At 37.3% G+C, this 558921-nt stretch overlaps 22 protein-coding genes and 2 long non-coding RNA genes across 98 annotated transcripts; 11 read left to right on the top strand and 13 right to left on the bottom strand.

Moving 5' to 3' along the window:
• The first annotated feature begins 30635 nt into the window (after positions 1-30635).
• Positions 30636-94262, top strand: LOC119548726 (zinc finger protein 2). Of its 8 annotated transcripts, none has more exons than XM_037856649.1 (14): positions 30636-30681; positions 32865-33162; positions 51436-51484; positions 66783-68423; positions 70338-70519; positions 71941-73551; positions 81383-82801; positions 82866-83089; positions 83153-83512; positions 83807-83947; positions 84003-86936; positions 90267-90858; positions 91806-91865; positions 91921-94262. In XM_037856649.1, exons 4-13 carry the CDS (start codon positions 66814-66816, stop codon positions 91814-91816), a joined length of 9084 nt encoding a protein of 3027 aa, XP_037712577.1. In that variant the 5' UTR covers positions 30636-30681; positions 32865-33162; positions 51436-51484; positions 66783-66813; the 3' UTR covers positions 91817-91865; positions 91921-94262. The 8 variants fall into 8 exon arrangements, 7 of the variants coding, with proteins under 7 accessions (XP_037712577.1, XP_037712489.1, XP_037712460.1 ...); XM_037856561.1 differs by having other exon boundaries at positions 91800-91861; XM_037856532.1 differs by having other exon boundaries at positions 91800-91865.
• Positions 94263-108028: 13766 nt separating this feature from the next.
• On the bottom strand, positions 108029-128246 carry LOC119552166. Of its 3 annotated transcripts, none has more exons than XM_037862067.1 (7): positions 127782-128246; positions 120042-120393; positions 117911-119659; positions 114017-114658; positions 113727-113892; positions 113267-113629; positions 108029-112454 (listed from the first exon to the last, which is right to left on the bottom strand). In XM_037862067.1, the coding sequence occupies exons 3-7, from the start codon at positions 119497-119499 to the stop codon at positions 109887-109889; spliced, it is 5328 nt and encodes a 1775-aa protein (XP_037717995.1). In that variant the 5' UTR covers positions 119500-119659; positions 120042-120393; positions 127782-128246; the 3' UTR covers positions 108029-109886. The 3 variants fall into 3 exon arrangements, with proteins under 3 accessions (XP_037717995.1, XP_037718002.1, XP_037717961.1); XM_037862074.1 differs by lacking the exon at positions 120042-120393 and having other exon boundaries at positions 108029-111968; positions 112029-112454; XM_037862033.1 differs by lacking the exon at positions 120042-120393.
• A 154-nt stretch (positions 128247-128400) lies between these two features.
• LOC119552486 (transcriptional activator protein Pur-beta) lies at positions 128401-140809 on the top strand. 3 transcript variants are annotated; one of them, XM_037862204.1, is made up of 9 exons: positions 128401-128557; positions 130931-131132; positions 131182-131244; positions 131307-131419; positions 133838-133940; positions 135284-135417; positions 135482-135603; positions 137139-137247; positions 137305-140809. In XM_037862204.1, the coding sequence occupies exons 2-9, from the start codon at positions 131090-131092 to the stop codon at positions 137458-137460; spliced, it is 843 nt and encodes a 280-aa protein (XP_037718132.1). In that variant the 5' UTR covers positions 128401-128557; positions 130931-131089; the 3' UTR covers positions 137461-140809. The 3 variants fall into 3 exon arrangements, with proteins under 3 accessions (XP_037718132.1, XP_037718217.1, XP_037718055.1); XM_037862289.1 differs by lacking the exon at positions 128401-128557 and adding an exon at positions 128575-128688 and having other exon boundaries at positions 135299-135417; XM_037862127.1 differs by lacking the exon at positions 128401-128557 and adding an exon at positions 128575-128688.
• Positions 140810-142112: 1303 nt separating this feature from the next.
• On the bottom strand, positions 142113-145942 carry LOC119558078 (NADH-ubiquinone oxidoreductase 49 kDa subunit). Its single transcript, XM_037871299.1, has 6 exons — positions 145759-145942; positions 145549-145673; positions 145377-145486; positions 145115-145316; positions 142936-143123; positions 142113-142879 (listed from the first exon to the last, which is right to left on the bottom strand). Exons 1-6 carry the CDS (start codon positions 145854-145856, stop codon positions 142190-142192), a joined length of 1413 nt encoding a protein of 470 aa, XP_037727227.1. The 5' UTR covers positions 145857-145942; the 3' UTR covers positions 142113-142189.
• Positions 145943-149027: 3085 nt separating this feature from the next.
• LOC119563161 lies at positions 149028-165849 on the top strand. Of its 3 annotated transcripts, none has more exons than XM_037876441.1 (5): positions 149028-149216; positions 153588-154468; positions 154784-155094; positions 155167-155790; positions 165794-165849. In XM_037876441.1, exons 2-5 carry the CDS (start codon positions 153735-153737, stop codon positions 165832-165834), a joined length of 1710 nt encoding a protein of 569 aa, XP_037732369.1. In that variant the 5' UTR covers positions 149028-149216; positions 153588-153734; the 3' UTR covers positions 165835-165849. The 3 variants fall into 3 exon arrangements, with proteins under 3 accessions (XP_037732369.1, XP_037732352.1, XP_037732361.1); XM_037876424.1 differs by lacking the exon at positions 165794-165849 and adding an exon at positions 157820-159342 and having other exon boundaries at positions 149029-149216; XM_037876433.1 differs by lacking the exon at positions 165794-165849 and adding an exon at positions 157820-159342 and having other exon boundaries at positions 149094-149109.
• A 117-nt stretch (positions 165850-165966) lies between these two features.
• Positions 165967-180612, top strand: LOC119563179 (43 kDa receptor-associated protein of the synapse). 2 transcript variants are annotated; one of them, XM_037876454.1, is made up of 11 exons: positions 165967-166248; positions 169870-169943; positions 170023-170105; positions 174027-174196; positions 174250-174368; positions 174689-174754; positions 175275-175749; positions 175823-175921; positions 176533-176724; positions 178756-178955; positions 179747-180612. In XM_037876454.1, exons 2-11 carry the CDS (start codon positions 169906-169908, stop codon positions 180123-180125), a joined length of 1821 nt encoding a protein of 606 aa, XP_037732382.1. In that variant the 5' UTR covers positions 165967-166248; positions 169870-169905; the 3' UTR covers positions 180126-180612. The 2 variants fall into 2 exon arrangements, with proteins under 2 accessions (XP_037732382.1, XP_037732391.1); XM_037876463.1 differs by lacking the exons at positions 165967-166248; positions 169870-169943; positions 170023-170105; positions 174027-174196 and having other exon boundaries at positions 174354-174372.
• A 1430-nt stretch (positions 180613-182042) lies between these two features.
• LOC119555809 (homeobox protein onecut) lies at positions 182043-190516 on the bottom strand. Its single transcript, XM_037867468.1, has 5 exons — positions 190061-190516; positions 187807-189610; positions 186402-187324; positions 185848-186026; positions 182043-184511 (listed from the first exon to the last, which is right to left on the bottom strand). Exons 2-5 carry the CDS (start codon positions 189570-189572, stop codon positions 184092-184094), a joined length of 3288 nt encoding a protein of 1095 aa, XP_037723396.1. The 5' UTR covers positions 189573-189610; positions 190061-190516; the 3' UTR covers positions 182043-184091.
• Positions 190517-202192: 11676 nt separating this feature from the next.
• Positions 202193-216442, top strand: LOC119563188 (ephrin type-B receptor 1-B). 6 transcript variants are annotated; one of them, XM_037876492.1, is made up of 14 exons: positions 202193-202404; positions 202798-203178; positions 203248-203327; positions 203906-204086; positions 204943-205428; positions 206859-207746; positions 207807-207983; positions 210717-210764; positions 213318-213446; positions 213508-213603; positions 214072-214442; positions 215256-215402; positions 215468-215797; positions 215858-216442. In XM_037876492.1, exons 2-14 carry the CDS (start codon positions 202926-202928, stop codon positions 215960-215962), a joined length of 3291 nt encoding a protein of 1096 aa, XP_037732420.1. In that variant the 5' UTR covers positions 202193-202404; positions 202798-202925; the 3' UTR covers positions 215963-216442. The 6 variants fall into 6 exon arrangements, with proteins under 6 accessions (XP_037732420.1, XP_037732429.1, XP_037732413.1 ...); XM_037876501.1 differs by having other exon boundaries at positions 202794-203178; XM_037876485.1 differs by having other exon boundaries at positions 202193-202611.
• Positions 216443-219304: 2862 nt separating this feature from the next.
• LOC119563224 lies at positions 219305-222023 on the bottom strand. The gene is made up of 2 exons (XM_037876530.1): positions 220821-222023; positions 219305-220729 (listed from the first exon to the last, which is right to left on the bottom strand). Exons 1-2 carry the CDS (start codon positions 221640-221642, stop codon positions 219428-219430), a joined length of 2124 nt encoding a protein of 707 aa, XP_037732458.1. The 5' UTR covers positions 221643-222023; the 3' UTR covers positions 219305-219427.
• On the top strand, positions 221690-222589 carry LOC119563233. The gene is made up of 3 exons (XR_005222119.1): positions 221690-221778; positions 221997-222281; positions 222353-222589. It is a non-coding gene; the product is annotated as an uncharacterized LOC119563233 (long non-coding RNA).
• Positions 222590-231944: 9355 nt separating this feature from the next.
• LOC119557972 (sodium- and chloride-dependent GABA transporter 1) lies at positions 231945-241080 on the top strand. 2 transcript variants are annotated; one of them, XM_037871086.1, is made up of 10 exons: positions 231947-232276; positions 235779-236043; positions 237305-237406; positions 237461-237641; positions 237703-237970; positions 238853-238956; positions 239019-239388; positions 239451-239654; positions 239715-239882; positions 239948-241080. In XM_037871086.1, the coding sequence occupies exons 1-10, from the start codon at positions 232133-232135 to the stop codon at positions 240047-240049; spliced, it is 1908 nt and encodes a 635-aa protein (XP_037727014.1). In that variant the 5' UTR covers positions 231947-232132; the 3' UTR covers positions 240050-241080. The 2 variants fall into 2 exon arrangements, with proteins under 2 accessions (XP_037727103.1, XP_037727014.1); XM_037871175.1 differs by lacking the exons at positions 239715-239882; positions 239948-241080 and having other exon boundaries at positions 231945-232276; positions 239491-239580.
• A 1784-nt stretch (positions 241081-242864) lies between these two features.
• Positions 242865-253845, bottom strand: LOC119556025 (glutamate receptor ionotropic, kainate 2). 4 transcript variants are annotated; one of them, XM_037867938.1, is made up of 13 exons: positions 253705-253844; positions 253492-253653; positions 253200-253433; positions 251020-251186; positions 249815-250051; positions 249601-249699; positions 247855-248058; positions 247599-247802; positions 247441-247545; positions 246921-247376; positions 246648-246849; positions 245109-245297; positions 242865-243416 (listed from the first exon to the last, which is right to left on the bottom strand). In XM_037867938.1, exons 1-13 carry the CDS (start codon positions 253781-253783, stop codon positions 243112-243114), a joined length of 2643 nt encoding a protein of 880 aa, XP_037723866.1. In that variant the 5' UTR covers positions 253784-253844; the 3' UTR covers positions 242865-243111. The 4 variants fall into 4 exon arrangements, with proteins under 4 accessions (XP_037723866.1, XP_037723775.1, XP_037723952.1 ...); XM_037867847.1 differs by having other exon boundaries at positions 249601-249753; positions 253705-253843; XM_037868111.1 differs by lacking the exons at positions 242865-243416; positions 245109-245297; positions 246648-246849; positions 246921-247376 and having other exon boundaries at positions 247465-247583; positions 247663-247802; positions 249601-249753; positions 253705-253845.
• Positions 253846-256363: 2518 nt separating this feature from the next.
• Positions 256364-268528, bottom strand: LOC119563240 (protein Gawky). Of its 3 annotated transcripts, none has more exons than XM_037876557.1 (10): positions 268506-268528; positions 265774-266379; positions 263369-264849; positions 262760-263137; positions 261846-262142; positions 259959-260137; positions 258988-259138; positions 258733-258929; positions 258387-258669; positions 256364-257619 (listed from the first exon to the last, which is right to left on the bottom strand). In XM_037876557.1, exons 2-10 carry the CDS (start codon positions 266207-266209, stop codon positions 256843-256845), a joined length of 4179 nt encoding a protein of 1392 aa, XP_037732485.1. In that variant the 5' UTR covers positions 266210-266379; positions 268506-268528; the 3' UTR covers positions 256364-256842. The 3 variants fall into 3 exon arrangements, with proteins under 3 accessions (XP_037732485.1, XP_037732494.1, XP_037732477.1); XM_037876566.1 differs by lacking the exon at positions 268506-268528 and adding an exon at positions 267416-267833 and having other exon boundaries at positions 258733-258920; XM_037876549.1 differs by lacking the exon at positions 268506-268528 and adding an exon at positions 267416-267832.
• A 1207-nt stretch (positions 268529-269735) lies between these two features.
• On the bottom strand, positions 269736-273683 carry LOC119561090. Its single transcript, XM_037875022.1, has 2 exons — positions 273566-273683; positions 269736-270704 (listed from the first exon to the last, which is right to left on the bottom strand). The coding sequence occupies exon 2, from the start codon at positions 270695-270697 to the stop codon at positions 269888-269890; it is 810 nt and encodes a 269-aa protein (XP_037730950.1). The 5' UTR covers positions 270698-270704; positions 273566-273683; the 3' UTR covers positions 269736-269887.
• Positions 273684-275130: 1447 nt separating this feature from the next.
• Positions 275131-284119, top strand: LOC119555958 (slo-interacting protein 1). The gene is made up of 6 exons (XM_037867715.1): positions 275131-275288; positions 275397-275930; positions 278417-278734; positions 279022-279970; positions 282045-282196; positions 283224-284119. Exons 1-6 carry the CDS (start codon positions 275241-275243, stop codon positions 283545-283547), a joined length of 2325 nt encoding a protein of 774 aa, XP_037723643.1. The 5' UTR covers positions 275131-275240; the 3' UTR covers positions 283548-284119.
• Positions 284120-285861: 1742 nt separating this feature from the next.
• Positions 285862-298861, top strand: LOC119562306 (RNA-binding protein MEX3B). Of its 5 annotated transcripts, none has more exons than XM_037875724.1 (4): positions 285862-285916; positions 286642-287402; positions 289337-289623; positions 296026-298861. In XM_037875724.1, the coding sequence occupies exons 2-4, from the start codon at positions 286760-286762 to the stop codon at positions 296026-296028; spliced, it is 933 nt and encodes a 310-aa protein (XP_037731652.1). In that variant the 5' UTR covers positions 285862-285916; positions 286642-286759; the 3' UTR covers positions 296029-298861. The 5 variants fall into 5 exon arrangements, with proteins under 5 accessions (XP_037731652.1, XP_037731482.1, XP_037731538.1 ...); XM_037875554.1 differs by having other exon boundaries at positions 289337-290754; positions 296026-298860; XM_037875610.1 differs by having other exon boundaries at positions 289337-290515; positions 296026-298859.
• Positions 298862-300189: 1328 nt separating this feature from the next.
• On the bottom strand, positions 300190-308418 carry LOC119562574 (growth/differentiation factor 8). Of its 5 annotated transcripts, none has more exons than XM_037875876.1 (4): positions 307926-308418; positions 303070-304141; positions 301096-301514; positions 300190-301017 (listed from the first exon to the last, which is right to left on the bottom strand). In XM_037875876.1, the coding sequence occupies exons 2-4, from the start codon at positions 304103-304105 to the stop codon at positions 300649-300651; spliced, it is 1824 nt and encodes a 607-aa protein (XP_037731804.1). In that variant the 5' UTR covers positions 304106-304141; positions 307926-308418; the 3' UTR covers positions 300190-300648. The 5 variants fall into 5 exon arrangements, with proteins under 5 accessions (XP_037731804.1, XP_037731849.1, XP_037731750.1 ...); XM_037875921.1 differs by having other exon boundaries at positions 303070-304132; positions 308065-308418; XM_037875822.1 differs by having other exon boundaries at positions 303070-304132; positions 307926-308417.
• Positions 308419-311017: 2599 nt separating this feature from the next.
• LOC119554611 lies at positions 311018-324016 on the bottom strand. The gene is made up of 3 exons (XR_005219829.1): positions 323346-324016; positions 323098-323243; positions 311018-313010 (listed from the first exon to the last, which is right to left on the bottom strand). It is a non-coding gene; the product is annotated as an uncharacterized LOC119554611 (long non-coding RNA).
• Positions 324017-329862: 5846 nt separating this feature from the next.
• LOC119554532 (paired box protein Pax-6) lies at positions 329863-357693 on the top strand. The gene is made up of 9 exons (XM_037865523.1): positions 329863-329971; positions 337800-337979; positions 341477-341642; positions 344869-345049; positions 346596-347265; positions 352548-352721; positions 354202-354477; positions 354699-355059; positions 356864-357693. Exons 1-9 carry the CDS (start codon positions 329863-329865, stop codon positions 357456-357458), a joined length of 2712 nt encoding a protein of 903 aa, XP_037721451.1. The 3' UTR covers positions 357459-357693.
• A 5449-nt stretch (positions 357694-363142) lies between these two features.
• On the top strand, positions 363143-426178 carry LOC119552740 (twitchin). Of its 35 annotated transcripts, none has more exons than XM_037863072.1 (48): positions 363143-363246; positions 365491-365853; positions 368352-368382; positions 369475-369637; positions 370174-370315; positions 370842-370983; positions 371224-371424; positions 371495-371796; positions 373051-373274; positions 373337-373739; positions 373900-374573; positions 376070-376405; positions 376983-377027; positions 377497-377619; positions 377690-377731; positions 377809-377868; positions 378041-378139; positions 379136-379450; positions 380780-380905; positions 381102-381137; positions 381302-381478; positions 381783-382010; positions 382946-383119; positions 384311-384346; positions 385424-385456; positions 386216-386257; positions 390042-390189; positions 390622-390995; positions 393829-393954; positions 394051-394750; positions 395516-395869; positions 396663-398375; positions 399765-400664; positions 400973-401736; positions 401824-401959; positions 402172-403062; positions 403126-405798; positions 406697-406978; positions 407041-407340; positions 407406-416876; positions 416948-417926; positions 417987-418328; positions 419018-420060; positions 420911-420967; positions 421967-422067; positions 422120-422258; positions 422320-422622; positions 424990-426178. In XM_037863072.1, exons 2-48 carry the CDS (start codon positions 365541-365543, stop codon positions 425622-425624), a joined length of 26898 nt encoding a protein of 8965 aa, XP_037719000.1. In that variant the 5' UTR covers positions 363143-363246; positions 365491-365540; the 3' UTR covers positions 425625-426178. The 35 variants fall into 35 exon arrangements, with proteins under 35 accessions (XP_037719000.1, XP_037718651.1, XP_037718565.1 ...); XM_037862723.1 differs by lacking the exon at positions 376070-376405 and adding an exon at positions 375522-375662 and having other exon boundaries at positions 373900-374828; positions 378044-378139; XM_037862637.1 differs by lacking the exon at positions 376070-376405 and adding an exon at positions 375522-375662 and having other exon boundaries at positions 373900-374828; positions 381305-381478.
• Positions 426179-428562: 2384 nt separating this feature from the next.
• On the bottom strand, positions 428563-437106 carry LOC119549813 (mediator of RNA polymerase II transcription subunit 26). 3 transcript variants are annotated; one of them, XM_037858293.1, is made up of 7 exons: positions 436947-437106; positions 436577-436665; positions 435657-436521; positions 434617-434897; positions 434217-434559; positions 434086-434157; positions 428563-431815 (listed from the first exon to the last, which is right to left on the bottom strand). In XM_037858293.1, the coding sequence occupies exons 2-7, from the start codon at positions 436640-436642 to the stop codon at positions 428943-428945; spliced, it is 4500 nt and encodes a 1499-aa protein (XP_037714221.1). In that variant the 5' UTR covers positions 436643-436665; positions 436947-437106; the 3' UTR covers positions 428563-428942. The 3 variants fall into 3 exon arrangements, with proteins under 3 accessions (XP_037714221.1, XP_037714050.1, XP_037714131.1); XM_037858122.1 differs by having other exon boundaries at positions 434217-434897; XM_037858203.1 differs by having other exon boundaries at positions 434217-434897; positions 436960-437100.
• A 4499-nt stretch (positions 437107-441605) lies between these two features.
• Positions 441606-510434, bottom strand: LOC119549524 (transcription factor SOX-6). 5 transcript variants are annotated; one of them, XM_037857684.1, is made up of 5 exons: positions 509363-510434; positions 496340-496423; positions 480525-480642; positions 445914-446840; positions 441606-443216 (listed from the first exon to the last, which is right to left on the bottom strand). In XM_037857684.1, the coding sequence occupies exons 3-5, from the start codon at positions 480621-480623 to the stop codon at positions 442380-442382; spliced, it is 1863 nt and encodes a 620-aa protein (XP_037713612.1). In that variant the 5' UTR covers positions 480624-480642; positions 496340-496423; positions 509363-510434; the 3' UTR covers positions 441606-442379. The 5 variants fall into 5 exon arrangements, with proteins under 5 accessions (XP_037713612.1, XP_037713691.1, XP_037713856.1 ...); XM_037857763.1 differs by lacking the exons at positions 496340-496423; positions 509363-510434 and adding an exon at positions 492380-492398; XM_037857928.1 differs by lacking the exons at positions 480525-480642; positions 496340-496423; positions 509363-510434 and adding an exon at positions 450189-450276.
• A 3987-nt stretch (positions 510435-514421) lies between these two features.
• On the bottom strand, positions 514422-524860 carry LOC119555889. The gene is made up of 2 exons (XM_037867597.1): positions 524718-524860; positions 514422-516449 (listed from the first exon to the last, which is right to left on the bottom strand). Exon 2 carries the CDS (start codon positions 516388-516390, stop codon positions 514624-514626), a length of 1767 nt encoding a protein of 588 aa, XP_037723525.1. The 5' UTR covers positions 516391-516449; positions 524718-524860; the 3' UTR covers positions 514422-514623.
• Positions 524861-540183: 15323 nt separating this feature from the next.
• Positions 540184-557298, bottom strand: LOC119548219 (GIGYF family protein CG11148). Of its 2 annotated transcripts, none has more exons than XM_037855475.1 (9): positions 557259-557298; positions 556153-556522; positions 555925-556098; positions 555569-555863; positions 549211-551844; positions 545920-546891; positions 545787-545861; positions 540457-540611; positions 540184-540395 (listed from the first exon to the last, which is right to left on the bottom strand). In XM_037855475.1, exons 2-9 carry the CDS (start codon positions 556486-556488, stop codon positions 540279-540281), a joined length of 4758 nt encoding a protein of 1585 aa, XP_037711403.1. In that variant the 5' UTR covers positions 556489-556522; positions 557259-557298; the 3' UTR covers positions 540184-540278. The 2 variants fall into 2 exon arrangements, with proteins under 2 accessions (XP_037711403.1, XP_037711320.1); XM_037855392.1 differs by having other exon boundaries at positions 540184-540404; positions 557259-557297.
• Between the last annotated feature and the right edge of the window lie 1623 nt (positions 557299-558921).

Below are 558921 nucleotides of genomic sequence, written 5' to 3'. Positions count from 1 at the left end.
GTAGTAGATTTTTGACTAATTTTCTTTTTCTCCAAATTTTTTACAAAAATAATTAATAAACAAATTTTTTTCGAATAAAAAATTATGTTTTACTTTACAGCGTTATCTGTTATTTTAAATGGTTGGACCAGAGAACGGAAGTATGGGCAAAACTTTTGTCACGGACTGTATATAAGTACCTATACACATATTGGTGTTGTGTGTGTGCATAATATAAACAAGAACGAAAAGCTATCTTTAGTCGTACAAAAGTTACAAGCCTTTTGAGAAAATTTGTCCAACAACTGAATTTTTTAAGCATTGCTATTAATTTGCTCAGCTCTAACGTATGCTTCATAGCCGATGGAAAATAAGGCAACTTTGCTTGTAATCTTTCTAGCTTGACATATATTCACTACAAAAAATTTCTTATACATATAACGGAAAGTTCATCTATAATGAAAACCGAACACCACTCACAAAAAATCTTTTGATATAAATGATTAAAAATACAAGTAAAGAAGGTTTGATAGATGGTTACTAAGGACATAAATTAAAATATTTTAAAAGAAAATGTTGTGTTGGGGTCTTTTTAACTCTTGACTTTTTATGACAATAGAATTATAAACGAAACAAGAAAGAACGCTATAGTCGAGTGCCTCGACTATCAGATACCCGTTACTCAGCTAAAGGGACCAAAGGGAAATGGAAATAAGCAAGCAGCAAAGCAAGACTGAAATGCGCCACCTACCGGCGGTAGACAGATTTAAGCGTTATGGGCGTTAGGGTGGGCGTGGAAAATTTTTTTTTTGGTCAATCGATAGGTATTGACGAGACCGATACAGTTCAGTTAAAATTTTGTATCTAGCATGAAAATTGTGGGCGCCACAGGCTTGGGCGGTTTGTGGGCGTTAGAGTGGGCGTGGCATATTCGCGTATCAAAATTGCGCTGCGTACAAAGGTTCGGAATCTAAATCTGAAATCCTGATTCTATATCTTTGATAGTTTCCGAGATATCCACGTTCATATTTACGATTTTTTGAAGTTTGGGGGCGGTTTGTGGGCGATAAAGTGGGCGTGGCAAACTTTTTTTTAAGTCAATCGATAGGTATTGATGAGAACAATACATTTCAGTTAAAATTTTTATTCTAGCATCAAAACTGTAGGAGCAACAGTTTTGGGCGGTTTGTGGGCGTAAAAGTGGGCGTGGCACTCTACTGAAACAAACTTGCGCTGCGTAAGAAGCTCAGGAATCTGCACGCCAAATCTCAATAGCCTAGCTCTCATAGTTTCCAAGATCTCAGCGTTCATCCGGACAGACAGACGGACAGACGGACAGACGGACATGGCTAGATCGACTCGGCTAGTGATCCTGATCAAGAATATATATACTTTATGGGGTCGGAAACGCTTCCTTCTGCCTGTTACATACTTTCCGACGAATCTAGTATACCCTTTTACTCTACGAGTAACGGGTATAAAAAGATGTAAAGTTGATCGCATAACATCTGGTGACGACCTTCTAGTTCGAAATACTTAAAGCCCATGCCTTACGGGTTTCATTAATTTTAATGTTAAGGCAGGGAATCTTGGTACCATTGTGATATTTTTTAAATGTGGTGTCAGGACCAGTTATGCTAGTAATAAGCCAGTGTTCTGCTTTTTTTTATTGTTTTATTCCCTGGCTGCACACGTTCTTTTTTGTTGGGGAATATTTATACCCTCTACTCTACCATTTATAGACCCATCTAGATTTTCACAATTGTTGCAAAACTAAAGATTATAAACGAAATATTTTTTTCATATCTTTAATTTTTTTAAATTATTCATTAGTCTTGCGGTTTCAGAAAAAAGGATCCTGTTTTAAATAGTTTTGATTATCGTTTTGGGGTGTGATGACGGGGTCATAAAGTTACGTTACGAACTTACTAGACCAAACAAACCTAAATTAAGCTACAGAAGACATGTTTAGCCACTTCTAAAATAATTGGTTAAGTCAATAAAAACATTGTATCACTATCTATTTATCTTTTTTTTAAATACCTTTAAAAAGTTTTTTTTATCGATTTCTCCAAGTGGGAAATTTTTAAAATAAAATTTGTTGATCTAGTTTTGATAAAATTGTTAAATGAAATTTTGGATACGGGGCTTTACCCAAAACTAAATTGTAATGCAACATAATGAATTGGACGGACATGGTTCCACGTCTAGTGATGCTGATCAAGAATACATATTTCTTCATAATAGAAATTTCATTTATACGATATGTTTTAAAATATTTGGCAACCCTACTAGAAATGTTTAATCAAAATCATGGAACCCAGGTTTAAGTCTTTGCCATAATATTTTGAAAAACAGGTGGCGCCCTATCGCTTCATGTAAGCGTTTTGTTAATTGACAGTTAGGCAAATTTAGACAGATGTAGACAGGCGAATTGAAGTCAAATTACTCTACTTTATACCATTTTTTGTCTCGTTCTAGAAAAAAGACGCGTTCCTAATAAAAACACACGTTCCTCACAAAGTTTTTTTTTGTCTCACTTGTGGAAAGTGAGTTCGTTTTGTCGGGAGTGTGCATCCGCTTTTTTGTTGGAGACTGTTAGCAAGGACTTTATGTCGGAGGGTAACTCGGCTATTTGGGTGTGTGTATCGCCAATCACTAAAAGTCTTCAATGGGAAACATTTTTGGGGATGGCGAAGAGCTTTTATGCTTTTCAGAGCTTTACTTCTAGGTTTTAGGGGCTCGTATCCCGGATACCTTGTGAAAATCGTCTGGTAATCAGGAATCAAATTCAAAATGTATAATATTTCTCATTGCACGAAAATCGTTTGGTTTTAATATGAGTGTTATAATTGCACTTTTAGCATTGTTTTATTAAGCAAAGTACATAAATTATAAAGCCCGTAACTTGGTCAAAGAGAATCCAATTTTGATATGGCAAGCCTTTACGGACTTGTGGAATGATAATACTGTTATCTGCACTAAAATATTTAACTTTAAAGGTAGTCTACATTTCCACCGTTTTTATGTCCTTGATTTTAATGTCGCGAAGGCTTACAGAAATGGACCTCCTTTAAAATTTAGGATTGGAAAGTATCGTTGTTTATCAGTTGTATAAAAAGATCAACCGTTTGTCTAGTTCTATGGATCCTGGGATAAGGCTTGGTCTAATCCTTTCCAATATTATGTTATAAATACCAATAAAGCTCGCTAAATAAAGTATCCTTATCCAGTTTTCACTCGAAGGTGATCGAATTTCCCTTTAACAAAATAAAATGGCCCTTGTTTGTTAACAATTATACCCGTTACTCGTAGTGTAAAAGGGTATACTAGATTCGTCGGTCAGTATGTAACAGAAGCAAGCGTTTCCGACCCTACAAAGATACATATATGTTCTTAATCAGGATCACTAGCCGAGGCGATCTAGTCGTGTCCGTCTGTCTGTCCGGCCGTATGAACGCTGAGATCTCGGAAAATATAAAGGCTAGAAATTTGGGATTTGGCATGTAGGTTCTTGAGCTCAAGTTGCGCAGCGCGAGTTTATCTTAGCAGGGTGCCACGCTAAACACGCCTACAAACCGCACAAAAGCGTGGCTCCTACAGTTTTAGTGCTAGAACAAATTTTAGCTGAAATACCTATTGAAAAAAAACAAGGAAGAACGCTATAGTCGAGTACCTCGACTATCAGATACCCGTTACTCAGCTAAAGGGACCAAAGGAAAATGGAGATATGCAAGCAGCAAATGCGCCACCTACCGGCGGTAGACAGATTTAAGCGTTGTGGGTATTTGAGTGGGCGTGGCAAAGTTTTTTTTAAATCAATCGATAGGTATTGACGAGACCAATACATTTAAGTTAAAATTTTTTATCTAGCACGAAAATTGTGGGCGCCACAGGCTTGGGCGGTTTGTGGGCGTTAGAGTGGGCGTGGCAAACTTTTTTTTAAATCAATCGATAGGTATTGACGAGACCAATACATTTCAGTTTAAATTTTTTATCTACCATGAAAATTGTGGGCGCCACAGACTTGGGCGGTTTGTGGGCGTTGGAGTGGGCGTGGCATATTCGCGTAATAAACTTGCGCTGCGCTCAAGCCTACGGAATCTAAATCTGAAAACTCGTTTCTCTATCTTTGATAGTTTCCGAGATATCCGCGTTCATATTTACGATTTTTTGAAGTTTGTGGGCGGTTTGTGGGCGTTAAAGTTTGCGTGGCAAACTTTTTTTTAAGTCAGTCGGTAGGTATTGATGAGAACAATACATTTCAGTTAAAATTTTTGTTCTAGCATCAAAACTGTAGGAGCCACAGTTTTGGGCGGTTTGTGGGCGTTAGAGTGGGCGTGGCACTCTTTTGAAACAAACTTGCGCTGCGCAGGAATCTCAGGAATCTGCATGCCTAATCCCAGTATTGTAGCTCTTATAGTTTCCAAGATCTCAGCGTTCATACGGACAGACGGACAGACGGACAGACGGACAGACGGACAGACGGACAGACGGACAGACGGACAGACGGACATGGCTAGATCGACTCGGCTAGTGATCCTGATCAAGAATATATATACTTTATGGGGTCGGAAACGCTTCCTTCTGCCTGTTACATACTTTCCGACGAATCTAGTATACCCTTTTACTCTACGAGTAACGGATATAAAAATTTTAACTGAAATGTATTTGTCTCGTCAATACCTATTGATTGACCTAAAAAAGTTTGCACGCCCACTCTAACGCCTTGCTCCCCTTAGCTGAGTAACGATGATATTTTCAGCTTTAATATTGTTGTACTATACGAAAATGCAAACTATACCACCGATTCAAACCTTTTTACATTTGAGACGCAGCTGTCCCGATTTCTGTGTACGCTACTCTATTTTCAAACTACACAGGGAAAACAAATGCTGTCACAGTAGAAAACGTTAGAAACATGTTTAACAACTTCTTAACTAATTGTTTCTTTTTTTAAAATACCTTAAAAGAGATTTTTTTATCATTTGTGCAAAAGTGTACCGTTTTTGAAATAAAATTTGTTAGTCTAGTTTAAATAATAATTTTTATTTAAGTAAATTTTTAAGTAATTCGTAGGTCGCTCCGATTTTTGTTTAATCAAATTTTGGATGCGGGCTTCCGTTTCATAATTCCTCACCTCCAATGCTTTAACTGTTCCGTGATGCCATCTCGGTCAAATACTTGAGCTCCCATTTTAAAATAACTGTTACAAGGCAAACGTTTTTCCCATACAAATAACTATAAGCAATTTTCTCGTAAAAATCTAAAGATCTCCACAATGGAATTTCGGGTTGTACTCTGTAGAAAATAAATTAATCGAGACATTTTTTTTTATAAGTGTCAGACTCGCCTTGCTGCTTTTACATCTCCATCTTCCCTTAGCTGAGTAAGGATCTCTCTGATAGTCGAAACACTCGACTACAGCGTTCTTCCTTGTTCAATATCAAACTTATATGCTTTCATATCAAACTGATATTCTCTCATATCAATTTTAAATTTTTCATTTCAGATTGATATTTGTAATATAAATATTAACCAGTTTCTATTTTACTTTTTTGCTTCTTCTATAAAAATGTATATACTATATATGACATGAATTCGCATCAATTTGATATGAAAAAGGAGATATGTAAAAACTCAGGAGACAACATCAAACGTTTTCTTTTTTTCTCTGTGTAGTGGCAAATAATCCTTCTAAATATTTTTTTCATTAACGATATTTGGTATGTATTATGTCTAAAAAAAAAAATAGAAAATGCATCTAAGATCACAAATAATTGAACCCTTATATTAAATAAAAATCCGTTGAAGGAAGCAAGGGTTAAAAAACCGAACAGCGTATAGTTTCCGCTTCAAATATCAAACAGAAAAAGGGTTAAAATGTTTAAATTCTTGTGACAGCTAGAGTGATTTTCCAAAGGAACATTTTCGGTGGTGTGGATAGATTCGACGTAGATGGGCATAACGTGCAGCAAAATCAATATTGAAATCAATATAAAAAACTGTACCCAGCAGCAGTTGTTTGTCACCCTCAGAGTAAAAAAATACACCCCCCAATCAGAATATAAATACATACATACAAGTGCCACCGTTAGCATGTGTGTGTGCGCGGTAGAATGTAAATTCAATTTCCAAAACTGTAAGCTTCAAAGAATATTTAAATTATACATTTATAAATTTTACATTTATAAATTTGACAAAAATGTATATTGTTCTGAGCTTCCTTGCACTATTATTTGTATTACTTACCTGAAAAAATAATAAATAGGTTTATAAAAGAGATGTTTTTGCTGAAACTCACTGTGGACAGCAGTACACGTAGTGACGAAGTAGCCCCAAACTTAAAGTCCGACCGAAACAATTGATACATCGATCGAAAGGTATTTTTATTCTCTTCAAGTGTTGTCTTGAATTTAATTTATTCTTTATTAAAAAAATTAAACTAATACATTGTACTTTGGAAAGAGTTTAACAGGTAGAAATATGAAATATATATATATTCTCGATCTAGCCATAACGCTGTGATCTCGGAATTATGGTATGTGTTGAAAACTATGTAACAGGCAAAAGAGTTCATATTCTTGGTCTTCTTTTTACCCTAGAGTTGAAACTTGACTTGTAGGTTCTACTAGTGGGTTGAAGACCATGTTACACATTTTTCGAGATTTTTTTACTCTACATTTTATTTTATTTATCTATTATATATCATATCTATCGGCATTTTAAGAGTGGCTTGAATCGGTTCGTGGGTTAACAAGTTAAATTGGTTGCCTGAGTAACGGGTGAACGATAGTCTCCTTGTTTTTTCTGCACAACTGCATTTTAAAGATTACTATTGTAAAAATAAACCATTCATTTGACTAAGACTAGTACCCTAAAAAGATAGCAGACGACTCCAAGAAACACTCGTCAAAACGCCAAATATGTAAGTACATGCATAATGTTGTGTACGTACACATACTCGCCACCCACTGGTGTGTGTGTGCACACACACACATTTTGAGGGGCACTGGGGATGCTTCTGTTTCATCACTTTGGATGATCTCGTTTTTTATGTACCTTTGTGTATGTACATATAACTAAGTTTTTTGTTTTCGCTTTTTTAATTTTTACTTAGGGTGGTGACGGTGGTGTTCCGACTGCACAAGCAGGCGGAAGGTGGCGGAGGGCCCCTTCCGCCCGCTCTGTTAGTCCCAAGTCCTGTACCCAGAACCCAGAACCCAGGTCCCAGGTCCCAGGTCCTGTTCCCGTTACTGGTCGTCGTTCCCTGTTTTCAACGCACACTTTGCCTTTCCTCTGCACCACCACCAACTTCATTATAATTTTGTCGGGGTAGTTTTTTTTGTGTGCCCGTGGCTGTGGCCCTCGACGTTGGCTTGGGAATACCCTACGCGGCTGCTGGTACACGGGACTGGAGCGCCGGTCGCGAAGGGGATTCACGGGCGACCAGGCCCAACCACTAGAATGGCACCCCCAAAGTTTTTTGTCGGTCTGTGAAAAATTGGATAAAAAATTCTTGGCAGTTTTAGCATCTGAAATTTCCAACATTGAATTATGGAAAATCGATTTTTTCGGTTTTGCAAAAATGAAAGGACATCTACCCTCTTCTCATCAATATGTATTTGAAGGTACATACGTACATTAATATGTGCACATATATACGCGTTGAGATATGTGAGAGTTCTTGATTTGTGTACATTTTGCAATTCATCGGACTTATTTAACGATGCCTCCTGATATTAGAGAGATTTTCTGCCCTAGCTTTTGTGGCAATATTGCAGAGAGGAGTGCTAGCAAATCCGTTTCCCCGTTAATAAGAGAAGACATAATTTCATTAATATTTAGGAAGGTGGGCTTCGAAGACCACAATGAACAGTAAATCATACGGCTTGCGGTGGTCACGAACTGCTCTGTTCTGGGAAAACAATAATTATTGCTTAATAAATACTTATTTAGGCTGCACGAAAATGTAAGTAAACATGACCATAAAATATGCACATAGAGCATTGATTCCCCAAACATTTTAATTGTATGAAAAAAGTTCTCCGTCTTATTTGGACTCGCATGAAAGTTTGACGTCATTATGTTTCTACTTAAGATATCTACACAGCGAAAAAGAAAGAAATTACCCATTTTTATCGTCTCCTATATTTTCACTTATCTCTTTTTTCATATCAAAATTATACGAGTCCGTATCAATATGATAAAAAATCATATCAATTAAAAATGTTTATACGAATTAGTATCATACTGATTTGAAAACTTGACAAATTGATGTTTTTCGTCTTTGGAAATATTAATTATATTGTTTGACAGAAATTTTTAGGTCGCCTGACATTTGACAAAAAGTTTTCACATAAAAGTGAAACATTTTGCGCTGTTTTTCTTTTTTCAAATTGTTAGTATCTCAGATTTAAATGTATTTACTCAGTTTTTGTCTAATTGCATTTATATCCTTCTTGGACACTGTAACTTCCTTTTCGGTGGCATTGCAACAAAGTCAAACGACGGCTGCCAAACTGGACATCAAGATTAACACGCCCATTTCGACCTTTGCGATTGCCTTAATGCAGGTCCAACATAAACTTTTCGAGCACTTTGTAACAACTACGATAGCTCATATAATATTTTGTCGTTCGAGATACCTATTAGTCTTCGATTAATATGTTAAAACAACTCGAGTTATTAGATTTGTAATTGTTCTCATATTTTGTAGCACATGTTGTGAAGTTAAGCATATGTTAGCAGGTAATTGTTAACCAACTAAATAAATAAGTAAACAAATAATTGAGGGGAGTAGAGAGTGTTCGGTTATTTATTGCTAAGTCCATATATATTATAATGGACACAATATATATTTAAAAGTTTTAACGAATTTATAGGATTTTTAATTTTTATTTTTATACAAGAAACAAAAAGGTGAATGTAAGTAATATTGATATTACCAACATATTAATCGTATAAAAAAAACAAGAAAAAACGCTACAGTTCATTGCCTCGACTATTAGATACCCATTACTCAGCTAAGGCGAGTGCGAGAGCACTTCTGACTAGCACAACCCAGCGCCACCTAGCGCCACCTAGCCTATAACACCAACTATCCCACAGCGCCCCTAGCGGCTTGGTAACGTATGAGTGAAAACAACTGATTTGCTGCATGTGGTGTGCAATCTTGGTTCAATTTGCAAAATATTGATTTTTATTTGGTTATAAATTTTTAATGCATGGTCTGATTAATTCAATTTTAATTTTTTTAAATAATTTTCGGCATGTAGATGGGTATTGATATTAAGAAAAATAAGGAAGAACGCTATAGTCGAGTACCTCGACTATCAGATACCCGTTATGCAAGCAGCAAAGCGATCTCAATATATTATGTGGGCGGTAGACAGATTTAAGAAAAATACATTTCAGTTAAATTTGAAAACAACTTGCGCTGCGCAGGAAGCCCAAGAATCTGCATGATATGTAAGGGACCAAAACTGATATAAACAAGGAAGAACGCTATAGTCGAGTACCTCGACTATCAGATACCCATTACTCAGCTAAAATGACCAAAGGAAAATGGAGATATGCAGCAAAGCGAGGTTGAAATGCGCCACCTACCGGCGGTAGACAGATTTAAGCGTTGTGGGCGTTAGAGTGGGCGTGGCAAAGTTTTTTTTGGATCAACCGATAGGTATTGACAAGACCAATACATTTCAGTTAAAATTTTTTATCTAGCATGAATATTGTGGGCACCACAGGCTTGGGCGGTTTGTGGGCGTTAGAGTGGGCGTGGCATATTCGCGTGACAAACTTGCGCTGCGCTCAAGCCTACGGAATCTAAATCTGAATTCCCATTTCTCTATCTTTGATATTTTCCGAGATATCTGCGTTCACATTTACGATTTTTTGAAGTTTGTGGGCGGTTTGTGGGCGTTCAAGTGGGCGTGGCAAACTGTTTTTTGGGTCAATCGATAGGTATTGATGAGAACAATACATTTCAATGAAAATTTTTATTCTAGCATGAAAACTGTAGGAGCCTCAGTTTTGGGCGGTTTGTGGGCGTTAGAGTGGGCGTGGCACTCTGCTGAAACAAACTTGCGCTGCGTAAGAAGCTCAGGAATCTGCACGCCTAATCTCAATAGCCTAGTTCTTATAGTTTCCAAGATCTCAGCGTTCATCCGGACGGACAGACAGACGGACAGACGGACAGACGGACAGACGGACAGACGGACAGACGGACAGACGGACATGGCTAGATCGACTCGGCTAGTGATCCCGATCAAGAATATATATACTTTATGGGGTCGGAAACGCTTCCTTCTGCCTGTTACATACTTTCCGACGAATCTAGTATACCCTTTTACTCTACGAGTAACGGGTATAAAAATACCCGATTGATGACCAGTTTTCGTATTTCTTTTCTCTGTAAAAAAGCAACTCAAACTCAACTTCTTGGTCAAATAGACTAATGCAGATAGTTCTGTAACTATACAAAATAGTAAGTTACTATTCTGTAAAGTTTTCATACTAGCTGGAAGTCAAGTACAAGCTAAGAAGTGTAGGATAAACTTACTTTTGTAAGTTATGAATTTAACTTATCATTTTTTCAGTATTATATGTGGAGCCACTTTGAGATCAAAACACATCGTTTCAGGTGGATTTGTTTTTACATGACCGATTACTAGAAAAAGGGTGGATTTTAATTAGCAAATGATGTCCACGCACTAGCATATTTTAAGTGCAAAATGCTCCAACTTAAACGCATATTATTTCACTTTTGTCAAGTAATTGGTTCATTTTTTAAAATACATTTTTTTTATTTTCAAAAAGCGTAGTGCCTAAGATGACAATGTTTTTTGGTGGTGCCCCCGAATCAAATCTCGATGGCCAAATCGAAGGGTTGGTTCAGCGTTGGCTATTTTCCCTGTCCTCCTTTCCTGCTTGTAAGTGAGATAGTGCTCAAACGCCGGCTGGCACAAGTTAGCTCGCTGCATCGATATTAACGCCGTTAATCGTATATCTCGGCACGCACGGACGCAAAAAGGAAGGTCAAACAGTTGTCGGCCCAACACACCCCTTAGCCAAACACCCTAGCCAGCTGGCCATCTCGGCTGCCCATCGAAATGTTAAGCAGGCGACGTACAAATTAAGTTCCTGTAAATTTCCGGCTCGCATCAAGGTAAATTAAACAAAGGCAATTAATGTGATTCGTGATTCTGATGCTGACACGGCAATGGAGATACTCCTTCCAGGCGACCATTGCCACCTTCACTTGTACTTCGATGAAGAGTTTCATGCCACTCCACAGTAATAAAAACAACAGTTTCGAGGAAGTAAGGTGTGGGTGGATTTGCCAGGTAAATAGTAAAAAGATTGTATACAAATTATATGTTTTAACAAGTAATAGCTTCACTAATTTGGAGCCCAAAATATAATCTTTAAAAAAACATTTGCTCTTTCATAAAGCCTCTCGACTTTCAAAAATGTTCTTATTCGGTTCGCTAAAGAAAACGCCTGTGTGGGCAAAGAGCATCAATATTTCTCTTAAAATCACAAATAACTTTTTTTATGGTCTTTGTTCTAGGCCGCGAATTTAATTACTAATGTTAATTACACTATGGATAACCAAAATATTACTTTTCAAGCCGAATCTTTAGAAATCGCGATCCAAAGGTGATTTTTTATAAACTTTTAGCGACCAACACTGATTGAATTTTTTTTTCAGCAATAGGGCAATAGCCGGATTTCTTAATTATTTAAGGAATTGCTATCCACGGAGGATATTTGAATAATATTATGACAAGAAATAAAGTGCATATGTAATTCATTAGAAAATATCGAAAAAGCCTACTAATTTGTTAGGACAAGCCGGCCGCTTTGAAATTGAATTTATAGAAATTCTTAAGAAAAGTCCATCGAGGTCAAATTATTCGCGCTTTATGAGGTACAGGGGCCTGTAGCTCAGATTATTTAGATGTTACGAGCGTACCAGTTTTCTCGCAAAACTTCCGAGTTTTCCAAAAGTTGTGGAGTTTGTTGTCTTACAACAAACAAAGGGAAGCTCTTTAGTTGAATGCCTCGACTAAGCTAGAGTGAATGCAATGCAATGGTCCGATTTGAACATTTTATTAATAGCCCAGTTCCAATTTAACTTATAATCTAATGGTCCGATATAATCAACTTTTGGCACGCCGATAGATATGGACAAATAAAATAAAATGAATTTTACCCTAAAAAAATCTACAACCACATTTGTGGTTTGTGGCCGTTAGAGCGGGCGTGACACTCGGCTAAATCAAACGTCGGCTTCATACACACAAAAAAATCGATCGGTAAAATTTACCAATATAAAAGTAAAACAGTCCCCAAAAATCGAATTGTCAATTTTACCCATCATATAGTAACTCTTACGTAATACGTAAGCTAAGTGGATGGCCTCGACTATTAGATACCCGTTACTCAGCTTAAGGGAGTGCGAGAGGGATGGAGATATGCTTAAAGCAACTCTAATTTTTGTACTAACACACTTAGCCTATAGCGCCACCTAGCCTACAGCGCCCCCAGCGGCTTAGTGGCGTATCACTGAAAATAGCATGTGGTGTACAATCTCGACAAAATATTAAAATATTTTGGCGCTAGACGTGTTTCTAGTGTAATAGACGTTTGTGGGCGTTAGAGTGGGCGTGGCACCGTGGTATGTTAAAGAGTAGATGATAATATGAGTGTAGATGAGAATATATGATTTAAGTAGTCTTCACTTTTCAGAGTTTGGCCTGGGAGTCTATGTGTTTGAGACTCTGGGTCTAGAGTTGGGAATCATAGGATAACTATTTTAATACAAACATCACGTGAAGGTTACTATTACTATGTTTATGCTATGAATTTCATGCATTCTCCAGTACATGAAATTATAATAGCCCCTGTTTATACAACACAGACAAATTCATGAAATGATATTAGTAAAGCTGTCAAATCTTTTGAATTTTATATAGAGCTCTATAGAGTAGTTGGCTGTGAAGTAGGGTGTGCCTCAGCATTTCGTAAATCGGGACTGAATTCATAGTCAACTTTCGTGTGTTATCGAATTCATGAAAAGGTGTTTATACACACACGAATTTGCCCATTTCATGAATTGATTTCATGAAATAGGCATAGCATAAACACAGTATATGTTGATAGTGGTTAAACTATTAAATGGTAAACAAAGCAAAAACAAAACACCATTTTTAATTGTTACTAAACTACATTGGTCAATCTTACAAACCAAATTGGTTTGTGTTTATTTGTATACGCATTTTGTCACTAAGTAGGTTGCTGTCCACAGTAAAACTCAACCCCGAAATTAGCGACAGCAATCGGTGAATCATAAAAATATGTATCATTTGTTTGAATATTGAGTAAATATCGATTTCCGTAAATTTGCTATTTCTATTCATCATATTCAAACGAAAATGCCATAATGGGTGGCTCGGCGGCTGCACTGACTTCTTTATTAAGCTCCGTCATTGAAACATAATTAATTTCGATATGGTAGCGGATTCGCCTTCAAATTGGCTACATAAGACACATTATTCCTTCTTCTCCTTTGCGAAAGTGGTCATAAAAACCACATAGTAGGTCATTGATTTGCCAGGGAGCGTAATTACGGGGAGTACTCTAAGAGTTCTGTGACACTTACTACTGTCCTGCAGCTTTTTCAGAATATATGCACCGAAATTATAGGTTTAGTCTGCTAATTCTCTTTTCATCCCGAGCATGATTTCATACCCACACACTTTATTCCACCCCGGTTACCACCGAGGGTAACGCAATCGATGGCAATAATTATTTAGACACGTAAATGTCTACATCTTGGGACATTTGCCTTCGTTTAATCTATTTTGTCAGTAGTAGAACAGCAATCTCAAGATCCTTTTTGCAGTTACCTGAAAACACTTAAATTTATATATGTTAAAAAGTTAACCAAGCCAAAAAGCTTCAAACTTATTTAAAACATTTTGGTATATGGTTTTTTTTTGACATTAGTTTCGATGTACCCGATGTATCCACAAATTAGAAAAGCAATTTGTATATAATACGATTATTTTCAATGTCGATATCTTATAATAACTCCAAAGGACATTTTTATATATTTTGTTGGTATTTTCTATAACTGTTTTCTGTTGTTATTTTATACGATAAACCTAATGTCCTTGATTCAAGTCCACTGACGTTAATTTAAGGAGTAATGAACTAAAGGGCCAGGTTTGTGGGCGTTAAAGTGGGCGTGGCACTCTGCTGAAACAAACTTGCGCTGCGCAGGAATCTCAGGAATCTGCATGCCTAATCCCAGAATTGTAGCTCATATAGTTTCCGAGATCTCAGCATTCATACGGACAGACGGACAGATCAAGAATATATATACTTTATGGGGTCGGAAACGCTTTCTACTGCCTTCTCTACGAGTAACGGGTATAAAATTATCAAAATAAGATAACGTTTCTTCCACCTGTTGCACCTTTTCCACCCTAGTACAATATACTCGTTTACTCTACGAGTAACGGGTATAGCAAGACAGGTAGAACACAAATTTGTCACATATTAGGATAAAAAAAAAGGAAAAAATAACAACATGAAAAAAGTCTAAGAAACTAACAATATATTTTTTGAGCTTATTTTATCAAGTTATATCACTGTGGACGGCAGTCCAGGTAGTGACGAAGCGCACCACGAGGGTCTGCAAAGGCGACTACTATTTATACACGAGGAAATTAAAAGCTACTGTAATCGTACGATCGTTTCAAGTGATACATCAATCGAAAGGTATTGCAAAAACTAAAAGGATTGCACACCAAGACCTAAAAAAACGATCGGTTTGGGAGAAAGAGGTAAAAGTGTAGAAGTGAAAATTTAGAAAAATAAATACCCGCCGCTATTAACCTACTTTTATTCTCACTTAAAATACGCACCTCAACTGGCAAAATCAGATGCTCTGTTCAAAAGTAATACGCAAAGCCAGATTTGTTTGTCAGTTTGTCCTAAAATGTTATTTTAGAGTCCTGAAAACTCTAGACGATGTTAAAAAGCTCAATATAAGAAACGTTGCGTTCAGCAAGTGATGGATAACGAATAAATGATACATAACGAAGTTAAAAAAGTAAGACATTTTACCTGAAAAACTCCACTATGCATTCAAATGTTTTTTTAAATTGGTCCTAGTGTAAGGTTTTGACAATTAAATTGCGACGATATCGGTTGCCACCGCAACTGTAGCATTGCACACAGCAAAAAGTCCTGAACTGTTGTTAAGAATTTTACTTACTTCATGGTTTTTCAATAATAATAATGTTAATTCTTATCGATCTTTAACTCATCGATACACTCCAGCAGCAATGTATCATGTATCACGAAAAGGTAGCGTACTATTTTTACGCTCCTTTTTTACTGATCTTTATGCAATCATTTTTGCATCATGACTAGTAATCAAGTGCGTTCAGCAGAACTATAGTCAGAACTCCATCCGTGATCAGGTATCATGTTGTTCTGCTGAACGCGGCCATTAGTTATACCACTTTTAAAAAATCAAGCTAGTTTGGAGAAAAAACAGCTATAAATAGCTACATTTTGCACACCCACAACCACCGTTTAAAAATGATGGGCAAAAGTTTTTTTATTCCGATCATCTCAGCTCTTTTTCTGATTCCTCAAAAACGGCTCTAACGACTTCAAAATAAATTTTAAGGTGTATAGCGCTTGAGATTTTTCAACTTTTGGAATACGACACATTGTTATAAAAGTCTCGTTTCAAAGTTAATATTCAACAAAAATGGCCACATTTTCCTGTTCAGAACATCTAACACTGCCAAACTCCATCTCTGCGTTAAAAACATTTGATATAAAAAAAAAACACCTCTTAACGAGGTAAAAATCTAGTGACGATCGCACCTTCAGAAAATATAATTTCTTAATTTTATACATTCGGTACGTCTTATCAAAATCCCTCAGCTAAACCCAAGCATTTTGAATAGCAGCGTGCAAGCGTCACTAGATTTTTACCTCGTTAAGAGGTGTATTTGTTTGATTATATATTATATACCAAATGCTTTATTAATTCAAAACTATAAAGCTATATTTTTAAGCAAGGTTAAAACTTTTTTGCTTTTTTGGCATTCTAGCGGAAGGAACCATTTATAAACATATATTCTTTAATGGTCGAAAATGTCATCTTTGCTGCATTGCAAAAGTGTGACTGGAATTGTAGTACCCTCCACAAGGCTATAAAAGAGGCCAGGACCATTAAATAACATATTTGGTCTTCGATTTTTTTTACTAAGTGAGATGAAACATCTTTGTGAAACATCTTTTAATATTATGTGTATTAGAAAACATGTATTAAATTATATTTTCCATTTCTCAATCAAATATTTTTTGATGGTTTCATCTTGTCATTTTCAAATGAATGAAAGGGAATCAATTAAAAACCAGGGCTGAAGCAAGAATAGAAGTGCTGCTGAGGAAGTTTGAAAAAAATAAAAGCACCCTGGGACAATGCCCAACTGAGCTGAAGAGATTTCACAGAGATTTAATTAATTACGTTGTCGTGCTGGTAATAGTGGCGCAAAACGTTAAATAGATAATTATGCTGGCAATTCCGGTCAAGGGCAACAGGACGGCCAAAGAGATGGGGTGCTTAATCTGCGGTCAACCCCGACGAAATTGTGAGGGGACAGTGTTTCAATTATAATTGTTTTAACGGAGTTTTAAATTGAGAGATTGGGGACGGCAACTGTGGATAAACAAAAGGCGCTTGACATCCGGAATTAAGGAAATAATAACAAATAAAGCTACGCAACTGTTTGCAGACTCGCCCGCACAGATTTTTTTTGGAATTAATTTGGATAAGGAAGCATAAACCATTAGCATTAGTATGACACTTAACGAATTTAATTAGAGATGTTTGAATTCATCCCGCACCACTACTTCCTCAAAGCCCGTATGCTTCCAAGCTAACTTCCCTTCAGTACCGCCCGTCGCATTTTTAGCGGTGAATCATAGTCCATTATTTCATCACTAGTGTCTAATTATCTGTAACTTTGTTAGAAAAATTGTGGTGATTTTAACATTGGCTCATTCTACGAGTCATAAGTAAAACACCATCACAAAATTTTCTCAATTTAGTCACTCCATTTTCATCAGCCAATCACTTTATTTTCATCACCTGTTAATCCTTTTTAAGGGAGACACACAGAGATAATTCTGACGTTCTCGTCTGAGTTGAAAATGTTCTTAAGAACGGCATTTTTTGAGCTCAAAATGTTCTCATTAAGATTGAATCAAGTTGAGTTTATTCTTAAAATTTGGTTAAATCAAAATTGTTCTCAAAACGAGAACGAAATGTTATACATTTAGCACGTGGTTCTTAAGTCAAATTCAATTTGTTCTTAAAAACCCAATAATTTCCAATGTTCTTATTGTGATTGAATCAAGTTGAGTTTATTCTTAAAATTTGGTTAAATCAAAATTGTTCTTAAAACAAGAACGAAATGTTATACATTTAATACGTAGTTCTTAAGTCAAATTCAATTTGTTCTTAAAAACCCAATAATTTTCAAAAGTTTCTTAAAGTAAGAACGGAAAGGACTGAAAATATAACAAAAAATTGACTTGAAATGGTTTTTTGAGGATTTTTTATAACCCGTTAGTATCTTTCGGTTGACAGTTAGCACGAGTTAGACCCTTCTTCTTTGCTCTTCTTCTTCTGAACCATTCGGTTGGCACATTTCATCTGCGTTTCAATTTGTTTGTGCCGCATATATTGCAAAAAGTTTAAAGTGATGGAAAGTGAAAGTGACGAGCAGTTGTTAAAGTTCCTGAAGGATATTGCAATTGAGTCCGTAAGAAAATTCCATGAAGGTTAGTATAAATTACTGATTACTTAGCTTTAAAATAAAATAAACTTTTACACCTCTTTTTTTTTCTTTGCAGTAAAATCTATGTATGTACGGAATGTACGTACCCGTGCAAGTGTTTGCTGAATTGTTTTTAAGGATTGGCTGCATTGAAGTGCAAGTGTTTTTCTCAAGAATTTGGTAAGGACAAACTCGTTTGTGTCCACGTGTGTTTATGTGTCCCACATAAATAGCTGTATGTAAGTATAAGCACACGTTACCAAAACACTTATAATTGCCAGAACATCCTATAAAAACTTTTAGTTACTCTCTTTTTCTTGATCAGGATCACTAGCCCAGTAGATCATAGCCATGTCCGTCGGTCCGTCCGTCCGTACGAACGCTAAGATCTCCGAAACTATAAGAACTAGGCTATTGGGATTTGGCATGCAGATTCTTGGGCTTCCTGCGCAGCGCAAGTTTGATTCAGCAGGGTGCCGCGCCCACGAACCGTCCAAAACTGTGGCTCCTACAGTTTTAATGCTAGAAAAAAAATTAACTGAAATGTATTAGTCTCGTCAATACCTATCGATTGACCCAAAAAAGTTTACCAGGCCCACTCTAACGCCCATAACGCTTAAATCTGTCTGCCGCCCACGTAATCATATATTGATATAGCGGGTAGTTTGCGCATTACAATCTCGCTTTTCTGCTTGCATATCTCCAAGGTTCCAAACGCAACTTTTTCTACTTTCATTGCGGTTTCTCCTTGCAGAACCAATAAACTTCTGAAAAGACGCTAATAATAAATTTTACTTTGAGTGTATATATAATATTGTCACACCGTGATTATTCACTGAAATATACATAATCAACAAAGTCAACATATATGTGAAAAAATTTATGAATATGCAACATTTATGCTTCTTTGGACGGTCAGAGTTAGATATTCAAAAACTGTTACCGAAAATTTACATTTTATCACTCTAGAGGTGAAAACAACAAAGGTCTATGCTTATTTATTACTAACATTCGTTTGGACTGATAACCATTCCGTATCCCGTATACCGCACACACCTTAACTGGCTTTAGATGAATGGAAAGGCACAGCCAGCTCAGTTCGACTCCATATGAATGAATTCAAATTCATTTTGCATTTTTTAAATTCTTGATCGTGCTGGTAGCTTTTGCTGTTTTGGAGCATCCGATATACAATTTTCATTGAAGGGTAGGTATACAAATGTAAATCAAAACAGTTACCAGACCAAGTAGGTGTCGAGTCGTAAAGATCAAAAAGACATTGTAGTTTACACTGACAAACCTATTTATTAAAACAGTCTCAAATTGAGAAAAATGTTTTTAAATTAAAAATCGTTGTAGACAAAAATGAGTAAGATCGAATGTTTTCGGAGAGTATGTAACAGAAAGAAGCATTTTAAAATCATCTGTCCAGTTTTTGAAAAAATCTGGAAAAATCTGTACTAAAATATTTTATCTTTCTCTAATTTTGCAGAAATTATGTCATCAATTATGTCAATGTAATGTTAGATCTTAAATTTGTTCTTTCCAATGAGATTTAAATCATGTCTTCAGCACAAGGCTGCGACACTTAGATTTGTAGCCATTTCTAGCTTTATCCCGCTAAACTAGCTGGTTTTTCGAATAGTTATAGAAGAAATGTTTTTCAGCCCAATAGAAAAATACCACAAAAAAATGTACGACCTTAACACAAAAAAACGGCATACCGACAAACATACTTTCAGGTTTCAATTTGAAAATGGCCTAAAATTATTTTACAAAAGCACAAAAGCCCATAACTCTAAAACTATCCATTGCCCACATTTCTTAATATTTTATTAAGGTGTAAATGGGATTTTGCTCTGGATCTCAGTACCTATCCACATGCCAATACCAACTGTTCAAATCGGACCATTGGTTAAAAAGCGATAAGCAAATAAAGTGAGCAATTTCGGCAGGAGACGATTTGCGGCACTCATATCTCCGTCTCCCTCGCACTCCCTTTAGCCGAATCACGGGTATCTAATAGTAGTCAGTACTCTACATACTACGAATTGCGGTTTGTTCCACATTAATATATATAGAGAGTGGGGTATGTATAGCGTTAATAGCGTTAAAAACTTCTAAAAAAACATAAAATATGTTTTCAGGGCTATAAAAACCATTGCCTTGTGCTCTGTTATAATAAAGTATCTTGCTGATAACATTTTGATAAATATTTAGCATTTGGAAATTATTAAAATAGTTTAATACTGCAAGTAGAAGGTGTATAAACGTAGTGTAACGTACTTTAACAGTCTAAGTATAAACGTTTGTTAGCACTTAACCTTCACGGCTTATGTTCTTCAAGGGGTCGGTTTCGGCATACCCTCCGCTTAGCATCCGTCTATTGCATAGCCATCAACAGGTGACGGGTTATGGACAAATTTGTTGTTCCGTATTTTTAGAATACCACATTTCCCAATACCCCCGTGGATCGCGCATGTGTACTCTATATGCAACTCCTAGTGACATTACGTTGATAGCATCGGCCTACGCGTCTTACCTTTTCATTCATGTGTTTGAACAAAAGATATGTTTCGTGAATGCGGGTAAGAAAGTGTATCTTTTGACTCGAATATTATGATTTTTAAAGTGTGGTTCAAACAGAAAAGTTTAGCGACCTGAGGCGGGATCATAGCCGAAGCGTAATCCGAAACTGAGCCGAAATGAAACCCAAACGCGTTAAATTGTGAGGCCAAGAGGGTCAGGTAGTCCAGTTGGAGTAGGTCTCTTCTCAATGAAAATACAGAACAAACGTCGTATCACATCAATAAATTGTCAACTAAACGTAAAAGAGTCGGCCCACATGCAGGGCAAGCAACAACAAAGGCAAAAAAGATGAAGGTTCAAACCAAAAACAAGAAAGAACTCTGTAGACGCGTTCTTCGACAGTGAAGATACCTGCTACTTAATCCATAAAATAAGCTAAGAATGTCATATATATCTATTATGTTATAAAAATATTAGCTTCGTATCATCGTATTTTTAAGCCAATAAATGCTGATTGTAAGTACTTAACATTTATTTATTTATTTAATGTTTGACTTTATTCGTTCGAAATGTATATACCCATATATATACCCCACTGGTACTAGGTGCGTACCTCAATAGCGACAACCCAATATCGTAATCAAAACACAAGCACCAGCTGAAGCAAATAACCGTTAATGAGAATCTTATAATTTCGTCTTAAAAGTATAGGCAAGAATGGAGTAAGGATAGACAAACCGCTAGTCTGACCGTTTTTGTACAATTCACATACTCGTACACAGGAACATCATTTTTAAAAAAAATGTTAGCTTATATATTGACCTTGTCACGTTAAAACAAATGTGTTAGTGACTCCTTACCGAAGGGCTTAAACCGAGCTTTGCTAAAACGAGTATATCGGCCAGTGAGGGTGTATTGTATTTGTCGGAAAGGTATTAACGAGTAAGCGTTTTCAAACCCATATATACTTGATCAGGATTACTAGCCGAGTCGATCGAGCCTGTCCGTCCGTATCATCACCGAGAACTCTGAAAATTATGAAAGCTGGAAAGTGGGGATTTATTATGCAAAATCTAGAGATTCTTGCGCATTGCCAGTTGATTTCTACAGGGGGCCAAGCCCACAATGCAAAGTGTAAATATAAAGATGTTAAGTATGTAAACATCGATGTTTCTTCGTCTCCAATCGGAGGTATATTTATTTTGAAATTGGTTAAGAGAGTATCGGGTATATCATATCAAAGCATTCGACTGTAGCGTTCCTTCTTGTTTCTCTTTATTTTAAGGCCAGGGTAAAAAGTTGTTTGAATTAATTGCGCTAAGGGGTGATTACAAGGCTGACATGCACAATTTCAATTCATAACCTCAAAGCCAAAGGGTATACTAGATTCGTCGGGAAGTACGCAACAGGTAGAAAGAAGTGTTTCCGACCCCATAAAGTATATATATTCTTGATCAGGATTATTAGTCGAGTCGATCTTGCCATGGCCGTCTTTCCGTTTGAACGTCTAACGCCCACATTTTTTAATATTTAAAAAAAATTTAAATGAGACTTTGTTCTTATTATTAATACCCATTTACATGCCAAAAGTTATCACTAGGAAGATATATCCAAGCCATACTAAATAATCACCAAATTCAAAAGAGTGCGAAGGGGATGGAGATATATTCATACAGCAAATCGGTTTTAATAGCGCCACCTAGGTTTTATGTGGAGTGTTAGTGAAATCTCGTAAGCAGCCGGTAGGAATGACGCTTTTTTGTTAGCTGAGTAACGGGTATCTCATAGTCGAGGCCGTCGACAATAGCGGGTTTTCTAGTTTCATATTCTGTTAGATGTCCGATCCAATAATCCGGGATTTCCTTAGCCAATAACTGTTGAAACATTAGTTTTTTTCCGAGTCAAAGACGAAAACCTCGTTGAGAGTTTGTTTGATCACCTGTATTTACTTAACATATACGACACAAAGACGTTTGCATACTGCATATCTGAGAATGTGTGTTTATATGTATGTGGACTTGTATACACACGGTAATTGTACATCAATATGTGATAAACACGAAACGTTAGGTTTCTAAATCCCAACAATAAATTTATATACATTCAGAAATGCAGTGGACTCAACTATTTATAGTTGACCAGCTTCTCACATTTCCGCTTGCTCCTTTCAAATCAATTAACCATAATTTCGGGGAGTGGTCGCTCATCCCAATAAACTTCGTATGCCGTGGCCCCGGCCCCACGCAACTGTTTGTTAATGACTTGTGTAATTCTTCAATATTGAGTTACTGTTTGTCAAATTTGTGTGTGCTTGGCAGTTAAGGAGTTACCAACCAAAACCTGAAGTCGTTTAGCAGATTCATGTCTTTCGGAAATACTTTCTCTTAGCCAGGTAAGATTGACTAAATATCACGATATTGGTTCTTTATGGTTCTTTTTTTATTCTAACGTGTGGTATTTGTGAAATCGCAATTTGAAAGAGATGTTCAACATCAAAAATGTTCTATGTTTAAGAACATTTTCAACTCAGATGAAAACATCAGAAACATCATAAGAAAGAATCAGATCACCCTGTTGAAATAAACTTGCGATGCGCATGAATCTTTTGATTTTGCATTATAAGACCCAAATTTTTAGCTTTAATATTTGCTGAGATCTCAGACGGACCCGACAGGCCTAGCACTACTAGGCTAGGGATCCTGAGCAAGAGCATTTATATACTTTATAGGCTCAGAAACGCATCCTTCTGCCTGTTACATACTTTCCGAAGAATACAATATTCCATTTTACTCTCAGAGTAACTGGTATAAAAATAGGGGCCCTAGAAACTGTTTCGGATTTGGTAAATTGGCGCCACTTAGGGGCGAATACTTAAATTCTTTATAACTTTTAATGGCTTGTTCTATTTTGAATTGAAAATCAAAATCCTTAAACATGTGGTCTCGAGTTGGTTGGGCGTGGCACATCGACTTGCCGCGTTTACGCGGCTGGTGATCCTGATCAAGACTGAACATACTTTCCACCGAATACAATATACCCTTTTACTCAACGAGCAATGGGTAGAAACACCGCAAAGCATTGGTGTGAGGCAAATTAGATTTAGAAACATGTAACTTTTCGAAATAAAAACTGACGGACTAGGACAAAATTTCTGTTGGCCTATCTAGACGTTATAGGTATTTTAATTTAAGCATACTTTTAGCGAGAATTACAATTTCATTTTTGATTAAGATGTTCTTGGAAAAATAAAAGGTTCCAAGTTTTTTGTCCAAAATGTACCATGGACGTTCAGCTTGATTTCCAGCTTAATCTGCCCTTGAACATATATTGATAACTAAAAAATGTGTGGTTTTAAATTTAGTTACAGAATCTAAAAAATGTTCTTATATCTGCTTTTACATATATATGAATTAAAAGTAACAGCAAATTTGCAATCTTCCAAGAAAAATAAAAGAAAGAGAACTCAAAGAATTTGCGGTCTTTTTGGTTTAGAACAAGAAAGCCATCGCCTTGTAGTCGCCAAATTCTGAGCAGGTTAGATTGTGGGGTGCAGAGCTCTTTTTTACCCACCCTCAAAACATAAAAGCAAAAAAGTTGGTATAGACAATATCTGCATACATTTTCATATATAAGAATATATGTGCATATCCTAATACCCTGCCATGCATTAGCGGGCGTGTAAAAGCGAGAGTAACGCATGGGGCAGAAACCGAAAGAGACTGAGTTCCAGAAAGGGGTTTTCTCTTTTACATCCCCTTTCCCTCTGACATGCGTGCTTTATTCATTTCTAGTTAAAAGTGTAAACGCAGACGCGAATTCGACGTAGACTACTGCTTAAATATGTACTTCGTCGTGGTATCTGCCTTTAGCAAAAACTCTTTATGTATATGATTACCACGACTGTTGCAGGATCTTGAGTGTGCGACAGTGAGAGTATTTGTAAGTAAGAGATAAAAGTAGTACCTTCGGTATCTTACCTTTAAAAAGCCGTGGCTTAAAAAATATCCATATGATTTTTAATGAAATATGATTAAAAAATGTCTTCTATTATTTTTCCAATCATTCATATTGGAGCTACATGATGCACTCAGAGCACAAATAGTAATTTAAAAACGATTTTATGCTTACTTGCATACTAAAAAGATCTTAGAGTAAGCACAATTTATATTTGGATGACGATAAAGCAGAAAAACCTTTAATGAAGTACCAAATTATTAAATAAGAGATTAAAACAAAAGGGACCGCTGTAGTCCGATTTTAACAATTTTTGGAATATAGGCGGCTATTGACATTCAAATAAAAATGTTGTCGCTTGACAGTTTTTAGCGTTATGGGCGCAAGAGTAGGTATGAAACAAACTTGCGCTACGTAAGAATCTCTAGAATCTGCATGCCTAGTCCCAAGTAGTTTCCAAAATCTCTGTGTTCGCACGGACGGACACACAGACGGACAGGGCTAGTATTCCTGATACGTCTACATATATCACTGTGGACGGCAGTCCGCGTAGTGACGAAGCGCACTAGGGGAGTGTGCAAAGGCGACTACTATATATAGCCGCAGAATTGAAAACCTGATGTAATGGTCTGACAGTAACGAATGATGCACAGATCGAAAGGTATTGTAAAAACTAAGAAAGACTTTCAAAACCTTAATTGGTTTGAGAGAAAGAGCGGGGAAAGTGTAAAAGTCAAAACGTAAAAAATTGGACTGTTGGGGGCGGTGGGGATAAATGCACCAGGATATCAACCTAGTTCTATTCTTACCAATAATACGCGTCGAATGACACCTCACATGTTAAAATCCGATTATTCCAAAAACAAGATTTTGGGGGACTTTTCAAAATGAAAATGTTTGTCCCTTTGTTTGTGGGTTTGTATGAATCCCTTTTTAGTTTAAGGGTCTTGGGGTCTTTATGGGAGTAGAAAACTTTTGTTCTACGACTTTTGGAAAAACCCGCTACTTTCGCGGGAAATCAAAAAAATTTCTAGATTTTATAGGCTTATAGTTTCTAAACAACTAATGCTAAAGATACTTGCTATATGTCGCTGAAAAGGTAATATAGCTTGCTAATTACACTACCTTTGCTTAAATTGACTTTATACAATAGATTTAAAGTTATAGCTAAAAGATTTTGTTTTTAACCACTTTTTGGCTATTTTCTCAAAATTTGTTCAAACGATTTCTTTTTAAATTTCAAACTATATAGCCCTTGAGATTCCTCAGTATGAAAAACATTTCTTGCTTACCTTGAATGCCCAAAACTATGCAACATTCTTTTGATGACAAAAAAGTATTATTAAAAGTATTAATTATTAAGTAAAAGGAAAACATTTAAAATGTTTTTCATCGAAAATTAAAGACTACAAGTCTCTTAAATAAATAAATTATTAAAACTAAAAAAAATTGTTTACGTTGAATTGCAGATGTCTAACTACACATACTTTATTTAAGTTCCTAAAAAAAGGTTTCTATACTTAAGTATAGTGCGGCATACAGTAACAATGCTATTACAATACGAGTATCGGTATTACAGCAAAAGTAAATAGGACTCTCTCAAAGTGCTCAGTATATAAGGCGAATAAAATATAATAAACTTATAATATTCTTAAAATTTATGAACAATATTTTGGAGTTATTTTCGAAATGAATATTTGTACCCGTTTGTTTTATGACTGTGGTGCATCCCGTTACGGTTTAAGGTTCCTTAACTTCGTATTATTGCGTTAAGCTGCTCGAAATAGAAAACTTTTGTTTTACCGTTAAGGAAAAACGCGCTAGTTTGTCGAGAAATCAAAAATGCTATATGCTAATCACGCAGCTTGTCTAAATATAACCGTTTTAACATTTAAATATTTTTTTCCTATACAGCCATATTCCTATAATGAGAAAAAATAATTTGTTTAGTGCCATCATTTAATATTGAACTTTTGTTGTTGGAAGTGCGATCGTCCCTGGGTTTTAACCTTTTTTAGAGGTGTTTTTTGTTGGACTTCACCTACTAACACACCAATGGGACTTCCGTGTTATTTCCATCATTACAAGTAAAATCTAATTGAAATTTTCAATATGAATATGTAATAATTTAGGAAGTAAGATTTATTCGTTCTCAAATCATACCTGCCACTTTCTTATACAAGGGTGGTCAAAAGTATTTTCACAAAAAAAAAGTTAAATATATTCATAATTTGAACTTACATCTTGTTAACTTTGGCATCAATGGAAAGGTAATTTAAATGCCGTTTGAATGATACAATACATTTCTTAACACATTCAGTACTTATTGAAAAGGACGAATTTGTGTGAAAATGTCCTTTTTGAACTTTTTTCCTCGACTTGAAAATTTAAATTTTTTGATGCAAAAAGTTTCTTCAAACAAAAATAATAGCAACTGCAAAAAGAATTTTTCAAAAATCATTTTGCTTATATTTTTTATGATTTTTTGAAAATGCTTAGAAACATGCATTTTAGGCATATTTTTCTCTTTTTCATATAAATTTTTTCCGACAGTGTCACCTTTAAAAAATCATAAAAAATATAAGCAAAATGATTTTTGAAAAATTCTTTTTGCAGTTACTATTATTTTTGTTTGAAGAAACTTTTTGCATCAAAAAATTTAAGTTTTCAAGTCGAGGAAAAAAGTTCAAAAAGGACATTTTCACACAAATTCGTCCTTTTCAATAAGTACTGAATGTGTTAAGAAATGTATTGTATCATTCAAACGGCATTTAAAGTACCTTTCCATTGATGCCAAAGTTAACAAGATGTAAGTTCAAATTATGAATATATTTAACTTTTTTTTTGTGAAAATACTTTTGACCACCCTTGTATATTAATATTCGTCTTAAGCGGAGCTTTTCCGAGAGTTTAAAAAATTGTAAAACCTTTTAAGTATCAAGTGATCATTACTAGTGATAATCATGCAAACATATGTACAGTTTTGAATGTGGATGTTTTAACAAGAGATTTTATTTAAGTAAGCTACACTCAGAAAAAAGCGCACCCTAAAATTAAGCGAGACTTATACTTGATTTCGGATGGTATTTTTTCTGCGCTTTCTTGAAAAAAGAATAAATTATTCTTATCAGTATAAGAATTTGCACTTAACTTATGTACACAAAAATATATTTCCATTTTGCTCACAAATATTCTAGAGTACAGAATAATTAGCATATAGTCAATAACACAACGAATTATCAAACTTGTTTAAAGCATAAAATATTCTTAGTTCAAGAACATTTTAGTCTTGATTTCTCCCGAAAGTGTTACCAAATTAATAATGATACTTAAAGAATTAATAAAGAATTTCAACAACTTTTTCGTTAATTCTGCGGATCTAAGACTGTACACAATAGTATTTTTGCCACGTTTTTGGCAAACGTGTCTCACATACACATTTATATTTGGTTACTTTAAGCATTTCGAATGCCTTTCAGTTTACAGACAAATAATTTTTTTCCAAACTAAAATTAGTTTTGCTTACCACAAGAATTATCCGCCTCCGTCTTCTCCGTCTACGCAGCGGCAAAAAATACATATGAATATGCTTTATTTTAAGGACTGTCCTTTAAGAAGGTCTGGTAAAGAGTTCAGATATCGAAAATCATTTACACTTATTTTTGGCCGTATGGCAAATCCACAGCTGAGAATAAAAAAATCACGAATTTTGGTGTTGCGCATAAATACGGTAAACTTAGATTTAACGCATTCAAGAAATCATACAACATATCGAATTTTTTTAAAAATTAATACCCTACCCACATTCACCTACAAAGATATTCTATTGTATAGATAAAAAATAATATAATACAAAATCTAACCTCGTTGTTATACCCGTTACTCGTAGAGTATTATAGGTTATATTAGATTCGTCGGATGTAGAAGGTACAATAAAAAGTTTCCGACACTAAAGAATATATATTCTTAGTCAGGATCACTAGCCGTCCATCTGTCTGTCTGTCTTTATGCCTGTCCGTTGAGATTTCGGAAACTATAAGAGATCGAATGTTGGGATTCAGCATGCAGATTCATCGGAGAGCCACGCCATATTCATAAAGTGGTTCTAAAAGTGTAAATGGGACTTTGTTCTGATTATCAGTAACAACACATAACAAAATTTCTTCAAATCGGACCATTTACTATTTATAAGCAAATAGAGAATAGGCGCTAGGTGGCGTATTTGGCGTAGTGTGCAATCTCGGATGCAGCCGGTTTGCTGCATGCATGTCTCCATCTCTTTCGCACTCCCTTTAGCTGAGTAACGGGTATCTAATAGTTCTCTTCTTGTCTGGGTATAGCATAATTTTTCGATTTTAGAATAATATTTATGCTACAGCCGGACGACCATATATACATATTTATATACAAATCGTTTGTAATATACATAAGCTGCAAGGGTATATCAACTTTCTTATATCTTAGCTTTCTCTCATGTTTCGATAGGCTTCCTTTCTTGTCTGATGTTTGGTTTGATAATCATTGGATCAGAGATTTTTAACGACTGGGTAGGGTCACATTGAAACCTAAGTAATGGCATATTGATGAAGTTTGGCATTCGCGCACTTTCGAAAGTGAGACACTTCTCAGAAAACGTTCTTGGGTTATAAGAAGTGTCAAACTAGCTAGGATCAAGTAATCCTTACCCGAAAAGGATCGTAAATATTAAAAATTTACAAGTGTCATTCTATGGTCGAGCCAATCACTAACGAACCCAGCCTGTTGTGACAGTTTGACCGGTTAAGTTTTTATGATCTTTGTTGTACTAGTTCTTAAAATTATTTTCCAATATTAGAAAATTTGTGAGTACCTAATGAAATAATTGAATTTGTTTCACTTTAGAAGAGTGAACACAAAATACGTGATCATGGTACTAGTAACGGGTGTTGTTGGTAAAATTTTTAAGATGACCTTACAGTCTGTCGCAGTAAGCTTATTAATTCTAGGCGAAGGTAAGCAACAAAATACACACTACCTATGTAAGAGTATAAACTTTTTGTGTAAGTTGTACGCCGTTCAACTTACGCTGTACAAAACGCAGCAACAATTTGATTTGATCAACTAAAAATTATTCTACGTAGGGAAAAGCGTCTTTCTACCTTTTTTTCGTGTTTTAAGATTTTTATTTCCGATACTTTTTCGGCAAAAATCATCTGAGTGAAGTTGAAAATGAAAAATATGATCTGAAAACGCTGAACCCCTTATGGTATTTTATCTACATCGAATGTTTTCAATTTCTTGTCTAAATTTTTTTACAAGTACGAAGAACGATCTGTTTTGTTTAATTGGAGCAGCTTTTCTTGATCTTGTTCAATACCATTAACTTAAGACTTGCGACTCTAAGTCGCTAACACCCCGACACATGCACCCTACTGATAAATACTGGTATGTATACACTGACATACGTGCGCAAAGGTAAGGAACAAACCCTTCTGTGATTAAATCGAATAGTTTTTATATAATTTCGTGCGAATTGCCGTGATGTTCAAAAGTCATTTAGCCGCGATAAAGTGACAATAATTAGTTTTATTTGAAAATCCGTTTACAATTACCTACCTACCAAATCTAAAGATTAATCGTTGACACTCAGTTTAATAAAAAATGAAAATACCAAGCCTGTGTCTTCATATTTAAAAAATGTTCCCTTAAGTTTTTTATATAAAACAAAAATATTTTGTTAAACATAAGTACAAAAGGTAAGAGACCATCCTATTTTGTATATATATGTATATGTAGCCATAGAATCCGTCAGTTGTGTTTCAAAACAGTTGCTGTGATTCCTCTATACCAGTTTAATTACTATAAATATTTCTGATCATCTTTGGACAATGGGATGTGGAACTGGTCCGAGGTGGAACCTTCAACATCCGTCGGCAATAATACAAAAATAATGAAAGATGATTGCCCAAGCTGCACCCACACAAAACAAAGGCACGCACACACACTCACACAGGCACAGGCAGAAGTAAAAGGAGGAAAAGAGAGGCTCGCTGTGAGAGCATAAAGCACATTGGTACATTGTTTTATCACCTCCTCTTCCGTCTCGCTCTTTCGTAATTACCACTCTGCGTGGCAATAATTACCCCATTACGGAAATCTCGCAGAGACTCTCAGTCTCTCTCGAATCTGGCTTTGTACGCATGATTCGATTTTCTCGGGGTTCGGTTCGCCTCGGCTTTCGCAGAGAGCAGAGAAAACAGAGAGAGAGAGCGAGGAGACAATGAGCAGCAAGTAAACAACTAAGCCTGGCTCTTAGCTCAGTCGAAAAAAAACGTTGAATGAGTCAGATGCGGGTCGGATGGTGAGTTCTGAGTTCTGGTTCTGAGTTCTGGTTCTGAGTTCTCAGGTTCTCAGGTTCTCGGATGATGCGGTTTCGCTGTAGATCTCCACGACGGTGTTTTCCCGCTGGCGTGACTGTGATTGTGACTGTTCACTGGTTCATTGTGGCATAAGTAAAAAGTGCGAGCAAAAACATAAAAGTGAAACCAATTGCCATTGCCAGTGTTACCAACTAGCCCGATCTGGGTCCCCAGGATAATGATATCTGTTTCGTTGTGGGTGCGCGTCGTTATCGCGCGTCTACCTGAGTTCCCCGCTCAGCATTCACACGCTTCGGACGGTGTTGTGCCGAACAGTGTAGTTCAGTGCACAGAAAATGGAAAAGAGTGTAGGGCCATGAATGGGCCATCAGACAATGACCGTTTCAACCAGTCAATCAATGCCGAGTGAGATCGGCTCCGCTTCCTGCCCCACCTGCCCTTCAAAAAGGATATGTTTGTTTCGAATAACTGTCAACGGAGTAGGGATTCTCACCACTACCACTACCACATGGTCAAATCAAATCAAAAACCTAGTGTATGAGTGCATGCTAACGGTGCAGTCCTGTGCAGAAAACAACACACTCACCCTCACCCTTATCTGCACATATGTATATATGTATATATGTACATATGTATGTAGTTGCGAGTGTCGAGTATGTGCCTGGCAACAACAACAACTGCACACTCCCCTTCGAATTTCATTTCAATATTACCGAAGAGAGATGGCGAATCGCACCGCATTGAAGGGAATCGAGGCTAAGGAAAGCAGGGAATCCGTCCGGGGAAAGTTTTTTACTTTTAATTGCATTATGGCCCGAAACGATCCGGCCGAGCCGAGCTGTTCCGAGGGTGCGCGCAGCGAAGGGAAGTCGGGGGAGGGAGGGAAGGGAGCTAAAAGAGCGCGCGCAGGAAAAGGGTGCTAGACGGATACGGCAGTTGGATGTTCTCTATGAATTGCTTTCAGCGATTTAATGAGCACGTGGTCCACGAGAGCAGTGTATGCAAAAATGAGTGCCTCCTCTCTCTCAGGCTCTGTGTCTGTTTCCGTCTCCCTCTGTCTCTGTCGCGCTGGCTCTCCCCTCTCTGTCAGGCCCATTAAGGCGTGGGGGGCATGGAAAGTCGGAAGGTATGGGACTAGAAGTTTCCCCCTGTGACTGTGTTCGTGACTGTGCGTGTGTGGAAATGTGTGCATAAAAAAGAGACAACTGTCTCGCTCGCGTTATAAGCAGCCAACTAGGAGTAAAAGTGTTGATATTAAAAATGCAAAAACGCAAAAAGTTGGCAAATTAAATCGCTGGGCGTAACGCGCGCGTATATCGTATCACCCAACCACACACACCCTTACACTCACCCACACACTTCACCTGACTAACTCGTTCAATTCGCTCTGCTCCAGGGAAACATATACATACTAGCTCTGTATATACATATGTGTATCTACGACAGAATATATGAGGAATTTAAATTACATTTTTCGTCATACAGTCTGGACATTTGCGAACGTACGGGATGGAGTACTTAGCGTAACACAAAATGCAACAATGCACATATCTTCGATTAAACTCTGCCCAAACAACTCCTGTGCCCACTGGCAGCACTAGGTCGATCACCTTTCTTCTGTCACCTGTCACTGGTCACGGCAATTACACCCACATACATGTGTGTGTACATGCACTCTTACCCAGGGCTGGCACTTAATTTGGGCTCCTTCCGATCCCTGCTGTTGCCTGCTGTCTTCTCCCTGACATCCTGCTTCCATATCCTGCCCATGCCTATTTACCACCTGTCCCTTGTTGGTGGCTTCGCACAAATGCGAAATCAAAACCGCAAACCCTAGGGGCACGATGTTCAGGATGATATTTGGACTATGTGTTTGCAAAACAGAATTGATAACATGCATTTGAGCAGTTTTAAAATCATTGTGGTATATTTTTGCCCTTTCGAAAACCCAGTTTTGGAGTAAACTTGTTAGTTTTTTACTTTTTTTTACCATAAACAAAATAAACAAACAAAGAAAAAATTCAAACTAGACGATTGTGATAATTAAATAAAAATAAATGGATGGAAATGGATTTTTGTTGTACAAGCGTACGGAAGCAATCTTTTGACTGTCGAAATCTTGTGATCAATACAATAATAGTATTATGTACCAAACCAATTTTAGGTGCCGCAGGCCAATGAAATAATTCGCCCACGTCTACAAGCGCTCGATTCAAAAGTTCCTATAATATTTAAGCCTAAGGATAAAACATAACATAGTACAAAACTATCGCCGCTAACTTAAAGTAATTACCAACTGAACTAGCAAATAACCCAACATACTCCAAGTCAAACCACAAATATATACATATGAGCAAACAAAACCGCAGCAAATCGAAATCGACCAAATTCTAAATGCCTTCTTTGAAGGTCCAGCTTTCCAGTCAGTTGATAATGGATTCAACGGCTCCTCAAAACCTCAGGTAAGTACAGACGACTGAATAAATTTAATAACGTTATTATACGTTTTTTTTTAATTGATACCATTTTTTAATATTCCGGAACAAATTTGGTCGCATTAATTTATAATGATTTTAACTTGTGCACCGCCTTAAAAGCTTTCAGACCAATGCACTTTTACAATAGGCATTTGTTTGCAAATTGGCAGGATATTTCGAATCCTGTAAAGTGCAAAAAGAAGCTATCTTTTTCGATCGGTTACACTCTATATAATATTAAATTCTAAATTAGAGATTCCCCATGTGGATTGGGAAAAAGCTACGTATAAAAAAATAGGGAATGTGTTTTCTACATACTTACTAAAAACATTTAAACTAATATTACAATTGGCAACATTTTTGACATATAGATTTATAGTTATTGACGTAGGTGGCCCTCTCTTTATTGGTTTGGGTCGCGCCAATAGTATTGCCTTTGTGCCATCTTCATGTGCGCTAATCAAATATTGAAGATATTGATTATAGAGACTTAAAGTGATGACAGTAGGTTTTAATATAGTGGCGAAACGCACCGGGAGAGTGTACGAAGGCGATTACCATATAAAGCCGCAGAATTGATGGAGTGATGGTACGATCATAACGAATGGTACACCAATCGAAAGGTATTGCAAAAACTAAAAAGATTGCTTACCAGGACTTTAATAATTTCTATTGGTTTGAGAGAAAAATCGGTGAATGTGTAAATGTGAAAACTTAGAGCTGTAGGGGTCCGTGTCGATTATTAGCTTAGTTTTATTCTTACTGAGAATACGCGTCTTTTGTTCTACGACATTTGCAGGAAATCCAAAAAAGTATATAGAAGTTAAAGGCTTATAGTTTCTAAACAAGGAAGAACGCTATAGTCGAGTACATCGACTATCAGATACCCATTACTCAGCTGATGGGACCAAAGGGGGATGGAGTTATGCAAGCAGCAAAGCGAGATTAAAATGCGCCACCTACCGGCGATCTCAATATATGGTAACTTGGGCGGCATACAGGCTTAAACGTTTTATTGGTCAATCGATAAGTGTAAGTAGTAATATATTTCAGTTAAAATTTTTTTTCAAGCATGGATATTGTGGACGCCACAGTATTGGGCGGTTTGTGGGCGTTATAGTAGGCGTGGCAAACTTTTTTTTGGGTCAATCGATACGTATTGACGAGACTAATACATTTCAGTTAAAATATTTTTCCAGCATGAAAATTGTGAGCGCCACAGGTTTGGTCGGATTGTGGGCGTTAAAGTAGGCGTGGTATATTCGCGTGACAAACTTGCGCTGCGATCAAGGCAACGAAATCTAAATCTGAAGTCCCAATTCTCTATTTTTGATAGTTTCCGAGATATTAGCGTTCATATTAACGATTTTTTGAAGTTTGTGGGCGTTTGAGTGGGCACCCTGCTGAAACAAACTTGCGCTGCGCAATCCTGATCAAGAACATACATATATACTTTATGGGGTCGAAAACGCTTCCTTCTACCTGTTACATACTTTCCGACGAATCTAGTATACCCTTTTACTCTACGAGTAACGGGTATAACAACTAAGAGATACTTCTGCTATATGCCACTGAAAAGGTATCGAATTGCATAAACACACTGCCTGTGGTTAAATTCTCCAAATGCAATAGATTCAAAAGATTTATTTTTAACTTTTAAACTATATAGCCCTTGAGATTCCTCAACTTTTGATACATTACACTTTTGGTCAAAAAAATTAAAAGCTAAAATATGATGCTGAAGCGGGCAGAATGAAAACATTTTAGAAAATGTATTTATTTAGTCGAATTTGTAGTGTGCTTGGACTGATCTTTGTCGAATATTCAAAAATCATGCGGGACGCTTACACTACAGATGCGGATTTTTTCTATGAAGACGAATGTTTTATTTTATAGAAATCTAACATTAAAATCAATCTTTGCTATTGTATGGGAACATTAGAAAAATCTTATGGGAAAAATTCCAAACGTTCTACTTATGGTATGATACTGTAGTATAGTAAAAATAAGAGAAAAGCTATAGTCGATGGCCTCGACTGTTAGATACCCGTTACTCAGCTTAAGGGAGTGCGAGAGGGATGGAGATATGCTTAAAGCAGCTTTGCTTTTTTCACTAACACACCTAGCCTATATCGCCACCTTTCTTCTTCTTTTACAGCGCCACCTAGCCTATAGCGCCCCTAGCGGCTTGGTGGCGAAATAGTGAAAACAGCTGATTTGCTACATTTGCAATTGTAAAATTTTGATTATTACTTGATTATAACTTTTTTGGCATGTAGTTTGGGTATTGATAAATAATCACTTCAATTTGTGCACAGTATTAAAAAATGTGAACGCTAGACGGGTTTTAGTGTTATAGTCGTTTGTAGGCGTTAAGTTATGAAAAAAATGTACACTGCTCAGGAACCCCAAGAATCTGCATGCCAAGTCCCAACATTCTAGCTCTTACGTTTCCGAGATCAGTTTTCTATGAAATCGAATGTTTAAAAGCCGCATCGACAATGATGCTAGCAGTATAAACACACTATTACAATGATATTATTATTATTATAAATTTAGAACCTTTTTAAGTTGATCATTACGATAACCTCGATAAGAAATGTTTTAATTTGATATGTCATAGGAACTATATTTATATACGGATCTTTCGCATATATATGAAATCTATAATATAAATTCGATACACAGATTCTATAATTTTACTTCATATGATTTTAGCAGCTGGAGTATATAAGGTTCGTCTTGCAGAAGGTAACTTCTTTTTTAGTGGGTAGCTTATTTTCTTCCCAATTCTCTTAAAACAATCACACACTTTTACATTGGCTCCACAGAGAAAATGTACACGTTCAAAATTGAACAAAATTTAAATACATTTTTTCTATACGCGTTATGATAGAAGCATCAATTTTAAATGATTTTTTAAAATATTCGATAGTATCGATTAAATCCACGTCTGCCACTGTCGATAGCCAAAACTATCGATGATGCCCACTATCAATGTTTTCACATTTCTACCAGACAGCTTTAGAAACAACGAATTTCTCAAATAAAGAAAAGTCAAGGGGTTTTCTTAAATGGTATTTGTTTCTTGCCAAGTTTTGGAACTATAATCGTTAGATTTTTGCATAAAAAGTTCACTGTGTTGCAGTGATTTCTGGCTGAAGTCATAACACTTCTGCAAGGGTATAGAAATGTTCTGTTTTTATTTTGTAGCTAAGAACCTCTCGAAGAGCAGAGAGATGGCGCTATTTGATTCATAAGGTTATAGGGAGTGAAAAAACAGCAGACTTCCCCTCTGCGGTCATCAATGAATTTTACATATGTACATACTTTAAAGGGGTTACACACATACATTATTTGCTTTCCTGTGGGAATCGTGCTTCGCCTTAGCGCTCCAATTAAAAGCAAGCGGAAGGTCATGACAAGTCACCCTTTGGCTCCTGTTAATTATTAGCAGACGTCTAATTAGCCAATGACGATGGAGCTGTGAACAGCAAGGGAGATTGGGTGTACTTTTCGCCTTTGGTTGGAGACTAAAGTTGGTTCAACGAACGAATCGAGCTCTACCGAAATAAGCCGAACAGAAAAGAACACAGCAGAGCAGAGCTGAGCAGAGAACCGAAATCAGCCTAGTAATTAAGCACAGACAAAAGCAATGATGACGGCAGCAAAACCGACAGAGAGCTTAATGCCCTCGCTCTTCGCTGTTAAATCTCGGGATGAAAACAGTGGGAACGGGGCAGAAACAGCGGAATCGGAATCGGAATCGAAAGAAGAGTAAAGCAACTGTGCGCGACAACCGCCAAAGCGCGACTTGATTGGTCGGTTGTCGCTTGTTGTCCACATCTCTCTCTCCTCTCCTTTCCTCTCCGCTGCGCCTCGTTTCGCCACTCTACTCCTCCTCGCATTTTCTCTCCTCTTTGCCGACTCTTCTTCCACACGTCCGCACCTGCCGCCCCAATCCTTTGTGGGTGTATTTGGTTCGCTGTTTGTGTGTCCCGACATGTGTGGGTGGCTGGGCAGGCTGGGCTGGCTGGGTGGGTGGTTCATAGAGTACAGTTAATTGACGCCTTTCGAATCACACCCCATTCGCGTTGTCACTGGCTGGGAATCGGCATACGTGATTCGTTGTCGTCGGCAGAAGCCCCCCGCTCTCGACCCAACCCTGTGTCCAGAGTCCAGAGAAACGAAGGAGCACTCGGCTGGCGAAATCTTAATTACTGGGCCAACCAATTAAGCACTGACTCTTCCACACTCCAACCGTCTCACTCGCACGCTCTCGCTCTCCCCCTGGCTTACATATGTACTTGTTTTTGCTCGACACTCATCGCACACACAAGAACAAGAAGACTGTGAATTATGTGCGGCACTGATACTGGAACTCTACATGTACATGCACATACAGATGAGATGGCTATGTGTGCTCTTCGGGGGCGCTCGCATGGGAACCAATTAAACGAAAGTTTTGCCTGGTAAATATGTGGGTAAATAAGCAGAGCTTGAGCATGTGCCTATTATGCATGAGTTCAGAACTGGCCCCAACTAATTGCCGTGTCTGTGCCTCGCCTTACACACACACTCACACTCGGATGTTCTGTGGGCACCAAAAAAACCATCATCCCTCAATCAGGACCTTAGTTCCGCCTTTACCCCGCCGAATGCGTCTCCTGGCCAAGGATAAAGGCAAATTTCAAAGGAGAAACGCAAAAATCGATAATAACGAACAGCGAAATTAAAATAAAAAAGACTTTGGAATCACAATAAACAACAAACGAGAATGAGGATTCTTCCTTTCCGAAGACGTGTATGTTCGTGTACATGGTTGTGTGTACTCACATATATTTTGACTGCTCATGTAACATTTACAAATCGAGCCTGTGTGCCTTTGTGTAGTTGTGTGGAGGGGGAGAGTGAGAATCGGTCGAGAGAGTGTGTCTGCATGTGTGCATACAAATGTAAATGAGCTGAGTGGGAGAACTCGAGGGGTCGGTGATGATGTGGGTTACATTAGAGCGACTTTCTTGGGCGCACACACGTACATATGCATGTATGTACGTAGGAGCTCCATTAGGGCGTGATCCACACACTGTTTAAGTCAATCTACCTAAAGTCTCATTATTATACATGCACTATCTCAGCATCCCTTGTTTAGCGAAAGAGCATTTACAGTACAGCTCCTTAAAATATTGCAACTTTTAAGCATTTAAAAAAGGCAAAAAGAATGGAAAACGAAGAGGCGAAGGATGCAGAGTGCAATAAACAATGGGCAGCTTAAAGGCGAGGGTGGTTTGTCTCAAAAAGAGAAATGAGTCGAAAAGGTGCGGAAATAAATATAATAAAAAACATCTCCGAGCAGTGAAATATGAAGAAAAACCATTACAAGGGGGAGAGTAGGACAGAGCAAGCGAGAGAGAGAGCAAGCCAAAAGAACAACAGAACAGCCCGAAATGTGTGTTCCAATGCTCTTTAGAATACCACGTTCGCGTAATTGTGTTCTTTTGCTCCCATCTCCTTCTCGAACTCCAGTCGCCTCGAGCGCCCCAGTCTCCTGTCTCAGTCGCTCCGGATCCAGACCCATAACCATATCCATACTCATACCCACACCCACACCCTCACCCACACCCACACCCACTCCAAGTGCCTTGCTTCGCTGCGTTGCCATAAGAGACGACGACGACCTCAGTTAGAGAGGGCTGAAAATATGCAAAAAAGAGACACCATCATCTGCTGCCGCCGAGATACTAGCAGTGGGAAAGCCAGGCGCAAGCAGCGCATTATGTATAAATTATTTATTTACATTTACATTATATTTGTACTCGCGCAATGCTCGTTGGCGGGGGTGGGGTGGGGGGGTTGGGGGTAGTGGGCGTAGCGATATTTCTCCTGGGACGAAGACGAAGACGAACGACGGGTCGCCACAGTGTCTCTGTCTTCCCAGGAAAGCCTCTGCCTCCGCGGGGCAAGCTCTGCTGCAAAGCCGGCTGCGTGAGTGCGCATACAATTACAATTACCGCGCAGAGACGCAACGCACACTGGCAAACGGTACGCGAAAGGGGTACGCGAAAGAAACTCAAGCAACAAGGATGAAAATAGAAATTAACAACAATGCCGAAAAGGAGCCCGAGCCCAAGCCGAAACCGAAACCGAGACCGAGCATTGTGCTCGGAGAACCTGTTTTGATTTTGCTGCTGTGCTCTGCTGTTGTTGCGGTGGCGCAAGTTTCTCAAATGGCAAAACTGATTTTTTGCCAGACTGAGAAGAGAGAGAAAGAGGGAGAGAGACGCCTTGGTAATAATGAAGTTGGGCTCTCTCTGTCTCCCGCTCTTCTTGATGTTCGGCAGCATTAATTAAATTAAGAGTTTCTCTCGCGATTTCTCTCCCACCCCCCACCTCCCTCCCCATCACTCAGCCGTCCCGTCTCCCATCTCTTTCTGTCCCTTGAACGCTTACACACACCTATGTACATACATGCGCGGGCGAAATCCATCTGCACGTGCGAGAGCGAGACAGTGTGCGGTGGCAATGATTTAGTCGTTCTCATTGTTTTTTGCTTGTTTGGATAAATGAGATGGGATTGGTAGGGGTGGAGAGCTGATGCTGCCTCGCTGCCTGACTTTTCTTTCTCTCGCGCTTTCAAGGGGTTTTGCTCTGCTCCGCTCTCAATTATTTCAGCTCGCTTATAGGTAACCCTAAACCTAATCCCGAGCACAGTGCGCGTCAATGGATGTGGATGTGGATGTGGATGTGGACGTGGATGTGGATGGGAGTGTGAACGCTCGGTAAAAAACAAACAAGCGTACTGAATAGGCGTGGCGTAAAAAATGGACCGATGCAGACTCTGATTTTGATTGCGACTGAGACGAGCGACGAGCGACGAGGACCTTGCGATACAAATCTGCATATCATATGTAATTGCCAGCCATTAAATGTGCTCCCAGCGCATGTGTACAAACACGTTTATAACTATGCATGTACACACAGATGTGAGCCTGTTGGCCAAATCTTGGGTTCAGGTCCTCATATGCAAACATTATGCATGCAGCACACGGACGCACATATCATCTTGCTCATGTGTGGGAATCCCCCCTCCCACACTCCCCACACTTGTGGAAAACTTTTCACTCACACAGAAAGTGGCATATAAATCGCACTCGCCAGAGACAGAGAGTATGTGTGTGGCGTGTGAGCAGAGCTTTTTGCACACCACTGCGGTCTGCGACTACCGCATAGCATCTTCTGATTGGTCGTTTAAATGTCCCCCTGCCTGCCCCGCAGCTCCACCCCCGCGTCACATCTTGCCTTGTTGCTCTCCCCTCGGCGACTGCATTAATTACGATTCCCACATACATACACACAGCAGCAGCGCTCCGAGTATTTTAATTGGTCGATTTAGTTTTGGAGCTAAGCTAGGGTGAATTGGGGGAGATTAAAAGACAGAAGACTCGTATTTGTCCTCAATTCAGAACGTTACTCATGTACATATCTCAACACCCGATATGTACCTATACAAATTTCTATTATTTACTTATATATATTTACGGAGAAAAGTGATAAAGTAAAGGAAAGGGTACATTCGCTTACACTGCAAATAACTTAAGCTTCTTATAAAATGGCCCCTTTTCGCAGTGAGTTTACTATTTTCTGGGCATATGGTCACTTCGTCTAGCTCTTTTCTCAAGGTTCGTATTAGTTGTAAACGTCAAATGCTTCCCTTTTGTACCCTAGAAAGTGGAGGCTGACATCGCAGTGAACGCCAAATCTCAAATCCATTAATGCATACACAGAGATAATAAAATAGTACCAAAACTGGTCGGGTATTTTTGCAAATCAAATTTGTTCCTTATGTTGCTATATCATGTTGATACTTTCGAACATATCAAATTGATATTTTCGAACATATCAGTAGGGTATTTTTCCAACCAGATAGATACGCGCACATGTCAAATTTGTAACAAAACGATGGTATTTTAATACCAGTTTGGTATTTTAATACCGGTTTGGTATTTTTATACCCTTGCAGAGAGTATAATGATTTCAGTTAGAAGTTTGCAAAGCAGTGAAGGAGACGTTTTCGACCCCACAAAGTATATATATTCTTGATCAACATCACTAGGCGATCTAGACAGGTCTGTCTGTCCGTTTCTACGCAAACCAGTCTTTCAGTTTTAAAGCTACCAAAAGTCTTATTTCTATTGCAGGTAGTATATAAGTCGGAACGAGACGGATCGGACAACTATATCCTATAGCTCCCATAGGAAGAATCAAAAAAAATGGTTTCAATGAAAAAAATATAATTTTGGTTTTTTAATTAACCATTTTTTTAATATTTCAGAATTTTGAATAAAATTAAAAAACATCGGACTTTATCATAGCCATTTACCATATAAACATCATATGCCATAGGAATAATACAAAGGTCGTTATATTTATTTTATTTAGTAAATTAAAATGAAATATCTTTATATTTCTGTAATTGGTTTTTGGTTTTCCTAAAATCGCTCTGTAAGCATAAATAGCTCTGTACATACAATGCTCCCACGGTAGCGACTTGCAAGGGTATAGAAACTTCGGCTTGCCAAGCTAGCTTCCTTTCTTGTTTAATATTAAACTGATATGCTTTCATATCAAACTGATATGTTTTCATATCAAACTGTTATTTTTCTTATCAAACTGATAATATTATTATTAATTTATTTTGATTTTATTTTTTTGCTTCTTTATAAAAATTAACATGAGGATTTGGAACAGGATCAGGGAGTCCTCCTGTCCAGGACAGATGACACCCAGCCAAGTGGTGGACGCCAACTTGCCCAGCTCGGCTTCCTGGCCAGCCATTTGACTTTGTTGTAGTGCAGTGGGTTTATTCCCGCCACCGAGAGGCAGTGTTACAGTGTACAAAAAGTAAATAAATGAGAATTCGACAAACACCAAGTAAATACAATTTTATTTTAGATACTAACCATTTGCAAAATCAAATAAACAGCGCAAATTGTTCCACTTAAATTTGAAAATTTTTGTTAAAATGTCAGTGGGACCGCTGCAATTCATTCAAGTAATGTGTTTAATACCATACTATAATACCATAAATACACAAAAAATACGAAGGCGTTATAATAATTTTTTTCGAAGTCTTTTCGATGTTACTCTTTATTTGAAAAACATCTAATTAATAAGAATTCATATCAATATGATACGGATTCATATCAACATTTGTATATTATAGTAATAATAATTTTGTCTCTATGCAAGAGCCATGTAATATTATCTTTTAGGGATAAATGGAAAGGCAATAGTCCCTTAATTCTAAGGAGGATGCCAAAGAAAAGAACCTTTTTAAAAAGGCCGCTCTAAAACACAGTCTTGAGGAGGATTCAAGCCCGGATCAAAAAAAACCGGGAGCTGACGTAGTTCCACTGGGCCACGTCCTTGTTATATTTTCGAGTAGCTAAATGCCTTTGTAAGTTAAGATAAAAATCTGATTGTTAAAAATTGTTCATATCATGGACTGTTTTTAGACCATCCATGGCCCTAATCATGATGGACTTAAAATAAGTCTATGATTTAAGTCCATATTACCTTAATTTAAGTAAAATTCTATACCCGTTACTCGTAGTATAATAATTTCGTAGGAAAGTATGAAACAGGTAGAAGGATGCGTTTCCGACCCCATAAAGTATATATGTATATTATTGATCGGGATCACTAGCCGATCTAACCATGTCCGTATGAACGCTGAGGGACCTGGCATGCAGATTCTTGGGCTTCCTGCGCAGCGCCCACAATCGACTATAATATAATCTGGGTATTCCCTAAACTGTTGTATTGCTGAATTGTTGAAAATTCAACAGAAAATTTCAGCAATTCAGGGAACGACCCTAAAAGTTCCCTGTTGAATTTTCAATTTTAAGATGTCAGCTGTTTATCAGATTGTCAAATTGCCAGACTGTGTTTGCCAAAGATTATGTTTAAAATTAAGGAAAATGCGGAAAATATGCCCAAAATTATACAATAATAACTGCTATAACAGCATCCTATCAGATATCCTTTACTTGCATAATTTATACGATTGCAATTCCTCCGTGTTTTCAAGTGACAAGAGTTACCCTCTTACTTTTAGTCGAGAACAATTTTCAACAGCCGCGAGGCTGTTGAATTGCTGAAATTTCTGACAGTTTCAGTTGATCAAAATTCAACAATTCAGCAATTCAACAGTTTAGGGAATACCCTGAATAATTTTTTTAATATTTTGTAAAAATTTAAATGAGAGTTTATTTTTATTATCAATTCCTATCTGCATGCCAAAAATTATTAAAATCGGACGTCATTAAAAAGTTATATGCAGTTATAGTTATTATGCAGCTATAGAAGAAGATAGGTGTCGCTATAGGCTAGGTGAGTTAGTGAAAAAAGCAGAGTTGCTTTAAGCTTATCTTTATCCCTCTCTCACTCCCTTAAGCAAAGTAATGGGTATCTAATAGCCGAGGTCATCGGCTATAGCGTTTTCTCTTTTGTTTTGGTTTTTAGTCCATATTTTTTTCTGGGCTTTAAGTTTCTTGCGCAGCGCAAGTTTACTGTATCATGGTGCCAGGACCACTTGAACGCCAAAGAGGCTAAAACCTGTTTAGCGCCCACATTTTTGAAGATTTTGTAAAAGTGTAAATTGAAATTGATTTTATTGATTAATATTTATCTAAATACTGAGAATCGTATCAATCGCAATATTATTATTATCGCAATTATTATTTTAAAAGTTGTTACTAACTAAGTTAAACGCTTTGCCATAGTCAGTAGTACCGCTACCGACCGCTGGGTGCCGTGGCTTTAACATAGTCTGTAGTACCGCTACCGTCCGCTAGGTGTCGTGGCGCTTGCATGTTTGGTGTGAGCCGAGCTAATAGAAATGCCTTCGAATTTTATATTATTTGATATTTAAAATAGAATATCTGGTAGTCGAAGCACTCGACTATGGTCTCTTTTTTTATTTGTCAATATCTATTGAAGTGCTGAAACCTAATTAATCGGACAATAAGTTGATGAATTATATTGGTTATCTGAGTAACGGGTAATGGGGCATGTAGTATCGAAGCCTTACTACAGTGGGTTGGAGTCCACTTCTATATAACGGCGTTTTCAATGGGAACGCTACAAAAGTAGACCACTATTTTCACATTTCTCTTTAGTAAAGTTTGCCATTTCATTATGGAAAGATATACGACCTAAGGAGTCAAAAATCTTGGCTTACATCCTTACAAGATCAAATTGACACAAGAACTGAAGCCAGCGACGATTGATTAACTTCGTACGAATATCGAACGTCAAATTTCAACAGTATCGGCCAAGTTATGCTTGGACTTCTGCTAGCGTGACCGTGGTGACCATCAAAAGAAATCGAGCTTCATACATAATGTCATAGAACGTACTTTCACAGAAATAAAGAATTTGACTGATATCCCAAACCGGTTTTGTTAAATTAAAAAAAAGCTTGTAGCGCTCCTATTGAAAACCCCTATATATTGAAACTAGTCCAAATTTCTTCAAAACCGGGAAAGTTTGTCAAGTGTGATGTAATTGATTTTATGAGATATAAAATGATCTACTTTTTTGTTGTATATAGAAACACATTTTTGTTTAAGTTTTTAGCGCTTATAAGTCGGAGGTACTTAGGACTTACAATTCAGATTGTTGTTTTAAAACCCGAGAATAGTCTAGACTCTGGAGTAATTAATAAACATTCAGACCTTCATACATGCAAACATGTGGCTTTAAGGGTCAAACAAGTTTTCTTCACTAGCTTGTAAACTTGTGACAAAAACTATTAAAAACATAAATCTATTTAAATTTTAAAGTTACGTTTTTTTAAAACATCCTGTCTTCTAAGCTTCCAGGTGTGAGACACATTCACCAAGACTCACTTGAAGGGCAAGTGTCGAGTCGACAGTTGTGAGTGGGTCAAGATACATATCCATACGTGTATACTTGACCACTGCTTGTTGGCTTATTTGTCTTGGCTTGTGTTTGTGTTTGTGTTTGTGCTTGCGTGAGCATGTGCGTGTGTTTTAGCACCTACTCCCAGTTTCATTGAGTTAGTGGTGCTTTTATCTTTACGGTCAATAAAGGTTTTGGGCCGTTCCCCTTCTTGTTGTTGCCGTTTATGTTGTCGTGCTCATGTATTCCTGTTACTTTTCTAGGGTTATCACTTTCAGAAAGGAAGCAGACATACGTACGTATGTGTGTAATTAGGCTGGTTGAGTGCTGAAGCTAACAATTCCTTTAAATTGTTCCAACTCGCAGTGTAGGAATGCATTTCGAAAATCGATATACCCTGGTCGGCATAAGTATTTTGACGAAACAAAAGTTAAACATACTCATAATTTGAACTTACTTCTTGTAAACTATGGCATCAATGGAAAGGTAATTTATATGCCGTTTGAATGATGCAATACTTTTCATAACCCATTCAGTAGTTAAAATATCTTAGTAAGAACAAGAAAGGAAGTTAACTTCGGCAAGCCGAAGTTTGTATTCCCCCACAGTTATAAGAAATAATCAATGTATCGCCATGTTAAATTTTTAAGGACTGTTGCTAGCTTCAGTGATATTTGTGTAAAATTAAAATCGTAATGCTGAAAAGTTAAAATATTCTGTATCCCAGAGTAAAAGAAAATACGATCAAAATCAACATAGCACAATTAAAAAAAAAAATAATTATTTCATTAATATGTTATATGTTGTATGCTATATGTTAGAGTCGTCCGATTTTTATTAAATTGAATTCGAAATTCTTAAAAATACACAAAATGTTATTCCCAGTAGTATTAGATAATATTTTCCCACCAATTTTCCGATTGTTCCTATGGCAGCTATATGATATAGTCGTCCGATTTTGATAAAATTAAATTCGAAACTCAAAACTAATTAAAAAATGGTTATTTCCAAGCGTAGGAGGTTATATGTTAAAAAACACCAAAGATATAATTTTTTAAAAAAATTTTTACCGATTATTCCTATGGGAGCTATAAGATATAGTTTTCCGATCAAGCTGGTTCCGACTTATATACTACCTGCAAAATAAAGAAGACTTTTGGGAAAGTTGCAACCCGATAGCTTTAAAACTGAGAGACTAGTTTGCGTGGAAACGGACGGACAGACGGACATGGCTAGATCGACTCGTCTAGTGATGCTGATCAAGAATATATATACTTAATGGGCTCGGAAACGTCTCCTTCACTGCGTTGCAAACTTCTGACTGAAATCATAATACCCTCTGCAAGAGTATAAAAATCTTACAAAATGCCATACTATGTTAAAACTTATGTAGTAACGTCAACCGTAAAAACATTGATAATATAAACATTGATAAATACTCTACGATTTTTTAATTCGAGAACCAATTTTTGTGTTCGCCCTGTTTTAAACATGGAAATATTAATTAGGAACTAGAAAGCAGCCTACTTATTTCGGAACAATTCCGAAATGCCGCTGTCGAGAAGAGCTCAACTGGTAATGACGGACGGCTGAAGAAAGGGGAACGACCGGTACAGAAGGCAGATACACACTCAGACCGACAAGCCCTATTTTGTCGAAATTAAAATTTTCAACGAATTTCGTATTTTAATGTGGCCATAATTGCAGTTGCCGTATAATTATTAGAGAAAATATTACTAAATTGGCGAATCATTATCGTTCTCTTCTTCGACTTATATCACACACACAAACTCAAAACAAAGTTTCAAAGAAGGGCGCTTGATAAATTATGTGCTTGTATACGTGAATGTGTTTTTTAGGGAAGATTTAGAACATTATGAACATATGTACCTCAAAGCCAAACATTACTCACAAACGATTTATCAAGGTTGTGCATAAAATGCTTATGTTCGTCGCAGAGTAAATGGGTATCCGACCCTACAAAGTACTTACATTCTTGATCAGGATCAATTAAAAATATTGGCTGAGTTACGAGTAAAAGGTAGCCGGGGCACTCGACTATAGCGTTATCTCTCGTCGGGTTTGCTGATGCCAAAATCGGAAATGTAAATTTTTCTGATAGTTTTCCGATTATTTTTAGGGTTTCGGGCCGTTTTGTTTTATATAAATTCTGCAATAACAAGAATACGATTCGAAAAATATAAGAGGTCCACCCCAATTTATATTACTGCGCTCCTTCAGCAATAATCACTTTTAATTATGAGTGAGGAAGCGTCTCGACAACTTCCGCTGCGTTTATACAGCTCCCATTGTTTCCATTGCTTTCGAGTCATCTTTGACTGGCTTAAGTCATTCGCAATCACAAAAATCACCGTCTATACAAGCTAACGGCGAGCCACAAACCCAAATTGATAGTTATGTTTAATTAGTAATAATTTTAGAGGAAATTATCTTTGTAAATTTGTGTACCCATTTCTCATTAAAGAACCGTTTATATTGTAACCGTGCAAGAGTGTCTATCAGAAATAGGAATAGTTCAGTATCCTATATAATATAGTAGTAAAGAGCAGTATGAGTCATGTGGTAATTATACCCGTTACTCGTAGAGTAAAAGGGTATGCTAGATTCGTCGGAAAGTATGTAACAGGCAGATCAGTGATCAGGATCACTAATCGAGTCGATCTAGCCATGTCCGCCTGTTCGTTTGAACGCTGAGATCTCGGAAACTATAAAAGCTACAATACTGGGACTAGGCATGCAGATTCCTGAGATTCCTGCGCAGCGCAAGTTTGTTTCAGCAGAGCGCCACGCCCACTCTAACGCCAATCAAACCGCCCAAAACTGTGGCTCCTACAGTTTTGATGCTAGAATAAACATTTTAACTGAAATGTATTGTTCTCATCAATACTTATCGATTGACCCAAAGAAAAGTTTGCCACGCCCACTTTAACGCCCACAAACTTCAAAAAATCGTAAGTATGAACGTTGATATCTCGGAAACTATCAAAGATAGAGAATTGGGATCTCAGATTTAGATTCCGTAGCCTTGTACGAAGCGCAAGTTTGTTACGCGAATATGTCACGCCCACTCTAACGCCCACAAAACGCCCAAGCCTGTGTCGCCCACAATTTTCATGCTAGATACAAAATTTTAACTGAAATGTATTGCTGTCGTCAATACCTATCGATTGATACACAAAAAATTTGCCACGCCCACTCTAGCGTCCATAACGCTTAAATCTGTCTACCGCCCACATAACCATATATTGAGATCAGGGGTAGGTGGCGCATTTCAGTCTCGCTTTGTTGCTTGTATATCTCCATTTCCCTTTTGTCTCTTTAGCTGAGTAACGGGTATCTGATAGTCGAGGTACTCGACTATAGCGTTCTTCCTTGTTTTTACGTTACAAACATATGTTTTAAATCAGGATAAAATTTCCTCGTCCGCGTATTGGAAACGCCATAACTTTCTTAAGAATTTAACTGTACAAACCTAACGTTTTATTGCATGTACCAAGTTGTTATACCCTTGCAGAGGGCATAATGATTTCAGTCAAAAGTTTGCAACGCAGTGAAGGAGACGTTACCGACCCCATAAAATATATATATTCTTGATCAGCATCACTAGACGAGTCGATCTAGCCAGGTCCGTCTGGCCATCTGTTCGTCCGTTTCTACGCAAACTAGTCTCTCAGTTTTAAAGCTATCGGGCTGAAACTTTCCCAAAAGTCTTCTTTCTTTTGCAGGTAGTATATAAGTCGGAACCGGATCGGACAACTATATCTAATCGGAAAACAAATTTTAAACAAATATTTCTTTGGTGGTTTTTAACATATAAGCTCTAACGCTTGGAAATAACATTTTTTAATTAGTTCTGAATTTAACTTCCGTTCTTGTTTATTAAAAAAAGGGCAAAGAAAATTCTATGGTGTCCGTTTTTAATACCGTTAATATAAGGGTAAAAGGGTATATTTCGGAAAAAGTATGTACCAGGTAGAAGGAAGAGTATCCGACCCTATAATGAATATGTATTCTTGATCATATCACCAACCTGTCCGTGTGAACGCTGTGATCTCGGAAACTATACGAGCTAGAGAGTTGGGACTTGCAAAATCGGGAGGACCCACATTTTTATATCTGTCGTAGGGTATACTGTATTCAGTAAAAAGTATGTAACAGGTATGTAAAGAATATTTCATCTTGATCAGGATCACTATCAGGGCCTATATAGCCATGTACGGCTGTCCCTCTGTCTGTCCGTGTGAATGCTGTGATCTCGGAAACCATTTCAGTTATTTACGAAACCAATCGATTTCTGTTACTATTTTTATTCTAGCTACAAAACTGTCGCACCTTTTGGGAAGTTTGTGGACGTTAGGGAGGGCGACCCTGTTGAAATATACTTGCGCTGCGCACGAATCTCTAAGATCTGCATGCCTAATTCCAACTTATATTCCGAGTTCTCAGCGTACGTACGGACGGTTGGTAGTCTGTATGCATAGTCTTTATACATATGTAACAGAAATGATTTCTTTAGTCTGCACACATACGTATGTGCCTGGTCTTGGTGAGCAGATCTTTAGCTTGGAGAAACTGCCTCAAAAATATGTAGCAATTTACGTTTGTCACGATGGGTGTCACTGAGAAAGTACGTGCGCTGCCTATACCTTACCCATGTTATTCCAATTGAACGAAAACTCTGTGATGCTATGTGAATTTGAAATAGTTCAACACCTTGTTGTTTTGTGCGTAGAAGGTACCCACTTATACATAGGCATATGTCGATGCCATTTTTTGGGCATTGAACTTTCGATTGCGCGCTGCCAAACTCCTGCATGCTCTTGCGCATACAATATTAGATCATATGGGGCATGGCGGACAAGGTTATGTCTAACTAAACATTTATTTGGGCGAATATATTGTACTGATAGGAATTCTTTGTTACAATTTATAAAAGGCCAATATCGTGCTCACAATAATTAATTACACCAGCTTACAAAATAATATTTTGAAACTGCCCCAAGAGGGATTATGGTAGTTCCTGGTAGAATTGGACCCCTAGATCATGAAACAGAAGTCCAAAATATTTAAGATGGATAAGTTTCCTTAAAGATTAAAAAAAATTTGTTTGGTAAATCCGTGCTTTTAGTTATATTTTGTGTTGCGCTTAACAAATTTAAGTGATTTATGTTTTAATTTAGAATTATAATGCCACACTTTAATTTTGCGAAGTAAATGAATAGGCTACATTGAGTATATTGTGAACATTGCTTACATACGATCACTAAATTGTTAAAAAATTCCACATTTTCAAAGTTTGCCAAGTTGTTGCTCACAATATACTCAATGGAGCATGTTCATTTATTCGGCAAAATTAAAGGGTGACATTCTAGTTGTAAACTTAAAAATATGTTTGCAAAGGCGACTCTACATATACACGAAAAAATGAAAACCTACTGTGATGGTCCGAGTGATACGAGTGAGACACCAATCGAAAGGTATCAAAAACACTAAAAGGATCGCTTACCCAAGACATCCATTGGTTTGGGAGAAAGAGCAATGAAAGTGTAAAAGTGAAAATGAAGAACATTTGATCTGTTGGGGCCGTTGGGTATAAATGCTGAAGTTTATTAGTCTAGTTGTATTCTTACTTAAATTACGCCTCGAATGACACCTGACTTTTTAAAATCCATTGTTCCGTTAGTTTGACCACGTTGGGTAAGTCCCGCTAGTTTAGCGAAAAACAGCTAAACTACTAATCTACTGAACTACTAAAGCGGATGCCTGTGGTATATGTCTTTGAAAAAGTTTTGAATTTTTTTTGAAATGCTTTGTACGCTCTCCTTACTTATTGATCTAATTACCAGAGTGTAAACATTTTTTTTCGATTTTTAAATGTTTTTTTTTTACATTTCTCAGAAAGAACGCTAAAGATATCTGGTTTAACTAAAATAAGTATAGCCCTTAAGATTCGTCAACTTTTGTCATATAACAGATTGTTGTAAAAATTCACGCTTAAAAGTTATTAATCAACGAAAATGGCCACTTTTACCAGCTCGAATGTTAGAAACAAAATCATGAGATATCAAACAAAAACACTTCTTAACGAGGTAAAGGGTCGTGACAATCGCACCATTAGCGTACAATACTACTGATATCAAATGTTCTGACAAAAAATTATTATACATTCGACCTAATAAATACACTTCTTTAAATTTGTGCCAAATAGGCAAATTTCAAGGTGCAACAAACTGGGGATCCATTTGGGTATATTAGTCTCTAGTTAAGTTCTAAACAAAATTACACACTAAAATATTTGCTTTTCCTTTTCAGAAAACTCCTAACCTTTTAAGGAGTATGATGCCATTGACTGAATAAATTGGTAAGTTATACTCCTCAAAAACAAAAATAACTGAGCTTCGAGTAAAGAAATCGACCTAAAAGACTTCCAGCTAGAGGAAGTATAGTTGCGAGGGCTGCTATTTAAGTTTCTGGCCTAAGTCACTTCTTGTCACATTAGGACCAATTGGCCCTTTCCTAAACAAATTTTGGACTTTTATCGATAACAGCTCCATACAACTTATTCATGTGTGGCCCCGTTTAATATCGATTAACGATTAATCAAAAACTTACCTCGGAAGAAAAATAGAATTACCTCGTGAACATTTTCGTGCAATCATTTTTGGCATCTTTCGACGTGGATTATCACGACAAGAGTGCATCGATGAACTTAAATCTTTGTACGGCGATGAAGCAGCATCCTATAGCACTGTGAAAAACTGGTTTAATGAATTCAATCGTGGCCGAAGCTCGCTAGAAGTCGAAGGTGGTGAGGGTGGTCAAAAAACAGTTGTTGTGCCAAAGCACATTGATGCCGTGCGTTAGCTGATAATGCAAGATCGTCATGTGACATATGGCATCAAAAAAAGGTTCGTGTGGATTGGTGCAAAAATTTTTTGGAAAAATACAATCGCGGAGTTTCCAAAGACGTTTTTTAGATTGCCACAAGTGACCAATCATGGATCTATGCTTATGAGCCCGAAACAAAACAGAAATCGACCCTGTGGGTCTTCGAAGATGAGCCAAGGAGTCCTTGGCAAGGACAACAAAAGTTATTCGTGGAAAAAGCACTCTGAAGCAAATGGTCGCCTGTTTCTTCGGTAAAACTGGTCATGTTGCTACTGTTCCGCTTGAGCAACGTAAGATGTTCAGTTCTGAGTGGTACACCACAATTTTTATACCCGTTACTCGTAGAATAAAAGGGTATACTAGATTCGTCGGAAAGTATGTAACAGGCAGAAGGAAGCGTTTCCGACCACATAAACTGTATATATTCTTGATCAGGATCACTAGTCGAGTCGATCTAGCCATGTCCGTCTGTCCGTCCGTCCGGATGAACACTGAGATCTCGGAAACTATGAGGCTATTGAGATTTGGCGTGCAGATTCCTGAGCTTCTTACGCAGCGCAAGTTTGTTTCAGTAGAGTGCCACGCCCACTCTAACGCCCACAAACCGCCCAAAACTGTGGGTCCTACAGTTTTGATGCTGGAATGAAGATTTTAACTGAAATGTATTGTTCTCATCAATACCTATCGATTGACCCACGCCCACTTTATCGCCCACAAACCGCCCCAAACTTAAAAAAATAGTACATATGAACGTGGATATCTCGGAAACTATTAAAGATAGAGAATTGAATTCTCAGATTTAGATTCCGTTGCCTTGTACGCAGCGCAAGTTTGTTACGCGAATATGCCACGCCCACAAACCGCCTAAACCTGTGGCGCCCACAATTTTCATGCTAGATAAAAAATGTTAACTGAAATGTATTGGTCTAGCCAATACCTATCGATTGATCCAAAAAAAAATTTGCCACGCCCACTAGCGCCCATAACGCTTAAATCTGTCTACCGCCGGTAGGTGGCGCATTTCAATCACGCTTTGCTGCTTGCATATCTCCATTTCCCTTTGGTCCCTTTAACTGAGTAACGGGTATCTGATAGTCGAGGTTCTCGACTATAGCGTTCTTCCTTGTTTTGCCTAAAATCTTCGGAGAAATTCGAAAAACGAACAAGAAAAGACGGATCATTTTGCACCATGACGATGACTCTCACAAATCAGCTGAAACCAGCGCTTTATAGACCGGCCAAAACGTCGAATTGATGGGTCATCCGCCGTACAGCCCTGACTTGGCACACAATAACTTCTTGTTATTTCCGCACATCAAGAGGGTCTAGCCATTTAGACTACAAGTTTGTTCGGCAATATTGCTTATAATCCTTTAAAGATTACGATACCCCATTCGATTTGTCACTTTTTTCGGTCCCATACAAGTCAATCCGCCCTAATATATGTTCTTGATCAAGATCACTAGCCGAGTATATTTAACACCCACAATCCGCCAAACAAAATATTAAGTGAAATATCTATTGATTGACCTTAAAAAAATGTTGCTATGCACGCACTAACGACCAAAAACTTAAAAAAATCGTCCATATGAACGGTAATACATATGCCGGAAACTATCAAAGCTAGAAAGTAGGGACTTGAGACCTTGACCTTAGCTTCGTTCGCAGCGCAAGTTTGTTACGGTAACGTGCCTGTAACGGCCACAAACCTACAAAAACTGTGGCTCCTACAGTTTTAGTGCTTTTGATCCCTTTAGGTGAGTAACAGGTATCTAATAGTCGTGGCACTGGACTATAGCGTTCGTCCTTGTTTTGTCTTGTTAGAGTTTGACCTGCCTATCAATCGAGTATAGAGAAATTTAAGTTAGGGAAGTTTCCCTTACGGAGACAGATGCTGTTATATTATTCCCTTTTTAATTTTGACGCTTAAAAGCTGTGCTGCTGGTCTGCAAGCTCACGCTGGTATTGTATAGTCATATGGTTACATAGTTCTTACCCAAACACTGCCGTCCGATTTAACGGCTTAGCAGCTCGACCGTCCCGCCTTTTCCCTCTGTTCCAACCAGCCCGAATCACAGTCCCCGATTCAATTCCGACCCAGTACCAGCCCCGACTCTCAGAATCCGTATTGTGTTTGGCCTATGGAGCTCATACATCACTTTGTTCTGAGAAAAATGAGGCAAAGAAAACAATTCCTTTAATAAAATACAATACATTTTTCTTCATCTTTGTTTTTGTCCCCTTTTGATATTGTATATATGCGTGTGTCTGTTTGCAGTGCATAAATTCGTTTTATTATTGCTGTTTTACTTCTTCACCGGTTCCCTTACTTGGTCTTTGACTCAAAATCCTTATCCCTGTGGAAATCCTCGCTTTCACCCTGTGTGCTGCTGGTCATTGTTATTTATAAATTCATGGATTCAAATTGTGAACTGGCATTTGGTTTATAACAGTGTCATATTGTTTAACTCGAAAGCAGAATACCCAATCTTTGAGTCGACCTGATAGTTTTAGAAGTAACAAATATCTTTAAAAACATTAAATTTGTACCTATTTCACCCTATAGTTACCATGGTAGGATATAGTCGCCCGTTCGTTAGATTTTTTTGTTGTATCACCGTAAAAATATAGTAATACGATTTGAAAGTATCATGTTGTCGCACTCAGAAAAAACGCACCCTAATAGAAATTGAATGAACTAAATTTAAGTGCGATTTACACTTGATTTCGGATAGTATTTTTTAGGGCCTTGTTATACCCGTTACTGGTAAAATAAAAGAGTATACTGAGATTCCTCGGAGAGTATATAACAGGTAGAAGGATGAAGGGCGGGAACCCGTTCTTAAGACAAAAAATACTCGATTTCAGTATGTTTTCAGAACCTTTCGGTCTACAATCAAGTATGAAAATCTTTGAATCTAGTCATACTTGTACTAAAAACAAGTAGGACAGATTAATAAAGTCAGAAAGTTGCAGGCATGTTTTAATGACGAATAATTCAGAGTCAATACACATATATTTTAAACTTAAATTTTAAAATAAGTATTCGAAACTGAAAATTAAATAAACGAGATATATATAAATTACATTAATTATATAAGTTTACCTATAAGATTATACTATTAAAGTTTTATGCTCCTGGTATACCGAGCACTTTCAGAAAAAACAGTTGTGAGTCCACATTGTGCTCAGCTTAAGACCGTTTTTAGTACGAACGGTCTTAGAATGGTAAGCATGAAATCGTTCTTAAATCATTTTAGAACGGTGTTTTTCCCTGAGTGTAGAAATTCTTGGGCAGCTGAAGTTTATTTCAGAAGAGTGCCACGTCCATATCGCAAAAATCGTCGAACGACCACATTAAGATTTTGTAAACGTGTTATTGGGATTTTGTTTTTATTAATATTTATTTTAAAAAATGTTTAAGTCGGAACCTCTATTTTCTCCACATACACATTATTTTCCCACCAATTTTCCGATCGTTAGTTATTATTTTCATTATATTTGCGGCTGTATTTGTTTCATTTAGTGCGCATTATTACTACCAGTATTGACATCCACAGAATTGACTCTCTGAATTGTAAGCAAAAGCTTAATTTGTAATTTTTGGTAAATATAAATTTGAAATATGTATATAATTATGAAATGATAATGGTAGAGGAGTGTAGTTTAACGTGACTAACTTGTCAAGTCTCATATGTTACGTTACGACAAGTGCCGACAATTTACAACAATATTATTAAGAATTCGTTATTCCTAATTTCATTGTGGGATAATTTTGATTTACATTTAAATAAAACCTATTCAATTTAGGTGTTTCAGCAGTGCTAGAGCAAAGATTTGTGGAAAACCAAGTCAGATAAATATATACAAGTATCAATAAGATCTTTCGCCAAAGTTCTTAAAAGTTGGTTTATTCTTTTGCCCCTTATGAAAGTGGTACGATCGTATTTCCAACAGTACCTTGTAGGGAATCGTGACTAACATATTGTACAAGCAAAAAAATTTGGTTGGTTAAAATGACCAATGTAGGTAGTTTAGTAACCATACAATATTGTACTTTACTACTAAAAATGGTCGTATATATGTATTAGTTTTTAAATGGCTTACTATTTATATGATGCGTGTATTTTGTTATTGCAATACTATAAAGAGTATCAACTATCAAAAATAGTTATCCTAACGTAAAACGATATATTTCATCTCTAGCTAGAATTGTGCGAATTCAAAAGGCAATTTGATCTATTTTAAAGGTATATATGTATTTACTGCATTTACAGTATTTTACAGTAACTCGAACGTCTTTGTATTACGTAAGAGTAATTAATTGGTGGGTAAAATTGACAATTCGATGGTTGGGGACCGCTTTACTATAATATTAGTCAATTTTACCATCCATTTATTGTATGTAGCGTATAATGATTTAATTTCTTAATTTGTTTTTGTTGACATTATAACGTTATTTGTTTCTATTACACAGTGTTGAATTCGTGTTTTATTATTGTACACTTACAATTTTTTTTGAAGAAAAAATAAATAATTTTCTCATCTGCATACGATTTTGGTGTGAGAAAAAAGTTTAAAAGTGAAAAAATATTGGATTACGCCAAGAGCTGTAGTACTTAACTCCGCTAAAATTTTACCATCGATCTTTTACAGGAACATGCCCAAAATATGGCAGCAACTTTCTGCTTTTAAACTTTTTAAGAAATATTGATTTTTGGAAAAGTCACATTAAAAAATCGAATCGTTTGTCACTATACCCCACACTTCTCTATACTGTTTGGAACGTTTTGAGTGGCAGTTGTTACCTTGTTAAGAGCGATTTTTTCCTATGCATACAGATATATGTATGTATGTTTGATGATCTTGCAATTAACATATTCATGCGGCGAAAACAATCGGCGACAATTTTAATGAAGGCTAAAAAGTAAATTTATTGGTTTCCTTCTGTACTCCTTCGTAAATTTTGAAAACAGTTCATCAACTGAAACTTTTTGATCTCGTCTCGATCCCGGGAACTCATACCGCTTAGCTTTCGCCTTCTGGATTTCTTTTTGTCGCAGTTCTCTGTCTCCCCAGGTATATCGTATCGATTCATTGATCTTACCGAAATGAATGATTGTGGGGCTCCGGCGGAATCAAATGGCCACATATATACACATACATGAATAAATACTCCTAAAAACGAATCAACACAAACCAAGCCAACGACAAAGGGAATAACAATGCAAGCTCAACCTCGGACATCGTCTGGTACCTCCAGACCCTCGGCAAGTGACACTTTTGTTTTATATTCGCAACTTTTTATGCTGGATCTCTGAGAACAAAAGACGATTTCTCAGTAAAAAAAAGTGAACACAATCACAGACATACCGATTGTGTATTGTACTTGGTGATTGTACCTTCCCTCGCCCTTCCACCCTTATCCCATCCATACCGCTTTTGAAATCTTTGGTTTTGTATGGCAGGGCACCTTACCGAGCTGGCCGCAATTTTGTATGTTCAGTTTCTTTCTACAAATTTAAATTCGTCTCTTAGTCAAATATAAAAAATCATATTAATTGGGAGAACGCGTTTTTAAAAAATATACTAGTTTAAGAAACTGAAGTTCTGTTGAAAACTGTACCCGAACTCAGGTTATTGCTTATGAAGCATTCCGTGCGGTTCGTCGGAGAACAAAAATTACTACGATGACAACAAAAGGTAAAATAGAACACTAACAATGTAAACCAAGTAATTACCGAGCTCAGCTCGACTGGACAATTATCTGAAATGCGTTTTCCCAACTGCATTATACCTATTTAATGGTAACTCTGGCTCTGATGACAACTTAAATATTGTGTGTGCGTGCAATTGCACATGAGTACACACAGCACTAACACATGTCATTTGCGTTTTAGTGTGCATGAACTGCAACAATTGTTGATGCACTGCACTCATACTCACTTAAACCAATAAATCGCTTCTGCATGCAAATGCTTTTGAAGGTATGAAATTGTGGATACGTTTATACCCAAACATGTATGTATAACGTTAATAGGTGCCTCAGATAAACTGAAGAAAACAAGCCTATGAACATACAAATAAATGTATGTATGTAGGAGTTTCAAAGACGGTTGGCTGGGGATGATAATAACCAGGGAAAAACGCACAATGAATACACAGTGGGGCAGGAACAGAGTAAAACTTAATTTTTGGTAATATATTGTTTCTTTTATTGAAACAATATTCTTATATTGGATTATTGGATTATTATTCAGAAATTAATTTTAGTTATCGAATATTCTAAAAATTATTTAAGCACTTACACTACAGATGCTTCACATTACATTAGAATATCTTCATCATTATGGAAAATCAAAATTTTTATAAAGCGTTCCCAGTTAATGTACTAAAATATACTGTTTCATTTCCGAGCCTTCGTCAAAAGTTCAAACATCTTCTATTTTCTTTGAAATAACATTTTTTAATTAGTTTTGAACTTCGAATTAAATTTGATCGAAATCGGACGACTATATCATATAGCTGCCATAGGAACGATCGGAAAATTGGTGGAAAAATAATTATAGCTTCGGTGTTTTTCAACATATAACCTCCTACGCGTGGAAATAAAATTTTTTAATTAGTTCTGAATTTCGAATTTAATTTTATCAAAATAGGACGACTATATCATATTGCTGCCATAGAAACGATCGGAAAATTGGTAGGAAAATAATATGAAACAAATTATAGCTTCGGTGTTTTTTGACATATTATTTTATACTATTGGGAATATCATTTTTTGTATTTTTAAATTTAATAATTATAGCTGCAAGGGTATACAAACTTCGGCTTGCCGAAGTTAGCTTCCTTTCTTGTTTTAAATTTTTTTTTCCGATTATTCCTATGGGAGCTATAGTTGTCCGATCCGGCTGGATTCGACTTATACACTACCTGCAAAAGATATAAGACTTTCAGCCCGATAGCTTTAAAACTGAGAGACTATTTTGCGTAGAAACGGACGGACAGACGGATATGGCTAGATCGACTCGTCTAGTGATGCTGATCAAGAATATATATACTTCTGACTGAAATTAATATACCCTCTGCAAGGTTATAAAAAAGTCACCATGGTTTAAAAAAACGTTAATTGATTTTGAACACTTATTTCATTTTTAACAAGCAGTTACCTTAAAAGACAGAAAAATCCCCTTTTGTTTAGAAAAAAAACCAAAAATCTGAGACAAAAACATACCTGCTTACTTTACGAAAAATTTTCTTTTATTTTGATTCCTAATCGCCACTGGCCCCATTTTTATACCCGTTACTCGTAGAGTAAAAGGGTATACTAGATTCGTCGGAAAGTATGTAACAGGCAGAAGGAAGCGTTTCCGACTCCATAAAGTATATATATTCTTGATCTATTCGTATGAAGGCTGGGATCTCGGAAACTATAAGAGCTACAATACTGGGATTAGGCATGCAGATTCCTGAGATTCCTGCGCAACGCAAGTTTGTTACAGCAGGGTGCCACGCCCACTTTAACGCCCACAAGCCGCCCACAAACTTCAAAAAATCGTAAATATGTATGAACTTGGATATCTCGGAAACTATCAAAAATAGAGAATTGGAATCTCAGATTTAGATTCCGTAGCCTTATACGCAGCGCAAGTTTGTTACGCGAATATGCCACGCCCACTCTACCGCCCACAAACCGCCCAAGCATGTGGCGCCCACAATTTTTAGGCTAGATACAAATCTTAACTAATTTGTATTAGTCTCGTCGATACCTATCGATTGACCAAAAAAAAAAGTTTCCACACCCACTCTTACGCCCATAACGCTCAAATCTGTCTACCGCCCATATGTTGAGATCACTGGTAGGTGGCGCATTTCAACCTCGCTTTGCTGCTTTCATATCTCCATTTCCCTTTGGTCCCTTTAGCTGAGTAACGGGTATCTGATAGTCGAAGTACTCGACTATAGCGTTCTTCCTTGTTTTTTATTACCAAATCTTCGTTCTTAAAACGGGTTAAATTATATTAAATAAATTATTAAAACATGTTTTTAAAACGCAAAATAATTTAAAAAAAACAAGAAAGGAAGTTACCTTCGGGAAGCCGAAGTTTGTATACCCTTGCAGTTATAAGAAATAATCAATGTTAGTAACACCTTGGATTGTTGCTAGCTTCAGTGATATTTGTGTAAAATTAAATTCGTAATGCTGAAAAGTTAAAATATTCTATATCCCAGAGTAAAAGAAAATACGAACAAAATCATCCACGCAATTTTTTTTTTAAATAACTATTTCATTATTTTTCTGACCGTTCCTTTGACAGCTATTTGTGAAAGTCGTACGATTTTTATTAAATTTAATTCGGAGTTCTTAAAAATACAAAACATTATATTCATAATAGTATAAGATAATATGTCAAAAAACACGGAAGCTATAATTTGTTCTATATTATTTTCCCACCACTTTTCCGATCGTTCCTAAGGCCGCTATATGATATAGTCGTCCGATTTTGATAAAATAAAATTCGAAATTCAGAACTAATTAAAAAATGCGTGGAAGGTTATAAGATTAAAAAACCCAAACCCTTTGCAAGGGTATAAAGATACAAGTTTGAACTAAAACCAAGTATTTCATTCGGTTTGTAAAAACCCACCCACAAATACACAGAAACAAAAATTAGCTGGCAAAGCCGATCGCAACACCAAAAAAACAGGAAAAGATGCAAACTTCGGCAAACCGAAGTTTGTATACCCTTGCAGTTATAATTATTAAATTTAATTCGAAATTCTTAAAAATACAAATAATGGTATTCCCAATAGTATAAGATTATATGTCAAGAAACACCGAAGCTATAATTTCTTTCATATTATTTTCCTACCAATTTTCCTAACTTCCTATGGCAGCTATATGACATAGTCGTCCGATTTTAATAAAATAAAATTCGAAATTCAGAGTTAATTAAAAAATGTTATATCCAAGCGTAGGAGGTTATATGTTAAAAAACACCTAAGATATAATTTCTTAAATTTTTTTTTTTGATTATTCCTTTGGGAGCTGTGAGATATAGTTGTCCGATCCGGCTGTTTGCGACTAATATACTACCTGCAAAAGAAATAAGATTTTTGGGAAAGTTTCAGCCCGATAGCTTTAAGACTGAGAGACTAGTTTGCGTAGAAACGGACGGACAGACGGACAGACGGACATGGCTAGATCAACTCGTCTAGTGTACTGATCAAGAATATATGTATACTTTATGGGGTCGGAAACGTCTCCTTCACTGCGATGCAAACTTCTGACTGAAATCATAATACCCTCTGCAAGGGTATATACATTAAAAAATGTATGTTTTAGACCGGCTTTGTCGTTATGGACGTTTGTGCCATACGTACATACATACGACATACAATCAACATGCCAAGACAAGCTAAATCTACTCGGCTATTGATACTGATCAAAAAAATATATACTCTATACGCTATCTTCTACTTATTACATTATTTTCGACGGATCTAGTATACCCTTTTACAGTACAAGTAAGGCGTGTAACAATATTTTGGCCATGTGTTACCTAAAACAAGAAAGGAAGTTAGCTTCGGCAAGCCGAAGCTTATATACCCTTGCAGCTATAATTATTAAATTTAAAAACACAAAAAATGATATTCCCAATAGTATAAGATAATATGTCAAAAAACACCGAAGCTATAATTTGTTTCATATTATTTTCCGACCAATTTTCCGATCGTTACTATGGCAGCTATATGATATAGTCGTCCGATTTCGATAAAATTTAATTCGAAATTCAATACTAATTTAAAAATGTTATTTCCAAGCTTAGGAGGTTATATGCCAAAAAACACCAAAGATATAATTTTGTAAAAAATTTTTTTCCGATTATTCCTATGGGAGCTATAAGATATAGTTGTCCGATCCGGCTGGTTCCGACTTATATACTACCTGCAACAGATATAAGACTTTTGGAAAAGTTTCAGCTCGATAGCTTTAAAACTGAGAGACTAGTTTGCGTAGAAACGGACGGACAGACGGACAGACGGACAGACGGACATGGCTAGATCGACTCGTCTAGTCATGCTGATCAAGAATATATATACTTTATGGGGTCGGAAACGTCTCCTTCACTGCGTTGCAAACTTCTGACTGAAATCAATATACCCTCTGCAAGGGTATAAAAAGTGATGCTTTTTTCTGATTGTATGTATGGTTTTAGTTGTGCGATATGGTTGAAGCTACAAGAGTATATTAACATCGGCCTGGTGAAGTTAGCTTCCTTTCTTGTTTTCAAATCAAATTGATTTCCTTAAAAAAAATGTATTGACATTTTTGACCACATTATATTGGTTTGTTGCAAGCTCAATAGTAATAAACAAAATGAACTTACTACAAAATGAATAATCTTGTTGTATATTAAGCTTACAACTGAGGCAAAAGTAAGTTTACTTCGCGAGTCGCCTTTGCAACCGCGCCATTTGCATTCCTGAAAAGAAAGAACAAAAAATGATCCTATAAGCTAAAGGTGCAATGGAAAAATGCGCGGCTTAGACCTGGTCCTGGTTTCAGTACGTCAAGAGTTGTTTGCATACCAACTCAACTGTAACCTCAACTGAAGGCACAGCCGAAACCAGAGTCGAAACCAAAGACTGCAGTCGAACTCGCAGGCAGAATCAAAACGAAACACCACCGGGCTGGGCCTGGGCCGCATGCCACTCGATGGTGGTGGCTGATATATCACGGAATTTGTATGTGGGTGTACTGGCTACATAAGCATAAGCAACAGCCTGCGAAGGCGACTGAGTGAAACCAGTTGAGGAATATGAAGAACAGATAACGACGACTCCAGAGAAATAAAGACATACAACAAAAAGGCACGCGCGAATAGTCCGAACGAATCAAAGAAGGGACGGATGCGGATCGGGGGTGTGGGGATGACAGCAGGAAAACCTTGACTTCCTTTGTTTTGTGCAAAGCCATAAGGCAGTGAACTTTTCTATTAATGCCTACACCATTCCAAACGAGACAATAATTTTGTAAAGTAAGCGTATAAGATGTGACGGGACAGTCAATCCTCGCAGGACGGCTGATTAAATATAGGTTGCCTAAGCATTTCTAGTTGTAAATTCAAAATATTACTGTGTAGCCAAAATCTGATTAGCTGTTAAGTAGCCAGAGAGACACTATAGTCGATGGCCTCGACTATCAGATACCCTTACTCAGCCAGCTCAGGGGAGTGCGAGGGAGATGGAGATATGCTAGCAGCAAAGCAACTGTTTTTAGGATTACACACTGCGTCTTCTAGGGTCGTTTAATTTATATGTTTATACATTTAAAATGGATGGTCCGATTTCAACTATTCTTTGCGTGTAGATGTATATAGACAATTAAAACAAAACAAAGCTTAGGACTAACACTTTAATATAGGCGTTTGTGGGAGTTACCCTGATGTAATATGGTTGATTCATTTTCATAAATTGTTTGCATCTAGATGGTTATACACAATTAAAACAAAACAAAACTTAGGACTAAAACTTTATTATAGGCTTTTGTGGGCCTTAGAGTGGATACCCTGTCCTGCACCCTGCTGAAATAAACTTGCGCTGCTCAAGAATCTCTAAGTTCTGCATGCCTAATTTCAACTTTCTAGCGGCATGACTTCATTCTACATACAACATGGACTTTAAATCTATGAGTAACGGTTATAAAATTGCCCTTCCAAACAGACAAACCGACAGACACACAAAAAGGTTTCAAACTAAACGACAAAGGAAGTTAACTTCGGCAAGCCGAAGTTTGTGTACCCTTGCAGTTATAAGAAATAATCAATGTTAGTAACACCATAATAAATTTTTAAGGATTGTTGCTAGCTAAAAGTTCACAATTTTGCAGAGGGTATATTTATTTCAGTCAGAAGTTTGCAACGCAGTGAAGGAGACGTTTGCGACCCCATAAAGTATATATATTCTTGATCAGCATCACTAGACGAGTCGATCTAGCCATGTCCGTCTGTCCGTCCGTTTCTACGCAAACTAGTCTCTCAGTTTTAAAGCTATCGGGCTGAAACTTTCCCAAAAGTCTTATATCTTTAGTATATATGTCGGAACCAGCCGGATCGGACAACTATATCTTATAGCTCCCATAGGAATAATCGGAAAAAAAAATTTAAAAAATTATATCTTTGCTGTTTTTTAGCATATAACCTCCTTAGCTTGGAAATAAAATTTTTTAATTTGTTTTGAATTTCGAATTTAATTTTATTAAAATCGGACGACTATATCATATAGCTGCCATAGGAACGATCGGAAAATTGGTGGAAAAATAATATAAAACAAATTATAGCTTCGGTGTTTTTCAACATATAACCTCCAACGCTTGGAAAGAACATTTTTTAATTAGTTCTGAGTTTCGAATTTAATTTTATCAAAATCGGATGACTATATCATATAGCTGCCATAGTAACGATCGGAAAATTGGTAGGAAAATAATTTGAAACAAATTACAGCATCGGTGTTTTTTGACATATTATCTTATACTATTGGGAATATCATTTTTTGAGTTCTTAAATTAAATAATTATAGCTGCAAGGGTATATAAGCTTCGGCTTGCCGAAGCTAACTTCCTTTTTTGTTTTTAAATTCATAACAGTCTATCCGACTTGAAAAATTTTGCTACCGTTCGACGTGTATTTTAAGAAAATTTGAATGAAATAGAAATGAAGTGCCTAGGGTCTGCTCGAGTTTTTATTGATACACCCTTGCAGATGGTATTATGATAAAGAATATATATACTTTATTCTTGATCAGCATCACTAGACGAGTCGATCTAGTCCTGTCTGACTTGTCGAAGTTAACTTCCTTTCTTGTTATACCTGTTACTCGTAGAAAAACAGGGTATACTAGATTCGTCGGAAAGTATGTAACAGGCAGAAGAAAGCGTTTCCGACCCCATAAAGTATATATATTCTTGATCAGGATCACTAGTCGAGTCGATCTAGCCATGTCCGTCTGTCTTTCTGATCTCAGAAACTATAAGAGCTAGGCTATTGAGATTTGGCGTGCAGATTCCTGAGCTTCTTACGCAGCGCAAGTTTGTTTCAGCAGAGTGCCACGCCCACTGTAACGCCCACAAACCGCCCAAAACTCGGCTCCTACAGTTTTGATGCTAGAATACAAATTTTAACTAAAATGTGTTGTTCTGATCAATACCTATCGATTGACCCAAAAAAGTTTGCCACGCCCACTATAACGCCCACAAACTTAAAAAAATCGTAAATATGAACGTGGATATCTCGGAAACTATCAAAGATAGAGAATTGGGATCTCAGATTTAGATTCAGTAGCCTTGTACGAAGCGCAAGTTTGTTACGCGAATATGTCACGCCCACTCGAACGCCCACAAACCGACAAAAACTGTGGCTCCTACAGTTTTGTTGCTAGAGTAAAAATTTTAACTGAAATGAATTTTTCTCATCAATACCCATCGATTGACATAACAAAAAGTTTGCCACGCCCACTTTAACGCCCACAAACCGCCCACAAACTTCAAAAAATCGTTAGTATGAACGCGGATATCTCGGAAACTATCAAAGATAGAGTATTGGGATTTCAGATTTAGATTCCGTACGCTTGAGCGCAGCGCAAGTTTGTTAGGCGAATATGCCACGCCCACTCTAACGCCCACAAACCGCCCAAGCCTGTGGCGCCCACAATTTTTATGGTAAATAAAAAATTTTAATACCTTTCAATACCTTTCGATTGATACAAAAAAATTTTGTCACGCCCTCTCTAACGCCCATAAGGCTTAAATCTGTCTACCGCCGGTAGGTGGCGCATTTCAATCTCGCTTTGCTGCTTGCATATCGCCATTTCCCTTTGCTCCCTTTAGCTGAGTAACGGGTATCTGATAGCCGAGGTACTCGACTATAGTTTTCTTCCTTGTTTTTACGTTACAAACATATGTTTAAAATCAGGATAAAAATTCGTCGTCCGCGTATTGGAAACGCCATAACTTTCTTAAGAATTTAACTGTACAAACCTAACGTTTTATTGCATGTTCCAAGTTATTATACCCTTGCAGAGGGTATAATGATTTCAGTCAGAAGTTTGCAACGCAGTGAAGGAGGCGTTTCCGACCCCATAATGTATATATATTCTTGATTAGGATCGCTAGCCGAGCCGATCTAGCCGTATAAGCGCTGAGACCTCGGAGACTATAGAAGGTAGAATGTTGTTCGCGCAGCGAAGGTTTGTTTTAGCAGGCTGCAACGCCCACTCTAACGCTCATAACGCTAGTACCCGTATAGCACCCAAATTTTCTAATATTTTTGAATAATTTAGAAGGTTTTAAAGGTTTTGTTCTTATTGTCAATACCCATGTTAATGCCAAAAAACATTGAAATCTTACCATTCATTAAAAAATCATATCCAAGTAACAGTATTTATTTTGCAAATTCAAACGAGATTGCACACCACATGCAGCTGTTTTCACTAATACGCGACCAAGCCGCTAGGGGCGCTATAGGCTAGGTGGCGCTAGGTGGCGCGAGCCACAAGCAAGCATATCTCCATACGTCTCGCACTCTCTTTAGCTGAGTAACGGATATTTGATAGTCGGTGGCATCGACTATAGCGTTCTCTCTGGTATTATATCATTTTCACATTTATTTTATTTTCCTATGGATATATATAATACACATAGTTGTCCGATTTTTTAAAAATGTTATTTTAAATTCTAAAGTATTTAATACGTATTTTTAATTAATTTTCAGCTCCAATAATGGTAATGACGACGGCTCTCCAATGTCCAGTTCTGATGTGGAAACTTTTAACGGCAAAATAGTTTACAATCTCGATGGCAGTGCATATATTATCGCCACAGACAATGCCAATGGAAGTGGATCGGGGTCTGTCAAAAGTTGTTATGCCTCAACTTCGACTTCATTAAAAAAACTCTTAAGGGTAAAAGACCGTGTACAGGTGGAGGACGAAAAAGAACACCAGCATCAACATTATCAAGATCAAAGTGAAACACAGGAGCAGGAACTAGCTGATGTGGATGCTGGTCCTGGTGTCGAAACCTTGGCAGGAGCAACCTACAAATCAAGTCCAAAAATCCATTCCTTTCGTGTTGTGTCCGCGCAAGATGCAAACTCAGCTTGCCAGGATCAAATCAGAGCATTCAAAATCCAAAAACCAATTTTAATGTGTTTTATATGCAAGTTGTCCTTTGGCAACGTTAAGTCCTTTAGCTTGCATGCGAACAGTGAACACAGACTCAACCTGGAAGAGCTGGACCAGCAGCTACTTAATCGCGAGTACTCCAGTGCCATTATTCAGCGAAATATGGATGAAAAGCCGCAGATATCCTTTCTACAGCCCTTGGATAATAATGCTGCCTGTGCTGCCAGCGACGACACCGAGAAGCTTAAAATAGCCCCTGAGGGCAGCTGCCCCACTCTTACTCCGTCTCCGCAGCCAGTTTTCGGTAATGAGTCTGAACTGGAGCTCGAGAGTAAGCAGGAGGCTGAGCAGGTCCGGGTCCTGGACCAGGGCCGGGAGACGGACCCTGAAGCTGATCAGGACTCTAGTAGTAGTAAAATGGCGGCACCTAGTGCATATCTCCCATTATCATCGCCTAAAGTAGCAGTAAAACCTACTGTGAAATTTGGTTCCTTAAACTCAGCAACAGCAAAGACTAATAACCTATCAAAAGTATCCTCAACCAGTTCCCCTACATCGGCGTTCGCATCCGGAGAGGTCTCATTACCCAGTACTGATAATATAAGTATCAATAAGTCAACCAATTGTAACCAAGGAACGGAGCCGCCGTCTTCCTCGTCTTCGGAGGTCGAAATGAAGATGGGCTCTATGTCTGCATCACCTCAAACAAACGAATCGGATGTCCCCTGCTCAGATTTTATGCAGCTGCAGCATGTGGCGGCTGGTGGCATATACCCTCCTCAAGTCAGTTCCTTCCACGCATCCTTAGCAGCGCTGGCCGCCAATGAATCGAATGACAGTCGGGTTAAGCTGATCACAGAGTTCCTCCAACAGCAGCTGCAGCAACATCAGCAGCAGAGTTCCTTGTTTCCCAGCCAGTGTCCCGATCATCCCGACCTCAATGGCGTGGACTGCAAAACCTGCGAACTTCTCGACATCCAGCAGCGGTCAAAGTCACCATCCTCTTCGCACCAGCACCTCTCCCAATCTTTGCCCCAGCTTCAGGTCCAGTCGCAGCCCCCGCAGATTCCACATCGTTCTCCATGCAGCAACAGTGTTGGCCTGGCCATATCACCCAGTGCCTCCTCGGTGGCCAGCGCTGGAAACGCCACGAGCGCCACTTCCAGCTTCACAATCGGCGCCTGTTCCGAGCACATCAATGGTCGTCCCCAAGGAGTGGACTGTGCACGGTAAGCAGTAACTCTGAACGTAGTGAGGAGGAGCAGCTCGGGTTTCTGTCCAAGTTCGGGGGATGTGTGTGCTTCGAAGGACATCGTTCTTGCCGCAGGGGCTTGTGGCTGATTGGTGAAGGGTTGCCGTCAAGGCCTGTAGCAGACCAAGTACAGGGTGCAAATATTGATCTGTTGGAAGGGGTTGCGATTACGTGTCGTCCATACCGCCCTAATATGCGTAATTATTAAGGCTGTTTGAAGTTGTAACTGGAACTGGAAACTTCCTTCCACTGTTGAACAATAAGTCATTAGGCCAACGACAGCAGCAATAGGTTATATGATTTGTGCCCGCAGGCCAAGCTGTTCACAGGCTGTTCATTTAAACGCAAATGACTATTGGGACTCGGATGGGAAGCAGTCCTGTTAGTTAGATCCCACTGATTGCATCTTGAATAATGATGTTTGCCCTCAACTCCCAGACGACGTGTCATCGGAAGTTACGGCTTACATTGCTCCGATTTTTAAATACATACTTGAAAATTTGTATTTCATTAATTGTACATGGCTGTAAAGGCGTTTCCAACTACATAAAATGTACATAAACTTGATCAGGATCACTAGCCGAGTCAATATAGCCCTGTCCGTCTGTCTGTCTGTCTGTCTGTCCGTATAAACGCTGAGATCTCGGAAACTATAAAAGCTAGAGTTCGGATTTGGCATGCAGATTCTTGAGGTTCCGGGACAGAACACCGCCCACTTTATCGCCCACAAACGCCCAAACGCCCATACGCCCACGCTAAAACATGTATAGCAGTTTTGAATTTTTTGAAGACATTCTTAAAGTGTAAATGCAATATTATTTTTATTACCAACAAATATTTTCATGCAAAAATTGTCCAAATCAGACCAATCATAAGAATGCTATTTTGAGAATGTGAACCTATTAAACAGAGTAAGACTCAGTGGAGACGTTTAAGTACCCAAATACATGTTTGGAGACTTTTTGCCAAGTCAAATTTGCCTAGGAATATCATAGGTTACATACTTTTCAAGACTCGTAATACGTTTTTGTAACAAATGTCAAAAGATATCATAAAGGAGCGAGGTTCCTTAGCTGTATCACGGTTTTTGTTGAGCCAGTTTTACATATTTTTTGAGTTATCCCTTATATTATGGCAAAGTAGATGAAAAAGATGTTGCTTTTTGTGTTATTGGTAACAAAGGAGTAACGAATAAAATGTCATAATCAGTGTTTTGTTTATCCTTCAATAAAATAGTTATCGGCAAATTAAGTTTTAATCGTCTGGTGTATCACTCCGATTATATTCCTGCAAAGAGAAAATGAAAAAGGTTCAAAAAATACTGCTTAATTTAAAAGTAAGCATCAATTTGAGGAATCTGGCATTATTAATAAGTTCCATACCAAGCCACTTTTCGAGTCCGATCCCATGCATGTGTAAATTATACGCCTGTATATTTCAATTAACAGATTGCTGGAAATCTTTGTTATGTTGCTATGATCTGTAGGGAGAATCATGTTAAATATTGCAGGAGGGTGAAAATGATGGCGGCTGAACCAACAAAAATTAAACCAATTGCGCTGATTTCACTTAATAAATGTTTCTGGCCGTCTGTCCCGTCCCCAATTGTCACAATTTAATGGTGTCGCTTGGGTCGAGGCGAGCAACTGTGGGTTCGGTATCATTAAAATTTTGCCGTCACATTGTTGGGTGCCGGTGACACACTAATGAATGTAAAAACGGTTGTTGCTCAAATTGAACACATAAATCACATCTAAAAATTAATGTGAGGAGTAAATAGATGGTACGCTAATCAAATCAAACACACATCACTTGATCTTTATTCTTGTTTATAAATTTTAGCGATATTCAATAATGATTCTGTTGCATGCCCTCATTTCGTTTTCCACAGCTGTGAAATGCTTCTAAACTCAGCTCGATTAAACAGCGGAGTGCAAATGTCTACCCGCAACTCCTGCAAGACTCTTAAATGTCCGCAATGCAATTGGCACTATAAATACCAGGAAACACTGGAGATCCACATGCGGGAGAAGCATCCTGATGGGGAGAGTGCCTGTGGTTATTGCCTTGCAGGTACTTGTCTTATTAACTCTAAAGAAAATAGATTTTATATTGTGTATTAGCTTATTGACTCTAAGAATAACATACTTTTATATTGTCGCATGACAATCGAATTTGAGAAAATTTTAAACTAGTAATCATTGCAATTTCATGTCAATTTTATTTTGTGTACGATTTGCGACAAGAAAGGAAGCTAACTTTGGCTGGCCGAAGTTTCTGCGCTTCTACACACCTTATGGAATTAAAATTTGATTACATAAACCGTAGAGATAGGTCTATAGGTGGGGATGTCTGTAAGTTGGGACACTCGAATCTATAAAATTTTAATTTTATGTGACCAAATTGTTATCAAAAAAGTTTTAATTCAGGCTTAAACCAGAATTTGCGTAAATTTAAATGTAAGAGGTTGGAAACCTTACAGATTTATTTCTCAGAAATATACAAAAACAACTTTTAAAATTGTCCGTCAAAAACAAAATGATAAGGGGGTTCCACAGAGAGCAGAGTAACTTTCAGAGTCCATCTACCTATGTCGCTCAGTCCGTCTGTCTGTATAAATAGTTATGCAGTTCAATATATATATTAAACTAGAAACACTTTGCTAATGAAATTAAAGGATGGTACTGTTTTTGAAAACGGTATAAGTTGGTGCGGGCGTGTCCAATTTTATGAACAAGCGAGAATCTTATCACTAGAATCTGAAAGTTTATTTTCAGGAGACAGAACAAATTTGTAACCTTAAACTTATAATACCACAGGTACACAGGAAAAAATTTATATGAACCATTTCTAGTTTTCAATGGTAATTGGATCCTCTTGAGTAAAAGTCCCATTACCAACAGGTTCCGCGGTATAGCTAAGAATAATAGCAGGAATAATAATACAACTTTAAAAACGGTTTTATTGATATAACAAATACAATAAAATATCCTCATGAAATCGCTTTAAGCCAAATTTATAGCATTCGGTGTACAACAGAGTCCAAGAAAAATAAAAATTACTTCCATTTAAGGTTTATTTTCTAGGGGCGGTTTTCTATCATAGAAATGAAGGAATTTTAACTTTGTCGTCAAATTTCAATGATATGGGCAATGGTTCACGATAGGTACTATTTTTAAGCATTGCCGTTATATATTGAGAGTGTTCTTCAGCAAAATTATTTAAGATAAGTCGAGTTATGGAGGCCACATAATTAAATATCGCGGAACCTGTAGGTGATGGCGAAAAAGTTTGTATGAGACTTTTACTCAGAAGATCCAATTATCATGCAAAAGAAGAAAAGGTTTCTGGAAATTTCACAAAGTTAACTTTTTGATTTCTGAGTAATTAATGATTTTCGAATTCAAACTTAAACTTACGTTAAAATAAATTAAACATTGCATACTTTGAAGCAGTTACCAGTTTTAATTAATCCCATTGTTCTTGCGACACAGGACAGCAGCATCCTCGGCTGGCACGGGGGGAATCCTACTCCTGCGGTTACAAGCCGTATCGCTGTGAAATCTGTAACTACTCCACGACCACGAAGGGAAACCTTTCCATTCATATGCAATCGGATAAGCATCTGAACAACATGCAGGAGCTGAACAGTTCTCAAAATATGGTGGCGGCTGCGGCTGCTGCCGCCGCGACTAGCAAACTGCTGCTCTCCAGCTCGTCGCCCCAAGGATCTGCTGCGGGCCCATCCGGCAGTGCATCCAGCGGAGCCACTGGCAGCGCTTCCAGCGGCGGATCCACAAACGTGGGCGGCAACGCGTCACTGGGTGCAAACGCACCGAGCGCCGGCACGGGAGCAAGTAACCCTAATGCCAATACCGGAAGCAATGCCAACAGCGCCAAGCCAAAGCCCTCGTTTCGGTGCGACATCTGCAGCTACGAGACTTCGGTGGCCCGCAACCTGCGCATCCACATGACCAGCGAGAAGCACACCCACAACATGGCTGTGCTGCAAAACAACATCAAGCACATCCAGGCGTTCAACTTCTTGCAGCAACAGCAACAGGGTGCCGCTGGCAGCGTCCAAGGACACAGCTCAGGGGGCTTTATGCCCGAGGTTGCGTTGGCCGATCTCGCGTACAACCAAGCGCTCATGATCCAGCTCCTTCACCAGCAGCAACAACATCAGCAGTCGGCTAACACCAAATTGTCACCCTCATGTTCACCTGTGAGCACTCCGGATCAGTTTTGCTTCTCTCCCAAGCCAATGAAGATTGGGCACGGAGCAGGAGTAGGCATGGGCCTGGGAATGCCAATGGGAATGAGTCACTCGAATGAAGTACCCGGCGACCTGACTGGTGATCCTCATCCGCTGACCAAAACCGATAAGTGGCCCACTGCTTTCTACAGCTGTCTAATCTGCGACTGCTTCAGTACGAACAACTTGGACGATCTTAACCAACATTTGCTCGTAGACAGATCTCGGCAATCCTCCAGCGCTTCTTCCGAAATAATGGTTATTCACAATAACAACTATATATGCCGGCTATGCAATTACAAGACGAATCTCAAGGCCAATTTCCAACTGCACAGCAAGACAGACAAGCACTTGCAGAAGCTCAACTTTATCAACCACATCAGGGAGGGCGGACCCCGAAATGAGTATAAGCTGCAGTATCAACAACAGCTGGCCGCAAATGTGGTGCAAGTGAAGTGTAACTGCTGCGACTTCCATACCAATTCTATTCAGAAGCTGTCCCTGCACACACAGCAGATGCGTCACGACACGATGCGAATGATATTCCAGCACCTACTGTATATTGTTCAGCAAAGTCAAATGCACAAGAAGTCCCTAGGTACGATGGAAGATGATCCTCAGTGCTCCTGTCCGGACGAAGATCAGCAATCGCAGTCGAGCAAGAAACTGCTCCTTTGTCAGCTGTGCAACTTTACCGCTAAGAACCTGCATGAAATGGTTCAGCATATAAAGGGTATGCGGCATATGCAGATCGAGCAATTTATTTGCCTGCAGCGTCGAAGTGAAAACCAGGAAATACCCGCACTAAACGAGGTGTTTAGAGTGACAGAGTGGACCATGGACAACGAAGGTATGTTCCAACACTTATTATGACGCCATTTACAAGACAAGATTATTCTACAATATTTAAAGAGCAGGATATAAGTTTTGTTTATTAGAAGGTAGAAGCAACCGAATTCTAACCTATATAGTATTTATACTCTTCATCAAGATCCCTAGCCGGAACGATCTAGCCCTGCCCTGTCTGTCTGTGCGTATGTTCGTCTGTTCGTCTGTGCGTTTCCGCACATTCACTAAGTTGTTAAAAAAAATCCACTTTTTCACGATATGTACATGTATATAACGAATCCTATTCATTTATTCAGCAAAATGATCTTCTTCAAGAAAGTTTCACTCCGCCAGCTCTAAAACTGAGATACTAGTTTGCGTAGAAACGTACGGGCGTACACTCGGACATGGCTATATTGACTTGTCTGGTGATGCTGATAAAGAATATATATACTTTGTGTGGTCGAAAATGTTCTCTCCGATTTTTGTTTTATTCATTTTAGATATATATTTGATATGTACAATTTTCTGTTCATATTTATCGTTTTTGTACCTATTACTCGTACCTTTTAACAGGGTAGGGTATATTGTAAGTCGGAAAGTATGTAACAGGTAGGAGAAAGACTTTCCGACCCTGTAAAGTATAATGTATATATTCTTTATCAGGATCACTATCCGAGTGGATCTAGATATGTCCGTTTGTCTGCCCGTCCCTATAAACGCCGAGATCTCGGAAACTATAAAAGCTAGAAAGTTGTGATTAAGCATGTTCTAGGGGTTATTAGGCAGAGCAATTTTGTTTCAGCGAAGTGCCACGCCCATTTTAAAGCCCATAATTCTAAAGTGCGTCTGACGCCCAGGCTTTGAATATTTTTTTCAGCGTAAATTGATTTTGATTTAATTGATAAATACTTATCAAAATGCTGCGAATCTTACCAATCGCATTGTTATTTTAAAAATTATGAAATACTAAGTTAAACAGACTCTGGCGTGGTCAGTGGTAACTAGGAATGTCGAATTTTTTTAAAAATATCTTATCAATTTTATTTACATATTTTTTTAAATCGTAAAAACAAAAAATCAGTTAAACGAGTATTTTTGAAATTGTAAGGACAATTTTAAATGAAGTTATCCTGTTGCCCTACAGTTGTGTCCCTTGTGAGCCTAAGAATATGCAAATGGTCATATTCGGGATGAAAAACTTGTAATGATGCTTAAGTACACTTTCCCCGAAGAGATTTCTGTGACACACCCGAGCATAATGGAATTCGTTAGTAAGGCTTCGAGTTATCAATTAAAAAACAATATTTTATCAAACTAAAACACCTTTTAACGACGTCAAAAACTAGTGACGATCGCACCTTCAACAAAACAAAAGATATAAAATCTAAGGAAGGGTATTTATTTATTAATAATTTTTAACCTTGACTTTTTACAACAATTTGTTATAAGTCAAAAGTCATGGAATCTCAAGGACTATTCAGTATATATATGTACATATAGCACAAGACGGTAGCTTTGGTAGTTCACAGGTTATGGACGTACAAATTTTAGTCTCTTATATATATTTTCCCGCTAAACTAGCGAGTTTTTCCAAAAGTGGTAGTACTAAATTTTCATACACTAAACTGATTAACATAATCTTAAATTTCTAGGACCGTAAATTAAACTGACAAACAAAATACAATTTTAGTTTTGAGAAGTCCCCCAAAATCTTGTTTTGCGTATAACTTTTAAACGGAGTAATACATTTTAACAAATCGGGTGTTACTCATGGCGTAATTTGAGTAAGATTAAACTTGCGCATTTATCTAAAACGGACCCAACAGATCAAATGTTCAAATGTTCCACTTTTACACTTTCATTACTCTTTCTCCCAAACCAATTGATTTTCTTAAAGTCTTGGAATACAATCCTTTTAAGTTTTCCTTTAACTTTAGATTGATGTATCACTCGTTACGATCGGACCATCAAAGTAGCTATACCGTTTATCGTAGAGTAAAAGGGTATACTAGATTTGTCGGAAAGTATGTAACAGGCAGAAGGAAGCGTTTCCGACCCCATAAAGTATATATATTCTTGATCAGGATCACTAGCCGAGTCGATCTAGCCATGTCCGTCTGTCCGTCCGTCCGGATGAACGCTGAGATCTCGGAAACTATAAGAGCTAGGCTTTTGAGATTTGGCGTGCAGATTCCTGAGCTTCTTACGCAGCGCAAGTTTGTTTCAGCAGAGTGCCACGCCCACTCTAACACCCACAAACCGCCCAAAACTGTGTCTCCTAGAGTTTTGATGCCAGAATAAAAATTTTAACTGAAATGTATTGTTCTCATCAATAGCTATCGATTGACCCAAAAAAAAGTTTGCCACGCCCACTTTAACGCCCACAAACTTCAAAAAATCGTAAATATGAACGTGGATGTCTCGGAAACTATTAAAGATAGAGAATTGGGATCTCAGATCTAGATTCCGTAGCCTTGTACGCAGCGCAAGTTTGTTAGGCGAATATGCCACGCCCACTCTAACGCCCACAAACCGCCTAAGCCTGTGGCGCCCACAATTTTCATGCTAGATAAAAAATGTCAACTGAAACGTATTGGTCTCGTCAACACCTATCGATTGATCCAAAAATTTGCCACGCCCACTCTAACGCCCATAACGCTTAAATCTGTTTACCACCGGTAGGTGGCGCATTTCAATCACGCTTTGCTGCTTGCATATCTCCATAAAAAACAACTCAAAATAATATGAATCTTCCGGGGAAGATATATAGATACATATTAGGGTCGGTCGATTTGTATGCGCAAAAAAAAAAGTGATAACTCGTAGGGAAAGAACGTAATCTATGTCTTGCAAATCACGTCTGATCCTTCGCATTCGCAAGAGAAAAATACTGTTTTTTTGTTGTTAAGTGTTTAAGTCGCCTTGACGCAAAAAAGTTGTGGAACACAAACTAGGGACAATTCTAAGCAATGTTTCACAAGAAACTATGTGTCTAGAACCACGTTTGACCCTCTGCAATTTCAAAAAATAATGTTTTTTTTTTAATTTTTTGTATCCTCTTTTTTTAATTTGTGTTCTGTCTTCAATTATTGTGTGGGTGGTAACAATCAATTAAAAGGAGTACGGTTATACGTAGATATATTTACGAATGCGTTCATATTGTATGTATGTATAAGCATGCAAAAATACGTATTCGCTTAAATCCTTACGTGCATACAAATGAACATAAATACAAACGCTGCTCATGGTTTTCAAAAATTTCCCCTGCCACAATCCATAACCATATTGCATTGTATAATACGGTTCGTTCGTTCGTAACTCATCATTAAGCGCTGATTTCAGTTCAATTTCTTCTGCCTCGCTCTTCGATTATTATCGTTTTCGTCTTTGTCTGGCCTCGTCCTCGTACCCATCCTCACGTTCGGAATCATCGTCGCGTTTACGTAAATTCTTCTTTGCCCTGGCTCTCGTCTTCGCCCTCTCTTTTCCTTTAGCGACTTATATGCGCTCCGAGATTTATACGCTGACGCTGACCCTTAAGGAAATTATTACAAATTACTTAAGAATGCAAAAACGATTATGTGTATCCATCGAATTTGCAATTAGTGACGTGCACACTTTGCTCCACACCAGTCTCAGTCTCAGTCTCAGTCTGCAGCTCAGGCTCAGGCTCGGCTGAGGCTGACGCTGAGGCTGGGGCTCAGGATAGTCTTTCTTTGCTTGGGTATGGGTATAGGTATAGGTATACGATGCCCACAATCCAAAAGGCCAAACAAATTCACTCCACTCCGCAGTGTGAGATTCCCATATCAGATGCGCGGCGTCGTGCAGGGCCGAACCGCAGGCATAGCACCTAACCACAGAACACCGATCGCCGAACCCCAAACCCCAAACCCCGAACAGTAAGACCGAACCTCGCAGAGACACAACAAACAGTCGCCGCTCCACCGCCGCTTCTTGCGGCAATGCGGATATATGGCAACACACATAACAGCTCCCCGCACCGCATCAATTTGAAGCCAGGTCAGATTCGCCCTTGCCCTCGCCCTCGCCCTCGCCCTCGCCCTTGCCCTTGCCACCAGCACCTGGACCTGCGCCCACTCCTTTTGAGATGTTGATAATTGCACATGCTGCTCTACACCAATGTAGGGTGTCTCGGGTCTATATGCAAAATGTAGACAATGAGGACCAAATGATTTCTGCCGTGGTTTCTGCCTGCTTCAGATGAGCTGAAGAGCCTTGTGCCTGCGGATTCCCAACTGGGATCGCCGGCTGGTGTTTCCCCCTTGCCGCCACCTTTAGCCCAAGTTGTGCCTGTTCTATCGCATGGTTAATTCTTTTCTCATAATTTCTTAGTACTGTATTTTGCACTACTCTATAAAACATTGTGGCTGGGTCTGTCATTGACAATAAAAAAACTGTATTTTTATACACACTACTCATATAAAATTTGGAGTCTCGTGTTACGGCCACACTTGAAAATATTTAGTAAGATCGTTTATTTGGCTTTTTTTTGTTAGACGGAAGTGTAAATGGGATTGATTTTTTGGTTTTGGGGTCTTTGGGACTATATATGTGCATTAAGAAGCTCAAAATAGTAAACTTTTGTTCTACGACTTTTGGAAAAAAAGAATAAACAAGAAGGGAAGTTAACTTCGGCAAGCCGAAGTTTGTATACCCTTGCAGTTATATCACCATGTTAAATGTTAAAGGATGGTTGCTAGCTTCAGTGATATTTGTGTAAAATAAAATTCGTAATGCTGAAAAGTTAAAATATTCTATATCCCAATAGTAAAAGAAAATACGATCAAAATCAACAAGTCAAAATTTTTTTTAAATAATTATTTCATTATTTCTCTGACCGTTTCCGTATTATAATTTCAATCAGAAGTTTGCAACGCAGTGAAGGAGACGTTTCCGACCCCGTAAAGTATATATATTGGTCAGCATCATTACACGAGTCGATCTAGCCATGTCCGTCTATCCGTCCGTTTCTACGCAAACTAGTCTCTCAGTTCTAAAGCTATCGGGCTAAAACTTTCAAAAGTCTTATTTCTTTTGCAGGTAGTATATAAGTCAGAACCAGCCTGATTCGACAATAATATCAAATAGCTCTCATAAGAACAATCGTAAAAAAAAATTTTTTTTCAATTATATCTTTGATTTTTTTTTAACATATAACCTCCTAAGCTTGGAAATAACATTTCTTAATTAGTTCTGAATTTTGAATTTAATTTTATCAAAATCGGACGATTATAGCATTTAGCTGCCATAGGAACGATCGGAAAATTGGTGGGAAAATAATATGAGAAAAATTATAGCTTCGGTGTTTTTTGACATATTATCTTATACTATTGGGAATATCATTTTTGTGTTTTTAAGAATTTCGTATTTAATTTTACAAGGAAGAACGCTATAGTCGAGTACCTCGACTATCAGATACCCGTTACCCAGCTAAAGGGGCCAAAGGGAAATGGAGATATGCGCGCAGCAAAGCGAGATTGAAATGCGCCACCTACCGGCGGTGGACAGATTTACCCGTTATGGGCGTTAGAGTGGGCGTGGAAATTTTGGATCAATCGATAGGTATTGACGAGACCAATACAATCGGTGTGATCGCTGTGATCTCGAAAACTATAAAAGCTACAATACTGGGATCGGGCATGCAGATTCCTGAGATTTCTGCGAAGCGCAAGTTTGATTCGTCAGTGTGCCACGCCCACTCTAACGTCCACAAACCGCCCAAAACTGTGGCTTCTACAGCTTTAATGCAAGAATAAAAATTTTAACTGAAATTTATTGTTCTCATCAATACCTATCGATTAACCCAAAAAAAGTTTGCATCGCCCACAAATTAAAAAAATCTTAAGTATGAACGCTAATATCTCGGAAATTATCATAGATAGAGAATTGGGATTTCAGATTTAGATTCCATAGCCTTGCACGCAGCGCAAGTTTGTCACTCGAAAATGCCACGCCTACTCTTACGCCCACAAACAGCCTAAACCTGTGGCGCCCACATTTTTTATGCTAGAAAAAAGATTTTAACTGAAATGTATTGGTCTCATAACTTTAAAAAAATTGATACGCCCACTCTAACACTCACAAATTACCTAAAACTAAGGAGACCACAGTTTTTATGCATGAAAAAAATTTGAACTGAAATGTTTGCTCTCGTTAATATATTAATTATATTATATACACCCAACAAAAATCTTTGAGTGTCAATTTGATAAGTGAGGGTGAAAATGACACTACACCTAGGATCGTATTATTGGGATCAATTAGATCCTAAATAAGTATCAAAAGTAACTACATTATATGAAAAATCCTTTTGACCCGTCGTCTAGTGATGCTGATCAAGAATATATATACTTTATGAGGTCGGAAACGTCTCCTTCACTGCGTTGCAAACTTCTGACTGAAATCATTATACCCTCTGCAAGGGTATAACAAGAAAGGAAGTTAACTTCGGCAAGCCGAAGTTTGTACACCCTTGCAGTTTTAATTAATTAATTTAAAAATACAAAAATTATATTCCCAAAAGTATAAGATAATATGTCAAAAAACATCGAAGCTATAATTTGTTTCATATTATTTTCCCACCAATTTTCCGATAGTTTCTATGGCAGCTATATGATGTAGTCGTCAGATTTTGATAAAATTAAATTCGAAATTCAGAACTAATTAAAAACGTAAACGTCGTAAACGTCTACTTCACTGCATTGCACACTTCTGACTGAAGTCATAATACCATCTGCAAGGGTATAATGAACAAGAAAGGAAGTTAGCTTCGGCAAGCCGAAGTTTGTATACCATTGCAGCTATAATTATTAAATTTAAAAATACAAAAAATGATATTCCCAATAGTATAAGATAATATGTCAAAAAACACCGAAGCTATAATTTGTTTCATATTTTCCCACCAATTTTCCGATCGTTCCTATGGTACCCATATGATATAGTCGTCCGATTTTGATAAAATTTAATTCGAAATTCAAAACTAATTAAAAACTTAATTTCCAAGCTTATGAGGTTATATATTTTTTCCCGATTATTCCTATGGGAGCTATACGATATAGTTGGCTAGTTCCGACTTATATAATATATAACAAGAAAGGAACTTAACTTCGGCAAGCCGATGCTTATATACCCTGCAGCTATAATTATTAAATTTAAAAACACAAAAAATGATATTCCCAATAGTATATGATAATATGTCAAAAAACACCGAAGCTATAATTTGTTTCATATTTTTTTCCTACCAATTTTCCGATCGTTCCTATGGCAGCTACATAATATAGTCGTCCGAATTCGATAAAATTTAATTCAAAATTCCAAACTAATTAAAAAATTTTATATTCAAGCTTAGGAGGTTATATGCTAAAAAACACCAAAGATATAATTTTTTTAAATTTTTTTTTCCGATTATTCCTATGGGAGCTATAAGGTATAGTTGTCCGATCCGGCTAGTTCCGACTTATATACTACCTGCAAAAGATATAAGACTTTTGGGAAAGTTTCAGCCCGATAGCTTTAAAACTGAGAGAGTAGTTTGCGTAGAAACGGACGGACAGACGGACATGGCTAGATCGACTCGTCTAGTCATGCTGATCAAGAATATATATACTTTATGGGGTCGGAAACGTCTCCTTCACTGCGTTGCAAACTTCTGACTGAAATCAATATACCCTCTGCAAGGGTATAAAAATCGATGTTCCTTCGCCTCTAGACAAAGGTATATTTATTTAACTTCTGTAAGATAAAATTGGTTTTAAACTACATATATATATCTTCGTGTAAAAAATTATATTGATCTGGTGACATCTACTATATTTTGTATATTTCAGATATTGCATTCGAGACTGGCTTTAACTTGTCGACAACTGTAACCAACGAAGCCACCGCGGATGCCAGCTATGCTGCAGCATCATCTGCGTCAGGAGTCTCTGCAATTCCTGATGTCAGTATTTTCTCACCGACTTCTCCCTCCGGTTGCGCGACACCGGGTGGCAAGTCTTTGGGTCACAATGCATCTCCAAACCTTAATAACTTTGGTTCGGGTGCCCCTGTTCCTACTACTGTATTTAAGTGCAATCTCTGCGAATACTTCGTTCAATCGAAAAGCGACATGGCGTCTCATATTGAGACTGAGCACCCATGTGCTGAGAGTGATGACTTTATAAGTATACCAACCAACACGGCTGCTCTGCAGGCTTTCCAAACAGCTGTTGCAGCAGCTGCTCTGGCTGCGGTGCAACAACGGTGCGCCGCTATTAATGCTCCGGCACAGGATACCGGTGAAGCAGACAAGGACTTGGCCGCGAATGCCGGTGACGGCCCTGTGGCTATTAAGCGGGAGCGGCTTGAAGAGGAGGATGATCCGATGGCAGGTATAGAGGATACCAAAGAGGTTGCCCATCAGGCGACGCCTTCTGCAGCTCCGGAGTCGCCAAAAGTCCTGGAAACTCAAGTGGGGGTACAGTGTCCCCTGTGCCTAGAAAACCATTTTCGGGAAAAGATATACCTAGAGGCCCATTTGACAAGCGTTCACAGCGTTACCAAAGATGGTCTTTCTCGGCTCTTGCTGCTAGTGGATCAGAAAGCCTGGAAAAATGAAAGCGAGAGCACGGATACATCAAACCTAGTCCCTCAAGCTCCTTACGCGAATACCGAGAAGGAAGAGGCAGCACCGCCACCTAGTGAGAGCCCCTCCAGTGCCAACACAAATAAGTGCACCACCGCAACTAACTCAAGCCTTCCAGTGGGAATGCAAGGACTTTCCTGTCAGCAGTGTGAGGCCAGCTTCAAGCACGAGGAACAGCTGCTTCAGCATGCGCAACAGAACCAGCATTTCTCTTCACAAAATGGAGAGTATTTGTGTCTTGCAGCAAGCCACATCAGCCGTCCGTGCTACATGAGCTTCAGAACCATTTCAGCTATGATCACCCACTTCCAGGACTCACACATGAGCCTAGTTATCTCCGAGCGCCATGTCTATAAGTATCGATGCAAACAGTGTTCGCTGGCGTTCAAAACCCAAGAAAAGCTCACCACCCACATGCTCTACCACACAATGCGCGATGCCACAAAGTGCTCTCTTTGCCAACGCAACTTTCGCAGCACGCAGGCGCTGCAGAAGCACATGGAGCAAGCGCACTCAGAAGATGGAGCTCCATCAGGCAGATCAAGCAGTCCGCAGACGCCAACACTGAGTTCCGAGGAAGCACACAAGCTTCCTCTAGGGGAGACACATGCGGTAGAAAGAGGTACAAATATTTCACACAAATCGCTTTGGAACTCTATTAATCTCCCTTCGTTGATTTGTTTCAGAAGTCATCGGTAACGATGTGTCGCCGCTTCGATTAGACTCGCAACAGAGCAAGGAAACAAGGCTGTTATCACCTAGCCCAATGTCTGTGGACTCCCAGGCCCAACAGCAATACCTCGCTACTTTCGCAGCTCTACTCAAGCAGCAGCAGGGCAACTCAGAAGCTGTTGGCCTCCACCCCGAAGCCTTGCCGCTGTCAGCTGGAGAGTTTTCCCAACACCTGCAGGTAGTGCCATTCAAAGAGACTTTCACCCTTAAAGGTCATGCCACTAATAAGTAATTGTTTCAGGGTCTGCAAAATCTGCAAAACCTTCAGAATATGCAACAGCAATTTGGTGCCGTTGCTGCTGCATCGGGACTACCGATAAATCCAGTAGATATGCTTAATCTAATGCAGTTTCACCACCTGATGTCCCTGAACTTCATGAACCTGGCTCCCCCCTTGGTATTCGGCGGTGGTGCCGCCGGCAGCAATGCCGTTCCCGCGTCAACAGCCCAAAATAACATCATTACCTCGTCCACCGTAGCAGCTTCTTCAGGGCTAACTGATGTTCAGCTCACCAGCGGGGTCAACGCCTTGCCGGTGGACTCTGCTAAAGCTACTTTAGTCGCAGCTCAACCTCAGCACAATGTCAATTCAAACTCTCAGGTACATTAGGAATCAAGTTGTTGAAGAAGATATCTTGAAGAAACAATATTTCATTTATGCACAATGTGCATTGCACATATGTCTTAGAAAAATTAGTTTTAAATCTGTCTGAATAAATCACAATTTTTACCTTTCCTCTCACTTGCTGATACTATTCCGTCATACGTAGCTATCAGATAATCATAAAACATTTCCATTATCCTTATTACATAAAATGTGTATTTCTTTATTAATAAGACAATTAAGTTTAAGCGTCTTATATTTTTAATTTTTAACTCTTTTTGATCTTAACAGCTGGCCAGCAACCAAAAGCGAGCCCGAACGCGAATCACAGATGATCAGTTAAAGATATTACGGGCACATTTCGACATCAATAATTCCCCAAGCGAAGAGAGCATTATGGAAATGTCACAGAAAGCCAATCTACCAATGAAAGTAAGACCTCAAAAGCTTACATTGAATCACTGTTAAACAACATTCCTTATTGCAGGTGGTCAAGCACTGGTTCCGAAACACGCTGTTCAAGGAAAGACAACGCAATAAGGACTCTCCCTACAACTTTAATAATCCACCGTCGACAACTCTTAATTTGGAAGAGTATGAACGTACAGGTCAGACCAAAGTTACGCCTCTAAATGATACCAGTAGCGTGCCAATATCAGCGACAATGACCACATCAACGATTTCATCGGCACCATCTGCTACCACTAATATAAACCCTAAAGAAAGCGCAACTACAAGAGTATCCGCTGTTGGGAAATCAATACAATCGGCGCCTGTCCTATTCCCTGCTACCGTCCCAGTCTCAACACCTGTATCTCGCCCAGAATCAACAAACTCGAGCGGCAATATATCCGATTATTTAAGTAATAACTTGTTTTTTGGACAGCACGGGGGCAAGGAGCAAGGTCTGCCATATCCTGTGGATGGACAAATAAAGTCAGAGCCCCAGGATGATATGATTGGTTCAAATGATTTTGCATTCCAGACAAAGCAGCACTCAAACTTTAACTTCTTAAAGCATCAACAGGAACTTGTGGATCCCCAAGAACAACCTATTACAAATCAAGACACGGAAATGTCGCAGGACCAATCCTTACTCGCCGGCTCTTCGCTTTCGGCCCACTGTCAGAGTCAACAGCAAACAAATATCTTTGAAACAAAATCGGAGAGTGGTAGCTCCGATGTAATGTCGCGCCCTCCTACTCCAAACAGTGGAGCTGCAGGAAATCTTTATGGCACTATGAATGATTTAATAAATCAACAATTGGAAAACATGGGCAGTAACATGGGGCCACCAAAAAAGCTTCAGATTGTTGGAAAAACATTCGACAAGACCTCAACGCCGATCTCCAGCTCGATCAGTGCTAGCACCCAGTTCGAAAGTAATTCTTCGAACTCGTCAAGCTCCTCATCGTCGACATCGGGTGGAAAGCGAGCGAACCGCACACGTTTCACGGACTATCAAATAAAGGTTTTACAGGAGTTCTTCGAGAACAATTCATACCCAAAAGACAGTGATCTCGAGTATTTAAGTAAGCTTTTGTTACTATCTCCTAGAGTTATAGTAGTTTGGTTTCAAAATGCAAGGCAAAAGCAACGCAAGATTTACGAAAACCAACCGAACAATTCGTTGTTTGAAAATGAGGAGACAAAAAAGCAAAACATTAACTATGCGTGCAAAAAGTGCAGCTTGGTGTTTCAACGGTACTACGAGCTAATACGTCATCAGAAAAATCACTGCTTCAAGGAGGAGAATAACAAGAAGTCGGCTAAGGCTCAAATCGCGGCTGCTCAAATAGCACAGAACTTAAGCTCAGAAGATTCGAATTCCTCCATGGATATACACCATGTTGGCATATGTCCGCCAGGCTCAACAGTAGTTGCTCAAAGTTTGTCAACCGTTGGTCCTGCAGCTCCTTTGGCCGGACAGTACGCACAGCAATCATTTGGCGCTTTGCCCTCGCCACAGCATTTGTTCGCCAAGTCTTCTTCTCTAACTGACTTCAGCCCATCCACGACTCCCACGCCACCCCAACGAGAACGCAGCAACAGTTTGGACCATCCACAACGGCCTCCTAAGTTTGACTGTGATAAATGCGAAATGCAGTTTAACCAATTAGAGAAATTGCGAGAGCATCAACTATTGCACCTGATGAATCCAGCTAAAATTTTTTCTGACCCAGGACAGAACTCCAATCCTGATGCCAACTTCGGTCCGTTCGGCTGCATACTGCAAAGTCTACAACAAGCAGCGGCTCAACAACAGCAGCCACAGCATCAACCACCACCAACAAAAAAAAGAAAATACTCGGATAGCTCTTCGAATGCAGATGATATGCCGACTTTATCGGAACCCGAGGCTGCACATAAGAAGCACGAATTCCTTTATAATTATTTTATGCAAAACGAGACGAACACAGAACTGAAACAGCAGTTTCTCATGAGACAACAACATAAGAAGGCACTGCAACTTCAATCTCAAGAACAAGGAAATGAATCTGATTTTGAAATGGATTTCTTGACTAATTTCTATCAGCAGAGCGAATTAAAGAAGGTCAGTAACTACGACTTTTTATTGCAGTACTATCGCACACAAGAAGAGGCATCCCTGAAGACAAAATCAAAGCAACAGCATCTCTTTAGCTCCAGTAAAAAGCCAACCATCGAGTTTCTATTGCAGTACTATCAACTGAACGAATCAAAAAAGTTTTTTCAGTTAGTTGCCTCGCCCCAAACAATGCCTGATGGCCCAGGCTACAACCCGTCATCGCAGATGCCAAAACCCACGACAGATGAAGTTAGTGATGATATCGGCGAAAGATCATTGGAGCAGGCAACAGAAATACAAAAAGATGAACAAGAAGAACAATTCAGCATAGACAGGCCATGCGAGGAAAATGCGTTGTCTAAAAGTAAGAGTGCAGTGGAAAAGTTTAATAACAACAACATTAACATCAACTTAGTTCAAGCTGATACAACCGAGACGAACGGTGTTCAATCTGTTGAAATGACGGAAGAGTTGTCAATGGCCCCTTCATTAATTGCAGTTAATGATGATAACAAATATTTGAGCTCAAGATCCTTACAAAAAGATGACAAGGAAAAGTCACAGTATTTGCACAACCTTGAAGACTTCCTGGATGCCACCATGATAGAGAACAACTCTCAGACCTTGACTTTTAATGATGATGAGAAAGCTTGCCAAAAAGACGAATCGGTTCACAAAGCCAACGAGATGGAAAAACGGTCTTCTGTGTCTCCGGTCAATGTTTCATCCAAACAAAACAAACGCCTACGTACAACCATACTCCCGGAGCAACTGAACTTTTTGTATGAATGCTATCAATCGGAGTCAAATCCAAGCCGAAAAATGCTTGAAGAGATATCTAAGAAAGTTAATCTGAAGAAACGTGTAGTGCAAGTAAGTACCAAATATATCAGTTTTAAAATATGGGATATGTTCTATTAGTATTTAAAACCAGGTAGCGTTAAGATTATAAGATCAACAATTTAGTAAAATTGGGATTGTTAAACTGGGAATTGGATAACGGATGTGTCAATTATACATTCCCTGCAGGAAACCCTGGGTTTTGCCTGGATCAAACTTTATATATTTACTAGCAAGGTCGACTACGGCTATGCCTTTGGAAATTTTCCGAATAGGTTGGCTGTATCCTGTACCTGGAGCTTTTTATACCCCTTTATTCTTAGAGTAAAAGGGTTTACTAGAGTGTGTAACAGGTAGAAGAAAGCGTTTCCAACTTTACAAAATATATATATATTCCTCAAATTTCAAAGGTTTACACTTTCTACAAGATACCCCATTATTTTTTTTTGATTTTCCCTCCGATGCAAGAAAAATTAAATAGTCAGAAGAGCTAACTCTTGAACAGGCTACATAAAACTAGCCATTAAAGTAACAAATCTAGTCCAGCTAGCTTTAAGGTCGATTTAAAGGCATTCTAGAAATTAAATCGAAATTTAATCGCATCTTAGCATTAGATTTTCGTCTGGGCTAGATTTCTTGAGCACATTTTCATAAATGCCTTTATAATTTTTATCAAGTATTGGAGATTTAGGAGACAGGTGTGAAGGTAAAGGTGATAATTCTATCACCTATCGTCCAGAAGTCATTTCTTAGTCACTTCTGGACGATAGAACACAGTAGAAAATCAAAATATACATATATCCATTGGTCATAAGTAAATAAATAATTAAATAAATAAATATATCGCGTAGCAGTCACTTCCGGAAAATAGGTAGACGATAGAACATATTTTACAAAAGCAAAACGGATCGGGAACGCGAAGAAGTAACTTCTGAGACACTTCTGGACGATAGAATGACGATAATAGTAATTTTACAAAAACAACAAGGAAGAATGGTATAGTCGAGTACCTCGACTATCAGTTACTTGTTACTCAGCTAAAGGGACAAAAGGAAAATGGAGATATGCAAGCAGCAAAGCGAGATTAAAATGCGCCACCTACTCCTGATCTCAATACATGGTTATGTGGGCGGTAGACAGATTTAAGCGCTATGGCCGTTAGAGTGGGCAATTTGGGTCAGTCGATTGCTATTGACGAGACTAATACATTTCAGTTAAAATTTTTTTCTAGCATGTAAATTGTGGGCGCCACAGGCTTGGGCGGTTTGTGGGCGTTAGAGTGGGCGTGGCATATTCGCCTAACAAACTTGCGCTGCGCTCAAAGCTACGGAATCTAAATCTGAAATCTCAATTCTCTATCTTTGATAGTTCCCGAGATATCCGCGTTCATATTTACGATATTTTTAAGTTTGTGGGCGCGGCAAACTTTTTTTTGGGACAATGGATAGGTATTGATAAGAACAATACATTTGAGTTAAAATTTTTATTCTCGCATCAAAAATGTAGGAGCTACAGTCTTGGCCGGTTTGTGGGCGTTAGAGTGGGCGTGGCACTCTGCTGAAATAAACTGGCGCTGCTCAGGAATCTCAGGAACCTGCACGCCTAATCCCAGTGTTGTAGCTCTTATATTTTCCGAGATCTCTACGGACAGACGGACATGGCTAGATCGACTCGGCTAGTGATCCTGATCAAGAATATATATACTTTATGGGGTCGGAAACGCTTCCTTCTGCCTGTTACATACTTTCCGACGAAACTAGTACAGGGTTGCCCATATTCGACGGACCCATGTTTTTTTTTTTAAAATCAAAGAAAAAAATAAAAATTTGGCGGTTGGCAATCTTAATCATTTAATTTGTTCCAAGTAGATTTGTTTACATCAATTTTTGAATATGATATCTTTCAAATGGCCGCCTCTGGCGTTGATGGCGTATTGTGCCCTTTTTGCAGCATTTTCCATCGTTTTCGCCAACATTTCGGCCGGAATAGCGGCTATTTCTTCACGAATGTTGTCCTTGAGCTCTTCTAGGGTCCTTGGCTTGTTAACGTAAACCTTTGACTTCAAATATCCCCAAATCAACGCGAATAATCCGTTGTAAAGTGGACCGAGCCATGCCCAACTGCTGAGAACGGCGTTTTTGGGATGTTCTTGGGGACATCTCAACACTGGCTCGTACGGCAGCGATATTCTCGTCCGATCGCCTTGGTCGACTTTTATTTGGCCTCTTCGGATTAGGAAGAGCCTCACCAGTCGTAAATTTTTCGTATAAACGCTTAATGGTGTTCTTAGAAGGCGCACTTTTCACATTTTTTAATTTTTTAAAAGCACGTTGAGTTTTCACAATTGACTTGTTCTGTTGAATGTAAATTTCAACTATTTCAGAGCGCTCGCGTGGCGTGTATTGTTCCATGGTAAAAATCTGCTTGGACTGACGCTTCAAACGCGGTATGTCATTAAGCGATCTGGCATCTCTGTCAAAAGTTATGGCGTCGTCAGATGGGTCCGTCGAATATGGGCAACCCTGTATACCCTTTTACTTTACGAGTAACGGGTATAATTATCTCACGAACAAATTACGCGAACTCTTAATAATATTATTGTACATACAATGTCGGCACGACAAGAGGAATCGACTAGAATTATTTGTAATTTTGATTTAATTTTTCACATATGAGATTTGACGAGTTTGATACCTTACCCTACTACCCTATTAATTCGTAAGCCCTCTGTAAAAATTAGAATTTAATTATAATTTTGTCGGTCTGCGACCTTGTCAGGAATTTTTTTTATACCTTCTTTTAGTGAAATATGAAAAAATCATGCAATCTTAGTAGGGACGCCATGTTCAATTATTTCCGAATTTATTTCTTTAGATTTTTATGTGCAACCATTTAGGCTGCCGTATTATTTTCCCTTTCAAATGTGCCTTATTTTATTTTATTACACGAAAAAAAAGTTAAATATACCTAGCTTCCATTTTTATTTTAAGTCTGAAAGTTTTGCTTGTATGAGGCAGACTATGTACCAATCTAATTTAGTAAAAAAAATATATTGTACTATATTATAGAATTATTCAATTCGTTATCTTTTTTATTTTAAGTTTACATATAATTTTATCGTTATTAATTTTTATCGTTTTTACTTTATTTTTTAGTGAACATGCAACACAGACCTATTAAAAAATCTAAAACCATTATGGGGTTACAGACTGATTTTTTTAAGTCGTAATTTTCATCAAGTAAATTACTTTGAAGGTAAATAACTGAGTATTTAAAATGAAAATCATAGATTCTTAAAATTATAAATATAGAAAAAGTACTCAAGCAAAGCACCTATTTTACTATAACTCCTGCTACTTTTAGGTCTGGTTTCAAAATTCTCGGGCCAAAGATAAAAAATCGCGCAATCAGCGACATTATGCACACATATCTGACGATAACAGCTATGATGGCTCCAGTGGCAAGGAAGTCGTCAGCGACCTAAAAACTAATGGCGGACCCGTGGAACAGGATCACGAATCAAATCTACAGGACTGCCAGCTATGCCAAGTCACCCAAGTCAACATCCGAAAGCACGCTTTTAGCGTAGAGCATATCTGCAAGATGAAGAAGCTACTTGAACAAACCACCGAGCTTTATGCCCAGAGCAACGGAAGCGGCAGCGATGACAACGATTCCGACAGGGAAAAAAGGTTTTACAACTTATCAAAGGCCTTTCTTTTCCAACACGTTGTTTCAAACGCGACGAGCAAAGCCAATCTTACAACAGGTTCTGGACAAGATTTAGACGCTCTTCCTGAAGAGAACTGTATGCTTAACTATGATACAGCTAGTGGTGATTCGAAGAGTCATATTCAACATTCTTTGCCTGCCGAAATCGTCTCTGAAGATGTGCGAAAAATCGCTGGCAATCAGGAACTGATGCAGCAGCTATTTAACCGAAACCATATCACCGGTAAGAGTTTCGGGAGGTTAAACCATTTTCGTTTTGATCTTGTCTGTTGATCAGATTAATTTTCCACTACTCCTTGATTTTTATATTTTACATATAAATTTGCTTTGTCAATTATCAAATGTAATCAAACAAGTCTTATTGTGTTTATCGCTGCCCCTTTTTAAAGTGACGTTATCCAGAATATTCATTCAATGTTGAGGGCAGACACAGCCTTTCTATAAAATATAGGAGACTTATTATTAGGAATATATTTTAACGCCTCGCAAATTTAAAAATATAAATAGTTGATATATATTAAAGATTTATTTCTCTCTTTGATAGAAATATATTTAAACAAAAATTAAGCAAAAAGATTATATACAAATGTATTTGTAATTATGTATGCCTGTGTGTCTAAACTACATAAGTAGAACCAGAAAAGTTACTACTCCTCGTGTGAGATGTTTTTTAAATTATTCCCAAGTACATTTTTAAGGACACTAAGTGTCAACAAAGCAGTACATGGTACTTTTTCTTTTATCTCCTTTGCTTTCCTTTTATTTGCCGACTATTCCAATGTTTTTAGAAACGACACAAATAAATACCTAAATATATCTTTTGGTACGAATCGATATAAATTGAGTTTTTGGTGCTACCATTACCGATATTGACACTTGATTAGTGATTAAATGTCATTATATATATTAAATGTATAAAACAATTAATGCAAGAACCCAATAACATTAATATACTGGAACATGTACAAAAATAAACATTTTACTTTATTAAAATCCATTTATTATCGAGTTGTGTTTTTATTGTTATTTAGTTTTATGTTATAATTTTACTTTGGTTTGTAATGTTAATATCACAAATTTTTCAGTTGGATTAGAGTAACGCAATCGTATATGATAATTGTTCAATCGATGTGAAAACTAAATTAGTAACTCTTGTTTTATTAGTTATAGGTGGAAAATAAATTGGATTGTTTGTATGGCCTTATTACCGTGGATAGTGGTTAAACGTAGGTAAGTGGTTCTACTCAAATTTATTTAAACACGCTAAACGTTTTCTACCTTACAGACTACGAATGGAAAATGATTGCATAAAAAGATGCAAAAAAACGTACACGAGAAAAATACAAGCATAAACAAACCATACTACGAAAACTAAAAAGTTCCTATTTTACAGAAATTTATAAAAACATTGACATTCCATGAACCAAATGAATACAGAAATAAGTATTCCAATTCTTGTGAAAAATATTTCACCATTAGTAAGAATTTCTTAACTATACGGAAGTGTTCCTAACTATTCAAAATATAAACTAGCGGTAATCTTAAAGTATACACAATTGAGGCAATCCTAAACAATTTGAAATGAAGAGCCAAGCCTTGATAGTCGAAAAATCAAGGCAGCTCCATAGATACATATATAACGAACTAGATTTAACGAAACGTAAACTGAGTTCCTAGCATTTGATTGCTTTATGCCTTTGTTTTCTATATTAGAATGTAATTGACGATATTAAGATCTGCTTCGGCATGCCGATCTTTTAAAATCATTTCAAAAGCTAAAGACATATGTGGTTCCTATAAATCTTTCGGAAACTGTACATGATAAAACAAACCGCTTTTGATTAATTTTATTATGTCATAATTATGCTGAGAGTAAATGTGCCAATGTTTTATTTTGCAATGCATGCTTATAGCATAAAAACATTGTATCTCTAAAGCTATATTGTACTCAATTTCCAAATTTATAGCAAATTCATCAAAAGGGAAGATGAAGTAAATGGTTTAAAGGAAACAGGAGTTTTTACAGTTTGTTTGAACCTATAAGATAGTTTCGTTGTTAAATATTTGTTACGGCGTATTAAATTATTTACTTACACAATTTATTTTTTATTTCTTTCTAAATATGTTTTTTGATTATAATTTATGTTTTAGACGAAAAACAATAAATGTAAACTTCTAGGGGAGAGACAGGAGTTACTATTTCACAATTGCACTAATTTTTTATTAAATCTTTCAAGTCTTTGAATGTAAAGAAATATCGCAGCGTATTATTGTATCGTTATTTATATTTATAATTTTAAAATTTCCCTGCCAATTTCCATAGACATTTTGAAAGGACACAATTTACCCTATCAACAGTTAAACGAAGAAAATAGTATTAGACTGATTCCTTTTTAAAAACAATTTTAAAGAACACACATTTAGATTTATTCAATCTCATTCCGCATCAAATACATTCATACGTACTCGAATATGAATAAGTGTATTGTTAATTGCAAATAAATATAGATATGTTGCGAGACATAAGAAAAATGTACTAAAAAGTTCCTATAGACTTAAATAAAAAGATATACAAATATATTTACTTGTAAGTTTGGGAATAACTATAAATGACATTACTTTCTGTTTATCTAATTTTAAATTTATGACAGGCAATTTATTAAAAAATAACCAACATATGTCCATATTAACGTTAGAATATTAAAAATATGTGAAGTGTTTAAAATCCTATAATCATTTTATAAAATAATTATTTTCATACCTATGTACTTAAGCATTCATAATTGCCAACAGCCACAGATTTACATGTATGGACATAAAAGCAGACTTACACTTATATATACAAAAACGAAACTAGATCCTCGCAATTATACACATGTATTCGTTTGAAAAAATAACCGAAATCATCGTGCGACCCTAAATACATATATGATCAACACATGTGACACACAGAATAATATGAGATTTTAAAGGTGAGGTCAGTACTTTCATTGCTCAATCGATAACTATCATGCATGCATATGTGTGTATGTATAAATATATAACATATCACCATATACATAACTAGACTAAACCTTGAAAAGTTTCGTCTGTTCGATTTTGTCAAAATAACTTTTTTACAAGACCGTACAAACATTTTTTGAATGGATTTAACTTTCAATCTATATTGGGGTTGACACAAAAATTTTGGGCGAAGTTCGGAAATATTTATTTCCTACAGTAGTTAAAATTCTGCCCAAAGTCCGACAGAGGGGATTTTTGTGTTGCCCCTACATGTTTGATTATTATCCTTTTGTATTATTTGGTTTCATCTGAGCTTTTTCAGTTTGCATATATAATTTGTATGTTAGTATAAATACTGAACACATTTATGCCAATAATATATTTATGTATGTACAATTTTGCTATTAATAAATCGATTCAAACAATATTCATACTATAAAAATACTTGATTCGCACATTGAGTATAAGTAAACTTTAACGTAAAAGTAAGTTAAATGTCAACCTATGTATTAATCCGAGTTACTACAAATATTGTGTAAAACTTGCAAAAAAGGAAGTATAAATAAATATTTATAAAGTTCCTATATATTTAATAATTGGCAAAAGATGTGCATATATTATAAAATTATAACTTAATAAAGATATGAACAAGAAACATTTGACTTTTGTTTTAAACGCGATTATCCCGAAAGCGTCGTTGCGGGGACTTGGATTGCCGAAGGAGTTTTCAACCGATTTCGATTTTATTTTTCAAATTGTTTGTGATGTATTTACCTTGATCAAACTCATTTTTGGTAAACAAAATTTAATATCAATGTTTTAATACATGTTAGCTGATAAAAAACATAGCTTTTTTTAAATATGATCAATTTGGGCAAAAAATGCGAGTTCGCGATAAAGATACAAAAAACAAATAGAGTTGAGTAGAGTGTGTCCCGTACACAAATTAAAATAAAAGAAGCAACTAAGAATGAAGCAAATGAATTAAAATATTAGTTTTTAATACCGGGATAGAAGAATATAGATAGAAGATAATAATTTGGTTGTATAAGGGTCATCAAATTCTTTTGACCAACGCTTTATAAACCCAAGAACACTCATGGCTTTGTTGACGGTGGACAGTCAAATTTAAGTTTTGGGTCCAGAAGAACACCTAAATCATTAAATAAAAATATACGGTCGAACTGAAGAGTATTTTGAAGAGAGTAGCCAACAAAAGTAGAAGTACCCCTATAAAAAGTCATAACGTTGCATTTATGGCAGTTCAAGTTTAAAAGATTTTACTCACACCATCCCTGAAAAGAATCAATATCTGACTGTAAGTTGAAACCCGACGCTATAAAATTATATGATAAACAAAGCTTAGCATCATCAGCATACATTAGTACACGAGAATGTGTTATGATAGAGGGAAATAAACAAACAAAGTAAACAGCAAAGGGCCCAAATGACTACCCTGAGGCACTCCAGATGTCACGTAGATCGATTTTGAAGCAGCGTTCTTGAATATAACCCTCTGCGTCTTACCACTCAAATAACTTGAATAGATTACTTGGAAACCCAAGCTGATTTAATTTGAATAAGAGAAGAGAGTGATTGACAGAGTCAAAGGCCTTACTAAAATCTGTATATATAACGTCAGTCTGCATTTTTTTCTTAAATCCATTTATTACAATAGATGACAATTCAAGAAGGTTGGTGGTGGTCGATCATAAATGTTGCAAATGAGATGTAATAATATGTTCAAATGCTTTAGGTATTGCCGACAATTTAGAAATACCTCTATAATTCTGGGCATCCGCCTTCGCGCCCTTATTAGGAAAAACTGATGATGAAAAAGACAAATTAAAAAGTTTAAGAATCGGTTTACATATGGTTGACGCACAAAACTTAAGCACACACCCAGGGAGTCCATCTGGACCGAGAGAATAAGTTGGCGTTGTTGTTGCTAAATCTCTTAAGAGAGAACTTTCCGTAATTACAGGGGTAAAAATACAATTTGCCCTATTTAAGGAATTAGGGTAGTTAGAATTTGGCCAAGCAGACAAACTATAAGTAATTTGCAAAAAACTCAGCAAATAAATCAGCAAATTCAGAGTCCGTCGATGCAATCCATTAAGTTAAAACGTACCGATGAAGGCAATGCCGATGACTTACGCTTGCCATTAGCAAAGTTATAAAACTGCTTCGGATCTTTTGAAAATGGAAATTTACATCGACTTAAATACATAGAATAGCAATGACTATTGAGAACATTAAAATTTGATCGAGCCACCACATATTTCGAAAAATCGGATGGCTTACCCATTTTTTATACTTTTTATAACTGTTTGTTTTAAGGTTTTTAAGTCTTTGAAGCGCGTTGGTAAACCAAGGAAGCATGTTTAGCTTTGAAGGAAGCCTATCAGGAACGCAATCATTAAAAAAAAGTAGAATAGAATAGTTCAGTGGCACTTTCAATATCCATACAATTGTACAAGTCTGTCCATTTATATTGAGAAATCATATCGTTAAGTTTATTATAGTTATATTTTCGAAAACATCTCATTTTATCTGGAGAAACTAAATGAGAGAGGGTAACAATTCCATAGTTGAGCTGATGGACGAAATGGCCCTTTTTAAAAAGTTCGCGTTTGGTGTAAAATGTCATAGCTTTTTAGAATTTTTTATTAAAGCTAGTACTCAGATCGGCTAAGCGTTACACTAGTTAGGTTAGGTTAGGTAGGAGTGGTTGGAGATTAGATACTAATCCCCACACTGGGTCCCTTGTGATACCACGTGATCTCTGAGCAGATCCTTTTCTCATGGCTCATGGGTTATTTGCTTTCGCGAAGTATTTTGTTCTTCTTAGAAAACATAAGAGTTTTTGAATGTTTACGCCTTGAATGGCCGCAAGGTTCGGAAGTGTGTAGCTTCCTAGGGTTTGAAAGCGCTTTAGCTTATGCGCTGGGCAGAAGCATAGGAGGTGTTCGATGCTCTCCTCTTCGTCTATCTGTTTGCAGCTGCGGCAGAAGTCGTGGTTACTGAGTCCCTATAAGACAGCGGTCCGTGCTGGCAAAAACACTAGTTGAAATCGTATTCTTTTTAGTGTGACCGAAGTTGTCAATGTTCATCCTCATGGTCTTACTGTCAAGCAGCTGGGTTTGTTTTGTTGACGATTTAATAAAGACGAATCTGCTTGTGCACAAAGAAATAAACCATACATGGAATAAATATACATGTTCAAAGGATGTTTTTATTTATGTTAATGAATAGCTTATGGTTTCCGCGCCATCTGCAAGCCAGCTTCAATTCGCAATATGCCAACATGGGCCTTGAATGAGTGGAAGTCGGAATGCGAATGGCGTTGTTCCCCTCAGGAAGTCGCCCAGCATTCTGGCAATGGCTCCTTTAGCTGTCTCATAGCGGGCGGCTCATATTCCTCCTTCCATTAGAATCCAGCGGGTCCTCAACTGCGGATTAGCTGCCGATTACAGTGCTGCCAGCACTAGGCTTAAAAAACCGGACAGATCAGCAAAATTAAAACGGGGAAAAAGGACCAATATTTAAAAAAACGACAAACAAAACTGACAAAAGTTAATCATTAGTAAATTTAATATTTTATTTGGCTAGAGTATTGAAATTTTTCAAAGCTTTACTGTATATTTTAAATCGCGACACATTCAGTTTATAATTTCTGATTGCTTTAAGATTGATTCCCCAAACTTTTGTTTTTAATTTTTCTAACACATCTTGGAAGTGGACAGAAATAGTGATGGGTAAAACAGTTGTGTTTCAAAGTTTATAACTCATACGCACTGTTGAGGTTGATCAAATATATTATATTTATATAGGTGGCCCTGACTTGGATGGGAAGTCGTTGTGCCTAATTCTGACTTAAGTTTTCTTTCCAAAAACATTTCGGTATTTTTCGTCAATTTTGAATTCAAATTTACCGAGATACAAGAGTTGACAAAGTTGGGGAGGGGATCGATCTTTTTGAAAAAAGTTACCACTGGTATACATGTTGTATGAGTAATTTTTAAAGAAACTTTGTGGAAGTGTGCAAGGTCTACAATCCAACCAAAAAAATTTTAGTTTTTGAATACATTTTGCACATCTAAATCAACCATGTGAAGGGGTGGGAACAAGATTTCATTTTTTCTACCGCCGTAGTGACCAACATACACCGATCGGTATTCAGAACTATCGAATGATACCCAAAAGTCTATTTAATGCGTCTATCAGTAAGTAACTTCGATTGAAAAAAGATAATTAATTCAGTTCGAAAGGCAAGAAAGGACAGATTTCCAGACAGGGGATGTTTAAGTTTTTTTTTCGGCTGAGGCCGTTTAAAATGGGACAGATCTCTCCGGAAAAAGGACAAAATGGCAGCACTGTTGAGGTGGAGTCCAGGGATTCTCCAATGGAGGGATCGTCGGAGATCGTATTACTGGTGGTTCTGCTAAAAAGACACTTATATAGTTAAACGTATCCAATTTTTTTTTGGCCAGAACTTACTTTTTATGCGTGGACCCGTCCGGCAGGATGTCCATGTAGGGAGCGAAGTCTTACTCGTCATGCTCTTTCCCAATGGGCTTATCGATTGGATTATCGCCAGCATTTCCACTATTTTGCGGATTGCCCTGTTGTAGTATTGCTTATTGTGGGCCAAGGCAACTTAGACAGTGGCGGATCCACGGGGGGGGGGAAATAGGGAAATTTCCCCCCCCCCCCCCCCTTGGAACCACAGAACCTGAAAATGCATACACTCTGTAATGCATGCATATGGTTGACTTTTCAAATATAACCACTTTGTTTACCTAAAAATTGGGATGGATAATTTTTGTTTTATAATTTGTACTGTATTTCTCTCGCAATTATAAGTTTGAACCTCAAATCGAAGAATAAGTTCAATTTCCCCCCCCAAGAATCGTCTCTGGATCCGCCACTGACTTAGATAAGGCTTGGATTATACGTCATTTTAAAGCTGCACTGACCTTTTAGTTTTTTGCTTTAACACCGCTTCTATGGCAACAAACACGCCGAAAGTTTAAATTTTGTATTCTTAAGCCTAGTACTCACATCGACGAAAACCGCGAGCTAACTATAGGAGTGAGCGAGAGGCAAACATGCGGCTAAAGTTTTTCGTCGGGTCTGTTTTTCAGCGCGGTACTCAGATGAGCTAAGGAAATACCAGAAAAAATACTAGAATTCGCTAGTGAATTTTCGATGAACGCCGTTAGCCGCGGCCCAAAGAATAAGAAATTTGATCTTTGGCGGTGTTCGTGCAGAGGCGGTGGGGAATTTAAAAATAAAAAATGGAAAAAAAACACCCAAAACGACTAAAGGAGGTCAGTGCAGATGAAAAAAGACGCCTAATCCAAGCTGTTGCCAATTATTGTGGGACTTGACCGACAGGGGCAAATCCGCAGAATAGTTGAAGCGCTGGAGGAGATCCTCTAGAGAATCCCAGTGGGAAGGAACATGGGACATTCGCTCGATATCGGACGAGCTCTCAATTGAGGACTCCTCCCTCACCAGCTACTTGGCAGCTGGTGATGGAGCGGAGATAGAGGATGCGCCGGCTTCTATAGGGAGGAGGAAATAAGGTCGCCCGCTAAGGGACAGCTGGAGGAGCCATCAGCAGCCATTATTAGCCAGCTCGGAGCTGGACTACAGATGGCGCGGGAAAGATGGCGAAGCATCCGAGGGACGAGAAGGAAGTCTTAAGCTTCTAATTTACATAAACATAAACATTCGTTGAAAATTTCATTTATTTTTATTTTAATTTCTTTGTGCACCAGCAGACTCTTCTTTTTTAAATTTCTCCAATTGCCTTTGTTTTCCGTTTGGCAACAAACCCAGCCGCTTGACAGTAAGACCATGCCACATGCATGGCGGGTGAACTTTGAAAACTTCGGTCACACTACAAAGAATAAGATTTTTCGACTAGTGAAACTCTTAGCCGATCTGAGTACTAGGCTTTAGCGCGGCGGATAACCATTCATCAAAACTCACAGCGAAATCTGGTATTTTTTCTAGTACTTTCTTTCCTCATCTGAGTAGCTCGCTGACCCGACGAAAAGCGTTAGCCGCCTATTTGCGTAAGCTCGCGCTTTTCATTGATATGAGTACTAGGCTTAAGCCTAGTACTCAGATCGGCTAAGAGTTTCACTAGTCGAAAAATCTTATTCTGTGAAGAATGTGACCGAAGTTTTCAAAGTTCACTCGCAATTCATGTAGCATGGTCTTACTGTCAAGCAGCTGGGTTTGTTGCCAAACGGAAAACAAATCAATTGGAGAAATTGAAAAAGGAGGAGTCTGCTGGTACACAAAGAAAGTAAAATAAAAATAAATGGAATGTTCAACGAATGTTTTTGTTTATGTAAATTAGTAGTTTAAAGCTTCCTTAACGTCCCACGAATGCTTCGCCATCTTTTCCGAGCCACCGCAGTCCAGCTCCGAATCCCAATGGGCATATTGGACATTGAGGAAGTGGGAGCCGGGTTGGGAACGGGGTTTATCCGCTGATGCTGCTGGAAGTCGTCCAGCATCCTGGCAGTGGCTTGCCATTGCTTCTCCAACTGTTCCTTAGCGGGCGCCTTACTTTCCTCCTCCCTATAGAAGCCAGCGGGTCCTCCAGCTCCGCTTAAGCTGCCAAGTAGCTGGTGGAGCACGGAGTCCTAATGGAGAAGTCTTCGAAAATCAAATTACTGGTGGTTCTGCTAAGAAGATTCCTTAATTAGTACAACGGAACCAAATTGTTTTGGCCAGATCTTATTTTCTTTGCGAGGACACGCCCGGCAAGATGTCCATGTAGAGAGCGAAGGTCCACTCGGCATGTTCCTTCCCACTGGGATTCTCTAGTGGATCTCCTCCAGCACTTCAACTATTCTGCGGATTTGCCCCGTTGTGGTATTGCTTCCTGTCACCGACAATAATGGGCAACAGCTTGGATTAGACGTCCGTTTTCATCTGCACTGACCTCCTTTTACCGTTTTTGGGGTTTTTCTTCCATTTAAAAATTTTAAATTTCCCACCGCGTCTGCACGAACACCGCCAAAGATTAAATTTTTTGTTTTTTGGGCCGCGGCTAACGGCGTTCATCGAAAATTCACTCGCGAAATCAGGTATTTTTTCTGGTATTTCCTTAGCTCATTTGAGTACCGCGCTTAAAAACTGACCCGACGAAAAGCGTTAGCCGCGTATTTGCCTCTCGCTCACTCCTATGGTTAGCTCGCGGATTTCGTCGATGTGAGTACTAGGCTTTAACGAGGTAAAAAAACTAGGGACGATCGCACCTTCAAATTACAAAAGTTCAACTTTTGTGATGAAAATATATAATACAATCACTAAACAAGTACAGTTTTTTAAATTTATCTCATTTGGCCGCTGCAATACAATATGCTTATGTAGACAAGAAGCTGTAAGATTCAGATGAAGCTTGCCGAATGAGAAAATGATTTAAACGTATTTATTTAAGCAAACGAGGTGTCAATTTGAATTTTTTTAGTTTTTACGAAATTTTTCGATTAGGGTATCAATCGTTAGGATCGGACCATTTCAGCCGACTTACTTCTGTATATACCATGCAGTACAATTCAGAGCCTATTGAAATTGTGTGCTTAAATGAACAGGCATATACTAGGGTTTATCAGTGCTTAAAAACTAGCACAAACTGAGCGCATTCTTAGGCAGCCTTATGAGCGCTTTTTTAAGCAGCAAAAAATCACATGTTCAGCACCTTTTAAGCGCTTGGCAGCAACTATATTTAAAATTTTATTAAATTTTTATTATTATTTTTTTTAAATTTATTTTGCTTTAAAACTGCGGCTCGTGGGTTTCCGGTGCTATGGTTTGTGGGCGTAAGAGTGGGTGTGGTACACTGACGAAACAAACTTGCGCTGCTCAGGAATCTATAGAATCTGTATGCGTAATCCCAGTATTGCAGCTTTTATAGTTTCCGAGATCACAGCGTTCATACGGACAGACGGACATGGCTATATCGACTCGGCTAGTCATCCTGATCAATAATATGTTTTATTTATGGGGTCGGAAACGCTTCCTTCTACATGTTACATACTTTCTATCGATGAATTTAGTACACCCTTTTACTCTATAAGTAACGGGTATAAATACCATAGTTGATTGCAGTTTTTCAGTCGTAACTTGGTCAAAACGAGGCGCACAGCTGAAAGACCGACTGTGTTGAACAGCTAACATCCTAGGCTACCGATGCCCATCACTTTCCGGAAAATTTATTTTTTGACTAAATTTCACATTTTTGCGAAAATCGGTCAAAAATTAAAGTTTCCGGGTTTGAATGCAATCGATTGGGAATTTAATTACGACCCCAACGAGGTATGACATTCCCAATTCTAACTATATTTCGCAAAATGATTGCCAAAAAAGTAGTTTTATTGGGTCAAAAAATAGGTAGAAGGATTTCAGACAAAAATACCATAATTTTTTGCAGTTTTTCAGTCGTAACTTGGTCGAAACGAGGCGCACAGCTAAAAGACCGACTGTGTTGGACAGCTAACAACTACCGATGCCCATCACATTCAGGAAAATTTATTTTTTGACTAAATTTCACATTTTTGTCTATTTTTGCGAAAATCCGTCAAAAAATAAAGTTTCCGGGCTTAAATGCCAATCGATTGGGAATTTAAATACGAGCTCAACAAGGTATGACATTCCCAATTCCGACTTTATTATACCCTTGCAGAGGGTATATTGATTTCAGTCAGAAGTTTGCAACGCAGTGAAGGAGACGTTTCCGACCCCATAAAGTATATATATTCTTGATCAGCATGACTAGACGAGTCGATCTAGCCATGTCTGTCTGTCCGTTTCTACGCAAACTAGTCTCTCAGTTTTAAAGCTATCGGGTTGAAACTTTCCCAAAAGTCTAATATCTTTTGCAGGTAGTATATAAGTCGGAACCAGACGGATCGGACAACTATATCTTATAGCTCCCATAGGAATAATCGAAAAAAAAATTTTTTTAATTATATTCTTGGTGTTTTTTTACATATAACCTCCTAAGCTTGGAAATAACATTTCTTAACAAGTTTTGAATTTTGAAATAAAATTTATCAAAATCGGAAAATTAGTGGGAAAATAATACGAAACAGATTATAGCTTCGGTGTTTTTTATCATATAACTTCCTACGCTTGGAAATAACATTTTTTAATTAGTTCTGAATTTCGAATTTAATTTTATTAAAATCGAACAACTATATCATATGGCTGCCATAAGAACGATCGAAAAATTGGTGGGAAAATAATATACAACAAATTATAGCTTCGGTGTTTTTTGACATATTATCTTATACTATTGGGAATATCATTCTTTGTATTTTTAAATTTAATAATTATATCTGCAAGGGTATAAAAACTTCGGCTTGCCGAAGTTAACTTCCTTTCTTGTTTCACAAAATGATTGCCAAAAAACGTATTTTGCTTGGGTCAAGAAATAGGTAGAAGGATTTCAGACAAATTGATTCAAAACATACAAATACAAAAGCAAATTTCTCGATTTCCGACACCAGGCGAACATAATCCGTAGCAAGTGGATGCTGGGACTTAACATTTTAGACATTCTGGAAAACAACCGTTAGTTGGCCAAAGCTCACTAGAGATTCTCATTTCACCTAACTACCTACCGATTTTTCTGTTCGCCTGGTACATGAAGTCGAAAATTGCCCGACAATTTTTTTAAAAACATACAAATTTTACGTTTCATACCAAATTTCTCGATTTCCTACACCAGGCGAACATAATCCATAGCAAGTGGCTGCTAGGACTTAACATTTTAGATATTCTGGAAAACAACCGTAACTTGGTCAAAGCTCACTAGAGATTCCCATTTCACCTAACTACCTACGGATTTTTCTGTTCGCCTGGCACTTGAAGTCGAAAATTGCCCGACAAATTTATTCAAAACATACAAATTTTCCGATTAAAAATACCAGGCGAACAAAAGTGTTAAGAGGTTGATGCGCCATTTCTTAAGCCATGAAACCCAGTGGACACGTACTAACTTTTACGTTCGCCTGGTATCCAAAGTCGATAAATTTTCCAATGATTTTCGGATTTCTGATCCATTTTGTCGACGAGAGATTTTCGATTTAAAATACCAGGCGAACAGAAATTTTAGGATGTTGTTGCGCCATTTCTTAAATCATGAAACCCAGTAGACACCTACTAACTTTTATGTTCGCCTGGTATCGAAAATGAGGAAATTAATCAATTTGTGAATAATTTCGTCGAACAAAACAAGAGATTCTTGTCGATTTTAGATTTTGAAGTACCAGGCGAACAGAATTTTCAGTAGGTGGCTGCGCGATCTGAGAACTTGGTTGTCCCCAAAAGGCGGCAACACAAAATTCTTATGCTGCAAAAGCCCAAAACTATGCCACAACAAATAAGGCCAGTGTAAGCAAAACGATCGACTGCCCTAGGCCTCCTAGGCCTTAAGAATAAATATATTTTAAAACTAAATTTAAATTTGCAATTTGCTTACATTTTCTTTAATATTATATATTTGTAATGATATATAATATATATATATTATATTATATATTTAAATAAAATAATTTAATATATTTGTAATTCTTTTCCAGCTCGTGAAAAGCTTCCTGAAGAAACGCACTTTCCACGTATCTGCTGATGGGTACAAGTCGTCCACCAAACCGATCTCTGCCGGAGTTCCCCAAAGTAGCGTCCTCGGCCCTACTCGACCAACCAGTAACCTTACAAACTTCTTTTATTTTCTATTTTCTAACAAACGTATACGGTTTTTACCTATAATAGAAGCAAATCCACAACCGCAGAGCCCATAAGGAAATACACATTTATATAAATATATTTATACCCGTTACTCGTAGAGTAAAATGGTATACTAGATTCGTCGGAAAGTATGTAACAGGCAGAAGGAAGCGTTTCCGACCCCATAAAGTATATATATTCTTGATCAGGATCACTAGCCGAGTCGATCTAGCCATGTCCGTCAGTCCGTCTGTCTGTCTGTCAGGATGAACGCTGAGATCTCGGAAACTATAAGAGCTAGGCTATTGAGATTTGGCGTGCAGATTCCTGAGCTTCTTACGCAGCGCAAGTTTGTTTCAGCAGAGTGCCACGCCCACTCTAACGCCCACAAACCGCCCAAAACTGTGGCTCCTACAGTTTTGATGCTAGAATACAAATTTTAACTCAAATGTATTGTTCTTATCAATACCTATCGATTGACCCAAAAAAAAGTTTGCCAAGCCCACTGTAACGCTCACAAACCGCCCACAAACTTCAAAAATTCGTAAATATGAACGCGGATAGCTCGGAAAATATCAAGGATAGAGAAATGGGATTTCAGATTTAGATTCCGTAGGCTTGAGCGCAGCGCAAGTTTGTTACGCGAATATGCCACGCCCACTCTAACGCCCAAAAACCGCCCAAGCCTGTGGCGCCCACAATTTTCATGCTAGATAACAAATTTTAACTGAAATGTATTCGTCTTGTCAATACCTACCCATTGATCCAAAAAAAATTTCCTCGCCCACTCTAACGCCCATAACGCTTAAATCTGTCCACCGCCGGTAGGTGGCGCATTTCAATCTCGCTTTGCTGCTTGCATATCTCCATTTTCCTTTGGTCCCTTTAGCTGAGTAACGGGTATCTGATAGTCGAGGTACTCGACTATAGCGTTCTTCCTTGTTTTTTTCTAGTGGTCGGTACACCCTTATATTTAATTTGCAGAAGTGGGGGTGTCGCCGATTTAAATTTACCGATGAAATTATGGGATCGTAAGTCCATTGCTTTTTGAAACACGTCCATGAAACCACAAACTCTGCTGTGCTCCCTTGCATAGTGAAGTCTTACGAGCAGCTCTGCTTGCCGCTTTACCAGTAACCTCGAATTATGTTTCTAAACCGATAGAGATGGCTACTGCATCCTTTATCTGGCGTATTGTGCTTTTTAACAAAAATGTCATTTATGTCAAAATAGAACAATTTTTTTCTCCTTTAAACGAGTTTCATTCATCTAAAGAGTATTGTCGAGGATGTGTTCACAACAGAGCCGCATTGCATATCCAGAGGTTGCTACATACAAATGTAATTTTTGCAAAAAGTCGCAAAAAGCGCAGATTGAGGCTCGATTCTCTAAACTAGGAATAAATCACTCTAAAAGATGGTCTAACACACTCACTCAATAAATTTAAACATTTTTTGTAAACTCTATTCAAAGTGGGAATTTCTTTTAAGAAGTTATACCAAGACATCACTTGCTAAATTTATAATTTGTTTGAAAAATACCCACAAAATAAGGAATATATTCATTTTAACATATAGTACACACAAGCAGAATGAAAATCCATTTCAAATTTGAAGGATTTACGTCTTGTCATTCAAGAGATATTTGTTTTAGATTTCACAAAAAAATTAGACTCCACGTTCTCACCTGCTGTTCGCTTGCAGCAGCTTAATTTGACAGCTGTTATTTTAACATTTTGATCTGTTCTTAATTCGATAACATCAACATTAAGCAAATGAATACCAATTTCCTCCGAATTTTAGACAGAGTTTTCTGTGACACCTCCTTAAAATACTTAAAATACATGTTTTTTTAATTACTTTTCAAAATACAGATACAAGTTTAACAGTTTTGAAGCACAACAAATTAGAACACTGTATTAACTTTATTTGCATTGCCAAACAATCAGTCAGTCAGTCAATCAGTCTAAAACTCGAAATTCATGGCTTTTAAATCTCAAAATTAATCGTTTAATTCGATTTCCAGCATATATTATTATTTGATTAAAATAGACCGTATAGCCGACACTAGGACAATCGTACCAACAGTAGGAAAAACGGTAGTTTTATAGATTTTTCGCACGGATGATCTTCGGCAGTCAGAATTTTTGCTTTATCTTAAAATTACAAACTATAACCTAAGTTCAAAAATCTCCTATAACCAAAGCCGGTTGGATTATGTACAGATGTACGTTTTGATTCCAACTGCTAAGCTAAGCTTTATGGAATGGAATATTAAGATTTGTTCAACACACTTATGAATTACAAAATTAAAATGTAAGAAAATTAAAAAAGACCTTCGTTTCACAGGCTGACCTAATTTTTTGTCATCCTGTGAAACGAAGGACTTAATTTTTTGTCATCCTGTGAAACGAAGGTCTTATTTATTTTCTTACTTTTAAATACAATTTTTCCCTTTTGAATTGCCTAAGCTTTTCTACTGTTTGTAAAAAAATTATTTAAAATAGCACATCTGCGATTGAAAAATGTAATTGAATTATCTAAAATAATATTTAAATGAGTTCACTATTATTATTTGCAGAGACATTTCACAGTAAATGGCACTTTGATTGCCAGATATCTCCAAAATATAATACCCTGATCTCTCAAGAACGTCCCCTTGAAACATATTGTTACATTTATTTTCGAATTTCGCTCTCCAAGATATATTGAAAAAAAATTTTTGTAAATTAATTTAAACATGGAAGAACGCTATAGTAGAGTGCTTCGACTATCAGGTACCCGTTACTCAGCTAAAGAGAGCAAAAGGGAGATGGAGATATACAAGCAGCAAAGCGAGACTGTAAAGCGCCACCTACCCGCCCTTTCAATATATGGTTTAAGCGTTATGGGATTTTGTGGGCGTTAGAGTGGAGGTGGCAAACTTTTTTTTTTATTAATGAGACAAATACAATGAAGTAAAAAACATTAGCATAAAAACTGTATTTGTGGGCGTTAGAGTTGTCGTGGCATGTTCGCATAGCAAACATGTGCTGCGTACAACGTGAATGTGAAATCCTAAGATTTTTGAAGTTTGCGGGCGTTAAAGTGGGAGAGGCAATATTTTTTTTGGATCATTTGATAAGTATTAACGAAAACAATTCATTATAAATTGGTTTTCTAGCACTTAAACTGTAGAAGTCCCGTTGTGGGCTACTGACACGGACAGACGGACACACAAGTGTCCTATTTTTGAAAAAAATAGGGCATGTGATGAAATAAAAATTAGAGAATGGCTACAGACTTTGGTCATCCACGGTATATCTACTATATTAAAAAGTTGTTTATACAATTCGTCACAGTCTTCAGTATTACTTACATACGTACGTATATTTTTATGTCGCAATAGCATAAATCAGTTATATAACGCTAATGTCTAGATTTCTAATGCTAGATTTCTTTAGAGCTTACGTTTTCGGTTTTTGCGTTGCTATTTTATCGGGTAAATGCTAACCTATCTATAACCAAATTGGTTAAATAAAAAACACTACATAAGGATTTAAATAAATCATGTATAATCTAAGTGGACATGTACAATATATTTTATTTTAAAAGATACAAACCCGTAAAGTTAATTTAAAAAAAAACTATATCACAGCATAATAAGTACTTGTTAAATAGTACCTTAGTTCAATATGACATTTTTTATTGACGTAAGTGAAAGTATCTTACTAAACGCAAAAAAATATTTAGCAGTTGAACAAAAATATGTATACGGGATGTTCTTTATCCGAAGGTAATAAATAATAATAATGAAAGAATTTTATTTTATTAATTGGAGTTTTCATTCGATCGATGATATTTCTAATATATATTTGTTTATTTATTGCACCTTTCAAAACAGTTTTTATTAATAGTTTATGCCTTGCTAATATTAGTTTTCAAATTGTAAATATACACAAAACTAAATTTAAATAAATTACAATAAAACTATTTTTCTATAAACATAAAAAAGTGTTTAATTTAATTTAAATTCGCAATATGCACAAGATTGCAGAGTTTTAAAGATTTAGTAAGCTTATAGAGCAAAAAAGAATTTACATTAAATTTATAATGTATCTATTTATTTACATTAATATTAATAGTTTCTATCCTTAAATTCTATCTCGATGCGCATTTTTTGAATTACAACAACTATACGGCATATATTCTTCGTCTTCTCTTCATTATCCTGGGCAGAACGAAATATTCAATTAAATAAACAGCTTTTTTTTATTCAGACTTACTAGGGTTAGTGCAAGCACATTGGAACTGCACAAACTCACTGGTCTAGCTGCTGAAGCAATTTTAGAGTAAATGAAAGAATGTAACTAATAACTAATTTTTAACCTATTAATCGTAGAGTGATAGTTGAGAACGTCGATATCTCGGAAACCAATACACAAGATAATTGGAATAAACAAATTATACGTTGAATTTTTAATTGGTAAGAAATGATTTTAATATGTTGTCACATACATTTTTTTCAACCAAAACCAGTTTTATTAATGTTCGTAAAAACTCCTAGCGAATTTGGTTAAAAGATATTTTCTTGGCACGCCCGAATGTTTTTACTGAAAATCACTAAGGGCTAATCGAAACATTTATTTCGCCTACGCGAAAATAACATAAAAAGACTAAATCCGTGAAATTTTATTCGGTCTCAAATCGAAAACAATATCACAGCATAATATGTACTTGTTTAGTTAAAAAGGGATGCCGAAAATGTTACTTTACAATGAAAAAATGTTAGCAGTGGAACATTACACGTGGTTTTTTTATGAATGCTTTAAAACGAATTTCAATTGGAAATGCGATGTTTTGTTTTCATTTTTTAATGAGAATTATTGCCAATATAGTTAGGTATTTATAATTATTTGCATGAACTAGAAATAGGTTTTATCAGCCCTACTCAATACATTTTAAGAAAAATATAATATCTTTAATTTTTTATATTTATGCGCAAAACAGCTTTCAAAACAAAGCGGCGAACCTGGTGTGGTGGTTAACTGAAAAATATATTGCTACGGGGGAACCAGATTAAGGTCTGGCTCTGTTTTGAATATCGTTTTGAAACTTTATTATTTAATAGTAAGTTTTGCGATATTTATGTGTGAATAAAATAAAGTATACTTAAATTATCTCATTAAGTACAAACAAACGTTTCGGGATCGATCTTTCTTGTAAGTTACGTATATAGTTTAAGTAAACATTATCATATGTAGTATTTTGTAATTTAAGAAAGTAACGCTTAAATAATTCTATTAGGCGGAGTCTTTGGTTATCTTATTGTATATATAAGATCTAAAAGTTCCTTAATTTAGAATCGGCAAAGCCGGAGATTGATAAATATTGCTGAGATGCGGCGGGACGCAAAATCTTATAAGATTTACATTTACATCAAGTCGCTGTATTCGGATCGTTGCGATTCTGATATCGGTAACGGTTGCTGTGTATCCTCTTGATCTTCTTTTAATCAAAAACCGCCGTACCCACTTATGTCGGACGGCTTTAGGTGATCAAATACGCTCAGATGATGTGAGGGATGACTATGGTGTGAATGATGATGAGTATGTGGATGAGTATAGCTTGGGTAATTTGCTTGTGGCGGTGTGTGACTATATGGGTGGTGTCCAAAAGGATAATTTGGACTCGGGACGTGTAAGGTTGCAGTGCTGGTTGGCCCAGTAGACTGAATGGTACCGCCCAGACTATAGTGGCTGTGTGTTGCTGCATATTCTCCTGTATTATGTTGTGGATGCGTTCCATATGCAGATGCACTGTACATTGAATTCACATTTACTGACGGGATGTGGGCCATATGGTGAGCTTGGTCCACGTACATTGGATGCGGATGTGAGTGAGGAGGTGGATGAGGGTGGGAAAGGTGATGCGGATTGGGCTCCGAGTTATTAATATTCGCCCCTATAGCGCTACCCATCAAGTGAGGTGCATGATGAGGATAACCGGATGGACTATGAATAGGATACTCGATGCTGTTGCCACAATTGTTGTTGTTACTATTGCTGCTTTCACTGTTGACTCGGGTTTCTCCACTGTTGCCATATAAAGCTTCGTTGTCAGTTCTTGCAGTCGAAGCGGAAGCAGCTAAACTGCTTACAGAAAAATTGTTGTTGCTGACGTTGCTATTCTCTCTTGGTCTACATGATTCCGCCTGTACCGGATTCTCTTGATTGCAACGTTTTGGTTGCTGGTGCTGTTGTTGTGGCTGCTGTTGTTGTTGTTGCTGCTGGTGCTGGTGTTGTGGTTGCTGTTGTTGCTGCTGTAGATGATGCTGCTGCTGCTGCTGCTGCTGTTGTTGGTGTTGTTGTTGCTGCTGTTGATGCAAACCCAGAAGACGACTTTCGACAGCAGCCGCTGCTGCCGCTGCTGTCGCCGATGGTATATTGCTGCACTCGTGTTCCCTTATTGCTGGTATTTGATCAACCAGCGATTCGAGGCCACACAAGCTCTTGCGAGCAACGTCTGAGCCGATGTGTCCTGGCTGGGGAGTGTTCTGGTGGCTCTGATTTCCCAGCCTTGGACTAAGATTCTGGTGGTGAGCAGTAATTAGCATGTAAGGATTCGAGTTCTGTTCTTCGTAGCGCTGCCAGTTGTCCGACTGCTCCTGCTGAAAGTGCTGCATGGGGTGATGGAGGTGCTGATGCGTTAGTTTCTGCGCTGGCTGAAGACTTTGTTGGGTATGCGGCGAAACCCATTGCTGGTAGTGCTCGTGAGGATGGGCTATGTTTGCTTCGGCATCACGTGCGGGACTGTCATATTGGTCCTTTTCCACTGTTTGCGATTGCTGTTGGCCCAACTCAACTGTTTTATTTGGCTCCCCTGAGCCCACTTGCGAGTCGGAGTGCTCGTCTGGTGGCTCGAAATCGACAGCTGGACACATGTTTGGCGAACTTGGAGGAGGCGTCTCACCCAAGTGAGGTTGATCCCGCATATCTAGTCCAGCTTCCATATTTCCATGCTGACTTTGCTTCTGGGGAGACAGGTGCTCGTTCTGGGGGTCGATATTGGGCGACGTGCCCTGCGCGACGGGAGTCGCTTGCCCCACTGGTGGAGTTCCATGGCTGTGCACTTGATTGTAGTTGCAATTGAGGGCGGGGGATGCCATCGGTGATGCCGATGCGTTGTACAAAAGGTGCGACGGTGGCGGCGTATTGTACAAACTAGGCGGCATTTGATGACTGCTCTGCGGGGACGCTGCTATATGCTCCATTGAGAGTGGATGCATTGAGGTTACTGACAATCCGGCTGCCGTGTTTGGATTAGTGTTTCCGTGCTGAAGCTGTTTGACAGACAGAATATTGTCAATAGCGGGTTTCAGTTTTTTTGGCCTGCCCCTCTTCTTTTTTGGAGTTTCGATGCTGCCGCCGGCTGAGATAACCGAAAGGTTTAGTATATTGTTAAAATCGTGCTGAGGCATATGTGATCCGCCCATGGCGATTTTACCGCCCACAGAACGATCAATTATCTCTTGTCCCTTTATCTTTTTTGGACGACCACGTTTTTTCTTCTCTAATGGTTGCTGCGGCAGGGATTGCTGCGGACCAAACACAGATAAGTAAGTGCTTTCATTAGGGGCGGTGTTGTGATTTGATACCGGCAGCATGGGTCTATCGTCTCCCGTAAAGGAAAATGCTCCACGATCCGTCGCATTATTGGAAGATGACACATTGGCTGTCATACGGGGCATCATTTTGTCATCTGCCTCCTCGGCGACATTACCACATTCCGCAGCGCCTGCGCTTGACCCACTACAGTTTCCCACAAAAGCTAAACTCGCTTGAGGATCTCCAAGGGAAGTTTGATGAGTTTGCTTCATTTTACCGCTGGTTTCAACCTGCTGCTGCTCGCTACACTGTCGGATTCGCTGATCTGTGAACACGCATTCAGACTCATCTATGTGGGGTATCTGCCCGTTGAGAAAGTCCCGAAACTTCTTAAGAGCCGCATAAAAGGGAACTTTGTCGGCAGCGCGAGGCAACTGTGCGCATCGTGCTGATGATGATGGCATCACCCAAATGTACTAAAACATAAAAAAGTATATAATTAATAGTGCTGTCAAAAACATACCATAACATTAAATTACTTCTAAATATAAATATTAACATTGAAATAACAAATATTGTTTCCTGACAAGGGAAAACGCTATACAAGGGTGGTCAAAAGTATTTTCACAAAAAAAAGTTAAATATACTCATAATTTGAACTTACATCTTGTTAACTTTGGCATCAATGGAAAGGTAATTTAAATGCCGTTTGAATGATACAATACATATCTTAACACATTCAGTACTTATTGAAAAGGACGAATTTGTGTGAAAATGTCCTTTTTGAACTTTTTTCCTCGACTTGAAAACTTAAATTTTTTGATGCAATGATGTTTTATGTCTATATGATGTTTTATATCTACCCAGCATAAAGTAGGACTATTTTCAAGTTTTATGTAATTAGTTACTTTTAAGGTTATAATAGACTCGTTTGTATGTCAATAACAAGTCAACAAAATGCGGACTAGTCCTATTTTTAGTTCGATGAAAAGATTATTCTTTTGATAACGCATCTAAATGTGTATTGGATAATGTTGGAAAGATATTTCCGTTTGTATGTCATTTTATATTTTTTCCCAAAAAAAAGAAAAAAATATATTTTAATTCTAGCATCAGTGGTACCGTTTGAGTAGTCGCAGTCATTTCTAGAGTCTGTATGCAACTCCCATTATTGAAATTTTTGAAAAGGTATGTACATGCGGCCTCAAGATGCCATTTCTGTCATTTCCCATTTAAGAGCAAATAAGAAAGAAAGAAAAGAAAGGGAGCAAATACAAACAACACTTACTGTGTCAGTGCCGTCGACGCGATCAGGCTGCCGACCAAAGTGAAACTCCTTTTTTCCAGAAAACACCTCAAAAATAAGTTTGCCATTGAAAACGGCTACTTTTGGCCGGAACCTTTGAAGCTTTTCCAGCAAAATTCGGCTGCCCTCCTTTATTTCCTTTCTTGTAAGGTCAGCTGAACCTTTGGTGGCTCTCGCCACCATGTTTGTAAATCCGATTCCATGCTTTAGCAATTTGTGATCCTCATCGGCACTCATCTGCTCCTGAGTAAGTCCTGCCAAGTAAAGGCACTTCCAGAAGTGATTGCCTGGTCCTGCGTAGTGGTGACCTTTATATGCGGCGAACAATCCAGGATTTATTCCTACCTGTAAGGAGATGGAATGCAAAATCAGTAATTAATAATGGCCTGTCCACATATCTTAGGTTTTTTTTCTATTGATAGGCCCGAAATTTACAACTCACTATAACAATATCAAGATTATCACACAGATGATCTGGAATTGTCCGTTTAATTACTTCTTCCTCAGACATTCCATTAAATCTGTCATGCTTCTTGCGTTCCTTGGGTTTCATGGCTTGTAGGTGATCAACACCACCATCTTCGCAAACTGAAGTGCCGCCAGACATTCTAAAAAATAGAGTAAAATTAATTTTACTTGCAGAAAGTGTAATGAATTCTTTAAGTTATGAGCACTTTGACTGGACATTTAGACTGGTTTGGTTTACTGTGCCTTTTGTCCCAAACTACTTACTCTTGTTGACTCGCTGGTGTTGAGATCTGCGTGATATCGTTACTGTCAGCCACCAGCTTTTTTTTGCGCCCCCTTTTTTTTGGCGTTGGCTTAGAATGCAAGCCGCATTGAGAGCTGTCAGTTTGTTCCAAGATACTTGTACTATGATGGGTGTGTTGGTATAATTCTCCGCTTAGGCACTCCTGATTGCCATTCGAAGCTGACATTGGCGCTGGACCCGAGGCGAAGCGAGCCGTTTCAGTAGTAACAGTCTCCATATGGCGATGGGCTGGAGAATGCATGCGCATCTCCTCGCCCATGAAACTGTAGGGATTGACAACAGAGACATGGCTTGAGCATCGAGTATCTCCACTCAGCTCGAGATGTGTCTGGGAGGCGGAAACCTGTCCTTGAATACTGTTGGAAGAGCACGCAGTGGGGTCAGAGTGAGCTTCACCGGTAAGTACGTTTTTTGCCAATACAAGCTCATCGGGCTTCTTCTGATTCTGCGGGATAAGCCCGATGTTAGGATGTTGCATTTGATGCTGAGGGGTAACAGAGTGTGTGGAAGAGCTATGAGAATTCGGTGTTAAAACGTCGCCGGCGCTCGTCTCGTAACCGTCATCTTGATTCTCAGGTTTCGCGTTACTTGGGGAGAGCGTTCTGTAAAAACGAATGTCAAATTAGTTACGATGGATTGATAATATATAACAATAACTTTTGTATTTTTGTATCCTTCCAGAGGGTATTTTAAATTCAGAAAGAAGTGTGGAAAAACAACAGTTAAAGTTCAATGTATAAATAATTTTGATTAGGATCAAGTCCGCCTGTCTGTCTGTCCGTCCATATGAACGCTGAGATCTCGAAAACCAGACGAACACAACGATGCCCTGACTAACCCACTGACTAAACGCTACCTCCGAAGCACATCAGAAACCGGGACCCCTGGCCGAAGGATCCCGGACAGAAAGAGACAGAGACAATGCATGAAGTTTACTTATCCCTCTTACATTTATATAATAAAATCCAATAAGCTATCTGGCGAGCGTCATTCCTGGGCGGGGAACAACGATCTTACGAGGAATGAACTTTTCTTTTCCCCCTTTTGCAAAATTAACTGCAAGTGAAGGGGAAAAAATAGACATAAAGTTCAACATTAAAGACGCGATTAAGGAAATTAGAAAGCTCCTAGAAAGGAACTGGAATGAGGATTATAAGCAAGTATTTAATCAAGGGCTCCAGCCTAACATTATTTCCAATTTATTGTATATTATCCAACAATTTATTTCCTAAGACTCAAAGTGGAACGCCAAAAATGTAAAAGTACTAACAGACTTATGGTAGAATCAAAGTACGACAAGGTTTTTCTTCACACAATATATGCAGAAAATACGAATTTATGTGATCTCTGCAAAGCATATGATTTTTCAGATCAAAATTTAAAATTTGTTGAGCATTAAAAGGACTTAAAAGAACTACCTAAGGAAAAAAACACTTTATTTGAGAGAGTTGGAAAAAATTTTTAAGAGCTTACCTAAACTTTTAAATCTTTATTTTTTCACCACTTTGTAACATGTTCGCCAAAAAATTACCTTACGCAAGGATTCTGAGAAAAAGGCCTCAGTCAGCTTGTCAGTTCGTTAAAACTTTTAAATTCGTGCGAATTGCGTTTCAAAAATAGGAAAAAAAATGTTTTTTTCCAACTTTGACCTCCAATTTCTCCGAATCATTGAGTAGGGAAACTTCTTGGTTAACACAGTTTAAATAGGCGGTTGAAAGAGTATTAAATTTTCTAGCAGCCATAGAGGTACATTTTTGATGCTACGTAGTGTAGTGTTATTGTTAAAAGTGAAAATGAAGTATCTAAAATTTAAAACCCGACAAAAAATTGCGTCCGTTCATTTATTACATAAACAAAAGATTACGCTTAGTCAAGTGCCTCGACTATCAGATACCCCTTACTCAGGTAAAGGGAGTGGGAGGGAGATAGGGACTTAAAAGCAGCAAGCCACTGTTTCCGAGATAGCATATGGGTCGTTAGATCTATCCAAGTCGACCTCATCTACCGACATCTATACGACGAAACTATAAAAGGCGGATAGTTGGAATTAAGCATGCATATTCTAGGGATTCCTGCGCAGTGTATGTTAGTTTCATCCGAGTGTTACGCCCATTTTAACCCTCTGCCTTGCGATTTTGATTTGATATTCAGTATCATTTTTTAAAAAGTTATCAGCGATAAATGGAATTGAGGCCTATGCATTCTCGGAAGCAGGGCGACTGTTCCCTAAATGGCACATTGTTTGACATCAAACGTTTTTAAAGAGACAATCAATTTCTAAGTCATCAAGCAGAACAAAATCTTAAAGCAGAGCAGCAAAAATGGACGATAAGCTATGATGCCAGGCGTACTTCCCCAAAGAAATTTAGTGTAGACGATGGTTATGACCGATTTTGTTCCAGCTGCGACTGGAGATACGCATAAATTGGATCCAACTTTTAAAGGACCTTATATTGTAAACAAGGTTCTTTGTAACGAGCGATACTTAGTTAAGGAGCTTCCAGATCGCTCAGTTTCTCAACGGCGATACAACAACGTAGTATCTATCGATCACATGAAGCCTTGGTGTGCTTTAGTCCCAGATCTGGATAACAATGATGAATACTATGACTACTCAACAGAAGACTAACTATTGTCAGGAAAGGCCGATATGTTAAAAATAGGGCAGTATGGTTGGCAACGTCAAAGGAGTCAGAAGTGTGCCACACGCTCATAAGCCAACGAGATTTCTTTATACTTTGTGTTCTTTATATACACTAGTCGGCATAAGTATTTTGACGAAACAAAAGTTAAATATACTCATAATTTGAACTTACTTCTTGTAAACTTTGGCATCAATGGAAAGGTTATTTAAATGCCGAATTTAAGCGTGCCGGAAGTGATTGGAGCACTTCGAATCATTTTCCATCTAGACATTGCGAACTCTCACGCATTTCGTCGAACAAGTGAACTTTTGAATAAAGAAACATCGAATCGATGACTTATTTACCGTACACCTAATGGTACCCAATGACTTATTTTTATGTTTTGTATGTGACTCAAAAGAAATGGATAGGAATGTCCACTAGGACAACTAGTTTGGTTGGTTATTATTTGGTATTCCTTAGTATAAGTAAAGTATACTCAACTTTTTTTAGAGGTATTTATTTAATAATAAACAAGAAAGAAGCTAACTTCGGTAATCTGAAGCAAGTTTATGTACCCTTGTAGGTGGTTCCCGTAGAAGAATTGTATGTACAGGGCTTTCAGATTTTTTGAAAACTAATACCTAATTACAGAAATATTAAGATAATGTTCCGTTTCAATTTACTACCGTATATGTTGACTAAAGTCGAAACATAACGGTTTTTGTATTTTTGGACATTAATTATCCGATCGTTCCTAGTATCGCAGCTTTATGATAAAGTCTCAAATTTTTTTAAATTCGTTCGAAATTCTAAAATATAAAAGTTAATATGTCAAAAAACACCAAAGTAATATTTTTGCATTACAAAAATGTTGTGATCATTCCTATGGGGGCTATAGGATATAGTTGCCCAATCCGGCTCGTTTCGACCTATTACTACCTGCAATAGAAATAAGACTTTTGGGTACGTTTCATCCTGATAGTTATAAAACTAAAAGACTAGTTTGTGTAGAAGCGGACAGACGGACATGGCTAAAGCGACTCGTCTAGTTATGGTGATTGAGAATATATATACTTCTTCTTCACTGCGTTGCAAACTTCTGACTGAAATCATTATACCCTCTGCAAGGTTGTAAACAAATTTTACATTTATATAAGTTTACATTCGGTATTATTACTTTCATCAAAAAAATATAATAAATATACATTTTTAACAATGAATACTTACAATTTGAACGCTGTGCTAGGCTCCTCTTGGAAATCCTCCATAATAAGATCATGATAGCTCTCGTGCAATGGCTGTTGTTGCTGTGTCGGTTGATGCTGGTGTTGATGAATTTGCTGCCGTTCATGTTGCAAATGATGTTGGTGTTGCTGTAAAATGGGTGCTGTTTGATGTAAATGCCCATGACATTCCATGGGATGTTGCAGAGGCTGCTGCTGTTGGTGTTGACGTTGGATATGATCATTTTGGTGAGTACCAAACATCGGAGAGTTCTGATAATGGGGTATATAGCTTGTATAACCTGTATGCTGCTGATGTCTGGGACTGTGTTCATGCATGCTTTGTTGATGCTGATTTGGATGTAGATGCTGCTGGTGCATCATTTGTGTATAAAAACTATGGTGCATCTGGTTTTCCATAATAGAAGTCGCTTCTGCTTGGCCATATTGTTCTTGTGTACCATTGTTATGTTGATGCTGCAATGAAAGTGGAATCGCCTGGGAAAAAGCACCCGTTCCAGAGCTCTCCTTCTCAATTTGAAGCAAAAGTTCGGATTGCCGGTGCTGAAGTTGGTATGACAGTTCCGAGCTAGCATTCACAGGTTCTTGCTTAGGCTCACTCGACTGCTGCTGCGTTTGCCCCGACTGGTCATGGTGAGGCGTCCATAAAGAAGTCCTCCGATCATCAATCAAAATATCACCCGTTGCTGTCGTTACTGCTAACTTAGTAGGAGTTCTTAAGTTCAAATTGGAAGAGTCATTTGCACAACCATCGATTTTATCGTTTGCTAATATACTTGTGGAACTACTAGAGTTGTAAAGACCAGCCGTACTGTACTGCAGTTTGTTATCAATGGTCGATGACGAGGCTGCCGAGGATTCTCCAAGGGCGCTGTGCTTTGGGTCCTCGGAGCGCCTGACCGGTATGCTTGACGAAGAGTTCTGAGGGGCTGGAACTACCAATTCCACACTGGTAACCAGTGCCTGCTCCGGAGGCACATAGCAGTTGTTATCGAATTGGACCAATTTTTCTGGACTTTTCCTCTCCGAGCTGTCCACAGATAATGCCCCCTCAATGACGCTGTTGCAGTTGCTTGGCAGACGATTTTCCATATCAGCATAGTCATCTGACTTACTGTCTGAAATTCTTGCATTTTGATCCAAGTCGGCCTCGTCGATTGGACTGTCAACATCATTGCCCTGGCTGCTGTTTAGTTCAAGAGTGGACAGCTTCAAGCGCTTGCGATTGTTCGGAAGGCCAGATATATATTTGTCTTGTTCATTGCTGCCACTTTCTGAACTACCTAGGTATGGGGTTGATGGCGTCAATGTCGGCACTGTCGCATCTGACTGCGCCAAGCTTACATCACCCTTTGATGCCATTACAGTGCTAACGGGTTTCTTTGCCCTCTGCACTGTGGCTTGTTCAGTCAGTGCAGATCTAAAAGTTTGCAAAACTTTTATGATATTTTCTGGGGCGGCAAAAGATCTCGCTGATTTTATTGGAGCTATTCCTAAGACTAATGAAGCTATTGTAGGCGCGTGAGTGAAGGAACTACTTATCAGTGGGATGATTTTTCTTTCCACTTGCATCTCCTATTTATTGAATGTCCATTTAGGAGAAAAACTGTGGTCGCATTCGATCATTTCCAATAACATCCCATTAAAAATGATCTATATTATTTGGAATCCTTAGTCTCAGAAAAGTTACTTTCGTGGACTGTGTTAAGTGCCAGATGCGCTATAGGCATGCCTGAAAATACATAATAATGACAAGTTAGCTAAAAGAAAATAAGGTAAATGATGTAAAAGACGTGAAGTTCAGATCTTTAACAGACGAAAGTGTAGATACTATGTATATTTCGTTCGGCACGCTTTACTTTGTACGTTAAAGGTGCGATCGGTACGACATTTTAGCACGGTTAGTGTTGTTTTTTTTTTTGACAACAAAAAGTTTGACTTCTTTACATTTTTGCTGTTATGGGATATTTATATATTTATGTTTATATTTATATATTTCGTTTTTTTTTTTAAGCTACCCAGTTTTTATTGGGGCCACAGAAATTGCCGAGCCCTGAATAAGCAAATTTGTTAGCTAATTCATTACAAAGTTCCAAACGAAAATTGTAAAATACCTTTTAAGCTTTCACAAAACAATAAAGAATGTGGGCGCCAGACAGATTTAGCGTTATGGGCGTTGGAGTGGACGTGGCACTCCGATAAATCAAACTTGCGCTGCGCAGGAAGCCCAAGAATCGCCGCCAATTTTGTGAAAAACCGATGTTCCTTTTAAAAAAATGTTTATCCCTTGCTTGTAGCCGTGATCGATCTAGCCATGCCCGTCTGCCCATCAGTCTGTCCGTTTCTACGCTGCTCTTCAACTGGTATCTCAGTTTTACAGCTATCGAGATTAAACATTCCCAAAATAATTATTTCCATTGCAGGTTGTATATAAGTCGGAACGAGCCGTACAACTGTATCCTATAGCTGCAATAGGAATAATCGGAAAATTAATACAAATTTTTTTAAATTATAGCTTTGGTATTTTTTGAATTATTATCTTCTACTCTTAGGAATATAATTTTCTTAATATTTCACAATTTCGATTATAATTATCTATCTATCATATAGCCGCCATAGGGAACGATAGGATAAATAATGGGAAAATAACAGAAAAATAATTATAGCTTCGTTTTTTTTGATCATATTCTATTCTAGTCCGGAATTTAGTATTTTTCATTGATTCACAATTTAAAAAAATTGATAGAAATCAAACTACCATATCATTTAGCTGACATAGGAAGAATCCCAAAGATAATGAATAAAATACAAAAATCGATATATTTCGTTTTTGGCAAAACGTAAACTAAAATGTAACATCTTGATATTTCTGTGATTATTATACCCGTTACTCGTAGAGTAAAAGGGTATACTAGATTCGTCGGAAAGTATGTAACAGGCAGAAGGAAGCGTTTCCGACCCCATAAAGTATATATATTCTTGATCAGGATCACTAGCCGAGTCGATCTAGCCATGTCCGTCTGTCCGTCCGTCCGGATGAACGCTGAGATCTTGGAAACTATAATAGCTAGGCTATTGAAATTTGGAGTGCAGATTTCCGAGCTTCTTACGCAGCGTAAGTTTGTTTCAGCAGAGTGCCACGCCCACAAACCGCCCAAAACTGTGGCTCCTACAGCTTTGATGCTAGAATAAAAATTTTAACTGAAATTTATTGTTCTCATCAATACCTATCGATTGACCCACGCCCACTTTAACGCCCACAAACTTCAAAAAAATCGTAAGTATGAACGTAGATATCTCAGAAACTATCAAAGATAGAGAATTGGGATCTCAGATTTAGATTCGCGAATATGCCACGCCCACAAACCTCCCAAGCCTGTGGCGCCCACAATTTTCATGCTAGATAAAAAGTTTTAACTGAAATGTATTGGTATCGTCAATACCTATCGATTGATCCAAAATAAAATTTGACACGCCCACTCTAACGCACATGACGCTTAAATCTGTCTACCGCCGGTAGGTGGCGCATTTCATTGTCGCTTTGCTGCTTGCATATCTCCATTTTTCTTTGGTCCCTTTAGCTGAGTTACGGGTATCTGATAGTCGGGGTACTCGACTTCAGTTAAAATTTTTTATCTAGCATGAATTTTGTGGGCGCCACAGGTTTGGGCGGTTTGTGGGCGTTATAATGGGCGTGGCACTCTGCTGAAACAAACTTGCCCTGCGTAAGAAGCTCAGGAATCTGCACGCCAAATCTCAATAGCCTAGCTCTTATAGTTTCCGAGATCTCAGCGTTCATCCGGACGGACGGACAGACGGACATGGCTAGATTGACTCGGCTAGTGATCCTGATCAATAATATATATACTTTATGCGGTCGGAAACGGTTTCTTCTGCCTGTTACATACTTTCCGACAAATCTAGTATACCCTTTTACTCTACGAGTAACGGGTATAATAACGAATACAATAAACCCTTTTACTAATAGCATGGATAATTATATTCTTTGTTTCCACATTTGTCAGCTAATCAATGTTTTTTTTTCGATTTATGGTTACTCTGAAAAAATAAAACCGGTACCTTAAAAGTTTAAGACAAAAAAATGAGGTTGAGTTTACTGTAACATTGTAGTCGGTACAAACTGTACAAAAGGTTCAATCGTAACATTTACTGTTGACTACAGTTACTTATCTGCGGGTGACAATTGATCTAAGAGAATTGGTTGATTCTAACGAAAAATTTGTTTTTGGGTGCGTTACAAATCCCTGGATAAATTAAAAACAATTTGTGCAAGGGTATAAACGAAACGAAACGATCGGGTCAGCGTAAAAGGTATTGACACAAAACTTTGCAAGGTGTATTTTTGTATGTCAATTCTGGTTGGGTTACAAACTGTGGTCGATCGGGTAACTCTGCATGTACATATATACTATAGCTAACAGAGGGACAGGACAATTCCGTTCCATTATGTCAAGTTTAAAGAAATGTTGAATGTTAATTTTTACCATAAAGCTTGGGAGATCGTATTTTTATGAATACAATAAGGATAATAACTCCTAAGTCGATAAGTATTTTAAAATTAGGTATTTAACTGAATTTTATATCTAAATTATTAAAAGTTTTAGAATGTATTATTCATTTGGTGTCCTAACATTCCAATCTTATTGGAGAAGGCAATGCTATTACACATAACAGTGAAGGACTGATCCCTTAGGGACTTGTAAAAACCTATGATAGAAATATGCATACACATAATATTAAGCAAAACCCCAAAATGCATCGAAGCGAAAAATGGCAGTGGCAAGCTCTGAATGTGTGCTCGCTGCTGCATCTGTATAGACGTACATATGTATACTAACCCTATGTATGTGCTCAAACTACTGTACCAGAAAGTTTAGCAAAATCAAAAACAACAGCCAAATGAGAACGCACTCTCGAAAAAGCTCAAATTGTGAGTTTGTGTGAGAGTTTGAGAGATGGTTTGTGTGAGACGAAATATACAGTTATATTGCAGTATACATTGCATGCGTCTCAATATGTATACAATACCTAACACACAGCCCTCCAAAAATATTGTTCACTCATAAATTTTGAAATATTATAAAACATGCATGTGATAGGAATCGACTTAAAAAATGCCGCTTTTTTAATCCACTCACTATCTATGATATTCCGAATTAGACGTGGTCCCACAAAATCGTTTGTACATGGTCATATAATTTTTAAGCTTGATTATTTAAGTTTTTTCGATAAAATTGTTTCAGAATATTAAATCAAAACATTAATTTTCATTTACCATGAACCCGTATTGCAAGGGTATACAAATCTGTTGTTATTCAGGATCATCAGCTGACCCGTTCTAGCTACTTAAAGCCAAATGTTTGATAATAAAATATAGGCTAGGTGGCGCTATAGGTTAGGTGTCGCGTTAGTGCACACAAAAAGTCGATTGGTAAAATTTACCAATATTATAGTAAAATGGTCCCCAACCATCGAATTGCCAATTGTATCCAACAAATAGTTATTCTTACTTAATACCTAAAGGAAGGGGAAACTGTAAAAAAAAGTTATGTAATTAAACAATATGGTAGAATAGACCCAATCAATGGATTGTAGTTGAATAACTATTTTTATAGTTAACCAACCCATTAGTTATAGTAGGTGAATTTTCTTTATAGTAAACATACACTATAAAGTTGATAAAGCTATTAATTAAATGCATAGATAGCATAATAATTTATATCAAAATAAAAAAATTAATTTCCAAACTGTCCCTTTTAAAAGTGATTTCCAGCTAGTGTGAAAGTATGTTAAAGACTTTACAGAGTATACATGTTTTAAGTAAAGACTTTACTTTTCGGAGCTTGGCTTGGGAGTCTAGGTGTACGAGTCGCTAGACCCAGTTGGGAAATAGAAAGTACACATTGCAGAAAATTTGTAAAGTTATTGTTGCATACTTTTGTGTGGCATGTACTTGATACTTTTTCAACTAATTTCTATTGCATTAACAAAATACAGACATCACGTGATCGAAACTATGTTAATGGTGGCTTAACTGTTAAATAGTAAGCAAAGCAAAAACAAATACTTATACAACCATTTTAAATAGTAAAGAACAATGTTGTATTTTTTCTAAACTATCTGCATTGGTCAATTTTGCCAACCAAAATTTTTTGTGTGAAAACAGCCCATTTGCTGAAAGCATATCTCCATCCCTCACACTTTTTTAACTGAGTACCGGGTATCTAATAGTCAAAGCCATCGACTATATACTTGAACATTTCCAAAATGTTTTTAACTGGTATTTTGCCGTTATTTATTCGTAAATTATTCGTGAAAGAATTAGTTTAGTCGTTCCATTTTTAATTTTATTTAAAAAAAAAACCTAGTTGTTCTGCTAAGTTGATTTCAAATACCGGCAGCAAAAACGGTTTAAAAGTCTGAAATCCAAATGAAATGTACCGTTTGGTTACTAACCAATTTAACTTGCTAACTAATGGTCCGATTTAAACCATTTTTGGCACTCCGATAGATATTAAAGAGGTACAATTAGGTAAACATGTAAACTTTTAACTGTCTCGCTTTAATGATTGGCCCAAAACCGTCGTATGAACTCCGAGATCCCGGAAACTACAAAAGCTACAAAGTTGGTATTAAGCATGCAGATTCTACAGATTCTAGCGCAACGCAAAAATGTTTCAGCAATCTAACTCCCACGAACCGACCAAAACTGTGGCCAATTTCAGTTAAAGTTTTCACTTTTTTCGTCAATTGATCGTCCAAAAAAAAATTTTGGCACGCCCTCTCTGACGACCACAAACAAGCCACAAACCGTAGTGATATCAAATTTTGTGACGAAAAATGCTTATACATAATAATAACACTTTAATACCTTAATATTAACACCTTTCGATCGGTGCATTACTTTTTTCGATTGGACTTCTAGTTTTCATTGACTTTATGTAAGAGTTAGAGATGAAAACGTTATTTTTAGGTGCATTTTTAATTAAAAACAAGAAAGAATCCTACGTTACGCAGCTAAAGGGAGTGAGAGGGAGATGGAGATATGTATGCAGCAAATTGGCTGTTTCCGAGATTACACATTTTATTTGCTTATAACCTTTAATGAATTTTCCGATTTACAACAATAATATATGAACAATATTTAGCATGTAGATGTGTAATGATAATGAAAACACTTTTACTACTAATTACACCTGTCTAGACAGGTTTCAGCGTTGGTTTGTCCCGGTTTGAGTGGGCGTGGCACCCTGCTGAAATAAACGTGCGCTGCGCAAGAACCCCAGGAATCTGCAGGCCCAATCCCAACTTTGTAGCTTGTTGAATAAATAGTATTTTACAAATAAATACATAAATTCAATAAATTATATAATTCTTATAAGCGGTCCATGGTTTTAATATTTTTAACCTTTATGAAATCCAATACTATAGCGTTTTTTAATTAATAACTCAAGCTTTTACAAACGAATTCTATTATTATTATACACCCGAGTAGGGAGTCTTCGGTCGAAATTCTAAAGAGATTTCTGTGACACCAACGACTATGAGCACTTGCCTATTCTTGAACCAAAGAGGACACAACCGTAAGGCAACAAAATACCTTATTAAAATTTTACTAAGCATTAACAAGGAAGAACGCTATGGTCGAGTGCCTCGACTATCAGATACCCGTTACTCAGCTTAAAGGAGAAAAAGGGAGATGGAGATGCACAAACAGCAAAGCGAGATTGTAATGCGCCACCTACCCGCGATATCAACATACGGCAGACAGATTTCAGCGTTTGGCGTTGCAAACTTTTTTTAGGTCAATTGGTAGGTATTGACGAGAAAAATACATTGCAGTTAAAATTTGTTTCTAGCCTGAAAATTATGGTCGCCACAGGATTGTGGACGTGGCAATTTTTTTTTTAGGTCGATCGATAGGTATTGTCGAGAACTATACAATTCATTTACTTTTATTTGCTTACGAAAATAAGGAATCTAAGTTTGAAATCTCAACTCTCTAGCTCTTTCGTTTCCGAGATCAAAGCGTTGACACGGACAGACGGACATGGCTAGATCGACTCGGCTTGTGATGTTGATCAAGAATATATGTTTATACTTTATGGGGTGGGAGACCCCTGTACCTGTTACATACATTTATCAGAAAACATTTATGCCCATTTTGGGCATAAATATCAAAAATACTCAATGATACTTTTTGAATTTTTTTTATATATCATAACTATATTTTTAACAACAAATATCATCGATACGATATTTAAACAAGAGAACGTCATAGTCGATGCCTTGGACTATCAAATACCCGTTTCTCAGATAAGAGGAAAGCGATAGGGATAAGAATATGCAGCAAAGCAACTGTGCACAATTGCACACCCCGCAACGGCGCCACCTAGCGTCGATTTCTTTATTTGCTTGTAACTTTTTAATGGATAGTCCGATTTCGACATTTGACATGAAGATAGATACGTTTGAAGATACACGTTTACAAAATATTAAAAATTGTGGGCGTTAGAGTGGGCGTGGCGCCCTGCTGAAATAAACTTGAGCTGCCCCAGAGCCTCAAGAATCTGCATACGAAATCCCAACTACCTCGCTTTTATAGTTTCTGAGATCTCAGCTTTCATACGGACGGACAGACAGGCGGGCATGGCTAGATCAACTCGTCTAGTAATGGGGTCGGGGACGCTTTCGTCTGACTGTCACATACTTTCCGACGAATCTAGCATACCCTTTACTCTACGGGTAACGGATAAAGTAAATGTGTCCGACAACTCTGTAAGATTCCCAAAACTACTATTAAAATGCCGCGCTGCTATGCATATCTAAGCTATGTCCTACTTCAGTTTCATTAAAACAAATGGGTCACAACTTTCAATGCATTCCTTGCATTCTTTGACATCATTATATTGCCCATCTTTGTTTATAACAAAAAATCGTAATTATATTCTTAGAATTGGTTTATCAACTTTGATTATCCACAAACACACCTGCTTGGCAATTGCATTTTCGATAACTACCAATATTTCGGTCACACTACAAGGCATATCGCTTCTGGGCTGGTAAAGCACAATAAAGGGTTGCGTTGATTGGACAAATCACCCCTTAGTATGTCTTCTGATGTCAGCTGTCGGCTTCTACAATTATTAACTGTCATCTGAGAAGCTTTATTCTTTTTCCAGACATATGCTAGACAATACAAGTAACTGTTATATCTTATATCTATCTATTACATCTTAGGAACGATCGGCGATTTAGGATATAAAAAGGTTTTGTGGAGCCACTTCAGTTTCGATCCGTTTGGGAAGGCAGTTTGAAATTTTCGTATTGCTCAAAAAATACATATATGTACTTTTGTATAGGTACATGTTCGCATATAAGTTGAGTATATGAGTGTTTATGTGCATGTCCACATATAAAGGTACATACATATGTATCAATTTATTTTTACGTATAATATTCTTCATACGCTGTGCGGTGCCCACCTATTCGGATTCAGATTCGGATTCACGGATACGAAATACAAGCACACGTTCCCGATACCAAAATAAAAGATAAAAGACTAGTCGCTACTCGACTCGTTTTTTGTTCACATGCATACATATACGTATGTACGGCTGTATGCATATACACTTATATCTGCTTTACATATGTATTCCTGTGGTTTCGCTAGAGATGATGCTGTTTCTGTTTTCGCTTTCCACAGTGGATGTGGCAGATGGCAGAAAAGAGGAGGAGGAGGAGGAGAAGAGAGCGACAAGCCGACCAACAAAAATAAGTTTGTTTGCATGTATTTATGTGGAGAATGTGCGAGTACATGGGCATGTACTCACGTTTCGCTCGACGGTTCGGGCACAGGATAAGTACAGTGGAATTCGCACACACAGTACGTAACAGTTACATTTCCATCGGATTCGCGTTTGAAGCACTGCTCCTTAACTGGGCTCCCCAGTATATTGCACATTTTGCATAATTTCAATTTCGTATGTACATGCAGACATATGTATGTGCACACATTGTCGTGTGTGCATACATACACACGCACAGCGAGTAGTTGGGGGACTGGGAATCGGATTGGACTGGGCACTCAACACAGCATCACACCGCTTCGATTCTCAGGTGATTGGACTATTTCGCACTGGACCGGATCATGGCGCAGGAATCAAAACAGAACTCTGGATGAGATTTATGACAATTTTCCACTTTCTGCTCAAGCTCGACCACGAAAACCAACCGACACGAGTAACTCTGAGATACAGATACTCAACCGACACGAGTAAAGCCGCAAATAGAAATGATAGTGAGGAAAAAAAGAAAAGCTCGTGGAGCTTTTTCGGCAGGCCGACGTAATGGATGCGGTGCACTACGTTGCCTCTTACGTTCCGTAGCGACGCGACAGAACGGGACTGTGAGAAATGCCCTAACGCGTTCAAGTCGGTTCTGCACCTAATCAACTCTTCATTCCGCGAGTAGTTACTAAACCAGAGCAATATTATGGCTTAAACTAAATCTTCAGAAGGAGATCGCTTCAGCAAAGTACCCGCTGTGGCCGTGATCGCACGCAAATTCAAACACGGACTTGCACCAGGCTCGCCCGCAATGCGTTAAGGTATTTCGAGTAACCTGTTCGTGGGAGAGTCCCCCGTTCTCTTTTCTCGACTCTGTAGTATCCGACGGATAAATAAAATGAGCGAGTGTCGATGCCAGTCGTAAGGTGCAGTGTGTGTGTGTGTCGCAGTTGTACGTATTTTATTCTTATTTCCACTCAGAACTTAAAAAGTGAAAATAATCCGAAATGCAATAACGAGTCAGTTTACGGCAAAAAGGCTCCCCATTTGGTGGCATGGAAACCTTTTTAAAAATATACTTTTCGGGCTGACTGCGCTGTCCAATATGTACACATGGAAAGCTCTATTCAATGAATGTTCACTAATCGTTTCCACAGAGTATTTCCCTAATTAATTACATAAACTCTTTGCTTTCTGCTATTGACCCCGGGTCATGCCTTTAAGTTTAAGTAAAGTTTGCACACGAAGCACATAAATATGTATCCCAAGTACACACCTTTCGTTGTTTCGAATTCATAAATACACCTCAACAAATGTAAATGTGTGTGTGTGTAAAATAGCATTTACCCGTATTTATGCAAAAACCTTGAACCTTTTTGCCTTGTTAGACGCAGCAGTTTGAAGAAAACGAGAGGTGAACAGCTGATACATTTCAAGCTCACGCACACAATGACAACCAAAATTATTTATGTTCTTAAAAAATACTGAACTAAATACTTTCAACTACTATTCTATTGTTTACTCTGGCAAAGAGTTCACTTTACAGTCACATGTTCGAATGCACTGAAGGAAACGTCATTGTACATATGTCTGTGCTCTTTAAAATTCTAAATTTTCTCCAACCGGAAATATAGCTGAAGTCGTTGGGAAAATAGGAATCAAAGTTACGGATAAGAGTTATTATATACAAAAAGTTGACTTGATCGTTTGTATTTCAGCTTTAAGAAACGTGATGGACGGGAATGGGCTATATTTTCTTTGCTCAAAACTTTACCAGATTGACTCAAACAATATACCGATAAAACGACCACTATTGTATAAATAAGCTCTGTGGTCGTTAAATTCGATGCCCTCGACTACCAGATACCCGTTACTCAGCTAAGTGTACTGGAGGCACTTAGAAAATGCGACTGAGATAGAGTTTTACAAGTAGCAAAGATTGTATACTTTATTATATTATAACTTTATAATAAATGGACCGAAATGAACAATTTTTGGCAAGTAGTTGGAAATTGATAATCAAAACAAAAACAACATTTTTAAAAAATTCATAGTAAAGTATAACAGAAATATATAATTAATAAAAAAATACAACACTGCCATAAAAAAGCTGTCTTCAATATAAGAAACATATCAATTTGTGATTAGGAAGACTATTGTTTGTTTCTTGGATTTTAGTAAATGTATACTAATCACTAATGCGCCAAAATGTATCAGCCTTTTGGCTGAAATACTCAGGCAAAGCCTAGACTTGTGTCTATATATCGCCGCTGCAGTGATCCGTTTTATTTGTTTCCTTTGACGGAATGATAGTTACCATATATAAACCATGTCCAATGATTATGGACAACTGCAGCGGGCTCTCTCTAACACTAAAAGACTTTTTGCCAATTATATTTCTCTTAGTATTTATATTTTTGAATAAAAACCCAAGCCACAGATTAAGATTGTATTATCCTAAACGCAAAACAACGCGCCTCATTTCTTTGAACATTTTTTTTGCCAGCTGCGCTTTTGTTTTTTTATTAAATACTTACATTTTACCATCTTGCGCGAGTTCTTAATGAATCACTATCCATTGAGGATATTTACTTCGCGGCTGTGGGGACTGGCCCAGATAAAGAGTTTTGTCGAATCTTTTTTTTTCTTCGGGCAATGGCCCCTGTTACCAGAAGATTTACCAACCGAGGGACGAAACGTTATAGTATGACATGATTCTAGCCATATTTTCCTAGACCTTCCGGTTTTACAAAAACATCTTACACAAGAGTAGCATGAGTAAATGAGTTTTGAAGGCCTGCTCGGAGCAGGAAGAAGTCATACAGAGTTTTTACACCTACTGCAAGGTGATTTTTCTCTTCCTTGCAGTAGCTGCTTTTCCACGCCCCTGAAGTTGGTGAAACGCCTACCCACCCAATATCCTACCACCAGCGCTTTTCTAGAAATTTTAATTTCTACATACTTTTTCGTACATGCGTATTTATTTATAATACATACAGTCGAAGTACTGAAATTAAAAACTGTCAAGTTTGTAGGAATTTTAAGGACAAACATACGTGAAAGTTTTATATTAAAAAAAGGGAAAAACATAAATAATTAAATATACCGTCTATTGTGACCACACTTTTCGTATGAAGCTTGAACGCATTTGCATCTAGACAACTAATCTAATTTATATTATATATTAACCACAGGAGAATGTTGTTCGGCGGTTAAAATGAATGGTATCATGTCTAACTAGAAGGCGACGGATTGAGTCTCAAGAGTAGAGGCGATCACATACAACGTGCTAAGAGGGAAAGGAGAGGTCCGTAACTACTTACCAAGCTACGAAGTTGTATATATAGGTCGTGATGTCCGATTTGGGGAGCGGAGATGAAGGCATCTCAGGATCAAGTAAGTGATATGTTTCCCAATGAACTTATAAAACGCTCTATTTTTTCAGAATATAATGTCACAAACATTGAGGGTTCCTCAAGTAGGAACGAGTTCGAGTCCTCTGTAAAAGGTACAAAGTCGATAGATTAAAATATCGCATTTTTAATAGTTATGTTTTCATCGTCGTTTCAGGTGGAAGCGGCGTGGAGCAGGAATTGGCTACCAAAATGCTTCAAATACAATCCAAAAGGTTTTATTTGGATGTTAAACAAAATCGGAGAGGTCGTTTTATAAAAGTGGCAGAGGTAAGTCATAACTCTAGGTAAGAATTTTATACCCGTTACTCGTAGAGCAAAAGGGTTTATTGTATTCGGGGAAAAGTACGAACAGATAGAAGAAAGCGTCTTCGACCTTATTAATCTTGATGAGGATCACGGCCTTCGATCTAGCCATGTCCGTCTGTCCGTGTGAACTCTAACGCCCACGAACTGTCGTTCTTCATTGTTTTTGTTTTCGTCTATAGCCTCTCATATTTCCGTTGTTTTTAAGTTAAACTTAATACACTCTTCACTCAAAACATCTCAAACAAAAAAAAACAAGAGAGAACGCTATAGTTAATGACCGCGATTATCAGACACCTGTTACTCAGTTAAGGGGAGTGCGAGGGAGATGATAGCAGCAAAGCGACTGTTAGGCAGGTCTTAGCGTTATGGACGATAGATTAGGCGTGGCACCCTGCTGAAATAAACTTGCGCTGCGCTAGAATCTCTAGAATCTGCATGCCTAATCGCAACTTTCTAACGTTATTAGTTTCCGGGATCTCAGCGTTCATTCGGACGGACATTCAGATCGTTTCGGCTAGGGATCCTGATCAAATATAAATTTTAACAATGACAAGTACCTATACTTACACTTAACAAAGACAAAGCATTTGTAGTTTTGTTTTTCCCCTCGCTGTGAAAGAGAGTTTCAAACCCGTTCGAGTAGAGTTGATTGAGTAAAATATCTGAGTCACAAAGAATTTGAGTTAGAAAAAAATGTTATTTATTATTATAATGTTATATTATCTTTTGTTCAGTGAAAAAAAGTTCAGGCACGATACCGATACATTATTTAAAATCTTCAGCGTGTATTTATCGACTCGTTAAGAACTCGAAATACTCGATGTTAGATATAAATTTATAGATTTAGAAAAGGGAACAAACATTTGTTTCTACATAAAGAAAAACGAATTACGGAGAAAAAGTTGTATAAAATAAGGTTGCCTAACCCTAAGATTCTAGTTAAGGAAGTCCGAGTTATGGGAGTTCAACTGCATATATATTCTTAATAAGCATCACTAGACTGTCGATATGAAAATTTTAAATATTCGAAATAGTTGTTTAGCTGTACCGGTACGTTCTGGTTTCAGAACTATAACCAAAACCGTAAAACGAAAATGAAATCAATTCGTTTAACAATTGTTTTACATAAAAATAAATTGAAGGAGTAGAGAGAACCGATTTTCTTTTCGTCCATTTTATGTGGTCTTTAATGTTAATATTAATACTGATATTGCCATCAGGTAGTTTATCAGGAACTCAAGAAAACGGGCTACCCAAAAAACGGTTCGTTTTTGATCCGATAATGCCAAGAGATTGCTGTTGGCTACGGTCCAATCTGTTTTTTTTTTTGCGGCACCCATGTATCAAGCTTCAATGTGTAGCCAACCGCTTTCAAACGACGAAAAACAGTTGATTTGTTGACGTTCAATTCGCTGGCACCTTTTTTGTCGAAATACGTGAGTTATTCGCAGCTAAAGTCCACAGAAAATTGTTATTAACCATTTCATTACTGTGCAGAGTGCTGACTCACGGTACAAACAAAATTTCAAGAACATCTTTCATTGCAGCGCCCACAGTTCTTCATTGGCGCAATTCGTAATATGGAAATATGCACTTTTTTGTAGTCTTTCCACTCAGGAACTCAAAACAAAACAAGAGAAAATGATATAGTCGATGGCCTCGACTATTAGATACCGGAAATGGCTAGATCGACTCGGCTAGTGAAACTGATCAAGAATTTATATACTTTACGGGGTCGGAAATGCTACCTTCTACTTTTTAAATACTTCGCGACGAATCTAGTATACTCTTTTACTCTACGAGTAACGGGTATAATAAAATAAGTGATATTTATTATACGATTAAGCACCCAAATCGACGCACCCTAATGTAAAATATCGATATATTTCTTTCACCAATATATTCGGCACGAACTTATCCGCTAATCCGATACCTTATTGGAATGAAAAGTCAAGAAACTCTACGAGTGTAGTGCTATACTCGTAATCTTCATACTACATTTTCTTTTGAAACTTTTAGCTTTTTATTTCGATATTGAAATTTTTGTTTAGCAACCTTTTTTTGATGTTTCAAATCGCCCAGAATTGTCTCTAAATCGTCATTTTTAAGCAAGGTTACGTTTATACATAGATGCAGTAATAATAATTTAGATTAAAAATTAACCATTTTTACCAATATCTCTGATTATAACTTTTTTCTTGGAAGTTGTTTTTTATTGTCGTTCGCAGATCTAACAAACGCAAGGTATAAAATCGGTTTTCAAAATATTATAATTTAAATGGACTTTAAGTATCAACATCGTATTCGAAAATGTTGACCCACATTATAAACTTTTACAAATTTAAGCAATTTGTATATATGCATTTTTGTAAATTTCAGATTGGCGCTGATGGCAGACGAAGCCAAATTTATTTGGCTCTTTCAACTGCAGCCGAGTTTCGTGATCATTTGTCGTCTTTTAGCGATTACTATGCTTCTCTAGGTATTTATAGTTTCAAAAAATAATCTTTAATCTTTTTAGAATGTATTTATTCTGGTCCTGAACTTCTTCCCGATCTAAATATTTATCGGTTTTCCGTCCCAAAGTGCATCCTTTAACATAAACACTAAATACAATTAATTAATTCTCAGATTTAGCAGAACTGAAAGCAAAACCAGAGAGAACGCCAGGAATGGCGAAGCGAAATTTTTCTATGGGGGCAAATGATCCCCCTCTCGAAATTTCCACTTCTTCCTTAAAGAAATTTTTTATTTTATTGGTACTCACTATTTTTTTAGGTATTTTACTTGGTCTTTTTAAGCGGGTTGAATATTCTTGTAGGCTCTTTTTACACAACGGCGTCCCTGGAGACCTCTTTTGTCGATTGCCTCGACTATCAGACTTATCAACTAATGGCCCATAGATATTGACAGATTTAGTACATCTGTCAATATAACTTAGACTAAAAAATCTTCCAAAATTTGGTCGCAAAAAGAACTAGTACGACCTACATTTAAATTTTAACTTTCTAGCCTTAAAAAGAGAACACGAGAGGGACGGAGACATGCTTCAAGCAAATCTGCATTTATTACTAACACATAACTTGTAGCGCCACCTAGGCTATAGCGTCTCTAGCGGCTTGGTGGCGTATTAGTGAAAAGAGCTGATTTGCAGCCAAATATTTATTAATATTTGGCTATAACTTTTTATTAACTGGCCCGATTTCAATAATTAATAATAATAATAGATCGGTTTTGATAAGATCAAAATCTTATTTAAATTTTTACAAAATATTTACAAAATGTTGGCGCTGTACTGTTTTTAGTGTTATGGTCGTTCGTGGGCGTTAGAGTGGGCGTGGAAACTATGAAAGCAAGAAAGTATGGATTTGGCATGTAGGTTCTCGAGCTTTTTGATTATCAATATCCATATACATGCCAAAAATTGGACAATCGGACCATTTAATAAAAAGTGATTAGCAAATGAAGTATGCACTCTGGAGAACAAACGCCTCCATCGCACTCCGCTTAGCTGATTAACATGTATTTGATAGTTTGATAGTCAATGGCATCCCCTATATCGTTTTCTCATGTTTTTCATAAGTTTAACCAAAAATGTTGTGCTTGAGTACAGTTAAAAACGTGTTTTTTTAGTACACAACTTTATTCGGTTGGGCAGCTTTTTCAGGGAACACCCAATTGTTTATTATCTCAAAAATAGAAAGACATCCGTTTTAAATGATACCTATTCTTAAGGGGTCGTCAGTTTTGGCGGCCCAAGTCGAATAATATCTACAATTTAAGTTCTCCTTGCTCGGAGTATATAATGTAATTAATAATAAAAAGCTGTTCAAAATACAGGCCCCCCAAATACTGACAATTTACCAGAGGATGGTAAATTGAAATCCGAGATGATGATAAAAGATTATAGGAGATATTACTTGGACTTGAAGGAAAATGCGCGCGGACGATTTTTAAGGGTAACATTCTTAATTTGAAAATATTTGCCTTACATAATGTTACATTACCGATAACCCATTATAGGTGTCACAAACCATTACAAGAGGTGGACCTAGATCTCAAATCGCTCTGCCAGCTCAGGGCATGATCGAGTTTCGTGATGCCCTTACAGATTTGCTAGAAGAGTTTGGAGCTAACGATGGAGGGTAAAGTATAACAAAAATACCGATGTAGGAATCTTAGTAGGTTAGGCTCGGTAACGTGTAGCTTCCGAGCGTATTGCGTCTTTTTTGGGTTATCTAAGTTGTCCTCCAGCTCTTCGTGGTTACAGCAGCGGCAGCAGTCTGCATGCGTTGATCCGTTTAAGGCCGGAACTCGAGCGGACACAAATTATGGTGGAAATATCATTTATATTTATTTGTAAAAGGGACTGGGATCTCTTGGACGTGTACTTGGTCATGGTAGCTTCGATAATGGCAGGTGCTGATAGAGTCCATCTGTTGTGCCCATGTGGCGTTCCTGTCGTGTAATCCTCGAGAAGGATTTTGGGGTGTCGACTTCCTACTGGCCATCTTATCGGCTATGATTAAGGATGAAGGAAACATCCTTCAAGATTAAGGTGTCGAGTCACCCAACGATGTTGATCCTGAGCTGTGAAGCTACTATTGGCTTGAGAGCCACTTAAATATTTTAGAAGGTGATAATATGCGTCAGATAGTGGGCGAATGGCACCTAGGGTTTCCAAGGGTTCCATCCTGTTGGAATTTCTTGGGAGCTCTCCCTAGCTCTTTCAGCTGCGGTTTAGACTTTACCTTTCTGCGCAATGTCTGCCTAGGACCCTCCACTATCGGCTGCTCCATTCCTCACCACCAACCAGCTCCTGCCAGGCCGCCAAACCGGTTGCGGAAAAGTCCCAGACTGGGTGTTCTTCCCGACTTCTTCTTTACAATCTTTCTTGAAACGGCTTCAAAAGGACCTCTATGTCCTTTAGCTCTAATAGCAGCGATCAAATAAAACAAGCCAAAGTTTATAAACACTTTCAACTAAAATCGCATCCTGCTATTAAAATCATAGGTCGCTTTCAGCAGAACAACTTGATAAGTGATCACTGATGGATTTTTCACAATAATATATCTGACGGAATCTATCAGATAAAAAAATGAATTCTTAAATTTAATATGTAGGGGAGAAAGTAGTAAGAGAGGTTTGTTGGACATAGCAGCTAATAAAAAAAAATTAATTATACTCATCGAAATATACACTTAAAAAGCCGGTTCAATAACTTTTTCCCTTACCACTTTGAAACCAATTGCAAGCCTTCGATAAGTGTTGCAAAATTTTAAAAAAGGTATAAAATTATTTCCACTGTTAACAATACATGGTAAAATAAACAGAAGTCATTAAAAGTACATATATGTGTGCTGTAAAAAAAGTATGCACTATCAAATATAGATTTAGAAAAATACCAAAAAGATTGAAGTGAAAAAAAATTGGTAAGAGGTACGCATTATGAAAATATTCAGCTTAACAAAAATTGCAAGCGACCAAAACTGAATCGAACAGAATAAAAATATTTTATTACATAAAAATAGCGCGCATCTTAAACAACCCGTTTAGGCGCAAGAACCACAAACAACCCTTGCTCTTTAACTATCCTTACCCCACTCTGCCCTTATGCTATTCATGAACACTATCTCTTCTATTTTAAATTGATAAATGCTAATTGAAATTAATATTTTAGCAGGTTTAAAGGAGATTTGCCTGAAGAGCGGCATATGAAGGTGGATAATAAAAACTTTTATTTTGATATCGGACAAAATAACCGAGGAGTCTACATGCGAATAAGCGAAGTATTAACGAACATATTTTATATTTTGATATTCTACTTATATTTTTAAAATTTTAAGGTTAAAAATAACTTTCGAACTTCGATAACTATCCCGGAGAAATGTTGGATTCGTTTTCGAGATATTTTTAATGATTATTGCGAGAAAATGAAAAAATCGTCCGACTCAATTACTGCCGAAATTAATCTACCGACATCCTCAAATAGTCTTAAATAAAAAAAACATCCCGTGATTTATGCAATCGTATAAGAAGGCATCAAAAATACATAAATATATGTCGGTTGACCAACACAAAATGTATAGCTTGAAATGTCTGACATAACTAAGCTCAGAAATATGCGAATGATTAGGCTTGAATGACACACAAAAATATATTTATTTAGTAGCATTTAGAGAAATATGAGTTAGTATTATTTAATTTTTTATTATAAAATAATAAATTAGTTAGAGTTAAAGTAGTGAAAATTAAATCTTCAAATCACGCAGACAGAATCCAATAATTTATTTGAGCTCTTCTAAAAATAGATCGTGCGTGCCATGTCTATATAATGCTATAACATGCAAAGAAAAACAGTTTTCTGACCGGTTTCCCGATGACCTTTATACAATTATAGGAAATACCCATACCCAATTCGCAAATTCTAACCAGTTTTTTTTATTCATCGATTTATCGGTTTTCGTTTAAGAGTGCAAATTGAAGACATATACTATAAAGGCGTGATCCGGATTTCAGTTCACTTAAATGTTAGTAAGACGATCCTTTTTTTGTTGCATAATAGGCACATAACTAGTGCTCTATTAACGCACATATGTTGACCTTTTCAACCCGAACGGTAATTGCCGTTGCCCTAACCAATTAATATAGGGGAGCCACAGAAATCGCAGAAATCAACGTAAGTTTCTTATGTGCATCAATACAAATTTTACACGAATTAAATCAATTTTTCTCAACTAAAATATGAAAGTATAAATCAATGCTTCCCAACTAAAAACATTGATTTATACGAAACGTGTACAAAACGAATGAAAACAAGAAAGGAAGCTAGCTTCGGCAAGCCGAAGATTCTATACCCTTGCAGATCGTTCCCATGAGAGCATTGTATGAACAGAGCTTTCCGATTTTTGTAAGACTAAAAACTAATTACAGATATTTTAAGATTGCTTTGTATTATTTTGACATTAATTATCCGATCGTTTTTATGACAGCTATATTATAATGTCGTCAGATTTTTCAAAATTGTATTCAAAGTTCTGAAATTTCAAAAGAATTATATTCCTAAATTTAAAAAAAAAATTTTTTTTATCATTCCTATGGGAGCTACTGGATATAGTTGTCTGATGCGACTCTTTCCGACCTATGTACTACCTGTATTAGAAATAAGACTTTTGGGAAGGTTTCATCCCGATAGCTTTAAAACTGAGAGACTAGTTTGCGTAGAAACGGACAGACGGCCAGACATACGGACAAGCGGACATGGATAGATCGACTCGTCTAGTGATGCTGATCAGGTCGAAAACGTCTCCTTCACTGCAAGGGTATAAAAAAATACTGTCCACTAACAAATTTTTTTGTGATGAAACTTTTACCAAAAGATTTAAAACAAAGGCTTAAACCACATTTTGTATTTATTACTCGGTCTTAATTTGTCACCATAGAAGTTTTATTTATTGAACATCAATACCACTATTACATTGAATTAAAATAAGGATTAACGATCTAACAGCCTTTAAGTTTGGGTTGTTTTAAATTATATTACTCGAAAAAACAGGAAAAAAAGTTAATGACTAACTAAAACCAGAAATAAAAAGTTAGAGTGGGTGTTACTTGACATTAACGTGTCCCACAGACCTTTTAATGAAAACCAAGTTTTGTCGCATTGTTTTTTCCAAAATGTCTTGTTTGTATACACTTCGTGGACAAGAGTAAAAAAGCAATTCTGGAGTACCTTTTTTACAAAAAACCAACAAGGAAAAATCCGGAGATCGCCGATTATAGAGATATAATCTAATCAATTTTAAATTTACATACGAAAAATGCAATCCTTGTAAGGAAAAAATTATTTTATTTTCGATATTTAAAAAAAAGGTTACAAACCAAAAAATCATTCTACCTATAAAAATTTTATCAATATTCTCATATTAAATCTATCATTGCCATCAATCTTAAATTCTCTATAATCGGTCAAGACTTTTTTAGTTTAAAAATCCGTACCTCTGTTGATCTGGCGATCATTTTCATGAAGACGTTCGGGTTTTGTTTTTTTTTTATTTGTATAACTCTTAGCTCAAATATGTATACCCGTTACTCATAAGAAGAAGGACGTTTCCGACCCTAAAAAGTGTACATATTCTTGATCAGGATCACTAGCCAAGTTGATCCAGCAATATCCGTCTGTCAGTCGTCTGTCCGTTGAACACTGTGATCTCGGGCATAAAAATGGCTAGAGAGTTGGGATAAAACATACAGATTGCTCTTGCGCAGTGCACGTTGGATGCGTTTCTGTCTGTCTATATGAATACTTGTACTTCGCTGACCATAAGGCGCAGCTCGCAATAGTTTGGAAATTCAGACACCGCCAAATTGATTCAGGGCTTATGTAAAGTAAAGTTACTGCCTGCAAAATAGTAGTGTGGACATAATTAGATCCTAAATTCTGAACATTGTAGAGATTGGTGGGGGATTTGATGGTGATGAAGTAAATATAATGTATGTGAAACCTTACTTTAAAGAGGATATTGAGTTCCGGGTATATCATAGTCCCTCGGCCCTTCGCTATTGCGTCGTTTGTTTTCTTATTAATTAGTATTAAATCTGTTGAGTGCCACTTAGAGTAATACTTCTAATGTATTTTAAAAATGTATGGATTCTGCTAAATATTAAATCGAGTTTATTGTAATTTGGGAACGTTCTAGGCAAGTTTTCGAAATTGTTAAAGCTTCTAGTAATAATATGTTAAATATTATAATACAAGTTAAAATAACTCCTAAACGCGTTTTTAAAACAAAAATTTCAATGTGATCACGTAGAATATAAAACTTACTAAGTACGATGAACATGCATAGCAAAATTAAAACATAAATCGAAGCGAAGGTTAAATTTCCCAAAGGAATATCGTGTACAGATTGTGTGTGCTAAAAAATTAGTGCTATTAATTATTTAGTATTTAAAGTTGTCAGATTTCAATTTCAATGAAAATTCATTGGATTGTTATGAAACATTTTTAAGTTTGCTTTTGTTATAATATTCACATTTATATAAACGAGAGCCAGTTTACTAGATGAATTAAAAACCATAAATAATTAAAATTAATTTACTTTATTGTAATACTATTGATACTAAAGAAGCCGACAAAGTCCTATAAATTCCCCTAGTAGAGTCGATGTTAATCTGACTATAAACAAAAAATCTTTATAAATATCGGGCAATTGTAAGCGGCAATATGTTACAGAGGACCCAACCAATTAGTAAAATATAAAAATTGGGTTTGTCTTAAATGTTGTTGGGCAAGAATGCATACTGTGTATTTTAAGAGTTTTGTGAATATAATATGGAAATAAAGTTGAATTAAAAGAAATTTACTTTTCTTGATTTTTTCTTATACGTACAGTGTTTATTGTACAATATATTTATACACTAACAAACAAAAAGGTAGTTATGTTGAGCACTGCGACACTGCCCCTTTGGGCATCTAAACTTAGTATTTAAGCATATTATTGAATTATAGAAGGCAACGGACCAGACTAACGCCGGAACACGCCGAAGTAGTCCTCTGTTAAAGCAACTGGTTTAAGACGCTTTCCCTCCCAGCTTACATTCCTCTTCGATGGAATCTTCTTTTTGACCTGGCCGGGTACTGGTTTCAGAACCTCAATGGCACTCCAGGCAGATCCCCCTTCATCAATGCCATTTCTTGGAAATGTAGTAGAATTCAAACATTTTTCCTTGAGCGCTACCCTGCTTTCCTCGATTGATAGATCTGCAGACGGGCATCAATTACACATTTCACACACACAATTACACCAAACATATAATGAGAGTAAAAGTCGCGCAGTTCGAAAACAAACTTTTTCGAATTGGTCAGCCGCTTTTGAGCAATTTGGGTACTGCATTTCCGCCCTTCTGCGGAACTCAAGTAACGCTCTAAAGAAATTTTCATTTAACGAGATAATGGAACCAAAACAGATACAGTACCGCAATAGATAACATTGTAAAGTTCAATTTTCTTAGAATCCGAAAGTTTTATAATTTTGTTAACACTAAATCCACCAATTATCCTTCCCCGCTATCTTTTGAAAATATTACCGCAATAACTGATCAGGCAATAGCCTATTTATTTGCCACGTTTTTTTAAACGACTTATTCTACTTTACCTCATTCTTACACAGTATCGAAGTCGAATTTGATATTCTGTCCAACCTTAAATGAAAACTCTCTGCTTGTTGATCTTCATCGTGTTAAGCCGGTCTATTCGCCTGGTCCCGATTGAGTTCCTGGGTGCGCTAGTAAACGATCTTGGCGTTCTTTTTGACCGAAGACTGAATCTTTTTGGGGAAAAACTTAAAATCCGTTGCTCCAATCAAGATTATGTTTTAATCAAGGCGATATCCATGACCAACATCTTACGTTCTTTTTTAATTTCTAGCAGTTTTGTTAGTTCCAATTTTTAAAGATTTGTAATATATATACCTTTTGATCAGTCTGTTACCAGTTTCGATACGATTATCGTAGCATATTTTAAATTCTGCGGCTGTATATAGTAGTCTCCTCGCGCACACTCCCTGTGTGATTTGTCACTCCGTGGACTGTCACTGTGATTCAGCAAAAATTTTAAAGAGGTCCCTCAGTGTTCTAAAAAAGTACAAACGAATTGCGTTTCGAACGTATCAATGGTTTTAATATTTATTAGCATTTTCATTAGGGCACATCCTTAAGAAAAATAAAAATTTATCTATCTATCTCCCCAAACACTACATCCAAAGTACCAATAATGGCAACGACGTCAGCAAGCATGTGCTGCTTTCCAATCTTCTCTAAAGCTGCCAAGTGGGCGAATCCCGGGGCTTTGATTTTACAGCGATATGGACGGCTCGATCCATCTGATATAAGGTAAACCCCAAATTCGCCCTTTGGAGCTTCAATTGCCGTGTAGGTTGCTCCGGGAGGAACTTGATAGCCTTGGGTAAATAACTTGAAATGGTGGATAAGAGCCTCCATAGACGTCTTCATTTCGGATCGAGTGGGGGGTGCTACCTTAGCATCGTCAGTTTTGATTTCTCCAGCAGGCATTTGATTTAGGCACTGATCAATTATTCGCAGCGACTGGCGCATCTCCTCGACGCGGCAGAGATATCGGTCATAACAGTCGCCCTTGGTGCCGATAGGCACATCGAAGTCTACCAGATGGTACGCATCGTACGGCTGTTGTTTGCGGAGATCCCACTTTATACCGGAGCCCCGCAACATGACGCCGCTAAAACCGTAGTTCAGAGCTTCCTCTGCCGTTACAATACCAATGTCCTCGGTTCGCTGCACCCAGATTCGGTTCGTGGTCAATACATCCTCCACTTCGTCTAAACGCTCGGCAAACTTTGATGCAAACTCATAGATATCGTCCATTAGGCCTAGAGGCAGGTCCTGCAATAGAGCGTCAATAAATAAATTTATTTCTAACATGTGTGCGAGTGCATTACCAATGACACGCCACCAGGACGGATGTAGGCAGCATGCATTCGGGCACCAGAAACTCGCTCATAGAATTCCATCATTTTCTCCCGCTCCTCGAACAACCAAAAAAAAGGCGTTAGAGCACCAATGTCCAAGGCGTGTGTTCCGACAGCCATTATATGGTTTAGAATTCGAGTGATCTCGGCAAACAGAGCTGGATCGAATACAACATACGAAAGGGAGTACTTTAGCTCATGATGCTTACAAAATTTATAAATAATCATTTTTAGAAAAAATAATTACAATTCTATAGGCATTTACCGTACTTAAATAAAAGATAAGCGAGAATGGTAAAGTCGAGTGTCAAGACCACTATACAACCGCTACTCCACTAGAGAGATTCCACTACTTGCTTATTCATTTTAATTGGATGGTGCGATTTGAATAATGTTTGGCATGTAGGTCGGTATTGATTATATTTAACAAAAATTCAATTTAAACTTTAAAAAGTCTAAATTAATTCGAGCGCCAGAATGATTTTAGCACACTTCCTGCAAAGTGTCAGTTCATTAAGGAGTTATGACCAAATAATATAGTCGCCACTATGTGGCGCCCTGCAAACTCGGAAAAAGTCCCTTTGCTGCTTTTATATCTGCCATGCGCTCCCTTAGCTGAGTGAAGGGTATGTGATAGTCGAAGAACTCGACTATAGCGTTATCTCTTGTAATACCCGTTACTCGTAGAGTAAAAGGGTATGGCATAGCATAGCCTTTTATATAGTAAATATCACTTCATATTGATTAGGGCAACAGCTCTCAGCAGAACTATAGTAAATATATATATATATACGCCATAGTCGATGGCTTCGATTATTAGATACCCGTTACTCAGCTTAAGAGGGTGGGAGAGGGATGGAGATATGCTTAAAGGAACTCTACTTTTTCACTAGCACACCTAGCCTATAGCCACCTAGCGCAACTTATCTTCTTTATTTATTGCGCCATTTAGCCTACAGCGCCAACTAGCTGATTTGCTGCATGTTGTTAGCAATCTCGATTGAATCTGCATGCATATACACTCTTGGGAATATGATTTTTTATTTTAATATTTCAGAATTTTTAATAAAATTGTTAAAAAATCAGACGACCAATCTAACGCCCACAAACTACTGTAACACTAAAACCTGTCTAGCGCCCACATTCTTTAATATTTACTAAAAATTCAAAGGAGATTTTGTTCTACATGACAAAGATTATTCAAATCGGAGCAGCAATCGATCTCACCTTGAAAATAAATATCGCTATGCATTTTTAAAGGAATAATATAAAATTATATTCCTAAGCCACAAGTTTTGTTTTCTCAAATGCCGATAACTTTATCGTAATATACACTAACAGCTGTCGAAGTAGGAAGAAACGGTGAGAAAATAAAACATTCCGATGACGAAACGATAATTAAGACTCTCCGAAAACCAGAGCACTTAAAAATTAAAAAATAAGGTTATTCTTAAAACGCAAAACGTAAAATGAAGTGAAAACTGGAGCACACTAGAGCAGCAAAAATATGTAAGATGAATCCAATTATATAGGCCACATAATTTAAAATGTCGGCAAGCATCGGTTTTCTGTATTCTATACCGAGGAATCTGTAAGTGATTTTAGATTGGTAAGGATATTGGAATGCAGATATGTATTGATCAATCAAATCTATTTTAATTAACTAACAAGGTATACGAAATCTTCAAAAATGTTGGGGCCAGACCGAATTTAGCGTTATGGGCGTGCCACTCCGCTGAGACAAACATGCGCTGCCTTAGAATCCCTAGAATATGTTCGCTTTATAGCTGTTTCTCTCATGTTCTTTATTATTCGCCTTTGCAAACTTCCCCAGTGCGCTTAGTTAATACTTGTACTTCCGTCCACAGGGATTTGGTTTGTATTGTCTTTTACAAATCTTCGTTATTTCTTTAGTTGTTGGAGTATAAAGAGACTATCTTAACCAGAAGAATCCACGGTCTTAATGGGAATAAATTGCCTTATGGAATAATCAGGGGTGCCACAGAAATCGCTAAGTCGCCTAAAATGTATATTAAGAAAAGTACGCCCAATGGGTGCTCTGCGGTTTCTGTGAGAAGCTTTAAATCCCATTACCTTACGAACTTGCGATTGCAATGATCCCCTTATTTCGCCACTAGTTACTACTTACTTCGAATATACTTCGCTCGGAGGGGCACCTCGATGTTGAGAAGCTTTTCCACAGCCAGAGAATAGCACTGTTCGTTGCACATCATGGATACGTAATCTAGCCGGTCGAAATAGGGCAATGCTTGGGTGTACGTTTTGTACTCGATGAGCTTCTCAGTGCCGCGGTGCAGCAGCCCGATGTGCGGATCGGCACGCATCACAGTCTAAAAATAAGACGGTGGGATGTAGATCTAGCTAGTAGAGCTGCAGTTACCAGCTCTTACCTCTCCATCCAGCTCCAGCACTAGACGCAAGACTCCATGGGCCGCGGGATGCTGGGGGCCGAAGTTTAGAGTCAAGTTACGCACAGACTTCTCGACAGGCGTCACCTTGCCTAGTAGAGAAGGGAATTCAAAGCGTTAGGCCACGGGTTAGCTTGATAGGTTAGCAACTAACTGTTCCATGGGGGCACCTTCCAGAGCGATGTCACCTCATCTGGATACATCACTGGGCCGCTAAACTGCTTCATGAACTCAGGGTCTGGATACCATTTCGCAGCTCCGCGGCGACTTTCATGCCCACTAAAAAAGAGTGTTTGGATAAGAACGGTTTAGAAAAAAAGAGTAAGTCTCATATTTGCGCATTATGTAAGCAGATACTCATTACCTTAGCGCGGTCGAGCCTGCTGGAACAAATTGCGGCCGCAGCCTCAAGTGGGACACCCCCGGAACAAGGAATCGCCTCGAAATATTGGCAAACGCCATGCTGATAGCCAAGTTCCTCTTTTAATGTTTTTAAATTAGCGTTTCAGTAGGCTAATACAACCAAAACGTTGGACGCAACCGATATTTCCAAGAAGTATCGAAAGTCGATTTACACCGGCAAATCAGCTGCAGCTTATATAGTGTTCACAAAGAACACGTATTGCGGGAGTACTTAATACCCTTTTCACACAGAGGAGGGAGACCTACTTCCTAAGAAATACTCGTGCCAAAAAGAAACGAAACGAACACGCCAATCGATTCCGTATTTCAGTATTCTTATTCAGTATTATTACGAGTGTAGGTGAGATTTGTACTCGGCGGCTCGGAATTTTTTTGGGAAGGATATGCATTTGGACGTTAATGGCGCGTTACAAGAAAATTGTTGTTGGTTTAGGACAGCGGTCGGCAGCGGCCTATTAAGAGACCATAGGGAGAGAGCACGTATAATCCAAGCTGTTGCCCATTATTGTTGGATTTCACCGACAGGAACCAATACCACAACTGGGCAAATTCGCAGAATAAATGAAGTGCTGGAGGAGATTTACTAGATAATTCCAGTGGTAAGGAACATGCCGAGTGGAACTTGGCTCCCTATATAGACATTCTGCCGGGAGTGTCCTCGCAAAGCTAGTAAGTTCTGGAAAAAAGGACGCCCGCCAAGGGACAGCTGGAGGAGCCATTACCAGCCATTGCCAGTTTGCAGCATCAACAGAACAACCCCGTTCCAAATCACGCTCCCACTTCCTCAAGGTCCAATATACCTTTTGGAAGCGGAGCTGTACTACAGATGCCGCGGGGAAGATGGCGAGGCATCGGTGGGACGAGAAGGAAGCTTTAAACTATGAACTAAACTACAAAAATAAAAACATTCGTTGAACATTCCCTTTACTTGTATTTCTTTGTGTTCCAGCAGACTCTTCTTTTTTAAATTGCTCCAATTGATTTGTTTTCCGTTTGTCAACAAACCCAGCTGCTTGACAGTAAGACCATGCCACATGAATGGTCACACTACAAAGAATAAGATTTTTCGACTTGGAAACTCTTAGCCGATCTGAGTACTAGGCTTTACCGTTCAGTTCTGCAGTAGAGACGCGGTGACATGTCTGAAGTCAAAAAGCTTTTTTGTTTTTTTTGTGCCTAAAACGCTGTGCCGCTGTTGACGTCAGCAGAGAAGTCGGTGCAAAATTTGTAAGGAGTATATCGAAAAAAACAGCTACTATAGTTTTATAAAAGTAAATTAATTTGATTATAGTAAAATTAAGTAAGTTGAATCTACTTATAATGTTATGTTTACGTATTAAATATTATTATTACAATATAATTTTTTATTTAGGTTAAAGAAATTTAGTCCGTTAAATTTAGCTTAAGTATTTAAAACATTTTAATACTAACATTTTTAAAAAATTCGTATTGTGTTTTCTACTCAAGAAGACTTGGTGCATTCTTTTTGAGTTATTAAGACGGAAGCAAGCCATTTTAATTGTGCGCAGCAGATTTACTTTTTTCGTTCCTTAAATTGAATCAAATAAAGTCAGGTAAGTTTTACATTAAGTTTAAGATGTTGTGCTTTGATCTTAGTTTAAAGTACGTAAATTTTGAAGATGTTTTATCGGTTCCGTTATACACAGCTCTAAAAGGTAAATATACAAATAAACAAGTAAAACGCATTTTTTTGGTTTTGTCCAATGTAAAAACAAATGAAGGAAACATAAAACTAGGCTTACTAACAATAATTGTCCTTCAACAGAAAACCAAATGAACACAATTTAATTAAAATGAATTTAAAAGTAAATAAAAATGTATGTATTTTAAATTCTATATTTTCATAAGTGAAAACTCATTGGAAATATTCTGAATTTCACAAGTGATTTCACGTGGGACGTGTCACCTGCAGGTGACAAGCCGTACTACAAATGAGTATAAGGAACAAGTGAAATCCCGAGTGGCTTCAAAACATTTTTATTTGAATTTTTACTTGTGAAAAAGCGGGCATCTCATACAATTGTCTATATGGAGTGTCACTTGCTCTTCAATCGTGCAAGGTGACATGTCCCGCCGTATTCACAAGGTGATTGACAAGTGAAACTTTTTTTTTTTAAGTGAAGGGCTAGTACTCACATCGACGAAAACCGCGAGCTAACCATAGGTGAGCGAGAGGCAAATACGTGGCTTACGCTTTTTGTCGAGTCGGTGTTTTAGCGCTGTACTGAGATGAGCTAAGGAAATACCAGAAAAAATACTTGATTTAGAGAGTGCATTTCAATGAACGCTGTTAGCCGCGCTCGTGAAAAAGCGGATTGAAAACAAAAAATAACAAGAAAGGCACTATTTTCGGCAAGCCGAAGTTTGTATACCCTTGCAGTTATAATTATTAAATTTAATTCGAAATTCCTAGATATACAAAAATTGATATCCCCTATAGTTTGTTTCATATTATTTTCCCACCAATCTTTCGATCGTTCCTATGGCAGCTATATGATATAGTCGTTCGATTTTGATAAAATTAAATTCAAAACTAATTAAAAAATCTTATTTCCAAGCGTAGGAGGTTATATGTTAAAAAACACCAAAGTTCGAAGTTCTCCAATCACTTCCGGCAAGCAAATGTTCATCTACCACTCCCGACTAACTGTCCAACGATGCTCAGGAACAACTCTCATTTGATTTGATTTATCCTGTGTGTACTTACACACAACTTTCGGCTGTAACATTTTTATATATATATGTAAGCCTTTTGAAGCATAGCGCAGCTGAAACCGTTAAAAATTAAGAATCACTATAGTGCAGTACAATAAAACAATCACTTAATTATTTAATTTATAATTTATTATGAAAACTATGTTCGTTACCAAATTTATAAAGAATATGGGTAAAATTTATATTGACGCACATAAGAAACTTACGCAGAATAGGGCCTGTGTGATTTCATTGGTACCACCCTACACTTGTTAACCTTACAACTAAAGTTATAATCTTATTTTTCTAAAAAGCCACGGTAACTGCTGTTCACGTCTGCTGTTATCGGATGCCGAATGTGCTCTGTTTCAATTGTTTCACTTGGTTGGTTTCTGTGCGATGAGGCTATTAGCATTGAAAACCATGATAATAATCGATGGTTTCGTGAATATCGATACCACAAAATTGTTCCAAACATCGATAGCATCGAATAAACATCGATTTTTGTTCCAGCTCTAGACAAGTTTTTTTTATAAATAAAATAGCTCTAGAAATACATTATTTATACAAAATAATTGTATGTAATCCAATTATAAAAACTTGCCGTTAAAATGAGTTGTTTTCGAGTACCTCCCTTCAGACGCAAACCTGTTCGGGACCTAATTTAAACATCAAGTGAAAAATGTAATTGGTTAAAAAGTGTACCTAAACCGAAAAATTTATGTGACATAGTGTTACTTTTGGTTTCTAATTTTTACGCCTGCCATTGATCTTTTACGAACAGCCTCAAACTAATTTGGTTTAAGTGCAAATAAGAATGCTTGCTCAAAAGTCGAGATGTCTGTGTATACATACATACTGAGTTGATTCCTTCTCCACTGGGGACTGTGTCGTCACTGTGTATGTATACAGAAAACGTCTCTTTTGCTGTATACATACATATGCATTCGTATATCTTTCCATTGTGATGTTTTAGGACTTTAAGGAAAAAATTAATAGAACCTTTTAATCGGTTATGAATGAAAACATCAATTCAACTTGCACCTACATACAAATATGAAATATTAATGTGGTGGATCCTGCTGTCTGTAATATATAGTAGTATATATAGTATAGTATATGCTTATATATTCTTGATCAGCATCCCCAAGGAAGTGATATGCCTGTATATATGTATGTAAATATATATGTACACACACGCAATGTAGTAATGTAGTAATTTGTATGAAAGTTGAGAAACCGACAATATTCGCCAACGAGCAAACGATCAAATCCATTTTGTTGTTATACCCTTGCAGGTTTATATAATATTAGTCAGAAGCTTAGAACGCAGCGAAGGAGACGTTTCCGACTCCATAGAGTATATAATATATATGTATAGTATAGGTGTTCTTGATCACTAGACTGGTCGATCTGGATAAGTCCGTCTGTCCTTAGGTGCGACATGCATTTGCCTTCCGAGTAATTGCTCCCCGATTTTGGGTAAGATTGGCGCCTTGGATAAGCCACGCACCAAGTTTAAAGAGCCAGTTTGAGTCTCTGTTTTGGACATATTGGGATAGTCCTTGAAGTTCAGAACTCAGACATTTATTGTGCTCTAATGCAGCCATCTCTGTAGAATATCTTTCACGCTGAATTTCAAATGCAATCTCAAGAATCGATTCTTGTGTTTGAAGTGTAGATGTGTATGGGCTTGACTTTTTTAAGTTTAAGTTTCCGATCAGGAAGCCTAAGGAATACCCTCAATATTTTGCTATAGGAAGAAATTCGATCAAGCATTATATCAATTACTGTTTCACTACAATTCTGACTACATTTGCTACCTCTTAAAACTACCATTTTTAAAGCAATTTCTTATCTATCGCGGAGGTCCCAAAACCTATGTAATGCCTCTTCCAGCCCTGTGGTACGAGCAAGATAGCAACGACTTATCTTACTAGTTCACCGCCTGCGAACCACCCAAATTGGGGTTTTATCAGGAATTGTAAGCCAGGATCTAACGAAAATTAATAGATGTTGCTGGAGTAACTGTTGCTGAGTAGACCAAGAAAATGGCACATATGAGAGGCTTAAACTCTGCAATTACTGAGAGCTTCATTGATGATCAAATATTGGCAATTCCTGATATTTCCTGTTGAGTATGCTTCAGCGATCCCCAAATTAACTCATCTTAAATAGGATGGGCATGTTTCAAGTGAGTGATTAATGTCCTTGCAGCTTGGGTAGTTACAAATGACGCATCCGCCAGTTGAAGGCTAACCGTGTTTTTTTCGGTGGTTAAAAAAACCGGCTAAGAATAACTCAACATTGCTCCCATGTTAGTAGTGAGAAATTAGTTTGTTTATCCAATTCAGATAATACGAGTTGGATAACAACTTTTAATATTTCAGTATCTGATCCCAATAAGTTAAATGATTTCCTAAGAGCAGTATTGGTGTGTAAAATTGATCGGTGCGATGATGGATCTGATTTTGACATTGGATGAACGTTTAAAATGTTCATAATAGAAGAGTTTTTGGATAAGTTTCCTCTGTTACTTGGAAAGATGCAAAAGTTTACCAATTTTGGATCTAAACCCCTAAGTGCTGTGCCAGGCACAGTGTGTCTAAAAGGCAGGTTAACAAATAATTGTACTTATTAATTAATAATAGCGAGGGGTCATTATGTACTAAGTTTGTAAAGGCAGCCATAAATCGTTTATAATGGCCGTAATTTCCATTAAAGTTGGCAAACGGTGGTGCTGTTTTTCGTTAATGCACTTCATAATTTTTGATTTAACCGATATATAAATATTTCCTCCAAATCTCTCCGACCACTTAATTAATATCTTAATTCTTATTAACTATTTCTTAATTTGTACCTGTATACTAACAGCTAGCTTTGCATTCGAGAATATTGTGATCGACATCAATTATCGTGTCGAGTAACATACAAAAAAATAAAGTACGAGTATTTCGCTGTTGCCCGAAAGCAGTTAACTGTTCTTCAGTTGTTGATGGGCATATTCATTTTGACGAACGAGTAACCTGAGAGCCTGACTTAACTCGCTAATAGAATCAAGTTCGAAATGTATAAGTAAAATTAGATCAAACAAAAACACCTCCTAACGAGGTAAAAATCTAGCGACGATCGCACCTTCAACAAACAAAGGTTCTGATATCAACTTTTGTGACGGAAATGAATTACTAAAAATGTACTAAATAAATTCACTTTATAAATTTTTCTCATTCGTTCACCCGCCAAAGTCGAGTTATTTCAAATGAGACGGAACTAAAGTATCTTGTGTTAAGCTGTTTAACATCATCTTAAATTTCCAGGACCCTAAAATAACGTTTTGGGACAAACAAAATAAAATTTTCATTTTTAGAAGTCCCCCAAATCTTTTTGGCGTATAAATTTTAGGCGGAGTATCGGATTTTAACAAATGGAGTGTCACTCGGCGCGTATTTTACGTGAGATACAACTAGAATAATGAACTTGTGCTTTAATCCCTAACGGTCACAACAGTTAAAAATTTCACTTTTACACTTTCACCGCTCCTTCTCCCAAACCAATTGTTTTTATGGATTTTATTTTTGTACTGCAGATTTGCACTTCGGTTTCTTCCTTCATTTAATTCGCATTCATACAAGTCAATCAAAACAGAAATATGTACAGTGGACTACGAGCACATAGAACGAAGGCACAGCCTACATTGCTCTATAAAAATCTATTGAATTTAAAATAATATAATAGCACGACTGATAACATTTCATGATTCTGGCTGTGTTGTATGAATAGGGTCTATTTTTATTTCAAGTGTTGCAGAGTGCATGAAATTCATAACATAAACATAGTATAAACCCTTTGCTCCCACAGAAACGATCGAATATAACTAGCAACAATTGATAATATTTCGCGCAGTGTAAAAGCTTTTCAGGCTAATCCTTCCAAATTTTCATATACCTGTTACTCGTTAAGACAGATTCAGATTCGATAACAGATTCCAGGATTTCTGTATAGCTAACCCGTAAAACACAGAAGAGAAAGATCTAGTAAACGAAATATTATTTTCAAATGTTTGAGCTGGTTTCTCGAGTCCTTGAAAAAGTCCCTGCAAGAATAAAAGAGCTGATGAACATGACTTAAAAGCAAAATACATTGTCGACACGATAAAGGAAGTCGACTATATGTGAGATTTGACGAGTTTGTCATCTGACGAGTAGTCACATTACTCCCAAAATACACTAGTGGGCATAAATAATTTGACAAAACAAAAGTTAAATGTACTCATAATTTAAACTTCATGTACATGTTGGCATCGATGGGAAGGTCATTTAAATTCCGTTTGTATAATACAAAACTTTTCTTAACCCATTTAGGTTACTTATTGATAATGTCGAATTTTTGATGCTAGGTTTCTCAAAAAAAACTTATAGTGTCTGCAATAATAATTTTTTAAAAATCTCTGCTTATATTTTTTGTGCTGGCGGATTTTAATCAGCGAGAATTTTTTGGAAGTTAACAGAGTAATCTAAGATAGAACAAACATTCTGTAAAAATTTTTTAGAAGTGGAAACTTATGTTTAGGAAATTGAAATCCGTGTCAGTCTTCCAGAGCTTAAGTTTTTAATATTATGTTTTTGGCGTATTGCTAAAACCAGGGTGTTATTAAAAAAAATCGATCAATATGAGCAATTATTTCCCGTTGTACCTAAATTTTTTTAAAAATAGTTATTCCTGTTACTCGTAGAGTAAAAGGATATAGTAGATTCTTTGGAAAGTATGTAGCAGGTAGAAGGAAGCGTTTCCGACCCCTAGCCGAGTCGATCTAGCCATGTCCGTCTGTCCGTATGAACGCTGTGATATCGGAAACTATAAAAGCTGCAGTACTGGGATTACCCTTGCAGGTTCTAGAGACTCCTGCGCAGCGCAAGTTTGTTCCGTCACGGGATCGCGGGTAGGTGGCGCATTATAATCTCGCTTTGTTCCCTTAGCTGAGTAACGAGTATCTTATAGTCGAGGTACTCGACAATAGCATTCTTCCTTGTTTACTTATTATTTCACTCGTTGCAGATGGAGCAAGACACACACTGGTATGTGACGACACGGATATAGCTGTAAACCAGTCATCATATTTGTAGGACTCAGCTATCTTGTACAGATCGGGGCATTCAGCAAGCTATCCAGGATATAAACATCTAAAAGAAAATTGCTATCGGAATGCAAGAACGGGTTAAAGAGCTACGCCTTACTGTGTGGTCAAAGTCACAGATTCAAGATAGTAATCAACGGTGCAGTATGGTGGTTTGCAACAAACGATTAACTTCCACTAAAGTGCTTGGCGACTCACAGCAACCACTCTTGTTAGCCCTCCCAAATTGCAAAACGCGTCGCCAGCAGAAGCATCATAAAGTACAGCTGTACTCTGGGAGCCCATTGAACATCAAGCTGTACGCGTCAGCGAATATTGAGGGTATTCCGAGAGCACGGAATCAGGCACCAGCGACGACTAATAATCAACAACCAGCTATGCATCGAAAGACTAAAAGCAAAAGCAAGCTCGAAACATCCAACAACTTTTCGACGCTAGATTCATCAGGTGATAGTGATATTTATCCATCCGCAGAGAATTCATCGGCATTAGTGGAATCAGTCAAAAAATGTGAAGGAACTTCTACAGAAATAGGAGTAAAGACTTCACAGCATTTCCCACATATAAACCAAATTACAAAAAGCCAGAGTTGCCGCAACAACAGGATTAGAAACAGAACCCGCTCCTATTCTTCGCCTTCGGCCTCAGCGGTGAGATGCAAAATGATGATTCCATTACCAACGTTTGGCGCAACATCTTTTGTTACTTTGCTGACTTTAATTTGTATGGAAACGGTTTTGCTATCAACCATGTCCAGTTGCGCCAAAACGTTCTACATGCATTGGAATACATCGAACAGCATGTAAGTAGAAAATATATTTAAGAGAGTCGTAATATCGAGGTGGTCACAAATTAAGCACATTCACCTTTGGGCGTAATCATCTTTATTTATTTCCGTTACTCGGAAGGTAAAAGGGTGTAGATATAATGTAGATGTTTGTGTGCACATTATATTTTATTCCATTTGTCAACAACTCCCGGCACTGTCGGACTATTAGTGAGTAAGTTAATTTGGATAGCTGAATATCGGGTGCACGATAGTCGAGACACTCGACTATAGCGTAATTTCTCGTTTTAAAAATAATGTTTTTATTTAATTACACTTTCTTATCCACAGATTTCGGATTGATAATACCGATCATATAATCGATGTTAATAAGGGCAACCTTGCATTTGAGTTTGATCAGGTGCATATAATATGCCCAGTATATGAGCCAGGAACTTTTGAAAATGAAACAGAGAAATATATAATTTACAATGTGTCTAAAGTGGAGTATGAAACATGTCGCATAACAAATGCAGATCCGCGAGTAATAGCTATATGTGATAAACCTCAGAAATTAATGTTTTTTACAATAACTTTCCGGCCATTTACACCGCAGCCAGGTGGCTTGGAGTTCCTACCTGGAAATGATTATTACTTCATTTGTGAGTTCGGTTATATTACTGCCATTCAAAGATCAAATACAAATAAGTCTTGTTTATCTTTTCATCATTTAGCAACTTCATCTAGGGATGATTTATATCGTCGAATTGGAGGTCGATGCTCCACAAACAATATGAAAGTAGTCTTCAAAGTGTGTTGTGCCGCCGAGGACAAGAACAAAACCACTGCGATAAGCAAATCTATATCAGGTGCAGACACTGGAGGAGCCATTAATGTCAATATAGCAGCTAATGATGACAGTCATGTCCATAGCCAAGGCAATAACATTGCTATTGGAACCAATATTGGTATAAATGGAGGCGTAATTTCTGGAGGACATCAATCCGCTGGAATACCAATCAATCCAATCAACGGCAATACCAATATAAATGGCATTGCAACTGCTATTAATTCAAACATTGATCAGTTTAACCGGATACCGATTCAACCAAACATAATCGGTAACAATGCAGGAACCAACGCCGCTGGTCCTGGAGTTGTTAATGGTGGAGGCATTATTCTAACTCCTGGACATGGTCATGGAAACATCAACATGCTACAACCAGGACGCGGCGGAATGAACGTGGCTTATCCCGGACATCACCACATCCAAACAGGGATCAGGATAAATAATGTACCGACGCAGCACAGCTACCCACCTCACAAGGGTAATGTTAACAGCAATACTAACCCAAATGGTACGTACAGTACAAATGTTGACCACATTTACAAAGAAAAAGCAAGAAAGAAAGGGTAACGTTGCGAAGCTTAGAATATATATTTGACCTTTATCTTTTTTGGCTTAAACAAACCAGCACTGGGGTGCTCTATCCGTATATATATTGAAAATATTTTGTAGAACTAGTGACTTCAAACAATTGAAAACTTGAAAATTTTTTGTGGTTTTTAAATTTAGTCCAGCGGTTGGATATTTTGTCTTTTATTTTTGTGAGTAATTTGCTTATCGATGTGTGTGTGACGACTACTGTTCTACGAGCAGACCGAACGCCGCCGACCGCTAATTTAGTCTATAGACTAGCACATAGAGGTTATAATCGGGGATGTGAGCCCATATATAGTTTTCTTAGGGAAATTTGATCCGCTGTTTTGATCCAAGTTTTGAATTAAACCGAACAAAAAAATGGATAGATACGTAAACTTTAAACATTAAGTTAGGTTGTATTTTAAACTAATGCATCTTTTTACACAGATCGGATCAATTACAGTGGACAACAAAATTTACCTTTTAAAAGGTGCAAGCCTGTAATTTTGTTCAAACCGCGATTTCACAAATACCACACGTTAGAATCAAAAACTAAGTGTGCTTGATGATGATATTGTTTTTGTTTTTAATGTATGATTTATGGCCAGCTATTCTTGTTTTAAATTTGGGCTTCGTTGTTCCAATGTATGTTTTGTTACAAGACTGGGCGCCATGCATTTGGGTGTGTGCTGGTGACGGCAAAACTATACTGGCTAGAACGTTGGGACTTGGGACCGCCCAAACTCGGAAACTTTAAAAGTTAGCAAGTTGTGACTAGGCATGCAGATTTTAGAGATTCTTGCGCAGCGCTAGTGTATATGAGCAGGGCGCCAATTTGCTAATAGCAATAAAGTTATAATTTTCGATGAAAACATTCCAAATGTTAGTTGCTTTTCTTTTTGTTTGCTGTGGGTACTGCTGACCAGGGATATACGGTACTCACAACATTCTCATAATATTGTGAAATGTACACACTCTACCGAAAGTGAATAAGTACACCTTTTTGGAGTTGCAACTCTTCGTACTATGCGTACCAGGTGAATCACCAGTGACGGTGTATATGGCACCAGTGACGCACCATTGGAATTCCATATAGACATTTGTATGGGATGACCGGCACAGAACATGACAGGTCACCACGTGACATGGGTTTGGTGATTTCATCTGTGAAATAATGTAAAATGTTTTGGATAAAAAAGTTAAAAATTATGGTTTTCAATTTTTTTTATTTGTATTTACATTTATATTACCGCATTTTTTTTTTTTGATTTTTTCAACTTGTTTATTTTTAGTGTATTGGATTGTCTTGCGAAAACAATTGGCAGGGTCGTTCGGTCAGTCGAATAATCTTGAAAAGAACCGCCTAATTTTCTTCTGTACAGTAGTGTACTCTAAACAGAAGAGGAGAAAAGGAAATGCTAGTAAAATATTTAAAGGCAAATATTTATACCCTTTACTCGAGGAGTATAAAAAAATATTTGTCACGCCCACAAACCGCTGCTTGCATATCTCCATCTCCCTCCCGTTTCCTTTCCTTTCCATACAGTTCTCCCATTTTTTATTTGAATTTTTAGAAGCGTGTTTATCACATCGAAAGCCCTGAGAACAGATAACTTCAACGCTCATAAATTTAGTTTTTCTCAAGATATCATTACAACTTAACAGCAAATTTAAGGAAAGGCATCAAAGCTATTTATTTAACGGCGTATCAATAAAATTGAGTACTATCCCAGCATTATAGCTCCTATAGTTTCCGAGATTTCAGATCTAGTGAACTTGATGAACTTTATAAGGTCGGAAACGAGTCTTTCTACCTGTTACATACTGTCTGACGAATCTAGTATACCCTTTTGCTCTACGAATAAAGTGTATAAAGTTAACGTCCTTTCTAGTTAAAATTTCTTTATAATTTAAAGATTTATCTTTTTAAAAATTAAACGTATAACATTAAAAAAAAATTTCAGATGAGCACCACCATTACAACAAACATCCCAACGAGGTTGTAAAGAACGAGGAGCTAACATACAACAGAGGCACAGCGCAAGCAGATAAACACATTTTCGCCTTATGGATCTGGATCTTGTCATTTTTTCCACTGCCATCAATTCAATCTTGCTGTTTTTCCGCGTATTGGATAAACTCATCTTTAGTATTAAGCATTGTTGCGATCCTCGGTATCCACTATCTAGTGGAAAACGTGTTACAAACCACGTATCAGCGATATAGGCCTGGAATTATAGACTTAGGTCCAGCTTCTAGCTTGTTTGACCAGTAACTTTGTAATGAACATCAGATTTTGTGTGCCCCTACTCATTTACGTTTTAACAATTCCAATATCCCTTATATCTTTTGTCACTCTTTTCAAATTATGTTAATATTGACAGTGATAAAAAGTACTGGATTGGAAAGGTTGGAATCACACGATATGCTTACTGATATTGATTTGGAAAGGTAATTGCAATTGACCGAGTTAGTCTAACTCAAAGTTTAATATAATAGATCAGATAGAAAGGAGAAAGGTGAAATAGAATTAATAAGTAAAACAATTAAATATATCAAGTAAATTAACAGTTAGTAATAGTGGTCTAGATATAACTGATACCGCATAAGAACAGAAGGAGGATAGCAGAATGTTATTGCAAAACAGATCAGATGCAATGCAAAAGGCCAGGTATAAAAAGCACTTGCAATTGTGCTGAATGCATACCACCACCAAGTGCCTAGCCACTATGTCTACTGTCCTCCTTACAATTGTGTCCTGGTTTTTTCGAAATCAATAATTGGGGTATACAAGAAATGAAGTGTATACCCATATGCAGAAATTATAAAGCGATGAAGAGATTATCAAATCATTACAGCTATAGCTTTAGCTGACTGAGTGACTGTCAGTTAAAATGATCATTCCGAAACTCTCTTGTCTTATCTAGGGACATACTGGAAGAAATGACCATAAATAGGAAAAAATGTCTCACAAAGAGAGTAGCATGCCTTCGGAATGGCTTAGGTGGATTAGAATTTTCCTTGTCCCAGGAAATGTGAAATTCCAAAATTGTTGGAAAAAGCCACATACTTAATCTAAATATGTTCTCGTGCAAGACCCTGTACGAAGAATATTTCGACTGAAATTAAAAAAAATTTATTAGCAACGCTTATTAAAAAGCACGTAGTAAGATAGGTATAAGTTATTTAAATACAGTATAATGCAGATGGCGAATGACTACGCATATGTAAATGTAATCGTATAAGATCAAATGAAACTTATGTATGTGTGTTTAGTATGCATTGATGTATATTTAAAATCGTAGTAGGTATTTTGAATATGGTAAAGGTGAAATTCAAAGAACTCAACTATAAGTTTTATGTTCTTTTTATACCCGTTACTCGTAGAGTAAAAGGGTATACTAGATTCGTCGGAAAGTATGTAACAGGCAGAAGGAAGCGTTTCCGACCCCATAAAGTATATATATTCTTGATCAGGATCACTAGCCGAGTCGATCTAGCCATGTCCGTCTGTCCGTCTGTCCGTCTGTCCGTCTGTCCGTCTGTCCGTCTGTCCGTCTGTCCGTCTGTCTGTCCGGATGAACGCTGAGATCTTGGAAACTATGAGAGCTAGGCTATTGAGATTTGGCGTGCAGATTCCTGATCTTCTTACGCAGCGCAAGTTTGTTTCAGTAGAGTGCCACGCCCACTTTTACGCCCACAAACCGCCCAAAACTGTTGCTCCTACAGTTTTGATGCTAGAATAAAAATTTTAACTGAAATGTATTGTTCTCATCAATACCTATCGATTGACTTAAAAAAAAGTTTGCCACGCCCACTTTATCGCCCACAAACCGCCCCCAAACTTCAAAAAATCGTAAATATGAACGTGGATATCTCGGAAACTATCAAAGATATAGAATCAGGATTTCAGATTTAGATTCCGAACCTTTGTACGCAGCGCAATTTTGATACGCGAGTATGCCACGCCCACTCTAACGCCCACAAACCGCCCAAGCCTGTGGCGCCCACAATTTTCATGCTAGATACAAAATTTTAACTGAACTGTATCGGTCTCGTCAATACCTATCGATTGACCAAAAAAAAAATTTTCCACGCCCACCCTAACGCCCATAACGCTTAAATCTGTCTACCGCCGGTAGGTGGCGCATTTCAGTCTTGCTTTGCTGCTTGCTTATTTCCATTTCCCTTTGGTCCCTTTAGCTGAGTAACGGGTATCTGATAGTCGAGGCACTCGACTATAGCGTTCTTTCTTGTTTGTTTTGTTTTTATTTAAGTTTCTATTTAAATAATACCATTTTATTTTGTAAATGAACCAAGCAGTATAGAGAAGTGATTCTTAACATTAAATAAAATATATATGTATATACATGAAGCATACACATACTTACTTATATACAAGAAATGTTTAGGTGAAACGTTATAAACTTTGTAAATTTAATATAACTTAACTAACAATTAAAACAGAATGAAGTAAGGGGAAGATTTAAAAATCGAATAATATATAAAAAATATATTGGGGCACTTGTGCTACCTTTGTGTGAAAATAAAAAGGTTACAATTTATATACATAGTCTATATATAGTGAATAATTCAATATATTAGATCGTGATTATGTAAGCGTGGGTATAATTTAATACGAAAAACATGTGTTGATACTGTCGCTAAAAAAATTTGCCCCAGCGAGTTAACTATTTACAAATTATAATTGAAGACAGACAGTAAACAGACTACATCCCGTATTTTATCGGTGGAGTGTAATCTAAAATTTTGATTTTGCTGCGACTAAACCGAAATATAAGAAGTTTATTGTGTATTTAGTGTAAGCTTCGTCATTTTTTCATGTTTGGCGTTATTTTCCATTTACCTGTGCTAGTTTATCTACTGCAATACAGCCTTAAACAACTAAAATTCTTTCAATTTCCGGACATTTTAAGCTCTGGGCGAATTGTATTCTTGTACTGCCACAGCAAACCTGAACACTAAACCGAATTTATTACGATCCAACGGTATATGCCGAAACCTAGATTCAGTCCCGTTCTATGAGTGAATACCTTAAAATATGCATTGCTCTACTTAGGCCTGTATCCAAGACTTTCTGTCAATGTGTTGATAGCTTATAAAGATACAAAGCATTTTTTATATTTTATAACTTTACAAGCTGTTTTAACTTTGACAGGATGATGAATCCGGACCGTACTGTTACTTAATCAATTACTTAATATCATACTTACAAGCAACATTACATACTACATACCAACATACATAGATTCATACAATAGAACCGTAACTAACTACATAATAAGACAAGAGTCAAGATAATATAATGAATCGCTAGGATAACACATATTCATACAGCACACATAACATACATACAGTTTTATATTTGAGCAGCTCACAATTCTGATAGCATTCGGCCGCGTTGTCTGCGACAGCAAACAGTAGCAGATGTTTACTAAGTTCACCCTAACCTACCTAAAGTCATTCCCGTCCTTAACAACGCTTTCTTTTTCACGCAAACATCATAATGATAAAGGCATACAGTATGTTTCCATTATAACCAAACATTCTCTGATAGTTAACTTTCAAACTTTTTGTTAAAGTGCACTCTGGGTAATTTTTTTTGTAAACGACTTAAGCGCAAGATATGTTTTATTGTACTAATGATTTTGTTATAAATTTTTTATACACTTACAAATAACTGTTATTATTTAAAATGTTCGACTCTTCTAAAAATTAAAACAATTTAAGATACACAGTTTGACGGCGCTTTATCGTTTGCAAAGAGCATTAGACCTTAATTCTCATTTTATATCTTAGAATACACTGACGATGCACAAAAGAACTGTAAACATATTGCTAAAAACCATAAAAGACCGATCGATCAATGTATATTATTTGATATGATTGAATTCACGCTAGTATGCATTTGTATTTCTATGTTACAGAGAGAAGAGTATAATGTAGTTTTTAATATTAGCTCAGCATATTTATCTACTTATACTGTTTAAGAAGTAACATAAGCAAGTGCATATGACAAAAACTTTGTATGAGCATAACAGATAGCCAAGCAGCAAGTAATAATAGAGGTGTGGCATAAAGATGATAAAATGTATTAATGCAAATAAAAGAACTTTGAATTTACATTTAATTTTAAACTATATTTAATTCATTTGAGTACTTAAAATCTGTAAACATGTAATTTCCCATTGGTAAGTATCTAAGTATCCAATTTTAAGATTTTTTAGATAGGGTTTCATTAGGGGATTACCGCCATATAATGATAAAACAATGATTTCTATAAATAAAAATTCTGTTACGTCACAGAAATGTTTTTTTAAAACAAAAAACTTGACTCACAGAATTTATAGTTTTGTTTGTGGTTCGATGTAAAGGGCATAGGTAATCAAGCTTGAGAAAAGTGCTCCAGAAGATTTGGAAAAATTTTGGAAGAGGAATCTTAAACAAGTACCCAATAAATATGAATTCCTGTTTTCAAATACTATGATCCAATGGTTTACAAATAATCTTCCGCAACTTAAAAACTTATCCTTTGATTTATTTCCTATTCGGTGTTTCGGTATTCGGGGACGTTTGATGAGAACAATATATTTCAGTTAAAATTTTTATTTTGCCTAAAAGATTGACAAACTGCATTTCGAGAGAGAAAAAATCGTCAAGTCACACGGTCTTTATAATCCTTTTTATTGCCCAAAAATCTTTTTAGCGACCAGAGTAAGGCCCAAGCCAGTTAATCAACAGGACTATAAAAAATATTTTAATTAGTGTAGAGCATTACTAAAATATCACTGGACAACAAAATGATCTTTTTAAAAGGTGCACCCTTGTGGGCATTAAATTATGCTAATATAGACGTATATAAGCATATCTGCATACTTCGTTTTTGATCCTAACGAGTGGTATTTGTAAAATCGTGGTTTGTAATAATAATTAAATAATAATTTGCTGAGATGCTTTACTACAGATTTGCACTTAAGGTATCAACATATCCTTAGTCGATCAGCACTTATAGACATTTCAGTAATCTGATTACTGATTTCTGGTCACAAAAAAATTCTATGTGGTGAACAGGCTTTAAAAATACAAGGAAAAAGTTGGTCCCCAAAATATTTTACAAGCCCTTAGGACACTAATCAACATTGTACATCCAAGGATGGAATTTAAAGAATTTTGTTCTAAAATCCTAAAAAGTAACGGGTCAGAAAACAGGAACTAGAAATGTGTGATTTGAAGTAGTAGGCTTTACAAAAAGAAAAGGGGCCTTGTCATTAAAAGTAAAGAGGAGATTAGGAGTTACAGATTGATAAAAATTTATCTTGAGCAACCTTAACAGCAAAACAATGTAATATTAATAAATACCTTTCATAGGCCGCCTAAACTGGGATGCAACCCTCATTTTACCTTCATGTTCTAGTAGACCGCAGAGCGCTGATTGTAACAGTCTTTATTTATAACCTTATTCGAGGTGAAATTGATAGCCTCGACTTCGGTACCCAGCTAAACTTTTCTGTCCCATGCAGGTTGAGAAGAAATTACATTCCCCTAATATTAAATCATTGTAGATCTAACCATGACTTGCGTGAACCTTTCAGAGTATTATGTTCTGTGTAATAGACTTTATCCTTTCTGCCACTCTTAAAACATTTTCTAGCACAGATTCTCTGAAACGGCCGATTTGCTGCTTGCATATCTCTAGGGTTTTTTTCTGAATAGACGAATCGATATAGCCATACTGTCCTGCGTAACGCTAACGCTAGAATACGCAAAATTCAGTATTTAACGAAACCAACAATTTTCCAAATGAAATCATTCCTTTGGAAGTTGTTAGCAAAAACCTGTGCCAAATGAATTGAGTCTAACGCCATCCAGCGACATACTTATTATACCCGTTACTCGTAGAGTAAAAGGGTATACTAGATTCGTCGGAAAGTATGTAACAGGCAGAAGGAAGCGTTTCCGACCCCATAAAGTATATATATTCTTGATCAGGATCACTAGCCGAGTCGATCTAGCCATGTCCGTCTGTCCGTATGAACGCTGAGATCTCGGAAACTATAAAAGCTACAATACTGGGATTTGGCATGCAGATTCCTGAGATTCCTGCGCAGCGCAAGTTTATTTCAAAAGAGTGCCACGCCCACTCTAACGCCCACAAACCGCACAAAACTGTGGATCCTACAGTTTTGATGCTAGAACAAAAATTTTAACTGAAATGTATTGTTCTCATCAATACCTACCGATTGACCCAAAAAAAAGTTTGCCACGCCCACTATAACGCCCACAAACCGCCCACAAACTTCAAAAAATCGTAAATATGAACGCGGATATCTCGGAAAATATCAAAGATAGAGAACCGGGATTTCAGATTTAGATTCCGTAGGCTTGAGCGCAGCGCAAGTTTGTTACGCAAATATGCCACGCCCACTCTAACGCCCACAAACCGCCCAAATCTGTGGCGCTCACAATTTTTATGCTAGATAAAAAATGTTAACTTAAATGTATTAGCCTCGTCAATACCTATCGATTGATTTAAAAAAAACTTTGCCACGCCCACTCTAACGCCCACAACGCTTAAATCTGTCTACCGCCGGTAGGTGGCGCATTTGCTGCTTGCATATCTCCATTTTCCTTTGGTCCCTTTAGCTGAGTAACGGGTATCTGATAGTCGAGGTACTCGACTATAGCGTTCTTCCTTGTTTTTAAATTGGTCAACAGGAGTGGTCAACAGAGGTACTCGACTATAGCGTTCTTTGTATTTGTCGGAAGGTATGTAACAGGTCGAAGGAAGCGTTTTCGACCGCATAAATTATGTTATCTTATTCAGGAGCACTAGCCAAGTTTCGGAAACTAAGAGCTAGAGAGTTGGAATTTCAGGCTTAGATTCTTTCGCTTCGTACGCACGGCAAGATTGTAATGTGAAAGTGCCACGCCCACTCTAACGACCACAAAAGAAAAAAAGTTAACTTCGGCAAGCCGAAGTTTGTATACCCTTGAAGATATATTTATTAAATTTAAAAATACAAAAAATGATATTCCCAAAAGTATAAGATAATATGTCAAAAAACACCGAAGCTATAATTTGTTTCATATTATTTTCCCACAAATTTTCCGCTCGTTCATATGGCAGCTATATGATATAGTCGTCCGATTTTGATAAAAATAAATTCGAAATTTAGAGCTAATTATAAAAAGTTATCTCCAAGCGTAGGAGGTTATATGTGAAAAAACACCGAAGCTATAATTTGTTTCATATTATTTTCCTACCAATTTCCCGTTCGTTCCTATGGCAGCTATATGATATAGTCGTCCGATTTTGATAAAATTTAATTCGAAATTCAAAAATAATTAAAAAGTGTAATTTCCAAGCTTAGAAGGTTATATGTTAAAAAACACCAAAGATATAATTAAAAAAAAAAATTTTTTTCAAATGTTCCTATGCGAGCTATAAGATATAGTTGTCCGATCCGGCTGGTTCCGACTTATATACTACCTGCAAAAGATATAAGACTTTTGGGAAAGTTTCAGCCCGATAGCTTTAAAACTGAGAGACTAGTTTGCGTAGAAGCGGACGGACAGACGGACATGGCTAGATCGACTTGTCTAGTGATGCTGATCAAGAATATATATACTTTATGGGGTCGGAAACGTCACCTTCACTGTTCACTGTTTACTATACCTTCTGCAAGGGTATGAAAAGTCGTTTCACTTCCAAAAACTACACTTTTGCAACTTAACTGAATACCCTAACTACATTGCATTACTAATAATGTTGTATTGTAGAATATTGGAGAAAATTGATTGTCCCAAATTACAGGCTTCGGTTCACGGATATAAAAACTTCGGCATGCCGAAGTTACCTTCCTTTCTTTATTAAAATTACATCCTGAAATCTTAAACTGTCGCGATATTTGTTCCAGAGGCGCCAGCATGCAACTGGTTGGAACTGGTTCCACCGTAGCACCTACAACAAAAATCACTTTCTCAAGGCATCATCGCGCAGCCTCCTGCAATACCTAAAAACCCACCACCAATCAGGCTTTTTGACCACAAACAAGATGCTTTCACGTCCAACTTGGACTAGTATATTGTCGAGTGCCCGAAGTACCCGTAGATAAATTAAGTGCTTTCCCTTATGGATTCTACAGAGATGTGAAGCTGTAAAGCTAATAGCCTAAATTCTGTGCAATGTGTTAGCGGTCCTTTAGCACTGAACGTAATTATGTTTTGCTAATATATGCAGATGAGTATCCAAGCGTTTCAGAAAATTTCTATGACGGAACAAGAAGCAGACATTCGAGCAAGGTCACTCATATAACCCTGTGTAAAAGAAGGATTTTAAGCTGGTTCAAGGTACAACGAATGACGTCAAAATGTGAGTTTACTGGGCATGAAAGCTTATTTATATAAACATACAACAAATGGGAAAAATAGTCAGTGGATAGGATAATTTACATTTTGCATTTATTTGAGGCGAGATTGTAGGTTTTACCTGCAGATTAATACTGCAAATTATTGAAAAATGTTTTTATTCTAAACAAAAGTACACTGGTTGCACGTTGCACTGTCACAAAATAAGTATTTATCTATGGACTTGTGTACAAATGTTTTTTGTCTTTTAACACAAGAACAGCTGGTTTTTGTTTTGATTTGAAAACTACTAAAAAATAATAAGTAAATAAAACAGGAGACAACTATAAATAACGAAAATAAATGGGTACATTAAGAACCGTGTTTCGAACGCAAGTTAAACTGAAAGTATAATTTGAATCCATACTTTTAGGTTAACAAGCGGTTGAGGAAATTGTGTTATATATAGACTTTCAGACAATTTTTTTCCTTTAAAAGTAAATAAAAGAATATTGATTTTGGCAAAAATCTAGCACAGGAGCCTATACTCCAAAAATCCTAAAATACCGATTTCCTTCGAATTTACCTGCTGAAGTTTTAGAAAAAATTACAATGGTTATCCTTATATCGAGATTTTTTTACTCACGGCTGTGGAGAGTGGCCCGCTATAAGGACAAATGCACAATTTTTTCTACATTTTTAAAACACTTCGCAGCAAAGAATGCATTATATTTACAGCAAAACACTCAATATTTAAAATTCAATAAGAGGGCCACGGAAAAACTCCTGTATGTAAAATCTTTAGAAATCGTGGCTTGGGTCTCAGACCCAAATGAGAAAACGTATGTCCCTGTTGTAGGGACTGGGCCACTATTGTCTAATTGTTATGATGTTAATTATTTTGAAGACGAATTAAAGCCAGCTTGTATTTTCTCCTTGTCTTACTTGGTTCGATCGGATGGGAACCTAAAAATGTAATGTCAACAGGCGTTTTACAGTCACTAAATTGTTTAAAATCTCACATTTTCAAAGTTTGCCGTGTCGTACTATACAAAATACTCAATGTAGCCTTGTCATTTCTTCGGCAAAGTTTTATGTTAGCACGAAAGAACGCTATAACCGATGGCCTCGACTATCATACACCCGTTACTTAGCTAGGGGACTGCAGGGGATATGGAGTTATGCAAGCAGCAAATCGACTGTTTCCGAGATGGCACACCATGCCACATAGAGTCGATTCATTTATTTGCTTATGTCTTTTAAGTAAATGGTGTTATTTTAAAACTTATTTGTGTTAGGTGGATTTTGAAAATCAACACAAAAGCCCAGATTCTTTTAGGAAATATTAAAATATTTGGCGCCAGACAGATTTAGCGTTATGGGCGTTTGTGGCATTGTGGCGTGGGACTCCTAGCCGTAGAATCTGCCTGCCTAATCCAATTCTCTAGCTATTGTAGTTTCTGAGATCTCAGACAGACACAGGGACCTGTCTAGATCGACTCGGCTACTAATCCTGATCAAGAATGTATATATGTACCTATGTAGATAAAAATGTAAAATTTAAAGTATATAAAATATTTATTTTGTAGTTGGTTGGCTAGGTATAGGGTATCTGATAGTCGAGGCACTCGACTATAGGGTTCTCTCTTGTTCTAAGGGCCTAGTATTGAACCTGACAAAAAGTCGCCCAAAACCAAAATTGTTATATGAAACAAGGAAGAACGCTATAGTCGAGTACCTCGACTATCAGATACCCGTTACTCAGCTTAAGGGACCAAAGGGAAATGGAGATATGCAAGCAGCAAAGCGAGATTTAAATACGTCACCTACCGGCGGTAGACAGATTTAAGCGTTCTGGGCGTTAGAGTGGGCGTGGCAAATTTGTTTTTAGATCAATCGATAGGTATTGACGAGATCAATACATTTCAGTTAAAATTTTTCATCTAGCATAACAATTGTGGACGCCACAGGTTTGGGCGGTTTGTGGGCGTTATAGTAGGCGTGGCATATTCGCGTGACAAAATTGCGCTGCGTACAAAGCTACAGAATCTAAATCTGAGACCCCGATTCTCTATCTTTGATAGTTTCCGAGATATCCACGTTCATATTTACGATTTTTTGAAGTTTGTGGGCGGTTTGTGGGCGTTAAAGTGGGCGTGGCAAACACAAAAATTTTGTTACGTTTTTATACCCGTTACTCGTAGAGTAAAAGGGTATACTAGATTCGTCGGAAAGTATGTAACAGGCAAAAGGAAGCGTTTCCGACCCCATAAAGTATATATATTCTTGATCAGGATCACTAGCCGTGTCGATCTAGCCATGTCCGTCTGTCCGTCTATCTGTCCGTCCGGATGAACGCTGAGATCTTGGAAACTATGAGAGCTAGGCTATTGACATTTGGCGTGCAGATTCCTGAGCTTCTTACGCAGCGCAAGTTTGTTTCAGTAGAGTGCCACGCCCACTTTTACGCCCACAAACCGCCCAAAACTGTGGCTCGTACAGTTTTGATGCTAGAATAAAAATTTTAACTGAAATGTATTGTTCTCATCAGTACCTATCGATTGACCCAAAAAAAAGTTTGCCACGCCCACTTTAACGCCCACAAACCGCCCACAAACTTCAAAAAATCGTAAATATGAACGTGGATATCTCGGAAACTATCAAAGATAGAGAATCGGGATCTCAGATTTAGATTCTGTAGCTTTGTACGCAGCGCAATTTTGCCACGCGAATATGCCACGCCTACTATAACGCCCACAAACCGCCCAAACCTGTGGCGTCCACAATTGTTATGCTAGATGAAAAATTTTAACTGAAATGTATTGATCTCGTCAATACCTATCGATTGATCTAAAAACAAATTTGCCACGCCCACTCTAACGCCCAGAACGCTTAAATCTGTCTACCGCCGGTAGGTGGCGTATTTAAATCTCGCTTTGCTGCTTGCATATCTCCATTTCCCTTTGGTCCCTTAAGCTGAGTAACGGGTATCTGATAGTCGAGGTACTCGACTATAGCGTTCTTCCTTGTTTTTATATGAAGTTTTTGGGAAAATGCCGATTTTTTATTGTTAAAGCCCTGTTATCTCCATTAACAGATGTAAACGTCTCTTGACATAGGCAAACAAAAAATTGACGATTTCCCAAGATTCAAAAATTCATATAAAATCTGTTTGCTGATGGATTGTAGAGATCATAAGCTTGTTGTCTTTGGCAGAGTACTATCTACAAGTAGAACCAATAAAACGAATTTCGGATTTTATGCGTACTTGTAATTCAAAGGCGAATTTTATGTCTGTGGCTCATTAATTTGACCAACTTTGTCATCTTTGTCGGGCGCTAGCATCAATATTAGCGACTGGAACTATAAAATGTGTATACAAAAGTTGAAGAGCGTTCTATTACCATATGTCTCTTTAATAACCGAAATCGGTTACGCTGATTGAGGCCCAAACACAGGCTAATAAAGTTTTCAGGAAGGTTAACTTTACCGGAAAACCAAGGTCGCCTTTGTGTAGTATTTTTACGATTTAATTCTGTAAACTGGTGTTATCGATGTATTTTGGTATAGTTTGATTTACTGAAACACATGTGTTATTGTATTACTATAATTGGAAAAATACAATTTTATCATATCTTATTTTCAGTGTTATTCCAATAGGTAAAGAGCAAAGGAGCTTGTCATGTCATGGGAGAGCATTGATTCTAAGGATCTGCTTAGGTATTAATATATTTTTATCTTACAGACATACATATATGTATATCCATGATTGCGTACTGCAATTTATTTTTACTTTTAGCATCCCACCTAGCCAGAATCTGTCTGCAACACATTTACTAACGTCACCTGATGGATCTCGTTACCTGTTGGAAAATTCAAACGGTTTGAAATTCAAATATGTGCACTTACTTGTATACATAACACAGTGCAACACGAAAATTGTAAACGCAATTAGGACTTCATTTGCGGAAAGTGCTTATCGAAACTAGCTAAAACCCATTTGGATTTCTCTGGCTTAGCTCGCGTTTACCTAACATAGCGAGTTAAAGTTTTAAGTACCAACTTTATTTCTAATGACCATATCTTCTAAGCCGAATGAAATTTCAAACTCAAGTTTTCAGCGACTATGTTGGTAAGAACTGTAAAGCCAAAACTCCCTTCAAAGGGCATTAAAAATCGAAAAATGTACGAAAAGTTACGGATTTTTTTTCTTTGGACGGACGTGTTTTGCTGAATACAGCAAGTAATACACAAATATGCAATTTTATATAATATTCAAACAGCAAGTTAACGCCCATTTTTTACATTAAATTGAAAGCATTTTTTTTTAGTATACCATAAATTTATTTAAACTTCAATCAAGCAACCTAATGGCTATAATACGTTGGGTATAATGAGAAACAGATAACATGAATAGATAACTATTTTGTATAACTATTAAACAGCTACTTTGGTTGTCTGCTGATTCCAGGTGAGCCGCTTTTCCAGGACTTAACCCAAGTTAAAAAGTTCAACCTAGGGAGAATCTGTCCTCTCAAAGTAAAATTGCAGTGTTGCAAGTTTCTTCGACTTACAGAAATATTCCACCTAATGGTATACTTGCCTTACGAGTCAAGAAATTCCTGGGTGATCCTTGAAGCTTCGATTCGGCACGCAAACTACAATTTGTATCTTGGTGGGCTATTTTTTCCACGGACCGAACAAGTATAAATTTTTGATTCGAATGCGTCCGTTGTGTTTCAAGTTGATCAGAAAAATCCATATGAAAAAATTCACATAAAACAAGAAAGGAAGTTAACTTCGGCAAGCCGAAGTTTGTATACCCATGCAGTTATAATTAATAAATTTAATTCGATATGCTTAAAAATGGCAGCTATATGATATAGTCGTCCGATTTTTATAAAATTAAATTCGAAACTCAGAACAAATTAAACAAGAAAGGAAGATAACTTTGGCAATCCGAAGTTTGTATACCCTTGCAGTTATAAGAAATAATCAATGTTAGTAACACCATGTTAAATTTTTAAGAGTTGTTGCTAGCTTAAGTGATATTTGTGTAAAATTAAATTCGTAATGCTGAAAAGTTAAAATATTCTATATCCCAGAGTAGAAAAAAATACGATCAAAACCAACAAAGCAAAATTTTTTAAAAATAATTATTTTATTAATTCTCTGACCGTTTTTTTGACAGCTTTATGTTGGAGTCGTCCGATTTTTACTAAATTTAATTCGAAATTCTTAAAAATGCACCAAATGTTATTCCCAATAGTGTAAGATAATATGTCATAAATATTATTTTCCCACCAATTTATATAGTCGTCCCATTTTAATAAAATTAAATTCAAAATTCAGAACTAATTAAATAATGTTATTTCCAAGCGTAGGTGGTTATTTGTTAAAAAACACCAAAGATATAATTTTTTTATTTTTTCCGATTATTCCTATGGGAGCTAAAGATATAGTTGTCCGATCCGGCTGGTTTCGACTTATAATACTACCTGCAAAAAGAAAAGAAGACTTTTGGGAAAGTTTCTGCCCGATAGCTTTAAAACTGAGCGCCTAGTTTGCGTAGAAACGGACGGATAGACGGACAGACGGATCGACTCGTCTAGTGATGCCGATCAAGAATACATGCACTTTATGGGGTCGGAAACGTCTCCTTCACTGCGTTGCAAACTTCTGACTGAAATCATAATACCCTCTGCAAGGGTATAAAAACACTTGGTTTCATGTTGGGTAATTTTTTAGCCAACATATTGCCTTGAATATTGCCTTGAAAAATACCACACCAATATAAAGACTGTAATTTGCGTGCAATTTAATGTTAACTGTATTGGTAGATTTGCTTGCTGTTTGAATATTATATAAAATTTCATATTTTTGTAGATTGCTTTATTTAGTTCCTCGGGTTCATACCTACATAATAACTGAAGACTTGAGTTTGAAATATCAATTGGCTTAAAGAATATGACCATTATAAATATAATTGATATTTAAAACTAGCTATGTTAGGTAAGCGCGAGCTAAGCCAGAGAAATTCAACTTGGTTTATGCTAGTTTTGATGAGTACTTAGCGCACCTTAAGTCCAAATTGCGATTACATTTCATTACTCTAATAATATTGCACAGTGTAATGAACTCACTAACAGGACTGTGGTAAAAGATTTGGCTTTTTTAAATATTTAAATTATATGATAGGCACAATCTCTTAAAAGAGCCATTCCCGTTTCAAAGGTTCGATTTTCGTCGAATATGATTGCTTTTCTAGTTCACAACGAACTGAATCTTTATTTTGAACGGCCTTCAGAAATTTTGAGTTTTACCGCAGTTGAGGTATTCGCCATAATGAATTTTTCGCACTTTTTTTGACATATTATCTTATACTATTGGAAATATCTTTTTTTGTATTTCGAATTAAATTTTATAATTATAACTGCAAGGGTATACACACTTGGCTTGGTGAAGTTAACTTCCTTTCTTGATTTTTTATTTTTCGTTTCTAATAAGTAAATCTGAAGTATTTTAAAATACAATATTATATTTTAAATTGCTAAGGAAGTATTTAACATGTTTCCCAAAATCGTATGACTTACTCTGGCCCTAGCGGGTATCCGAACCAGGGTCCTTTCGCATCAGAGGCAGACACCTCACCAATTGTGACATTGCACCACGTTACCCATGAGCGTGTAGGTTGAAGTCATAAGTAACGCGTCGCACTCTCCCGCGGAAGACCCCGGATCGATACCCACCGCGGACAAAATAAAAATGTTTTCTTTTAAAATCGAGATAATATCCAATTAAAATTAATAAATTATTTTTATATCACGAGTAAACACGTTTTAAACGTTTTTTTTAAATGTACCCAATTTTTAGGGCATATATGTCCTAAAATGTTCAAATTTGTAACAACACAGCTCAGTTCATTTTTCTTAAATTAGTACCTTAAATAAATGATTAAATAACTATAAGCAATACAATTATTATTAGGTTAATGGGGTTAGGTCCAACATCAATATATAAAAGACATATTAAGCTTAAAAGATTTTTAGCTGCCAAATGTTTTAAGGCCCACGATGATAATAAAATATTAAACAGTACGGAAAAAAGTACAAAAATTGAAATTTTTAGGCAGTGGATAACCTAGAAATGAACTTTGAGTCCATTTTAAAATGCAGGATCTAAAATGTTGTCCATCATTTTTGTGGGTGTAGAGCTGTAAAAACCACTATAGTACCTCCACTCGATGTTTTCGATATAGATTGTCCAAGCCATCCGATAGTATATCGGAAAAAGTCTTATTTCTATTGCAGGATCGGACAACTATAACCAATAGCTTCCATAGGAATAATCGGAAAAATAACAAATCAAAAATTTTAACAATAGCCTCGGTGTTTCTTGACATATTATTTTCCACTCTTAGGAATATAACTATACCCTTTACTCGTAGAGTAAAAGGGTATACTAGATTCGTCGGAAAGTATGTAACAGGCGAAGGAAGCGTTTCCGACCCCATTAAGTATATATATTCTTGATCAGGATCACTAGCCGAGTCGATCTAGCCATGTCCGTCTGTCCGTATGAACGCTGAGATCTCGGAATCTATAAGAGCTAGGCTATTGGGATTTGGCATGCAGACCCTTAGCTTCTTGCGCAGCGCAAGTTTGTTTCAGCAGGTTGCCACGCCCACTCTAGCGCCCTAAAACCGCCCTAAACTGTGGCGCCTACAGTTTTGATGCTAGAATAAAAAGTTTAAGACAAAATAAAGAAGTATAATTATTTTGAAAATGGTAAAATTTTTTTCAGACTTATGTCAATTAGATGAAAGTTTTTCACGACTGGCCGGATATGGGTCCAGTCCTGACGTGGGATCCCGTTCCCTCTGGGCTGGTCAGGGTGTACTACGGTCAGCTTCTGTAATCAGTTGCTTTTTGTCCTGCCAACAAAGCCTCAAGCAATACATAGCTAAACGAAAGGTAAGGCTCTTATATATTAACATGTTGGAGATTTATTTCATGTTCCTTTTCAGATCGAGCGAGGACGACGGCTATATGAGCAAAACAACCAAACAGAGGCCGTACGTACATGGCGTAGTGCCCTTAAAGGAACCTGTCAGCCAGAGGACTGCTTCCAGCTACTAGGGTACTTGTATGTATGAGCAAATTCTGAAAAAATTAATTTGACTGCTAATACTAATAGATGTAGGAGGGGAGTAGTTGTACGATTGAAGAAAATCCTATCAAAAACCTCTATGTATATAATTTAATACGAGACCCGACCCGCCATTTTAGTTATTTACATCTAGAATTATATAGCAAAAACTTCAATTTGTATTTCTAAGATCCCTGTCATTTTTAAATGTTCACTACATATTTAAAAAAAGGCATGATCCACTCTCAACAATTTTTAAATTCGTTTTGTATAATTCAGTAGCTTAACATCGGTTTATTTACACCTATAACTCACAGGTACCAGGCTCACATGGACTGGGGCAAATTTCGTGAAGCTATTGAATTTGGCCACCAGCAGCTTGGGTGAGTTTACTAAAGCTCCTAGTTTATATTTACTGCGGAAGTTAGGAAATGATAATGTTCCATTTAAATTTAGTATCGTAAATAAACAAGATATATATATTATATTTTGAGATTCTGAATTATTAACAGAATGACAAGAAAAAACAATTTTTTTTAATCTCCTATGGGATCATTGATAAAGAAATTTGAAATATTAACTTCTACTCTTTGAAAAATGATTCTTTTAATATTTCAGAATTCCGAAATACATTTTTAAAAATCGGACGACTTTATCATATAGCTGTCATATGAACGATTGGAAAGTTAATCTAAAAATAATACACATATTTCGTTTTCGGTAAACATATACGGTAAAAATTTAAATGGAACATTATCTTATAATTTCTGTAATTAGTTTTAGGTTTTTTAAAAATCGGAAGCCCTGTACATTCAATGTTCCCACGGGAACGACCTTCAAGGGTGCAGCAACTTCGGCTTGCCGAAGCTAGCTTCCTTTCTTGTTTAACGTGGCTTTCTTCAGAATTTCAGAGGAACTGGATTCTCCAAATATGCGGGCTGAGACGTACCTGAACCTCAGCAGAGCACACGCTTGTTTGGGAGGCTTGGAGCGATCGCTGAGTTATGCTAGGCACTCACTTTACAACGAGTGTGGCACTAAGTGCCGAAGTGGACTTGTCCATTTGACGGTTGCGCGAGTTTATCTTGAAATGGGTGGATTCTCCAGGGCGTTGGAAGGCCTGCAGGGGGCCTACAAGATAGCTACAGCCGTTGGAGATCCGTCTCTAGAGTTACAGGTGTATGTCGCACTGTCTGAGCTATTTGGACGGCTCCAGGATAACGACAAAAGCGCAACGTACGCTTCTAAGGCCTACGATTTATCTCGTTCCTTACAACTGGGTGACCTTAACTCATGCCACCACAGAGCCGCGTTATTGCGAATGGCCGTATCTCTGCGAAAGCAGGGCGAGCTCGGAGATGCACAGGATTATTGTAAGGTAGTGTCAAGTTCTTTAATTTTTGTTCACTCAACGTGAAATGTGCTCACCCTTAATCGTTGTTCTGACTAAGGAGGCCACAAAGCTGTCCCTTATATCTGGAGATCAGGCGACATACACGCGAAGTATTCGAGTTATGGGTGACATTTACCGGAAGAAAATGGATATGGACGTAAGTATTGAACTAAAAGCAGGGATCTAAATTCTATGCTTGCTTATTATGTAAACATGAGTTTTAAGTCTAAAAAAAAGATTTAAGAATTTAGGGAACATGTTTTCGAAGGTAAACAAACATAAAAGGCAAACTTGTGGGACTCTTCCTGAGGATCTGGCAAAATTAGTATGTTAACTGACTTGGGGCCTATCCACAACTTTTATAATCCATCCTGCCGAGGACGGTTATTTGCGAACCCAAAAATTCGCGGTTCAGTTATATATGAACGCATATTCGCCGTGTTAATAGTGTTGATCCTCATCCTCATATAAAAAATATCCTAATACCTCGAATTTTATTTCAACAAAATATCACAAGTAAACATGCTATAAGAATTTTAGCATAGTTACTAAAGCACTGCTGAGAGCAGTAGCCATAGATAATATGGGAGTACTTTTTACTACGTAGAATATTAACTTTTAAATGATAAATGTTTTTCAATTGGTAGATTCGATTTTTTAAGTTTTAAATTCTCATAAACATTCGTTTAGAACGCATATGAGCTAACAGAAATAAATACATCATTATAGTGTAAATAAAGCATTACAACGTCTAAATATTATTTTTAGCGTGCGTTCCGTCAATACGAACAGGCAATGGGTACGTCGGCAAGTTTGGGGGATCGTATGGCGCAAATGGAGGCTATGGACGGAGCGGCCCGTTGCCTGGAAACACTGCGTCTTCAAAACAAAATCTGCAACTGCAGACCGCTGGAGTTTAACACACGACTTCTGGAAGTTGCTAGCTCAATTGGTGCAAAGGTAATAGTACAAATTTGTAACGATCTGAGGATAAGCTTCAATTTAGCTCACTCCTATTTCGTTCTATGTATCTCCATTTCAACGTTTTTTGGGGTCCTGATAACGAAAAAAATAGTACAAGTGGTTCGTCTTTCGTTCTCTTGGAAAACAAAAATGTTATATACGTAAATTAAATATATTTATAAAACACACATTTTTTACTCGTCGAGTAAAAGGAATATATATATATATGGAAGGATGCTTTTCCGACCATATAAAGTATATATATTCTTGATCAGGATCACTAACCGAGTCCATCTAGTCATGTCCGTCTGTCCGTCCGTATGAAAACTAAGATCTCGGAAACTATAGAAGCTTGAAAGTTGGGACTTGGCATGTAGATTCTTGAGGTTCTGGGACGGCACAATTTTATTTAAGCAGGGTGCCTCGCCCATGGTGAGGCGCCCATATTTTGAAGATTTTGTTGAAGTGTATGCAATGCAATTTTTGCAATTATCAATATTTATCTTCATGCCAAAATCAAGAGATTCATGAAATCGATGCCAGGTGGCGGCGTTGCGAGGTAAGCAATTGTGAACAGTCGCTTTGCTCCATATCACCATCTCCATCGCAATCCTCTTAGCTGAGTTACGGGTACTTTATAGTCGATGGCATCGACTTTAGCGTTTTCTCTTGTTAAACCTGTTACTTGTAGAGTAAAAGTGTGTATTGTATTCCGGGAAAAGTATGTAACAGGTAGAAGGGAGCGTCTCCGACCATGTCTGTCTGCCCGTGTGAACGCTGTGATCTCGAAAACTACAAGAACTAGAGGGCTGAGATTTCAGATTTTGATTCCTTGTCTCATCATTTGAGGGTTGGGGTAATTATTATATAAAAGGTAATGCAAAACAATTTTATTTTTTTGTTTGCCATTCAATTTTTCAGGAAACAATTTTTAGTTATAAGAAATTTGTTTCTTGTTCTTGTTTCGCGGTTCTAGTTTACGCTAACCATTTCCTATATTTAAGTAACGATTTCTTTATTTTCTAGACTCTAGAAGGAATTTTTTTTATTTAGAAAAAAGAAATTTAAAAGTCGATTTTCTACATTTTATTTTAAGTGTACACCTCCTCCTCCACCCGAGTGGAAATTATTTATTTTTAGCTTCCTCACTTTACCATCGATATATTTCATAGATTAATAAAAAATATTTGACGCTATTATTGTTACATAAAAAATTATTGAGCTTAAGAAAAAATATGGAAGAACGGCTTAGTCAAGTGTCTCGACTATCAGATACTTGTTACTCAGCTAATAGAAGCAAGGCGAGATTGTAATATATGGTTGTGTAAGCGTTGCTTATTTCTAAAAATAGAAATATTTTGGGAAAAATAGAAATAATTGTTTTTGCATAAACTATCGTACCGACAGTCGATATAGCCATGTCCGTCTGCCTGTCCGTCCGTATGAACGCTGTGCTCCCGGAAACTACAAAAGTCAGAAAGTTGGGATTGGGACAGCTTATTCCACGCCCACTCTAACGCCATTCTAAAACTGAAAAATATGATTTCAGAGCTAAGGTCTTTAACATCTTTAAAATAATTTAGATAAGAAACTAACGCTCAATGGGCGCTCTGCGATTTCTATGGCACCTTCGTTTATCTTATAGTGTGCACGAAAAGTTGGTCGTGCAGTTTTTATACCCATTACTCGTGTTGTAAAAGGGTATACTAGATTTGTCGAAAAGTATGTAAGAGGTAGAGGGAGGCGTTTCTGACCCCATAAAATATATATATTCTTGATCCGAACCATGTCCGTTTGTCCGTATGAACACTAAGATTATAGCCCCCGAGATATCGTCGTTCATACGGACAGACAGACAGACGGGCTAGATTGACTCGGCTAGTAATCGAACTTGGTCAAGAATATGTTGAGAACGCGTTCAATATAGAACCCAGAAATTGTTGTCCCTAAATAATATACTTCTTTAGTTTACTCTTATGCATTGTATTCATTGAAAATGCTAATGGTTACTTGCTGTTTATGTTACAGTTTCTGGTTCGCAAGATCCGTTGTCGCTTGGCTTTAATTTACCGCGCGTTGGGCGACGAGGATCAGTACAACACTCATTTTCGATTGGCCAATCAAACGGATGCGGCGCTAGGCCTGAATTGCGGAGCTTGTGGGGAGTTGTTTGGCCTTCGGCCGGAAAATTTGGAAGCTCTGCCTTGTGCACATATACTTCATGCAAGGTAAGTCTCTCATTTCATGTGTCGTTATTTTTTAGCAGCATGAAAAAAGTTTTTTACGTATTTGCTAATGGGGGCGCTAGAGAGAATTGTCATAGCTGTCTTAGCAAGCCTATCTTCTTTTTATATCCTTGTAGAGGGTATAACGATTTCAGTCAAAAGTTCGCAGCGCTGTGTAGAAGACGTCTTCTACCCCATAAATATACATACTCTTGATCAGCATCACTAGACGATTCGATCTAGCCATGTCCGTCTATCCGTCCGTATCTACGAAAACTAGTCTCTTAGCTTTAGAGCCGGATCGGACAACTATATCCTATAGCTCCCATAGAAAAGATCTAAATATCGTTTTACTTATTATTAATAAGTTATTAATAATAATATAATATTAACTTTTACTCTTGGGACTATCGTTTTTTTAATATTTCAGAATTTTGAATAAAATGTAAGACAATTCAAGCGACTTTATCATATAGCTGCCATAGGATCGATCAGATAATTAATCTCAAAATAATACAAAGACCGTTATACTTTGTTTTCGGTAAACTGGAATGTTCTTAAAATTTCTGTAACTAGTTTTTAGTTTTCAAAAATTAGTGCTCCCACGGGAACGACCTGCAAGGGCATAGAAACTTCGGCTTGCCGAACTTGCCTTCATTTCTTGTTAAATTGTCTTAATCCAAATTATTAGTAAAAAGTCAACACTAAAGTAAGACTCCTCCGTTTTAAAATCAAACTACATTTCAAGAATGAATGAATGTCTGTTCTCATGTCTTGCATGTATCGTTTTGCAGGTGTGCCTACGAGATATTACGACGTCGGGACAAAAATACACCGCGATCATGCCCCGCCTGCAACAAGCTGGTGAGCTCTCGCACACATCTTTGCGGCACCATACCGGTGGAAAGTGAAAGTACCGACGGAGGCAGCGCCGTCACGGTTACCCTCAATGCTAATGCTCTCTCAGTCGACGGTCTGCTGGGAATATCCTCCGACATCCTCCTACCCTCGGCCCCGTTTTCCCACGTCAACAAACCGGCACTGGATAACGAAAACTGCTCCTTGTTGTCCCCCAAAGTCATGTACCACAGCAACTTATCCTTGGCTTCGTTAAGTATGCGCGCATCTAGCCTGACGATCGATAGCGGTCAGAATGTTACATCATCTGTGTGAAATGAATACTAGGACTTGTTTTAAAAAATACACTGTCTTCGGGTCCTTGGAGGAAAGGATCAAGCCGACTTTCACCACGACGAAGTCAAAAGAAATATCAGGATCGTGATTTTATCGCTCGTTATTATAGATAGTTATTCTTTCGTATTATAGAAAATTGCATTTAAAATGCACACAAAAGTTAACAGCAATTTTAGTTACTACCAATCTAAGCCCACTATTAACAATTGAGACAGCCAGCATTTTAACTACGGCTTACGCTTGAATCTTTAATTCTTAAACAGAGTACCTTACCCAAGCTAATACTCGTAAACGTCATGTGTATTGTTCACGTTTTAAGATTAAAATATTTACAGGTACATATTAGATTGTTCTTATATATGTATGTGTGTGCACACACAAAACATATATACGCTAAAATAAATCGTTGCTATGTGTTACTAACACATATTGTTAAAAAACTGGAGCTCCCACAAATAAAGAAATTAAATCTTGTCAATATTTATGATATATGTATTGTTTTATTAAGTATGAATAATGGATATTGAAAAAAAGAAAGTAGTGTCGATTTTTGATTCTTTCTTATGAATGCTTCATGATAAACTTGACCAGTTTTATTTCCGAAATCGTAGGAATTCACTACATTCGGAGTAAGTCAGAAGGTTTCAAAAAAGTCACGCTTAAATGACTAAATCGACTTGGCTAGTGATCCTAATGAAGAATATATATACTTTCCCTCTACCTGTTACACACTTTCCGACGAATCACTGTGGACGGCAGTCCACGTAGTGACGAAGCGCACCAGGAGAGTGGGCGAAGGCGACTCCTATATATACAAGATGAAATGAAAATTTACTGTGATCGTCCGATTGTTACGAGAACATCAATCGAAAGGTATTGCAAAAACTAAATGGATTGCATACCAAGACTTTAAAAACACCAACTGGTTTGGGAGAAAAAGCGGTGAAAGGTTAATAGTGGAACCTTAGAAATTTTGATCTGTTGGGGCTGGCGGGGATAAATACCCCCGGCTTTTAGCCTAGTTTTCACTTAAATACGCGTCGAATGACACCTCAACTGTCAGCATCGGATGCTCCGTTCAAAAGTAATACGCAAACCAAGATTTTGGTGGACTTCTCAAAATGAAAATTTTATTTTGACTGTCAGTTTGTCCGGTTGTTTGGTTTGTCCCAAAGCGTTGTTTTCGGGCCCTGAAAACTCTAGACGATGTTAAACAGCTAGGTTAAGAAACATAAGTTCTACCATTTTTGGAAAAACTAGCTAGTTTGGCAAGAAAACAGCTATAAGTAGCTAAATTTTGTACACCCGTAACTTGTGAACTAAGCTTAACTGTCGTTAGAAAGGTATTTTAAAATAGTCTATACGCCTTTATTACATAATTTTGTCTAAATACCACCGTTTTACCAAATTATGGGCAAAAGTTTTTTTTTATCCCGATTTTTTTTGTTTTTTTTTATGATTTCTCAAAAACAGCTCTAACGATTTATAATTAAATTTTAAGGTGTATAGCCCTTGAGATTCCTCAACTTTTGACATACTACACATTGTTGTAAAAGTCCCGATTTAAAGTTATTAATCAACAAAAATGGCCAGAACATCTTACACTGCCTGAGCATTAACCTACTCATTCGAAACGCTTTGTCAAAATATTACAGCTAAACTGCTAAAATGCAGCGTGCCGAATGTAAGAAATTTAGAAACTGTGTTTATTTAGTAGATCGTATAATTAACTTTCGTCACAAAAGTTGATATAAGAACTTTTCTTTGTTGAAGGTGCGATCGTCACTAGATTTTTACCTAGTTATGAGGTGCTTTTGCTCGATCTAATAAACGAGTAACGATTGTCAAATGAGATTTGATATATACACATAAAGGAACGTTTATAGTTAGGTTTGCCATTAATTTATTATTGCATTGTTTGATTTTTACATAAATACTTAAATTATGAATGTGCCTAAACATGCCCACCCCTCATTCGCAGTAAGTTTGCTGAATTTAATTTAAACTAAATTGACTAGCATACATCAAGAGGCGTATTCTTATTGCATAATATATCCTACAGATATTAACATAGTGCCTGCTTTAATGCCTTTGAGTATTGTTTAAACATTTGGAATCGTTTAAATGTGAATCAAAATTTGTAGTTTCTTCCATGAAGTAAGCGGGTTCTTATTGGAATATCTGCGTTCAAACTTAACTGGAAGGGTTTTTTGAATAATAAATTTATTTACAGTTTCTTATATTAATAACCCGATTTATAATGTATTTAATATTCACGATTTTAAGCCGCTTCCTTCTGATATATTCACATAAAAAATTATATTTGGCCGTTATTTTGTTTTCTTTTTAAAGATTAATGCAAAGGTACATTTTAATATTTTCAAATGCGGATGAGTATGCTAGAATGTGATTGTGAAATAAATAATGATACATTTTAATATTTGCATAAGCTGTGTAAATTAATTTCGTTTTATCTTATAAATTTGACTAGATACAGTTATTTTAATATTATCATTATCATTAATGTTTTTTATAATTGGGTGTTTCCATTTACATATCATAAATTTTATTCAATCTAATATATCTACATACATACAAATTTCTGCTTTACCAAGGACACCTAGTCCATTTGCCTAAGGCCAATTGCAATCCTTTTAAGAGTTAAAAGTAGTATTCATTAAACATATAGGTACGTATGATATCTGACGATTCCTTAAAGTGTAACTGACTTGCTGCGATCGGTATAAGCACAAAACCGGAAATCAATGAAAATAATATATACTGCACCAAATCGACAGTTGGCCGCTTCTTGAAGGCAAAGGATTATGAAAAAAGGAGCAGATCTGGGCGCTGCTGCAAGAACCCTTCTTTTTCGCACGGTTCATTTGGTTAATCTCCTTCACAAATTAAACCAGCCTATGAAATTGCCAACATTGATTTATTGATGGATTCGTACAAAAGTACAACTGACCCAGAGATATAACAAATGATTATTGCTACTACTAACTAATAGCTGTAACAAAACTAAGAAACACGGAAAACAAGCAAGCTTAAATCAGCCCTAAAATTAATGTACTTCAGCCGTTTTAATAGGAGAAAAGTCCCAAGCAAATCGGATAAAACACAATATTTCCTTTTATATGCCGTTACCCAATGGAGTCTATTTACTATATGCACCTGGATATCCCATTTTTAGAAATACAAGGATGTTTAGATAGTTCGATTCTGGCGATTTTCATGATGAAATCAGTTAAACCTTTTATAAGTGCCCTTAAAAAAATACTTTTATAACATCAACTGTAATAGCAAATCGTACCATTGCAACTGGATGCAATTTGCGTTGACATACCTCACAACTTCAACAAATTTGGTTGGAAACAGAAAGACGGACCCGAATACTATTTTGAATTGCAATCATGCTAAACTCGTAAATTTACAATTGTTTCTGTCTACAAAAGATACACTTACTAATCTCTTGATTTAACTATCAGTGAGCAGTCAAATTTATAAAGAACGGACGCAGAAATGTTTCACACTGTTTTGTGCTCAGCAGACTATCATTACCTTTAGGTCATCCAAGCAATTGGAGACGCCCATATCATCTATAAAGAAATTGGCCTCCTGCCCGTGTACGTCTGGGCGAAAGCTTTGCTTCATTGTAGTCTTCTCATCTGATAGCCGTCTGATTTTAGCCAAATGGTCCGACAGTCCCTCATCCCGGTCGTCGTCATAGCTACCCTCGCTATTGCTACCATTATTATCTTCGTCGTTGCTCTTCAAAGTGCGACGACAATCGACTTCCATTGCTCTTGTTGAAGGAACCGTGTGCGTACGAGACAGAGTGCGGGTGCGGTTGGTGTGACGAGTGCTGACACACTTTGTAAATGACTTCGGACTCAATACTTTGGGCTTCTTGCTCGTTCGACGTCTGCTTCGGATATGCCGTCACAACATGTCCCCGTTGGGATCATTGGTATCTCCATGGTCATCTGGGTCCACCAAATCGAAGTCGTGACTTTCCAACTCTAAGTCCATATCAGCTTCTTCGTCGAAGGCTCCAAGAGGAGACATGGCTGTTGTATGGAGACTGGAGTAGTTTTCCTGCGTTAGGCTAGCCGGGTTATGATTGTGATTGTGGCCCTGATTTTGACCCTGACTTTGACTGTGGCTCTCGTCCTCTTCCTGCTCGTCCTGTTGTTGTTGGCGGCTATGCGATAAGTGCATGCTGTTTTTAGAGTCATCGTCCCGCCACTTGTCCATCGATCTTCTGCGGGCGTTCATAAAGAAATTACCCACTGTTGTTGGCTCTAGTCCCAGTTGCCGCGCGATCGTTACTTGCATCTCCTTCGAAGGTCTTTTGGTCTCCTAAAAATTAAAAATGTTATTTTTAACAGCATTAATAAAATAAATGACTTTATTATCCAGTGCTCCCTGGCAGAGAACATTTTTGAGGGGCATTTAGAAGTAAACAGTTGTTAAACGATAGCAAGTTCCAGATCTATACATTTTTCGACTAGGACACAAGTATTCGAACAGAAGAACAAATATAACATAAGTTAGACTCTGTAATATACTGAAAAAAAGTATTCAGTATATAATATAGAACCCGTATAAACCTTATAGTCGTATATGCAGCAGCTATGGCCAAATCTGGGCTAAGCGAACACGCACGCACGCCCATCCTTAGAATCGAATGTCAAACACTTTTTTGGAATAATCGGGTTTTTGGCTCACTTGATAGGTAATCCTACTTAGTGTGACAAGGCTTCAAGAACGTATTAACAGATAAGCCGCAATAAATCCATATCAAAAGTCGGTAGAGACCTGGTTGAGGCCCGTTAAGATAAAATATTAAGAAAATCTTACACTGTTGGAAATGGCAAAAAGGTGTAATTATTTTGAAATTCGATAGCAGAGCTACTGGTATATATTTTAGAATCTCGACTTTAGCGATCCTTCTCATTTCTATTAATTTCTTGTATACATCCTACTATAGAAATAACACCTTTGGTAATCCAGAAAGTTTATAAAGTAAGAGACTAATTTTGGATAGAACCGTATGTTCATGAGGTAAGCCGTTCTACATAGAAGTCCAAGCCTGAACTCATTCGCCGCTTCCGACTTTTTAAAGTATAAATACTCTTGAGCAGGATCAAGAGTCGAGTCTGCGAGCTAGAAAGCTGAGGTTTGTCATTCAGACTTCTAAGCCTTTGTCACAAACATGTTTAAACATTTTGTAAAAGTATAAATATGATTTTGCTTTGTTTATCAATACCCCAATTAAAAAAATGTTTATCACAGTTTGCGAAATCTGAAAATTTCGTTTTGGCTACACCATTTGAAAGCTAGATTTAAAATTTTGCATGTTGATTCAATATCAAGGCAATGTTTGATTTAGCCGAGTGATATGCCCACTCCAGCGACCACAGACAGCAAAAGGTTGTGGTGCCAACATTTTCGAAAATTTGTTTGTAGTGTAAATTATATTTTCTTTCATGTTTAAATATCTAACGGCGTGGCAAATTGGTTTAAATCTGACCATTAGTTGATAGGTTAAACAGGTACTATAAATTGCCTGCATTGGTGGTAAGCACTACACCAATCACATGAATTTCGCCAACAGCCAAATTCCATTTGAATTACATATATGGTTTGACCGGGAATTTCACCTTATTTTGGGACCTTGATTATTGATACCTACTTTGAAAATCGCTTGTAATGTTCGTCTTTGAAGATCGGTGAAGACCAGTCGCGGTTTCTTTGGCTGAGGCATTTGCTCGATCTGAGGCTCTTCCTTTCGACGACAACTAACGATGTTGGTAGCGGACACGATCGTGACGGGTGTAGATGCAGACGAAGAAACCGATTCATTGGGCGGAGCTGGCGTTTTTCAGGTCGGCAGATGGACGACGTTCCAGAACATTGTTGAATAAAATAGAAAAAGTAAGTTGGTGGGTTAACTGAAAAAATACAGATTAAGGCGGGCTCCCTATTTACTATTCAAAACGCAATAATTGGTGATTTGCTTTACGCAAAACGCAATTTTTTCGTATTTTGAAAACGACAAATTTTTAATTGCGGTAAGAAAAGTAAAAGATTTTTGGTCCGTCGGTCTGTTTGACATTTTATCTTTTACTATGGGGAATATAATGTAATGTATTTTTAAGAATTTCGAATTAAATATGATAGTTATAGCTGCAAGGGTATCTTTCTTGTATCTATGCTTTTATGCATAGCTTCTGAAATTCTACTCACCATTTGGTGTCATTGTTGGCCCAACATGAGAGTCCAAATCGGTCGGTATGGTGGATGTGGATCCCGTTGCTGGTCCAAGTGTCATCCCAGACCCCAAAACCGCTCGCTGGGGAATCTGGGCAGCGGCCATTCGAAGAGCAGACATGCGCTGAAACTCGGGCTCCTGGAGCCACTTGTACATCCTTCGGAATGTCTCCCGGCCGGACTTAAGCTTGGACCACGGCTTTGGATTGCGCAGTAGATCGGACAAAGTACCTTGCGAACGACAGAGAACACGTTGTGCGAAGATCGCCTGTGGTATGCTGTACCGCTTGAGTTCGGCCGAGATGCGCTGAGCCAGATCCTTCGTGTTGATCTCCTCCATGTCACTGGTGTTTCCATTGCGGCTCGATCCACCTCCCCCAGAGGTCACTGACGCTTTTGGCGAGGCAGAGACCGAAATCTTGGCCTGCTGGCTGGCACCTTGAAAGCCGTTTAGCAGAGCTGATTGGGGCTGCTGGTGGATGACACACCCTGAGTGCTGGGTACCGTGGATGTTCGGACTACACTGTTCTGCTGTCACGGTGCTCGTCTCTTGGTCTTTGTCCAGGAAAAACTGGGGTCTCTGCCCTGGGGACAGTCGCTCATTCAGCTTGAGTCCGGCTGAATCGTCTGTTACGGGAGGGGGGGTTGGAGTGAGAGACACGACCACTGGCAGATCGGCGGACAGACTAACAATGCTACCGTTGCCGTGCTTCCAGTCATCTGACTTCCAGTCCGGAGGGCAGATCGGAGTGGCCGTAGGAAGCTGCCGGTTCAAGTGTCCCCGCTCAGGCGGCATGTTAAGTCGAGATCTCCGCTCTAGCGGAATGTGGAACCGAGTCTCCAGGTCAACCGGCATATGAAGTCGCACCTCCCGCTCAGGGTGCATTTGAAGCCAATTCCTTCAAATAAATGTAATATTGCTTTAAAGATTATAACTTAACAATTGTGTGTTATAAGAAAGAAAGATCGTGAGGGTACCTTGAAAGGTCACTCTGAAATACGAACAAAAATTGTTCATTCCTATAGTTGTCTTCCAAGCGAATTATTAACTTAAGTTATTTAAATAATGTCCTAATTAAATCCAACTAAGGCTAAGGTTCAAATTGTATTCCAAATCAAGCAATGTTACTACATGTCTGAGGGTTAAAATCAAGTTTATCCATCCCCAATCACTTGTTATTGACTGTCACATTATGGAGGGACTGAATAGGTTTGTATTGAAAACACTTGCTAAAGTATTTAAAATGCTTAAAGCCTTATAGTTTTAAATAAATTTACCCTTACTGATTATAAATTTGAAAGAATACTTTATACCGCGGTCGGAGAACAGGAATTTAGCGATCTTTCTTGTGTTAGGCAAATCTTCTAGCGGTATACATACGTTCCTCCGTTGACACCGGGACCGCTATCTGCTCCAGAGATGTGATCGGAGTAAACGAATTTCTCTCCATTGACATCTGCGTCTCCGCTGTCCCCTCCTGAGATGTGATCAGAGTACGAAAACTTCTCGCCGTTGACATCGGTATCTGCACTTTCTCCTCCAGATATGTGGCCAGAGTAGGCAAACTTTCCCCCATTGACATCGGCATGACCATGGGGGTGCCCGTGAGCTATTGCTGATTCTTTTTTGTGCCCGTTGTGGTTTAGCTGCAGTTGAGATGAGTTAGACACTCGTCCCGAAACCGAGGCATGCAGATCGCACGAGACCAAGTAGTTATTGGGTGGAGGTGAAATCATCGACGATAGCTTTTCATATGAGGAATATGGTGATTGGACGCCGCTCAACACGCCCAAGCCCAAGTGCCCACTTCCCATGGGCATGGTAAGGGCAGAGAATGAGCTGCAATCGTTGTTGTTGCATCCGGAGGACGCCACATTGCCACTAGAGATCGAGCCCGTCCCAGCAGCCTCGGCGGATTGGTTGGTGACCTCTCCACCCTCGACCACTCCTCCACCTCCTTCTCCACCATTGACATCCGCGTCGCCGCTATCTCCTCCGGAGATGTGGCCGGAGTACGCGAACTTTTCGGACATTGTCGATATAGGCGGAAGTGGTTGAATAGGGGTCAGGGTGGCGTATGATGTCTGACTGAACCCAGGCGGTGATAGTCGATCATTCACCGAGGTCAGCGTCTGGTACGAGCTGTGGCTGAGCAGCTGCCCTCGACTGCGCGAGTCCCGATCGTCGTCGTCTTCATCCTCCGGATCTCCGTCTCCCTCCCCATCGGCGTCTCCTTCGCCGTCCACCTCCTTGTCGCTGTCCTGCGAGTGGACGATGACTGACAGAACCTCGCCGTGCACCGCCTCCAATCCCATTTCCAGCTGAGCTGATCTGTGGTGTAGGCCGTGGAGCGCCTGAGCTTGAGCTTGGTGGTGCGGATGGTGGCTCGTTAGGCCGTACTGCTGCTGCTGTTCCAGGAGCTGCTGGTGGTGCTGATTCAGCGTTATCCCCTCGTCGTCGCAGCCAACGTCGTCGGAGGAAATGTCATCCATTTCGTCGACGTCCACGCCAAGACCTGCATTCACACTCGCCACGTCTACGTGCATTCGAATGCGCTTGTGGCCTTGATCCAGGCACTTCGATTGGGCAATAAGTAGCTTCTGTTCCTGCTTTATCGCCATCTCTTGGGAGAGAACCGACTGGGACATCGAGTCCACTGTCAGACCGTCCAAGCTGATGTCGGACGCCACAAAGTCCACTGGGCTGCTACTCACCATTCGCTCCGGGCATTGCTGCGTGTTGTGCCTGTCCGGCTGGAGCAGCCCGAAGGGCAGTGCCATTGTTCTGGGCTGCAGCTGCTGAGACACAATTTGAAAGGACGTCTGCCTATTGCTGTGGCCCATTGAGTCGATCACCATGACAACGGAATCAGAGCCCGACCCCGAAACCAATCCGGATCCGGATCGAGAGCCAGGGCCAGACCGGTGTTTCTTCCCTCCACTAGATCCGTCCGTTCTTGGGCAGGCAGTCATAGTTTGCAGCGAAATCGCCAAGTCCCCGCCGGAATCGGGTCCTCCCTCCTGGTGTTGGTGGTGCGACTGGGACTGACGCTCCGAGTGGTGTCCCACGGTGATGAAATCTGTTGCATCTTCAACCAGGTCCTGGCTAAAGGTCTGGTGGTCAATTATTTCACTTATGGACTCCATTCCTTTCAAGGTGTCTCTTGTGTTACGTTATCGTGCATCTGAAAAGAAAGAATTTAAGTAACACACATAACGGAATTTCAAGCGTTTTAAGGCAAATACGTTTTTATATAATTTTCTATCAGCTGTCCTACGTCCATAACTACACAATAAAAAAAGGTTAAATCAGAAAATTAATGCTCCTTAAAAACAGTAAATATAGATATTAGCCCTAGGTAAAATATATAGGCTACGTTTTAAGTTGTTTTTTTGTTATTAGCTGCACAGAATATTTTTGTCGTTGCCATCGTCGCCGACCTTAAGGGTTGCTTCGTAAATACACAAACATAGATACACGTAAGTGTGTTCTCGCACTTACACACACGCACGAGGCAAGGGGTAGGTGTTGCTTGCACCTTCCTAATATATTGCCCATTTTTGCATGTGTACAAATTGGCTTAAATTTTCTTTTGTAAGATCAAACTATTAGAAGCGTTATCGAAAGTATTTACCCAAATTCTGATGACCTTTAAGCTACATTTCAGTAAGGAGGCTTCGTTTCACTTTTTGCATCTCGAAACAAATTTATCCGAAGCACTATTGCACAAATCACTCGGATGGGAAGATTTTTGAAGATAATTTCGTTCGGTTCCTTGACTGGAATGTTCGAAAAGCCGAGCTCAAATCCGAATAGCCTGGGTCTCTTTCTAAAAAGGATGTACTTTCCAAAGTAAGGCAACTTTTGACAGGATCAAATTGGTGGAAACCTAGGGGCTCCGTCACAACGCCTCGTTCATGTCCACAACTGAATCCTTCGGCCAGAAAATTATCTACGCTTGTTCGTGTATACACATATGTACACACATGTGGGTGGTTTTTCCGAAAGTTTGTTATGTGACTGCCGCGTTCCATTAAGTCTCAGCCTTACGCGAATTATACCCAATTCGAACTGAACGGAACCAAACCAAACAGAACGGAACTAAAATGAACGGCCACAATGCACCACCATCGTGCTAAGGGTTGCCACAGGCAGATACTACACCACAAACCCCACCCCTAGGGCCGGATCATGCGCAGTGCGAGGAGGTGAACTGGAATACAAGTTACCAATGCTCGATGCTTTGCTTACTGCTTTTGAAACGTTATATTTTTGATAAGCAAATTATGTCTATATCTTGAGCTATAGTATCGTTTTTATTTTGCAGTCATGTGCATATTTTTCCACCAAGAGTGTGTTTATCAAATGAAATCATCAAAGTGCCCAACCCACCCCAGTTCCCAAGGTCCGATTTCGGCGAACATTTTGGCTTTTCCATTTTAAAACAAGGAAGTACCTCGACTATCAGATACCTGCTACTTAGCTAAAGGGACCAAAGGGAGATGGGGCTTGTGGGCGTAAGAGTGGGCGTGGCATACTCGCGTGACAAACTTGCGCTGCGTACAAAGCAACGGTATCTAAATCTGAAATCCCGATTCTCTATCTTTTATAGTTAGATAGAGATATCCGCGTTCATATTTTTAGATTTTTTGAAGTTTGTGGGCGGTTTATGGTTGTTAAAGTGGGCGTGGCAAACTTTTTTTGGGCCAATCGATAGGTATTGATGAGGACAATACATTTCACTTAAAATTTTAATTTTGGCATTCAAAACTGTAGGAGAAACGGGAATCTCTAAAATCTACATGCCTAATCCCAGTGTTGCAGCTTTTATAGCTCATAGGGACAGACGGACATGGCTAGATCGACTCGGCTAGTGATCCTGATCAAGAATATAAATACTTTATGGGGTCGGAATCTAGTATACCCTTTTACTCTACGCGTAATTAAGTTTTGGAAAATGTATTTGTTTTGTCGAATTTGCAAGTATTCTTTATCACACAATTTGATATCTAAACTTTTGTAAGTAGAAGGTGCGATCATCGCGACCTCTTACCTCTTTAGGAGGTGTTTTAATTGATAAATACAAATGATTATGATGATGATTAAATACAAATCTTCCAAATACACGTTTTCTGAAAAATAAATATGATTTTAAGTGCATGATTTTGTAAAAGCTGCATGGGTAAATAAACTCCGGCTTTGCAAAGCTAGCATTCGTTCTTGTTTTTATTCCATTGCAGAGGGTATAATGATTTCAGTCAGAAGTTTGCAACGCAGTGAAGGAGACGTTTCTGACCCCATAAAGTTTAAAGGTAAAAGTGAGCTCAGCCTTAGCAACAAGATGTTGCTGTACAGGTCGATAGTGGTTCCATCATTCACGTATTGCATACAAATATGGGGTACCGCTTCAGACTCAAATGTCATGAGGGTCCAAAGAATTCAAAACCGGGCGCTACGTACAATTGCGGATGCGCCTTGGTACGTAAGGAACGATGTCCTGGCTTGCGACCTTCACATCCCCTCGGTGCGAGAGCAGATAAACATGCACTCAAGCCGTTACAACGACCGTCTACAAGCCCACACGAACCACCTAGCAGCATCCCTGGCAAACCGAATCTCAACGAGAAGAAGACTAAAGCGAAGGCACCCCGGTGATCTCTGGTCAAGAGGACGTCAGGTCTCTCGAGTCCTAAAGCAATGAAATTGTTAAATTATTGTAAATATTGTTAATCTCCTTTTCTGTTATGTTTCCATGTTAATTTTTCCTCTTCGTAGACAACGTTTTATAGCCATTAAGTTGGCTGATCAACGTTAAATAAATAAATTTGTTATACTAAAAAAAAAAAAAAAAAAAAAGTGAAGGAGACGTTTCTGACCCCATAAAGTATATATATTCTTGATCAGCATCACTAGACGAGTCGTCCGTCTGTCCGTCCGTTTCTACGCAAACTAGTCTCTCAGTTTTAAAGCTATCGGGCTGAAACTTTCCCAAAAGTCTTATATCTTTTGCAGGTAGTATATAAGTCGGAACCAGCCGGATCGGACAACTATATCTTATAGCTCCCATAGGAATAATCGGACAAAAAAATTAAAAAAAAATTATATCTTTGGTGTTTTTTAGAATATAACCTCCTAAGCTTGGAAATAACATTTTTAAATTAGTTTTGAATTAAATTTTATCGAAATCAGACGACTACATCATAAAGCTGCCATAGGAACGATCGGAAAATTTGTGGAAAAATAATATGAAACAAATTATAGCTTCGGTGTTTTTCAACGTATAACCTCCAAAGCTTGGAAATAACATTTTTTAATTAGTTCTGAGTTTCGAATTTAATTTTATCAAAATCGGACGACTATATCATATAGCTGCCATAGGAAAGATCGGAAAATTGGTAGGAAAACAATATGAAACAAATTATAGCTTCGGTGTTTTTTAACATATAACCTCCTACGCTTGGAAATAACATTTTTTATTTAGTTCTGAATTTCGAACTTAATTTTTTCAAAATCGGACGACTATATGATGTAGCTGCCATAGGAACAATCGGAAAAATGGTGGGAAAATAAAATGAATCAAATTATAGCTTCGGTGTTTTTTGACATATTATCTTATACTATTGGGAATATCAGTTTTTGTTTTTTTTTAATTTAATAGTTATAACTGCAAGGGTATACAAACTTCAACATGCCGAAGTTAACTTCCTTTCTTGTTTAACATATAACCTCCTAAGCTTGGAAATAACATTTTCTAATTAGTTTTGAATTTCGAATTAAATTTTATCAAAATCGGACGACTATATCATATAGCTGCCATAGGAGCGATCCGAAAATTGTTGGGAAAATAATATGAAAGAAACTATAGCTTCGGTGTTTTTAAACATATAACCTCCTCCGCTTAGAAATAGCATTTTTTAATTAATTCTGAGTTTCGAATTTAATTTTATCAAAATCGGACGACTATATCATATAGCTGCCAAAGGAACGATCGGAAAATTGGTGGGAAAATAATACGAAAGAAATTATAGCTTCGGTGTTTTTTGACATATTATCTTATACTATTGGGAATATCATTTTTTGTATTTTTAAATTTAATAATTATAACTGCAAAAGTATACAAACTTCGGCATACCGAAGTTAACTTCCTTTCTTGTTTTTATATTATTTTTTGTAATTTATTTTTATACCCTTGTTTTTATTAAATACACCCAAAAAAGTTTAATTTGACGAACACAGAAAAATTTATGATAAAAAAGAGAAATATATGGCTCGAATGCCAATTTTTAAACATTTAAAATAACTTATACATAAAATTAAAAAAGAGATTTAAAAAAAATTTTTTTTTGAGTTTTGTTAATGAATCAAAAAGTGTTTATTTTCAAACCGAGAAAAAAAGTTTAAACCAGTTTTTCACAAAAATTCACAGGTGGTATGGATGTCGGAACGATAATAGAAAAAATTCAAGCTTCGCTGTTTTTGATCATATTATTTCGTTCTGTGGGAATACACTACTTTTTTACAATTTTATAATTTCGAATAAAATTGTTCTTTAATTTATGAGCTAAGTATAAGCTTCCAATCCTAAAATGGTTCGTTGCTTCTCATCATATTCTATTCTACTCTGCGGTATGCATTACTTTAGGTTTTCAGAAATTCGATTTATTTTATGTACAAATCTTACGACTATATCATATAGCTATTATAGGAACAGTAATATACGTGTAATTTCAATTGCATGAAATGGTTAAACTTAATTTGTTTGTTTGCCCCATATCTTAGCATCTGCCAAATGGATGGTTTATTTTTTTTGATGCTACAAAAATGGTGCTAAACACGTGTAATCGTTTCGAGACCACGAAAAAGAACTCATATCATTCAAAAAGAATCACCCATATGGGTCAATCCATGTCAAACGTGTCACGAAATCAACAGTTAAATTTCAGAAAAATACGAAATATTTTCGATAGAGAAGCGAATGGTTATAGCTCGTTTTCCTTTTTTTTATTAAGCGCCTTTATTTTAGCGGAGTCCTCAGTATCAAACACCTCTTAACAAAAATAAACATATAACTTAACTTAAATAATGTTCGATCTCTCAAAAAAATATTTTCAAAATTAATTTATTAATATTTAGTAAGTATTTATTTAGGAGCTTAGGTGGTTTTGTACTTGGGGTTTCGCGATTTGTTAAAGATGGAAATGCATTTGAACTGCGATGGCGCCGTTGCAAGGAAATTGTTGTTGATGGAGGCCCAAGGACCCGTTTAACGGCTCGGAACCCAGCAATTGACCTTATCTTGAGAAGAAATACTGCTGTGCTCTTTTTTAAGGAAAGGACCAACCTCCTGCTTATGTCCTTCTTGGCAAGACCTGGAACCTGCTGCACCAAAACTTACATTATTTATCTAAAGAAAAATCCATTAAAGGGCGCACCCATCTCCCAAAATTGTTGCTTAAAAATGGATATAGTCAAAGATCCGTATCCGAGAAACCAAACGCATTAACCACTTGCGCTACGGATACAGCAGAACGGCCGCTGACAAGTTCTGAAATTAAATATTTTGGTTCGACAGATCAAGCAAAAATAAACATTTATATTTTCTAGAAAATATATATATTTTGTAGGGTAAGAATCATTTTAAGGATAGAGTAATCATTTTTAGAAAAGCTAATGCAAACCAATTTAATTTTTAAGTTAGCCTTTCTATCTTTTAGTAAATAATTTTTAGATATAAAGACATTTTTATACCCGTTACTCGTAGAGTAAAAGGGTACACTAGATTCGTCGAAAAGTATGTAACAGGCAGAAGGAAGCGTTTCCGACCCCGTAAAGTATATATATTCTTGATCAGGATCACTAGCCGAGTCGATCTAGCCATGTCCGTCTGTCCGAATGAACGCTGAGATCTCGGAAAATATAAGAGCTATAACACTGGGATTAGGCATGCAGGTTCCTGAGATTCCTGCACAGCGCCAGTTTATTTCAGCAGAGTGCCACGCCCACTCTAACGCCCACAAACCGGCCAAGACTGTGGCTCCTACAGTTTTGATGCCAGAATAAAATAAATAAATAAATAAAGTCATCAATACCTATCGATTGGTCCAAAAAAAATTTTGCCACGCCCACTCTAACGCCTATAACGCTTAAATCTGTCTACCGCCGGTAGGTGGCGCATTTCCATCTCGCTTTGCTGCTTGCATATCTCCATTTCCCTTTGGTCCCATTAGCTGAGTAACGGGTATCTGATAGTCGAGGTACTGGACTATAGCGTTCTTCCTTGCTTAAGCCTAGTACTCAGATCGGCTAAGAGTTTCACTAGTCGAAAAATCTTATTCTATGTAGTGTGACCGAAGTTTTCAAAGTTCACCCGCGATGCATGTGGCATGGTCTTACTGACAAGCGGCTGGGCTTGTTGCCAAAAGGAAAACAAATCAATTGGATAAATTTAAAAAGGAGGATTCAGCTGGTACACAAAGAAATTAAAATAAAAATGAATTGAATGTTCAACGAATATTTTTATTTACGTAAATTTGTAGTTTAAAGCATCCTTCTCGTCCCACGGATGCTTCGCCACCCTTCCCGCGCCACCGCAGTCCAGCTCCGAGTCGTAATGGGCATATTGGACCTTGAGGAAGTGGGAGCCAGATAGGGAACGGGGTTGATCCCCTGATGCTGCAAACTGTTCCTTAGCGTGCGCCCTATTTTTCTCATCCCCATAGAAGCCAACGGGTCCTCCAGCTCCGCTTAAGCTGACCAAGTAGCTGGTGGTGGTGGTGTCCGGAGTCCTAACGAAGAGGTCGTCGGATATCGTAACACTGGTGGCTCTGCTAAAAAGATACTTATATTAGTACAACGTAACCAAATTCTTTTGGCCAGGTCTTACTTTATTTACGGGGATTCGCCCCGGAGGATGTCCATGTAGAGAGCGGAATCCCACTCGGCATATTCCTTCACACTGGGATTCTATAGTGGATCTCCTCCAGCACTTCAACTATTCTACGGATTTGCCCCTGTTGTGGTATTGCTCCCTGTCGATGAAATCCCACAATAAAAGGCAACACCTTGGATTAGGCGTCCTTTTTCATCTGCACTGACCTCCTGCATCCGATTTTAGGGTTTTCCTTCCATTTTAAATTTTTAGTTTTTATATCGCCTTTGCACGAACACCGCCAAAGATCAAATTTCTTATTCTTTGGGCCGCGGCTAACGGCGTTCATCGAAATTCACTCGCAAAATCTGGTATTTTTTCTGGTATTTCCTTAGCTCATCTGAGTACCGCGCTGAAAAACCGAGTATGCCGAGTATTTACCTCTCGCTCACTCCTATGGTTAGCTAGCGGTTTTCGTCGATATGAGTACTAGGCTTTAAATTGCAAACCCATCTCTTAAGACCATGCTTCATGCATTGGGGGTAAACTTTTAAAACTTTGGTCACACTGCAAAGAATACCATTTTTCGACTAGTGAAACTCTAGGCTTAAGGAAACTAAATTTGAAAACTCAACTCTCTAGCTCAAATAGTTGCAGAGATCACAGCGTTCACACAAATAGACGGACAGATGGAAAATGGCATGTTCTTAAGTATAGAAATAGTTTTTTAGGAATTTAAATAAAGTATGTATAGTTAGACACAGAAAATTAAAACTACAACCTTTTTTCCAGTTTTAATAATTAATTTATAAACAAATTTATAACAAAATAGTCTTTAGATTTCGATGGCAAACTTTTAATGTTTTCCTTTTACTTAAAAGATACCTAATAAGTATATTTTCTCATCAAATTGTTGTTGGATAGTTTTGCGCCTCTGAAATAAGCATGAAATGTTTTTTATACTTAATTGAAACGGGTTGCCCTTTTTATCGCTCCATATCTTAATGGTAATTTTTATGACAAAAAGTGTTATGTGGGCATACCCGCCATATGGTCAACCAGGACCAAAATAAAAAAATCTTCATAATCACCGTATTTTTTGCGAATTTTCATACATAAATGGACAAATTTCCCTAAAACTGAAAAAAAAAATTTTTTTTTATTATTAGCTTTTTTTAAAAAGCATTTTTATGTTAAATTATTTCCCAAGAAAAACATATGATTTGTTTGAACTTTTTCCACCAAATCTCTTTATTGCAATCTAATAAGAAGATAAAAATTCAAGGAGAGCGAAAAAATTTTCAATGTATTGTTAATAAAACAACATGGAAAAATCGTACGTTCGCGACCCGTACGTTCGCAACCGGTACTTAATTCAATAACAAAAAAAAACAAATGGAGATATTTCCTTGGGAACAGACTCGAATGAAAGCTACATGAATCCATTTTAAAAGTAAAATTATTGCTTTAGAATATTCCGTCCCAAATCGCAGATTTTTGCATTTTACTAGTTTAAGCCAAAATCGACTTCCATTTTGCGTACGTTCGCGACCACATGTTTTTTGCCAATATAATGAAAATTAAAGCTCAATAAACCCCATCATTTACACTAAGCAAAGAGCTAACAAAATGCTATCGAATAGCAAAAAAAAATTTAGAAAACGTTTATTTTCTCTTTTTTATTTGCACTAAGTGCGTACGACCCCTGGAAATGCCCATATATCAAAGTTAAGGAATCTTAAGTTCTATATAGTTTGAAATTAAAAAAAATCATTAGAATCAATTTTGAGAAAATAGGCAATAAACTTTAAGCTTTAAAGCCTAGTACTCAGATCGGCTAAGGGTTTCACTAGTCGAAAAATCTTATTCTTTGTAGTGTGACCGAAGTTTTCAAAATTCACCCGCAATGCATGTAGCATGGTCTTACTGACAAGCAGCTGGGTTTGTTGCCAAACGGAAAACAAAACAATTGGAGAAATTTAAAAAGGAGGAGTCTGCTGGTACACAAAAAAATTTAATTAAAAATAGATGGAATGTTCAACGAATGTTTTTATTTATGTAAATTAGTTGTTTAAAGCTTCCTTTTCGTCCCACGGATGCTTCGCCATCTTTCCCGCGCCACCGCAGTCCAGCTCCAAGTCCCAATAGGCATATTGGACCTTGAGGAAATGGGAGCCGGATTGGGAACAGGGTTGATCCGCTGATGCTGCAGGAAGTCGCCTAGCATCCTGGCAGTGGCTGGACATGGCTTCTCCAACTGTTCCTTAGCGGGCGTCCTATTTTCCTCCTCCCTGTAGAAGGCAGCGCGTCCTCCAGCTCCGCTTAAGCTGCCAAGTAGCTGGTGGTTATGGTGTACGGAGTCCTAATGGAGAGGTCTTCGGAGATCATATTACTGGTGGTTCTGCTGAACAGATACTTCTATTAGTAAAACGCAACCAAATTATTTTGGCTAGATCTTACTTTCTTTGCCAGGACACGCTCGGCAGGATGTCCATGTAGAGAGCGAAGTCCCACTCGGCATGTTCCTTCCCACTGGGATTCTCTAGTGGATCTCTTCCAGCACTTCAACTATTCTGCGGATTTGCCCCTGTTGTGGTATTGCTTCCTGTCGGTCAAATCCCACAATAATGGGCAACAGCTTGGATTAGGCGTCCTTTTTCATCTGCACTGACCTCCTTTAACCGTTTTTGGGGTTTTTCTTTCACTTAAAATTTTTAAATTCCCCACCGGTTCTGCACGAATACCGCCAAAGATTAAATTTCTTATTCTTTGGGCCGCGGCTAACGGCGTTCATCGAAAATTCACTCCCGAAATCTGGTATTTTTTCTGGTATTTCCTTAGCTCATCTGAGTACCGCGCTGAAAAACAGACCCGACGAAAACCTTTAGCCGCCTGTTTGCCTCTCGCTCACTCCTATGGTTAGCTCGCGGTTTTCGTCGATGTGAGTACTAGGCTTAAGTCTATTGTATTTAGGCAATTTTAGCAAAGGCAGCGTGATAAACATTTTAAAAAGGAATTTGGAAATACCATAGTCTAAAATTCATGACAAAAGTTTTTTTATCCGATAATTTAAGCTTTTTTATTTCGTTTTAAGCCGCAAACTGTATAGCACTTGAGAAAGTATGTTGAATTTGTTTGTAAAATGAAAAATTTTTATTAATTTTCTAAATCAATTTTATCCCCTTTAAAGTTATCCCCTCCCGATAAATAGTCAATAGTCCCTTTCCGGTAAGTCATCAGCGCCTTCTTCGATTTTTGTATCTCTCCAATCGACTCAAAACGCGTTCCCGGAAGTGGCCTTATGAGTTTTGGGAATATCCATAATTCACACGGGGCCAAGTTAGGCGAATACGTTGCTTGCGGAACGATATGCGTCGAATTTTTGGCGAAATGCTCGTGATGCAAAAACCAAGAGTTGTTGTTGCCCTTAATTCTGGTCTTTTTAGACGAATTGTTTCTCACAATCGACGCATAAAGCCTAGTACTCACATCGACGAAAAACGCGAGCTAACCATACGAGTGAGCGAGAGGCGAACACGCGGCTAACGCTTTTCGTCGGGTCTGTTTATCAGCGCGGTACTCAGATGAGCTAAGGAAATACCAGAAAAAAACAGTTTTATCGAGTGAATTTCGATGAACGCCGCAAGCCGCGGCCCAAAAAATAAGAAATTTAATCTTTGGCGGTGTTCGTAACTTCCCTCAGGTCAATCTGTTAAAAAGGAATATTGTTTGAGCGTTAAAGCCTAGTACTCACATCGACGAAAACCGCGAGCTAACCATAGGAGTGAGCGAGAGGCAAACAGGCGGCTAAAGCTTTTCGTCGGGTCTCTTTTTCAGCGCGGTACTCAGATGAGCTAAGGAAATACCAGAAAAAATTCCAGATTTCGGGAGTGAATTTTCGATGAACGCCGTTAGCTGCAGCCAAAAGAATAAGAAATTTAATCTTTGGCGGTGTTCGTGTTGAGTTTTACTAGTCGAAAAATCGTATTCTTTGTAGTGTGACCGACGCTTTCAAAGTTCACCCGCAATGCATGTAGCATGGTCTTACTGTCAAGCAGCTGGGTTTGTTGCCAAACGGAAATCAAATCAATTGGAGAAAAAGGAAGAATCTGCTGGTACACAAAGAAATAAAAATAAATTAAAATAAAAAGTTTTTATTTATGTAAATTAGTAGTTTAAAGTATCTTTCTCGTCCCACGGATGCTTCGCCATCCTTCCCGCGCCACCGCAGTCCAGCTCCAAGTCCCAATGGGCATATTGGACCTTGAGAAAGTGGGAGCCGGATTGGGAACGGGGTTGATCCGCTGATGCTGCAGGAAGTCGCCTAGCATCCTGGCAGTGGTTGCCTATGGCTTCTCAAACTGTCCCTTAGCAGGCACCCTATTTCCCTATTTTTGGTGTTTTTCTTCCATTTATAATTTTTAAATCCCCCACCGCTTCTGCACGAACACCGCCAAAGATTAAATTCTTCTTATTCTTTGGGCCGCGGCTAACGGCGTTCATCGAAAACTCACTCCCGAAATCTGGTATTTTTTCTGGTATTTCCTTAGCTCATCTAAGCACCGCGCTGAAAAACAGAACCGACGAAAAGCTTTAGCCGCCTGTTTGCCTCTCGCTCACTCCTATGGTTAGCTCGCGGTTTTCGCCGATGTGAGAACTAGGCTTTAGCATGCATTCTTTTTAAATGTGCAAAATCCATTTTTTGTGACCGTTATATTAACCACGGATATTACCACATTAAAACACCACCTACATATAATTGGCTATAAATATTATTTTTTTGACCACTTTTCGTTTGGTTAAGTACTGGGCTTTTCCAATATAAATATTTATCAGCCAGATGAGTACTAAGAGGTAGAGTGCTGGCTTGAAAGGTTAGGCACGCCAGCAGTCAGCTATTTTTATGCAGCTCTTTTTATGCATTTAAATTCTTCTTCGTTTATGTTGTGATGAGCGAGACAGCTGCTATGTAATTTTGGATGTACTCTGTGGGAATTGGAGTTTCACATGTGTCAAAATCCCAACTCATATGGTTGGGCTGTGTGGGAAGAGCCTTTGAAAAATTCCATCTCCGTTGAGCGAATGGTGAATTGATCTTTGTGGGAAAAGGGTATTACGGAGTTTCACAACTGTTTCATAGAGATGTTCTCATTGGGACTATTATTGTCTGTTCAGGCATAGGTGTTTCTGCAACAGCGACCAAATTCTGCTTTAGCAGACGACGAGATGGAAGCTTTAAACTTCTAATTTACATAAATAAAAACATTCGATTTATATTAATTTTAGTTTCTTTGTGCACCAGCAGACTATTCTTTTTAAGTTGCTCCAATTTATTTGTTTTCCGGTTGGCAACAAACCCAGCTACTTGACAGTAAGACCATGCTACATGCATTGCGGGTGAAATTGAAAACTTCGGTCACTTCGGTCGACTAGTGAAACTCTTAGCCGATCTGTGTACTAGGCTTTATGACCTAAGAACTTCGTGACAAAAATCCACCGTATCTTCGTTCCTACACCACCATTTGAAAATCATAAAATATGTTAACACAACATGATACCTGATAGAATTTGTACGATAATTCTGCTGAACGCACATGAATACAATTTTTTTATAATACTACAAGAAAGTAAGCAAACTTCTGCACGCCGAAGGTCGTTCTGTGGGAGCATTGTATGTACAGAGCTTTCCGATTTTTAGAAAACTATATACTAATTACAAAAATTTAAAAATAATGTTCCATTTCCATTTACATGTTCCATTTACAATGTTTCATTTAATTTATATTAACCGAAATCGAAATATAACGGTATAATTATTATTCTACATTAATTATCCGATACTTCCTAACCGATGTTTCCATCGATGTTTCTCCACCTCCAGGCCGCAGTTGTTATCGATACTTAGTATATCAACCGAAATTTTCTTTTGACCATTTAAATAGAGTAGTGAATATTTATAAAAAAAAAGGGCATTGAAAATGACTTCGTTGTTGTTACCAATCAATCGAAAGTCGCTGAAAACGTTTTAAAGGGAGACATAGAGCAATATTTAATGAACCAATGTTTGAAAATACGCGGATGCCTGGAAATTTATTGCCAGTATTTATGAAGTGTGTGCTAAAACATAGTATATCTAAACTACTTGCGTTTGGAGATTCTAGTGATTTTGAGGAATAATACAATGATTTTGCACGATACCAAATGCCTAATTACAGTTAGCGTCCCTTTAGCTCAATAGCATACATACACACAATCAATTTGTGTACATATACATAACGTGTATGTACATATGTATGTAGCATCAGCGGAAAATGCAGGTATATCGGTATCAATGCAGGCCCATATGTATATGCCTGCGCTGATATATGTACATATATCAGTGAATACTGACACAGGAATGCATAAAAGCAGGTCCTTGCATTTGTTAACAGAAAAATATCGCTAATTGTTAAAAAATGTGCATCAACTCAAATCCTATTTGCTTCTTGAATTTTTTAAGCCAGAACCTGATTCACAAAGAAATTGTGATGCTATCTTCGATGTTGGACCATCCGCATCATAGTGCGCCAGAGCCAATTAAAGTGAAAAATTCGAAATAAAAATACTTGGAAACAACCCATAAAAATTAGAAATGGAGTCTAAGTGCCATCCCAATGGCAGAGGAGAGTCAAAAGACTATTTTATTGATCACAACAATTTTTCCGAAACCAATCTGACTTCCCTGCGAAATGAAATTATTTTCACGGTTCAATCTGCGTTCAACATTATTCAAGCACCAATGAAATCGAAGTACAGATCTCGAACTGTTTCCAGAATGTCATTATTAAGTATTGTAGTGCTTATTATAATAACTATCCACTTAAGATTGACGCATGCCGATCAGGGTACGTACTGCTCAAGGAGGTTTTATCTCCTCCAGTAAAACACATTCTAATGCTCACAAATTTTTGCAGTTGTTCTGTTGGATACAACCAGAGAAGCTACGTTGGAGTGGACCAGGTACCCATACGGTCCACAAGCCCAAACACCAGGGGTACGTATTACGTTAAATTTTGAGTTAGGAAAATGTTACGTCTTGGAATTACTTTTCAAATCGTGGCATCTTAACTGCTTCGATTTTAAAAATAAAATATGAATATTTATTTCTTTTGTTAAAAAACGACTTCCACTGTTTGAATGCCAATATGTACATCCCGACAAGTGCGTTTAAGTTAAATTATATTTTGCTTATGGTTAATCAAACATGGTAGTCTTTTATAGTATATGCCATACATTATATTTTCAAAAATAAATATGTATGACCTAAATTTTATTAAGTTCCTCAAAAAAGAGGTTACCATTGAAAAGTTGTTACGAAGTAAAAAATAACTTATACAGGGTGTCACAGAAATCTCTTCGGGCGAAATTCGAGCAAAACTTGTGTTGATACTTACGTAAATATATTTCCTCTGAATTTCGCCGAAAATATTTCTGTGGCACCCCCGATCCCTAGTATTTTTAAAGCAAACAGTTTTAGTACTAACTTTTGAATTCGGTGGTGAGGACCGTAAACCCCAGATCATAACAAGTATAACACTTCTAATATTTATCTTTAATTTTAATTTCTTTTAGTGGGTAGAAGAGTCGTTCACAGACTTCGTAAAGGGCATAAATTGGAGGAGCTATGTGGTATGCGATGTGGCTTATCACAATGTCAACAACTGGTTGTGGTCGCCGTTTATAGATCGTGGCCCAGCAAACCGACTCTACATTGAAATACAATTCACAATACGCGACTGTTCTTTGTTCCCAGGTAAATATACGCATTTATATGTTTACAGAAGAACGGCGACTATAACATGACCATTTCCATGGCCCTATAAAGCTAACGGGGGTCGCTACGCAAATTTTGTCAAAGGACCCATTTCACTTTATTTTTAATGAGCATCATTTTCGTAAAGTTCCTTTACTTTTCTCTCTTGCCCTTTCGCTCGTGACGTTATGCACTGTCAAAAAGTCAATCAAGTTTTTATCTAATTTGCCGATTCTTAAACCAAGTTGGCGAAAAGAAATCCACAAATATGGCACATTAGGCGTGCCTTTCCAAAGGAGGGCGTGGTCCATTGTGTAAATGATGGTCCACGGACTATGCGATTAAGGTCGAGTCCTATTTGAGGCGTTTGCTATTATTTATTAAACCCGTTACTCGTAGAGTAAAAGGGTATACTAGACTCGCCGGAAGGTATGTATCATGTGGAGAATGCCTTTTCGGCCCTATAAAGAATATATATTCTAGATCAGGATCATAAGCCGATTCGATCTAGCCATGTCCGTCTGTCTGTCCATCTGCCTGAACGTTCAGTTATCCGAAACTATAAAAGTTCGAATGTTACGATTAAGCATGCCTATTCTAGAGATTCTGTCTCAGCTCAAGATTATTTCAGCTGGGTTCTACCCCCTCTATAACGCACACAAACCGCTCAGAACTGTGGCACCCACAATTTTTATGCAAGGAAAAAAATTTAAAGATAAATGTAATTGATTCGTCAATCCTATCCACGAAACCTATCGATCGACCAAAACAAGCCTCTCCTGCAACGCTTTAAAAATATTCAATTTAAAAATTGAGTAACGGGTATCTTAAAAATCTTTCATCGTTTCTATTTTAGGAAACGCTTTGTCATGCAAGGAAACTTTTAGTTTACTATTCTACGAGTTTGATGCTGCCACTCGAGAGCCGCCGCCATGGCAAACAGACAGCTACAGGCTGATTGCTCGCATCGCCGCTGGAGAGGGCCGTTTTAATCAAAACTCCGATGTAGATATAAACACGGAGGTGAAAAGCATAGCCGTGAACAAAAAAGGCGTTTATTTCGCATTCAGAGATCAGGGTGCTTGTATTAGCGTTCTGGCAGTAAAAGTATATTATATAACGTGTCCTGCTGTTACCGAGAATTTCGCACACTTCAACGAAACACCCACGGGAAGAGAAATAACTATTATCGAGAAGCAAAATGGAACTTGTGTCGAGAACGCGGAACCTTACGAAGCCCCAACATATTTATGCAAAGGTGATGGAAAATGGACCATTCTTACTGGTGGCTGTCGTTGCAAGGTCGGCTATGAACCTAATGAATTAAATAAAACTTGCACAGGTCAGTATTTTTTCTAAACTATTTTTATTCCGAACTCGTGAACTTTTTTATTTTTGTAAAATCCCTTATTTAACTGTATATATTAAATAAATGGATAAGTTAGTTTCCGATTCCGCAAGTTGCTGTCCAAACCGTTTGGGAGTGGTGCTCTTAAAATAAATATATCAATATTAGATGTCGTTGAAAAGGTGACAGTTCGAACTGTCAATTAAGCTTAAAATCATTTTATTTGGTTTTGAGTGTCCTAATAAAAAGACGCGTGAAGTAGACAACGAGAAGAGCATATTCATATTATGTTTTATAGATATTCTGAAAAGGAAAAACTATCGGCGCTGCAACAAAAAATTATCGCGAAGTTTATTTCGATCGAGCTCGAACTTACACATTCATCCAAGATAGCACATAAAATTAAATAATACCGTGAGCAAATAGTAAGGTGAATGTGTCTGTAAAATTAAAAATGTTTGTTTATTCTTCTAAATAATTTTCATCCCCATTAAAGTAAAGTAATCCCCTCCCGATTATTGTGCCAACGTTTTTTCCAATCCTCGAAGCATGCCAAACAGTACCTTTCCGGTATAGCCATCAGCGCAATTTTTTGATCTCCTGGATCGACTCGAAACGCGTTCCCCGGAGTGCTCTCTTGAGTTTTGGGACTAGCCAAATCAGGCGAATACGTTGGTTGCGGAACGATATGCGTAGAATTTTTGTCGAATTGTTCACGAAGAACGAGTGAAATGTAAGCCAGTTCATTATCACGATACAAAAACCAAGAGTTGTTGTTGCCCATAGTTCTGGTCTTCGTAGACGAATTGCGTCACGCAATCGACGCATAACGCTCATATAATACTCCTTATCAACAGTTTGATCCTGTGGTACGAATTTATAGTGCAAAAATCCACGAAGATCGAAGAAAACAAATTCACCTTACATTTGCTCACAGAAACTTACAAACGCGATTGGAAGCTTACCTAGCAGTTTTTAAGATGTAAATAACATATATCCATAATATTAAACAGTGCAATTGTATAAATTAATGTTTTTAAAGCTATTTACCTATACTTTGCTGTTTAATTTTAGAAAATTTGTACTTATAAATATTAAATTTTTTATCATGTCCCAACGCTTGAAAGTCCATCTCCGGGAAAGTTTTTAAAGTCCTCTGAGCAACGCAGCTCTATGGGCAGGTTCTTCGCGACCTCGTAGTCCAAACTACTATCGTTTTTGGTGTCCTTCGCGGACTAGGAGGTCATAAACTAATACTGCCTCATACCACCCATATGTGGGCGTTAGACTGTCCTAAGAAATTACTGAAATAAACTTACGCTTCATAGCAGTCATTAGAATATGCATGCTTGATCCCAAGAAATAGTTTCATTTAGTCATTTAGTCAAGATTCGATTTTATGAATTTTCATTTTTTATTTTCAGAATGTCCACTTGGTACATTTAAATCACCAGACGTAACAAAATGTACGCCTTGTCCACCTAATTCAAATTCTTCAAAAACTGGATCACCATTTTGCAAGTGTTTGCCGGGATACTATAGACATCCAAGTGACGGCCGACATATGCCTTGTTACAGTCCACCAGCTGCGCCTACAAATCTTACGTTGTTGTTTGTTGATCAAACGAGTGCCATAATATCTTGGAGCGCTCCAACGAAGAATAAAACGCACTCGGGCGAAACGCAGTCAAATAAGTACCACAGTGATATTGTGTACAAGATCCGGTGCAATATGTGCAGCCCAAATGTGATGTACAATCCGTCAAGTGACACTTTCAACGAAACGAAAATAACACTAACAAATCTTGAACCGGTAACGACCTATACCGTGCAAATACACGCAACTAATGGCGTGTCCCATCTTACCGACTTAAGCCGGCACTCCAACGAATCGTCGCTAATAGCAACCAATGATATTACATTTTCTAATGCGTCGTTTTTTAACATTCCCTTGGATTTGAATGAAATAAAGACCAGTCACGCCGAAATAGTTTTTACTACAGAGTCTGTTTTGCTATCTACAGTTTTTAACCTACGTATATTGGCCATAACTAGTAAGGATGCCGATTTAGAGTGGGATAAGCCTGTTCAAAGTGATTCTCCACTTGAGTTTTATGAACTGCGCTGGTTTCCCAAGGTAGAATTAGATGCCATTAATAAAACAGCTTTGAATACAAAGGAGACAAAGGCACATATAGAAGGACTGTTAGAAAACACCGAATATGGATTTCAAGTTCGCTGTAAAACGATAAATGGGTTTGGTTCTTATAGTAATATGATTTATGCCCAAACTCTTCAATCCGTCGGGTCAGGTAAGTTGTGTCCCCTTACACATTGACGAAAATGATTTAACCAGTTCTCCATCATAACAGTGTATGACGATTCCGTACAAATACGATTTATTGCTGGTGCCATTGTGACGGGCGTCCTTTTTCTAGTGATTTTCATAATAGCTACGGTATACTTCATGAGATCCAAACATCAGGATGAACTTGATAAAAAATCGACCAATCATTTACCTCTACCATTAGACTACGCTACCAATGAAGGTAAGTTTTTATACCCATTACTCGTTGACTAAAAGGGTATATTATATTCGGGGATAAGTATTTAACAGGTAAAAGGAATTGTCTCCGACCCTATAAAGTATATATATTCTTGATCAGCATCACTAGCCGAGTCGATCTAGCCATGCCCGTCTGTCTGTGTGAACGCTGAGATCTCGAAAACTATAAGAGTTTGAGAATTGAGACTTCAGATTTAGATTCCGTATTATTGTACACAGCGCAAGTCTGCTACACGAACATGCCACGCCCACAAACCGCCCCAACCTGTGGTCACGCCCACTCTAACGCCCATAACGCCTAAATCTGTCTACCGCCATACATTGAGATCGTGGGTAGGTGGCGCATTTCAATCTCGCTTTACTGCTTGCATATCTCCATTTCCCTTTGGTCCCTTTAGCTGAGTAACGGGTATTTGATAGTGGAGGTACTCGACTATAGCGTTCTCCCTTGTTTTTTTTACAATATTACTAATTTTATCAAAATCGGACGACTTATCATATAGCTGCCATAGGAAAGATCGGAAAATTGGTGGGAAAATAATATAAACAAATTATAGCTTCGATGTTTTTGACATATTATCTTCTGGGACTATTGGGAGTATAATATTTTGTATTTTTAAATTTAATAATTATAACTGCAAGGGTATACAAACTTCGGCATGCCGAAGTTAACTTCCTTTCTTGTTTTTATTTTGCTTTATTTATTGAATCTTCTCTTTAATGAGACTAACAATAAGTGGATCAAATTAAAAAAAAAAATATAATATCACTGTGGACGGTAGTACACGTAGTGGCGAAGCGCGCAAGATAGCGTGCGAAGACAAGTACTATTACTATATATAGCCGCAGAATTAAAAATCTGCCATTATGGTCCGATCGTAACAAGTGATACACCAATCGAAAGGTATCGCAAAAACTAAGACGATTGCATACCAAGACTTTCGAAATATAGATTTGTTTGGGAGAAAAAGCGGTGAAAGTGTAAAAGTAAAAATTTTAAAAATTGGGGCTGCTGGATACGGTGTAGATAAAAGCCCCCGGCTGTTTAGCTAGTTTTATTCTTACTGAGAATACGCGTCGAATGACACCTCATTTGTTGAAATCCGATGTCCCGTTCAAAAGTAATTCAAAAACAACATTTTCTTCTTCCCAAAATGAAAATGTTTGTCCCTTTGTTTGTGGGTTTGTATGCATTCCATCTTAGTTTTAGGGTTTTGGAAACCCTAAGGGTGTATAAAGTAGCTTGCAATAGAAAACGTTTGTTCTAAATTTCAAATCATATAGCCCTTGAGATTCCTCAACTTTTGATATATAACACTTTTTGCCCTAAAAATGACTAATTAAGATATTAAGCGATAAAAAGTGCAACTCGTTTCAGCTCCGTATACGAAATATTTCATACTTATTGGAATAAACAAGAAAAAACCAATTCGATGAAAAATATTCTTATTCGATTTTTTCAAACGGAAAATCTGTTATGGTTTTAGGGTCCTTTACTTGTCTGAAGCTAATCGAAATAGGAAACTTGATCTATTTGTTCTACCACTTTGGAAAAACCCGCTAGTTCGGCGGGATATGTAAGAAACGACAGGTTTCTCTTAGAATCTGAAACTATACAGCCCTTGAGATTCCAAACTTGTGCTATTAAAATAGGTAATTGAAGCGATAAAACTTGTTAGTAAAAAGTTTAATATTCATGAGGACGACTCCTGGTCATGGTATTGGGGTACTTAAGCTCTTGTGCAAAAAAGAACTTCTGATATCAAACGAAAACACCTCTTAACGAGGTAAAAAGTAGTGGCGAACGCGCCTTTAACAAAAATTTCTGATATCAACAATTGTGACGAAAAATGATATTACATTTGATAAAATAAATAAACTATATTAAATTTATGTATTCGGCACGCTACAACAGAAAATTTACGTGTAGGTAAATAAATATTTACTGCTGCGGGCCGAAATCATAAATTTTATATAGTTTATTTATTTTATCGAATGTAATATCATTTTTCGTCACAATTGTTGATATCAGAAATTTTTGTTAAAGGCGCGTTCGCCACTACTTTTTACCTCGTTAAGAGGTGTTTTCGTTTAAAATAAATATAAAATAACTAACAGTCATGTAGACTGACTTTAGAATAAATGGTCCTGATAATTATTGCTGGTGTGGTAGATCGTTTTGGAGTAGACGGGTTCCGTTCGAGACCCGTGTTCGATTTCTTGCGGGATTATTGTAAGGTGCTTTCTGTTTTGATATTTCATCCTTAACCGGCGGTATGCCAAGATCCCTGTGTATGTTTTCGATCCGAACATACCATTGTGTCCCAGTGATTGTTCGCAATATCTTTCATTGTGAGCGCTGTATGAAATCAATATTGTTGTTGCTTGCATTCCCCCAAAGCTGGTAGCCTTAAGTCCAAACGGGCTAAATAGTGGAAATGTAGAGCAGAGCCAGGGGCTGTTTATTTGAAGGAAAATATCCGTATACAGTTTGGTGGCCTTGAACGGAAAGAAGAAAATAGATTATAAATATTTGTAACTTTTTAGTTGACTGCTTATACTTAGTGTTCGGCTTGCCGATGTAGGGTCTTTTAAATATTTAATGGGTTAGTTCGGTATAAAAAAGTCGGTTGACCGATTTATTATTTTTTGATTCTAAAACTTTATCAATCCTTTTTTCAATATAATATAATATTATTTTTATTTTTATTTTTAGTTAATTCTATGGATACTACTCCAATTGTCAAAACCCTTCACTTAAACGGTATATCTTTTCGTCAATTTATATATTTCTCCTATTTTCTAAGTCTGATTAACTGGTTATTGGAGTTGCATGTTTTATAGTACTACTATAAATTGTATATTAACAAGCTCAATTCGACGTCGGTTACACTAGTTGAAAGCCAAAAAGCACCAAGAAGGATGATGGTAGTTCCTGGTTAAGATCACAAAAAATAAGACTATAAAGTTTTTATGGATATGTTTTTTAAAGATTTTTTAAGAACATTTTTTTGTTATCCATGTTTTAAATACATTTTGAGTTGCTCTTAACCGATTTAGGTGATGTATGTTTTAGTTTACACCATTTAATTTTGCCGAATATATGAACAGACTACATTGTGCAAGAACTCGGCCAACTTTGAAAATTTGGCATTTTTTAACAATTCAGTATGCATGTATAATTTTAAACTTAAACTTAAACAATCGAACCGTACAAGTTATATTTGGACAAAATCCATGGTAAATTAAATTTAATCTTTTTTATTTTAGCTTTGCGTTGTTAGACCGTTAACAGAACTGCGCCTGAAACTTGAATTTCAGAATTGACCGACGCAGACGTTCATGTCATTCTCTTAGGGAGTGTTGAGACAGTGTGGCGTTTTCAAAATATTTCTCTTTATTTATTATAACCCATATTAGGCATGCTTTTTTTGGGAAAGTTTTTATTTTAGTTGGCTGGCAGACTTTGCAATCTACAAACATTAATTGATCGTTTTGGAGATTTTCGAGGATATGAAGAACAACCTTACAGTCTTCTAAAAGTCACTTTATTTAATTTGTCGAGCTCCTGCGGTGTAGTTACTTGTTCAATAAATTCGTCTGAATGACTAAGTCTATCTGTGATATAAGATAAAAAACAATACAACTGTTTTAAAGCGGTTTTATTACCTTTTTTATAATGTCCGAAGAGTAGTTTTATGAAAGGTCTGCAAACACCCCTTTGGTGGCGATATTCTCCTCACGCAAATTATAATAATTAATTGTTAAAGAAAAAAACACAATACCCCCCTTCAATAAACTGTCTTGCTTTTGTATGCGATTTAAGTCGCGATAAGCGAAAATTTCTTTAAATATATACATAGCTATACTATCCTATACTTCGCACTTGCTTTAAGCTTTGCTACTTTAACTAAATTTTAAACATTTCTCACTTCCACACCACCATTTAAATTAGATTTGCCGTTTGAAGGAAATTTGTTAAATCTGTAAAAGATTTGCAAATTAAATGTTTTTTGTCAAAAGGAATATCAGTATATATTATAAAGAATTTGTGTTTAATCGAATCCGAAACGAATATGCAAATGCATATATTTTCAGTATTCTTGCTTTCATTAGATTTCTACTTGGATGTTAGAGACGGGTGTGAGGGCAAGCCGTAAAGCTATTTGTTTAAACATTTATGTTTGTTTAAGCATAGGAATGAAATTTCCATTTACGAATAGCAAAATAAGTTTATAATTTGAAATTAGTTTTGCTCTTTGGAGGAAATGTGTTAAATCTTTTAAACATTTGCCAATGAAATACTTTTAGCAAAAGGATATCAGTGGGTATTAAACGTTTGTGGTTTGCAAATGAAATATTTTGTAGCAAAAGGGATATCAGTAGATAGGACAAGCACAATTTAAAACGGCTTTGTCAAATTTTATAACAGAGAAATGGCAGAAACAAATGTAAAAAAAACAAATGAAATTTTGAGGGGCAGTTTGGGGTTGCCTATTTTACCAAAATACACTTAGTAAGCGTCTTGGAATTATTTCCGAATTTCTGGTTTTTTTTAGATTTTTATGTCAAGCCGTTTTTGATGCAGGAGCTACTTTTCGTTTGTACGGACCTATTTTATTACTTAGTATAGATATACATAGGTAACAAGGTCGCCCACAGTTTTGCCGACGAAAATTAGGATAAACAATTTCGCACATAGATCCGCTATATCCTATCCATTGGTGGGGAAAACAGTCTACATTTAAGAACAAAGTTCTTAAATTAAGAAGGTTTTGTTATTACATTTTGTTCTTAAAATAAGAAAAAATCAGAATAAACGTTCTGCACTAAGAAAAAATTGTTCTTAACTTAAAATCAATATCGGAACTCCGCGTGGACTCACTGGTTAAATGATTGCGACTTTGAATTTGAAATATTTCCCTAGAAAAGCGCATACCGGAGTTCGAGCCCACAAAACGCCAGCCTGCAAATATTTGTATTTTCAACACCTCTGTTAGAAGACTAGCTAGCATAGTGGTTAGTGTGTTTGCTTTATTTTATATTTTGTTCAAGACGCCCGGGGGAGAAATAAATTGTCTTTCAACTTTTAGACCTCTCTTCTACGTTGTTGGGTCAAACATTTCTATTTCTCTGAATTACATTCAATCTGATACAAATTATAACATCGTTTTCACGGGTACTAAAATTACAAATCATTTTAAAAAAATAAAATATAACGTTATGTGGAATTAAGAAAAATACATATTTATTTATATTTTTAATGCGGACTACTGGTAATTTGATAAAGCTTCTTATTTTCCGTTGTCGTTTTTAGTGACAACACCTCTATTTGGAAATAGTAGAAGTTATGTAGATCCGCATACATATGAAGACCCTAATCAAGCCATAAGAGAATTTGCTCGCGAAATTGATGCAAACTACATTACTATAGAGGCTATTATCGGTAAGTTTTTGTATCAGGTCAAATGGTTTTGAAGTATCAAAATTAAAAACTAATTTCTTAGGCGGTGGAGAATTTGGAGATGTCTGCCGTGGCCGCTTAAAAATACCACCAAATTTTGTACAGGATATTGATGTGGCAATAAAGACTTTAAAACCAGGTAACGTAATTAGTATTTTGTCCAATATTGTTTCTTGCGTACAATCATTTCGATACCTGAAGTAATAAGAGTCTCAATCGGCTTCAAAAAATTATCAAAGCTCAGATGGAAGCTTATTTAACTACAAGATTATTTACACCTTAGACACTTCTTAAAGGTATGGTCACAGGACCGAGAAATTAAATCTATTTCAAAATCTTTTTGGTGTATTATCTAGTTTAATTTTGGAGGGCTAAGGACTATTCGCCCTTTACCTTTATTTAAGAAAAGGATTTTTTCATTACAGTATCTACCCTTTTATATGTGTTTGTAAATAATTAGAACTACGTTTAAGGTGTACGCAAAAAAAATCGAAACAAAAACAGATTGAAAAGGGCCGTTTTTAAGGCGGTTGGACGGAAACACACCTCTCTTAAGAGCTGCCCGGGAAAGATTTTACAAAAGTCTTATAAATATTTATCTAAACAGGATCTTCAGAAAAAGCGCGCTGTGACTTTTTGACGGAGGCTTCCATTATGGGACAGTTCGATCATCCGAATGTTATTTATCTACAGGGAGTAGTTACACGATCAAATCCAGTAATGATTATTACAGAGTACATGGAAAACGGCAGCTTAGACACATTTCTTCGTGTGAATGATGGAAAGTTTCAAACCTTACAGCTGATAGTAATGCTACGAGGTATTGCCAGCGGGATGGCATATTTAAGTGATATGAATTATGTACACAGAGACTTGGCGGCACGAAATGTTCTTGTTAATGCCCAATTAATATGCAAGATCGCGGACTTTGGGTTGTCACGCGAAATTGAGAACGCCAGTGATGCCTACACAACTCGGGTATGTATAATATGTATGACATCTTATGGCTTCGTTTCGTTTCAAAATTGTAATATATTGAATGCAGAGTATTGAATCATTGACAACTGAAACAATTGCCATTTACCTTTTACCAAAGAGTATAAATACGTAGGAGGGACAATTCATACAAAAAATTCTGTCTAGCGGTGGAACCCGCAGTTTAACCGTGTAACCCGCAATGCTCGATTCTAACTGGAATCTAGTCGCATTCTATTCTTTGGTTTTTTTTATTTTTATTTTAATGATTATTCTAAAAAACACTAGATTCGTCGGAAAGTATGTAACAGGTCGAGGGAAGCGTTACCGACCCCATAAAGTATATATATTCTTGATCAGGATCACTAGCGGAGTCGATCTTGCCATGTCCGTTTGTCCGTCTGTCTATACGAACGCTGGGATCTCGGAAACTATGAGCTAGAGTGTTGGGACTTGGCTTTGTTTCATCAGCTCTTCTGCCCACATTTTTGAAGCCAGAGTGCGAAAATTTTACATTTGAATTTTACTGGTCCTTATGAAGTCCATGTTTACTTCAATCAAGTGCCACGCCCACCCTAAATTAAATAAAATTTCTTTTTCAGTGTAAATTTAATGGTTTTTTTTGCCAATATCTAATGGCATGACAAGAGTTCATTTAATCGGAATATACGCTATAGCGTTCTATACAACTACAGCGTATTTTAGCGTTCTCCTTTGCTTTAATATATTTAAGTGTAATTCTAACACACATATGTGAACGTCCTTCATATATTTTCCATAAATTACCAATAATTTGTATATTTTTGTTATCTGAAGGGTGGAAAAATTCCAGTACGTTGGACTGCGCCAGAAGCTATTGCTTTTAGAAAATTTACTTCCGCATCGGATGTTTGGTCTTATGGAGTAGTTTTATGGGAGGTTATGTCGTACGGAGAGCGTCCATATTGGAACTGGTCAAATCAGGTAAAAACGAATATAAAACGATTAACTTTTATTGTACCTATTATAAATCTATACATTTTATTTAGGACGTGATAAAGAGTATAGAAAAGGGCTACCGTTTACCAGCTCCCATGGACTGTCCAGAAGCCCTCTACCAGCTAATGTTAGATTGCTGGCAAAAGCAACGTACTCATCGACCCACATTTGCCAGCATCGTTTCAACTCTAGACAACTTGGCAAGACAACCACAGTCATTATTGACAACTCGAAACTCGCCCGAATCAGACGGTACGCATATTTTGGATACACAGCGTGGTCAAAATATTTTTATAAGCACCGACCTTTGGTTGGAGCATATTAAAATGTCAAGATACTGTCATCATTTTAAAGAGGCTAATTTAATTACTGCTCAACAGGTAAGATAATCAAGTTTTAATGTGTTCGTAAGAGTTACTAATTCGAGTATGCGAACGCAGATTTCTAGGTTAACAGCTCAACAATTGTCGGATATGGGTATTACTTTGGTGGGACATCAAAAAAAGATTTTACACCAAGCCCGGCAACTGGACACTATAATATAATCGTTCTATTTTGACTTAGTAGTCTAAGATGTACATATAAATAATATAATATATATTATATACAATATATATATATAGTTATATATATATATATATTAAAAAACAAATGACACGTGTGAAATACAAAAACACAGGAACACATTACACAGTATAAGGATTTTATAGGTTCTCTTAACTAGAACATTAGAATATATGATAGAAAAAAAAATTGGTTTACGTCGCTTATACAAAAAAGCTTACTTTATTTATGTTTATCGATTGTTTATCATACAATTTTCAAGCTAATTATATATGTATAGCGTCGCTTTTGATTGCTTAGCTATTTTTTAAAGTTTTTTGTTGTGATATAAGTGACATTAACAAAATTATCAATTTTAATTAGACTTTAATTCATGGCTTACTTTGCATAAAATATTAAAAAACTCAATAAAAGTACATTCGTGCGTACGGTACGGTTTTCCGACCTAAAGATTAGAATTATAACCGTTTTTTTACTAAACTAGACCACAGCGTTTTAAAGTTATAGCAGTCTGGTAAGTCGAATTTACGCATAAAATAATTAATTAAGAGCTATTCAGCTTTTGGGGCACGGTTCTTTTTATTCAATGTACATTTTCTATTTGAAGGGAATGCTTTTTTGGTAATTCTATGATTTTGTATAGGAACCATTCCAATCCCCTCCCCTTGACTCGCATCTGGACTTGCCATTCACAAGTTTTGTAGCACCGTTCATGAAATTTTTACACTAACGCAACCAAGGAATGTAACACTGAACGCACACCTTTGAAGTGTTCACAAGTAGTGAATTGGAACAAGGACAATTAGAAAAAAATGTACAGTTAAAAATTATAATTTTTGAACCAAAAAGATAACTGAATAATTTAAACGCCAACTCAAATATAGTTGTTCAACATTTAAAAGGTGTGTTTGATACCGAATAAAGGCTCAATGTGGCTTATGCTAACATAAATTACATTTTTTAATCTTGTATTTATTTTTTTAAGGATAAAAACAGAAAGTGCAAGAAAAATGAAATGTTTTCTATAAAATAATAACATAGTTACGGATTTCCAGTTTCTGAAGTCATGTATTTTTACATTTTTTCCATAAAGCACCCAAAATTGCATGCAGATGCAGCTGGAACTCTTTAAATACCTTTATTTGTTTTATTATTTCGGGTTATTACTTACTGAATACTTAACTATTTATCTATGATTATCAAGAGAACTAAAAAACATTTTAGGCAGAATACAAAAGGTAGTACACAATATTTAGTTTGTTATATATTCTATAAAAGTTAAAAAATATAAACCAATTGACAGTTGGGAAATATTACATACCCTTTACTCATCTAACCAGTTTAACTTTTTAACTAATGGCAAGCAATGGAAGCTTCTAGGCACTAAAGGATTAATCAAGAATTACATGTCAAATTTTAACTGTCTAGCTCTAACAGCCAAGAACTCAACTGAACGGTGAGCTAGGGAGATGGGGGTATGCAAGCAGAAAATCGACTTTTTAAAGATTGCCGGGCGCAACACAGCTGCGATTACAATATTTGCGCTAGGATATGCACGCTAAGATCTAACTATAAGAGCTAGAAAGGGAATGGGATTTGGCATCCAGATTAAAGAGGCAAGTTTATTTCAGCATGGTGCCACGCCCACTGTAAAGCCCAAACCTCTGAAACCTGTCCAGTGCCCATACTTTTGAAGGTTTTTGGAAAAGTGTAGATTAAAAATGATTGTTATTTTAAAAGTTATTACCTAAGTTGAACAGGTTGATATGCTTTCATATCAAACTGCTATTCTTTCATATCAAACTGGAATTGTTTCGTATCACATTGATATTCTTTAGTATCAGATTGATATGTTTGTAATATCAATATTAATCAGTTTTTTTTTACCGTTTTGCATCTTGATTTAACATAAATATTTAAAGCCCATAAGTTCGTTTTAAATATATATTTTATATGAATATCTATCGGTTCAATTATAAAAATAATTCGAGGACTTAGCAATAAATGATTGATCACTCTGTACTCGGATGCTTCCTGAAGCTTTGCATAAGGGCAAGGGAACCCATCTTCTGTCCTCTATTAAAGTTTCACAGCGAAGAGGTGGACGCCTACTTGCCCAGCTCGGCATCCCGGCCAGCCATTTGACTTTGTGTAGTGCAGTGTGTCTAGTCCAGCCACCGAAAAGCACGTTACAGTGTCCAAGAAATAAATAAATGCGAATTAGACAAACATCAAGTAAATACAATTGAATATGAGAACTAACCATTTGCAAAGCAAATCAATGTATGTATAAAATTTTTTCGTCGAATGTTAGAGTGAACACCGCAATTCAGTCAAAAAATATCTTTAATACCATTAATACACAAAAATACAAAGGCACTGTCATATTTTTTTTCTCGAAGACTTTTCGATGTTACGTTTGATATGAAAAAAAAGAGTTCATATCAATATGATAGAAAATCATATCAAATAGAAATGTTAATAGTTTCCGTATCATATTGATAAGAATTCGTATCAATTTGATATGAACAAAGTGATATGTAAAAATTGAGGAGACAATATCAAACGGGTATTTTTTTTCTCTGTAGTAACTTCTGTATGGTTATACCCGTTACTCGTAAAGTAAAAGGATATACTAGATTCGTCGGAAAGTATGTTATAGGCAGAAGGAAGCGTTTCCGACCCCATAAAGTACATATATTCTTGATACTGGGATTTGGGATGCAGATTCCTGAGCTTCTTACGCAGCGTGCCACGCCCACAAATCGCCCAAAACTGTGGCTCCTACAGATTTGATGCTAGAGTAAAAATTTTAACTGAAATGTATTGTTCTCATCAATACCTATCGATTGACCCAAAAAAAGTCTGCCACGCCCACAAACCGCCCACAAACTTCAAGAAATCGTAAATATGAATGTGGATATCTCGGAAACTATCAAAGATAGAGAATTGGGATCACAGATTTAGATTTCGAGCCTTGTACGCAGCGCAAGTTTGTTACGTGAATATGCCACGCCCACTCTAACGCCTACAAACCTGTGGCGCCCAAATATAATTCAAATATATTTTATTCTATTCCGCTTGGACCATTAGTTTGTAGTTAATGATTTTACGCCTGTATCTAGTAAGAACATCGTTAATGACGTCACATCCAGAAGATACCTTGTAAAAATGTAAAGTAGATAAAATGAGAGAAGTATTTATTTTGAAGTTAGCTGTATAGCTGAGTAACGAATATCTGATAGTCAGGACACTCGACTATAGCGTACATTATTTGTTGAAACCAATTTTTGTGTATCGTAAACAATAATAAGTATTTTCGGTTTTTTAAAGATAATTTTTTATTATACTTTTAAATTTATACTTAAAAATTAGAGGCAATAGTTGGTAAATAACGGATTACATGTAAAAATAAATCGTTAAGGCATATTGAGAGCGGTTTTCATTTAAGAACAGGCACATTCTACAACCTGCATATCACTCCATGTGGAAATTTTGAGTTTATCGCTGTGGTTTTCGTCAACATGTAATATTTCGAGCATCTCAAGTTTTGAAGGAGCGCAACACGGACGGGGTGCTCGGGTATGATCTTCTTGCCATATAAGACTTTGCAACAGGGCGTGGTGGTGGGCTGGATTGTGACGCGGTGGGCATCTTCCATGGCAATAACCCGCATCGAATACTTTTGGCTGTAATATAAACTCAAAACCCTTAATGTCCTTGAAGGCAACATCCAGCGGATTTCTGCAGCATCGCTGGTGCAATTTGTAACAGTTGTTGTTCCACTTTTCCTTTCTCCAGGTTGTATCTTGGTTTGAACGATGATGTACATATTCATCGCTTCTATTATTGGTCAGAACGATATGATGAACGTCATCTTCTTTTTGGGCTTTCAGGGCTCCATGTCCGATTATATTTAGAACTGGCATGAGGTTGAAGCGTTCGTTGTTTGGTGTGGCCGATTTTCCGGATGATGATTGCGTCGAAGAGTCTGAGTCGCTAAGTATTCGAGCACCTATACTTTTGCATTTATCACATTGAATTTCTATTCCCAAATTTTCATGACTTTTGTTCATCCAACTACGAACAGCTTTTGTCACGTCAAATTCTATCCACTGAGTTCGTGTTTCTTCGTATTCAATATTTTCAAATTCAATTTTCCGAGAGGCCAAAAGCCTTCGTCTGTTCGACGAAAGAAGTTGATACACCTTCAGATTCAATTGTCGACTTCGGACCCTTTTAAATTGATTATAGCTGACATCACCAGAATTACAGCTCTTAACAGGATTCATTGAACTAACAGTCCCAGAAATTTTATTTAACTTTCTGTTTCTAGGTCCTTGCCATCGGCGAGAATTAGTTGCTAGGGATGAGCTGTATAGGAGCATAAGCCTGACATTGGCCTCGTCTATTTTATCATGGTGAAACTTGGCATCTTTTAGATTTGTCAGTGGAAAGTGCAACAGAATGTTTGTTTTGTCCTGTTGGCCATATACTGAATCTTCATTGTTTTTATGTTTTTTGTTTTGTGTTAGCCTGTTTAAATTTTTAAATGATCTCTTATGACGCAGTCGTTTGTGACTAATGTCATTAAATTTGTTTGTAATAATGCTTAAAAAATGTAGGTCTGCAATAGATGAAGCCCCAATATAGTTATTAAAATAGCTTGTGCCCTTATCCTGGTGACTCCTTAGGCGGCTTAGGTATTCTATGTATTTGTTGGAATATTCAACTTGGCTTATATTAACCTGCAAATAGATAATTTTCATTAAAGCTCCAATTTTCATATGGCTTAGTAAGTACTTCAGATGTTCTTTTAGTTGGCATTCAGTTTCTTACCTTTTTCATATCTGGTATTTTTTTCATCCCAAGCCCTTTTAACACTAGGCGTTTAAGCCTGACTTCATCAACTCTTTTCGGTTTTCTATTATGACTCTTATTTTCTAGCCGAATATCTCTGCTTTTTCTTGTTTGTCTATTGTAAATTGGTACGGAACTTTTCCACTCAACTTTTATTTTTTGATTGATTAAGTGAGGCGTGTGTTTAGGCTGGCTTAGATTAATCAGACTATATTTATTTGAACTGGCATTATAGAATGAGTCTCTGCTTTGCTTACTAATCTTTTTGGATAAATTGTTAAGATCCTTATCCGAACTTGTTCTTTTGGCTTGGATTTTTGATTGTAGTTGATGGGTTTCTAGACTCTCAGCTCCAATGTTTTGATTTTTAAGCAGCGCAATTTGAAGTTGCATATTTTCATTTTGCGAATGTGATAAAGACAATACGTTTGAATTTGACGTTGGGCGGAACATTCCATGACCATTGACTTGTTGCTGAGTTGGCAGCAATAAAACAAACATAAGCCATATTTGGGAATATTTGGGATACCTATTATAAACTTTGGCAAGCTTAGACTGACAATATACTGTACGAGGCGGTGGTTTAATAGTAGGTTCCAGTTCTGCAATGCCTACTGTTTTTGTAGTGCGGTAAAAAAATATATGAAAAATTATCTTCAAAATCCAGGTGGACTTGTTTGTATGCGCTATTAATTTTTTTGTTTGAGAGTAACTAGTTTTACATTTATATTGTAAAAGATCGCACCACTTTGTTGGAGCTTTGCTTTTTGGCGAAAAGTTTGGTTCAATATCTATTATCATGTTTTCTCCACATGGCCATCAAAATTCGTTTGATATTGAAATAATAAATGTTGTAATCTTCCATTCATTTGGTCATTTCTGTCTGAAATGTGTAGCCTCTTCTTTACATATGTAACAATCTTTGCACAGAATTTTGGTAAGTATTCACATCCACACTATGTACTTTTAACGTACTTATGTTTTGTGAGCATCTGTTTGCTTTCGGATTCAGGAATTTGTTTTGTTAATTAATTTAAGGAAACAGCAGAAAATACTTTCGGTAAAAGTAAATAAATGATCACAGTTTGTCGAAAATTTGTACATATTTTCGTCTCGTTCGCTCCCTCATTAACATTCCTATACACATTTATACAGAACCTGTTCGGGCGTTGCTTCAAATTCGACTAAAGTACCCCCAGCAAATGCTTACTTAACAGCAGCAATATAAACAACAGCCTCACACCCACACACACGCACACAGCTGCGCCGACAACACAAACAAATGTGCATGTACTGTGTGTTGTGGACTTGTGGACATGCAACACCCCTGCCGTATCAAACCTACTCAGCACATGGTTGCTTCTAAATGAACATCTTCACGAGTGCTGTTTCGCTTATCGTGCATTCGTACATGCGTGCTTTCTCCCTTGCTTTTACCAGGTAGCTTGGAATACAAGTTCGCTTAGGTTTCGTTTTCAATAGGTCTAAAATTTCACTGTTGCCGTCCACAGCACACGTAGTGACAAAGCGCACAGACGTCCGGACGAAGACGAGTACTATCAGTGTGGATGGCAGACCACGTAGTGACGAATCGCATCGAAGGTGCACGACAATTGCAGCAAGTTCTGTGGCACCCCCGATGAACTTCATGATTTGATGGGAACCTAAAACTTAAAGTTCAAAAATCGTAAAACAAACAATGGGGAACAAACTTTGAAATAAATATATTTTACATTTTGTCTACGGTACATTTGCTTTAATCTAATTACATTTTCGAAAATAGCTCTATATAAAATTCATTTTTAGTTTTTGAAAATGGGAGCGTCACCGTATTGGTATTCCACATGCTAAGTACTAACTTTCTAGCTTCTATAGTTTCGGAGATATCAGAGTTCATGACAATTTGTTGTGGGCGTGCCAACATTTTGATTGTTGGTCTATTAATAGTCAATACTTTTCACCAAACTTGCGCTACGCAGGAATCTGCATTCCTAATCCTCACTATGTATCATCGTTTCCGGATCACAGCATTCATACGGTCATAACGCTTACCCAAATGAAATTGTCGAAATACAACAGTTTTATAACTACGGTTTAATTTGTATTTTCAGATTCCTTAAACCAAATACTATGATAGTTTAAATGCGTTTGTCAGCTATAAGATACTAGAGAGCGAAAGGCAATAGGTGAAAACTTTTTCTCACCCTAACAGACGACAAGAAAATACCATAACCGATTCTCCACACGAATGCATGTACTATGGTCTTACTGTCAATCAGCTCGTTTTGTTGGCAAAAGAGATCTGTATTGGATACCAAAACAAAATGTCAAAACAAGTAGTTAAGCTTGTCATTGAAAATAGTTCAAGTAGGTCAAAAATTTCATAGGCGTTACTCGTAAAGTTAAAGGGTATATATACAATATATTGTATTTGGCCCAAGTCCCACAATACTGGCCGATCCACAACATATTGGATTAAAGTATTTTTACCTCAGGCGTTTTTGACGTGGTTTTTGTGTTTTCCTTCCATGTTTATATCAATAGAATGAAGCGTTTCCGACCCTATAAAGTATATATATTCTTTATCAGTATCACTAGCCAAATAGATGGCCTAGCGAGTGAACGCTGTGATCTCAGAAACTATAAGAGCTAGAGGGTTGAGATTTCATATTACATATTCCTTAGCTTCTGGTTCTGCGTAATTTTTTTATCCGATTGTGCAGCGCCTACTCTAACGCACACAAGCTGCACGCTCTCGGAGGAGACTATCCAAAGGAACTCTCTAAACTTGAACGATTACGAGACCACGCAGAGAAAATTCCGAGGACCGACACGACAGCAAGTCCAAAATACTGATGATCACGCAACTTGGAGGTGGAAAGCGGAAAACCAAGGGCCCGAACGCGTATCGGACTCTGTTCATTTAACTGAAAGGGTTCGATTCAATTAAATACAAAAGTTATATTTTACAATCAAATTTACCTTACTTTTTGCACACAAAATACTGGTTCAAGCTTTGTTCTTTTTGACCGTATTCTTGTTTACTACTGTGTGTACCTTTTTTTATTAGATCACAATTACAAAACAAATTTTTTAAGCCTGAGTATCTAATAGTCGAGGTCATCGATAAATTTTTTACAGGTAAGGTAGCAACGGATCGGAATATAATACCAAAATATTAGGAATACAATTATGTATTCGTTTTTTTAAATTAGTTACAAATATAGGTTAAGAAATTTCTTGTTATGTTTTATTTTTTGAATGCAAAAACACCCATTTACGCTTCAGCTTCTTTTTCTTCCATAAAGCCTAGTACTCACATCAACGAAAACCGCGAGCTAGTCATAGGAGAGAGCGAGAGGCAGACAGGCAGCTATAGCTTTTCGTCGGGTCCGTTTTTCACCGCGGTATTTAGATAAACTAAGGAACTACCAGAAAAATACTGGATTTCATGAGTGAATTCCAATAAAGCCAGTTACCCGCCGCGCAAAGAATAAGAAAATTGAAGCTTTCAATGTGTTCTAAACTGAAAATGGATGAAAAACACTAAAACCCCCTGCAGGAGGTGAGTGCAAATGAAAGAGCACGCCTAATCCAAGCTGTTGCCCAGTATTGTGGGACTTGACCCAAAGGAACAATACCACAACAGAGCAAATCCGCAGAAGATTGGAAGAGCTGGGGGAGAACCACTAGCGAATCCCAGTGGGAAGGACCATGCCGAGTGGGACTTCCCTCCCTACAGGGACATCGTGTCCTTGCAAAGAATGTAGCTTCTGGTCAAAAAAATTTGATTGCGTTGTACTAATATAAGTGTGTCTTAGCAGAACTTCCAGTAATACGATGTTCATTTTGAAATTGCTGGACTTTACCACCATCAGCTACTTGGCTGATATAGGGAGGCGGACCGCTAAGGGACAGCTAGATGAGCCATTACCAGCCATTGACAGGATGCTGGGCGACGTCCTGCAGCACCAGCGTTACAACCCCTTTCTCAATCCGGCTCCTACTCCCTCAAGGACCATGTTGGCACATTCGGAATCGGAGCTGGTCTGACGGAAGCTTTAACCTACTAATTTGCATTAATGAAGAAAAAAGCTAGCATCGGCACGCCGAAGTTTCTTTACCGTTGCAGGTCGTTCCGGTGGGAGCATTGTATGTACAGGCCTTCCGATTTTTAGAAAACTAAAAACTAATTACAAAAACTAAGATAGTGTTCCATTTAAATTTACTACCGAAGTTATTTTTTTACATTTTCAAAATTTTTTATCATTTCTGTGGAAGCTACAGGATAATGTTGTTCGACCCGGCTCGTCTCGACATGTATACTACCTGCAAAAAAAATACATCTTTTGGGAAGGTTTCATACCAATAGCTTTAAAACTGAAAGACTAGTTCGCGTAGAGACGGACAGACCGGCGGACATTGCTAGATCGACTCGCCAAGTGATGCTGATCAAGAATATATATAATTGTTGGGGTCGGAAACGTTTCCTTCACTGCGTTGCAAACTTCTGAATGAAATCATTATACCCTCTGCAAGGGTATGAATATCCGTTAAACATTCCATTTATTATACCCGTTACTCGTAGAGTAAAAGGGTATACTAGATTCGTCGGAAAGTATGTAACAGGCAGAAGGAAGCGTTTCCGACCCCATAAAGTATATATATTCTTGATCAGGATCACTAGCCGAGTCGATCTAGCCATGTCCGTCTGTCCGTCTGTCCGTCTGTCCGTCTGTCCGTCTGTCCGTCTGTCCGTCTGTCCGTCTGTCTGTCCGGATGAACGCTGAGATCTTGGAAACTATGAGAGCTAGGCTATTGAGATTTGGCGTGCAGATTCCTGATCTTCTTACGCAGCGCAAGTTTGTTTCAGTAGAGTGCCACGCCCACTTTTACGCCCACAAACCGCCCAAAACTGTTGCTCCTACAGTTTTGATGCTAGAATAAAAATTTTAACTGAAATGTATTGTTCTCATCAATACCTATCGATTGACTTAAAAAAAAGTTTGCCACGCCCACTTTATCGCCCACAAACCGCCCCCAAACTTCAAAAAATCGTAAATATGAACGTGGATATCTCGGAAACTATCAAAGATATAGAATCAGGATTTCAGATTTAGATTCCGAACCTTTGTACGCAGCGCAATTTTGATACGCGAGTATGCCACGCCCACTCTAACGCCCACAAACCGCCCAAGCCTGTGGCGCCCACAATTTTCATGCTAGATACAAAATTTTAACTGAACTGTATCGGTCTCGTCAATACCTATCGATTGACCAAAAAAAAAATTTTCCACGCCCACCCTAACGCCCATAACGCTTAAATCTGTCTACCGCCGGTAGGTGGCGCATTTCAGTCTTGCTTTGCTGCTTGCTTATTTCCATTTCCCTTTGGTCCCTTTAGCTGAGTAACGGGTATCTGATAGTCGAGGCACTCGACTATAGCGTTCTTTCTTGTTTTTAAGTTAATTTCTGTGTGAACCAGCAGACTCGCATTTTTTAAATTACTTTGATTTGTTTTCCGTTTGTCAACAAATCCAGCTGCTTGATAGTAAGACCATGCAACATGCGTTGCGGGTGAACTTTGAAAACTTCGGTCACACTACAAACAATAAGATTTTTCGACTATTGAAACTCTGTCGATCTGAGTAGTAGGCTATAATGCCCAGAAAAATCTTATTCTTTGTAGAATAACCGAAGATTTCAAAGTTCACTAGTAATGCATGTTGCAATGTCTTACTGTGAAACAGCTGGGCTTGCTGAAAACTGGAGCAATTTAAAAAGGACTGAAGAAATTATATCAAAAACAAGGGAGAACGCTATAGTCGAGTACCTCGAATATCAGATACCCGTTACTCAGCTTAAGGGACCAAAGGGAAATGGAGATATGCAAGCAGCAAAGAGAGCTTTAAGTGCGCCACCTACCGGCGGTAGACAGATTTAAGCGTTATGGGCGTTAGGGTGGGCGTGGCAAATGTTTTTTTGGGTTAATCGATAGGTATTGACGAGACCAATACAGTTCAGTTAAAATGTTGTATATAGCATAAAAATTGTGGGCGCCACAGGTTTGGGCGGTTTGTGGGCGTTATAGTGGGCGTGGCATATTCGCTTAACAAAATTGCGCTGCGTACAAAGCTACGGAATCTAAATCTGAGATCCCGATTCTCTATCTATGATAGTTTCCGAGATATCCACGTTCATATTTACGATTTTTTGAAGTTTGTGGGCGTTAAAGTGGGCGTGGCAAACTTTTTTTTGGGTCAATCTATAGGTATTGATGAGAACAATACATTTCAGATAAACTTTTTATTCTAGCATCAAAACTGTAGGAGCCACGAATTTGGGCGGTTTGTGGGCGTTAGAGTGGGCGTGGCACTCTACTGAAATAAACTTGCGCTGCGGAAGAAACTCAGGAACCTGCACGCCAAATCTCAATAGCCTAGCTCTCATAGTTTCCGAGATCTCAGCGTTCATCCGGACAGACAGACGGACATAGCTAGATCGACTCGGCTAGTGATCCTGATCAAGAATATATATACTTTATGGGGTCGGAAACGCTTCCTTCTGCCTGTTACATACTTTCCGACGAATCTAGTATACCCTTTTACTCTACGAGTAACGGGTATAACAAGAAAGACTGCTATAGTCGAGTACCTCGACTATCAGATACCCGTTACTCTGCTAAATGGACCAAGGGGAGATGGAGAAATGCAAGGAGCAAAGCGAGATTGTAATGCGCCACCTACCCGCGATCTCTATATGCGGTTAAGTGGGAGGCCGACAGATTTAAGCGTTATGGGCGTCAGAGTGGGCGCGCCAAATCTATCAATCGATAGGTACTGACGAAACTAATACATTTCAGTTAACATTTTTTTCCAGCATGAAAATTGTGGGCACCACAGGTTTGGGCGGTGTGTGGGCGTTAGAGAGGGCGTGACATATTTTTTTTTGGTTCAATCGATAGGTACTAACAAGACCAATGCACTTCAGTTTTAATATTTTTTTCTGGCATGTGGGCGAAACAAACTTGCGCGGGGCAGGAATATCTAGAATATGCAAGCCTAATTCCAGTACTGCAGCTTTTATAGTTTCCGAGATCACAGCGTTCATACGGACAGACGGACATGGCTTGATCGACTCGGCTAGTGATCCTGGTCAAGAATATATATACTTTTACCCTACGAGAAACGGGTGTAATAAATGGAATTTACAAGGGATGTTCTGTTTGTTCAAACTAGTAGTATTCAGGTTCCTTCTCGTCTCGCGGATGCTTCGCCATCTTCTCCGTGCTATCTGCAGTCCAGCTTCAATTTTCAAAATGCTAACATGGGCCTTGAGGGAGTGGGAGCCGGATTGAGAACGGGGTTGTTCCGCTGATGCTGCAGGAGTCGTCCAGCATCCTGGCAATGGCTGATAATGGGTCCTCCATCTCCGCTTTAGGTGCCAAGTTGCTGGTAGTGGTGAAGTCCAGCAATTCCCCAATGGAGAGCTTGTCGGAGATATATATTATTAGTACAACGTAACCAAATTCTTTTAGCCAGAACCTACTTTCCTTGCGTGGACACGTCCGGCCAGACATCCATGTAGGGATCGAAGTCTCGATCGGCATGCTCCTTCCCAAAGGGGTTCTCAATGGATTTATCTCCATTTCATTGTCCTGCTGATTTGCCCTGTTGTAGTATTGCACCCTGTGGTTCAAACCTCACAATACAGGGCAACAGATTGGATTAGGCGTCCTTTTTCACCTTCTGCAGGAGTATTTGGGCTTTTTTGTACTTTACTTACTTACTTTTCCCCATTTTTAATTTTACGTTTTAGCACCGCTTCTGCACGAACACAGGGAAATTGAAATTTCTAATTTCTTGCGCGGCGGCTGAAGGTGTTCATCGAAGTTCACTCACAAAATCGGAATTGTTCTGGAATTTCCTTAGCTCATCTGAGTACCGCAGTAAATAACGGACCCGACGAAAAGCGTTACCCTCATGTTTGCCTCTCGCTCCCTCCTATGGTTAGCTCGCGATTTTGTTTGATTTGAGTACTAGGCTTAGAAACCCAGAAAGAAGATAATGGTTAAGAGTAACTGCAAGTACATTTAATATTTTACTATTTTTATTCAGTATTTTTAGGCACTTTGGTGATTTCTGTACATGAAGTTTCGGGATTGTTTTGGGAAGGAAATGCATTTTGACTCTAGTCAGCTGTTGTAAGAAAAACAAATGCCAAAAAAAATTATCAACGGAAATAGAATTCTTAGTTGTCAGTTAAATTTAACAAACTATTTTTTTTTTTTGAGAAATTGATTGTACGTGGTGAGGTTTGTTTCGATAATCGGAAAAACTCTGATTACGTAATATAGGATCAACCCCATAGATATGACTAGATACTTACTATAGTATTTTTACTCTTTTTAATTATTTGTAAATAATAATTCAGCAGTATATGGCACATCTACTTTTCGGTCAGCCCTCGCTTTTGCATAGTCGTTTAACCCTTTGAATTTAATGGCCATGAGCGTTTTTCATTCAGCAACGGGTCGTTCTTGTGCGCAAATATTTGCGTTTCTGCCTTTATGAGTTTTCTGTATGTAAGTGGATGCTTATTAGAACCCTGGAAAACATTCTAGTTGCATTCATGTAACTCAGCCTCAAGCTTGTTTCTATGATCTGTACAGACTATAATTTTTTTGAACGAATTGTAATGTTGTATGAAATTACAATATTCCAGACATTGTTAAAAATTTAGATTGTGCAAAAGCACTGAATCTCTGAAGAAGATTATTGTTTTGTTGAAATCTTTTAACTTTTTTCATTTCGTTATAAAGAAATATTTCAGGGAAAAGACAAAAAAACAATAAAATTTTATGCAAGCAGTTTTATAAGGGCCACAGTCAGGGGAGCTGTTAAACAAGACTCATTAGATATAACTTCCTACAATGATTTGTAAGAAAATATTGATGATTTTATAAGAAGGGATATATCGTACCATTTTAGGCTACTTCTTTATAAATGTGCAAGCGGTTGATGAGGTTGGTCATTATTAATTTTATTATTAGCAAGATTTCTGTTTACAATGAGATCATTTGCTGAATTCCGAGCTGTTGGTCCAACAAAATTTTCCTTATAAAGGCGCCATTGCAGTGCAAATTAATTTTCTTCTAAGTCGCAAGGAATGTAAGTTCTGGCCAAAAGAATTTCATTGCGTTGCACTTATAGAAGTATCTTTTTAACAGAACCACCAGAACGATCTCCGTTGGGGAACCACCGGACTCCACCTCCACCAGCTACTTGGCAACTAAAGCGGAGATGGAGTAATCACTGGCTTCTTAGGAAGGAGGAAAAAAGGGCTTCCGCTAAGGAACGGCTGGAGGAGCCATTACTAGTCATTACCAGGATGCTGGGCGACGAAACAACCCCGTTCCCAATCCGTCTCCCACCTCCCTAAGGTCCAATATGCCCATTGGGATTCGTAGCAGGACTGTATGTACTGCAGGAAAGATGGCGAAGCATCCGTCGGACGAGAAAGAAGCTTTAAACGACTAATTTACATAAATAAAACATTTGTTGAAAAGGCTCTTTTTAAATTGATCCAATTGATTTGTTTTCCGTTTGGCAACAAACCCAGGTGCTTGAAAGTATGACTATGCTACATGCATTGCGGGTGAGCTTGGAAAACTTCGGTCACTACAAAGAATAAGTTTTTTCGACCAGTGAAACTCCTAGCTGATCTGAGTACTCGGCTACTCGGCACACAATCCGATAAAGTCCGTAAAAACCGTATTCTTAGGGATGAGAGGATTAAGTTCTTTCAAAAGTGTGTATCATCAACTAAAGATATCATATATGTTGGTAAATATGAAAAGTTTTTTCTTAAATGATTTCTTTGCCTCAATTTGTTAATTAGTTCATGTTAAAAGAGAGAGAAGGACGGGCTTTCGATTTTAAATGCATGATAGGGTTTCAGCAAGCGCATAAAATTTTCGACTTGCCGAAGTTATTTTCAAGTTTCTCGAATAATGCCAGATCGAAATTAGAACGACCATTTAAAAAAGGCTTTGCTTTGGGTTTTAGTTGGTCATACAGTGCGATATTATAATAAATAAACAAGTTTACTGCAAATGAAACGTCCGCTTATTAAGTTGGTATATGGCTTATTTTCAAATAATGACCATTTACACATATGTGCTCCACTCATTCTTGTCACTGTGGACTGTTGTCCACATTGGTGACGAAACACACCATATAACATCTGGTAAATCGAAAGTTAAATATTAAATATAATATTTATGTCCCAGAACAAATTCAACGTTCAACAATTGGAAATAAATCAATGGATTTTTGAACAGATTTATTTCCATCGTCACGATGGCTATACATTGTACGTTTAATAATTTAATGAAAATCTCAAAAATGGTCTATGATTTCTGTAAAATTGTTTGATGTGACGGTTAGACATTATGCTATAAGTACCTGTCGAACAGTTTTTATATTCCGCTTTAATATTCAGCTTTTTAATTTATTTGGTGTACATAGTTATAAATAAAATTTTCTTTTAAAAAATAAAAAGTTATTCAAACACTTGATCTGAATAAAATAAACCTTGCAGTATGAGTAGGGACTCTAAAAATGTTCATTTTATGTTTGGTCACGGAATTAAATGTTGCAGTGTGTTCGTCTTCTACTCTCACCTCGCTAGTGTTCTTCTATTTTTTACATACATATGTACGTACACCACCACAATAATATTTTGTATATGCACAGATCAACCTTCTGCGATACCACCGATAAAATACAAATATTTTAAATGGGTCAGTAAATTGCTAGGGATGGTTTTGTGGGGGACACCTTCATTTAGTACAGTAAATCATAAGCAATGAATGCCGATATCCTATTTGTTACACAATGTTCTACTGTGCTTTAATATGAAGATCCCACTGCGCCCGTATGCCCATACTCAAATTGGGCTCTGCCAGAACCCTCTTCTTAAATCATTATTAAATTAAATTGTATGTAAAAATGTCGACCAACCAGCCCCCTTAAATTTAAGCGTCGCTTATATTATCATGTCACCACAATGGGCAATCTCGGATTGAGGAACAGAGGTTCATTTTAGATGGTTTAGATACTCAGTTGGATGCAAGCAAGTGGCCTGCGAGGGTGCTGTTTTTGTGATCACGCTTAGTTCTGACGAAAAAAGTCGGATCGGAACGAACCGGCGGAGTTTGGACTATCTGTTTGTTGTCGTTGGTCCCTTACATTTAAATTCGATTCCTTGGAAAGGAACACATTACCGAAATGTATCCAAACTGTGCAAACGATGGTGACGGGGGAGGAGACGGGCGCAAGCACGAATCTATCGAAATGAGCAAGGAGTTGAGTCAGCCACCAAATTTGCAGTCTAACACACCAACAAATACGGACACGTCCAATAAACAGCAGGTTTGTACAACAAGCAAGTGCATTGATTAATCTGGTAAATCTATATCAGAGGCCAGAGGTGACACAGAAATCTCTTACAACCAAATTTTCACCGAAAAGTAAATCTCGGTTTCACAGAAACAGGTTAAAAATAAGTAGACCAATTAAAACCTACCAAACAGTGGGGTTTGAAGTTCCTTTTTGGGACTGTTGGTTTGGAAACCAACCAATACCTTAATATATTATACCTTGAATAATTTAGTTATTATACCCGTCGGGAAGTACGTAACACGTAGAAGATGGCGTTTCCGACCCCTTGAAGTATACATGTTTTTGATCGGGATTACTAGTCGAGTCAATATAGCCGTCTTGTTGTATGTCCCTAAGTTGTGCCTAAAAAAAGTTTACGTAGAAATATGTTTAAAAGTTTGAAGTTAAAAGATCATAACAAATGTTTTTTTGTGAATATTAGTGCATTTGTAGCACTGAAACTTTTCATAAAACTTTGGATCAAGTTTAAAATTTGGATCACAGCGCCAAGGATCTGGGACTCGAATATGATTTGATGATCCAACAGGACAGCGATCCGAAGCATTGTGCCCACAAAACAAAGTTTTGGTTGCTCTATTATGTGAAAAAACAGCTAAATTTGCCACCGAAATTCCAGATCACAATGCCACTAAGGATCCGCCTACACACCATTACATCCCAGTACATGCTGAAAAAGGTCATTGTGAAGGAATGGAATACAAAACAGGGCGCAGGACGGAGGAAAGTTAGTCCAATCGATGCAAAATGGGTTGACTGAATTAAAAAAACCTAAAGGGTATACGACTATGTACTAAACTCAACATACTTTGCCTAAAATATTTGTACGTATTCTTTGTCTAGTGGAAAATTAGGCTATTTTGTACATATTTTAATACCGGTTACTCGTAGAGTAAAAGGGTATACTAGATTCGTCGGAAAGTATGTAACAGGCAGAAGGAAGCGTTTCCGACCCCATAAAGTATATATATTCTTGATCAGCATCACTAGCCGAGTCGATCTAGCCATGTCCGTCTGACCGTCTGTCTGTCCGGATGAACGCTGAGATCCCGGAAACTATAAGAGCTAGGCTATTGAGATTTGGCGTGCCACGCCTACTCTTACGCCCATAAACCGCCCAAAACTGGGGCTCCTACAGTTTTGATGCTAGAATAAAAATTTTAACTGAAATGTATTGTTCTCATCAATTTTAATCGATTGACCCAAAAAAAAAGTGCCACGCCCACAAACCGCCCACAAACTTCAAGAAATCGTAAATATGAACGTAGATATCTCGGAAACTATCAAAGATAGAGAATTGGGATCTCAGATTTAGATTTCGAGCCTTGTACGCAGCGCAAGTTTGTTACGCGAATATGCCACACCCACACTAACGCCCACAAACCGCCCAAACCTGTAGCGGTTACAATTTTCATGCTAGATAAAAAATTTTAACTGAAATGTATTGGTCTCGTCAATACCTATCGATTGATCCACTCTAACGCCCATAACGCTTAGATCTGTCTACCGCCGGTAGGTGGCGGATTTCAATCTCGATTTGCTGCTTGCATATCTCCATTTCCCTTTGGTCCCTTTAGCTGAGTGATGGGTATCTGGTAGTCGAGGTACTCGACTATAGCGTTCTTCCTTGTTTATATTATAAAAAGCTTAAGTGCTAAAAGTTAATAAGTTAATACATCAAATTAAAGCTTAAAAAATACTAAATGTCACAAAAAAAATAGTTTTGATGATTTTTTAACGCTTTTTTTAAACTCCAACGCTGAAGATGCTTGTACGCATACTTTTTCTGGCAAGTGTACATATGTATGTAAGCTGGAATCTGTGGATTAGGCATGCAGGGCACATTTTCAACACACAAGTTTATGGCGGACAAATTTTTGAAGATTTTATTTCTAAGTAAATTTATTTTATTTCGTCAATATTTATCTGCAACCCAAAAATTGTTCAAGTCGGAGCATTAGTTAAGTTTTGACCTTATGCCCTTATGTAGCAGAACAAGGTCATTAATTCACATCGAGTAGCTAGAAAATTTCGGAATATTTATATAAATCGCGGATTTAAATGCGCCACAAAATAAAACATCAGTAAGATTCTATATGATGCACAGAGAGAAAATTATCAGTTTACGGTACAAAATTTTACATTATTGCGTTTTGAAATTTAAAAATTGTAGGTTGTACAATGAATATCAATGATAATAAATATTCAGCTATCCATCCAAAGGCACTCTACAATAGCATCCCCTCTTGTTTTACTTTCAATTAAAAGCGGTAAAATAAAAAAGAAAATGAAAAGAAAAATCATATTATGGTTTTCATATTCGATTTATATCGCATTAACCTAACGTTACTTTGTGCTATTGGTATTAGGAACTAGCTTAGCTTAACTTTAAGAACTTAAACGCTTATTGAAATGGAAACAAAACAAACGTACTTTCTGTCGGACCAAGTCGCCCGCTTTAGACTCGGCCGAGAATACCTAGCCCATCTTTATAGAACGAAGTCGATCATGTCTATCTCTATATCTCAGCGTTCATACTTCGACTCGGCCATTGACCCTGATCAAGTATAAATACTTTATAGGGTAGAAGGAACCTTACTTTCCAACGATTCCATTTTACTCTACGAGTAACGGGTATAAACACCATCTGAAAAAGCAGGACTTGAACACACGACCCAGGGATTGTGGGACAGACACTCTAACTCTTCTTAATCCGGTAAAATATTCGAATGTCTTTGGTAGAAGGAACCTTACTTTCCAACAATTCCATTTTACTCTAAGAGTAACGGGTATAAGCACCGTCAGCAATTGCGGGTCTTGAACACATGACCCAGGGATTATACATATACACTGTAACTCTTCTTATTCCGGTAAAATAGGTAATCTACAATTTAAAATAAATTTTTAAAAACAACAAAAATACACAAAAATAGGTGGGCAAGTCCTTTTTTTTACTATGCAAGCTAACGCATATTTTTAGAATTTGCATATAGCAACTTTTTAATCTATTTTGTAATGCTCAACATTTTGTACGAACGGCGTAAATTGTTAAGTTTTAGCCGAACGTACGATCGGGACCGCCTTTAAACTTGATCTGCGTTTATATTTGCTTTGATTGAAGTCGGTGATCTTGTAAGGTCTACTAAATGTAGGTAGGCTTTGTAAGGAAAGTGAGCGCCACAGTATCTTGGGCGTTAGTAAATAAAATTGCTTTGCTTAGGAATAAGTGGGCTTAGCCCTAAGCTCGACGTTCATACGAGCAGAATGACACGGCTATGTAATACATAATACCCTCATACTCCCCGTCTAAGGGGTATAAAAACAAATCGAAATGTAGTTGGTACAGAGTATTAGAAGAGATCGGATACACATCGATCCTTGATAAATATCCAGGTAATGTTTCTCCAGCATTTTAAGGATGTGCCGTATTCGGATATCTCACTCAAAATTATATTTGTATTTTTGTTTTTTTCAGTTGGTTAAAATTGAACTTCCCGAACGCGGATCATGGTCTTCCAAAATGGATTTCATACTATCTGTAGTGGGTCTAGCAATCGGTTTGGGAAATGTTTGGCGATTTCCTTATTTGTGCTACAAAAATGGAGGAGGAGCATTTATATTACCGTACATAATAACGTTGTTCCTAGCTGGAATTCCAATGTTTTTCATGGAGTTAGCTCTTGGTCAAATGCTGACAATTGGTGGTCTTGGTGTGTTTAAAATTGCCCCCATATTTAAAGGTAAGACCTTGTTTCACATTGTAAACTTTTTGTATAAGACAGCAGAAATGATATCATATTTTAAAAACATCAGCAATCGTTTTTCAAAGCATAAAGTTTGTACTGACAAAACAAATAAGTTTCAGTTGAAATTTGTATTTTAGCATTAAAACTGTGAGCGGCATATTTCAGGTCGGTTTGTGGCCGTGAAACTTTGCTGCATTCTTATCCCCAACTTTTCAGCTTTTATAGTTTCCAAGATCTCAGCGTTTATACAGATGCACATGGCTAATTTGACTCGGCTTGTGCACCCAAAAACAAAAAACTTTGGGTGTCAATTTGATAAGTGTGGGTGAAATGACACTACACCTAGGACCAAATTATTGCGATCAATTTGTAAGAAAAGCCCTATTTCACCCTAGATAGTGTCATTTTGTTCCAGTTCCGAACTGCACTCAAGTATCGGTTATCATGTCATTTGAACTAAACACCTGCGGGAAACGTTGTACGATAGACCAAAGGGTAAGGTGTTTGTTTCTGATGCGAAAGGTCCACGGTTCAAGTACGCGCCGATGCTTTTTTGGGTATGATAAAGAATTTTATTAATTTAGCACACTGTCTTTCTTGATCTTACAAAGAATTATTTCAGTCGCTATCTTTCATTTTGCTCTCATTATACCCGTTATAAGTAGAGTAGAAGGGTATACTAGATTCGTCGGAAAGTATGTATCAGGTAGAAGAAAACGTTTCTGACGCCATAAAGCATATATATTCTTAATCAGGATCATTAGCCGAGTCGATCTGGCCATGTCCGTATTAACGCTGAGATCTCGGAAACTATAAGAGTTAGAATGTTGGGAATTGGCCTTTTCTTGGGTTTCCTGCGCAGCGCAAATTCTTTTTCAGCTGGGTGCCAAGGCCATTCTAACGCACACATACCGCCCAAAACTGTGTCGTTCTCATGCTAAAAAAAAAATGTTAACAGAAATGTATTAGTCTCGGCAATACCTATCGATTAACCCAAAAAAAGTTTGCCACGCCCACTCCAACGCCCACATATACATATATTGAAATCGCGAGTCAGCTGCGCTTTACAATCTCGCTTTGCTGCTTGTATATGTATCTCCACCTCCATTTTGCTCCCTTTGGATGAGTAACGGGTATCTGGTAGTCGAGGCATTTCTTGTTTAAAATTAAATCAAGAGAAACATTGTAACCATTGTCATTAGTACTAAGTACGTATACTGCTTATTTTCATTTTGTCAAACATTATATAACATAGGAATTGGATATGCTGCTGCCGTTATGTCTTGTTGGATGAATGTCTACTATATTGTCATTCTGGCCTGGGCAGTATTTTATTTTTTCATGTCGATGAGAGCAGGTAAGAAACTATTTTAAAGTTTTTTGTAATAAATAAATCGAATGATTTTTTCAGATGTACCTTGGAGAACGTGTAACAATTGGTGGAATACAGTCAGCTGTGTTAATCAATACGAAAGGAAAAATTTAAATTGCTGGGACAAGATAATTAATGGCACCGCAAAAAGGATTTGTTCCGTATCTGCTGTAAACATTACATCTTCAGAACTTACGGACCCAGTAAAAGAATTTTGGGAGTAAGCAAGTTATATGTAGCATGTGAATTTTTATTTGATTCATTGAACTGTTTTGTTAAAGGCGTCGCGCACTTCAAATTTCACATGGAATTGAGGAGATTGGAAATATTCGCTGGGAACTGGCTGGAACTTTATTGCTTGTCTGGATCCTCTGCTACTTTTGCATTTGGAAAGGAGTAAAATGGACTGGGAAAGTTGTCTATTTTACTGCTCTATTTCCCTATGTTCTTCTGACAGTTCTGCTAGTTCGTGGAATAACTTTACCTGGTGCTTTTGAAGGCATTAAATTTTATATTATTCCTAACTTTTCAAAGTTGTCTAATTCTGAGGTATGCTAGCAACATTTTAACTATTTAATAAGTCTAATATCATCATATACATGGTTCTATTCCATTTTTATACCATTGTACATCGTACTCCTTATTTTATCAGAAGATTGAAACGTAGTGAAGGAGGCTGCTGCATGCAACAACGCCTAACTTTTTAATGAATGGTCCGATTTGAACAATTGTTGGCATGTAAATCGAAACAAAATCCCATTTACTTTTTCCAAAATCTTCAACAAGAAGCTCAAGAATCTAGCTTTTTTAGTTTTCGAGATCTCTGCGTTCACATGGACGGACAGGCAGACGAATCGACGGACATGGGTAGATCGACTCGGCTAGTGATCCCAAAGAATGTACATATGTATATACTTTAAAGGGTCGAAAACGGTTCCTTCTTTTTTCTATCGTTCTTAGGTTAGCTACTCGGTATAGTCCAATTAAAAACATTTTTATTAAAATTTTTTAAATTTAAGAAAAATGCCGAATGCCGAAATGTCGAAACATGCCAAATAGCCCCCTTCCGAAAAGCGCGATGGTGGCGTCTTAGATTTTTTTATCTTCTCAATCGACTTGAAGCGCGTTCCCCGGATTGGTCTCTTGAGTTTTGGTAATAGCCCGAATTCACGCGAAACCAAATCAGGCGAATACGGTAGATGAGGAACGATATGCGTCGAATTTTTGGCGATGCCAAAACCAAAAGTTATTTCCCCATAACTCTGGTCTTTTTAGACGAATTACTTCACGCAAACGACGCATAACGCCAAAATAATGTTCCTTATTAACAGTTTATCCGGGTGGAAGGAATTCATAGGAATTCATCATATGTTAAAAAAGGCGAAATGCTAATTCTATTAATATATTGATTTCTGTGAAAATTTTTTTCAGGTCTGGATAGATGCTGTTACGCAGATATTTTTCTCATATGGCCTTGGACTAGGTACCCTAGTGGCATTAGGAAGTTACAACAAGTTTACCAATAACGTTTATAAGTACGTTGCTAAGCGCAAAAAAAAGGCTAATTAAAATGTCGTAATAACTCCAATATTTTCAGGGACGCGCTTATTGTCTGCACAGTTAACTCTAGCACCAGTATGTTTGCTGGGTTCGTAATATTTTCTGTTATAGGATTTATGGCTCACGAACAACAGAGACCAGTAGCTGAGGTAGCAGCATCAGGACCTGGACTGGCGTTCCTTGTGTATCCATCGGCAGTGCTGCAGTTGCCGGGTTCTCCAATGTGGTCTTGTCTCTTTTTCTTTATGCTTCTGCTTATTGGATTGGACTCGCAATTTTGTACAATGGAGGGATTCATCACTGCGATTATTGATGAATGGCCTCAATTGCTGAGGAAACGCAAAGAAATTTTTATTGCTATTGTATGCGCACTTAGCTATTTAGTTGGCTTAACCTGTATTACGCAAGTAGGTTAAAAAATCTGGTTTAATGCGGCGCCGATTCTATTGGATGTAACCATTTCTTTTAGGGCGGCATGTATATATTTCAAATTTTGGATTCGTATGCAGTTAGTGGCTTCTGCTTACTGTGGCTCATATTCTTTGAGTGCGTCTCAATATCTTGGTGCTATGGAGTTGATCGATTTTACGATGGAATAAAGGATATGATAGGATACTATCCTACAGTTTGGTGGAAATTCTGCTGGTGTGTTACCACCCCTGCTATATGCTTGGTAAGAATTTTATAGAAATTTAACAAATAATTTTGTAGTAATTTAATTTTTTTTTTATAGGGCGTCTTTTTCTTTAACATAGTTCAGTGGACTCCAATTAAATATTTGGACTACAGCTATCCATGGTGGGCGCACGCTTTTGGTTGGTTTACGGCATTGTCATCCATGCTTTATATACCCATATATATGTTCTGGTTGTGGAAACGAACTCCTGGTGACTTGAGTGAGGTACGCTTATCTACATTTTGTTCACTTTACAATCAAGTTGTTAATTTTGTATATTTCTTATTTAGAAAATCCGCGCTATAGTTAGGATAGACGAGGATGTAACCCGGTTACGCGAGAAAATGCAGAGAGAAGCTTATGCTAAGGAGATTGACTTCAATTCTTTATAGACGTATTTAAGTTATACAATCATACGATTTAAGGCACTTTTTGTTAACAGGTTCATTCAGATAAATCTGAAATCATTCCCTACATAGACAACTCAAGTAACAACATTTTCCAAGATCTTTTTATCGATTTTCCTGTCCTTAATCCTTGCAATGAACCTTTGTAGTAATTTTATATTTTAAATAATTTTATCTTTTTAACCCAAACGCTAGTCTAAATAATCAAGCAAAACAAAAAAATCTAGGCATGTTAACGGTTATTGAAGTGTTTTATATGGTACTTACTCAAGAGTAGTATGCTATCTAGAGTGATTAGAATCTTCCATTTCTTTAAAATCGGCTTCGTTAGCAAACGTGAGTAAAGTGCAAGATTTTGAAACCAATTTCACCATTGTTTCTTAAGAAATTCATCGATATGTTCTTGGCCTGCCAGTGTCAAGTTCTCATCCATTAGTTTAGGTTACTTGATATAATAAATACAAAGAAAATATATTTAATATTGCAGATGTAAAAATTAAAGCCGAGTCAATAGGGGAACAGGAACTTCACATAAGCAGAAATAGATACATTCCCTGCAGTTCTTGATGTCATTTGTCACGTATGATTCATTAGGTGAATCACCCACTAAAGTGTTCGTGCCATGGGTGACGCATCTTTATATGCAATATGTATGAAATTTCCTTTTGTTTTACAGTCAGCAAGAGAGAGAATAACATCTACACACAGATTCACATGACACTTCGCTGACTACCAGAACTTCAGGGCTTACACTTATATCAACATCACAGCCAGAACAGAATATATTTGTTTCAAAATTGATACCGATTAGAAAATATTTTGCAATGTAGTATTGTTTAGAATTAAGTAATGGTGTCCCACATTGAAATCACATTCATGTAAAATAAGATTGTCGTTATTTATATATATGTTTGTTTCAATGTCCTGATGGTGCTTCAGACATTGTTATGTAATTTATCTTTAAAATGTCTATAAGTTGCTTAACGTGTCAAATAAATCGAATATCCACATAACAAGGTCTAAGAAAAATGTACATAGAAATATGCTTTAAAAGTCTCAAAAGTATAGTTTTTAAACGAAGTGAGCAACTCGCATATAAACAGTCAGAAACATTCATATGTACATACATTTTCGCCTTTTCTGATGATGCTGATCATGATTATATACTCTTCTTAGGATCGGAAAAGGGTTACTACTGTGGGCAAAAAGTAAGGTGAATAAGGTGTAGCCATCAGCGCCTTTTTCGATTCAGTCGATCAATCACTCTCATCAATCGACTTGAAACGCGTTCCCCGGAGTGGTCTTGAGTTTTGGGCACAGCCTTAACATGACCTTGATCTTTGAACGACTTTGACGTGCTGTTTTCGGTCTGCCCTAGCCTTTAGCACGATATTCGCTTAATTGATCGATTGTTTCAGGGTCGTAATCATACATTTGACCTTGTCCTGATAGACAGAAAGCATAGTATTACGTGACGTCTTTTTTGCAAGAAATTGAGCGCATTCGGTCGAAAAATGAACTCTTGGTAATTTGGTAAACACACGCATAAATATATTACTGATGACATGGACAGCCAGACAGACGGACAAACGGACATGACTAGATCAACTAGGCTAGTGATCCTGATCAGAAACTTTACTTGTTAACGGGTATTAAAATGTCTAAAATCTGTACCGGATCCAGAATTTGGTTGTGGGAAGGGATATAAAAAAAATTGTTAAGTACAAATCAAAAAGTTAGAATAAAACACATAACATATACTTTTTAGTCCGAGTGGGGAGCTTTACATGTTGAAGTTGCGACCGTCACGACCCCTTACCTCGATAAAGGGTAAGGTAGGAACTTAAATAAAGTATGTGTAGTTAGAAATTGGAAATTCAACGTACATTTTTTTAATTTAAATGATTTATTTATTAAAAAGATTTGTAGTCTTTAGTTTTTGATGACTAACTTCTAAATGTTTTCCTTTTACATAAAAACTGTCTAATACATTTTTCTCATCAAATTATTGTTGCATTGGTTTGGGCATCTAAGGTAAGCCAGAAATGTTTTTCATGCTGAACTTAGACGGATTGCACTTTTTATCGCTCAATAGCTTCCAAACGGTAATTTTGTATAAAAAAAAGTGTTATAGATCAAAAGTAGAGGAACCTCAAGGGGTGTATAGTTTGAAATTTAAAAAGAAATCGTTTGAACCAATTTTGAGAAAATAGCTAAAAAGTGATTCAAAAATAAAAACTTTTAGCATTTTAATTTTGAAAAGTCCCCCAAAATCTTGTTTTTGGGATAACTTTTGAACGGAGCATCTGGTTTTATGTATCATTTGACGTGTATTCTATTACCCCCACCGGAACCAACAGCTCCAATTTTCTAAATTTTCACGTTTACACTTTTACCGCTTTTTTTCCCAAACCAATTAAGATTTCTAAGGTCCTTGTATGTAATCTTCTTAGTTTTTGCGATACCTTTTCTTTACCTTACCTTTGGTGCAGCGTTCCTTACTATAAGACCATCACAGAAGATTTTCAGTTCTGCGGCAATATATAGTAGTCGCCTTCGTACACTCTCCTGGTGCGCCACAGTGATTACGATATCTCAGCGTTCATACCAACAGGCATAGAGAAAGGATTACAGACGGACTTGGCTATATCGACTCGGCTTGTGACCCTTATGAAGAACACGTATATAGTTTATGAAGTCGGAACTCCTACCTCCTACCAAGGATTTTAAAGTACCCATTTACTCTACTCCGCAAATAAAGGGTATTAAAAGTGTTAAAAGACTTTTTGAAATCGCAGGATTTATAGGATGAACAATTTAAACGTGCGGTGCTCTTTATTTATCTTTTATTGAAAGGGTGATAGCAAAAATGTTTTTTTTTCTTCTTTTAAATTCAATGAAGCTCTGTTCTACAAATATTATATTTATATTATATTAATACAATATTTAAATTTTGTAATCTGCGGGAGTTATGACACTACCATAAGTGACGTAAAGCCCACCGAAAAATTGTATGTCACTTTTCGGGCGTTAAGACTAATTTAACGTTATATATACGTTTGTCTTTGTGGAATCTTACATTCACTACAAACTCGACTTAACTCAGGTCTTTTTTGCTTGTTCATACACCATGATGCATATCGCAGTTCCTCGAAAATTTCGATCCAAAAGCAACGGGTTGGTGGTGTATATTTCCATTCGGTTTCTGCCATCACGCCTTGAGTGGAATCACTATTGACGCCCGTTTTAATTGACGTAGCTTTATGAAGGTGTCGAAAATTAAACCAAAATTCGAAGAACGCCACAATCGCAGCCACAAAAATTCCAGCCATTAGAACCACAAATACACCACCTGTAAAGTTGAAACTTTTTATAAAATTAACATAATAGAAGAGATTACTTCGAAAGTCGAAGAATATTAAAATGTTTTTTTTTTTATTTTCTCGAATGTTCCTAGCGATTCAGTAGTAATACTTTATTGTTTATTCATATATCAGTATTTTTTTTATTAAAAATATGCTCTTTAATACGAAAGCTGCTACCTAAGTTTACCTACCTAAGAATTCTTTGAAAAACAATAAAAACCATTTCTGATGATAAATATTCGCATTTTCATTATTAGATCAAAAATATATATAGCAGCCCTCGTACATAAAAGCGAAACTTTAAAATCGACGCGGTAAAATGTTGTATCGATCGCAGATACAATAGAAAAAAAGTCTACTAAGAGAGTGAAACGCACATCTTCATCGTGCGTTCACAGAAGAAATCAGAGGCCTTATTAAAAACAAATCGATATCTTACAAATAAAAAATGAATCCAACTTTAAAAAGCCGGTTGTAGGTAACAAACGGTCGCATATTATAACATTAAAAAACACCATATTTTTTGTGGGGCAACCCCTAAAAAGTTTTTTTAATTTTAATAAATTAAAATGTTAATTTAAAAATAAAATGTATTTTAAAAGTAGGGGTTTCAGAGAAATAAATAAAATCGAAGTCAATCGGACAACTACAGCTAGAGATAGATTTTAAACTTTGGAGACCATTCATTGAATTTTTTTAAAATTTCAAATTATTAAAAAAACAAGAAAGAACGAGTTGAGAACAGATACCCGTTACTCAGCTAAAGGGCTCAAAGGGAGATAGAGATATGCAAGCAGCAGCGAGATTGTAACGCGCCACCTACCCGCGATCTTAATATATGGCTATGTGGGCGGTCGAAAGATTTAAGCGCTATGGGCGTTAGAGTGGGCGTGGCAAACTTTGTTGCATTAATTAAAAAATTTTTTTGTAACATGAAAATTGTGTGCGTGGTGGGCGGTTTGTGGGCGTTGGAGTGGGCGTGGCTCACTGACGAAACAAACTTGCGCTGCGCAGAAATCTCTAGAATCTGCATGCCTAACCCCAGTCTATACGGACAAACAGACATGGCAAGATCGACTCAACTAGTGATCCTGATCAAAAATATATATATACTTTATGGGGTCGGATTCCTTCTACCGACGAATCTAGTATACCCTTTTACTCTAAGAGTAACAGGTATAACAATGGACATCATTTTTTAATTTGGTGTATCTAAGACTATCAAATAAAAAATCTTAACGAGGTATGGTGTCGTGACGATCGCACCTTCAACATACAAAAGTTCTGATATCAAATTGTGTAACGTAAAATGTTGTACATAATAAATACACTTTCTAAAATGTTTTCATTCTGTCCGCATTAGTAAAATAACTAAGCTTCTCGCATACAAAGGCATATTCTATCACTGCGTGTCGAGTGGGAACATTTTAAAAGTGTATTTATTTAGTCGCATGTACAAGCATTTCAGGATGATAAAACAACGTTTTGGGTCAAACACACAAACTGAAAAAAAGAATAACATTTTTATTTTAAAGTCTCCCAAAATCTTGTTCTTGGAATAGCTTTTGAACGGAGCATATAAAGGTTTTGGGAAAATCAAAAATGTGAGAAAATATTTCTTGTGTAATCCCTTCGGTTTTGAAAAAAAACTGCCCATATAATACAAGACTAATACGCACCTATGCTTTCCAAACCAAGTGCATTTGCTTTTGATTGTTTGCTTGTGCTTCGCCGGGTACAAGTTTCATCAGTGTTTTTCCACCATTTATCATACAACATTTGAATATCACCTTTTTCCTGAAGCTCAAGTATAGCCAACGAAATTTTATCCCGCCAAGGTGAACCTTTTGGTGTAGCAATACCATATCCTAAATAAATTTGTAACAAAGATATATGTTTAAGATAAAATTTAACAAAATGAGAAAGGAAATAACTTCAGCAAGCCGAAGTATAAGTTCCCCTGTTATGTCCTCTAATTAAAATGAAATTACAGAAACCGTATTTGGCAAACCAAAAAATTTTTTTTATACCTGTTAAGTATGTCCCTTTGTCTATCTGCTGAGATATCGGAAACTATAAAATACAGAAAGTTCCTGCACAGCGAAAATGCTGCATATAAGTTAGCATACCGCATATTTTGAAAGCTATCTTTCTTTCTTCATAAGAATTCATCATTCCGGACTGCGTGGTTCTCTCCAAAGTAGCACCTCTTACTCAACCCGAAGATCCATATCATCCTGCTTTTGAGGACTCAATCGACACTCGTGCTGTGTTAGCAGAAAAATCAGAGAAGGCTGACTTTCGGAGGCTAAACTTTTTTATATCAGGCTTTGATTGGTCCGATCTCTACTCATGCCAAGATATGGATGATGCTATAAATATTTTCTATAGTACCGTAAATTCATTTTTAAATTCTTGCGCTCCGTTATACTATCCGTCAGTCTCCAACAAGCCACCTTGGTTCAGTAAAGAGCTGACTCACCTAAAAAATAAGAAGTCCAGACTTTACAGGACACTCAAAAAAAAAAAGCTCGGACTAGTTTAACCGTGCTAAACTCTCTGTGTTATAAAAACTATTTAAATCATTGTAAAGTTCAATTCTCTCAGAATCCGAATTTTTTTTTTAATTTTTGTTAACACTAAGTCCACCAATTATCCTTCCTCGCTATCTTTTGAAAATATTACCGCAACAACTGATCATGCAATAGCTGATCTATTTGTTTTTATAGCCTTTTACACCTACCTTCTTATTCTAGTAGATTACTCCTAATTAACTTACCTTCCCAACCGTAGAACGATGCTTTGAACAGTCTTTACTTAACCTTATTCGAGGCGAAATTGATAGCCCCGACTTGGTTAGCCAGCTATACTTTTCTGTTCCATGCTGATTAACAAGAAATTATATTGCCCTTAAATTTAAATGATTGTATATCTAACTATGACTTGCATAAACCTTTCAGAGCATTATGCTCTGACTATAATAGACTTTATCCTTTTATATCAATATCTGACTCTCTGCCTCTCTTAAAACGATTAAAATTAAATTTTCTAGAACAGGCTTAGGTCCTCCTTTATTTTTTCGAACTATATCTTTATTTTTCTACGCGTCTATCATCTCGTGCCGTACGACACTCTCGGTTGGTTGGGCGGGAGGTGTGGAGATATGTGATGAAAGACATTGGCTTTTTAAAAGGACTTTAAGACTCTTTCTTTCTTACCCTTCGTATCCAACAATCCTCCAATTTGCGTTAAATTACAATCTCGCTGAACGATGTAATCAAGCATTGTGGATTCCATCAAATAGGCGTAATTACCCTGATTAACTCGCTTTATACCATCCTCATACGAACTGGTAAACGCTGTTGTTTTCTTATTGTCCATGCTCCTCCACATTTTTTTGTACGTTTCTATCATTGAGTCCTGGTACATTTTGACCAGAAAATTTCATTTCGTTTTCAAAATGAGACAAATATGCCTAACATATAACTTACCCGAAAAAAAGTCATCGTAGATCCGCTATCCAGAGTGCCATAAGATATCTCTGTTTGTGATGCCAAATCTTCAGCGTTTTCGATAGGGTTAATCATACGTTCAGTGGTAAGAAAAGCAGCGAGATTAGCCGTGTAAGATGCTACAATAATGAGTGAAAAAAAACCCCAGATACTGCTTATTATCCTTGTTGACATCGCTCTCGGATAAATATCGGTTGATTGTTGCATAAGAGTTCCGATGGTAAACCAAAAACTGTCGGACAGGGTGAACTGATTGCCAATCGAAATATTGTCTAAGTCGCAGGGGTGGATATACTTCCACTCGATGGGAGAAAGTTTTCCAACAACGTATATACAAAAAGATACGAGAAAATATGCAATCAGCACATATATCCAGATCTCTATTGCCAATGGATTCATAAAGGAAAACAATCTTGTTGGCTCTGAGCTTGGGACCTTAAATAAAAACACGATTAGCATTGCGTTCAAATAATAAACTGTTAGAAATGACTTTTCAAACCTTGAATAAAATACTTATCCCCAAATTCATAAATGGTTTAGTGAAATCAATAACGCTTTCTCTTGCATATGTGATGGTCATAGATCCAACGGCCAAGTCTGCTTTCTGAGTATGTATAAATAGTTATTGTTAGAAGGCATCAGCTGTAACCAACGAACATATTTCATTAGCTGTGCGACCATTCCGTTCCATTCACCAGATTCGGGATCTTTGGCGCCATACTTTCTATCGGGTACCAAATCCAGTATGTAGTCAAACCCAACCTCATGAGAAATGGTTTCCAATATATCAACGCAAAAGCCATAAAATCTTTCGTTGCCCGTAAAGTTCTTGCCGTAGTGCATCATTACATAGGGAGTTTCCTAAAAATAAGCTTTACAAAGTAAAAATTATATTTTATGGTTTTTTACAGACCAGTATGGTTATGACTACCAGTGTCACATTCATGGAACCAGAATCAAAAAACATTGAAGGTTCGGTAATGTTTAGATGTCCATGGGGGGTCCATTCCCCGACCTTTACAATGGAGTGTTGTTTTAATTTTATTAAGTCCAACTTGAATTGCACTCGCTTTCCCTCTTTAAACTGAATGGGACCCGTTAGACCTTTCCATTCAACCTGTTGGATAATATGTTAATATATAAGTTGCAAAGGAGGAAGGAAAGAATAAATAAATATGAGTTTTTAGAATTTATTCCTTCTATAAATATGTATACAAAATATTCAAAAAGTTAAACATAACAAAAATAACTTTTTATTTCCAACTATAATTTTTGAAATAAAAAACAATAGAGGACGCTATTTAAGAAGGCCTCAACTACTCGAAACTAGACTTAAGGCCTTTTGAATCATTCACCATAAAAAGGTGTACATGTTTTGCTGTACACCTTTTTTGTGAATGTTGTAGAGTGCTGATTTTTTGTATTGTTGTGACAATCACAATTTTGTTGTACACATTTTGGTAGGTATAGGATTTTTGCAGTTCAGAATCCCTAGTGCATAAAACACAATAGTTAATAAAATTGATTTTTAGTGCCAAACTCAAAATATTTTTAAAATTTTAGTACTTTTTCCATCGGTTTGCCCTTTAAGAATATATATTTTTTATACCGATAAAAGCTCTTGCGATTGCTCGAGTCTCGAACTTCGCTCAAGTATGGATTAGCATGGCATTTGAATTAAACACCCGCGGGAAACGTTGTGCAGACTGTGTGTATAACCTATGTTTAAGGAGGAGCTTACAGGCAGCCATGATCACCGCGTCCTTATCGCGAAGGTTATCGGCGGTCGTCCCTTGTCTTGCTAACTATTCAGCTATACAGTTGCCTTCAATGTTACGGTGTACAGCCACCCAAATGAGGTTAATTCTGAGATGAGTGGCCACATCGTTCAAAGATTTGCACCATGCGTGGGAGTCAAGAAGAGAAATATGTCCGAGACGGAAGTCCAGCTGTATCCAGGTGGGACACAGTGTTTTTAAAACGCCTAACACGACGTCGGAGTTTGCTTCTATTCAATAACAGTGGATGGGACTAGATTATATCACAATTTGATACGTCTAAAATAAAAAAAAACGACACGAGGTGCGTTACTTCAGCAGGATTAGCGATCGTCACGTGTGTTAAATGTTTAAAATTAACTGAATTATTTGGGTCAAGTCGGTCTTGGTAATTCATATTTTTTCTAGGCAGAGTGGTCCCTATATGACTGTGAATTTATCTGTCTTTTAATCAAATTTTAAAGATATGGTTAAATAAAAAGAAAAAGAATCAAAGCTATACTATGGACTTTATGCCGAAATATTAGGACTTTTTAAACATTTCTTCGCAGTTAGAAGCCTTTAACTTGAAACTACAAATCGTACTTGTATTATCTTTCCACAGGTCCATCGGCAACCAAAGCAGTTCATACATAATCGATTAAAACATCGATATTGATTGATTTTGTAGCTTATTATGAATACAAAAAAACAGCCCTAAATATAAAAAAAAATATTCGCCGGTTATTTTTTGTATTCTTTTATATTAATCGTGTAAAGCCGTTAATGAATTTTACCATACCCACGACATCTTCAGAGAATGACGGTATTTCGATAAGTTATTAAATATTCGCCAGAACTCGCGAAGCCAAGTAATTGTTGGTTAGCTAAAGTGCACGCACCGCATTTAAGTAATTAATTAAGCTGAGGCCTCCGTTCCATGGAATTTCCGCATCGCAGGTCATGTTCAATAGGTTCAAAGTGTGTGATTGCTCCAACGTCTGCAACCCAATAGCAAAAACGTATACAGAATCGAACATTAAAGCTGGCTCTGACTAAAAGTTGTAAATTGTTTTTTAGATAATTCAGTTACAAAACAGCTTCTATAAAACCTACCTCAAGGGAAATTGATTTTCTCACATGCGGATTCATAAATGGTTTTTGAAACATATGGTGGCTATAGGTTCCGAGATCCTTCAAAATCTGCTTTACACCGACATCTCCAATGTCGACCAATCGAAATGATGTTATGTTTACAAAATTGTATTTAAAGTCTTCCAAATCATAAGTTTCCAAGTCAAAGCTGGTAAACAAATAATGGTACTTGTATTCATTCATTTGCTGTTGTAGTATCTATATGCATGAATAGAGAAGAAAAGTATAGAAATATATTTTTAGGCATATCATCTTTTCAAAGCAACTCAAATAACACGACATGACGCATAAAGGGTATTAGCAGAACTGGTAGCTGTGCCAAATAGCAGAGGTGGAAGCGGAAATTGTTAGTTTTAAACAACAAAATACACTAACAAACAAGAGAGAATGCTATAGTCGATACCATCGACTATCAGATACCCGTTACTCAGCTAAGTGTACTGGGAGCACTCAGGGAGTACGAGGGATAAGCAGAGATAAGCAAGTAGCAAAGCGTCTGTTCCCAAGATTGCACACTGTTTATACCCTTGCAGAAGGTATTATGATTTCAGTGAGAAGTTTGCAACGCAGTGAAGGAGACGTTTCCGACCCCATAAAGTATACACAGGGGTGGTCAAAAGTATTTTCACAAAACAAAAGTTAAATATACCCATAATTTCTTCTTGTTAACTTTGGCATCAATGGAAAGGTAATTTAAATGCCGTTTGAATGATACAATACATTTCTTAACCCTTTCAGTACTTATTGAAAAGGATGAATTTGTGTAAGCATCTACTTTTTAAACTTTTTTCCTCGATTTGAAAACTTTTATTTTTTGATGCAAAAAGTTTCTTCAAACAAAAATAATAGTAACTTATATTTTTTATGATTTTTTGAAGGTGACAGTGTCGGAAAAAATTTGTATGAAAATAAGAAAAATATGGCTCAAATTCATGTTTCTAAACATTTTCAAAAAATCATTAAAAATATAAGCAAAATGATTTTTGAAAAATTCTTTTTGCAGTTACTATTATTTTTGTTTGAAGAAAGGTTGCATCAAAAAATTACAGCTTTCAAGTCGAGGAAAAAAGTTTAAAAAGTTTTCTTTGTCTCTATTTCTAAGTCGTTTTTAAGTCATTCGTTTAAAATCTAGTTTTTAATACCTTAAAATTATAGGTCCAACTTACATTTTTTAATAGGATTGATATACCATCCGAAGTTGTATCAATAATAATATTGTGTATTTCTTTACCCTTGAATTCGTTCAATACAGGCAAATACGACCCGCGAGAAACTTGTCGCATGTGCACTTCACCCTGAACAGAGCGGGATAGCTGATGCAGATTTATAATTCCTGTAAGCAATTTTAAACAAATAAATATATACAAAAAATATATGCAGTTTCTTAATCCTATTAAAAAAGCCTCCTTAGTTTCTAACATTTTTCTTGCTTAAAGATTATTTTTGTTATATTTGTCTTTATTTTTTATTGATTAAAAATTATTTTATTTACGAAAACAAGAAAAGAAAATTAACTTTCCAAACCGATGTTTATATACCCTTGCAGGTATAAGAAATGGTAAACATTATTTACACCGTTTTAAACCCATCCCCCACACCACGACAAGGTCACAATCCACGGAAGTGAAATTATTATCATTTACTTGAATATTGCACTTGGCGACTATACCATTTTTTAAAGTACGTAGACTTAAAAACAACATAAATATTATACCGTTAATCAAGTTATATAAAATAAATACCGTAATTACTACAAAATATTATGTCTCAAGTTATGTGAGGGTTTCAGGAGCGGATTCTGGAGTTGGTTGCGTGGAGAAGGGGGTTTTCAAAACAAATTTTTGGTTGCATACCTTGAAGGGTTTGTTCAAATAAATAAAAATGCACTCCCTACTGACTTATGTATTAATCTGACTTTAAATTTTCGATCCACCATATTGCAGCAAAATGGTTTAGACAAACGTTTTTTAAAAAATTTAATTCGAAATTCAGAAATATTAGATGACATTCCTAAGAGCAACATGTCCAATATGTCCATAATATGACAAAAACTTTAAGCAAACTAACAAAACCATTTTAAAAAGATTTTAAGAGTTGTGAAAGTTAGTTAGAGCCCTGTTGTCTTCGATAAAAGATGTAAACGGTTCTTAGCATAGGCCTTACAGCTTTTAACAGACAACAAAATTACAGATTTTGCCAACTTCAAAAAAGGATATAAAATCAGTTTGCTGATAGATTGTAGAGATAATAGTCTTTGTCAAAGTACTATCTACGAGTAGAATCAATAAAACGAATTTCGGTTCCTATACGTATATTTTTAAAGGCATATTTCCCCAACTTTTTTCAACTTTGTCGGGCGCTACCATCAATATTAGAGACGTACATATGTTGTGCATAAAACAGTTGACGTTATTGTGTCTTTCTTGTCGGAAATCGGCATATCAGAACTCAAGATAAAAAATACATATGTCCAAAAACAAGCTAAAAACAATTTTTAAACTAAAAAAAATTGACACCATAAAACAAATTTGAGTGACTTTTTTAATTATAATGTTTTCAGAGCCAAATGATTATTTTCTTTGCTTTGTTGAGAAGTTAAAACTTTTGGAACCCTTTTAATTATTTATGACACCTTCCTCGAATACGATTCTTTGATTATACCAATTTTTTAAGTTTTCAAATTGCTTTTCCCTCAGATAAATAATGTACCAGGAAGGACGTAAGGTGGAGGTTGGTAATTTCCTTGAAAATAGCATAGTAATATATCTTTTCTAGATGAGATTATTTGCTGAGTTCCGAGCTGCTGATAGGTTCCTTGGTCCTGCACCAACAACAACTAATAGCCGTTATAACGGCGACAATGCTGTCCAAATGCATTTCCTTCTCAAAAAATTTCGAAGCTGCAAGAGCAAAAGTCCCCTAAACTCGTAATAAATACTGAAAAAAAGCACTGCTGAAACATAAATCGATTTGCGCGAACGGTCTTACTTTCCGCTGAAGCAAATTGTAGCGACATTATAAAATTTAATTGAAATTTTTTAGTTCCTAAAAAATTAGGATGTTCAAAAAGGAACATCAATAAAAAAAACGGAAACGCAATGAAAACTATAAAAAAATTTTACATGAAAAAGTCCTTTTTGAAAAAACCTTGAACTTGTGGACTATTAGCACTGGTGCGATAGAAGTCTCTATCCAGTTCGAAACTACTTTAAGCATAATGTTTTTCAAATCAATAACACAAAGTTTCTTCTGACGTCCCTGTAAAAAATCAAATAAATTTGAAATCAAAATCTAATTTTTTTAGTTTTGGTTGGACTACAATCGCGATGCGTTCTGCGGGACTTACCATAGTCTTTTTCATGCAAAATTCCAAATCGGGTCCAGTTCAGATAGTGTATTACATCATTAAAGGCTTGATTTACATATTGCTGGGATGGATACACGTTAATGGCAAAGTCGTGAGCCGACCGGCCTATACTTGGTATGTCCAGGGCATCACAAATAGAATTTATATGGGTCGCCAAAACAGAGTCAGTTGGGCTAAAAATAGCTTGAACACCAACATGTACAAGTTTGCACACTAGTGTACGGGTACGGTACAATTAGTTCGTTTTTACATTTCGGCTTAATAAGCTTACCCTTTTGAACTGTCTCAAACGAATCCAATCGATTTACATATTCAATATAGTATTCAACGGTTGTCTCAGGCAAGAGACTTTTATCCAGATTTAACCTATGAATGGCATATCTAAACGCCAACTCCGAGTTATACTTTCCGGGTTGGTTTGAAAATATTGCACCTTAACGAAGATATCAGAGGCATATTTGGAATAGATACTGGAGTATTTTACCAACTCTTACTACGGGTGGAACTCCCAAAGCATATGAAATAAATGGAAGTAATAGTAAGCCACTTGTTATTAAATACATTGCGAGCACGGTGCCTTGGCAAGAAAGAAACGACTGACTAAAATGAATTCTCTTTTAAATGCTACTACCGAAGCCGCACAAATGCATATTAGGAAAAATAAAGAAAGGGTGAACCAATTATAAGATACGAGAATTCACCAGATACTCACTGTCACTGATACTCAATTTCCATCAGAAAAAGTTTCTTTACGACGGTAGCAAACTATTTATTGTTTGCATTTTTATTTCCCAATTATTCGAACCTAATTGCTAACATCTATTGGCCTTACAATTTGTATACCTTTGCAGAGGGTATAATGACTTCAGTCAGAAGACGTTTCCGTCCCCATAAAGTATATATGTATATTCTCGAAGTTAGCTTCCTTTCTTGTTGTCATTAAAGTGATAAGGTATATGACAAATTTATGTATTTGCTTATATCTATAAAGCTAATGGACATTTTAAAAAATTACCAAAAAAAATATAGAATTGGGCCGGATCGGAGAACTGTATCATAGCAATGTGTGAAAAAGTAAAAGAAACACTGAAAACAATGACTGTGCTCAGCAGAACAACGTGATAACTAGTCACTGACGGAGTTCTTACTATAGTATAGATGCAAAAATTCTAGCACCATGATCAGTACGCTACCTTTTCGCGGTACATTTTACATTGCTGGTGGCATGCATTGATGAGTGAAATATCGATAAGAATTAATATAATTATTATTAAAAAAGGAAGAACGCTATAGTCGAGTACCTCGACTATCAGATACCCGTTACTCAGCTGAAGGGACCAAAGGGAAATGGAGATATGCAAGCAGCATAGCGAGATTGAAATGCGCCACCTACCGGCGGTAGACAGATTTAACCGTTATGGGCCTTAGAGTGGGCGTGGTAAGTTTTTTCAATCAATCGATAGGTATTGACGAGACCAATGCATTTCAGTTAAAATTTTTTATCTAGCATGAAAATTGTGGGCTCCACAGCTTGGGCGGTTTGTGGGCGTTAGAGTAGGCGTGGCACTCTGCTGAAATAAACTTGCTCTGCGCAGGAATCTCAGGAATCTGCATGCCTTTCCTTTGGTCCCTTAAGCTGAGTAACGGGTATCTGATAGTCGAGGTACCCGACTATAGCGTTCTGCTAAAAAAAACCCTATTGGAGCTATATGATATAGTTGTCCGATCCGGCTCGTTTCGACATATATACTACCTGCAATAGAAATAAGACTTTTGGGAAGAATTCATCCCGACAGCTTTAAAACTGAGAGACTAGTTTGCGTAGAAACGGACGGACAGGCGGACATGGGTAGATAGACTAGTCTAGGGATGCTGATCAAGAATACATATATATAACTTATGGGGTCGGAAACGTCTCCTTCACTCCGTTGCAAACTTCTCACTGAAATCATTATATCCTCTGCCAAAGTGTTTAGAGTAAAATCGAGTTTTAACCAAACGCTTTAACCCTGTGCTCTACAGATACAGCAGCCCGGCCGCTAACAAGTTCTGTAATTGAATATTTCGGTACGACAGATCATGCAAAAACAAATAATTATATTTTAAGGAAAATATTTCTGTTTTTTAAGAAAATATTTCGATTTTTTATGGTAAGAATCATTTTAGTGTTAAGGTTAATAAATCGTAAAAGGTAAAGAAGTTCCTTCAACAGATGCAATCCACCTTTTGACAACGGATCCGCTCTTGCTCGTGCCTTTTTCCATGTTTTTTGCGATTAACATTGTTCACACCCAAAAAAGGTTCGTTTTCGATCCGTCGGAGCAAAGAAATTGCTGTTGCCATTTGCCATACATTATTTTTTTCTACTTAAGTGGAAACCTCATCCGTCAAAATATGTGAAAATCTACAGCACGACATTTCGCGGGAATATGTTCTGTTGTCCATCTTTCAATCGTCTTTTCACTAAGCAAATCAAAACAAAATGAAATATTTTACGCTTGATTGAATGTTCGGACTGTCACCTTTCCAACGATATGTAAAATCTATATATTTCTTTCACTAGCGACACTACCAAAGGTGCCTCCCACTTGTTCAATCAATTCAGAGCATGGGTCCGCATGCAATACACTAAACCGGACAATACTTCTTAAACAGATTTAAGTTTTCATAAAATTAAATGACTTATACTAAGCAGACATATATTAATAGAATTAGTTCCCACGCAAAACAAAAAGGGCTCAATACTCAAAGGCAATAAATAACTTCATTGATATTTTTATTGTGATTTTATAATGTATAACCGAATTTTTTCGGTGGGAATGCTTTAATGAAAGCAAAACCGTAATTAGATTATAACTTCCTATAATGAATATAACACAGGTATTTTTCCTTACTGGAAACACAAAAACACTCATGAATAGTAGGCATTTGATCGATATGCACAAGCAGCAAAATAGGACGTAGCCCTAACATATATCTATGTACACAAAAGATATACATATATATGTATCTAGTATATGTTCTCTCTATGTCAAACTTGGACATTAAAGGCTTGAAATTAGATAATTACACTAGACTTTGTCCCTTAATGCTACCGACACACGATTTCAGTCGTTACTGAAAATTTAAATTTTCCATAAATATATGTATAGATGTTGCAATACATAATATTTATTACAGTATATTTTACCATGCACACATATACACCGTTGAAATTTTTCCCCGTTTCCCAAGATAAGCTATGGGCGCCAGAGTCAAAACACTTTTACTTAAATAGGAAGGTATGCTTTTTTGTTGTAGCAAACCATCAAGTATAGCATTTTTTGACATCATATATATGTATATCTATATGTCGGATGTTTGTTTTTGTTTTATATTGATTAAATTTAAACTTACATATACAAGTTTAGATCTATGAACGATGAAGAAAAATAAATCTACGGGCATACAAAATTCTAAGTCCATTCGTCTATCAGTCGATCCACTTTTATATTCCTCACAACATGGTCTTGCTTTCCATACATACTTAGTATCGAATCATTTGAAGCTTTTGGGTGTGTGTCTTGAGTCACAGAATGCGATAGTCAATGGCCAATGACCAATGGAACTGGTCATTGATCTTTTAATCATCAACAATGGAATAAACGAGAGATATATAATCAAAGTCAGCTTCTCTGCCTGATGGCCTGCTTTGACCCTGAAGAGCTTGGTTTTGGCTAGTTTGACGCCATGTTGAGTTGGTGCTATTAGTTAGGCTTGAAGCGCTAGACTGACCACCAGGTATAGTTACATTGCTTGCATTAGTCTTTGAGCTAGCACTGTTTGCCGGTCCACCATTAATGGTATTACCACTCGCTGTTCCACTTACTGCAGAACCTGTACCAGAGCTAGCAGCTCCACCGGATGAATTTGAAACGGACCCTCCACTAGAATTAAGTAGATTCGAATTTGCCACACTGGTGTTTGGGTTGCTGCCGCCGGCGCAACTGCTGTTTCCACTGTTGTTGCCATTATTGCCGGTGCCGCCACCACTGCTGCTGCTGCTTCCGTTACCGTTGCCGTTGCTACTGTTTCCGGATAGACTAGCTCCCGAGCTACTGGCCCCACTATTGGATGGAGTGCCGACTCCTCCGCCGTTACCAGCACTAGTTCCAGTAGAGCTTGCAGATGAAGTTGTTTGTGGTAAGTGCTGCATTATGTTCTGTACCTCGTTCTCGCTTGGAGATTCAGCAAATATTGTGGTGTTGGCGAGAACACAGTTGTTTAAAGCCATTTGCGCTTTGTTCGCCTCCTCTCGAGTTGTATATTTACATAAGGCAATTCCTTGGTTCAAATATAGGTGAAAGCTAACAAGAGGGCCATGCTGCATACATAATGTGCGTAAAGTAGAACCATCAATCTAAAAATGTTAAAAATATAAAAAGGTACATTTTTAATTTTATAGGTAATATTTGAAAGAAAATGATCTATGACATCGGAAGGCATTGTCACTCAGTATATAAAAGGGACCTTAGTTACACATTACTTTTGAGTTTTATTTTTAAAGACTGTTTTTGCTCTAACATATTTATGCCACAAATAAAACAAGTCAAAACCGAATTCTCTTCAAAAAATATCCGATTACAAAGCTTAATGGTTTAAATGAAAGTAATTAAATTTCGGATACCCCCAACCTTATCTAAATTATGTGTGTTTAATAATCTCTTAAAACTGTATTTTTTTTGTTTGATCTGTTGTAGAACATTTTTTAATATTCGACAATAATACTTCGGCAAGGCGACATTTAAATACATTTGCAGAATTTTTGAGTTTAACTCCTACATTTAAAACATATGTAAATTATTAAACATTTAACAAACCTAACGCCTGAGTAGCTATGGCTGCCTTTATATGTTGTTTTAGTTTTTAACGCAAAGAAAACCGAAAGCATATAATTAAAATAAATAAAAATTGATTAACGAAATAAAGGCAAATATCTGAAAAAACATCAAATTTGTACCTATTCCATCGTATGGCTCCTGTAAGGTCGCCTGTTCGGCCAGAATTTTTATTCTGATCACAGCATAAATAAAATACTACGAATGTCCATACATACAAATGTGGACCCCCCATGTACACTATTTATATATAGAAACCATGTAAATGTTACAGATTCTTTAAACATACCTGAGCTGTTAGATTTTTAAGAAGCAACCAACTAGAGCCCCAAGAAGTATTACCACCAGTCCAAGTTGAATTTGTTGTTTGAACACCACCACTTCTAGCCTGTAGCCAACCATTAGCACCGCCGGTAATATTAGATGGTGTTGACGTACTACTATTTCCTCCGTTACCAGATTTATTTGAATTGGCAGTCAATCCAGGCGGGGGACCTCGAGATGACGATTTATTTAGGGGGCTCGTCCAAAGCTCAGAAGTGGCGGCACATTGCTGACTGTTGTCAGACCAACTAGACCGTTTATAAAGAATAATAATTTTAGTATTTTTTTCACTACTAACACTTTTAAACTACCTTGGGAAATTTTGGTTGGGATTAAAACTCCATGTAGACGACGATAAACTTAGTGGCGGCAAATCAGTCGGTGAGTTTTTGCCGGTATTGGCAAATATGTCAGCATCTTTTGGCGTCGAATTAATGGATAGTGGAGATCTAGCAACGCTTCCAGGAGTAATACTGGGATCGTCTTCTATGCTTTTGATCTGAGAACCCTTAAGAACAAATTTCTGCTTGGATATGTTTCGGTTTTGTGGAATTGAAAAGTTTTACCTTCCATGGCTTGCCTGGCTCGAACTCTTGGACCAAGTCCGTGTAAGCAGTTGCTGCTGAAGTTGGCTGTGCAACTGACCAGTCTTTATTCTCGTTATCAGATGAGGGATCTGGCCAACCATCCCCAATGTTGCGTCCTGTTGACCATGTACTATAAAATTCGATGACAAAATGTTACAATGAATACAGTAATTACTACTTTAAAATATATATGTATATATTAAAATTGTTAAAACGAAACTCCATTTAAAGGTACTCCATACGGTTGATTGCTGTTTCGGGCTCATAAGCATAAGTCCACCATTTGTCACGCCTTTTGAAACACCGCAATTGTATTTTTCCAAAATGAAAAAATGATTGGTAAGTTTTTGATTGATCGTTAACCGATATCACGTGGTCACACATGAAAAGTCTAAACTTTTTTTGAGAAAAGGCCAATTGGTTCTAATATGGCTAAAAGTGACCTTGGCCAGAAACTTATAAAGCAGCCCTCGTATATAGCAGCGGTCGGCACACAATACGAAGTAATTTTGTTTCTTATTTGTGCGAGTGATTTCCTCGGGGCAACACATCGATGTGTGCGTGCCAGCCGAAAATACCATATTCTTGAAGGCTAAAATCTTACTGAACTCTTCTAGACCAGAGATAGAACTTATTACATTGAACTTTTTTATAACAATTTAATCCGTTTTGAACAAAATGATTATAAAAACTTGAAACATCATATGTATTTATACGTTTTAAACAAAGTGATCAAAAACACTAATAATATGGCTATCAGAGATATATGCTGAACCTGCTCTTGCAACACTTAGACCAATCTTCAAAAAATTCTGTTTTCTAGAAATTGTTTATTTTTTGCTACAATAGGGGAGCTATTTTCTTAAGCGAACACTTCTAAATTTAGTCCTAGCTTTTTTGGCAAAGGTCATTCTTCTTATTTTTATTATTTATTTTTAATTTTTACATACCTATCGTTCTGTAGGCCCAAAGAGCTTATGTTGCTTGAGTTGCTTGTTAAATTTTGCTTTGTTGCACCCGGAGCACGGGAAAATTCCGTGCTGTCAGAGTTGATGTCCTTGTCTAATACTGGAAGCTTCCACTGATTTAATCGGGATTGTTGATTGGACGCTCCTTGATATCCACTTGGCTGAAAACATTTCGTTGATTTCTTAATACTGCGTTATACAACATCCATTTTCATCGTATTTTACTCTTTACTCGTAGAGTAGCTTAGCGCTTAAATTAGTCTAGAACACGTTTAGAGTTTAAAACAAGCAAGACCGCTATAGTCGAGTACCTCGACTATCAGATACCCGTTACTCAGCTAGAGGGACCAAAGGGAAATTGAGATATGCAAGCAGCAAAGCGAGATTGAAATTGATACTTAAGCGTTATGGGCGTTAAAGTGGGCGTGGCAAACTTTTTTTTTATCAATCGATAGATATTAATAAGAACAATACATTTCAGTTAAAATTTTTACTCTAGCATGAAAACTGTAGGAGCCACAGTTTTGGGCGGTTTGTGGGCGTTAGACTGGGCGTGGCACTCTACTGAAACAAACTTGCGCTGCGTAAGAAGCTCAGGAATCTGCACGCCAAATCTCTATAGCCTATCTCTATAGCCTATAGTTTCCGAGATCTCAGCGTTCATCCGGACAGACAGACGGACAGACGAACATTGCTAGATCGACTCGACTAGTGATCCCGATCAAGAATATATATACTTTATGGGGTCGGAAACGCTTCCTTCTGCCTGTTACATACTTTCCGACGAATCTAGTATACCCTTTTACTCTACGAGTAACGGGTATAATGATGCACAATAGAAGCACATCCCATCCACTCTAAGCTATTTCTGTGGCACCCCTGATTGACCCTTCTGATTCCCAGAAAAGGGCATTTTTAAGAAAACAAGAAAAAACAAATTTAAAGACGAATGCCTCGACTAACAGATACTCTTTAGTTTGTTTTAAAATTCAATCAAAGTAATATTCGAAAGCATTTATATTAGCGCGGCACTTACCACCCAAGCCAGTGCCAAACAGCGGATGGCAGCGTTTAACTTAGTTAGTCATAACTTTTAAAGTAACAATGCGGTTGGTACGATTCTCAGCATTCAGATCAATAAAAGCAATTTCAATTTTATCGGACATAAAATTTTTTTAAATCTGAGCGCCACTTGGTTTTTAGAGTGGCCAATTTTTGTTCAGGTCAATCGATAGGTACGACCACTTTAACGCCCACAAACTTAAAAAAATCGTACATATAAACGCGGGTATCTCGAAAACTATCAAGATTGAGAACTGGGACTACAGATTTAAATTCTGTGGCCGTTTGTTACGCGAATATGCCACTGTGCAAATAGATTGTTCAAAGTGCAAAAATTTATGTTATAATGGCTCTTCACCAAAAAATGTTATTAAAAACGAAATTCATACACTGGTCGGCATAAGTATTTTGACGAAACAAAAGTTAAATATACTCATAATTTGAACTTACTTCTTGCAAACTTTGGCATCAATGGAAAGGTAACTTAAATGCCGTTTGATGCCGTACTTATTGAAAAGGACGAGTTTGTGTAAAAATCTACTTTTTAAACTACTTTTAAATCTACTTTTAAAACGACATTTAAATTGCCTTTCCATTGATGCCAATGTATACAAGAAATAAACTATGTGTATGTTGAACTTTTGTTTCGTCAAAATACTTATACCGACCAGTGTATGTGATAAGTAACTGTCAGAGCTAGCTCTCACATTGACGCTCGAGAAACCCATGTCTCCCAGGGACGTTATTCGGCAGGAATCCCCTAAGAATCTTTTAGTATTGAACAACTAAGGTGTTATTTGGCCTTACCTTGTTTATATTGAGCTCAGAAAAATTGCTTGGCAAATTATTTATTGCATCATGACCTCTTAAATAGTCGTTGCCTGAGTTATTTAAATGTACAGAGGGATGTTGCTGTTGCTGGGGCTGTTGCTGTTGTTGCGAAGTCGGTTGCATATTCTGCTGTTTCACATAGACAGCCTGTTGTGCATTTATTTGGTTCTGTAAATTCTGAATTTGCTGCTTGTATTTAGATATAGCCACATTCACTGCCATTGGATTTGCGTTTCCTCCGCGAGCAAGGGATTGCTGAGCTGCTTGGAGGTGCTGAAAGAAAAAATTTTGAATTCAGAAAAAAAACTAAGAACATTCAAATAATATGTTAAGTGGTTATATGATATGCGTCCCTACACTTTAAGCAATCGATAAAGGGTTATCCGATATTAAACAAGAAAGGTAGCTAACTTCGACAATCCAAAGTTTATATACCCTTGCAGATTAAACCATATCATGCAATTAAAATCATTCCGTTGTATATTTAAAAAGAATTCTGCAAGGGTCTATCAACTTCGGAATTAGTTCTTGTTTATAATAAATTGCAAAGCAAAAACGAAATCTTAAAAAATTGTATAACCCAGAGAATTTTATTATTATTGCTATCATGCCTATGAGAGAGCTATAGGATATAGTTTCCCTTTCCTGCAATAAATATAAGACTTTTTGGATTGTGCAATTAACTGAGAAACTTATTTGCATAGAAACGAAAAGAGGAACGGACAGACGGTCATGGCTAGACCGTTTCGGCGTTGATGCTGATCAAGAATTTAAAACGTTTATAGGGTCACTAAAGACATTGTAATACTCTTTGCAAAAGTTTATAAATTTATGTTTTGATAAACTGCATAAGAAAAACCACATGTAACCCCTGTTAAATATAAAGTTACCTTAATATTGCTAAGGAGTTGATTTAATAGATTAAGGGTAGTTTGTGTAAGCGGTTGAGTCAATATCTGACTAGATATGAAACCACTATGAATGGCCAACTGAATCTGCTGGCCAAGCATGCGAATTTGTTGACCCGATGGTTGATTGTTTGTATTTGCTGCTATATTTGCGGAAGCTGCTGCTGCCACTGCTGCGTTAGTCGTGTTCTGACCAAATCCGACGGATACGGCAGAAGTGTTTCCAACGTTTTGCGGTCCTACAGAAACGCTGTGTTGGCCTTGATTCAAATACTTTTGCACTTGCAAAGCTGTCATGCTTGCATTATTGTTTCCTCCTCCAGTAACGGCAGTACCACCCATGTTATTCATAAGGTTATTCTGGAAAAGATAATATTTTTAAATAAACATATATGTATTTCTACCAACCATGCCACATTTGCCAGCCAGAGAATTATTAAACAAAACAAAAAAGAACGCTATAGTCGACGGCCTCGACTATTAGATAAAGGTGTCCGAGTCGAGGCACTCAACTCAAGCGATCTTCCTTGTTTTCGCAAACCTTGTTTTTCGCAAACCAAACACAATGTAGTAGTTGTATGGAAAACTTACGTGAGGAAAAGATATTGAAGGCTGTCCACTGCTAACTGGGTAACGACCAGCAAATCCACCGCTGCTTGTTGAACTCGTGTGGTCGGAATATGAGCCAAGGGATGACTCGTCATGCCGACGCCAACCATCCATGGCCAAAGTCGAATTGGTACGCAGCATATCGGCTGCTTCTTCGATGTTCATATTGGTAGTCACTAATGCGCGCTCCACGTCTTCCTTTTTAAATCCGTTCTCAACAAGAATCCGATATTGTTTGCTCTGCTTTATCATCTCTGCGTTGATGACGTTTACCATTCCCACATTAAGTCCCGCTAGTTTTTGCTGTTGCTGAGATTTTCCAATTATCCCTCCATGTGAGTTCCATTCAGATCCTAGGTCCACGCCATCCACCACGCCTACACCTGCCCCAGTGCTCCAACCAGATGATGTACTGGTGGCCGGCAGTTTGCTTTGCTTGTTGCCCCAACCAACTCCAACTGGTGCTGCGTCGCTCCAAGAGTTTTGAGCCAGTGTTGCGTTAGATTTATCATCCACCCAATTATTGCTGGATACACCTCCACCACTGGGGGCACCCACACTGACGTTGTGAGTGTCATCTCCCCAAGTGTTGACAGCAGCTACGTTATTCCTGCCGCTGACATTGTTCGAGTGCACCCACATGGCTCCTCCGTCTTGCTTGTGTTGCACGCCTCCCACAGATGGTAGGCGAGCCTGGGGTCCAACTACACTATTCATAGGATTGTTGGGATTGGCTCCAACTGGAACATTGCTATTGCCAACTCCTGCGATGCCGATGCCACCCGACTGGTTTTGACCACGCATCAGATGACCACCACGGCCAATTGAATCAGTCATGTCTTTCCAGTGACCGCTTGCACCGGGAACACGAGTTTGCTGACCCCACAGGGATGTGCCATCGTCGTAATTAGGAATACTGCGTCGCTGGGGCGGTGGCGATGGTTCCTCCCATCCACTAATCTGCTTCGATATGTCTTTGGGGCCACTTACACCAACGCCTACCGCTTGGGATGGCCCCCACTGTGTTGGGATACTGCTTGATACAGGACCAGGACCAGGACCGCCCGGTCCGATACCCGGGCCTGATGTCCCTCCAACATTCGTACTAGCAGTTGCCACACTTTGGCCAACCATTTTATTCATGTTTTGTATTTGGTTGTGCGACATTTGCGGATGATGCCCCCACATTTCCGATGTTCCATTAAGACGACCGGATATTCCGCGGGGATCTCCTCGAATGGGATCACGTGGATCGATCATTCGGATGTCGCGGGGATCGCTTGAAGTTCCACCAGAACCGTTACCGCCGCGATGATCAACGTTTCGAATATCCATCGATCCGCCTCCAGCCAAAGGTCGAATTTCGCGAGGATCTCCCCAACCATTGCCAGTATTGCTTGAGTTTCCGCTGCCACCTGCGACGACTCCAGTCGATCCAGTTAAATTGCTTGATCCGTTACCTCCTAGAATACAACAAAATCCCATCGAATGTACCCGAATTAAAAAATTAACAAGAGAAAACGCTATAGTCGATTGCCTCGACTATTGAATACCAGTTACTCAGCTGAAGGGACTGCGAGAGGAATGGAGAAATCCTTGAAGCAATTCAGCTTTTTTCACTAACACACCTAGCCACAGCGCCACCTATCTTCTTCCATAGCGTCACCAAGCCTATAGCGCCAACTAGACTGTAGCACTCCTAGCGGCTTGACGTATTAGTGAAAGCAGCTGATTTGCTGAATGTGGTGTGCAATCTCGATTGAATTGCATAATATTGATTACTATTTGGTAGTAACTTTTTAATGACAGTGTCCGATTTGAATAATTTTTGGCATGTAGATGGGTATTGATAATAAGAACAAAATCCCATTTACATTACATTTAAAAATGTAGGCGCTAGACTGGTTATGGCGTTATGGGCGTTAGAGTGGGCGTGGCACCATTCTGAAACAAACTTGCGCTTCGCAGGAAGCCCAAGAATTTGCAAGCCAAGTCCCAACTTTCTGCCTATTTTAATTTCCGAGATCTCAGCGTTCATACGGACAGACGGACATGGCTAGATCGACTCGGCTAGTGATCCAGATCCACAATATATATACTTTATGGGGTCGGAAACGCTTCCTTGTCCTGTTACATTTTACCTTTCACCCTGCGAGTAACGGGTATAAGAAGACTTAACTTAAACGGATAATAACTTAACTGAAAATATTGGGTTGATTCACAGGAACTTACCAAGATAAGTAAGTAATTGTTTCGAGCACTAAGCACTTTATGAGCCACAATTTAATTATGTAGCTTACAAGTGTTTTTTCTCTATATACATTTATAATTAAAATAACAGTCTAATAATATCACGATGTGTTCGTTACCTAAAGCCTTACACTTACCAGTTGATCCAAGTCCGACGCCAACCACACCTTGTCCCCACTGAGGTCCTCCAGACGAGACTACACCACCTGGGCCAACATTAACTCCGCCTTGGTTCACTCCCACTGCCGATCCAGATCCGGCGTTGCTAACCGATCCTCCTGTCCACACACTACTGCTGTCGGCCCCATCGTCGTCCTCTCCCCACGTTCCGCCTAGATTGGAGGATGGTGTATGACCCCACGACGGCTTTGGAACTTGCTGAGCGGTCGGCTGACCACCGTTTCTTAAATTGGATTCCCAAAGATCAGTTCCATTGTTAATGCTTGGCTTCCACATCGGTGGTCCGGCCGCATCTTTATTGGTTGGTTCTGGCGAACTGGGGACTTCCCAATTGGTGTCCTGGTTGACATGCTGACAGCCCCAGCCATCTTGGGAAAAAAGCGCCTCGCGCATAGTGCTCAAATGTTCTAACTGATCGTCAGCTTCAAAAGTGGCATTCCCAACTATTCCAGCATCAACTTGCTTTTCAACGTCATTATCGTAAGCATTTATCGCAATTTTTATTAACTCTTTAGTTTCCTACAAAAAAATAAGAAATACTTTTTCCTTGCGCCTTCCGAGTTCTGTATAAATATTAAAAGACAAACATTTATTATTTGTATTGCGCAGTATATACTTAAATTGTTTCAAGGATTCATAAATAATACGTATCCTAAAATTCTCCTATGCGTACCCTATAACACTTGACACTTAAATGTCTTTAGGCGAAAATCTTAAGTACATCAATTCAAATTATGCCCGAATTCTTCCCCAGTGATCATTACATTCGTCATCACTCAAACCGAATTCAGATGGAAGAGATTTTGATGAATTCGGTGGGGATATTTACCCAACGAACTAAAATGTATTTATTACATTTCAATACAAACTGATGTACGTTAGTTTTCGCAAAGTATAGTGTGTAGTGTACACACTTTTAATGAAGCTTGCTTATAAAAGGCAGATATAACAATCGCCGTACTACCAGGGCTGCTGCACAACAGGCGGTTTTCGCCATCAAATATATTTTAATAAATGTGTGTACTGACTCTTATGCATACATGTATGAATGGACATTTTCACGTGTAAGAAAAAGTTTATACATACATAGTTAAAAAATATATACATTGCAATATTTAATTTGCACTTTATGTGGTGATATTTAAATCAATTCATGTACATAAATACACCACTATTGTGGTACATACGAATACATACATGCATGTAGAGAACTTATTTGACAACTCTGGTTAGCCATCATTGACGCAATCACCCTATTTTAAGTCTACCTTTCCCATTTTCGCACTCGCTAGTAAGCACAAATAGGCCTTGCATTTATTTTGCCCATTATAAGAAAATAATTAATATTAATCATATCAATCATAAGTATTTACAGCTCGTGTGTATATTTATATATATGCATATTTAAATATTCAACTCGAAATAAACACATACGTATGTACGTTGTACACATGTACATATGTATTCATTTTCTGTACACGGCTATGTACAGAAGTCATTTTCTATTAACTAGTATATTCGCGTATCCGTTTGCCTATATGTAAACCATACAAGCGAAAACTAGAAATATTACAAAATGGAGATCCAGCAAGAACCTACCACCAGAAGAGAAAAATTATTTAGCACTGCCCGCGTTTATATTAAGTTTAAACACTCGCATTTACGCTAATACCGCAGAATATTTGCAAGAATTTTTGCTTATACCGAACGAGAAGTTGATTTTCTCTATATAAGTACACATATACGTATGTATGTTTGAGTATGTATGCATGCCAAGCCACTTTGACGATTTCACAAAGTGTGTATGTGTAGTAAAACATACACACACATTCGACACTCAATTACAGTTTTTCACATTTCACAAAGTAGCTTTAAACTTATTTGCAGATATTTAAAATTATCTTGAGAGTGGACAACAGTTTTGAACAAAGAATAATTATATTTCGATGTAATTGAATTTTAATTTCGGTGCACGTTCAACAACGGGGACGGTACTAGTTACTGGTGTATTAAATAAACGCATACACCTATGGCTGATGTCAATATTGCCACCTAGTTGAAAAGCAAACATTGGATAGTAACTAGGGGTGTAAGGTGGCAATCGTAAAAAGCGTACATATATGTACTATGATGTGGAAGCATGTAGCCTTTATCATTTTTTTACAGCTGGCCTGGAAAACACTTAAATTTGTGCCACAACTCAAGTAACAGTCAGATGCTTCTACGTCATTATATAAAGTTTTTAAAGCGTGGCAACTCTTTACATGGAACATATGTATGTACACATGTATAACAAACACTTTCCAATGCATGATACACAAACGAACAGAATTATTTCTGCACTGATACACACATACGTACACTCTCGCATAACATACATACGAGAGACTATTCGCTTGTATTTTTACCACCATATACATAGGTTATGCATATTTAGGTTATGTCTGCAAGTTTGGTTTTTGGTCACAAATAGTCCTTCTCTTAGCATATGTACATGCCTCTTTTGTTTTATATTTTCTCTGTGCTGCAGGAGGAACCAACACAACTAGACTGTTATAATTATATCAGTACTGAAATTTCCAAAGCTTTTCTTTCAATGACAGCGCTTGTTTTTGGAAGAACACGCACACAAAAACATTCACTAATAGTGCTAATTCATTTTAACACACGCGCTTGAATTAATATGTACCTATACCACGCTCTCGCTCGCTCTTTGTCTGGAACAACTCAAGCGATAAACGGTTTCATCGTAGATTACCGATGTTTTGGTATGGTAATCGATATTAATCCGCTTTACCTAAAAATATCGACAACTCTGATTTCAAAGGTATATGAATTTTTCGTTACAGTGCAGACTGCAAAATATTACTTTTAATAACATACTTATTACACTTTAGCAGAGCTATACATTAATTTAGTAGCAAATTTATTATAGTTTGGTTTACTGAAGCATTTGGACAACTTTAATGGTACTTTTAAAATTCTGGAATAGTTTTAGTATTTAAGTTCTTGCAAATTGTAATTATAAAATTATTCTCTATTTGTAAGTCAACATATTATTTAATGGACAAATTTATTTGCAATTGTTTGTGTAACATTTTATAGCAGTTGGTGACATGGTTCTGGAGAAAATCCATTTGGAAAATGACCTATGCACATAAAAAGAACATTGGATTTAAATTAGGAAATGTTGCTTCGAGTGTTTTATTATGTGGTTGGGATTTTTGAATAGAATCGGCACCATCGAACAAAATTTCAATACTTTTTTCACATACAAAAAATTTAACATATCGCGGTTCAAATTTACATAACTCCTTAAGTTTTTATACCTGTTAAAATAAAAGGGAAAGTCGTCGTAAAGTATGTAACAGGTAGAAGAAAGCGTTTGCGACCCCATAAAGTATGTATATTCTTGATCAGGATCACAAGCCATGTCGATCTAGCCATGTCCGTCTGTAACTATAAGAGCTAGAAATTTGATATTTTGCATGTAGATTCTTGAGCTTCTTGAGCAGCGCAAGTTGGTGACACGTGCACTCTAATATTAATATTTGTTGCTTTGATTATGAATGTCCATCTACATATCAAAAATTGTTCAAATCAGACAGAACATTCATTAAAAAGTTATAAGCAAACACTACTTGTTTATCTCTATCTCCCTCGCACTCCCCTTAGCTGAGGAACGGGTATCTGATAGTCGGTGGCATCGACTATAGCGTTCTCTCTGGTTTTTTATGTGGGTTCAGAAAATACGCAGTTAATTTATATTTTCTATAAATAAAAATAAAATAAATAAATAGTAAACCCTTAATATAGCACATTTTACCTGTTACCCAGATTACCAGTAACGAACATTAATATGAATTTGATACAGTGTTTGGCATTTTATTTTTTTGAATAATTGTAAAAGCAATTGTGCTCGTGGTTTTTGTGTTGTTTGACAAACATTAAATAATTTATTTTGGTATTCCTATTGGGCAAGTTAAGTTACATTAGAAAGCGTAGTGAGATGAAAATGATTACGGTATAAATCGCGCTTCTTGCTACACAAAAGGTGACTATAAAAAAGTTTTACCAATTACTGAGAAAATCGAAACCTTTTGGGACTTGCAGTTCGGGTGTTAAAAGTTTTGCACTTTCGTCTTGGCTTATATCTTTAAATTCATTTTCATAATCAGACAAATCGTTTGACACACTGCTTTTTGATTCAAATCTAAACAGCAGTTGCAATTTTTCATCAGAGTCCAATAATTGTTCGTTACTATAAACACATTTACTTTTTTGGTAGTTTTCTTCCTCACACATTTTTGTTTTTCTTTGGCTAACGTCGACCTTATCATTGACATTAATTTGGAAACTGGGTATTTTTGGGTTGTTTGTAAATTTTAAATACAGGGATTTCGATACATCGGCGGCAGCTCCGACAACAGAGACATCATCAGGATCGTTGGATAGTATGTTTATTTGGGATTTGGTTCGATAGCTAAATGGATAAGAATGTTCATCGCGGCAATCTCTGGTATTTTCGTCATGTAATATTTTCAATCCCACATTTTGATAAATATATGTGTGCAGGTCTTGCCCGTTATATGAATATACAACGTCCTTATAAGGGAATTGTTGAAAATCACTTTTTGAAATGTCTGTTTTTAACTGTGCTTCTTGTACTGAAGAGGTTGTTTCAGTCGTTTTATAATACTTAGTGTATATATCAGGATTTATTAGGCGATTGTTCAATATTTTTTCCTGCTCATTTAAAGTCAACGCAAGCCAGGCATCTCGACTGAATGAAGATCTTACTCTATTTATGTCGCGTGTAATCTTTTCAGAGAGGGAATTAAGCTGTGAAAAGTATGAGTGAATTCCCTCATGCGTCGCCATCTTTAATCTGAAAATAAATGGCTTTATGCTTTTAGTATTAACAAAATAAATAATATAATTCTAGTTAGGGGTGGGGGTGGGAGTTTGTCGGTGTCCAAAAAATCCGTTAGCATTCGTGTGGAAGTTGCGAGTGATTTTTGTACTACTCCCTGTACTTCATTGAAAATGTGTGTTTGAATTGCGAATCGCACTGAATAAAGTTAAGTTGCGCTTTTGAGTGGACGTGGCAATCAATAAATGTTGGTGAAACCAATACATTTCAGCAAAAAATTTTATTTTAAAACGAAATACACTTTCGATGCGCAAGAATGTCTTTAAACTGCATCTACAGTGGTCGGTATAAGTATTTTGACAAAACAAAAGTTAAATATACTCATAATTTGAACTTACTTGAACTAAGAAAAGTTCGCTTAATAAAGTAGAAAAAATTAAACAAATTTTTTTAATATTTTATATCTTCATTCTTCATCTCTTTGTCATGATGTAAAAAGTAGCGGCGAAGTTCCTTTTTTTGGCGTTTTCCCAATAATTTTTGGAATACTTCTGGTAAGCAAGTTTCAGTATACCATTTAGCAGTTACCGTCTGACCTTTTTCCAAAGGAATAGCAGCTATAACTTTATCTCTAGTGAAGAAAACTGACATCATTACTTTTGTTGCTGACTTTTGCTGCTTTGCTTTAACAGGTGGATGTGCACCTTCTGGGCTCCATACCATGGATTGTTGTTTGGTTTCAGGGTCGTACTTGTAAAACCATGCTTCATCACCTGTTACAATTTTCTTGAAAGTGCTAGACTCACCGTTTTTAAATTTGTTAAGAAAAAAATGAGCAAAACGCACGCGTGCCTCTTTATGAGCCTCTGTTAAAATTCTGGGATCCCATCATGCAGATTTTTTCGTGTATCCAAGATCATTTTTTAATATTCGCGATACAGCCATGGCATTCAAGCCCAGTTCTTCAGCAATCATTTCCTGGGTTAATCTTGGATCTTCATCAATTTTAGACTTAACCAGCGCTTAACTTAAATTTTTTAATGCAAAAAGTTTCTTCAAACAAAAATAATAGTAAATGCAAGAAGAATTTTTCAAAAATCATTTTGCTTATATTTTTAATGATTTTTTGAAGGTGACAATGTCCGAAAAAATTTTTATGAAAAAAAGGAAAATGTGTCTCAAGTTCATGTTTTTAAAGATTTTCAAAAAATTATTAAAAATATAAGCAAAATGATTTTTGAAAAATTCTTTTTGCAGTTACTATTATTTTTGTTTGAAGAAACTTTTTGCATCAAAAAATGTATGTTTTCAAGTCGACGAAAAAAGTTAAAAAAAAAAAAAATTTTAAAGTAGATTTACACAAATTCGTCCTTTTCAATAAATGAATGGGTTAAGAAATGTATTGTATTATTCAAACGGCATTTAAATTACCTATCCATTGATGCCAGAAGTTTACAAGTAAATTCAAATTATGAGAATATTTAACTTTTGTTTTGTCAAAATACATATGCCGACCAGTGTACATGTATAATTTAAACTGTTAAGCTATTATAGTTTCCAATATATCATCGTTCATACGGACAATTTTTTGAGGTATGTGGGCGTTAGAGTGATAGTATTGATTATGGCCATACATTTCGGTTAGTTTTTATTCTTGCACTAAACCTGTCGGAGCCACAGTATGGGACGGTTTGTGGGCGTGACACCGTGCTGGATCAAACTTGCGCTGCGCAGAATCTCTAGAATCTGCACGCTTAGTCCCAGCTTTGTAGCTTGGATGGCTTTCGAGAGCCCAGACTGACTCGGCTAGTGATTTTGATAAAGAACATACATATGCAAATACATTATTGGAATATACCTTGCATACCAACTTCGGCCTGCCCAAGCAAACTTTCTTTCTTGTTCGAAAATGATTTTTAAAATATCAAGGTAAAGAAGCAGGTTTGAACAACAACAAATTGTATACATTTACATGAGTATATGTATAAGGAAATTGCTACTTTTTCTGTTTAGTTTATTTTAAATCACTTTTTTAGTGACCAATCAGTGAAAAGCCTCGCTTTATTTTGTTACTGACAGTCAGATTTAAGATGTGTGTTAGACGCCAACCGTTAAAAAAAAACAATCTAAGAAAGTAGATCTGTTTTCTGCCCCGAGAGTTACAGAAAATTCTATATTTGTTCCGCTTTATGAGTAATCACAATCAGAAAAAAGTTATGTATTTAAGAGCTCTAACAAAACGTTACACAAAGCCTTGCACAGCTAACAAAATGAATAGTATTCTACCTTAACTGTGTCCACTGGCCTGACTCGCGAGTCCTGAAAGTGCCTCTGCCGACGCTCTGCTATTCCGCTATTCAGCACTGGCACACAATCAACACGCAGTCGACTGCGACGCCACAAAGCCGAACGCAACGACGGCAGAGCCGGCTAGCACATTTTTGCGCCTGAAATTCAGCACCACTTTTTATACAAATTGAGCGCTCATTAGGCGCTCGGTGATGACCTTTTTGCAGTGATTCACTACTTAAAAGCCGCTGAATGTTACTGCAGGGTTATAACATCTGGCTGTTGATCGCTGGTAATAGTGCTGACAATTTTGAAATATTGCCGACCGATAGCAGAAAACACACACATTTGAATTTCCATACATATGTACATACGTACATACATACATACTCATGAATGTAACGCCGGAACACGGGGGGCGACTGCCCCAAAATGTAGTAGGATTGCTACATAAATTATTTTTTGAAGTGCAGTGCTGTATCAGTATTATAAAAAAACAAAATTCTTTCCAAAGTTTAAGCAGGTACACCGATACTACATTTAGTGCATTACTACAACTTTGTACTGTTGTTTTGTTGTGTACTTACACGTGAACGCTATTTGTATCTATATTTCACATCCAAGTAGGTTTTTTAAATTGTTTTCTTTCTCCGGCGAGTTTAACAACAAAATTAAAACAAAGGGATGGGCAAACTTTAAGAAGGCGTATTAAATAGAACGGGATTCTTGCTTTTAATATTATTACACCATGTTCACACCAGAGACGCAACACGAAATGCAGCCATATTTTTTTTCGTCCTGATGCACATTTTTCATAAGGTGATTTAAACAGTGCCCCGCTTGCACGTGTAACATTCGTGGTGAAAAGGGCGCGCAATTTGTCTAAACTTGCAGTATTTCTTAAATTTCTTAAAGTCCATGTACATTATGATGGAGCTATAGAGTTATTTAGTTATGGGCTGTATTCGGTTTTTAAAAAATGTTTTGCATAGGCAACAATAGTTGGGCATATTACCTTATTCACACAGAGGGGGTTTTTGCATCAGCGATCATATTCCGCGTCTGTGATTGTTTTCTCCATAAAGCCTAGTACTCACATCGACGAAAACCGCGAGATAACCATAGGAACCTTTCAAAGTTCACCCGCCATGCATGTGGCATGGTCTTACTGTCAAACAGCTGGGCTTGTTGTCAAACGGAAAACAAATTAATTGGAGCAATTTAAAAAAGAAGAGTCTGCTGGTGCACAAAAAAATAAATTAAAATACGAATAAATGAAATTTTCAACGAATGTTCTTATTTATTTAAATTAGAAGTTTAAGGCTTCCTTCTCGCTCCATCACCAGCTGCCAAGTAGCTGGTGAAGGAGGAGTCCTCAATAGAGAGCTCGTCGGAGATCGAGCGATGTCCCATGTTCCTTCCTCCTGGGATTCTCTAGTGGATCTCCTCCAACGCTTCAACTATTCTGTGGATTTACCCGATTGTGGTATTGCTTCCTGTCGGTCAAGTCCCACAATAATGGGCAACAGCTTGGATTAGGCGTCCTTTTTCATCTGCACTGACCTCCTTTAGCCGTTTTGGGTGTTTTTCTTCCATTTATAATTTTTAAATTCCCCACCGCCTCTGCACGAACACCGCCAAAGATCAATTTTCTTATTCTTTGGGCCGCGGCTAACGGCGTTCATCGCGAAACCTGGTATTTTTTCTGGTATTTCCTTAGCTCATCTGAGTATTGCGCTGAAAAACAGACCCCACGAAAAGCTTTAGCCGCCTGTTTGCCTCTCGCTCACTCCTATGCTTATCTCGCGGTTTTCGTCGATGTTAGTACTAGGCTTTACTGTCAAAAAGAATAAATAAGGGTTGAGCTGAAAAACAATGGATAACCACCGCATGAAAATGTCCGTCAAATTTGGATGGCGGACTAGCTTGAAAATTTCCGGAACGGCAAAACCTAATGGCTAAAAACAGTAATTAATAGTATATTGAAAAAATGTTGTTTGATTTTTTATTTAACATATTACCTTAGTTTTTTAGTAGGACAGCCTGAATGAAAAAACATTAAAAGATGTTAAGAGCTGTATTTCGCTGTAGTTGCTGCGAATGGGGTCGATTACTCCTGACTATCGGCCACAATGCTTATCGAGCTGGACATTAAAATTGTCGTAAAAACAAAGTGTGAGGCTGGCCACACTCTAAGCAATCGAAAAAATATGTATACAATTAAATGAATATACGATGAGTTGTTGTTAATTAACCAGCAATATGAATAATTGCATTGTCGAGGTGGAGTACGAATATGTTGTATTAAAAGTATGTTTACAATGTGGGAAAACATTGGTACGGATGTTTTTACCCCAGAAAATCTGTATTGGTATAGCCAATGCGTTTCACAAACCATTAAAAAACCTTTTATTTCAGATAAACGGTTACGATATTACCCATTTGCCGAGGTATGAAGCGGTTCAAAAGTTCCTTCAAGCCAAAGAAACCCTAGTAGTTGAATTGTGCAGACAGAAGCACAATGAATTAGCTTTAGGATTACAACAAGACGTCAACGCTCAACTATCAGAAGTGGAGAAAACCGTTCCAAATGCTTTGCAATCAATCACAAGCGAATCAGATTTATCTGCCTTAATTGAAAATCCAGCCGAAGCAGCGTCTACAACAACTGCAAGTGCCTCTCAGCCAGTAAATGCCACGTCAATAATTCCTGCACCATTGGATGTAGCGGCAACAAAAAGTCCTGTAATTTTGACTCTGCGTGCTTTAAGCCATGAAGAACGTTTGGGCAATTCCACAGATTTGGCCGCATCGAAGGAAACGCAAACGCAACCCTCCAACGACACAGATGTTTTGAGCAATCACGATTTTGTTCAGACTATAACCAACCACTTCATCGAGCAGGAACACCACTTGTTTGAACAATGCCTTGAACCGGATATCGATATTGAGGTAGTTTACCAACATATATTTACACAATTTGGTTCAGTCCAGGACTAACTACAGTTCCACTTTATGTACTTGACTGATTTAAGGACTATGTCTTCTGCTAACAGCTGATTCACCAAAGCCTACTAAGATGAAATTTTCTAATCTCGAACGTTAAACTTTAATGACACTATAATTGCTTCTCGTTCAGATACATTAAAGGAGTCCAAAAACCCTATTGACTTTAATGACAAATTAATCTGGACTTTGTGTTCGGACAGATAGTTCTCTACTTTTTCGATCGACAAATTGAAATAACATTTTCCATTAAATCGTGGTACAACTGATTTAAGTTTTGTCGCTCAAAAATGAGATAACGAGATAACGAATTGGGTTTTCCAAACGATTTAAGTCAATACCCACTGGCCTGACTGCGAGTCTTGAGAGCTTAAACACTCGTGTGGCTTCGGGATGCGTCTTCGGATTACGCACACAACTTACAAATCTTACATTTCATTGCATTTGTGTGGGCACCACCCACTGATTTAAGTCCAAGTTACCTTTCTCAGCCAGATAAGCAACTAGGACCTTAACATGACATTAAGATATTAGCCCTTCTATGAAATACTTCGAACACTTCCAGAGACTATTTCAGTTGTGGCCAGACCATTTCCTTATGTTTATACCCTTGCAGAGGGTATAATGATTTCATTCAGAAATTTGCAACACAGTGAAGGAGACGTTTCCGACACCAAGTGTACATATATGTATATTCTTGATCAGCATCTCTAGACGAGTCGATCTGGCCATGCCCGTCTGTCCGTACGTCCGTCCTAGTCTTTAAGTAAAAAGCTCGGGATTAAACTTTCTTGAAAGTATTTTTACTTTTGCAGGTTGTATGTATGTAAGTCGGAGCGAGCCGGATCGGACAACCGCTTTTCTGACTCATGTTGATGATAGAGCTGTTTGGACTTGGCTAGTTGTATTTTTAGATTTTTACTATTATTATTATTTGCTGTTTGGAAGCTGGTATTAGTTGCTATAAAGCTGGTATTAGTTGGTTTGGTTGATTGTTTTTGTTGTTCCTTGATGGTTTTCGTAGGTATTAAATGGTTGCAAGCTTTTTTTTTGGCTGCACCTTGATGGTTGCTGGCTGATATCAACTTATCTCCCTAGTCGACTTTCGATGTGAATTTCAAGACGTTTCTATACCATTCATAACTCACACATACTTGTATGCATACATTGATTTTCAACAACCTAAATGTAAAATAACCTTTTAAATATACCGGTTATGACGCCACTTCATCCACGAATGAAAGTAGGAATAAGAGGCACAGTTGAACGTGTCAAAAGGTTGAACTCTGTCGTAATTGTATTGTATTCTATCCATCAAGTATTTTACAACTTCTCTCGGTGGCTGTAGATTTCCAAAACTATAAAATATAATAAATATTATTTTTACTCTTATTATATGCGACCCAATGTGCTCAACTTAATTGTAAATTATCCACGCTTACTATGCCATATTCCGGATTTTTTGGTGACTCTGGATTTAGTTATTTTATAAATGATTTTTTTTTGCAAATTTTATATTGTCGATGTTAGATAGTGGTATTTTAGTTTTTTCGCTTCTTAAATGCATTTCCCTTACTATGGGGAAAGATTGATACTTAAGATTGAACCCGTAACCCTTTCTGTAGGGCTTGAGATATAATCCTTCTCCCACAGCAACACTAAATTTTCCTGTTGTGGCGCTTTTTCTCGTCCATATCTTCTTTGGCCATTATCGCATTGTTAAATGTTTTTGTAATAGCTGCAGAACCACTAGCTAAACTACCAAGAGCTCTGAGGGCTGTCAAGATCGGCTTGATTGGTAGAAAACCTCAAGTTGACATACACTGAAATGATTTAGGTGCAACTCTAATTGCACTCATAATGTCTAACCGTTTTTGTTTTTTAACGGATCATGGACCATAGGAAAAATAGTGCAACAAATGTTTTATGTAGCTTCGGCCTTTTTTGATATATATATATATATAATCGTTCACTCTTAGGAATACCAATTTTTAGTATTTCAGAATTTCGAATATATTTTGTAAAAATGGAGCGACTTTATCAGAAAGCTGCCATAGAAAGGATCAGAAAATTAATGAGCAAGTAACAAAAAATATACTACCTTCGTTATTTTTATAATTAATTAATGAGAATTAATGAGAAAACAATATGAAAAAATGTTAGTTTAGTTTTTCTTAATCGTATTCTATTTTTTTCAAAGTTTTATTTTTTTTGTAAAAATATAGCTGCCTAGCTAGACAATAAAATTGCCCTTGTTTTCTGTAGTAGTCTGGTGACTTTGGTTTTAAAGTTAGTTTGCTGAATAACGGGTAGCCGTTAGCCGGATACTCGGCTATAGAACTCTCTATTGTTATAGTCGCAGCTGTATAATAGTCTGCAGTGAGCGAACAATGTATGCCAAGAACTAACTGTTTTATGTTTTATATTTAAAGGAAGTGACCCTTATGAAAGCGGTTGAAAATTCGACGAACAATCAAATCGGGCTGATTATTTGCTCATCCGGATTTCAGTCGTCAAGCATCGATACGAATAAAGGTGATATACTGTGCAATGATACAGAACACTGCGAGGATGTGTTCATCAGTGGCATAGAACCGGAAAGTATAGCTCATAGAGATGGGCGCCTACGACAGGGTGATCAAATTCTTCGTATTAACGGTGTGGATGTTAAGAACCAGGAGGAGGTGGAAAATCAGATAGCGGAGAGTAGCACCGCAGTAACGCTCCTAGTTAGTCGAATTCTATACCCTGTAAGCTTGAGTTTATCTTAATAAGTGCATAATTAAAATATTTGTAAAGTTCATTCTATTTGTTTTTAAAATCAATGCAGTTGATGTCGACCCCGTCTTTAGAGTTCGCAACGGTTTCACTGAAGTTGGCTAGAAATAGCCAGCCATAAATATTTTTTATATTTGGATCTTTAAATGATGATCTAAAAATCAAAATGAACTTTTAATAATAACCATTTTAATTAAGCACTGCAAAAGGTTTTCAAATGTTTTTATTTTAACTAATTAATATATTTTTTAACTGATAGGAAGACGAGGATGACGAAGACATTAATTTTGAATATGCAAATACATTTATATCAGATGACTACACAAATGTAGTGGATAAATTGGATAAAGTATTATTAGGCCACGTACAGTCTTTTGAAGAACTATCCAATGAAACGGGCGAGCATTCATCAGACTTAAAAGTTCAAACATCTTCTCTACCAAAAAAAATGGTTGACCAATCTAGCAAGTTGTTTGGTAAATTAAAGCCTCGTCCAGATGCAAGTTTGGATAATCGAAAAACTGTAAACCACTCTTTAAGCGAAAATCAAGTTCACCTCCAACATGAGTACGACGAAAGCGAGCACATTTACGAGACCATTCCAGAAGATTCTGAGTCTGAACCACTTTACTGTTCCCCTTATCAAAGTTCAAACGGCAAGACGTCAATAGGCTGTTGCCCATCCGCACTAGCAACGACTCCGGGAGAAGTATTAGAAACGACAATGCAGCAACAAACTCAGCGTGTCGCCCAATGGTTAGGTTTAAAGCCGCAATATCCGAGAACAATACACACACTAGTTGGACGTCCCCCGCCACTAAAATTAACCCAACAACCAACTTGCAGTCGTGTTTTTACATTACGCAGCACATTGACAAACACAAGCCGATCCAGCAGTAGTGGAGTTGCATACAGTGCATATGGACCAAATAATATTGTTGCTGCAAGCGTGGCTCTTGGCGAAGAGGTTGATAACTCCTCAAGTGCCTACAATACTGGTGGCTCAAACAATAGCGCCTCGCCGCATCAAAATACTACAAATGCTGATGAAGATAACACTGTTAACCACAAGCTAGAGAGCAGAGTGATCGATGGCCGCAGAGAAGCTTTGGATACAACTGCTGTAAGCAGTATGCTGCTGTTACCTTTTGGTAAATCTGGTCGAATTGGTCTCTGTTCTTCAAACATGCCAACAGCGTATGTCAACGGTAGGCAAATCAATTCAATATATAAATTTAGGACTCGTTGCTTATGGGGTTGAAATATTTGGGGGCCCTCTAATCGTATGGGTGTTTTCTAATCTATGTATTGAGACTATGTGTTTGTCCTCCATATTTGCCAAAGAATAATATTGGTATTTAAGGAAAAAATATTGTAGCCTTTACATTAGGCAACCTCTATGGGTGCGAGAAAAATCAGTTCAGTTGTTTTTTTTGATAAGTTTTTCTGTTGCTCGCTCATTTTGTTCACAAGCTAATAAGCTTAGTTTTTTAATTCCTCAGGGTAGTTTTGATCCTTAGTTTTATAATCAAGCACTTAGTAAATATATATTACTATAAAATAACTTGTACTTGGCAAAAGTAGTATTAACTGATAAGCTATCTAAGAACTTGTGAGTGAGGGACTGAGCAGAGTGAGTGAGCAAGTGATCAACTAAACATACTGAAAGAAGAATTGAGAAACGCTGTACGCTATACGCTATAGTCGATGCCATCGACTATCATATACCTGTTACTCAGCTAAGAGTATTTTGAAGGAGATGGAGATATGCAGCGAAGCAACTTCTCACAATTGCACACCCCCCAACGGTGCCACCTAGCGTCGATTTCTTTTGACATGAAGACAGTTTTAGCTAATAAAAAAGTGGCATTTACACTTTTCAAAATCTTCAAATAATTCGGGCGCTAGACAGGTTTTAGCGTGGGCGTTTGTGGGCGTTAGAGTGAGCGTGGCACACTGCTGAACCTTAAGAATGCGCTATCTCAGAACCCCAAGAATCTGCATGACAAAGCCTAACTTTCTAGCTTTAACAGGCGGACAGACGGACATGGCTGGATCGACTCGGTTAGTGCTCCTGATCAAGTCAATCACCGTCACAAGTCGTGGTTTTAAGACCAACGCGATTAAAATGCGTTACGTCAGGCTGAACGACCTGAAGAACATTATTTTCAAAGACTATAACTCCAAATTATTGGTCCGATCATAGTTTTCGAATTTTTAACTAATTAAAAACAAGGAAGAACGCTATCGTCGAGTGCCTTTATAGGGTCGGAGACGCTTTTTCTACCTGTTACATACTTTTCCCGAATACAATATACCCTTTTACTCTACGAGTTACGGGTATTAAAACCTATATATTTTTTTGAAAACCCAATGTATCCATTTAAGCTGCGCCTCCTCTTCCGTTAAATCCCTTCCACTCGTTTCTTCCAAATCCATTTAGTGTTTTCTTTAAATCGCTCTCCCTTTTTTGGTCCCGCTCTCTTGTATCTTCTAGGATCTTCTGCGCTAAAATGTGACCCAAAATAGCACAAAATCTAAAAGAAATCCTTAAAATAGAAATTTGAAATAAAAGCTTAAGAATTTAACCATATATATCGACTGGATTAAAAAAAATTGAGCTCCCAAATATTGGGGATTTTAAAAATTCTTTTTTGTCTATGATTTGTGCTTTTCATAAAATAAGTTTTGGTGTAAAAACTGCGATAATATAAACATAGTTAGTTATTTAAAAGAACTTATTTTGCTCCTCATATCTTTTTTGAACCTGGGCCCCCTATGAAATGTTCAATTAAAATTTTTTTAATTTATATCATGTTCTTGCACAAAGCAATTTAAATATATTACAATATGAAAAGTTTCGTAAGAATCGGACGAAAGGTTTTTAAAGAAGGAAAGTGGACCAATTTTACTTTACATTGATCATTTTTTTTGGTCATCATACATAAAATTGCGTTATGAGCGATTGTGTTCGTAAGAAAGGGCGTGGCCCCAAGGCACTACATCTCAAGTTTAAGCTCTCTAGCTTTACAGTTGTCAGCGCCAGAGTTACTGTTTCCGAAATCGAAAAGTGGCTCCACTAGCGTCTTTAATTGCTCATAGCTTTTTAATAAATGGTCCGATTTCATTAATTTTTGGCATGTATCATGTGTGCATGTACCATGTGTGCAGACTGGCGTTAGATTGGGCGAGGCACATTGGGATAAACAGCTTGCGCTAATCTTTTTTAAGATGTTAAACCTGTCAACCATTAATAATGTTGTTTATTACATTTTATTTCAGAAAAACAAGGCAAGGCAACCTACGAAAGTGAAAATCAGGTTAAAATCGACCATAACGTATTAGGTGTCAAAGAAACTGAGGAATCATATAGCCATTGTCCCCAATTTAATGCACCAAATTTGAGTAGCTACCACTTCGTAAGTAGTCAAGAGGTAAGTGCTATTTGGTCTACTAATTGTAAGTAAGGCAAAGCATCACAAAAAATGTAACCGCAATTTGGACTTCATGTACGGAAAGTACTTATCGAAAATAGCGGAAACCTATTTACGCAAATAGTATATTTAATATAATATTCAAACAGGAAGTTAACCAACTATTTTTATACCCGTTACTCAAAAAAGCGTATAATAGATTCGTCAGAAAGTATGTAATAGGTAGAGGAATGCGTTTCCGACCCCATAAAGTAGATATATTCTTGATCAGGATCACTAGCCGAGTCGATCTAGCCATGTCCGTCTGTCCGTATGAACGCTGTTATCTCGGAAACTATAAGAAGTCTAAGATTTCAGAATTAGATTCCTTATCTTCGTATGCAGCGCCCAAAAAACGCCCAAAACTCTGGCTCCTACTCCTTCAATGCAAAAAAAACTAAAATGTATTGATCAAGTCAATACCTATCGATTGACCTAAAAATTTTGCCACGCCCACTTTCTCTGCCACGTACATTACCATATATTAAAATGGCGCTACACAATCTCTCTTTGATGCTTGTTTATCTCCTTCTCCCTTTTGCTCACTTAAGCTGAGCAATGGGTATCGGATAGTCGAGGCACTCGACTATAGCGTTCTACATTCTGGTTAGTTTTAAGTCATGAACTCATAAAACATTTTTTTAAAAAACCGGATTGACAGTTGTTTTATTGTACTCTATACATCTTCAAACCAGCTTGTTCAACAAATTTCAAATTGCAACTATCCAAAAGGAAATAGATACACCTTTCCAAGGACCAATATTCAATATTTTAGCGATTTAACAGTAACAATACCAGAATTAAAGTGCCCACCTGAGATGTTTGTCTGCCTTTCGATTGTCGGTTTTCTTGTTCGTAACAAAGAATATGAACTCGTTCGATAAAACTTTTCTGGAAATATCGGATTTATTTTGAAAACGAATTTTTTATTTTTTTAGCATTTATATAATTGTTGCTAAATTGTATTCCATAATTGTATTTGTTATAGGTTGCAAACCGATGCCATGATTCCACAGTTTCAAAACAAAATTCTGCGTTGCTTAACGGTGAAAATAGTGAAGAAATACCAATGGTTTGGAAGGTTAAGAGACGCCCAGATGGAACGCGGTACATTGTAAAGCGGCCAGTACGTAATCGTCCCCAAGTTTCTATTCGGAAAAATATGCGCTGCAACGAGCTTACGACAACGGAGGACGATACAGTATCTGAAGTAAAAATTGGTCGTTATTGGACAAAGGAAGAACGAAAGCGACACATTGAACGAGCTCGAGAGAGGCGACACCATCAGGCACAGCAACATCAGCTACAGTAACATTTTCCTCTTATACCATTTAAGTATTATATGGCTTTACAAGAGTTTTCGAAAAAAAACAAATTCGTTTATACATTTGTTAGTCGCTATCGCAAAATTTTTAAATTTGCTTAGTTGTCATGACTAGCGAAAATGAAAGAGATTTAAGATTTACAGTTTTAGGATAGGTTCACGCTAGTGCATAATCAAGATTTGTAAAAATATCCTAAAAATGTGTGCTTAATCGAAATGTAGCTTTGATATGTATATTTTTTTTCGTTTTCAATGGAACACTTCCATGATCTAAGTTTTGGCTATCTTTAGCAAATCACTTAAAGATTATTAATGTGAAATATTGTCAAGGATCTTTTCACATATATGTTTTGTTGTTAATTGTTCCTATAATAGTTATTTGTAAGAATAACCCCATCCATGCATACAGTCTTCGTTAATGCTGAAGAATTATGTACAGCATATAAATACATATTACATAATTTTAGAAAATATTTTATGTAAGCTTTAACATAATAATGGGAGTTTTTCTAAGGTAATTTAATATTGTTTATTTAAAATAAAGGAAGCCCGTAAACTGACGTTTAAATTGAATTTGGTCGGGTCACGGTTATTTTCTGGTCTTACAACAGTATTTTAAACTGTAAGACTGTTATAATTCGGTTTAATAGTTTATAAAATGTACGATCCTTGCAGAGGGTATATTGATCTCAGTCAGAAGTTTGCAACGCAGTGCCTTCACTGCGTCTCCGACCCCATAAAATATATATATTCTTGATCAGCATGACTAGACGAGTCGATCTAGCCATGTCCGTCTGTCCGTTTCTACGCAAACTAGTCTCTTAGTTTTAAAGCTATCGGGCTGAAACTTTCTCAAAAGTCTTATATCTTTTGCAGGTAGTATATAAGTCGGAACCAGCCGGATGGGAGAACTATATCTTATAGCTCCCATAGGAATAATCGAAAAAAAAATATTAAAAAATTATATCTTTGGTGCTTTTTAACATATAACCTCCTAAGCTTGGAAACAACATTTCTTAATTAGTTTTGAATTTCGAATTAAATTTTATCAAAATCGGACAACTATGTCATATAGCTGCCATAGGAACGATCGGAAAATTGGTGGAAAAATAATATGAAACAAATTATAGCTTCGGTGTTTTTCAACATATAACCTCCTACGCTTGGAAATGACATTTTTTAATTAGTTCTGAATTTCGAATTTAATTTTATCAAAATCGGACGACTATATCATATAGCTGCCATAGGAACGATCGGAAAATTGGTGGGAAAATAATATGAAACAAATTATAGCTTCGGTGTTTTTCAACATATAACCTCCTACGCTTGGAAATGACATTTTTTAATTAGTTCTGAATTTCGAATTTAATTTTATCAAAATCGGACGACTATATCATATAGCTGCCATAGGAACGATCGGAAAATTGGTGGGAAAATAATATGAATCAAACTATAGCTTCGGTGTTTCTTAACATATAACCTCCTACGCTTGGAAATAACATTTTTTAATTAGTTTTGAATTTCGAATTAAATTTTATCGAAATCGGACGACTATATCATATAGCTGCCATAGGAACGATCGGACGAACGGAACGATCTTGTCATCTTTCTGCCAAGGCACACTCATAAAAATTACATTATGTGTTCCTAGCGATATTACTTCACCGATTCAATTATTGTTAATATGTTAATACGTCTTTTGTTCTAGTCAGTGTCACTGCTAGGCAACAACACAGAACAGAATATAAAGTCTTCTCCGTTATCGCTTGAGGCAGAGACGAAAGGCTGGTATTATGCTGCAACTTTATGTTGAATTTTCATTTAAACAGTTTTGGGAATACCCAGAATGTTAGTTGGTTTTATTTCCACATATTAAAAACTATTTAAAGAAAATAAATAAATAAATAACAAGAATGTTGGTTTGCGGCCTGCAGTACCATCTGAATTTTAAAATCATTAAAAAAAATCGAAATAATTTAGTTAAGAAAAAGTTTTTGCCGGTAATTTTCCGGTAAACGGAAAATTTCCCGTTTCGTTTACAATTTTTGTTTAATAAGACTTTTAAGTTTTCGCTTCCGCTTACTCTGAACTGAACAACAGAACATTAAAAATTTCGTCATTTTGCTAGGATCAGATAATACCAATTTCAAGGTATTATTAAATTGTAGCAAAAAACAAACGGAAAACTTAAAGGAAAAATATTTAATACGTCACCAACCTCTTAGTTTGGCTTTGTGTGAACCGACTGTAATGATTTGAAAACAACGGCTCCCATCTCTAGATATCGATAGTTATCGTTTCCTATTGTGTTCCCTATCTAGTGCAGATAGCCGGCTATGTAATTTGATTGAATTCTGGTGCGCTAAATCAACAATAACAATCTGCAATTGTAAAATTAGTTTGCGGTATACAAATCCATCTGGGGACGATTTTCCGAGCTGTCCACTAGTTTGTGTTTCTCAGTTTTCGCACATGTATACAAAAGGCGTGTCGAGGCACCGCCGGAATGTGTACCTGGCAATCCGAGTTTTCTAGTGTACACACGTAAATTTTAAGCCATTTCACTGCGGTGTTATTGACAGCATTAGTCCTGGGATACTGCGTGCTTTGGCCACAAAAATCGGGATGGATATTCTGGTTTAACATTTAAACGGAAGGAGCTAACAGAAAATAAGATCGGTGCATAATTAGCAAAATGCATGTGTCTTAAAATTTATGTTCAGTGTTGTGGTTGTGGGTCTCAGAGAGGGTAAAAGCAGAAAAGAAGTTACAAGGGGTGAGTGACACAAAAGTTGTAAGTTAGGGGTTGGTTATGAGCGCGGTATTCGGTATGTCCTGAGCTTTGACATCGCGGCTAACAGGATTCGAAGAGAGAGGAAACATTAGTTTGCTTATCAGAATCCACTGCGTTAGGAAGGTTGTCTGAAATGTAACTAATTGTCCTAGAGTCGCGACTTAGTACCAGGTGCATATTCCTATGTTCGTCGAACAGTCATATACCATTACACACATGCATAGCTATCCCTCCCATAAACATGCGTATGTATACCAAATGCACTTTCGGCCTCTTCTATATTTACAGACAATTCACAAGCGGAAAAGCCACGAGTATTGGTAGTAACATTTATAAATTGACTTTGACTCGAAAAACGAGGCCTAGCGGGGAAGTCTTGTAATCAAAAGTTGAACAATGCATTGACATGTCTACAGCACACATAAGCACGGAATTCAGTGGGCTTAAAAGAGTGAGTTCAAGTTCTGCATCGAGTTCCATATCATCCTTCAACTTTTCATCGGTTTCTGTGTCATCGAGCTCCTCCTCATTGCGTGAAAGTGGTATTGCACCGTTATTCATTTCGCTCCAAAAAAAGGATAAGGGTGCCATTGTGATGTCAGCCCAGGTCACACCGAAGATCTTGGCCAGCATTAATTCAAAGGAGTCGAGTCTCAAAGCAAACACCGTACACCACCACGAAATGGCCGATCAAGCCAAAGTCAATGCGTCATCTCTACCACTGTCAGACGATCCGCGGACACTGCAATTGGCGTTGGAACTATCACTAGTCGGATTTAACGACAATCCAACTTGTTATGCGCAACCTGCTCAACCCCTACCAATGTCCCTAAGTGCACAAAGTGACTTCGAAATAGGTACCATCAATGGCATGCCCGCGTTTTCCAAATCCGACAGCACCCTGCCACTTCCACCGGCACCGAGTTCCCTCCTATTACCCTGTGCCGGCGCCGTCAGCTTAGAAGATCGATCAAAGAAGTCGCAGAACATGACGGAGTGTGTTCCAGTCCCCAGTTCCGAACATGTTGCCGAAATAGTGGGCAGACAAGGTGAGTATTATCGATAATTGGCGGGTACATTGTATTCGTCGGAAAGTATGTAACAGGTAGGAGGAAGCGTTTCCGACCCCTTAAAGTATGTATATGCACACTTGATCAGGATCATAGGCCGATTCGATCTAGTCAGGTCCATCTGCTCGTCTGTCCTTCTGTCCATATGAACGCTGAGATCTCGGAATAAAGCAGAGATTCTTGCGCTGCGCGAGTTTATTTCAGCAGCGGACCATTCGGTTAAAAGTTATTAGCAAATAAAGTGTGCAATCTGGGGAACTGTCGCTTTGCTGCTTGCATACAGCTGCGAAAAAAATAATAAATAGCACCACCTACCCGCTCTGTCAAAACAGGCAATACCTTTTTGGAATCCAATTGCAACAAAGAATCAGAAAGTTAAAAAAAAAATGTATATTTTTTTTTAGTTTTTAAATTATTTAAGAAACTTTATTAAAACTCGAAAAACTTGACGAAATAATAGCACCACTTTTCAAAAATGGACTTAAAATTATAGGAACTACGAATATTCATGAGATAACAATATTAAACTATTAAATCTATGCTTATATTCTTCATTTAATAATTTGTGGTGTATCCTTTATTGGAAATAACAGCTGCGCAGCGTCTTGGCATGGAGTCAACTAGGTCCTGGCATCGCTTTATGGAAATTTGAGTCCAGGACTCCTTAATTACTCCCCAAAGGGATCCGATGGATGTTGGTTTTAATGCAGCGACTGCCTTCTTGACGTCCGACCACAGATTCCCTATTGGAATAAGGTTTGGAGACTGCGGAGGCCACTCCATAACGTTTCAGAGTTGTCCCCAAACCATTTCTTTGCCCTCTTGCTGGTATGTTTGGGGTCATTATCTTGTTGGAAGACCCACACGAGCGAGATATCTACGTATACGAGCTGATCCATGATGGCCTTGATCCAATGTATCAGGCCTACTCCGTAATAGGAAAAGCAGGCCCATACCATCACACTGCGCCCTACATGCTTTATGGTCTTTGTGGTGTACTGGGGCTTAAATTCCGAGTTCTTTGGACGTCTGAAATACGATCTGGATCCTTTTCCACCAAACATAATCACCTTGCTCTCACCTGACCGTAAAATAATCCTCCACTGATCGGGTGACCAATTTGCATGATCCTTGGCAAACTTCTTTCGCTTAGAAATATGTCTGGCATTTAAAAGTGGTACCTTTCTTGGGCTGCAGGCCTTTAGGTTATGTTCCCTGAGATATGTACGCACAGTCAGTAGCAGATTTGAAAGGATCCTTCTTGCTCTGACGAATCAATCGATTGACGTGAAGGGGGGTCATAGATTGTTTTCGTCCTCGTATTTCAGTTTTTTCTTTTTAGTTTAGAGCGTTCTTAATCATTTTATTTAACAATTCGACCAATCGACCAACTTCTCTGTAAGAATTTCCATCCTTTATCAACTTTAGGATGATATCACGCATTTCCTCAGTGAAATGCTTTCCACGTTCAGTATTATCAAACTATTTATATTCAAAATATTGAAAAAGTACAAAAAAATTTTAAGTTGAAAAAAAAACAAACACTGAAAACAATTTTACTTTACCCAGAAGAAAATGTGTTGAAGTGGTGCTATTATTTTTGTTCGCCACTGAATCTCCATCTAACTCGAACCTCCTCCTCGACAACATCGACTTTATCTTGTTGAAGCTAATGAGTTCAAATGTTCTAGGAGTGCTTATGAAGTCCAGTTTTGAAGTTTTCTTTATTTGTCAACATCTGTCAATATGTATACCACCTAATATTTACTTGTTTTTAAAAAATTCTTACGTTTCGCCATGATGCGAGCGCAACCGCTAAGATTTGCTGCTAAAATTTCTGCTAACCGATTTTGGTTGCATTTGAACCTATATCAATACAAATTTAAACCGTCTTAACTATTATTTTCTTTTAGGTTGCAAAATAAAGGCTTTGAGAGCTAAAACCAACACTTACATTAAAACGCCAGTTCGAGGAGAGGAACCCGTGTTCGTAGTAACTGGTCGAAAGGAAGATGTGAACAAGGCTAAGCGAGAAATACTTTCCGCTGCTGACCACTTCAGCTTAATACGGGCATCACGTAAGCCTATTAGTGACGGTCACAGTGGCGGAATCGTTGGAAGTGCGAGTGGATCTGGAGGTGGTGCAGTGCCGCGCATGCAGTCAGGTCCCCCATGTATGCCTGGACAGATCACCATTCAGGTACGTGTACCTTACCGGGTGGTTGGACTTGTTGTTGGGCCTAAAGGTGCTACAATCAAACACATTCAACAAGAGACTCAAACTTACATTGTAACACCATCGCGCGAAAAGGAACCAATTTTTGAAGTGACTGGCTTGCCAGACAATGTAGATACTGCACGTAAGCAGATAGAAGCTCATATCGCCCTTCGAACTGGGACTGGATCTGGAAGTGTTGATGGTAATACTATGCAAGGTGGTGAGCCGGTTGAGGCGAACGAGTTTGCGACTCTGCCGACAATAAATTCATTAACCCAAATACTAAATGATGATTTGAATTCCGAAATTTTGTCGTCTATATACAAAAATGCAATTCCATCTGCACAGGACTATGCAAATACTACAATAAAGATTGCTGGGAACGGTGGCCTTTCCGTGAAGCCCATGCAAGCCCATCATACTGGCAATTGCTTTCAAAAAACAGAGTTTTCTGATATGGAAATGGCACAAACTATAAAGGCAACAGAAATATCAGATAAACATCTTCCGGGAAATGAAGTTTCCATGCCATTAGCTAAGGCTAATGTTGTATTCCGTAATACGCCTAGTAAAGCATTATCCTTCTGTCCTCCCACACCAACATCAGCATCGATTCATTCGAACTCTAATGCGAATATTTTAACAAGATCTTGTTCATCTGCTTCTTCAACAACTTCAACAAAGAGTACCAACAATAGCGCCAACACACCTCCAGAAATATTAAATATATGGAAAAATATAAGTGATTCAATTGACGTCGACGAAGGTATAGGGGATTCGCCTAGTATTTGGAACCAACAGGGGAATATTATACCCACAGCACACTGCTCACCCACAATCTCAATTAGTCCTACGGACTCGCTCTTAGGATTGGGTGAGCATTCTGTAAATCAAAAAAATCTGCATCAGACTAAAGAGCCTACTATATGTAACAACAAGCAAAAGACCCAAGCCATTCAATTGCAACCGAACCCGGATAAATTTATGATTCACCGCGAATGTTTTGTTTGTAATGAAAATGATGTTACCACTGCTTTGGTTCCTTGTGGCCACAATATGTTTTGCATGGAATGCGCAAATCAAATATGTATTTCTATGGAAGCAGTTTGTCCGGTTTGTAATTCTATTGTTTACCATGCAATGCGCATTTTGGGATAATTTTGATTTTCTTAGTTTTGTATGCCATTACATTATCTACAATTTTTTTAGTCTCATAATTTGTTGGTCAGTGGTCGTGGCTTCAGTTGAAATCAACTTTTCTTAAAAAAACACGTTTCGCAATTTAAAAATGGAATTTTTAAATTTTATTTATTAAATGTAAAACCTAGATTTCAGGTTTATAGGTTAAACATGTTGCTTATGAGTTAAGTTCAACTGGTGTGTTTGTAAAAGATTTTCGTTCTTTTCAAAACATGCATTTAAAAATAATATAACTTTCTTTGTCAAAAATGTTAGTGATATTTTTAGTTCGGTTGGACCATTGACGATAGGTTCCGCTTAAATGTTTATCCTTAAAAATGGTTTCTAATCAGTTCTTTCTTTAAACATTTTCATCGGTTTTTAATACCCTTTATTCGTAGAGTATAAGGCTGTACTAGATTTGTCGGAATGCATGTATGAGGTAGAAGGAAGCGTTTCCGACCCCATAAAGTATATACATTCTTGATCAGGATCACTAGTCGAGTCGATCTAGCCATGTCGTCTGTCCGTCTGTCTAGAGATTCCTGCGCAGCGCAAGTTTGTTTCGTCAGTGTGCCACGCCCACTCTAACGCCCACAAACCGCCCAAAACTGGCTCCTACAGTTTTAATTCTAGAATAAAAATTTTAACTGAAATGTATTATTCTCATCAATACCTATCTATTGAACCAAAAATAAGTTTACCACTTCCACTTTAACGCCCACAAATGGCGCACAAACTTCAAAAAATCGTTAGTATGAACGCGGATATCTCGGAAACTAGATAGAGAAAATTGGGACTTCAGATTTGGACTCTGTACGCAGCGCAAGTTTGTTACGCGAACATACCACGCCCACAAACCGTCCAAACCTGTGGCGCCCACAAAATTTGAACTGAAATGTATGGGTCTCGTCAATACCAATCGATTGACCCAAAAAAAGCTTGCCACACCCACTTTAACTCTTACAAACCGCACAAAACTGTGGCGCCCATAATTTTCAAGCAACTGGTGCATTGCAATCTCGCTTTGCCGCTGTCATATCTCCATGTCCCCTTGGTCCCTTTAGATGAGTAATGGGTATCTGATAGTCGAGGCACTCGACTATAGCGACCTCTACTGTCTTTTATTGAATTTCCCCCTTAAAGTCAATTTGCCCTACATTTTTAAAAAATGGTTTGACTTGATACATATGTAATTGATTTGATTTATTAATTTGATGTACAAAATCTGACTTTTAATCGAAATTAATAAAACATTATTAATTTTTTTAAGCGATATATTTTTTCTTAAAATTTTTTTCTAAAGTTGTATTTGTAATTGTGCGGTGCATTCTTCGAAAAGATTGAAAGTGTACTTTATTAAGTGAAACCTAATTTATATCAATTTATAAATATTATATATATATTTTTTTAACCCAGTAAGTTTACAAAAGTGTTTTGCCTTGTTTATTTGAGTCAGAAGTTTGCAACTCAGTAAAGCAGATATATCAGACCCTATATAGTATATATATTCTTCACTAAAGGAGTCAATATAGCCATGTCTGTCTGTCCGTCCGCCCATTTTATCGAATTTCATGGTTTTAATGCTAACGGGATGAAACTTCCCCAAAAATCTTCTAAATAATATAAAGTAGTATATAAAGGAACGCCCCGGATTGGACATCTTCATCCTATATCTCCCGAAACAAGGATTGTAATATATACAGTTTTTTTAAGATTTCAGAATTTGTATTTATACAAAAAAGATGATTATATTATATAGCTGTCATAGAAACTAACGGTTGACTTTAACTGCATGATGATCAGCTTGCCGAAGTTAGGTTTCTTGTTTTTTTTTATCTTGAGTTCTGTTAATACGGTTTTGGTTACCAGCGACTCATTTTACTAGTAGTTATATAGAAGCTAGAGCCCAAGAATTTTTTTAAAATAGGTGGTATAATTCGAGACTCACAAGTATAAACTATTTTTTGCACAGAACAAAATAAGTTAAATTTATTGCCGCTATAGGCTTTTCCCAAAGTACATCTAAAACGTGAAAACAAATCGGTTTCACTGAAAAAATTATATTGTTATTTAAAAGTATTGTATAGCAAAACATTTTTAAATAAGATTAGGTAACTCCTTTTAAAACAAAATATACAGTGGGTAGCAAAAGTGAGTACATGTTTAAAAATATTGACTGTTGGTCGCTTGAAAAAGTTATTATGAATGAAATGGAACCCACATGTTTTTGTTTATTCCTTGAATATTTATTAATAAATTTTTTTACAAAACATAAATTAATCTAAAACTTTTTAAAAAGCTTATTATATTTCGTGTGTTAATGATTTTTTATACATGCAGTGCGGCTAAAAAAATTAGCACCATTGTTCTTGCTACAATGGACATTAAAAAAGCTAATTTATAATGTCAATGCAAAAATATGTTAGATTGAATCGTCGAATTCTTAAAAATAATGATTGGTAGTGACATAAAACAAGAACCCAAAAGGACAGCACGCAATAGGAAAGCCGCAATGGCCCCATAACCGCTAAAAAGAAAAGTGCATAAACGCAAATAGGTCCCGTACACTAGATGTGTAACCCTACTTACTCATACAAATAGAATAAAAAAAATTCAAAACATTGCCATTCTGTAGCACAAAGTGCTAGTTTGTTTTTGTTTTTTTTTTATTTCTTTAGGAAAACAACTGGATTATTTTGTAATGTTTTGTATAAAAATTTGTTAATAAATATTCAAAGAATGAAAAAAAATTTGTCTTCCATTGCATGAAAAAGCTTTTTTGAGCGGCCAACAGTCAAAATTGGCAAACATGTACTCACTTTTGCTCCCCTCTGTAGGTATTTATTTAAAATGTTCCAATTATTTTTTAATTGGGCATAGCGGATTTTTCTGCCGCACACACTTTGATGAGCTGTGCCAATTCCTCACTGAGATGACGCTAATATATACATATATAAAAAGTTGGGGGTTCCCTGATTTACTTATGAAGCTTCCATTTCAATATTTTCAAAGAAAGCATCGCAAAACAGGTATCACGACTTTAAGCATTATTATAAACGAAAACACTCAAAAACAAAATTATTAAATTTGGATTTCTAATACATTTTTTTTTATACTGTATTTTTTGTCAACATTTTTTTTTTAATTCACACTTGTAATAAGTCACGCCTTTAAATGTTGCCATTCGAATTGAAATTGAAGTTTGGAATTATAAAAGTTAAAGTATTTTCCATTCCTAATAGGTCCCAACATATTTATTTAAAATATGGTTAGAGGTCAAATTTTAGCCAACTGCTACCATCTTTCCAAAATATTAACTTTCTTCTACATAAAATTCTTTTAGTATCATTTTTGCCAAATAATGTCAATATCCCTGTTATGGGACGACTACCACTATTTACTTTTGAAGAATAAAGACACACTCATTACATATTATAAAATACATTCAAGACTTATACCCATACGTTTAAACAGGACTAAGGATTGCTCAACCCAGTTTATTTAGAACCTGTTCATGTTACCAATCTATGTTGATGTAATATGTGTGTATCAAAACATCTTTAAAATCATTTTTTATTATTAATAATTATTATTAATTTAAACATAGATTCAGTCCCGCAAATAGTTTCTTTTTGCAACATTTCTTATGGCCGGTTTCTTAAGTGCTCGGACGGACAACGTCTCTGCTGAGGAATTTTGCTTTTCTCGAGCGTCAATGTGGGAGCTAACTCAGACTGCCTGTTAATTTTTTTTCGGCTGGATAAAATGACAACGGAACAAAGCCGATGCGGATCGATAATATATAAAATTTAATTTGGCGATTATCTGATTTACATTTTAAAGTTCGATCAAAATAAACTAGAAAGTTATGGCCTTTTCGTTGTCTTGCAAATCAATAATTTCCTTTATTCCATTCTTGTTTGTAGGATAGTTTTCAAATTTATCTAGGCCCTAACTAACATAAATTTTTTCCACGCCTAGCACCATTTTATTTCGATAAATGAGGCTTTTCTGAGTATAATTTGCCAGTAGTCCTACAGTCCGTGAGTCCTGGTAGTTGCGATACTCGAAATTTAGAAAATCACAAATTGTTCACCATTTTGGTTTTGTCTAAAAGAATGACCAATCAATCTAATACATTTTTTGCAACTAAATAGTCACATATGTATTTCAAATACTCGTCCTTGGATTGCCATCTTAACTTATAAAGGATCACTAGAGTCGATCCAGCAATGTCCTAGCTTTTATAGTTTCCGAGATCTCAGCGTTCATCCGGACGGACAGACAGACGGACAGACGGACATGGCTAGATCAACTCGGCAGTGGTCCTGATCAAGAATATATGTACTTTATGGGGTCGGTAACGCTTCTTTCTACCTGTTACATACTTTCCGACGAATCTAGTATACCCTTTTACTCTACGAGTAACGGCTATAAAAACTCCAAAACCTTTTTGTTCGCATATCTAAAGTTATAAGAAAAATATTTTAATTTTTAATCATTTTTTTTTAAATTAAAAAAAGAAAAAAATTGAAAAGTTATATAGATTTTTTTATATATATATATGTGTACACAAGACGGACGGAAGCAATTATGTTAAACATATCTTACAAAATAAAAATTAAAAAAGAAGTGAAATTTTTCGGCACAAACACCCTACATAACCGCCTTAAAATATAACCAAAAAACATTTGTCATGTTCATATAACAAAAATATCGCAACTACCAAAACAAGTGATGCTTGGAAAAGATTAATTTGTCAAGCGTTGGAGCTAGCGCTCTCACCGACGCTCGAGAAATGAAGTGACTTGAGGGTATCTTATAGTCAAGTCTTCAAGAGTAAAGGTTAGGTTTAAAAAAATATTACCAATTGGTTAATTGATTTGTTGGTAAATTCTTTGGTTTTATACACGACCCTTGTTTTTGACCAAAATCAAATACATACATTTAATATTAACATTCAAAAATATTACTATTTTAATTGTAGCCACCTGTGATATGGTGCATTGTCCTATTTAGAAGATAAATTGTATTATGGTTGCAATTTATGGCGGTTTTCTTATAAAGTTGTGTTTAATTTTCGTTGGTTTTTAGTGACAATATTTTTAAATATAATTTTTTTCAATTATAATGATTTAATTTTTCAGACATAACCCAAATTTAAATAGTAAAGTAATATTTTGATTGTTCTTCATATTCTAGTGAAATTTCAAACGGCATATTACGTGCGTAAATCCCAATTGAAAACTAGCCAAATAATTTTTCGCATAAAAAAGACATTCACGAAAAAAGGTAATTGAAAATATATTGGATCTAAAAAGTACACGTTATAACACTAATTCTCTGAAAAATAAAAATTGACTGATAAATAAGCATAAATATTAAGATCAGCACGTAACATATATTATATCCATAGATAAAGTCAGATACAAATAGATATATATACTTAAAATTACGATGTATGACCCACATGTGACAACTACCTTAATAAAGCTTACGATTAATGTGAATAAAAAGACTTATACATTTATAGTCAATCATATTTAATATTTATAATACAATGTAAATTGCGCGTAATGTTAGAAAAGCCAAATAGTTCTGTTTGAAATTGGATGTTTTATATCAAAAATTATGTTATACCTGTGTTATTAACATTTTGTACTGTGTCCCAAAATTATATTAATCAATCTAGTCCAAATATTTGTAATAGAGGCTGGCTTACATATTTTTAAATGTATATAATTTTTATATTAAATCTGTAAGGTCAAAAATTCAAACGAGTGAGACTAATAAAGTATATTGAGCGCGCAAAATGAACATTTTACATTATTTTATAAACTAGAACTAGAAAAATTATTTCATACAATAAATTATTAAAAAATGAGCATTTATATATATACTATATACCAAATAGAAATATAATATATATATGTATATATATATATAGTAAATAGGTTTATATATACTATATATAAATACACATATATATATTATTTAGCTCTAACAAATATTGTTCGTAAGGTAGCATACTATTGTAAGAAATTCAATGCGTTCTCATATATACGAAGAATCAGTATTTCACAACAAAATATCTAGATATATTAGTGCGTAATATTTAATAACACAGTTTTTGTTTAAAAAAGATCTAGGGTGCTTGTTTAAACTTATAATAAACTTGAACCGCAAAAATGTTTGATGAAAGAGTATACATATATACTTTTTTCAATAGATAATCTTTACCGTTGATAAAAAATAAACAGAGTAATGAATACATTATACCAAAATTCAAATGAGAAATTAATATTACCCTAACATTCGAGTTTAAAAAATTTATATTTTAGAATACTTACGGTCCCTGGTTGTAATTGCTGAATTTAAATGTGTTAGTCAGCGCAACAACAATTCAAAAATATATATTTTACACAGCCTAATGACCTGAGAATAATGAACGGACGAAACACTATTAAAACAATTACATTTGTAATGTTATGGGTAAAGCTGCAATTAAAGAGATTTATTAGCCTTCAAATGCTATTTTCGATTCCAGAGAAGTTAAAGAGTGTAAGCCACTTTATTAAAATGTTTCCCTTAAATGTATGTTATTTTCAAAAAAATTAGTTTTCTTGGTTGTATTTTACCGTCACAAATCAGAAAGAAGTTCTATAACTCAGGTCGACAAAAAAGTCCAAAATTAAAGGCTACAAAATCTGAAAGGACTTTACCTGTAGATTACGACCCCAAACTTAGAAACTTTTAGAAGTACCAAATTTTCGATTTGTAGCCTCTTTTACGGCTTAATAACGGCTAAACCATTCGTAGCCCAGAACCAGAATATATTATAGCTGAAACTGTAGATTTTGTAGCGTTTAGTCTCGGCTTAAAAAAGTTTAGGCTTTGTCGATCTGTGTTAATGCTTACTGATTATAAATTTTCAGAGGCATTTAAAGAACCCTTTCAATAAATGCATATATAAAGAAGTATAATCAATGCATTAGGATACGTAAATAAGCCGTAAATGTTATTTCTTTAAATTTGTATATGAAATAAACAAAATTGATGAAGGCTCCAACAATATTTTGACTCCTTTAAAACTATCTTTTAAGAAATGTGTACATACGTACATACAAACGGGAGGCAAATATTTTTTTACACAGTTTGTAAGGTTTTACATTTAACTTATTATAATTGGCAGCTAATGTATTTACAACGAATATTTTACAATGCGAACGAAAGAGTACTTTTAGAAAGAAATAAAAACAAATAAAAAACACCGAATTAAACAAATTTGGTGGATAAATAAATAAATTTATGTCTATAAAATATATATTTATTTATCTAATGTAATACAAAAATATAGATTTAAAGTAAGCTCCTCAATACCATAAATAATATATACAATATAAAAATATCCATATTGTGTTCGAAAGAAAATATAATATCTTAAAATTACATTTCATATATCGACTTTAATCGGCATACTCTTTTTACTGATTAGTATTCACATTTAAAAGCCGACTTGAAAGCCGAGGCCCCTAAATTTATGAGAAATATTTATGCAAATATAAGTATATATATATAGTAATGTATCACTAAATGGTTATATAATAAATTTTTCGGAGATAAACAAATATTTTTTCTTATAAGTAGAGGAGAGGATTGGTAGGGGCAGATAATTTGCAATAAATTTGCTTGGGTAAAAAGTGCTTAGGTCTTACTTACGTAGGTTGGATTTTAAAAATCTGAGTATATACATATATATTTATCGATTTAAAGTTGGACGTTCAGGTCTACTTACGCGTCTTCATTTTTTAAGGATATAGATTTAAACAAAAATTTAACAAACTAAAAAAAACTCTATTGTCGAGTGCCTTAACTATGATACCCCAATACATATACAGGGTATTTAATTCACTTTTTCAACGCGTCGCACTTTACCACAAACCGTTTCTATAAATTTATAATGGGAACCGAATTCTGCTTGGTAGAAACATATTAGATTGGGGCTGGTAAAAATGGAAGAAGGATTAGTTAACTGACAACGAAGGCACTAGATGATCGTATTGTGGCCGAAACACAAGGTTTTTCAAAGGACCCAACACAAATATCTTATACGAAATAAATGCCATTTACATATGTGCGAATCTCTACTGCAGTCGTACGAATTCAAGGTGAAAAAACATGTGCCAAGACTTTTTTCAACAGTGTTTAAGTTAACCGTCTTGATTAGCACTATAATTGGTTTAAAGTCGCACCCGACATTTTTTCAGGTAGACGGTTCTAAATAACTTTAAAATATAGTGAAAAATACTTTGTCCTGAAAAATTATCAAGGATATGCAAGCTGCTTACACTTATAAAAATTTTACTGTAAAATCGCCCTAAAACGGGGGTTAATGGCGACGTTAAAAAAATAAGGGCAACCTTTTCTAAAATTAGGCATGTATTGGTCTTACATTTAGGGCGATTTTTCTTAGATCTAGGGTGAATTTTCTTAAATCTATTCTGTTTTCAAAGGTAAATTCCCCTAACATGTGAAAAAATTGTAAGCATTAACGGCGGTATTTTTTGAAATTATGGTGAGATTCTTATTTTAATGGTAAATTTCCTTAAATTGAAGAGAATTTTTCTTGAATGTATGGTTTTTCTCTTGTTTTAAAGGTAAAGCGCCTTAAAATCAAGAGCAAGTGCGCTAAAAATTAAAACAAATTTTTATAACAAAAATCGTGCTTGGACATGTTTGCTGGTTCTCGGCAAACATCATCTGCGGTACTTTTTCCAGGAAGTTTTTTAGGAATCTTTGACTTTGTGTCCTTTTTTACTATAATTTGAGAGGGTGAGAAGGCAAAGTTATTATTTGGCCGCTCCACCGCATGTTGGTAAACTGCTAATTAGAGTCGTATGAAATAAAAGTAGTCATTAATCAGAACTAGGGAAGTAACACAAATATAAAACACAACTTACTTCTTGAGAAAAAACTTCGTGGTCGCAAAACTTACGTGTTCTAAATTTTTTTTGCCTTTGCACTCAAAATTGTTTAAGAATTCAACTCTAAAAACTTGAACAAAAATGAAAAATAAATGTTGACTCATTTAGATGAGTTTCAAGGGTCAACGCATTAGACCACTAGGACACCGATTTTCAAATTTCAAGGGAGAGTTTAGATGATTTTTTGTTCTACGAAATATGGCGATTTGCCCTAAATTCGCACCCCAAGCAGACGCTGAACTATACTTATTTAATAAGAGTTCACCGAATGTGCAGAAGACTGCGAAAAAAAGATTTTTGACTATCGATATTTGGTACTTCGTTCCCATAGCTACCACCCACAAATCAATTTTATAGAAGTGATCTCTTTTTATTAAAGACATTTTAAGGAAGCCAGTTTTGTTCTTTAATTCGTCATAAAAGATTCTTATTTATATCATTTTTTGTTGGTAGCTTTTTACTTAAATCACTGGAGTATTTGTCTTGTAGTCACGACTAAGTTTATTATTTAAAAACGGTTTAGCTTCATAATTTTCTATGTAGGGTGTAAGCTAGAAATACCATAACTAGAAGCCAAGGCCTTACTCTCTTTACTGCAACTTTAAACTTAAAAATCAAATTTTAGAAGCGAACCTTAATAAGATAAATATTTAGTAATAGCATGCAATCCGACTATTTTTTTTTGTTAGAAAACATATTTTTTATGTCGAATCTGGGGAATATACATTATACTAGCATTATCAAACAGGTAAATAATTTCCCCAATGTGTATTTATTTACATACAATTATCTGTTAGTTCTATGTTATAAAAAAACCGTTGGGTTGCCTTAATTTTATTTGCTAGGAACAGCTGCAACCCTCGACAGACATATTGGGTATGACACTTAACACCAGGTTATGGTTATCGTCGAAATATAACAAACTTAAGGAACTCATTTTTGTTGGCGAGCAACACGGTGTGGCCGACGTCGTTAAGGCTGCCAAATGTGTGTGTGGATATTGCTCTAGGTAACCAACTTTGCAATCGCCACTACAGAAATATGCGTCGAATGACGTTGGTGCCACAACGAAATGCCATCCAAAGCTGGTGAAGTTAACTTTAAGTGGATATCGACAACATCGCATGTCATGATAATTTTCTGTGCAGTCCATATACACGTTGCGCTTTCTCCGATTCTTTTTTTGTGACCCAATTTCTATATGAAAAGTCTGAAATAGAGTCAGTTTAAATATAGAAAATACGGTATATAACTTTTAAACTTTATTTTATATTTCAAGGATTCATACCAATGGATTTTTTGATTTGTTGTCAGTGGTCACTACTAATGGCTTCATCCAGGACTCTGCGCCTTTTATTAGAACTTCCTGTGTGGTATTTAATTCAAAATCCCCAAATAGAGCTTTTAAATCAACATTAACCCATTGGCCAAGCCCTGACGGAATACTACGTCGAAACTCAAATATTTTTCCTTTATGAGTAAAGCTTGTTGTATTTCCACGCTTCGTAGCACGGTGAATAGTCACAACAATATCTTTACTTGGCTGATTATTAATTTCTCGAATGAGCTCTGGCTGATGTGTATTTATCCACTCCCAACCACGTAAATATAAATGAAGCGTTGCGTATGATATATCCGAGTAGCTACCGTCAATTTTAAATCGAAACACATCGGCATTACGGTTGTGTCGGACATGAGGTTGAATTTCTAAATGGACAAAAGAATTCAAATTAGGTTTACAAAAATAGATTTCAATGTAAAATGTTATATATATTATTTCTACACTAAATTATTTTTTTAATTAAAAGAACGGTATAGTTGAGAGTTTCCCGACTGCGTTATTTCCGCTAATCAACATTGCCTTGAAAATACATATGTGGCATATAACTAAGTTTATTATTGTTCTATCCTAATTCTTGAATTTTAGGGACACTATTTCATTTCTAATAATAAAGTATCTGGCTTCAACGAAGAATTAGGTGCTAGCCCTACAATTTTTGGAAGTCAGCCGCTCTTGTCCCTAAATTTTATGGGATTTTGCTAGATTGAGTCTGACAATATAAGAGTCTTTATTGTACGCAGAAGAATAAGTTTTTTTTGTTCAAATGAATTAGTATTGCGATCGTGTCACCACCCACAAAAATAATTATAGGTTAAAAGGTGACGACAGAAATCGACAAGAAATAGTTATGATACTGAAAATATGAATTATAACATAAAAAGGTATTTTATTAGTTTCAAACACAAAACTAAATCGCCGGTTTTTCTTAGTTAGACATCTATAAAACATGTTTAAATGATAACTCTATCGTAAGCACACTTTTTGTTTAGACGCAGAAACCAAAAAATCTAGTTTCAAAAATAATATTGTACTGAAATTGAAATTTGACAGTAGTCGACCCCAATAATGTGTCAAACATGTTGCTTAATTTTTTTAATGTGCTCTTAATGATTTCATGGCATTCCCAAAGATAACTTTACTTAAAGAATTAAAATAATAATTTATTTAAAGATAACTTTATTTAATTTGTATACCCGTTACTCATAGAGTAAAGGGATATATTGTTTTTGTCGGAAAAAGTTTAACAGGCAGAAAGAAGCGTTTCTAACCTTAAAAAGCATTTAATGTACCCAAAGATAACTTTATTCAACTTGTTTACCGGTTACTCGAAGAGTAAAGAGCTATATTGTATTCGTGGTAAAATATGTAACAGGTAGAACCCTGATATATATAACTTTTGAATGTACTTAAAATGTTTTTCGCATGTAGACAAATTAAAATGGTCTTTAAACTTAATATCTTTAAACATGTAAACGCCATACAGATATTAGGGAGCACCATTCTTAAAAAAATATTTATTGAGGTTTCAAAAATTTTGATTTATAGAATTTTCAAATCTTAAATTGACAATTTTTTCGGTTTGTGTGCTTACATCATATAAAATGTTTACAATTTCTGAAGCGGGGAAGCAGTGATAAAAAAAAAGCTGAAGAGTTTGTTATGATCCACGACATACATACATGGCTAGATCGGCTAGGGATCATGATCAAGCATATAGAAATATGCATACACAATGTGTAATGTAGACTCAGACTTGTGTTTCTAGGTATCTAGATAAGGAATTGGGTATAAGGAAATAAACATACACTTTTTTATCGGAAAACTCGACTATAGTCGTTCTTTCTTGATTTTGCAAAATTGGCAATTAGATATGCTAATAAATTTAGTAAGTGATCATTAAAATGATTGTTTTGTACTTACGTTCGGGAAATATGTAAATGCTACTAATGTGTGAAAGAATACTTTCGTATTCCTCTCCGTTATTAACGGGAATATCAGTTTTTGTATCTTGATATTTATTCAGCTCTATTTCTTGCATTAATTGAAATTCGTTAACAATGCTAGCATCATCTCCTTGCATTTGAGAAGACGAACTTTCATCTAAAGAATCAGTATTGGTGTCGCTGTCATAGGTGCCATTTGATTTGACATTTTCTGGGACTGTTGATTTTTGCAATAAATGAGATTCGTCTTTACTTCCCATGCGACTCCAAACTGTGTTTTTTGAGGAAGTATTATAACCTTTATAAAAATTATCTATTATATTTTGTGGTACTGATATTGGTTTTGTAATATTGGGAAGTTTTTTTAAGTTTAAGCGCATGAGGATATGCATTTTAATTGACTCTAAACTGTCCACCTTGGCTTTCTCACGTAATTGTCGGTGTAGCATACTTTCTATATTCAGAAGGGTGTTACGGTACATGGACACGCTTTGAACTTTTGTGAAATCTCCTGAAACTGATACCTTTGGCAAAGAGGAACTTTTTTTGCCCAGCTTACTTTGTACTTTCATTTGGAATAATTCCGTATTTTCATTAATTTTATCCTCTGCAGATACCGGAGAAGATGCGTTTTTTTCAGACAGCAAAACGATTTCCGGACTAACGCTGCCGTTGGAAGAATTACTGAAGCTTTTTATATCAGTCTGAGCGAAGGCACTGCGTGCAGCCGCTAGGATTACAAGTACGGCGATTGCAAGACATCGGTTTACATGGAAATTACATTTCGAACTTCCAATTATAATCATTCGTTCGTTTCTTTTTCTTTTGCAGTCACAGAAAAATCTGCAAGGAACTGAACACCTGATTTCGTTGGGGTGTACTCTTATGTGAAATGCTGTGATGGAGTGGTTTTGTTGAGTTTTTTCATTTAAAGTGTTATCTTTTGATATGGATGGATGGTATGGATCGTAAGTCTTATATTTTTTCCAACCGCAGCATGATTTGGCCAGCATGATTTTTGATCAAACTGTTGTTGAGTGCTGAAAAAGCTTTTATTTATAAATACATTGTTAAATACAATCAAAGACTACGTAATAAGACAATAATATATTTTTATATTTAAATCCAAAATTTGTTGCAATAATTTAAAAATACTTTTTAAAATATGTGGCTAAAAGGAAAAATCAATATTCAATGCCGTCTTAAATTTACAGCGCTGAGAAGGATTACCCGGCAGAGCGCTGAAAGGAGAGTTTTAACTTTTTTTTCGAAGCCACAAGTTTGTCCGTCTGTCCGTCTGTCCGTATGAACGCTGAGATCTTGGAAACTATAAAAGCTACAATACTGGGATTAGGCATGCAGATTCCTGAGATTGCTGCGCAGCGCAAGTTTGTTTCAGCAGAGTGCCACGCCCACTCTAAAGCCCACAAACCTCAAAAAAAAGTGGCTCCTGCAGTTTTGATGCTAAAATAAATTTTAACTGAAATGTATTGTTCTCATCAGTACCTATCGATTGAACCAAAAAAAAGTTGACACGCCCTCAAACCGCCCACAAACTTCAAAAAATCGTAGATATGAACGTGGATATCTCAGAAACTATCAAATATAGAGAATTGGGATCTCAGATTTAAATTCCGTAGCCTTGTACGCAGCGCAAGTTTGTAACGCGAATATGCCACGTCCACTTTAACTAATTAATTATTTAATTAATTAGTTCTAAAAATCTAATTTAATTTTATCAAAATCGGAAGACTATATCATATAGCTGCTTTAGAAACGATCGGTAAATTGGTGGGAAATAATATGAAACAAATTATAGCTTTGGTGTTTTTTTTTTACATATTATCTTATACTATTGGGAAAATAATTTTTTGTATTTTTAGGAATTTCGAATAAAATTTAATAATTATAACTGCAAGGGTATACAAACTTCGGGTTGCTGAAGTTCACTTCCTTTCTTGTTTTATTTTCATATCATATAGCATCTCTCTGATTTCTTTCAAAAATGACATACCCTAGAGTAGAGGAAAATCGGACGACTATTTCATGAAGATGCCATAAGAACGATCAGAATATAATAAGAAAATATTTTGAAACAAATATTTGTTTTGTTGTGTGTCTTATACTCTAGTCTACAGCAAATTTAAGATTTCAGAACTTCGAATTTTACTACGTAAAAATTGGAGGACTATATCATATACATAGATATCATCGAAACTAAACTCAAAATAAAAATATTAGGTAGGTCAAGGAAAACGCCCCGTTACTCGCAGGTTAAAAGAGTATACTAGATTCATCGGAAAGTATGTAAAAGGGAGAAGGATGCGTATCCGACCTTATAAAGTATATGTATGTATTCTTGGTAAGAATCACTAACCGAGTCGATCTAGCCATGTCCGTCTGTACTCTATCTGTTACTTTAAAGTTTAAAATACCAATTTTATTTATAATGGCCATACGTTTTAACCCGATTGAAATTTCAAACTCTTATCTTCATCGATTATGTAGGTATGTACCCGACGAACCCAAAAGCCAAAACACGCTTTCAAAGAAGTGTACCTATAGCCTTAAAAATCGTAAAATTAACGAAAAATTCCGGTATTTTATCGTTAGACGTTACAGCAATCTATAGACAAATAGTAAATTTAATATAATATTCAAACAAGCTACCAAATATTTTTCTTTGAAATTAAATTGGAGGCAAATTACAGTTCTTAGTTGGCGTGGTATTTTTTCAAAGGCAATATGATTTTAGAAAAGTTTCCGAACATATGTCCTTTCCCTTTGTATGCTTCCGAATAGTGAAATCGCTAGAACCAGTAGTGCACGTAAGAAACGCAATAACTCTAAAATCCTTCCCGCGTCCACATTGCACATTGGGATTTTGACCACTCATTAAGAAGTTATGAACAAGAAATGTAATCAACTAGCGCGCTGAAATCTCGGAAAGAGTCAGTTTGCTGCTGAGGTTTTTCGTCTTTTCTTGATCAGCATCGTTGGTTTTTTGGGTTTTTAATAGTAACACCACAATTTAAAACAAGAGAGAACGGTAAACGATGCCATCGACTATCAGATACCCATTACTTAGCTAATCAATGGCCCGAATTGAATATTGGCCCAAAAAATATTAAAAAATGTGGGTGCTAGACGGTTGCACCCTTGCTGAATCATACTAGCGCTACGCCAAATCGCAGAACTGTATCGCCCATAGCTTTAATTCTATATTAAAAATTTTAACTTAAATGCATTTTTTCGTCAACAGCTATCGAGTAACTCAAAAAGCGCAATTAAGTTATCCAACTATGCCGCGCCCACACACCGCCCAAAAAAACTATTCAACAGTCCGTATAAACTATGAGACATCGGAAACTATAAAAGCTACACAGTTGGGTTTAAGCATTTAGATTGGCCTAAAAAAAGTTTACCAAGCTGCTGCGTTTATTAATACCTAAACTATCTTTAAATGTTTAGAATCGGACCATTCATTAGGGAGCTACGATCGAATATTGATTTTGACGCTGGGTAACGTCCTGCAATTTTGGATAAGTCGCTTTGCTGCTTGAATATCTTCATTTCCCTCGCGCTCCCTTCGACAGAGTATCTTCTTATTAAGTTCACAACGGACAAACTTAGCAGCTGAAATGCTTTCTTTGTGGTCATTATTGGTTTGTTACACTAAGTTTTGCACCGCTATGTGAAGCCAGTTTACGACACCGGAAGCAATCGCTTTGCCGCTTGCATATCTCCAGCTCCCTATAGCTGGTATAGGTATATGTTATTCGAGGCAATCAACTATAGCGTTCTCTCTGGATTTAAAGTCTTTTACTTGACTCTTATGTTGTGTTTTTATTGTCAGACAATAAATTCAGTTTTTCAGGAAATGGACGTCATTTGCACTCATTCTAAGAAATGTACATACATATAAGGTTTTTCTGTTTTTGATACATTCTTACATAAGTGAGTACCCCTGATAGTAAGTAATGGTGTTCCTGGATTTTCGAGTACGAATCTTTTAAGTTTAAGTGCAATTTACTCATATAATTTCCCCTTGTACTTAAGAAACCGATAACGAAGCAGTTAGCATCCAAGTATCACCCGAGTATAGTTTCACTTACTCGTGCTGGTCTTTAGTATGTATCCATGTCATTACTTGTAAATATTTTCACATATATGTTAATATGTCATTGTACATGCATGCGTATGCTGCTTTTGATATTTCAAAAGCAAAGAATTACATTCAAAATCCTCGAGTTTTAACAATGAATGTATGTACCTTAAACCTTTGACTTTAACTAGCTTGTATAGAACTGTTTCCAGACTCCGATACCTTTTATTATGAATGTAGCAAAAGAAGTAACAGAACCCTATGGCACCGACTGATTTTAAAAATCTGAAACTAAAACCCGTACTATATGCATTGTTTGGGATCGGGGATCGTCTTGTCTTGAGAGCAGAATGCCTCAATGGGAAGACGACCACCCTAGTGTGCACACAGTCATAAAGTTAGTTCGTGCATGTGTGTGCATACGTGTATGCAAAGATCGTTCATAAACGTTTCACATGAGTCCTCTTGATGACCACTCTATTGTATTCAATTAAAACCATTTATAAACATAATAAATTGTTGTGCTCTTGAACTTCAGTTCATCGTTGAAAGTGCAGTATTCCCCTTTTCAAACAGAGCTACGTAAATCAGATACCATAAATGTACCATCATAAATATACACATGCGTGCAAATAAACACATATGCCTGTATGGGAGTGCTTGTGTGAATATGTTCGCGTATGTACTTAAAAATTTAAGCGATAACAAACATTTATAGGAACACGTACCTATTGTACATAAGTACATATATAATCATCTATTGGTATTTATTTATATTCTTACACATGTACAACCGAATTCTATTTCGAACACTGGGCAATTGTGTGTATTAACATGTACTTATTAAATGTTTTATATTGAACTAACAGTTGAGCTATGGCTTCGCACATATTTCACTTGCTTCGCGTTATTATTATTTAGGGAATTCATTGCCAAAAAGCACATATTTAATTCCAGTTTGCGGGGATATCCAAATGGTAAGTAATAATTGTGTTTTTCCCATAGGGCAGCAAAATATGGAAACCCGGAGATTCTGTTCTGCTGGCTGTGCGTTTGGATGTCGAGGTGGAACTGAGCAGCTGATCAGTGGCGATACTGTTCGGCGGTGATTTACTTGGCAACTTTAAATCATCTTAGACAGGGACATGCAAATAGGGACCTTCAATAACGTTATTATATAGCAAAATGCGAAATAGTTTTTTGTTTTTTGGTTCAGTTTTCTTGGCACGTAAATATTTCCTTCTTGGATCTTACGTCAGAACATTTGGATCGTTTCGACGACTGCTGCCACGCTGATGTCAATTTTTAAATTTTGCCATAACCCATTTTGCCGCCAGATGGCAAGAAAAATCGATAAGTTAGTGTTGCCATTTCAGTCTGGTTCCGTATTTTTTGTTTGTTGTCTACTCACATCTACGAAATCCGTGAGCCGGGGCCTTTTTCACTGCGGCACTTAGATGAACTATTGAAATACCAGATAAAATACCAGTCATCCTGAGTGAATTTGAATAATCGTTTGCAGACGCCGCTGAAACAGAACATTACAGAATATAAAAAAACCAAAACGACTGCATGGGGATCGGCCAGTATTCGCTAGGACGAAGAAAGTAAGATCTAGCCAAAAATAAGTTGGTTACGTTGTACTGGCATAAGTATCTTTTTTTAGCAGAACAACTAGACGAGCTCTTCGCTGGATTCCATAACCAACATCTTTGCAGTTGATGCGTAATTTTTTAAATTTCTCCAATTGATTTGTTTTCCGTTGGGCAACAAACCGAGCTGCTTGACAGTAAGACCATGCTACATGCATTGCCGGTGAACTTTAAAAGCTTCGGTCACACTACAAAGAATAAGATTTTTCGACTAGTGAAACTCTTAGCCGATCTGAGTACTAGGCTTTGTTCTTTGCGCCGCGGCTAACGGCGTTCATCGAAATTCACTCGCTAAATCTGTTATTTTTCTTGTATTTCCTTAGCTCTTCTGAGTACCGCGCTAAAAAACAGACCCGACTAAAAGCGTTAGCCGCGTGTTTGCCTCTCGCTCACTCCTATGGTTAGCTCGCGGTTTTCGTCGATGGCTTAGGAAATTTAATCATTGGCGGTGTTCGTGCAAAGGCTATGTGGAAACTAAAAATTAAATAGCGGAAAAGGAATTCCGTTACTGAGTGAGGTCTGATCGTGGGCCGTGAACTGTCGAAGAGACATAGACAAATTTAAGCATAGAGTAAGAATCTATTTAACCTCTGCCCAACCTCTGCTGATAGCCAAATTAAGGTCAAGTTTGAAGGTAACTTCGATTTTTCAACACATCCAACAAGTGCGAAGCTACAGCAATAGTGGAGAGGTTCAATTACAAAAACAAAACAGTGAGTAAGAGCAGTGCAGATATTTTCCATAAAACTCACGCGGGAACGAATAACGAGGTCACATCGAACATTTTAAAATCTAGGGAAATTATCGTTATCCGCCTAGGTGGCATCATTGGCAAAGTCTCAAAAGAGAGCGGCAGAGCAAATGGTGTCTATATAGATTCTTACTCCATGTTATAGCTCCCATGAGAATAATCGGAAAAAAAAATAAATTAAATTAACATACTCTTGGAAATAACATTTTTTATTTAGTTCTGAATTTTGAATTTAATATTTTCAAAATCGCACGACTATATCATATAGCTGCCATAGGAACGATCGGAAAATTTGGTGGGAAAATAACATGAAAGAAATCATGGCTTCGGTGTTTTTTGATATATATTTTCATAATATTGGGAATATCATTTTTTGAATTAAACCTAATAAAAATCGGACAACTCTAACATATAGCTGTCAAAGAAACGGTCAGAGAAATAATGAAATAAATATTTAAAAAAAATTTGGATGAATGTTGAGAAATAGTCGGAAACCCTCCCCCTTGTGCCCCCGACTTTCAATATAGTAAATAACATTAAAAAAATAGCTCGCGAAACGTAATAAAAGTTAAGTAAAAAACCACAAGAAAGATAAGGGAAGACTTAGTGAAATAAATCAAAATTGTTGCCCATTTAATGTTTATATATATGCGGTTATACAAATATAAAACGTTCACAGCAGTTAGCAATCCATAGTGAAAGTACAAGTAAAAACAAGGAAGAACGCTATAGTCGAGTACCTCGACTATCAGATACCCGTTACTCAGCTAAAGGGACCAAAGGGAAATGGAGATGTGCAAGCAGCAGCGAGATTGAAATGCGCCACCTACCGGCGGTAGACAGACTTAAGCGTTATGGCCGTTAGAGTGGGCGTGGCAACATTTTTAGGTATTGACGAGACCAATACATTTCAGTTAAAATTTTTAATCTAGTATAAAAATTGTGGGCGCCACAGGCTTGGGCGGTTTGTGGGCGTTAGAGTGGGCGTGGCATATTCGCATAACAAACTTGCGCTGCGTGCAAGGCTACGGAATCTAAATCTGAAATCCCAATACTCTATCTTTGATAGTTTCCGAGATATCCGCGTTCATACTAACGATTTTTTGAAGTTTGTGGGCGTTAAAGTGGGCGTGGCAAACTTTTTTTTGGGTCAATCGATAGGTATTGATGAGAACAATTCATTTCAGTTTTTACTCTAGCATCAAAACTGTAGAAGCCACAGCTTTGGGCGGTTTGTGGGCGTGGCACTCTACTGAAACAAACTTGCGCTGCGTAAGAAGCTCAGGAATCTGCACGCCAAATCTCAATAGCCTAGCTCTTATAGTTTCCAAGATCTCAGCGTTCATCCGGACAGACAGACAGACGGACAGACGGACATGGCTAGATCGACTCGGCTAGTGATCCTGATCAAGAATATATATACTTTATGGGGTCGGAAACGCTTCCTTCTGCCTGTTACATACTTTCCGACGAATCTAGTATACCCTTTTACTCTACGAGTAACGGGTATAATAAAAGGCGGGAAAGTAACAACTAGCAAAAAGGAGGATATAACATTTACTAAAATGTGCAAAACAAACAAGTGCATCTATATAAATACGCTTTGGATATTTTATAAAAGCATTGATATATATACGAGATATTACCAAGACATTCGTGATCCTAGTAGCAACCCCCAACCCATGAACCGGAAATGCCGAAAGATATGAAAAACTACACGTATGGCAACATTTTTCGTGGCCTGTTCTCAAGTGACGCATAGGAACAACGATTATCTAAGGAAGCGATCGTCAAAATGCAATATACACTAACACAATACATAAATACAAAGGTTATAACAAAAAGACCAAAAAAGTAAATGATTGTTTGAAAGAGTAAACGCTTTTAGCGCGCGACGCCACCCATTAACTTAATTAAACAATGCAAATATTAAGGTAATGAGGTAGTAGAGCCAGGATATATTTAAAAGTAACCGACAAAAAACATATAGCTGCAATTAAAAATTTAAACTTATTTAATACAAATTGAAGTAAAATACAATATAACTGATGATGGTTTTAGAATATAAGGCCTTAGATCAACCGGAAACTCCTGCGCGACTACAGCACTACCCCTCGGTTCGATTGGTTCCAATCTATCTCTCTATACCAGGGGTCGGCAGCGGCCTATCTAGTGAGCATAGGGAAGTGTTCTGCCCATCCTCTGCTCGCTCACGTATAACGTAGATGTTCGTATGACTTCGGCATGGGTCTTCGGGTCTTTTTTCTATCAGCTTCGGCGCGCTTTTTTGCTGCTGCGGCAAAGAGTCTCAGTGCAAAACAAAGAAACGTCAGGCTGCGCCAACTTCGTGTTTTTTACACTCACACTAATGCAAGGCAAACTTGTGATGGTATGTGTGTGCCGACCACTGCTCTATACCTATGAAAAACCCCCAGTTAAACTGGTTAGATCTCGTTTTAAAAATCTGCGATTATGTCCTAGCACTTTAGGCCCATTATAACCAACTAAGTAAGCAAAACAAAGCGAAACATGAAAAAAGTCACAGAAAAGAAGGAAAGCAAGTCTACTTGTATGTATTTCCATAGAACTCCTTGTATATTATATGAGAACATATATTTTTTTTACTTACTGAATGATAAATGAATGATTTGTGACATCAACACTAAATAACTTTTACTATATACATATATGTACACACCCACACAAGAAAACACACGTAAATTCAGACATATTCACACGCACATACGTCTATAATTTCAAATAAATTTGAAACCGAAGATTTGTGAACTAATATTCTTTTTGGTAAAGATTCTACGAAAACTGCAGACAAGTTATATATACCTTAAAAAACACTAACACACACTGCATAATTTGTAATTACAAGTTTCAACCGAAGATAAATGAAAGCCCAAAACAATATATATGCATAGAAAAACATACTTATACATGATGAAGAACTTCAGCGGTTCGCTTTAATTATGAGGCAACAACCACATGAGAAATCCAAACCAAACTTAAACTTAATTAACAAATAGACACAAACCTAAATTAATTGCAAAACTAAAAAATGGAAAAACCAAATTTAAAGAGGAAATGATAATGAAAATAAAACACGAGACAAAAGCGTAAAGAAAACATTTATTTAAAAACAACAAAAATTACAAACAAAAATATATTTATATAAATGTGTATTTTTTTATGGGTTGTTGTGGATTTGTTTCTATTCTAGGTGGAAACCTTATACGTTTGTTAGAAAATAGAGAATAAAAGAAGTTTGTAAGGTTACTGGTTGGTCGAGTAGGGCCGAGGAGGCTACTTTGGGGAACTCCGTCAGAGATCGGTTTGGTGGACGACTTGTACCCATCAGCAAATACGTGGAAAGTGCGTTTCTTCAGGAAGCTTTTCACGAGCTGGAAAATAATTACAAATATATTAATTTATTATATTATTATTATTATATTATATATATATATATATATATATAAAATATGTAGTATTAGAGAAAATGTAAACAAATTGGAAATTAAAATAGAGTTTTTAAATATATATAATCTTAAGGCCTAGGAGAATGCAGTGTTTTTCTTATTTTAATTTATTTTGCGGCATACTTTTGGGCAGTCGATCGTTTTGCTTACACTGGGCTTATTTGCTGTGGCATAGTTTTGGGCAGCCGATCTTTGCACGTAAGAATTTTGTGTTGCCGCCTTTTGGGGACAACCAAGTTCTCAGATCGCGCAGCCACCTACTGAAAAATCGGAAATCGAGAAATTTGCTTCGAAACGTAAAATTTTTATATTTTGAATAAATTTCTCTGAAATCCTTCTACCTATTTTTTGACCCAAACAAACTACGTTTTGTGGCAATCATTTTGCGAAATAAAGTCGGAATTGGGAATGTCATACCTCTTTCAGCTCGTAATTAAATTCCCAATCGATTGGCATTTAAGCCCGGAAACTTTAATTTTTGACGGATTTTCGCAAAAATAGACGTTGTTACCCCTTATAAACAATGTGAAATTTAGTCAAAAAATAAATTTTCCGGAATATGATGGGCATCGGTAGCCTAGGTTGTTAAGCCTAGTACTCACATCGACGAAAACCGCGAGCTAACCATAGGCTCGAGAGGCAAACAGGCGGCTAAAGCTTTTCGTCGGGTCTGTTTTTCAGCGCGGTACTCAGATGAGCTAAGGAAATACCAGAAAAAATACCTCTAGAGAATCCCAGGAGGAAGGAACATGCCGAGTGGGACTTCGCTCTCTACATGGACATCCTACCGAGCGTGTCCTCGCAAAGAAAGTAAGGTCTGGCCAAAATAATTTGATTGCGTTGTACTAATAGAAGGATCTTTTTAGCAGAACCACCAGTAATATGATCGACGACCTCTCCATTAGGACTCCGTACACCATAACCACCAGCTACTTGGCAGCTTAAGCGGAGCTGGAGGACCCGCTGTCTTCTATAGGGAGGAGGAAAATAGGGCGCCCGCTGAGGAACAGTTGGAGAAGCCATGGCCAGCCACTGCCAGGATGCTGGGCGACTTCCTGCAGCATCAGCGGATCAACCGCGTTCCCAATCCGGCTCCCACTTCCTTAAGGTCCAATATGCCCTTTGGGACTCGGAGCTGGACTGCGGTGGCGCGGGAAAGATGGCGAAGCATTCGTGGGACGTTAAGGAAGCTTTAAACTACAAATTTACATAAATAAATACATTCGTTGAACATTCCATTTATTTTTATTTTACTTTCTTTGTGTACCAGCAGACTCCTTCTTTTTTAAATTTCTCCAATTGATTTGTTTTCCGTTTGGCAACAAGTCCAGGCGCTTGACAGTAAGACCATGCTACATGCATTGCGGGTGAACTTTGAAAACTTCGGTCACACTACAAAGAATAAGATTTTTCGACTAGTGAAACTCTTAGCCGATCTGAGTACTAGGCTTTAGCTGTTAAACACAGTCCGTCTTTCAGCTGTGCGCCTCGTTTTGACCAAGTTACGACTGAAAAACTGCAAAAAACTATTGTATTTAAACCCGTTACTCGTTGAGTAAAAGGGTATACTAGATTCGTCGGAAAGTAGGAAGCGTTTCTGACCCCATAAAGTATATATATTCTTGATCAGGATCACTAGCCGAGTCGATCTAGCCATGTGCGTCTGTCCGTTTGTCTGTCTGTCCGTCTGTCTGTTTGTCCGGATGAACGCTGAGATCTCGAAAACTACAAAAGCTAGAAAGTTGGGATTTGGTATGTAGATTCCTGAGCTTTTTGCGCAGCGCAAGTTTGTTTCAGCAGGGGGCCACGCCAACCCAAACCCCACAAGCCGCCCAAAACGGTGGCTCCTGCAGTTGATGCTAGAATACAAATTTTTACTGAAATGTATTGTTCTCATCAATACCTATCGATTGAGCCAAAAATTTAAAAAAAATCATAAGGATGAACGCGGATATCTCGGAAACTATCATAGATAGAGAATTGGGATTTCAGATTTAGATTCCGTAGCCTTGTACGCAGCGCAAGTTTGTTACGCGACTATGCACAAACCTCCCAAACCTGTGGCGCCCAAAATTTTCATGCTAGATAAAAAAGATAACTGAAATGCATTAGTCTCGTCAATACCTATCGATTGACCCAAAAAAAGTTTGCCAAGCCCACTCTAACGCCCATAACGCTTAAATATGGGTAGGTGGCGCATTTCAATCTTGCTTTGCTGCTTGCATATCTCCATATTCCTTTGGTCTCTTTAGCTGAGTAACGGGTATCTGATAGTCGAGGTACTCGACTATAGCGTTCTTCATTGTTTAATATTCAAAATGTGGATGCTAGACGGGTTTTAGCGTTATGGGCGTTTGTGGACGTTCGAGTGGGCGTGGCACCCTGCTGAAACAAACTTGCAACCCTCTAGCTTTTGCAGTTTCCGAGATCTCAGCGTTCATACGGACGGAGAGACTTGGACATGGCTGGATCGATTCGGCTAGTGATCCTGATCAAGAATATATGTACTTTATAGGTCGGAAACACTTCCTTCTACCTATTACATACTTTTCGACGAATCTAGTATACCCTTTTACTCTACGAGTAACGGGTATAGTCAAGTCAAAAATCATCTCATCCCTATCTTTTGTGTCAATGCTGTTGGCGTCAAAAACACAGCCTTAGCAGCCTCTGCGGAGGAGGGTCTAAGTGACCGTTTTAACAATAGTCATAAAAAGAATCGTATATCACATCACTGGCTGATTCTGCCGATGCAGCGAAAGTAGCTGAGACCACAACTTCATATCTAGGGCCAATACCAATGCATGTAGCACTGTTGACCTAATGATAAATATGCATTTATTTTGATAGCCTGAACACTTTTTTACTATACATACAGGTTCAATACAATCAGTCCTAGATCCGCCACGATATGTTACACATCTACCTTCGCAATCAACCGAGGCTGTGGTCAAAAAGTATGATGAATTGGCTTTTTTTTATTTACGTGTTGTGGTGCTCTATGAATTCCTTCCACCCGACCAAAATGTTAGTAAAAAATACTATTTGAGCGATAAGCGTTGAGCGTTTAAGCGAAATCTCCATGATCAATTCCAACTATGTACTTTCTATACATAGTTTCCGAGATCTGCGGCTTGTGGGCGTTAAAGTGGTACCAAATACGTGTACTATTTTATTGTTAGTTACTGTCTTCCATTATATATAAGGTTGAGTAAATAATTTGTACTAGTGGTACTAAAACCATACAAAGTTGACATGGCTTTTATATAACAAAGGTTACATCTCAGGTTCCTAGCAACTCAAAAGACTCAAAGTTGTTGAATTGCTGTATATGTATGGAATAGCTCATAAACAGCTGACCAAAATTCAACAACTCAGCAATTCAACATCCCTAAATACACAGGTTTACAATTTAAAATCGTCAAATTGCTAGTTTTCTCGTTTAGTATAATTTACCCTTAATTTAGGAACATTCGTTCATATTTTAAGTATAACAAATACTTGGTTCCTACACATTCTATACATGATTTATCTCAAAAATGTACAAAATTAGGACTGATGAATTACAAATAAAATGTTGATAAATTAGAATATCGGAGAAAAATATATCCATTTCGAACTTAACTTACCTTCAAATCTCATTTTTGCTTGCGTTTTTTCTCATTGTAAACAGCACGAAAAAATTGTGTTTTATTTTCTTAACCTTGTAACCATTCTGCCAAATCTATCTGGACTGACCCGACATTTGGAAAAGATATATAAGTAATAACCATTACAAAATTACAAAGAACGTGTTAAAGATAATGTAGTTGTTAATTCTTACCACAGATTGTCTCGTGTAAGTAAACCCTATAAACCCATGTGTGGACCCAATAAAGTACCGCTGTTTGGCCAATAGTAATTAAGAAATACAGAGTTTGGGACTAACTTTACGTATTGTATGTAAATAAAGGCAGAAAACCCCTGTGTGCAGACTCATAAGAATCTTATATGAGCGAAATCAAGTCGTTCGGTACTATAGCCAGGACCATAAGGTCCTTGAAACTTCTGTTCTTTGTTGTTCCCTGTTTGGGTAGATCGAATACTTTGATCTTTCTAGTTGTTCCTCACAGCGGGAAAGAAAGTCGGCCTGCATGGTCTTAGGGAAACGTTAAAATTGTTCGATCACGATCTTAGCAGTGCAACCCTTAGGAACCAAGTAGGAAAGAGGGTTAGCCGGTCTGTTATCGATTCTCGTGTGAAAACATGCAATTATGGTCTTATTTGTATTATTCTAAGATTGCATTTACAAGCTTATTGTTTTGTTTTCGAAATATTAAGAGCAGGCGATGTTCCTGCGAAATGTGAACCCTGGAGTTTTCAAGATCATGCGAAACTACTGTTTTTAAAGCCCAACGCCGTGAAGAGTTTAAATGTATTTGTGTATAAAATATTATAAATGTATAGCTTTCTTTATAAACATATTATGAATCGGGGGTAAAAGTATTATAGAACTGTTTAAATTGACGCAGTGAAAAAGGTTGGTGTTATTAAGTTCCACTTATAAAATATAATATATAAAGTATAAAATATATATTTAACCCGTTACTCGTAGAGTAAAAGTATATAACAGGTAGATGGAAGCGTTTCCGACGCCATAAAGTATATATATTCTTGATCAGCATCACTAGACGAGTCGATCTAACCATGTCGGTCTGTCCGTATGAACGCTGTGATCTCGGAAACTATAAAAGCTGCAATACTGGGATTAGGAATACAGATTTTAAGAGATTCCGCGCAGCGCAAGTTGGTTTCGTCAGTGCGCCACGCCCACTCTAACGGCCACAAGCCGCCCAAAGCTGTGGCTCCTACAGTTTTAATGCTATAATAAAAATTTTAGATAAAATGTATTGCTCTCATCAATACCTGTCGATTAATCCAAAAAAAATTGCCACACCCACTTTAAGGGCCACATACTTAAAAAATCGTAAGTATGAACGCGGATATCTCGGAAACTATCGAATATAGAGAATTGGGATTTCAGGCCTAGATTCCGTAGCCTTGTACGCAACGCAAGTTTGTTACGCGAATATGCGAATTACGCGAATACTCTAACGCGCGTGAACCGCCCAAACCTGCGGCGCCCACAATTTTCATGCTAGAACAAAATATTAACTGAAATGTATTAGTCTTGTCAACACCGATCGATTAACCCAAAAAAGTTAAAAAAAAGTATGCCACGCCCACTCTCTCAGGCTAAAAAACATGTTTAACGGAAATGTAATTGTTTCGTCAATACCTATCGGTTGACCCAACAAAATTTTGCCACGCCCACTCTAACTTCCATAACGCTGAAATCTGTCTGCCGCCCACATAGCCATATATTGAGATCGCGGGCAGGTGGCGCATTACAATCTCGCTTTGCTGCTTGTATGTCTCCATTTCCCTTTGGTCCCTTTAGCTGAGTAACGGGCATCTGATAGTCGAGGTACTCGACTATAGCGTTCTTCCCTGTTTTATACTTTTGTGTTTAGGTTTAAGTGTTATAGTTTCCGAGATCTCAGCGTTCATACGGACAGACGGACATGGCTAGATCGACTCGATTAGTTCAGGATCACTAGATCAAGATCTCCTACTTGTTACATACTTTTATTCATATACTTCTTACTCTATGAGTTATAATTTGGATTTTTTGAAGAAACAAACCAATTGTGGTACCTTAAAAATTCCTTTGTTCATGGACAGCTAATTGAGTAAACTAACTAAATTTTTGTGTATTTTTGGCTTAAGATGACACGTTCTCCGATCAAGGCAGTTAAAAAAGATATAGTTTACATGTACGTATTTTTATACCCTTGCAGAGACTATTATGAGTTCAGTCAGAAGTTTGCAACGCAGTGAAGGGGGCGTTTCCGACCCCATAAAGTACATATTATATTCTTGATCAACATCACTCGACAACTATATCTTAAAGCTCGGAAAAAAATTTTTTTAAATTATTTCTTTAGTTTTTTCTAACATACTACTAACATACATATTCATACGCTTGGAAATAAATTTTTTTAATTCGTTCTAAATTGCGAATTTAATTTTATCAAGATCGGACGACTATATCATATAGCTGCCAAGGAACGATCGAAAAGTTGGTGAGAAAATAATATGAAAGAAATTATAGCTTCGGTGTTTTTTGACGTATTATCTTATACCATTGGGAATATCAATTTTTGTATTTTTAAACTTAATAATTATAACTGCAAGGGGATACAAACTTCAGCTTGCCGAAGTTAACTTCCTTTCTTGTTTTATATTTAAATTTAAGAAATTTTAGATGATTTGCTTTAAAACACAACAAAAATAAATTTTAAACTTTTCTTTCCTTTAATGAATTATTACTTTTACAAAAAAAGCACCCCTGCGTACTTGTTACGCAAACAGTTTTGAAGTGTATTTAATTTGCCCCCCTTTTGAATGAAAAGCACTTGGCTTGGCTGAGCAAGGGCAGTGGGCACTAGCAATCACTTGCCACCACTTTTATTTTGTTAAATTTGATTTTAATCCGCTGATAATATTTTAAGACTTTCTCTTTCGCTCGGTTGAGTTTAGTGCGATTTAATCATGCCATATACAAGGGGTGTATGCGAATTTCGGTGCCGGAAAGAAAGTGATGAGAGTTAGAGATATTGGAATACCTCAGATTATGAGGGAGTTGTCATAAAAGTAGAGAAAAAGTCGACCAGACACGTTAATTTTGTATTTACTATATTGCCAATATTTTGTAGATAGGGTAAGTGGTATAGTTTCTATAAATAAGCAAGTAAAGGTACTATATAATTTTGAATTGAGTAGGCGTATGGCGGAAATCTACATCTAAAACGCCGTAGTAGTGAAACCGTATAAACTGGAGAAATATTTTCTATATGCACAAGTTTATAAAAATGTTTCCTGAATTCTGAATATTTGTTAGTCTCGGAAACTCTAAAAAGTGGTTCTAGGGGCTTTCGAGTAGACCAATTCTTTCTTGAAAATGAGCCATGTACTAATGATCAATTGAACTTATCGCCGCTACGTGGAGCCAGTTTATGGAATCGGAGGCGAACACATATTAGAAGTTAAAGAGTAAACATTTGACATGCAGTTTCTATAAAGCACATGTTTGCTTCCTACCGTATAAACTGGTCGCGCCACTCTACTTTCAAAATTTCTTAGTATCAAAATTAAAAGAAAATTATAATAATAATAAAACCCTTTAAGCCGTGTACAATTTATTTCCATCGGTCTATCGTAGCAGACTTTCACTTTTACAGTAATCACTGTGGACTGCCGCCCACGTAGTGACGAAGCGCACCAGGAAAGTGTGCGAAGGCGACTACTATATATACATGAAAAAATAAAAATCTACTGCGATGGTCCGATCGTAACGATGATACACCAATCGAAAGGTATTGCAAAAACTAAAAAGGATTTCATACCCAGACTTAAAGGAAATCATTTGGCTTGGGAGAAAAACGGCGAAGGTGTAAAAGTGAAAATAAATAAATAATAAATGGTTAAGTTTATTAGTCTAGTTGTACTCTTACTCAAAATACGCGTCGAACTGCACCTCATTTGTTGAAATCAGTTCAAAATCTACCTCCCAAAACGAACATTTTATTTTGTTTGTCAGTTTGTCCCAAAAAGATGTTTTAAGGTAATACAAATTTAAAATTATGTTATACAGCTTAATTTAAGAAAATTTAGTTTTACCACTTTTGGAAAAACTCGCTTGTTCGGCGGGAAAACAACTATAACAAGAAAGGAAGTTAGCTTCGGCAAGCCGAAGCTTATATACCCTTGCAGCTATAATTATTAAATTTAAAAACACAAAAAATGATATTCCCAATAGTATAAGATAATATGTCAAAAAACACCGAAGCTATAATTTGTTTCATATTATTTTCCTACCAATTTTCCGATCGTTCCTATGGCAGCTATATGATATAGTCGTCCGATTTTGATAAAATTTTATTCGAAATTCAAAACTAATTAAAAAATGTTATTTCCAAGCGTGGGATGTTGTATGTTAAAAATCACCGAAGCTATAATTTGTTTCATATTACTTTCCTACCAATTTTCCGATCGTTCCTATGGAAGCTATATGACATAGTCGTCCGATTTTGCTAAAATTTAATTCAAAATTCAGAACTAATTAAAAAATGTTATTTCCAAGCGTTGGAGGTTATATGTTGAAAAACACCGAAGCTATAATTTTTTTCATATTATTTTTCCACAAATTTTCCGATCGTTCCTATGGCAGCTATATGATATAGTCGTCCGATTTCGATAAAATTTAATTCAAAATTCAAAATTATTTAAAAATTGTTATTTCCAAGCTTAGGAGTTTATATGCTAAAAAACACCAAAGATATAATTTTTTTTCATTTTTTTGTCCGATTATTCCTATGGGAGCTATAAGATATAGTTGTCCGATCCGGCTGGTTCCGACTTATATACTACCTGCAAAAGATATAAGACTTTTGGGAAAGTTTCAGCCCGATAGCTTTAAAACTGAGAGACTAGTTTGCGTAGAAACGGACGGACAGACGGACAGACGGACAGACGGACATGGCTAGATCGACTCGTCTAGTCATGCTGATCAAGAATATATATACTTTATGGGGTCGGAAACGTCTCCTTCACTGCGTTGCAAACTTCTGACTGAAATCAATATACCCTCTGCAAGGGTATAAAAAGCTACATTTAGTACGCCCGTAACTTGTGAACTACTTAAGCTACAGTCTTGTTCTATATGTTGGACTTCAATATATACAAAATTTTATCTCAAAATAGAAGATTTTTGTCGTTTTTTTTTAAGCCACTAATAGTATTCGAATATTTTTCTAAAACCATCGAAAACCATCTATGTTTTTTTTAACCACCTCTTAAAATCGCCCCTGACGATTTCTGGTTTATATAGCCCTTAGGATTCCATAACTTTTGAAGTATAACACACTGTTGGAAAAAGTCACGATAGAAAGTTATTGATCAACAGAAATGGCTACTTTTACCAGTTCAAAATAACTGGGTCTCAACATTCAATTTTGTATAAGATGATCCGAACTTTTATTAGGCTCATGGAATCGTTTAAATTGTTTTAAAAGTTCCATATAAAAAACTTTACTTCCACGACTTTTGGGAAAGTAGGTCCAATATATGATTGATGTAAAAAAAAAATTGTTGATATCAATCAATCACATCTACATGCCAAAAATTATTGAAACCGAACCAGTCAGTAAACAGTTATTATAATTTATTATTATTATTTTGCAATTAAATCGAGATAACCACATGCAGCAAATCAGCTGTTTTCACTAATACGCCACGGAGCCGCTAGGGGCGCTATAGGCTAGTTGGCGGTATTGGCTAGGTGTCTGTCCGTTTCTAGGCAAACTAGTCTGTCAGATCTAGACCTATCGGGATAGGACCTTCCCAAAAGTCTTATTTCTATTGAAGGTTGTACATATATAAGTCAGAACGAGCCGGATCGGACAACTATATTTCAGAATTTCGAATAAGATTTTTAAATAATCGGATGACTTTATCATATATCTGCCATTGAAACGATCGGATAATTAATGTCAAAATAAAACAAAGACCGTTATATTTCGTTTTCGGTAAACATTTCTGTAATAAGTTTTTAGTAGTTAGTTTTTTACATATGTATGTATGTACAATGCTCTTACGGGAAGGACCTACAAGAGTTTAGAAACTTCGGCTTGCCGAAGCTAGCTTCCTTTCTTGCTTTAGTTGAAACAGTGTAAATGGGATTTTGATTTGATTGAGGAAATTTATATATTGTTCCGTTTTGTGCTCTTTTTTCCCCGAATACAATGTACGCTTTTACTCTACGAGTAACGAGTATACATAATTATGAAGATAGATGGTATAATATATATTCTTTAAAGGGGTCGGAAACGGTTCCAAACCTTGATACATACCTTTCAACAAAAACCACTACAAAAGCCACTAACTATGCTTTCGCCTTTACTATTCTTACCCCGTTCCCATCAGAAGCAGCGGGAGCCACCCATGGGGTAAACATTTTCTCCGCCGCGCCGCCAATACACGCTGTATAAAAAAGTGGTTCTCCATTCAGTTTCACACACATTGGATCGGTAGATTTGCAATATCATACAGTGTGTGCTTTGTCGAAAGCCGTTTGGATAGCACATGTAAAAAATGTAAGTGAGTACGGTTATAATAAAATATAGTAATAATAATATAATAAACATAGATATTAATTACTTCGATGGCACATTTTTAATTTTGTCAAATAGGAATAAGAGTCCGGCTTCAATCCTTTAAGCACAGCGTGGTTTCCTTTAATTGCGTATGAGCTCTACACACTTTGCGACCAGTAGGGTGTTGTCGTGCGAAGTGCTTTTGGTCTCCTGTTAAGTGATAGTCGTCAAACAGAGGCAAGGGGAATGCGTGGTAGGTGGTCAGTGGTCGGGTGCGGGAGGCGCGGTCACGGTATGCTCATAATAATTGAAGCATATTCACAGTGGTTGCCTCTTCCAGAAAGGGCGTATGTGAACCCCCTGTGGCCACGCCGCACCCACATCCATAGCTGGCTTCCTAGGGATTCCCCTTTAGCCCTTTCCAAAGGATTTTCCTTGTTTATATTTGGTTGGCTGGCCAAATGCTTGGCTGGTCATCGCCGGTCCGGGTACGGCTCTCAGCTTTGGTTTTGGCGAGTTGAGTCTGGCGCTGCTTTAATTGTTTAATGGCTCGTTACTTGAATTCCCAGTGGGGGACTCATGGTGCGTCTGTGCTAACTGGTATTTTCAAGTGCGATAATTGTAGCGTTTTATTACGGATTAAGCAAATTTTCTGTAAATTATATCTCAGGGACATTGTCACATTGCAGATGAGGTCGCTGGTGGGACGGATAATGTTGTTCAATATAAAATCTTAGAGCTGAGGAACAAAAAGAAATTGTATTCATTCGTGAACATTTTGAAGGGAATACAATCGTTTGCAGTTGCGGTTACGATACCGCGTTTAAAACCTCTGTTTATACCCGTTACTCGTAACGTGAAATGGTATTTTGCATTCGGTTCAAGGTATGTAACAGGTAGAAGAAAGCGTTTTCGACCCTATAAAGGATATATATTCTTGATCAGGATCACTACCCGAGTCGATCTAGCCATGTCCGTCTGCCTGTCTGTCTGTATAAAAGCTGAAAAGTTGGGATTGAGCATGCGGATTCTAGAGATTCTTGCGCAGCGGAGCGTGGCACTCGCCCACAAAACTTTCTAGCGCCTACAAACCTATGTAGCGCCCACATTTTTGAAGATTTTGTAACACTGTAAATGCGGTTTTTTGTAAATGTTAAAATGATCAAATCGGACTATCCATTAAATAGTAATAAGCAAACAAAGCAATCGGCGCTAGGCGTTGTGAGAAATCTTGGAATCAGTTTTCTGCTTGCATATCTCCATCTCTCTCGCACTCCCCTCAACTGAGTAACGAGTGTCTGATAGTCGAAGCCATCGACTATAGCGTTCTATTCTGTGTATTACCAAATTCTATTCTTTTCTACTCTGGCGTAAAAAATTATTTTAAGATTTTAAAATTCAAATTTGTATGTGAGAATCGTACCATTGTATCATACCATACATACTATGTTTATGCTATGAATTTCATGCATTCTCCAATACATACGTGTTATCGAATTTATGAAATGGTGTTTATGCACACACAAATTTGCTCATTTCATGAATTGATTTCATGAAATAGGCATAGCATAAACACAGTAACGGATGCCGACGGAACTATTGGTATATGAATATACAAATCTTCTGAATGTTTTTGTTATATACGTATGATTTGAAATGCATGGTATGGCTTAAGCTGCCAGGGTATATCATTTTCGGCTAACCGAAAAATTTGAACCTGGCCACAGCTGCTTGAAAATTCAACAGCAGCCATCTAAAAACAGCAACCATTGAAAAGTTTAGGTAGTACCCAGAGAGTCAGTTGTCAGAGACTCAGAAGGAAACTTGGTTTGTTAATCTAAAGTCCGTCTGGCACACGCACTTGTGATATTATTTTTAGTCCAAAATAAAATAGAATTTTATTTTATTTGAATTTTGAATAGGAGGAACGGGTACTTTATGGACACGAGAATAAATACTATTATTTTGACATCTTAAAATTAAAAGTAGCTGTAAGCCTTGCCAATAGCCTTTCATAATGCCGCCCAAGAAACCCAAATTACCTCAACAGGGACTTTAGTTTGATGTAGGGTTTTATACAACATTTTTTGTTGCTAAATAATTGTACAAGGATTACTAAACGACATCCGCAGAATGTGGGGGTTCCCTTCCAGGCTCCGCGCATAGGATATCGGTAAGTTTTCGTTTGAGCTTTAAGGTGAGCGAACCATTCAGAGTGATGCCAAAATACCATCCTACTAACGGCTAAGGGAATACATTTTCTTGAACTAAAATTCTGTTCAAGGATCTTAGCCTGATAACATATTTTCTTCTTGCTTGCTTGGTGCTTTCTGGATTCCGGACGGGCCCCGGCGATATAACAGCTAGACGCCCCTTTTCTCGTTCCCCGCCCCTAAAATACAATTGCGTGACCGTGTGAAGTCTTGTGGACAGGCGATAAGAAAAACGACGCTTTTTTATGTCAGCACAAAAGCAACTGTTGCCGCACACACGATGGCTGCATGTAATAGCCATCTGGAATAGGGAGTTTTTTCTTCATCTCAGATCTAAAAACGTGGTGGGAGTAGTGGTAAGTCGTTTATTTGGCGAGTGGCAGGCTATCAGTCTTCTTGCACCATAATTGTTAAGCTTAAAGAGTAAAGCTTTGTAGATGCGTGGCGAAAACATTAGAACCCTATGCAAATAATTTTTGGTATAAGTGAACGAAATTTATTTAAACAATTTTTCCCTACTTGATTTACCAATGTCCGTTGCTACGAAAACTAGTCTGTACTACTAAACCTACTTTTGACATTTTTAAAATGCATTTTGAGGAGGATATCATTCTATTTATTGTAAAAGGATGAGTACTTTCCCCTAATCTGCACAAAAACTAAACACATCGTAAATATAAAAAATATGTAAAAATACATATTACATATACTTTTTAACCCAAGTGGGGGATCTTCCCCTGCATCCCCCCGTAAGTCCGCGCACAGTGTAGATTTCAAACTGTAACAATACCACCTCACTCCATCTTATCGAATCATTAAAGTGACGTTAGTCTGTTTTTTCTGAATTGTTGGAAGCGAGCAATTGCAAATAAACTGCATAAACTGAGCACACCGCTCCGAAACCTCAATCCCGTCCGAAAAGATCCATGCCAATATACCGGTGAGTACATCCTACTGTTGAGATGATTCCTACTCTTATTAATATGTGTCCGACGCTTGGAGGCGGTCTGTGCCGCAGCTGAAGCAGACTAAGCCGAAGCGGAAAACTTTTCCTGCACGAGCATGTGCCGTGTCGCTGGCACGTGCCACGTGGCGATTGCTGTGCTGCCTCAGCCTCAGCGGCAGGGCGAAGATAATGTGATGATTGCAAGGCTGCTTCAGTTTCCTGCGCGGGACTTGCTTTCATGTGCTGCCAGTCAGCCTAATAAAAACATTTGTTTCCTCTGCCATCAGGCACTTTATGATCTAATCTGCGCATATTAAATCTTGATTATAATAGGACTGTTTGGCAATCGAGTGATATTAAAATGATTTCGTGTTACCTGTAACCCTACACGTTGCGCGTGCATAAAAAGTAAGAATGATACATTGTATCAGCATACTAGTCTCTTAGTTTAAAAGCTATCGGGATACAACTTTCCCAAAAGTTTTTCTTTTGCAGCTAAAATCTAATTTTTAATAGTGAATACTGTCCCAGCCTATGCAAAAGAGACAATGCCCAAAGTAATAGTTTGCCCGTCAAGTTTTTAAATGTCCGAAATAATTGTATTCAACAATATAAAATGTTATTGTTGCATTGGTATAGCAGAGGGTATAATTATTTTAGTCTGAAGTTTGAGGCGAAGGAGACTTTCCGACCCCATATAAGATCGAGTCATGTCCGTCCGTCTGTCTGTCCGTTTCTATAGAGTTTACTATAGAGACTATAGTCTCTCAGTTTTAAAGCTATCGGGATGCAACCTATAGCTCCCATAGGAATGATCAAAAAATATTATTAAAAAAGTGTAAAACAAATTACAATTTTGGTGTTTTTTGAATATTAACATCTACTCTTGGGAATATCATTCATTTAACATTTCAGAATTTCGAATACAATTTTTTAAAAGTCGGATGACCTTATCATTTATTTGACATAGGAACAATCGGATAATTAATGTAAACATATACGGTAGTAAATTAAAATGGAACACTACCTTAAAATTAGTTTATTTTTTAATTTTCTTAAGATCGGAAAGCTCTGTACTTACAATGCTCTCACGGGAGCTTCAGTATGGATCATGAAAATCTATTTCAACTTACACTGAAATAAATTTTAAGAACTAGGGGCGCCAGACAGTTAATTGTGTTATGGGCGTTAGAGTGGGTGCGGCACTCTGCTAGAATCTTCCTAGCCTTTTTAGTTTCCGAGATCTCAGCGTTCAACCCGGCTAGTGATCCTGATCAAGAATGTGATAACTTTGAGGGGTAGGAAAAGCTTCCTTCTACCTTTTACTTTCCACCGAATACAATAACCCTTATAATCCACGATTAATGGGTATAACAAGGCTTGCATTTTGTATCTTATTTTTATTGTGTGTAGTTCCTGAACAAATCTGAGTATGTTGCGTTAAAGGACACAATAAAGCACCCGAATATCGAGGCAGCCAATCAAATTGTTATATGTTTAAACTGTTATTTTCTTACATTCTTAAAAATAAATCTCTACGGATATCGCAGTTTTTCATTTCAGTTTTCCTTAAAAATTAATTTTAAAACGGCATACCATTTAACATACTTATAGCAGATTTGCTCTGGGGTAAATAGCAAGTTTGAATTTAAGCATCTTGGTTCAAAACGAACCAATAACTGAAAATATAACTTCAGGTTTACGCATATTTAGCGATTTCGATTTAGCGAAAATCGATTTGTTATGAACTAATTTTGTGTAAGTAAACTAAGAAAAGAAGCCAATTTGTATTGAGAACAGAAATATTTGCGGAATATTATTCTTAAATTTTGTGCATTACATTTAAATCGGCATCATCCCCTGCAATTGCGCGTTCTAGTGTGCGTAAGTTTTTTAATATTCCTCTGGGGCATTTTGAAACAAGCAAACATCCGCCTCTCAGCCAGCACACTCGCCGTCCCTTTCGGGCCAGTGGCAGCATGTACGCTTTGCGGCGCGAAAGCAGGACAGGACCAGCCTCTTCGGAACTCAGCCTCCACATGTGAGGCCAGCTGGTGATATAGGGGCTCTTGAGCTGGGCAGCTGGGGAGCTGGTGGGTGTGACCGTGTTTAGGCTTGTCGACATTTTGCTAAACAACCGTACGCCCACACCCACGCCCCCGCCCTATGTACATATGTACGCCTGTACTGCCAAAGCGGAAGCGTGCGGGTAGTTAAAGGAAATGTAAAGCGCTTATTGTATCGGAATGAAACAATTCTATTGGGCGCCTGTGTTGGCCGTCGACTTATTTCCTTATTCGTACATTCGAATTCGAATTAAGTGCAACATGTGTGTAAGTGAATGCCGGCTGTGGGGCTGTGAGGCTGGAAGCCTATAAGGTAGCTCTGAGCGACGTAAACGGTGCCGGTTCCGCTTACAAGCAGATAAAGGTAGTACGTACTAAAAGAACACTTGGTCGAGAGCTAAGTCCAAGGTGGTTCCACAGGCACACGGGGCTTAGAATAAAACCGTACCGATATGTGTTCCTAGTGCGTCTGCAGTCCTCGTCGCTTAAATTTAAAGATTCTGTTCCGTGTACCGAAACGCAGCTGCAGAACTGCATCGTCCCGCATCTTAGCCGCGCTCGGGTGCGAGTGGGACGACTGGTGTGCTCCAGCCAACGGCCAACCACAGGGCTTCCCAGTGGCAAATGGTGGTGAGTGAGTCGGCCGCGCCGGCCCGCCAATCAGAGGCGGTTCCTGTGCCGCAGTCCCGGCCTTGTGCGCAGGGGGGCGCTGGCTGGCCAGCCGAGGGTCTGCCTAGTCGGTTTCTGCAACGGATCGGGCAGGCACGTCGCGACACTATTACAGCGTCTTGCGCTCCAAAGGTAAATGCATTTTTGCCGCCGTGTCGGAAGTGTAGAATCGCTGTTCGAGTCGCCCTTGCGTTGTAGCCATGCCAAGTAATCCCCATATCGCCTGAAATCGCCGACGTACTGGCTATCGGTCCTTCCGGGAATACCACGTATTTCATCTCATGAAAACGTAATACTAATGTGAGTGTAATCAAAACGGTGTACAAAAAATGAACAAGTGAACTAAAACAAAGGCGGCTGCTCAGTTTAATTTGAGTTCTCGAGTTCGTGACTGTCGTGTCCCCATGGCGCCATCAACAATAGATTTTTGATCACCACAGGACGCGATTTCCACCGTCACCATCTGTACATATTCACTTTTGAAGCCTGATTCGCCCTGCAAGGGCTCGCGCAGCGTGCGTTCGGCAGAAAACAGTAAATTACCGGAAAAAGCTTGGATAGGCAATACACAAATCAATCACGATTAGCAGTGCACCGGTAAAACGTTGAAGAACATATCGGTTTAAGGAGGCCTCGACGACCGCAATTCCAACGGCGATCGCCGAGTTATTCCACCCAAGTCAAATAATGTTTACACTGCAACCAACTCCGACGGCTATAGGCACCGTAGTTCCTCCCTGGTCAGCGGGAACATTGATAGAGCGTCTTCCGACCTTGGAGGACATGGCTCACAAGGGTAAGCGCACTCCCGCACGAAGTCCCATTCAGTAGCATGTTGCCATAAGCCTCAGATCCATATCGGAAGTCAGAAAGAGGTCTAGCTGCGGTAATTGTAATACTTCGTCCAATCCCAGTATTACTGACAAGAAGATATTAGCAGGCGAGTCGAAGAAAAGCGGTGAAATCGATAGACAAACAGATAAGTGGGCTAAAAGCCCTAAGGATCGGACACCCGTGTATATCACAGCTGTAGAGTAAATTTATAAAACCGAAATTAAAGCATACAATAGATTTCAAGAAAATCAACAATTACTCCGTTTAAGTTATATTTTGTATGGGCGGTTTTCCATCAGATATTGTAAAATTGTAAAAAATTTAGGATTTTAAACTTTCGAAAGACATGGTTAATGGTTCAAGATGGGGACTATTTTTTTAGCAATGAAGTCATGTATTAAGAGAGTGTTTCAGCGAACATATTTACTACAGGCGCTACAGGCTAGTTGGCGCTATAGGCTTAGTGGCGCTATAGAAGAAGATACATAGGTTGCGCTAGGTGGCGCTAAAGGCTAGGTGTGTTAGTAACAAAGCAGAGTTTCTTTAAGCATATCTCCATCCCTTTTGCACTCCCTTAAGCTGAGTAACGGGTATCTAATAGTCGAGGCCAACGACAATAGCGTTGTCTCTTGTTTACTCTGGGATAAGTCATTTTTGTGGGATTTAAAAATTTGTAAAACAGTTTAAAAAATTTAAAAAAAAGATGGTAAAACAAACTTTACATATAATTTTTTAAGGGATAACACTACCGTAGAGCGTTTAAAAAATGTAAACATTTTTTTTTTGGTATAAATATTCGTTGCTCGCCAAAGTATCTCAGTGTAACCGCTAGCATTTGCAAAGTTTTCGAGTTTGGCAAATTATTATGCGCCACCTACCCGCGATCTCAATATATGGTTATGTGGGCGGTAGACAGATTTATGCGTATGGGCGTTAGAGTGGGCGTTGCAAATTTTTTTTGGGTCAATCAATAGGTATTGTCGAGACTAATACATTTCAGCAAACATTTTTTTCTAGCATGAGGAATCGATAGGAGTTTACGAGACTAAGAAATTTCAGTTAAAACTTGAGCTGAGTACAGTCTACGAAATCTAAATCTGAAATCCCAATTCTCCATCTTTGATAGTTTTCGAGATATCCGCGTTCATATTTACGATTTTTTGAAGTTTGTGGGCGATAAAGTGGGCGTGGCAAACTATTTTTGAACCAATCGATAGGTATTGATGATACCAATACATTTCAGTTAAAATTTAAATTCTAGCAGCAAAACTGTAGCAGCCACAGTTTTGGGAGGTTTGTGGGCGTTACAGTGGGCGTGGCACGCTGCTTATAGTTTCCGAGATCTTAGCGTTCATCCGGACAGACGGACATGGCTAGATCGACTCGGCTAGTGATCCTGATCAAGAATATATATACTTTATGGGGTGGGAAACGCTTCCTTCTGCCTGTTACATACTTACCGACGAATCTAGTATACCCTTTTACTTTACGAGTAACGGGTTTAAGAAGGAAAATATATTTGTCACGGGCGGGACTCGAACCACTAACCCTTATGTCCGTGAACCAAAATCGATGCGATAGTACTCTGAGCCACGCCTACATTTTGTGACAAACAAGCTTTTTAGTAAAAAACTTTTGCCAAGTGTCAAATGATCCTATATTAGGGTCTATTTGATGACTTTCGTATCAAAGATTTTTGGACTCTCAATAGGGTCACATTGACACCTAAATAGGGGCATATTGATTGCAATAAGTTAGTTTAACGATTTTTATTTCAAACAGGAAAGAACGCTGTAGCCTCGGCTGCAAGGGAGATTTTGTTATACAATATAATATAATATTTTTTTAAAAATCCGTACGTCATTGACTAGATACTTATGTTTGTAACAAAGAACATGTAAAAGCTTGCCCCTATTATGCTGCGTGCCGTAAAGGACCTCTCTAGCATAACATGGCTCAGGATTATGGCTCTGGTGGCGCCACCTCGGACTTTTTGTGAACTACAAAACCTTTGCTTTGTATGCCAGGTCCTCTAAAAGTATGATCACTAGGGCCTACTAAGTATGAACACGGAAATCTCGGAAACTATCAAAGATAGAGAACTGGAATTTCCGATTTAGGTTCCGTAGCCTTGTACGCAGCTCAAGTTTGTTAACTGTAATGTATTAGCCATAATAGTAAATACCTACCGATTGACCCAAAAAAGTTTGCCACGCCCACTCAAACGCCCATAACGCTTAAATCTGTCTGCCACATAACCATATATTGAGATCGCGGGTAGGTGGCGTATTACAATCTAGCTTTGCTGCTTGCATATCTCCATCTCCCTTTGGTCCCTTTAGCTGACTTACGGGTATCTGATAGTCGAGATACTCGACGTTAAGTAATAATCCAATTTTGGTCCTAGTCTGACAGTCTTTTAAAATATTTAGATTGTTAAAAACTACTTTTTCCGCGAAAACAATCCGTGTGTGATGACCAAATTGTGATTGGTTTCTGAAGAACCGGGTTTATATCAAATAAACGCAAATTTGCATTCAGAATTCAGTTGAATCAAAAACAAGAGAATACGCTATACTCGATGGCCTTGACTACCCGTTACTCAGCTTAAGGGAGTGCGAGAGGGATGGAAATATGCTTAAAGAACCTATGCTTTCTTCACTAACACACCTAGCCAATAGCGCCACCTATCTTCTTCTTCAATAGCGCCACTTGGCCCACAGCGCGAACTAGACTATAGCGCCCCTAGCGGCGTATTAGTGAAAACAGCTTATTTGCAGGTCTCGATTGAATTGCAAAGTATTGATTGTTATTTGGTTAAAACTTTTTAATGAATGGTCCGATTTGAATACTTTTTGGCACGTATATAGGTATTTATAATAAAAACAAACGCTCATTTAAATTTTTAAGTGTTTTAGTCGTTTGTGGGCGTTAGAGTGAGCGTGACACCCTGCTGAAACAAACTTGCGCTGCGCTGCGCAGGAAGCCCAAGAATCTAGATGCCAAGTCCCAACACTCTAGCTCTTATAGTTCACGAGATCTCAGCGTTCATACGGACAGACGGACATGACTAGATCGACTTAGCTAGTGATCCTGATCAAGAATATATATACTTTATGGGGTCGGAAACGCTTCCTACTACTTGTGAAATACTTTTCGACGAATCTAGTATACCCTTCCTTTTACTCTACGAGTAACGGGTATAAAGATGTGGGTCACTTCAAGTGATTATAAAACCAAGAGAGAACGCTATAGTCGATGCCATTGAGTTAAGAAAACAGTGCAAATCTGTATCATTTCCTTTTTTTGTATTTAACATCGTAATTTTCCTTCTGTTTGACCAAGATAATTCGTGTATTGAAAAAAGTTCGTGAGATACAGATTGTCAAGTAATTCTCTGCAATAGTAAAAATGTATAGGCAAATACACTCAAAATAAAATAAACCCTGAAGTCAAGGAACTCGCCCTACTTTCTCCAGAACAAGCTAGAAAATTTTAATTAGTTAAAAATTTGTCTTCCTGAAAAAAACTTATATACGCGCGAGGAGTGAACAAACTACGTACTGGGCCAATGTCGCACATTAAGGTATCTGTGCATTTTAATACAATTTATATTAAGTGTAGCCATGTAAGTTCATAGTAAAGATCTTGAACACAAAACTGTGTGTGTTTAGTTGCATATGTATGTATAACTTAATATCTGAACTTTACCGTTTGACATTATGATACGAAAATTTTTTGTAGAAAACAAAAATAATAATAAAAAAAACATAAAAAAATAAAAGGGTGTTATTGGGACTCGGACCTGCGTCACATCAATTTCTAACCATACGCTTTAACAAGCGCTACGGTTACAGCAGCCCGGCCGTTTACAAGTTCTGAAATTGACTATTTCTGTACGGCAGAACATGCAAAAATATATATTTTTACCCGTTACTCGTAGAGTAAAAGGGTATTATAGATTCGTCGGAAAGTATGTAACAGGCAGAAGGAAGCGTTTCCGACCCCATAAAGTATATATATTCTTGATCAGGATCACTAGCCGAGTCGATCTAGCCATGTCCGTCTGTCCGTCTGACCGTCTGTCCGTATGAACGCTGAGATCTCGGAAATTATAAGAGCTACAATACTGGGATTAAGCATGCAGATTCCTGAGATTCCTGCGCAGCGCAAGTTTGTTTCAGAAGAGTGCCACGCCCACTCAAAAGCCCACAAGCTGCCCAAAACTGTGGCTCCTACAGTTTTGATGCTAGAATAAAAATTTTAACTGAAATGTAATGTTCTCATCAATACCTATCGATTGACACAAAAAAAGTTTGCCACGCCCACTTTAACGACCACAAACTTCAAAAAATCGTAAATATGAACGTGGATATCTCGAAAACTATAAAAGATAGAGAACTGGGATCTCAGATTTAGATTCCGTGGCCTTGTACGCAGCACAAATGTGTTACGCGAATGTGCAACGCCCACTCTAACGCCCACAAGCCGCCCAAGCCTGTGGCGCCCACAATTTTCACGCTAGATAAAAAATGTAACTGAAATGTATTGGTCTCGTCAATACCTATCGATTGATCCAAAATTTGCCACGCCCACTCTAACGCCCATAACGCTTAAATCTGTCTACCTCCGGTAGGTGGCGCATTTCAATCTCGCTTTGCTGCTTGCATATCTCCATTTCTCTTTGGTCCCTTTATCTGAGTAACGGGTATCTGATAGTCGAGGTACTCGACTATAGCGTTCTTCCTTGTTTTGTTTTCCAGAATATGGTTATCATTTCCCATACTTAAGTAACGATTTCATGATTTAAAGAAAATTTCTTTGACTTTAGAAAGAATTTACTTGTGTTTATAAAAAAAGCAGGCGATTTTCTATAGTTTGGGTTAATTTTATTTTGAGTGTTTTACATTTCCATACCCGTTACTCGTAGAGTAAAAGCACAGGACTGTTAATAACTTTTTTACCTTGATAACGCAGCCAGGTTTAAGAGAAGTTACAAGCACCTAAAGTACATTTTGTGAGATCGCATTACAGTTTTGAACATCAGTGTAAATGGGAATTGGTTTGATCACCATGGCTCCTACATTTTTAAAGCTAGAGAGCTAATTTGATACTCAGATTTTACTACTGCCTACAAAGCCCATGTTTGCTTTAGCCTGGTGCCACGACTGTTATAACGCCCAAACCAAATGCACGATTTTACCAATATCTTCAACGGTTTTACCAACCTTATTTCGATAAATTGAGATAACTTTTTTAACTTTTAAGTTAATATTGGAAGTAAGGTACCCAGAGATAGAAAATTGTGTTACCATTTATACCTTAATAATAGTTGGATGGAATTGAATTCCGATACACGTTGTTCTGTTAACCGATTTCAAAAAATTAAAATTTCGCAATATAAGTCCCCCCACTATGAACAGTGGTCGGCACACACGTCGATGAACTTACCATCGCAAATTACACACACATTGTTAATGCATTAAGTGCCGACCGCTGATTTAAACTAATTTACATTCACAATGTTCAAAGAATGCTTGAAAGTATAGCAGTAAATACATATTCGACGCTTGAGTTAACAATTTTTTTTTTAAATCGATTATTAGATTTATAAAAAAGCCTTGCATAATTTTTGAATATTTGATATTGATACTATTAGTCTAAACATACTATTAAAGGGAAAGTTGTATTCTATATATTTATATATATATTTGTATATATTTCTGATACAGATAACTAGCTAAGTCGATCTAGATATTGCCGTCTAAATGTTTGTATGAATGAGGGATCTCGGAAACTAGACCTATAGCTAGGATTAAGCATACATATTCTAAAGGCTCAAGTTTATCTGTCTGGTGTCTACAGTCTTAAGCATTTTATTGCAGTGTTTTTAAATTGAAATTATTGATCAATAACAATGCAAATAATTATACCATTTGCAACATTATTTTAGAAGTTATGAATAACATGGTTAATAAATATTAGTTTATAAATAATTTTTAGAATACTGAAATGAAAAACTGCGAAATCCATATAGTTTTATTTTTAAGTATGTAAGAAAATAACATTTTAAATATTAAGCAATTTGTTTGGCTAGCTCGATAATCGGATGCCTTATAGTGTCTTTTAATCGCAATGTACTTCTATTCGTTCAGGAGCTACATATAGTAAAAATTCGTCAATTTAAAAATAAGAAACAAAATGTAAGCCTTGTTATACCCGTTAGTCGTAGATCATAAGGGTTATTGTATTTGGTGGAAAGTATGTATCAGGTAGAAGGAAGCTTTTTCGACCCTACAAAGTACACACATTCTTGATCAGGATCGCTAGCCGGGTGGAAATAGCCATACCCGTCTTTCTGTACGTATGAACGCTGATACCACTCTAACGCCCATACCGTTATAGTCTGTCTGCTGCCCACAGTTTTATGTTTATACCCGTTACTCGTAGAGTAAAAGGGTATACTAGATTCGTCGGAAAGTATGTAACAGGCAGAAGGAAGCGTTTCCGACCCCATAAAGTATATATATTCTTGATCAGGATCACTAGCCGAGTCGATCTAGCCATGTCCGTCTGTCCGTCTGTCCGTCTGTCTGTCCGGCTGAACGCTGAGATCTCGGAAACTATGAGAGCTAGGCTATTGAGATTTGGCGTGCAGATTCCTGAGCTTCTTACGCAGCGCAAGTTTGTTTCAGTAGAGTGCCACGCCCACTCTAACGCCCACAAACCGCCCAAATCTGTGGCTCCTACAGTTTTGATGCTAGAATAAAAACTTTAACTGAAATGTATTGCTCTCATCAAAACCTATCGACCTACCCAAAAAAAAGTTTGCCACGCCCACTTTTACGCCCACAAGCCGCCCACAAACTTCAAAAAATCGTAAATATGAACGTGGATATCTCGGAAACTATCAAGGATAGAGAATTGGGATCTCAGATTTAGATTCCGTAGCCTTGTGCGCAGCGCAAGTTTGTTACGCAAATATGCCACGCCCACTCTAACGCCTACAAACCGCCCAAGCCTGTGGCGCCCACAATTTTCATGCTAGATACAAAATTTTAACTGAACTGTGTTGGTCTCGTCAATACCTATCGATTGACCCAAAAAAAATTTGCCACGCCCACTCTAACGCCCATAACGCTTAAATCTGTCTACCGCCGATAGGTGGCGCATTTCAATCTCGCTTTGCTGCTTGCATATCTCCATTTCCCTTTGGTCCCTTTAGCTGAGTAACGGGTATTTGAAAGTCGAGGTACTCGACTATAGCGTTCTTCCTTGTTTTATTTCAGATTTTAGCGTTATGGGCGTTTTTGAGCGTTAGAGTGGGTGCTGCAAACTTTTTTGGATCAATCTATATGTATTGACGAAACCAATACATTTGAGTTAAAATTTGCAGTCTAGCATCTAAACTTTGAACGCCACAATTTTGGGCGGTATATGGGCACTAGATTGGGCGTGGAACTTAGCTGAAACCAAGTTGCGCTGGGCAAGAATCTCTAGAATCTGCATGCTTAATCCAAACTTTGTAGCTTTTATAGTTTTCGAGTTCTCAGCGTACATACGGACTAATCAAGAACAATTGTACTTTATAGGGTCGGAAACGCTTCCTTCTACCTTATACTTTCCGACGAGGTACAGCTTTAAAAAGATAATATAATAATTTGGCAAGAAATCTGCCTATAAGGCTCCCTTACTCCCTTACATGTTCAGAAACTCACTTTTAACACCTAGATTTAGTATAAATAATGTTGTTCGTACTTATTGATATATTTCGCTATCTTTTCTTATAGACAATGTGATTGCAATGAGAAATTTACCCTGTTTGGGTGCCGCTGGTGGAAGCGGACTAGGCGGTATTGCTGGAAAGCCTTCCCCTACAATGGAAGGTGTGGAAGCCAGCACAGCGTCACAGCCCCATTCGACATCGTCCTACTTCGCAACAACTTACTACCATTTAACTGATGATGAATGTACGTTTTAATGTGTAACGCAAAGTAATACCTTTTCCCCTGATACTTGTTTATAGATAGCCTTCCTATTCCCAGTCTTCCTGTTACAGCGGACTCGATCCCCGAATATTTAAAAGCAAGTTGCGCATAGCCATCGTTTTTCCGCTAAAAATCCAGTCGGAAAGTCAGTTTAATTACATTGTTTTAAAAATCAGACCCTTATTTTTTACAAAAACGAAAATTTAAATCTGGCCCCGGACATAATCTATTTTACAGAGATTTTGCGAAAAATACCTTAAAGTTAGAAACAAACAAGAGAGAACGCTATCGTCGATGCCCTCGACTATCAGATACCCGTTACTGGACTAAAAAAGGTACGAGGTAGATAGAGATATGCTTACAGCAAATCGGCTGTTTTCGAGATTGCACTCTTCGTCCATTTCTTTATTTGCTTATAACTTTTTTATGGGATGTCAAATATTGATAATCAGAACAAAATTCCATTTACAATTTTACAAAAATTTAAAGCTTCTAATCTAGCTTGTTTGCTAATAGCTCTGGTTTGAATGCCAAATATTTGAGCTTGACCATGTTTTTAGGGAAGTTAAATAACGAACACGCGTGTTGAAACATTTTTGTGTTCAGGATCTCTACAAGAGACGAAACCTTTTATTCCGGTAACTCATTTTTGACGCTCGTAAATAAAGAATTCAAAATAGTCGCTTTGGTTCTTGCATAAGTGTAACTTTAGCTGAGTAACGGGTATCGGATAGTCGTGACACCCGACTACAGCGTTCTCTCTTGTTGGTCTATAAAACTGGGATCAGATTATAAAATGGTTCTGAACGCCATTTAAAATCATTAAAGGCAACGGATCTCTACGTTTGTCAGGAATTACAAAAATTCGTTTCGTGGTGTTAGCTGTTAGACCGTTCTCAATAGTAGCTAGACATAGTAGCCCGCACAGGTTCGAGTCCGCCAAAAGACTTCGTGAATCTTAAGTTGTGATACAATATTTTTTGTAATGCCGTTATAAATTTCTAATAAAAGGTAAATTCCTTGTCATTAACAAAAACCAAAATACAAAATTTATTTAAATTAATAAAAAAAATATATATATTAATATATTAATAAAACATTGAAACGCAAGGCGCCCCAAAAAACAAGAATGTCAAGAAATCCCGTTTATTTTCCATATTTACATGAGCTAGTTGTTCTAAAATTAGGCCCGGAAACGATCTTAAACTTAATCCAATTCATAAGTTAGTTAAATTTCTATGAATGAAGCGTTCATGAATTGTCAACAGGCGGGCTTAGGGCAAACTAAAGGGTGACACAGATTAAAAACCTTTAAAGGGGCAGTGTTTCTGCAAAATCACTGTGGGCTGGTGACTTCCAAATCACTCTTGTAATGCACGAGGTAATGTGCCAATTTCATTGCTCGAACCGAAAGGATCTGCTGCTAAGCTCAACAAATAAAGACGTCTCGGTGAATTCGTTCCACTACTAAATATGTGTCATGAAGACTCGATATTGGTGTGAAAACAGCTCAATGTCTGGGTAACCCATGCACACAGCTCAATGGGATGGCAAAGCATTGTTCGGTAGCTGACTTAAAATCGCGCACATGCTGCCAATTATAGTGGCACAAAGGGAAGAGCTGATCACCGGTGACAATTGGGATCGGCATAGACTTTCAAGACGGTGATGGGCCAAACAATGTTTTACGAATTGCGGAGTAGCTTATCGACATCCCTCAAATCCCATTCCCAATCACAAACTCATCCCTAGCCTGCCGAGTTGTTAAGTACTCTCCGCCAGGTCAGTCCTTTGTTGTGCTCGTGAATCAATACAATAATTTTCCACCTTTAATGATCTTGAAGTGTGTGTTCGTTGTCGACGACCGTTTCGTGTCATGTCGTTACAAATGGAAACAATTATTGGCACTGAAAGCCGAAGTCGAGTAAATACAAACACACACAATGCACTCAAAAATGCCAAATGAGCCTCTTTAGCGGCTGCCGGGAACCAACGCGCTTAGGCATTGTACCACACTCTTACCCATACCCAAACCCAAACCCAAACCCATCCCCATCCCCAGAGCCGTTCCCAGTCTTTGTCGAGCCACCCCGCAATCCTGTCCATTTTTGCAGGCAGGAAAAATGTGTGCCTGCCCTGAATGGACCAGTCCCCTAGAGGGTCCAGCTCCAGTCCCTCTGGCAAAGCCATTGTTTTTCCTGCCGACAGATTTGTGTTGCAATTACATTATTAATCCCACTGGCAAGATTTTTTGGAAACTGTTGGCCCTGTCACACCGGCAAATCAAATTTTCGGCAAGCAATCCAATTTCGCAGTCCCTGCACTAATGCCGAAAGGACAACGCAGTCGCTTTATGCATTTGAATGTGGACTAACTTGCGACCCTTGTACTTTTTTAGGGACACGCGATTAAGTGCACTTTGCCGGTTCCGCAGATCAGTTATTTGCATGCACGTGTGATGTGGTCGAGGACTGCATCCATCATAGAGGAACTGAGGGGACAATCTTAAAAAAGTTCGCCAGAGACGTTTCCACTTTATTGGAGATCAAAACCGACAGTCGGTGCTCATCATTGGAAATCAATCACCAGACACTAGGCATTCCAATACGTATCTGAAAAAAACACTCGGATTAGCCCTATGTCACAGCCTACTCTTCTCGTATGTATCTAGGATTGGCTGCTGCTTCGCTGATTTCATTACCAATAAAGCGGTAAAATGATACGGAGATTTTGGGATTTTATTTCAATAAGTCCCAATACTCGGAAATTTGTATAAAACCCTTTCATTCTCATGCTTGACCTGAGCATCGAGAATGCCCTTTTTAGCCCTTTTGCTTTTTCTCTTTGTGGCCTTCTTCGTTCTTTAGATAAATACACATAGAATTTGTTCACTTTTCGTTTAAATCTTGAATACAAAATGTATTGAATTAAGACATTGCGTCTTATCAAAAAGAAAAGAGATTCGTACCGAAAATGTAAGAAAAACTTCAAAATAAACATGGACAAACATCGACCAAAAAGTAAAAAATTAGAATTACAAAACTTGAATCAGCTAGTAGTTTCTTATAGTGTACCCTGGTCGCATCATGTTATTGAAAATTGTGCAAGGGTGTGTGCTTATTAATACTGAGTTGTTCAGACTAAACAAGGACCAATATGGTCATCGTATACAAATTGAGATGCTACGTCCCGAGTTAAAGGCTGAGAAGAAGATACCAAAAAGTTTTTCTCCCCTTCAGCACATCCGTCTCGAATTTGGGTCGACCAATGTATTTTGACATCTTTAAAAGCGTGGCAAACTAAATTATCTGCCTCATTGCCAAAAGCTTATATGAATGTGTAGGCCGATAGTCACACAGTGACGTCGTCGATTGAAATGTAGCAATAAAAAGCGGACTGCACCACTATTAACATTAGATATACTACATATATTCGGTAAAATAGCGCTCCTTTGCTTCATTCCCCTTGTATTTTTGCAGGTCACAGTGGAGTAAATCAGTTGGGTGGAGTTTTCGTTGGCGGAAGACCTTTGCCAGACTCAACACGACAGAAAATTGTCGAACTGGCCCATTCTGGAGCAAGGCCATGTGATATTTCTCGGATTCTTCAAGTTTCCAATGGATGTGTGAGCAAAATTCTCGGAAGGTAGGATCATGTTTCCCATTTCATTTTTATACCTGTTAGTTGTTGAGTAAAAGTTAATATTGCATTCGTCGGAAATTATGTAACAGGTAAAAGGAAGCGTTTCCGACTCTATAAATTGTTGCGGACTGTTTGGTATAGTGACGAAGGAGTTGTTTTTTATGTCCCTTTTCCAAAAATTAATAATTTTCAAAGGCTTAAGAGCAGAAAGTTGCTGACAACTATTGAGCATGTTCCTGTAAAAGTTCAATGGCAAAATTCCGGCGGAGCTACATACTACAGCTCTTGGCATAAACCAATATTATTTTCACTTTTAAAAGTTGTAGGGTAAGGTGACGAACTGATAAATAAACACTAAAACTCTATGCACACGTGAAAATTAATTATTTGTATGTATATGGAATATAATGAATATATGTATAATGGAATACAATGAATGAATTTTCTTAGTTATCGACTGTATAAAAGAATTCAATAACGATTTAATGTCGACAAATATTAAAAAGAATTAAATCTTCGTACTCTACAAAATGTTCGTCACGATCCGTCTGTCTGTCCGTCTGTATTTGAGATCTTGGAATCTATATGAGCCACAAGGTTGGTATTAAGCATGCAGGTTATAATACCAAGTCTGTTTCATTCGAGTGCCAATGTTTGCTTGAGCCGAGTGCCACGCCCACTTTAACGCCCGAAAATCGCTGAAGCTTGAAGCATCCACATTTTTGAAGTTTTTTCTATACTTATTAGTTATCAATTTACATGACTTCTATAATTGTCAAATGCACCTCCCCACAAAACTGTTGCTTAAAAATTGGATATAATCAAAGAACCGTATGCGAGGATGGTGTTTTAATGGTTCTAACTTGTGAAAATTCTCGTGTCGTTTCTGTTGGCCCACAATAGTATGCTCTCTTGAAGCTCTCTTGAAAGTTTTCTTCAGTAAGGTTTCTAGTCTAAATTGTTCAAATGTACTACCAAAGTTCGGAGTCAGTGGCCTCAACTTTAAGAGCGCTACGTCCCATTTGTGGCGTTGGGCATCTCTGTGACGTCGTTTTTGCGAATTGTACGGAAAGATCTTGGCCTACATCCTTACAAGATCAAACAGAAGCAAGTACTGAAGCCAAGAACCTCGTACGAATATCGAACGTGAAATTGCAGCAGTTTCGGCCGATTTATTCTTGAAAACCGTCGAAAATTGGGTTCAGCGTCTGGACTTCTGCAAGCGTTACCATGGTGGCCATTTAAAATTAATCGAGTTTCATACATAATGGCATCGAATTCACATTCACAGAAATACATATGTTCATTGATATCCCAAACCGTGTTTGTTTTACTTAAAAAAAACCTTTGTAGCGCTTTTACTGAAAACCCCTGCAAACAATTATCTATTCCCAATTGGGACAATTCAAATCACGTTTTGGTTCCATTCTTATTCGCTGTAACTTTAATTACGAGAACGATAAAAACAATAAAACAAAACAGACAATTATTGATAAACAGCATTTTAGTAATTAGTTATTAATTTATTTTATTGTTCCTTTGTAATAAGATATTCTTTCAGTATACATTTAAGTTGCTTTTATTTTTATCAATACGTATCTACAGATAAAAACATGTATACATGCTGAGAGTCGCAGCAATGTTATTATTTTAAAAGTTAATAAGTTTTTAAAGAACTTGCTGCTGTTTGCTTAAAGTTGGCTAGCTGAGTATCCGGTATCTAATAGTCAAAGCACTCGACTGTAGCGTGCTCTCTTGTTTAATTTATATAATCGTTGTTATAATTCATTTTCGAATTTTACAATCGAACTTTTACAGGATCATTCTGCTTTTAAGCCTTTAAAAATAATATTTTTTAGAAAAGTGACATTCAAAAAATGAATCGTTTGGCACTGTACCCTACACTCCCCTATATATATGTATACATAGTCGTCCGATTTTTCAAATTTTATTCCAAATTCTAAAATAGTAAACAAGTTATTCCTAAGAGCAGAAGATAATATAATAGTTGAAGATAAAAACACCAAAGCTACATTTTTTTTACATTTTTACGAATTCGGTAGACAGACGCGTAGAAAATTAAAGATATATAACATATAACAGTGATAGTTTAAGGAGAGACGAGTCCGATTTTGAACATAATACTCTAAAGATTCATGCAAGTCATAGATCTACTATGATTTAAAATTATGGGAATGTAATTTCTTGTTAATCTGCATGGCACAGAAAAGTTTAGCAGGCCAACCAAGTCGGGGCTAACAATTTCACCTTGAATAAGGTTATAAATAAAGACTGTTCCAAGCATCGTTCTGCAGTTGGCTAGGTAGTAATCTACTAGAATAAGAAGGAAAAATGAGGTTTGCATCCCAGATTAAATCCCTTAAAGCAAATAGCAAAAAGGCGATAAGTGATCAGCAAAATTTAGTCTTGGATCCAAAACAACACCAGGATCGTTTACTAGAGTTATTCTATCCAATCGGTATCCTTGCACTGCAGGCACAGTCTAATATCATCTGCGTACCTTAGTACACGAGAATAATTATAACTGAGGAAAGTAAAAAGAAGCGGCCCCAGGTGGCTTCCTTGTGGTTCACCGGATGTAAGGTGGAGAAGACAAGATAGAGCATTTTTAAAAAGTACTCTTTGTGTTCTGCAATTCAGATAAGTTAAGGTCCATCTTAAAAGATCAACAGGGAACCCTAATACAGGAAGAACGTGATTTACGGAGTCAATATTTTTTAAATTCCCTTATCACAAATGATGCAAGTTCGAAAAGATTAGTGGTTGATGATCTACGTTTCATGGACCCGTGTAGACACGAAGATATAACTGACCTACATAGGTGCAGCAAATGGGGTTATAGAGGGTTTTGGGCAAAAACAAGCATAATAATACGAATTTTAAGCTCCGGACGGTTTACAGTCCTGGACGAAAGCAATACATTTCAGTTAAAATTTGTATTCTATCACAAAACTGCGGCTGCCACACTTTTTGTTCAGACTTCCTTCCAACTTTTACATACTTTTCTCCGAGAACAATATACGCTTTTAGTCTACGAGTAACGGGTATAAGAACTTCGTAGTTTATTTTATGGAACATATTAAAGATGAAATAATACTTGATTGAGTTAAAAAAACAGTATTTTTTAATGTACTTACGAATGTACGTTGCAAAAAAATAAATATTTTTCAATCATTAAAAACGAAATTTAACTAAAACTTTATTTCAGGTACTATGAAACAGGCAGTATAAGACCACGGGCTATCGGTGGTTCCAAGCCACGAGTGGCCACCGCTGAAGTTGTTAGCAAAATATCACAGTATAAGCGCGAGTGCCCGAGTATATTTGCGTGGGAAATTCGGGATAGATTGCTTCAGGAGAACGTTTGTACCAACGATAATATTCCAAGCGTAAGTGACTCATTATTGCATGCGATTATTTTCGAACAGTTACGTGGTTCAAAAATTTGATTTTTTCGACGCAAAGCTTACGAGAGTGAATGTGACAACCCAATACGAGTCGGCGCAGCCATTTTCTTTTCGAAACAACAACATTTTCCTTCGCAGTTTTTTATCTTATGTATTAAGTATGCCAAAAAGAATCGAGCCAAATGAATTGTGACAGCGATGCTCATGCCGATGGCCGCTCCGTGTCCGATGCTGTCCTGCCCGCTCGCCTCGTACTTTTCCCATTGACAGTTGTGTGGAAAATGTGCTCGTTCAAATGGAAGGGAAAATCTTTTATGCACATTAAACGACTAAAAGGGAAATCAGTGCTAGAAAAATGTATGAAAAAATACAATATTAAATAAATACGGCCCGCCGCCACCACAAACCGTTAAGCGTTGAAATTCACGCGCCAGTGCGAGGGGGAACTGCTGAATCACGTTTACATCTGGAATCGGATTCGGGTCGTTCTCGAACTTAGGGTGAGAATCGAATCGGCCATTTCGGGCTCGACTCCACGCGATAACGGGGGATACTGCGGAATCATTTATGCAGCGACCTTTCTCGGAGTTCGACAAAGGCGGTACTTTCACTGAGTGACAGCTACTAAATATTGCCGCTGCCAGAGGCCGCTGCACATGCACTTGTTGGCCAAGAAACGCAAAAATTCTGCGCCTGGGACACAGTTGCCAGTGGAACACGGTGTGCCTGTACCCTGGTTAGGTGAAAGACCGAGCTCATTTTAAAAAATGAGTTTCAATGTTGTTCGCATACCCCCTGGCAAAGGACATTCTGCCTAATTTTTCCACTCAACTGCACTTTTCCCTGTTGTTCTTCCTCGCTCACTCGCTCATTTATATGTTTGGCCGATTATTCTTTTCTTTTTCTGCTCCTTTCCTTTTGAATTTGTTTGAAAAGCGTTGTCAAGCGCAGGCACAGCATTAATACAATAAGAAACTGAATAAATAGCAATCCATGGCAAACAAATGTGCGTTGTTTCTGACTCTGACTGAGACCAGAAGCAGCCAAAACTACAGTTTTTGATTTCTGATATTTCGCAAGTACCGATTCGAGATTCGGGACTCGAGCCTCCTGTCAGAGCCCAACCGGGTTCACTCCCGTCCCAGGACTGTTCGCATAGAAAACTAGCAACACAACTCTGGATTCCAGTTTTTGTATGGGCTACTAATATTTTTATGCTATGCTGAAATTCATCTTTCATTTTTAAACTCTTGAAATAGAACATGTCAAGTTATTGGAAATTTAAATATACATATAAATCTATAGAGAAGTTGGCTGTGAAATGGGCTGTGCCTCAGCATTTTGTGCCTTGATACTAAATTCATAGTCAACTTCCGTGTGATATCAACATCATGAAACGGTGCCTGTGCACACACGATTGTGCTCATTTCGTGAAATGAAACACAGTATATGCATATGATCGTATTTAAGCCCTGGGTTTGAAAATACTTCTAGCATCATGCAACTAAGAAACATCTCTTAATTCTAGGTGTCCTCAATAAACCGTGTGTTGAGGAACTTGGCGGCCCAGAAGGAACAACAGAGCTCGGGAACTAGTAGCTCTGGTACCGGGCCCGGTAACTCGAGCAGCGCAAAAGGGGCCGCCAACAGCAGTGGAAACATCAGCAACGGCTCGAACGGGACGAGAACCACTTTGACCTCCTCCACCGATCTCATGCAGACGGCCACGCCGTTGAACTCATCGGAAAGCGGCGGCGCGAGCAATTCCGGCGAGGGGAGCGAGCAGGAGTCGATTTACGAGAAGCTGCGGCTCCTGAACACACAGCACGCGGCCGGATCGGGATCGGGGTCGCTGGACCCAGCCATAGCAGTCCCGCTGGTGGGTCAAGCGCCGAGCCACTTTGGACCCCACTCCAGCCACCCACTCAACCAGCTGGTGCACGGCAACCAGCAGGTTCTGCAGCAGCAGCAGAGCTGGCCGCCCCGCCACTACTCCTCCGGATCCTGGTACCCCTCCTCCCTAAGTGGCAGTGAACTTCCCATCTCATCGGCTCCCAACGTCGCGCCGATGACGGCGTACGCGTCGGGTCCTCCGCTCGCCCAGCCTCTGAGTCCGTCGAACGACATCGCAGGTCTGGGGAGTTCCGGTCACCTGAGAAACTGCCCCGTGATCACGGAGGACATTCATCTAAAAAAGGGTGAGTTCTAAGTCAATGTATCTTTCCACTTCAATCGTAGCAATAAGTACGTGCAACTTCGTTGTTTTTCTGCAGAAAAAATACCTAACGAATGTATGTTTTGTGAAATGTAATCATATAACATCACAGAGAAAACTATCCAAGAACACTGTTCTTGAATTGAGAACATTCGTTCTTAAGAACCGTGTAAGTACATTTTGGTATCAATATAAGAACGATATGGTGAGAAGAGAAAAGTTAAATTGAGTTTACTTAACAACTTTTTGATAAGTATACACTAAGGACTGAACTAATAGTTTATTTGTACATACAATGTTCTTAAATACCGCCAATTCAACATGATTCGAGCAAAATAAAAACATTTTCAACTAAAAAATGTCGTTCTATTTTTAGGAACATATTCAACTCAGATGATAACGTCAGAATTTTCTCTGTGATGAAGTGTTAGCAATACAAATTCTACTTTTTTATTTATTAGCCGTTATTTGAACATTTTACAAATTAAACATAAAGTAAGGAATAGCGCTATAGTCGAGTACCTCGACTATTACATACGCGTTGGTCAGCTACAGGGACAAAAGGGAGATGGAGATACATATGCGAGCAGCAAATTCGAATGCGCCACCTACCCGCGTTATATGGTTATGTGAGCGGTAGAAAGTGAGCGATATGGGCGCTAAAGTGGGCGTGGCAGACTTATTTTGGGGTCAATCGATAGGTATTAACGAGACTAATACTTTCAAGTTTAAATTTTGTTTCTTGCATGAAAATTGTGGGCGCCACAGGATTGGGCGGTTTGTGGGCGTTAGAGTGTGCGTGGAACCTTTTTTTTGGATTAATCGATAGGTATTGACAAGACTAACGCATTTCAGATAAAGCTTTTTTGATAGCATGGGCGTTAGAGTGGGCGTGGCATATTTGCTTAACAAGCTGCGTACAAGGCTACGGAATCTAAATATGAAATCCCAGTTCTCTATGTTTAATAGTTTCCAAGATATTTATGATTCATAATTACGATTTTTTGAAGTTTGTGGTCGGTTTGTGGGCGTTAAAGTGGGATTGGTAAACTTATTTTTTGGGTCAATCGATAGGTATTGATGAGAACAATACATTTTAGTTACAATTTTTATTCTAGACCTTAAACTGTAGGAGCCACAGTTGTGGCCGTTAGAGTGGGCGTGGCACTCTGCTCAAACAAACTTGCGCTTCGCAAGAAGCTCAGGAATCTGCATGCCAAATCCCACCCGCCTAATTCTTATAGTTTCCGAGATCTGAGCTTTCACACGGACTGATCAAGAATATGTATACTTTATGGGGTCGGAAACGCTTCCTTCTTCCTGTTACGCACTTTCCGATGAATCTAGTATACCCTTTTACTCTACGAGTAACGGGTATAACAAATATTGACATATCACTGTAGTACAATACAGTGCACTACGTGTACTGTGCGCGAAGGCGACTTCTTTATGAAGCCGCGGAATTGAAAATCTGCTGTGCTGGTCCAATCATTGCCCCGTTTCTTTATTCGTTCTACAGCAGCGGTCGGCAGCTTCCCATTAAGCGGAATGGATAAAAGCTCTGCTCGTTCTCTGCCGCCACACGTACAGTGTATAACAGCGGTTGGCACACACATATCTTTTTATTGTGTGCGGACCGATAGTCTACAGTGATTTGCTGTTGCTCATACACGCTCAATTAAAATTGAAATCCGAAAACCTTAAAGTTTTTAGGCCGCCTTTTTGCAATTGTAAGCAAATGTACAATCAGAGCACCGCCTAAGACATTTTATTATACTCTATGTACGCACGAACGAACTTGGCATTTGCAAATTTTCGTTGCTGATATGTCGTTTTATTTTCGTATTTATCAGTTATAAAAGTCTACAACTGGACCAAAAGGTTGTTGCGTCGTGCGTAAATGCGACGAGCACGTGACTTGCAATATACTCGGTTCTGATTGTCACAAACATCGCAGGTCTTTAAAGGTTTGTATAATAGAATTGTACGGTGAAAAATCACCATCCGTCTCACAAAGGGCTTGAGCCCGATACTTTGCACTGGGAAACCATTTCGTTCTTTATAAATGGTAAGATAATACACTTCACGAGCTTTTATGTTCTCTTATCTCTGACTAATGCAAAATAGATATCACTGTGGACGCGCACCAGGAGAGTGTGTAAAGGCGACTACTGTATAAAGCCGCAGAATTGAAAATCATAACAAGTGATACACCAATCGAAAGGTATTGCAAAAATAAACAGATGCTTGCCAAGACTTTAATAAGTTCAATTGGTTTGGGAGAAAAAGCGGTGAAAGTGTAAAAGTTAAAATTTAGAAAAGTGGAGATGTTGGGGATAAATGCCACAGGTTATTACTCAAGTGTTATTCTTACTGAGAATACACGTCGAACCTCCTTTGTCCTAAATAAAAGAAGAAAGGAAGTTAGCTTCGGCGAGCCAAAGTTTGTAAGTTTGTAAAAGTGCAAGCCGTTTCAGTTCGGTATGGAAAACATTTCATGCTTATTATTCAATTAATGCCCAAAACTATGACACATTAGTTTAATGACACAAAATTCTTATTTGTCATCGACTAGAACTTATTGTAATAAATAAATTATTAAAAGCTCTAAAAATTTTGGGTTGGATTTTCGATTCCTAACTACTTATACTTAATTTAAATGTTTATATAATTAAGTAAGGGATACAGTAAGTTACTGTTAGTAACCAAGTGGACGTGGCCTTGCCCACGGAATATATACATAATTGATTTTCAAAACAAAGACTTCTGATATCAAATAAAAACACCTCTTAACAAGGTAAGGGGTCGTGACGAAGTTTTAATATCAAATTTTGCAAAGAAAAAGGCTTGTTCATTCGATTAAGTAAATACACGCTCTAAAATGTAAATATTTTGCTTAAGCGGGCAGAATGAAAACATTTTAGAAGGTTTTTATACCCGTTAGGTTAGGTAGGTTAGGTTACCCATTACTCGTAGAGTAAAGTGGTATACAATACTATACTATACGATGGCATTGACTATACCATTCTCTCTTGATTTTAAACAATGATATTTAGACAAATTACGATAGGGAGTGCATAGTATTCATAAATTTTACCATCGGCTACAGTTAACTGAATTTCACAAAACACACCAACTAAACATATTGTTTGTTTTTCAATATTTTATATACCTTTTAATGACATAGCTTATATCTGTAGCTTTGGTAGTTTACAAGTTACGGCCATACGAAATTTAGCTATTTATAGCTGTTTTCCGCTAAACTAGCGGGTCTTTTCCAAAAGTGGTAGAACTAAAGTTTCGTATATTAAGCTGTATAACATCATCTTAAATTTTCAGGACCCTAAAACAACGTTTTGGGACAAACTGACAAACAAAATAAAATTTTCGTTTTGAGAAGTCCCCCAAAATCTTTTTTACGTATAACTTTGAACTGATTTCAACAAATGAGGTGTAATTCGAGGCGTATTTTGAGTAAGAATACAACTAGACTAATAAACTTGAGCATTTATCCCCAACGGCGTATAGTCTTTTGAACGGAGCATCGGATTTTAACATAAGACCATTTTCAAAGTCATGAGCAATCCTTAAGTCTTTGCGATACCTTTTGATTAGTGTATCGCTCGTTACAATCGAACCATCACAGCAGATATTCAACTCTGCGGATATAGTAGCAGTCTCTTCGCAGACTATCCTGGTGCCCTTCCTCACTACGTCTACTGCTAATCTTATATATCTCTTCGGTTGAAGCAAAGACCATAGAATATTATTTTATTATTATTATTATATTATCTTCGGTTGAAGTTTCTAGTAATGTACGTGCGACTTGGTACACCTCTATCGACATCTTTTGTCTTTTGTTTTTATAGATTGCGTCCACGTGAGGGCACTTAGGATATTACTTTTGTATACTTCCTTTTATTCATCTCATTATTGCCAGTTTTGACCACAAAGGTGTGTCATATCAATGGCGCTTACAAAGTGGCTAAATAGAAAAGGCAGAATTTTGATAACAGTACAAATTATCGACTTAAAGCTTAACAAAGAACATGTGTGTCAGAACTGTCAGTGCTATTGCGACCGCACCCTTCCTACGTTCCCCCTTTTGATCAAGTATAGCTATGGGGCAACCACTGCCGTGGTTGACAGGTTTACCCTTAACCGTGTAGTTTGCTATAATGCGATTTACAGACTCATTTTACAGGCGATGACACTTCATTAAACGACAAACCGTGAGGGTGGTTGCGGTTAGAGATGGGTTCATGGTCAGGACTTGGATGGTTGGGGTTGGATTGGATGCTGGAGAAGATGAGGGGTGCATAAATAGATTACAGAAAATACATATTTATAAAATTGTATTTCAAATCCTCGTTCTAGAGCTCTGGCCTTATCAAGTTTTGTCTTTAGCGCATTTAAATGTGAGAGTGTCACACCACCGTCCTTAAGCACAGCCTCGAACGCCAACTCCAACTCATCCTCCCAACTCACCCAGTTTCAGTTTCCAGATACCGTCGCAGATCTCGTTGGATTATAGCTCGTGTTCTCGTTTTGGTTGCCTGGCATCTGACGCCGACTGTCATTGTAACGCTGTTGCCGCTGTCAGAACATTGCAATTCTCCAGCCAGTGACATGTGCTTTGAGGAGATACAGGACGGGGTCTATCCCGCGGCTTGTCTCTGAGCTATCAGCGTCTATTTGCTTTGTCACATCCACTAACATTCAACGTCAATTTCACACAAACGCTGAATTGCTTGTGCGTACCAGAACACACCTCTCCCAAGCTGACCCCTGCTGACACATAAATGATTAGCATTACGTTTGATGTGTCCGCTATTGCAGCCGTAACAGCTGTATTCTAGTTCAACGTGTTTTCATATGTATAACAACACTCCCAAAATTGCACACGCATTGGTTTTGTAATTTTTGTATTATCATACATTTTAAAATTGTTATTATTCTCGTTCTAATCTCTTAAGCTCATTTATAATTTTATAAAAATAGATCAAGTTAATAGATCATAGATCATCATTAATAGCTGCCCTTTGAATGTTGCCACTTCTAAAAGTCTTAATGCATCTTGATGAGCACGGCTATAAAGGTACTTCTGGTCCGATAATTTCTTCAAAAACAGTTATTTGTAAATAAATAACTAATCGGGTCGTCTCGGCTAATCAATAATATATATTCTTCGTAGGGTCCTGCAATATGTTACATGTCTTTTGAAACATATATTATTGAAAACTGTTTTTCTCTTCTACTTGGCAGAACTCGATGGACATCAGTCCGATGAAACAGGCTCCGGCGAGGGTGAAAACTCCAATGGTGGCGCTTCAAATTTAGGAAACAATGAGGATGATCAAGCACGGCTAATACTTAAAAGAAAGTTGCAACGTAATCGAACATCTTTTACAAATGACCAGATAGACAGTCTAGAAAAAGGTAAGATCATAAGTACTGAGTATTGCAGATAAAAATAAGAGAGAACGGTATAGTCAAGTGTTTCGACTTGCAATAATTGTTACCGAGCTAAACAATCGGAGCTAGTGTTCCGATTTAATTACCTTTTAAATTAAAATTTACACTGAAAAATATCTTTAGGAATGCGGGAGCCACAAACTTTGCCATGGCTTCAGGCACTAGTAGTATCTGAACAGAACATTTTAACTCTCCAGCTTTTAAAATGTGGGCCCTGAAGCGACTTTTTCCGTTTTTGCAAACTGCTAACGCCGAACACTTTAATTGCTCAAAGCTTTTTAAATGATTGTCCGATTTTAACAATTTAAGCATATATATTTTGTATGTACGTGTATTGATAAGCATAAACGAGAAAGGAAGTTAACTTCGGCAAGCCGAATTTTTAAGGATTGTTGCTAGCTTCAGTGATATTTGAGTAAAATTAAATTCGTAATGCTGAAAAGTTAAAAATTCTATATCCCAGAGTAAAAGAAAATACGATCAAAATCAACAAAGCACAATTTTTGTAAAAATAATTATTTCATTAATTCTCTGACCATTTCTTTATATATGTTAGAGTCGTCCGATTTTAATTGAAATTCTTAAAAATACAAAAAATGTTATTCCCAATAGTATATGATAATATGTCAAAAAACACCGAAGCTATGATTTGTTTCACATTATTTTCCCACCAATTTTCTAATCGTTCCTATTGCAGCTACATGATATGGTCGTCCAATTTTGATATAATTAAATTCGAAATACAAAACTAATTAAAAATGTTATATGTTTAAAAACGACAAAGATATAAAATAAAAAAATTTTTTTTTTTCGATTAATCCTATGGATGCTATAAGATACAGTTTTTTAGTCCGGCTGATTCCGACTTATATATGTACTACCTGCAAAAGAAATACGATTTTTGGGAAAGTTTCAGCCCGATATCTTTAAAACTGAGAGACTAGTTTGCGTAGAAAGCGGCGGACAGACGGACATGGCTATATTGACTCGTCTAGTGATGCTGATCAAGAATATATATACTCTATGGGGTCGGAAACGTCTCCTTCGCTGCGTTGCAAACTTCTGACATTTTCGCGTGCAAGATTACGCTGAATACGAGGCTAAGGAACTTAAATCTGAAATCTCAACGATCTAGCTCTTAAAGTTTCCGAGATCTCAGCGTGCCTACGAACGGACAGGGCTAGTTCGACTCGGCTAGTGATGCTGGTCAAGAATATACATACTTTTATGGGGTCGGATACGCTTCATTCTACCTGTTACATAATTTTCCCCAAATACAATAACCCTCTTATTCTATGAGTAACGGGTATACTTACAAATAACTCGTTTTCGGTCCTGAATTGACCGAAGAAAAATTAAGAATTTTGTTGTTTCCCAATTATCTAAGTTACGTATACCATTTTCAATACTATACATTTTGCAACATTTTAAATATTGATTTTAGAGTTTGAGCGAACACACTACCCAGATGTTTTTGCGCGAGAACGATTGGCTGGAAAGATTGGTTTGCCAGAGGCAAGGATTCAGGTTTGGTTCTCGAACCGCCGTGCGAAATGGCGCCGAGAGGAAAAACTCCGAAACCAGAGAAGAACACCAAATTCCACAGGAGCTAGTGGAACCTCTTCCTCGACATCAGCAACTGCCTCCTTAACAGATAGCCCCAACAGCCTAAGTGCTTGTTCGTCCTTGCTGTCCGGATCAGCTGCGGGTCCTTCAGTCAGTAAGTACAAGTTTAGAGACATCGAAATATAAGAGTTTTCTGCCAGGAGCAACACGCTATTTTATTTAAAATTATAATTCATTTTTTATTTCTCCCTTGGGGGTTCCTTTCTTTGTGTTCCTTGACCCGTATTGCAATCTTGTCATTAAAATAAGCTCTAAAACGATGTATTGTTTTATACTGAAATTCAAGAAACATAACAAATCTGGTTTCCTATTTAGATACCATTAATGGTTTATCCTCGCCAAATACATTGTCCACCGTTGCCAGTGCCCCAGCGGTTGGTGCTGGCATTGAGGGTACCGGCAGCCCAACACCGACCCTGCATATTCGATCCGGCTGCACCTCTGACATAGCCGCTGGACGTCACAGTGAAGACTGTAGAAGAGCTTGTTCCCCGGGCCCCCTTGGGATTGGCGGCCAACAAAGTAGCCATCATCACCAGAGCAATGGTCACACCCATGCCCATGCACATGCGCTTGTTCCTGCTATTTCGCCTCGACTCAATTTTAACAGTGGCGGCTTTGGAGCGATGTATTCGAACATGCATCACACGGCCTTATCTATGAGCGATACTTATGGGTAAGCACATCTAAAGCTAAAGTTAAAAGTGAAGTAGTTTACCTAAAATTAAATATAAAGCAGCTAAATCTGTAGCTAAATATTTATTTTAGCTCGCGACATGTTATTGGCCATTGGTTATTGGAACTCTTAACTAAAAATGTTGAGCCAACTTGTTTCCTTTAAAATGTCAAAATAAGACCTTTATTTTATGTAGATCTCGGCTCTAAAAATTTAAGTGTCGATGGGTATTATTAATCGACTATCTTATACCAGGAACTAAACCAATTTAAATTATTAACTAGTACGATTTAAGTAATTTTCAGCAAGCCGATATGTACTGAAAAATAAAATAAAACAATATTTTTGGGCACCGCAATCTTTTCAGATTTGAGGGCTTTATAAAAGGCGAGACACTCTGCTTAAGCCAAGTGTGGCTTCATGTCAAATGTGAACTCTAAAGCATTTACAAGGAAGAACGCTATAGTCGAGTACCTCGACTATCAGATACCCGTTACTCAGCTAAAGGGACCAAAGGGACCAAAGGGAAATAGAGATATGCAAGCTGCAAAGCGTGATTGAAATGCGTCACCTACCGGCGGTAGACAGATTTAAGCGTTATGGGCGTTAGAGTGGGCGTGGCAAATTTTTTTTGATTCAATCGATAGGTATTGATGAGAACAATACATTTCAGTTAAAATCTTTATTCTCGCATCAAAACCGTAGGAGCCACAGTTTTGGTCGGTTTGTGGGCGTTAGAGTGGGCGTGGCATATTCGCTTAACAAACTTGCGCTGCGTACAAGGCTACGGAATCTAAATCTGAGATTCCAATTATCTATCTTAAATAGTTTCCGAGATATCCACGTTCATACTTACGATTTTTTGAAGTTTGGAGGCGGTTTGTGGGCGATAAAGTGGGCTTGGCAAACTTTTTTTTGGGTCAATCGATAGGTATTGATGAGAACAATAAATTTCAGTTAAAATCTTTATTCTAGCATCAAAACTGTAGGATCTGTAGCTGTAGGAGAGTTATGGGCGGTTTGTGGGCGTGGCACTCTGCTGAAACAAACTTGCGCTGCGAAAGAAGCTCAGGAATCTGCACGCCAAGTCTCAATAGCCTAGCTCGTATAGTTTCCGAGATCTCAGCGTTCATCCGGACGGACGGACAGACGGACATGGCTAGATCGACTCGGCCAGTGATCCTGATCAAGAATATATATACTTTATGGGGTCGGAAACGCTTCCTTCTGCCTGTTACATACTTTCCGACGAATCTAGTATACTCTACGAGTAGTTACTCTACGAGTAACGGGTATAAAAATGTGGCAGCCGCATAGCAGCCATAACTTTAATTGCTCTTAATAAATGGTCCGATTTATAACTTTTGGATAGGTAGATGAAGGTATGAAGAAAAAAACTTATTTACACTTGTAGGCTTGGCACATTGAGATTATAAGGATTAGCACAGACAATCACACGGATATGAAAGGATCGACTCGGCTAGTAATACCCATCAATAACATGTATTGGAAACGGAGTCGCTTCGTTGTACCTGAGACATACTTTTACTTTTTGGTAAAAGCGTGAGCGGTTTGTGGGCAAAGTTTTCTTAGGTAAATTGATTTGTATTCTTAACCTGTGTATTCCAAAAGAAGGATATTTTAAGTTAAATTAAAAATATGGTCAATGTCTATTGGACATGTCGAGGGCAAACCCGTTAGCTTTAAGAGGGCTGTTTAAGTTCGAACACCCAGGTACAGTCATCGAATATTCTCGAGAGGTTTTGCAAAAATTAAATCGATATCTCGACCTTTTCTTTTTCAGAACGGTAACACCAATATCGAGCTTCAACCACGTCGGATCCTTGGCCCCACCATCGCCAATATCGCAACAGGGCGACCTTACCCCCCCATCTTTGTATCCGTGCCACATGAGTCTACGACCACCGCCAATCGCACCGCCCCACCACCACATAGTGGCGGGTGACGTGGGCAGCCCTGCGGGAGGCATAGGCAATGCCCAATCGGGGAACCTGGGAGCAAACTGCGGTGGATCGGGATACGAAGTTCTGTCCGCCTACGCCTTGCCCCCTCCCCCGTTACCGTCGAGCAGTGCACCTGCATCAAACTTCTCAACATCATCCAGTACTAGCGCTAATGTGACCTCCCATCACAACATGCCACAAGAACCATGCCCCTCACCATGCAATTCGAACTCGAACCACCTGGGAGTTGGACACAGCTCTGTATTCGCGACCGACCCGATTTCGCCGGCCGTATCTTCATATGCACACATGAGCTACAACTACGCTTCGGCCGCCAACAACGTGACATCCTCCTCTTCCGGCGGAGCCTCAGCGCACGTTGCTCCTGGAAAGCAACAGTTCTTCGCCTCGTGCTTCTATTCACCTTGGGTATAAACAAATAGGGTGATTCAGTCAGAGAGGCATTTCATAATGGACTATTTACATAATTGTAAGCCGCCCTCTATCCACAAGAAGTCATAATAAATCGAATTTACATATCTCTTAAAATATAATAGAGGTTGTAGAAAAATACATATGTATGTATACATTATATAGTTCCGCCCATTAAATCCAATCTTTAGTGTAGAATAATTGGTGTAAATTAAATGATTTAGTTTTGACAAATGGAGACAATCAAATCCTGTTTCATTATTACACTTGACTTGGGAACTACAGTTACTACAGATATTTGGTTTTCATTTCTGTATTGTAAAAGCTTTAAACTAACCCTTACGAAAATCAGGCTTCATAGCCTGAGGCAAGATAAATTACCCTACCATAGATTGCTTGCTTTATTGCTTGCTTTTTTTTTATTGAATTAAGTACCGGTCTCGAACGTACGATTTTTCCATGTTGTTTTATTAACTGTTAATTGAACATTTTTTTGCCCTCTTTGGATTTTTATCTTTTTGTTAGATTGCAATAAAGACATTTGGTAGAAAAAGTTCAAAAAAACATATGTTTTCTTGCGAAATAATTAAACATAAAAATGCCTTTAAAAGTAGCTAAAAATTAATAAAGTAAATTTTTTCAGTTTTTAGGGAAATTTCTTAAGCAAAACAAATTAATAATACTACGGTTCCACTGTATTATGCATATTTCCTCAGAGGTTTTGGTTTGCACGCCGCAACAACGGTTCCTATATGAACAGCAACCCGGTGTGCAGAGGGTATTAGGGAATTTAAGAAAGTAAATTTATGTTAAAGCATACTTTCAGGGTAAAGCCATAAATCCATACCATAAAAAAATTTCCATTCTATTTAAAAAAAATTTTTTTCAATACACTGATTATTAGGGGAGGAAGTGAAAATGGAATTTCTCCCTTCAAAATTTTCCTGGACGTTATTAACATACAAATACCAACCACTTCGGAATAAGGCTTGTGAATGGAGATTATATCAGTTTTAATATTTCGCCCCAATTAGGCTATTGGCAAAGGGATTATAGGAACATGGACTACTGTCTAAACATGGCTTAAGTGATATGTTTGCAATTTGACTTCAATTAAATATGCAAATGGAACGCATTTATCGTAATCTAGTGAATTAAAGGGAATTTTATCCCTATGTAAAATTATATATACCGAAAGTCAACTGTGTTTGCGGATAAAAATACGACACACTCAGGGCTGTTATGATTTGAAATTTATTTAAGCAGAAGTAATAACACGTGGTTATCTTAAATTTAACGGAATACTGTATTCGCCAATCAATCATGGAAGGATCCTGGTCACATTTTTTAATGAAAAGTTAGAAGTTAGTTTGGTAGACCATTACTCCATTTCAACGTTTATGCCATGATCCGATACAACAAACTTGGAACGATGAAGAGATTGGATGGGATGATATAATTCTACAAGAGCTTCATCCAGATTGGCAGTCTTGGTGGTTTGAGCTGAGGAGTTTGCAAGAATTTAGAGTCCCTCCATTATATTCAATGGTGAAAATAACTAGTGGGAACTTGCAGCTGTGGCTTACCTTCGAATAACATGCACGGACTTTTTAAACACGGTTTTTGTCATAAGTAAAACTTAACTTGCTCCTTAAATCCTATCTATTCCCAGACTTGAACTTCAAGCAGCCATTCTGGGCTTACGACTAAATACCCTAACAAAGGACAAACATAAACATCCTGTAATCGACAAATATTTTTAGAGTGACTCGGAAACAGCTTTGCAAAAAAAAACTTGAGAGCTAGAAAGTTCAAACCGTTCATAGGACACCGCATTGCGGAAATCTTTTTCACCACTAAAGCCTAGTATTCACATCGGCGAAAACCGCGAGCTAACCATAGGAGTGAGCGAGAGGCAAACAGGCGGCTAAAGCTTTTCGTCGGGTCTGTTTTTCAGCGCGGTACTCAGATGAGCTAAGGAAATACCAGAAAAATACCAGATTTCGGGAGTGAATTTTCGATGAACGCCGCTAGCCGCGGCCCAAAGAATAAGAAATTTAATCTTTGGCGGTGTTCGTGCAGAAGCGGTGGGGAATTTAAAAATTTTAAATGGAAGAAAAACCCCAAAAAAGGTTAAAGGAGGTCAGTGCAGATGAAAAAGGACGCCTAATCCAAGCTGTTGCCCATTATTGTGGGACGAGGAAGAATATTACAACAGGGGCTAATCCGCAGAATAGTTGACGTGCTGGAGGAGATCCTCTAGAGAATCCCAGTGGGAAGAACATGCCGAGTGGGACTTCGCTCTTTACATGGACATCCTGCCGAGCGTGTCCTCGCAAAGAAAGTAAGATGTGGCCAAAATACTTTGGTTGCGTTGTACTAATAGTAGGATCTTTTTAGCAGAACCACCAGTAATATGATCTCCGAAGTCCTCTCCATTAGGACTCTGTACACCTACGGTGTACGCTTGACAATAAGACCATGCTAAATGCATTGCGGGTGAACTTTGAAAACTTCGGTCACACTACAAAGAATAAGATTTTTCGACTAGTGAAACTCTTAGCCGATCTGAGTACTAGGCCTTAAAGCAAAACAGTGGAGCTGTATACCGTCGAAAACCGCCCGAACCAACGGTCTCAAGCAACAGCCGTTGGTTAACTGATCCGGCATTATTGACGGCAGCAAGGGGAAGCTGGCCTGATCTATTGCACTTTAAGAATTTAAAGCCGTTAGAAGAAAAAATTTGTACCCAAAAAGTCTTACAGAAAATGTCAACGAATAGTAGTTTGGGTTCTGCGAGCCAAATGTATTTGGCTCCAACAAGATTTTACGAGTGTTCCGCTTACAGCCGAAGAGCTATCTGCATCCGAGACAATAATCTGTCAGTGGGTTCAGCAGGAAGCTTTCGACAAGGAAATTTCTTTCTTAAAAGCAAAAAAAACAGATATCAAAAGACAGCTCTATATATTTACTATCAGCGTATATAGAACAGGATGGTCCAATCCACCTAGCCGGCCAAATAGACGAAGCATAACGTCTCCCAAGACAATTATCACCAGCAATTATCATGCCCAAAAACCTTTATATTTCGAACTTAATATTACGACATTTCCACGAAGAATCGCACCATCAGAACTCGGCTGTTATCATAAATCAATGTCGATGTCAATAGAGGAACTTCAACAATCATCAGAAGCGATTATGGTATGAATTTTATCGGGGCCAAAAAGGAGTTGAATGACAATAGTGGCTTGTTCGACTTCGATGCCATAATAAGTCTCTGAGGTAGTTAAATGGATATTTAAATGCCCAGGACAGCGAAATGCAGGTTGTTTGGAACGCCTGATTCGAATAATTAAAAAATTATTTAACAAGCATTTACGCGATGGTAAGCCCCGCATTGAAATCCTTCGCTCTGTCCTAATAGAGGCAGAGAACATTTTAAACTCACGCCCTCTCACATACTATTACTAAGTTTATGAGATGGCCATTTCACGCTTACATTTCATGAAATGGGCTGATTCGCCGTTTCATGAATTCGACAAAACACGAAAGTTGACTGTGAATTCAACCTCAAAGCGTAAAATGGTGACAATTAAATTCCGGTAACTCTTTATAATTATTCGAGTTGCCAGATCGATATAAAAACATAAACACTCCTTACATTTAACAAATTATTTTTTCATTCAGTGCATCTTCTATTTTGACAGTAGAAAAACTGTAATACTGGCTTGCACACACTTTATCTTTAATACTAGCAAGATTAGTTCATGCGAATCGAAAAAAATAATCGGTTTAATAATCACTAACACCTCTAAGGGTTTCATGATTTCTTAAAAGAAAAAAAAAATAATATTTGCTCCTGTTTATGCGACACGGCCGAATTCATGCATTTTATCAATCTCAGGTGACAGAGATGCCAGACCGGTGGAAAAAGGTGTCCAGTGTCCAGTGCGATCTGGCCCGAAAGTTTAATATATCCAAAAAAACATGCATTTAAACATCCCTGTAGCCTATCGTCCAAAAGTCGCATCTTATTATACCCTCTGTTTACATAGAGAATCGCCCAAGAGAAAAGCTGATCCGTATCCGTATTTGTACAATTTGAACGCTAGCACGAGGAATGTTTGTGTGCAGAGGCTGGTTACGTTATACTAATAGAAGTATCTTTTTAGCAGAACCACCACTAATACGATCTCCAACGAGCTCTCCATTGGGGAACCACAGGACTCCACCACCAACAGCTTCTTGGAATATAAAGCTGCAGAACGCTCTGGCTTCTATAGGGTGGAGGAAAAGAGGACGCCTGCTAAGGGACGACTGGAGGATCCACTAACCAACCATTGCCAGGATGCTGGGCGACTTTCTACAGCATCAGCGGAACGACCCCGTTTCCAATCCGGCTCCCACTCCCTCAAGGCCCATAATGGCATATTGCGAATCGGAGTTGGCCTGCAAATGGCGCGGAGAAAATGGCGAAGCATCCGAGACAAGAGAAGCCTTAAACTTCTTATTAACATAAATAAAAGCATCTTTTGAACATTGCATTTATTTGTATATCTTTTTCCACCAGCAGATTATTTTATTTTTAAATCTTTCCATTTTTCGTTTGTTAATAAAACAATCCCAGCTGCTTGACAGTAAGACCATGCTACAAGCATTGTGGGTGAGCTCTGAACTGCGGTCACACTGCAAAGAATAAGATTTTTCGACTAGTGAAACTTTTAGACGATCTGAGTACTGGGCTTAATACCTTATTTAGACAGAGGGGGTTTTCGTTTCAGCGACCAAATTCCGCTTCAGCGACTTTTACCTCCATAATAGGAAATAGGAAAAAGACGGGAAAAAATCGCTAAGACTCGCAGCAGCAGAAAATGGGAGTGCACACGCAAATCGATTCAGTATTCCAGTGTTTTATTCAGTATTTTTTTTCGTGATTTTTGTACTTGTAATTTCGGGATTATTTTAGAAGCATATGCATTTAAACTATGTTGACGCCGCTATAAGGAAATTGTTGGGAGCATATTTTGTTGACAATTAACTTTGAAACGAGACTTCTTACAACAATGTGTCGTGTGTCAAAAATTGAGTAATCTCAAGGGCTATACACCTTTAATTTAACTTGAAATCGATAGAGCCGTTTTTGAGAAATCAGAAAAAAAGCTAAAAGATAAATCTAAAAAAATAGGAATTAATATTCTTTATGGGGTCGGAGACGCATCCTTCTACCTTTTACATACTTTTCCCCGAATACAATTAAACCTTTATTCTACGAGTAACGGGTATAACAAAAGATTTTGGCTGCAAAAAAAGTATGGACATTTTAGATCTATGTATATCATTTTAAAATGCGACTTTTGTATGTGTGGTGTTCTGTTTCGTTAAGCCCATCTTCAAACTTCACATGTGGAGTTTCAACGCTTTTTAATGTAATGAGTTAACGACTAATTTGAAAACGTGTGAGAAGGCTTTCAATGTACATACATAAACAATAAATTCATAAGATAGGAATGTCCGCACTACCTCAGTAGTACTGGGTAGAATCGTACATACATATGTCCGAAAGTATATACATTTTTAGATATTATGTGTTGTTGGCGAAAACAAATCGCGCGTGCGCTGTTGCACTAACAGACTGCTGGCTTTTTGTGGCAGCGCAGATGCCTTGCTGATCAAGAGTACAAAATCTGTGGACCTGCCAGTAATAGACAAAAGCTCGTGGAGATCGCTTCGTTTTCGCAGAAAGTATAAATTCGTGCTGTGCTCGTTCTGTGTTACCTGTAGCCTAGTTGTACGTACCAACCGAGAGAAATATATATATTATATATTCGTAAAATAAATAATTACTTTATGGACAAATACAAAAATAAATCAATAAATTCTGGAACTAGGCCCAAATAATATTAAAGTTTGTTTCTTTTCTATATAGTTACGTCGTGAAAACTCATACTTATTTTAAGGGCGATTGCTCATACTACATGTATGCACTACAAAAAAGATATCCGGATAATCGGTTTTCAATTTTCCATTTATGTGTGTTGGGTCACACTGTGTTAGCACTTTCATTCTTTTAAGTGAAGTAAATCTGAAATTGCAACATATAGAAATATCGAACTGTTGCTATCCGATAATTAAGAAAAGGAATTAAGTGCGATTATGATTCCGATAATCTATATTCGAACAGAAAGTGAACGTGTTCCTTACTATACAGAAATCTTGGATCTATTCATGGCGTTGTGTAACACGTTGTTGTTTATAAAAATAGATCATGAAAAATCCCAAAAACCGTGATGAAAAATTCGAAACAGTATATGGCTGTGCAATCGTGAATGTGTTCGTTTAAAATACAACATCTAATTTAATCTTTGGGGACAAAAAATATTTTTAATGGGTGACATAGGTTAAAATAAAATGTATAAAAAATGATGTATAGTAAAATGCAAAATGATGTGCAAAAAACAAACTCAAGACAATTTAAAACCTATCATTTCCTGTATTCCTCATACCTTTTCGTTTTATAAAAATCTTTGATTATGTACTAATATATATGCGGATATTTATATATAGGCATGTATCTATGTTTGAATAAATAAAGATAGAGTCGTGTGAGTTCTGTATTTGTATGTACAGGTTTTTTTCACAGCCGGTGACTGCGAACGACTAAAAATAAACATGCAATACATAAATATTCGTTTATTCAGTAAAATGTTTTCCATTAACAACATTTATGCTGAATGGGAAAAGGCGATCGAATTTCCGTTTTCCAAAACGTGGTGGGTCGTGTGCAACTCAAAATACATAAATACGAGTATATCATTCTTCGTCATTGCGATTCTTTTAAAGCTTATACTTACACAGTATAATAATGTACTTAAATAAATATACGTATAAAGAAGAATATTAGTCTCTTATTATTACCTCACTTCTTCCTAATCATTAGATTCTAGGCTGTCAAACCATGTTTACATACTAATAACATAATTAACCGCACACCCTTATAGAAAGCTAGCTTTCTCATTATAGTACATTGATATAAGCTGAGTGCTAAAGGCCGAACTTTTTTTAAAGAAATGTAATTTTCGAACCTGAACTTTTATTACAAATGAGTCAAATAATTAAAAACTGATTGTGATTTTATGTGGAACATCTGTAGATCACACATATGTATACATAGATTCTTGAACAGCGGAGCCTATAAGCCATGTCCGTCTGTCCGTTTCTACGCAAACTAGTTCCTCAGTTTTAAAGCTATCGCCAAGTCTTCTTAAATCTACTTTAAAATACATTAGTATATATATCGGATTGAGTCGGATCGGACCACTACATCTTATGGCGCTTTTAGGAATAATCTGATAAATAATAGAACATAGGGTAAAGCTTTATTTTTAAATTTCACGAATTCTAATCACTTACAAAAAATTTAGATGGGTACTTGTACTTTGCCAAATCCATTCAAATTAAAATGTTAATATAATTTTCAAATTAAGCATTGAGGTTTTGGATAATTTAGAATCGAAATCAATTTAACCGAAGCTAGCTTCCTTTCTATTTAATAAAGATGTAGTAAGAAAATTTAGCTTGGTATGTTATAAAAATGTTAACCTGAAAATAAGTAATTTAGCGCATCCTGGTATCGGGAAAATGTAATCTGAGGAGAGCAGTCCAGGGCTTCCGGCACACACACAGTAAACAACAGCGGGAATGTGAACAAACATATGTAAATTTTCGGAGGACGAACTAATGTACCTTATGGCAAGTGCTGCTTTAGGAAGGGAGTTAGCAGGGAATTAGGCATGAATCAGGAAAGGGACGCAGCAGGCCACTTCCCCTAACCCGCTGCCTGCTCCGACCAGTTAAAAAGTGGTGTTCTCTATCATTGCAAACCCCCTCGCCCCTTATAATCTTGTGACTTTCTACCTATATTGTTCCGATGGGAGCTTTTGGCACACAAAACTTTGCGCATATATATATGCCATATAATTGATTTAAATATTAAATATAAATATTTAAAAAAAATGTTTTTTAATTTTTTCAGAGCCATAGAGCCACAGCCGTTGAAGACGAAGCTTAAGGAAAACCCTCAGCATGGGGGTGGCTGAAGATTTCGCTCCCAGCTTTGTTAAAAAGCCGCAACTGCATCAAGAGGATGATGGCAATCGATTGATTTTTGAGTGCCAGCTATTGTCATCTCCGAAACCGGACATTGAATGGTTTCGAAGTGACAATCAACTAGTAGAAGATGGCCGAACCAAATTCAAAATTCAACCCGTTGAAGACAATAAATATACGGTCGTATTGGAGCTTGACGATGTAGTTGAAACGGATGCTGGACTTTACAAAGTCAAAGCCAAGAACAAGTCGGGGGAAGTCTCTGCGTCTATTAATTTAAATTTCACACGTAAGTCAACTTCACTAAAATATGCCGCACAAATTTCCATTCAAAACAATTTAAGTGATGACTGAAATGTACCCTTGCAAAGTAAATTATAAGTTTAGTCAGGAGGATCAGCTTTACAAAGCCGTTTTTAAACGGTGGTGGTTGGACGACCATAACCTACAGCTATTTCAAATACGTAGATCGGTCAATTCCAACGCAGTAATAGAGAAATTTTAGAGGTGGCAGAAAATATGGATACAGCATCAATATTTTACGTAATTGTAGATATATAAATCGGCATGTTAACGCTGTTTATATTGAACAAATGTCCATTTTCAAAGCCGCCTGCGATTGTTTACCTAACAAAGGCATAAACTTTGTTGAAACTTTGTTGTTAACATTGTTAGAAATTAAATTAAAGAGGTTATCCAAAAATATATTCGGTAAAAAAAAACTAATGAAATGATATTTTTTTTTAGTATTTTTTCGGTAGTATAGAATAATATCGATTTTTTAACGTTAGCTGCGATGTTTTTAGATATTTCAAATTTCTATATATACACCCCTTAGACATATACGAGACTAAAAATTACATATACTCTTAGTCATCATCAACAACCAAGTCGAACCTAGCCATCTCCGTTTGGCCGTTTCTACGCAAACTAGTCTCTCAGTTTTGAAGGTAAAAGTCTTTTTGAGTTGCAGGAAGATTAATAATATTGTGGTACAACAATGTTGCGCTATTTATTGAGAATAGCTTCGCACGGTTTATGCCGCCACACATTGATAACGCAGTCGGAAGTTTGGGAACGCATTCCAATAAAAATCGTTATAGATCGCTTTTTTACACATTTAAGGCAAAAATGTGTGCTAAGTGCGTTGCAATGGTCGGCCGCTTTTGAATCGGATTATTGGTTAGTTAGTTTATTAACTAACCAAGAAACCGTTCGCCAATAATCTTTGACCCAGAATCGTTTTCCAAGAATCAAAAATAATAAGAGATTTATAATAAGAACTAACTTCATTGTTTTTTTCACTCCGAACCCGTATACAAGATCCAAAATTTTATAAGACATCTATATAAAAGCTTTCCGTATGTATATATACAAATTTATCTAATACATTGCGTAGCTTAAGCTGCAAGAGCATATAAACTTTAACTTGCCGAAGTTAGTTTCTCTTGTTTTTTATGCTCAGGTATTTTTATATATATGTATACCCTCCGACATGCCGAAGCTGTCTTTGGTAATTTCAATATAATTGGGTGGTCAGGAATAATGTTAATTTGAACTAATTTACTAAAAATGTCACTGGCATTTGGTACTTTCTTTAAAGTTTTAACAATTAAAAAATATAAGTTTCAGTCTTTTCGTATTTGTTCTTATATTCCGTAAAATATACACCCACCTACGCCATTTTTTTGGATCATTTTAAAGTCAATAGATCACAGTCTAACTTTGCCATACAGATCAACATGATTGGACAAGTATTTCTAGCGCAGGACAAAAAAGAAAAATGTGTATTTAAGGCGACTGTAAGTCGGCTGTACATATCGTAAAAAAATAAGGAATGTGGCCGTAGTTTATTAAAATTATACCCGTTACTCGTAGAGTAAAAGGGTATACTAGATTCGTCGGAAAGTATGTAACAGGTAGAAGGAAGCGTTTCCGACCCCATGAAGTATATATATTCTTGGTCAGTATCGCTAGCCTGTCCGTATGAATGCGGAGATCTAGGAAACTATAAGAGCTAGAGTGTTGGGACTTGGCATATAGATTCTTGGGCTTCCTGCGCAGCGCAAGCTTGTAGGGTTCAGTAGGGTGCCGCCCCACTCTCACACCCACTAACGTCTATAACACTAAAACCAGTCTAGAGACCACATTTTTTAAAATTTTGTAAAAACATAATTGAGCGTTGGTTTTTATTATAAATACCTACCTAAATGCCAAAAATTATTGAAATCAGACCATTTATTAAAAAGGTATAGCCGAATATTAAGCAATTCAATCGAGATTTCACACCGAGTATCTAATAGTCGAGGACATTGACTATAGTGTATGCTCCTGTTTTTTGTTCCACTTGTTTTAAGGTAATTTGTTAGAAAAGTACAGGTCAAAGACAAAGATTAAATCAAAAAATCGTACAAAATATTTATTTCATAATTTTTACGGCTCAAACATGTATTAATATATTACCCATATTTTTACTCCACCGTTGTAAAAACTGTAGCTGCTGACGAACCAAAAGAAAAGTAAGCTACTTTTGATGATTTACCTGGTTCACTGTTATCTTATAGCAAACATGAACCTTGATAAATGCGTTTGATTAATTTTTAATTAATCTTTTACCGTATGATAATCGCCTAAAATTACGCTATTAGCTTCTTTTAGCTTACAGAACCTTAACGATTTTAGAATATTTGCATGATCATCTAGAAAACTGCTTTACATTTTATAAATGCTTTACTTTTTCTTTTTATACTACCCAATGTACTAATTGTGGTTTTAAATTCAAAACAGATGGTAAGTTTTCACTTCTTGAAAACGAACGGTAAGTAAAGCTATCACATGAAATGGTGTTCAATGTGTTCAGCTAAAAAACTAATACATAAATGTTAATGAAACAGTGTGACTCCAATAAAGATTTTAGCCTAAAAAAGGATTACAAGATAAGAAAAAGGATTGGAGTTAAGTTTTAATAGCATGTCTCCTTTTTTAACAGTTCCAAAGATATCTAGTTAATAAATTGTAAAGCTATCGCAATGAAATTTTCTTAAAAGACTTCTTCCTATTGCTGGTAGTATAAGTGTCAGATCGAGCCGGATCATATAAAATAATCGAAAATATAATAGAAATTAAATTGTTACTTCGTTGTTGTAATGCTTTTTTTAAATATCAGAATTTTTATTTAATTACAAAAATTGGCCAATTGAACTTATCTTTTCTAGGAATCATCAGAAAAAGCGTATTTGTAAATAATCTTCCAAATAAGCTCATGTAAAATTATTTAACTTGTGTAAAAATTTATGTAAGCTGTGTAATACCTAAAAAGTAAATACATAAAGAAGGAGTTATTATATTTCTAAAATAGATTATAAAATAAGAAATGGATCCAAAACAAAAAAATATTACTGTGTTTCGCCCAGGTTGTTTTTCGCTTAGTCTTATTAAATTAATACCAAATATAAAGATATATAAAATAAATACAAAGGGGGATCGAAAGGGTAAAAAATCCAATGCATAAAAACTGAAATTATATAAAACTCAAAGACAACACTTTGATAGAAGCCGCTAGCTTAAAATCTGTTCAATCCATCAGCAAATAAAACTTATGTACATATTTAGGGCTGCAAAGCGTACGTTCAGTTTAATTGACACGCTAAAATTGAATATTGAATTGAATAAAATTAAATATTGTGATTGCTGTTTGTGTTTTTTAGATGGTAATTTTTATAGGGTCCCACAATATTTTGTCACTTAAAGGATATCACAATTTTCTTTTTTGGATGACTACATGTTACATAAGCTAATAATTTAATCAACTATTTATAACAATTGTTAACCCAGCCTACCATATGTAATGCTTCTCAAAGTTGAATAATAAGACTAGATGGTTGTAACTTGATATACACATACGTTGCAGACAAATCGACGGTTTCGCGCCGACATTCGCGAAAAAACCCGCTATACGACAGGAAGAAGATGGAAAACGACTATTATTTGAGTGTCGCGTTAACGCTGATCCTATTCCCACCATTGTTTGGTTCCACAACGGAGCAGCTGTTAAGGAATCAATACGCCATAAGGTAAATATATAAGTACAAAAAACCAAGGCTGCGTTTGATTGAAGCTTGTCGATCAAAACTTAAAAGCATTTATATATCACAAAATACATCGTTGCAGTCGCAACTTTTTGGTTCAGCTAAAAAAATATGTCTTTATAAAAGATATTTAAGTTTTCAAGAATGTACACTCGAAGAAAAAAATCAGGAAAATCGCCTTTGTTTAATAACGATTCAATGGCGATTTTTCCTGTATTAAAAAAAGATTTTAGAAATGAATGGCGCTCTTTTCTAACAAACAGAAAAAAAGGCTTGCAATCTAAAAATTTGTTTTTATATTCACAAATAAAATCGCCCTGCATTTCAGAAAATCGTCATACTTTTTATGCCACAGGCAGCTAACCTTAAATTTTACAAATATATTTTTAAAAAACAACTTAATTTTCTAAAAATTTAATAATTAGAAGAAAATACCAATCTGATCGAAATCTAATCGGAGTTATTTTGGTTGATTTTGTAGGCTTGCCGAGGAGTGTTATTAATAATTTCATTTTTTTCAGATTACTGTTGATAAAGACGTCCATTCATATTTTGCAACACTTGAGATACTAAATGTAACAGTTGAGGATGCTGGCAAATACAAAGTGAATGCAAAGAACGAATTGGGCGAAAGCAACGCCACAATAAGCCTGAATTTCGACAGTAAGTCCGAATTGTATAAATGCCATATCCTAGTTGCACTTAAATTTCATTAACCATCAGTATTTCATTTTTGGTTTTGCTAGTTAGCCGCAAAAATAACTTGCAATAACGCTTAATTTGTTACAAATTTAGTGATCTTATATTTAAGGGATATCTGGATGAAAACTTTGTAACTTATTTTCGTCTTTAATTGGAGGCCAAAAACTATTGCGGAATATCGGTTATGTTTAGAATGAGAGTAGTTGATTCCGTGCTATATCATGGGCTTTGTTTAACTCCCCATTCAGAAGCCATCAAACGATTTGTCAAAGTCAAGCAAATCGAAACTCCGCACTCGTTGTTTAAGGCAGTCGGTGATAAAATGAATATATTTAATTGAAGTTACAAACGTATGCATATATATATATGTACATTTTTAGCACAGTCTAAATAATTTTAAATCTAAATATTTTAACGCACGGCCCCGTGTATTGGAACTGACCCTGACATTTGCAAATTGTGTTACATGGATATTTCAACTCTATAGGCGATGAAGCACCCGTGCCGGAAAGTGCAGAAGGCATTAAGCCCACTTTTACCGAACGACCAGTAATTCGTCAAAGCGAAGATGGCGGAAACGTAACCTTCGAATGTAGATGCGTCGGAGATCCCACTCCAACAGTCACATGGTACGAAAATAACATAATCAATATATATCTTTACCATACGAAAACACTCAGTGATAAGTAAAGTGAACTAAACTAAAGAGATCAAACAAACAGATCCAAGTCTAGTCGGAAGTATCCGGTAGAACGAGAGCCCCATAAGCGATATGCGTTTTATACAAATTATTGTGTATCGGCAAATAATCAGATTCAAATAAAATTCAATTCCCCTCACGTTTCAATCAAAAACTTTCCTTCACAAAGGTCCCATGGCGAGACTATACTAAACGAATCCAAACGCTACAAAATGTCACTTACAATGGATCAAAAACTTTATCACATGGCGTGTCTCGAGATAAGCAGCGTGGTCTCCTCTGACCAAGGTGAATATCGCGCGCAAGCGAAAAACAAGCACGGTTCTGGAGTCGCAACTATTAATCTAAATTTCGAAAGTGGATCGAAAAAGTAAGACAACCAACACGCATTAAAGATAATCAAAAATATCGAAAGTTATACTCCTTCCAACTCAATACAGAATTCCAGATGGAAAGTCGCCACGCTTTCCAAAAAAACCAACGATCCGCCAAGAAGAGGACTTACTCATCATGGAATGCGTATTGGAAGCGCATCCGGTTCCAGACATTGTCTGGTATTGCTCAGATAAGGAAATATCCGATAATCAAAGAACAAAAATGACCCGCAAGGCAATAACTAAAGACAGCTACGTTTTGACTCTGGAAATCCAAAATCCCACGAAAGAGGATGGCGGCAACTATCGCTGTAACGCAATTAATATGTATGGCGAAAGTAATGCAAACATTGCGCTAAACTTTCAAGGTACTAAACTTACTTTTCTTTCCTATATCGTGATTTATATAATCGTATTATATAAATGTAAGCATAAAGAGAGTGTTTGTTTCTTTTCCGTGGGGAGTATAAGATGTAGGAACGCTTTCGCACACTTATTGGCGAGCATTATGTAATATAGTGTTAAAGTTGTAAAAAAAGCCTGTTAAAAATGATACAAAATAAACAGACCGGATCAGGAATTCATTTTATCATTATTAATATTTCATCTATTAAATGTTTTCATAATTCGCCTAAATAAGTGCTTTAGTTTTAAATGTGTTATTTTTAACATATTAATTTAATATCCTGCTGATATAAATTAGGACTTACAAATTAGTTCATCGATTACTATGTACATAAATATATGAGTGAATTTACTGAAATTGCACATCCAGTTACTTGCTTTTCGGATTTTACATTTTTGCTTAAATGTTCGTTAGGTTCCTAAAGCATTTCAAATGTAAATTTGCCTTTTTTAAAAGTAAAACCATTCGTTTTTTTGAAGGTGTGCTACAAGAAACTCATTTCACCTTCACATTTTTTGGTTTTTACATGTAGTATAATAACGAATTCCAAGCTGAAGAAAGTATACACTTCCTATTTGCTTTGGCCTTGTAAAATGAACAACAAATATTACTCTGAGAAACGTAACAAGGCGTAAAGAAACTTTTTATTTAAAGCCGAATTTCTACACAAGTAGGATCGACCAGGACTTCTTCGTCCTTATTCGAGGAATGGTCAACATACAAATAAAAAAATGTGTAAAATCAATAATTTGTATTATTATCATTAAAATTTTTTATACTTAGTTACATGGAAATAAGTTATTGACTAGAATAGATTAGTTGGTCTCACTATTCTATTTTCGGTCTGTGCTGTATTTTGCTTGGTTTAATGATTTTCGTTCAAGAAAATAAACTAAATTAAAAAAATACCATCTGACAATTTGAAAGTGTATATTAAAAACAATAAAATATAAACAAAAATTAAATAGTTTTGCTTCTATTTTAACTGTGTCGTCACATTAATATGTCCAAGGAATATAACAATATAAATATAATTGTAAAATACTATTCAATGACCAAAAAAATAAAACAATTTTTGAAAATATTTTCGTGTTGATTTTACATATTTTTTTGTCTCACGTCTTAATCTAGAAGACTTGCTTAAACTTTTTGTGTTTTGTTGCTTTCCACTGAAGAAAAAGGAAGTTAAAGCCTTATTTGTTTTTGATAAAAACAGGTGCGAGCGACGCCAATGGTTTTGCACCATCATTTATTGAAAAACCGAGGATTATCCCCAATGAGTCTGGCACACTGATCACAATGAAGTGCAAGTGCAAGGCCAAACCAGAGCCAACCGTAACTTGGTACAGAGGTCAGGACTTGGTGGAGAAGAGTAAGAAGATCAAAATAAACACAACTGTTATTGCGGAAGACACTTACGAACTGACATTGGAAATAAAGGTGAAGTATTTATTAAGATTACCTGGTAGAAAGCATTTTACGAATCCATATATTTTTTAAAGGATCCTGGAGCAACCGATGGTGGGACCTACAGGTGTAATGTCAAAAACGAATACGGTGAATCGAATGCCAATCTTAACCTTAACATTGAAGCGGAGCCTGAGCCGGAGGGTGAGGGACCAACGTTCATAGAAAAGCCGCGCATTGTATCCGAAAACAATGGCAAATTGGTTATAATGGAATGTAAGGTCAAGGCAGATCCAAAACCAGATGTAATTTGGTTCCGCAACGGAGAAGTCATAAAGGAAAGCCACAAAATTAAGACGTTTATGGAACAGCGTGGTGACCAATACTACATTAAGCTGGAGCTATTAGATCCTCTACTAGAGGACTCTGGCCTTTACAAGTGCAACATTAAGAACACGCTCGGCGAGCTAAATGCGAATCTTACATTGAATATAGAAAGTACGTACCCAACTCTAATATACAATGTATGTGGCCTTCCTTTCAGAATTAAGAAAATATCATATGTGGCAAAGCGATACGCACTTAGAGTCGCACGATATACCCTAAGCTTTTATATGTCTATCAGATGACTGCTAACTTTTAAATTACATTTTTTCAGTTGTTCCCGTAATTAAAGACAAACCCAAAATTATTAAGATCATCAAGAAACGAACTGTAGTTATCGAGTGCACAGTTGCATCGAAGTTCGAACCTAAGTGTACCTGGTACAAGGAAACAAACACTGTAACAGAAAGCAAGAGACACGTTTACCTGGTGGAGCAAACTAAGGACGGAGAGTTCGCTGTTAAACTAGAGATAAACGATGTAGAGGAGAGTGATAAGGGCGCCTACAAGCTGGTGGCTAGTAACGAAAAGGGAGAAGCCGTATCTCAAGTTGTCAATCTCGTTGATATTCCCGAGGAAGAACGCAAGCCCAGCAAGCCGGAAATCTCCCGAAAGCTCGTTGATCAAAAGGTCACCGAATCGAAGACTTTCGAGCTTCTGATCAGTCTCGCCCAGTCAGACCGCAAGTGCAAAATCGAGTGGTACAAGGGAAGCACCTTAATCCGCGAAACTAAAGACATCACCACCACGTTCGATGGAACAACCGCGCGACTCACATTTAGCTCTGCGAGGACGGAACATACTTCGAACTACAAAGTCATTGTGACCAACGAAGTCGGCAAGGACGAATCGTCGTGCAAGATCACAGTGGAGAAAGGCACGAAAAAGAAAGAAGAGCAGCCCAAAGAAAAGGATAAGTCTAAGGCCGAAAAAGAAAAAGAGCAAAAGGTAAATGAAAATACAAAAAAATCAGAAAGTGTGAAGGACACGCAGCAGATCTTAGAATCTGTAACGGCACAGGAAATTCAAAGCAGTGAAAGCCAGGTCGTAGTTAAGATGGAACAGCATTCTATTAATCAGAAATTAAGCACTCAACAAAACACAGTGAGTGTCATTATTAGTGATGAATCAACAAACACAGAGGTTCTTCAAGAGTTTTCACAGACTAGGAAGCAGCGTTCGTCTTCCATTTTAGATTCAACGGTTAGTTATTTGAACAGAGCATAGTCAATAATATTGACGGTTTGAATCGGCAATTATTACTGCCTTAATCGTCAAAAATCGTTACAGTTTAAAAAGTAAACCCAATGTACAACACATAAAATGCAGTCTGTACAAACAGGTTTTCCTACTAATAAAGTAATGGCAGGCTTCAAAGAGTTGATATGAAACTAATTTCAAAAGCCTTATAAATAAATATGTATACATGTACAATGTACATTGTAAGTTGCACATTAAAAATCAAATACTATTCTTACCCGTTTTCATGATATTAGGATAAGTATTCGAACCACTTCATTTGTTTTTAGTTTGGTGACAATTGTGTCAAAGTTTCCCTTCCAAAGTTTGTACACTGTCAAGTACAAACCGCCATTTGGTAAAGATGATCCCTGATCACATTTCACTTAAAAGGAACTGTAGAAGGCTTAACAGCTTACAACACGATTCTATTTTAAGGGATATTAATATTGTTGTTAAAGTTTATTTGTTAAGCTAATTCGTACCCCTTGATCTACCAAACTACGTGTCCCACATTCCATAAACCCTTTTTATCTACCTAACAAAACATATCAAAAGTATAATCAATCAAAACATAATGGTATTAATAATTAACAGATTTGGTATAAAAAACTGCAACTCACAAATCGTTAAAAGTGTATTCTTTTTACCACACAGTCTGGCGTAACCTTATATCAAATACCGAAATTGAAAAGGATAAGTGCAACAAATTCTCCTCTGGATATAGCCCAGTCAAATGCATCTAAGGACAAATTTGGTGTTACATTAAAGCCTGTTGGCCAGTTTACTAGTGATGAGGTTCGCAGTATATTCTCAGAGCATTCTGATAGTTATAATTAGTTAAATTCTCAATTGTACACTGTAATCTATTTTTCGTGATTTTCTATTACTTCCTGCAGATAAACCACTATACTTTGACGACTCTTATCTATTTTCCATTTCTTAAGTGACAAATCACTTTATTTTTTCCCGAATAAAGCTCTTACAGTTCTTTGACTGCACAGTTCACACGAATTGCAAAAAATCTGATTAAATCTGTATTTAACCGACTTGTCTTCAAATCAAGGCCTTCGTGTCAAACTATAACTACCTCTTCTATTTTCTATACCATCTTACTAATATATATTTCTAATTTGTACAAACTCTCATTCTGGTTAATAACAATACACTTGTATACACTTCAACAAACAACACAACACATAAAGCCGATTGAGGAGGAAGAATCCGTTCAATCTATTCCAAAACCGGAAAAGCAAGAGAAAGAAGAAAAAATCGACAAGAAAGAAGAACAGAGCGTACAAAAAGAGACCGAGGACAATGAAGTTCAAAAGTCAGAAGTAAGAGAAAGTCCAGTTGATCACCAAGAAACCGAAAAACCTGAAACTCGTGAGCCAAATAAAGCTAAATCCGAACCAAAGTCTGAGCAAACAAAACCGAAGCTCACTGATAAAAAGGATAAGGCAGCTCACCCAGAAGCCAAGCCTAAAAAAGAAAAGGCTACTGCAGATCCACCTAAAGGCAATAAGCAAGAGCCTGAAGAGGTAAACTTTCTCGCATCCGCGGTCCAACTACTCTGCTTTGATTTTTTGCCAGCCACCAAGACACTTCCACATCAAGCACAATAACTAACGTGTTCTTACTGATTTATAGTTATATCCGTTACTCATATAACAAAAGGGTGTTTTGTATTGGTCGCATAGTATGTCACAGGTAAAAAGTTTCCGACCCTATAAAGTATTCATCCGTATCCGTCCGTCTGTCCATACGAACGCGAAGATTTCGTAAACTATGTTGGGATCAAGCATACTTATTCCATGGGTTCTTAGCCAGTTTAGCCAGCGCCAGTTTATTTCAGTGGAGTGCCACCCACACTCTAACGCCCCTAACGCTTGAGTGTGTCAGGCGCCCCATTTTTAGGATTTTCTTTCAGTGTAAATTGAAATTAATTCTATTCAATCTAATATTTTATTAAACATCTAATAAGTTATCTGAGTAACAGGTATATGATAATCGAGGCAATCGACTATAGCGCTCTCTCGTGCTTTTTATGTTTTTGTTCACCTTGAAGATAGAACTGCCAAACCTATTAGTAATAACATTTTCAAATTTCATCCACAGCAAAAGGCAACCGAACAAATAGGTCTAAAAAAAGTGGAACGAAAGGTAAGAAAAATCATTTGAAGCCAAAAACTAAATATTTTACAATAAGAAATTCGTTTTACACATAACAATAACACTTAAGAACAAAATGGACAACTATAATTACAAACTACAAATGTTTTCAACTGCGGTTTCATAAATTCAACCCTTTCTTGCTTTCAAATCACAGATATCCCATAAAACCCACGTTACTTTACTTACTTTTTATCGATATTTCATGGGGAATTATTAAGCATGAACATCTCGAACTTAAATTTTTTGTGTTTAAAAATTACATTGATAAACTTTTTAAAATTGCCTTTTTAACTATCCTTTTATATGCATACTAAGAAAAAAGTTAATCACTGTAAACCAAATTCACTGAACTAAGAAAAGAAGGAATTGTAGTTCATTTAATGAGTTCTTGTAATCATATGTGAATATGAGGAAACACATAAGTGAGTTTAACGTTATATGTTTTGATGTTGTCCAGGCAAGTATTGTGTCGGTCAAGGAAGAGACCTCGTCAGAGGTACGCCGCCAATCGGTAATCACAGTGCAGGACGCACTCACAGTCGATGATAAGAAGGTGTCATCGAGAAGGACATCCCTGGCTGTAAGTAATTTTACACAAGTGTGTTCTATCGTTGACCGTTAAATGTGTCCATTTTTTGTATAACCATAAGGTTGAAGACTCTAAGTCAGAATCCCGACGATCATCCCTGGCTGTAAGTAACTATATACAGTTGTGTTGTTTTGTTGAACGCTAACCGTTAAATGTGTCCATTTTTTGTTTAACCATAAGGTTGAAGACTCCAAGTCGGAATCCCGACGATCATCCGTCATTGACAAAAAACCGCTGGAGGTAAGTAGCGAACAACACACATCAACAGGTACATATGTATACTGTTTGAAAAGTGCTTAGATGTTGACGCCAATTTTAGTGTCAAGCCCAAGCAATAAGGATAATTCCGTCCGTAGATTAAATTGCTTTAATCCCCATATATACACCTATAAGAAAACTATTTCCACTGTAGCAGGTTGATAGTAAGCAAGTTGACGCTAACAAAAACCCACAAGCCTTAAAAGAAGAGATTCCCAAGCTAAAACCCGCTGACAAACGACGAACTTCAAAGGTAAGCGGTTAAGTCAAGAATCATCAAATGCTCTGAAACTGTTGATTACTTTTGTTTTTATGCTCTCTGTGAATAATATACAACTACAAGGGTTTTCTTAAGCCTAACTTTCACTTTCTTTGTTTTGTCAAAATACAAAATATGTTTTTAAACAAAATATGTTTAAGCTAAACAGTAAAACAGACAGATGTGTACGCTGTCCTGCTTTAACTTATGACGTCAACAATTCACGAGTGCATGACGTTAAATCTGATTATACTAATCACGCACTTAATGCGTTTAATTAAATTGTTGTCGGACAATTAGTTAAATTAAAGTTAAATTATTTATTATAATAGGTATATTAATTATAAATAGGTACTTGGAAATTCCCTTCCAAAGTTTTAGTCGAAAATCTGACGTCTTTAAAATATTTTAAAATATTTAAAATATTTTGTTTAAATAGTCTTCGATAGAATCGTTGCACAAAATGCATTTTTATACCCTTGCATATCAGCATCACTAGACGTGTCGATCTAGCCATGTCCGTCTGTCCGTTTGTGATTTGTAGTAGAAAACAGGTGTACAATATATGTATAAAAAACGTGTTTTAGAACAGTGAATATCAATATTTAGATTCAAAAGGACATAGTTTGGTATTAACATATAACAAATAAAATTTCGCAGTTTTCCCCATTTTTAAGTTTGTTTCGCATTTTATTATTATTATATATTCATTATTATTCATACCCTCAATAATGCTGAAGATGTTATGCGGTTATACTCCAAAACTCTTGAAGTACTCTCAGCAAAGTACAACATCGGATATGTATGTATATTGAAACGACCATACAAAATTAAGCAATTGTGGGTACATTTTTAAGCAACTATAAAATTTGCAATTATTTGTTGAAGCTATATTTGTTTCTTTTATTTAATCTATTAAATGTGAGTGCTAAATTTTGTTCGTACATCATCTTAATTGTTTTCTGTCCATCTATTTAATGTGTGGTACAGGTTATAGAGGAGCAAAAACCTGCCGAAGAACTGCCAAAGCTGCGTAAAACATCGATCGCTCAAGTGAAAGAGGATCCAAAGCCTGAGGTTGCAAAACCAAAAGTAAAGGCTAAAGCAAAAGCAAAGCCAAAATACGAAGAGCTCCCAGAAATTCCAGACTACGAACGTCCAGCACTAGAAAAGTACGAAAAATCTGATTTTACGCCAACCGACTTTGGTCGTGAACTTGAAATACCAAACAAGATGGAAAAACCCATCTTAGATAGTGGAAAGAAGGAATCTGAGGCACCTGCTCAGAAAAATGGAATTCCCAAAGTATGTATTGTTAAACCGTTATCTGGGGGTAAAGGGCATACTGTATTCGTTAAGCAGTATAAAGTATATACATTTATTCTTGATCAGGATCACCAGCCATTTTTTGTCTGTCCGTGTGAACGATGAGATCTCGTAAACTATAAAAGCTAGAAAGTTCACATTAGGCATGCAGGCGCAAATCTATTTTAACCTAGTGCCACGCCCATAATCGCCAATAACGTTAATACCTGTTTGGCGCCCACATTTTGAAAGATTTTGTTTCAGTGTAAATTTAATCTGAACTTACAGGTCAATACCTTCAAGAACATTTCCAATTGCACCATTACTAGTTAACCATTTCGACTGCAACACTGCTTGTAAGCCACTTTAACTGCTAACGCTGTACTTTGGTGAATTTGAACACTTTTTGTAGCTTAAAAACGAAGGCACTTTTAAAAGTTTTGTTTTATTTTATCAAGTATATAACATTTAAAGAAATTAAAATACAAAAGATGGCCAACTGAGCTTAATGAGAATTAAATACTCTATAGAACAAAAGAGGTTTTAGATGTGAAAAGAGCTGGAATCACTTTGTAGCTCTATTTAAATATTAAAATGAACGTAGATTTTATATTAATTTGACGTTAGAATCTACACACGATTATACGAGCACCACAATCAATAAGTACAATATCAAGGTCACAAACACAAGTTACAAACACCCCTGATTTGAAGGTATGTATTTCGAAAACGGCAGTGCTTCGTTTAGTTTTACACTTTTTGACAGTTTAAACTGTTAAGAATAATAGGCGATTCACCGGCGCTGCCACCTCGTTGAAATAAAAACAGGCTTTCACAGCTGTTAACTTATCAGTGGTGCGCACTGTTAAACTTTTCTGTTAGTAACATTCGATATTAATGTTATCCTTTTACGACTTTTCGGTTTTGTTCAAAATAGGGGCCAAATTGCGCTCGGTGTTCCTATGTTTTGGTATCGAATCTTATACCAATATATATGTGCGTTGGATATCTTCTATATGAATCAGAGAGAAAGTGGAAGAGCGTATTTAAGCTAATGTAAAGTTGTTTCATTTCGTATTTAGTTTATGCTAAATGTATAATTCCTAAAAAGTAATCCAGCACCAGTCGAAAGGGCTTTGCATGCGCAGTGGAGCATATGTTGGCGCTCGCGAGTTGCCTTAAAATTGTATAGTAAAATTGGTTAACAGACCAATAGATATCTGATAGTCGACGGACTCGACTATATCATTCCGTTTTGTTTTATTTTTTAAATAATTTGATTGTCATATATGTTATAACTTTATGTCTGGTCACTGTGTATGTATACAGAAGGCGGAAATAATTGAAAAGCCTGCAGAGGAACCTAAGGGCTTGAAAATCGGCAAAGGTAAACTCCCTGATGAAGATGACAGTCGAGACGGCGCTATCCTTAAACCAGTCATTATTGAGCCCGAGGTAATTGAAATACATTTGTCGCACATACAACTAAATTTCACTACAAAAAAGCAACTCTATGTAACGTAAAGCGCAAAGTCTAAAATAACTTTTGAGTTCAAAGTTGTTTTTTATTTGGTTTGTACATTGTTTTTGACGTTGTTCTATTATCTTTCCCATTGCACCCCAAACCTTATTCCACGGCACTTTTTTAAAGGATACATCTGAGATCGGAAATAAAAAACTTCCTGAGGTAAGTAGATTACAAAAAGCAGTATACACCAAAACACAGACCGAGTGCATACATTTTTGGGGTGACCCGATTGTAGAAAAAATAAGAATATTTTTGCATTTTACATAGAATAGATCCCTTACTCGTTCTAATTCTTAAAAAAACCTTACAAAAATTAAACCTAGCAGGCCGATAAACCATCTGTACTAGATATTATAAGGCAGCGACGTCGATCCTCTGTAAGAAATCTGATGACCAAGGAACCAATTCAAAATGAATCATTCCTTGGGGTAGTTTTAAAGCCCGTGATAAAGGATGCTAAAGAGCAAGCTGCGCCTCAGCAAGCTATACAATTAACAAAGGTAACAGATTTTAAAACATTCGTGCAACAAGCGGCTCTTCTATAAATATCTCTATTTTATTAACTTACCAATTTACAAGTTTTCAAAATCATTTGTAATTTCAAACTTCGGGTACTTCTACACCCAATTTATTACTGATAAATCTATGTCTTCTCTGCTGGTTCGCTCTCTTCACGCCTGTCTCTTTCCCTGTCACTCTCTATCTTTCTCTGTTTTTTGTCTGTACTCCTATTCTCTGCCCTTGACTGTTTTCTTATTTGGTACAAACTCCCTAATGCCCTTCCTAATATCCATAAAATCGAAGGCAAATGCGACCGAACAGCTCTCTCCTACAAAGGCAATTAAGGCGCAATTGTCGGACCTAAAAAAACCTGAGGCTCTAGCAACCCTTGAGGATGACTATGAGCGGCCCGTTTTAGAAAAATATGAACCTGTTAACATCGATAAAACCAATTCAGAGAAACCCACACCAGCTATTATCACACCGGACACTAAACAACCCGAAGTAAAATTGCCTATTGAAGAACCTAAGGTAAGCATGGACATTTTTTGTTCAATTTAATACTGCCCAGTGGAATCTTGCTTCGTAAATTTCTGTATATATATCCACCTTTGAACAATCTTATGTATAAATGTTTTCGAAACACAAATATAATATGAAACAAACACCAAAAGACAGTTTAATAAGATGTATGTATACGTCGCCACACATTTTATACGTTATTTATATGCTCCTATATATATTTATATGAATATATATTGTGTAAAAAATGTATACATAAATAAATGCTTATATTTAATGTGTTGAAATATCTTTTGTCAAAAAATATGCAACTGTTCCTCATAAGTCGTTTGATGTCTGTCTGTTATTGTCGCTCTGTCTAAACGTCCCAAAATTGTTTAGTTTTTTCAATACTTGTTTTAATTAAAAAAAATTTAATAATATTAGTATACGATATGACTGCCATGCCCTTTTCATCTTTTGGCATTTAATTCAATTAACATAAAGTAAACTTAAATCAGTTTTAAGGATTTGGTCATTAAAATGTCTACTTTCAATTTTACAATAACGGTGGGTATTTCATAATTTCATCTGTCCATCTAAGTAAATACAAATAATTTAAAAACTACATGTTCAGGAATAACCAAGTAAATTGTACTATACTATAGTGTTAATAAACGCACTGATTACAAGACGATTTTCAATTCCTATTCTAAGAGTCAAATACATTTCTTAGTTAAAGTATAAATAAGTTTTTTTCTGAGCATTTTCAAATATATTTACAAAAATTGTAAATGCGAAATTTAAATTCTTACAAGAAAAAGAATGAGGATCTCCTATTCCAAGATTGATGAACAAAAATCGGATGAAAACTGACTTAAACAAAATGCGCTAAATACATCCATCAGTACACTAACAATAAAAGTAACGACTATAGCAGAATGTTTTTATAATATTTTCCTTAGGAGGAGAAGCCAAAGGTCTCCAGGATGCAACCACCTGCTCCAGGTGAGCCACCGAAGATAGAAGTGATACGGGAGAAGCGACCATCACTGGCACCGGAGCCTCCAAGTCGCCGCGGATCTCTTATCCCGCCAGCCGATACTGGTCGTCGACCATCTCTGATCATCAATGATGAGGTGAGCAGTGCACATAAGCTAGTGAGGCTCTTTTTCTTAAATCTCCCAGTGCTTCCTAAGCATTTGGGAACAATAGATTTCACTCAAAAAGAATTAGCCCTAAAACCTTTACCCTTTAATTTCATGATTCAATTTCAATTTTGCAACTAGAATAATATTTTTGAAAATAAAAACATGTTTATTTAAGCCTTTCGGGTTACCTATTTGTTTTTAGAGTAAAGGAATCAAAGTACTTTCGTATTCAAAAAAGACTTAATAATAATGCTATTAAGGCAACTACAAAACGTTTTCATTTGTTATTTAGTCTCATTGAAATTTTTACAAAATAAGAAACTTGTTGCTAAAGGGTCTCTATATTAATCTTAATACTATTTTTAATTAAACCTATTTTTTTTTCTGCGAATTATACAATCTTATGTTATTATGTTTAGTTTAAGACCCAAACTGTAGGGCTCATTTTTTTTGAGTGCTAATTTATTACTTCAAAGAAATGTGTGGTAAAACTGTGGTAACAGTAGACCGACGAAAAGTTATCAAGTACTGAACACTTCGTACATGAAAATGTTAATAATATAATGTTTGACCACGGTACATTTGATTAATGTTGGCTTAAACCGAATTGGAACCACATTTACACGTGTATATACATATATCAGTACATTTTTTTCTTTCTGTTTTTGTATTGCTTACATAGAACTGTCTATTAGCTTTCCATCTAAAAGAAACGACAATAAAATGTAGACTTTTGAAATAACTTTATTAGTTTAGTGACTTTTTCAAGCCTCGCGAACACAGTTTCTTGAAAGTAGTTTTATTTGTTTTCTTAATTATAAAGGACAACAAATATGTGTGATTAAAATATTGCTTTGTCAATTACTGTGTAATATTTGATTAAGTGTATGCATTTATGAAAAATAGTAATTTACTCCTTGTAGCTAATTTATATATGTATTTACTGTGTTCCCTTTTATGTACCTACCATATATGCAAAATGCCCTTCAAACTAAACAACAACCAACCCGCCAACCAACAATCTATCAATACAACTTCATTTAATAACAACCCAACAAAAAATGTTCTTAAAATCTCAACAACAAAACATTAAATACTCCAACGCATACCCTTTGCATTCAACAACAACACTCGTACACCCACTCCGCAAATCCTTCATCAATCAACAACCCAAAACAGAAGAAACTCCGTCCCGGCGAAGTAATGGACACGCGGGTAAGAAACCTCAATATATTCGCCAGCTCGTAATATAAAATAGGCTTCGCCAGAAATTAAAAATGTTGTTTAGCTATATTTCTAACAAACATTTTAAGAAGTGAAAATGTTGTGCTGATATACTTAATATCAAGCGAGAGAGTTGATTTTCTGTCAGCACTCTTTCCAGTATCGCGAAAAACAGTCAAAAAAATCATGTTCTTACATCGTAGGCGGATCTAGAAGGACCCTCTAGATTTTAACACATGAACCAAAATTTAATTTTAGAGACATCAAGCTTACCCTCGAGATACGTATAAAAAATAACAAAGAAAATAAAACAAAAATAACACGTTCGTGGTTCAAAAATAGGGCACATGAGCCCAGATATACCCAGCATATTTTTATTTTTATAGTACAGTAGAATGTTGACCAACGGATGCTATAAATAAGCCAAAGCTACAAGCCGATAAACATTTTTTGGACGTACAAAATACTTTCTGTTTCCCCAGACTTAGTCGATTGCATTGCGACATCTCACTGTGCCTGCCGATGGGTACATATTCCATTTTTTCAACCATGCCCTTCGTGTGCTTGAAATTCATATAAACCAATAGACATGTGTGTATATAAATATATACACGCGTATTTATATGTTTTTTTATATTATATACTGGCTGATTCCATTGAACGGTGCAGCCTAGAGAATTTATAGTTTTGATTCATATCGGTCATTTTGGCTGCTATGGTTTATTGTTCAAATATATAATTGCCACTGAGCAGACAACATCTAGTTCAATATCTACTAAACAAATAATTGGAATTACATGCACGTTCAGCTCGGTAGAATGTGACGATAAGTATTTATAACAAATACTAGATATTCTTGGTATGTGAACTATAAAAAATAATCAAAATTATTTGAAACAGGAGTACACCATCTATTATACTCTCCCAGAAACCTTTTAAAAACAAAACCCAGTGGTTACATACATTGATATAAAAAGTACCTACTTACAAGTCGTTTTAATTCCATAATTTATGATAGAGTGTATAATACCTTGCTCAGCATTATAATACGATTCAATAATATTACAGTTGTTGAGGCCAGGCGAGGTCGGTGAAGGACAGGTGAGAGTTAGCTGCACAGCGTTGTTGCATAAACAGTTTTGTTAGTAGAACGTATTTTTAACATTTGGTGATTTGCATTCCATTTCAAGACAAAAATGCACATACTTTAAAAAGAAATACAAAAAATACATCAGAAACCGGTCCATTGACTCGATACTCATTCAAAAATACATTATTCATAATAATACCGGAGCCTCACACAATTCCTGTAGAAGTAAAACGGGCTATAATTTGTTTGACTAAACTTTTGAAGAGATTAATTAAAAAAGTAGTACAGTTTGTATTTAATTTGCGTCATAACTCTAATCTAATTGCATCCACTATTTTTTATTGTATAAGCTGATAAACCCAGTCAATTACATTGGTTTGTTACTTTATTTTGTCTTATATTAAATCTTTGTTTTATAAATATGAACTTTGCCTATTGGTTGCAGTATTGTAGCAGCATGTACACATTCAGTTTGGTGTTAGAACGGAATCTTACACTCTAAGAACTTTTTTTTAATTTGGTTACCATTTCTACGACCTGATTTCTCACTTTAGTTTTCGATTTCCTTTGCATGACACCATTAATTTTGTATGAAAACTTTTCAATCTTTCATACCTGCGAAAACCGTGTATGGAAATCAGGTCTCTTTAGAAATTTAAAATTTTTGTTAGAGTATAAAACTTATATCACCTTGGACACTACGCTTTTATTTATAAAACAAAACCAAAGTAAAGTATTTTTCCACTTTTTATTTTTCTTAAACACGTCAGCAAAAGCAACCGCGACCCGGAGAAATGGGGGACACGAAACAGGTCTCGATACTGTGGTCGATTTTATCGATCATTATTATTCTATGTGTTCGTTTGCTTTTTATTGATTATGGAAATGAATGGAAGTTTTATTATAATGACGTAGTAGGACGTACATATGTATGTAATATTCAGTGCAATAACTGTAAATATCCATATTTTTTAATTCAGTCACATTAAAAAATGTTGTACAAAATATTTAACCCAAAACTTCCAAACCAATTTTCGTACCATACCTCTAAACACAATTGGGATATTTGGTTATGCTGCAATCGATACAAATGTGTAGTTGTGTAGAAAATAGATTGCAAGGCTTTCAATATCCTAGTTTTTGTATAAAAATGTTTCCTTTTTTAAAAAATAGCAATTTTGTGGTGTTTTAAAATTAGATTTTAAAATTACAAATAAACGATAATTATTTCCTTTCTCCAAGACACATTCGCTAATGCTCAAAAGGGTGGACGTGGCCACTGAATTTATTTTTGGAAATCCTATTATAATTATATATAAAATGTACCCTAATATAAAAAACAATTACCAACACCAAATTTGCTCAAAAAGTCGTTTTAAATTCTACAAATATTATAAAATGTAGCGATTGTTTCTGAGGATTTGCGAGTAGATTTTGGTGCTCTACTTTTGATGACCAACGTTTACAACCACATATGTATAGGTTCTTTCAAAATATACTTTTAAATTCAAATACCACTGAATTCAATGTTGAAATTGTGCGAAACGTTTTTGGCAGTGATATTTATCCTCGATATCGGTTACTCTTCTTTTCAGTGGAGCGTTCACTGAAAATCCGACAAGCAAAAATACAATTTTGATGGCAACACTCTAGATTTTATATTCAAGATCTTAGCGTTCATATGTACTGATCCTGATCCTTAATAGGGTCGGAAACGCTTCCTCCTGTTACATAATTTCCCACCTAATGTACCCTTTTACAGTAGTGGGCAAAAATGTAATCAGTCTTTTGGCTATAGCACTTGGGCAAAACTTAGACTTTTGTCAAAAGACGGCTGATGCATTCAGCTGTTCTACTGCTTACCAAAAGGGAATTTCCCTAAGAAACTTCTGTAACGAGTAGGGGTGTTTTTTTGTTCTTAAGGGAAATCCTATCAATTTTAAGGAGTTCATTTCCGAGTGAGAGCTTGACAGGTCGGCAAATCTTTTGGAATCCTACTATACGATAGTGTTGCTGCCCACTATTGTGTGCAGGAGGTGGGATCCCCACTGTTTTTTTCCTTATCAATATGTGCTTCAGTTAGTACGAAAAGCATAAAAACTCATTTCACCCGGAGTACCTAACACCCGCGTTGATATCTAATAGTATTCCATAAAGTACTACGCGAATTGAAATCAAATCGATGAAAAAGTAATTAATTATTTTCTTGTTAACAAGTAAGGATTTTATTTGCTCAATAAAATTTATCGCATTTTTCGAAGTCCTGTTCCAACAAACATTCCTTGTAGTATTTATATGTTTCATTTTAAAAAAACCTTTAAGATGAAGCTAGGAAAATATATTTACTAAATATTAATATTATTAAAGTCGATTTTGCGGGTTTACTGATCAGGAGTATCTTTATAGGGTCAAAAACGCTGTCTGTTACAAACCGGTTGTAAAAACTGATGGTGTTGGTTCGCTTACAGTGCCTATATACACGCAAACACAATATTTTTAAGAGGCTATTTACAAAACAGCAATTTAATGAACAGTTTTTAAGTAATAGGCAAACTTCCAGACCTCGAGTGTTGTCAAGAATTTTGCGTTGGGCAAAATTACGTGAAAACGGGCTTTCCGAAAACCAAAATCGAGAGAACGTTATAGTCGAAGGCCTCGACTGACAGATACCCGTTACTCAGCTGAGGGAAGTGTGAGGAAGATGGAGATATGCAAGCAGCAAAGCGAGTGCTCACAAAATTGCACACCCCGCAACAGCCTTTTTTAGCGTGGATTCCTTTATTTGCTCATAACTTTTTAATGGATGGGCCGACTTGTACAATTTTTGCATGAAGATTACAAATGTGGGCGCTAGACAAGTTTTGGTGTGGGCCACAGAGTGGGCGTGGCAACCTGCTGAAAAAACTTGCGCTGTCTCAGAACCTCAAGAATCTTCATGCCAAATCCCAAAACTTCACCAATTGGCTTAGCTCCTTTGCAATATTACCCCTTTGACCCCTTGCTCAGTTTCCCTGTGATCATTTTTTTTGCTTGTCAGCAATTCGTCGTTATTAAAACGATTTAAATAATATTTTTATTGATAGAGACAGGACAGGAAAAAAAAATTTATTTGTAAATTAAAATTATTTTTATAATATGCTTGTTAAATAAAAGTAAATTTTAAATTTGAATCCATCCAAACAAGTAGCAATAGAAATGAGTTTTCGTAATTTATTTAAACGACTCGTTTATGAAATGCTGAAAGCAATGAAGATGTTTGCCCGTCTGGCATCTCTATCAGCTAACAGCTGACAATAAATAATGAATGCATTTGAGTTAACGCGTTCAAGATAATATGCAATTTTTTCTAACAGGTTGCTGCTCCAGTTAGCGGCAATCAAATTAAGTTTTCGTATTTTATTTAAACGATCGCCATTCTGGGAGATTTTTTATTTCATGCATTTAAGATAGGAAACTTATTAGAATTTTTGGGATTTTTTAAACGAATATCCTAACCTTATTCATAAATGAATACAAACTCACACACACGATCAAAGCAAAATGCAAAAAAAAAATTCCAAACATATGTGTTTGGTTTGGTTGCTTTTTCATTACAAATTCCCGTACTTGGTCAAAACTGCTAGCCTTAAACTTAGTAGATAACCTTAAAACATTTCGCCTTCGCTTACAGGGTTCTTAAAAATTTTCCTTGTAATTTGATCATTTATTAAGAAGATATGACCAAATATTGTAATCGCCGCTAGGTGGCGCTTTGCAATGTCGAAAAAAGTCGCTTTGCTGCTTGGTTATCTTATACTCATAACGGTTATCTGATAGTCGAGGCACTCGACTGCAGCTTTCTTCCTTGACTTCATTTTAATTGGACTAAAATTATATAGGTATTTTTAGAAGTAAGATTTTTTATTTTTAGCTTTTATTTATATTTATTCACTATTCGCCTTGTTGAGGTAATTTTGGATATTATCGACTCTATATATTCTATTTTATTGTGTTATTTGTCAGGTTAATCAATTAAAAACAACTTACTAAATAAGAATGTTGCAATTAAGTGCCCCGTTCTTTTATTGTGTTTCTTAAAGAACTATAAACGTTCAAGACTGTGATGTACAAGTACATTTTTGTTAACATTATTCATTTACACATATGTCTAACCTTTTAAAACAAGTAGAATGCGTTTGTAGTTTTAGTTTTATGTTACATTGACAGTTTGGAATAATTATCCTTACTCTGTCAGCCGAATGCGTTTTGATTTTCGTTTATAAAAAATGTTTATTATTATCTTATGAACATTAACTACGTATAAATGTTTATTTACCATTCAGGCCTTTTCCGATCCTTAAGTTTTTCCAAACATAACGAATCCAATGACAACAAATTTACATTGAACTTAATTTTTTTGCTTTCACTACTTAACTAGGACATCGGAACAAGCCTGATTATTTGTCAAGCCTTATAAAGATCACATCTTGAATGTTGTCTAGGCATTGTAAATGACATAATTTCTGTTGATCAGTATGTCTTATATTTGTTTATCTGCTTATATATTTCCCTGTTTCGATCGTCATCTGTGTCAATGTGTATGTGTTCGGTCAATAGCGGAGGAGACCGTCGATTGATGTTCGCCGCCCAAGCGTGCAAGACCTAGAAGATCTTATAAACAAGCCATCCACGCCATTGCGCGATGTGGGTGATGGCGGTCCTCCTTCAATCGTCGATGTCCAAGAGTCTTATTCTGCTGTTGAAGGTAAGTATACATACATGTTTTATGTCGACGAAACATATACATCTACCAGGATTCGTAAATATAAATTCCTGGATGCCTCACATTTAACATGCTTAAATTGCAAAATGGTAAAAATAAATTAACGTGGTCCGATGCGTAGCAATAAAAGAAAAGATATATGCACAAAACTAAGCAAAATGAAGTAGTTTTAATAAAAAGTGATATATGAAACTACTTAGCAAGGAAACATTTTAATCAATTTGAAATACAGTTGTCCGATCTAATCTGTTTCTGAAAATAAAGCCAGATAGAAGAGGTTTTTTGAAATTACGCATTCGGTTTTTATTGTGAGTGGTGTTTTACGGGTCCTGGTATCTACACATTCTCTTCAGAGGAAACTGACTAACCAAAGTGTATTTGTTAACGTGAGCATGCTTTGTACTTGTTTTCTAGACTCGACTGCTTACCTTACGGTGGGCATCGAAGGCAGTCCAGCACCTACGTTCAAGTTCTACAAGGGAGTTAGTGAGATTCTTGAGGGCGGTCGGTTTAAGTTCCTCACAGATGGGCAGACAAACACAATTACCTTGTGTATGCGTAAGTGCAAGCCCAACGATGAGAGCAAGTACAAGATTGTTGTTTCAAACATTCATGGTGAGGATTCCGCCGAGATGCAGCTCTATGTATCTGATTCAAGTGGCATGGACTTCCGTGCCATGCTCAAAAAACGTCGTTATCAAAAATGGGACAAAGACGAACAGGACCCCAATTGGGGAGACCTTAAAGAAACGGAAAAACCGTTACCGGCCCTTAAAAAAGTTGAAAGGGTAAGAACCAAATTGTGCGCTTTTAGCAGACTCGCTGATTATAGGGTGGAATTCTCTATCATTTATTGGCACTTTGATTCAGTTTAGTAGGGCGTTACTATATTGTTTACCAAGTCATTCTAAGAATTCCACATATTTTGAAAGCTTATTAAACTGAATCTATGTGGCAACGAACGCTTGCCCCAGCTTAAGTTTCATTAATTTATTTTCAATAAATAGAAATTTGGAGTTCGAGTTAGAATTGAGGATACAATTTAATTGTTCAGCTAAGTCAGATGAAATAGATATAAATATTTTAATTTGTCCATTATACTATTATTCGATTACTAAAACTGAAATTTAGGGTCCAGGATCGCGTAGACCATCTTTAGCCGAGCTGATTCCCGATTGGCCGACATTACATCCGTTTCGGCGTGAGGAGGTGCGCTTCGTTTATATATATGTTATATATTTATATATATAATAATATTTATTTCCGAATTAATACCCTGACTGTAAAACTTATATTATTTTTCAGTGGTGAAAACGAGTATTGATTTTTGCTGTTTTTTTATAGAATATGCATACGATTTGGATATCGATTTTTCGTATGCGAATTTTTGCTCTTGATATTGATTTCCAACGCAGAGCTTATTTGCAAAGTGACTTGATACCACTTAGCACTTTCCCTAAAGTACAAAGGTTTTTTTTGAATTTTGTTTATTGTTTCTTAAGCTATATATGTGTCATTCCATGAAGAGTTTTCCACTTAAAAACATCGCATCTGTATAGCTGCATAAATAAAAGAAAAAGTTATGCAATCACCGCTTTAAGCAACACAAAAATACAGGGCAAAATTTAAATTTAAATTCGAACCAAATATAAAAATTGTTTTTTTTTTAAATTTACTTCTGTATTTGCGCGGTTTGGCCTTGAAATTTTATTGTGAAAATGTGTGTACCCTTTTCAGTTTGCTCGTTATAAAGGGAATACAAATTTTGACAAATATAAGAACACTACAATCGGTTCATCATGATCTGATATATGTTCAATAACAGCTTAGGTATAAAAAAAAATTCGATATACGATAAGTAAACAAATATATCATAAACTAGTTTTGAAATTTTCGAAAAAAAAGCTTGCAAGCGATACCATCTTCGCAAGATTGTTAAAAGAAAAAGGATTATCTTATAAAAAAGAGAGATTGAGGTATTAATACTAAGTTGAAATTTTCTTGGCTTAACATAAAATGTAAAAGACAGAAAAAGTGTTTTTTACCAAGCAATTTATATCCAATAACTTTTCCGTTTTTCTTGTTGTACTATTGACTCACCTAAATATAAATGGATGTACTTCATTTAGAATATTTTTCGGTCGCTAAACATTGAACTTGATTAAAAAATCTCAAAAACCGTTTGCCTAACGTTTGGCAATTAATATCATCAGAATCAGAACACATACCCCATTCCAAAAAAAAAATACTTATTTGTGGCATGGTGTTTGAGTTTCAGCATTTAAAATACAAATTTGCATCAAACCATTTTTTTTAATAAATTAAAGGTTGTTGTTTTTTTATATCAATGGAAATAGGTTCCTACTTTTATTTTATAAGTCTCATTGGTCAATGTTTGTAATCTTGATTTGTAATGATAGTTAAGGCTATGAGAAAACTAGGATATTTCCCCAAGGATATGAATTCGCGGCTTACTGGAACCTTTTTTGTTAAACAATTACCACAGAAAGGCACATGCTTCTGAAAAATTCCATCTATTTTCTTTCAGACAGTAATAATTAAAGTATTTAAACCTCAGGATAAGAAATTAGTTGCTTATACATAATAAGAAAAAACAAAAAAAAATTATTTTTGGAGAATTAGTCAGAACAGATAGGATTCATGGTTCATTTCGACAAAGAGCTATGCATAAAAAATCCTAAATTATTGGAAAAAAAAATAAATGTTTGGTTTAAAAGTAGTATTTGTAAAGACCGATAAGAATTTTTCGGCTCGATTAAAGCAGAGATGATTTCTCAAAGCCTAATAAGAGGAAATTTTCTAATCCCAAGTATGAACTGTTGATGCAATAATCAAATCAAGCACCTTGTGGGCGCTTTTAGCTCAATTTTGTGATTAACAGCACTCTGTAATTGTTTATAGTTCAGATAAATTAGAGGAAACCCAACTTGCTACAAGTTTATGTCTTTACATTTTTCGGATAGATATCTATCAGGGAATTCGCCAGGGACACGAGTAACCGTCCCTAAGAGGTATAAATTCTTTTTATGCAGATATTGTAAGTGGAAAGCCTTTTTAACGACTTAAAGGAAATTTCAAGTTATATATTTTTTCCAATGAAGGCAATTTTTTCCGACGTATGTTTACCTAAATCTGTAATCAGAAATTAAATGCTTCAGGAAATTACACTTTTAATTTATAACAATTAGTTTTTTTATCCGAGCTTAGTATAATATAACAAATATTTAATAGAAACTTTCAATTTTGAATTTCATGTGATTAAAATTCAAGACATCTTATGTAAAACCATTTCAATGTTATATTAATTCTTTGGTGTTTTGCAATGAGTATATTTCAAAATAAAAGCTAAAACACCCTTTGTTTTTTGGGCTCGCAGCAATAAATAAATAATATAACAAAAGTAATCCAACTTATCAAAATATGCCTCTTATGTATATGATTTTGTTATTCAAATTAAAATACATACATATATATGAGGGAATTATTTTGATTAGTCAAATATAAATAAGAACAAACAAAGATCACTAAGTAATCGTATATCAAATTTATATAACTTTACCCATTTTTGACAACGCATCAACCTACGATATGTGAGCGCAGAAGGTTGAGTCATTCCTCAGCCCACTTATCGACCAATTCGCCAAAGAGGGAAAGGACAAAAAGGTTGTATTTGAAGCCAGGTTCAGCAAGCCCAATTGCAAGCCAAAGTGGCTGTTTCGCAAGGACGTAAGTATAATTCCTCAGCTCAGCTCAACCTCGAAAACTATTAAGAGCATTCGCAATTTGTTTCTACTCATGTCTAATACATACAAATAATTATAGGAGGTGTTTACGGGCAGCAAATTTAAATTCAAGCAGGAAAATGATACTTATCAGTTGATTATTACCACGCCAAAAGTCGAGGACACCGGCAAGTATACTATTGAAATCGGGGGTGTTTCCAGTACCGCATTTTTAAATGTCGAGGAAGCCGATCCCACCTACACGTTTACGAAACCCCTTAAAAAGAAACTTGAGGGCTTTACTCAGCACGAGACTACTCTGGAGTGCTCTGTTAGCAGCAGTATGGCTAATGTGCATTGGTTCAAAGATAATACAAAATTGGAGTCTGATGATCCTCGCTACCTTATCTCCAAAGACATTAACGGCAACCTTAAGCTTATTATTAAGGACTCTGTACTTGAGGATGCCGGCCTCTACAGATGTCAACTGGATAAGCAACCTGATAAAACTGAATGCAACCTAAAGGTTACGGAGTACCCGTACAAGTTTGTCAAGGTTTTAAAATCTCAACAATGTATAGAAAAAGACACTGTGACGCTTGCGTGTGAAATCGATGATGCCATGGGTGAAGTGCAATGGTTCCGAAACGGTGAGGAAATTAAGCCAGACAAGCGCATTCAAATAGTAAAAGATGGTCGGAAGCGAAAGTTAATCATTAAGGACTGCAAGGTAACGGATGCGGGCCAATTTAAATGCACAACGAATGCCGACACTACAGAAGCGGAAATAATTATTAACTGTAAGTCCCTATTACAATGCTTTTATTTTTATGATGTTTTTTCTTAAACTACACATTAAAACCTTAATCTAGAATTCAAAATGAGAATGTGCTAATCAAAACAAGTTAAGCCTCATTTGTGGATTATATGGCTTAGCTCGCAGATGTCTTCTATTCTTATACTTAAATATTTGGAGTAAAACTTAATTTATAAATATTCAAAACTAATTCGGATCCCTCAGTTGTCCGGAATCGTGGCTACCATTGCAGAAGTTTCTTTATGATTTACCTTTACAACGAAAAGTACTTCCTACAGCTTCAAGTAACTATCCGATTAAAAATTTCAATGGCTCAAATTAAAGCAAATTAAAGTTCAGGTACCCCAACAAAGCCCTTTTTATTAAAGTTACAAAATATCGACTGCAGTTTTGTATTTAATCGTTTTAGAAACTCAGAAATACCCGAAGTGTAATTCTTTAAAAAAAATATTTTTATATTTGTGAGCTAAGTTTATTTCGCCTACCTACGTTCCAAAGGCTGGAGCCTCATCTTTTTTAGTGGTGAAAATTACTGTAAATGTGTATGAAAAAACGCAAGAAATAATATCCTTATATGCACACTTGCAATGTGCTAGATGCATGCAATAATATTTGTTCCAGGCCTTGAGGTATATACACTTTTAACGTTAAGTCTGTACACCGCTAACTAGTCCGTCGTTTTCATAATAGCATACCAAACTGATAAATATATTAAACACACTTTTACATTAACTTTCAAATTGTATAGATCAAAACCGATTTAACAAAAAACTTAAAGACACTGATGCCGTCGAAAGAGAAAAATTGGTTCTTGACGTCGAACTTCAGGATCAAACGGCGCCATGTGATTGGAAGTTTAACGGAGAGCCCATAGTCCCGAGTGAAAGCATTGAGATTAAGAACCTAGGTGGCGGCAAGCATCAACTCGTATTCAACAGCTTGGATTTGTCAAACGAGGGAGAAATAACTTGCGAGTCTGGACAGCTCAGTTCGAAATGCAAGCTGTCAATCCGCAAGGGAGAAAGTAGACCGAACATTGATTGTCCTGATCAGTTTGCGGGACCTATCAGTGCCCCTGTGCTTGTGGAAGTACCATTCAAAGGTAAGAACAAAAAGACTCCCCGAGGGTCCAACGCAATGGCCATTAGGAATAATGCTTAAGCTTTATCAAGATTGTAAACAATTTCTCGCGCGTTAAAAAAAAATGTAATTAAATCTCGTATACTTGGTCGCCATCATTATACCCTTATAATTTCAGTCAGAAGTTTAAATCTCAGCAAAAGAGTCATCGACAGTTTTGACTAAAGCCCAGAGAAGATCATACACGATTTGTTGTTGTTTCCGTGCTGTAAATTTCTTCACAAAAATCTCAAAAACTGAGGAAAGGCGTAAAAAACTGAAACCACAAATTACAGCCACAATTATCAGGCTTGCCCCGGGTTGCACTTTACTTTTGCTTTTTGCGTTTTCATTAGACAGCTGTTTGTATATGTTGCGATACATTTATCGGCCTTTGACATAACGAAAGTTGTTGTAGTTTAGGAATATATTTGGGGGTACAATTTGGGGTAGGGTCAAAAATTACTTCAATATAAACAAAATATGCCACTAATGGCTACTGTGAAGGTGGCAAGTCAATGTAAATTAACCAATTAGTAATCCATGTTTTATACCGGTTACTCGTAGAGTAAAACGGTATGTTGTATTCGAGGGAAAGTATGCAACAGAAAGAAAATTTTGTCGTTCTCAAAACGCAAAAATATTGCGTGTGGCGTAAGCCGAAACACCATTTTTCGCGATTTGAAAAGTAAAAACGAAAATAAATAAAGTGAAAACCTGCTGACTTTCAATATTTCTTCCCTTTTCTAAATTTATTTAAATTTTTTCTTGTTTAGTTTCCGGTACAAAGCAAACGCCTGTGGAGGCCAAATTATTTAAGGACGGCAAGCCATTGCCTGTTAAGGATGTAGAGGTTGCAGTCACCGATGATAAAGTCACATTTAAAATTAAAAAGCCATCAAGAGATTTATCTGGTCCATATCAAATAAAAATTTCCAATGGACAAGGTGAAGATACCAAAGATGTTCAAATTATTTGTCAGGATGTTCCACAGCCCCCACAGGAAGTCGATATTACAGACATCTATCAGACATCCTGTGTAGTAAACTTTAAGCCACCGACGGACGATGGCGGTGCTCCTATTACCAAATATGTGATCGAAAGGCAGGACTTGAGCAAAAAACAAGGCTGGGAGCCTGTCGCTGAGGTTCTACCTAATGAGCCATGTCGCAAGAAAATTGACGACTTAGTCCCAAAGAAGCAGTACAGATTCCGTATTCGTGCTGTCAACGTGATTGGTCCCTCAGATCCAGCAACATTCAAAAATACTATTCTCGCGAAAGATCCGTGGGATGAGCCTGGAAAGCCCAAAGCAGTTGATCTTACCGATTGGGATAAGGATCATGCGGATCTTAAGTGGGAAGCACCCGATAGTGATGGCGGAGACCCCATAACTGCGTATATTGTGGAATACAAAGAAAAGTTCTCTAACGACTGGGTAGCCGGCAAGGAAGTTGACGGCGATGCAAGAACTGCAACCGTCGACGGGCTAAAAGAGGGCCAACAGTACGAATTCCGAGTCCGTGCTGTTAATAAGGCAGGTCCAGGTGAGCCTAGCGACAAGACTAAATCGATTATTGCAAAATGCCGTTTTGTAAAGCCGTTCCTTGTTGGGGACGGCCTCAAAAACATTACCGTTAAAAAGGGGCAAACCATTCGATTCGATATTAAATACGATGGTGAGCCGGAGCCAACAGCAACTTGGGTGAAGGGAACCGACAACCTTAAGTTTGATAACCAGCGCATTTGTCTAGACCAGTTGGAAAGGAACTCATCAATTACTATTAAAAAATCCGTGCGAAAGGACACGGGCAAATACAAATTAGTACTGTCGAACAGCTCAGGTACAATTGAGTCCGAGGCACAAGTTGTGGTCCTTGACAGACCACTTGCTCCTGGTGGACCGTTCGAACCAGAAGAGATTCGCGCCAACCATATTAAAATGAAATGGAAGCGTCCAGAGGATGACGGCGGCTGTGAAATTACTGGATATGCTTTGGAGCGCATGGACGAAGAGACGGGACGCTGGATACCTGCTGGAGAAGTAGGTCCAGATGAGACTTCATTTGACTTTAAGGGTCTGACGCCGAATAAGAAATACAAGTTTCGCGTCAAGGCCATTAACAAAGAAGGCGAGTCAGAGCCACTTGAAACATCCGACGCAATCGTGGCAAAGAATCCCTACGACCCCCCGAGTGCGCCCAGCCAGCCAGTTATCGATGATTATGATAACAAGAGTGTTCTTTTAAAGTGGAAGCGACCGCCTTCAGATGGTGGACGCCCCATAACACATTATGTCGTCGAAATGAAAGATAAATTTTCACCCACCTGGAGTGAGGTAGCCAAGACTGAGGATCCAACTCCCGAGTGTACGGTGGAGGGTCTTAAGGAAAAAATGGTGTATCAATTTCGTGTTAGAGCCGTGAACAAGGCAGGACCCTCCGAGCCTTCGCAGCCCACCGACAACCACCTCTGCAAGCACAAAAATCGTAAGTATTTTCATAAATACATAATATTTCAGCTCAGCTATAGAATTGCTTTGGCTTAACATTTTAACACATCTTGCAAAACCTTTTTAGATTTATTAACTAATGTTACTTTCAGCAATAAATATATTCAGATTTGTTGTTGTATCTATACAACGACTTTTCCTGACAAAATTTTCAACTTGTTTGCATGTTTTGCATTTTTTTTTCAAAAGATGCAATTTTATTGACATCCAGGTTTGGATTTTCATATACCTGTTACAGGTAGTGTGCTTTAAAAGTATAAGTTTATACTTTATTTAAGTTTTTTGGACGAGTCAATCTCGCTTTATATGTTAGTTTAAATGTGGAGAAAGAGATTTTAATGCGAATTTTAATGCGTTCACTTGAAAAACATAGTAATCTAAAAAATTAACTGAATCTCGGAAATAATTATAAAATGCGTACTGACTAAAATGGTAAAACAGTAAAATTTGGGGTCATGGTTTGAAGGCGTACGCCCAAGTAACTGCTTTTTAATTAAGTTGAATTTATGCCTCCTTTACTTAGTTCCAAATTTTTCCATATTCTGCTTACATGTTCTACGAGTTTACAACACTGGTACTGTGTTATTTGTATGAAATCCGTTCATCAATTCACAGGATAAAAATGCGATTATATGCTTTGCTATATTTTAACAATGGAACGATAAATCTTTAAGTATCCACAAATGCCACAGACATCGTCTTAAGCTGATTTACACTTTTCATGCTGGAACCTTAAGAACGCGAACCTCACCCCATGAAGAATATCTTAAATTTAGGGAAAAAAGCTTAAAAAAGTTTAAAGAATATTAAGGTTTTGAAAAACACATTCTTCCAATTTGCGAAAAATCAGTTGAAATCGCTTATTTATCGTGTTTTTTAAGTTTGTTTCTCTCAAAATATTTAATATAATATTTTTTGTTAGGAGACTCAAATTGAAGTCAAAATGCTTATAGAAATGTGTAGGTAGAAATTGAAATGCCTGAATTCTTACCTCAGTCCTGTCTGCTTTAAAAATAGAAAGAAAAAAAAATTGTATCGAAGATTTGTGGAACATGGCCAAGTCGACAGAATTTTATTATATGAGTATAGTCGATTGGTTAATTGGATAAATTCTTTGTGACGATACTACGATACAAACAAATAAAAAAGACTAAGACTTAAACTACATCATATAATCCTGCGCATGTATCATTTTAATTTAAATCAAATCTATTAGTTTCCGACTATATTTGGAAATTGCTTCAAAAAACTCTCATCAGCTTTACTGCCAGCGCTTTTACTGTGTATGTATTAATATAAAAACAATTCAAATGTCCAGAAATTTCATGTATATTTTAAAATTAATTCACGTTTATAAAACTTTTAGTCAAACCACAAATCGATCGATCTACTTTCAAACGAGTAACAATAAAGAGTGGCCGTACTCATAAATGGTCAGTTGATGTAATCGGGGAACCAATACCCGAACTGCACTGGAGTTGGAGGGATGATATTCCATTAACCAACGGGGACCGAATAAAGATAGAAAATGTCGACTATCACACAGACTTCACCATTACAAATGCTTTGCGAAAAGATAGCGGTTTCTACACATTAAAAGCCGAGAACCGCAATGGCATTGATCGCGAGACTGTGGAATTAGTTGTTCTAGGAAAACCCAGCTCGCCAAAAGGTCCCCTTACTGTTAGCGACGTCACTGCAAATGGGTGCAAACTGCAATGGAAGAAACCTGAAGATGATGGTGGAGTTCCTATTAAGGAATATGTGGTTGAAAAAATGGATACGGCAACAGGAAAGTGGGTTCGAGTTGGCAGATCTCCTGGAGAGAAGGAACCACCAAGCTTTGATGTAACGGGCTTGAATCCTGGATCAGAGTACATGTTCCGCGTTTCCGCGGTTAACGAAGAAGGGGAATCAGAGCCACTAACTACTTTAGTAGGCGTCGTGGCAAAGGATCCATTCGATGAGCCCAACAAACCGGGAACGCCTGAAGTTACTGATTATGATAATCAAAGTGTGACTTTGAAATGGGCAGCACCTAGTAACGACGGAGGAGCCCCGATTCAGAAATACATCATTGAGAAAAAAGATAAAAATAAGCCTGATTGGGAAAAGGCCCTAGAAATACCGGGAGACCAACTAGAAGCAACAGTCGCAGGTCTTCAGGAGTACGGAGAATATCAGTTCCGTGTAATAGCAGTCAACAAAGCCGGACTCTCCCCACCATCAGATGCTAGTGTTCCTCAAATTGTTAAGTACAAAAAATGTAAGTCTTAAGAAAGATGCAGTCACTTCTAGCGCATTTTTACCCCACTAACGGCTGATTTCTCGAGTTCCTGACAAGTCAAGTTAGAGACGAGATAATTTTGCCCTAAAAGAAAATTAGTTTTCTCGACTTTTTTAGTTTATTTATCTCAGTGGCTTGCTTTTATAATTGAATTAGCTGTTTAGGTTTAGTTTACGTTCGAGTTTAAATCATTGCAAGCTCTGTGAAATTTTCGTAGATTTCGAGAAATCGGCCTTTAGAAAAGTTAAGTCAATACATTCAATTTTATTTTTCGTTTTGATCCACAGTAAAGCCTCGTATCGACCGAACAAACTTAAAGCCGTTGTTGATTCGCGCCGGAAAGCCAATTAAGTATGACATCAATGTTCGTGGTGAGCCTGCTCCCACAATAACATGGTATCAAAATGATACAGAGCTAAAACCAGCGGATCTACCTAGCAATAGCGAGATTAAGAATATACCATATAACACAAAGATTTCAATTATTGATACACTTCGTAAACACACCGGCATCTACAAGATAAAGGCTGTAAATGAACATGGCGAAGATGAAGCTACAGTTGAGGTCAATATTCTCGCTCCTCCAGGCAAACCCAAAGGGCCATTGGATGTTAAAGATATAACAAAAGACAGCTGTAAACTAAAATGGAAAAAACCCGAAGATGATGGTGGGAAACCCATTACGGCTTATCAGGTTGAAAAGTTTGATAAAAAACAAGGTCGATGGGTACCTGTCGGTCGGACCTCTGCTAACGATACCGAATTTGATGTCAAGGGTCTTCAGGAAGGCCATGAGTATCAGTTTCGTGTCAAGGCAATTAATGAAGAGGGGGAATCCGAACCCCTGGAGACCGATGGCAGTATCATAGCGAAAAATCCCTATGATGCTGCTAGTAAGCCAGGTACCCCTAACATTGAGGACTACAATGAACATATGGTAAAATTGAAGTGGGAAGTACCCAAGTCTGATGGAGGAGCTCCAATCACTGGCTACATCATTGAAAAAAAAGATAAGTTCTCCCCTATGTGGGATGAAGTACTTAGCACCAATGTAAGTAAAAAAAAATTAAATTTGACCCCGCGTTCAAAGTAAGGGCTTTATCCAAGAAACTGTGTTTAACAAATATTCTACTTTAAGACATCCGACCCTGAAGCAACCGTTGAAGGTCTCAACGAAGGCAATGTGTACCAGTTTCGAGTGCGTGCTGTTAATAAAGCTGGTCCCAGCGAGCCGAGCGATGCAACGGAGCCTCATTTGGCTAAGCCAAGAAATCGTAAGATTGTTTATTTTTCACAAGCACATCACGGAAAACAATTTTATGACGTCATAGTTTCAATAATTGTCAACTGCGTTCATTTGAATGTTAAGCCAAAAGCAAAGTACCAATGTGTTATCTAAGACTACATCGACCGGCTTAGTTAATTAAACCTTTTAACCCTTTTCATACAATGACCTTAATACTATAATTAATATTTTTGATTTTAGTTAAGCCATCTATAAACAGAGAAAAAATGAAGCCAATTAAGGTTCGCGCTGGCCAAACCGTGAAGTTTGATGTGGATGTTAAGGGAGAACCGGCGCCTACTTTAACTTGGTTCCTAAAAGAAAGCGAACTAACGCCCACCGGTCAAGTGCGCCTAGAAAACGAAGACTACAATACAAAACTCACATTGCTAGATACATCACGCAAACAAAGCGGCGAGTATAAGCTACGTGCTGAAAATATAAATGGCGTTGACGAAGCTGTGGTCGAAGTCATTATTTTGGATAAGCCTTCAAAACCCGAAGGACCGCTTGAAGTCTCAGACATTCATAAGGAAGGTTGCAAACTTAAGTGGAAAAAGCCGAAGGATGATGGAGGTGTACCCATTACTGGCTATGTAGTAGAAAAAATGGATACAGCCACTGGAAAATGGGTACCGGCCGGTTCGGTTGATCCAGAAAAAACAGATATTGAGATAAAGGGTTTGGATCCAAATCATCGGTACCAATTTAGAGTTAAGGCTGTAAACGAGGAGGGTGAATCAGAACCTCTAGAAACTGAATCAGCTATTACTGCCAAAAATCCATTCGATGTGTCTGCTCCACCTGGCCTACCGGAGTTTGAAGACTGGGATGAGCATCATGTCAAACTTAAATGGGAACCACCAATTCGAGATGGCGGCTCTCCTATTACCAATTATATAATCGAAGTAATGGATAAAGATTCAGGTGAATTTGTAAAAGCAGTTGAAACAGATAGTCCGGTTTGTAAAGGCGTTGTCAAGAAGCTTGAGGAAGGACAGCAATACAAATTTAGGGTGCGTGCCGTCAACAAGGCTGGTCCATCTGACCCATCCGAGCAAACTAATTGGCATATAGCCAAACCTCGATTTTGTAAGTAGCCTATTCAAAATTGGTTAATTTTGCTTTAATATTTTTTTTATAATTATTATTTAGTGAAACCTCATATTGACCGAACCAATTTGAAACCTGTGATCGTTAAAGCTGGGTTATCAATTAGTTTGGACATTAACATTAAAGGAGAACCAGCTCCGAAAGTCGAATGGTTCTTTAATTCATTACCGCTAACAAGCAACGAGGAGAGTGTCAAAATTGATAATGTTGACTACAACACGAAATTCTTTGTAATGCGCTCTCAAAGATCTCAAAGCGGTAAGTACGTAATCAAAGCTACAAACGAAGTTGGTGAAGACGAAGCAGAACTGGAAGTCACAGTTCTGGGCAAGCCAGGAAAACCCAAAGGTCCCCTTCAAGTCAATGATATAACGAAACACAGCTGCAAGCTCAAGTGGGAAAAACCAGATGATGATGGCGGCACTCCTATCGACTATTATGAAATAGAAAAACTAGATCCACACACTGGTCAGTGGTTACCGTGTGGAAAGAGTACCGAGCCTGAGGCGAAGGTTATTGGTCTTCATGAGGGAAAACCTTATAAGTTCCGAGTAAGAGCTGTAAATAAGGAAGGAGAATCTGAAGACTTGGAAACAGATAAACCAATCATTGCGAAAAATCCATTTGATGAACCAGACAAGCCTGGCAGACCTGAACCTACTAATTGGGACAAAGATTTCGTTGACTTGGCCTGGGATCCACCAAAGAACGACGGCGGCGCACCAATCCAAAAATATATTATCCAAATGCGGGATAAGTCGGGTCGCGCATGGGTGGACGCTGCTACTGTGCCAGGAGATAAGAGTAATGGTACTGTTACCGGCGTAGAAGAGGGCCATGAGTACGAGTTCCGCATTGTTGCCGTCAACAAGGCAGGACCCAGTGACCCCAGCGATGTTTCAAAAACGGTGGTGGCTAAACCTCGTTTCCTAAAACCACACATTGACCGAAAGAATCTACAAAAAAAAGTAATGCGCAGTGGACAAATGCTTCATATGGACGCTGCAGTAAAAGCGGAACCTCCAGCTAAAATAACATGGACTTACAATGGAACTGAAATAAAAACTTCAGACAACATAAAAATAGAAAACGAAGACTATAAAACCACATTCATAATGCCAAAGGTAAAGCGCGCCGATCGGGGCGTATACATCGTTACTGCCAAAAATGATTCAGGCGTAGACACTGTAGAAGTAGAGTTGGAGGTGTTGTGCAAGCCAAGTAAGCCAAAGGGTCCTTTAGCTGTATCCGACGTAACGGCCGAAAGTGTGCACCTAAAATGGGAAAAGCCTGAAGATGACGGTGGAGAGCCAATTGAACAATATGTCGTCGAACGCATGGATACGGAAACAGGACGATGGGTACCTGTTCTTACAACTAAGACACCTGAAGCCGATGTTACAGGTCTTACAGAAGGCAAGGAATATCTTTTTAGAGTGAAAGCGGTCAATTCTGAAGGCGAATCAGAACCCTTGGTGACAGATATTCCCACAAAAGCCAAAAATCCTTTTGATGCTGCCGATACTCCAGGAAAGCCCCAAATCACTGATTGGTCTGCTAGCCACTGTGATCTTAAGTGGAGGGCTCCCGAAGACGATGGCGGAGCACCCATCACGGGCTATGTTGTGGAAAAGAAGGACCCCAATACAGGAAAATGGCAAAAGGCTCTTGAAACGAATACGCCCGAATGCAAGGCCCGCGTGAATGACTTAATCGCAGGTAATAAATATCAGTTCAGAGTTAAGGCGGTAAACAAGGCAGGGAAGAGCAAGCCCTCAGAACCATCTGACCAGATGACAGCAAAGGATCGATTTGCACCACCCAAAATTGATAGAACCAACATTAAAGATATTACCATTAAGGCTGGACAACACATTCGATATGATATTAAAGTGTCTGGAGAACCGCCAGCGACTAAAGTTTGGCTGCACAACAAAGCCCGACTTGATAATGACGATAGTGATTACAATATTGACATGGAGTCATATCGCACAAAACTGGCAGTGCCAATTTCAAAGCGTTTCCATTCAGGAAAATATACACTTAAAGCGGAGAATGAATCTGGACGCGATGAGGCTTCATTTGAAATCATTGTGTTAGATAAGCCGGGGAAGCCAGAGGGACCTCTACGAGTCACAGATGTCCACAAAGAAGGATGCAAGCTTAAGTGGAATGCTCCCCTAGACGATGGAGGTTTGCCAATAGAGCACTACATTGTTGAAAAAATGGATGTTGAGAGCGGACGTTGGCTGCCATCTGGTCGCTTTAAGGAACCCTTTGCAGAGTTAAATAACTTGGAGCCTGGTCATGAATACAAGTTCCGAGTTCTCGCTGTAAATACTGAAGGTGAATCTGAACCATTGACTGGAGAACAGTCTATAATAGCCAAAAATCCATTTGATGAGCCTGGAAAACCAGGAACTCCGGAAGCAGTTGACTGGGATAAAGATCATGTGGATTTGGTGTGGAAGCCACCGATTAACGATGGTGGATCTCCAATTACTGGATACGTAGTTGAAAAACGCGAAAAAGGTACTGACAAATGGATAAAGGGAACGGAAGTTCCAGCTCCCGGCTTTGGAGAGGAGTGCAAAGCTACCGTACCAAACCTTAACGAGAATTGTGAATATGAATTCCGTATCAAAGCAATTAATGCAGCTGGACCTGGTGAACCATCTGATGCCAGCAAACCTGTTATTACTAAGCCAAGAAAGTGTAAGTTTAAATATATGATTAATTAAAGTAAATTAAATACAAACTTCTACTGTGTTAGATAAAAAAAAAGAAACAGGTAAAACAAGAAAGGAAGTTAACTTCGGCATGCCGAAGTGTGTATACTCTTGCAGTTATAATTATTAAATTTAAAAATACAAAAAATTATATTCCCAATAGTGTAAGATAATATGTAAAAAAACACCGAAGCTATAATTTGTTTCATATTATTTTCCCACCAATTTCACAATCGTTCCTATGGCAGCTATATGATATAGTCGTCCGATTTTGATAAAATGGAATTCGAAATTCAAAACTAATTATAAAATGTTATTTCCAAGTTTAGGAGTTTATATGTTAAAAAACACCAAAGATATAGTTTTATAAAATTGTTTTCCCGATTATTCCTATGGGAGCTATAAGATATAGTTGTCCGATCCGGCTGCAAAGATATAAGACTTTTGGGAAAGTTTCAGCCCGATAGCTTTAAAATTGAGAGACTAGTTTGCGTATAAACGGACGGACAGACGGACATGGCTAGATCGACTCGTCTAGTGATGCTGATCAAGAATATATATACTTTATGGGGTCGGAAACGTCTCCTTCTCCCTTTTGGACTAAACTTTTCCAAAAATCGTCTTTCTACTGCAGGTAGTATTTAAATTCATTTATTTAAATGTAAAAGACTTTTTGAGGAAGTCGTTAAATAGCATGCAAACATCTTAACCATTCAGAAAAAAACAGCTTCGGCAAGCCGAGGTTTGTATCGGAACAATTAATAGGAAACCAAGATATAAAACCATCTCCGGCAATACGAAGTTTGTATACCTTTGTAAATAAAAGCATTTGGTGTTTGATCAACTATGTAACCCGAATTTAACAAATTCATAATATTTAATAGTGGCGCCCAAGATTGATCGGAAAAATATTCGAACTTATAACGTCAAGGCTGGAGAACCAATATTCTTGGATATCGATGTCAGTGGAGAACCCGCACCGGATGTTACTTGGAACCAAAACAACAAGTCTGTTCAGGCAACTTCTGTTAGCCATATAGAAAATATTCCTTACAACACGAAATACGTAAATAAAAACCCCGAACGGAAAGACACAGGACTCTATAAAATCTCTGCGCATAACCTCTATGGACAGGATCAAGTGGAGTTCCAAATCAATATTATTAGTAAGTTAGCAGACTTTCTATTTCGAAAAAAAATACAAACCCTTTTATTGTTTTTTTTATAGCTAAGCCTGGTAAGCCTGAAGGTCCTTTAGAGGTATCAGATATACACAAAGATGGTTGTAAGCTTAAATGGAAAAAACCTAAGGACGATGGAGGTGAACCAATAGAGTGTTACTTAGTTGAGAAATTCGACCCAGATACGGGTATTTGGTTGCCTGTTGGAAAATGTGACGTACCAGAATACAACGTGGACGGCCTTGTCCCAGGTCATGAGTACAAGTTCCGGGTAAAAGCTGTAAGCAAGGAGGGGGAATCGGAACCATTGGAAACTTTGGGTTCAATTATTGCCAAGGATCCTTTTAGTGAGTACTTAGCTTCAAATGCTATAAAATCTTAACATTTTTAAAATATTATAATATTTATTTAGCCGCTCCATCGAAGCCTGGTATCCCAGAACCTACCGATTGGACTGCAAATAAGGTAGAACTTGTCTGGCCAGAACCGATAAGTGATGGAGGATCGCCAATCACAGGCTATATAGTTGAGGTGAAAGATAAGTACAGCCCTCTTTGGGAAAAAGCACTAGAAACAGACTCTCCAACTCCAATTGCGACTGTTCAAGGTCTTATCGAAGGAAACGAATATCAATTCCGAGTAGTTGCTTTGAATAAAGGAGGCCAATCGGAGCCTTCGGATCCAAGCAAAGTCTTTATAGCCAAGCCGCGTTATCTTGCTCCCAAGATAGACCGTAGAAATCTTCGAGATATAACATTATCGTCCGGAACTGCTCTTAAATTAGATGCAAATATAACGGGCGAGCCTGCCCCAAAAGTGGAGTGGAAGTTCTCTAATTACCACTTGCAATCCGGAAAAAACGTGACCATCGAGAGTCCTGACTACTATACGAAATTAGTTATTCGACCAACGCAGCGAAGTGACTCTGGAGAATATCTGGTCACAGCCACTAATAGTTCTGGAAAAGATAGCGTACTTATAAATGTGGTTATCACAGATAAACCCACTCCTCCTAACGGGCCGCTACAAATCTCCGATGTACACAAGGAAGGCTGCCACCTTAAATGGAAGCGTCCCAGTGACGATGGTGGAACTCCAATTGAGTATTTCCAAATCGACAAATTAGATCCCGAAACTGGATGCTGGATTCCCTCTTGTCGTTCAACCGAACCCCAAGTGGATGTTACAGGTCTTACGCCTGGAAACGAATATAAGTTCCGAGTTTCAGCTGTAAATGCTGAAGGTGAGTCGCAGCCTTTGGTTGGCGAGGAAACAATAATAGCCAAAAATCCATTCGACGAACCTGGTAAGCCCGAAAACCTTAAAGCAACTGATTGGGATAAGGACCATATAGACTTGGCGTGGACCCCACCCCTGACCGATGGTGGATCACCCATTTCTGGTTATATTGTTGAAAAGAAAGATAAATATGGTAAATGGGAAAAGACCCTTGAGGTTCCAGCTGATCAATGCAAAGCCACTGTTCCGGATCTTGTCGAAGGTCAAGCCTATGAGTTCAGAGTTTCTGCGGTCAACGCTGCTGGACCTGGAGAACCATCTGATGCCACTCCTTCGATAATTGCCAAGGCTCGCAACAAGCCACCTGTTATAGATAGATCTAACCTGATTGAAGTGCGTATTAAGGCTGGACAGGCCTTTACATTCGACTGCAAGGTATCTGGAGAGCCAGCGCCTAAGACTAAGTGGCTGCTTAAGAAAAAAGAGTTGTATTCAAAAGACAATGTAAAGGTTACTCATGTGGAGTACAATACAAAACTAAAGGTTTCTGCTGCCACCCGATCTAATTCTGGTGTATACACTGTTCATGCAGAGAACGCAAATGGAGAAGACAGTGCAGAAGTTAAAGTAACTGTTATCGACAAACCTTCACCGCCAAACGGACCTCTTATGGTTGATGAGGTAAATGCCGAGTCTTGCACTCTACACTGGAATCCACCAGATGATGACGGTGGACAGCCAATAGATAACTATGTCGTTGAGAAATTAGATGAAGCAACAGGTCGTTGGGTACCAGCTGGGGAGACTGAAGGACAAGCTACAAACCTTAAAGTAAAGGGGCTCACCCCAGGTCATAAATACAAATTTCGAGTACGGGCCAAAAATCGTCAAGGAACTTCAGATCCACTCACGACATCACAAGCCATTGAAGCCAAAAATCCGTTCGACGAACCTACAAAGCCTGGTACTCCAACAATTAAAGACTTTGACAAAGACTTCGTTGATTTGGAGTGGAGTAGACCAGAGAGTGATGGTGGATCTCCTATCTCTGGTTACATAATTGAGAAGCGGGACAAATACTCCCCCGATTGGGAAAAGTGCGCTGAGGTTAGTGACGACGTCACCAATGCCCACGTTCCCGATCTAATTGAAGGCGTTAAATACGAGTTCCGTGTAAGAGCAGTAAATAAGGCCGGTCCAGGTACCCCCAGTGATCCAAGTAAGCCCCATCTTGCTCGTCCCAAAAACATGCCACCAAAGATAGATCGAAACTTCATGTCAGATATCAAAATTAAAGCTGGAAATGTATTCGAGTTTGATGTACCAGTTACTGGTGAGCCTTTGCCAAGCAAAGAATGGACTCACGAAGGCAATATGATCATAAACACAGATCGAGTGAAAATTTCAATTTATGATGACCGCACCAAGTTACGAATACTTGATGCCAAACGATCCGATACAGGAGACTATACTCTAATAGCTCGTAACATAAACGGTATAGATAGGCACACTGTCAAGGTTACTGTTTTGGATGTACCAAGTGTACCCGAAGGTCCATTACGCAACGGTGATGTAACCAAAAACTCTATAGTGCTGCGTTGGCGGCCACCCAAGGATGACGGCGGTTCGGAAATAACGCATTATATTGTGGAAAAAATGGATAATGATGCCATGCGCTGGGTGCCTGTTGGTGATTGTACTGATACCGAAATTCGAGCTGACAACTTAATCGAAAATCATGACTACAGCTTTAGAGTAAGAGCTGTTAACAAGCAAGGCCAATCACAACCACTCACGACCTCTCAACCAATAACCGCTAAAGATCCCTTTTCACATCCAGACAAGCCTGGTCAACCACAAGCTGTAGATTGGGGTAAAAATTTTGTCGACTTGAAATGGGCCGCTCCAAAGAGAGATGGCGGGGCACCCATTTCTTCATATATAGTTGAAAAAAGACCGAAGTTTGGTCAGTGGGAACGTGCTGCTGTTGTGCCAGGTGAAGAGTGTAAGGCCCATATTCCTGAACTTACAGATGGTGGGGAATATGAATTCCGAATAATTGCCGTAAACCGAGGAGGGCCCAGCGATCCATCAGATCCATCCAGCACCGTTATTTGCAAGCCACGTTTCCTTGCACCATTCTTTGACAGGTCACTTTTGAATGACATTACAGTCCATGCTGGAAAGCGTTTAGGATGGACATTACCAATCGAGGCATCTCCAAAACCATCTATCAAATGGCTATTCAATGGAAAAGAAATCGGTTCGAACTCACGCGGAGAATCAAATCTTTTCCAAAACGAATTAACTTTTGAAATTCCTTCGTCACTTAGAAGTGATGAAGGTCGTTACACGTTAATACTAAGTAATGAGCATGGATCATTTGATGCATCTGCTCACGCAACTGTTTTGGATCGACCATCGCCACCCAAGGCTCCGCTGGATATATCAAAGATTACAAGAGACGGATGCCATCTAGCCTGGAGTGTTCCAGACGATGATGGCGGTTCACCTATTTTGCATTACATTATAGAGAAAATGGACTTGTCCCGAAGCACTTGGTCCGATGCTGGCATGAGCACACATACTGTTCACGATGTAACTCGACTTGTTCATAGAAAAGAGTATTTGTTCCGCGTTAAAGCCGTCAATGCAATTGGGGAATCTGATCCTTTGGAAGCAGAAAAGAGTATAATAGCTAAGAACGAGTTTGATGAGCCTGATGCGCCTGGCAAACCAATTATTACTGATTGGGATCGTGACCATGTTGACTTGCAATGGCCTGTGCCAAAAAGCGATGGCGGTGCTCCCATAACGGAATACATTATACAGAAAAAGGAAAAGAACAGCCCTTACTGGACTAACGTATTGCATGTTCCGTCAAATAAAAACACAGCCTCAGTTCCAGAGCTAACCGAGGGTCAAGAGTATGAGTTTAGAGTGATTGCTGTTAATCAAGCAGGGCAGTCTGAGCCATCAGAGCCGTCTGATATGATTATGGCCAAGCCGCGATACCTGCCACCAAAAATAATAACTCCACTTAATGAAATTCGCATCAAATGTGGTCTTATATTCCATACAAATATTGATTTTATCGGTGAGCCGGCACCAGAAGCAACATGGACACTTAATAATAATCCGTTAAAATCAAATGACAGATCTACTATTACATCGATCGGTCACCACACCGTAGTACACACTGTTAATTGCCAAAGATCCGATTCCGGAATCTACCACTTACTTTTGCGTAATAGTTCAGGAATTGATGAAGGCAGTTTTGAACTTATAGTACTCGACCGCCCAGGACCCCCAGTAGGTCCAATGGAGTATGAAGAAATAACAGCAAACTCTGTGACTATTTCATGGAAACCACCAAAAGATAATGGAGGGTCTGAAATATCGTCTTATATTATTGAAAAACGAGATCTAACGCATGGCGGTGGGTGGGTACCGGCCGTAAATTATGTCAATGCTAAATATAACCATGCCATGGTCCCCAGACTACTAGAAGGAACGAAATATGAATTTAGAGTGATTGCCGAAAACCTACAAGGGCGCTCTGATCCACTTACATCCGACCAACCTGTAGTTGCCAAAAACCAATACACAGTGCCGGGTGCACCTGGCAAACCAGAACTAACCGATAGCGACAAGGATCACATTTCAATTAAATGGAAACAACCAATAAGTAATGGAGGATCCCCCATAATTGGCTATGACATTGAACGTCGTGACATTAACACAGGCCGATGGATTAAAATAAATGGTCAACCAGTACCCACCACTGAATATCAAGACGACAGAGTAACGCCAAACCATCAATATCAATATAGAATATCGGCAGTTAACGCTGCTGGTAACGGAAAGACTTCAGAACCATCGGGCACATTTGATGCTCGGCCACTGCGCGAAAAGCCAAGACTTTATTTGGATGGTCTTTCAGGAAGACGAATTAAAGTTCGTGCAGGGGAGCCTGTTAACTTAAATATACCTATATCTGGAGCACCAACCCCTACAATTGAATGGAAACGAGGTGATAGCAAGTTGGAGGAAAGCAAACGCGTATCGTATGAGACTAACTCTGAGCGTACTGTATTCCGCATAGACGATTCAAACAGGCGTGATTCTGGAAAGTACACCGTAACTGCCATCAATGAGTTTGGTAAGGATACAGCTGACATTGAAGTTATTGTCGTGGATAAACCATCGCCGCCTGAAGGACCATTAAGTTACACGGAGACCTCCCCAGATCACATCTCCTTGCAATGGTACGCGCCCAAAGACGATGGTGGCAGTGACATAACAGGTTACATTATCGAGTTCACTGAGTTTGGCGTAGACGACTGGAAGCCAGTACCAGGCTACTGTCCTAAGACAAACTACACTGTGAAGGGTCTAACAGAAGGAAAGAAATATATTTTCCGTGTAAGAGCTGAAAATATCTACGGAGCCTCCGAAGCTCTTGAAGGAAAGCCGGTATTGGCCAAGTCACCTTTCGATCCTCCAGGGGCACCATCTCAGCCAACAATTGCTGCATATACGCCGAGCTCGGCTAGCTTAGAGTGGCATCCACCAGACTATTGTGGTGGTAAGCCTATAACTGGATACATTGTTGAGCGACGAGAACGCGGTGGCGAATGGATTAAGTGCAACAATTATCCAACGCCAAATACATCATATACTGTCCCCGATCTTCGTGACGGAGCTCGTTATGAGTTCCGCATAATCGCAGTAAATGAGGCTGGACCCGGCCAACCTTCAAAGCCATCCGATCCAATAACTGCTGAGCATCAGCGCTATCGTCCAGATCCACCTGAACCACCAAAGCCAGATCGTATTTTCAAGGATAGTGTCACATTATCTTGGCGGCCACCCCGCAATGACGGAAAATCTAGAATCAGAGGATATTATATCGAAGTGCGTCCCAAAAACGAAAAGGATTGGAAACCAGTGAACGACTTACCCATTAATTCAACCGTATATACAGTACCAAATCTTAAGGAAGGAGAGGAGTATTCATTCCGCGTTATCGCTGAAAATGAAGTTGGACGATCGAATCCATCTAAGCCATCGCAGCCCATTACAATTGAGGAACAACCAAACAAGCCTTGCATGGAATTGGGAGGCGTTCGAGATATAGTGTGCCGAGCTGGGGACGATTTCAGCATTCATGTACCCTACGTAGCTTTCCCCAAGCCTAGCGCCTTTTGGTATTCCAATGACAGTGTCTTGGATGACGATAATCGTTTGCATCAGCATTTGACTGATGATGCAGCATCGTTTGTCGTGAAGAACTCTAAGCGTTCAGACTCAGGTCAATATCGGCTCCAGTTAAAGAACCCATCAGGGTTTGATACGGCTACCATTAATGTTAAGGTTTTGGATAGACCAGCTCCACCAACACACCTCCGTGCGGATGAATTCGCTGGAGATTCTCTAACATTGTATTGGAATCCACCGAAAGATGATGGCGGCTCTCCCATACAAAACTACATTATTGAAAAGAAAGAAGCTCGTTCTTCTACATGGACTAAGGTTAGCAGCTTCTGCACAGTTCCGTTTGTTAGAATACGAAACCTTGCAATCAACAAAGAGTATGACTTCCGAGTGATAGCTGAGAACAAATATGGCCAATCTGATCCGACCAACACATCGGAGCCTATTCGAGCAAGACATCCCTTTGATGTTCCTAATGCACCTGGTATACCTCATGGCATTGATTCGACTGAAGATAGTATAACAATAGCGTGGTCGAAACCAAAACATGATGGCGGTTCTCCTATAACCGGCTACGTTATAGAGAAACGGTTGCTAAGCGATGACAAATGGACCAAAGCAGTTCATGCTCTTTGTCCAGATCTTACTTGCAAGATACCAAACCTTATTGAAAATGCTGAATACGAGTTCAGAGTAGCTGCAGTTAATGCAGCCGGACAATCGGCTTATAGCGGTTCCAGCGATCTCATCTTCTGCCGCCGTCCACCGCATGCACCAAAGATTACATCCGATTTATCAATTCGTGATATGACGGTAATTGCAGGAGATGAATTCCATATAACCGTTCCTTATCACGCAAATCCTCGGCCAACGCCGTCATGGAGTGTGAATGGTCTTGAAGTCACTCCCGACGAGCGAATAAGATTCGATTCGGACGATTATGCTTCAGTTTATTACAATAAATCTGCTAAGCGAAGTGAGACTGGATCGTACACGATCACACTTACCAACAACAAGGGTTCAGATACGGCATCATGTCATGTCACGGTGGTAGATAGACCAGGACCTCCTCAGGGTCCGTTAAATGCTTACGACATTACCCCAGACACTTGCACTCTTGCTTGGAAAACACCTTTAGATGATGGTGGTTCACCGATAACAAATTATGTAGTTGAAAAATTGGACACTAGTGGCACTTGGGTGAAGGTAAGCAGTTTCGTTCGTAACACTCACTACGATGTTATGGGCCTGGAACCTCAACATAAGTATCACTTCCGTGTAAGAGCAGAAAATCAATACGGTTTGTCAGATCCTCTGGACATTGCCGAGCCCATTGTTGCGACGCATCAATTTACAGTTCCGGATGAGCCTGGTCAACCAAAGGTTATCGACTGGGACTCTGGAAATGTCACATTGATTTGGACTCGACCAGCTAGTGACGGAGGATCCCGCATTCAAGGCTATCAAATTGAATATCGAGATATTGTTAACGACTCTTCTTGGAATACATATGACTACCTAATAAAGGACACTAAATACCAGCTCTACAATTTAACCAACGGCAGCGAATACGAATTCCGTATAAAGGCCAAGAACGCGGCTGGGTTGAGTAAGCCTTCCCCACCATCTTTGAGGTTTAAACTAAAAGGAAAATTCAGTGTACCTTCACCCCCTGGAACCCCGCAAGTCACCAGGGTCGGCAAAAACTATGTCGACTTGAAATGGGAGAAACCGTTAAGGGATGGAGGCTCTCGTATTACCGGCTACATTATTGAACGAAGGGACATCGGTGGAGCCGTATGGGTAAAGTGTAATGATTACAATGTGTTAGACACCGAATACACAGTTATTAACCTGATCGAGATGGGTGACTACGAGTTCCGTATATTTGCTGTCAATTCCGCCGGACGCTCGGAACCTAGCCTATGTACGATGCCGATAAAGGTTTGTGAAGTACTTGGTGGCGAAAAACCCGAATGGATTACACGTCTTCAAGACAGAGTAGCACCTTTTGGCAAGGATTATACCTTGCAGTGTGCCGCCTCTGGTAAACCTACCCCAACTGCTAGATGGCTTCGCAACGGCAAAGAAATTCAAATGGGTGGCGGACGAATTACATGCGACAGTAAGGACGGGCTTTTCCGATTGCACATATCTAATGTGCAAGCTGGAGACGACGGTGACTATACATGCGAGGCAATTAATTCCCTTGGATTTGTTCACACCTCAGGTTATCTTAAAATTGGGTCACCACCAATTATTAACAGATGTCCCAATGAACTTTACTTACCCGAAGGAGACAATACAAAGATCAAGGTTTACTACTCCGGCGACCAGCCACTGACTGTGATATTAAAGAGAAACAATGAAGTTATATCCGATAGTAATGATGAAACGCATGTTAAGTTAATCGTATTTGACGATTATGTAGCAATTTGTATTCGTGATATTGTAAAAAGTGACGCTGGCCAATATCAAATAGAATTCACGAATGATTCTGGTAGTGCCACCGCGCAGTTTGATGTACGCATCACTGGTTTACCTTCAGCGCCCACAGGACCGATGGGGATATCATACATTAACAAAAACTCCTGTACTTTGGCGTGGCGCCCGCCTTCCTACGACGGGGGCCTTAAAGTTACTCACTACGTGGTGGAGCGGAAGGATGTGTCATCACCGCATTGGATAACAGTTTCTAGCACCTGTAAAGATACCGCCTTTAACGTGCAAGGTCTTATCGAGAACCAAGAATATATTTTCCGTGTGATGGCTGTAAATGAGAACGGAATGGGTCCACCACTAGAAGGCTTGAACCCTATCCGAGCCAAGGCCCCAATTGACCCTCCATCGCCACCAGGCATTCCTAACATTACTGAGATTGGAGGAGACTTTGTGCATTTGGAATGGAGCAAACCGGAATCGGATGGCGGTGCTCACATTCAAGGCTACTGGATCGATAAACGTGAAGTAGGCAGCGACACATGGCAACGTGTAAACGCTACCATCTGTGCAGCCAATCAAATAAACTGTCTCAATCTGATCGAAGGTCGCCAATACGAGTTTCGAATCTTTGCTCAGAATGTAGCAGGACTATCAAAGGAATCAACCGCTTCCCAAGCGGTCAAGATAATAGATCCAAAGGCGGCTTCGCCTCCATTGATTGTGAAACCGCTACGCGATGCCAATTGTATTCAGAACCATAACGCCCAATTCACATGCACAATAAGTGGAGTACCTAAGCCAACAATATCCTGGTATAAAGGGGCTCGTGAAATAAGTAACGGTGCTCGTTATCACATGTACTCAGAAGGCGACAATCACTTCCTAAATATAAACGACATATTCGGTGAAGACGCTGATGAATATGTCTGCCGCGCTGTAAACAAAGCTGGAGCAAAGTCAACACGAGCGGCATTGGCCATTATGAGTAAGTATATATCCAAACAAAATTGTTGTCCCTCTTTTACTTTTGTATGTTAAAATTTCTTTTATTTTTAGCTTCTCCAAAACTAAACGTTCCACCACGATTCAGAGACACGGCTTACTTCGATAAGGGTGAAAATGTTGTAATCAAAATTCCCTTCACTGGCTTCCCAAAACCACGTATATACTGGGTTAGGGAAGGCGAAAATATCGAGTCTGGTGGTCACTACACTGTAGAGGTGAAAGAGCGACATGCTGTTCTTATAATTCGTGATGGATCACGCTTGGACTCGGGACCTTATAGAATAACAGCTGAGAATGAACTTGGTTCGGATACAGCCATAATACAAGTGCAAATTAGTGATCGTCCAGATCCGCCGCGATTCCCATTAATTGAAAGTATTGGCACTGATTCATTATCTCTTAGTTGGAAGGCACCTGTCTGGGATGGTGGTAGCGACATAACGAATTACTACGTTGAGCGTCGTGAACATCCATTATCTTCGTGGCTACGGGTTGGAAATACTCGGTTTACTTCTATGGCAGTTAGTGGTTTGACTTCAGGAAAAGAGTATGATTTCCGAATATTTGCGGATAATGTTTATGGACGTTCTGAACCTTCAGACACCAGCAGTCTTATCAAGACAAAGGAGTCTATTAAAAAGAAACCAACAGAACGTAAATGGGAAACCGACGCAAATGGCAAGAAAATTCGCGGTAAAGCAGATGGTCCAATTAAAGACTATGATTCATATGTGTTTGACATTTACTCCAAGTTCGTTCCGCAACCTGTTGAAATATCTCAGCAAAGTGTTTACGATAGGTATGATATCCTTGAAGAAATCGGTACGGGTGCTTTCGGGGTGGTGCACCGATGTCGTGAGAGAAGCACTGGAAATATTTTTGCCGCCAAGTTTATTCCAGTATCACATTCAGTCGAGAAAGACCTGATTCGCCGAGAAATAGATATCATGAATCAGCTGCACCATCAAAAGCTTATTAACCTGCACGACGCTTTTGAAGACGATGATGAAATGGTTTTAATACTGGAATTGTAAGCAAAATCTATACCTTTTTTGTTCTAATTTTATCATTTAATAACGGTTTTTCTTAGCTTATCTGGAGGCGAGTTATTTGAACGCATTACCGCCGAAGGCTACGTGATGACGGAAGCTGAAGTTATAAACTATATGAGGCAAATTTGCGAGGGCATCAGGCATATGCACGAGAAAAATATTATACACTTGGATATAAAGCCAGAGAACATTATGTGCCAAACCCGTTCAAGCACAAATGTAAAGCTTATCGACTTTGGATTAGCGACAAGGCTAGATCCAAATGAAGTTGTCAAAATTACAACCGGTACAGCAGAGTTCGCTGCACCGGAGATCGTTAACAGAGAGCCCGTCGGTTTCTATACTGATATGTGGGCAACTGGAGTGCTGTCATATGTTCTGTAAGTTTTCTATTACATTGCATTTTTCTTTTCAATAACTTAAAACGTAAAATAACTAAAACACACATTTAAAGTACTTTAGAGCAGTTTCTTCAAAAAGGGTTATTAAAAAAAATAAACTTTAATAGTTTTCACAACGATATAAACGAAAATTTTATAAATGTTTTAGCTGCCAACTTAAATTGGTTTTTGTTTAATTTTTTAGTCCTTTTATAGCGGATACTGATTTTAATTAAAACTAAACTTTAAAAAATGTACATTTTTTGAGTATAGTGTATAACTTCATTGAACTTCATTGAACAAGTTACTGTACACTTTACTCAATACAACGTACACAGTCTGAGTGAATGACAAAGTACTCACATTCAACATATAACTAGTTCAGACAAGAATGTTACATATTTTTACAGTGATTAAAAGCTATTAAAAAAAATAAATCTATAAAGTGTCATGTTGATAACATCTAAATTTTAAAAATTAAAGCGGTCTCTCCTGTGGGAGTTATAATACATATCTTAGTTTATCCGCGTGCACACATTTTAAGACTGATTCTCTGAAATGTCCGTATATATTTTAAGTTAACAGACGAGCGAACATACCAGACCCCCATGATCATGTTTTCCAGCTCCAACCAGAACCGGAGTACAGAAATTTTTCCTTCAAATATTTTAAAATCCTATCTTTTTTAGGTTAAGTGGACTATCACCGTTCGCTGGTGATAACGATGTCCAAACACTCAAGAACGTTAAGGCATGCGATTGGGACTTCGATGTGGAATCATTTAAGTACATATCTGAGGAGGGTAAAGATTTTATAAGAAAATTGCTTATTGCTAACAAAGAAAAGCGTATGACTGCACACGAATGTCTTCTGCATCCATGGCTTACTGGAGATCACAGGGGTATGACACAGGCAATTAACCGTGATCGTTATCTGGCCTACCGTGAAAAACTTAGAAAGAAATATGAAGACTTTGGAAGGTATATGCTGCCAATCGGACGCCTATCAGAATACTCATCCCTGAGAAAGTTGCTTATGGAGAAATATAAGATACACGATGCCGTTTTTGATCGGCGTCAAGCAGCGCCACGTTTTGTGATTCGACCATCTTCCCAGTTCTGCTATGAGGGCCAAAGCGTGAAGTTCTATTGCCGATGCATTGCAATCGCTACCCCCACTCTTACCTGGTCACACAATAATATTGAGTTGCGGCAGAGTGTCAAGTTTATGAAACGGTATACTGGGGATGACTACTACTTCGTCATCAACCGAGTAAAGTTAGACGACCGAGGAGAATATATTATTCGTGCTGAAAATCACTATGGATCCAGAGAAGAAGTCGTTTTTCTGAATGTTCAGCCTTTACCAAAAGAACAGCCCAGGTACCGAACGGAATCAACTCCGGTTCGCAGACGTGAACCGTTGCCGTACACCTTCTGGCAAGAAGAGTCCGAGACGGCGCCCAGTTTCACATTCCTTTTGCGGCCACGCGTCATGCAGGCCCGCGACACATGCAAACTTCTTTGCTGTTTAAGTGGCAAGCCAGTGCCTACTGTTAAGTGGTACAAGGACGGCCGAGAGCTCAGCAAATACGAGTATGCGATGACTCACTCTGATGGAGTTGTCACCATGGAAATTATTGACTGCAAGCCATCCGATTCAGGAAAATACAGCTGTAAGGCAACGAACTGTCACGGAACAGACGAAACAGAGTGTGTCGTGATTGTTGAAGGTAAACTAAAAGAACACTATTTTTCCGGATCACTTAAAAAATAATTTATTTAAAGCTAGGCATCCATATGGGTAATTTTTACATTGAAACTTAATATTTATTTGCCAATAATGAAGAATTGGGCAAACATTTTTTCAAATTTTATGCCAATAACAAAAAATTACCAATATAACTAGTATTTTAAATTTAGTATACGGTTTTATTCTCAAATAAAAATATATTTTACATGCTGTTTTTAATTTTTTTTTAAGAACACCCTCATGCCTATCATTGTTTTTTTTTTGAAAACGTACCTTAACTGGTAAAAATTCTTTCTTTGGGTTACTCAAATCTTGTATTTGGTAATTGTTTTTTTTAATAAAAGACAAAATACTCATTTTTTAGATGTCAAAGTAAATTAAAAGTTATGATCAATAATTGTATTTTATCGCATTCTTTGACATTCTTTTGCTTGTTTTCATATTATCATTTAAGTTAAAAAGAAGAACGAACTCTATAGTGGACTGTCCAGACCATCAGATACCCGATACTCTGTTGACCAATTTCAAATGAATGCGTTTTTAACTTAGTTGTTCATAAATTTGAATTAAAAATAGTGTATCATCACATTAATTGTTGGCTTGATTTAACAGATCTAAAGGAAACTAGAAACTGGGCATGTTTAAACCATAAAAATGTACTGTTAATGATTTATATATATTCTCACACAATGATTTGGGCATGTAAGGGCTAGGAACCAGCCATATTAGTTAGACGTCTAATCCTTTATTTTAATACATTGTTATGTGGTCTTTTTTTTAATACGCCTTTTCATTTTGTTTACTACATTTTAAAATTCAACTTTTCCCAGGAGAATGGGTTACGCCTGAGCAGGCTCAACTTGCCCACAATTTCCTTTACTCAGGAGGTAAATGATAATGATGAAATGAACAAAAAATATAAATACATACTTACCTTCAGCATGCCCTTAATACTTAAACTGAACACTTTTTAAAATGAATCATAAATTTAACAATGATCGAGAAAGGAAGCTAGCTTCGGGAACCCGAAGTATACCCTTACAGGAATACATATTGAAATATTTAGGTTATCAGCGAATAAAATGAGTAGGAGTATGATAGCTACAGAAGGTAAACAACAAAATGTTTGTAAAAAGTATAAATATATTTCCAAAATTTTGTACAAACAACGAAATGTATCAACTATAATATTACATCTATATGATATAGTAGTCTGAGCCGCATTAGGAGTCTGGTACCTTTTTGTTTTTAAGAAAGATTTGGACAGGGTTGCTACACCCAAAAAAATCTTCGAGTGGCAATTTGATAAGTGTGGGTGGAAATGACAATGATAAATTGGGAATTTCAACTTTAACGTCAAGTTTAAAAGACATGAACATTTTTAAGTTATGCCGTTTATAATTAAGAGTGTTTCAGCGAAAATATGTAAGATAAGTCACATTATATAGGCCACCTACCTGTAGGTAATGGAAAATAAGTTTGTATGGCACTTTTACTCAGGAGAACCCAATTATCATGGAACAGAAGAAATGGTTCGAGGAAATTTAACAAAGTTATAGTTTGTGTTCGCGTGTAATCGCAAGTTGAATATTAGGAGAAAAATGTAACTCTTTTAGCTCTAAAATAAACCAACAATATAAACATAGATAACGTAAAGGAAAGGCAATATAAGTCTACAACTCAACATAGAACATGTATTTTGTTAATACTAAACTGGGTTTCCCATAAATATTTACAATCCCGTCCAATTAAAAATAAATACTAATATACAATTTCCCCAATCCAAGTTAATCACGATTTCAGTCAAATATTACTTCAATAAATACAACTATACTCTTATCTAACCATTAGTTATAATCCTTAATTTTTTTTCTTCACTCAAACAGATAGGAAATACATTGAGCAGCCACTTAAGCCTGCTCCCCCACCAATTGTAACATCCCGCCAGTTTACCTCATCTTCAATGCAGAGCACATCGGAATCTAAGGCAAGCATTCAAAATTTTAAGTCCTGATAGCATATTTACCGATCAGTTCTAGGCCGAAAAAACAACTGTATCCAACTCAAGTTCTTCAAGCACTCAAAATAGCATTTCAAGCAAAAAGAAGTATGCGTCTAACAGTTTACAGGCCCCTGGAAGCCCGTCTAGATCACGAAGTGCAACTAAAGAACTTATACGTATGCATATATTAAACATACATACAATTTACAAACTAATTATATATATATATGAATTTAGTACCCCCAGATGATTCATTAATGTGCAAGCCAGAGTTTACGAAGCCCCTACACGACCTAACTATCCGTGACGGTGAGCAGTTGATACTTACTTGTCACGTAAAAGGCGATCCAGAGCCTCAAATCACTTGGTCAAAGAATGGGAAATCGATATCATCTTCCGATATTATGGACTTAAAGTATAAAAATGGAATTGCAACTTTAACCATCAACGAAGTTTTCCCGGAGGACGAGGGAGTGTTTACTTGCACGGCCACAAATTCTATTAGTGCTGTGGAAACTAAATGCAAACTAACAATAAAGCGTAAGTGATTCTCTTTAAAAAATAATTATTTGTATTAGGACCGTTCAGAAAAGCTATAAGAAAGTCGTTCTCTACTATCTTATATTTTAAAAAATTATTTGGAAACGGAGGGACGATAACAGGAAAATGGCTGTATCGATTCAGAGTTTGACTTTTCATATAAACTAATATATGGTACATTCTCTGGAAAAGCGAAAGATCTTTATATTGGTACCTACACAGAGCAAATAAAATACCAAAACTAGTCATCAATCGGGTATTTTTGAATATCATATTTATTTTTTCGATATGTGCACATGTCAAATTTGTAACAAAACTATGGTATGTTTAATACCAGTATGGTATTTTTCAATTTCAAGCTTATATGCTTTCTTATCAAACTTTTATTCTTTCATATAAATTTGTTATTTCATATCAGATTTATGTTTGTATTATCAATATTAACCAGTTGATCTTTTAGGAAGGTAAATATTATAACCCCATTAAATTTGCTTATATTATTTATTATCAATAAATTGCCGAATTCAATAATTTTTGGCATGAAGATAGATATTGATAATCAAAACAAAATAGATTTTACAAAATCTTCAATGTGGGCGATATATCGGCTTTAGCGTGGGCGTATGGACGATAGAGTGGGCGTGGCACCCAGCTATAATACACTTGCGCTGTCCCACAGCCTCGAGAATCTGCATGCCAACTTTCTAGCTTTTATAGATTCCGAAATCTCGGCGTTCATACAGACGGAAAGACGGACTTGGCTAGTGCTCTTCTTACTTCACGAGTAAAGGGTATAAAAAGTGATATTTAAAAATAGAGGAGACTGTAGATTCGTCGAAAACTATGTAACAGGTACAAGGAAGCGTTTCCGATCCCATAAAGTATATGTATATATTCTTCATCAGAATCACTAGCCAAGTCGATCAAGCCATGTCCGTCTGTCCGTTTAAACGGTGTAATTAGGCATGCAGATTATAAGGATTCCTGCGCATTGCAAGTTTGTTTTAGCAAAGTGCCCAGTATAAGCCCCACAAATCGCCTAAAACTGTGGCTCCTACAGTTTGAATGCAAAAATACAAATTTTGACTGAAATGTATTAAAACAAGAAAGGAAGTTAACTTCGGCTAGCCGAAGTTTCTATACCCTTGCAGTTAAAATTATTAAAATTAATTCGACATTCTTAAAAATATAAAAAAATTATATTCCCAATAGTATTAGATAATATGTCAAAAAACACCTAAACTATAATTTGTTTCATATTATTTTGCCACTAATTTTCCGATCGTTCCAATGGCAGCTATATGATATAGTCGTCCGGTTTTGATAAAATTATATACGTAATTCAGAACTAATTAAAAATGGTTTTTCCAAGCGTAGGAGGTTACATGTTAAACAAGAAAGGAAGTTAACTTCGGCAAGCCGAAGTTTGTTTACCCTTGCAGCTATAATTATTAAATTTAAGAATACAAAAAATTTAATTTCCAATAGTATAAGATAATATGTCAAAAAACACCGAAGCTATATTTTTTTTCATATTATTTTTCCACCAATTTTCTGATCGTTCTTATGGCAGCTATATGATATAGTCGTTCGATATTGATAAAATTAAATTCGAAATTCAGAACTAATTAAAAAATGTTATTTCCAAGCTTAGGAGGTTATATGTTAAAAAACACCAAAGATATAATTTTTTTTCCGATTATTCCTATGGGAGCTATAAGATATAGTTGTTCGATCCGGCAGGTTCCGACTTATATACTACCTGCAAAAGAAATATAGAAAGTTTCAGCCCGATAGCTTTAAAACTGAAAGACTAGTTTGCGTAGAAACGGACGGACATGGCTAGATCGACTAGTCTAGTGATGCTGATGATTTTTATGATTATTATGTAGTTGGTAATCTTTTTATGTTATATGTACATATGATTAGGATCACAAGCCGGGTCGATCTGTCCATCCGAATTAACATTGAGATCTTGGAAACAAAAAAGGCAACAAGGTTGGGACTAAGTATGCAGATTCTAGATATACATATTAACTGAAATTAATTTCTTTCGTCAATATATATCGATTATCCTAAACAATATTTTGCCCCTCCCACAATAATAATCATTTTAACAAAAATGAATTGACACCATGGATTGACCTAAAACTGTCTGTTGACCAAATGCTTGAAGATTTTGTAAAAGTGTAACTTACATTTTTCTTTATCAATACCTATCTACAAACTTTTTAATTTGGACCATTCATTTAAAAGATATGACCAAATAATGTATATGCCGCTAGGCAACAGTCTCTTTTTAAAACCGAAACTAAGCCAAAACAAGAAATTAATTAATTTAAAAAAACTATTTCTATATAATTTTAGCGCTGGATAAGAGCTCTACCAAACGAAAAGTAATTTCCGGCGACAAAGCACCAAAAATAGTTAGTCACTTGGAGTCGAGATTTGTTAAGGATGGCGATGCAGTTACCTTGGCTTGTCGCATCATTGGGGCCGAACATTTCGATGTGGTATGGTTGCACAATAACAAAGAGATAAAGCCAAGCAAGGACTTCCAATACACCAACGAAGCCAACATATACCGATTGCAAATCGCCGAGATTTTCCCCGAAGATGGCGGCACCTACACCTGCGAGGCCTTTAATGATGTAGGCGAATCGTTCAGTACCTGCACTATTAATGTAACAGTGCCTGGAGATGAGCCTAAGCATCCGGCTTTCGTGAAATTCCCCATATCAGTTTCGGTTCTTGAAGGAGAGGCTACCACATTTGAATGCGAATTAGATTCAGAACTCCTTAATTTGGTTTGGGTTAAAGATGGCAAGCCCATTGACGAAACTCTTTCACGATACTCATTTACTAAAGATGACAACCGATACGCTTTTACAGTTGCGAAATGCAACATGGACGATGTTGGCCAATACCAGGCAAAAGCGGTAGCCAGAAAGGGAGAAAGTATATGTGCATTCTCGGTGAACGTGCACAACACCGATTGCTAAGCCAATTTCGGAAGTTGTTATACTTTATTCAACCAACTATATAAAACGTGCATATATATTATATACATATGTATTAAGAGTATGCCAAAATTAGACTGCTCATGAAAAGTCGCTTTCATCATCCAAACATCTATACATATACATAGGCGTTTATGTATATAAATATATGTAAAGTTTATGCATTTCAACCATATCGTCCATAGTCCTGCAATATCAGATATTCACGTGCACCCACATAATTCACGCATTATATGTAAAAATACTATTAATCGCAAAATAATGTCTAAGAAAATGTAATCTAACTGTCTACCCTTACAATTTTATAAATGGCAATGAACTCACAGACACTGTTCGGTAATGACAGGTACTACGCTGCTTGAGTGACTACTGGCATCCTCAACAATAACATCTAAAACACATTAGTCATTCAAGTAGTTGAAACCTATAATTCTCGATCAGAGCTCTGTATAACTTACGAAATATAAAGACAAATGTGAAGTATGCGGGCAGTAATTGACATAAAAATAAATGTAATATTTTTTAAATAAAACTGATAACTTTTTTGTTGCTGGACTAAATTGGCATTGACATTAAAGCAATGTCTGCAAAAAAATGAAGGCAGATATAAAACTGATCAGACTATGAGAGACTGATGCTGTGATACCGCACACAAATGGTCCAAAGTGTCGTAGCAAAGGGAATCCATCGAAAACATTGGAAGCAGTTGCAAGCTGCGCCAGGGTGGTGTTGAGAGAGTACTAGGCTATAGTACAGTACATAGTACTCAGATTAGCTAAGAGTTTCAATAGTCGAAGAATCGTATTCTTTGTAGTGTCACCGAAGTTTTCGAAGTTCACCCGCAATGCATGTAGAAAGGTCTTATTGTCTGGGTTTGTTGACAAAACGGAAAACAAATCAATTGGAGCAATTTAAAAAAAGACTATGTCTGCTGGTCACAACGAAATTAATTTAAAATAAATGGAATAATTGGATGTTTCTAATTATGTAAATCAGTAAAAATAAAAGATAAAAATATAATTAAAGTAGTACAACATAACCAAATTCTTTTGTTTAGAACCGACTTTCTGTGCGAGGGATCTGTGCATGTAGGGAGGGAAGTCCCACTTTGTATGTTCCTTCCACATGGGCTTCTCGATTAGATTACCTCCTGCGCGTCTATTGCGCTGCCGATTTCCAATATTATGGTATTGCTTCCTGTGTCTTAAGTCCCACAATACTGGGCGACCCTCAACAGCTTGGATAAGGCGTACTGTTTTCTTTGCATTCCTGTAGGCATCTTTGGCGTGGTTTTTAGGGGTTTCTTTCAATTTTTATACCTGTCACTCGTACTAGACTCGTCGGAACGTACCTAAGAGGTAGAAGGAAGCGTTTCCGACCCCATAAAGTATATCTATTCTTTATCAGGATCACTAGCCGAGTCGATCTAGCTATGTCCGTGTGTCCGTATGAACGCTGAGCTAGAGTGTTGGGACTTGACATGCAGATTCTTGGGCTTCCTGCGCAGCGCAGATGGTTTTCCGTCTAGCGCCCACATTTTTAAATATTTTGTACAAATTGAAATGAGCGTTTGTTTTTATTATAAATACCTACCTGCCAAAAATCGGATTATTCATTAAAAGGTTATAACCAAAAAATCGAGATTGCACACCGAATGCAGCAAATAAGCTGTTTTCAGTAATACGCCACCGCTAGGGGCGCTATAGGCTTGTTGGTGCCGTGGGCCAAGAAGAACATAGATGGCGCTGTTAACTAGGTGTGTAAGTGAAGAAAGCAGAGCTTCTTTAAACATATCTCCATCCACTCGCACTCTAATAGTCGAGACCATCGACTATAGTTTTCTCTTGTTTCTTTTTTTTCACACCGCATCTGGACGAACACACCGAAAGTTTAAACTTTTTATTCTTTGCGGGCGGCTAACGGCGTTCATCGAAATTCATTTGCCTCTCACTCTTTCCTATGGTTAGCTCGCAGTTTTTGTCGATGTGAATATTAGGCAATAAGTTTTTAATACATTTTAGTTTGTTTCACAGGACAAAAACAGTTCAAGGCTGCGGTTCACATGGGAAGAGAAAGGAAACAAACTTTTTCTTGCGCTTTTTATGTTGCCAAACACATCAAAATGCAAATCTACAACTAACCAAATGTAAATGCTGTATTTAAAGTATCACTTACCTGACTAACTTATCAACGCACTTGTAAACTTAAAATCGCGGCGCTCAAATAAAATACGCTTGTTTTCCGTCGATTACCGCCGAAAGAATGAGCGAAGTCAAGCCTTTTTTCTCTCCTTTACGCGATTTTTCTTTTATTTTGCCCCTCTAACGCGTGTAAAATAACGGAAACACCAAAGTCAGACTCTGATTGAAGGCAAAGAACAAATAAAGAGGGGAATCTATGAATATCTGTTTCTCTTTCTTGCCCGAAAGTTTTCGTCAGCAGTTTTCGACGCTACTCCGACTTCTTTACTGACGTCGACAGCGGCCGAGCGTTTTGCCCTGATGACTTGATACCCTACGTGAAATTCAAAACTGAAGATTTTGTAAAAGTTTGTGGCGCCCACGTTTTTAAAGATTTTTTCAGTGTACCTTTTTTTGTTTGTTTTTAGTTATAATTATTGACGGGCCAAAAGTTTAGATTCGGAGCATTAGTTAATAATATGATGGTCAAGGCCCTCGCCTATATTATCCTCTTTTCTTAAAACCTATTAAGTGTTTCTAATCAATACATTTCTTCCACTCCCTTCGAAAATATTCTTAGTTTGCTATGTTTAATATTCATAGAAGAAAATAAAATATATAGAACAAAAAACCAAGAACTATAAAATATTACTAATTTAATTATTTTTATTGTTTTAATTTGTCAAACGCCGTAGAACTCGACAACGAAAAATATCTGCTGTTTATAAAATTAGAATTTCTTTAATAAATTCATTGAGAAACGTATTTAATGTATAGCTAGTTTATTTACAGTTATTATACATTAGTTTGTGTTATTAATAATCTTAAATATTTACTGAAAATTTTCAAATTAAAAACATATCAAATTATTTTTTTAACAGTAACAAAAGTTCATATTGCAGACGCAATTCTTCTTAAACTATTATGCTTATTTTTATCGTGGCAAACGTACAATTAACCAACAGTGCTGTGATCTAATCAAAAGTGACTTATACACAACACAAGATTATAATTAAGTTGATAATAATTTTTTAAATGAATTTAATTTCGCTACACGCTTTTACTTTTTCATCTTCTTGTATTGGAAATGCTATCACACAGCGTGAGTGAAACGTTGAATTTATTCAAGCAAAACGTAAGGCAAAACGATTAAGGGCTCATTGTTGTAGGATTTTAATTGGAGAACTTGATGCCATTCCTTAAATTGTTGAATCCTGGTTAAGTCCTTATCCGCTATACTTTTTGGAGCAGCGTCTAAGGATTGACGAATCCCAGTACGGTACTCAAAGCCGAGTAATGGAAAATTATTTGATGACTCTGGCGACTCAGCAGATTTTCGCCTGATGTTACTGATTTCATTGGTTAAGCCAACATCTAAGTTGTTATTATTACAACATCTATTGCTAACATCGGTATTCTCTTTTTTTTGTGATTCTAGCGATGCTATAGGCGGGGCTGATTTTATACTGGCAACAGAACTCTCATCAAATATTGAATTAAAGGATTGCAGCATGTTGTTGTTTCGAAAATCGTTGCGCTCGTCGACTGTATAATTTATTTCTTCACGTTCTTCTTCATCTGATCTATCGCTATCGTTCGAGGAAGTTAAAAATGAATCTTCCTCGCTTTCAAATTTGACTTTGGAAATCGCTGCACCGGCACTCGTTTCAGTCTCAAATTTTAATTTATATGTATCGAAAGATGAACTTTTTTTAACTTTTTCTTCTTCCTCTATGAAGGTGTTTTCCACTTCGCTATCGTCGTCATTACTTGAGCTGCTGCTGCTGCTATAGTTTATTATTTTTTCCTCTATACCTACAGCGTTCTCCATGCACAATTCGTGGTGGAAAAACAATTTATTGTGAAGCTTCATTTTTGAAATGTGATCTGTTTCTTTTGGACTTAAATGGAATAAATGTTTAAGTTCTAAATCAATAGTCGGAGTTCGACCTTTTACGTGTTTTCGGCCTACTTGGCGATAGCGGGACCGAGAAGCTATCCTGTATGCTTTTGATATAAACTTACTTTTCTCCTCCGAAATTTTAGTTGGACTTCGTATTTTAGTTGCATCTTCCAGAAAAGAATTGGTAATTGTTTTTTTTACATTTCCGATATCTGATGTTGTATTTGGTGAAACTGCATTCATAGAGTTTGCTGGAGAATTGATTTTGCTTGGAGTTTTCTTTATTGTCAATACAATATGATTGCTGCAAGCTCCACCATCACCTAGTGGGCGTTGAACAACGGCGTATTCTTCCTTATTACTGTTTTCGTATTCGTTTTCATTATCATTCTCTGCTTCATTGTCACTATCACTGCTGTTATTATTACTACTCAGGTTAAACAAATTTCCATTTAAAGCGGTCTTAATCCGCTTGCCTGGAATATTAAATTTCTTCCGTACAGACTTGTTGTTTTTCCTAGCATCCCCCGCATATATTCTTTTATTTCCTTGATGTATCACTGATTTTGTGCCGATTGACTCAGTCCTTTTATTTTTAAGCTTTTCATTTATGGAGTCTTGAGTTTCTTTTAAACCGGAAAAGCTAAAACTGCTGGAACTACTAGCACTATACGGACTGTCATCCTGAAACTCGTTATCACTACTTTTATCGCTTGTTTCAGGGTCAGCGAATTGCACCTCATCGTTAGCCAATTTTAATAAGTTATTACTGAAAGCATTGACGGAGCGCGTACCAAATAATGTTTCGGGTGATGGTGATATATTGATGTTGGAATTAACTTGCGTTGGCACGTGGTTTTCATTATGGCTGTTGATAGCAGAAATCGGAACATCAATATTAACCTTTAGCGGGCTGGAACTATTAAATTTATGTTCTATTTTAATTTCGGGAACTTCTAAACTTTTTGAAATTTGACCAGAAGTGTTCGACGAATTAATCCATTCCTTAACCCTTTGTCTAGCACGTCGACACGTTGGTAAACACTTTGCAACGCCAAGAAACGGTGACATAAAAGATTTAAAACGTTTCGCCTTGAAAGGTTTTATAAATTTTAAAGAACTTAGATCTTTTCTTATTATATCTGATGTAAGAAGACCATATTTAGGTACAACATCAGCTCCATTAGTCACTGTGTACGAGTCCAAGGTGTGAAGAAAATTATTCTCACATGGAAAACTAGGAGATGAGTCAACACTATCCCAATTGCCATTTATGTTTGGTATGTAGAAATTATGCAATGAATTTATGTGAAAACTCGTCACTTTGTTGGTTTGTACATAAAACCTATGCTTTGCTACGCAATCAGGATCCTCATGAACCGTAAAAACAGGAAGAACTTCGTTTTGTGTTTCACTGTTTACTTTTCCTTGATTTGTGTTGTCAAGTTGAGCATCGGCGTTAATATGTAGCAAATTTAACGAAACGTTTTGTACAGGTGAACTAAAAGATACATTTTTGGTATCAGAGTTTTTTTTTATATCTTCAAATTTAACTATTGGCTTCCGAATTTCATCCATTATTGAATACAAAGGATCGTCGTTATCGTCAAAATCTAGATCAAATATGGACTTTACTGTTTTTGGCTGCATTTCACCTACTTCACCGTTATCCAAACTTTCAAAATTAAGCATGTTTTCTTCATTCTTGTGGCGAGAAATATTCTCATCATAATTTGAACTAGTTGTTGGATCGTTGGTATCAGTGTCTGAAGTTTCTTTTTTGGGCTCCCCTAATGTACTTTGAACTTCCTCGATAACTATGCAAGTACATGGTACTATTTGAGCTTGGTACAATTCCTCAATTTCAAGTTCACTCATTGGGCTGTTTAAGCTGTGAATTAGGTGCATTAGTTGAGTGGTAACATCATTAAAATTTTTCGGCATCAAGTTTTTCGGAGTCCTTGGTAAATGTAATGTATGAAGAGAATTACTATTACTGTCCAGTGAAGTAGATTCCTTAATTTCTTGTGATTTATTACTATCGTGAGATGGTTCTGAAGTGACCGTATCACTATCCGAATTAGGAGGTTCTGTAAAAAAAAATGTTTTTTGAAAATATAAATACAGGTATCATTTATTTGCTAATTTTGTTTGGTACGTTTTTTTGCTTTTGGACCGACTGTCTCTCCATATTCTCTTTATTTTTGTGCTCACATTTTATGAACAGTTATTTTAAGAAAGTTCCTTAGCGTATACACTTTTAAAATTTTGCATTGTTCTTTAGAATAAAACAGGGGTCGACTTTTCGCAGACCAAAGCACTCACAGAAACAGATTCCAAAGTTTCGCTTTTTTTTCCCTGCAGTACCTTTCATCACGTTTTATGCAGGGAGATAATGAATTGATCACTACTGATTTTCTATGAAAAGTGGTGATGATATTAACATAGGCATGTTGTACGATTCATCAGTGCACAAAAACTGTCACAAATTCATCACCTTTATGCCCCTTTTTGATGCGTTTTTTTTTAAATGCCCGACTAGACGCGCTGCGTTGCCGTTGCAGGCTCTGCCGTCGTCGCAGTTGACTGCGTGACGATTTTGTGACAGTCTTACGACTGACCAAAGTTGTAGTAACCTATCTAAAAAAATTTCACTTGCGTATTGCTAACCCAAACATTGAAAATTGTGCAGTTTTCAAGATTTTTCACATATACACATTTTTTTTAAGTTTTTTGTTTACATTCTTACTTGAATAATTTTGTATATAATTAAAAAGAATCTAGAACAAGAAAGGAAGTTACCTTCGGCATGCCGAAGTTTGTATACCCTTGCAGTTATAATTATTAAATTTAAAAATAAAAAAAATAATATTCCCAATAGTATAAGATAATTTGTCAAAAAACACCGAAGCTACGATTTGTTTCATATTATTTACCCACCAATTTTCCGATCGTTCCTATGGCAGCTATATGATACAGTCGTCCGAGTTTGATAAAATTTAATTCGAAATTCAAAACTAATTAAAAAATGTTATTTCCAAGCTTAGGAGGTTATATGTTAAAATAAAGTCGAGTACCTCGACTATCAGATACCCGTTACTCAGCTAAAGGGACCAAAGGAAAATGGAGATATGCAAGCAGCAAATGCGCCACCTACCGGCGGTAAACAGATTTAAGCGTTGTGGGCGTTAGAGTGGGCGTGGCAAATTGTTTTTTAGATCAATCGATAGGTATTGACGAGACCAATACATTTCAGTTAAAATTTTATATCTAGCATGAAAATTGTGGGCGCCACAGATTTGGGCGGTTTGTGGGCGTTAGAGTGGGCGTGGCATATTCGCGTAACAAACTTGAGCTGCGCTCAAGCCTACGGAATCTAAATCTGGAACCCCATTTCTCTATCTTTGATATTTTCCGAGATATCAGCGTTCATTTTTACGATTTTTTGAAGTTTGTGGGCGTTAAAGTGGGCGTGGCAAACTTTTTTTTTGGGATAATCGATAGGTATTGATTAGAACAATACATTTCAGTTAAAATTTTTGTTCTAGCATCAAAACTGTAGGAGCCACAGTTTTGTGCGGTTTGTGGGCGTTAGAGTGGGCGTGACACTCTTTTGAAACAAACTTGCGCTGCGCAGGAATCTCAGGAATCTGCATGCCTAATCCAAGTATTGTAGCTATTATAGTTTCCGAGATCTCAGCGTTCATACGGATAGACGGACAGACGGACATGGCTAGATCGACTCGGCTAGTGATCCTGATCAAGAATATATATACTTTATGGGGTCGGAAACGCTTCCTTCTGCCTGTTACATACTTTCCGACGAATCTAGTATACCCTTTTACTCTACAAGTAACGGGTATAAACACTAAAGATATAATTTTTTTCCCCGATTATTCCTATTGGAGCTGTAAGATATAGTTGGCCGATCCGGCTGGTTCCGACTTAAATACTACCAGCAAAAGATATAAGACTTTTGGGAAAGTTTCAGCCCGATAGCTTTAAAACTAAGAGACTAGTTTGCGTAGAAACTGACGGACAGACGGACATGGCTAGATCGACTCTTCTAGTCATGCTGATCAACAATATATATACTTTATGACTGAAATCAATATACCCTCTGCAAGGGTATAAAAATCATAACTTTTTATTTGGCAAAGATACCACGTTGAATCAAGTGAAATAAAATGCGAGCTTTTTTAGAAAATAATAGTGGGGTTATGAATCTCTGAAACGATGTGCTTGATCTCAGATGGTACTATGCACTTTAAAATTAAAATAAAAATCGGGGGTGGCCGGGTTGATGTGGAACGTCCCATATCTAACCATATTTAAAATTTTCATCTGTTTTTGTACTCACCTTCAATTTTGCTTGTAAAAGTAGCATTTCCCGAATAGGTGTCCAAAATTTGTGGAGAATGAATTGAAGTGTCTAGAAACGTTTAGATAAATAATAAATCAGTGAGCAATGCGCCTTTACCAAAAACGAACCTGAACAGGACGACGTTGGTCTTGGGAAAACAGCACGGCTAGCTAGTTCTCGATTCGTTGACGAATTTGAAAGATTACTTGTTGATGATTGCATGGAAACACTCAACTTTCTGCTCTGAATTTCATTGAACAGTTCCTTTGTGGTTTTAACCTTTTTAACAGTTGAGCCACCAAAAAATATTTGCTGAGACAGGCTAGAAGACTCCTTGGCGATAAGTGCGTCCACACCTTTTGATCCTTTTTTTCTACCCCGCCTTTTTGGAATTTGGGACTGGGAGGCGTTTTCCGAATACTCTGATCTACTATTTGGATCATAACCCATTCCTGTTGCAGGTGTAGCCATCTGAATCGCAGTTGCATTGTTCAATCGAGCATTAATTAAATTATCAGACTTCCTTACATCCTCGACAGTAGAAGGCGAAAGACGGCTACATGATGCACTTGAGTCGTAAGCACTGTATTCATCTAGTTTCCCTGACTCGTTGCTTCGAAATACACTATTTTGTCCGGTCAAAAAGCTGGAATTACTGTGGTTTGAAACATCTAATTGGTTTACTGACTTAAATCTGCCAGTAAATGTCAACTCGCTTGAGGTCAGTCGAGTTTTATGCTGGGAATTACCCAATGTAGCATCACCAGATAAAATTGAGCTCATAGAACTGTTCGAAAGGGAAAAAATTTCTGAAAAAAGCATAACAAAATAAATGTATAAATTATGACATTTATATAAAAATAGAAAGTACGTCTTTAAGGGATTACTTCAGATTTTACAAAAAAGAACAAGAAAGGAAGTTAGCTTCGGCAAGCCGAAGATTATATACAATTGTACTTATAAGAAAAGTCAATGTCAGTTATTGTGGCTAGCATTAAAGGCATAAGGACAGAATCCATAGGGAAAAAGTCTCTCAATCATACAATTTTTCTAAACTTACTTAGATTTACAAATAATCAAAATGTTACACAATTAAAAAATAAAATATACTTTCCGATAGACATTTAGTATTATTTTGACTGTAATTTTCCGATCCTTCCTATTGATGATTCATTACATTAAGTTGCTGCTAGAGAAGATAATCATACTATTTAGCATATTTTCGGGCTAGTCTTGGATGTTTTGTTAAGCATTTAACGGCCAGCCCCAACGGGATTTTAGCGTAAAGGGCTTTTAAGGGCGCGTCGCACATCGGAAAAACAATCTCCCGCTGCGCAGGAACTCTTAAAAATGGTTAATTAAAACTTTTTTCCTCTTATAGTTTTCGGGATCACAGCGTTAGCACGGACATAGCTAGTTCGACTGGGCTAGCGATCCTGATCAAGAATATATACTTTATAGGGTCGGAAACGCTTCCTTCTACCTGTTACATACATTCTGACTTATACAACACACCCTTTTACTCTACCCTATTAACGGGTATACAAATAAATACAACTATATCATACCTGAATCTGCTGCGAGAGCAGACTGTAGCAAAACGTCGCTAGCTTTTGTCCCAAACCTTATGTTTTGTGCGACCTGCCCTCCTCTATCTTTACTTTTTTTCTCCTTTTTCAATTTTTTCGGTCGAAAGCTTGGTTTTGTTGGAATTGCAAGGGGTACAGGAACTGTCAAGTTGGATTTTCCTCCCTTGGACGAACAGTTGTTGTCGTTTTCATCGGAATCGGATACAATGTCAATAACAACTGAAGCTTCCTGTATCTTTTCGGTGCTGACGTCGGTTAGGTTAAATACGGAATTCACAGACTGCTCAATTACGATCGGCTGAGGAGAGCCCACTTGCCCACTTAGTGCGGGCTGGGGTTGGCGCCGTTCCTTTAGATTGTGAAGTGTCGCTATATTGAATTTTTCCTCGTGCTCGCGATCATGGATATTGTTGACCAGGTTTGAGAAGTTGGTGTGAAACTCGGTATGCACACCCAAAGGCGGAGGCTCGGAAGAGTCGATATTTGATTGCATGTGTGGAACAATTTGCTGCGAAGGCAACGATTGAGAGAACGGCAAATGAGTAACTGGCTCGCTTATGTGGCTGTCTACCGCAGTAGACTTTGGAAAGTCTGATGCTAGCTGGGGCTGGGAAGCAATTTGACTAAGATGAGGCACATTTTCAGCGGCTGTTTGCTGAATCCCCACCATTTCCCTCCACTTTTTCAGCAAGGACTTTGCACGTCGAGCTAAGTGTTCATTTTTAGTCCTCCTTCTGAGCTGATTTATGTACTTGGCCAGTCTGGTGGCCTCCAGCTGCTCCTTGGTAATTGTTGTGCCTTCCAGTGCACATATAACAGAGAGTACAGCATCCATATTGACGACCTATAAACAAAGATTTTAAAGACCGATTTGTTGAAAAGATAATACATTCTCTTACATCGTAGTTTTGATCAAGTGCCTGCGATAGGTGAGTGGTAAGTTGCTGGATTTGGTTTTGGTTCATTTATATCTTCCGCGTTACAAGGCCTTTGATCCAGATTTGAGGAACATAAAAAGAAAAGGAAATTAAAATAAAATGTACTTCATATAAAACGTTATTCATCGTCATTAGTTTTCGTTTTAACATTTTTTGAACAGTAGAGAGTTAAAAACCAAAACCATTGCACTTTAAAATGTAGTGCCCAAAAAAAGTAGGTATTCTGAAGACCCATTTATTCAAAATTGACAATGTAATTAATGAATGCAATGAAAATCTGTGAAACACACACACTAAAGCACGATTTATATTGGACAATCGTTTAGCTTACAAATGATAGCTACACAATTAAATTGTAAAGTCCCTGATCCCTCGGCACACTTCCTTGAGCACGAAATTGTTTATACTCGTCACAAAATAAAGTAAATTATTAATTTATCGTCAGTTCCCCGACTCCATCACAATTCGCCATTTTCACCATTGACAGCTGCACTTTGCGGGTGGGAAAAGTTCGATAAGTAGAAATATCGATACTTTTCACGTGTATTCATTATAATTTTAAGGCCTGTACAGAGTGGGACGCGTATCTAGGTAAGTAATAGCTTTTCTTCACATAGATCTATCCGCAATCCGTCAAACGGAAAGCTAACGCTTTTGGTAGGGTGCAATCAGATAAGCAAAGGAAAAACCTGAAAAATACTCACCATTTCTGAGTGAACTTCGGTTAATTTCGTGAGCCGAAGGGCAATTAATAAGAAGTTCCTTCCATTTTGCATTAAAGATCAAAGATTAAATTTCTTATTCTTTGGGCAGCGGCTAACGGCGTTCATCATCAAATCTGGTATTTTTTCTGGTATTTCCATTGCTTACCTGAATACCGCGCTGAAAATAGACCCGAAGAAAAGCGTTTGCCGCCTTATTGCCTCTTGCTCACTCCTATGGCTAGCTCGCGGTTTTCGTCGAGGAGAGTACTAGGTCATCACCAGCTATAGCCTGGGTGCTGGGCGACTTCGTGCAGTACCAGTAGAACAACCCCGTTCCCAATCCGGCTCCCATTCCCTCAAGGCCATGTTGGCAAGACAAACGTTGAACATAACAATTATTTAATTTTTTTTTTGTTACTCGTAGAGTAAAAGGGTATACTTGATTCTTCGAAAAGTATGTAACAGGTAGAAGGAATCGTTTCCGACCATATAATGTATATATTTATTTTTGATGAGGATCACTAGCCGAGTCGATCTAGCCGTGTGCGCCTGTCCATCCGTCCGTCTTTCCGTCTGTTTGCCAGTCCATATGAACGCTGGAATCTCGGAATCTATAAGATAGAAAGTCGGGATTTGGTATGTAGATTCTTGAGCTTCTTGCGCAGCGAAAGTTTGTTTCAGCAGGGTGCACGCCCACTCTAACGCCCATAACGCTAAAGCCCGCAAACCACACATTTTTTTAATATTTCGAAAATTTTTTAAAAATTTTAATCGGGTTTTGTTTTGCTTATCAATGTCCAACTACATGCCAAAAATTGTTCAATTCGGCCCATTCATTAAAAAGTTTTTAGCTTATAAATTGTGCATTCTTGGGAACAGCCATTTTTTTTACTTGTATATCTCTATCTCTCTCGCACTCCCTTAGTGCTCCAAACACTGAGTAACGGGTATATGATAGTCGATGGCGTCGACTAAAGCGTTCTTTCTTGTTTTATTTATTATTACATATTAATTTCTTTTACACCAGGAGACTTTCTTTTTTAAATTGCCCCAATGGAATTGTTTGCTGTTCGACAACAAGCCCAGTTGATGGACAGTAAGACCATGCTACATGCATTGCGAATGAAGCTTTAAAAGTAATTAGGATTCCAGAAAAAAAGTCTATAAATTCCATCCTTCGGCGAACAGTAGTGGTTAGTATCTTAAAATTCACGAAAAATCGCATTTAAATTCCTGTAAAATATTTTGGGTCTTATTTTGTTCTTGTATTTTAAAAAGCTTGTCCACCACATTAAAATATTTGTGAGGTGAAAAGATAACTTAAATGCAAGTCTGAAGAGAGAGACATTAAGTGTTTTTTTTTCAAAATGCGATTTCACCCGTTAGGATCAAAAACGATGTATGCATATATGCTTATATACGCCTATATTACATTAATTTTGTTTGTTATTGTTTGTATTGTTTCGTTTTCTTTCTGTATATATTTATATAGGGTATCCAATATTCTATTGGCCTATTCACATAGAGGACCAAGTTCCGCTTCAGCGACTTTTTCTTCAATAGGTGATACACGTGTTAGAAATGCGCTACAAATCGGCTCAGCGGAAAATGGGACCGCACACGCAAATCATTTTAGTATATCAGCGTTTTTAATTAATATTTTTTTTTGTTTCTCGATTCTTTTTGGGAGTAAAATGCATTTGGACTGCAATGGCGCCGTTACAAGGAACTTGTTTTTGGTACAGAACCAAGGAGCCTTCCAACGGCTCGGAACTCAGCGGTTCATCTCATCTTGAACGGAAATATTGCTATGCTTTTTTTAAGGAAATGACCTCCAGATCATGTTCTATCTGGCCATAAAAAGTCACTTAAAAACGCATTCCAAAATTGTTTGAATTATTATTTGAATCCATTGTTTACTTTAGCTCGCTTGACCGCAGAACAGCTCTAGCAAAAGCGTTTGTCAATGGAAACACCACCGCGTTCCCTATCGCATTACCTATCGAAAAATACCACACAGTGGAAATTGGGCTTTAAACGCTAAATGGATGCCAACTTGACGCGTTCATAGTGGAAATGGCCCCTAAGACTGCGCCAAAACACTATTAAAGAGTCCTTCAAAATGGTTGGGCTAACTGTGAAATTTTCGAAACGTCTAGACCTTAAAGCCTAGTACTTACATTGACGAAAGCCGCGAACTAGCCATAAGAGCGAGCGAGAGGCAAACACGCGGCTAATGCTTTTCGTCGGGTCTGTTTTTCAGCGCGGTACTTAGATGAGCTAAGGAAATACCAGAAAAAATACCTGATTTAGCGAGTGAATTTCGATTAAATCCGTTAGCCGCGGCCCAAAGAATAAAAAATTTAATCTTTGGCGGTGTTCATGCAAGTTCAATGTGGAAACTAAAAATGTAAAATGGAAAGATAGACCCGAAAATCGGCTGCAGGAGGTCAGTGCAGATAAAATAGGACGCCTAATCCAAGCTGTTGCCCTTTATTGTGGGATTTTACCGACAGGAAGCAATACCACAACAGTGGCAAATCCGCAGGAAGGAACATTTCGAGTGGGACTTCGCTATCTACATGGACATCCTGCCGGGAGTGTCCTCGCAAAGAAGTACACCACCACCACGCAGAGAGCGATGTCCCAGTCGGACCCACTTCCCAATGGGCTTCTCCATCGAATTACCTCCAGCACTTCCATTCCCTGGAATTAACCCTGTTGAGGTATTCCTCATCTCATCTGAGTACCGCGGTGGAAAACAGACTTGACGATAAGCGTTAGCTCCCCATTTCTCGCGATTTTCGTCGATGTGAGTACTAGGCTTGAACAATAATAGTGAATACCGTGGTAACCTAAAATTAATTTCTTTTTGGAAATAATTTATGCACTTGTCCTTGCACAAATAAAATATAGTCGCGATTTCAATTTAAGTCCCACAAACTGTATTTAGTTTTCCGTAATATTACAAAAGTCGCGAATAAAACAAAAAAAAAAACGATAGTGTGGTGTTCGAACACTTTCATTTTTGTTCGGAATAATTTATTTGGTACAAAAAACTGGCATTTTAAATGATGAGCTTTTTTAACCTCAAAAAATACCATGAAATGAATGACTTCCAAATAATTTTACTCAACTCAATTTAATTCGAAGGCATTAATTTCATAGTGTTTGGAGCAAAACGATGAAGTTGATGAATATTAGTGATCATAAAGTCAAAGAGCAGATGACATTAAGTAAAATGTGTAAAAATAAATGATTGTGAAAATTGTTTTCTTCATGGTGAAATGAGTGAAAATAAATTATTGTAAATAGTTCTCGATTTCTTAAGACTTGCAATTTTAACTGACTAAGTTGTTATATAATTCGAGCTAGGATTGTCACTGCATTTATTTAGTTTTTTTTTCCAATCTAACAGTAGCCCAGCGATTTGGTGTACAATTTTAATGATCTGTGAATGTGCAAAAAGTAGACAAAAATGCTTGCTTCGTTTGTTTCACGTGCGACTGAAACGTACATTTGAATGTTATAGTCTGTTCAGAAAGGGGGTATTTCTGCTACAGCGACCAAAATCCGCTTCATCAACTTTTTTTCCATATAAAGTACATGCGCTAGAAAGAGAAAGGGAAAGTGTCGTTACAACTCCACTTCAGCGGGAAGTGAGACCGCACATGCAAATATATTCAGTATTTCACTATTTGTTTTCAGTATTTTCTAAGAACTTAGGTGAACATAAAACTTAGGCGTTGAGGTGTTTTTTTTTTGGGAGCAGATGCATTTTGGCTTCAATTAGCTATTGTAAGAAAACATATGTATTTTTAATAACATTTCTTTCCAATTCGATTTAAATGAAAACCAATAATGGATGAAAAGTGAGAATCCCTATAGGCGTAGAAAGGTGTCTGGGACCGTCCACGATGAAGTCGGTCTATCAACCTTTGCGATTATCTTTTTTTTAATGACCAAGCTTTGTGTCCTTATAGAAGTGCAAGCAGCTCCAATAAAAATATTCATATAAAACATTTTGCAAGGCCTACAACACCCCAGTCAATGCATAAAAATTCTTTGAACTTAAGTAGAAATAATGGTTGAAAATAGGGTTTTTAAATATTACAAAAATTGTTGCTTACCAAAACAAGTTCGCGAGTAGATAAGATTGCCCTATATATGAACGGCTACCTGTGTGTAGAGGCTTATTACTCATTCAAACCCGTATTCGTGTTTTTTGACATTCATATGTACACACATGTTCCTCTTTCCATCACTTTCTGATAAAATACAATCCAAACAGTTTAAAATTTATATTTTAGAGCATGCGCATTTTGATTCGATTGCATTGGTAAAGTTGAAAATTAATTAGGTTAGCTGTAAATTATATTTTTACTGATTGCACATTTTGACATTTTTTTCAAACACAATACATTTTGTGAATTTTATTTTGAAAATATGTATTTAAGATCACCAGCATAATAAACACCAGCAATATGAAAAATCGGCTTACTGCCGGAATAGGAATACTATTAAGTTATTATAACAACATAGCGATGTGTTTACTGAATATACACACGTCATTTTATATAATTAACTCGAAAGTAATCATTAAAATATACGACTAAGTGAATATATGCATACTTATGTATTTTAGTGGCTTCTATTACACTACGTTCGAGTATTTGGACGCATACAAATTTGACATTTACATATGAATCTAATTAAGTGTGTATATTTTACAAATATTTAACGATACTATCTATTTGAGTACGTCTAAACTGGATTGAATTTCTATGGCTACAGCATTGGTGCGTAAATGGCACAAAAATTGCAAGGTTCCCAAGACCGAATGTCTTGGTAACTATGGTTTCACAAATTATCTATATTTATACGCGTGTAATGGCACTTGAACTGAAACTTATATGGCTAAATCAAACAGTGACTATCCTAACCGTTTTGTATTTACAAAGCTGATTATATTTGATTATTTTCCTCATTTTCAGTGGGGCGAACTAGTACGTCTAGTCAGAATTGTCACTATCCCGTTGTTGGCTTTTGGTAATCGCCTCTTAATCGTCCAGATCACGCTGAGTTGGCAATTCTCCTTCGTCGGAAGAAAAGCCGGAGGGCGATAAGCTTTCTGGAGGATAGAAGAACTGTTGAGGGGGCGTGTGCCCACAGTCGTTGCCGTGAACGGTAGAACCCGCTGCAGATGCCATATCCTGCAAATGGTATACAGCTGCAGCGGCTGCGACTGCTGTTTGGGCATTTGATCCCCCGGGGTGTCCCTTTGGACAGGCATCGACGCAGGCACTTCCCGAGCCACCACTGACTCCGCTTGTCCGGCACCAAAGCTGCCTCATCTCAGCCCGCCGATTACGCATCAGGACTTTATACTCGGAAATACGCATCTTTTTGCCATCCACGATGCAGGTGCGCTTTGGTCGTGGTCTGTAGCGATAATCGGGATGCTGTTCCATGTGAAGTTTCGAGAGCCTTGACTGTTCTTCGTAATATGGCTGCTTGTCGGCATTAGACATTGCTTTCCAGCGAGCACCCAGAATTTTCGATATATTCGAGTTATGCATATCCGGGCATGCCTTCAATATCTTTCTCCGTTCATCCTTTGCCCACACCATGAACGCGTTCATGGGTCTCTTTATATGCGGCTTGCTGTGCCCGTGCCCGTGGCTATGGCCGTGTCCATGCCCATGACCATTGCCTTGCCTTAGAGGGTGTGATGACGGTGACGGAGGTACGGAGCCAATTTGACCTGTGTTGATGCTTTCAGGGTCCAGAGCAGCAGATCGTTCTGAATTTGTGCCACAGCTATTTACCGAGTCGCGACTCATGCGCGTTGCACGTGATCCTCCCGAACCGAGGACAGCTGAGTTCCATACTCTCCCCTGGAAAGATAAATAAGAAAGATATTTGAAATTCCAAAGCTTACGCACCGGATGTTTGTTTGACCGGACGACTACTAACTCTGTATTCGTTGGAAAGTATGTACATACGTAGGTAGATGGATTCTTTTTCGACCGGAAACCGGCCACCAAAAACTAAACATTGGTGCCATTTTATTCGTACTTGTAGTGTACGTCAGAACAAACAGCGTGATTAGCGGGTTGTCGTATGTAGGGTTGCCACCCCTTAAATAGTTACAGTTTTTTGGTTAAATATCTTTAAGAAACAAAGCTTCTAAAGAAATCAAAAACAAATTAAATGACTTCTTTAAAAGCTCTCATTTTGCAAAGAATTCTGTTTCGGGTGGCCGGTTATATTCGTACTTTTAGTGTACGTCAAAACAAACAGCGTGATTAGCGGGTTGTCGGATGTAGGGTTGCCACCCTTTAAATAGTTACAGTTTTTTGGTTAAATATCTTCAAGAAACAAAGCTTTTAAAGAAATCAAAAACAAATTAAATGACTTCTTTAAAAGCTTTCATTTTGCAAAGAATTCTGTTTCGGGTGGCAGGTTACATTCTTGATGGGGATCACTAGCCGAGTCGATCAAGGCATGCCCACCGGTCTGTGTGAAGGTTTCTATGTTTCGATTGCAAAGGATTCGTAAAAATGCTGATGGGATCTACAGTGATGAACGTAGTTACTTGCACAGCAAGCATTTTCAACTTTAAGATATATGGTAATATCTAATATGGTCATTTAGAGTGAGACTAAATTATAATTATACCCGTTACTCGTAGAGTAAAAGGGTACACTAGATTCGTCGGAAAGTATGTAACAGGCAGAAGGAAGCGTTTCCGACCCCATAAAGTATATATATTCTTGATCAGGAGTCGATCTAGCCATGTACGTCTGTCTGTCTGTCTGTCCGGATGAACGCTGAGATCTCGGAAACTATGAAAGCTAGGCTATTGAGATTTGGCGTGCAGATTTCTGAGCTTCTTACGCACCGCAAGTTTGTTTCAGTAGAGTGCCACGCTTACTCAAACGCCCACAAACCGCCCAAAACTGTGGCTGCTACAGTTTTGATGCTAGAATACAAAGTTTAACTGAAATGTATTGTCCTCATCAATACTTATCGATTGATAAAAAAAAAGTTTGCCACGCCCACTTTAACGCCCACAAACTTCAAAAAATCGTATATATGAACGTGGATATCTCGGAAACTATCACGGATAGAGAATTGGGATCTCAGACTTAGATTCCGTAGCCTTGTGCGCAGCGCAAGTTTTTTACGCAAATATGATACGCCCACTCTAACGCCCACAAACCGCCCAAGCCTGTGGCGCCCACAATTTTCATGCTAGATACAAAATTTTAACTGAACTGTATTGGTCTCGTCAATACCTATCGATTGACCCAAAAAAAATTTGCCACGCCCACTCTAACGCCCATAACGCTTAAATCTGTCTACCGCCGATAGGTGGCGCATTTCAATCTCGCTTTGCTGCTTGCATATCTCCATTTCCCTTTGTTCCCTTTAGCTGAGTAACGGGTATCTGATAGTCGAGGTACTGGACTATAGCGTTCTTCCTTGTTTTAAAACTATGGTATTTAGACAAATCATGTTAGAAAGGCGTTAAAGTATTTTAAAGTACCTAAAATAATTTTCAGGACACTAAAATAACGTTTTGGGACAAACTGACAATCAAAATTAAATTTTCATTTTGAGAAGTCCGCCAAAATCTTGTTTTGCGTATAACTTTTGAACGGAGCATCGGATATTTTTCGATGCGCATTTTAAACGAGAATGCAACAAGACTATTGAACTTGTGCATTTATCCCCAACCGCCCCAACAGATAACATTTTCTAAGTTTTCATTGATTGATTGATTTTTTAAAAGTTTTTGTATGCAATCCTTTTAGTTTTTGCGATACCTTTCGATTGATGTATCACTCGTAGCGATCGGACGATCACAGTAGATTTTCATTTCTTATATATAGTAGTCTGTATATATAGTAGTCGCCTTCGCACACTCTCCTGGTGCGTTTCGTCACTACGTGGACTGCCGTCCACAGTGATCTTATTCCCTCTCACATTCTATTGAGTTTGCTAACTATTGGTCGGGTATAACTTTTTTATGACTGGTCCGATTTAAATAATTGTAGATGGGTATTGATAACAGAACAAAATCTCATTTAAGTTTTTTTTAAACAAACTTGCGCTGCACAGAAAGCCTAAGAATCTACATGGCAAGTCCAAACATTCTAGCTCTTATAGTTTCCAAGATCTCAGCGTCCATACGGACGGACAGAAAATCGGACATGGCTATTTAGACTCGGGTAGAGATCGTGATCAAGAATATATACAGTTTGTGGGGTCGGAATGCTTCTTTCTACCTGTTACATACTTTCCAACGAAATCCCTTTTACTCTACGAGTAACGGGTTTAAATGAATACGCTTATATACTGTTCTAAAATGTAGTAAGATTAACCCTTAAATCTAGTAAAATTACCCTAAAAATTTATAAAGTATCTTACCCTAAAATGTATTTATATACAACTAGTAGTCGTTTTCGCACACTGTTACTGTATGGACTGCCGTCCACAGAGATAACCATTTATTTTTAAGTTATATAAAAGTGATTTAAAAAATATTCCCAAAGCGAGTAAAGCAGTATAGACAGCATAGTACTCACATGACTCTTTAAAAGAGGCGACTCTATCTCGGCATAATGTTTTTGCCCTTGATGCCAGCTAAGGGGTGGACTGGACACCACGGGAGTAAGGCTTTCGCTGTGGTCCCTTTGAGAAGAACTGTTCGGCGAAGAACTGGGCGATCCCTTTGGCTTACTGAGATTCAATGGAGCATCCATTTCCGAGTCTTGGGCTTCGGATAGGCTTGCCATGCTGTGATTGTCCGTCGGCGATGGTGGAAAGTTCTTGGGACATTCAGCTGTTCGACCATGTGGCGATTCCGGAGGTGTGTTGTGGCTATAAGAGAGGATTGAATAAGGTGGGTTTTCGTATGCTGGGGACTCTGGCCTTGACAAGCAGGCTCCTCCATTCCCGCCCCTTTTCATTTCTCCGATCTCCATTAACGGTAGAGAGGCGGAGGAGTCTGCGTTCGATGGCTCATTAACACTGGCCGATGAAGGCAGTACGTTGTTGTTGCTAGAAAAATTGTTGCTGCTTTTATTATTATTGGCAGCTGCTACCGCTGCAGCCGCCAGAGCGGCCTGAATGTGCGCAGCCGCCACCGCCGCAGTGGACCACATAGGAGCCAGAGCCATTTTGTGTGCGCTGGATGGCTCATTTAGCGGGTGACCGTGGTGGGCGACGGTTTGGGGGCTCGCATGGCCGGGAATTAGCTGCAAAAGTTGTTGAGCAGGCATTGGGGGTTGAAGGAAGGCCGGAAGAAATGGAACCAAGTTTCCGGAAGTTATTGAAACTGCCTGCTGCTGATGGTGAGGATTCGGTGCCGCAAATCGAGCTGTCCCAAACTGGCTGTTTAGTTGATTATGCAACTCCTGAAGGCAGCTTTCGTGTTGCAACCTCTGCACGTTTTGGAGGTGTTGTTGCTGTTGAGCACTTGCATCTATGTCGGTCATGCTAACGTAATGGGTCTGAAAGAAGCGAACATAAATGGTTTTCTTGTTAATATGCACCACCAAACGTAAAAAATTTTTGGACCGAAAAAATCAGGGCCGGCCATAAAAGTAGATATATAGAGTAACTGTTTAAAACAATGGTGCTGTTGGAGACATTGGGAATAAATGCCCGAGTTTATTGGACTAGTTGATTTCTTACTAAAAAAAAACCAATCGAATAGTCCCCTCATTTGTTAATATCCCAGAGTCCGGTCAAAATTTATGCCAAGAACAAGATTTATTTTGTCCCAAAATGTTGTTATTGTTACATATATGTTGTGTTGCTATAACTTTTTAATTACTTTTCATACTGCTGATTCCGAGATCTCATCGTTCATATTGATGGAGGGACAGACAGACATAGCTAGTTCGAATCGGCTAGAGATCCTGATCAAGAACATATGTACTTTATAGGGTCGGAAACGTTTCGTTACACCTTTTAGATACTTTCCTACAAATCTAGTATACCCTTTCACTCTTCGAGTAACGGGTATAACTAATACCCCTTTTTTTTAAATATTGCGATTGTTATGATCACTGGAATGTAGATAGGTAATTATAAATAAAATCTATTATATATTACGCCAAAAATATCTTCATGGGCGATTTAATAGCGATGTTGCACTGCGCAGGACGCCGAAGAATCTGCATGCCTAATCCCAACATTTTAACTCTTGTATTTGTTTACAGAATATATGTTTTAAGTAAAGTCTTAACTTTTCGGAGTTTGACTTGAGTAGTGGAATTCCCAGTTGGGAATTATATACAACACATCAGAGAATATTTGAAAAGTTATTGTAGCATACTTTTGTATAAAAGATGTGGATGGAAGATATGGAAGCGTAACTATTTTTGACAGTTGATTAACTATTAATATTGCTATATTAAAATGCATTCATTACGCAAACTATTAAACAGTATACAAATAAAAAACAAATACATATAACTATTTTAAATTGGAAATAACTATATTTAAGAACATTTTTTTGTGTATGGATACTGAAAACTAACTGAAAAAACCAACTTTTCACATACAAATTTAAAATCGTTGTTTTTATATATACCCTAATCAAACGGAAAATATCTCTTATCGAGGTAAAAATCTAGCGACGATCGCACCTTCAACAAACAAAAGTTCTGGTATGTATGTAATATATTATTATTCTACTTTTTTCTAAAGACATGTAGCTATTTATAGCTGTTTTCCCGCCAAACTATCGAGTTCTTCCAAAAGTGGTAGAACTGAGGATTTTTATATTAAGCTGTTAAGTAACACCTACAATTTTCAGAACGTTAATATAAAGTTTGGATACGAAAAAAAAGTTCAATTCTTAGGCAGTGTAAGATGTTCTGAACTGGAAAATGTGGTCATTTTTGTTGGTTAATAACTTGTGACTTTTTACATCAACGTGTCTATGTCAAAAATTGTGGAATCTCAAGGGCTATACTCTTTGAGGATTAACCGAAAATCGTTAGAGCCGTTTTTGAGAAATAAAAAAAATCTTCAAGAATCGGAATAAAAAAAAACTATTTTCCATAATTTTGTAACGGTGGTATTGAGACAAATCACTAGAAAGGCATACAAAGTATTTCGAAATACCTTTCTAACGACATATAGCACAAGCCTGTAGCTTTAGTAGTTCACTAGTTACGGGTGTACAGAATTTAGCTATTTATAGCTGTTCTCCAGCCTAACTAGCGAGTTTTTCCAAAAGTGGTAGAACTGAAGTTTCTTATATTAAGCTGTTTAGCATCGTCTAGAATTTTCAGGACCCTAAAATAACATTTTGCAAACTGACAAGCAAAAAAGATTTTATTTTGAGAAGTACCCCAAAATCTTGTATTGCGTATTACTTTTGAACGGAGCATCCGATTTTAACAAAGGGGCTGTCATTTCACGCGTATTTTAAGTGAGAATACAACTAGGCTGATGAACTCGTGCTTTAATCGCCAACGGCCCCAACAGATCAAATGTTCTACATTTTCACTTTACACTTTGATTTATTTGTTTTTAAGTCTGCACCAGGAGATTGTGCAAAGGCGACTTCTAGTTCGAGTCATACGAATCTCGAAAGAAATAAAAAAAAAAAGTTTTGCATACCAATACTTTAATAGTTTTAAGTGGTTGTGGACAAAGAGCGATGAAGTGCTAAAGTGAAAATTCGGAAGAAAATTGGAGCTGTTGTTGCCGGTGATGATAAATGTAAATTCCAAAGTTGTGATACCAAATCTTGTGACTAGAAATGGCAGTACATTCGAGTAAATAAATTCTAGCCATGTCCGTCTTTCCGTCTGTCCGTTCCTACGCAAACTAGGCTCAGTTTTAAAGCTATCGGGATGAAACCTTCCCATAAGTCTTATTTCCTTAAAGTCAAAAAAAACATAGACCGTTATATTTCGTTTTCGGTAAACATATACGGCAGTAAATGGAAATGGAACATTATCCTATAATTTCTGTAATTAGCTTTCAGATTCCTAAAAACCGGAAAGCTCTGTACACACAATGCTCTCAGGGAAACAACCTGCAAGGGTATAGAAATTTCGGCGTTCTTCCTCGTTTTGAAAAATGTTTTGGTGAAGGTTTTGTAAGAATGGCTTTATCACCAAAAGTCGATACCAGCCTTCACCAACAGTCGGTAGTTTGATTTAGAAACTACAATACGCGAGAGTTTTTATAAACCATGCTCAGTAGCTTAAACAATGTACCGAAACACATTACAAAAGATTTTTAGCACAGGGTTTATGTTTATTGACTTGTACCTTTTTTTTAATTTTTAAGTATCAAGTAATCACTGAAAATGACTATTTTGTGGGCATCTGCATCACTCACTTATCACTTATACCGCACAGAGTTCTTATATTCACAAATGATTAAGTGTAAACTATTATTTGCTTTACACGCCCACACTAGCTATGGATCTTGGTAAATACGGCAGGTGGCTCACCTCGCGCATCGTCAAGAGTTGTGCCATTACAGCAAGCAAGTCAGTCCTGTCGAGCAGTTGAAAAATTTAAATAGGGAGGATGGCCCGAAAGGTCTGCGCCTGATTGGCCAGGGCGATGCGACACAATAGCAAATCGCAGCGTGACGCGTATCCGTATCGGTATCAGTACCCGCAAACGTCACTGCCAAGCGACAGCGTTCCTCCGCCCCCGCCCCCGACCAGGTTGCCGCTGTGCCAAGAGCTCAGAGCCCAGTGTCGCTGCTCTCAGAGGCAGCGTTCGGCACACATTCGCTATCCACTCGGACGGGTATCCAAATCCAAGCGAACGTGCTGCTCGCCTCGGGAGTGCCGTTCCACCTGCCGTACTCTGTGCACTTACGCTCGCCCTCGTCGCCGCCGCCTTGGCGTCTGCTGCTTCTACTGCTCCTGGCGAGCCATCGCGGGAAACTGACGACGTGCCCGCTGAAACATCCGACTGCTTCTGGGCTGCGGCTCTGCGGTGGCGGAGCTGCAGAGTCTACTGTTCGGGGCGCTCAGGCGCAGCAGTTGCGCACTGTGGGACGGAACGGCTTGCAAGCGGAGACTGCCTCCGGTTGCGAAAACGTGTTGATTGGGATCTGTGCGAGCGTTCTTGATACATACACCCAGGAAAAAAGAACATTTAGGTGAAATTATGAAAACACCGTTCTTAAATTATCAACACCGTTCATGAAAACATGTATGTACATAGGTCTAGTGTCCGCCTTTGACACGTGGTGGCACAGGTTCGAGTCCGCGAGATGACGGTTGTGAATTGTGAGTTTTATTGGAATATTATCTCTAATGATTATATGATTATATCTACTTCTAATAATAAATAAATTCTTTGTCATCAGCAAAATAGCCGAAATACATTAAATTTTTGCAATAACAAAACAAAAGTATGGAAACTAAAAAATCTCTACCGGCCTCCAGAAAATCTAGCATGTACACAAACCCCGTGTTTTTATATTTTATGCTCTTAAGTTAAGCCGACATGTTCTTAAACTGACCCCATTTGTTCGGAACCCAACCCTAAAGTTTTGGACTTTTTGACTTCGTTTGGGCTTGATTTTTGAAAGTTTCAGACGGATTTTTGAAGTGCCCCAAGAGTTTGTCTCATTTCGCATTTCTTCTTCTTTCTGTTCTTCCTTCTCTCGTTCTGGCTTAGCGAGGCTGAAACATTTGTCCATATTGGATCACAAAAATAAAAAAGAATAAAGGCATTGGGAAAATTATTTGTGTGTCAACTAGACTAGTTTTGCAGTTAAATATAACGCTCGCACACCCACTGTGCAGCTTCGCACTTCACTCTCTTTTCGCTCTTTGCTTCTCTTCTTGCTACTCTTCGCTTCGCAAGCCGACAGCCGGGCAGGTCAGCTCTTTCCATCAGCACTCCCACCCCTTGAGGTCACGAAACTGCTCGCCGAGTGGTTGGTTGGGGATCGCCGTAAATGTGTGTGGGCGTGGATTCAATTGTTCTGCACATACATATTGTTGCACGAATTACGAGAATTGTCTCTCTCGCTCCTTGTGTTTCGACCAATGTTCTCCTGCCTCTCTCTCACTCAGGCAGACCAGGCTCTCCAACCTCCAGCCTCCATCCCCCACCCCCAGCCCCCCTCCCTGTAGCTCTGTCTCTGTCCCACCCGTGCACGCTGTCGAGTGAATACATGAATGCCGAGAAACAAAACCTTTTTGTTTCTGCTCGACTCCGAAATCGATGGAAAGAAAGCCAAGGAAAGGGCATTGTCCAACACAATCGTACATATGTACTCCGAGGCTCCGCCCCTTTTCGTGCAGCGACGTCGCAAGTAGTGGTGGTTACTGCTCCGCTTGTCTCAGCCAATTGTCTCGTCAATTATTTGCTATTGTATTGCAGCATTGCGATTCGGTTGGCGGACGGATAGCAGAAACCGGTACCGTAAGTATGTTTAAAGGAAGCACATGCCTATGTGGACACGACTCCGCAGAATACATGTGGGCATGTACAGCCCTTCGGCTTTTTAAGCCGTCTCCACTACTTCGACCATGTACGCATGGGCGTAGCTACTGCTAGGCACCAACCTGGTGGTGGCTCGAACATACTTTGCAAGACAATTTACTGCACAAGCCCACATTGTTGACCCCCAATCACATAACGTACATGAAACGTGTGGAAAAATTAGAAATATCACTTTCCTAAATATGCCCGTTGTAAGAACACGAGAATTTATTTGTCCGCCCAAGAATTGATTTGTGCGATTGGGATGAGTAATTGTCTGTCCTTGCTATATGCAGTTACCTTATCGCAGACACAACTACGAACATGATCCGTCATTAAAGGAATAAATGCGAAATTAGAGGGGAAAGGGGCGGGGTGTGTGACCGGATGTGTGTGGAAATCCAATACATAGGTATTTAATAATGTCTGTTGGGCATTCTATTTTGTTATTTAATTTAAGTACAACTTTCTGTAAACTTATTCGCTCGTCACAATATCATGACAAACTATTAGCTTTAAGTGTAAATTGTTTATTATAAACATCTATTCAATATCATGACGAACTATTAACTTTAAGTGTGAATTGTACATATATATAAATCGATAAGTGATGTGAACCGATAGACGGACACATAAATGTCAGATAGGATTTAAGAGAACCAGGGGACGGTCACTTAAGTCCAGCTTTTGGTGAGAAGAACACGTTTTTTGGAAAGCAAAAACTAAATAAAATGAAACGAAGCCCATCCTAGTGGCTTCCAAAAAACTAAGGTAAACTTACAACGAACTTAGGCTTATTCATAACAAAGAAAACAGTAGAAGAATGGAGTACGTTATTCTCTCCACACTGCATCGTAAACATTATCAGCCGATAATTCAAAATTCGTTTCCTCGTCCACACTTTAAATTTTATTGTAAAAGGCGTTGAAAAATTATCGATAACATTATAAAACAGCCATTCCGAGAGTTTCCCTAAATCACCCTAAGACAGACTTTTCGAAAATCGCCATAAAAAAGGGTACCAAGGCGAAAGCGAGGCGGACCCTATGGAGCTTTGGTAAAATTTAGCTTGCTTTTACTTGAACAGAGAACGATTTCCTGATTTTAGGATGGGTTGCACTGAATGTAAGGTGAGTTTTTCTTCTAAAAATTAAGACAATATTTCTAAAGAACAAGAAAGGAAGCTGGCCGAAGCTTTTATACCCTTGCATGTCGTTCACATGGGAGCATTGTGTATACAAAGCTTTCTGATTTTAAAAAAACTAAGAAGTAATTCCATTTAAATTAACTACCGCCACGAAATGTAACGTATAATGTTATATACCGGAGTAGAAAAGAAAATGATGAAAAATAACGAAGCTATAATTCTTTTCTTTTAATTTTCCCATTCGTTTTCCCGATCGTTCCATTTAATATAATTCTCCAAATTTTTTTCAGTTTCTAAATAAAATTTAATTTAAATTTCTGAAATATTAAAAAAATGACATTCTTAAGTTAGTATAAAGTTAGTATGTCAAAAAACACCGAAGATATAATATTTTTTACATTTCCTTCAAATTTTTTGTAATTCATTCCTATGTGTGCCTACAAGAGAAAACGCTATAGTCAATTGCCAAGGATATTAGATGCCCGTGGGTGTGCGAGAGGGATCACTAACTAAAACTTGCGATGTGCAGGAAGCCCAAGAATCTGCATGACAAGTCCCAACATTCTAGCCTTTATATTTTCCGAGATCTTAGCGTTCATACGGACAAGCGGAACTGTCTAGATCCACCTGGCTTGTGTTCCTGATCAAGATTATGGGATCGGAAACGCTTCCTTCTAGCTGTTACATACACTCAAAAAAAGAATCACCATAAATATTAGAAAATCGCCCGTGATTTTAAAACGCCATTAAATTAAAAAATATTTTCTTGATTGTAGAAAAAATTTCTAAGACTAAGACAGATTTCGCCATAACTTTTTTTTGTAAATTCCAGAAAATTATTTATTTAAAATAAAGGCGAGTCGCCGTTGGATGAAAATCATAGGCGATTTTTTTGGTTTAACGGCGGATTTCTTAAGTGAAGGGCGATTTTTTTTTGGGTGTACTTTCCGCAGATTCTAGTATACCGTTTTACTCTACAAGTTTCATCGCGATAGGTTTAAAACTAAGTGACTAGTTCGGACAGACGGACATGGCTAGATCGACTCGTCTAGTGATGCTGATCAAGAATATATACTTAGTGAAAATATATATATTATAACTGACTAAAATCATTATACAGTCTGCAAGGGTATAAAAATCGAATTTGGATTGGTTTAATGGAGGCTGGATTTCAAATTACTTAACTTAATAAGCTTTTGCCATATGTATGGGTAGAGTTGGAAGGCCGTGTGCAGCAACATTTAAACTGAAAAATCATCTTTGATAACTGGTTAAAGGAATATATATGAGGATAAAACAACTTACTGTTTTAAGAAAAAACTTTTTGGTCGCGACGAGAATCCAATCGTTTGCATTGTTATTTTCTTGGTGTCTACATTTAGTTTATTTACAAACACTAACATTATAAAAATTATAAATTGCATTTACTTACTAGAATTAGTACTACGTTAACTAGTGAACCGTTTGGCTTTTGTTTTCTGTGCAGAAAGCTTCTCTTCTCGTTTTCCTTTTATTTTCTTATAAAAAAAATCCCCTCTTAAGAGGTCGTGACGATCGCACATTCAACATACAAAAGTTCTTATACACAATTTCGTGACGAAAAATGATTGTACATCCGACTAAATAAATACACTTTCTAAAATGTTTTTTATTCTGCCCGCTTCATCAAAGTATTTAAGCTTCTTGCATACAAAGGTATATTCTTGCAAATTAAAACATTTTAGAAAATTTGACTAATTTATATTTATTTTATATCAGAACTTTTGTATGTCTTCCCGACCCATTACCTCGTTAAGAGGTGTTTTTGTTTGATAGTGGAAGTTTTTGTTTAAAACATCAATTATAAAAAGGGAGTCTAATTCTTTTGCGGTAATACTCATTCTCGTGTTCATAAAAATTAATATATATATATTTCCGTTGGCAAGGCCAAATCGACTTGGTTACTGTATGCCGTACTATACTTAAGTATAGAAGCCGTTTTCTAGCTTAAATAAAGTATGTGTATTTAGACATCGAAAATTAAACGTACCATATTTTACGTCTTAATAGTTAATTTGTTAAAAAAATTGTAGTCTTTAATTTTTGATGACAATCTTCTAAATGTTTTAATTTTACTTAAAAAGCATCTAATAATAATTTTTTCTGATCAAATTATTGTTGCGTAGTTTTGGGCATTCAAGGTAAGCAATGTTTTTCATACTGAACTGAAACGGATTGCACTTTTTATTGCTCAATATCTTTCAAGGCGTAATTTTGAAGAGGCGTAATGGGCAAGGCGTAATGGGCAAGGGTAGCGGGATTAGCAAATTATATTACCTTTTCAGTGACTATATGTCACATGTCATGGCCTGTATCTGTAGCATTAGTTGCTTAGAAACTATAAGCCTTTAAAATCTAGCTATTTATACCCGTTACTCGTAGAGTAAAAGGGTATATTAGATTCGTCGGAAAGTATGTAACAGGCAGAAGGAAGCGTTTCCGACCCCATAAAGTATATATATTCTTGATCAGGATCACTAGCCGAGTCGATTTAGCCATGTCCGTCTGTCCGTCTGTCCGTATGAACGCTGAGATCTCGGAAACTATAAGAGCTACAATACTGAGATTAGGCATGCAGATTCCTGAGATTCCTGCGCAGCGCAAGTTTGTTTCAGAAGAGTGCCACGCCCACTCTAACGCCCACAAACCGCCCAAAACTGTGGCTCCTACAGTTTTGATGCTAGAACAAAAATTTTAACTGAAATGTTTTGTTCTCATCAATACCTACCGATTGACCTAAAAAAAATTTTCCACGCCCACTTTAACGCCCACAAACCGCCCACAAACTTCAAAAAATCGTAAATATGAACGCGGATATCTCGGAAAATATCAAAGATAGAGAAACGGGATTTCAGATTTAGATTCCGTAGGCTTGAGCGCAGCGTAAGTTTGTTACGCGAATATGCCACGCCCACTCTAACGCCCACAAACCGCCAAAATCTGTGGCGCCCACAATTTTTATGCTAGATAAAAAATTTTAACTGAAATGTATTGGTCTCGTCAATACCTATAGATTGATTTAAAAAAACTTTGCCACGCCCACTCCAACGCCCACAATGCTTAAATCTGTCTACCGCCGGTAGGTGGCGCATTTGCTGCTTGCATATCTCCACTTTCCTTTGGTCCCTTTAGCTGAGTAACGGGTATCTGATAGTCGAGGTACTCGACTATAGCGTTCTTCCTTGTTTTTTTTGGATTTCCCGGCAAGCTAGCGGAGTTTTCCAAAAGTTGTAGAGCACAAGTTTTTTAGCTTCTTAATACACCCAAACAGTCCGAATGATCGTAAAACCAAATAGGTTTCATACAAACCCATAAAGGGATAAACCTTTTCATTTTGGAAAGTTCCCCAAAATGTTGTTATACCCGTTACTCGTAGAGTAAAAGGGTATACTAGATTCGTCGGAAAGTATGTAACAGGCAGAAGGAAGCGTTTCCGACCCCATAAAGTATATATATTCTTGATCAGGATCACTAGCCGAGTCGATCTAGCCATGTCCGTCTGTCCGTCTGTCCGTCTGTCTGTCTGTCCGGATGAACGCTGAGATCTTGGAAACTATTGGAGCTAGGCTATTGAGATTGGCGAGCAGATTCCTGAGCTTCTTACGCAGCGCAAGTTTGTTTCAGTAGAGTGCCACGCCCACTCTAAAGCCCACAAACCGCCCAAATCTGTGGCTTCTACAGTTTTGATGCTAGAGTAAAAATTTAAACTGAAATGTATTGTTCTCATCAATACCTATGGATTGACAGAAAAAAAGTTTTCCACGCCCATTTTAACGCCCACAAACCGCCCACAAACTTCAAAAAATCGTAAATATGAACGCGGATATCTCGGAAACTATCAAAGATAGAGCCTGTGGCGCCCACAATTTTTATGCTAGATAACAAATTTTAACTGAAATGTATTGGTCTCGTCAATACCTATCGATTGTACAAAAAAAAAATTTGCCACGCCCACTCTAACGCCCACAACGCTTAAATCTGTCTACCGCCGGTAGGTGGCGCATTTAAATCTCGCTTTGCTGCTTGCATATCTCCATTTCCCTTTGGTCCCTTGAGCTGAGTAACGGGTATCTGATAGTCGGGGTACTCGACTATTGCGTTCTTCCTTGTTTTTGGAATAACATTTGAACAGCTCCCCCAAAAGCTCCAATTTTCTAAATTCTCACTTTCACCGCTCATTCTCCCAAACCAATAAAGATTTCTAAAGTCTTGGTATGCAAAATTCTTAGTTACGATCAGACCATCACAGCAGATTTTCAATTCTGCTGCTATATATTGTAGTCGCCTTTGCACTCTCCTGGTGCGCTTCGTCACTACGTTGACTGCTATCCACAGCGACTATTTCTGTGACCGTTTCTAACGCTATACAATCAAGTAGTCCGTCTTAAAAAAAAAATGTAGTTCCAAATTCCCAAGAGTTAAAGATAATCTGTTTTGTTCCAGTACTTATTTCCGAAAGATTCACACGTATTCGAACTTCCCAGACCTGTTTTAAGAGTCACTTCGGAAAGAACTGCACGGATTTGAATTTCTTGTTCTTACTCTGTTAACGCTCGAAAAATTCTGACTGATAATCTCCGCCAAGCATTCGACTGGCGGATTTCAATAATATAAGTAATTTTTTGAGAAGAGATCGGAGATAGGATCATTCTCTATTACGTTCTTTTTACTTTGGTAAGAAAGAATATTAACTAGAGTTCTCTAAAAAGATCATTTAGCTTAAATACTTCTTAATTTAATGTGGAAATTGTGTGAAACGGTTCGGCGGGGATATTTTTTGATGACTTCACAATAGAATTTTTGTATGTTCAAGGTGCGATCGTCACCAGTTATTTACCTCGATAAGAGGGTTTGAACTCGTAAAAGTGCAAACATTTTTTGTTAAATAACTTACAAAAGTGAATTTTAGACTCTCTTTAAAATTGTACTGTAAAATCTCTCAAAAACGGGAGTAACAAAATAAGGGCAACATTTTCTAAAAATAGGCATGTATTGATCTTACATTTAGAGCGATTTTTCCTAAATCTAGAGTGCATTTTCTTAAAGCTAGGGTGATTTTTCTGTTTTGAAAGGTAAATACCCTTAACATATGAAACAAGTGTCGGCGCTATTTCTTGAAGTTATGGCGACTTTCGTATTTTAATGATAAATTGCCTTAAATAAAAGGCAATTTTTCTTGAATGTATGGTGTTTGTTTTTGTTTTAAAGGTAAAGCCCCTCTTAAGCAAGGGCAAGTAACCTATAAAGTAAAACAATTTTTTATAAAAAAATCGTGCTTGGATATGATTGTCTGCAGTATTTTTTCTGGATTATTTTTTAAAAATTATTTGATTTAGTGTCCATTTTTTTACTATAATTTGAGAGGGTGAGAAGGCAAGGCCGCTAAACGCATGTTGGTAAACTGCTAATTAGAATCATAAGAACTGAACATATAGTCACTACGTGTGTCCTTGATCAGGATCACTAGCCAATTCTATCTAGCCATGTCCGTCTGTCCGTGTGAACGCTCTGATCTCGGAAACTGTTAGAGCTGGAGAGCTTGGATCTAAGATTAAAATTCCTAGCTTCTCATTCAGCTCAAGTTTGGTATCCAAATGTGCCACGCCCAATCTATCGGCCACAAACGCTAAGAATAATTAGATCTTTCTAGCGGCTAAATTTTAAAAAAAATTTTGTGAATGTTTAATGAATTTTGTTTTGATTTTAATAAACAACATTTTTCCAATTTGGTCATTCTTTAAAAAGGTTATGGGCAATTAATGATTTTAACGCTAGGTTGCGCCAGTTTAAGAATTTGAACATTTCGGTCTGCGATCATATTTATACCCGATTCTTCGGAAAGTATGTAAAAGGTAGAAGAAAGCATTTTCAGGCCTATAAAGTAACGGTATATTGCGCCAACATTTTTGAAGATTTTAGGAACATATGCCGACATAGAGATTTAGCGTAATGCAAGTGTTTGTGGGCGTGGCATTCCGATGACAAAAAAATGGGCTGCGATGAAATCGCAAGAATCGGTAGCTTAATTCCAACATGCTAGCTTTTATACGGACAGGCGGACGGACAGGCAGACAGACTGACAGACGGACAGGGCTAGATCTACTCGGCTGGTGATCCTGATTAAGAATATATAAACTTCTTCTTGCCGAAGTTACCTTCCTTTCTTGTTTTTGTTGTTTTATGTTTCCGATCAATCCTATGGAAATTGTAGGAAACCATTGTCCGATCCGGTTCTTCCGACGTATATACTGTATGCAATATAAAAAAGTCTTTGGAAAAGTTACTAGTGTAAGTTGACTAGTTTGAGTAGAAAGTTAATTTTTCTTTTGTTAATAACAAACAATTTATGTTAAAAGCAAAAACTTGTGGTATCAAAATTTCTGATCTCAAATTATGTGACGAAAAATTATAATACAAACAAGCTTAGGCCCGTTTTCTCGTGCGCATGTCAATCCTAAGGGTTTTCTGTGCTTAAAACATACTTTTAGTTTATAATGCGAACCAGAAAACGGACTGCAATCTTCGTTAAATGACTTAAGGCGATAGGTTTTAAACTGAGCTCGGACATGGCTACACTCACTACGCAAATTGAAGTGATCAAGAGTATGTACACTTTATAGGACCGTAAAGGTGCCCTTCTCTCCGTTATTGACTTTTCCCGACAAGGACCATCAATGCAAAATGTGGATATTTAAATACTACATTAACGTTCCTAGTGAAGGTTAAAGACGTGTTTATGTATCAACGAGCCAACCATAATCGAATGTGACTTGGGCAATTTGTATTTGCGATTTCATTTGTTTGTCTTGTTACTTTGGTTATGGCTTCAAAAGCATCTATAAACCAGTCGAAAATTACGCTTTCTTAGGCAGGGGTTGAGCGTGGAGGAGGTGGAAAAAGATCAAAGGACAATTTCCTGATTGTTTTATTTCGTTATTTTATTTTGTTTGCGCTCCGTTTCGTTTTGTGTTGTTGTGTATATGTTGGTACAGTTTTATTGTTGATTTTTGGGCGTATGTTGTCTTTGCTTATTTATTCAATTCGTTTACTTTGACATTCACCGTCACTCTGTTTCAAATACCCTCGGCCAGGCGCATCCGCCTCCCTTATTGTCAACCACCCACCATGGTCAGACTTATTTGCTTATTTATTTATTTTCATTATTTAATTGTACTTCATTTGTAAATTCCGTTTTGTTTCATCTCATTTATTGTTCGGGTATTACGTTAGCTCTGTTCTGTCCACAGAAATCTGGGAATCTAGAAGCTTTTCGGGCCTTAAAGCCGATTTATTAATTGATAAGAGCTTGCTTTCGCCTGCCGCTTGCAGTCTTGGAACACATGGTGGTGGGTTTTCCGTAGCTCCAGTAATACAAAATTGAGATACAGCTTGAGCTCCAATTAAAATAGCAAGTGTTTTGAGCTACCATCATAGCCATAGCATCGCCCTCTTATCTTGCACCAACAATACGAACCCTCTGGCTCCCATCCTAGGAGAAACCGCAGACCCGGACACCGGCACCTCATTAACGCCGCGAAACGAACTCGACACAATGTCGAGCTCTTAAGTATACTCTTACAGCCCAGCTCATCGGAAGAGCTGCGTGGGTAACTCTGGAGGGGGTACTGGGGATGGGTTTTGTTGTTATAATGTTTTGTTTGCCGCCAAACAATTGCTTTAACCCCGTCAAATGTACTCTACCTGGTCGAGTGCCTACTGCAGAATTGCCAAAGGAGCTTCTCCACAGAACTGAAATATTATTCATTGAGGAACGTGACGGATCCATGCTCAACAGTCCACGTAGTGCCGAATCGTATAGGTATTGTGCTAAAGGAGACTACGATAGGTATTTCGACTTGTTGGCAACGATATTTTGATTTGTAATGATTTATCATTTGGATCGCTAAAGGAAAACTTCTGTACAGTGCTGCCAATTAAAGCGGGGAAAAAAGGACGAATATTTTTTAAAAACGAAAAAAAACCTGACAAAAGCTTATCATTAAAAAATTTAATGTTTCATTATGTTAGGGTATTGAAATTATTTTAGGCTTTACTGGATTCTTTTAAATAGCGTCACATCCAGTTTATTATTTCTGATTGCTTTAAGAACGATTCCCCAAACTTTTGTTTATATATTTCTTACACATCTTGAAAGTAGACAGAAACAGTCATGGGTAAAAACGTTAAGCGAATTGGTTTCAAAGTTTACAACTCATAAGCACTGTTGATGAAATATATTATTTTCATAAAGGTAACCCTGACTTGGATAGAAAGCCCTTTGTGTCTAATTCTGAAAACATATCGGTATTTTTCGTCAATTTTGTATTCATATTGACCGAGCGACTAGAGTTGACAAAATTGTGGAGCGGAAATCGAGCTTTTTGAAAAAAGTTATGACTGGTTTACGTGTATTATGAGTAATTTTTAAAGAAACTTTGAGTATGTTTCGCAAGGCCTAAAACTCAAGCACAAAAATGTAAGTTTTTGAATACACTTAAATCAACCATGTGGAGGGGTGAAACCAAGACTTCAATTTATCGACCGCCCTAGTGACCATACATACACCGATCGGTATTCAGAACTATCGAATGATACCGAAAAGTCTATTTAATGCGGCCATCAGTAAATAAGTTAGATTTAAAGAAAATAATTAATTTAGTTCGAAAGGCAAAAAAAACACAGATTTCCGGACAGGGAATGTTTGAATTTTTTTCCGGCTGAGGCAGTTTAAAATAGTACAGATCTGTCCGGAAAAGGGACAAAATGGCAGCACTGTTCCTGTATACACACAAACCAAGAAAGAACGTACACAGCACTTTTCCTTTATTTTCGTAATTAGTAATAAACTTCTCTTTTTATATAATTTAAATCTTAGAATGGTTAGGGAAATGTTAAATACGATTCTTAAAAACTTTTGTCTTCCTCTGCCTCAGTGTGTATCTGAACCGGGGTCCTCTCGCATCAGAGTCGCCTTACCAGTTGGGGCATCGCACCATATTACGCGCGGACTTATAAGTTTAAATTAAATGTAAAGTTAACACGTTTATGAACAGTGCAAGCTTGCTCAAACTTAAAATGCAACCTTATACAATATGTATGAAAAAATATTTATTACAACATTTTAAAAATTTTGTATTTCTCATTGCATTAAGGCATTGTACAATAATTGCTTGATTTTAAAAAATCTTTGTATTTACATAGATTTATAAAATTATACGTTTTAAACTTTGTATGCCTAAAAATTGTTCTAAAAGGTTTTGTTGTCCAATGACATTTTAAAACAAGAGAAAACGCTGTAGTCGATGTGGCACTCTGTTGAAACAAACGTGCGCTGCGCAGGAAGCCCATGAATCTCGGCGCTCATACGGATGGACAGACAGACGGAAATGGCTAGATCGACTCAGCTAGTGATCCTGATGAAGAATATATATACTTTATCAGGTCGGAAACGCTTCTTTCTACCTGTTACTTTCCGACGAATGTAGTATACCCTTTTACTCTACGAGTAACGGGTATAACAACACTTTGAGAAACATTTTCTCTGTGCTGATTGTAAACTTACCATTTACTGTAGCAAAAACAAAACACACTCATCACTATTATTAAAATTTGTTAACTGTTAACTGTGTGAATGAGCTATATGTCTGGTGGAGAACGCTTTCCAGTACAGACCAAAATGAGAAAATATTATAAAACGTATTTATTTAATCGGATGTATAATATTTTTTTTATATTAGGCATTTAAAAGACACAATCGATTCGGTGATTACACAATAAAATAAAAAAACCTATCCCGAATAAACCTTTTTTGTCCAATCTAAACCTATGTTAAAGCAAACAGGAACACTGTTAACCATTTTTAAAATAAATACGCCTTCAGGGTGTATACATTTTGACTACCGAGAACAGCTTTCCTTAATAGTGTATTTAAATTACACAAGTTATATCTACGGATAGATAAATACCATTGCTCATTTTATGCATTTGGAGGTCTAACATAGTTTGGCGTTGGTGCCATCCGTCATAGAATATGGTTCAAAACATTTAATATGTATAAATACAATGTAACATGGAGGTATGCATGTACCTATTTCGACATACTGCACTTGCCGACATAAAATTTGCGAGTTCTAGTAAATTTACAAGCATAAAGAGGTATGTATGTTTTCCCTGTCACAGGCTTTTTAAGACCCAAGTTGCGCCAGCAATCCTTTTGTGTTTTTTTATTGCAGACGCCTGACCCCAAATGATGAATAAATAACGAAAAGAAACAGACACCCTCACCATCATATTGAGGAAGAGGTAGCACAACTTTGAGATATAAGGTGAAGTGGCCGATTACTCTGAATGATGTGGACACCAACACCACCAATCTTATATACATGTATGTATGTGCATACATGCATACATAAAAGGCTAGAAACACCCTTTCGGAAGTTAGATAAAAAAGAAAACTTATTTTCATCCTTTTTTGTGTACTTTTACATTCTCAGAATATATGAATCAAAGATCAGTTCTACAATACATGTTTTGGAAATCTCTGCATATGTTATGTGGGTATTTGTTGGGAACAATACAAGATACATTGGAAACATGGGTTTCAATTAGCTTGCTTTGAAACTAGTGGTAATGGTATATTTCAGAATAACAATTGGAAAAGAAGCGCGAATCCTTTAACTTATGAAAATAATACTTTATTTTTTAGCGTTCTTTGTAAAACGGATATGAAACTTACACTTAAAGAAAATTTTTCCTTACTTTAAAGGGAGAAACAATTTATTGTAGACGGTGCTCCCTTCCGACTGGGCACAGATGCTTGTTTTATGTTCGCGAGGTGGAAACTGACTCCTTCGGGGTATAAAGGGAACCCCACTAAAGAGCTTTCAGCTTTTTATTCGAATTTCTGTCAAAAGTTTGTAACGCAGGGAGGAGACGTGTCCGACCCTTTAAAGTACATATTCTTGATCAGCATCACTAAACGAGCCGATGTTTCCATGCTGAGATCTGCGAAACTATTAGAGGTAGAAAGGTAGGATTGGGCATGTATATTCTAGGGATTCTTGCGCAGCGAAAACTTATTTCAAGAGGTTGCCACGACTCCTCTAACGCCCACAAACGAACTTTTAGTTATAACAAAAATAAAGTTTTTCATTCTTCTAGACTCCTCTTAAATTAAGAAAGAAGCTAAATAAAGCTTTATACGAAAAAAACTTTTTCTATACAAGTATGAATAATAAACGATTTTCTTCTGTCGTTCAAACTCGGATAAGTTTAAATATAATACGTAGGCGAGTGGCGAATCTTGCCAGACGAGTTTATGTTTCGACCATGTCTAATGTTTAACCTATTTGACGTATGTTGTCGAGTGTGTTGGTAATGGATGAAGATTGATGACGGCGATTGATGATCGTTATTATCCATATTATTGGAGGGGTGACTGCTGTGCTCGGTGCTGAACAACGTGTTGACAGACCGTAACACACAGCTACTCTTATCCTTGGTGAAAGCCGTGTTTTGGATCTACCGTACTTACGGAGGTTGCAGCTTATGTGAATACGTCCCCGCTCTTCATTTGTGACCCCATTGTCTGGAAGGAACAATGGGCGTTGGATGTCCCAATACATTGACTGTGGCGCTACTTTGGCAACAAAACATCGACAATGAGCTTCTAATTTGAATGCTATTTTGTCTTTTGTTGTCAGAGATTTAATCATCTCTTTCTGGGCGGGTCTGGAGCTGCCTGGCATTTTCCCATCATTAGAGCCACCATTGTTTTCGGGCTTAAATGAGCGCTTTATTATCATGGTGGGTGATGGGTGGTCAGAAGATTGCCCAACTGACTACATATCCGAATGTCACAATGGTCTTCTTAGAATTGCTATGCGATGCGATGCGACTTCCAAAGGTTTTCAATACTGCGAAGAGTACTTGCCTTAACTTTCTAGTCGGCTAGTACAGCTTGAAACGCCGTGGTAAAAATTTCTACAATCATATTTTCAATTCCAATTTCCATTTCCCCAATCTATTCCTGAATTTCCTGGCCGAGAGTAACGGTGTGGCAAGATGCGGACGACATGTGGAAGCTTCGTGCGTATCCCGTTTGCATTACGAACGTTAAATAATTCGTAATTGAATTGACGCCGACTCAGGATGCAGGCTTCAGTGTGTCGGGGACTGATGCAGGGAAGGGACGTCGAGGCGGAACAAAGTTACAAATTGTCGTGCAAAGAAAGAAAAAACAATTACCCAGCAAACGATGGGCGGTCCAAGATGAAATACGCTGCTATTGAAGAAGTGAATTCGGTTCCGTGGCCCGCAATCTCGTCTCTCATGTGTCGCGACCTTTGCTCTGCCTCTGACCAAGACATTTGCACTTGACATTAGCCGCGCGGGTGGGCCAAGGGTTGTTTTTAGCTTTGTGGGCTGTATCGTAATTAGAATAAAGCCAGAAGTTGAGTGGCGGTCTTTGCAGCAGCCACACCGGCTTGCCACTTCCACTGGCTTTTCTCCCCGGGAAAACACAAATCATTTATTTGTATTCTCAAACCATTCAATGACCTGCACGTGCAACTGCATCACCCCTCTTTGAGCACACTCCCATTTCCGTGTGGAATTGTAAGGGCCATCAGACAAGCGTTCAAGTTATATTCGCTTGCCATTTTTTTACGAAATGTCCATTCACAAAAGCACTGAAAAGCACAGGTGTGTTCCCACAGAGGGCAAAGCTACGTTTTTTATTATTTCAACAAAAAAGATATATGTATGTTGCAGGATATGGTCGTTTGATTTCGATAAGCATTATTATACAGGAACTACACGGCAGAAAAATGAGAACTAGTATCAAAAAGAACTAGTTAGGCAACAACAAAAAGCAACTTGATCTTATCTAGATACACCAGGACAAGATAGGGTCTATAATATTTGCACCAGTCGACACCCAATAATCAGAAAGAAAATGGAAATATGCAAGCAAAACGATTGTTTCTGAGATTGCACACCCCGCCACCTGGCGTCGGTTCCTTTATTTGCTTACAACTTGTTACTGAATGTCCGAATCAAAGGGTTTTGATATGTAGAAACTATATTGATAATCAACACAAAATCCCATTTACACTTAAAAAAAATCTTCAATAACGTGGGCGCCAGGCAGAAAGTTTTCCGACGAATACAATACACCCTTTATCCTACGAGTAACGGGCATGAAAACTAGTTAAAATGTAACATTTATATTCACGATACTTTCAGAGTAAAAGGGTATATTGTATTCGTTATATATATATTAATACGCGTTACTCGTAGATTAAAAGGGTTTAGGAGATTCGTCGAAAAGTATGCAGAAAGTGTACCCAGAAAAATAATGAAACAAATTTTAGGTCAGGCCTAAAAAATTTTAAATGACTTAAAAGTTAATTTTTAGGTCCTGTACTGCTTATCAATTTTTTGACTTTTTGCCCTACTTTTTAGGTCATGAATATCCTAATATTTTATGTCATCGTGTGCCTTAAAATTACAGCATTTTACATAAAAATATTTGACAGCTAAAAACCTTTTAAACTTAACATGTCTGTTATATATTGATGTTGGACCAAACCACAATTGCATTGCTCTTATTTATTTAAGATACTATTTTAAGAAACATTAACTGAGCCTTAGTATTAAAAAATTGAGCATTATAGGCCAAATATGCGCTAAAAATTAGGTATTTAAAAACAAAATGCTTAATGTTTAACATGATATTAACATAATTTATTTATTTTAATTTACCTCCCTAATAAAATTGTGTCTTACTAAAAAAAACAAGGAAGAACGCTATAGTCGAGTACCTCGACTATCAGATACCCGTTACTCAGCTAAAGGGACCAAAGGGAGATGGAGATATGCAAGCAGCAAGGCGAGATTGTAATGCGCCACCTACCCGCTATCTCAATATATGTTATGTGGGCGGCAGACAGATTTAAGCGTTATGGAAGTTAAAGTGGGCGTGGTAAACTCTTTTTGGGTCAATCGATAGGCATTGACGAGACTAATACATTTCAGCTAAAATTTGTTATCTTCCATGAAAATTGTGGACGCCACAGGTTTGGGCGGTCTGTGGGCGTTAGAGTGGGCGTGGCAAACTTAGGTCAATCGATAGGTATTAACGAGACCAATACATATCACTTAAAAATTTGTTTCTAGCATAAAAACTGTAGGCACCACAGTTTTTGGCGGTTTGTGGGCGTTAGAGTGGGCGTGGCACCCTGCTTAAACAAACTTGCGCTGCGCAAGAAGCTCAGGAATCTACATACCAAATTCCAACTTTCTAGCTTTTGTAGTTTCCGATATCTCAGCGTTCATCCGGACGGACAGATAGACGGACAGACGGACAGATGGACAGACAGACATGGCTAGATTGACTCGGCTAGTGATCCTGATCAAGAATACCTGTCCATTTGTCAATATCTATCGGAGAGCCAAAAATGGTTTGTATCGGACTTTTAGTAAATCAAATAAAAACACCTCTTAACGAGGTAAGGGCTCGTTAGATCCAATTTTAAGAAATTAGGCCAAAAGTGGTTTAAAAAAAACAACTTTTTGCTGTAACTTTATTTATTTTTTGTTATTTTTAGAGAATTTAAGCAAAGGTAGCGTGATTAGCATATTGAATTACCTTGTATGTTGAAGGTGCGATCGTCATGACCACTTACCTCTTTAAGAGGTGTTTTTGATTGACATAAATAAGATTGAAAATCAATTTTGCAAATCGGTCGTTCCTTAAAAAGTTAACACGGTTATCATGGTGATATAGAAAGAACCCCAACTCAAACAAGTCTCTGCAAGGTAGTGAGCCTTGGATATCTCGTAGTCGGGATATACTGTGCGATGTTATAGCACCACCAGTGCCAACGAAAACGTAAATTAAAGGCAGCGACATAAAAGGAGCAGTTTAATATTGTAATTGAGTTGAATTTCATTTGAATTTCACGGCATTTTGCCCAGGAAGAAAAAAATAACGCGAATCAGATTAATCAGTTTTGCATTACATTTTAATATTTTATTTCGCTTGTGTCGAAGATGCTGCGCCTGAGAAGGATAGCAATTGTTTTAAAATTCTGTAAAAAAGCTGAAGTATTCAAAAGAAGGCGAACCAGCCACCCGTTGGGTGTAATTTGTTTTCCCTTTAGGTTTGTTTTTAAATATTTGTTTTTATCTTATCTCATCGTTGGATCTAAGATGTTCTTTTCTAGCAGGGAACGCTATTGATTTTCTGGCGTAGAAAAAGGAATTACTGGAAGAGCCCATCGAAAACACTTGTAAAACCTTTTCGCAAACAACAATGCGGCAAAATGTGTACGACAAAGCGAAATTATTCAATAAGAAAAGGCTCAACGCAAAGAAAACTTTTTCACAGTCATCCTTCAGGACTAAGGTCTGAGAAGTTAGTCAATGAAGCGATGACACAGCGTGTCATCTGTGTAATTTGCAGCCCTAATGCCACCGGCTCACGTCCCGTTACTCCTCACTTTTAGCATACCTTGTTCTATTCGAATATTAACGGTTTTTGTTACAGCTTTCGGCGACGGGAGCAATCGCCTGGGAATTCGGATTCGACAACTACGCGGCTGAATGTCTCAGCTGGTGGTTGCGGATTGCGGTGGCTTCAATTTTTATCAGATTAAGCCTTGTTGGCAGACGACACACGGAGCGTGCCAATGAATTTTAATAGCAATAGCCACCGCAATAGCAACGTCAGTACCAATCTCAACAAAATCTTCTTTTTTCAGGCTTTGACAGTTCGATAGAAGTCCGCCCCTCATACCTTCTAATAAAATAGTGATAGAAAATGATATTAATTGGTTTTTGATTAGACGACATTCTGTTACTTTGAGCGAAATAAACCATTCTGTGTTGTATTGTTTTGTTTTCTATACCTTAAAAAGTACCTTTAAAACCCCCTTTTTTAAATTCCCCGACTTCTCGCTGTTTGCCTCTTGTCATACCATTTCATTTTGCGCCCTTACCCTACTTGTAAGATACTGGGAAGGATCATATACAATTTGTGGGTTAACGATTTTATTGTAGTTCTAGTTTATTGAGCGTTTAAGCAATTCCCGATAATTTACAAGAGCCAACAAATTTTTTTGAACCTAACATAGGAATATCCAAGGTGTTAATCGACGAATAATTCATAAACATGGCACCAAGAATTAGAGGAATCTTCAAATGATGGTTGATTAACATTTTGAATCAGACCATAATTCGTAAATTCGTAGAAATTACGTTTAGCAAGAGAGAACGCTATAGTCGATGCCATCGACTATCAAATACCCGTTACTCAACTAAAGAGGATGCGAGAGGGGTGGAGAAATGCTTGCTTGTAGCTAGCGCCACCTATCACAGCCTAGCCCATAACATAATCTAGCATATAGCGCCTCTAGCGGCTTGGTGGAATTTGCAAAACATTGACAATTACTTGGTTATAACTTTTCAATAAATGGTCCGATTTCAACAATTTTTGGTATGTAGGTGGGTATTGATAATAAGAACAAAACCTCATATAAATTATTCAAAATATTAAGAGGAGTATTGCTAGACGAGTTCTAGCGTTATGTGCGTTAGCGTGGGCGTGACACCCTGCTGCGCTGCGTAATAATATCTAGAATCTGCATGCCTAATCCCAACTTTCAAGCTTTTGTAGATTCCGAGATCACAGCGTTTATACGGACGGCCTAAAGAACATGGCCAGATCGACTCGGATAGTGATCCTGATAAAGAATATATATGCCTTATGGGGTCGGAAACGCTCCTTTCTATTTGTTACTTACGTTCCGACGAATCTCGTATACTCTTTTACTCTAAGAGTAACGCGTATAAATAGTGAGAAGTAAGTGTTTTCGACTAGAAGCGGCACGTTGATACAAAGTTGATCAACTGGGACGTTTATGAACTGAAGGGGAGACTCTTACATCTCAATTGCCTACCTGCGTGTCACACACGTGCGTACAACTCTTGCTGGACTCCGTGCTCAAACTAATTGCGTAGGACATACACGCACTTTACCACAGATTTATTTGCTATTTCAGGAGTCATTAGCTGCGCAAAGAGAAAGGACATCAACCCTATTCAAAGCCCTCTCCTGAAACGTTAAAGGGACATAAGAGGGGATATAAAAGATTTTTGAGATTGTCACATGTAGGTGGTTAATTCCTATCGTTGCTTTCAAGCAATTGGCTTTCCTAATACACCAAATTTTTACAGTCCCACTCCTCTTTATTTACGCTGCCATAAAAACTTAACTTATTTGTATTGGGTACAATAGCCGCTTACTTATAATTGCATTTTTGTTGCCCATGGCGCTAATACGCTCAAATAAAATCGACCTGTATTTAAGAAATTCACAATGTTGAGTACGCAGACAAAAATCATTTTAAAATTAAGAAAAATGTTCTTAAAATAAGAATGTTGTTTTTAAATTTAGACTGGATTTCGCCCTCAGTGTAAATAGGTTTTTCATTCAAAAATTTACTCAGCCAGAGGAAGCGCAGTGGAGTTTTAGGCATGCTAGCGGCACAACCGTTTAACAGTTCGGTGTACAGAAGAGTAAAAATAATGATAATTCAAAATAAATAAACTATAAAGAAAGGAAGCTAGCTTCGGCAAGCCGAAGTTTATTTACTCTTGCATGTCGTTCCTATGGGAGCAATGTATACACTCACAGAACAAAATTAAATATTTTTGCATATCAACTTTGGTCCCTTATTTTGCCATATCATATTGATATTTTCGAACAAATAAAGAGGGTGTTTTTCATACCAGATTGATATGCGCACATATCAAAACCATAAATACGCAAAAAATACAAAGGCCCTGTCATACTTTTTTTCGAAGACTTTTCGATGTTACGTTTGATATGAAAAATATATCGAATCGATACGAATTAATATCAAATCGATACGAATTCATTTCAATATCAAGGAGATTTTGTATCATTTGATATGAATTCGTATTAATTTGATATGTAACAAGGAAGAACGCTATAGTCGAGTACCTCGACTATCAGATACCCGTTACTAAGCTAAAGGGACCAAAGGGAAAAGGAGATATGCAAGCAGCAAAGCGAGATTGAAATGCGCCACCTGCCGGTTGTGACAGAATTAAGCGTTATGGGCGTTAGAGTGGGCGTGGAAAATCAATACCTATCGATTGACTCAAAAAAAGGTTTGCCACGCCCACTTTAACGCCCACAAATCGCCCACAAACTGCAAAAAACCGTAAATATGAACGTGGATATCTCGGAAACTATCAAAGATAGAGAATTGGGATCTAAGACTTAGATTCCGTAGCCTTGTACGCAGCGCAAGTTTATTTCGCGATTATGCCACGCCCACTCTAACGCCCACAAACCACGCAAGCCTGTGGCGCCCACAATTTTCATGCTAGATAAAAAATTTTAACTGAAATGTATTGGTCCACTCTAACGCATAAAAGCCGTCCACAAACTTCAACAAATCGTCGATATGAACGCTGATTTTTCGAAAACTATCAAAGCTAGAGAGTTTGGATTTCCGATTTAGATTCCATATGGTCGTACGCAGCGCAAGTTTGGCACGATATTGTGCCACGCCCAAAAAACGGCCAAAACAGTACCGCCTACAGTTTTAGTGGGTCAATACCTATTGATTGACCTAAAAAAATGTTGCCACGCCCGCTCTAACGCCCACAAACTTCCCAACAAGAAAGGCAATGACGTATGAGCCAGACAATGACGAACATAAGCATGTGCAGAAATATGAGAGCGAACAGCGCTGCCGGCGCTAAGCTGAATGTGCGACTAACTTATTTTATTGAATAATTAACTATTTAAACAATTTGTCCTTTTTGTGTCCACCTCCAATAAACTCTCTCCAATAAACTCAGTACCAATTTCAATTATCTTATTTCGATTAGATTAACGTATATTTTGTATTGCTGAAAACAATGTTAGGGTCGCGATAGGTGGCCTTCTCGCTCTTTGCATTTTCTCTCTCCATTCTGACCTGCAGTACATTCACATGCGCCAAAAAAGAAAGAGACGAAAGGTCGTTTAGCCAGTGCTGCACAGCACTAGAAGGCAGTAAAAAAAATCAAAAAATCTGAGTAACAGTCGACTGTAGCGTTCTCTCTGGTTTTGTTTGTCTTTAGTGAGAATGAAATGTAGAGCCCAACAAAATAAGATTCCCTCAGAAAGTGAATGACAAATTTCGTGCTTGAATTAAGCATTTTGAGTGTCAATTCTTTACCAAGCATCGAAACGATTTTAAGTATAAATTATTTACAAACCTAGTTGTATTTTTTCTTGAAACAAGTACGATATATTAACAAAACATAAGGGTACAGGCATGATTAAAGACAAATAATTCGTACATTCTTGGAGCTATAATAAAAATACACCTTTGTCGATTTGTTTTTTTACTATCTTAATTATTAGCTAATAGAATCTGTTTGGATGGATTTTAATTTTGGATTATACACGATAGTCCAACTGGTAAACTAGTTAGAGAAGTAAGATTTGGAAACTGAAAATTAATAAACAAGATTTAAGAAATGTTAGAATATTACTCCCGAGTTGCAAGCCATGCGAATTATCGACGCATGTTTTAAGCGCAATAGAGTTTTGGTACGAACGCTGATATCACGGAAGATTTAAAAGCTAGAAAGCTGGGGTTAAGTAGATTCTAGAGATTTTCACTCGTAGAGCAAAGGGCTTTATTTTATTCGTCGTGTGTACGAACGATGTTAAAATTTTATAAACGAAATCGTTCTTAAATCTGTTTGTACTTGACGTTGGCATAGTGTTTTTTTTTACAATGACGATTTGTCAGTTCAAATTTTGAACGGATGTGCTAACAGGTCGACCTATAAACTTTACCCCTGTTAAACGTGTTAATGAGATTTTGTTCTATAGTACATGCAAAAAATTGTTCAAATTGTACCGTTTATTTAGACCAGAACTATGCTGGCAAATATTGCTTAGAACGTTTTAAAGATTACGTTCCTCCCATAAAAATAGGAACCTTACAGATCGACAACACCTAATATACTCTTAAGGGTCGGAAACGCTTTCTTCTACCTGTTACATACTTTCCGACGAGTGAAGTAAGTAAGTTACATGATAAAGTTGCGATCTTGTACACAGACGGGATCGATCTTTAACACAAACGGCGAACAGACGTTTTTAAGTGTTAATATCCGACATGCTCTCATGAACATATCGCCCAAATTTCGAACAAAGGAATTTGTGCCCATGGAGTAAAAAATTTGTAAAAGCTTTATCAAAAAACAAAAACATAAAATATTCGCTTTTGCTAAAAATACTTTGTTTCTAAATTTGTAATGTAATTTTGAAAGCTGGGCACTCTAAATTTAATATCTCAACACGATTCCAATCCATAATTAAATAATAGCTTTTCTAATACGTTATGTAAGTTTTCCTTACTAAAGAACTGCACATTGTCTGTATAGGCGTACATGGTACAATTCCAAATCAAACCGGAAATACGTTTGCAAAATGTTCTGAAAATATAAATATTCTACATTAATCAAATTGTGCTAACCTTGCAAAGCCACTGCAATATCATAACATGACAACCTCATCGCTGCACGAGCTTGACAGCTCAGGAGGGTGAAGGAAGGCGAAGTATATACATATGTGTGTATGTAACTGTAGAAATATGCAGGCGTAGAGCTAGGGAGTGCTACTTCTGGGGAATAGAAATAGGAAGGAAAGACAGAGTTCTATTTTTAAAAGCAAAATTTATGAATGAAAACAGAAACAGAAAATCATACCGCAGTTGAAACGGAACACATCTGAACACATATCACCATATATAAGACATCTTTTGCGAACTTTATTTCGATCTTGCGCCGAATTAAACTCCCCGAATATCATAATGCTATTGGAGACAGAAAATATAATCTTTTGAGAAGATTAAATTCATATTAGAAAAAAATAAAAAAAAACAATTTATCAAAAAAAAGATCAAGTTAGTAATTTAATAAATACTAAAGCTAACGAACTTCAAATTTTATATACCGATGTTAACGATGTTCTTGCTAAAAACGTACCTAAGGTCATAACATTTTAACCAGTGGTCTGAATTCAGCAATTCTTGAAGTGCTGGTAGGTATTGACAAGCGGAATAAAATAAAGTCACTGTGGACGGCAGTCCGTCTGTCCGTCCGTTTCTACGCAAACTAGTCTCTCAGTTTTAAAGCTATCGGGCTGAAACTTCCCAAAAGTCATACATCTTTTGTAGGTAGTATATAAGTCGGAACCAGCCGGATCGGACAACTATATCTTATAGCTCCCATAGGAATAATCGAAAAATAAAAAAATATTAATAAATTTTATCTTTGGTGTATAACATATAACCTCATAAGCTTGGAAATAACATTTTTTAATTAGTTTTGAATTACGAATTAAATTTTATCGAAATCGGAAGACTATATCATATAGCTGCGGCTTTTGGGAAAGTAGATGCGTTATATGATTAATGTTTAGAACAAAAACTTCTGGTATCAAACAAAACACTTCTTAACGAAGTAAAAATCTAGTGACGATCGCACCTTTAACAAACAAAAGTTTTGATATCAACTTTTGTGAGGAAAATGTATTATACGATCTACTAAATAAATAATAAATTCTCTATGCTTGTGTTTAGCTGTATGTTTTTGATAAATGAGAAAAATGTAGAAAGTGTATTTAAATATTTCTTTAAATATTTCTGTTTTTCCATTAGGTACGACTAACTCTCGTACGGCAAAACCTGTGTGCTTAATGCGATTTTTTTCGAATCTTCGAAGCGTATTCCATTTTTAAGTCGGTCATCTTAACATTTTAACTTAACATCTATAAATTTTCACATTAAGTGCTGAGTAGTGGGTATATGATAGTCGAGACACTCGACTATAATTTTCTCTCTTGTTTTTATTCCAGATTCGCCACCTTGGAAGGCTTGTGTGCGTTACAGTGGGCGTTGAAATTTGTATTATTTTATGTTAAGGTAAATCAATAGGAATTGAATAAGCCTATACATTTCATTTAGCATCAAAACTGTCGGAGTGGCACATTCGGATAACAAACGAGATCACGGCATTCATGCGGACAGAAGGACAGACACGAGATTGTCTTGTGATCCTGATCAGGAATGTATCTACTTTATAAGGTCGAAAAACGCTTCCTTCTAGCTTTTGCATAGTATAATAATTATGTAGTTATATATAATTATATAAAACTTTTAAATATAATTGTCTTGGAATTAATTTATTTGGTACAGAAAACTTCCGTTCTAGATGGACAGCTTGTTATACTTTAAAAAAGTCCACCCTAATGTACATATATACTATATTGGATAAATGTAATTTGCCGTCATCTCGAAGAGCGAATAAACGATACATAAGTGTGAGTGCCATAAACACTAGCACATGCAGTAAATCAACACATATAAATATAGAAAACTCAAAAAAATGAACAATATACTATCCCAACGCTTCATATAGATCATTGCACGTACAAAACCTATATAAAACTTTTTTTATATATGTAAGTACAAAATCCGTGAAAGGCGCTCGGCTGCTTTGCCACCCATTTCCATTTTCCGTCCATTTCTGTTGAATCTATAAACCGATTCATAGTGTGGGCGAAGGAAAGACGTAACATTTCTAATATAAATTGATCAGCCAGTTCATATTTTATACACATGACAACACCAAAATGCTGAACTCATCCATAAATGTCATAAAATTCATAAATATTGCTGTAAAATGTTCATTGTCTTCGCTGAAATGATTTAGGTCAGACCAAATCTTCAGATGCTTGTGTGGGCTTTTCTTATTTTATCAATGTCCACATATATGCATGTATGTACATATGTATATGCATATAGTTTGACGTTAAAGCTGATTTCCCTTTATTTTTATAACATTAAGATAGCATAAACTAATCGATAAAATAATTCAAGCTGAAATTCTTGTATTTGAAGCCAAATTGTATGTTCTCTTGCAGTTATACCCGGAAATACATTATATGTAAGTATATAGGCTTAAAATCTATGAAACATATTTTTGGAATCGCCTAAATGTCAACAAACAAAACAAAAACATGAAGTAAAACGAAAAGAACACTGTGATGGAGTGCTTCGATTATCAGACACTCGTTACTCCGGGGCTAGGATTTCTTATCAGAATACCATTTAAATTACTATATCATTTTGTCCTGCTAACCGATCCGAGTGGTAAACGTGACAGTTCAACAGCCAAATGCAAAATTTTATTTACCGTACGATACTTAAAACTTATTTAACTTATTAAGTAATGGTTCGACTTAATCAATTCGATAGACATTGACAAATAAAAAAAAGTACACTGGAAAAAAATCTTTAAGCCTGTGGGCGCCACAAATGTTTGCCATTTTAGAGTGTGAGGGTCTAGTCAATCAATTCGAAATGACGAAACAAAAAAATCTAAGTTAACATTTTTTTTACTAGCATCAAAACTGTGGGCGCCACAGTGTGCGGTTTGTAAAAATGGGCGTGGCACATCGGCATAGCAAACTTGCGCTGCGCAGGAGCCCCTAGAATCTGTATGCTTAGTCCCAAACCTCTAGCACTTTTATTTAACTCAACGAGTAACGGCTATAAAAGCGGATATGAAATTTTTATTTTTGATATTACTTACCGTCAGCAGCTGTTATTAAACGACTTTATGCCGTGTTGTATGGGATAGAATTAATTTTTAAATGGTTTTGCACTCTACAGCTGGTAAATACCACTTAAAAAACAAGAAAGGAAGTTAACTTCAGCAAGCCGAAGTTTGTATACCCTTGCAGTTATAATTATTAAATTTAATTCGAAATTAATATTCCCAATAGTAGAAGATAATATGTCAAAGAACACCGAAGCTATAATTTGTTTCATATTATTATCCCGCCAATTTTTCGATCGTTCGCTATATGATATAAACGTCCGATTTTGATAAAAATAAATCCGAAATTCAGAACTAATTAAAAAATGTTATTTCTAAGCGTAGGAGGTTTAATGTTAAAAAACAAAAAAGATACAATTTAAGAAAATTGTTTTTTCCGATTGTTCCTATGGGAGCTATAAGATATAGTTGTCCCATCCGGCTGGTTCCGACTTATACACTAACTGCAAAAGAAAGAAGTCTTCAGCCCGATAGCTTTAAAACTGAGAGACTAGTTTTGCGTAGAAACGGACGGACAGACTGACATGGCTAGATCGACTCGTCTAGTGATGCTGATCAAGAATATATATACTTTATGGGGTCGGAAACGTCTCCTTCACTGCGTTGCAAACTTCTCACTGAAATCATTATACTCTCTCTGCAAGGGTATACTAACTAAATACATTTTTTTATTTTTATAAAAATTTTTTTAAGTTTTTATCAAAAGCTAATGTTATCCAAATAATGTCTAATGTTATAAAATAAGCAAATTGATTGCCACTTTCTTAAAATGTGTTCTTGGCGTTGTCAACCGTAAAATCCAAGAAGTTCGCAGAAAATCTGAGCTTTGGAACTGGGATTGCCCACTTGGGATTTTTTGACCCAATTACATTTCGTTTGTCGAAAGGAATCGCATCACTCCAGTTGGAGTTTTCTTCCATAACACTTGCAGCCGATTCACCACATACACTCAGAAAAAATCAAGTATATCGTGCTGTAATCAAGTAATTGCAGTGTCAAAACTTTGCCATGCATCAAAAATCACGATCTCGAGAGCAAAATAAAGTTTTCAAGTACGATGAGAAATCTGAGACCTTGAAAAATTTAAAATACATTATATTTTTTTCCCGTTTATCATTCGCACCAAAATTTGATCAAATCTGACCATTAGTTAATAAATAACGACCTTAGCAACATCTTTAATGTCGTCTCAGCTTGTAGATAAAATTAAAAGTGTAAAATGTAAAAATGCAAAACACTATATCGTTGGAGCCACGCCCACTCTAACGCCCACAATCGACCATAACACTAAAACCTCTCCAGCGCCCACATTTTTTAATATTTCTAAAGATTTTAAATGAGAGTTTGCTCTTATTATCAATACCCATCCACATGACACAAAATTATTAAAATCGGACCGTTCATTATAAAGTTATAACCAAAAAAATATTTTGCAAAATCCAAAAGAGATTGTAGCATGCAAATGAACTGTTCTTACGAATACGCCACCAAGCCGCTAGGGGCGCAATAGGCTAGTTGGTGTTATAGGCTGGGCGGCGTGGTAGCGCTAGGTGGCGCTAGCCACAATCAAACATATCGACGCCCTCTCGCACTCTCTTTAGCTAAGTAATGGGTGTCTAATAGTCGAGGCCATCGACTATAGCGCTTTTAAGTGTTTTAATGTATTTTTGAGTGATTCTGAGCAGCTAATTTGCATAATTTAGGTATTCAACATTGTCAAGGGTAAGCCTATGTGTGAAATATACTTTTAATGAAGACCTTTTGAACTTCTAAGGTAAAAGATAGTATCTTACATTGGGAGTGTACATTGCGGCGGCGATGTGATTGTCTTTTTTTAATGCCCATATTGGTGGCAACTACCCCAGGACAACAAACTCAAACCGGAAAATTCAGATTTCATTAGATCTTTTGCGCATTGACAATAACAAGCAGCTCATCATCATCGTCAATCATCCCCTTCTTCTCAGTGTTGTATTGGACAGATAAACATCACATTAGCGTGATTCCAAGCCGATTAGCTTAGTTAAGCCGGAGTCTGAACCTGAACTCCGCTGAAGTTGCTTATTCATTGACAGCTACAGCTGAAAATCTGCTACCTCACCGTTACTCAATGCTTATAATAATTCCCGGGTGAGTAATAAGTACTCTCCATCTGGGTGGTAGTAAAGCATAAGTATAATGCGTTCAAAAATATTCTGTGGTCAAGACATATTCACGGTGTATGTGAAAACGACGTGCAAAAAGGTTTACAAGTTTATATTTTATGTAAGCGTTGCATTTTATTGAACACAAAGGAAAGCTGAAGTTTGTTTCAGCTTGAATTCCGCACAAGTGTCGGATGTTTAATTTTTGAGTAACCTTAATCAATTTGTAATTTATTTTTAAAAACTTAAAAAAATCCATCACAGTTAACTAGTTCAATTTACTATATTAACCTTTTCGCTACCCACAAACAAGCATATCTCCATCCCTATCGTCTATAAGTCTGTCTGTATATCTGGGCGTCCGTATGAGCGCTGAGACTTTGGAAACTATAAAAGGTATACAGTTGTGATCAAGCATGCAGGATCTAGGGGTTCCTGCCCAGGACAAGTGCAGAGTGCCAGGCCCACTCCAACGCCCTTAACGCTAAAATCTGTCTGACCCCACCATGTTTAATGATTTTGTAAATTAGATGTGATTTGGTTTCGCTTATCAATTGATCAAAACGGACCTTTTATTTGTCAATACCCATCGATCGACCTTAAAGAACATTGCAACGCCTTTATAATTTAAATATTTGTCCTGAACTTATACATAATGCGCTCTGCAAAGGTATATAAAAAGTCGGGCTTTTAAATATTCGTCCTTTATCCAGGGACTGTAAAAAGTCACGTATTAAATCTAAGGCAGCTGTTGACAAATTACCATGTACAAGACAAAATAAGTGGTCACGTAATCCGAAAAAATTAAATTCAAAGTTTTCAATGAAGCATTCAGCGTTATCTTAACAGAAATGTATTTTAGAAAAAAACATTCCAATGTTGTACAACTATTTATATTTGTATAAATGTGCACTTGAAGAACATTTCATTTTTTACAATACCTATAATGATTGTAATAATTGTACATGAAATTCCATTTTTATTTGATTCTCTTCAACGACTGAATAAGTTTTTATTATTCTTTTATACGCCAGTGTGCCGCTTTGTATGTAAGTCCTAGTTAGTGCTTTCAGTTTCTTTCATCATTTGCGCTGGTTTGAATAGCCTTTGTATTTTTCTCTTCATTCAAGACTCTAACAATAAGCTTTGCTTTTCACTGGCTTGTACTTTCTCCCTTTGCTCACTGTGGTCCTCGTTTACGATAGCCCTCCCATTAAGCTGTATCCATAGCCGTAGTATTGTCACATTTTAGAAATGTATTCAAAAAAAGTGTAAAGTAGGCTTCTTTTATTATTTAACGTTATGTGTTTAGGTGATAAATTGGGAGTAAGAGTGCAAAGGAAACTTCAACCCTAAAGCAGAATCTTGCCTAAATTTAAACCATATTGAATTAATCGTCACTTTGGGATCCGCACCCCACAGTGTGCAGAAGAAGAATATAAATAATTTTGATTCAAATAACTAAACAAGCCAATAAAGGTGTCCTTCATGAAATTTCGCGATACAACATTGTTTTATCGATCATCTCCCTCTGCAGCTGTTAGCGACTTTAATTTTCGGAACTTTCAGTTTAAGAAGTCCGATGGCCAATCTTTTACTTACTGAAGATATATGTTATATGTATGAGCTTATTGAAATTTTTAGAAGAGGCTCCAGACTCACCTGACATAGTAATCGACTTCGGATTAATTGAAGTTGTTTAATCATCTCTAGATCGGAGCGTTCCTTCTCATTCGATTGTTCTTCTCCAGGAGGCGGCATATCGGCATATCGGCGGTCTCTGTAAGAATTGTTAGTGGGAGCTGTCAGAAATAAAATATAGAAGGGTATAGTCGACTGCTTCGACTATCAGATAACCGTTACTTAGCTAACCATTTTTAAAACAAGAGAAACCGCCACAGTCGACGACCTCGACTATCAGACCCTGTTGTTCATTCCAATCGGCTACCTACATAAAGTGAAACCTAGGTGGCTCTAGTGAAATTTCGTAAGCAGCCGATTTCTGCATTAATATATCTCCATCGCACTTTGCTAATTATTAATTATTATTTGGTTATAACTTTTTATGAAATGGTCAGGCTTGAATAATTTTTCGCAGGTAGATGGGAATTGATTCAAAAAAGTGCCCAACAATTTTTGAAACTATCGTATTTAGACAAATTACGTTAAGAAAGCGTAAAATACCTTTTTAACGACATATAGCATAGGTTAGTTCATGAGCAATTATACCTGTTTTTTTTTAAATAAAGTTTTTTAAGTTGACCTGCCTTACACCATTTAAACATTTCCAAGACCTTAAAATATAGTTTGGATACCCACAACAAAATTCAATGCATGCCATTTTTATACCCCTTACTCGTAGAGTAAAAGAGTATGTTGTAATCGGGGAAATGTATGTAACAACACGACTCCATAAAGTATATATATTCTTCATCAAGATCACTAGCCATGTCCATGTCCGTATCCGAGATCTCGGAAACTGTAAGAGCTAGAGTGTTGGCACTTGGCATGCATATTTTTGGGCTTCCTTATTAATTTGACGGTATAAATACTTTTTCTAAAATGTTCCTATTCGGAGAAAGAATGAGGTGTCATTCGATGCGTATTTATATCTAAAACGAGAAAAATCGCTATAGTTGACGGCCTCTAGATACCCGTTACTCAGCTAAAGGGAGTGCGAAGAAGACGGAGTTCAGAGTTCATACGGACGGGCAGATGTACGGACATGGCTAGATCGACTCGGCTATTGATCCTGATCAAAAATATATATACGTAATATGGTCGGAAACGCATCCTTCTACTTATTACATACTTTTCGATGAATCTACCCTTATCTCTATGTCGAAAATTTAATAATTAAAAAGTTGGTGAACCATTCAAGTTGTATCATTTCAACAACATTTTCGTAGGATTATATCTAATATATACCTTCCTGTTGTGTGGCAATCCACAATGTACAATTATCCGCTCAAGGTTACCAAATTTGCCAAACTTCCTATTTGGATTGGCAATCTAATCTAATTCCATTAGACCTGCACAACAAAACTACCGAAAATGTATTTTAGAGTGGTCTGGTGCGGGGGATTGGTTAGCAACCTTCCGTACATGCGCACAAAGTCTGTACATTATTAAAGGTTCTTTATACCCGTTACTCGTACATACAAAAAATGGTTCTTGGTAAAATTGACCAAATCAGATAGTTATGTAAGTATAAAACAGAATACTTTATTTTTTTTAAATGGTTGTATATGCATGTACATGATAATATTTAATAGTTAAACTAATATAGTAGTATAAGTATATTAACATATTTACATAGATAACGGGAAATCGTTCACCCAGAAGTATGCAACAATAAGTTTACAAGTGCTCTCTAATGTGTTGTTTATAATTCTGACTCTAATTACACTCCCAAGTCAAACTCTTGAGTAGCGGTTAACAGCGTCCAATTAAAGCTGCCCCGTGAAAATTACTCATAAGTAAAAGACAACATGTAATTGTGCTCGGTATATAAGACGCATAAAATACACGGTCTTAATGGCCGTGACCGTCAAGTCGTAAGTAAACTTATAAGATTAATGCAATTTAGATGTATCTCGTTTATCCATTTTCCAGTTCCTATTTCTCTTGCTAGCACATAGTTAAATCCCAATTTAAATTTAAACAAGGAAGAACGCTATACTCGACTACCTCGACTATCAGATACCCGTTACTCAGCTAAAGGGACCAAAGGGAAATGGAGATATGCAAGCAGCAGAGCGAGATTGAAATGCGCCACCTACTGGCGGTAGACAGATTTAGGCGTTATGGGCGTTAGATATGGAGTGGCAAACTTTTTGTGAATCAATCGATAGGTATTGACAAGAACAATACATTTCAGTTAAAATTTTTTATCTAGCGTGAAAATTGTGGGCGCCACAGGCTTGCGCGGCTTGTGAGCGTTAGAGTGGGCGTGGCATATTCGCGTAACAAACTTGAACTGCGTACAAGGCTACGGAATCTAAATCTGAGATCCCAATGCTCTATCTTTGATAGTTTCCATTGTGCGTGGGCGGTTTGTGGGCGTAGCAAATTTTTTTTCAATCGATAGGTATTGATAAGAACAATACATTTCAGTTAAAATTTTTATTCTAGCATCAAAACTAGCCACAGTTTTGGACGGTTTGTGGGCGTTAGAGTGGGCACCCTGCTGAAACAAACTTGCGCTGCGCAGGAATCTCAGAAATCTGCATGCCTAATCCCAGTATTGTAGCTTTTATAGTTTCCGAGATCTCAGCGTTCATACAGACAGACGGTCAGACGGACAGACGGTCAGACGGACATGGCTAGATCGACTCGGCTAGTGATCCTGATCAAGAATATATATAACGCTTCCTTCTGCCTGTTACATACTTTCCGACGAATATAATATCCCCTTTTACTCTACGAGTAACGGGTATAGATATCGAAGGGAGGCACTGTCGGGGTTAGTACAGCTCTAAGAAGGTCATATCCTAGTCGGAAGCGGTGGAGACCTGATAGTGGGAGAATCGCTTCAATGTACCTCATAAAAAAGAATAATGTTCCAATATCCTTTTTAGAGCAAGTCATAGAAAAGCCAACTTTATTTTTAGAGCAAACCTTGCAACCCTAAAACTCGATTGCAAGAGAACCAAGGTTGACCACCAAGAACTTCCTTTACGCAAATAAGAAATGGCGGTCCATCAAGGGTATTCTTCGCTAATCTAGGCAATTTCCATAGTTTATTATAATAAATGTAATAAAAAGTAACTTTTAAATTACCTTTATAAAAGTAAGTTCATCCTCAACTTTTACCAGACTGCAGTAAAGTTTATTGTATTAATTAATGTATATCAACATAGGTATAATAGTAACCTATATCCAAGCTATTTTATAGAGCCTTAAGGCACTCATAACGAAGAGGAACAGTGCCAAATATAACAAGGAAGTGAATTTTGTCATCATAAATCTGCATACTGCATCCATAATGTACATTTGGTATTATACGCACGAAAGATCCACACAACTTCTGTCCCACGCACTAGACTTAGCATTGCCATGCCCTTCAACAACAAATGATTGTTTTCCCTATTCGCTTTGAACTGAACATTTTATTTATAATGATGACTTCCGCTCTGCGACTCCATCCGCACGAAGCGTAGTGCTGCTGCGCCGTATCCCTTTATACGAGTACATAGAGACTTACACACTTATGTGGATGTGTATTCTCATACACTTGTAGACACAAATATTGACTTGTACACTTACAAATAGCTTCCGCAAATTTACTTCAATGGATTGCTCTCCGTTTAGATGGTCTTATGGCTTGGTCTTGCTCTTATATTAAAATTTCAATATTTATAGACACCTACATATATGAAAACGAGTGTAGCTTAAAAAAATGGTATCCTCTTCGCTGTTCTACATTCGTATTCCCAAGTAGTCATGCGACGCAAAGGGCTAGTAGCAGGAACCGAAAATAAGAAGTGAATAAATAACAAATTAGTTTCGGCAAGTGCGTAAGTTACAGCCCGGATAACGGATGTTATTGGGAAACGGCCAACCCGTTTATCAAAAAGTGAAGACATCGTATATATTTGTCAATGAATGTAATGAATGCAAGCCCTCACACAATCTATAGAATTGTTCACGTGATTTGGAGCAAATTTAATATGGAGTTAGGCACATTTTTTTCAAAGCCTAATATGTATTTGGTTTTAAATTGTCAACTTCTAAAAATTGTTATTAATAATATTAAAATACATTTGCCTTCGGTTTGAGGTGAAGAAATATCGATGCTTATCGATGTTGCCTGTTTCCATAAAAAAAATGTTTCACATCTACATAGATTCCGTCACTCTACTTTTTGCAAATTTATCTACTGAGAGAGGCACGTGAGGCCAGTCAGTTTGTCCCAAAACGTTATTTTAAGGTCCTGAAAGTTCTAGACGATGTTAAACAGCTTAAAATAAGAAACTTTAGTTTTAACACTTTTGGAAAAACTCGCTAGTTTGGCGGGAGAACACCTATAAATAGCTCAATTCTGTACTTCCGTAACTTGTGAACTATTAAAGCTACAGGCTTGTGCTATATGTCTTTAGAAAGGTGTTTTGAAATTCTTTGTACCCCTTTCCAACACGATTTGTCTAGATACCAACGTTTAAAAATTATGGGCACAATTTTTTTAGCTTTGTTTTTGATTTCTCAAAAACGGCCCTAACGATTTTGGGGCTATCCTCAAAGTGTATAGCCCTTGAGATTCCTCTACTTTTGACATACGACTCGTTGTCGTAAAAAGTCACGTTTTAAAGTTATTAACCAACAAATATTGTTACATTTACCAGTTCAGAACTTCTAACACTGCCTGAGAATTTAATTTTTTTTGGTATCCAATCTTTATCACTGTGGGCGGCAGTCCACGTAGTGACGAAGCGCACCAGGAGGGTGTGGAAGAAGTGAAAATCTACTGTGATCGTCCTATCGTTACGAGTGATACATCAAACGAAAGGTATCTTAAAAACTAAAAGAGGACCAATACCTTAATTAATTGGGTTGGAAGAAAGTGAAAGTGTAAAAGTGAAAATTTTGAAAATTTGGTACTTTGGGGCCGGTGGGAATAAATACGCCCGGCTTTTAACCTAGTTGTATTCTCACTTAAAGCACGCGTCGAATGACACCTCAATCGGATGCTCCGTTCAAAAGTAATAAGCAAAACAAGATTTTGGGGGACTTCTCAAAATGAAAATTATATTTTGTTTGTCAGTTTGTTCGCTTGTCAGTTTGACCCGAATCGTTATTTTAGTATCCCAAAAACTCTAGACGATGTTAAACAGCTCAATATAAGAAACATAAGTTCTACCACTTTTACAAAAACTTTCGTTAGAAAGGTATTTAGAAATATTTTGAAATTTTTTCAAATTGTGAAGGAAAGACAAGAGCTAGATGGCGCCTAAAATTACTCCTGATAAGAGCGAGACAGCAATATCCGAACTCTACAAAATTAAACAAGAAAAAAGCAAAACATGGCGACTAAAATTATTTCGAGTAAGAGCGAGAAAGACATATTATACTTGGTTTTAAAATGATGACCAGTGAGTAAATGTCATCGGACATAAACACTTTGGCAACTTATCTAGTCTGAATTCTATCCTCAAAGTGTTAATTATTTATAATTTTTTTATATTTTATTTTAAACAATTTCTTAACAATTTTTATGGTCTACACATATATTATAAAACTATTCGATTTCGGAAATTTTTCCCGTATAATCCCCGGTTCAAATCCCACGGCGGGTCACTTACACACAAAAAAATCGTTGTAAAATCAATTACTTATTGGTGAAATCTGCCTAAAAAAAGTAGTTTACCCATAACATTTTGAAATGTCCTATAAAATGTTCTTCAAGAACTTAAATAATTTTTTTACAATTTTAATTTTTGTTATTACTTATAAGAATTATTTACATGAATGTTATTTATAGACATTTTCACAATTAGTTAAATTTACTCTTCTGCTTTACTACTACATAAATGCCGAAAACAACAACAATATATATGAAAAAGAATTTTAAAGTTTTGCTACGATTTTAATCGTTATGTCACTATTAATCAGTCCAAGGAATACAACAAAAGAATACATGAACATTTCTTACATAGTTTCTCACTATTTTTATACCCGTTACTCGTAGAGTAAAAGGGTATACTAGATTCGTAGGAAACTGTGTAACAGACCGAAGAAAGCGTTTCCGACCCCATAAAGTATATATATTCTTGATCAGGATCACTCGCCGAGTCGATCTAGCCATGTCCGTCTGTCCGGATGAACGCTGAGATATCGGAAACTATAAGAGCTAGGCTATTGATATTTGGCTTGCAGATTCCTGAGCTCAGCAATGTGCCATGCCCACTCTAACGCCCATTAACCGCCCAAAACTGTGGCTTCTGCAGTTTTGATGCTAGAATAACTTTAACTGAAATGTATGGTTCTCATTAATACCTATCGATTGACTCAAAATCGTAAGTATGAACGTGGATATCTCGGAAACTATCAAAGATAGAGAATTGGGATCTCAGACTTAGATTTCGTAGCCTTGTACGCAGTTTAAGTTTGTTACGCGAATATGCCACGCCCACTCTAACGCCCACAAGCCGCGCAAACCTGTGGCGCCCACAATTTTCATGCTAGATAACAAATTTTACCTGAAATGTATTCGTCTGTATAATGTAATGTATACCTATCAAATGATCCAAAAAAAAATTTGCCACGCCCACTCTAACGCCCATAACGCCTAAAACTGTCTACCGCCGGTAGGTGGCGCATTTCAATCTCGCTTTGCTGCTTGCATATCTCCATTTCCCTTTGGTCCCTTTAGCTGAGTAACGGGTATCTGATAGTCGAGGTACTCAACTATAGCGTTCTTCCTTGTTATTGCTGAATATTATTCAAAAACACAAAATAATAGTTTCTCACTATTCTCATTGCTGAATACTATTAAAGGAAAAAAAATGTCGTCGTTCGCTGTCCCTATCGGTCTACTTTTGTAGAGACTATCGAAAAACCTATTATTTAGTTGGTAGTTCGTAGGTCTTTGAGTAAACGTTTTTCGCGTTACACTACTTCTACGAATTAGTACATATAATATTCCAGTCAAATCGAACACTTTCCCTGGTGCTCACAGCTTCAGTTGGTAGGAGAGTAATTTAAACATTGTAGTAATTTTTGAATAAATCGATTTTGTGTTTCTCTCTACTTGTTACTCATTACTTTAGGCCAACTGTGTCCGATTTCGCTAAGTAGGCACGTGGTTGATTGTTGTGAGTTCCAATGTGCATATAATAAATATTATTTTCCCCCTCTTTCAAACGCCACAAAAACACCCAAAAGGGCATAAAAAACATCCTGGTGCAATAATGAATTTTCAATTGAGGTCCTAACCTTCTCATGACATGTGGCCTTCTCTATTGCTTGAGGCGGTCATTGTTTACGAGCGGTGGTAGTAGCCCTAATGCGGCTGCTCAAGCACGTGCTGGCATTAAAAATGAATACAGCTCGAAAGGACCAAAGGGAAAAGTCCACAACTGAGTTCTGCAGACGTTTTTAAAAGACCGCTTTCCACTTTGCAAATTGAAGAACCACTAGGAATTTGACCAGATCACGTTTACCAAAAATACTGGGTACTTTAGGAAAAAGGGGTTCTAGTTTTTAGTATTTTTTCAGAATAAGCGCGTTTTACTGAAAATACCTTACCAGGGCTTCTGCGTGCCGAAAATAATTTATGCTTATGTTGTTTTTTATTCTTTTATTTTCTATTGTTTGCTTTAGACAAAGGTCTCGACCACTTAAAATCGCAAAAGTTATTCAAGATTTATTTAGTACACTTTTTATTTCAGTTCATTACAGTCATTAAATTGTTATAACCAAATAATAATCAATATTTTGCAGTTCAATCGAGATTGCATACCACATACAGCAAATCAGCTTTTTTCACTAATACGCCACCAAACCGGGGCGCTATAGGCTAGTTGGCGAAATAGGCTAAGTGGCGCTATAGGCTAGGTGTGTAAGTGAAAAAATAATTGCTTTAAGCATATCTTAATCGCTTTCGCACTCCTTTTAGCTAATGGTTTCTCTTGTTTCATTTAGTATATAGTTTTAAGAATACTTACATCAAAAATCTACTGATCGGACCGTTAGTACCCAAGATATAGCGTTTTAAAGCTACTCAACTCTGGGTACTACAGCAGAAAACTTCAATCGCCGTTACCTCGGAACACTGCTTTCCGAAATGTAAGGTATATCGGTGGTGCCACAGAAATCGCAGAGCGCTAAACGGCGGTAAGTTTCATATGTACTATAGTAATTTCTGTGGTACCCCTGCATGTATTCTTGTTTAGGATGTCTACTCGAGTCGATCTAGACATCTCCTGAGCACACCAATATCTGATACAATCGGACTATTTAACAAAAAGGTATAAGATATTAAAAACTACTCCCTGAGAAAGTAGGATTATATTTAAAAACTTGCAGAGGGTATAATGATCTTAGTCAGAAGTTTAACTAACTTGACTACTTAACTACTCTCTGAGGAGGTAGGATTATTTTTAAACCCTTGCTGAGGGTATAATGATCAAAGTCAGAAGCTTTCAACGCAGTAAAGGAGACCTTACCCTTTATGTATATTCTTGATCAGCATCACAAGACGAGTCGATCTACCCCTGTCTGTCCTGTTGGGAATATCATTCTTTAAATATTTCAGAACTTCGAATAAAATTTAAAAAAAAACGGACGATTATATTATGTAGCTACCTTAGGAACGATCGGATAATTAAAGGGAAAATAATTATAGCTCTTTATTTTTGATCATGTTTTATTTTCTACTCCGGTATATAACATTTTTTAACATTTCAGAATTACGAATTCAATTTAATAAAAATCGGACTACTAGGATCGAAAAATTAATGCAAAATAATACAAAGACCGTTATATTTCGTTTTCGGTAAACATAAACGGTAATAAATGGAAATTAAACATTATCCTAACATATATTTTTTTAGTTCTCTAAAAAAAAGCAATGTTCTGTATAGTACATACAATGCTCACATGGGATCGACCTGCAATTGTGTAAAAACTTCGGCTTGCCGAAGTAAGCTTCCTTTCTTGTTATATAATGGTTTTTATACCCGGTACTCGTAGAGGAAAAATAAAATAAAAACAAGAAAGGAAGTTAGCTTCGGCAAGCCGAAGCTTATATACCCTTGCAGCTATAATTGTTAAATTATACTCGTATCTAAAAAAGGTTTGCCCTCTCTAACTGTCACATACCGCTGCTGCTATATCTCTACCTCCCTCGCAATCCCTTTACATGAGTAACTGGTATCTAATAGTCGTTAGCGTGTTCCCCTAATTTTAATTTTTATACCCTTGCAAAGGGTATTATGATTTCCGTCAGAAGTTTGCAACGCAGTGAATGAGACGTTTCCGACCCCAAAAAGTATATATTTTCTTGATCAGCATCACTAGACGAGTCGATCTAGCCATGTCCGTCTGTGACTATATCATATAGCTCCCATAGGAACGGTCGGAAAATTGGTGGAAAAATAATATGAAACAAATTATAGCTTCGGTGTTTATTGACATATTATCTCATACTATTGGGAATATCATTTTTGTATTTTTCAGAATTTCGAAATAAATTTAATAATTATAACTGCAAGGGTATACAAACTTCGGCTTGCCGAAGCTAACTTCCTTTTTTGTTTTTTATACTTTTTTGAATTTATAAAACATTTGAAATAATTAACTTTAAGACACAAAAAAAAAAGTTTGAACACAAGTTTTTACATATAAATAAAACCTGGTACAATGTTATATAACCCCTTAAAAATGTGGAGTGGCAGAAAATATATATTTACATATGTGACACAGAGTTAACTAGAAAATCGCTAACAGTTGTCAGATCCTTTCTGTCTACCTAGGGATGTGGACGGATCAGAGGGCTCTTACAAATCGCAGTTCAAAGGGAGCTTTGCCTTTGTGTTTATGTCTGTTTTGTTACTGAATGCGCTTTGTGTGTTTATTGTTTGTTTGTTGATGGTGCACTTGTTTGGTCAAAAAGCCGCAAACAAAAGGCTGACTGGACCGCGCATAGCTTACAAAGGACTACATTTTCTGCTCCGTTTATCCGGCAGTCCAGACTTCCATCCGCCGACAGATTTATGTTTTATTTATGCCTGCTTATGTTTGTGCATTTCTATCTAGCACCAGCCATCCCTTAGAAAGACTCGCACATTTTCTCTCGTACACATATACTTAAGGACATACAGGACTCCTTTTATTACCGTTAGGTCTGACCATCCATTAGTTAGAAGCTTGCAAGTGCTGATCAGTGGCGGATCCAGGATTAATTCGTAGAGAAGAGTTAAACAGGTGTGTTATTTGTATTGTACATATATATCAAACAAAAACACCTCTTTACGAGGTAAGGGGTCGTGACGATCGCACCTTCAGCATACAAAAATTTCTGGTATAAAATTTTGTGACGAACAATGCTTGTACTTTCGACTTAATGGACACACTTTCTAAAATGTTTTCATTCTTTCCGCTTCAGCAAAATAAAAACAAGAAAGGAAGTTACCTTCGACAAGCCGAAGTTTGTATACCCTTGCAGTTATAAGAAATAATCAATGTTAGTAACACTATGTTAAATTTTTAAGGATTGTTGCTAGCTTCAGTGATATTTGTGTAAAATTAAATTAGTAATGCTGAAAAGTTTAAATATTAAAATATCCCAGAGTAGAGAAAAATACGATCAAAACCAACAAAGCACAATTTTTTTAAAATATTTATTTCATTAATTCTCTGACCGTTTCTTTGACAGCTAGATGTTAGAGTCGTCCGATTTTTAATTAAATTGAATTCAAAATTCTTAAAAATACACAAAATGTTATTCCCAATAGTATAAGATAATATGTCAAAAAACACCAAAGCTATGATTTGTTTCATATTATTATTCCACCAATTTTCCGATAGTTAGGCGACATTTTTCGGTGCAAGTCTGAGCTCTTCTACTTGACAGTGGAAATCGAACAAGGGAACAATCGAAAAAGGAAGGCGCAGAACCAATAGGTTCAGTTTGATTAACAAGATCCCCTGTTATCGGATGGTAGATGGTGGATGTGCTCTTTGGGAATCGGAGTTTCACATTAGAAAATGGGAGGCGGAGAACAGGTTTTGTTTGATTAGCCACAGGTCTTCAGATCAGATGTTATCGGATGGTAGATGGTGGATGTGCCCTGTGGGAATCGGACTTTCAAATTGGTCAAGAATCCCAACCGTTTCGAACGGATGGACTCTATGGGAAGGGAGTATAAGGCGATGTTTTTCGGTGCAACTCTGAGCTCTTCTTCTTGACAGTGGAAATTAAAACATTCACTACGAAATCGTAAACTATAAAATACAGGGAACAATCGAAAATAGAAGGCGCAGAAGCAACAGGTTTGGTTAGACTAGCCAGATCAGCTGTTATCGGATGGTAGATGGTGGATGTGCCACTAGAGGAATCTATATATCAAGATTTAACTCTCTAGTTTGAAGTTTGTGGGCTCTAGAGCGGGAGTGCCACATATAATCACGGCGTTCTTGTTAAAGGACGGACAATTTCAAGACTTGATATCTTATATCTATTTAAATTTGTTCAGAGTATTATCGAAGAGCATTCTTTACTTGTACAACAATAATACTAGACCGCCAAGAAATTTTTTCACGTATACTCCCGATTGCTGGCGTATATGCCGCCCATTTAGACACTCATTACAAATTAAAAATACATAAATAGGCAATATAGATCACGCACGTTACATTATTCCTACACCCAATTTTACCCCAAAAGTTTTTAAATCAAGTTAAACAATATTTTTAGGCTCAAACCAGGGTCAGACCACGTCACCGCCATCAAGTCCTTTTGTGATTATTACACTTGTCGCACCCCATTGGGTTTAGTCACGATGTTATTGACTCACCCTGCAGATTACTATGTTTTCAGAAACCGTCAGTGTCTGGTTCATCATCTGCGATGTACTTATTCTGTCAACTTTCCTGGTCATCACGTACATGCAATGACATTTTGTGGCTTATTATTCTGGCTGGTTTCCTTACCGTAATCTCCCCAATATAACAAAAGATTCTAAAAGGGGATGAAGTTTTTCTAATACCATACTGATTTTAGTCACCTAAGCTACTTTTATAACAGATCTAAAGCTTACACTTCGTTCGATTGTGTTCGAGTACAGGTCAAATTCATATAATACGAGAGTTGCTATATATAGTTCTGGCCTAATAATAAAAATGCGAATATTGATCACCAAACTTAGTTTAATTGGTTTTCAAAGTATTCTCAAGCAAGATTTGTACTCTTTTGCATACGCTCAAACCAATTGTCGAAGCACTTTTTTCACTCTTATTACACCTTTTTCTCATGATGTGCGGGAATATAAAATAGTCATTGGGTGCCAAGTCGGAGCTGTACGGAGTGCTCGCATTGATCTTTTTTTTAACTTCTCCGAAAACTTCACGCAAACAAATTGTGGTGTACCACTCATGCCACATGTCCAGTTTTGACGAACAAACAGGCGACCATTTGCTTCAAACAACTTTTGTTGGATTTGGCTCGTCTTCGAAGACCCACACGGTCGATTGTTGTTTTGTTTCGGGCTCATAAGCACAGATCCCTGATTCGTCTCCTGTGACGTAAACGTCTTTTGAGAATAGAATTTTTTCAATATTGCGATTGTCAAATTGTGCGGAATCTAACGAGAAAAAACCTTTTTTGCGGCCAGGTGTTCATGCGATATCGAATGTATGCTGGTGGAAGAAATGTCTAAGGATGCCTCTATCTCATGGTAACATGTGATATGACAATATTGCATTATCGGCTGTTTTTAGACGGCCTTCGTCTTCGCGCGAGCGTCGTCCACAATTCCTAATACGGCTAGAAGTGACCCAGGTTAGAAACTTAAATAGCAGCCCTCGTAAGTTTGTGCCTACACTCAATATACATCCTAAGTTACGTTCGGTGTACCTTTGAGTATGTGTCTCTTATTGAACGATGTTATTAAGATCAATTAGGATTTTCTTTTATATAAAAAAATCATATTGAATCGATAAAAAAACGAGAGAGACCGCTACGGTCGAGTGCCTCGACTTTTCCCTATATACATACCCGTTTCTCAGATAAAATTCGAAAATTTGGTATTTCGAATTTCCTAAAACTGTGACGTTGTGGACGGTTTGAAGTTTGGGGTAGGAATATATAGGTAAAATCCTGCTGGATTTTGCAACGCTAAGTCTTGGACTACGAAAAAGTACGGATTTGGCCGACCTGTGTGATTAGAGCATTGGGTAAATCTCTATGGGCCACAAAATGATGCTATTTGTGGGTGTTAAATTGGGCATGGCACTCGGCTGAAGCTAGCATAGACATCATGCGCTCGAGGAGGAGTTGGTTTAGAAACTATACAAAATTGTTCTTTTCTATTTAAAATGGTTGTATTTGTATTTATTTTTGCTTCGTTTTCTTTTTAATAGTTAAGCCACTATTAACATAGTTACGTTTTCGAAATGTGTGTAGAAAAATAGTTAATTAACTATTAAAAACACATACCCTAACGTAAAATCTTCCATACAAAAAAGTATCCAATAATAACTTTTCTCGTACACCTAAACTCGAGGCATTCGACTTTAGCGGACTTAACCCGTTACTTGTAGAGTGATAGGGTATATTCTATTCGTCGGAAAATTGTGTAACAGGTAGAAGGAAGCGTTTCACTTCAAAGTTTATATATTCTTAATACAGATCACTAGCCGAGTCGATCTAGTCCGTGTGTCAGTTGTATTTGACAAATAAGAAAAGCTAAATGTACACTGAATAAAATACAAGGGTGGTCAAAAGTATTTTCACAAAAAAAAAGTTAAATATATTCATAATTTGAACTTACATCTTGTTAACTTTGGCATCAATGGAAAGGTAATTTAAATGCCGTTTGAATGATACAATACATTTCTTAACACATTCAGTACTTATTGAAAAGGACGAATTTGTGTGAAAATGTCCTTTTTGAACTTTTTTCCTCGACTTGAAAACTTAAATTTTTTGACGCAAAAAGTTTCTTCAAACAAAAATAATAGTAACTGCAAAAAGAATTTTTCAAAAATCATTTTGCTTATATTTTTTATGATTTTTTGAAAACGCTTAGAAACATGCATTTTAGCCATATTTTTCTCTTTTTCATACAAATTTTTTCCGACAGTGTCAACTTTAAAAAATCATAAAAAATATAAGCAAAATGATTTTTGAAAAATTCTTTTTGCAGTTACTATTATTTTTGTTTGAAGAAACTTTTTGCGTCAAAAAATTTAAGTTTTCAAGTCGAGGAAAAAAGTTCAAAAAGGACATTTTCACACAAATTCGTCCTTTTCAATAAGTACTGAATGTGTTAAGAAATGTATTGTATCATTCAAACGGCATTTAAATTACCTTTCCATTGATGCCAAATTTAACAAGATGTAAGTTCAAATTATGAATATATTTAACTTTTTTTTTGTGAAAATACTTTTGACCACCCTTGTATGTGAGCGTAACGAACTTTTGTGATTTGTGAACGTGGCTCTTGGATGAAGCAAACAGGCGTTTCAAAGGCACCAGTAGAATCACACAGAAACACGCACTAAAAAAACTATGTAAAATCAAACAGCCCCAACCTATTAAGAATAGGCAATGCTCAAAAAATTGTAAACAATTTTATTGATTAATAAAAATTGGGTTTTTAATTTCATTTTTTTAACCTTTTTTTGTATAAGTTATAATACTAAACGTGGATTTTATCTTACCACAAAGCTACCGAAGAATGATTTTCGTTAAAGAAAATAAACAGACTTAAATTAACAACATTTTCGAAAATAGAACATTAAAATTTTCTATTATACTCGCTTGTTTGTTTAGTTTGTTTGTTTTAAAAACTGACTTTACGTGGTTTACAAAATTTTTTTTTTAAAACCCACTGAGTGCGTGGGAATATATATAAGCTTCGGCCAACTCACTTGCATTTTTATACCCGTTACTCGTAGAGTAAAAGGGTATACTAGATTCGTCGGAAAGTATGTAACAGGCAGAAGGAAGCGTTTCCGACCCCATAAAGCATATATATTCTTGATCAGGATCACTAGCCGAGTCGATCTAGCCATGTCCGTCTGTCCGTCTGTCCGGATGAACGCTGAGATCTTGGAACCTATGAGAGCTACGCTATTGAGATTTGGCGTGCAGATTCCTGAGCTTCTTACGCAGCGCAAGTTTGTTTCAGTAGAGTGCCACGCCCACTTTTACGCCCACAAACCGCCCAAAACTGTGGCTCCTACAGTTTTGATGCTAGAATAAAAATTTTAACTTAAATGTATTGTTCTCATCAATACCTATCAATTGACCCAAAAAAAAGTTTGCCACGCCCACTTTTACGCCCACAAGCCGCCCCCAAACTTCAAAAAATCGTAAATATGAACGTGGATATCTCGGAAACTATAAAAGATAGAGAATCGGGATCTCAGACTTAGATTCCGTAGCTTTGTACGCAGCGCAATTTTGTCACGCGAAAATGCCACGCCCACTATAACGCCTACAAACCGCCCAAGCCTGTGGCGCCCACAATTTTCATGCTAGATAAAAATGTTTAACTGAAATGAATTGGTCTCGTCAATACCTATCGATTGATACACAAAAAATTTGCCACGCCTACCCTAACGCCCACAACGCTTAAATCTGTCTTCCGCCGGTAGGTGGCGCATTTAAATCTCGCTTTGCTGCTTGCATATCTCCATTTCCCTTTGGTCCCTTAAGCTGAGTAACGGGTATCTGATAGTCGAGGTACTCGACTATAGCGTTCTCCCTTGTTTTTAATCAACTCTTAATATATGGAGGTTTTTAAACTTACCCACTTCTTTTATTGCTGCCCAATCATTGTAACGATATTTTTTTTAATAATTAGCGTCTACTAAGCCATTTCTATATGTCGTCTCTGTAACGAAAAGTATAGCATGAGTATAGTTTAAAGTCATATATTATTAATATACCTTGTACAAGCTTAAAAAAATTTGAACGCATAAAAAAACGTAATTTAAGGTTATGACAAGATTAATTTTTTCCCAATCGAACCGCTCTTAAAAAACTGCTTTGGGCGGTACAGATAATCAAACAAAAACATCTCTTAACAAACCAATTGGGACTAACTTTTCTGCTAAGTAAACACACTTTCCAAATTCTCAGGACCCTTTGTTACCCTTTGAACTTTAGCCATTTCTAGCGTTCTTCCGCTAAACCAGAGGGGTTTTCCAAAAGTTGTGGATCAAATGCTTTTAGCTCAATCGTATAATACGATAAAAAAGTCAATTTGATGTTCTTCGTATCAGAGATTTTTTGACATTCAATTGTACACACTGACACCTAAATAGGGGCATATTGAAGACGATATTTTTTTGGGTGTAGCCATGTCCGTCTGTCTACTGTCCGTCCGTTTGAAAACTATAAAAGCTAGAAAGTTCGGATTCCGCATGCTGATTCTTGAGCTTCTGCGACAGCCCAAGTTTATTGCTACACCCACTCTAACGCCCACAAACGCACATACGCTCACGCTAAAGCCTGTCTATGGCCCACATTTTTAAAGATTTCGTAAAAGTGTAAATACAATTATCAATATCTATCTGCATGATAAAAATTGTCCAAGTTGGACCATTCATTAAAAAGTTCTAGTTACCTGGTCAAAAAGTGCGCCAGCACGTTTGTTGACAATTCATGGATGCTCGTTCATAAAATTTGATCGAAACCTTAGGGTTGAGTTCCGAAGGAATGGGATCAGTTTAAGAACATTCGGGCTTAACTTGAGACCATGAAAATATAAAAAACGAGGAGAACGTGTACATGTTCTAGTTCTTCTGGATGCCTGGTAGAGGTGTATTTTAATTTCCTTACTTTTCTTTTGTTATTGCTAAAGACTTGAATGTATTTTGGTTACTGCTAATAATAAGCAATTGACACAAATAATACACCAATCGAAAGGTATACTTCATAAGGTCGTAAACGCTTCCTGTTACCTGTTACATACTTGCCAACGAACCTATTTCACCCCTTTTCTCTACGAATAACGGCTATTAATAGTGAGATGTAAGTGTTTTGTTTACTAAATGTTCATGTATTTTGTTGTTTTGCTTTCTCGGCATTTGGATGGAAACACCACAATCAAAATTGTAACACAACTATTAATTGTTGGTCGAACGTATACTATTTGGTCCAACCCCTTTCGCCAGCACCTATGCTTGTATTCTTTTCATATCTTCCTTTCGCTTGTTGTGTGTCCAGCTTATGGTTGAATGTACTTTCAATGTAATTCCTAACGCCGTCTCTCCATATGGTGTGTCCGTAAAAAGGAAATCTTTTTCATTACTATTGAATTACATGAAATGTGACCACTCGGACATTCAATAAATTTTGTATGCGTGCTTTTTTAAATCATCCATAGCAACAGAAGCGACCAAGAAAAATAATCAGATTTATAGTCCCAATGCGGTGTAATTGTGCAGGAAGAAAGGTGTTGAAGTATTGGACATCTTTGTTAAATTCAGTTTTATTGTACCCCAATAAAATTTCTAACATGTAGAAAAAAGTGCGTCTTTTTAAAAGAAATCAAAAAGTTGTACTTTATACTGTTAATATGTACTTTTAAAAATTAGCGAACCTCTTGCCAGTAAAAATAATCATAATAAAATACATTTATTTGGAGTAGTAAAACAAGGAAGCAAGTTAACTTAATTTAAACGGATTTTAAAAAGCAAGGAAGCTAACTGAGCTCTTCCGAAATCTATGTACCTTTTCAGCTTAAGCCATATCATGCAATTAAAATAATACTTATTATTCTAACGTACTACTGTGCCCAAAAAGAAAGGTGAATTTGTTTTTTCGATTATAGTGGTATTGTGCACTATGAACTCCTTCCACACGGCCAAACTGTTAATAAGGAATATTATTTGAGCGTTATGCATCGATTGCGTGAAGCAATTTGACCAGAATTATGGACAGCAACAACTCTTGGCTTTAGCATCACGATAATGCACCGGCTCATATTTCACTCAATTTCGTGGCCATTTGGATTTGGCTCCGTGTGACTTCCGGCTATTCCCAAAACTCAAGAGACCACTCCGGGGAACCCGTTTCGAGTCGATTGAGGAGCCGAAGTTTCTATACCCTTGCAGGTACAGAGCTTTCCAATTCGTAGAAAACTAAAAACTAATTGCAGAAATTTTAAGACAATGTTCCATTTCAATTCACTGCCGTGTATGTTTACCGAAAACGAAATAGAACAACCTATGTAATATTTTGACATTAATTATTCGATAGTTCCCTTAGTAGCTTTATTTAAAATTCTGAAATATTAAAAGAATGATATTCCCAAGAGTGAAGCTGATATGTCAAAAACACCGAAGTAATAATAAAAATAAAAATTTAAAAAAAAATCCATTTTTTCCGATTATTTCTATGGGAGCCGTAGGAATTCGGACGACTATGTCATATAGCTTGGATGTGTTAGTTTGTCAAAGCATTTGAAAAGTGCAACTATTTATCCTTCGTTTAAAACTGAGGCTCTAAAGATAAAGAGTGTAACTTTTTAAATGCTTTGACGAACTAACAAACTAAGAATCCGTTCGTCTGTAATTGCAGTTTAAGAAAGCCAACCAATTAAAATTTTTACACTTTGAGGTCCTTTTTCTCAGAACCCTTGCATAGGGAAATTTGGTGAGTAGATAATAGGGATTCAAAGCGAATAAATTTTTCAGCAACCATCGATGTAAATAAATAAAGGTCCACTTTTGTAACACAGTGTAATTATACCTTCGTTATTTTTGATCATATGCCTTCTTCTCCGCACATATGAAATATTTTAGAACTTCGAATACAATTCTTAGGAAACCGGAAGACTATATCATATAGCTGCCAAAGGAACGGTCGGATTGTTAATGGGATAATAATCATAGCTTCGATTTTATTATAATTATCTTTTCTTCCCCTGAATATAGCACTTTTCTTATATTTTAGTAATGCGAATTCCGAATTCCGATCACTTTTATGATCACTTTAGAATACTTGTCCGATCCGTCTGGTTGCAACCTTTATACTAACTACTATATAAAAATGTCTTAAGATCGACTCGTCCAGTAATTCTGATCAAGAACATACTTTAAGGGTCGGAAACGTCTCCTTCACTGCGTTGCAAGCTTCGGACTGAAATCATAGTACCCTCTTCAAGGGCATAGAAAGCATAAAGATGATGTCATGAAATATCTGTCTGGCGCCCACATGCTTAAAGTTCTTGTAAAATTAACAACAGAATACACGTCAGTCGATGACCTCGACTGATACCCGTTACTCAGCTAAAGGGAGTGCGAGGGAGCTCTTTCGGATTCGGCATGGATAGGTACGCAGATTCTGGAGATTCTTGCGTAACGCAAGTTTATTTCAGCAAGCTGTGGCGCCCACATTTATAAAGATATCATTTTAAAAAACATTTTATTTTATTTCGCTTGTCAATACATATTTTTATTAGTTCATAGGTAATGATTTTACGCCCGTATCTAGCCAGAACATTGTCAATGAGGTAACGCGATTAAATTAGAGTGAAAAGTGTATGAGTAAAAGGTGTAGGTGTAGAGCGGGCGAGAAATAAGAAGATATTAAATATTGTATTTAATAAGTGAGTCAGGGCTCTTGTATGTTGTAGGTATGATCTTCAAGTTAGTTTACCACTGATGACTTTAGTCAATAGTTTTCAACAAAGTAAAGGAGACGTTTCCCACCCTATAAAGTATATGTATTCTTGATCAGCATCAATAGACGAATCGAACTAGCCAAGTACCAGTTTTAAAGCTATCTAAATGTTTTGAAAACTCTTCTTCTTTGCATGTAATATAAAAGTTAAAAAAAGCTGAATCGGACAGCTATATCATATAGCTTCCATAGAAATGACTGGAAAATAATAGTTCATATTCTTTTCCACTCGGAGGTGTACCAACATCTTAAGATTTCGCAATTGTAATTTTGTACGTAAAAATCGGACAACTAATTCATATAGCTGACATAGGAACTATTGGTATTTTATACACAAATCTTGATAAGATAGCTTAATATGATTCAATTTGCAAGAGTATATAAACTTAATTTCGAATCTTTCAGAACTACAAATGATTTTTAAACGATTGACAATGAGGTAATGCTGCTTATTAAACACATCTGAGCCACATCTGCTCTGCATATGCCTATATCCACGTACTTATGTGTATTTGTAACATGTGCTGATCCGCGGGGTGGGTGTGTGTTAGGGGGTCAAACCACCTACTCGGGTGAAAAGTAAAAAAATATATTTAAATTTAAGACATTAGACAGAGTAAAAACAAATTAGGAAAATTAATAAAAAATGTCTGTCCGTCCGAATGAACCCAGAGATCTTAAAAAACTAGAAAGTTGGTAAAAAGCATACAGATTGTGCTGAGGTCTGTACAGCACCCAAGCCGCTAGGGGCGCTATAGGTTAGGTGGCGCTATAGAGGAAGAAGATAGGTGGCGCTATAAGCTAGGAGAAAAAAGCAGAGTTGCTCTAAGCATATATCCATCCCTCTCGCACTCCCTTTCGCTAAATAAAGGGTATCTAATGGACGAGGCCATCTACTGTAGCGTTTTATCTTGTTATATTTAACTTCGGGATACCTAAGTTTCTATTCTCTTTCAGGTCGTTCTCGTGTGAGCTTTGTAAGTACAAAGCTTTCTTAACTTTAGAATACTAAAAACCAATTTCAGAAATTTTAAGATATTATTCCATTTCAATTAACTACCGTACATTTTTACCGGAAACGAAATATAACAGTCTTTGTATTATTTTGACATTATTTATCCGATCGATCCTATGGCAGCTATATGATAAAGTCGTCCGACTTAAAGTTTTAATTTTGTACATGTTCCAAAAAATATTTTTGTGGAAATTTCTATGGGAGTTATGGGATCGCAATAGAAAGAAGACTTTTGGGAAGGGGTTACCCAGATAGCTTAAAACTGACAGCTTCCGTAAGAACGGACAGACAGACATGGCTAGATCGACTCGTATAGTGATGATGATAAAGAATGTGTATACTTTATGGGGTCGGAAACGTCTCCTTTACTCTCTAACGGCAAATGTAAAGCAAGAGCTTGCCAAGCTACTGGGTAAAACGAATCTGTTGAAAGGGTAATCTTATAATTCGGATTCGGGTACAATGTGTTGCCACTTGCTGATCCAATAACATAGTATTCACGTGCGAGTGTGTTGTAGTGCTTTAGAAAGCGTGTGACGATCAGCAAGTAGATTGAGACTGAGTCGGAGACTGCAGCGAAAAGTGGTTTGGTCCCCTCCGATTCTTTAAGTCGCTGGAATACTGGCAATGCATCATTTTGCGTTGGGCAAAACCTCAGTTGCAGCCGCAGCATCAGCAATGGTCACAGAGTCGTTGACTTTAGCTCAAGCTGTTTTCCTTTTTGTGTTCTGTTTGTCTCTTTTTCTTGGGGAAGCGCAGTCATGTTTGTCTTCTGCTTGTTTTATTTTTGCAGCCTTGTGAGAAGGAACAAATTTTACGGACTTTTGTAAAAGAAAACGAGAAACATCGATATAGTCGAGTTTCTCGACTATCAGAGAGGCTAAGCAGCACAGCGACTGTTTCCGATATTATATTCTAGCATTCAATCGATCAATAGCACCTCTCAGCGAGCTAAGAGTCGTGACGATTGCAACATACAACAGTTCTAATATTACATGTTGTGACCAAAAATTCTTGCAAATTTTTTTTATACTGAACTGAGTCAGGCTGCACTTTTAATCGTGCAATTACTTGCAAAATCACATTTTTTAGACAAAAAGTTGTATATATTAAAAGTTGAGGAATCTCAATAGGAAATAAGAAAATAGCCAAAAAGTGACAAAAAAAATTTTGTGCTATAATTTGAAACTATTTTCCTTTAAAATTACCTTTCAAAAAAAGGTATAGCACGAATCTGTATATTTAGTCTTTTAAAAATTATAACTTTTAAAACCGGGCTTGGTATGCACTTTTAGTATTCGCGATTCGTCACTACGTGGACTGCCGTCCACAGTGAAGATGCTCCGACAAACACATTAATTTTGGTCGACTCTAAGTTTGTATGCTGTACATACCGTAAGAACTAGACAAAATCATAACGTGTTCTAACTTGAAGTTGACATCCCAGCGAATAAAACCATTGCAAAATGCATGGAAAATTGGATTTATAGTATAAAAGTCTACTAGTTCAGTTTTTTTGGCCGATAGAAATTACAATTTATTCGCAGAAGGAGAGAAGTAAAGTAAAACAAGGGAGAACGCTATTGTCGAGTACCTCGACTATCAGATACCCGTTACTCAGCTTAAGCGACCAAAGGGAAATGGAGATATGCAAGCAGCAAAGCGAGATTTAAATGCGCCACCTACCGGCGGAAGACAGATTTAAGCGTTGTGTGCGTTAGGGTAGGCGTGACAAATTCATTGTTCAATAGAATAAGTTAGCCGCGCACTTTGCTCTCTCTGAGCGCCGGCAGTGCTTTTCTCTTTGCCGCTAAGTTCGGCCGGCAACTATTTACATACACACACATACACGCGTAAAAACATTTCGCACTGTCTGGCTCTGACGTCATAGCTTTTTTTCTTGGGAGGTTTGTGGGCGTTAGAGTGGGCGTAGAAAAATTTTTTTTGGGTCAATCGATAGGTATGGACAAGACTAATACATTTCAGTTAAAATTTTCTATCTAACATTAAAACTGTAGGAGCCAAAGTTTTGGGTTTGTGGGCGTTAGAGTGGGCGTGGCAGTCTACTGAAACAAACTTGCGCTGAGTAAGAAGCTTAGGAATCTGCACGCCAAATCTCAATAGCCTGAATCTCATAGTTTCCGAGATCTCAGCGTTCATCCGGACAGACGGACAGACGGACATGGCTAGATCGACTCGGCTAGTGATCCTGATCAAGAATATATATACTTTATGGGGTCGGAAACGCTTCCTTCTGCCTGTTACATACTTTCCGACGAATCTAGTATACCCTTTTACTCTACGAGTAACGGGTATAATGAGTGGTGATCTACATAATCTACATAATCTTTGATAACAAAAATAAAAATATCGAAAATATTAGTAAAACTATTTAAACAAATAAACATTTCATAATTCCTATGATTTTCTTTAATAGTTTTTTCGATTACAAAGTATTATTGATTGTCGATTTTAACGACGTTAAAACCAAAAGTTTAACAACACTGCCTAAGAAAATAACATGAACCTCTTTACGTTGATCAACACTGAAATTCAAATTTCAGGCTCAATTCTGTTATTGGCCTAACAATGCAAAGCTATGACAAATAAAATTAGACTTATTTTACCATGGAATTTGTCGAGATATGGCTTGTTTGGTTCGTATGAACGGTAACTTTAAAGTTGTGCTCGTCTCCATTAGTGGTCGGATTTTTTCGAGTTCTTACGACATCAACATACATTCACTAAACTGTTAAAAAGTTCCACATTTTCCAAATTTGGCGATCTGTAGCTCACAATATACTCAATATATACTTTTTATTTATTTGGCAAAATTAAAGGGTGACATAATAGTTGAAAGCTAAAACATATATCACCTAAATTAGTTAGGCGCAACTTGAGATATAATAAAAAACACAAGGATACCAAAGAAATTTTCTTTAAAACATCTTTAAAGGAAAAATCTTTCTTTTTTAAATATTTTTGATTTTTTGAGGAGTGCGTACACGTAGTGTTGTGCTGTAGTGAAGTTACAGCCTTTTGAGACTTGGCTATTAATAGCTATAAATGTTTTTCCGCAAATATAGTAGGTTTTTTCAAAAGTGGAAAACTAAAGTTTATTTAATTCAGCCGTTTATCGCCATCTCGAATTTCCACGACGATAGATTAACGTTTTGGGACAAACACAAACTGGCAAACAGAACCAAATTTTCACTTCGAAAAGTTCGCGAAAATCTTGTTTAATAATAATAACTTTTGAAAGGTGCATCCGATTTTAGTAAATAAGGTGTCATTCGACGCGCATTGTCAGCAAAAATGCAAAAAAGTCTAACGAAATAGCCCGAGCACCCCACCGGCCTTAATTTAAATTTAAGATTTTATAACTTTTACACATTTACGATCTTTCTTTCAAACGATACCTTTCGTGCTGTATCAGTCGTTACGATCGGACCTTCACAGCAGATTTTCATTTCTTTGTGTGAATATAGTAGTCCTGGAGTGCAGTCTACAGTGATTATCTAGTGGACACATTTGCGGGGTTATCGATGGGAAACTTGTGTTACTGTCCCTGCATAGTTTTTGCTTGTACAATTTAATATTGGGTCAGAAGACAAATGTCATTGTTTTTAGAGAACGATGTTTCGCTGCCGCATTGTTTTGCACTCGAGAAAACGAAAACAAAAGCATCGTCTGTTGCTTTGACGCTGAATGGATGGAGAAGTGGTCTTCTAGTCGGAAGAACAAAACAGTTTTTTGTTTCCGATTTGTATATTGGCCTGACTCTCGTTACGGACTCCAAGATTTTACTTATTTTTGCTTGACTACAAGATACCGCGTTTTTTTGATAAGCAAAGCATCAAGTTTCACTCATAGAATATTTAACAAGTAATATGATAGAAAAAATAGCATTACAAAAATTGGCAGTGACAGTACCCACACGATAAGGTCTAAAATCCATCTGTTTTCTCAATTCTGAAAAATGTTTTAACTTTGCATAAACTTTAAACTTAGTATCTTATGTGAAGTATAATTTTAAATAAATCTCAGCCAAGATAAATTGTCCATAAATTGACCCAAGCTGAATGTGTCATTTGTAACCGAATTTTCAATGTCCTAATAACATTCACCATTAAGTTAAGTTCTTAGCTAGAGGTAAATACTTTTTTCTTGGAAAAACGGATAAACTAGGACTATCAACAAGGCAATGTCTGAAAGCCTAAGTTTATATATCCTTGCACCTATGAGGAAAAGTCAATGCTACTAACATCTTTTTTATTTTTTAAGGATTGTTGCTAGCTGCAGTGATATTAAACACATTTTACATTTTCTTTCATCTATGTTAAACAAAACACATCGATACCCTTTACTCTGTTTGTAACTTAAAATAAAATAAAATTCCCTGGCATTTCTGTTGGCGTGGCACTCACCACCGATGTCAGCGCCACGGCTCCAAGCGGACGGTAGCGGTACTACTGACCACGCCAATGCCTGTTTAACTTTGTTAGTCATAACATTTAAGGTAACAAAGCGTTCTCTGCCTTTAGATAGGTACTGATTAATAAAATCAATTTGAAATTACACTGAAAGAAAATTATGGGCGTTTGTGGGAGTTAGATAGGGCGTGGCACTCGACTGAAACAAACTTACGCTGCTTAAAAAGATATAGAATCTGTATGCTTAATCACAAATTTCTAGCTTTTGTACATTTTAAAATCTCTATCTCATACGAGACAGACGCACAAGGCCAGATCGACTCGGCTAGTGATCACTATCAAGAATATATATACTTTGTAGGGAATCGCTTCCTTTTACCTGTTACATACTTTCCGACAAACATAGTATACCCGGTTACTCTACGAGTAACTGGTATAACAAGAGAGAACGCTATAGTCGATGGCCTCGACTACCAGATACCCGTTAATCAGCTAAGGGGAGAGCAAAGCGACTGTTCTCAAGACTGCACAGATTCCTTGATTTGCCCACATTTTTTACGGATAGTCTGATTTTAACAATTATTAGCATGTAGATTGATATTGATAATCAAAACAAAATCCCATCTACACTTGCCACAAAATCTAACAAAACTTGGGCGCAAGACGGTTTTGGCTTTATGTGCGTTTGCGTAAGAGCGCAAGAGCCTTAAGAATCTGCATACCCAATCCCAACTCTCTACCTTTTATGGTCTCCGAGATCTTAGACTTCATAAGGACGGACATGGCTATCAAATCAAAAACACCGCTCAACAAGGTAAAAAATACAGACGATCGCGCCTTTAACATAAAACAGTTCTGATACCAACTTCTGTGACGAAAAATTATTTTATATTGAGTAGATAAAAAATCTAAGTTTTGCTTTTCCGGTTTCCCTAGATTAAATCCTCCAAATTTAACCTTTTCTACTTTTGCCGCAGTGTTCCTGAACCAATCAACTTAAAAAAGGCCCGAGAATTGAACAAAATTAAATACCTTTCTATCGGTGTATTACTTGCTTCGATCGAACTATCGCAGCAGACTTTCAATTTTGCGGCTATATATAGTGGTTGCAATTCGTCCTTACGTGGACTGCCGTCCACAGTGATATATATAAAGTAATGTATGTAAAAGTAAAATCAATTTTATTTTTTTTAATATCAGAATTTTTGTATTTTGCAGGTGCGATCGGCACGACTCGAATAGTGAGTCTGATCAGAAAAACATATTCCTTTGGGATGGACACACTTTCTTCACTGCTACATTCTTTTCAGGTAATTCAATAAACCGTGTTAGTTATTTAGTTAGTGGCGTATATAATAATACCTAGGGTTGAGAGTCTGATATTTGTTCCCTGTGGGGGAGACAGAGAAATCTTTGTAACTTTGTCTAGTAGTTACATATCTCTGTTTCGTTCAGATGCAGCTTAAAAACGCAAGGAAGCGAAAATTGTGGTCCGGTTTCTTCAAAACAATGAAATTCAAACTACTAAAACTGGCCCGATTGCGATTGCACAGGTTTCTTCGCTCATTTTGCCAACCAGACTTCTTTCGTCTTGCTGAGCCTCCTAGCACACCTTTCTTGTTTTATTTTTATTGATTTCTTGGATTCGCATTCACCTGTTGTTATTTCGAGTGTGTTGTTCCTTTTTTTGTTGCATCGGCGTAAAAAAAGCAACAGCATTAGCGTCGACAATACAACTAGTTTTCCGTGCTGCATTCCCGTCGACTGTCGTCTTATGTCGTCCCGGCGGATCGACGCTATTTGCAGCATGGCTATGTGGATTCGGACTTTATCTATATAACCCAAAACATGTTTTTCGCTGCATTTTCTTAATAGACAGAGACTTGCAAGATCTATGCTTTTTGAAAGGTATGCACATTAGGACAGACATTACTTTTAAGCTTTAACTAATAAACTTTCAGAACAAAACAGAATGACGATTATCTAAATACGTTAATCAGAATCTGAAATAAATGTTTTGCAGACTCTGTAAAGATTTTTCAATATAATATTGAAATAAATGTTGTTTGAACTACAATGATGAAATAACTGTTTAGTTATAGAGATATTCCTAAAGAGGGGCTATGCCAAACAGATATATACAATGTATTCACTAGTTCGTTGTTGCACACATGTACATCTGTTCAGGAACCCTTACATCGAATTCGCTTGGGCCATTTAATATTAATATGAGAAACATATCGGACAAATGTTAATGGATTGGGACTCCTCACTGCTAGAAACATACACACATAGAAATTCATTTCTCAAATGCACTCTAAGGGTATTCCGAGCTTCGGTCCCGAAAGCTAGCCTTTCTTTCTTGTTTAGTTCGTTGCTGCTAATTTTTTTCTGTGGGCCAGTTTTGCCAGATCTCTCAGGCAGAACTGGATAAACAACCTGTCATGTTGCCCCCGTACGTACTCCCCAAGATGAACTTAATGATCGTGCGTGCAAATGGGTAAGCGCTGTGGATCTTTTAAAAGTGCATGCTGTATTTCTGCAAATAAATGACTATTGCAGATACTGGCGCAGTTGATAACATATACTTCGACGCATACGGTAATACAAACTGTAAGACAGGAACCGCACAATGCCCAAGCAGGCTTTTTTAACGAACTGAATGAGACATTTGATTTGTAGGACAAAACCTCGTCCCAAACCTTACTGTCCCCTTACAAGTACTCTCTACTGCTGTTGCGGAATATGTGTTCGCGCTGTTTGAGTGCATTTTAAAATGGGCAGATCCTGGATCGGAGTTAATAGCTTCAGTTCTTTTTGCGAGGGCACCCGGGTTTCAACAGTAGGTAGTAGGCAGGAGGGCGGCGGGGCGTGCATCATTGTTTCCTTTGATTGTCTCTTTGATGTAACCGTGGACCTTATTATAAACGCGGCGGATGTGTCACGGCACCTTTCCTGTCCTTACGGTCTCCAGAATTTATGGCGTTCCACGGTGACACAACCAGTAAACAAACCTAGCAGACAATCGAAAAACGATAGCAAAAGCAATAGCTCGAAGGACCGAGTATGCATGACTGCGATGCCATTGGCATTACGCCGATACGAAACTAGAAACTAGAAAGTGTGAGCCCAAAAGCTCCATTGGGGCTCAAACTTAGGTGTATACTTCAGAAGAGAGAAATGTACGTGGAATATACGAATATACCGAATCGCACAGAAATACTTTGGCAAGTACTGCAATATTGTTGCGATTGCATTTAAATCTACATACATGCACGGACGTACAAGCACATGCGTACTCAAAAACCAGTCCACTCCGAGCCAGCGCATACAAGATCTCCAACTCCTTTGAGCCAGCTACTGATGAGATACTCCTCCCTTGTCCCGACTCCTCTTCGAGCAGCGCGAATTTCGATTCCAGTTCCGATCGCGAACAGCCCCTGGCCCCCTTGCCCCTTGGCCCCCTTTCCAAAGACATTCTCGCGTGGCAATGCACCTGTCGCGACCAATGCTTGTATGCTGCAGCAACCGGCACCAGAGACCACGATGAATCAGGCAAACTGGCCGGGCCACAGACTAAAGATCTCGGGGCATTGGGAGAAACAATGCCAAACGACGTGGCAAAAGGAAACATTTACGACCATCATATGGGGAATTTGTATATTGCCCCTGCGGAGGTACGCACTGTACTCACCTTTCCTCACAGAACCCGGTTGAGATTGCGCATCTCTGAGTTGTACTCCTTGACTAGGTGCAACAAAGACTGCTTTGTAAGCCGTTTGCATGTTAGATATACTTATAGAACAAATATGTGTGGATGATGTATAAATTATCGTATGGCACTTTCGAAAATTCACATTATATTACTGCGTCACATGTAACTAGGTTCCATAATGCGGCTCGAGGATTTCGCGTTTCGCTGCCCCACGACACTTCGAAGAACCTGGGATCATGGCACAAGTTTGGATACGCCTGGGAGCACGCTCAGAGGCACAGTATCGTATCTACAAATCAATGTTGGGCACTGCAAGGGTGTCCCTCGTCAGCCTGGGCGCTAAAAGATTTTACTTTTCACCTGCTATTCGTCTGTGAACTACCCACTGGCGGTTCGTACTTAGTTTTGTGTGCGTCTCATTTCCCGTAATAGCACTTTTGAGTCAGTATCCTATCTGCAAGTGTGGCCCTACGAGACGCTTTCATTGTGGCATAACTCTGGGCACTCGAGGAATCGATTCAATGGCATTTTGCACCAATAATGGGCTCTTGCACCACATTGCGCTTGGGTTTAGGCCTTTGTCCTACCGCTCGGTGTTATCGATGCAGGTGTTGTCACCCACTAGTGACAACAAGTGACGAACAAGTGTTGGAAACGCATGCACCACCGGTGCTCGGGCCCTGACGGACATTGTACTGAAGGCATTTGCAGCCAACACAAAAACACAAACACACCGCACAGGGCAGGGCACAGGCACATTGTTCACATGCACTGTGTTTCTACGGCTGTCTTGCTGCCCCTTCTCCAGAAGAACACTTTGGGCACTCGGATGCTGCCACCAAATCTCCGCAATCAGCACATGGCGGGTTCAAAAACAAACACCATCCTGGCCAAGTCGAGCGAAGCTATGCAGCATGAGGTTGGCATAGGGTCTTTAAGTCGGCACGCGCTCGTGGAATGTGACCCAAACCACAAGTGAGACGGCAGAACGCGCGTTTTGAAGCACCACCACTGCGTAGCGATGTTCAATAGTCACTGACTAGTCACTAGGTTGTCTCCGCCCACGGTGCGCAACTGGTGCGCTCTGAGCGCAGTTTTCAGTTTGAATGTCGTCGGTTTCCCGCGGTGGCTCGTAACGGACGTGTCGGCACGCGTAAGCGAACGTAAGCCACCGTAAGCCAGTTAAGAGGGAGATGGCAACAACGTAAGTGTCAGTAAGAAGCGAGACATAAGATATCTGCTCCTTGCTCTCCGAGAGCAGCGCGCTGCGAGAGAGCGAGAGTGAGCGACGCGACGCACTCACTGGAGCTGCGTAGCACGCGTTCTCTTAGCTTGAACGAGGTTCTCTTCGTCTTCTCCAAGAGAGGCACGTTGAAAGGCGGCGGCCAACGATTTGGCCAATCGCCGGGCAGTTTTCTGGCCACCCACGCCCCGCACACAGTTTGGCATTCACGCGCATGTCCAGTTTTACAGCAACTGCCTGCGAGTTCAATACAGTTTGTTTCTCCTCAATGAACAGTGGGTTTTCCAACTTTTTTGGCATAAATTATATTTCTTAATGATAGGTTATTGATAAAATAAAGGGAAACCATTTTTTATTTTTCAAAGTAGAAATGGGCTTGTATCTATGAGCAAGAAAAGCAGTTTCGGCAAACCGAACTTTATATACCCTTGTTCTTCCTTTTCATGAAGATGAGTCATATTTTTCCATTGATTTGGCAGCGCTTGATTCTTTTAATTTGCCAGTGGCAACGCTTGATTCTTTTAATTTCTCTGAAATTTAAAAAAAAGTAAGGTAAATTTTAGGTAATTTACTTCTTACTTTACTTTACTTCGATTGTTATCCAAATGCCCAAAAGCGCCCTTAACGCTTAAGTAGATTACAAAGTGCTCCACCTAGCGGCGAATACTTGAACTGCTCATAACTTTTTAATCTGCCAGAAAGTCTTTATTTCGCTTTGATATTATTTAGTACACTGACAAGGTTGGTGTATCAGCTTTCTAAAAGGTGCTGATATTTAATAATTAAACAAGGAAGAACGCTATAGTCGAGTACCTCGACTATCAGATACCCGTTACTCAGCTAAAGGGACCAAAGGAAAATGGAGATATGCAAGCAGCAAATGCGCCACCTACCGGCGGTAGACAGATTTAAGCGTTGTGGGCGTTAGAGTGGGCGTGGCAAAGTTTTTTTTAAATCAATCGATAGGTATTGACGAGACCAATACATTTCAGTTTAAATTTTTTATCTACCATGAAAATTGTGGGCGCCACAGACTTGGGCGGTTTGTGGGCGTTGGAGTGGGCGTGGCATATTCGCGTAATAAACTTGCGCTGCGCTCAAGCCTACGGAATCTAAATCTGAAATCTCGTTTCTCTATCTTTGATATTTTCCGAGATATCCGCGTTCATACTTACGATTTTTGAAGTTTGTGGGCGGTTTGTGGGCGTTAAAGTGGGCGTGGCAAACTTTTTTTAGGTCAGTCGGTAGGTATTGATGAGAACAATACATTTCAGTTAAAATTTTTGTTCTAGCATCAAAACTGTAGGAGCCACAGTTTCGGGCGGTTTGTGGGCGTTAGAGTGGGCGTGGCACTCTTTTGAAACAAACTTGCGCTGCGCAGGAATCTCAGGAATCTGCATGCCTAATCCCAGTATTGTAGCTCTTATAGTTTCCAAGATCTCAGCGTTCATACGGACAGACGGACAGACGGACAGACGGACATGGCTAGATCGACTCGGCTAGTGATCCTGATCAAGAATATATATACTTTATGGGGTCGGAAACGCTTCCTTCTGCCTGTTACATACTTTCCGACGAATCTAGTATACCCTTTTACTCTACGAGTAACGGGTAAATAAATATTAATGACTAATAAATAAATTCAAGAGAACATCATACAGCATTTTAATCAATATTTAAAACTCTGAAAATGAAAACGATTGCTTTTGGTTTATTTTCTGACTGAAATAAAACAATACAAAAGAATTTAAAAATTTTATTTTTGATTTGTAAATAGAATTTTATTCCATTTTGCTTTCCATGCACATTTCAGTTAAAGAAATTTCAGAGTTACATTTTACTACCATACGTTCTAATTATTAACTTAAATATAAAATTAAAAAGTGGAGTACCACCAGGGGCGGAACACGGCAAAGTTTTTATAAATATTTATTCACTTGAGTTGAATTCAAATTTGGCAAATTTGAATTTCCAGCAAAGTATTCAAACGGTCACTCTGCAAAGAAGTGAAGTCCAACCAACTAACAGAGCCCAATTGGGAAACTACTAACACGTCATCTATAACAGCACTGTTAAGTGTCAGCGTAAGTGCGTAAGTGTGTCAGCGGAAAGTGATTCGTTTTGTCGGGAGTGTGTATCGGCTAAAATTTGTCTGAACGCCCTATCAAATCAGAAATTGGTGGTGATTCACTATCGCCACCTAGGCTTCACGTTGAGTGGCGTGTTAGTGAAATCTCTTCACCAGCCGATAGGTGGCGCTTTTCTGTAAGGCCAGTAACGGGTATCTGATAGTCAAGGCCGTCGACTATAGCGTTTTCTCTTGTTTTAAATTATAAAAGGTAAGAGAATAAATCTCTGTAACGATTTGCTTGATCTCAGATGGTACTATGCACTTTAAAAATAAAATAAAAAACGGGGTTGGTCGGGTTGATGTGGAACGTCCCATATTTAACATAAAATTTCCATCTGTTTTTGTACTCACCTTCAATTTTGCTTGTAAAAGTAGCATTTCCCGAATAGATGTCCAAAATTTGTGGAGAATGAATTGAAGTGTCTAGAAACGTTTATATAAATAATAAATCAGTGGCAATGCGCCTTTACCAAAAACGAACCTGAACAGGACGACGTTGGTCTTGGGAAAATAGCACGGCTAGCTAGTTCTCGATTCTTTGACGAATTTAAAAGATTACTTGTTGATGATTGCATGGAAATACTCAACTTTCTGCTCTGAATTTCATTGAACAGTTCCTTTGTGGTTTTAACCTTTTTAACAGTTGAGCCACCAAAAAATATTTGCTGAGACAGGCTAGAAGACTCCTAAGCGATAAATGCGTCCTGTTTAATTAAGAAGTCCCACTAAAAGTTATACCCAATACTCGTAGAGAAAAATGGTATTCTTTGTCTATGGTTGTGGAGCCCATGGCGCCACAATGGCCAAACGGAATAGGAAAAAATTGTGGGACTTGGTTAAGAAGGCTTTATTTCCAAAAAAGTTGTATGCTGCGCGGATATGTCTCAACACTGTGAAATGACAAAAGAAAAAATTGAAAAAAAAACATGGAACTTTGGGGTCGCTTACTCTACCACTTTATACTTAGCACGCGTCTTCGAATTATTTCCGAATTTTTGTTAAGCCCGTTTCTCATAGATTTAAAGGGTATACTACATTTGTCGAGAAGTAGAAGGATCTGGATCACTAGCCGAGTCGATCTAGCCATATCCGTCTGACCATTTATCTGTTCGTCCGTATGAGCGATAAGATCTCGGAAACTATTAAAGCTAGAAAGTTGGGACTTGGCATGTATATTCTTGAGGTTCTGGGAGAGCGCAAGGTTGCCACGCCCACCCTAACGCCCACGGTTAAGCCTGTCTAACACCCACATGTTTGAAGAATTTGTTAAAGTTTAAGCAATTGTAAACAGTCTCTTAACAGCATATCTCCATTTCCCTCGCACTCCCCTTAGCTGATCTCTCTTGATTTATTATTATTTACACATTGTAATTTTCAGGACAGCAGCGCCAGGTAGCATGTTCTTGCGCCTTTCCGACATATCTAAAAGGGGCAACCGCGTTCTTCTGGCCGCTGCTTGGGAGGACCTTACCAAAAACAAGTACAATCAGCCTTGAACAGGGCTGCATCCGATATATACCTTGGCGAGTGGTTCAAAATATACTGTGAGTGACTACGACTGGGGCCATTCTGAAAATTGGGTTTTATTGTTTTATTATCGAGATGAGTGAGTTTACAGTATACTGGATTGTATTAAGTCACCTAATTTATTTTGACATCTACGAAGTTTAACAATAGTTTAACATTTATTAATGCTTGTTAAAATATAAAACTACATTGAAAGAACCCTATTTGATAATTAAATATTAGGTATGTATTTGTATTGCAGGGTGGGTCGTCAGTTTGTATTGAGTATTTAGACATTGGCTTTCCACATCTTTGAAAATATTTTGTTGATTACGTTGCAATAGAATATATTAAGGTCTGTTACTTCTGTGAGACTATTTCGATTTTTGGTGGTGGCGTGATAGAAGACGGCCTTGTTGTTTTCGACGCCTCCATACTAGCTCTTCGCGCAGCTGCAGCCATGTACGTCCCGTAGTACCTACTCAGCATGTGCGGATCAACGTGGTTGAGTTCAATATACGCGTTTGGAATGGCTACTGCCAGCGTGGACGGCCTCGCGGCAGTCGGGGGCCCTGCAGTGGACTCTGCCAGTGGACACTCCTCTAGTGAGCTGGACTCCTCGTGTTGGCTACTACTACTGCCCAAGGACCTTGCTGCCGAGCTGGAAATGGAGTAGTTGTGCTGCTCAAGGTCTTCGGGATCGTGATCGGGGTCGGCATCAAATGAAGACAGCCTGCCATCGCTTAGGTACGAGTTATTGTCCTCAACGGAAAATATTTGCTTCATGGTTCCTCTGCGATTTTCTTGGTCGTCCGTCTCCGGATACGAATCGGGATCGGGATTAATGCTTTCCTCCACCACATCAACGTTAACTTCAACATCGATATCAGTGTCAATGTCGGCGTCAGTCACAGGCTGTTCCAATCCCAAAACCACTTCGCGGTGTATAGTTTGCTTGGTAATGACTGTGTGGTGCGTTTGAGTCGTAGTCCTCGCCGTGGTCGCTGGCCTGGCTGAGGACTCCTGATCTTCAGAGACAATATCAACGATCTGGACATCGGGTGCCAGTAGCGAGGCCACGTCGAACTGGCGCTTCCGTGTCTGCGAAAACATGTTCGCAATGGTCGTGGTCGTGGTAGAGTTGATATACGCAATGTGCTGATGCTGGCCGTGTTGCTGCTGGATTTGGGCTGGTGGAATCACCTGATCCAGATGGTTGGCCTGTTGTCGTTGCATCACAATGGCCGGGTCAGCACAGGAGTACTGTGACAGGCCGGGGGCTGAGCTCCGATTAAGGAACTGGCCCAAATACTGATGGTGGTAAGGATAGCCCAGGGACGACAGTTGCACTGCGGACTGGGAATTGGGCGGAGGCGGGGTTGTGAGATCCAGGGGCGGCGGGCTGGGCGAGTCAGTGCTGGCATCATCCACCGACAGACCCATATGCTTTCGGACTTTACGCTGAGCCTTGCGTCGTCTGAAATCGCCCTTTCGAAAATCATCCATGTTGGCTGGGTGTATTGCCCAGTAGTGCCCCTTTCCGTTGGCACTGCGACCAGACTTGATAAAGCAATCGTTCAGTGAGAGATTATGTCTGATGGAGTTCCTCCACCCCGGACCGCGGCTTCTAAAATACGGATAGTTATCCAAAATATATTGGTAAATGTCTGACAGGACCAACTTCATCTCAGTTGAGCTCAAAATGGCCATGGCTATGAGACCAATGTAGCTGTGTTGCGGCTTAGGCTCCTCGGGTTGGAATATGCGTTGCGTTTGGGGGAAGAGTGAGATGGTTGAGAGCGCGGCCATTCGGTTTACTGCAGGAATATTGCCTGACGCATGGGGTCCGTAGGGACTTAGGTGCAGCCACGGAGCATTTGCGCCGGCGCCTCCGGTGCCTCCGTATTGGGGGCATCGAAATCGTTCAATATTAAGGGCGTAGTTGTACAGCTGCAGGCGGTATTGCTCTAGAGCCATCGTCGTGGCTTGAGCTTGCGGATTTCGCGGGGTTCCAAGAGGATAGATGCTGGGCACAGTTTGCTTAGGCCCATGACCGTTGTTTGATGTGGTTCCTTGATCCTGGTCGGCCGTAGTCGCCTGCGACGCACCCAAGTCAGAGTGAGCCATTTGCTTTTTTTACAGCCAGACTACAATGGTCTTTGCCCCATCAAAGGAGATCATCGAACCTGTTTAAAAGAAAATAAAAACCATTCTTATTAACATTACTTAGTTATGCTTAAAACAAGACAATTTAGAGCAACGAATATAACTGAGAAATATTCTAAAGCACTGAGCAGCCGGGTTTTTCGATTACTTGAACACCATAAGAAATCAGTACACTACATTTTTGTATATAGAGTTTAATGGAAATATTTTTAATTTTAACGTAAAGTTAAATCATATAGCCCTTACAATCCGAAATAACAATAATTATTTTTATGCTCATAGTTTAAACATTGAAGTTCATTTGGATGATCAATTTTTGGGACTCTTTAAAATTTTAACGACGGATTAGAAATTGACGAAACTATATTTTGGTAGTAGGGCCAAGAAATAAAACAATTTTTTCGAAGAGCGTTATAGTCTAGTGCCTTAACTATTAGATACCCGTTACTCCGCTAAAAGGAGTGTGAGGGAGATGGAAATATACAAGCGGCAAAGCGATTGTTTCCTATTTCGCGAACCGACTTTACACAAATCCACTATTCTTAAATACACAAAAATACACAATGATTTCCTTAAAATTACTCCATTATGTCCTAAAAGCCAAGTACCATAGAATTCTAAAAAAATTGGCTTGCAGATCGGACAACCGCGCGTTTCCGACCCCATAAAGTATATATATTCTTGATCAGGATCACTAGCCGAGTCGATCTAGCCATGTCCGTCTGTCCGTATGAACGCTGAGATCTCGGAAACTATAAGAGCTACAATACTGGGATTAGGCAAGCAGATTCCTGCGCAGCGCAATTTTGTTTCAGCAGAGTTTTTAACGCCCACAAACCGCCCACAAACTTCAAAAAATCGTAGATATGAACGTGGATATCTCGGAAACTATCAAAGATAGAGAATTGGGGTCTCAGATTTAAATTCCGTAGCCTTGTACGCAGCGCAAGTTTGTTACGCAAATATGCCACGCCCACTCTAATCCCCACAAACCGCCCAAGCCTGTGGCGCCCACAATTTGCATGCAGGATACAAAATTTTTAATGAAATGTATTAGTCTCGTCAATACCTATCGATTGATCCAAAAAAAATTTGCCACGCCCATAGCGCTTAAATCTGTCTACCGCCGGTAGGTGGCGCATTTCAATGTCGCTTTGCTGCTTGCATATCTCCATTTCCCTTTGGTCCCTTTAGCTGAGTAGCGGGTATCTGATAGTCGAGGTACTCGACTATAGCGTTCTTCCTTCCTTTTTGTCTATAAATGTTATTCTCGTTACTCACAGAGTAAAAAGGTATAATTGATTCGTCGGAAAGTATAGAAGGTAGATGGAAGCGTTGTATAATGTATAATTGAAACTTATTTAGGCTCAAATTGATCCCAAAAATTTGATTTTAGGTGTAGTGTCATTTTCACCACCACTTATCAAATTGACACTCAAAGAATTTTTGTTGGTGTTTATATTCTTGAACAGGATCACTGGCCGAATCGAATTAGCCATGTCCATCTGTCCTTCTGTTCGTCCGTCCGAATGAAGTCTGAGATTTCAGAAACTATTTGCGCTAGAAAGTTGGGATTAGGCATGCAGATTCTAGAGCTTCTTGCAAAGTCCAAATTTATTTAATCACCCATCTACGTATTCAGCAGGGTGCCACGCCCATAACGCTAAAACATGTCTAGCGTCCACATTTTGTAATATTTTGTTAAAGTGTAAATGAGATTTTGTTCTGATAATCAATACCCATCTACATTGTTCAAACCGCAATCATTAAAAAGTTATACGCAAATAAAGTGTGGAATCTACCCCGCACTCCCTCTAGATAAGTAACGGGTATCTAATAGTCGTGCCCATCGACTAAAGCGTTTTCTCTTGTTTTTAAATGGCTAATCTAAATTGTACATTTATTGGAATTAGAGTGGTTAGAGTGTGTGCCCGATAATCTCTGGGTCGTATTTTTGCGTTTTTCTTATTTCAAGTCTACTGATGTTCTTTAACGAAAATCATGCCTAACAATTTTGGACAGAGCTCCCGACTCCGAAGATCAAAGCCCCGGTTCTAAGCTGCACTTTTCTATTCTTGTTCTTGGTGTAAATCCAGGACGTTACCATTGACGCACCCTAGAAATTTTGAATACAGAAAAAAAGTGCTTAAAGTGCTTCGACGTGGCGTGAAAATTGTATTACATAGCTAGTTTGCTGGACCTTTAAAGATGTAAGTATCACTACATTCGGTTTTAAAGATCACCTAATAATTAACATTAACCCACTTGAAAGCCCCCTGCACCTGTCCGGATTCTACCATCTGCGCATTCCCCTGCCCACGCACAAGATCTTTTACACGTTCTTCTAGGGACTATCCGCCCTATCAGAGTTCGTCGCCAATCGGACAGCCTGCACATGCCAACCGGATGGCATCAATCCTGACTACTGCGGCCCAACTTTTAGTACGCCGCAGCAGTCAAGTTTCTTTCATAGGTTACCATTAACGACCCCACACTTTAGAGGTTGCCTTTATATTAGGTAATCATAAGTTTGCCTAATTTTAAAATGTAATCAATTTGTCGTACAAAAAAATACATGCTTAATGGTTTAATAAATATTGATGTCGAGATTTTTCTCGCCAATTTTGAGCTAAGTGAAGACAATACTTGTTATACCCATCACACTCACACTTCGATTTTCGATCTCAAAAGTGAGACAATATCGAATCAATCTCGATTGTGAGATGAATCGTTCTCGGTTTAAACATCGAATCGGTCTCGATTTCGAGATGAATCGTTTTCGGAATTTAGCATTAAATGTTCTTGCTCCCAGACTCCATTCTGAAAAAAAAATACTATATTTTTTCAAATTATACATACTTTAGCCCTACGGCCTTCATTTCATTATATAGTTGATATACTTGGAGGGGTGGTTTCCCAATATGGGATAACTTATAAATGTAGTTCCTTTTATTTCGGCCTTTATTAAGCTGTACTCGCGGAGCAGGTCCTTAACCGCACACTTTGCGACACAGGGTCGCAGCTAACTTCGATAGCTTCCCGATAAATGGGTCACATTCCTCTTCAACAACCACAAAACCGAGATTGCTTTTGACTCGGAATACTAAAACCGACATAGCTTTCGCTCGATATCGAAAAGAAAAAGTTAAAAGACAAATTTCTCGAACTGAAAAGAACCGAAAAGAACGGATTTTTTCGTTCTCAAATTTTCTGGGTATACTTTTGTAACTATAAAAGATATAACTTTACTATTTAAAGAAGTTGCTTATCCATCTCTCATGGCTTTACTCTTTAAAATAGTTTTTAATGTGTGGATTTCAGAAAAGTCCTTTGCTGCTTTCATATCTCCATCTCCCTTTCGCTCTCTTTAGTTCAAAATTGGCACAAAACACCAATATTTATTAAACCATTACACTTATATAAGCGGCATTTTCTGAGGCATATGTGTTCTTCACTTCCAGACGAATTATTTGGGGTTGGCATGCGTTCAAGCAAAAAATAAATAAATAAATAAATCCAATCCCTACTCGAGTGCTACGTCAGATTCTCTAGTGATGAATCACCGAAAATAGGCAAAAGAAACATCGAACAAACCAAAGACCACTTTTGCTCACCTCTAGTTGCATATGAAACACCTACTAAAGTGCGCAAAAAGTAAGGTAAATTTGTTTGTAAAGTGGAAAATCTTTATTTTCCCTTCTACATCATCCACTTTTAAATAATCCCCTCTCGATAAAATGCCAACGTTTTTTCCGGTCCTCAAAACATGCCAAATAGTCCCTTCCCGGTATAGCCATCAGCGCATTCTCCGATTTTATCTCCTCAATCGACTCGAAACGCGTTCACCGGAGTGGTCTCTTGAGTTTTGAGAATAGCAAGAAGTCACACGGAGCCAAATCAGGCGAATACGGTGGCGAAATGGTGACGAAGACCGAGTGATATGCGTTAATATGAAATGTAAAGTTATCGTGATGCAAAAACTAAGAGTTCTTGTTGTCCAGATTTATTTTTTTAGACGAATTTCTTCACGCAAAAAAATTGAGAAGACCCGATAAATTTATAACTCTTAAACTCCACCACAGTGTAACAAAATAAGTCAATACAAGAAAGGAAGTTAACTTCGGCACGTTTTTAACCTTTGCAGGTCGTTCCCGTGGGAGAATTGAAAGTACAATCGATCGCTCCTATGGCAGCTATATGATGAAGTCGTCCGATTTTATTAACATTTTATACGAAATTCTAAAACCTTAAAAGAATGATATTCCTAAGAGGTCTTATGGTCTTATAGGGTCTAAAACGTCTCCCTTATTGCGTTACAAACTTTTGACTGAAATTATTATACCCTCTGCAAGGGTATAAAATGTACCGATCAACCGGTCTACCGATCTACTACTTAACTAATTATACCCGTTACTCGTAGAGTAAAAGGGTATACTAGATTCGTCGGAAAGTATGTAACAGGCAGAAGGAAGCGTTTCCGACCCCATAAAGTATATATATTCTTGATCAGGATCACTAGCCGAGTCGATCTAGCCATGTCCGTCTGTCCGTCTGTCCGTCTGTCCGGACGAACGCTGAGATCTCGGAAACTATGAGAGCTAGGCTATTGAGATTTGGCGTGCAGATTCCTGAGCTTCTTACGCAGCGCAAGTTTATTTCAGTAGACTGCCACGCCCACTCTAACGCCCACAAACCGCCCAAAACTGTGGCTCCAACAGTTTTGATGCTAGATAGAAAATTTTAACTGAAATGTATTAGTCTTGTCAATACCTATCGATTGACCCAAAAAAATTTTGCTACGCCCACTCTAACGCCCACAAACCTCCCAAGAAAAAAAGCTATGACGTCAGAGCCAGACAATTTGAAATGTTTTTACGCGTGTATGTGTGTGTATGTACATAGTTGCCGACCGAACTTAGCGGCAAAGAAAAAAGCACGGCCGGCGCTCAGAGAGAGCAAAGTGCGCGGCTAACTTATTCTATTGAATAATGAATTTTTCACGCCTACCCTAACGCCCTTCCGCCGGTAGGTGGCGCATTTAAATCTCGTTTTGCTGCTTGCATGTCTCCATTTCCCTTTAGTCCCTTAAGCTGAGTAACGGGTATCTGATAGTCGAGGTACTCGACTATAGCGTTCTCCCTTGTTTTTTTCTACCCAACTTCATTTTTGTGCATTTAAAATGTTCTACTTTAATCAGAGCTTTTGCTAATCCAACCGATTTCTAAAACGTTATCGATTGAAAGAAACTAAGAATACCTTTCAACTGCTTATCCCACGTTGTAATCGGACTATCGTATGTATGGCTAACGACTGTAACGTAAAATAGGGTTTTATTACGACCGTCTTTGTATCTTACTGTGCGGCCTATGGCCTGACCAATGCTCAACACAATAATGATCTTCGAAGTTTATGTTAATAAGTGCTCCTCTTAACGCCACTTTTGAAGTGATGTGCAGTTTTTATTTGTTTTGAATGATATATGTAGTAAGAGTACTCTTCAGCTTTAAGTAAATCAATATTTACGGTGATTGGTATATCTGTGGAATAATTCGATAGCAAATTATGAGGTGCGGCTCACATGTTATTACCAAAAAAAAGCTGAGAAAAAAATGACAAATCCAGAAAAATAGCTAGTTGATACTAAAGTTTTCAAACTATATCTGTCCAGGCAGAACTGGTAGAGGTGTTAGTAAAAAAAGTTGCTAGATAAACGTGATTCTAGAACTAAATCAATTCAGTATAAAAATTAAACAAATGCACAGTAGAATGCTTTAATCGACGGTGCGCTAGAAATGAATTTATTTTGATCTTTTCGAGATGTGGAAAATTATAGAACGTGTTTAATAGTTTAGACGAATATTGATTTAAAAAATTGTTGTACGTAGAAGGAACGTTCGTCCCGACTTTTTACTTCTTTAAGATGTGATTTAGTTCGATTAAAATCAAGAACGTTTTTATCCTGCTTTTATTTGTGAGCTTTGCATTTTTGAATGTAGCGTCGGACAGATTCCGACTTACTATCTGAAATGAGTAGACATGGGATATGGGTCAAAGCATGTAACAGTTAGAAGGAAGCGTTTCCGACCCCATAAAGTATATATATTCTGGATCAGCATCAATAGCCAAGTCGATCTAGCCATATCCGTCTGTCCGCCTGCCTGTCTGTCCGTTTGTTTGAACGCTGAGATCTCGGAAACTATAAAAGGTATAAAGTTTGGATTTGGCATGTAAATTCTTGAACTTCTTGCGCAGCGCAAGTTTTGTTCAGAAGGGGTCCACACCCTCAAACGCCCATAACGCTAGAATTCGTCAACCACCTAGCAAATTTCTTAATATTTTGGAATAATTTAAATGAGATTTTCTTCTCATTATCTTGGGAACTGATGCCAAAAATGATTGAAGTCGGACCATTCATTAACAAGTTATAACCAAGTAATAGTCAATATTTTGCAAATTCAACCGCGGCAGACAGATTTAAGCGGGATGGGCGTTTGTAGGCGTTATAGTGGGCGTGGCAAACATTGTTTTCAGCCAATAGATAGGTATTAGCAAGAGAAATACATTTCAGTTTAAATATTTTTCTAGCATAAAAACGGTGGGCGCCACAAAATCTGCATGCCAAGTCCCAACGTTCTAGCTTTTATAGTTTCCGAGTTCTCAGCGTCCATACGGACGGACAGACAGACAGGCAGTCGGACAGACGGACATGGCTAGATCGACTCGGCTATTGATGCTGATCAAGAATATATATACTTCATGAGGTCGGAGACGCTTCCTCACATACTATTCCCCGAATACAATACACTCTTTTACTCTACGAGTAACGGGTATAAAAATAAAAACAAGTCTTGAAATAAAAAATAAGCCTTCCTTTATTTATTTGACCTTTTAAGGTCTTTGAAGCGTTATTCGTAACGTTAAAGTGTATAATGTATATGTATTCGCTCTATAAAATCTAGAAGCGCGCCTTGTTATTCGTTAACACAAAAACTCTTCGCATAAACGTTAACGTAAGAGTTACGATAAAGAATAGTTGTTGTACTATAAACAAGAGAGAACGCAATGGTCGATGGCCTCAACTATCATATACCAATTGCTCAGCTGAAGGAAGTGCGGTAGATATGGAGATATTCACGCTAAAAAACAGATGTTTTCGAGATTGCACACCACACCAACACGCCACCTAGTGTATATTCCTTTCCTTGCTTAAAACTTTTTAATGAATGTTTAAACTTAAATAATTTAAATGTTGGCATGTAGATGGGTACTAAAAATCGCATTTACACTTTTACAAAATCTTAAACAAGTGAGCATTAGATAGGTTTTAGCCTCATGGGTGTTTGTGGCACATCGATAAAACAAACTTACGCTGCTTAAGAATATCTAGAATCCTTATGCTTAATCACAAATTTTTAGCTTTTATAGTTTTTTGAAATCTCAGCGTTCATACGGACATGGCTAGATCGACTCGGCTGACGATTCTGATCGAAAATGTATATACTTATAATGTCGGAAACTCTTCCTTCTATCTGTTATATACTTCCCCGTGATTTGAATATACCTTTTGATTTTACAAGTAACGGGTATAAAACGGTGGAATGGTCTAACCCAACGATTGTAGTCAAATAACTATTTTCATAGTTATCCACCCAATAACTATTCAACTATTAACGTTTGCAATAACATAACAGACATGTCACGTGAACGTTACTATGTTAACAGTAGTTAAACGATTAAGTAGTAAATAAAGCAAAAACGAATACATGTATATGTATAACTATTTAAAATAGTGTTGTACATTTTTAAAGATACACAACTATCTGTATTGGTTAATTTGACCGAAAAATGTTGTTTCAGATTGTCACGCCCACTCTAACGCCCTTTAAGCGGCCATGGCGCCCACATTTTAAAAGATTTTGTTAAAGTGTAAATGTGATTTTGTTTCGCTAGTTAATAGAGCCATCTAAACTCCCAAAATTAATTAAATCGGAACATTAACTAAACAGTTATGAGCAATTAAAGTTTGGAGCTAGGTGGAGCTAGTTCGCGAAATCGAAAACGGTCGCTTGCCGCGGTCACACTCCCTTTAACTGAGTAGTGGGTATCTGATGGTCAAAGCACTTAACTATAGCGTACTTTCTTCTTTTATTCTAAGTCCATCGGAATCTGCTTTATAAGCAATAAAGTTAGGTGGCGCTTTCAAAGTAAGTACTTCAATAGAAATATTTTGATTTCTTGGAAAAGGTTTTGGGTTTTAACCCAAATTAATTATTTCCTGCCGAACTTACATTTTATAGGCCAAAAACTTGTCCATATTATTATTATTGTTATTATTCACTGTCACTAAGTAGGTAACAGTCTATCGTACAAGTTACACATAAACAACACATAACACTTTGAGCACAGGTTTCTTTGTCGGGAGCACAAGTTTAACAATACTTGTGTAGTAAATATTTTATTTACAGTATCATGGGCAAAATTTTGACGGAAATCAGGAACGTGCGGTCGACGCGGTGTTCGAATTAGGTCTGAGTCCGTCCAAAATGGCTGAGGGCTTGGCCATAAGGGTGCAAGCAGTGCGAGTGTCTTGCAGGCCACGCCTCGCCTTGAACTGCCGCTTCCCATTGGCCCAAACAATCCCGGCGCGGAGGGTGGCATCCAGATGTAATCGGGGTTCTTTGGCCTGTCCTCTTCAGTCTATTCATGGCATTAGCGCTGTCTCTGTTAGGCATTTTGAAAGTTCGGAGGGGCACGGACAAAGCAATTACACCTACACCTATCTTGTTCTAGCACTCGCACTTCCGAGCAGGGAAGGAAATCATGAACTACTTGCAGTAAGTTTTAATTCCCATTGTAGGCACTGCAGTATATACAGAGCTGATATACATCCAAGTACGTTTATGTGAATTGTTTTCACATGTATAGATTAAAGAACAGCGAGTTTACATTATGGGTAATCAATAAAAGCGCCATCAGATTGCTTATATAGGGGATTTCTTTTAAATTAATTTGTTTTTACAAAACACGCCAATAAAACAAAAAAACGGTGCACATGCAGAATTAATGATTTTACGAGCTTTACGCGCTCATATAAGACTAAAAGGTCACCATTATTTATTATTATTGTTCCTAAATTAAGATCGACTGAAATTAAACATTCAGTTAAGAATCGTGTTTCTAAACACATCCGGATATTTGGTAAAGCGCAATCGTCTTTAACAACCACAACCAAAGATGTCTTCAGGATTCTTCGGTATAAACCTTTTTCTTTCCAAATTAATGTATATATTGTTAAAGATAGGAAATTAAACTATCTCAAAATAAGAAAACCTGGGCCATTAATTCTTCAGTATACCGTTTCTTTACAAAAGAAAGAGTTTTACTGGAGCACAACAACTAACGCATCAAAAAATATATATATGCTAGTAATTTCGTAAATAGATCGCTGTATAATCCTATACTTTTGACATGCGTTTATCTTTGCTACTTAAACTAAATTTAAAGCATTCCTCATTTCCTCACTACCATAGAGGTGCGTTTATTGTGGTTTCCCCAAGGACCTATTCCACAATTCCGATATTTAGTTGAATTTATCTTTTAATTTCAAAATGTTACATTTTCTGCAAGACTTCCCAATAAACGATATTTTTGGATTTTCCCAATGGTGCTATAGCATCATATTTGTATGTATATATACTATTGTTAATATTATTTTCATTTTATTAACATTAATGTAGCGAAAAGGTGTGAGCGAAGAACGTAAATCTATTTGTTTAAACATTTAAATGTATTTTTTAAACAAAGGAATGCAATATCAATTTGAGAATAACAAAATTAGTTTGTAATTTAAATTTAGTTTTGCCCTTTGAGGGAAATGTGTTGAATCTGTTTAAGATTTGATAATAAAATATTCTTTTACAAAAAAAATTGTTTGCTGCAGGAGCTACTTTCCATTTTTTAAATTGTACCTTTATAACTTATATAAGATAAATGATGTAAGGAAAATGTCTGTAGGTTGCGTTGTCCTGTAAAGAACTGTCAACTTTCTCCAATATTTTTAAATTTTTTTTGGCAATTTCAATTTTATATGCAATAATGTTTGGTAAGCTTACTCACCGAAGGAAGTTTAATCCAGTCCTTAACTGTCTATAAAGATGATTATTCACACTTTTTTAAAATGGAATCAAAAATCAAAAAAATGATTAAATTTATTTAAAGACGAAAGCAGCACCAATCAAAAACATTAATAACACCCGTCACTCCTGCAGTAAAAGCGTATATTGCGTTGGAAAATATGTTTGAGGTAAAAAGAAGGTTTTCTGAAGTATATTTATTCTTGACTAGGACTGCGAGCCGAGTCGATCTAGCCATGTCCGTCTGTCCGTCCCACTACGTGGCCACAAATCCATTTTTCAAAAATCGTTAATAGAAAATTCTTTTGACGTCATCGTGTTAGGATAACATCAGAATTCAATGTTACGTAACAGAAAGCTTAGCAGGGACGCACTGTTAAGATATCGTCTGTTAAAGCAGCTGTTCGCAGTGACGGGCGCCGTGGAGCAATAATTGAAAAAACAACCACTTTTTAATTAATTCAAATAACTGTTTAGAACGGTTTTAACAAAACATGTTTAATGTCATCGTAAGAAAATAGATTCAACTAGTTATTTGTGAATTTCGAGTATATATATATATATAAATAACACGTTTTCTTTCAATTAAGTGTCTTTTTACCGCTTTAATCTTTAACAAATTGAAATTAATACTCAACTTTGAATACAGATATAAAGTAAGTAAATACACTTTACCTAAACTCAAAGAACAAAACATATATGTATGTATATATAAATGTTGCTACGTTTTTAAGTAATATATTTTGGCCACTAAAAGTGGTTACCCAGCCTATAGTGCGTTCGTATGAACGCTGAGATATCGAAAACTAAAGGCATGCAGATTCAAGGGATTCATGCGCAGCCCAATTCTATTTCAAAAGTTAGTTGTGCCCATTCCATCGGCCAGAAATGCGTATCATAACTCTGTAGAATCATGGTAGAGGTCCGTAATAATGCCCTATATCGGTTTTAATTTATCAACACAAAATGATCCGTCTACCTGCAACAAAAAGACGACTTTTGGGTGAGTTTCAACGCGATAGCTTTCAATCTAACCTAATCTAATTTTAGGACTTATGACCTAAAATACCAGCCAAGGCTGGTTATTATTAGACCCTCAGTGTTTTCAAAAAGGATTATTAGTTGTTAACTCGTGACAATAATTTTGTTTTAATTGCTTGTGAGTTAAATCTAGCTTTTCTTGTTAAAACTGTAGTTTATTTTTATCAATTCATAAAATAAATATACTGCAATGAGCCTTTGAGGTATTTTGCTGCTCACCGTGAATAGCAGTACAGCGTGCAAAAGCGTCTACCCGAGCTGTTCCCAATTGATTACTTTGTTAATAAAAAAGTAGTGCTATTTTCTCAAATATCAAAAACAAAATTAACGCAAAATAACGAACAATTTTTCAAAAAGTATTGTATAATAGTATTATACAAAAAGGGGTACAAATTAGTTTTTTTTTTTTTTGAAAATTTTTAGGTTTTTTATCAATTACCCCTTTAAACATTAAAATTGAAAATTGGTTTAGCAGTCCATGAATTTACAATTCCGACACCCTTGAGGCTATTGACTTTCAAATCTTATTTCCGTCTTAAATTTTTTTTATAAATGTCCTTAGTTAAGTGTTTCACTTGTTATGGGTCTGAAGACTTTGATTCAAGTGAATACTAGACTTAAGGAAGAGATAACATTTTTTATAAAATTGTCGCGCTAGTCAACTCACATGATTAGCACAACACCCAAGCTTTTACGTTTCAGTTCTTAAGTAATTTTTAATTTAATTTAATGTATTCAACAGGACGAAAGAAAAAATTTACTACATGGCGAGTTTTCGACCCCAAATATTAGTGGCACTCTGCCTTAGCTGGTTGTTTTGTTTTTTGGCCCTTCTCCGGAAAGAACTTCAAGTATACTCCAGAAGATCCCTAGATGCACTGGTATTTCAACAATTGTATTATTTTAAATCTACCTAATCCCGGTTGAAGAACTGCAAGCCCGTATGCACATTGTTAAAATCTTAATCTTGTCGACTCCTAGTAAAACTTGTCACCTTTGTGGGACTGGCGGATGCACAACCACTTTGAAAGATTGCCAGCAATGCGATTAAGATTTGCCAAATAATCCCCCTTTGTCATTCAATACTACCATCTCATCTTTCTAGGACCGAAGGACTTTATGAGTAAACATTTTGTTCAAATCATTATTATTATTTGTATTCTACACTTTCTTTTTAAAATCGTATGAGATTATAATGGCATCTTTTATGAAGCTAAATGGGGATCTATACAATGGCAGCCTTATGGAAACCACTTTAAAATGTTCTTTGCTTTTAAAGGATGATTTTCCTTACTTGTTTGAGTAAATAAACATATGCACATTTAGTGTGTCTGTTGATTTCGGTAACCTACATGATTTAAATATTCTCCTTTAATATAGGATCAATACAGGATCACTAGCCAATTAGTTCTGGCCTGTGCGTCTGTTCGTACTTCTGCTGCACAGAGAAATAAACGGAACAATACCCCTTTGATATTGTCTCCTCTATTTTCACACATCGTTTTTTAAACCCTTGCAGACATTATAATGATTTCAGTCAGAAGTTTGCAACGCAGGAAAGGAGACGTTTCCGACCCCATCAAGTATATATATTCGTCATCAGCATTACTAGACGAGTCGAACTAGCCATGTCCGTCTTTCAGTTTTGAAGTTATCTGGATAAACCCTTCCCAGTCTTATTTCTATTGAAGGCAGTACATCAGTCGGAACGAGCCGGATCGGACATCTATATCCCATAGCTCCCATAGGAAGGACCACAAAATATTGTTTAATAACAAATGTAAATAAAATTTAAATCAAATCGGACGACTTTATCAAATAATAAAAGTAATACATAGACCGTTTATATTTCGTTTTCGGTAAAAATACACGGTAGTAAATTGAAACGGAACATTATCTTAAAATTCTTATGATTATTTTTTAGTTTTCTAAAAATCGGATAGCTCTGTACATGCAATCCTACCACGGGTACGAACTGCAAGGGAATAGAAACTTCAGCGTGCCAAAGATAGCTTCCTTTTTTTAAGGTTTAGAGAGTCACTAGTATATCAAAGTCGCGTCATTTGAATATAGTGTTTGTATCGCAAGTAAAAATCTAACTTGCCAATTCGGATGATTACCACTCGAATAAGATCAAGAATATATATACATTATAGGGTCGAAAACGCTTTCTTCTACCTGTTACTTGCCATCGAAAAAATATTAATGACATTTTCTTATCCAGTTGTACAAAACTAAACAAGGAAGAACGCTATAGTCGAGTACCTCGACTATCAGATACCCGTTACTCAGCTAAAGGGACCAAAGGGAAATGGAGATATGCAAGCAGCAAAGCGAGATTGAAATGCGCCACCTATCGGCGGTAGACAGATTTAAGCGTTATGGGCGTTAGAGTGGGCGTGCAAAGTTTTTTTTGGATCAATCGATAGGTATTGACGAGACCAACACATTTCAGCTAAAGTTTTTTATCTAGCATGAAAATTGTGGGCGCCACAGGCTTGGACAGTTTGTGGGCGTTAGAGTGGGCGTGGCTTATTTGCGTAACGAACTTGCGCTGGCCACAAGGCTACTGAATCTAAATCTGAAATCCCAATTCTCTATCCTTGATAGTTTCTGAGATATCCACGTTCATATTAACGATTTTTTGAAGTTTGTGGGCTTAAAAGTGGGCGTGGCAAACTTTTTGTTTTATCAATCGATAGGTATTGATGAGAATAATACATTTCAGTTTAAATTTTTATTCTGGCATCAAAACTGTAGGAGCCACAGTTTTGTGCGGTTTGTGGGCGTTAGAGTGGGCGTGGCACTCTGCTGAAACAAACTCGCGCTGAGTAAGAAGCTCAGGAATCTGCACGCCAAATCTCAATAGCCTAGCTCTCATAGTTTCCGAGATCTCAGCGTTCATCCGGACAGACGGACATGGCTAGATCGACTCGGCTAGTGATCCTGATCAAGAATGTATATACTTTATGGGGTCGGAAACGCTTCCTTCTGCCTGTTACATACTTTCCGACGAATCTAGTATACCCTTTTACTCTACTAGTAACGGGTATAAAAAGTTTGTATCAACGGCTTAGAAGCATGCTAAGCCAGTGTTATTATATTTTAATTTTAGGCTAAAGAAATCCGAAAATGTTGTCAACGTTTTTACAACTATATCCCAAATAGCTATATTTAATGTTTCGTTTCGTACCCTAGTTTTTTTTGGAGGAATCAAAAGAAACAAAGAGGCATCGATTGCCATCGGGCCGCCTCCTACCAGTATGACTTATCATATTCTTTAACACTGGCTATCGCCGAACTCCATCTCACAGTAGATTGAAATGTGTGAATTTATTGGAAATTGATAAGAATCTTTTCTTCAAATTAAAGTGCAGGTGCGTTCCAATCTTTTCTTTCTATTAACGTTACGGAAAAGTACAACAATTAAAACTGAATCGGGTTAATAATACTTAATGAGAAAATAAGAACTGATGTATTTACCTGAACAGGTAGTTACCATTTTTGTCTGAAGTTTTTAACTCTATGAATGAAATGTGCTCGATCCTGTAAAGTATTTATATATTCTAGCTCAGCAAAACTCATATAAAAACAAGAAAGGAAGTTAGCTTCGGCAAGCCGAAGCTTATATACCCTTGCAGCTATAATTATTAAATTTAAAAACACAAAAAATTATATTCCCAATAGTATAAGATAATATGTCAAAAAACACCGAAGCTATAATTTGTTTCATATAATTTTCCTACCAATTTTCCGATCGTTCCTATTGCAGCTATATGATATAGTCGTCCGATTTTGTTAAAATTAAATTCGAAATTCAGAACTAATTAAAACATGTTATTTCCAAGCGTTGGAGGTTATATGTTAAAAAACACCGAAGCTATAATTTGTTTCATATTATTTTTTCATCAATTTTTCGATCGTTCCTATGGCAGCTATGTGATATAGTCGTCCGATTTCGATAAAATTTAATTCGAAATTCAAAACTAATTAAAAAATGTTATATCCAAGCTTAGGAGGTTATATGCTAAACCAAACCAAAGATATAATTTTTTTAAATTTTTTTCCGAATATTCCTATGGGAGCTATAAGATATAGTTGTCCGATCCGGCTGGTTCCGACTAATATACTACCTGCAAAAGATATTAGACTTTTGGGAAAGTTTCAGCCCGATAGCTTTAAAACGGAGAGACTAGTTTGCGTAGAAACGGACGGACAGACGGACATGGCTAGATCGACTCGGCTAGTCATGCTGATCAAGAATATATATACTTTATGGGGTCGGAAACGTCTCCTTCACTGAGTTGCAAACTTCTGACTGAAATCAATATACCCTCTGCAAGGGTATAATGATATATGCACAGACAAAATATTTGTTTGTGAATACATTTATACGGCAAATGAACTGTTAAATTATGGTGTAATGGGGGTTGGACTAACCTCATAGGTCTTTTCATATAAGTAGCCCTAATTTAATCAAGAACATTTGCTTGTGTGTGGCATCTTATATGCTTTCCTATAACTTTTGCTCGCCAATAAAAAATAAAGAAATTTAATACAATAGATTTTACATGGAAAAATATTTTCTAAAACATGGGCTCCACAAACATTGGCATTATGTGTTTTATGGTCGCGGCTTAATTACAAAAAAATGAAAGAACGCTACCCAATACTTAGCTAAAGAGAGTGCATCTCACTTTTTTCGAAGATATACAACGCCAACACCTCACGTAGCGTAGCGTCGTTCCTTTATTCGCTTATAAAATTTGAATGAATGGTCCGATTTGAATAATTGACATTTGGTATTGATAGTTTTATTGATTATAATCAGAACGAAATCCCATATAAAAACAAATAAACAAAATGTTCAAAAATGTGGGGCTAGACGGGTTTTAGCATTATGGGCGTGGCACCCTGCTTAAATAAACTTGAGATGCGCAAGAATCTCTAGAATCTGCATTCCTAATCCCAACTTGCTAGCTTTGGTGATAGTTTCCGAGATGTCAGCGTTTATGCGGACGGACGGACCTGCGGCGGACAGAAAGACATGGCTAGATAAAACACTTAAACAATAGAGAAAGAAAAGTAAACAATAAAAATCACGGCAAAATCTGCATGTAGAATTAAAACTCTATATTAATGTTATGGTTTCCGAAATCAGGATATGGGTAATGTTACTCTGTTGAAACACACAGATGTCTTAAGTTGGTTTTGGTAAAATTCGCGCATACATCAATACAAAATTCATCCGAAATCCACCCCAAGAACTCCGTATATTTGGGGATGGCACAGAAATCGTTTTATATGACAGTAGTAAGCTAAAAACTAAACGAGTTTCCAGAGACTTATAGAATGGACTTAACCTAGCAAACCTTTACAAATCGTATACGAATAAATTCCAAGTACAAAGTTTTTGGGTACCCATTACTTTAAGCAATAATAAATAATGCTGCGACTGCACAATTTCGTTTCGATCGGGGCTGTCAATAAAATCTCTTCGGGTGAAACTCGGGGGAAACTTGTATTGATGCTTACGAACGTATCCCCCAAATCCCGCCCAAAAATATTTATGTGACACCCCCGAATATGATGTTATCCTGATGTCACAATACCTTGAGTAGGTACAGGAAAATAATTTTAAATTGGTAAAAGATATTTTTAACGTTGAAAAAACGTCTCAAAAAATTGCCAGTATGCCACCTTGTTTACCACCTCCAATTCGCGGGTTTTAAATGCGGAGACCCTTGCATAAAACTCATCGTACAACTATAAAAACAGAAGAACATGTTACAGCTCCAATACAATTTTCCTAAAACCTATTTTCTAGTGCCGAAGACAGTTTTTATAGGTGGACCTTTATTGAATGATAATTCGAATGATCCCAGTCAAACATTAATCCGTAATGCGTGCAAATTGTTTGATAATCACCAGTCCCGAAGGAGTTAATGTATTTTGTGAAGTCCCATCTAACAATGGAAAATAAATACATACATTACTGCCAACGAAATCGGATATGAGGGTAGTTGGGCTACACTCATAAAAATAATTTAAATTTCTTCTACTAAAAGTACAAGGCAGGGACCTAAAAAATGGTCTTAAAAAATCAAGAACACCAATAAGCTCAAAATTGGTCAATGTATGCAAGTCCACCATGTCTTTTATTTTGTGAGTTTAATTTTTATAAAGCGATGGTAGGAATTATTTGTTGAGTTTTATTATAAAACTCAGACAATAATCGTTATTGAAGAGTAGATAAAAATAAAAGACATTCATAACGATTATATGTGAGTTTTGTATTATAAAACTTAAAATAAAACTCAAAACGCGATTGCGGCTATTGTATTAGGTATTTTAATATGATTCAAATTGGTTATTGTTGGTTTGACCTCGCAACTTTAATATACATAATTAAAAAGTATTAAGAATGGATTAAAGGTAATAAGTGGGCATTTCTGTAGATGTTTTTGTGCTAGTTTTTTTTATTCGTGATAAGAACAAATTTTTCATCTTTCGTTCATTAATTACGATTATTGCGTGAAATTAATAATAAAACTCAACAAATAATCATTTTTTTTGAGCAAAAAAAAAATCAGGAATAATAATTGTAGTTTGAGTTTTTTGTATTCAACTTATAATGATTACGGTCCCTGGTGCAAACAGGTTTCGATGGACTATTTTGAGTTTTATAAGTTGAAAAAAACAAAATTAATTTTTCCTTTTAAGCTCAAAAGTAAGTTACGTTTGACTCCTTAACTCTTTAATAACTGTTAGTAAAGACTTTACAAAATTTAAAGTCGTACATGAAAGTCTGACAAGAACCTTAAGCCAGTGTTTGTAAGCTTGTTATCTAGTAACGGGTATCTGATAGTCGAGTCGAGACACTCTACTGAAGCGTTCCCTCTTGTTTGTTATATGGTTTTGAATTATGTTTGCCCAGTTTTAATTATTTTTTAGCATTACACTACAGCATTACATGATTACTACAGCTAGGCTAAAACCAACTAATCTCAAATTTATGAAGCGTTTTTACAGAGTTCCAAAATAAAGACCTTTTTACGAGTGTAGCCCTTCTTGCTCATTTGCTATTAGCTCAAAGGCACAAACAAGATTGCCACTGCTCGCCGACGGGAAATTGTTAAACGGTATTTAAACAGCAGCCGAACCAGGTCTGGGACAAGGACAAAGGCCAGCTAATCCCAAGACGCACGCACAGCAGGAAGCAACCACAAAAATGTGTAATTTTAACAGTAACGGAGCAACAGCGACATCAGTCATGCAAGAATAACACCAACAATAAGGCGTATCAGCGCTGGGAAGAAAGGGAAAGGACACTAATGAAATAAATGGAACAGCGCCGCTGAATACCGCGTGGGGATGGGCCAGGGTGACTTTAAATGCGGACAAGTGAAGTGGGTGGTGGTGGCCGCTGGCTGGTGACTACCAAAACAATTATTCCTATCTAGGGTGTGTCGGTCTGCCATTGGCGCTGGAGCAGATTCTACGGAGGCCGGTGTAGCAGTACTCTGAGCGTATAATCCGTTTACAACCAATAAATCCCATTGGGGAATAGAAGCCATTGAAACTCGCTAAGCTATATGAACGCAGACCCATGCAGGTTGGTATCCACGTTGGTTGTGGGCTTCAAAGTCCCAAGCCCCTCTCTCTAGGAAGAACAAGAAGGGAGGCTAGAGTCGAGTGCCTCGCCTATCGGATACCCGCTACTTAGCTGGCCGGTTCCAAAACAAATAAGCCTCCAGATGTTGCCCAGTGCAATTCGATTGGCGCGGCAAAAAGTTATGGCGAGAGCGCCTTTATCGACTCTCAATAGCGAGTCCTGATCAAGAATCGACTGCTTCTACCTGTTGTTCCACCTGTCGATCATACTTTCACTTTACGAGAAACGAGGGTATAATTTATATTTATTCTTGATCAGTATCCCTAGCCGATTCGATCTAACCATGTCCGCCTGCCCGGCTGTCTGTCCGTCTGTGTGTACGCTGTGATCTCGGAAACTAAAAGAACTAGAGAGTTGAGATCTCAGATGTTGATTCCTTATCTTCGAAAGCAGCGCAAGTTTGTCCCACAAACCAACCAAACCAAACCAAGTTTCGCCCACAAACCAACCGGACAAAACTGTGGCTCCTACAGTTTTTATGATAGAAAAAAATGTTAACTGAAATGTAATGTTCTCGTCAGTACATATCGATTGAACTAATAAAAAAAATTGCCACTGCCACTCTAACGCCCACGAACTTTAAAAATCGAAAGTTTGAACGTTTATATCTTGGAAACTATCAGAGACAGAGAATAGATTTTAGATTCAGATTCCATAGCTGTGTCCGCAGCGCAAGTTGCAACATGCCACGTCCCCTCTGCGCCCACAAACTGCAAAAGACTGTGGCTCCTAGAATTTTTTGTGCTAGAAAAAGAAAAAAAGTTGCCACGCCCACTCTAACATGGGAGCTAAAAGATGTAAATGTCCAATCCTACCTGAAAAAGAAATATACATTTTTGAAAGGTTTTAACGCGATAGCTCTAGTTCCCTTACAAGCGGACAGACGGACATGGCTAGATCGACTCATCTAGTGATGCTGATAAAGAATATATATACTTAATGGGGTCGGAAAGGTCTCCTTTACTGCGTTGCAAACTTCTGACTGAAATCTTTATACCCTCTGCAAAGGTATAAAATGTACATAAATAGTTATATTTTGCAAGTAAATTGAAATTTAACATTATCTTGATATTTCTGATATTATTTTTAGTTTTCTAAAAGGCGGAAAGCTCTGAATATACATTTCTCCCACAGAAACGTCCTGCATTGGGTATATAAGCTTCGGTTTGCCGAATCTAGCTTTTTTGTATTGATTTTTAGGAATATTTGATAATAATTATGTACATGGAACTTATATATACAAACTTACTATTCCAGTTATTACTTTAATCATCAGAGTAGAGAACTCCAACCTCAAAAACATCAATGGACTAGAAACCAAAAAAGGAAGCACTAGCTGTATAAGCTGGACTCAAACGCACATCCTAGAGACTATGCGCAGATACTCTAACCACTCTAATTCAAGTAAAATAGGTAATCTACAATTTAAAATTTTATTTAAAAACAAAAAAATACATGAAAAGGTTGTGTACGATTTTAATTGTGTTTTTACTAATTGTCCAATGAGTAAACCTACAAAACACATTAATATTTGGTAAGTATATTTATATCATTTCAATTGCTGAAAAAGTTGAAATAGTTTTGTTACAGTCTTAGTTGTGACGTTACTATCCAAAGGCGGAAACAACTTATTTTAATTGACAAAACACTATTAATTTGTCCGAGGAATAAAACACCAAGAATCAAAAGGCCGTAAAAAATGTTCTACTGTTTTAGTTGCTCAATTCAATGACACAAAACATAAGGCATGCATATTTTTTAAAAAAGTAAATTACAATTTCAATGTTATTTATACATAGATTTTTTTGCGTATACGGACGGACAGAATGACATCGCTTGATCGACTCGGTTTGTAATCCTGATCAAGAATAAATATACTTTATCAGATCAAAAATGCTTCTATTTGTTAGCTACCTCCTAATAATTACAATACAGTCTTTTAATCAACGAGTTACCGGTGTAAAAAGTAAAAGTCTTAAAATAAGAGTACCTCTCGATCTTTCTAAAAGATTTCATTGTTGCAGCTATTTTCATTTACATTTACATTGTCTCATAAGCTAGTATTTGTAATTACAAAACTCCGCACTTTCGAAACTACTATTCCTTAACCATATCCAATTATGCTTTTTTGACTTTGTACTTTTTTCGCAATGTTGCGAGCCTAAAAAAAAATTAAAAAACAGTAAAAAAGGAGAACTAATTATCTTTTATTATAGTTAAAAGTAATATCAAAGTCAGACTGAAAAGAATTTGACGCGATTTCATTTTTGGAAAAAGACTGCTATAATTGAGTTATATGAGCTTTGAATTGGTGTTGTAATTGGGAGGTTGCGACAGATGTTTGAACGACACAATTGAAACCAGATACCTGTTTATTATCTGATAAAACTGGTTGCGTTTTCACTTTGAGGGTGTGCAGAATTTTATTCATGGTGGTGTTTCTCAACAACTCTGTTCAACGCCCCAAATTGACGCACTTGATAGCAAACACTTTACTTAATATACACCCTTTAAGCGACTTCTTCATAAAGACATTATTATAATTTAATAAGTACTCAATTAAAATCAGTTTAAGTTGTCCGATAGAGCTTTTATTGTGAGTACGCACTATTTCTAGTTTTCCTTAACATCGTGGTGAATACATACAATCATTTAATCCTATGTTTCACAATTTTTTTCAATATTTGGTTTACATAATTGGAAGTAGCTTTACATAATTGAAAGTAGGGACAGTGCATTTTTTGCTTAAACACATTCCCAGCCCACCGCACCCTTATAATCTGTCCGACCACTTCTACGCGAACTAGACTCTCAAATTTAAAGCTATCGGGATGAAACCTTCCCAAAAGTCTTTTTTCTTTTGCAGGTAGTATGTATGTATATAAGTCGGAATGAGTTGGATCGGACAACTATATTCCTCTTATAAGAATAACACTAGATTACAGCCAAAATGCCCCAAGAAGGATGATGGTAGTTTGTGGTAGAATTAAATCCCTAGATAACAAAAAGAAGTCCAAAAAAATTTTAAATGGATACGTTTTTTCACAGATTTTTTAAGAAAAGAAAACGGAGATACCAAATCTCCGTGTTTAAATTGTATCTCGAGTTGCACTGCCTGGGTGAATAACATCCTTACGTTGGTCAATACTGAAATTCAAATTTCAGGCGCAATTCTGTTACACGCCAAACAACGCAAGTCTATTATAAATAAAAATAAACTTATTTTACCATGGATTTTGTCCAAATATGGCTAATTTGGTTCGTATGGACGGAATTTTAAAGTGGTGCATCTCTCGATTAGTGGCCCGATTTTTTGGAGATGTTACGATATCAATAGACGTTTTACAGTCACTAAATTCTTTTAAAAATTCAAATTTTCAAACTTTGCCGACTTTTAGTTCAAAATATTCTCAATGTAGCCTATTCATTTATTCCGCAATATTAAAGGGGACCTTATTATTGTAAACTAAGCCATATATCACCTAAACTAGTTAAGCGAAACTCAAGATATAACTAAAAAACTAGTAAAGAGTATAATTTGAGTTTATGCAATCTTTCCATTTCAAATCCCGCATTAGTTTTCAGCGAATGCCATAGAGGATCACATGCCGAATTTCTTCTTGAAGTGTTGGAGGAACTTTAACTGAGCCCTAATCAGTCATTATACCCGTTACTCGTAGAGTAAAAGGTTACATTCGATTCGTCGGAAAGAATGTAACAGGTAGAAGGAAGCGTTTCCGATCAGGCTCACAAGCCGAGTCGATCTAGCCTGTTCGTAGGAACGCTGAAACGCGGAAACTATAAGAGCTAGAATGTTAGGACTTAGCGTGCAGATTCTTGGGCTTCCTGCGCAGCGCAAGTTTGTTTCAGCAGGGTACCACAAACGAATATAGCACTAAAACCCGTCTAGCATCCACATTTTAAATTTTGTAAAAATTTGAATGAGAGTTTGTTGCCAAAAATGATTGAAATCTGACAATTCAATCGAGATTGCACACCACACACCATTAATACGCCACTAAGCCACTAGGGGCGCTGTAGGATAGTTGGCTAGTGGCGCTAAAGAAGAAGATAGGTGGCGCTATAGGCTAGGTGTGTTTGTGAAAAAAGCAGAGTTGCTTTAAGCATATCTCCATCCCTCTCGCACTCCCTTAAGCTGAGTAACGGGTATCTCTAATTGTCGAAGCCAACGACTATATCGTTTTCTCTTGTTCTTCCTCTTATTGTATATTTTCAACCGATTTAGCTGATTATTAAAAATGAGGTCTCTTCGGACAATAAAATATTAGTACTTTTGACTGATAAGTTACCATTTTACCGAGTTTTTATTAGATCGCTCGTTTAGTAGTCTTCCAGAGCGATTCGTAATTACGTGTACAACCTTCCACAGTGACATCACTCACTTCAACCGGATTAAAGTTTAAAACTTGCGAAACCCGTGTCTGTAATAGCAGTGTTTTGAATCAAAATATTTCAGATGCATTCAGCTTTAATACAAAACTTAGAAGCGTTAACTCTGTTTTGTATTATTTTGCGTTCAAGTGGAAAAAGACAAAAGTCGTTAATTTGTTTGATTGCGCAATGTATACATTTTTGAGTGCACAAATTTTATACAACAACGACCAAATAATAACGGCAACGACAAAGCCAGCGGCAGGCGGAAACAATACCAGCTGAGAGCGACAGAGCCGCAACTAATGTACATTCTTCGAAACTCACCCTTCTCCTGTGCTTTATGGCCGGGGGCTGGGCAGTACAACCCTGACTGGTCTGACCGACAAAGCATACGAGAAGGAATCGACTAACGAACATTTATTTGGTAACAATAATTGAGTAACAACAATTTTCTTTGTGTATATATATATTTATATATATTTTTTAAGGTATATCAGGGTTTAGCGCATATCCACTTGTGACCTAACATTTAATTTAATTTCGTAGTTTATAAGATTTGTAATTTTATATAAAATTTGAGGTTGTCGTTGGCCTTTCCAGAGTGGTTATGGTCCTTCGACATAGTCACGAACGCCAACATTTATGCGACCCTCAGCGGCTGTGACCGAAAACCCCAGAATGCGGGCGTCCATTTTAGTCATCTTATTCTTCTTAACCTTTTTCTGCTTGTTCTTAAATAAGGGACAATTAATAAAATATTTGAATTGCATTTACTTGACTCACCTTGCTGTCAGTATAGTCATTTGCCGAGGGTGTTATGGCTGGAGCCGGTTTGCACATATCATCGTTGTGTGCATTTTGGGCACGTTGCAAGCTCTTGTACTTGCTGCGCCGTTCCAAAAATTGCCTTGCGAAATCCAGTGACTCTTTTCCTTCACCTGAAAGATTAACCTTGGTTAGCCCAATTTAACTATTTGTTATGTTATTTCCTTAAATTGTGTACTTTCTTAGATGTTAAACTTGAATATTTTGCAAACTTTAAAAATATCGTTGCTTTATTTTAATGCTAATATTTTAATGGAAAAGCCTACGAACCGAAAAATGGTATACAAAACAAAATAGAACGCTATAGTCGAATTCCTCAACAATCATTTAGCTTAAAACTAACGGTCCCAACCAATCCTAGCCCACCGAGACAAAATAACAAAATATAATTTTAAACTATAAAAAATCTTCAAAAATGTAGAGCTAATCGTCTAAAGCAAACACGGGCTTCATGGAACCTAGTACAAAGTTGACTTCAAAATTGAACTCCCTAGCTTCCAAAATATGGTCGCCAGACGGTACTTAGAAGACAGGTATACGTTCCTCTTAGTCGGTTTTAAACATTAATCTATGAACTTCGAGGTGAAACTTGGAACCTTGAACAAAAAATTAATCAAACTTCTGGCGAAGGATATTAAGTGAAACAATAGAGAACGCTATTTTCAGTTCCTAATTTAAACTGCAACTACACATACATATGTACGTTATTGACTGGCATTGACGTCATGGCAAACTTTTCACAAAATAGTCTGATTTGTGGGCTTTAGATGAAACGCAGATAGGTATTAAAATAACAATAACATGAAAAGTCGCTTAGTAAGGTTGAGCACTTTTAAAATAAAATCCCAGGGAATTCCTATTGGAGCGGCATATGGGCATTTCCACGGGTCGCGAACGTAAGTTCGTACAAAAACGTTTTCTGAACTTTTATTTGCTTTTCAATTGCATTTTGCTAGCATTTGCTTAGTGTAAATTATGGGGTTTATTGAGCTATAATTTGCATAATATTGGCAAAAACATGCGGACGCGGACGTACGCAAAATGGTAGTCGACTTGGGCTTAATCTAGTAAAATGCAAAATCTGCGAATTGGGGCGCAATATTCAAAAGCAATAACTTTACTTTTAAAAGGGATTCATGTAGTTTTCTATCGAGTCTGTTTTCAAGGAAATATTTCGATTTGTTTTGTTTTTATAGAATTAAGAACCGGTCGCGAACGTACGATTTTTCCATGTTGTTTTATTAACAATTAATTGAAAATATTTTCGCTCTCTTTGGATTTTTATCTTATTAGATTGAAATAAAGAGATTTGGTAGACAAAGTGCAAAAAAAATCATATGTTTTCCTTTCGAAATAATTAAACATAAAAATGGCTTTCAAAGTAACTAAAAGTGAAAAATAAATGAAATATGCTATGGTTCCACTGTGTTATGAAAATATAGACATTTATTTATGAAAATACACAAAAAAATACGATGATTATGAAGATTTTTTTTTCGGTCCCGGTTTATCATTTGGCGGATATGCCCATTTATAACTTAACTTAACCATAACTTTTAAAACAATATTATGATTGGTCATAATCAATTTTAAGTTACACTGAAGCAGAACCCAACTCTCTAGTTTTTAGTTTCCAAGATCTCAGCGTTCATGCGGACATGAATACACTATACATCATATGTTCGAAAAAGCTTTCTTCTCCACAACTACCCTTTTACTGTACGAGTAACGGGTATAACAAAAATATGATGCTCGTAAGCAACATAATTGAAATTTCCTCTCAATTTACAAGACAGGCTCGAACTGCATTTATATATTATTGCGCGTTTACTTGACAATTTTTTACGAATTTTAAAACATGTTTAGATCTGTATTTCTACTATGTAGGTATTTTAGAAAACGAAGAAGAAACAAAAACACCCTTCAGGTATTAAGGATTTTGTTTTTTCTAAAGTTTTTGAAATTGGAATATGCAGAGGACGCGTATTTTCAGTACGATTACAACTAGGCTTGGCTTATAAACTGGCCACTTATTCCCAACGGCCATTGAGATTTGGCATGCAGATTCCTGAGCTTCTTACTCATCGCAAGTTTGTTTCAGCAGAGTGCCGCGCCCACAAACCGCCCAAAACTGTGGCTCCTACAGTTTCGATACTAGAATAAACATTTTAACTGAAATGTATTGTTCTCATCAACACCTATCGATTGACCCAAAAAAAAGTTTGCCACGCCCACTTTAAGGCCCACAAACCGCCCACAATCTTTAAAATCATAAATATGAACGCGGATATCTATCAAAGATAGAGAATTGGGATCTCAGATTTAGATTCCGTATCCTTGTACGCAGCGCAAGTTTGTTACGCGAATATGCCACGCCCACTCTACACTCATAAAATTATTTTTCTAAATACTAGAAAAATCGCCCTAAACCTGAAATCGCCCTAACATTAAGAAAAATCGCCCTAAGTATAGGACAAATCGCCATAGAAAATATGTTTTAGGGTTAGTTTTTTTAAAATTTCTATTATTTAAGGTGAATTTTTCCGAGCATATGCTTTTAAAATTTTCTCATATTTAGGGCAAATCGCCTTATTTCGTAGAACAAAAAATCATCCAAAATCGCCCTTAAAACTAGAAAATCGCCCTTGAAATTTGAAATTCGGTAGCCTAGCGGTCTAATGCGCTGAACTTTCATACTCATCTAAATGGCGTGAGTTCGAGCCCACAAAGAGTCAACATTTATTTTTATTTTTTGTGCAAGTTTTAAGAATTGAATTCTTAAACAATTTTGCGTGCAGAGGCAAAAAAATTTTAGAACACGTCAAAATAACAAATAAAAAAATGTATATTACATTAAAATAATAATTTTTTAATGTATTTAGTCTAATTGGGTAAAATAAAACAAAGTTTGTTGTCGTTAGTGTGAATATTTCTTAGAATTAAATTGAGAATTGATTCCAAGAACAAATTTAGATATGAATCCTTTTTGCGCGTCGCCTAGCGCGATGCGTCTTTGGTGCAGCGCTAGTGCTGTCGACTGCGAACCCAGCGGTCGTGAGTTCGATTCTCGCTGCGACCACGAAGATTTTTCTCAAGAAGTAAGTTGTTTTATATTAATGTTATTTCCCTGATTCTGTTTAATGACTACTTTTAAGTTCATATGACTCTAATTAGCAGTTTACCAACATGCGTGGAGCGGCCAAATAATAAAAAACCTTGCCCTTTTCCCACCCTCTCAAATTATAGTTAAAAAAGGACCCTACGTCAAATAATACTAAAAAAAATTCCTGGAAAGAGAACCGCTGATAATGTTTGCCGAGAACCAGCAAACATGTCCGAACACTATTTTTTATAAAAATTAGTTTTAATATTTAGGGCACTTGCTCTTGTTTTTAGGGCGATTCACCATAATTTCAAGAAATACCGCCGTTGATGCTTAAAATATTTTTTCATATGTTAAGGGTATTTACCTTTGAAAACAGAAAAATCGCTCTAGACTTCAGAAAATTAACCCTAGATCTAAGAAAAATCGCCCTAAATGTAAGACCAATACATGCCTATTTTTAGAAAATGTTGCCCTTTTTTTGTTACCCAGTCGCCGTTGACCCCCGTTTTAGGGCGATTTTCCTTGTTTTTAGGGCGATTTTACAGTAAAATTTCTATGAGTGTAACGCCCACAAACAGCCCAAATCTGTGGCGCCCACAATTTTCATGCTAGATAAAAAATTTCAACTGAAATGTATTGGGCTCGTCAATACCTATCGACTGACCAAAAAATAAATTTGCCACGCCCACTCTAACGGCCATAACGCTTAAATCTGTCTACCGCCGGTAGGTGGCGCATTTCAATCTCGCTTTGCTGCTTGCATATCTCCATTTCCCTTGTTACTTTTACATTATCACTGCTTTTTCTCCCAAGCCAAGAATAATTTTTGAAGTCTTCGTATGCAATCCTTTTAGTTTTTGCAATACCTTTCGACTAGTGTATCACTCGGTACGTTATTTTTGAGTTTTTTTAATCCGGAAAATTTATGATTTTTATTATTACTATAATAATCTATATTTTTGAGGAAAGTAATCATTATTTTTGAGGAATATTATAAATATAAAAAATATTCATTACTCAAAAAAAAAATAACAAGAAAAAAGTTCATTTCGGCAAGCCGAAGTTTGTATATCCTTGCAATTATAATTATTAAAATTAATTCGACATTCTTAAAAATATAAAAAAATAATATTCCCAATTGTAAAATAACATGTAAAAAAAACACTATGGGAGCTATAAGATATAGTTGTCCGATCCCGCTGGTTTCGACTTATATACTACCTGCAAAAGAAAGAAGACTTTTGGAAAAGTTTCAACCCGATAGCTATAAAACTGAGAGACTAGTTTGCGTATAAACGGACGGACAGACGGACATGGCTGGATTGACTCGTCTAGTGATGCTGATCAAGAATATCTATACTTTATGGGGTCGGAAACGTCTCCTTCACTGCTTTGCAAACTTCTGACTGAAATCATAGTACCCTCTGCAAGGGTATACAAATAATTTAAATAGTATATGAAAATAGATAGTAGTGGTAGGTATTTTACTTTTCTTCGTGTGTAGATCCTAAAAACAGATCAATAAGCATTATTTACAGTCAATGCTATATAGTCTAATCATAAGTCTTTCAGCAAACGGATACTTAAAAAAGAGGCTAAAAAACTTTAATATACTATGATATTCAAAAAATGTATGCATTTATATATCTAAGAGTATAAAATGTAATATTTTAATAGATATAGGCTTTGAAAGTTGCGTCTTTTGAGGTCATTTGCACTGAACAAACTTATAGATTCCGAGATCTCAACCTTCATACGGACAGTTTGTGGTCGGACAGATTCACATGGCTAGTTTGACTCGGATAGGGACCCCTGACCATTCCAGTAAGGGGTACATTAATCGGGCTTCCAAGTTGACAGTTTTTTTTTATTCTTAATCCAAACTCAATAAAAATGGAAACTTGACTATTTTTTCCAAAAATACGCATTTTTAAACGTTCTGGCAAACGCTTGTTCACCGATATATTACCCGAAAGAATCGGGTACATGTTATTATAATAACACTTAATAATATACAAAAGAGTAAAGTCCAATATACCTAACCAGATTTCAAAGAAAAGTGCAAAAATAGGCTTTTTTGATGACAAGAACCCTATTGGAGAAAATAACCTTTTTACTAAAAGAAATTGACATTAAACTTATACGATTTACCGATAAAGTCTTTATACAGAAAACTACATACCAAGATATATTCGCACATAGTCCTTCACCTCATATGGGGCTTCCAAGTCCTGCAAGAATGCTACGAACGTTGGCACTAAAAATATTAAAAAATAAAATAAGTTGATAAATAGGTGAAGATTAAAAATATTTACCATCCACTTTGGCTGACATGTTATCTAGGCTCTTCATACACCAGTTAGTGAACTCACTTTCGTACTCATTAACCTTACTAATGGTCTGATCCGTGCCTTGCTGCACATGGTTTTTAACATTAGACTTTCTCTCTTTATCTTTATCCTCTATAGAGGCAATTGCTACTTTTGAACCCGCACGCACCTGGATCATTTTTTGTTTCTCTTGTTGTTGTCCTGTGGTGCTTTTTGTTGTCTTTCCTGTGTTATGTATGGCTGGCAATGTTTGACTCTTGCGTAAATTTCGAGGCGATGCAAATGAAGTCGACGGTTTATTTTGAGTTTGCTGATTGGTTTTACTCGCCGAGTTAAGTCCAGCTACCAAAACTGCGGCCGCAGTAACTGTACTGCTATTGCTCGTTCCAGATACATGCAAAGTTTGATTAGCACCTGATGCACTTGGTTCGTCCCACAGTCCAGTTCCGGTGTTTGATCTCATTGGGAGTGATGGAACAAGGGACGAACCACTCCATGCCTTATTAGCGCTCCCCCAGATGTTGGTAGTTCCACTCGTCCCTACAACGGCTGATGGTAGTGTGACATGTTGGTGTTGCTCTAGTTCGCGCCGACGCTGCTGATCCACAATTTCATTGGCCAACCGCTTGGCCTCCTCCGCTTGAATTTCGGCAAGGCTCATTACGGGAGCCGCCGCTGGTGCTGCCTGCCACTTTAGCAAAGCATCGTTAGCTTCAGCAGCAGCAGCAGCATTGGCACGCAATTGCTTATCTAGTAGTTCCTGATGTCGCTGCTGGTCTGCACGGCGCTCCCGACGTTCTGCCTTTTGTATCTCTGCCAGTCCAGGCGCAGTACTGTTAGAGTTTGGTGATTGAAGAGACCATGGTGCTACGGATGTAGAAGGTAGACGAGAAGCAGACTGCGGCTCAGCCGATTTGACAGCCTCATTCTTATTGCTTTGAAGAGACACGGAACTAGCTGGAATTTTATTATATATTTTTATACAAAAATTATGTTTTTTTTAAATATGTGAGTTTATGTATTTATGTAAAACTAAATTAAAGTACACATTTTTTAAAATTTAATAATTAAAAAAAGGTTTTGTCGATACCAGCGGCTTTCTATTACCCTTTTAAACACAGAATTCTTTGTATTTTTCATTTGATACGCTAACATGTTCACCGCATGATTCCAAGCCCCTATAGATCTTTACACTCATAAAATTATTTTTCGAAATAATAGAAAGCTCGCCCTAAAAATGAAATCGGCCAAACATTACGAAAAATCGCCCTAAAATCGCCCTATAGGAAAAATCGCCATAGAAAATTTGTATTATGGTAAATTTTTCTAAAATGCAAAATGTATTCTATTACTTAATGCGAATTTTTTTGAGCACATGCTTTTAATATTTTCTCGTATACTCATATACTTCGTAGAACAAAAAGTCATATAATATCGCCCTTTAAACTAAAAAATTGCCCTTGAAAATCGGTGGCATAGCGGTTAAGTTAAGTTAAGTTAAACTTTCAAAATCATCTAAATGGCGTGAGTTCAAGCCCACGATGAGTCAACATTTTTTTGTGCAAGTTTTTAGAATTTTATTTTTAACAATTTGGTGAGCAAAGGCAAAAAAAATTTATGTAGCAAAATAAGAAATATCGCCGTAGTTTTATAATAAAAATGAAAAATAATCATTATTTCTGAGCGAAATAAATAAAAATCAAAAATAATGATTTCTAATTTTTATTTTTTTGATTGCAGATGATAAGTGCTTTTGACCTAAAATGAACTCAAAATGAACTAATAAACCAATTAAAGCCGCGAACTCTTCAAAGCAAATGTGACCAACATTTCACACACATACCAATATTTATACCCTTGCACAGGGTATTAAGATTTCAGTCAGAAGTTTGCAAAGCAGTGAAGGAGACGTTTCCGACCCCATAAAGTATATATATTCTTGATCAGCATCACTAGACCAGTCAATCTAGCCATGTCCGTCTGTCCGTCTGTCCGTCCGTTTGTCCGCATACTAGTCTCTCAGTTTTAAAGCTATCGGGCTGAAACTGTCTCAAAAGTCTTCTTTCTTTTGAAGGTAATATATAAGTCGGAACCAGCCGGATCGGACCACTATTTCTTATAGCTCCCAAAGGAATAATCGGAAAAAAAAATTTTGCACTGAGGAAAAGCGTGATATCATCCAAAAGTTGATAAAGGATGGAAAATCTTACAGAGAAGTTGGCCGATTGGTCGGATGTTCAAAAAAAATGATTAAGAACACTCTAAACTATAAGGAAAAACATGAATCACGAGGTCGAAAACAATCTATGACCCCCCTTCACGTCAATCGATTGATTCGTCAGAGCAAGAAGGATCCTTTCAAATCTGCTACGCAGGTGTACTCTCTATTTTAATGTTATATAATTGTGCCTTTAAGCTAAATATTTTTCTATCTGCTACTGAGCTTAAAAAGGTGCTTAAAATAAATGCAACGGTGCAAACTATGCGTACATATCTCAGGGAATATAACCTAAAAGCCTGCAGCCCGAGAAAGGTACCACTTTTAAATGCCAGAAATATTTCTAAGCGGATTAAGTTTGCCAAGGATCATGCAAATTGGTCACCCGAACAGTGGAGGAATAGTTAATGGTCTGATGAGAGCAAGGTGGTTATGTTTGGTGGAAAAGGATCCAGATCGTATGTCAGACGTCCAAAGAACGCGGCATTTAAGCCCCAGTACACCACAAAGACCATAAAGCATGGAGGGTATAGTGTGATGGTATGGGCCTGCTTTTCCTATTACGAAATAGGTCCGATACATCGGATCAAGGCCATCATGGATCAGCACGTATACGTGGATATCATGGAGACCATTATGCTACCATTCGCAGAGTTGAAATGCCGCTCGTGTGGGTCTTCCAACAAGACATGGACATGGCTAGGTCGACTTGGCTAGTGATCCTGATCAAGAATATATATACTTTATGGGGTCGAAAACGCTTTCTTCTACATGTTACATACGAGTAACGGGTATACAAATTGTACTTAAAAACTCGTAAAAACACAAGCTATACCCCTAAATAAAACTGATAATAGATTGAGTAGAATATGACGGAAGTGAAAGATCGACTATGCTGTTGATGCTGATTTAAAACTTCTGAGTTTATCTTATTGTTTTCCTTGAGGTTAACTTATAACTTCTAACAAATAACTTTTCTTTCTACTAATACAGTTAGTATATCAAATATTTAAAGTAATAAAATAATATTTGACTTAAAATTAAGTATGAAAACCTACCTGTCATGCCACTTTGAATTGATTGAGCATTGCCTAATAATGCCTTTCGACGTTGAGCTTGTATTTGCTGTTGCCTTTCTTTTTCCTCTTGCATTTGTCGCGCTCTTTCTTCCGATTCCAGAATAGCCCGACGTTTTTCTTCTTCGACCTGCTGGCGCTTGCGCTCCTCCTTCTGCCGCTTCTTTTCTTCTGTCTGCTCTCGCTTGCGGTCGTCTTCGTTAATTTGCTTTATTGGAACCGACTGTGGCACATTCTGCTTTACATTCAAAACCTGTTTGTTAGAGTGCTTTCCCTGTTGCTGATGTAGATTTGGCTCCTTATTTTGATACTGTTCAATATCGGAAGCAAAGGATTGAACTAACTTTTGATTATGTGATTCCTTTAGATTGTCAGTTGTAAGGGGCTGATCTAATTCCGTTGAACTGCTGTGTTTAAAATTATTTTCTGACTGCACTTGCGGTAGTGGTGGTGCTTGCACAGAATGTACTGTGTCAGCATAGCAGTTTTGCGGGGTCTTGAGCATTAAAAGTTGTTGCTCTTCATTGGGCTCTTCATTTAGGTTGCCCACTTCCCATAGAGTTGCCTTTTCGTTAGTCATTCCAGGCCATTGTGGGTCAGGTTGTTGTTGCTTGTTAGGGGGTAACCACATTGGAATCATTAAGTTTTGACCCGCTAGCAATTGTGTTTCAGTTATATAATCCCCGCCAGAGAGATTTTCGTTAGCAGAATTTGGCAAAGATGGTTGTTGCTGTTGGGTAACTGTTGGCTGACCACGCAACAGCATTCGCAAGTTGTATTCATTTATTAGGTCCAAGTCATTTCTTGGCAGCTCTTCAAGTTTATTTAGGTCGCCTGCAGATCCACTTTCCCTAACACAGTCCACGGAGGCTGCCAAGGGAACAACCACTGGCTGAGCTTGCTGATGCATAATTTGAGCATTTAGTATGAAATTATTAGCATCTAGTAGATTACCCCCTGGTCGTTGCTGCTCGTTGCTGTTTCCGAACATATGCTGCTGATCCTTCTTGGCCTGTTCAGCCACTGCACTATATAACTGGCTTCCGGCAGCGGGATTCAACACCGAAAGAGAGTTGCTTAGTCCGTTTAAACTGCTCAAATACTCTGGTAGAACAAGCACTTGAACTTTGCGGCGAACAACCGCCTCTCGCTCGACAGCCGAAAGCCGTTGAAAGCATTCATTTTTGGATAGCTCTGCCAGAATTTGGTATTCTTGGTGCTGTAAGTATTGATCTTGTAACATCTGAAATCGCATTGTAAGCATTTGCGACGTAGTGGTCATGCTATTTCCTCCCAAATTTCCTTTAATGGCTGCACTTAGAGATTCGGCGGCTGCGGTTACATTTGCCTTAAGTTGATCACATCTTTGTTGTTGCAACTGCTGTTCAACAACAGTCAGCGGGAGAGCAATTGGTGATTGCTTACGGGGCGTAATTGGAAGTGCCGCTGAAAGAGTCGCTGGTATCTGACCAACAGGAAGATTCTCTAAATCCATCGGCGAAGGAAGTAAGTGGCTGTGTGTAAATGGCATGTTCCCATGGCAAAATTTTATAAGCTCGCCCAACGGTCTAAACCTATTATCGGAGAATCGTCGCACGAACAAATTCTCATTAAAGTACCCAGCACGATACCATTCGGTCATCTCCATCGCACTGAATGGCCCCTGTACATTTGCCTGGGGATCCCGGTAAAACCATAATTCATTGAGATTTGGATTGATCAAATGTGGCGTGGGAATCATTGAAAATTGTGGCTGATGATGCAAGGTATGGTGCTGCATAGCCACAAGGTTTGAAAACGGAATGGCTGAATGCTGATGAGATGGGTGAGTTGCATCTGAAATAGTAGTTGCGATTTGTATAGGCATGGTGGGAGGTGCTTGCTGTCGCACTGCAGCAGCATTCACAGAATTAGGTTTCATGTTCAACTCATTATCTGTCAAGCTTGGCAGCGCAGCAGGAAACTGACCGCTATCACTTTGAAGTTGGCTTGGATTCGTTAAGGATTTATTATCATCTTCTGTTATAAGTTTTTCCACTTCATCGGCGACTTCTTTGATTCGATCTGAAATATCCCCATGGATCACATCCATTTTTGTTGCTGTTGAGTTTATTGGAGATAGACGGCTTTCGTTAATTTCCTGTGCAGCTGCTATATTGGAATTTTTCATTAACGGGTCATCAGAAGTTTTATCGTTTATACTATTTTTATCAGCAAGGGGTTCACTTTCAGGTTTTGACAAACTCTGATCAGAGTTAAGTCCTTTAGCCATTAAACTTTTGTTATTTTGGGGATCAGCATCACCATGAAAGGCGCCACTAGCATCAAAGCTACCACCCAATTCTGATGGATTTTCCATAGCCCATTCAGGAAGATTGTCATCGCCATCAGCACCGACTGCATTATTGACAGTCCACAATGGTGAGTTCTTTGAGCTTGACATTCGTATAGAAGGGTTGGATGTGTTTGCTGCCTCTCCAGCTCCCATTCCGGATCCTTTACTGGTTCCAGGCCGCTCTCGATCTGGGCCTACAGTCCCAACCGTTGAAATTGAACGTTGCAAACTACTTGGATTGTCGACGTTAACATCTTCGTCACGCCAACTTGTAGACCTCCCTAAAAATAAGAGTGTACAATTAATAAACTTTGCTACATATAGTTATCTAATAGACTTATTCCTATCAAGAAGGGTCGCTATAGTCCAGTGCCACTACCATCAGATACCCGTTAATACTTAACAGTGTACTCTTAAAGTTCGACTTTATTATAATAGACAATTTTAAGCAAAAAATGAAGCTACTTCGCCAAGTAGAAGTTTATATACCCTTGCAGCGAAATCCATGCCATGCAATTAATGTCATACGTATATTTAAAAAACTGTATATCGACTCCCATGGCTGCTGTATGACATAGTCGTTTGGTCTAGGGACTGCCATATTTGGCCCAAGACACTTACTTATTTTTTTCGGCAAATGGAAAACTTTATAAACTTTTTTTTAGTAAGTAAAATAAATCTAACTTTTTTATTTTATAATAAAAATGGAAAAAAGTCATATTTTTCAACTTTTAAAATTTAATTTTGAAAATAGATCTTATTCAGCGATTTTTAATTTAAATATTCAAAATCTCTAATTTTTATTATAAAATTTTAATTCAAATATCTTTTGAACCAATCGGTATGTTGATAAGTACATAGAAAAAGAGACGGAGAGTAAGGTGCATTTCTAATCATTCTAATTTTCTGGTACTATTTAATTGATTGTTTTTTTTCAATATAACATAGAAGTCACATATATAAAAGGTATCATAAGTCCTGAAAATGTCCTTGAATATCTCCATGTCATATTTCATATGAAAGAATCTAAAAACATATATGAGTCAATAGGTAGATCATATATGTTTTTAGATTCTTTACCAATTGGATCAAAAGATATTTTCATTCAATTTTTATAATAAAAATCACAAAATACGACTTATTTTCAAGTTTTATAATATAAATTGGAGAATAAGACTTTCAATATTTATATTAGAAATCACAGAATATTTTTTTTAAAAAAGTTAAAAAAAAAAGACTTTTTTAAAATTTTTAAAACAAAAATTTAAAAAATAAGACTTATTTTTAGTTTTAATTATAAAGTAGAGAAATACGACTTATCACAAGCCGAGTCGATGTAGCGATGTTGTTGGGACTATCAATAACTTCATGTCAAAAATTCCTCAAATCTGACCATCCATTAAAAAGTTAAAGTTAAAAAGTTATAAGCAAATAAATAAATCGACGTTAGGTGGCGCTGTTGCGGGGTGTGTAATATAAAAAGCCCATACGAATAAGGTCTGTGTCAATGCCGCAAAATCAGCTGAAATGCTTACTTAAGCTTTGCTTTGAACTGTACGAATACGTCTATATATGATATAGATATTAATATATATTAAAAAACAAGAGAGAACGCTATAGTCGATGCCATCGACAATCAGATACCCGTTACTCAGCTAGGGGGCGTGCGAGAGAGATAGAGTAGTAGTATGCAAGTATCAAAGCGACTGCTCCCAAGATTGCACACTTTATTTGCTTTTAACTTTTTTATGTATGGTCCGATTTGGTTTCTGGCATGTAGATGTATATTGACAATCAAAACAAAATCTCGTTTAAATTTGTATAAAAAATTTTAAAATGTGTGTGCTAGACATGTTAGCGTTATGGTCGTTTGTTTGCTAGAAGCTCAAGAATCTGCATGCCATGTCCCACTTGTTTTAGCTTTTAAGGTTTCCGAGAGCTCAGCGTTCATACGGACGGATAGACCAACGGAATTGTCTAGATCGACTCGGCTAGTGATTCTGATCAAGAATATATATACTTTATAGGCTCGAAAACGCTCCATTATACCTACTATTGCATTATATATATACACTGCATTTTTTTGGGAACAGACTTATCTGCTTTAGACTATTAAATTGAATTTCTTTGGTAAATGGCAAAGTAAATTTGATAGGCCGACCTGAACAGCAGCTCCGTTTAAACTGAAATATCTTCATTGTGAACCAGTGGAGCCCGCATAAATACAATGAAATGTAAGACTTCTAGTTGTATGCGTATGCATGCCGAAGCCACACGAGCTTTTACAGTGTCGGTGTAATCAGAGCGTCGTTAAAGGAACTTTAAAGACTCGCAAGTCAGGCTAGTGGGCACCACGGTTGTAAACTGATAAAGGATATTAACATAAGGTTAAAACAACTTACTCTATTGAGGAACAATTTTTGATCGCGATAAGAATCGCTCGGTTTGCAGCCGAGAGCACCATCTCTGCACCACATAGAGCCATCGTACTACGCGTCGCAAATAAAATTTTTAAGGCGAATCGCCTGTCTACTTAAAAAGTGGCACGAACAAATCTAGGGTGATCCGCCGTTGGATTTAGATAATGTCAAAACGAGGACGCTCCGAAAAAATGGTTATCTAATATTAAGAACATAGTTTCTAATAGAGTAGCTTTTGTAGAAACGGACAGACGGACATAGCTTGATCAACTCGTATGGTACCCACCATATATGGTTGACTGGTCGTATAAATAAAAAAGAGTGACAAGTAGAGACAATCAAAGGAATTTGCCGTTCACTCTTAACCTATTTTATGAAAATGGAATCGATGTACATATGTTTAAAAATTGAACTAGATACTAAAATAACAGCCAGACAGAATTAGCTTTTCTTGGATGTCCACTCCTGACAGAATTTAATTTCCATACATTTTTTACGGATATTTTCCCCAGAATGTCGCGGGTCTATTTCCACTAACCTTAACTTTAGAAAAAAAAAAAAATTTGAGTCTGAAATTCTCCTGTTCAACTTGATTCGTCCTCAGGTTAAATGTTTCGAATGGTCAAAATAGTCGCAGGACTGTATAATTAATAATACTTAAGTTTGGCTCACTTTACTCAAGAAAGTATAAAATGTAACCCTCGAATTTATCTTGAACTTGGTATTGCAAAACGACTTCTAAGATCTCGCAACTTAAGGCCCATTCCTCGAGTGCCGGCTAACATTTCTCGGACCGAGCCTGCTAAGGAAACTAGGTTTTCTCCAGCGTCAATGTCAAAAATGACTCCAACACGGACTTCCCGCTAATTATATTTCGGCTTGATAAAATGGCAGCTAATTTCACAAAGTCCACTATTATTAAATTTTCTAATCTCAAAAATAAACAAAAGCTTAACAGCTGATGCAATTATCAAAGCAAACCGTGTTGCCTCATTACAGCTCAATTCTGGGATGAACAGCACTTTGTTAAAATAAATTAATGATGTCGAGAACCCTGATTTGCTTTTACATGTTTACTTTTTCAGACAGATAGTTATCACGACTTGGTCTGGGACTCGAGAAAGCAGCCCATAATCGAATGTTATGTCAGAAAACTTTTTCAACCTTAAATACTTTTTAATTAAACCTAATGGTTAAATAAAGGGTCCCTGGTTTATAGAAAATTAGTGTCATTTTACACAATGTCGTGTATTGACAAAAGTACCTTTCGTTTAAGAGACAGCAGTATAAATTGATGGTTTCCACCGCAATAAATAACTAATTAACTATAACCTCCTCTGTAGAAAGGCAACGGATGAAGAACTCTGTTCTTAGGGTACCTATGCACCTCTCCAGCCTTTTAGGATGTGGTCAATATTAGACCCTGGTCAAATCCGGGGCGTAGCCATAGGGGTTTAAGCGATTTGCCTGAACAGGAGAAATCCCATGCAAAACATTGTATTAAAATGTTTGAAACGACCTCAACCAAATCCTGGCTATGCCACTCGGTCAAATTGTAAAGAAAATATAATGGGAAGTAACTGACCCCATCGATGACTGTTGGTACCAAAACTTGAATTAGTACTTCCTGCGCCACCACCGCTTCTCCAACCAGCTACGTCAGGGCCGCTAATGGAACCACTGACAACTGGACCGTCTCCGGATCCGTCTTCGTTCCGTGATCGTCGCCAGTTCTCCATGTTGCGATGATGACTGGAAAAGTCTTTTCGAGGACTTGAGCTTGGAGTCCCGTTCCAGTCTATGGCACCTGAGCCACTACTAGATATGTTGGTCACTGCAGAATCGCCAGTTCCGTTGCGTTCACTCCAAGTGCGTTCAGCCTGCAACAATAAAACTATAAGGTAGCAACGAATCTAACTTGCTTTAAGTGTTTTAAGTTACCTTGATGGATATTACCGACAAGCCCTCATCGTAAAGACCACTTGGTCGTTGGTATATAGGATGATAGACTGATTTGCCGCGTATTCGGCCCCGGTCGACTGTCCCACCACGTCCAGTGCCCCGAGAGGCAGTACTAAATCCGCCGGACGATCGCTGCAACCAGGCAGGACGCGACTATTGGCAAAGTAAACTTCAATACTGAAAGGCAAAGGAAATCATTTCACCTACGCTATTCCCAAGCACATTTTGGTTGTTGTCCTCGTCGGAGCTCGGTGTCAAAGCAAGTGGGTATTGGACCTTCTCCACAAAAAGCTTTTTGAACGAAGGCAGGATCTGCGGAAGCATACAGTTCCGATCGAACAAGGACAGCATTTCCTCGCGACCGTACCGGTATTCTGGAAATAGATTTCGCGATGCAGAGGCTGTCGTGTTGTTCCCCAGGTTGTGCACTGCAATCGAGCTGTTTGGGCCTCCAGTACTGACGTTGTAGGTACTGGGAGAGCCCGATGGCTCGGCTGACATATTGCGCAACCATTCCGGACCAAATTTCATCGAATCTGTCATTTTCAGTAGCCTCTTGTTCTATGTTACGCTGACGCTAAATTCAAAAAGAATATGTTTTCAGTTGCTTGATTAATTTATTTATTAGAAGAACGCCAAAAAAAACGTTTTTGTTTGTGATTAAATGGAGATTGGGATAAAACTGGGTTAAAATTGAACGACTCTTGTTTAAAAAAGTTTTACTCTTAAGGCCTAACAAATAAATCACGAGAAACATTGCTCAGAGAAATCGGAGCAAGGGACCAATTAATAACTCCCATCAAAAGGACGCGCGCTCACTACTGATAAGAAAACTTGCCAAGTTATTACCGAATATACGTATAAATAAAGGGAATTAACAAGTAAGACAACACAGCAACCTAACCTAAAAAATCGAAATGAAATATCACACACAAACGTAATTACACATGCACTCATTTTCAAAATTGTTGAGTGCCCACATCTTACATTTAATCTATTTTCATTCTTCCATATTTCAAATCACGTTATTTCAACTAGAGCAAGTATTGATAGCAACAGACTCAACAGTACAAACAGAAGAATAATAAATATTTTAACTACATACTACATACATTTGTATGTAGTTTTGCTCAGCACTCTAATATGCGTTCAGATGCGTGAATAAATGTAAGAATGCATAGCCAATATGCGAAAGCTAACTGTATTGAGTAAATACTTATGTTCGCCTTTGGTCAAACCATTTAAAATCAATTTTTTGGCAATCACATTAAGAAATACTACAAAAATTATTTCAAATCGCAAAATCTACTTACACGTACGATATTATAGTAAAATACCAATACCAATACAATATGCAGTCGAAACCAGTGTGGCCACTTTCCAACATGTCTACTCCCTAATTTACTTAGTGTTAGGGGCATTCCTGCAGCTGGTTTTGATGTGCTTTATAGCCTAATTCCACAGAGCATATCCCCGTGAAACAGTTTTTTTTTATAAACAACTCGGGTTTGTCCGATATAACACATTTTAGAAAAACCAGAAGTGTCGGGACCGCGAATAAATCAATTTTTTGGCCATAGAAAGACGATAGAACACATTTCACCGAAACAAAGAAGTCACTTCTGGATGTTACAAAACGTTTTAGAATTTTTTGTTATCGTTATCGCAAAGCAGTGTCTGGGCGATAAAAAGACGATATAACACATTTTACAATAAACAAGATTATTGGAAAAAAACTGTATTCCTATTGACTTCTAGAAGTTGAAATGAAGATAAAAGGAAAACAAAAAAACAACGGTTACCCGATCAAAGGAGGTCGCGAGGTCCTCGGGTCTCCCTTGTGACCAACGCTATAATTTTTCGCCCGAGCGTCATTTCGTTTCGCGATTTGTTTGTGTTCAGTGCGGTTTTGTATCAAATTTGGATGTCTACAAAATATTGCTTTGTTTTTCTAAATATGTTTAATTGTATAACATATTAAAATGTTAATCTCAACAAAGGATGCGAAATTACGTGCATATCGTAAAGGGATTATTTTAAGATATTTACGGGCAAGCCAGCTGTGGACATTACTTGGCTTGTAACTGCAGAGAAATCCAGCATCCAAAGATTCTTCACATATTTGATAATAAAAGGTAATGCATTAAAATTTATTTTTATTTTGCCTGACCAAAAAACCATTTTAGTTTATTTTTCTTTTAGATTTGGCTATTGGTAAATTTTTCATGTCAACGGAGCTGGACATAAATACTTCTGGAAGTGTACAATTTTAAGCCTAGTACTCAGATCGGCTAAAAGTTTTACTAGTCCAAAAAACTCTTTCTTTGCAGTGGAACCGAAGTTTTCAAAGTTCACCCACAAGTTATGTAACATGGTCTTACCTTCAAGCAAATGGGATTGTTTACAAACGGAAAACAAATCGATTGGAGCAGTTAAAAAATAGTCTGCACCAGCTGAGTCTGCAACAATGAAATACAAAAAAATATAAATGGAATGATAAACGAATGTTTTTATTTACGTAAATTAGTAGCTTAATGCTTCCTTCTCGTCCCACGGATGCTTCGCCATCATACCCGCGTCATCCGCAGTCGAACTCCAAATCTGAATAGGCTTATTGGACCACGAGGCAGTGGTAGCCGGATCGGGAACGGGGTTGTTCCGTTGATGCTGCATAATTCGCCCAGCATTCTGGCAATGGCTGGTAATGGCTCCTCCAGCTGTCCCTAGACGGGCGTTCTTTTTCCTTCCACCCTGTAGAAGCCAACGCGTTCTCCATCTCCGCTTTAGCTGCCAAGTAGCTAGTTTTTGGTGGTGAAGTCCTGTGTTTCCCAAACACACATAAATAAAAACATTCGTTAAACATTCCATTTATTTTTATTTTAATTTCTTTGTGTACCAGCAGACTACTCCTTTTTAATTTTCTCCAATTGATGTGTTTTCCGTTTGGCAACAAACCCAGCTCCTTGTGGGTGAACT

This window comes from Drosophila subpulchrella, chromosome 4 (assembly GCF_014743375.2).
Source record: "Drosophila subpulchrella strain 33 F10 #4 breed RU33 chromosome 4, RU_Dsub_v1.1 Primary Assembly, whole genome shotgun sequence".
Lineage (NCBI taxonomy): Eukaryota > Metazoa > Arthropoda > Insecta > Diptera > Drosophilidae > Drosophila > Drosophila subpulchrella.
This window is presented reverse-complemented; position numbering and strand designations above follow the sequence as displayed.

What these genes read in the sequence shown, in the direction of transcription:
- LOC119548726 (XM_037856273.1), top strand. Translation starts at nt 66,814, where the DNA reads ATGTCCAGTTCTGATGTGGAAACTTTTAACGGCAAAATAGTTTACAAT. An exon ending in CAAGGAGTGGACTGTGCACG is followed by an intron (nt 68,424 to 70,337) that starts GTAAGCAGTAAC and finishes CGTTTTCCACAG; the next exon opens with CTGTGAAATGCTTCTAAACT. An exon ending in AAGCCAATCTACCAATGAAA is followed by an intron (nt 83,948 to 84,002) that starts GTAAGACCTCAA and finishes TCCTTATTGCAG; the next exon opens with GTGGTCAAGCACTGGTTCCG.
- LOC119552166 (XM_037862067.1), bottom strand. Translation starts at nt 119,499, where the DNA reads ATGCAAGTGGAAAGAAAAATCATCCCACTGATAAGTAGTTCCTTCACT. An exon ending in CCTAGCACAGCGTTCAAATT is followed by an intron (nt 114,659 to 117,910) that starts GTAAGTATTCAT and finishes TCGTTTTTACAG; the next exon opens with AACGCTCTCCCCAAGTAACG. An exon ending in ATAATCTTGATATTGTTATA is followed by an intron (nt 113,630 to 113,726) that starts GTGAGTTGTAAA and finishes ATCTCCTTACAG; the next exon opens with GTAGGAATAAATCCTGGATT.
- LOC119552486 (XM_037862204.1), top strand. Translation starts at nt 131,090, where the DNA reads ATGTCCGATTTGGGGAGCGGAGATGAAGGCATCTCAGGATCAA. An exon ending in TGAAGGCATCTCAGGATCAA is followed by an intron (nt 131,133 to 131,181) that starts GTAAGTGATATG and finishes CTATTTTTTCAG; the next exon opens with AATATAATGTCACAAACATT. An exon ending in CGATTACTATGCTTCTCTAG is followed by an intron (nt 133,941 to 135,283) that starts GTATTTATAGTT and finishes AATAATAAAAAG; the next exon opens with CTGTTCAAAATACAGGCCCC.
- LOC119558078 (XM_037871299.1), bottom strand. Translation starts at nt 145,856, where the DNA reads ATGGCGTTTGCCAATATTTCGAGGCGATTCCTTGTTCCGGGGGTGTCC. An exon ending in TGCTGGAGCTGGATGGAGAG is followed by an intron (nt 145,317 to 145,376) that starts GTAAGAGCTGGT and finishes TCTTATTTTTAG; the next exon opens with ACTGTGATGCGTGCCGATCC. An exon ending in GTCCTGGTGGCGTGTCATTG is followed by an intron (nt 142,880 to 142,935) that starts GTAATGCACTCG and finishes GCTCTATTGCAG; the next exon opens with GACCTGCCTCTAGGCCTAAT.
- LOC119563161 (XM_037876424.1), top strand. Translation starts at nt 153,735, where the DNA reads ATGCAAGAACGGGTTAAAGAGCTACGCCTTACTGTGTGGTCAAAGTCA. An exon ending in TGGAATACATCGAACAGCAT is followed by an intron (nt 154,469 to 154,783) that starts GTAAGTAGAAAA and finishes TCTTATCCACAG; the next exon opens with ATTTCGGATTGATAATACCG. An exon ending in CAGCAATACTAACCCAAATG is followed by an intron (nt 155,791 to 157,819) that starts GTACGTACAGTA and finishes AAAAAATTTCAG; the next exon opens with ATGAGCACCACCATTACAAC.
- LOC119563179 (XM_037876454.1), top strand. Translation starts at nt 169,906, where the DNA reads ATGTCATGGGAGAGCATTGATTCTAAGGATCTGCTTAG. An exon ending in GATTCTAAGGATCTGCTTAG is followed by an intron (nt 169,944 to 170,022) that starts GTATTAATATAT and finishes TTTTACTTTTAG; the next exon opens with CATCCCACCTAGCCAGAATC. An exon ending in TTTGGCCACCAGCAGCTTGG is followed by an intron (nt 174,755 to 175,274) that starts GTGAGTTTACTA and finishes GGCTTTCTTCAG; the next exon opens with AATTTCAGAGGAACTGGATT.
- LOC119555809 (XM_037867468.1), bottom strand. Translation starts at nt 189,572, where the DNA reads ATGGAGTCCATAAGTGAAATAATTGACCACCAGACCTTTAGCCAGGAC. An exon ending in CCCGGTGTCAACGGAGGAAC is followed by an intron (nt 187,325 to 187,806) that starts GTATGTATACCG and finishes ATTTATTTGAAG; the next exon opens with GAATTGGCTTCAAATGCACC. An exon ending in GCCAACAATGACACCAAATG is followed by an intron (nt 186,027 to 186,401) that starts GTGAGTAGAATT and finishes GAAAAACGCCAG; the next exon opens with CTCCGCCCAATGAATCGGTT.
- LOC119563188 (XM_037876492.1), top strand. Translation starts at nt 202,926, where the DNA reads ATGGAGTCTAAGTGCCATCCCAATGGCAGAGGAGAGTCAAAAGACTAT. An exon ending in ATTGACGCATGCCGATCAGG is followed by an intron (nt 203,179 to 203,247) that starts GTACGTACTGCT and finishes AAATTTTTGCAG; the next exon opens with TTGTTCTGTTGGATACAACC. An exon ending in TCTTCAATCCGTCGGGTCAG is followed by an intron (nt 207,747 to 207,806) that starts GTAAGTTGTGTC and finishes CCATCATAACAG; the next exon opens with TGTATGACGATTCCGTACAA.
- LOC119563224 (XM_037876530.1), bottom strand. Translation starts at nt 221,642, where the DNA reads ATGATAATAGATATTGAACCAAACTTTTCGCCAAAAAGCAAAGCTCCA. An exon ending in AAATACCAGATATGAAAAAG is followed by an intron (nt 220,730 to 220,820) that starts GTAAGAAACTGA and finishes ATCTATTTGCAG; the next exon opens with GTTAATATAAGCCAAGTTGA.
- LOC119557972 (XM_037871086.1), top strand. Translation starts at nt 232,133, where the DNA reads ATGTATCCAAACTGTGCAAACGATGGTGACGGGGGAGGAGACGGGCGC. An exon ending in CCAGTAAAAGAATTTTGGGA is followed by an intron (nt 237,642 to 237,702) that starts GTAAGCAAGTTA and finishes GTTTTGTTAAAG; the next exon opens with GCGTCGCGCACTTCAAATTT. An exon ending in CTCCTGGTGACTTGAGTGAG is followed by an intron (nt 239,883 to 239,947) that starts GTACGCTTATCT and finishes TTTCTTATTTAG; the next exon opens with AAAATCCGCGCTATAGTTAG.
- LOC119556025 (XM_037867847.1), bottom strand. Translation starts at nt 253,783, where the DNA reads ATGTATTTAATAACAAGTGGCTTACTATTACTTCCATTTATTTCATAT. An exon ending in TTTGCATGAAAAAGACTATG is followed by an intron (nt 251,187 to 253,199) that starts GTAAGTCCCGCA and finishes AATTGCTTACAG; the next exon opens with GAATTATAAATCTGCATCAG. An exon ending in GAAAATCAATTTCCCTTGAG is followed by an intron (nt 249,754 to 249,814) that starts GTAGGTTTTATA and finishes TACAACTTTTAG; the next exon opens with TCAGAGCCAGCTTTAATGTT.
- LOC119563240 (XM_037876557.1), bottom strand. Translation starts at nt 266,209, where the DNA reads ATGCGCGAGGCGCTTTTTTCCCAAGATGGCTGGGGCTGTCAGCATGTC. An exon ending in CTGAGCTCAATATAAACAAG is followed by an intron (nt 260,138 to 261,845) that starts GTAAGGCCAAAT and finishes AAATGTTTTCAG; the next exon opens with CCAAGTGGATATCAAGGAGC. An exon ending in TTGGGCCTACAGAACGATAG is followed by an intron (nt 259,139 to 259,958) that starts GTATGTAAAAAT and finishes CGAATTTTATAG; the next exon opens with TACATGGTCAACAGGACGCA.
- LOC119561090 (XM_037875022.1), bottom strand. Translation starts at nt 270,697, where the DNA reads ATGGCGACGCATGAGGGAATTCACTCATACTTTTCACAGCTTAATTCC.
- LOC119555958 (XM_037867715.1), top strand. Translation starts at nt 275,241, where the DNA reads ATGAATAATTGCATTGTCGAGGTGGAGTACGAATATGTTGTATTAAAA. An exon ending in AACCGGATATCGATATTGAG is followed by an intron (nt 275,931 to 278,416) that starts GTAGTTTACCAA and finishes TTATATTTAAAG; the next exon opens with GAAGTGACCCTTATGAAAGC. An exon ending in ACTTCGTAAGTAGTCAAGAG is followed by an intron (nt 282,197 to 283,223) that starts GTAAGTGCTATT and finishes TATTTGTTATAG; the next exon opens with GTTGCAAACCGATGCCATGA.
- LOC119562306 (XM_037875495.1), top strand. Translation starts at nt 286,760, where the DNA reads ATGTCTACAGCACACATAAGCACGGAATTCAGTGGGCTTAAAAGAGTG. An exon ending in CGAAATAGTGGGCAGACAAG is followed by an intron (nt 287,403 to 289,336) that starts GTGAGTATTATC and finishes ATTTTCTTTTAG; the next exon opens with GTTGCAAAATAAAGGCTTTG.
- LOC119562574 (XM_037875876.1), bottom strand. Translation starts at nt 304,105, where the DNA reads ATGCTGGCCAAATCATGCTGCGGTTGGAAAAAATATAAGACTTACGAT. An exon ending in CATTTACATATTTCCCGAAC is followed by an intron (nt 301,515 to 303,069) that starts GTAAGTACAAAA and finishes TTGTCCATTTAG; the next exon opens with AAATTCAACCTCATGTCCGA. An exon ending in ACAAATCAAAAAATCCATTG is followed by an intron (nt 301,018 to 301,095) that starts GTATGAATCCTT and finishes ACTCTATTTCAG; the next exon opens with ACTTTTCATATAGAAATTGG.
- LOC119554532 (XM_037865523.1), top strand. Translation starts at nt 329,863, where the DNA reads ATGTTTACACTGCAACCAACTCCGACGGCTATAGGCACCGTAGTTCCT. An exon ending in CCATTTAACTGATGATGAAT is followed by an intron (nt 337,980 to 341,476) that starts GTACGTTTTAAT and finishes GTATTTTTGCAG; the next exon opens with GTCACAGTGGAGTAAATCAG. An exon ending in AGCTGCGGGTCCTTCAGTCA is followed by an intron (nt 354,478 to 354,698) that starts GTAAGTACAAGT and finishes TTTCCTATTTAG; the next exon opens with ATACCATTAATGGTTTATCC.
- LOC119552740 (XM_037862550.1), top strand. Translation starts at nt 365,541, where the DNA reads ATGGGGGTGGCTGAAGATTTCGCTCCCAGCTTTGTTAAAAAGCCGCAA. An exon ending in GCGAGGTCGGTGAAGGACAG is followed by an intron (nt 385,457 to 386,215) that starts GTGAGAGTTAGC and finishes TAAACACGTCAG; the next exon opens with CAAAAGCAACCGCGACCCGG. An exon ending in TGCAACTAAAGAACTTATAC is followed by an intron (nt 422,259 to 422,319) that starts GTATGCATATAT and finishes ATATGAATTTAG; the next exon opens with TACCCCCAGATGATTCATTA.
- LOC119549813 (XM_037858122.1), bottom strand. Translation starts at nt 436,642, where the DNA reads ATGAACCAAAACCAAATCCAGCAACTTACCACTCACCTATCGCAGGCA. An exon ending in ACCAACGTCGTCCTGTTCAG is followed by an intron (nt 434,158 to 434,216) that starts GTTCGTTTTTGG and finishes AAACGTTTCTAG; the next exon opens with ACACTTCAATTCATTCTCCA. An exon ending in TTTTACAAGCAAAATTGAAG is followed by an intron (nt 431,816 to 434,085) that starts GTGAGTACAAAA and finishes TTTTTTTTACAG; the next exon opens with AACCTCCTAATTCGGATAGT.
- LOC119549524 (XM_037857684.1), bottom strand. Translation starts at nt 480,623, where the DNA reads ATGCCGCCTCCTGGAGAAGAACAATCGAATGAGAAGGAACGCTCCGAT. An exon ending in GAAGTCGATTACTATGTCAG is followed by an intron (nt 446,841 to 480,524) that starts GTGAGTCTGGAG and finishes CGCTTCTTTCAG; the next exon opens with ACCCATTACGTTAGCATGAC. An exon ending in CGCCTCTTTTAAAGAGTCAT is followed by an intron (nt 443,217 to 445,913) that starts GTGAGTACTATG and finishes TTATCTTTCCAG; the next exon opens with GGGAGAGTATGGAACTCAGC.
- LOC119555889 (XM_037867597.1), bottom strand. Translation starts at nt 516,390, where the DNA reads ATGGCTCACTCTGACTTGGGTGCGTCGCAGGCGACTACGGCCGACCAG.
- LOC119548219 (XM_037855392.1), bottom strand. Translation starts at nt 556,488, where the DNA reads ATGACAGATTCGATGAAATTTGGTCCGGAATGGTTGCGCAATATGTCA. An exon ending in TGTCGGTAATATCCATCAAG is followed by an intron (nt 555,864 to 555,924) that starts GTAACTTAAAAC and finishes TTATTGTTGCAG; the next exon opens with GCTGAACGCACTTGGAGTGA. An exon ending in ATGACTATACTGACAGCAAG is followed by an intron (nt 540,405 to 540,456) that starts GTGAGTCAAGTA and finishes CCCTTATTTAAG; the next exon opens with AACAAGCAGAAAAAGGTTAA.